General features: G+C 43.8%; 13 protein-coding genes, 2 long non-coding RNA genes and 1 other non-coding gene across 58 annotated transcripts; 5 read left to right on the forward strand and 11 right to left on the reverse strand.

Annotated features, from left to right (window-relative positions):
* Positions 1-14870: 14870 nt before the first annotated feature.
* GTF3C3 (general transcription factor IIIC subunit 3) lies at positions 14871-30867 on the reverse strand. The gene is made up of 19 exons (XM_015867656.3): positions 30715-30867; positions 30243-30345; positions 28460-28644; positions 28119-28242; positions 27493-27684; positions 27075-27240; positions 26031-26178; positions 24655-24727; positions 23719-23820; positions 23283-23386; positions 22532-22703; positions 21898-22100; positions 21580-21681; positions 20529-20664; positions 19661-19898; positions 19167-19357; positions 18007-18131; positions 16275-16427; positions 14871-15517 (listed from the first exon to the last, which is right to left on the reverse strand). The coding sequence occupies exons 1-19, from the start codon at positions 30811-30813 to the stop codon at positions 15395-15397; spliced, it is 2739 nt and encodes a 912-aa protein (XP_015723142.1). The 5' UTR covers positions 30814-30867; the 3' UTR covers positions 14871-15394.
* A 224-nt stretch (positions 30868-31091) lies between these two features.
* On the reverse strand, positions 31092-32735 carry C7H2orf66 (chromosome 7 C2orf66 homolog). Its single transcript, XM_032445927.2, has 3 exons — positions 32603-32735; positions 31522-31722; positions 31092-31342 (listed from the first exon to the last, which is right to left on the reverse strand). Exons 1-2 carry the CDS (start codon positions 32723-32725, stop codon positions 31540-31542), a joined length of 306 nt encoding a protein of 101 aa, XP_032301818.1. The 5' UTR covers positions 32726-32735; the 3' UTR covers positions 31092-31342; positions 31522-31539.
* On the reverse strand, positions 32616-68249 carry PGAP1 (post-GPI attachment to proteins inositol deacylase 1). 11 transcript variants are annotated; one of them, XR_014948134.1, is made up of 28 exons: positions 68033-68249; positions 65812-65965; positions 64505-64680; positions 63851-64022; positions 62648-62808; positions 61867-61919; positions 61394-61460; positions 60490-60595; positions 58742-58797; positions 58579-58662; positions 57171-57220; positions 56330-56381; positions 56032-56109; positions 54888-54963; positions 54548-54621; positions 54422-54473; positions 52371-52437; positions 51337-51445; positions 50933-50971; positions 49824-49917; positions 49037-49127; positions 48623-48820; positions 47074-47206; positions 46160-46210; positions 45378-45598; positions 44918-45022; positions 35531-35649; positions 32616-32747 (listed from the first exon to the last, which is right to left on the reverse strand). XR_014948134.1 is itself a non-coding variant. In XM_015867653.3 (27 exons), exons 1-27 carry the CDS (start codon positions 68174-68176, stop codon positions 43955-43957), a joined length of 2802 nt encoding a protein of 933 aa, XP_015723139.2. In that variant the 5' UTR covers positions 68177-68249; the 3' UTR covers positions 36866-43954. The 11 variants fall into 11 exon arrangements, 7 of the variants coding, with proteins under 7 accessions (XP_015723139.2, XP_085408984.1, XP_085408987.1 ...); XR_014948135.1 differs by lacking the exons at positions 32616-32747; positions 35531-35649 and adding an exon at positions 36866-44093 and having other exon boundaries at positions 48623-48698; XM_015867653.3 differs by lacking the exons at positions 32616-32747; positions 35531-35649 and adding an exon at positions 36866-44093.
* A 160-nt stretch (positions 68250-68409) lies between these two features.
* On the reverse strand, positions 68410-151186 carry ANKRD44 (ankyrin repeat domain 44). 9 transcript variants are annotated; one of them, XM_015867651.3, is made up of 29 exons: positions 151051-151186; positions 123153-123236; positions 117154-117232; positions 111455-111525; positions 108948-109148; positions 108034-108121; positions 107063-107205; positions 105495-105707; positions 103979-104057; positions 101804-101918; positions 98769-98851; positions 97639-97756; positions 94997-95065; positions 93568-93708; positions 90738-90821; positions 89611-89722; positions 84877-84948; positions 83985-84186; positions 81534-81612; positions 80880-80997; positions 79669-79885; positions 79209-79296; positions 77894-77977; positions 77075-77220; positions 76421-76503; positions 75209-75291; positions 74539-74630; positions 74168-74239; positions 68410-73144 (listed from the first exon to the last, which is right to left on the reverse strand). In XM_015867651.3, the coding sequence occupies exons 1-28, from the start codon at positions 151075-151077 to the stop codon at positions 74202-74204; spliced, it is 3009 nt and encodes a 1002-aa protein (XP_015723137.2). In that variant the 5' UTR covers positions 151078-151186; the 3' UTR covers positions 68410-73144; positions 74168-74201. The 9 variants fall into 9 exon arrangements, with proteins under 9 accessions (XP_015723137.2, XP_085408981.1, XP_015723135.2 ...); XM_085552855.1 differs by lacking the exon at positions 74168-74239 and having other exon boundaries at positions 68410-71674; positions 90738-90818; positions 97639-97702; XM_015867649.2 differs by lacking the exon at positions 74168-74239 and having other exon boundaries at positions 68410-71674; positions 90738-90818.
* An 11240-nt stretch (positions 151187-162426) lies between these two features.
* Positions 162427-193763, reverse strand: SF3B1 (splicing factor 3b subunit 1). Of its 6 annotated transcripts, XM_085552854.1 has the most exons (28): positions 192929-193763; positions 191628-191794; positions 188165-188305; positions 187042-187194; positions 178409-178575; positions 177086-177187; positions 176364-176478; positions 174468-174547; positions 173195-173362; positions 172794-173028; positions 172272-172484; positions 171842-171963; positions 170977-171174; positions 170787-170888; positions 169945-170124; positions 169421-169507; positions 169024-169294; positions 168625-168770; positions 168393-168539; positions 168092-168217; positions 167360-167581; positions 166937-167119; positions 166735-166846; positions 166530-166650; positions 165896-166027; positions 164721-164993; positions 164045-164261; positions 162427-163054 (listed from the first exon to the last, which is right to left on the reverse strand). In XM_085552854.1, exons 7-28 carry the CDS (start codon positions 176404-176406, stop codon positions 162896-162898), a joined length of 3537 nt encoding a protein of 1178 aa, XP_085408980.1. In that variant the 5' UTR covers positions 176407-176478; positions 177086-177187; positions 178409-178575; positions 187042-187194; positions 188165-188305; positions 191628-191794; positions 192929-193763; the 3' UTR covers positions 162427-162895. The 6 variants fall into 6 exon arrangements, with proteins under 6 accessions (XP_085408980.1, XP_085408979.1, XP_085408978.1 ...); XM_085552853.1 differs by having other exon boundaries at positions 188165-188296; positions 191628-193763; XM_085552852.1 differs by having other exon boundaries at positions 188165-188300; positions 191628-193763.
* Positions 185172-193562, forward strand: COQ10B (coenzyme Q10B). Its single transcript, XM_015867673.3, has 5 exons — positions 185172-185304; positions 187092-187238; positions 188389-188581; positions 189091-189192; positions 191092-193562. Exons 1-5 carry the CDS (start codon positions 185222-185224, stop codon positions 191257-191259), a joined length of 693 nt encoding a protein of 230 aa, XP_015723159.2. The 5' UTR covers positions 185172-185221; the 3' UTR covers positions 191260-193562.
* HSPD1 (heat shock protein family D (Hsp60) member 1) lies at positions 193044-201710 on the reverse strand. The gene is made up of 12 exons (XM_015867672.3): positions 201596-201710; positions 201069-201244; positions 198557-198809; positions 198305-198387; positions 197569-197664; positions 197209-197302; positions 196609-196777; positions 196177-196276; positions 195177-195422; positions 194531-194705; positions 193974-194152; positions 193044-193889 (listed from the first exon to the last, which is right to left on the reverse strand). The coding sequence occupies exons 2-12, from the start codon at positions 201240-201242 to the stop codon at positions 193737-193739; spliced, it is 1722 nt and encodes a 573-aa protein (XP_015723158.1). The 5' UTR covers positions 201243-201244; positions 201596-201710; the 3' UTR covers positions 193044-193736.
* Positions 201711-202153: 443 nt separating this feature from the next.
* On the forward strand, positions 202154-205419 carry HSPE1 (heat shock protein family E (Hsp10) member 1). The gene is made up of 4 exons (XM_085552879.1): positions 202154-203704; positions 203842-204006; positions 204764-204853; positions 205061-205419. The coding sequence occupies exons 1-4, from the start codon at positions 203693-203695 to the stop codon at positions 205109-205111; spliced, it is 318 nt and encodes a 105-aa protein (XP_085409005.1). The 5' UTR covers positions 202154-203692; the 3' UTR covers positions 205112-205419.
* Positions 205420-211365: 5946 nt separating this feature from the next.
* On the reverse strand, positions 211366-231965 carry COPS8 (COP9 signalosome subunit 8). 4 transcript variants are annotated; one of them, XM_085552874.1, is made up of 11 exons: positions 231841-231965; positions 231454-231709; positions 230801-231014; positions 229786-229953; positions 224729-224799; positions 223969-224017; positions 222808-222940; positions 215071-215178; positions 214595-214657; positions 213540-213581; positions 211366-212834 (listed from the first exon to the last, which is right to left on the reverse strand). In XM_085552874.1, the coding sequence occupies exons 4-11, from the start codon at positions 229930-229932 to the stop codon at positions 212755-212757; spliced, it is 693 nt and encodes a 230-aa protein (XP_085409000.1). In that variant the 5' UTR covers positions 229933-229953; positions 230801-231014; positions 231454-231709; positions 231841-231965; the 3' UTR covers positions 211366-212754. The 4 variants fall into 4 exon arrangements, with proteins under 4 accessions (XP_085409000.1, XP_085409001.1, XP_032301686.1 ...); XM_085552875.1 differs by lacking the exons at positions 230801-231014; positions 231841-231965 and having other exon boundaries at positions 231454-231697; XM_032445795.2 differs by lacking the exons at positions 230801-231014; positions 231454-231709; positions 231841-231965 and having other exon boundaries at positions 229786-229895.
* TRNAP-AGG (transfer RNA proline (anticodon AGG)) lies at positions 224357-224428 on the reverse strand. The gene has a single exon. It is a non-coding gene; the product is annotated as a tRNA-Pro (tRNA).
* A 4677-nt stretch (positions 231966-236642) lies between the features above and the next one.
* LOC107316407 (uncharacterized) lies at positions 236643-242797 on the forward strand. Its single transcript, XR_001556329.3, has 3 exons — positions 236643-236838; positions 237807-237862; positions 242546-242797. It is a non-coding gene; the product is annotated as an uncharacterized LOC107316407 (long non-coding RNA).
* A 3721-nt stretch (positions 242798-246518) lies between these two features.
* On the reverse strand, positions 246519-305382 carry LOC107316406 (uncharacterized). Of its 3 annotated transcripts, XM_085552876.1 has the most exons (17): positions 304897-305382; positions 304434-304641; positions 301789-301968; positions 301067-301257; positions 300139-300242; positions 299079-299193; positions 297650-297764; positions 295215-295379; positions 284987-285136; positions 277315-277407; positions 272513-272585; positions 271019-271105; positions 269909-270085; positions 268769-269075; positions 252974-253161; positions 248924-249014; positions 246519-247516 (listed from the first exon to the last, which is right to left on the reverse strand). In XM_085552876.1, exons 1-3 carry the CDS (start codon positions 304960-304962, stop codon positions 301898-301900), a joined length of 345 nt encoding a protein of 114 aa, XP_085409002.1. In that variant the 5' UTR covers positions 304963-305382; the 3' UTR covers positions 246519-247516; positions 248924-249014; positions 252974-253161; positions 268769-269075; positions 269909-270085; positions 271019-271105; positions 272513-272585; positions 277315-277407; positions 284987-285136; positions 295215-295379; positions 297650-297764; positions 299079-299193; positions 300139-300242; positions 301067-301257; positions 301789-301897. The 3 variants fall into 3 exon arrangements, with proteins under 3 accessions (XP_085409002.1, XP_085409003.1, XP_085409004.1); XM_085552877.1 differs by lacking the exon at positions 301067-301257; XM_085552878.1 differs by lacking the exons at positions 301067-301257; positions 301789-301968.
* A 6558-nt stretch (positions 305383-311940) lies between these two features.
* On the reverse strand, positions 311941-363133 carry ACKR3 (atypical chemokine receptor 3). Of its 10 annotated transcripts, none has more exons than XM_085552872.1 (6): positions 361251-363133; positions 328059-328236; positions 327161-327234; positions 324239-324443; positions 322678-322982; positions 317327-317409 (listed from the first exon to the last, which is right to left on the reverse strand). In XM_085552872.1, exons 2-5 carry the CDS (start codon positions 328185-328187, stop codon positions 322698-322700), a joined length of 693 nt encoding a protein of 230 aa, XP_085408998.1. In that variant the 5' UTR covers positions 328188-328236; positions 361251-363133; the 3' UTR covers positions 317327-317409; positions 322678-322697. The 10 variants fall into 10 exon arrangements, with proteins under 10 accessions (XP_085408991.1, XP_085408993.1, XP_032301761.1 ...); XM_085552871.1 differs by lacking the exon at positions 317327-317409 and adding an exon at positions 321591-321704; XM_085552873.1 differs by lacking the exons at positions 317327-317409; positions 361251-363133 and adding exons at positions 321591-321704; positions 328793-330633.
* DRC11 (dynein regulatory complex subunit 11) lies at positions 352156-434036 on the forward strand. Of its 2 annotated transcripts, XM_015867813.3 has the most exons (19): positions 352156-352297; positions 358959-359283; positions 360863-360976; positions 363130-363318; positions 364025-364096; positions 374535-374725; positions 394436-394520; positions 400790-400915; positions 404622-404697; positions 409638-409744; positions 409958-410053; positions 413539-413597; positions 415140-415222; positions 417348-417455; positions 420203-420402; positions 426127-426213; positions 428747-428924; positions 430931-431169; positions 433832-434036. In XM_015867813.3, the coding sequence occupies exons 1-19, from the start codon at positions 352287-352289 to the stop codon at positions 433916-433918; spliced, it is 2433 nt and encodes an 810-aa protein (XP_015723299.2). In that variant the 5' UTR covers positions 352156-352286; the 3' UTR covers positions 433919-434036. The 2 variants fall into 2 exon arrangements, with proteins under 2 accessions (XP_015723299.2, XP_085408990.1); XM_085552864.1 differs by lacking the exons at positions 417348-417455; positions 420203-420402; positions 426127-426213; ... (1 more) ...; positions 430931-431169; positions 433832-434036 and adding an exon at positions 416137-416383.
* LOC107316401 (uncharacterized) lies at positions 371635-433891 on the reverse strand. Its single transcript, XR_014948137.1, has 3 exons — positions 433811-433891; positions 432550-432709; positions 371635-371995 (listed from the first exon to the last, which is right to left on the reverse strand). It is a non-coding gene; the product is annotated as an uncharacterized LOC107316401 (long non-coding RNA).
* Positions 434037-440818: 6782 nt separating the features above from the next.
* Positions 440819-453794, forward strand: ASB18 (ankyrin repeat and SOCS box containing 18). 5 transcript variants are annotated; one of them, XM_015867817.2, is made up of 6 exons: positions 440819-440975; positions 443547-443794; positions 444549-444816; positions 451407-451902; positions 452583-452696; positions 453392-453794. In XM_015867817.2, the coding sequence occupies exons 1-6, from the start codon at positions 440842-440844 to the stop codon at positions 453575-453577; spliced, it is 1446 nt and encodes a 481-aa protein (XP_015723303.2). In that variant the 5' UTR covers positions 440819-440841; the 3' UTR covers positions 453578-453794. The 5 variants fall into 5 exon arrangements, with proteins under 5 accessions (XP_015723303.2, XP_085409006.1, XP_085409007.1 ...); XM_085552880.1 differs by having other exon boundaries at positions 440866-440991; XM_015867816.2 differs by lacking the exon at positions 440819-440975 and adding an exon at positions 442789-443209 and having other exon boundaries at positions 452583-452828; positions 453392-453521.
* Positions 453795-458987: the final 5193 nt, after the last annotated feature.

The following is a 458987-nucleotide window of genomic DNA, read 5'->3' on the forward strand; positions in this document are numbered from 1 at the left end:
CGTCCAGCCAGGGAATCGAGGGGCTTTATGGCAGCTCTGCACCCTTCTGTGCATGGAGTAAATTGGGCCATCTGGGCTCATGTGGTCACAGCACTAATCTGTAGACCCTAATCTGGCAAAACACGCCTGGGTACGGCTCTGAGTGCTTACCTGAGCTGCCCCTCTAGTACTGGACCCAGAGTAAATATCACAGTACACGTAATACATAAAACAAACACACTGCCAACTTGGAATTCAGAAAAACCTAAACCATTAATGAGAAATAGTATATTAATAACAAATATTAAAGCAATCTCCTACCAATAATGTTGCATTCAATTAGGAAAACAATTTTCAGGTACAAAAATTAACTTCGCTGCGGTTCCTGATACTTCCAGATCCTGAACCGTGCATCAGGATCACAGAGTTGCGGTTAAAGTTATGATGATAAAAGTAATTGTCAGTTTCTGTTGACACTTGCAGAGATTTAATTTTAGAACTGTACCCTTGGGCAAGTAATATAGAATTAGATCTGTACGCTGCATCCAAAGTCATACCAAAATGTCACTCGTAAAACCCGCTTTCAAGATCTTGCTATTTGATGTATAAAAGTGCCTGTCAAATCTGCAGAGAAAGCCTGCAGTACTGGTAGGCTGTTCCGAGGTTGTACGTTACAGTACCAATGGATCCTGCTTTGGTAAAAATGAGGACGCATCCATAAGTGAAATAAATGAACACCTGGTTCTTTGGCAGTATTATCGCTGAAGGAAGAAGAGACTGTGGGGAAACAGCACAATAAAATGCTGAGAAGTTGGATGATAGAAAGATTGGGAACGTAACAAGATATTAGTGAGGCCAAAAAGGGGATCCCAAAAGAAAAAAGCAGGAGAATTTAACAACTTGCATGGGCAATAGCAGAACAGTAGTGGAACAACCTCTGATTTTCCCCAGTGCAGGGAGAGCAGGAAAGGTTCAAGCAGGTGGCACAGAGCACTCACACCACCATGTGCCCCTTTGCACATGAGCCTACACCTCTCAAATAACAGTTATTTGAATTACACATTTAGTCACTAATCGGACTCGAATCCACAAACAGCCTCTTCAGGTGTTTTACCCTTTCCCACAACAGTGATATTTAGCATGTAGATGCACTTAGTAAGGAAATTAATCAGACATTAAGCAGGCAAGCAATGAATTTTCTTTAAATGGCTTATAGAAAGCAGTCTTTTCTTTGGCAACCAAGCAGCAGATTACCCCAGTGACATCAATTCCTTTCATAGCCAATGAAGGTTTGAATGTGAAATTAGCAGAGCTGGAAAATGCCCCTGTAGCTGAGGCAGAAAAAAACACATAGACTTCTTACTGTAAGTGGAAGCTTCTCTTCAGGTGATGCCCATGTTTCATTGCTTCTTACCCTTGCTGTTTTCCAACAACTGTAGAGGAACAAATTTAATCACGTGCTTCTCATTAAGCCAAACAACAACACTGGAGAAAATAAATCTCTACAGTTATTTACAGCTTTAAATACTCTGATACACACATAACAGCTCTGCTAGGAGCACGGGATGAACAGATCAAAGTCACTCGTATCCTGGCATATTTGGCTCACGAATACCCGTCAGGCTCTGGCTGAGCTTGCATCACTGAATCAAACAACCACTTAAACCCCCCACAAGATGTGGGGCTGACATGATTCAGAGCAGGAATCCAAGGTAGATCATAGCAAAACTTTGAGGAGTATCAATAGCTCAGGTAATTGTTTCTCTCAATTGAGCTAATTCTCTGCATTGGACCACAATTATCAAAGGTGGCAGCATAACATCAGCAAAGCATTACTGGAAAACACATTGCCACCACATAATAATCTTATGAACAATGAATGCTACTGAGGCATCGAGCTACTACTTCCATATGATGTTATAGCATGACTTCAAGAAAGGCAGGCAGGTGCTCATAACTGTAAGTTAAGGTATAAATTCTGAAGACAAAGGGGAAAAAAAAAAAACAACCAAAATATTCCAGTAATAAGTCGCTAAGTGATCCCTATGATTACAACTTGACACTGGAGAATATCATAAGCAAATATTAGTGAAACTTCTTAATTTGCCTAAAATTACACACAGTTTGGAGAAGGCTGCAGAAGCCAGTACTCATTTCAAGCATTAGGCCCATTTGTTTCTGAGAAGCACTGGGTGAGACACCAGCAAAAAGTGGCAGGAAAAGAAATATTGTTTCTCCCACAGTAAGCACACTAATGTAAAGCTTAGAAACTAAGCAGAGGCACATTTGCACCCAGACCTTTGAACTGCACCATATGGCTGAGGTTCAATTAAGCAAAGATTTATCAGTCCCTGATGGGAATGCATCCAGGATTCGCTATTTCTCAAGCCTTTGAGCCAGAAGTCTAGACAACCAGAACACATAATTTTCTGTGCTCATAAAATATCACGTGCACTTAGAAATCCTTGAATCAAACGAGGATCATTTACTATATTCTCAGGTATGCATTTCTAAATTAGAGAATAAAAACAGAACAGCGATATGTAATGGTGTGACTGCATAGGAAGAAACCTAACTTCTTCATTCTTTGACTTAATGATAACATATATTTCAGTTATTTGATACCAGACCTAAACCCAGATTCAATATTACAATGAAGTAGGTCATGACCTTTCCCCCTTCAGATAGAAACATCACGAGAATTGTTTACAATTAAAACCCTAAAACAGGATTTAGCAGTAAAGAAGCCAGTCTAACACAAAGCTTTTATGTGAAACTGCAAATGCTTCCTTTAAATTCTATGCAATGCTCTGTGGTCAAATTCTGCTTTTATAGACAGATGGTAGTATTTTTTTCTTTGGTTACTATAAAACATACTCAATGGCATCTATTCATTTCATCAGAAAAAAATGAAAACAATTTGCAATATTTTAATCCTTAATTCCCCTACAGTCATCATCTCAATGGAGCAACAGATTTCACTGCCACTACTGCTACAAAAGGATTAGGCCATCTCTGCTGATATTGTGTGCTGGAAATAATACTGTACTCAGAGGGTTTAATCAGGGGCTGTTACAAGGGCTTTGTTCATTTTTAGTTCCATTTCACAACTTTCACCTCATCACTGCCATTTCACACACACCAGAATACAGCTCCTTCTACAGTAACACTATAAAACATTCCCACAGTGCTGCTTTTCCATGCTCCCAGTTAGCTGAACGCCATGGAATAGCAAATAATTTCTAGCATAGCAAACATAACATGGGAACAAGGAGTACTTTAAACCCATTTGAACCTTAAGTTTAGAGCAAAATGCCTGTTTATAGCATCTAGGTTTTCACATGGTTTACAGAGCAGAGTAATATCGGGGCACTGCAAATGATGGCCATTCCACCTCACAACCTTTCTCAATGTGTTCCATTAAATTCTGGTAAGAGGAGATTCTTTATTTGCCAGATTAATGCAAATTTAACTGAAGGGCCCAGCAAAAACCTACCTGCTGCTCTGGTATAGATATTTTTATCTATAACAATATTTTACACACACAGCATATAGTTCAGTATATTAACTCAATTACTTCAATAAAAACAGCCTTTCTACATCCTGATAAGATTGCAAAGGAAGATGCCAGGCAGATTCTTAGCCAGGTGCCTATCAAGGGGCAGTATTATGTGATCCACTTGGAGTGGAGTGATCCACAACACAATTCACAAAACTTAAAAAGGTATCGATGAGATTGTATTTTGCTTTTTGTAACTGCAGCTCCTTACAGATGATGAGGCCATCATCTCTTGTTTTGGATACCACAAGGACATAGGGCTGTGGATTTACTAGTATACAAACCAATGTACCACAGCCAAATCATTTCTAAGAAAGAAAGTTTCTGGACATCAGGGACAACAACCACAGTGCTACCTCTGCCCACAGATATTGTAAGGAATAGCAATGCCTTTCAAAACACACTGTGAGAATACATCTTTCTGAGAGTTTCTGAAACCCAGGGTTTTTACCCTGATACTCCAGGGAACAAGAAGAAAAAGCCTGCTGACTTTCAGTCAGTTTTACCCTTCCCACCAACTAGAAAATGGAAACAAACAGCAAAGTTCTGGGAGCTGTAGTACATTCCTTGTCCTCTGAGATTCCCAGTGTACTATGTGATGTAATGACGTGGATTCTCCAGTGCTAGACTACTTCTTGGTGTTCACAAATACCAGGAGAAGCACATCGTGGTGTGAAAGGGCTCTCTAAGGTCAATCTGAACAGAAGAATTGTACTGTTCTCTTTAAACAGTATGTGTTCATCAGCACTTCTACTGAGCAGGAGTTAGGAGGCTTGTGTCAGTTTGACATAGAGTACTACAAATAGAAAATCCATCAGCCATTAACAAACAAGGTTTGAAGAGAGAATCAGTATGCTATAAAGCAGTATTTAGGGCAATTGCATTTTAACATAATTAAATACTGCACCTCTGGAAGTACAGAAAACCCATGCAGTGTTTGCAAATGCACTTAAGCCTTTTAAGCAGACCATCACCTTTCCATAAGCGCAGCAACAGGAATGACAGCCAGTATGGAAAAACTAAACAATACTGAAATAAAGCTTAAACAAATTAACTTCAAGAGATTTAAAAAAATTAAGCAGTGATATATTCTGCTATTTTAAGTCTGCAATACAAATTAAATTATGCTACTCTAGATAACTACATGTGTTACCTGCATCATCAAGTGGCACTGTTGAAAATGGTTAAGGAGTCAATGCCCAAACTTCCCAGTGTGCAACCAGTACCTCACACTGCACTACAGCACACTCCATTAATCCCACAAAGGTACCAGTACAAGGCAGATGCTATTCACAGAAGAGCACTGCAGTTCAAAAAGCACAGATTTATATTCATAGATTATGGCAAAACCACTCCCAAAAACACATTCTATCTTTTCATTATATTGAAAATTAAAACGTTGCCTACGAGGTAACATAAGATGTTAGTCAAAATATAACTTCTCTCACAGAAAAGTACTATGCCTTTGTTTCCTAAGCTTCTCTTACCTCATTTGTCAATGGGGGATCTACTGTGCTGTTGTTTCTATGTTCTCAAGCAGAAGTCTTCCTTCCAGTAACAAACTGAAAACAACATGAAGGTGACACCAGCCATGTCCCTCTGTCATGTCAGCATATGGACCCTCGAGACTCCTGTACCTCAGTGTAGGGTACCTGCTGGATGCATCACTGGCATTAAGACAAGAGGCAAGCCTTTATACAGGCTTCAATTCCATTTCATAAAAAGCATCTAAGCAGGATTTAGAGCTTTTAACTTACATATGTAAAAAAATAAAAACAACCCATATAACTAAGAGCAATTACACTGGTTTAATTTGTGATATTACAATTTATGTGATTTATGCACTAACTTGCCAAGGTATAAGGACAGCGTTTTTAAGCAACTCCCATATTCTTTCAGTTTAGTGCCTGAAAAAGGAAGAATTGGCTCAGAAAGGTGAAAATACAAGAAGGACCAGCGCCATGCTGGGCTTGACGTACTAAATCTCTGAAAACATGGGCCTAAACCAAAACACCAACAACAACCAAAGAAAACAGAAAGTGATTCTCCATTCCCACAGCTCAGTGAATGAGACCCAAAGTGCTGTCACTATTTCTTGTGCTTCCAGTTTCTTAGAACTGTACGCAGAAGTTAAAGATATTACATCGCTGCACTTTGGCTAATAGCTACTTACTGAAGTAAATCTGCGTGCCATAAAAACATTATTTATTTAAAGCAATAGGATTTCCACTTACTCCTAAATGAGCAGATGTCATCCCATATATTGTTGACTTCTCAGAAAGGAGCTGAGGGGCAAATTGACATTTTCTAGATATTAAATATCTGTCAGTCAAGCGCACGGTATTCTCTTTCTTAGTTTACAGAAGTGAGAGTTCATAATAGGAATCAATCTTTCTCTTAGTCATCTTATTGGATCTTTGTTCAACTGAATTAATAGAACAAAGATAAAGAAAACAATTATTTTAGAAAAGTTCAACACTTCTCATACGTATATTTACACACTACAAATACTAACGTTCGGTATTGCAATTTAATAACTGTATTATTTGCTCTGTCCATAAAGCAGTGGGGAAAGGGCTGATAGTTTTCCTTCCAACCCCTTTTAGAGAACATTATGAACCTTCATAACCAGAACATTGTACATACTGTACATTGAGTACTGCAATAATAGAACACCAAAAAGAAAACCAAAACAGGAGAAATATGAAAGTTGCATTTTGGCAACACTTCAACTAGATACCTCTTGTCTGCCTACAAAGACAGAAGACTGCTGCAGCATTTGTATTTCTTTTTCAACTACATCACAGTGTTCTGAACCACAGGTACCAGGTTTTATGGTAAAGACAGACCACATGTGAAAAGCAGACTTGGATCCGTACTCACACATTTGTTCACATCCATGTGAAAACAGACTTTTTCAGCTTAAACAGTTCAGCCTGGGCTCAGCAGTACACATAGCCCAGAAGTGTTACAGGAGAAAGCCATCAAATGGAAAACTATCCAGTTACACAGCGTGTCCAATCACTCCAAAGATATTAACAGTTATTGTGGATCACCCAGACAGGAAAATAAGCAGAAGAAACCGAAATGAAATATGCCGATCTGAATTCGGCTTACATACAAATGACCTTAATAACAAGAAAATCATCTGAGAAATGAAACACTCACCTCATATTTATTTTCCCCATGATTCACACAAACTACCTCCTGGACATCAAGAATAGAATTTGGTTGCTTACTGAGAGGTGTCTAGTGGCCCTTTGGGCATACTCAAGTATGACTGCTGGCTTCCCTTTGCCATTTTAGCAGTGCACGGGACCTGCTAGCTCTGGGAAAAGTCCAAGGGAAGAACACCAACTAACCCAAGCAACCATCAAGGAAAGCAGACTTAAAGCAGTGACCAGAACAGACCACAGAGCTTAGGTTCTTCTTGCTATAAGGCATTTTCCTTCACAGAACGCTGACCTGGATGCACAAATGGATCCTGTTCAGCAGATTTGATATATCAAATCTCCCTGTTCATCTTCCAGCCTCGTGAAAGACCAGTGATTACACCAGGCACTAATGTAGACAGCAAACTATGGCAGAGATGATACTGACTGGGAGGGAAAAGGAGGTCTGTCACCATCATGGTGTCTACCTCAAATCCTACTGCCATGTAAGTATCATTAGAAATAAAACTAGATACAATCCAGCTATTTCAAAGATTACCATGCAACCATCACAAAGTTTATCTGGAGCAGAAAAGAGTATAACACTGATGAACTTGAAAGCTGAAATTTTGTTCTTTGATCAGTTTTCTTTCTACAAGTTTACTGCAGGAAGCATGCCACGGACAGTTTGATGTGTGCTTCTTACTCTTACATTTCTATGTGCAGTTACTGTTCTACACAGTAACTTTGGAAAGTAAAACGACAGATGTGAAATAAAAGCTCAGATCAGTCTGTTGTTTTGGTGGCAAAGTAAATTAGGGCAAGGTTTTGATCTGTGTTTGTCACAAAACTCAAACAGCTCCTTTGGAATTAACTATCTTTCTGTCAAACTTTGTCACCTTGCTGCAGCTTATGAAAGCATCTCAGAAATGCAGATTTCATCTGACCTACATATCAGTTGCTCTTTTATGTTCCCACTTGGCATACACAGCACTCTGCTGCATAGAGGGAGCATCCCTACATTGCCGTTGTATCAGTGCACTCTGCTTAACAAGCGGCTTAAGCGCAACGCAGATACTGTACAATAAAGCAATACTAATTATAACATTCAGTGCTATTTATGTATCGCTTGTTTAGGCAACTCAGCAGTGACTTTATTTATCATCATTTATCTCCTTTTCCTTAGCAACCTTTGTATTCCATCACACCCCACGTTTCTTCACCATCCCTCTGGCTGCACTCCACAACAAGGCTTCCCAGCACAGATGCTCCAGAGGAGCAGCGTCAGCTTGACATCATCTGAGAATCTCCTTTGGCACACGCACCATAGACCGAGAGCAGGGCTGCCTGCCTTCAGCAGCATTTTTTGCTGAGGAAAGCTTCAACTCTTCCTCCAAAACAAACTGATGCCAAAAGACCCTTGAAATCAAACCAAAGCAATTATATTCATCAACGGAATGCAAAATTATCCGTGTTAACATAACATCCACCAGCTGCAGGCGCACAGATCCGAAATGCGCAGTCACTGATATCCCAACACGGTTGCGCTCTGCTGCCATCTGCAGAAAGACTTCACCACCCCTGCACAACACACCACAGGAGGTGACTCGTATGCAGACACCTCTCAGAAACCAGGCAAGCCTACAAGCCCAGAGACCTTTCTGATGTTCTGGCTAATAGGAGAAGCTAGTCTGAAGGACTCTCATATCCTTTCAGGCAAGACTGAAGCATACTTAGCCATTCTGAGCAAAACATATCGAATGCTTGTGGCTACAGCTTCAAGAGTTGTGCTTGTAAACATGCAGCTTGTCAGGTATAGTGCATCTCATGCAAAGTAGGTTAAGAAAAACATATCTTCAGTGACAGGCAGAACTGAATATGGCTAAGGTAAAGAACTTAACTTGGAGATTGTTACCACTCTGAGATGCACATGAATTAACATGATCTGGCTTGTTTCCATTCTCAGGAGTGAGAGTGAACAGAAAATGCAGATGTTAGAACTGGAACATGACACAGACAGACCGGTTGCCTTGGAAAGGCAGCACAGCAGCCAGGTACAGACTGTTTTTCCATAGTAACAACCAGTATTTGCATGCATTCCTGGGATAAACCAATTACCATTGAATCCCCCCTTCCCTCCCCCCCAAATACAGCATGATATGATGTATATGTATCATATGTATCATATGTATCATAGGCCAAATATATATATATATATATATATTTATATATTAGCTTTCGGCTGCGGAGCAGGAAAATAGTTATCTAAGTGCAACTATTCTCCCTATAAAAAGAGTCCTTAACACAGGTGAAAGCTTTGCTGTCTGGGGCTACAACCAGAAAATAGAGCTATTTCTTGTTCATATGAAAGAGGATGGGTGGGTGGGAAGCAGGAAGCTGCTTTCTTTTCCCTCTTTGCTTCGTAATACTTAACTTAAAATAATTATCCAAACACGAAGCAAAGAGCAATTCTTACCCAAGACTCGTGGTTACATGACAAGTTCTGATCCTTCTGATTAACCTGGTTAGTGGACTGGCTTCAGAAGTATTTCTCTTCTATGTGCTTGTGGTCAAGACGTTTCTAATCAGAGAACTGTTAAACAGACTCACTGCCTATAAGCTGATAGTGCCTGGGAGTGGAAAAAACACTCCTGAGAAAGTCATCCAGATTCAGTATGACCCAAAAAGTAAAGAAACTCAGCATTAGTGGTCCCTCTGCAGTGGAGCTGAACAAAAAGACTAATGCCACACTGAAATATGACCAGATCAATAGCAGCTACATTAATTGCATGGCCTTTCCTGCCCTACCTTCTCTTACTCCCTCCCATATCAAATACAAAGCCATAGACAGCACATCAAGTCAACAGCACATCCAAAACATTGTGGTAGAGATAATTAGCTTGCAGTGAGTTGCAAATATTATCAGGAAACCAACCTAAGGGGCAAGTGCAGAACAGGCAGCTGGAGCCCCAGCCAGGAGAAGTGAAGAGAAGGGGAGAGCAGCAGATGGAAGGACAGACATCAAGTGAAGTGCCAGCAGTGAGAATATGTGGCGAGACACCTGTGGAAGCACTGTATGAAAAAGCAATGCAGAACAAGTGCTAGAAAGACTTGATGGATCTCACTTTAAGAAGTGTTTCTATAGGTCTTTAAGTATCTGCTCCAAGAAGACCAAGCAACAACACCGAAGCCAGATACAGAGATTTATTTTTAAATGACAAAACTCTCAAACTTACCCAATTCTTTACAGAAGAAATTGGAAATCTGTTATACTGCAGATTTTAGCAAGAAAATAATTCCTATAGGATGTTACTTTTTACTACCTAGATACTAGGAAAAAAAAATGGGCAAAGTAGCAGCAGAAAGGAAACTAAAGGAGTCCATTATAGAATCAGAACAGGCGAGAGTAGTTGGCAATAGAACTACAAGTCATTAAAAGTAGCAAGATGGAATTTCAAAGTAACTATCTGAATCACAAATAGAGGCCTCTCACAAAATGTGAATCTTCAAGAGAGCATTATAGTGAGCACCTATCCATTGGCACAGAAGAAAGATTTGAATAACTGTTTGCTATTTCACCCTTTCTCCCACAGCTCAAGGAGTAGAGCACAGCTTGCATTTAACTGTTCTCCCTGCAATTCTAACTGCCATTACCTTCCTCTGTTCACAAACTGGAAGGAACTCACTGCTGGTTCAAACCAACACTTGGACAGCCTACAGCTGTAACTTGTGACAAACCACCAGCTAGCGAACCTGGAAGAAAGCATCTCCAAGAAGGCATTAAAGAAAGCACATCCAATTTCAAAAGGAGAGAGAACAAAGGGAACAACCTGGACAAAATACTTGAGTATCAGTCAGATTACTTGAGTCAATCAGTCAGGATTTCAGTTATGTAAACTTTATTTCACCCCATAAACAAGTATAGAAAACACACTCCCGTTCCAATTCTGGCAGCAAAAAAATTATATGCCCAAGATAGCTTCCAAATACAGTCTCTGTACTTCAGAAAGTAATGCTGCATGTACTCTGTGTTTTGTTGATGCTCATAGGACAAGTTTATGTCTGAAAACTACCTCCCAGCATATTTTTTTCTCCGTGCTCACCTGTTTCAGCCCCCACATCTTCACATGTTACCTTTCCAAAAGCCACACTTACCTTGTTTGTGTAGATTCCTCAGCTGTCTTCATAACTGGCATTTCTTACATAAGTTTGTTAACAGCTTTCTAAGAGACTTATATACTAAGCCATTAAAACTTTAATCTGTTTTTTCAGGGGAGGAGAACCACAGCAATTCCACAATCCAAAAACAGCTTCATAAAACATCTTACTCCCAGAAGAAAAGGCAAGCCAGATCTTCTCACATAGACCTCTATGGAGAGCAGAATGAAGACCCACCCCCAAGCTCACCAACAGAAATGCCTGCCTGAGCTGGCCAGGAAATGAGCTCACCTGGGTGATCTGCAGCCCAGAGTCACCTGCGTGTGCCACAATGCATATCACTGCTGTAAACTGTATGCTGCAAAGATGTTACATTTTTGCTTTCATCACTTCTGCCAGTTCTTGAATAAGTCCCGGCAAGTGCTATCAAAACAAATCTCTTTGCAGACAGGTCAGGTGAATTGCTGAAAGCAGCCATACATCTGTGGCTAAATGCTGACGTGACCAGGACACAGAGGAACTGGCAGGACCGGCTTCTAATGATAAATGGTGTCAGAGTCACGAGAGAACAAAAGCCTTGGGCTATCTTAGCAGCATATAAGGAATTCATTAGGTGTGTGATGTTATACCTTTATAAAAATCAATGGAATTTGCTTCACTTCTCTTACTGCAGAACAACTAACTGGGAGAAGAGTGCTAGAGGTAGGTAACTTATTAAAACATAAGTTGAAGATGGTTTTAAAATTGACAGTGGTTGTGCTTCTTTGGACCAGCTATTTGCATCATGGCTTCCTCACCCATATGGACCTGCCAGTATAACCTAGCTTCAGTACAGGCGATGTTGAGCTCTGACCTGCTGCAGCAGAGCTGACTGCCATCTCCTTTGTCACCAATGGTATTACTTATTTCTGTGGGATCTATACATGTTACTGTCAATACTTGTTTAGTAAGGGAAGTCTTACGTACCTCTAGAGGCCAGGAGTCGCCTGAGGATGCAGTAGATTTAAGTCACCCTGCTCCTACAAAAATTTGGTCTTAAACTATAACTTTACACGATAGTAGCTCAGGCTAATTCTTAAAGACCTGATCTTAAAGAAACCTCCTTAAAGCAGATGGATATTGTAAGGAGTCAGGGTGGCTGAGCACTGTGAAAGCCAGCAAATATTTTTGATTCACCTGATCTTCATTAAATTGTGGAGCTGAAAAGCAGGCCTGTGCAGCACATCTTTAGATTCATCCCAGTCAAACTAGTTCCTTTGGAGATCATCTGGCACTCACTGCACCTGCTCCTTACAGTGACCTAGATGAGTTAGTATAACCTGTGTGCCTCCACCTCCAGAGCCCCCAGCCAAACAGCAGCCAAAACTAGATTAGTTTTGCTTGGTATTAACTCAAACTGGAGAGTAATCATAGTTGAACAAGTCTTCCAGAATGCTTTTAGCATTTAATACCTTTGCTTTTTAATGAACGAATCCTTACTGAATGTGTAAGTAGGTTGCCTAATGCTGCGAGAGAACAACACTCCGCTATTGTACTGCATGGCCTGTTAGCAGGGTAACAGAACCAACCAATCCCTTGTTTCCAACTGCGGGAGTTTTTACAGAGGCATAGTGGATCTCAAGGGCTGGTTCTTCACACATCCCTTGCTCCAGAATCCTCTGCTCCCTTTGGTACAATTTCATCTACAGTTACTTTATATATTGATAGGCAGAGTCTGATTATATGCCTGTTACCATTAAACTTAAATACCAATTTTGCATACTACCATTCCATTCTACATTCAACACATACTGTTGCTTCTTCTGCACTTTTTTTCCCCCCCAAACCACCAACAACACAGCACATTTGTGAAGTATTACCATACCACAGCCCCTCACAGCTTTAACACTATCTTAAGACATGGCTGGGTCTGCCTTAGCAAATGGTGCAGCTCTGTGGGTTGCACATAGAAAGAAATAGCTCTTCCAAATATCCAGGTCGTGTTCTAGATAGATTTTTACTTGTGATTTGATAGGACCAAATTACCAGAGAAACTGAGAGACAGTTCATTAGTGTTCAACCCAGAACTGGCAGTAGGAAGAAAACAGAGTTTCCTTTGTGCTAAGACAACCATAACGAGGCAAGTGATGCAATCACAGTGATTAAAAACGAAGGGTATACATTAGGAGCCTGTGTCCCTGTTAAAGGCACAGAAAAATGCTATTTCTTTATAAAAGATTTGGGTAAACTCACCAATTCAAATCCATTCAAGCATCAAAAGTCCATAATAAATGTGATCTTGTAATTCTACTCTTTATACACAGTAACTGCCAAGAAGATGCACAGTAAATTAATGCTCTGCTGCCATCTGCAGGATCAACAGTTGAGGTCTACATTGGAAGCTTTTCCATTGTGGCTGGTAGTTGCTAAGCCAGATAGTCACCTGTTACACTATATTCACAGTATTCAAAAAATAACCTGAGCATTGCGGCTTAGGGGTTTTTTTGCTACTTTTTTTCCTCCCCATGAAAAACTGCCAGTGAACATGGATAATGGGTAGCTTTCCACAGTCTTCAATAAGTACAACTGAATCGGTATTTGGATCTCAAAACAAGCAGCAAATGCTTTCACAGGCAGTCACTTACATACGCCTTTAGAGTCTTATATAAAATACCTCTTTAGCAATAAAAAGCTAACAAATGCCACGATTAAGCCAAGTAGTTTGGTAGCATATGTAATAATTGACTGAAACTGTTACTAATTCTTCTATTTTATGAAATACATCAGCAATAGGACTCTGAGTGCTTTAGACTCACTTGTGGAAAAAAGTAATGCAAAGGGAAACTGCATAGTGGACCTCTGGCTTCTGTTTTCAAAGCATTAGTACAGCAATGAGTGCTGAGGACTGTGACCCCTGGTACATGAAAAGCCTTTTCCATGTGAAGACAGAGGAGATATTCACTGCAAGAAGGGAAAAAAAAAAATGAGAAGAGTTGCAAGATGTGAAGAGACTGATAAACAACAGGGAAAAGTTAAACTGAGAGTTTTTACACCAAGCTGATATAATAACGTCCCATTTGTACACACATCATGAGTCAGCAGAAGTTTACATAGCAAACAGTTGGTGTCACACATGGTGATGAAATAGCACAGAGTACAAAATGAAGCAGAGGTGATGGACTCATTCACTGCACAGAATCAGAGAATAAACTGGGTTGGAAGGGACCTCAAGGATCATGAATCCCTGCCAGAGGGATTAGGTGGCCAGTAGGGCCACCAACCTCTACATTTAATACTAGTCTGGGCTGCCCAGCCTGCCCTCTTCCTTCAGCATTTTTCTATATGTTGGGCTGACACATAAACTAAAAAAACATTTTAGTTATTTCTGCAAATTTAATTTACCAGAGTACTTGGATTTGGACAGTGTTTCCTTGCTAATCTGGTAAACCAGTCCTAGCAAATAAGCCGTGCTTTCCAGAATTGGTGAGACTTTCATGGTATTTGATGGTATTTTTCATGGTATATCTCTGTGTTCTCAGTATGGCCCAGCACTTCCCTACCTAAGTGGACATGCAATATATCGTTATGTAATACGTGATCTGAGATAGAATTGCCTTAGCTTTAAAATCAGCACAGACAATTCCACAGGACTCATTTCTGAATCACTGACTGAAGCGTGAAACACAAACACACAAAAGAGAGCTGAAATAAAAAGCAATTAGCTGTTATAGGGTAAATAATAAGAGCCTGGGAAGCAACATCATGGCTTGATTTCTATTCAGCATTCCTTTTCAGCTTTATTTTGCTTTAGCACCAAACCTCGCCTATACATCCATATAGCTATATCACCCTTATTGCTCTCTTGCTAGGCTGGGAGCTGCCTGCTTCTACCACTCTGTGCTGCTGTTCATCTGTCAGAACTACTTAAAAATCCAGACCATTTGCAACATTCAATAACAACCTATATGATATTATTACATTAATTTTTTCTGTTTGGTAGCTTTATTATTATTTTTTTCCTAAGGAAGAGTAAACAAGCATCATTAATGTCAGAATTTTTATTAACAAGTTCAGAAGGACCAAAGTAACATGGATTTCAACCCTGCAGTAGAACAGCTGCTAGGAATATGAACTCCTAGGAATACTGAACACATAAATGATCTCTGAATTACTGAGTTCTCCAACCTGAACAGATCAGTACGAGCCCATTTCTTTCCTCTTTGTTACAGTACAACCTTCCTCGTAAGTATTTGTAGTATTGCATGTGGTACATTTTTCTAACCAAAATATTGGACTTCAGTTTTCACTGTTTAATCCTATGCAAAAGATCAAGCAGTTCATCAATGTTTGTCAGCCTTGTGCTCAGAACAACCTGTTTCCATCCATACGTGATGTAGCTCAAATGTCCGAAGTAGAAAACATCTATGTACAGCACACAAACTATAGACAGCACAAGTCCCATCTTTGAGCACATACAGAAGAAGATGTATACGAAACCAGTTTCTCCAGCAGTGCGTGATGCAAGAGTTAATACAAAGAGTAGCACTTCTACCTGCCACAAACTTGGTCACACAACTACGTACGTATATAACATCTTCTGAGCCATTCTGGTATTTCCACTGCTGCGATAAATAAGTGACAAGTTAAAGGCTGTATCTCTTCTCAAGTCTGTCTGATCAGTTTCTATTCCCTGTAAAAATAACGAACAGTTATCTATATGCAAAGATGGTTTAAAAGTGAAACTTAAGTAGCAGTTAGAGTACAATCTAATCACATACAATAGTTTACACAGACACTCAGGTGTATAGAAACTAAAGCAGAATTTCTTGTGCCCTCCCTTTGTAATGAGTTTCCCCTTGTTACTAATCACCAACGAACTGTATTAATGATATACTGAAAGCATTGGCTGTAAATTAGGTAGCCAAATCATAAAACAGTGAAGTACTACCCAAACTTGTACTTGTAGGTAGTATATTTGTGACAATAACCAGGGTATGAATGCTACTTTATCTTTTTCGTGGTCAAAATAACGCTGCTTTGAACTCCCAATAGCAACTATCACCAACATTTCTCCATTTACCAATCTTTCCCATCTTGTAAGTTTTCTACCTGCTCATGCCAAAGCAAGGCAACAAACTTCCAGTCACAAAATACTGCATGCATTATGAATTAAGTTCAGCTACTTGTTCAGGTAAAGTTTGGCAACCTTTTTTTTTTTTTCTTTTTGCTGCTAATTCAAGCCTATTAGTACATCCCTCAAAATGTATATCTTGAAAATTAACACATGCGTAACTGTGTAGCAGGTGACAATCAGATCTGGGTTTTCAGTGTCAGAAAATTCCAACACAAATTGTTCTCAACTACACAGATCTTACATACTTAACTATGGCTGAGAAACTAGCATTGACCTGACTGCTTATAGCATGCAGCTCGTAGGGATACGGTACCTCCAAGGTGAGAGGAGGAAGCTCAAGTACTTTTTGATAATAGTGGATCGCCAGATGCAGTAGCCCCAGCTGGTGAAGGCCACGGCCAAGGTTGTAGAAAGTTTCTTGACATGGTCCACGTAGGTCCAAATAGCGATGAAGGAAGGAGAATCCCTGTACACATTTTATGCACATGGTGAACATTCCCATTAAGAAGACAGACATAAAATATACCGGAGAAAAGGTGTTTTAATGTGCACGTGGTCTGGTCATTGCCCAAGGTTTGTATGATGCTAAAAAGATGAATGGCCCTATACCAGAACTGCCTCCAATACGAGACAAAAGGAATAAATAAAGATAGGTTATGATATTAAAATGCAGTGTTTTATTTTACACTGAAGGAGTCTTGCGGGAAACTTAGGAAGGATAGGCAGAAGAGAGGAATTCAGAAGGGAACAAAACAGAGCAGAGTTTCCCATCCTCTCCCATGCAGAAATTTACACTGCTTTCTACTACTGCTTTGCAATGTGCCAGTTCCATTGCTAAAAGTGGCCTTTCTTTCATGGATGGTGTTGTGTTGGCATACAGAGAAGATAGATCTGTCAACATGAGGAATTAGTTCAGAAACTAGCAGCTAATGATCTTGCCTTATATCACTAGCATCTTCCTCTGGCTGAAATATTTATCAACTACAATAGGAGCAGGAGAGGATGTAAAAATAAAGTGTCATGAAAGAAAATACTGAGAGAGAAAAACAGGGAAAAGTATTGCCAGAGGGTAACATAAATAGGACACTGTTCAATTAGGTTGTAAAGGAGAACGCAGCAGCCCAGATAGGAAAGGCAGGCTGACTACAGAAAGAAGTGGCTGAAAATACTAAAATTACGTCCAAGTTTGAAAACTTAAAATACCCAAAGTTGGATATTAACGTTATTGATCTTGTTTTAGAGAGGTCTGCAGCTTTTATCAAAATCTATGTAAAAGACAAGCTGTTAAAAGCCTAGAAAAGTCTGAGAGCTTAAGGTCAGAACCACATTCTGCCAACTTTGAGCTCAGAGGCCACAGAAGTTAAAAGGAATTCCAAGTTAATGACAAATGCTTAAGGAGGGTAAAGGGAATGACTTTGAAGACTCCATCTGGGCATAATCAGCTTGTGGTTTGTAACTGCTGCTAGCAGGTCAAAGAAAAACATGGATAAAAAAGCTGAAAAACTGAGGATAGCCTAAACTGGAATTTGCAGTGAAAGCGATGCAGAACCACAGCACCAAAAGGAGGAAGAGAAAAAGATGATAGGAAAATAAACAACTACATTTAACACCTTCCAAGTGTGGAAAGTCTTAAGAAAGCTATCAGTTTGTGACATATCCATTCAGGATATGTGGCATAGATTCCACTCTGAGGCACTTCTTCAAAGCTGAATAACAAGTCAAACAAAACAAAAAGAAAAACAAGGAATCAAATCCAATCTGTAGCCATCAAGACTGGAATTACTGATGTTTCACAAACATCGGTGGCTACTAATGGAACCACTGTGTAAATACCATAGAATAAGCTACCTTTAGGTAAGTGAAGATGAGATTCAGACCAAACAGAGTTCAGAAGCATACTCATCTGTATTTGTGTTTCACTATTTCTTTGTAGCAATACTGTATTAATCAGGAGCAGTTATTTACACACAACATGTTGCAGTCCTACCTGTCTCTAAATACAAAGCCAGGACAATCTATTGGTAACAATAATCATATTAATTTACCTGTACCAGAAGAGCGTGCCTTTTCAACACATACTTCTGAGAAGCCATGTGGATGAAAGTTAAACCAATGCAAAGACTGTAGAGAGGTTCATCTGGGTTTGCACGAAAGGCTTGCACGTACTGTCCTAAAAGCAAACAGCAAATTTAAACTGTGAGCTAAGGAAAAAATATCAGCCTAATATATATATTAACATAATATTAAATATATATTATTATTATTATTATATGGATTATAATCATAATATATATATATATAATTATTTATAATAATGAATATTAAAACCTATATTTGAAAAAAAATAGCACTAAGAAATTGTTACATTTTCAGCACTCCTGGGATTCCGAAGGAAGAATACAAGCTGTGAAGTGAAAATGTCAACAAAAAAGAAAGAGGCACAGAAAGCAAACAAGGTCCTTGCTAGGATTTAAGTCTTGGATGTGTGGGGAATTAGCACTGCATGCAACAGACAGGTTTTGGAAGTTCCATTTCATTAATTTAGTTAAGCTGTCTGTTTATGCAGCTGGAATAAAGAGAAAGAAAAAAAACAATTATTCCCAAATGTATCAAACACTGCAAAACAAACCAGAGTAATTAAAAAAAGCATTGTTTAAAAGCACTGGAAAGATAAACGACATAGTGACAGAAGACTGTCTCTAGCACAGTGAGACCCTTCGGCCATGACTAAGACTTTCATGCACTAGAGTGAAGACAAATAATTGTTACTACTGAACATAAAGGGAACATGCATCTCCATCTCCAACAGATCTGCTATGGCGCTCGGAGTCACCTTGAAGCAGTAGGGTTACTTCCAAGGCCTGTCTGAGATTTTCAATAATCATTCTTTGCTATTTCAGTTATTCTGGTTTTATTACTTTCATTTATGCTGATGTTTATTACCATTAGCCCTCTTATCTTTATGAGTTGGTTATCTTTACAATGTATGCTAAACCTGAACAAAAAATCAGCTTAATTTTTATCAGCAAAACCATACTGATGCTTTGATATGGTACAATACACTCAAAGTATCAGGTTAACACTATGAAGCCATGCAGAACTTTCTGATATATAAAGAAATTACTTTAAGAAAACTGGTTTTTATCTGTTAAAAAAAAAGAGTATTCTCTTATGTTTGTTAAAATTAGAAGATGAATGATATTACCAAGAGCGTGCTTGAAACTGCCAGACACAAATGCATTATGCCCATTTAGGACACACAACACGTGATTATCAGGATTTTTCAGCATTAAGCGGAGACAAAAGCGATGGTGACGGACATCCTGAGACTGCATAGTAACTTGATTGAAGATGTTCCACAGCTGAGGTTTATTGACATTTTCCATTACCATTATTCTACAGAATGAAAACCACAGGAGAAATTAGGAAATGCTGTACAGTAAATACTACACCTGCAATAAAAGCAGCTTAAGTGACTGAGGGAAAACTCACAAAAGAATTAAAGGATTTGGACAAATCAAACAACCTACTGCATTATACATTATTATTATCAGAATCTCCATTAGCTTCAGCAGGCTTATCTGTTTCAGATAAAGCTGAAAAGCGTTAGCCTGACCTCCTTCAGAAATCCAGCGGTACAACTACAGCCTTGGAGGAAGTAATCAGAGAACAGATCGTTCTGCCTGCTCAGTTCCCTACCTGATATAGTTATACGCTTTTCTGAAGTTCTTGTCCAGAATTGCAGCTGAAAGCCCGAAGTATTCCAGCTCCTTGCGCTTCTGTCTGTCATCGTAAAATGAGTAATATTCCAGCGAGGAATCTACTAGCAGCTCAGCCTCCTTGTACCGGGAGAGGTCGCACAGGGAATATATAGCCTTCATGAGAAGGTTCCACCAGTCATCCTTTGTCAAAACACTCGTGAGAACAGCAAAAATGGCTGAAAATATTGAAGGCAGTAAGTCAAGAGAATTGAAACAAGAGAGAAACTCTTTTAAGCAAACAAACATGCATACATCAAACTGATCTCAGCATTAACTGGCAAAATAAATTATTTACTTCTTTTTTTTTCCCCTCAGTTTAAGAGCAGTTTATAAAATACAAGCAAAAAGCAGGCAAAACTTGGGAACTAATGATAAGAAACACATCTTGAGTTGTGAACACAGCACAGGAATGCATTCATGTTACTCCTATTCAAACAGTGCTTAAGAAACTGTAGTCTGGTTTCACTGCCTGTTCAGTTCAATAAGCGCGTGGCTCTTAGAAGAGATACAACATAATATTTCTGTTATTTTCTAGAGCTGTGTGCATTTCATACTTGTGCTGAGAGGAACGTTGGACCAGATGGCCTCTGTATGTCCTTCTCTATCTAAATTATTCAGTTACTGTATTATTTTTCTCTGAATGAGCATTGTTCCCTGAAGATGTATTACCTCACATTTGCTGCCTTCCTTGTCCTAGAAATACAACAAGGTCTGCATGGATTCAGCATGCAAACTACTAACATGTGTTTCATTTTCAGGATAGAGAAGCTAACCTTGTTGTTTTGTTTTTAATAATCATTTGTTACCTTTCGCATCACAGTTTGCTGCCTCCTGGTCGTCGTTGTCAGAAATTTTATTCCTTGGCACCTTAATAAGGTAGAGGTGTCTCTCCCCAGACTTGGAGCTAGATATCAAACACACCTGAGCTCTGCTCATTGCTACCTAGAGACAAATTTAAGGGCAGCATTTCAGATAACATTAATAAGTAGTATCTCAAATGCAGTGTGTTATGGCCATGCTCACACAGCCTGCCAAAACTGTCTGCAGCTTAGAAATGCCACAACAGAGCAAGATCACACAAGATAATATTCCCAACAGGTACTGACTTGCACTTCACTGCAAACTGGGCTATGCAGAAGACAGACAGAAACTCCTGCAATGACTTTACGACTTCTCCTGGGATTGGAACATCCCTGTGCATGTTCAGATCACAACTATTTGCACAGAGGCATAAAAAAAACGACACCATTCTGTCAGTATCAGTTCTAGAAGGATGTGGACAATCAGCTATACAGTCACTGTAATAGAACAGAACTGGCTCTAACCAAAGAGCTAAATGCAAGGTTTAAATATTCCCTGCCCTCACTTCCGAGTGAAAGAAGGGAAAATAACTAAGTAATGCAAGATAGCACTGCTGTATTTGTTAACTAAATAAATTCTTCCTTGTGCATTAAATAACGTGATGGATTATATAATTCAAAATGAAGTTACTAAAATACAATCAAGTATCTAAACAAAAGTAAATTAGAAAAAAGCATTATGTTGACTTCTAAATAGGTAAGATGCAACTTTTGTACTCGGCATGTTCTCTGTATATTCAGAAATAGGGACTTGAAATCAGCGTGCTGAGAATTATACTCACAAATGATGCTCTGTTCTAAAGAACACAGGCAAAAAACAACAGCATTACAGGCCCCGAGCATTAACAGGCTCTCCACAGGATTTTCATCCAACTAAATTATGAAGACTCTTGCATACCAAAACCACTAGTTTTCCTCCTAAGTTTGTTTGTCCCTTGTCTTAACCCAACTTGCAGCTGTCTAGTTTCGTAAAGCGTAACTGTAAAGACTGGCTCACCTTCAACAGCATCGCCAGCATCGTCAGTAAAGTGTCTACGTAGCCATACATTTTGCCTTGGGAATGCAACAGCGTAGAACGATGGAGGAGTAACTTTAATTCCTAGGTAACATCAAGTATCATTATTCAACCACTCACAAAGAAACAATTTATGAAACAAACAATTATTAATGCAATACGGAATTAATAGAATGGTAAAATCTTCTAGAAAACTGCATGTGTCAATCTCTCATCCTACACCATTAACATCTTTGAATGCTACCATAGTCTGTCAAACACAACATACTAAGCTGGAAGCCAAGAAAATACCCTTCTCACCTGCTGGGCAGCATTAGCATCTTGAGCCAGCGTATCTGGATCATACATTTGTTCCAGAGCCTCCAGAGCTTTCTCAGGCCGGCCCAGTTGCTGCTGTAGTGTTGAAAGTGAGATCCTCGCATCCAGATGCAATGGAGCAAGATCAACAACCTTAGCGTAGCTCTCTGCGGCACGCTCCATGTGTCCCAAAGCCTTCAAGCACTCTAGATATACCATACAAAACACCATACACTTAAATGGCAGACAAAGAAGATTAAACACTAGCAAAATAGTTGACGTACTTTACAGATGCTCTTCTAGTTAAAACCACTCAAAACATGTATTATTATAGTGCAAATATTCTGAAATAAGCAGTGATGCATCTATAGTTCCACTTAAGCATCATCAGTCAATACAAAATAGAATGTGGATGCTGTTCAACTAGACGAAAATAAAGCTGAAGGTAATTTCAGTGTGTAACAAGAACAAAACCCTCCTACGCACGGTTGTCATAATAAACTCCAGTTACAGTTTTGCAAGTACCAAGTTCAACGTATGTATCTAAATTCCAGTGATCTTAGATAAAGTTCTCTGGAAATGCTCAGTGCTGTGCTACCATCTCTCAAGTACCACGTTTTCAGCAGCCCTCCTTAACCTGCGTGCCGAAGCCAGACGACAGCCAAGTTGTATCGTTCGGAACAGACGAGGGCGCTCAAGAGAGGCAGTGCTGAGTTGTATTCTCCAACATCCAGAAATGCTTCCGCAACGTCCAAATACAAGTCGCCCATTTCTTCTGGATTTTGTTCCACCAGAGTGGTCAAAAGAGGCTTTAAAAGCAAGCAAACAAACAAAATACTAAAACCCACAGTCACCAATAGCACTGCTTTACAATCTGCTTTCAGAAGCTCCTTTTTATGCTATAATTTTTATGCACTTTGCATTTTGAGCCATACTTCTATTACTTCAATATGACTTTAGAAGTGAAAAATAAAGATCTGAATTTCACAACTGCTGAAAAAGCCACATGTTACTGTTCCAGACATTCTGCATCCTACTCATCTGTACCTTGCATAAAAGCATTAAGATTTATCGGGGCTTTTAAACAAACTAAAGGTATGTTCCTCAGTGTTTCAGACTCAGTAGTGTGGTCCCAGGCCTAACATAGCCCACTGGCTTTTATTTACTTCCATATTTCCATTTACTTTCATATTTCCAGCTGAAGGCATAACATGTAAGGCCAAAAGCAGCATTTCTGCTACTAGAGGTTTGCCAGGTGTCTGTCTTGCAGTGGGAGGAAAGCAAAACGAATCTCCAAAGCCCTCTCAATGACCTCAGTCATATAGTCACAGAAAAAACTATTTGCTTTGTTAATTTGTCCCCTGACTTCTGAGTTTGTTTCTACTTACGTTGAGAGGCTCTAGGATGTTCAAATGCACCAAGCACACCATCAGCTTGACTGTGATGTCTATGGGAACCCCTTCAGGTATACAGCAGGTAACTTTCTCCTCAGCTGTGGAAAGAAAAAAAAAAATATCTCTCTGGGCCCTCAAGCTTTAGCAACCGTTTCACAGAGCCCCACGTCTTCTCCAGACTATGGTGAGCTCCAAAGAGAAGAACACATTCTCAGACTCTAGCAAATGTTGGTGTAGGCCTACCCCTCTTCCTTTCTTTCATAAAAGTAAATTCTGAGTAAGGAAGACAGTATGCAGGTAACCTTTCCTAGATTTAACCCTATTGTCCTACTGCTAGAAACTCTCATGGTTTTGCTATGATTCCAATCTGATTCCTGAGTATATGATCAGTTCATAGACTTGTACTACATTCAGCAACTTAACTACTTACATGCAGAACTCAATTCAGCAACCGGATCACCTTGGGGATCAACTTGGTTGTCAGTCACTGCCTCCCGGCCTTCCTGAGTTTCTACCACTGCTGCTGCGTCATCTTAAAGGGAAAGAGATTACCCTTAGTATCACCGGCTATGCCTAAAATTACTTAATTGTGAATCCACACTTGACTGGTAGTTTACTCTTGTTTAAAACTGAAAAGCAGACATTCTTTTGAAGGACAACAGAGAGAGAAGCATTCAAAAACAAAAAGCTGAAAACAGAATTGTCTTATACCTACGATGGATGGGGACTGGATTACTAAAACAACTGTCCTGTTCAATTACAGAACAGACTGTCTGCTTCAGAGCTGGCACACTGTGCCCAAACAGAAACATCTTTAGACTTGAGCGATGGCTTTCATCAAACAGATTTCTTAAAGAGGACCTGTTTTACTCAAGTCAAAATTGCAGACCAACATCCATAGGTATTCGTGTATCACAACATTCAACTCTTCAGGAAAAAGAAGTATAATTTACAGAGTATTAGTTTCAGGTCAAAGCTTGATATTCTTGAGAGTAGATAACACAAAGTTTATCCAACTTTTTTTCAGAAGTTGTTTAGCTGGCAGGAATAACTGGCCTGCCATAATCACACAGAGGAATGTTTAGAACTTTAAAAGGCCTCCAATTGCAGGGAAAGTAGTCCTCGACTCTAATGAGTCACCAGGGCTAATTGGACAGCAGAGTAACTCCTCGGAGAATGTTGAGGTCACGCAATGTAACTCATTAAAGACACTGAAGAGTTTCAAAAGCGAAAAGCCTGTCAATGTGCATCAAAACATACCCACGAGTTGAAAAGGTAATGGAAAAATGTCACACTAGACTAACAGAAGAAAAACGTCATATCAGATGAACAGGAGGGTCACACTAACCGCTTGTTAACTATTTACCTTTTTTCTCCTCAGAGGGACTTTTTTCTGATGCTTTCCTTTCAAGTACAATTCCTGCATAATCAGTAATAACCTAAAATAGAAGAGTAACTCAGATCATTTTAAAGACTTTAAGGATATATGCAGCTGTCAGCCTACACAGCAGGTTCTTCAGATACTGCAGAAGCTGTGGGAAGAAAGGCAGCCTTCATTTCACTTAGGGTCAGCTCATTAGTATGGGGTTTCATCACCCTAAGTCAAAAATCAGACAGACTAGTCAACACTTTCACTTGCCCACAGGCTGCGAAAGGGGAAACAGAGAAGTGCAAAGGATTGCAGGTCTAAGATCCAGTGCCATTCGGTGTTTTCATTCAATAGTTGTGAAGTAAATACTTAAGTAATAATTACCGTTGCCAAAACAAGAGTGTCAAACACACGGCCCTCCGTTTACTAGCTCAAATACAGATTCAGCTGTCTAAGGAACAAGAAACACCATCACAGCACAAGACCCGAGAAGAACCACCAGAAAGAAACACAGAACAGTTCTACAACTGAGTACTCTATTAACAAATCTAGTACCCAAATACTGAGTACAGAGAATTAGCTGTTTACATTTTTAAAACTAATAAGAGGGACAGGGAAGAGTCAGTAGAACTGTCTGTAGGCTTGTAATGCTTTACGCTGACAGAGAACAAAATAAAACCTTACATAGGAAAAAAAAATGAAGTAAATTGATATCAGCAAATAAGAACGTTTAGAAGGAGAAAGTCCCAATTTTTAGTGGCTCTTCACTATATTTGGAAGTGTGTAATAATGGTCAGATTGTTACAATGTTCTTCTCAAAGCCAGACCAAACCAAATAGGAAATAGATAAAGAAACGAGGGGTAATAACTGCAAGAATGAATTGGGAATAGATATGTGACCTTCCCCCATTCCTTAAGTCTCAGAGTTGAGTTCCAGTGTTCTGGAATGTGTGCCTGATATTTAAAGCAAAAATTATTAGTTATAACTCAGCTATATCAGATAAAGCACAAGTATCTGTGTGCGAAGCATTAAGGCATTTGGTGCCACTCTTGTAACCTTAGAGAACGCCCTTTGCTGGTAGTACAACAGACCCCCACATCAGCTCATAGCTGTCCTCTGGCTACTGAGGTTATGATAGTTGTAGAGAAGGAAAGAACAGATCCCAGAACTTAAAATGTGGCACAGCAAATGAGTCTTACCAGCCCCGGTGTTAACTTCAATGCTGATTACTACAGAACTAATTGGAAGCCCTCTGATCTGCTCTATTAGTACAGAAATATGACTGTATTTAAGAACTACAGGATTATAAACTGTCCATCCTGTGTGGCAGAGTTGCTGAACACAACAGACAAATGCATGTAATTGTACATACCGCCAATGCTTTGTCGTACTGCTTGGAGGAAATATACAGTTCAGCAGCAATATTAACGTCTTCCACGGAGACCAGGCTCTGATGTTTAGTAAAGGCTTCTTCTATGATCTCAATAGCAGAGGCAGCATCATTGGCTTCATAATAACTCCTAGGAAACATAGACATGAGATACTAAGTATCTGAGATAACTGACAAGACATACTTTCATCATAAGCAAAAGGTTTTTTGTATTTCTTTGCTTTTACTTTAGTTAATTAGCAGAGGTTGCTCCAAAAGTAATGCCTCCTATTTGCTTCCATGGAAACTACAAAAGAGACAAAGAACACAGCAACGCTACTTGATAGAGCAAATCCCCACTTACAAAACACTATTTTTCAATGCAGGCACCACTAGCTCTGCATTTTTATTAGCAATAAACAAGAGCCTGTGTGCCACATTTATAAAAATCCACATGGAATGAGGTTTAAAGGAGCTAATTTACTTAGAGCTATAAGAGTCACACATTTAACCATCAACCTCCTCTGCCATAGGCTAACTTCTATGACTTGATCTGCACCCACCTGCAGAAAAGGGGAGGTGGCAGATTTCTGCTACTCCAGTGACGAATCAGAAACCATACATACTATTGTGCTGAAGACTGCATTTCACATTGAGCAGTTCCTTCCATTTAGAGTTGATGGGAGTAACAGGTTCTGAGTCTCTAGCGATATTACACAGATACAACAATGTACTGTATTTGTATACAGCAGTATACTACAGGGGGTTTCTGGTCATCAATATTTGTACTTTGCTCTCCTACTGTAAGAATACAATGCTTCTGTGATGATGCACTCACTGTGTACAAAATTATTCCCACATGTCAGGAGCTGGAAACATCACGGTACATGAGGGGTGCGTGCTTGCATGTTTGTCATACCCAGCAGATACACCTGCATGCCCTGATTTCAGCTGCATACCCAGCCTGAATCAGCACAAGAGCTCAGTAACACCAGACTTTGAGAAGCTTTGGGAAACCAAATCACACCATTTTGAAGTCCAACTTACTTTGCCATGTCTCTAGCCAACTGCATAAAGCGCTCTCCATCGGAGGGAGCCAGAAGGTTCAAAATACGCCTGTAGCCATCCATAGCCAACTTGTGTTCCCCCAGCTGCTCATACAGGCTTGATCTCTCCCATAGATAACGCACATTGGTTGGGTCATACTTCAAAGCTGTAACAAGAAAAATCATGCTAGTAGCCAAGCTGAGAAAAAAAGCAATAACAGATTTCATATTCATCTACTGCACTGCCAAAACCATGGCAAACATCAGCAGTTTCTAAGTAGATAACAGAGAAAGCAGTATTTACATCCTGAGGGAAGCAAACCAGACCAACAAACTAAATCAGAACGCAGAAGAAAATGTAGCGACTGTTATCAGCACCTAACATTCGCTTTAGAATATTAAAATTACTGCTACAATACCTTTTGCATAGCAAAAAATAGCCTGTTTAATATTGTCCTGCTCCAGCGACATCTCTGCCAGTCTGACCCACTCCTCAGTATTACTAGGGTTTAAGTGAGCAGCAATCAGTTCAAACTGTAATGACTTCTCCATATCACCCTGGTCTTCATAGATCATGGCAAGAGTGGAGAAAGGCTCATGGGCAAGAGGAGCTACAAAAAGACAAAGAGAACAGTTAAGAACTATTGTTTTAAGAACTACACGAAAGCAAGTAACTTGGCTTTCTTCCAGCTACCAGAGCTATATGAAACACCAACATCACTGCTTCAATTCAGAAAACACAATTTGCAGACAAGTTGCCAATTTATTTTACATAAACCATTAACAGCTCTCCGTGTTTTCCTTCCAGTTCCACAAAGACAACAGCAGTGATGTGTAAAAAGCTGCAGAATTAGGGTGCTGCTTTCTTCTCAAAAGCAAAACTGTGATGGAAATGCACTGCATACTGTTAATTTCACACTAGTTACACAACGACACCCCTTGTGCCAAGCATTTTTCTCACTGGGGAAGCAACAATGAATTTCCTGAAACACGTGGCAATTTCATCCTATTTCTGAAACCAGAATCTTCTACCACTCTAAAATACCTTGTCGAATGATCTCCATGCACATCAGAATAGCCTCCTCACGTTCTCCTCGAGCAAACCTGATATTGGCTTCTCCCATTAAACCCCTCAAGGCACGAGGAAGTTTGCTGCGAGGCCTTTTCTCCTAAATGGAAAAGAGAAACAATTTCTACCAACGATTCACTTATGTCTACATTCAGGAGACCTCAGTTGTGCTTCACACAGCCAAACAGCCAACTATTGCAGTGCGAGTGGTGTAAAAATGATTTTCATAACTGACTAAGTAACTCTAGACAGAACACAAATAAAATCCAGATACTTCATGAAATACAGAGCAGTTCAGTGAAGGTTTAAATACTTGCTTTCATCATTTTCTTGGTCTCTCGGTTCAGTACCATCTCCAACACAAAAACATCTCCAGCTGTGGGTTGCTCGGTAGTTTCTTCTTCCTCTTCTTCCTCTTCATCCTCCTCCTCATCTTCATTTTCCCCAATCATGGACGCAAAGACCCGATGCACAGATTTACTGACGCCATCTGCAGTTTCTCCTGGTTGAGAAGTAACAGAAAAGGTTTATGACACTCCCAAGTCTGCTACATTATCAGGACAAGTGCACAGAAAAGAGAATTCTTCACAATTAGCAGCCTACTTGAGAGAGCTATTCTGTAAGAAAAAGGCCTTCAGAAACGTAGACTTTTATGCAACTGCCTGTATTTTCAAATACGATATCATTCATCAGCGGTGCTCAGTATCCCACAGCTTCTAACATTTTCTGGATATTTGATAAGGAAGCATGGGAGAACGCACAGAACCGAGCAGCAGTTTATTCAGCTCTCCTCCAGAAGAGAAGCAATTTTCAAGCACTGTGGATGGAACAAAGCTTTTCAGCTGGAGAGGCTAAGTGAGCAGACCATTACACTCAACAATAAGGCAGTGCTCAATTATCAGAAGTCATTCACAATGAGATCCTTTAAGCACTCTGCCCATGACAATGAGTACATTTTAACCCACGGAAATGCAAAATCGAGATAATTGACATAACTCCAGAAAAAATAAACAACAAAGTTATTTAATGCAAACAAATGTATAGAGCTGTATGTCCGAAATGAAGATGCTTAAAGCACATAATATTAAAACCTTTCATTACCAACTTAACCTGGGGTCATAACTGCTCACAGATCGATTTCCAGACAAAAAGGACTGAAAGCAATCATTTTCTGCATGCTTCTCTTCATCTGACTGCCAACAAAACATTGCAAGATGGGGAACTGGGCATTTAAAGGTTTGATAAAGGTACGTTCTTATTACAAAGGTGGTACTGGAAAATAAACCTATTGCCAAAGGGTTAGAGGGACCTGGGATAATACACCTGGATTTATACCTTTTACAGCCCTTTAAATGTCACAGATTCATGGAATCAGAGAATGGCTAAAGTTGGAAGGTGCCTCGAGGATCAAGTTCCAACCCCCATGCCACAGGCAGCATTGTTCAGATACATTGTTGTTTTAATTCTTATTCACTATTTCATTCAATACTCAACACTAAACTTTCAATATTCTTATTGAATACAATGCTGTATTTATTCTGACTTGTATATTGTCTAAAAACCCAGACTATCAAGACTTCTGCTCCTCCCCCATACAAAACAAAGAGTTTTTAACTTTATTCTACTTATATTTCACCTCTGAACATCAAAGTGATTTCAACGCTGAACTTTTCTAACATTTTTCCTTTGAATATCTTAAGTCTGTTTCTTCCAGTAACTCTTCACACAAATAAAAGCAATAAATACTATCACTGCATCCTTGATTCTACAAACTGCTTTTTAGACTCTGCAATAAGAGCAGAAGGAACATTATGTGATCAGGATTTGTTTCCTCTCTGATAAAAGACATGTGACAGAGCAGGGGGAATACAGAGCATAAGACCGAAGCAGCGAGGACATCCCACAGCAGTACAGATGATCCACCCCCTTTTGACCAGCGAACAAAGTTAAAGCCTACATATGCATAGGAACATCCAACACAAGCACGCACCATAACGATGTGCTTCAATACCCACAGGTCGAGCAGAACCAGGCTTTTGGAGAAGGTCAACCATTAGTTTAGAATGTATTTTTGGCAGAAACCATCACAGTGATATTTACCGTCTGTTTCATCCTGACTCTGGGACTTCCCAGCTGCCTTTCTGGATGAAGAGGGAGCATCTATGTCGTCGGTGTTCTCCTCACCAGATGCATTCTCAGTGTCCTATACACACCAATAACATTACTAACCAGCTTCCCCTGATGTTCAAGATTAGCATTCAGACCATAGGTTTCAGCTTTGGCACTGCGTGTGAAACAGGTGTGCTGAGTGCTGTATTTCAAATTAATTAAACAAAAAGCTCAGCAACAGCTGCTTTCGGATGTTCGCATTCTAACCAGCAGCTTCAGAGCAGCACGAGGTTCTCCCTGATGGCAGCTGTCCCTCGGTGCCACGGCCCCACCACGTACCTGCAGGCCCTGGCAGCCAGCAGCGGCACACCCCGATGACGCCCCACCGGCACCCTCTGCCCGGGCCCGCCCAGCTCCCCCCGCCGCCTCCTCCCAGCCCGGGTCCCCTCACAGGCCGCCTGACCTTCTCGCGGCTCTTGCGCTCCTCCCGCCGTCGCTCGAACTCCTCGAAGGAGATCTTCCCCTCCAGATAGTCGATCAGCTCCGGGCTGAACCCCGACATCGCGCCGGGACGGCCGGGGGAAGCTCTGAGGGTTGGACGCGGTGCTTCGACTATGGCGCCCGCCCCGCCCCGCGCCTCGCACTCGGGTTCCGCACTGCCGCGGTCCGGCTCCCTCAGGCCGTGCTGCCTGCGGAGCTCCGCCGGTGCAGAGGAGCCGTTGCCGGCTTGTCACATAACAGCGAGGCCGTTCTTGGAGCACCACCAGAGGCTCCCCGCTCTCCCTGGTTAAAGAATATCTAACGCCCTCCCCGCCAATATCTCACAACGCCTCGCTCCAGTGAGCTGAAAGGTCACATTTATTTACCTATTTAGAACAAGGGCGGGTGGCATTCCCCGTTTATTCGAACCCAAACAATGCCAGAGCTGCCCCCCAGCGCCACACGAGTGGCAACGAACAGCGTATGTATGACAGCTCAGGGTAAGGGCTTGGGCAGAGGGGATGGTTAAACTCAGGTAGCAGGGAAGAAGGCAGAGCAGTAGGGTCTTGCTGTGGAGGTGAGCACTTGGCACCAAGTCCAGAAGATAACACCTGAAAGAGAGGGGAAAAAAGGGCATGAGGCACATAGGGAAGTGCGTAGAGCTGCAGCTCAGCCCTCCTCAACGTTATTTAGTATTTATGGGGAAGTGTGAATGAGCTCACAATTCCTTTATTCAACCTTCAGTTTTAGAGGTTTCCCCCAGTTTGTGTGTAAAAGCATCCTCTTTTACCTTGGTCAGCAGCATCTTTTAGCCTTTGAAGTCATTTGGAAAAGAATTTTTCCTTTCTTCGTAATCTGCAAACGCAGAAGCAATGGGATCTGAGTAGAACATGACCGGCCTTGGTCCTTCATTGTTCACAGTGAAAGTAGCTGGGAAATTTCTGAGATCGAGACCCCGGCCCGAAAAGTACGCCTGGAGAGTTCTGAAAAACTGAATGGATTTCATCAGTAAATATCAAGTATGCCCAACAGATAATTATTTCTACTGAAACAATCCCCTCCTGTACAGGATGAAGCCATCTCTTTTGATTGTAAACTGGTGTGATATGGGCAGTATCATCTGGACACGTCCAATCTGCCCATGGCTTTACATCAGACATGCTGCTCCAAGACCACCATTTCACTGGTAGTCTATGCTCCCCACTGAACCACTGAGGATTCTGCTTTATAAAGCAGGTATGGCAGAACTCTTGCTGAGGGCAAACAGTACCTTTTAACAGCACGGAATGTTCTCCAAGAGTTAGCAACGACGCACAATCGATGTGGATCGACCCTTTAGATTGCGTAAAAGTAGAATAATTTAGTCAATTCTCCTCTAAACTGTGGTGAAAACTGTGGGAAACAGATTTTTTCCCCTCACAAATTCCTTATAGGATCTTGCAAATATTACCTTAATTATATTTCCTTAGCTATTAATTAATTTTCGGATCTTTAGCCACTATTCACAAGGACGTGTCAGATGGAAAAGGACTTAAGATGAAGTGTGTAACCAGCAGTACACTTTTGAGACAAACATAATCATCATTATCATCCTTCAGGTTCATAAAAGGAGCGGCATTATAATCCAACTACAACTGCTGAAGACGTGAGCAACTTATGTGCATTACAGCACGCTGAGAATGCATCTTCAGTTAAGGGGTACATGAGCACTGAAGAACGCTCAGCCACTTGTACCTACTGACTATGTCAAGTGCATAGTTACTTAAGCCCTCGTGCCATTAAATTTAATGGACAAAAATTACTGTGATAGAAAACAAACAAAAAAATCCCCACACAAAACTCAGACTGTGATTCTGGCAGCATTTCCTTACCAAATCTCTGTTTCTGGGATTATCTAGAGGTTTCCATTTTTCTTCTGGTTCCAATGGAGCACCCCTTGCCAATCCTCCAACAGCCAACATGGTATATAGTCCTAGGAGCACCACTTTCCACATGTCAAAGAGATGAACAGACTATCTGCAAGAAGGACAAAGAACCAGGATCCTTAAGCCCTACAGAACTGTCACTACCAACAAATAAAGCAGTCCAGGGGAGTCCTGGAAATAACTCATCCATGGCAAGGAAAACCTCCTTACCACAGATGAAATCTGCGTGCCATAAACTGTCTAGGTTCTGTACTAAGGTACTAGGAAGTAAAGAAGTGTTTTTCCCATTATTTCTAGGTACTGGTTTCTTGCTGAAAGGGACCAGTTTGACACTTAAGATATTTGCATCTGTAGATTTAAATCTGTAATTCCATCACAACCATTTTCACTGGCTGAATAGTTAAAACGTCCAGCCTATGGGCTGCAAGGATAAGGCAAAACTACGGCCTGAGATCAACAGCTCCATTTTGAAAACTGCATGAAAGGAGAACGTACTACATATATTAATAAATGGAATAACAATACAGGCATAAGGCACTACAGAACAGTTTCAGACCTTCAGTCAAAAAAAAAGATAATCAGATTCTACCGTTCACTCTCTTTAAAATAAATCTTACCAGCAAATTTAGCTCTGGCTTGCCCCTTCTTGGTTAGTCTCCTTGTGATCTGTGAATGAACTGATCTCTGCACTTATATTTCTAGTGGACTGTAGGTGGGTGTCAGTGACGTTAGCAGGAGTTCAAAAATACAGTAATGATTCCATTTCCATCCATGACATAAAGACCCTTGAGAATTTCATCCTTAATACTCTTAAGACCTGTTGCTATTGAGCAGTGCAAATTCCTCCTCCTGAAGCTGTATTGCAGAAAATTGGCGGTAAGCATAGAGGAAGTTTAAAACTATTTCCAGCAGAGATAGCAGAGCCGTATCAAAATACTGCCTTTAATTAAAAGTAATTTATGATCTCTTCAGAAAGGTGACAAATAATTACAGCTGGTAGAATGGTTTTCAAGCAGGATGAGATATAGATCGTTTTCTTGATGCTGGAGAGGAAGAAAAGCAAGCGCTGTTTCCAAATTCATAACATTTTAATGAAAGAGTTGCTTTCCTACCCTGATTTTATCGGCTGTCAATATCCTCCAGTGATACTACAAGCTAAGACAAAGCCTGCAAAAACAACTATGCTAATTTGCCTCGGCCTCATTTTGTAGCATCCTCCAGCTCAATGCTGCTCCCTTTTTTTGCCTATACATTCATTCCACATTTCTTTCTCCTATTTAAGTGATATTTTGGTTAGTATAGGTAAAGTGGATCTCTAAACAGACATTTTAAAACTAATATTTTTTGTTGACATCAAACTTTATCCTACCCCTAATTTCACAGGCATAAAAACCTCCCAGCAGTATTAACTTCATAATTGCAGTAACCTATACAATTATCACATGTACTGTTCAGCTTGTATATTATGCTAAACCTTATACTAAAGCTTGAAATTGAAACAGAAAAAAATCACTGGAAAACAATAATACTTATATATATATATATTTCTGGCCTACTCAAGTCTACACATCTAACAACCATCATGCCACAATCCCTTGCATCTCAACTCCCTGTCTACAAAATGAGGACTTCCCAGTGAAACAGCATCTGTAGGCAGGTTTAATCCTTCTCATTAGATACTCACATTGTGCGCAGCTTGGAATTTAGCACTAATATCCCACAGCAGTCTTCTCATTGCCTCAGCTTTGCGTAAAAGCTGCTGCTGCTAGTTATATAAACCCAGCTGCTTTTGTTATTTTTTTGTTTTGTTTTGTTTGATTGATTTTATTCCCAAAGATGATGCATTTAATTTATATTTAGGAGTTCCTAATTAAATACCCTTAGTCTTCTGCAGAGTTAAGGCATGACACCAAACAGAAGTTACATAAAGCTCCAAACACAGAGTACTCTCATTTCCCAATCCACCTGCCTCTAAGGTCAACTCTAAAGAACCTTCAGAACAAGCCACCTACCTCTCAGATTCTGAAGAACTAATTTTTATGCCACTTAAAAAAGAGAAACCTCATAATCAGACACAAGGAGAATTAACCCTTTTTCTTAGTGATAGAAGAGAAGCTGTAAAATACAACTATGAAGGGAAACAGCGGTTCTGGACTTTACCAAGATAATAAAGCAATTTGAGAAGTTCTAAGGAACAGTTTGAAAAAAATAAAATACATGACAGCATCCTAATCTCTCTCCATTGCACATTCAGTCTCACCATACAGTTCAGTTATTCAGCAGCCACTTCTGAGCCATCACCTCAAAAGGCAGGGACACCATAAGGTAGAACACCCAATTGCTTATGATCTTAAAACAGTTGTTTAAGATTCTCTTCTTTCTCCCAGGTAGGAACCTGAACGATTCTCTATCCACAAAACTTAGTTCTGTTGAGGAAGATTTCTTAATCTTCATCATGCTTTCAATTGTTTTACGTCAAGCCCTTGGGTTCTTTTTGCTGAGACCCCAGTCTCTGCAGCCAGAAAATCCATTCAGAATTTTATTGCTGCTGCTTCCTAAATAAGTTAAAAAATGGAGATACACTGAAACATCAGTTGGTAACATTGTACTAAAGTGATACGAACTTCATATGACAATCTTCAGTCTCAATTCCTCTCACACTCAGTGTATAATCAGTTGGTTAATGCCCGTTTGAGCCCTGTGTATATACATATTATCTTTAAAGTGAAGAGGTGATTTATTTTAAGACAAGAAACCTAGAGCTAAATATGAAAAAAAATTTAGTCACAAGCAAGATATTTTCTGCTTGAACTCTCTGATAGTACTCACTGTTAAGGTCAACAGGTCTCTGATCAGCTCTTTTCATTTACTTACCATCAAGTAAGCACACATGAATACACACAGCTTTACTTTCCTCCACTCTTCGCTTGGTAAATGCATGTCCAGTGCCACATCTTCATTAGTCAGAGCCCAATAACACTTCAGGTGGCGGGCTGTCAGCACACAGCAGTGGTAAAGAAAGCACGGATGATTCAGTTCTATTGCCTAAAAAACAGACCTTCCTAACCTGAATCTCATCCCACCAAGTCTATTTCAGACCTTTTTATCTTAGAACTGTTTCTTCACTACAATAGTTCGTAGCCACTTGGCTATCCGCATCATTTTGTCCCTTAATCATTTCAGCAGATTGAACATCTCGTGGAACTGATTTACTGTTTTGTAAATCCGAGTTTTGATACCAGCTATTGACCTACTGTTCCTACAGCATTGTCTTCTTTATAAATAGCAATATTCTCCCCCTGGGACTTCCCATCTTAATTCTGACATCTTCGTTTCACACCATGACCACTGCAACAGCAGCCATCCCTCATCACTGTTAGAGCAAAGTTTGAGCAGGCTGCTACAACTGGGTGTCAGTCAGAACAGCCACAAAGCAGATTGGTCAGTGCTGTTTGCTCAGACTCTTTCAAATCTCCGATAGTGACGTGATCACCTCTCCTCACAATCCTCCTTTCCCTCCCCACAAGTGTTCAAAAACTCGTGAAATCAAAGGCAGTGGTAATTTTCTTCTAGAGGCAATGACAGTAAGGGAAGGGGAAAAGAAAAGCTTGGTTTACAGTTTGGACTTTCATTATACTTCAGTTCTTTCTTTCTTTAACTTAAACAAACAAATATCAGAAAAGCAGAGGAGCGGCAGTTCATTCAACCAGTAAAACATGCCGAGGACATCTATAAATTTGCAACCAATGTTATTGCCTTAGGACTGTTATGTTATCCCCTAACAGGATCCAAACAGTGAGGCTGACTGATCAAACACACCTTCAGTAAATCAAATCCTTGCAAAGTTGCTGTAGTAATGACATAGTCATTCTGGCACTTGAGCATGTTTGAATGCATAGCATGTTCAGTCTCACTCAAGTTCCCTCAAAACAGTAAAAGCCTTGTTCTAGAATGAGATGCCAACTTAAAACTAATTAGTTGAGTTACAGAATAAGCTTCATACATGTGGTGCTGTGTATCAACTACATTATTCAACAAATATTTTTCCATTCTATCTCCCATTCAAGATTGCAAGACAGCTGTAAAAGCATAAGACACACTATTTAAAATATTGTGACAGGCTTCATCAAGCAAGATCTCGACTGCATTCTGCTTCAGATGCAAAACAAAAAGGCCCATTATGGAAAGTAATGCTCTTAACCACAACGATCTTGTTCACTGCTTTTATTTTCTGCTTAGAATCCCGAGTATTATTACAAGTTAGAAGGAAAAGCACCCAACTGCTCCACAACTGTACCTGAGCAAAGACTAAAGGCAAATGTTCATCACAACACTCATTAGCTTGTTTGTACAACTAAAGTACAGGTAACATTCACGACACTCCACAGAGCATGATTGGTAAGTGGCACTTTTTGTGAATTACCACCATTTGTACTAATGCAACCATGTAAAAACACCATACAAAAATATACACGAGAGTTTATTTAGCAAAGCTTTATACTGTACAGTGTACTTTGATAACATGCACACTAATGTAAAAAAAAAAAAAAAACAATTAAAAAAATACATTGAAACAATATGAATTATACAGAACAGACATGGAAACCATCAAAACATCAAAGTCCCAGTGCAGCTCTCATTCCAGTTGCCCTTAACTGAAAAAAGGAACAGCATTTCAAAGATAGTTTTGCATGATTGACATGAACAGCTTTCCCTAATTTAAACATCAGCTGAAGATACCTGTTTTCCAAGGTTATCTCAGCATCTCACAAGGGCTTTGCTCAAGCTTACCGCACACAGATGTATCTGAGAGTTCAGTTATAGCTCTTTTAATAAGCACAATAATTTATTATAGCGTTATTTAAACATTTATTGATAAGACCCTGTCAACAACTCTAGAAACCTGTAACCATTACAGTTTGCTCCACTTTAAATACTAAGCTTACACCAGCTAGAAAAGAACTCAAAACAAGAACGATAAAAAGCATTAGGTTGCTTAGTAACTGATAAGATTTCCCAGCCATCAATCCCTGGTTGGTTGCCCATCATCCAAAGGAAGTATTCTGTCCAACATTATTTTGTCTTAGTGCTTGGAAAAAACAAAGGGCAACAAAGGAAATAAGTTACTAGGCTCACACATTTTTTCTAGGTTCATCATCATACATAAAAGCCTTAGAAGTAGCTTGGCTCTCTCAATTATTTTCACACTAGTATCCCCGTAGCCAGCAAGTCAACAGTTACTAGGATTACTGGAATAACATCAGTACAGAACAAAGAAGAGACATGCAGGTGAGTGGAAAAAGTTCTAACAGTCCTAAACTCGCTCACTACAAGCAATCAGTAGGGATGACAAAAAAATAAAGTCCCATTATCTGTTGTTCCACAGTGAAAACAGCACTGTGGAACAACAGATTCATGTTATATCTCAGTAGAAGAAAGTTACTAACTGATTTGTACTGCTTGTAATTATTGCGTTGAGCCGACACAAACTCATTTTACGTGTACATCACAACACCCACAGCCCACTGATAGTCTCCCAGATGCAACACCTTCATTCAAAAACAAGTTTTACTTAGTACTATCACAGGGCAAAGAAAGTGTTTTGGGGATGTTGTTCAAAATGCACAATCACATAGAAGTGGCTTTTCCTCAATTCTTCATGCTAAACAGTAAAAAAAAAACCAACAAAACAACACCTTTTTTTAGTACTACATCACAGCAGGATTTTAAGATCTTCAATATTTCTTTTTGATGATGTAAGAGCTGAACATGTAACCTTATTTTTTTCAGACTTACTTTACTTCCTAAAACATGAAACTGCTTACTCAAATGTCTGAAAGCTTGCAAACAAATACATCCCTGCCCCTCAGCTCTACCCAAACCACTTGGAGTAAACATTGGTACTTAACGGCTAAAATAACTTATTTTGCTTGAGCTACAGTTTTGAAGGAAACAACCCAAATCTGAAATCTTCCGACACAAAGATTTAGAAGAGGAGACGCATCCAACACTAATTTTTCTTCCTTATTTTCCTTTGTCATTCAAGAAAGAAATGAGAAATTAAGGTCAGCTCCAGTCTGTTGTCTTCAGGCACTGTGAATCCAAACTATAAGTACATTGTACTCCCCATAAATCTTAATGTCAAAAAAAAAAAAAAAAGCAAGTAGAAAATGCTTTTCCCCAAACCAACTATAAGTACGATCCACACAACTATCCTCAAATTCAAAGAGGAAAAATAAGGCTACAGAAGTCCACGGGCTACAGTTATTGTGTACTCATTTACTGGTTTAAGGCACACAGTTGCGGGGTTTGTTGTTTTGTGGTGGTAGTGGGTTGTAGTTGTTTTTTTACTTTAGGAAGATACGAGTTTGAAGTCACAGTGAGGAATTACACATTTCAGTTTTGGTCTGGCACTAATCATGTATCTCATGCCTACTTCTGCAGACTTCTGTACAATATTTCAGTTGTCAGGTAATGTTCTCTAGTACCATTTTCATACTTGGAGTGACACAAATGGAAAAGGGAGAAGCCTGAGATGATAGTGCTTTTAACCTTTAAAAAAGCTACACATCTAAGGATTGAATATAAGCCTTGAACTAATGTAAGAATATGGGGGAAAACCAAGTCTACATTGGTATTTCAATGAGCATGAAAATCTTCAATAAAGCAATAACCTACCAGATAGACATTGTACATCTTCACTCTATCACCCGCAATGCCTATTACTGCAAACCTCCAGTTTTGTGCTACAGCAGAAGAGCAGCAAACCAAGGGTAAATCTTTATGGAAGGAGCAACTGGAATGATGTACTGAGGAGTAACAAGCTTTTGTGTACCACTCCCAAACTTCAGAGACACAAAATTAGCTCTGATAATACACATTTCCAAGAAAATATAGACCACAACCCATTAAGAACTGCAGAGAGAGATCATGCTTAAAAGATCATTTATGAGAGATTGAGTTGCAAAACCTGAATGCATATAAGAATGTAGAATGAGACTCTAAATCTTAAACCAACTTCAAGTCTAAATGTCGAAGCTTTGACACTGGCTTCTAGGCTATAATGCCATAAGCACATATTTGAAGCTGTTCCATGCTTAGACATAACTGAAGAATTGAAGTGGTGGGCAGACTTTAGCAAAAGGTATAGAATTTGCTAAATACTTACATTTAATTTAGAAAAAAAAAAAAGTTATGTTTATTCACGAGATGAAATAAACACTTATTTTATCTTAAAATGTCCCAATTAGAAGTTTTGAATACATTCTTCCATAAATAAAAAATATATATTTGCAATAGGTTTGTCAAATAAACCTTAAGAGACTTAAAGTATTTTACTATGAATACCAGCTTATAGTTCTAGCTCTAAGAAAAGGTAGAAAAACTATTTTACTTCAACATAAAAAGGAGTCTGCTTTTCAATTGTACCAATGAGTGACACTTTCCCAGAGGCACAGAAGAGCAGCATGTAGCTTTGGTGACAGAAACACATCTTCCCCAAAGGTATGGTGATAGAAGATTTAAAACCAGCAATGCTAAGTGCTTATAAAGGCTAGTTTGATTCCCTCCCACAAAAAAGGAGATGTAAAGAGCCAGACCTGAAAATGAAGCAATTAACATTCACCATGATATGTAAAAAACACGGAGTTCAGTCTGTCCTGCAGCTAACAGCTTGGTGACTTAAAACAGCAGCACAATTACTGTACACACAACTGCCTCCAAAACCAATTTCAGTAGTTCATAGCATTACAGGCCTCTAAAGGCTGCACTTTTTCCTCAGTGTAAACAAACAAAACGTTTTTCTCATCACACTCATCAATGCAGTGAACTAAACTTCAGCAGCTTGATCAAAAATGCTTCTCTAATATTTATTTTATGCACAGGCAACAAATTAGCTTTGTCCACCCTGTCAAGATCTGAAGGAGATACATCAGACTTTAGGGAAAAAGAAAAGCTAAGTGACAGGCTTACAACCTTATTACTGGCAAACAGATGGAAAATTAGACTTCACATCAAATACCAGCCTATGGTACATGACATACTGCAACCAGCTTTAAGCCAGCTCCAAAAATATCACCATCAGCAGCTCCAGTTAAGAAATAACACCTTTTCCTTACCTTTCAAAAACAAATCTTTTATGAACCAATAGCTATAGGTATGGCTATTACTGCAGCATAATAAGAAAGATTCTGCTTCAATTAGTGACATTTGGTACTCTGTTTTCTATTTTAATTCCCTTCCTAATGGCTTAAATAAGGGAGATGCACATTCTTATTCTGATTGTCTCCTGACACACGAACCAAAACATGTTTGTTTTACATGGTACGATCTCCATGTGAATGGGGCAAATATCCACAGTGATTTAGCAAAATTAGTACCTCAACATCTAAAAAGCAACAGAAAAACAAACTTGGAGTGAGTTAACATAAATCCTCCTACACAGCACAGATTTGGTATTGCTTGTCTTGATCTTCCCCAGTGACCCAGGATAGTTTGAAGCTGGAAGAGTCAACTGGAATTTGGATTTGAAGGTTTTAAGAGAAAGCATTTCCCAAAAGCTGTTTTATAAATGTCCAGTCATACTAAAGTTTACTCTGGTAATATTTATACTTCATCACGCAGCCAATTCAGAAGCCCTTACAGTGGGTTAGTCCATGTTTCTGCTGAGATTGTAATGATGGAATTATCAGAAGGAGAAATCTACAGAAGAGACACCTTTTCTCCAAATGCACAATCATACTAATTATCTGAAAAACTATACTGGAAATTTATAAAATCTTTTCTTAGAATTGAATGAATTGCCCTCTGGATTCGTCCTAATCCCCTCCACTGATTATACAGGGAATCTAGTTGAGATTAGAACCTTCATCTCTCAAGCAGCAGTTAGGCAGTCCTCACTGCAAAACTCCAGTGCACATCTCTGAGAGCATGTTTGCCATAAGACTACTTTCCTGCCTCCCATGAAAGTAAATAACCTTTGGAAAAGGAAGCATCAGCACAAGAGTGCTTAAAGTCTGCCACTTGGCATCTCAGACTACCTATTACATCTCTCCATTCCTACCCACACTTTCAAATTACATCTTGTAACCCATTTTACGAGGAACAATAGCAACATCAAATAAAATCTCAGCTTGCAAAAATACCATTAAATAAGAAAAATGGTGTTACTCTATGCTGCTGTGATTTGGTATGTTCCACGCATTGTCAGATTTTGGAAGTTAACACAGTTACTGCATCTTGAGACTGTTTGCTTTTTATTCTGATCATTATTATTCTATTCCAGCAACAGCTCCAACAAACGGGTTCATGCAGGAAGAAGCGATAAAGACGGCAATCCAAAACAGGAGGCAAAATACCGTAGTAGGCCAAGAGGACAGCGAAGACCAAGGAAATGATCTTCCACAGAAATCAGATCTATCTCTGCACATTTCACAGATGGCCTTTTATGAGCCCCACTGCAGTTCTGTCACTGTCCTTCACACTCACAGCCACTTGAAAGTGGGAAAGCAACTATACTCTCCCGTGTCTGAGAAGGAACCTCTAGGCTACATCAGGGTACAAGTATACACACACACAAATTGTCTTATATACATATGCTGTAGCACACATTTGGTTAGACAGTATCAGGATATAATACAGTTAACTCCCCTGGTTTACAAACACTACTCATGATCTAATCTTGTTAATAAGACATTAAGACTTAAAGATCAGCAGGTAGGTTACTGGCAACAGCAACTGTGGTTTGGTTAACTACTAAGAAAAGCAGTTCTAATAACTTAGTGATCGCTTGAACAGCTGACTTGTTTGTAAGACAGAACGGGTTCATTGTGAAAGTCACTGTGTGAATTAGTTTAAGTCTTTTCAGGCAGCTCAGATGAATTAACTCTAAGAACAAGCTAGAACTAACTGAGGCACTTTAGGCAAGAATAACAAGATATAATAAGATCAATGGGTCAGGCTCTACCACTAAAACAAGAATACACTAAGTTGACAGTGGGTAGCAGATTTCCTGTAATTATCCATATTAGGTAATCAAGCTGGTATAGTAATTCCATATGAAGATGACAGTTATCACAGATAGTGGAGACAGCTAACACAAGCAAGGAGTAGCACTCATCTCTACACGGAATCAATACCTCACTTTAAATAACATAATGGTTATGTGATTTCTTCTGTTGGCAAAACACATGCCAGGAGACAGAATTCCTTATACACAGCTATTCTAGGCATTGTTGTAAGTGGCAGTCACTGTAGCATCTAGGCACTAAGATAATTCTTTATGTAGAGCTAATAATTCTGGTCAGTACTTTATACTACCTAAGAGCTTGTCCACACGAGGAAGTTAGCACAGTAAGGCAAGGCATTGATTTACACTGACATAGCTATTTCATATTAAATTACCATATGGACGTTTACTAGGAGATGGCAACTCTCCATTAACAACAGGAAAGAACCTTGGCTATCTGGAAACTGCAGTATAGCAACTGTACTGTAAACTCACATCATACCTTAACATTTGCTACCTCCTACATACAGACAAAGTCTAATGAGTCATTTCTAAACTAACACAAATCCAGAGAAAACCGGCAATGTTTTAAAACAACATTACTGCCAGTTGTTTATGAATCTGCTGGTAAAGCTTCCAGAATAGAAAGCTACACAAAGCGTCATTGTTTTCTCACTCTCACAGAAATGAAAATGTTTAAAACTTGCCATAATCTCTCACTCATCTAACAGTAACTGAACACGTGCTTTGTTAGAAATAACAGCTCTATAGAAGCAGCACGCTCTGGTTTGACGAGACACAACTGTGGCAGCTTTTAAATGTAGCATAAAATGATTAAAAGTATACTTGGCTGTGTAGTATTTCTGGTAGTCACAGTGTGCTTGAAGTTTATCGGGTTTAACCAGCATACTTCAGACCTGCAAGAGAAGCAAGTTCAGGACATACGCGCTGTACAGTGTACTGAATTTTAAAAAAGAAGCCTATTTCAACAAAGAAAAACAGTGAAATATCCAAGTGTCTGCAAGGCAAACAGTGTTGAGAGGTAACGGTAATACAACTCATGTGCTCGCTCACGCACAGTTAATTCACTTCATTTTCACAGTCAGGAAATGAACGCCATGAAAAGCCTTCTAAGCAGCATGAACAGAACCAAAAACTTGTCATAAAGGAATCATATTTCAGCTATCTCTCCCAAACAACGCAAGTTATGTTAGTCTAGGCATTTGTTTGCTGAAATCTTTCCCCTTTACATGATTACTTTCCAGGCTGCACTGTTCTCACATAAAAAAATGCTACACAATACAACACAGCACATGTAGAAGAAGAGAAAGAGTTACAAAATGTGGTACTCTGTACAAATGTATTCGTCCGAAAGCCAACACTGCAACAGACAAAGGGAGTGGAACGTTGGCCGCCATCTTCAGGAGTTTACTGTAAGAACATAAAGAAAAAATTGCCAGTTTTGTGGCCCTGTGTGCAGGAGTCCAAATACCACATTTCATTCTCTATAGAAAATGAATATATTTAATATAGGAAAAAAAATAACAAACAACCAAACAGGTTCAGTGAGAAATAATGATATACAAGCAACAGCAATTAGGCGAAAAGGCTAATAAGATGCTATTTAACAATATCATGATGCAAGCTTAGAAATAATTCTCAGTAACAGAGAGATGTGTTGTTTCGCACCATTTGAGTTAACAAGCACTAGTCAAGAAGATAAACTACACCGTTTATTATGAAGTTTTTCTGGGATAATGACTGATTTTATGTCTGAGGAATAATTGCACAACCAAGTGCTCCAAACTAAGCAGTGTGGGCACGTTTGACAAACTCTCCCATAGGAAACATTACAAATACATATCTATAAAGGCTTCATATCCACTTAGTCTTAACTTCCAGATCATAATTTTTAGGATACAGAAGGATTCTGTAATGTTTAGAAGGATTAAGTGAATAGAGAATGAAAAAAAAAAAATCACCGATAAAACAAGTCTTTATGCAACTGGTATTTTAGATATTAAATCCTTCACTTATGTCCACGTGGTAAATGCAGGTCATTTTTCCTCCACTTACCTGAACTACAGTCATTTGCACATATTCCACCTAGTTCTCATGACTTAAAATACGTGAGTTTATTAATCTCTGTGTAGGTTGAATAACTACACGCCTGTGAAGTGCAAATTAAGTTTTAACACAGAAACTGACGTGGTAAGAAATAAACAGTAAAATAGCTGCAGACTGGGCTACAGTACCTTGATTTCACTTCAGAAGTACTCGAATTCATGAGGACTTCTAAAATGCATACAAGTATAATAGCTGTAGTTCTACATGGATCAGGGTCAAGTGTAACACTGTACCTGCAAAAGAGTGAATTTGTTTTAAAGGCGTGTTACTTCTAAACTAGGCCACCAGACAGCATCCTATTTGGAAAAAAGGATGTGCTAACAACAATGAACATGAAATGGATATGGCATCCCTGGGTGAATTTAAATCATTTCTGAATCGTTACTTTCTTCAATGTACCATTGGATACTTAACATCTACTTATATCGTAACTAAAGCCAGATTGCATAGAAAGAATGGTTACAGTTAATGGAAGTCTTTGATGCTATAATAACGTACACAATCTTAAGAATCAAACGTTTGCAATTGTGACAATCTTCAAAGATTTGGATGCTTTTCTTCCACCCTTATTAACAAATTAAGAGTTACCTGAGATTTTTTAACCAATAAACCAAAGATGGCAAGTTGAGCAGAACAATCCATGTGAACAAATGGAGCACTGTAACATGGATGTTAAGACTGCTAGCAGCTTCAGCAGTAGCACTGCTTGAGAGAGACTGTGTTGCTTCCGAAGTACTGTTCGTCAAATTCTGGTTTTTGACTGTGCATCTAATGGAATTCTGTGAAGTTTCTTTTGAGTGGTCCAAATCCTGAAAGAAAAGAAAAAGCAAGAGCATGCACTGGCTTGATAGATCCCATACAGAGGGATAAAGAGAGAAAAGCTATCCCTACAGTAGCACATGAACTCTGATTCAGGGAGAAAAATCTGCAATTTACCCCTCAAAAAGCCATCAAAAGAAAAGTTCTATAGTCCCACTTGAAAGCATCTAGCAATTTCTCTTACACTAATAGTTTGTGTCTTTGGAAGAAAAGAATAGAGAGAAATCCTGACACCATTACAGTGATAAGAAATGGAGTTCCTGGAAGGAAGAAGAACAGAATAAGAGAAATAATAAAGCATGTGGGTGAAAATCACCCATCAAGTTCACGTTGCAGTTATCTAGAGCCCTGACTGTAGTAATCATATATGACAGAAGCGGATACTCGTGTCCTGTATTTTCACCATGCACACACTAAGCAAACTCTGCAGCCGTTCAGTTATCACAGCCTCATAGTGCCAGGGTGAGATGATAACAATACATAATGCATGCACTTGCCAAACAGTTTCTGGTCATCACAGAATTAGGAAGAGAAACGGGAATCACACTCACCCTATTCAGCACGTTTTGCTCTGCTCTTACATTCACGCTTAGTTTTATAACCTGTAAAACAGATTTGCTTTTTCAGTAAAGTTGCTTCACACGAAATCTGTAGCATACAAGAAAAAACAAAGGGGCTAATTATTGACTTTTTCTTTTTAAATAGCTAGGGCCTCAGTGGAGATCTCTCAGGTTCCAAGAGCATAGAGAAATCCCGTTGCTCATGCTGTGCTTTCTGCTGCCACCTACCTACCTCAGAGCACCTGCAGGCTGCTTCCTTTTGTACCCTTAACTCTCGGTCTTGTGCTCCCAAGGCTTCCCTAGAAACTAACCATAGCAGCCATTTTAGCAACTATAAAACCATAGGGTGAATCAGATACCTAAGTTAGATACTCTGATGCACAGAAGACCTTAGAAACTGAACAGCACGGACTAAGTATGAATCCCCACGGTGCCAGTAAAGGGATCAGATTAGACATACATTAAAACTAATCTAATTCAATATAGCCACGTATCCATCTTCCTCCCTTTACTTCAAAAGGACCTGTGAAAAGTATTGAAGGAAGTATTCTACAGAACATTCTTTCACTGAAGCTTTTGTTCAAGGAAGGTTATTAGCATTATTAGCATTCAGTTTTATAACATGACGTACCGTAAGGTTAAAACTGCAAATAAATGAGTTACTGTAGCACGCACATAGAACTTTAAATTCCTTTGAAACAAGTATCATAAGAACAACATCACTCTAAGAAGTACAAGACAAAGTTGAAAAATCCACAAACAGATCTATTTCAAGTACCTAAATTTTAACATTTCTTGCAAGTATACAACATGGTAGCCTTAATTTTTTCTTTTAACATTTTTAATTCAAAACACACAGAATTCTGACTTCATGTACAAGTTCAAAGCGCTTAGCTTTACAGTACCTTGAGCAAGTATTGGAGATAAATAATCAGTAGAGCAAGTGCACCACAGGTGGTCCAGCTAACCAAAGCAAGGGACCCCACCACGCAGAGTCTTCTGGGTGTAATCAGTTTAGCTTTTGAAAGTACGGTAGGTCTGAAAAAGAGACAGAATCCGTCACACTCTGTAGTTTTAATGTCATTGCAAGATATCTAGCAACCACTCTGGTTCACAAATGACTCGGAAGAATGCATTGCTTCCAAACTGATTAAAAACTACAAAAAAAAGGGTTAGACAAGCATACACCAACTGCTACGTAAGCTACTGGACAAAAAAAAACTTCTCCAAATAAACTAACAAAACTGCCTGATGCCTTCCTGTAACCAAGACATTTTCAGTTTCCAGCTGTAACCAAGCCATTACTTATACTTCACTTGGGGAACACAGCATACTTTGGTGAATGTAAAGCACTAGCTCATCCTAACTCTAGACCTACATAATCACACAGTTCTTCCGTTGAGACAAAGAGAACCAGCCCTGTATTATTACTGCTACACAGCTGCACACTCAAAGAGACTCCGACAAACATTTAATACACCACAGTCTTAAAGGCAGCACAGCAGCATGCAACAACAAGCTTGAAAGATCAATTTCACACCATTCTTCTCAGACAGGAATTTCTGCTTGCTTACAGTGTGAGTGACACAGGAAAGCTTATTTTGAGTCTCAGCTTTCCAGAAGATATGATTATGAGACAAGCATGAACCTATAATGAAAAAGATGAGATAATGAGATAGGAAAATGGGGTGGAATGTAATGGGAAGCTGGTGCAATGCCTATAATTTCTTGGAATTACACAGAATATTCTGGTATTAAAATAGACAGTGAAAATAGGGGGAAAAAGAAGTGTTATTAGGAAAGCACCATCTTAAAAGCTTTTGCAACAAATGCCAAAAAAAAAAAAATCACAAAGAGAATCATAGAATCCTTAGAGTTGGAAGAGACCTTTAAATATTGTCTAGTCTCACTGCCCAGCAATGAACAGGGACACCACAGCTGGACCAGGTTGCCCAAGGCCTGATCCAGCCTGGCCGTTAAAGTCTCCAGAGATGGGGGATCAACCACATCTCCGGGCAGCCTGAGAAAAGAACCTGACAGGTAAAAGAAACTCCACAGACATTAACAGCTAAATAACCAGTTATTTGCTGCTGGCCATATCAGAACTTTTCCAGATACTGAGTCAAGGCCAAATGAATACTATTCTACTTAAAAGACATTTATAAAACATCAGATTCCCGCCCCCCTAAGAAATTCAGGACTGGATCAAAACCTGTATGAAATAATACAACCGCGCATGGTTCTATTATCTCATACAGGCCATTTAAGTTCTCCTTTGGTGATGTGTAACAAGGAGTATGAGGCACTTCTCATTCTTCGTTAGTACTTAGCAGTAGCACATAAAGCCTAAAACCAGGCAGAATTTCATCTGTCCAACATTCACACTGAAGCAAACAACAACTTCCACATTGCAGGCATCTAAGAAAGCGTAATTAGAGTATAATGTTGTTTTACCTAGTCAGAGTTAACCACAATGAAGAGAAGATTCTCAGAGTCGTAGAGAAAAATACTGCACTCCAGTAGGCAATGCCTGTCCCAAAAAGAAATAGAATCAGGGACACAAGGGGGAACCATGCATCCTGACTACTCAGTACAGCAGCATCCACCTCTGGTAGCAAGAGTGAATCCCATATCTCTCTAAACCAGTTAAACCTGCCAAAAACATGAAAGCAGTATTACTTATCACTTCCACTTACTGTTACAGTAAGACATTTAATCAACTACTCCTCTTACTTACAGCCTTTCAAACAAACTCACAGTCAGACCATAACAAAATAGTCCTCCCACCAATAGTTATTCTGAAATCTCTTGCTTTAGAAACTGCTTTAAAATAATAATAATAAAAAAAAAAAGATAATGCAAACTTACCCCTGCAGAAACACAACAATGCTTATAATAGGTTCTACTTTGTAGGGCTTAGCTGCTCTAACTAGTTCAAGTGAAAATTCTGAACACTGGCCTAGAATCAAGAACAGAAAGCACCTAAAATTATTATTTTGGCATCAATTTCAACAGCAACTATTCACAACAAAAAGCAAATTCTGGAGAAAATTTGGAAGTTCACTTTCAAGATAATCTGGATGATGCAGTAAGTCAGCCTACTGCATCATGGTTGGACTTATCGTATGACTTTTACAACCTAAAAGATTCTGTGATTCTATGATCAGAGGGCCTTATTCACTGTATCATTCATACTCAGGTTGTATTAGCACAAGAGCTTCCAGAGGAATTCAGTCTGTGACAAAAACCAACCTGAACTTAAATGAAGATGCATTTTGGCTCAAGACACGTCTAACAATCAGTCGCCAAATCTAACCTCCATGCAAGATTGTTTTCTGTATGTTAACATTATGTTTTTGACTTTAACGTGTCTTTTTAAGTAGTTTTCTACTAATAGTAAAATATGGTGCAACACACCAATCACAAGGAAGCAACTGCAAAGAAAAAACAAACTCTGCTAATACAGAGAGTATAATACACAACCATGGAGAACTATCAACAAAACTTGAAGCTAGAGGAGAATGTACAGCCAAAATATTTGCTCTTATTCAATGATACCTGGCTAGAAAATAAAACAATCCCAACTGCTGCATCTTCAACATTTCAGAAGTAATTAATTCAAAAAAACTAGAAAAATATTTTTCCTGAAAGCTACCTGTTGACATCAGTGTGCTCAACTGTCCTCCGTAGGTAAGGAGGATATTAGAAACAACATAGACAGGAAGAGCGCCAGCATGGAACCTTATTATCTGAAAGACAAGGATAAGAAAATCATTCATATAGATACACATGCACACAAAAATTAACATAAAGTCAGCATGACAACTTAACTGGAAGATCTATCCTAAAAGATGTTACCAGTTTCTTGTTAACACGTACAAGCATTTGATAACCACTGTTAACAATTAATGTCACGTATGGAAAATGCTTTCATAAATGGTGACTCAAACGTGTTTTTGTAAGGGATCAAATTATAAAAAGAAGCTTTTTTTCCACCCACGCCAAATATAAAATGAATGAAGTAGCACGTTATTGATAATTCAGTAAAATACATAAATAAGCCCTAAAAGCAAAAGGCACCTTACAAGCAAAAGCTGCATAGAGTTACAAATCCTTACAGACTCATATTTTATTCACTTGGGACCCACTGTACAAAGTCATGAACTAATATCCCTCTGGATAAAAACTGTACAGAAACGCTTCTAAAATGATAACAAAATGAAAAAAATCCTTGATACAGTTGCATTTATTCAGATACAGAAACTTGCCGGTAATAATCCAGACCCACACTTTGGAGCTTGGCGATTTAATTACTTTTCAGAATTAAACAACTGCAGATGGGTCGTCTATTCTTACTGACAGCAATACACAAAAGCATTACAATAGTTATACAACAATAGTTATAAAGAGACAAACTGAACTGCTTACGATTTTTTAACCCTCCTTTTGGTTCACGTCAAACATTCAAGTTTTATCAGTACTGACTCATTTGGTAAGACAGTCAAAACGACCTCCAGTGCCATCTTTTTATAGATACTAGGTTAACTACAGACTACCCTAACTGATGCTCAACAAATGCACTATGCTCTTAAGAGCAAGAGACATTTTCTATTATGAAAATAGGGGCAAGAGATGGGATGCCATGCCAAGCGACAAAGTTTTAACTGCTCCTTCAATAGAGCTCTTCTTGGCTTCAAGAAGGGATTTCATGTGCCACAGTAGGGAAGAAAGGAACAAGAAACTTATATTGAAAACCCCTCTTACTTGTCCAAGAATTTGTAAAAACGACGTCTTCACTATTACCTGCATTAAAAAAATTAACAGATGTTTTGAGTGTTATTTTGCACAATGGCAAACAAATACAAAACACTTTTAAGAAACCAACTTAACTATGAGAACACAGCAATCCTGTAATTGAAATGTACATCTTGCTATCAACTTGTTTTTAAACAAAGACATTGATGTTTTGCATCAAGAAGCATTAGCCCAACTTCCAACAGCTTTGCAAAACAGCTGCAACAAGTACTACATTTACAGAAAGGCCACAGAGCAGAACTTCAGTTTAGTTTAGTATTTGTTTTGCTAAAAGCCAGCTATACGATTTGAAAAATGAATTATACAAAAATTATACATTGACACAAATTAGCTATTAAACGTTTCTCACTTACTTCATACTGACAGTCTGAGGAAGAGTAAATATTTAGCACTGGAACCCTGCTCTCATTTTCAGGCTGAGCAACGTGCAGCTTTGCAGAAATCTCAGTAAACGATGGAACACTGAAAGAGAGCAACTTCGCTGGTGATCATGATTATTAATAATCATTTTTTTAAAAAATAGCACACTTTAGTCTTCATCAAGCACACATGAATCAGAACTAGTTCATCAAGTGCCATCACAACCTATGAACTGAATGGTCTACTGAACTTGCTTATTCTAACATAAGGAACCACAGAATGGTTTGGGTTGGAAGGGATCTTACAGACTGCCTAGCTCCAACCCTTCTGCCATGGACAGGGGGACACCTTCCACTAGGTCATGCAGCTCTAAGTCCCATCCAGCCATCCAAGAACTACTTCACATTCCCAAGCCGCTGTGTTCCACTATATCAAGAGGCACAGTACTAATGAAAACTGACAAGTTTAGCTAACACCTCACAGAACATGTAAACGTGCTAAATGAAGAGAACAGGTAGAATGGATTTTCAAGAAGCAATTTGGTCTGCTATAAGCATTAAGTTGTTGAACAGAAAACACAGGAGAAAAAAAACAAACCCAAAGTTCAACCTACAGTTCATGAGTGACACATATCTCAAGGTGTATCATTCACTTTTGTCAGGGCTATGCTATTGAAAGAGCTTAGGGCTGCTCTGTGATCAAAAATCTGGATTACAGGAAGAAAACAGTATCCAGAGCGAGCTCTAGTTCCCACTCCTTAAGGGGTCAAAGCTTAAATCTACCAAGAAATCAAGCATCCACTATCAGAAAATAAGTAATAATTACCAATCAAGTAACTAGTTTATCTATCTGAAGAAAAATCAAAAGAACTTCTTTGTCAAGGAAAGCAAACAGATAATTGAGAGACACACAGAGGAGAAACATGCTTGAGACTGGAGAATTTGTCTCATGTCAGAAACATGCCCACAATGGAATGTTCAATCTCTTCCAAAACATAATAAGAAATTACAATTGTTCAAGTCCTTACTTAGCCACAGTTACTGAGTCTTCATGTGACCAGGGTATATGTAGTCTGTAAACACTAGGTTTTCTTTCTGAAAAGGAAGATAATTGCAAACAAAATTCATTCAGAACAAGATGTGGCAAGTGTCTGCAAAAATTAAATGAAGAAAATGTAGTAGTTCCACTGAATACAAAGCATTCACTAGGTACCTCAAAACTACACCAAAGCACAAATAAATATATACACACTGCTTACCATTTATTTACATCTGTCTATCACGTTTGACCCCATATAATTTTACTTTAAGACTTTTAAAAACAGAAGTAAAACAACAGTTAACCTGCAGTTCATTATACAGAAGCATTCTGTTTGTGTTTACATCAAAATTGCAGTGCAATACAGTGCACTTAGCATTGAACAAAGATGACTTTTAAACACATGTTGTTACATAACAAAACATGACACCAACATTTAAAAAGCAGGACAGTTATGAGAAAGCCTCTGATTTTCACTTGAAAACTATTTCCTCAAGCTAATTCAACTTTGTTTAAAAAAATGTTGTCTACCTTGATTTCAGCAAGGATTCTGACAATGTATCCCATAACACTCTTGTAGCTAAACATAGGAAGTGTGGGATAGATGAGCAGACAGACACTGAGCTGGACTGAGAACTGGGTGACTGGCAGAGCTCATAGGGTTGTGATCAGCAGAGCAGTCTGGTTGAAGGCCTGTATCTAGCAGTGCACCCAAGGGGCCAGTACAGGGTATGGTACTGTATAACATCTTTGGCGATCTAGATGAAGGGACATAGTCCACCCTCAGTAAGTGTGCTGATGATATGAAGCTGGGAGGAGTGGCTGACACACCAGAAGGCTGTGCAGCCATTGAGTGAGACCTGGACAGCCTGGAGAGCTGCAAGCACAGGAAACTTACTGTAGAGAGTGTTATTTACAGCTGGCTAGCTGAGAAGGGTCATAAACACAGTGCAGCCAAACAAGCAGCCATACCACCTGCAAGGACAGCAAGAACAGGATGCCCTGTGATGGTGAGAAACCAGCCATGGTTTTGTGAACTCAGCAAGGGAGTAACTTTCAGGATGATAAAAACAAGTTGCAAAGATACTTGGGGATGGTATGTAATTGGGAACTAATGATGAGCTCCGCTTTTGCAATATGTATGAGCTAATTATCCGTATTATAAAGGTACACACAGCCAAGGAATAAACGAGATTAGCTGATCATATGTCAATGACAGGTGTGGTCGTTTGCTTTTCTCCTGCCGTTCTACAACAACTTACAAAGTTCAATGAGGGCAACTGTAGAGACCTATATCAGAGAAGGAATAACTGCTCACATCAGTACAGATTAGGGGCTGGCCTGAAAGAAAAGAGTTCTGTCCTGCTGGATGACAGGTTGACCATGAGTCAGCAGTGTGCTCTTGTGATCAAGAAGACCAATGTTATCCTGGGGTGCGCTAAAAAGTGCAAACAGCAGGTCGAGGGAGGTGATTCTCTCTCTCTCTACTCTGCCCTGGTGAGACCACATCTGGATTACTGGGACTTATTACAGGCTCTCCAATTGAACGAAGATGGAGCTTCTGAAGAGAGTCCAGCAGAAGGTCACAAAGATTATTAGGGGCCTGGAACATCTCCTGAAATTAGGAAAAGCTGAGAGACCTGGGACTGTTCAGCCTGGAGAAGACTGAGAGAAGATCTTATCAATATATATAATTATCTAATTTCATAGGAGGAGTCAAGTGAATGGGGCTGGGTTCTTCTTGGTAGTGCCCAGTGACAGGACAACTGGCACAGACGGGGACACAAGAAGTTCCATATAAACATGAGGAAAAACTTCTTTACTCTGACAGTGACGGTGCACTAGAACAGGCTGCCCAGAGAGGTTGTGGAGGTTATAATAATATGAAGTTAATAATAAAGTTAAAATTAATAATTGAGTTGTAATAACACTGCCTATAGTCCATTGCTCAAGTGGACTTATATTTCCACAAGTTTTTGCCTTCAGAATTTTCAGCAAGGTTTGTGATATAAACGTATACTTTTGAACATGTATATTTACCTATCGGTGACCGGCAGTGGCTCTCGACATATATTTTGAAAGCTTGATATACCTAAAACATAAAAAAAACCAACTTAGTCCCCAAACAGTGGTCATATTAGCTTAAAAAGTACGTACTATTCTTACTTGGTTAAAGTGCTGAAGCTGTACATTGTAAAATAAACCAGTTGAATTTAATAGAATTTTGCTTGAAGAAAGACCTGTAAATAATATATTATTTCAAATCATTAGATACCGATAATTTCAGAAGTCACTACATCTTCAGATTCTTTCCCCCCACCCCACTTTTTATTTGTTTATTGCTAGCAGGAGCTTATTAACTTTCATAAAAACAATTCCACACACAAAAAAACCAAATTAACTAATTAACAAATTCTGACCATTGGAATTATTGGGAAAAATTATTATCCAAAGCGTTAGTGATATTAATTTCATATTTCTTCCAAAAGTAACATCATACACTTACCGAAGGAAAAAAGATTTGTTACAGGGAGCTGTATCGTTCTGGAGTCCTCGTTGAAGAATTCACAGTCCAAAGTAAACTGCAATTCAGAATATTGAGTACAGATCTAAATTCAGCACAAGACTAAAGCCTTTGCTCTAGCCAAGTCCTATTCACAGCCTCAGGCAAAGTACAAGACACAAATACTGAGATGTCACTTTTCTACGCTCCACTGATCAAAAACGGCAGTTAGTTTGTTCTTGTACACAGCAGTACAAGTTTGGATATCTTAAGCATAATTTCTACCATTCTCCTGCTTTCAATCATCTGCAGTACTCTTCAGAACACTATCCAAACAGCTGAGAAAGATCAGAATCCACTTCCCCATTCTTTGTTCAAGGCTGGGACGGGAAGTGGGGATGTGATGCTGGCAAAGGAGAGCGATCTGTCCCAGTTCTGCGTACCAATGCCTAAGCAGAAAGAGCCTCTGGTTTGGTTCCCAAAGTTTAACCACATAAACCAAAGAAAAGCACACAGCAGATACATTTTTTTACCATATCTAACGCACATTTAGCTCACTTGAAAATTACTTTCCATCACATTCTAAGTTTATCAGCTGTTTTCTCTTGAAAAGCCAATTCCCATGATTTTTAACAGTGAACTGCAACTCAGCAGGTTGCATTTCCCCAATTATCTCTGAGATTCAGAAGCATCAAACTGCGTAAAATTCAGTCTACCACATTATTGGTGGTTTCAGAGCTTGCAGGGCTGCCTGCACTATTCCACCCAGAATCTATATGTGGAACCTTCAAATATCTACAGCACTCTCTGCCACATCAAATAAAAGAATTGATTACACTAAAATAAAAATACAGGAACAAAACTAGAATATTAAGAAAAACAAGCAAGAACTTCCAAGAACTCCAAGGAATTGCTTGAGAACTGTTACTCCTTATCTTTCAAGCACTATTCATAAAGCCTGGAAGTTTATCAACTGCAAATATTTATTAGCTTAAATAAGTTAATGCAGTTAACCTTCAAACCACACTGTAGTACGTCTTCAGTTTACCAGTGCAACTTAGCACATATTTAACTCTTTATCTTCCATCATAGGATCTGAAAGCTACGAACACTCTGAACAAGCAATTTCCACGTTCCATCTTTTTACCTTATTGCCAGCTGAGGGTGGTGCAAGAACGACAATGTGGGACAAAGAAGGGTAGTCTTGAAGTTTCAGTATTACAACCTTAAAAAGTAAATTAAAGAAGAAAGAATGAAATAAAGAAAAATAAGAATTGTTGCTAAACACAGCCCTTAGCTTATCAATCATCAGATGTCCACTTGTATCCCTGCCTCTGGGATACAACTGCATGTTACAATGCTGTAAACACAACAGTTATTTCTCCCATGACACAGAACAACCCACCAAATACCTTTCACTGCACCAAGGCAGGTACAGTGCTTACCTTGACGTTTGGAAGTAACTCAGCCCTCCAGGATAGATCAGTAGCTTCCAGGCTGCAAAAATCCATGCCAATTAAGGAACGAACATACTAACTAGCTAAGCACTACATTTTGACAGTGGAATGGCTTCCCTCCCTCTTTACAGATTCACATTTACGTATTGGGAACAAATCTGAGCCTACAGCAGTTGAATACCACACTTACTAATCAAACCATAGTCAACCATGTCAGATATTGCAAATCTTGCTCTTGCAAAAACAAAATAAGTAAAGCTGTAACTTTGTCATGTACAGCCATTAGTAACCACGCAACTGCCAACTCAATAAAAAAACTCAATAAGCAAATGCAGCATCAGCTCTGAATTAATACATAAAGTTTAACAAGTGTTAAGTATTAAAAGTATCCGTGGTTTCATGAAGACCAAAACCATACTGTAAGGAATAACCATTTTGTGCACAAAACTGGTAGGCATGTAGATTACATTATAAAATGACTGAATGAATTTCTTAATGTTCATTACATGTATTATTTTTAGATTACATTTATTTCTCTAAACAGTGCTAAAGAAACTCAGGACAATGCTGATTTTGCTGTGGATTTTACTAGGTTAGGTTTTAGACAGCAGTCCCGCACCATGTTAACCTCTATTTGATGCCAGTCAAAGGTTATACAGAATAGTTACAAACACAATTCAGTACACCTCCCAGACAAATAAACACCACACTAGTTCAAATCTATCCAGAAGCTTTCCCTAAATCTAAAGAGCTATTTTATATGCTCAAGAGCTCAAATGTAGTCTTACAAGATTTATTTAAACAAAAAACAGGAAATGTTTATACTCACCATACTGAAGAGCTGCTGTTCACACAGCCATAAATCCAGCTACTTGTGTCCTGCAACAGCAATACCATAAGGAAGTACATTACTGAAGTGTGAATTTAGAAATAGATTAGAAATAGTAATTCTTTATTTCTAGCAGTGCAAGAATTTCAGCATACCAATTGTTCAAAATCTTTGATAGAAGAAACCGGTGCAATTAATTTACAAAGGAGAAACAAACTTCCACCCTTCACCTCACTCATCTTCTGCTGTGGCTATTGCTATGGCAACCTAACTCTCTTAAGGATATTATATGATGAAGTGCAAAAGCAAAAACGGTGACCAAAATAGTCTCTCTCAAACTTCAGTTGCTTTTAATGAAATGTATCCATCAATTTTTTTTTCCTTTTTCTTCCATTTCACAGCCAAGTCAGACTTCTGCGTTAACAGAAGTTAACATGAAGTTTGGTATCATCACACTGGGATTCCAGTTGTGGAAGGACAGAACATGAATGAGAAAGATGTTGTTTCTATTTTTGGGAACCAATTGAAATTTTGTTAGTTGTCTTCTCTCCTTATGAATCAATACTTTTCTCTAAAAGCACATCCAGTGTCTGGCAAATGAAGGTAAAGACTTGGAAGCTGCTCCTGATAATAACAATTAGAAAAGAATTGAGGATAAACACTCTACTCCATAACAATGGTCTGAACCTTTTTTCCTTTTGTGGTAAGAAGGATGGGCAGGATCGAATAGGAAAGCATATAAATTTCCCTGCCACTAATCCAAAACAGTCAAATAATTCTAGCAGGTATATTTATCAACCTCCAGTTTGCCAAGAGTTTACGTTCCTACTTATCAAAAATTATTTCTAAAACATTTTAGCTGAACTGATACACATAGAACTAAAAATACAACGTGTGCTATCATCTCTCAACAAAGGAGACAACTGAGAAGGTGCTGTATTCTTAGCTGGCTAGAATATAGTCAGCTACATTCCTGCTGCCTAGTGAAAGATTTCTGTAGAATTTCTGGCTCACTTCCATGATATCATGGTAAAACAAACCTACAAACAGTCTTCCTGAATTACAGGTATGGCTGAATCCTGGCAACAATGACAGTAACTTCTTCATCTAAAGCAATCAATACAGCTACACCTATTTAAAGGAGAAAGCAACCTGAGGCTAACTAAAATAGAACCAGAAATAAGACACTGAAGTTTGGGTGGCATGGAAGGTTTCAGACCTCAAATGCTAAGCGTGACATGCTAAAACAAGAAGTGCAACTGATGCAAAGCATAGGCTGTAACTGCAAGTGGATGTTATTAATTTCAACCACTATTCACTAAACTGTCTTCAAATACACAGTGAAACCAAATTAAGACCATACAAATCTATAAACAAAATCCAGACAGAACAATAAGTATCATCTCACCAACATAGTGCTTTCACAGTAAAAGTGACTGTAGGATGCTCTGTGGCTTGCGAGAGGAAATGTGAAGTATTTTCCATCAGAATCCTTAGAAGGAAAAAAAAAAAGAACGCTCATTAGTAAAAAGGACAAACATAAAAACACAAAGAAGAAAAATGTTACTTACATTGTAAACCAGATAAGTCCATTTTGAGGATTTGACTTTAATCCACGTGAAAGTTCCTAAAAACAAATAAGTTTTTATATGTCACCCTCTAGGAAATATTCTTCCCTATATTCCAAATCTCATCTTTATTTTATTGCCAAGTCTTGTCTCTTACAGATAAGTGACCTTAAATTTCACAAGCTTTCTTAAAATTATATGCAACAGTTATCTTCAATTACACAGCAAGTAACAAAACTCTAGGAACCCATTACTACATATTAGTTGCAAAAGGAAAAGTCTATGGATTTCAAAATCAGGCTCTCAAGAAGTCAAAATAAATAAGAAACCAAGTAACATAATAATTACAGAGTGACAGACATTAAATCTGAGGCAACATTAGAAACATTCCCATTTTTTGTTCCCATTGTCCTTTTAAGAAAACTAATACAGAAATTTATGTGAAATTAAGTCAGAGATGAGCTGGATACCAGGTACAAGAGTTCAAAGATGCATCTGGAGAAAAAGAATAATACAATAACAAACTGATTGGATATACAAACTATACAAGTTATTGTTAAAGAAGGTTAATATCTTTTTCAGTGTCACCAGAAAAAGCTTATTGTGAACAACCACAGCTCCCCAGGAGCTAACAATTTTGACAGTCCTCTGCAGAATTAATTCCAGCACATCAGTGCCTAAGTGCTTCCTCATAAGAGGGTGGCTGTATAGCTGAAATAACACAAGCGTATGGTTGTAACTACAGAGTAAATAGATAGTCAAAGTGTATCTAAGGAAAGACTCGCCAGTGCTGAGGCTTTCAGTCAAGATGGATGCTCACCAATATTGAAACTCACCACAAAAACTCCATGAAGGAGCAATCTCCAGAAAGAGATGCTACCTTAGTGGTGGTCAGCCCTTCAATGGGATCTAGGAGAGGTGGAATCAAGCTCCACCCCATCTGAGAGCACAGGTGAATTACCTTCACCTGTGCTCCCACAGCTGACTCGTCACTTGCCTCAGATGGTTAATCACAGGTTCAGGCTGTGATCAACAGTTTCCCTTTCAGTGGCCAAAACCAGAAACCAAAGTTCCAGCCACCTCAGCAGCTCTGAAATAGTTAACATTTTAAATATCTCCAAAATAAAATGGCTTTCCTCAGTTCAATCCTCTTCAGCAGAACTAGGAATGTATCTGTGTCCTATTAAAACACCTTTTCAGCTCCCAAGAACCCATATGCTCAAGATTTCTTATCCTTTAACTATGCATTCTTAGCAATTACAAGGAAATCACCAGTAGGTGACCCATTTTACCCTGCTACTTGACATCGTTATGAAAAGGAAGTTGTTGATGAAGAACACCAGGCCATTCAGAATTTTCTTAAGAAGCACAGAATTATCACAGTGGCTCTACAGTACTCACACTATCCCTCTAACAAGAAAAGGATGTAAGCATATATTATACCATACTTTTAATGTCCAGCTATACCCAGTCTCTGAGACTTCCTAATGGACATCTTGGTTTAAGTGTCGAGATTGACCCTCAGAATCAAAGGCATATAAAAACGACATACTCATTTTTCCCCTAGCACTTTCAACCTATTTAGTGCTGGAAATCACACAAACACTAACCAGTTTGTGTCTAAAATCTATACATTATTTTAGCAATGTCTAAAAAAGGACAAACTTCATTTCAGATGTTTGTTGGTGAGAAGATCAACTCTTAACCAAGGACTATCACTGAATCCTGTTCAGGAGAAAACTGGTGCACACCTGTAAGTTCTGTGAGAGCTTCAGGATTTTCCTCAAAAAGCTTTCCAGGGTGTCTAACAAAGTGGTGATTCAACACAGACATTCTCTTCTTGGGATCCTCGGTTATCTTTAAAAAACAAAACAAAACAAAAAAATTAATGGCATGATCAGTACAGCTAAGGGGTGCTCTGTATCCTTGCCTACTCTTAACACAAGGAAACCATGCTATTACTCACAGAATCATTTGCATCAGGAGGGACCTCTAAAAGACATCTAGTCTTTTGCAATGAATGTGGGCATCTACCCTAGATCAAGCTGCTCTATGCCTGCTCCAGCCAGACATTGAATGTTTCCAGAGATGGGGCATCCACCACCTCTCTGAGCAACCTGTTCCAACGCTTCACTGCCTTTATCTTAAAGACCTTTTGCTCATATCTGATCCAAATTTCTCCTGTTTTACACTGAAGCCATTTTCCCTTGTCCTGTCACAACACCCTGTTAAAGAATCTATTCCTTTCCTTTAAGTTCTGAAAAGCTGCTATCAGGTCTCCCATGTTATTACTACTATTATTATTACTGTTATTTAATTAGACACACGTACCTTCTTCCCAATGTACCATGCTTCCAGCAGAGTTGAAAATTCTTACATTTATATTTACTTGTATAACATCTAATTATTTCTGATAATTTTTTAAATTATTAATTATAACATCTAATTATTTCTGACATCTTGGGCAAATAATAGAAAGCCATGTGATTTTTTCAGAGACAAATATCAGAAAGGTAATAATTGTCTTAGAATGACACAGAAAAAAAATCCCATGTGAGCCTCCTGTCTATCAGGGTGTTATTTGTTTTGATTGAGCATTTTTTGATGGAAAAAGAAAGTGTGATGGGAATTACATACAGGATCACACATACAAACCTGCCTTGTGTTTTCATCTATGAGATCAAAAAAAGCTCTGATGGTAGCCAGGATCAATTCCTTACACCTGGAAAACAGGATAAGTAAATTTAAATCTAGAAAGAAAATATCCAGGGCAATACAAGTAGTCAGAAGAGACAATGTTATGCTGATACAACATAGTTGTACAATGTAAGGTTAGGTTGGATGTTAGGGGGAAGTTCTTCACTAGGAGAGTGGTTAGGTCCTGGAACAGGCTGCCCAAGGAGGTTGTGGATGCCCCATCCTTGGAGGTGTTCAAGACCAGGTTGGACGGGGCCCTGGGCAACCTGATCTAGTAAATGTGTATGTTTGGTGGCCCTGCCAGGCAGGGGGGTTGGAACTACATGATCCTTGAGGTACCTTCCAACTCGGTTCATTCTGTGATTCTGTAAGAAGAATAGAGAACAGGGAGATGTTTCATCAGCCAGTTAACCTTGGTCTGATTTGCTTACCACACTATGGAGAGATGGTCTGTTGAGGCCCAAGCCCTAGGCACAGCTGAACTCTGTTTGGAGAAGGAAAAGAGTTATGACATCCTTTTGGTATTCAGTATTTAAAAATACTAAGCATGTTTTTTTGTTTGTTGGTTTGTTTTTCCCTCACTTCAATCTATTTGGGTAATTAAGAAAATTTCCAGGGAAAGGGTATGTATGGGTAGTAAAGGCTAGTATGTGTTGTTATATCCAGATGACCAAATAAGAATTGGCACCACTACACATGGGATCTCATGCAAAATTCTGGTGACCAACACTCAAGAGAAAGTGCAGCAGAAACACAGAGAGGTTACCAGGACAAACGCAGAGTTAATCTTCTTAGCCTAGCAGAACTAGGGCAGAGACTATTTATAGATAGCCTTCTGCACAATGAACAAGGAGGGAAACACCGACCAAATAAAAACTGCCGCAGATAACATTTCAAGTTCACGTCAGAACAAAGTCATTTACAAACTGGCTTACACACTATATGAAAGTTGTAAAGAGCAATTCTTCTTTCAAACCCTACTGGGGAGTGTACATACTCTTACTCAGCACATACTCTTTCAACAGGCACTGCTTTCTCCTACATTAACAATTCGAGTACTACACGTTACATACTTTTTCACACATACTACTCATATTTTGTTTCACTACACTAGATATTCAGACTAAAATCACATACTGTTCTATGCATTACATAAATAGCTATTTAACACAGCTCCATGCAAAACCAAGGTAAGTTTTTAGTTTGTTTTACCACAACAGATAAGGCACTGTCATGCTGACTCAGTCTTGGTAGAAAAGCCAGTCCCGAACGAACTTGGTAATCTCTGAATCCTCCCGCCACAGAAAGGGTAGTTAAATTTCTTAAATCTTGGGCCTTTAGAATCCAGTGACTGTTTACAGCTCTATAAAAATCTGTAAGATACATCACAGTTACTCAATTTCCACACATCTATTTTAAATACAAACATACCCTAAAAGCATAGAAGTTTCTGTAAGCTCCACCAGAGACATCTGAGATCCAAGCACCACTCTCGATTCAGGAAAACTATTGCTTTAACCCACAGGAGGTAGGAGTTAGGATAGACAGACACACTTTCCATATTAGCTGAGCACTTATGTTGTTTAAGTAGCAAATCACAGGTTTAATTTAAGTACAGCCATAGCCCAGAATCAGCAAGGAGGAAGCATTATAATCAGTTGTAGAAGAAAAGATGAATACAAACACAATAAGTCAAATCCAGCAGCTGGAGATGATCCATTTCCTTTGGGTGCCATAAAAAACAAAGAAAATAAATGTCTATTCCTTTCCTTCTCTAATTCCCTTCAGTATTTACAAGGAACAATTTTCGCTAAGTATATATTTCATTGGCACTGTTTAGTAAAATCCATCATTCTAATAAGTTAACAGTACATAAATAATGATTACACTTCTCTTGTAGAGCAGAAAATACATTGCCACTTTTATTCATAGCCAAAAACAAAGTATGTAAAACACATCATTTCATCTGTTCTCAATGTTCGCCCTCCCTGACTTTGAGAGCAACAAACATTAAATTTAACAACTTCCAAAAAATATCTCAATTTAGTCAATTCACTTGACATAGAAAGTAATTTCAGAGGTCAAATTCTACAGAAAAGAAGGAAAGAATGTCATTCTCTGCAGAGCTTACAAATTTAGTTACGTGCTCTACAGCTTATTAGGTTTATATTTAGACTCCCGGTCCCTTTGCAGGAGCTCAAATCCACAAAGTCAATTTTATACCACACTTTCAGTAGCTGAGTGCTCTCAAGCAACCACCATAATGACAAAGGAATAGATTAATGACAGTAAATAGATCAGCACGTTTTGCACACAAAAGCTGCTGCAAGGCCACAGCAATTTGCAAGAATCTCACCTATTAATGCTAGAATCAGTAAATAAACAAAATGCACCTAGGTAAACTGCAATGCTTACCGGTAAGATATCTGTCCAAAGGCATCACAGGTGCAACATGAGGCGTAGCTTGTGTAATGAGGAGGTTTATAAGTTCCGGCTTAAAATTCCTCAGGGTAAGCAGTGCTCTTGCAACAAGACCACCCATGGAATGGCCTACTATGGCAACACTGGTTGGTGCAAATTCCTGACCCTTAAGCAAAGACCAAAGGGCAAACAGCATATCAGGAACACATCTGACATTAAACTAAGTCTCTTTCGGCTGACAGTTGTTCATTTTTCTCCTCAAATACACTCGTATCCCCTCAAGGCTAATACTAATTAGAATTAGAACACAGGCTAGCAGGAAATTTTTCTAGGGAAAACCAGCTGGAAGGTGATGCCATGTTAATACTTCAGTAAGTTAGGGAAAATTGAATGCTCCGATACAAAAAGGCAGGTATTTCACATGGAAGAATTTATTTTGAAACAGCATAAAACCTAACCCTGGTTTTGGGATTATTACAAGCACTACAAACCTATTAAAAAAGAGCATTTCTCCCCTGCATTATTAGCATGTTCGATACATCGTAAACTCTCCCTACCTTATTCATCATTCTTCTGTTTCCAGTCAGAAGAGGCAGCTCAGTATTCAATTTACAAAACAGAAATGAATTGTTTAGAATACGTGCTTACCCTGTACAACTTAAGAATTACTTTTAGGCATTCATGCACAAATTTGGTCTGTCGTTGGAGGGTACCACCATATAATGCAACCAACTCCTCGTTAAAGTTGACACTGAAGAAATTGAAATGATACTTGAAGTCAAGATCTTCTGCTTTTCTAAGAGCGATGGAGCCAAGAGAACGCACTAGGAAAAGAAATCACATCAATTAAGCAGTGACCATTAGAGTATCCTTGCATCATAATTAGTATTTAGACACATAAATATGTGATCTATTAACAAATGCTACCTTAATAATTAAACTCAAGTCTTACATAAAAAAGAGCATGAAAAACACATTCAAAAGCAAACGTTTCTCTAAATGCAAATCTATCTGTTTCACAAAAGCTGATTTGAATACATAAATAATTAGAACAAGGGATCTCTGCTCTCCCAGTTTCAGGTTCATTCCCAACACTTCAACCAGACCACCATCCCCTACTAGAAATCTGAATTTCAGAAATTTTAAAAGCTTAATTTTGGTGCCCGTGAAAGAAAATGAAATCACACCTTTCAGAAGAGCCTGGAACATGCCAAAGGAGAAGCCCAGCAGAGCTTCTGCTTTCACTTCTCAGCAAACACGAGTACAGTTTCAAAAAGCATGAAAATAAGAGTTAACAGCAACTCTGCCCTGCAACTAGACACCAGGCTTAAAAGGCACTGTCCTATCCTAAAATCTAAATCAAATATGAATTTTCATTATAAATCCCCCACTACAGTAATCTATTTTGAACCACTGATGAAGGCAGAGCAGAATTATTTTAACAAAGACTTTGAAAAACTCGCACGGCTCACTGCCAGTCTCCCTAAATCAATTCCTCAAAACAAAGAATAAATACTTTGAGGCCCTGCCGTAAAGCAGCACGTTATCTGTGGCATGGAACTGCACTGCAACTCACCAAACTTGTTTTTCATACCTCACCTACACAGCAGGTGCCATTCCATTTCCTGTTCTGTCTTGTATTTAGAGACAGTGTTACCTCAGAGCTGCTCTGCAATACATTATGCACCATGGCAGATGTCCATATGGTATCTCCCATTGCCATGATATTCACAACCCCCTCTGGATACTATTTCTCTATAACTCTGTAAGTGTTTACAGAAACTAAAACACTTGGCTTGAAATTGACCGTGGACTAATAAGGATTTTCCTTGCCATAAGTCAACTGATCATGACAGCCCCAGTTGATGCCATTCTGAATAGAAAACCTCTTGTCTTCACCTAGTGCCTAACTAAGGGAACCCTGCAGATGGACTGTAAATCACCTGAAGTCTTACCTTGTTTGTAACTGCCAGCATTTCCAGGAAGAAAGAGAATTGGAATGCCTGTCAGTATCAGATTTTTGTTTTCTTCAGCATAATTCCCTTCTCCATAGAGATAGAGCTCATAAGCTGGATATCGTCTGGCTGTCTTCTTTGGTAGTTTTATTTTCTGTTGCAAAAGAAAAATGAAGCATAGAATCAAAATACCATCTTCTAGGACACATGAACTCAATAGAAAGGAGGTGGCCTGCACCAGGTAATGAGGAGAAGGGGCTCCAGCCTCACTCAGAGGTAGCTGATGCAGATGGGATTATTGGCGTGCTCTCTGTTACAATCTATCCTGCACAGAAACACACCCAGCTGCTGGTTCACTTCCTTTCTCCCTCAGTTTTCAAGCTGTCTGCCGCACCAGCTATCAGCAACCTCCCCTTATGGTCTGCAATACAGATTAGATGGAACATCAAGAGATATCTCAAATGTTATACAGTGTGTGTATATGGATACATATATTGCATTATAAACACACACTAACAGTCATAAAACCTTCACTCTGAACAACAAGCACTGGGCTCCATTCAGGGCTTACATTTGCACATCACCCATACAACCTCCTTTTTCAAAGGCATTCAGGTTTCTGTGGGAAACTCAGTGAAAGAAGTCTTTATTACTCAGCTAAGTAAGACAGAAAAAAATGGTTCCACAACATCAAACCTACTGTGCATCAGTGTTCAAGGAACTGTCTGTTGTGTAATGCTAAACCCAAACCAGAAAGACCAGGCACCTCTGTCAGATAATCCTGCCTGGTAAGGTCACACCAGCACCAGCATTACAAATACTGCACTAAAATCAAAACAAACAACGCCTCCAAGAATAAAAAAGTAGTTAAAAGGTACCATGACTTCACTAACCTAAACAAGCTGATGCTCTCCTCCTGAAGCATTGCTCCCCACACAGACAGAGCATTTACCCTGGGTCCAGTTGCTGTGAGAGGCAGTAGCACAGTCAGATGTGATGGGCATGGCACCACATGGAGCTGCTGCCACTTCCCCTTCCCTGTGCTCACCCCGGGCCCTGCACAGAACCTACGTCATGGAGAACACAAGCACTGACATGGCAAGTAAATGCAAAAGGTAGTTGCTGGCACGTGGTAATTTCAGGCTGCCCCTGATAACAGCAACTAGATTTTGTGGCTAGCAGGGCCAGGGAGGTGACTGTCCCCATTCTACCCTTGTGAGGCCCCATCTGTGTTCATGCCTGGGGCCACCAGAGCAGGAAGGATACCAAGCTGTTGGAGAGGCCCCAAGGAAGATCACCTCTACTGTGAGAACAGGCTGAGGGAGCTGGGCTCGTCCAGCCTGCAGAAAAGGAAGCTCTGGGCAGACTTGACACAGAGTCCTTCCTGTACTTAAAGGATGGACCCTGGGCAGCAGGGGGGGTCTTAAAGGTCTCTTCCAACACGAGCCATTCTAGGATTTTACCAGTAACTTTCATTTGATGGCTTCAGACTGAACCTGAAGTCGAGTCTGGCTACTGAGAGACCTGAAAATTTACTGCACGACGTTTAAGTGTTTGTATTTGCTTTGTCAGCACGGTAGAGTAAAACTGAGCAGCACACGTCTGGATACCAACACGGACATGACCTGGCTGCAACAAGGTTACCACACACACCTCTACCGACCCAAAACGAACGAGACACTTCAGTGCAGCGGATTTCCAAAGCAGTCCTTACAAAGGTTCCTTTACAAAGGTTCTCCAGAGGCTCTGTCAGCACAGCCCCGCTCAGGCTCACAGCTCTCCCAGCTGCCGGCAGCGCCCACCTGAGCGCCTCCACTCGCTGACCTGAGGCGGCCGCAAGTAACACGCTTATAACTAACAGGTCGAGGAAGAAGTAGAAATCCCTGCTCTTCTTTTTACACAGGTAATAACGCTAAACTAACACTACATGTTGCTCGCTTCTTTCTCGCGGCTCGGCGCACACGTTAGGGGACACCGCCCCACAAAACTCTCGCAGGCAGCAGCCGCCTTCCCACAGCGACAAGCCGAGCACACGCGAGCTCGGAGCCGCCAGCAGCCGTCCCACAGCCGGCCCCTCCTGCAGCTGCCTTCGACCGCACGACGGGGCCGAGCTGAGCCGCCTCCGCGCCCCAGCGGAGCGGTGATGTCCCGACAGCGATGCCGCCTCACCCGCCACCTGTTACACCGCCACCGCCTCCCTCCCCGCGCAGCCCCCGCTCACCAGGTACTCGGGGTACTCGTACATGTAGGTCATGCTGCACCGGTTCTCCTCGTAAACGAACAGCACGTCCCGCACCCCCAGCAGCAGCAGAGCCGCCAGAGCCCCGTACAGCACGGCGGGCAGCCGGCGGACAGCCCACCCCATGGCGACCCGCCGCGATGAGGTGCGGAGCGGCTCGGAGGCCGCCTCCCCCCGCGGGCCGAGCGCGCTCTAACACGGCGGGGCGGGGCCGGAGCCGCCCGGGAGGCGGAATTGGCGGCCGCCATCTTAGGATGGGCGGGCACTGAGACGGCGCTTTACCACAGATCCTGCCGCCGCCGGTGGGGGGGCTGCTTACTGCTGTTTAGACGAAGCGGTTGTAAAGAAGACGTACTCCGTTTTTCCAACAGTATTTGTACCATTTTTATTTGTAAAAATAACCGTCTGAATGCGTTATCAGGAGTAGTTTACAGGCGGGGTTTCTCGTGACGTTAATACAGCATTCAGTAGTTGAAAAGAAGGTAACAAACTGTGCTTGAGAAGGAGCTGAGGCACGAAATCTGCCTCTGGGGACGTTGAGCCGAGGGCTGCCATTTACAAACACCGACGAAACCCCACCGAAACGATGCAACAACATTTCATATCGTTTATTACAAACGTTATGCAAAATATAACACTGGCACCAGATCCATATCACCGTGGGTTGTAAAGGTACGTTATTGCACATGCTAAAGCAGAAAATAGGAGACAAAAAAACCTACAAAACATGAGATATTGGCTTTAATACGTAATCACTGCATACAAACGCATATAGTCACGTTTACACACACTCGGATTGTCACTGGGTTCAAACGCCCTTTGCTATAACACTGATCTATGGTTTACTTGGTGGAATGAAAAAGCCTTTTGAGCGCTGCAGATGTTGTTCCTATAGAAATATAGCATAGATTGGTTTCCCTTTCAATGCAGGTAGAGCATATGAAAAGAAGAAACACTCCATACGTTCCGAGAAGGGTTTGAAATGAAACCTTACTGGTGATGTATTGCTTCTGTAACACTCACATGAAAAGGAAAAAGGACGACTTCCACAAAACGTTTCCATCATACGCAGGTATAAAAAGGCACTCTAATAATTTCTTACAGGACTAAGAATAAAAATCACATTGTATTATTATTATTTCTTTTAAATCACCCTCAAGATATAACCATTGAGTTTCTCAACAGTACAATGGAGAAATGGTTCGTTTCATGTGTTTGTTCTCCTTGAATCATCTGGCAGTGGTTGACTACATGGAAGTACCAAACACATCGCGGTGCCCTTTTAGTAGCGATGAACAGAAATCCCCTGAGCTATTTCACAGCAAATTCAGGCAGTCCAAAGGTTGTAACTCAGTCTCTGTGAGGGAGACACGGACCCAATCCTGCCATGGAATCCACCTGCAACTGTGCTTAAAACACAGGATGGGACCATCCTGCTAATAAAGCCGGGCAGGCTGCTGCCCCTGCCAAACACTGCAATGTTTGGTGCGGATACAGCAGTCGTCCACATACTGCAAACTGCAGGATCCGGGGTTAAGTGCAACAATTACGTTGTGATTAACACTACTCTTGTACAATGCCCACGGAAAGGCAAGGTAATTATTTACAAGAGTAAAATTATTCCCATGCTCAAATACCTGCTACCTAAATGACTAATTCACTTCTACAAGCGATAAATTATATTACAGCTCAACGTACTGGCATACATGAAAAGGGATTCCGGCAACTCAGGTGAGATCTGGGACAGGCCAATACTGCGTACATCCAAGGGCCTCGCTCCTGTCACTTCTCCTAAGAACACCATGCTCAGAACACAGCTTTCCCAGCACCCTTCAGATGCTGACAGACCACACTTTGCCATGATATCCGGAATGCTGCGTGCTTACATCACCACTGGGTTACAGAACCATGTCTCAATTAAGCTGGGATTTGATTCCTACAAGGTTCCAAGGAATTGGAATCCAAGTGATTCAGTAATCCCCAGTGCTTCTGTAACACTGCGTCCATCGTAAGGAGCAGCAGATATTGCACCACCTGTTACCAGTTAGGAGGTATTGCAAAAGACACAGAAATAGTTTTAGTAACTGTATGGTAGCAAGTAAAAATACTGAATGTTTTATTTATCTTTTTTAATGCCTGCTTGAGATAATACAGCATCCTCCTTGGAAAGAGGACTAGTTTTCTCCTAATGGAACGATTTCTTATATGATAACACATCCCTGCATTTCAGGGTTAGCCTATAATTAATCTCTGCTTGAAGATGAAAATGCTGCCTGGCAGGCAGGTGGCAGCCATTTCCCATTTGTTGGCTCCTTTTAAATAGCATCATCCTTCCACGGAAACCAAAGCAGCAAAACGTGGGATTTCCATTCATTTCTAAGCAGACACCACTGAAAACTAACAACCGATCTCTGATTATCAGTGCTTGGTGCGAGGTGGTTATTGCTTTCCTGCAGCTTTTACGAGCTGAAACTTGGAATGAAGTCAATCATAAAAAATGTTTCTTTGTGCTGTTTCTGAGGATAAAACCACAGTTTCAGGTGCTCTGTCATTCTGCCACAGAGCAGGCAGGGTTAAGGGGAAACATTGTTTGCCGTCATAGAGCTGCCCCTACATGATTTTTTTGCTGCAATTTTTGGGCATGAATTATTGTTCAAGAAAACAACGCTTCATTTTAGCGAGGCAAAATAAGCAATATATCATTTTTCTAACTGAGGAATTGGAGTCTGCTGACAGGTTTTAAACAATGCAGTGGAACATGGCTAAAAACTGCAACTCAACTAGAAATCCCTGCTGTCCATTTACCCTGCCAAAAGCGTGCACCGAAGCAGCAGCTCTTCTCACTCTCCCTGCGAAGACTCAGGCCTGCAGGCATTCTGAGCATGGATCACTGGAACTTTAACCTCTTACTCTATGCTATATGACCCTTCTCCGCTTTCCCGTGGCTGTACAGTGTTCTCTCACTTGTCTAGCAATGTTTTGGAACCCTTTCTTATGCTCTTAAATGATCGTGCATTTTACCAATTAGCCTGTGGACTTCATCTTCGTACTCCGTATGATAAGATAGGTGCACTTCCCAAGAGCATCGGTCCCTCCTTTCCACTCAGGCCATCATTCTTGCCTAGATTCACATTTCATTTTGCATTATGTCAAAAAAATATGCACAAATACTATCATAGAGAAAAAGCTATAGTTTTTTTTTTTTTCCCGGGCATTTGTTTCATTTCAAATAAATACAAACGCATTTACATTAAAAAGCATATGAACATTTTTCCTCATCCTGGAAAAACAAAACAAAACAAAGAACAAACCTGTGGTCAACACATTGTTAGTTACAAACGTCACCTTGAAACCTGTGTCATAAATGTGAAATTCACTCAAGACTCGCTCATTACCTCAAAAGTTTATATTTTCGTGGTTTAGAAAAGCTACTTCATTACGTCACTCACATTTGAAGAAAAAAATACAAGCAATAAAGTCTTCCATTTATTCACTGAAGCATTTTGGTCCTCTTGGTAGAGCTGGTTAGTTTGGATAGGCTTTTGTTTGTTTTGTTTATTAAGTCTCATTCTTCCTTTTGTACATCTGTTGCAGAAGAGGGTCGGGGTCCATTTGACCTAGAAACTTTGGCAGAAGGAGTAAACATATTCACAAAGCTGACATTGCTTTCAAAGCTGGTGACAAAAGGCTCTTAGCGTGCATCTCCAATCCCCTGCCTGGTACATCTGCGTGTTTTCTCCTGTTTGGTGTTTCAGCTTTTGGTGTTACGCTTTCATTGCTTTACCTTTGTTCTGTTAATCCAAACAGTGGCAGTAGTATCAATACTGTCTACAGTAAAATCGAGTTACTTAAGCATAGGAAAGCAAAAAAAAAAAAAATAGTCCCTTAAAGTCGGCAAGACATCGTAAACCCTGACATACACCTTTGTCTACACCTGATTGTTCATCTCTGTTCTGATACTAGGATCCTGGCTGACAGCTCAGGCGACAGAAACTTCTAATGACCTTAATTCTGTAGTGCAAATCGACTGTTCTTGTGCTGAACCGGGGGCGGGGGGAAGGACCAAGTGATTTCCATTATCCACAAGTGGTTCCACCAACACCAGTGGGGAATATGATAAGACAAGTAGAATTTGGCCTTAAGGAGTTGATATTTTACTAACTGTGTGATGTAACTAATAACTGTAACAAAAGTGCCTTCGGTACGTTTAAGTGCTTAATGCGTGCAGAACGTAAAACATTTCTCTTCCTGCAAAAAAGTTATACAGGCAGTTTTAAGATTTACAACTTTACCTTTGGTTTGTGTGAAAAACAATAATCACCTAATTATTAGAGCCCCTGCAACTAAGAGACAGACAAATAGAGAAGAGGGATGATGCTATGAAGGCTACGTTGGAAACGCTCGTAGTACAGCTAAACCATGTAAGGACTTTTTACAAACAGTTCCCTGTTTAATTGTGCTGTCAGAAAGGAAAAAAAAAAAGGCATTTTCTTTCTTTCTCTTATTTTTTTGTCCTTTTTTTTTTTTTTTCTTTTTTTTTTTTTTTCTTAATACTTGAAGTTAGAGGTAGAGATTTTCCACAGGGGCACTTAGGGCCTAAAAGCAGACAGAACGGTAATGGGAATACGTTCCAGTAAATGCCCTCAGCTTGGTTATTTAAAGGCTTAATTCTCATCAACGCTAGAAATCTTTTGACACCTACTTGTCAAGAGTCATAGGTAAGAATATCGCAGTGGGATTTAAGCTGTCTTAAAAGACAAAGGAAAATAAAAAATGCCAAAAGGAAATAATAATAATAACGAAATAAAAGTTTTTGAATACCAAAAAGTCAAAATGTTTCAGAATCAGAATCATTTTCATTGTACCCATCCTCTGTTCCTATGTTATTACTCAAGGGCTTATTGTAAGAGTTAATGCTACCCATAGTGGAGCCATCGCAGAGATGCGTCCTGCCCATACTGTCTTTTTTATAACAAGCGAAGTTGAAAGCCGTCATTGAACTGGAAGGAGAAAAAGGCATCATGGTAGCCAAAATGAGTGCCAGGCAGTCAGCCACGTCTTTGTTAGGAGCGCAAGCCAGGGCTGGCGTATGACCTGGGCACAAACGCAGACAAGGCAACGGTTAGTACTAAGGGTACTGAGAATGGCACTGAGCAATCCTCATATACATCTCTAGATGACTTTGTAAGCAGGAGATGTATGTCCAGTTACATGCCAAGCAGCAGGGGTGTGTTACTGTTCTCAAATTAGACATGCTGGGAAGATACACACTTCACGGAGCATCGAAATCACTGTGACCACAAGCACTATTCTTTTAAATCACGCAGCATACAGACTCCACAACGATATAAATAAAAGCACTGGCTAAACACGATTCTACAGCACAAACAATACGGTGGATACAGGACACGGGGTGTACAGCAACGGAGACAGAAACTGGCTTCAGTTTCTGTCCAGATGAACAAGTCTCATTCTGAGAACAACGGCTTTCATTAAAACATTAAAGATATTAGTTTAATCACATTTTCAAGTACTCAACTCGGCAATTTATTTAGGAATCAAAGTTAAGAGATGCTAATTAGATCAGCACAGGTGGTAGACGTACAGCAAGTAGGACTATATGGTTCACTTTCCTGTCCCATTTCTCTAAATGAGGTTAGGGCCAGATGACTTCAGCGGGACTCCTTCATGCAAGTTCATCTGGTAGCATTTGGTTAACAGTAAATACTCACCACTCTGCCCTTTTCATCCATAGTTCTCAAATGCCTTGCTACAATGACTAAGTATATATGACTAAGTATAATGACTGCTGCTTCACTTACACAGCAAGATGGCAGTATTGAATTATTACATTAATGCCAGCAAGTCCATGTTTTAAGAGAAAGCAGCTTATTTCAGGAAGATATTTTTTAAAAAATTATAGAAGCAAAACCTCTGTAATTTTTAAGGACTTAATTGATATCTGGAATAAAATTAGCAGATTTATTAACGTTTATTTCAGGAGGCAACAGTAATTTACTTGTATCTCGGGTTAGGTCGTACAGATGAAAATCACAAGTTTTGCTCTCAGAATGAAGCAGGATACAATCAAACAATTGTTGATGGTTTTCTTCCTACCCATTAAAACATGCGCTGATTGAATGCATAATCCTTAATTCTTCTGCAAGGAGTCAGAATTATCCGGCGCCACTTGCATGTTTAGGAAATTCAAGTTACCACTGCACTCAAGCATTAAAAAAAGACTAGCTGTTGACAGTACATGCAAAATGAACAGTAAAAGGGACCACTGTGATGTTGAGAATATTCTTCTATATTCAAAACAAAAAAGTGTTCTTTTAAATATAGATACTCACACAGGTGACTGTCTTTTCTTGGAAAAATATAAGTATCAATGATGTCTACCAGCATTTAAGTCTACTGGTTCAGTCTGTGGTAAAATTACATGTTAGGTACCTACTGAGGACTGTCTGAGTGTATCATTTACTTACCATTTTCATCTACCGCTAGGACACACGCCCCTTTTGCTAGTAACTCCTCAACCACCATCTTTAAGCCATTGCGTGCAGCAATATGGAGAGGTCTACAAAATAAAACAAGAAAATCAGTGTTTAGTTTAAAACTCTAAGAAAAACTCAGTTGCTCCTGTTTGAGAGCAGCTAATGGGAGAGGAAGAATAATTGCAAATTGAAGGGTGGGAGGGAGGGGAAAAGAGCTAAGGAGGAATGGATTCATCTGCTAGCACTGAATCAACCGCCTGAGCTTGTGGTTACATCTTATGCAGTTGTATATAAAGTGTTACCTCAAATAATTTGAAAAATTTAATGTACCACCGTAGACTGATTGAATCTGGAAAAAGGTAGAAAATCCTTTGTATGCTTACACAGTCACATTATGAAAGGACACTTTGATACAGCGTTCAAATAAGGGACCTCATATTTTCCACCAGATCACGTATACAGTGAGCGTTAAAGAAGTCAAAAGTGAGAATGTAATATAAACCCAGAGCTTTCAAGGGCAAGCACTTAAAATAAAATAGTATGAAATCTAACTTTGTTGTTACCTGGAATAAAAAAAAAAAAAGCAAGACATGAAATTGAAAAGCTAAATCAGAATCCCCTGGGAAGCCAACTGAACCCAAGAGGATCAGGCAATACTCACGTCTGCAATGAATTATTTTTTGCATTAATAAGGCTCTGTTCTTGTATCTTGTCAAGTATTAACAAGGCACATTTTTCATGACCCTGAAGTTGAAAACAAATGACTGTATCAATTTAATGAGAAGTTTAAAATGGAAGCAAAATAAATGTTATATACAAATGTAAAAAGTTAATTTAAAACTCAGAACGTGTTGCTCAGTTTCTAAGCATCTGTTACAGATGAACTATAAAAGCCCTAAAACCCCATTTACAAATGGCCATTGCTTGAATGCTTTAGCATGTTTACAAATGTAGGCATTCACCTGTCTTCCAACCCTCCACTCATGTATGAGCTCACCTTCTCAGCTTTCAGGAAGACTTGAATTTCCCTCAAGAGAAATTATTCAAGTAATTACTACAACTACACAATAACAGAGAAAGTGAGGCTTTAATCTCAAAAACTAACACTGTACTTCCTAGGTCTTTTAATTAAATGCCTTTCTGTGTTATTAATAAATTACTACAAAAGCCCTTCAGCGTCAGAGCTCTGTGATGATGAAACAGGCAATAACACATGCAGAGCCTTATTTCTGATGCTGTTTCAGCATAGTAATTCTACCGCCCTAGCAGGTGAACAGCTGCCTGAAAGGACCTTGAAAATTCAACGAAGCTTGTTTGCCTACAGAAACTGGCGTGACACTACCTGGAATCCCATCTCTGAACAGGAGCAGAAGAAAAAGTCCTGGAAGAGGGGATGCCACAGATGCTTTGTTTTTATTTTTTGCCAAGACAGGCAACAGCAGTAGCAACTGGAATCAATGGGGGAAAAAAGAGAACCGAAAGGCACCACCACCAATCTTATCAGCGCCTCTACTTTGATGTTGCAGAGTTCGAGATAACATTTTGGGTCCCTTCCACAGAATTTGGAGAATAATAATATATATTCTGTTTTTTCCACTGACCCTATGTTAAGCTATTTTACAGTAATACTATTCGGTAAAAATATCAAAGGATTTTCACTGCTTTCTCTTAGCATCACTTACTTATGCTTCAGCTGCCTTACAAGGCACTCATCTTTCTCCATTTACTAAGCCTTGAAGCAGACTTGGAAAGAAGCTCAACACAGTGTCCTCACCATCTGACCATCATGTTTCTATTGCAGAACTCTTATATAGGAGGCACACCCACACAAGAGACTGAAGTTTACAGAAGCACACAGTGGCCTTCAACTTACTTTACTGCTAGCCAAGTGCAAAGACGTATTCAAGTCCTTATCTCTTAATGTCAGGTCAGCCTTGGCAATGTTCACCAAAAAGTCTGAAATTTAGAGCAGAAATAAATGAACAAATGAAATAGGCAAAGAAAGTGAAAATAACTATGGCTTTGGCTCAGAGAGGACTAAATGGATATAAAGAATTGAGGGTGCAGCCTGTGCTGTCAAAGCTAGAGAAAAGAAAGTTCTGTTAAGTCAATACAACTGCAATCCCTATGTCTGCATCAGGTATTCTAGCTTGGAAGAAACAAGACTCCCTATAAAATAACAGAAATCGAGAGAACACATCATTTTCACACAGGTAGTTTTCCTGACCCTTAAAATCAAGGAAGCAGTCAGGAGAAAAGAATTACTATTCCCTTCATACTCTGAGTGCCTTACTACGCACTCTTTGGAGGAAATAAAACTCATGTTTATTACTGCAAAGCTTTGCAAACACGGCTGAGAAACATAATTGAGAAGAAATATTCTACTACACTGTGTAAAAGTTTATGTGCAGGGCTGTAATAAGCTTTCTCTTCCTTAGTTTTCCCAGGAGACAGTGATCATCTGCTTGGAGTCAGCAACCGCAGTTGAGCTCACCCTGAAGATGAGCTGGGGCAGGGAGGTACGTACCCACAGCACCAACGTGACCGTTCTGAGCTGCCATCATGAGAGCTGTTTTCCCTGCACAATCCACAGCATTCACTTGAGCGCTGTGACTCAGGAGGAGCTGGAGGCACTCCACGTGATCCGCGAAGGCCGCTGCGTGAAGGGGCGTCCTGTGGAGCAAAGTTACACAGCCACAGCTGTTACTGGAGAACTACAGTAACTGCTGAAGAATTACAATATTCCCGTTTGTTTGTCTGAAAGCGCACGACGTTCTGAATCTTACTGAACATTTCCACCAGAGGAAAGCTATAGCAGCAACATCCAAAACAAGCTGAACTCTATTTACAGCATCTGCCCCAGCAATTTTATGCAAGTACATCCATGTAGTGAGATTATCAATTTGCCTAAAGATTTGAGTGAATGTGTATTTCTTGCTGTACCAGCATGAATTATATTATTCTCAGTTACGTGTCCTGGGAATGTTATTATAACTTCTAATGAAGTATTTCTCTATTTGTACACAGCATCACCTCATTTAGAAAATAATATAAATGTGTTTAAAGATTTAACAGAAAGAGAAAGAGGTTCAGGGAAACATCCTAGACCTGCACCCATTTTAAAGAAACAAAATACTATTTTCTTATTAGCAAAATTGAATGCTTCAAAGTTCACTTGCTTTAAGCCAGCCACCACTTAACTCTGTGGCACCATAAGCTGCTGTCTGAAAGAGTCGGCATAAGTTTTAGCTCAATCACAAGGGTTATTTCCAGAAATTCAGAAAGGAATAACAAAAAAGAGATGCATTCATGATGATGAAAAGCAGTTTTTTTAAGAAGCTATTACCTTCCTTTGTCATCTTTGCAATTGACAATGCTGGCATCGATGGCTCCGATGAGCATTGATGCACAGTTTTCATGATCGTTGATTCTGCCAAAGACACATTAGAAAGATAAAAGCTCTACATATTTACTGCTATCCAGTATTCATTTACTTCATTTCCCATTAATAGTTCTTAGTGATTATTTATAATTCATCCCAATATACCTTTTGCCTTAATACTTTTAGTCACAATTCTGACCATTCACCCTGACTTCACTTAACCCAACTGCATCTATTGCTGTGGATTTCCACATGTAAAGCAAAGCTGATCCTTCAATTCCCTATGCACCAGATGAACTGAAACTACAGTACCAAACTAGGATTAGAACCTTAAAACCTTTAAATCCTTTGGTCTAAACAACAATCAGAGCTGAACTGAGAAAGCACTCGGTCATAAATACCTACATATAGAGAGATTCACTCTAACGTTTAAGGTCTCAAAACACACGGCTCTTCCAAAACCCACTTTCAATATTTCCCTTGGATGTAACTCAGTACTCTCCTGGTTACTGGCAATTTGTCTTATTTCATAATGAAAATGAACAATATATGGTAACATAATGACATACAATATACGTCTAATATGGCTAAAAGACACACTTGTGTCATCTTAGCAGCAGTTCTGTCCTTTTAAATATAAGTGCATCTTTCAGTTGCATGTGTTTTGAGGTAGGCTGGAGAATTAGTTATTATGAATTACATACTAGTTTGAAGTAAAATAAAAGCAGTGATTTGTAACGGTTTTTATTTCTCTCATACATGGTTTCTGTTTCATTATGTATGACACCTGGAAACTACCAACATCTCTTTTCTATCTTGCAACAAATGCGGACTGTAGAAAAGAAGTTAACACAATAACTCCCATCGTTACTTCTGGAATATATTAATTCTTCTAATAGTAGGAGGAGTTCATAACTCTGTCATTCTAATAGCCCAGGTCATGGCCTAAGAATGGAAGAGATATGAAATTCCACTCAATGCCAAATAAAAGCCTGAAGTGATAAGAAAGGGAAAAGAAATTGGAAATGGAGTCGAAATAAAGCTATTTAATGATACATCAGCACTTCATCAGATAGCTCAGATGTATTCAACTTATGCCCAATGTTCCTTATTATGCAACTGCTTTTTCTCAGCAGAAGAACAAGCACCATTTTATGAACCATTTTTAAATGGTTTGCTCATGCAAATTACATAAAGACAGCTTTTTTTCTTGTATCACTACTTTGTCCAGGCGTAACCCATTGCAAAGCATCTGCATTGGTTACAGATTTCTACTTACACAGCACAGTGCAACGGAGAGAAGCTATTACCATAGAATTTGCGGAAAAATTTCTGCTCCAATAGTACCTCTATGCAGTTTTCATGACCTACAAGAGACAGAAATGTCGAGTGTTGCACAAAGCAGGGAACTGACTTATCTCATACCAGGCACAGAAGGATTATGCTTTAACACTTTAAGCACATTAAGGTTGAACATATTGTGAACTTTTATGTGACAGAATTATAAGTGACTGAGAACTGCTCTGTAAGTCACAAAGTCATTGGGAAGCATTGCTGGAAGTTCATTGGCTCCTGAACTGAAGGGTAAACATAGTGAAAACAAACCACAGAGGACAAGTAGGGAGAAATGATCCAACCCTTCATTTCAATCTTCCCAAAGTCTGTCTGCTTTGCTTTCATGCTTCCTCAAAACAGAGGCCGCATTTGAACCTGGCAACAATCCACGGGGATAAACTTACCATTGTAACAAGCCCAGTGCAGTGGTGTATAACCTTGATTATCCTTCAAACTGCAGTCTTCTTCTGAAAGTGCAATCTGCAGTAATTCACTCAGCCAAGTGGCGTGACCCCGAGCTGCTGCGAAGTGCAGAGGTGTTCTACCTCTAGCATCTCTACATAAAATAGATACTTCTTTCTCTAAAAGCATCTGAACGCACTCTTCATGCCCAGTCATAATCTGACAACAAAAAAATAAGTAAAGAGACTGAAATAAATGCACACTTCTACCTGGGAAACATGGAATACAATTGATGACTGTAAGCATGAAAAAACCTGGATGGGATTCAGATGGCGGAGATGAAATCTCCATTTCTCCCATGGGTACCTGTGATAACTGCTAAACTGAAACATATTTGGCACTGTCTTCCAAAGGCACTGATTAGTAGTTTGTGGAAGAGACTTCTCTAAGCCAGACTCAAAAGCAAGGAGGAGTTTAAGATTAAGGAAATATATGAGCAAAGGGTGAGGCTACAAAACACGAATCCGGCTACTCTAGAAAGAATACAAATGTGCAACAAGAACTGAGGGGAAGATAAAAAGTATTATCAGAAGTATGAAAAGATGCTTTAACAGCTGGGCCTCCGTAACACATATAGTTTAGCTTTGGCACCTTTGTAATGTTCACGTATTGATGTCAAAACAGAACAGCAATTTTACAACATAGCGCTTATTACAAACCAGCATTGGACTCTAAGCTGAATTGCTCACTGCAATAATTACAGAGTTCTGAATAAATAAGATTGATTGCATCAGTTTCAAACTGGATAGGAAGATGGCGTCTAGAAAAGGTCAGATGTGCCTTGAATTCTGCTTCTGGATAAAAGTTTAGGGCTAACATTGTTATATTCTGCTACCCAATAAAAAGGATAATAACTGCTGGGCATCCTTTTAAATACACTGTTTTCAAAATTCATGAAGTTCTCAGTTATAGCAATGACTGCTATAGTAAATTGTCTCCACTAATTTTATCTAAGATCCAGTCTTTAATTAATTAATGTGAACAGTCAAAAGCAGAGCAGATTTATCCCAGTTTTTCCCTCACTGGCTGTTTTTGGTCATTTTTTCAATCATCAGCTATATCTCCTACATTAAACATCCCTATGTTTATGTGTTTATGAATGAACTGTGGTGACAAGAAAACAAATGCTTTGAATTTAGAAAAATGAAGTCACCCCTCGATGTAAAGCTGTGCATCCCAGGAGATCTGCTGCATCTACAGATGCTTCTTTTTCAAGTAATAAGGAAACAGCATCAATGTGTCCATATGCCACTGCAAGCATGAGCGGGGTTCTGGAAGGAAAAAAAGAAGTGAAAACAGTTGCATGAAGTTGCTTTTAAGATACCCAACAGCCAGATATCATGACTGCAAAAGACAAACTCATCTGCGAGCAGTTTAGAGAGCAACATCGCTCCAGACTATTCTTTTCCTTTTAAAAACCTACTATGATTATCATCTCCACAAGTTTTACAATAACATCTCAGATTCAGGGTTCACCTTGAACAAACATTCTGTCTCACTTTATCAGCATCATATACCTGTATACACAGGATATATGCTGAAGCATCAGGCCCTACAGACATCACAGGATCTTGTTAGTTTTTATTGAGTCTGGTTCTAAGAATATATGAAGTTGTTTAGAGTATGAAGTAGAGGCTATGATTAATGAATAATCCCTTACATCAACTGCACGCATACTATGTAGTCTCTGCCAAATTCTGTTCACAAGAAGTGCAGGAAATAAACGCTATATATATTTTTTAAAACAAAGAAGTTTCAGATGCCATTTGAATTACAGAACTGAAACAAAACCACAAAGGAAACTTACTGTCCTTTGGCGTCCGTCACATCGGGGTTGTCCGCAACTTCTAGCAACAGCCGTAAACAAGGTGTATGGCCATTAATGACTATAAAGAAATAAGTGTGTATAATTAGGATAGGCTTAATTTCAGATACATTCCCAATGGAATGCTTGAAGATAAGACATTTCTTACATATATGCCTATACAGAAAAAATCCCCCAATGTCAGGAAAGACATTAATGTCTCTGACTGTCAGGCACGCTCAAGGTGACTGAAGTTCAGTACACAAAGTCACCACTACTGTTTGATATTCCATAACTGAAAGACTGTTTTATTCCGTTCCACTTCTTTTTCCCCCTCAAAGTCCTGTTTGGGATCTTCATTAGTTAAAAAAGCTCCGATGAGACTCTTCTATTCAGTCAGCAAGGAGGTGGCACACGATCTCGTTAGCTGCTTGCTTGCCCAGAGGACCAAAAATCCTTGGGTATTTTTTACTCATATTTTAGACTCTAACATTTGAAGCCATGGGTGCTTCTCAAGAACAGGCTTTGCTCTGCTGTTGGCAAACAGCTCCGAGGTACATTTTTCAGGGATAAACACTGGAAACCCATCTGTCTGTCAGCCGGCTTAAAGGCTTCAGCTTTATACGACCCACAGGATGAACAGAACAAGAATTTCTTCTTTAAAAACCAGCAATTCCTGTATTCAGTACACAGAAATTATGTCCTCCTTACGAGAGTCATGCATTCACACTGCCCACACCCTGTGGGCTGAGGCAAAAACCTTGGGTTCCACCTATGTCACATCACTCTGGCAAAAAACAAAGAGTGCACATCACACCACTCCTCCAAACACAATCTTAGTCACTCTACTAAAAATAAAGAAGACATTTTTAGTTATTTGCCACTAAGTCATAACATACACATAACATGTAAACGCTTCTGTAGGGCTGATGAATAAGTGACTCACAGAGGAAACAAAAAAAGAAGAAAAATATATAAGTTCTATCACACTGCACTAGGCAAACATTCGCAATGGATCGCCCAAGCCAGGGAGAGGAAAGTCTGGTGGTAATAAAATTATATAGGGAACACATAATCTAGGCTAAGGAAATTCTCTATGTTATGAGGTCAAAGGAAGTCTGTTCCCCCAAAGGGAACAGGCAGTAAAAAAGAAATACTTCATTAGCTGAATTATTTGTCTACTGAAGTCAAAAACCCCTTTGCTGAAGGGAGGCTCTGCAGAGTCCTTTAATCTAATCCATAGGGTCAAGTGTCCTTAACTGTTGTGTTCATCAGTTCTGCTTCTGTAATAAGAAGGAATGAAGACAGACACTGTTAAGGGGATGGGCACACATGCCTTCTTGTTACCTTCCAGTGAATGGTAAATACATGCAAGTGTTCACTTTCTGTGTGCTAACACGTACTGCCACTCAAAGGATTAACTCAGCAAGAATTCTGTTAGATTTCTCAAAATATGCCAATTTACCTCTTACTGCATTGCAAATAAAAGAGGCTGAATATCACTGTTTCCAATAGGAGACATAGTTCTTTGTGTAAACACCCCTAAGCAAAACATTAAAGAACAGCGTAGCAAAAAGGTCTTACAAGTGGCTCTTTGTAATAGGTGGAGACAGAAGCTTTGTACCACTGCATAGAACTCTGCACAGCTCCCATGGAAGGACCTGAACAGCAGAGGGTGTGTATACATTCTATTCCAAGCAAGGTGGAAAGTAATATAGAAAAACAATTAAGTCTGAGAATTAAAAACCTAATAAAGTGTTCGTTTTTCTTCCCACTAGAGGTCACTGCTGGGCTGTACCGAGTCCTCGAACTAAGCCCCAGGAGCAATATTCCCTCTGGCACTGCTGTGTGTTTAACCAACTAGTACATATTAAATAATAACCTTTAAATAAATGGCAAAACCTACACATTGTAGTTAATTAAGCAACATGTTGTACTCAACATATGACGAATGGAGCAACTCCTAACAACAGCAGATTCAGAAGCTGGCTCAGGAGGAGAATAATATTTGAAAGAGGATGACATTTCCATAACGTTACCACTGAAACAGGGTGAAGGTTTTAAACACAGAACAATTTCATTGCCTCCAAGGCCTGCCTGTATTTTCACTTATCGTTTCCTTAGGATAAGCCATGACCTCTCTTCTTTTTGGCTAAAGAACCATTAAATGAAAGTGCCATGGGAAAAACGCCCCACATCTTAGAGTAGGTGTAATGGGAGTATGGTAAAGCAAAGTGAACAGGTAAAGGCTGAGCAGTAGTACAGTGTAGGGGAAAGCAGGGGTTTCTGTGAGGGATAACTGAACCATGGGACAGAGGAAAAAAGACGACAAGAATGACAGAGTTAACTGCAGGACATCCTCAATGCACATCGACATCTCCCTCCGTTTATAATAGGGATAGTAGGTAGTTGAAGTTAGCTGCATACATGCTACAGGCTTTATATTGTACTCACCTGAAGCATGCAGGGGGGTCCTTTTGGTGACATTGTCTTTTACAGTGACAGAAGCACCCTGGCTGATGAGAGCTTCCACGCACTCTGCATGCCCTTTAAATGCAGCCAGGTCCAAAGCGGTGCGACCTTTCTCATCCTTAATATCCAGATCTACCAGAGATTGGAGTAGCACCTCCAAGGCTTGATGATGACCATTATAGGCCTGGAAATATATGAGTAATGTAAGAATACACAGAGTGATGCTGGTCAGAGACCACACAGATTATCACCAAACTGACTGACAAAATCAGTGCATCTGCTGTTATAGATATGCACTGAATGCAGTGTATTACTGATCTCAACTGAACAAAACAATTCCAAAACAGACTTTTGTGCTAGTATTAGTAAAAACAACCTTGACCAGCTCTTTACAGCTGATGCTTCATAGAGTATTCACTGCAGTGGGATCACTTGGTAGAACAACTGCAGTGGACAAGTAGATGTACTTCCAGACCAACGGTCCCATTAGGATTAACTACAGAAATACAGCTGACATTGCACAAACCCAGTGGATAGTTCCAGAAAGTGGAAAACAGAGCCAGGCTCTTCCCAGTGGTGCCCGGTGACATGACAAGAGGCATCTACTGAGCACTAATTTTCATAGCTTGCCATTTAATTTCACTTCAGTTTCTGTTTCTTCTACTACCTGAGTGCTATAAGCAATAAGAGCGAAGAGCTTCAGCTGCCACCAACTCAATGATTCCAGTTCAGAACCTGTTTTTCTTACATCTAGGCCTACGCCCTTTCCCAGCCGCTTCAAAATCAAGTCTATGATTAAACCTGCTTCAAAGACAGAGATTAAAGAATTATTCTTTGAGATGATGATCAAACAACGGACACATCTCATACTTACAGCTAAATGCAAAGGACTTTTCGTTGCTGAAGAATCTGATTCCTCAAACATGTTGCTATTTTTTTCCAGAAGCTGAAAATGGAAGAAAAAAAATTACACATTTAACAATGTTTAATGTAACCATTAAGCAATTAAAATTAAAGCATTCTTGCATAACCTAGGATAAGTTCTCAGGATTCAGAGGACAAAAAATGAGCAGAACTTCCTTACACAGTCTTCCACAGTGCAGCACATCCTTGAACATAAAGACATCCTCAGAAAAGTTAAAAAGAACCAAACAACATCTAATAAAATGCATCACATGTTTACGGTTTTCTACTTTTCAAGGGATCCCAAAGCATCTTAAGGCTTACAAATGGGGTATTGCTGCCCAGCTACAACGAGAAACCATGGAATTACTGTGACTAGCACCCTGCCACAAAAGCAAATGAACCCTGACAACTTACTCCATTGGGGCTGCAAAGAAAACTTCACACAGTACTGACAAAATACCGTGAATTCATCACTTTAGAGTAGCACTACTGCTGCCATGCAAGGCATTTTTATTTGAATACCACTCACAGAGTCTCCAAAATGCCCTGTGTCTGGAAATTAACATTACCCAATAAATTAGTAACCAGACACTGCAAAAAGTAAGAAAAGCGTGACAGGTAACCACAAGTGACTTGTAACATTTCTATGATTCCAAATAGGTTTTCCAGACTTTTTTGAGGGAGTATTCTGTGTGTATTAATACATAATAGGAGTTCTAACACAACTTTGCAGGTAAGGGGAAAAACAGACAAGTCTATATCACGTTTTCTAGTAGATTTGGGGCAGTTACAGAAGCACATCTGTTACAACCACATGGAGACACCTCCAATTTAAGATACCATCCTTCTCTTGTATTTCAGATGGATGGAAACAGGATTAAGTGGTAACTCCAAACACATGGCCACGTGTTTTCAGCTACTCTAAACATGCTCTAAATAGGTAACTACTTTAACTCTGATTTTCTCTGTTGAGCAAATGAACTAAAAAATTTCCAAATGTGAGTACAAAGCCTGTTTGCCACTCTGTTCAATACTGACATTTACTAAGGTGAGCACAAAAGACTAATTTAATCGCTTGTAACTACACTGACCATCAAAATGTTGAGATGCTGGGATCATAATCTTAATACTTCCCTTTAAGCTGTCAGAGGGCTCCACAAGTCTTCTGGACCAAGGCAGATAACTGCCTTCCAAATAGATGGGGACAAAAACACAGAAATAGACACAATGAAGGCTCTAAAGGAACAAACTGCAGGATTGGAGGGCTCCTCACAAAAGGCATTCCAATGGCTTAGTTAAAGCAGCTTAGATTAATGCAGACTTAGCTTAATGAGCTTATTACTCACAGGGATGAATGTCTCTATCATAAAGTCGAGCATAAATGAGAACTTGAGAGTAAATCTGGCTGCTCCCCGACAAGCAGCCCAATAGTGCAAGAAGAGAAATTATGAAAGATGATCAAAGATGATTAAAACTCATTCATGTGAAGGACACACACCACACTCAGAGACAAAAGGTACCAGGTGTAAGTTATAAGGCAAATCCTGCAGCTCCATTAGCATTGCTATGGTTCTAAGAAGGCATTTACAAAACCTCCCATATGATTGTTACAAGAGTACACAAAACTCTCCTCAGGGTTCTAATTCCATCAGCATCCGTTTCCCTCTTAGAGCACTCTTTTAGGAAGCGATGCACATTGCTCTTCTCATTACAGCACTATTTAGCACTGTACATAGTTATTTATTCTGTGAAGTCTCCTTCACACTCAGGAACTTGGTGCTTTGGGAGCGAGATGCAGACAAAACAAGATAGAACATCCATTATTCAGCTCCACTGTTACCAGCTAACAGCGCTAGAAGGCTGCTGCTATCTCTCACCCCACTCAAAGATGAATAACATTCAGTTCTCACAATTTTATTGGTGCAGTAGTGGTATTTACAGACATAAGAAGACTCGATGGTTTTATTTTGTACTTATAATATAAGATTACATGGGTGAATTTGGTATGGGGTATTTAACTCCATTTGATTTTACTTTCCTGCTAGCAGGAGATCCCCCCAGTGCAGACAGCCCTGCAGCTCGCTGCTTTGGACAGAGACACAGAGCAAGAATTGCTTCTTCTCTTAGATATGGTTTTCCACTGCACCATACCCTCCCTTCCCATCTTTAGGAGAACTGGCCACCATGACAGTTCAGTTCCTGTTGGCCAAAAGTGAATTCCATTTGCTGACTAGATAAGGAGAAGAGCAGTTTAAAAGAAAATTAACCATCAGTACTTACAGTCAGAGAAGAGATGTGACTGCTAAAGACTGACACTTCATTCCTTTTGCCCTGACATAATGGGTCTGACAGGTGCTCCATGCTGCACTTTAACATGCAACTGCAATTTCACTCTTTCCATGGCAGTAAGGATTTTGTGATAGATTTCAATGAAAATAAAGCTTTTTGTCCTTCAAACTACTATAGTTCAGTAACACGATCAACTCTAACATACCAGCAAGTGATACAGAACAACATCCCTGACTATCAAACAGCAAAGAAGTCAGTCCCAATCTAAACAAACATAAGGTTATATTGTTAAAGTATGAAAGCACATAAGAAAGACAGAGCTTCACTTGCTGGTAAGCACACACGCTCACCATTCAGTCTTTATGAATTCTTGCTACAGATGGAGAAAGAATTCAAGAATCTGCTTCCACTGTTCTCTTTTTAGCTACATCACGTCATTCATTGCAGAGCGATATTCCAGGCAGCCTGAAGGTCCTCCAAGAGAAGAGCTCCTGGCATTGAGCTCTGTGGCTGAGCGCACAAACACACACCTTATTCTTTGTGCCAAAGGAGATGGCCTTTACACTCTTAATTCTTTTTTTTCCTCATCCCTCTGTAATGATCAGATCCCTGAGAACAAGCTCAGCATTGCACTATTTTGCCTTAGTTTTGATCAGACTCAAAGCTTCATATCTTAAATAAACTTCTTCCCTTAACAGTCTCATGCCAATAAAGAACTGTCTTGTAGGACAAGGGAAAAGAACTCCCAGGTATTTTTGTCTAATTCACCAATAATAAACTGAAAATATTTACCCAGGGGATAAAACAGTAAAATAACAGTTAATTTGGCACTGAAAACAACAAAAAAAAAAACAAAAAAACCCAACTTTTTGATTTCAATAATCCTGCCTGAAAAATCAGGATGAGACTGTAAATATTTCATAAGGAGCATCCTGCATGGCAGCTTCTGTGATACAGTTTAATGGCTTGAGGTTAGCAATTGGATACCCAATCCTGGTCCACATAACGAGGTAGACAGCACAGTATGTAAATGGGCATTCACAGGTGTGCAGAAAACACGCTGTATGGCTGTAACTTTGCAAGTGACCCTTGGCCTTTGGTTTCTATACTTCAGCTCTAGTCACAAAAATGTGAGGATTAACATGGAACAACACTGAATTCTCTATGTGGATACAGAACATTTGCTGCATTGCTGTCTCTCACCCATGGTTTGTATGTCAGCCTTCCTAACTCAAGAGGAATATGACACCTCCAATATGTGCTGCGCTCCCAGCTCTTGTTTGTCTGGCACGCTTAAATAACACTGGGAAGTGAGGGCAGGTTTGTAACTGGTATGTTGTGAGAAAACATGCCCAGCAGCAAGGAAAGAGACCTTGCCCTGTGCTTGCTCTGCACCAAGGAGCATATACGGGCTACAGTACCAGTGTTGAAAGTGAAGACGTTGCAGAGAGCTCTGCTCACACAAGCCCTGCAATAATCTGGTGATAAGACAAACGAAGCTGCAGCACACCCTGCTATAGCCATACAAGCATAGGCTTGTACACTGCACAAAACAAACTCCATGCACGCCCTCCAAATACCAAGAACATTTGTTTTTGCTTCAAACCCACAGTGGGTGCAGGAGAAAACTGCTCTGTCCCTAGGGGCAGAGCCACATTAAGAGTAGCTCCAGGAGCCAGCTCTCAGCAAGGAAAGGCCCAACAGCTGCCACAAGCAAAAAGAAGTGACATAACAGCACTGGATCCCCCTGTATAACAAGCTGTTAACACCTATTTTCACCATGTTTTTATGGATTTATTTACTTGCAACCCCCCTCCCACCCCATCTACTATAAATGCTCACTGTGAATCTCCCAAATCCAGTACATGGCTGAACACGTTGGGCTTCCTGGGAAACACAATTTCTAATCACTCAGGTGCAGCAACAACAAAAACACACCAACAAAGAAAACAGCCACATGGCCCACAAGGTTGATTATGGTTTATCAGCTTTATTGGCACTGCTATTGTTTCTTCAGAGGCAAAAACACACTGTAGGTGTGCAGCTAACAAAAGCTCTCTGCACACAAGCCTGATAATGTGCACACACATCCCCACACACAGGGAACTACTCCTTACTGCTGTCACAAGCACTAGGAATATTTTGATCATGGTGAAGAAGAACCAGAGTTCCACCCATGTTCAACATTTAAGCACCAGCTTGTTGAACACGGACTGGTTTAACACAACTTTTTAATACGTACCTGGATGCGTGTTAGTTGCACTTAATAAGTTAATTGCAAGTTTTCACAGAACCATGAATTTCCAAAGGATTCAAACCATAACCTTGAGGTGAACTCACAATACTGGGACACTCATCCACACACATCTACTTATCAGTAGATATGAGGCCTCTCAGCCATCTGAGCACTCACCAGTTCCAAACACTGCCGGTGTCCGTATGCAGCAGCGTAATGCACAGTGTTGTACCCCTCTTTGTCTTGGATGGATGGATTGGCATCATTCTGCAGAAGGAACTCCAGACACCTGCAAACGATGCATTAGTTTAAATGAGAACTCTCAATGTTTGATAGATGCTGGTAGGAGCAGCACTGCAGACCGGCAGCCATTTTGGTGTTTCTAACAGCACCTCAAAGCATTCACAGGTTTCCCTCTTTTCCACCAACTGCTCCCCACATTCAGCTTTATTGTGTGTGTTGTTACTGCTCAACATAAAACCCCCCTCATCTTTGAAGATCTTCCTAATAAACCACATTAAACCCAACCTTTGCTGCTAATCTAAATTCCAAAATGGCCTTCTATTGAAAGACTGAAAGGAAGCTCCATAACATGATGGAAACAGCCCATTTCAGAAAGCCAGAACTGCTGTTATATGCAAACTCTCCGACCACACCGCTGGCCTCCAACCACGTACTGCAGCAAAATAAAGACTGAACTTTACTGAGGTCATTTCCCAACATGTATGTATATAAATCTATTTTCTTCTTTCCTGCCATCTTTAAAGCTATCTTTTCCAAAAGATCCCGTATTTTCTTCACAGCTCCTATCATGTTTTTCTTACACCACCAGGAAACCATCCTCTTGTCATCATTACTTTCTTCACTAACTTGTAATTGTCAGTGACTATAAGCTGCTGTACAAAACAGAGGATTTTTTAAATGAGAAATAATCAATATGCAGCTATTTGAAAATGCCAGTCCAAGAAAATACACTGAAGCAGCCATTAGCTCACTTATCTTTGCAACATACAAACCCAATGCAAAGTATTAAGATAAAGCAGTGAATGTTACCGATGAATTCTTAAATTACTGAAGCTGTTTATTTTCCATTAAGGAAGAGCAACAAGCACAGAAGCAGAAATGTTAGGGAATATGCAGACAAAAGAGAGCACAAGGCTTTTCTCCTTAGGTTAGCTCCCATTATAGCCAAGCACTGTGTGTAGCAAAGCAATGAATGAGCAAAAGCAGGGTGTAAGCTGCAGTGCAAAGCAACAGCTTTCTCCAGGAATGAAGTTTAACTTCTTTACCGATACCAAACTTACAATGCAGCTTCTTTTTCCTTCATTTCACTGGTTCTTTCAAGTTCTTCAGCATTTTCATGGGAGTTACCTAAAATATTCTTTCTTCTTGGCATAAATGACAGAAAAATGCAACTTATTTTCAAAATACGAGTGATTTTGATGCAGTGTGCTACCCATCCCCAATCTCCGCATGGGGTTGATCTCTTCTAGCCCAAAGTAAAAGGTTATATAAGTTTAGTGAGTGCACTGCCTGGATTTGCAGATAACGTGTTTTGCAAACAATGAAGACAACAACAGCATGGAAGTTTATCATCTTCCGAGTCAGTGGATTCTAGTTTCTATAGGCAACTGTTTAGTCACTAATACTGAATTAGTTTATCTTTAATCAGCTTTAGCTGTGTTGCTGACTCTTCTCTCTTTCTGTGAGATGTCTTGGCAGCACTGTGAGACATCTCAGATTCTCAGATGTCTGGTCAGATTCTTTGGATTCTTTAAAATAGCTTAGCATGTCTTCATCCTCCTGCACAACCGGATCATTTTTGGCATCTCTGCTTCCCAGCTGGGTGGATGGCAGCCAGATGACTGTGATCTGTGAGCTTGTGATTATGAATTTCCTTGGACAACCAAGGCCAACACAGAACGCATGCTTCCCAATTGCTACGTACCATTATAGATCGGTACCTTGGAAGGTTTGAAGGACAGTTTGCTAAATTCAATCCCTATATAACACACGTATTCCAGACTGAATTCTGCACTATGCAGAACAGTACATTTTTCCCTTACCGGGTTATTTCTCATATTTATTTCCAGTATTTAACTACCTTTCTGTGGATGCTTACATTAAGAGACTGCTCCACAAATCTGCAGTCTGTTTGATGTTCACTAAGTCAAAAACAAGTCTTACTTATCAATTAAAAACTCCTAACGTTGTAAACATATAGACAGTACTCATATACCATATTGAAACAAGGCACTCAGGAAGGCCATTGGAGGTGACTGTACTGAGCAGGTTGTCAAACGTCTTGCATAGCAAGTGAAAGCCCCATCCACATTAACTTTCAGCTATCAATAAATAAGTGAGATCCCAATAAAGCATTCCCTGAACAGAGTCAGTTATCATCAGGAGAAACAAAACATACATACTCATCAACTTGAATAATCTGCTTAATATAAACGTTCCTGTTGTTTCCCCTGCAGGAAAGGGGTATTTTCTGAAGTCCATATGCAACAACACTTAGAAATCAGCTGAAACAGTAGGACAACCTGGTTGTACAAAGACTTCTCTCTGATCATTAACTGCCCACATTCAAAGTTAAATGATTTTGAATGTTCTTTGGACTGTGACTGTCCAACTTTGAGAGTTCACCATGGTTCAGCAGCACAAAAATAAATATGCTGACCTACAAAATCATGGGCTGTAAATAACATTTCATCTAACAAGGCTTCTTCCAAAGCATCTCCAACTGGAAAACTTAATGAGAAGACAGCTTCAGAATCAATTTAGGTTTAGACTCTGAGGGGAAAGAAGGCCAAACATTCCTGCCAATTCTCAGAGTACGACTAAACTAAGATTTTTTGTTTTATTTTTAATTAAAAGTTACCATTGGAGGCAACTATATCCTGAAGTTATCCAGGAGGTTCTTTACATGCAGGAGCATAACCTAGAAAGAGTCAAAAGCTGAAAATACACACTGAATCACAATTCTCAGCACCCCAAGTAACATCACACCCTGGCAAGCTTTAATTAGAAACAGCCAGTGGTGAAAGCCTTCATACCAGCCTACTCAGCTTGCAGCGCCAAGAACAGTCCTCTGAAGATCCTGATGCCTTCTTACCAGCACCATTCTGGTTTTACATTAACAGGGACATTTTTTGTACCAGTATTACCACAGCAAATGAAGCAAAGGGTGAAGAAGCTACTGACGTACACCCATGGTATCTAAACCTCTGCTTAAGAAGTCTTCCCAAAGTGCTTTTAGGGTGATACTCCGCTGGGAATAAGCCATTTTTTTTATGTTTTCATTTGGCTTTTGCTCCCTCCTTTTAACCAGACCTCACTATATAGGAAACCAAGAAAATGGTTCCTGAGATTCTGAAGGAAAGAGGCAGTCAAGCATGGGATGATTTAAAATAAATACATGTCCCTATCAGTTTTAAGAGACAACTAACAGGATAATTGAGGCCGTTTCATGCAGTAGAAAAGAGATTGCCAAAATATGCAGAAACTGTTCAGTAACCTCTGGATATTTAAGTTTTGCAGCTGTTTTCCCCCCTCCAAACTTTTCTTAGAAGAACAGTCCTGCATTCTGCCAAAGGATATTCCTCAGGCCTCTCTCTCTCTTTGGTCTCTAGAAAGCAACCTATTTGGAGAGGGTGAGAGGTTTTATCAGCTCTGACAGTGGAGAGAGTGATGGATAGATCTGCCTCGTTTTTGCCAGAAAGTCTATCAGAACAGCCAGCTACCACTGCAGTCCACCTGGGAAAACTGCTGTCTCTTTTTCCATTCCTTCTGATGAACTCACAAAGCAGAAAAACTCTCTGAGCTTTCCCTTGTGAGGAAACCACACAGAAGAAGAAAGAAGATAGTATGTAGTAAAAATAGTGCACTAGGACAGAGGGGCTGTAAAATCACATGCTGCTTCAAAGGTAAAACACAGGGCTGAGCTGCCACATCACCTGGGGATCTGGCTTACAGACACAGCAATTCAGTGTGGAGCTCATGCACACATCTGAGAGAAATCCCTGTGCCAGCTGGGTTATCTTTCTGGTTCAAATGGCACAGTGTCATGAAGAAAACAGTACATTTCATTTGGAGAAACACTGAGCAAGGAACACAAACAGGCTCTCTTACTTTCGGTCCATGTCAGAAGCAGCAGCATAGTGCAAAGGGGTGCGTCCCCAGTCATCTGTTTCATTAATGTTGGCTCCTGTGCTCACCAGTGTCTCAATGCAGTGGAAGTGACAGTTTGCAGCTGCGTAGTGCAAAGGTGTCCTAGGAGGTAAGAGACAGCTTGTTATCTTGTATTCCAACACGCAATGCTATAACAACAAACCTTAACTACTGCTGCACTGCATACTGCTCCTTGATTTGGATCTGCTCACTCCAGCTCCTCAGCATCATCCCACAGAGGCAAAGCCACTGCAGACAATGAAACTACAGTTGGGACTCGGCTCTAAATGAGCTCAGCGTGGGCAGGCTCAGCAGCACCAGAGGTGGATGGAGATGTGGGGGATCCCACCGCTGACAAATTCCAAAGCCCAAGAGGAGATGCATTGTACAGGGAAGCTCAGCACACCCACTTCGGAGGCCAAATGTTATTCAGAGAGAGCTCGAATTGTCAGCCACAGCTGCTGGTGGGGCTGAAACTTGCAAAGGCTCTACATACACAAAAGCTTTTACTACACTTCCTCCAAAGAACCAGACATCCCAGCAGAAGTTAAGGAGAATTTCTGCAGTGTTTTCAGTTCAAATGGAGCTACTATCATCAGCCATTTAATACGAATTCACCTTACTCACTGATCTAAAGCAACTGCGCATACACCCATCATGGTTTACAGATCCATAAGAAGCAGGAAACCCAAGCATGTGCCTCACTGCTACAGCTGAGGGTGGATGATACCATACCCATTATGGGGCTGTATATCCACAGCAGTGATTATCACAGTGCAATGGCAGTCTGCTGCCACACAAGACACAATGTGCCAGACTAAGTAGCACTACTATTAAGTCAGCTACAGCTCTTCTCCCATTCTAATTCCACCCGTAGGCTTTGAGGAACCCGGTATGGAAAACATCTGCCTTGTTGAAAAACACAGAACAAAACACCAGGCAGATATTGTGCAGCAATCAAAGGGTGAAATCCATTTCTGGCATAGCAACACTCTTAGCAACACTTCATATGAAGGAGAAAACAATAAATAAGTAAAAAGGTAGGAAGCACATCAAATAGCAGCAGTCCTGTCCATCGTAACCCAGGTGCTGAGCTGGGCACGTAGGCACAAGACTATTGGCAATAAGAAAAGCAATAAGGAAACAAAAAATCAGAGATATTTTTAAAACAGAAAACTCAAGAGGATGGGATGGCTTTTATGTATTTAATCAAGTCTGCACCTGTTTGTTTGGCATGTAACTGTACAGCAGCTTTGCAGGGAATGTCAAACTCCTACTTGATTTCACTGCCATTGTTCATGGAACACACGATATCCAGACTGAGGCAGTCTTTCATCCTTGCCTGCTAGATTCCTATTTCTTTTTTTAATGACTTTCAGTATTTACTTACCTCCCACGTTTGTCCTTCTTATTAAAATCTGCTCCACTGCTTTGCAAGAGTTTGATACATTCGACATTACTGAAAAGAGAAGAAAACCAACGCATGAAGAAAGCAGAAGTTCACATCCTGGTTGTCTCCCTGTCCTCCAGAAGGGAAAAGTTCTACTTTGTTTGCTTGTTTTACTATTTGCAGTGCAAAATCAGGATACAGCCAACTATAACCTGAAATCCAACAACAGCAAACAGAAAGTGAAGCTTCAGGAATTGTTTTTTTCTAGAAAACCTCAGACATCTGTAGAAGAAACACTAATTTTCTGAAGTGAAAGCAGTAAATATGATCTGAATTCATTGCACTTGGAGACTTTCAAAGGGGGCCATACTGTAACGCTTCCCACGCGGGAATGGTATTTTATGAGAGGACTGTTAAAGTTGGTGCTAGCTGATAAAATGCCACTCTAATAATGAAGAGGTGACATTTAACAAAATCCACCTCCTCTTTCAAAGCTGTAGTAGTGTGCTAAAATCCTGTTCACTTCAGTGCGATTCCATGCAAGAGTTACTTTTGGGTTTGTTCTCATATCACTTGTTGGCAATTGACGGATTTAAGCATGTCTTTAAGTGCTTTGATGTATAAGGACCACTAACTACCTAAAATATTCGTCATATTAATATTGCTTCTACATGAGTAGATGAATTAGGCTTCATTGCTTTTCTCTTTTTTAACCTGTTGAAAGAAATCACCGCATCCTAACTTCATCTCATTTAAAGCCAGGTGATTTTTAATAAGAAAAAATATCTAACAGCTGAATTCTCATCTATTAGGAGTTCAAGAGAATAAATGCATGAGTCCAAGCCAGAAAACAAGACAGACTTTCCAAGACTTCTTTGTCATCAACAGGGGCAATAAATCATTCTGTTCACAATCAAAACAAGCAAGCGATTAAAGTATGTCCTTTTCCTCAAGCCCGTAGAACTCTCCTTAATGTAATGGGAGTAACAGGTGAGTGCAAGGAGGAAAAAAACCCAATGTTTTTTGCATAGTTCCAACTCCAGGGGAAAAAACCCAACCAAACTGGATGCAGAACGTTGGCATGAGTTCATCCCTACCCAAAATTGCTATTCCATAAAATAGCTGTAAAACACTCATCATAACAGACTAAAAATAGAAACACTTGTTAGTGATGACAATGGTAGTAAGCCACTGGGGAAAAAAGGCTTATTTCCATAAGCCACTTTTGCTTCTTATGAAATTTCTCCTTCCTTCTCCTTTGGACTTTTGGGTTGTTTTGATTATTCTTTTGGGGTGAAATCTTATCAAAGGAGTAGTATCTGAAGTGTACTATAATAACCAAAGCAAGGGTCACACTTCATTAATAACAGAAGTATCAACAAGAATAATATCATAAAAACAATACAAGCAGTATTTGGATCAATTTCGCTCAGCATTCATAATAATGACTATTTTGTGATGTGTGCCTTTTAATACACCAGGAAGAAAAGCAACTTCCAGAAAGACTGCCAAGTACGCACCACGGATGACCAATTCTGCTTGCTGCCATCACAGAGAATCCATGGTGGTTCTAGACAAGGCTCCATTTCAGCTGTTTTCTGAGCCACGAAGTTCTCAACAGAAGAGTCAAAACTCAATGATTGCCAAACATGTTGTCCATTTGCTGGGCTAACTTCACAGTGCTCCACTGACAACAATTTGGAAATACTTAACTGCCTGGATGCTACGTTAAATTGATACATTTCAGCTTTCATTTTTTTTCCATTTCCAGGCTCTGGGTAGAAATACATCGTCCTGAAAGGTTAACAGTCTTGGCTTCCTAATTTGGTGGTGGGGGGTTAATTTTGTTTTCTGTCTTGCACCTGAGAATTGGGAGGGAGATGAGCCACATTTGGACTCTGAGGTTCACAGAATCACGGAATTATCAAGGTTGGAAAAGACCTAGAAGATCATCTAGTCCAACCATCACCAATACTTCCCAGCTAAATCATATTCCTCAACACAACATCCAAACATTTCTTGAACACTCCCATGGTCGGTGACTCCACCACCTCCCTGGGCAGTGCATTCCAATGTCTGACTACCCTTTCCAAGAAGTGATACTTCCTGATGTCCAGCCTGAGGCTCCCCTGGCGCAGGTTGCATGCTTGAGCGCAAGGCAGCAAACAAGAGTGCATGCTCGTGTTTACAGGCAAGAACGCAGTCCAGATGAGGAAGCTGGCAATAACTGCCCTAACAGCAGCATCTCGGGAGCCACAGCTCCTTCCACATAGTCCGCATTTTGCTTTGGGAGCTGGCAGTTTCCTACTGACCGATAGCCCTCACCAACAATAATGGCCAATACATGGATCTGGGTGAGCACACAGCACTCCTGCCCACAACAAGGCAGTTTTTCACAGGGATATGAGAAGGAAGTTTCACTCTGTGTCTGAAACTCGTGCTTCAATCACAAGTCAGCCATTTGTTGTTGAGATCAGACCATCTTCATGTTGCAAGCAAGCAACACGAGCATGAGGGCAGTGGCAGAATATCATCTCGGGTGACCCAAATCTGGCATCTGTGGCTGGCATAGCTGAATTGTGTACACCAAATCTGCAATGAAACTACAAAATAACATAACAGCTATAGTCACAACTACTTACCCTCCTGCAGCGGCAGCGTGGAGGCACGTTCTTCCAAAACTATCAGGGGTGTCTATTTCAAAGCCTGCAGACAGCACGTGCTCATTACTAAACAAGGACACTATGCTATACTTTTGTCCTAGTTAAACCACAAGAAACATTGCAGAGACAGAAAAATCAGTTAGTTAGAAAAAAAAACAGAACACGAGCAACTACAGTCAGAAAAAGGTTGTCGCGGAAATGGTGAGCGGCTGCTCCACTTTGGCAGCTCTATAAAAAGAGCTGTGAAGTCAATGAGAATTCAGTTCCGCATCCAGCTCTGCACCACATCCCTACTGAAAAGCGTGTGGCAGGCATTTAGGAGGCAAACACTCTGAGAACTGTGACAGAAGGACACGAAGACAGAAAACACGAAGAAATAAGAACAAACCAGAGTCAGCCTGAACACGAAACAGGGCCAATTCTATTGTGTGTGGTTATTAGAATGGCTTTAGTTTTTGGAAAGAGGCTTCCAGGAGCATGCAGGGATAGTCACAAAGATGCACAAGGCCCAAGATAAAGCCTCGCAGTGGTAACTCTGGTAACCCAGAGGTTTTGTTCTCCTTCTTGACCTGGTGGTCAAAGTCAAAACATGCCAGTAAAGGTATTTTATCATTATTTTTCACACTCTTTTTTATGCTCTACAGGACTCAAGCTTATGGAGAAAAAAAAAAAAAAGTAGCTGTGAAGCATTTTGTATGTTAAGCAATGAAACAATATTTAATTTTATTTTTAGGAAACAGACTGATCTGCCTTGTTTTTTGGATGGGTATTTGTTTTACGTATTTGTTTGTTTATTTAGACAGATGAACCCTTGCCTGGAAAAAAAAGAGATTTGGGATATGGCCTCTGATAACTGCCTCTTTTTACAACAGTTGGGTCAGCAAAACTAGGCTTTGGAAAGGGCTTTTTGGAAAGGGCTTTGTGCACGAACGTTCCAGGATGGAAGGAATTACCAGCATGTCCTTAGGAAAACCCCGCACATGCCATACACCACAGCAGGCAGCAGCACAGGAAGTCTTTCATTTCAACAGTTCACAACAATGAGCATAAAGAGGTTGTAAGCAGCACAGATACATTACAGAGCTCCACAGGCTGCTATGTTTACTTACCTGAGGATAACAATTTCCTACAGCAATCTGAGTGAGCGTTCAGTGCTGCTAGGTGTAGAGGAAACATGTTGTGGATCCCACACCTGAAAGGCACAACAGCCTCGTGAGATAGGGCCTTGTAGAAGTACAGGTGGCATGCAAACACACAAAAGGTCCTTCCATAAAGGCTGCATTTTTCATCCTTTTCAAAGCAGATTCTTCCTGCCTTGCTAATTTTATCTATATTTACCAACTATCCTGCTCAGGAGTTGAAATTAATTCTGATACAGAAAAATCTTGGCACTACACTTGGAACAGAATGCAGGGGGAAGACTTCTAAAAATGTGAAATGAAAGGGGGACAGTGAGGAAGCAGAGTCAATCTCCCAGTGTGGGATAAACAGATTTATGTATCGGCTGCATATACTGCAATGGCATCCTGAGGGGTAAAAGTAAATACCAGAAGCTTCCCTGCATCATTTCTGAAACCCATTTGTGCAGTTGTTATCATGCTTTAGATAAATCTCACTTGGGTTTTCAAAAGCCTCCTTTTCTCCCCTCACCTGCAGGGTTGGATCACCAGATGACTTCTCATGCTTTCCTATAGAGTGATGGGACACTTTGGGCTTTCTTCCCACACCCAAACAACTAATCATCTCATCTTGTTTGCTCCAGCTACTATCCTCACATGCTCTTTCACTCCCCCTTCCCTTTGCATACACAACCCTCCTTTCAATTATACCATAAACTCCTCAGAGCAGACATACTCGCTCAAACAAAAGAAAACCAAGGCAAAACAAACAAGCAGACACCTATCATTAAGCTACACCTGTATCAGGCAGTCACATTCATTTTTCAACAAGCTGAGCACTCAGCAGATGTTACTGGCACCCACAAATCACTCCAACTCATCCTCTAAACTGTCTTAGATTTCTAAGCTTAGACATCTTGGCTTCTGTCACTTAGCCCTGTGTTTTGTGCAAAGTACACAGTTATTCCAGAAATGCTATTACAGGCAGCCCTCCAGGTGCATACGAACACGAAACCCTTAACCAACTCTCTCACCAAGATCATAATCTTGTGCCTACTTCAGCAGATACACGTTTGGAAAATGACAAACACTTGAACAGCAGCAGATGGATTCCTATCTGAAAGGCAATAGATGGAAAGCACCATCACCTCATGGTAGATTTCATACATGGATGAAAGACAAAGGAACGTCTTTTTCTTGCAAGGTTCACCAATCATAATCACTAATGATGCTTTAAAAAAGAAGTGTGCATGTGAATAAAGATGTCTTGTCCTCACCAACATTTTGCACATATATATTTAACCAATACTGGTTTATTTTTAAAGACATCATTCCTTCCAGATGCCACAGTTCCAACCCTTCCTCTGTCTCCACATCACATTTATCCTCCTTGCTGCTTCTCTACCCTTAGGAGCAACCTGGGGAGCTACACAGATTTTCATGTTTTCAGTGTTCAGCATCTACATTTTAGAGTAAATTTCTTTAAAGATGGTCTGGCAGTCTGTTCTTCTAAAGGAAACAGCACAAGCTTCACTGAGCTGATGCATCTGTATAAACAGGTTGCATTTCTTTTGGAGCTGTGGAGTCATTTAAACCAATACTGGACACTCTGCCTTGCCATATTTCTTCCTACACCCATTTCCCTCCATATCCTCCTCCCCCTAGTTATCTCAAGCAATATTTTTCATCTTTTAGGTCAAGATTTCCACCCAGCCTGTGTTTTGGCTGGCTTCCATCAAAACACACCATCTGCACATCTGCTAACCCGGTCACGCTTCAACTGCGCTGCTCACAGTGGTTCCTCCCCCCTTTTACACACACTTCCTCCTTAAAACATAGCTATCTCAAAGGCCAACTGAGCTGTCTGCAGTTGTTGCTAGCAATTGCAGGTCAAAGTTTACTGCACTGGAGAAAGAGATACTAAAAACTTACATTGATTTACACACCAAGATCTTTATGTTGGTTATGTTAATGTGACATTAACTGGAACCTATGGAATTTCATTACCCATGCCCATTGAAGACCTGTCCCACCTTCTGAGTTTGAATAAAGATAACCATACTGGATGCAGATATACGGGCAAATGTATCCGTTTCTTAAACATCCTCAAACATCAATCAGAGGGAGCTGGAAACATCTCCAAAACAAAACCATTTCAATCTGCAAACAGGTTTTCCTATCTAGACAAGTCAACGGAGGTCACTGACTTCCACAGTGCATCCTACTTCAAAAACTTGAACAGGAAACATGCAGTTGGTAGCTGAAAATTTACATTTATGTAATCAGATGCCAATGTAAGCATCCAGTACAGGTATCTCATGGCACAGCATTACTCTTTTCTTACACTCCTTTGTTTACTTCAGGTTTGCTGTTCTCTTTTGAGAGGCCATAAGGTAACAACATTGAGTAATCTGTGCCTCATTTCAACTTGCCGTCCCATTACTCATTAAAAAATGCCCTAAAATAACAAATCTGAAAAAACCTGCCCTATTATTTCAGTCATCCAGCTATCAGAAACAATGCAAATCAACACAGGATCTACATTTATACTGAGATCAGGCTTGGTAACATCTGCTTTGTAGTACTGCAATTCTATTGATTATCCTTCATCACATCAAAAGATACAAGATAATAGAATTGTCGCCGCATGTAACAAGTCATTATAACACAAATCTAAACACTATGGAATATGGACCTTGGAAAGTATTTGAAATTTTTCCAGTTACGTTTCCAAGACAAACTGTTTGGTAGGGACTTTATGAGATAACTGTGACCAAGATGCATTTTTTGTATATCCTGTAACAGTGGGTTGCATCAACCTGTCAGAGAAAAAAGCAGCACTGGTGCTACTTGCAACCGTATAACTGCAAAGTAAGAGCTTAGCATGGTTTCCTCCCTTCCACACATCCAACCATTTCATATTTTAGAGTAGAACAAATGCATTTAACCATTTTAACCTCAGAAACCGAGGAATACCTATAACGCCATAGCATTTGATCATTAGAAGCTCCACTTCAGCCACCTACTTGGCAGTATCAGCTCCGCTGGTTATGAGGGTGTTAATCAATAGCTCGTGTCCGTATCTTGCAGCCACGTGCAGTGGGGTGTTACCATCCTTATCAACACAGTCGATTTCCCCTCCTACAAAAAAATATTTTCAGACAGTTTAATACCAAAAGATTAAGTGTGAATTTGTGACTACAAATGCTGTTTCTCTCCAGTGAACGCAGAAAATCAGGCCACTGAATTTCAAAGAATGAGGCCGGCACACAGTGAGTAATCAGCTGTCAGCCATGGTACTGACCATGGTTCACCAGCAGTGCTCTCACCTCCTTCTCCAACTTCAGAGGGGACACGTGGTGGGAATAGGCAGTGAGCACGATGACATCCAACTAACACTGAATCATCAGCAATTGCTACACAGTGCTTAAGCAGAACTTTTCCTGCTGCAGTTTATGCCTGTCATCTCGTGTTTGATCCTCAAACAGGAAAAACCAATATTTTCTTTCTTCTCTGCTATAGCTTTTGATGCACACTAAGATTGCAATCGAGTCCCTGTTTTCCATTTTGGAACGAGCAACTTGTGTTCTTTCAGTCTCCCTTTGTAAATTAGGATTGCTGTAATTCAACCATCCTTGTCCTTCTCCCAGTTCTCTCCAGCTGGCCCACATCCTTCTGAAAGGAAAATGTCAAAAGCCAGAAGCAGTACTACAGCTGATGTCTACAAATGCTGAGCTGAGCAGGATTACTTCATGCCTGCTGGCTCTGCTCCTACCTGTACACTCCTGTACATTGTATGCTTTTTGCCTCTATTGTTTTTTCTCTTGGCAACACCATGGCACTGTTGACGTGCGTTCAATGCCCCATCGTCTGCAAATACCAAATCCTTTCTTGAGGAAATGTCACATACTGAGCTTTTGCTATTCTGTATTTGTGTAACTGATATTCCTGCCTGTGTTATATCTCTCCTTTGCATTACTTGCATTATAACTTTACTCAATTTTAAGGGCTCATTTTCAACTTTGACTCCAGCTTCTGCCAAACAGTCTCTCCTAACTTCATGTTTTCTTTGAACATTAAAAGCACGCTCCATATTCTACCATCCAAGCTGTTAATGAAAATACGGGTATAGTATACCAGACCTAGGAGGGGAGCGGAGAAGCCTCATTATACCTTCCATTTCAACAGTCATTACTAATGTCTGAACATAGTTTTTCTAGCTGCTATGCACCCGCACAGTAATATTTTCATTTAGACCATATTTCATTAGTTTTCTGGGATAATACTTTATGAAAGCATGTAAAAGTTTTGCTAATGTGAGGATATGGTAATATTTAATGCATTTCCTCTATGCAGGTGAGATAACAGGCCATAACTACGACATGAAAAGTTCTAGTAAAATGCTATGAGGAATTTCCTAATGGTAAATAAAGGCTAGCAAAATGCTGGAACAGGGATATTGCAAGTTAGATGAGGTGACAAGTTTGGGATTGTAGTTAAACAAAGAAACAAACAGAACCAACCAAACAGAAGGAAATAGACTGTCCTGTCCAGTACAACGGTCAAAAAACAAATACAAGTAAACAATCAGTATTGGGAACTTCTGAAAGTCAGAGAACAGGCCTCTGTCAGATCTCCAACAATAATATTTCTTATATGCTGTAGAATTCTTGGACAAAAAAGATACTTAATGAGCATGACAGGTGATTACAAGCTCTGGAATCTTCTCTGGCTATGCCAAAATAAATAAAGCGGTGCTGGTCCACCCTGCAAAGTATTTATTCAGCACTTAAAGAAGACAGTGATAAGATGTGCAGCGAACGGAGTTAAGACAACTACAGCTGTTAAGTGGTGGCATAGAGACAACAGTGTGGGCCCTAAGAGCACCACAGCTCTCAAAGGAGGATAACTAGAACTTTTTGTACTCTTCTAATCATTTGAGAAAGTTAGCTGTGCCTTCCTCTCATCGTATGAAATACCCTACACAGAGCTCTCAACTCCTATTTTCAGGTTAAGAATCACAAAAGATCAGCTGCTTCATCATCTGCTAGAGGAAGATCGGATTTTGTTAAGAACCAAGAGGTGCCAATATGAGAGGAAACCTGCAAATGCAAATCACACTCAGAACTTGATGCAGAGTTGAACACCTTTCAGAGAAGTTCCCTGGCATTCTGGGTCATTGAACAAGCAATGAAACTCACCATTCTGAATGAGGGTCTGTGACCGTGTGAACCTCCCGTGGACAGCTGTCATGTGCAGTGGGCTCTTTCCATCCTTACTCTAACAAACAAAAAGTAAAAACAATCATTTAGCATGAAAGGAAGAGGTAACAACTTGAAGTCTCTCAGTTCAACATCCTACAGCTATTCTTCACATAAAATCTCCAACAGCTTCTAAAGACAATATGTCATAATAAATATGTTATAATATGATCAATACATCATAATAAATGCAAAAGGTACAAACATAGGTAAAGCAGTTCCTCAGCAGTGATCAGGAAATGATCTGAGCTACAGCCCACCCCCATAGCCTGGCCATATGCAGTATTTGGTAGAAACTTCCACGTGTATGTATGACGTATCACTCTTGAATGTGACCATACTATTTCCCATTTAATCAGTTTATTTTTTTCCTTACTCTTTGCAGCAAGAAGAAGTTTTTTAAATGAACTACAAAGCTAAGGAGGAGCACTCACAGAGATATGAAGAATATAACTGATGCTTCAATCTGTAATTGTATAGATACATCCTAAAACAGAAGCCACTATAAAAACAAATAAATACATTTCTCAACTTAATCAAAACCAGGAAGTCTACGAAAGACAAACAGAAAACAAGGAATGAGGACACGAGGAAAGCTACAATGAGCTGAGATCAGCGTTCTGGGATCTAGAGAAAGAAACTGAGTTTGGGAAAGCTGAGGAGCCGAGAAAATAGCAACAGCTGCCTCTCTACTCACATAATTTCATTTTTATTGGCACTGGGCTTTGCCATGCACTGATGAGCACAATATCTAATTTAACCTCAATAATTCTGAGTTTAAATAGTACAGACTGTCCATTGATCTCAAGGAACCTGCCAGAACTACTAGATGAGACCACTACTAGGAGACCACTTTTACAGATGAGAAACTGAAACACGCACAATTCAAAGTAAAGCAGCCAAAGTCTTATTTGAACTTAGAGATCTCAAGTCTTCTTGCAAGTCCCGTTCAGGTTCATCAAGATTTACTTATCACTTATATCTCAAGAGTGTTCAGATAACCAAATTAGAATCAGACTTTGTAAACTCAAGATCTAAAATATGTAAACAAACAACCCTGGGGTCTTACTTACCCAGGCGAGTCTAAAGAAACTCAGTTAGAATCAGATTTAATTAAATGCATTTTGCAGGAAGAAGGAAATCACCAGAAAGAAACATTTCCTTGACTTATTACCATTGCCCAAGTCAACATTTTGATGGAGCTCCTGGGACTATATTTTAGCTGTGGTTTCAGTAGAGCGGCTGGCCGAGAGTTTAAGGCTGCTATTATGTTTATGAAGGCACTGAATGCTCCTCTGCTAGAAGTTCACCTCATCCAAACACTTCAATGATTAGCATTCTCAGCATCACTCTAATTCTATTAAGAACTTAAGGACTTGCTGTAATCATTACTGCAGTTTCCACACTCCTTAGGTATGCAAAATAGGATAAATTAAAACTAATATGCCAGTTTTACCTGAACGTTAACATCTGCCCCATTATTCACTAGTAGTTCAAGACACAGTGCTCCATGAGTGGAGGCAGCAGCAAAATGCAAGGGAGTGAATCCGTTATTATTGGGCTGATTTACATTAGCACCATAGTCAATCAGCTCGTTAACAACAGAATCCTGACCATTGTAACAGGCAATATGAAGCGCAGTATTTCCATAGATGTTCATTTCATCAATCTAGAATGAGACAAGGAGACACAGGTAACATTACAGCAGACATCAGCTTATCATTTCACATACTGTATCACGTACTGCAAATAGAAATAGCTCAAGGCTTCAACTGTCATAGGGCATATTTCTCACCAGCAAATTTCACTGACATAAAAAGCACTCCCAGAGAGCTTAATTTAGAATGCTTTACCTTCATTATCATTAAATTCTTATCCTACTGGCAATTTCTAAAAGCCAGACCGAAGCTTAAAGCTGATAGCAGGACTATGTAATGATGATGATGATAAAAATCCTAATAAGCTGGAAAGCTTTTTAATATAAAAAATGGGAGGGAAAGATAAATAAAAAGCTCGGTCTTTAAAAAATAAATAAAGAATGCGTTCTATGGAGTTTTTGTGAATAGAATCAGGCTTAAGATCTCTTTCCACAGATTCCTTTTGGGAAAGGAAAGCGTCTTAGTGAATGGATGGATAAATTGCACGGCCATTTACACTTCAATAAAGAAACCACTTTCAGCAGCTCGGTATTATGAAGATGTAATTAAGATTACATTACTTCTTCATCATGGGCTTAGAATTCAACTGCTGTCCTGTAAAGCAGGGCGAGACAGGTTGCACAAGAGACTCGAGCATGTTCTGAAGAAGCTTCTACAGAAAAGATACTGAAGATCCTATCTACGTGGAGAATGTGAAACTTCAATGTCATTATTAGCACAGTACTGCTAATAATGGGAAACACCTATTCACATTCAACACAGACTTTTGACATTTTTTTGGCAGGTCAAGTCAGCTGGCTATACAACTAGCAAATACAATGGATGTATTCAGTAACTTTGACTGACAACCAGCACAGACTCTTTTGGTCATTTCACTGCTGCTTTGGACCACTGAGTTCACGCTATTAGTCTAAGAGAAGTCTGTACTCTGAAATAAAGATATTTTCCTGGGCAAAAATAATCCTTCCCCTTCCCTCCACTACCTACAGCAGGAAATACACCACCTGAAATTTAAACAAGCTGAAATGCAGCTTAGTGAAGTACTCCACATATGTACTGTGTATCTCCTCTCATCATACCGAAGGGAATGCCAGGCCAAGAGAGACTTCGTTATTCCACCTTCCTCCACAGAAACAGCAGATATTTCTATACATTTCCATATTGCTAATCCTTCAGCAAGGTGACCTGGAATTTATCAGACACTTTCATTCTAGAACGTTTCCTGGCTCTTAAACTAATAAACTACACAAAGCATAAGGTGCTTCTGATAGTCCAGAAAACAGGAACTGTTTTCTTCAGAAGCTTCAATGATGTAGCAGCATCCATAAGAGAAAAGTATCATCTTTGAATACAGAAAAATACATACCTCAACTCCCAGGTTAAGGAGGTGTTTCACAATGTTAATCTGCCCATTGGATGCAGCTGCATGGAGCGGGGTGTAACCCTTCTTGTCTTTACAAGTCACCTCTGCACCATGATTAATCAGTAAGGCAACGACTTCCAGGTGACCTTCAAAAGATGAGAGAAAGCAGTCAGCAGCTCCCCATCAAAAATAACAGCCCATGTTTTACTCCCCTTTTTAAAGAAAGATCAGTGAACATAGGAGTGAGACAGTAACATTTCCAAAACAACATCCTGTTGATGTTATCTGTAGATCCAATTGCTAATGCTCTTTTTTTATTATTTATTTTTTAACAATACTTAATTTAACAAATTCCAAAATAAAGGTTCCCTCTTTTTCGGCAGCACTGAGGACACAAATACATTTTATTTTAAGTAAGTGCATAATTTGAAGCCAAGTCTACCAGTACCAATGTAAGAATTAATATTGATTGCTGATCTGGAGATCAGGTTTGTGACTTGCCAATACCAAAAAATCCTCAATGTAAATCTACAAAGGTTTGAATCTGAACTTGACTATAAATGCATACTTAGACTTCAAAATAACTGCAAGTTATAACCCACCTGTGTCTTTAGTTTCCTCTTCTTCCTCAAGGTTTCAAAGTATGTGTCTTACCATCCCAAACAGTGCCCTAACCACCAAAACTGAATCAAGGAACTGAGGAATGGTCATTATTGCTTCATGCTGAAGCAGAGCTAATTACAATCTGAATACATTGCTTGTCTGATGCAAAAGCCATTGAACAAGAGTGACCAATTCTTGTCCTGGCATTTCTACATAAAAAATAATCCCAATAATCCCCTGTAATAACAAAAGTTACTATAACTTAAAAAGTATAATACAGTCTGATTTATTTAAGCAGCATTTACTAACATTTTGTTACATGAACCAGTGTCTCCTCTCTCAGGAAATTCAAACAAGAAGTTGAGCCTCACCCATGTATGCGGCCCAGTGAAGAGCTCTTCTGTCCTTTTTGTCAAAAGCATTGATGTTCGCACCCTTGGCTAAGAGCAAGTTCACCATCTAGAAGCAACAACAGCAAGTGAACAAACCCTGTATCTCAGACACTCGATACTTCATAAAAAGTCATTCTAGTAATAAAGTTGTGATCATAAAATCAGGCTGTTCTGCATGTGATTGCAGTATGGCTAAGAGCTGAAAAGCTGCTCTCTCTATTACCAGTCACATAATAATAGAATTAAGCAAATTCAGGCAAAAGAAAAACAAAACAAAAAACACATTCAACAACTTTCTTCCCCAACAAAATGCTCTAACACCACCAACTACATACATGCATAAGTGCCTTCCACTTGTATGCTGCCTTGCCATTTTTTCATGTAGAACCAGTAATTAGAATAGAAGAGCTTACTCGTATTAGGTAAGCAGCATAAATCATCTCAAAACCAGAAGCACATTTTCTAGAAGACTAATTGGAAAAGCAGACTGGATCTCACATATCTGAATGTTACTTCGGTATGAAATGAATCCACCAGTTTTCCCATTGCTCCATTCTACTGCTCTTAATTTCTCAGGCAGTTAAGCACAAAATAGCTCAGGACACATTTGAATTGCCAGAGCCATGTGCACAGTCAGATCCCCAAGTCTGCGTGTACATTACACTCGTGTGCCAGATCTGCACAGGCAATTTCTTGACGCTCTCACTTCTGCAGGCAGGAAACCTGGCATACAGGTTGGAAAGCAGATGATTGATAGCAAACATGGGGGTCAGTAAGATGGGGCTTAGTCTAGACCCAGACACAGCAAGCCAACTGTTTGAAAGGAGGAGAAAAAAAAATAAAAAGAGAAAGAATAAATAGTCAAAGATCAATTATGCTATTAAACAATTCACCTCAATGTGGCCATTCAGAGCTGCATGATGCAACGCTGTCCTCCCACCTCGGTCAGAGACATTGACGCTGCTCAGCATGGGAATGATAACTTCTGCACACTTTACTGCCTTGTTTGCGGCTGCCACGTGCAATGGGGTCTGCCAGTTTTTGTCCCGAGCATTGACATCAGCTGAGTGCTTGATCAGTACTTGCACCGCTTCCTACAACAGCAACACAGCTATAAACAAGCAGTTCCAATAAACACTCAGTTGACAACCCAGTGGTGTTACCTATCCATTTTAGCTATGCATCCCAGGCATGGCCAGGAGGACAGAAAGGGAACAACATCCATCCAAGCAACACCTGTGGTGCTGGTGATTCAAATGCCAGAGCATGCATCACCTCTTCTTCTGTTGTACAAAGCAATGTCCACATCCACAGTGTTCCAATTTGATCTTAGGACATACAAAGTTGGCCATGCACACAGCCCAATCTGTTTGGCCAGTTAACCTTTCAGATCCCCTAGAGTAGATCAGCTCCGTTCTGCTTCTCCTCATGCATCTGCCATTAAGTTGGATTAAAAAGTAAGTCTCTGTCTATATTACATTGTTTCTTCTCCTATTCCTCCCCAGAAACCAAATACAAAAGAGTCACTGGGGGACAGTAGCATTCAAGTAGCCTCCCCTGCTAGTTACAACTCACAGCTGGGAAGTGGGACAGTCCTAGCACTACATGTTCTTTCAATTCTTCTTCCATAAACTGAAAAGTTTCCTGCCAAGTCCAGCCAAAGTTTTATTAATGGACACTAAATTCATCGTGTGTGAGTTTAAATAGCCCCTTTGTAACTAGAAAGGCCCAGGAGAATGCCTGCAGTATGCATCAAGAATACATCTTGATGATGTGGAGGAGCTTCTGTTCTCTCATCTCCAATCATTTCAGCCATTTCGTTTTCTATAGCCATCCCACAACTGACATCTAACAGAGTGGTTCAGTTAGTAGACAGCCCCTCTCCAGGCACCAAGAATGATCGTTGATGTCTCAACAGAATTTCCTTTTCTTTCTTAATTACAAGCCTGTTGTTCTAAAAGCCATTTAAAGGCAATACACTGGGGACCTACCCAGCTGGGATATGAAGTCAGCAGGAAAATTCATGTCATTTGACTCTCAATGAAGGAAGAAAAAAGTTAAGGGAGAATTTCAAAATGGTAAAGACTGAAAAATTTAAGCTAATAATATTGACTTCTTTATTTGCAATGCTTGTATAAAGCCTCCATGTCCAGCATTTCCAGCTAGCCCATGTTATTGAGATATCTCCGCTCTCCCACACCACACGCCTTCCCCTGCTGCACCCACTGGTACTTCCTTCGGGTACCAGAACTGCAAGCAAAAGGGAAGAGTTTCTCAATATAAAACGAGCTTTTCAGCAGCTGAGGAGTTAAAGAGCAGGCACAAACCCACAAGAAGACATGCATTTTCAGTTAGGACTGTGACTGAAAATAAAAACCCTATACTCAGAAGCGTCCAAAAAAGAAACCAAACACGCTGCAGTTCCTGCACCAGAAAGAGTGCGGCTAGTTTTTAAGGTTAAAATCTGACCTTTGTTCCTCAACACAGCTTTTTGTATTTTGCCCCATTACAGCATTCATATCCTATCAGATATTCCTTTCAGCGGGTTCTGGCGGCTGCCAGCAGCTGGAAGCTCAGCCAGTAGCCAAACAATGCCCGAGTTCAGCAGCAGCCCAGGATTCCTGCCTGCGGGCCTGGCAGGCGCTGGGACTGTTATGAAGGTGACTCAAGTTCCGCCAGTCCCTGGAAGGCAGCCACACTCTGTTTGTCCAATAACCCCTCCCCTCACAACTCAGCCTGAACTGGGCTCACTTTTAGCTGAGTATGAGGGAGACAGAAGAGCACAAGGAGTCCAAAACAGAAAGCCAAAATAACGGCACGCTCATCTCCCTGGTACTTACTGCTGCTCCTTTTTCAGACTGTAGTGGAAAAAGCACAACACAATGCCAGACGATTTCTAGCTGTCTAGCAGAAGAAATATGGGCTAACCTTCCTTTGTGCACAAATCAAAGCGGATTAACAGAAAAGCTGAAGGATGCCTTGAAATGCAATTAACCAAAACAAACAGTGCAGTTTGGATCTCACACACATCCACTCCCTCCTGGCATACACACGTCTATATGGGTTGATTCCTCCTCATTTCACTGCATGATGATGATGGCCCTGCACACCATTGACACCATCTCACTTCAGCCAGGGCTGCTCCCTTCAGCTGTCAGCAGCTCAGCGCGACCTGCTCCAGCTATGCAAAGCATCCCACAGGGGAAAGTCAGCCACACCAAGACTCAACAGCAGCTGTAATTAGCTGGTAAAAGCTGGTCTCTGGATGCAATGCTGCAGGCCCTGCACACAGCACATGCTCACCCGTTAGTCACAGCGCTGCCTGCTGCAGCTTTCAATGGTTTGCTTTTTCCCCCAGCGCAGTTTATGCCCAAAAGCAGAGTAATCAAATCTTACTCACTTCACTCCTTGAAGCAACTGCTCGATGGAGAGGAGTCAGCCACATATTGTCTTTGGCATTAACACGAGCGCCTGCAAGTAAACAAGCAGAGGTTACATCCATGCCTTGGGTGCGACACGAAGAGCATTGCCCAACTGGTTTCCTAGTAACAGGAGCAGATTTAGTCTCTCATCTCAGCTCTTCTGGCACTCCTCTACCCTTAAAAAATGCATTTCCATCACCCAGACAGATAGAAGCAAATGCAGAAAGAACAGAACTGGATATAGCCTTGTTTCCTGGACAAGTTTGCACAGTTTGTAGCAGGGGACCGTGTACATATGTATGTACACGTGCACTAATGTGTATGCATTTATAAGATTAACAGATACAGGATATTTGATAAAATTCTGCTTTCCTGCTTAGCAGATCTTGCTGTGAAGACAAGTCAGGGAAGCACAATGGATGAGAAGGAAACAGAAAGCCTCCCCACCTCTGCATCTGCAAGCACCCCTCAGCAGACATGGGAAGGGAGATGGAGGGCACGATCCATTTGCCTCGTGCACAGTTCAGTGCTAATGTGCACTCTGACAAAAGGCAGCTGTGCAAGAGGGTGGTTTCAGGGTCACTTGCCAGAATAATGGATAAAAGAAGAATATTAAACAACTTACTATAGCGTTCGTTGACCGCAGACAAAAAGGGATTCTGTATTTGTACGAAGAGATTTGTTTGAAAGAAATATTAAACTACCCATTGAAGTGATACCTCAGGATGAAACATTCAGTGGAAAGAGATGGAGAAACTCATTTTTTTAAATGCCTGCAGACAGCAGCACCGGTTTGAGAAGACCAGCATATGTAGGCAGAAATTATGAGAAGCAAGAGCATCATGTTCTTTGCCTGGATCAGCCTCTGGACTTCATGAACAAAATGATTCCTAAGCCCCATTGTGAACCACAGCTTAAGTGCATGTAAAATCCTGTCATAAATAAATCACACTCTCTGAATCAGAAATTATTTCTGAAGGCTGCTTCTCAGAACTATTAAGGTGCTTGCCACTGAATCATAGCAGATACTGGGAATTGTGCTGGCTAATCAGAGAAAAAAAAAATGAGTTATTTCAGATTACCACAAGTTAGGACGCAATTTTTTTGGCTGGAAGAAGATGAAACCTATTTTCATAACCAGTGTAGCATAATCAGAAGCAATAATTCACCTTAGAACTTTTTGTATCTGGTAGCAGAACCTACACTCCAGAGGAATACCCCAGTAAAGGTGTGTGACAGTTTTGAAGTATCTTCAAATTCATCTATCTAAAGTAAGGAAGCTGCTGCCTTCCCTTCCCTTCCTGAGAAGGCCATTATGATTGATACCTATCAGTACCAACACTAAGCCTGCACTGAGGTGCTCTAGAGATACATAAAGCAGGCACATCTTCCACCACTGGAACTCTAAGGTACCTCATGATACACTGCTGTGATCCTATAGGGATTTTGGGGGTACAAATTGCCTAGATTAACTCCTAATGACTGCCATCAAATGCTTCTCTTCAGGTTTAGAAATGTATTTTATATATACCTAGCTCTTTTCTTTTTTTAAATCCTTATTTTCTTGACTAAGCTTTCTTTTGCCTTATTGCTGCCTATTCGCCAACTCCCACAAGCAGATGGCAGGAAATCAGAAAGGCCTATGTAGAGAGTGACAAAATGGGAGAGAAATCATATAGTTTGTCAGTATTCAACAACCCCACAGCATTAGAGAATACAAAGATGACTAAAAAAACCTAGGCAAGTGTCTCCTCCTGTAGTTACTCATGCCTTTCACTGACCCACTCACCCTTCAGAAGGCTACAGTAGATGGCTGCCAAGAAAAGAATGAAAGAAAATAATAAAAGCAAAACATGGCTACTATAAATAAAATAATCTGCAGCACATTATGGACATTTTCTTCTTCAGCAATTTTCCATATTCCCTTTCCCCTTCTTTCTGGTTTTGTGCTGTTTATGTGACAAAGTGAAATTGCTATAACGCGTCTAATTCAATGTGCCAGTTGAATAAATTTGTGATTTATGATTTTACAAAGCTGCATAATTCAGCTGTTGCCTGTTAGCAAAGCCAGCGTTTTCTGTGAACTGAGGCACGTATTTCTTTGAAGAGAAGTTCCAAAATGTTTCCCTTTGTACTGCCTATTTGCTTTACCAACATTCAACCTTCAGTTTTCCATCAGGTTCCTTGCAGGCAACAGCTAATGACGATCAAAGAGCTCCGCCAGCACTGAGGGATGCCTCTGGGGACAGACAGTACCTCCATTTTGAAGTGACAATGTGGAGGCACCTGGGAAGCAATGCTCACATTTTCAAAGGCGTCTCCTATACTTATGAAACTGGAATGCCTACCCTAAATGTATTTCTGTTTATACATGCAAGAGGCCTACAGCCACTAACACACCAGCTGCTCTACCTGGCGGCCTTCACAGGACCACTCTACCTTGAAAAGTTAAGTTCCTTTAAAGTTGTCTCTTAATATCATTCCACACAGCCACAGCAACCACCCACCCCACAAAATAAATGAAAAATAAATATTCCTTAAGAGAAGAAGCCTTCCCCTTCCTCAGCCCCATCCCCAGGCCTATGCTTGCAGGGCCTCACACCACAAGCCTGAAGGAAGGGCCTGGCTGATGGGGTTTTGGGTCTGTGAAACTTAAGCAGACAGCCTAATGCATAAAGGTAAAACTAACAGAGAGGAATCTTTGCGTGAAAACATTCTTCTTTCATTTGGCTTTGCTGTAATCTCTGAGATCTTTCACTCTCCATTTGTTTTCTGCCAAAAGAGGAAATAAATCTGAAATGGCCTCTGTTCATTTGAGATCAGAAATAAACAACCTGATGTTTGCTTTCAGGAAAAAAAGTTAACATCTCTTTATCCTAACCAAATGATTTTCCATCCAGAACATCTGCCAAAATTCACATATTTCAATGATCCTGCAACCTAAATCTCTGAAATCAGGCACGATCAACAGTGAAGGAGCCTTCTTTAACATACTAATTGCATTAATAACTTGCACCTTTCTAAGTGCTGCTGGAACACAGTAGCAGTAACACAAAAATGTAAGTAGTGACCCACCACCACACAGAGATGCACAACAGAAAGCAAAGATCAGCACAAAAAAATGTAACAGAATGGCTCCAGCCAGTAGGTGGAACCAGGACTTTCAACAGGAGAGCAACACATGCTGTATGTCAATAGATGTACCAAAGAGTCTGAGAACAGCTACATGACAGAAACAGGAGGTGCACTCGAAGTTCATCAGAGCTAAGTCTGGGTCACTTGCTAATGAGGGAACTGGCCCAGAGATGCCACTGCAGTTAGAGGACAGGGAGGAGTAAGCAGCAAGGTAAAAGCACGCAGGTCTTGGGTCCAACATGAAAGGGTGAGGAGATAGTCCTGGGACATCCTCCAAACTCTTTTAATCCCCAAGGAGTGGAGTCTGAAAGCCATGGGAAAAACAGAGAGAAGCTGCCACTCCAACCCTCCCTACTGTTTAGCCTGCCATAAAACATAAAAATCTGTATGTGAATACAAGCTAGGCAGTGCCATTCCCTGCTGCTTACATGACAGGGATGGTCTAGAACCTGCCAAGCGTGTGACAGTCTTTTTGTCAAATCTGCATGCCAGGGCTTACCAGGAACCTTTCCAAACCACGCTGAGGTTTGTCCTTTTCCTCATCTACGCACAACTCAGAAAGAATGGATGTCAATACTGCACATACACCCCCCAGTGCATAATCTTCTTGCCAAGTAGATCAAGGCCTTCTGAAATAGTAAGATACAGTAATACTGCCCAGATCACAGGCTGGGAGGACAAAGGATAAGGAACTGAGCTCACTCACTCTGCCCTCAGTACCAGATTAAGCCCAGGAAGGGGAGAGGTATAGGCACACATAACTGAGAATACTTCTGTTTGATTCCAACACCAAGAATTTTTGCGTTTTCACTCAGTAAAAACACCCTCTCATTTTAAGTCAGATAACTAAGCTTTTCTGCTGATATAAGACTTCATTTCATGATTCCATTAAAAGAGAAAAACCTCTGTTATTCAAAAGTGAAATTGTTGTTAGAATTCTGTAATGACAAATGGCCCTGCTAGGCAGGGGGGTTGGAACTACATGATCCTTGAGGTCCCTTCCAACCCGGGTAATTCTGTGATTCTGTGTGATTCTGTGATTAATCTTTTAGGAATCACTCCTACGTATTATGATTTTGCAATGAAGAAGTGAAACAAAAGGAAGATGCCGCTGTTCTCTTCAGAGCCTAGTTCACAGATCCCAGTAACAAAAACGTGTTTATAGCTCATAAACCTGCTCTTGGATATACGTACTGATACATAATGTGAGTAAGGAGATTACAGCACAATGAATAGACAGAAAACACAATGTAATACTTAATTTTGACTCCTGTCGAGCTAATAGATAAGACTTATCACCTACATTTTATGCTGTTAACCAGACAAACCCCACAGCTTGCAGATGACCTTTTGGCAGTGAGGCACTGGAACAAACTGTCCCAGAAGAACACAAGGAAGTTTCTTTCCTTCTATCACTAGGAACGCAATGGAAAACAAGAAGCAGAACGTACTCTGCCTTCATCAGGACATGTTGTGATGCTATAGAGATTCACAGGAGGAATCGGCAGAACTGCTTCACCTTTCTATTTATGCAGATATTCCCCGTGGTGTTATTTGCAAAACTTGAATAAAAGACACACAACAGCAAAACAACAACACGTTACAAATGACACACTTTGCAAGAACACATACACAGATTAGGTTTAACTTCTGTCTCCTAGTGAAGAAAAGACTGCTTGCATCTGACACAATGAAAAAACATCCAAGCACAACCTGCCAGCAGATGAATGTTCATTTACATCGCTTTGTGGATATAAGGGTTAGAGCAAAAAAAATCTCATCTATGATGGATGTCAAACTAGTTACCTTCACTAAACAATTAGATTACTCAAAATATCCTCAAAATAAAAAAAACTTACAAAGAAAACACAGCTACAGCAAACAAAGGGCAGGGCACAGGACACTCTGACACTGACAGCTGCATTGCCTATGGTGCTACTGCCAAGCAAAAAAGGCTTGGTCCTTTTGGTCTTAGGGCCCTGAATACACAAATGGCTAGTGTGAATCTACTACATGTACCAAAACTACCTTAGAGAAAAGACTGAAGTATTTCTGCAACCCACGCTAGATATCAGAGCATCTAGAAAGATGAGTCTTTTGGCAACCAATAAAGCATTTAAAGCATCACACAAAGATATGTATGTGAAGGTATTTACAGAAAACATTTGATATAGTTTAGTTTTGACTAGAGTATCTTAAGACAATGTGCAGATATAAAAAATACTGTGCACACAGTATTTTGTGTTGTATACACACTCATATGCTTCTTCTACCCTAACTTTAGCTTAACTGAAACTCTTGCCTTAGGCTCCAAGACTAGGAGTCCACGTTTCAAACATGTATTTCCTTTTACACGTGTTTTTGACTCCACAATCATTCTCAGTTTGAAAGTTGTAGAAGTTTTTACCAGCAAACAAGTGCAACCAGCTCCATGAAATCCAGAAATTTGTACCCTTTAAATTCACCCTTATGTGTTTTATTATTTATTTCTTGTAGGTTTAAAATGAATTTAAGTTAGTGGCAGTGAGAGGTGCTAACTTACCTGACAAAATAAGAAGCTCAATGATGTCTGCATCCCCAAGAAATGATGCAACGTGGAGAGGAGTTCGCTTCTCAGCATCCTAAAAGCCACAGACCATAGTTACAAAACACGGCTGATGACTGCAAGCATTAGTATTAGCAAACAATGTGTTTTTACACAGTGTGTATTTTTCTACTACTATTTCTATTTGCAATTAAAATTGTAAGTTTAACCACTGAAAGAATAAAACTCAATGAGATGCAATTCTCATAGTCTTGGAAGGTAACTGTACACCATTTACTCTCATTGACTAACGCAGACAGAAATGGACTTGCACACAGTGATGAAACTTTAAACACTAGTTAGAAAAATATTACCAATTAGGTCTGCAGCTTTAAACTTCTAGAACAAATTATCTTGCATACAGCTTCAAAGGCACAGATATTTTCTCTTGATTCCTGTCGCTTTCAGGATTAAGAAGTTACATTTTCAAGGTTTCTTATAATCTCATATGTAATAAACACGTTGTTTACAAAAAACCTTTCTTGTTGCTTCATTCTGAACGTAGGCCTTTAAAGGAAACTGCTAAGTGTGATGATATGGGCAACAAATCACAACAACACTTAATACCACTTATCATACCATTCTACCTCTGTTCTCAGTCCTAAAACAGATTTCATTTTGGCTTCTTAACCCCTAATACATCAAGTTCTAATAGACTTATCAATTAGACTAACTAAGTTACAGCCTACCATCATTCAATGCTGGTAACAAGTTTACCACCTCCTGCAAACGATACCAGCAGAGAAATCCTGCTGATATTTGCACTCTCCTGAAATATCCCTGAGTCTGTCAAGTAAAATAACTCTTTTAACACACCCAGGAGATCATCAACTGCAAGTTATTTTGGACTATCTTCAGAGTCTACAAATGTGAACAAATTCATTAGTCTTCATTAAGACTAATCTGACTGCGCACTGCTTGCTCACTGACCTCTGCTGTGCTGTCACCCACCGCGGTCTAGATTTCATGGGCTGCATGAGTTCATACATCAAGATAACTTTTATCATCTATCATAAGTACTGCTCCTCATTGCCTACCCAAATGCTATCCACTACATCAAATTTACCAGGATGTGTGCAAGAATTGTACAAGAAAAGAGTTTTATTTATTTTTACCTTGTTCATGTTAATGCAGATTTCTCCTAGTACAGTGTAGTATTTCTAATAGTTGTCATACCTGCCAGTGATAAATTTTCCAACAGCTTCCTGCTGCACTGCCAAGTCTGGCAATAGAACTGAATCAGCTTGAAGCTGAACGCTACCAATGCAAGAACAAGAAATCTTTTACATCAAGGAACCAAAGCTGCTTTAATAAAGCTTTATTATCAACTGCTTAGTTGATAATAAACAATACTTCATACTGAACTGTAGGCCTGACAGAAATTTGATAATGCGGGGAGGAAAGGACAGAGATAAGTAGAAGTGTTACGCTCTACTTTGCAGTAGCATTTTTAAACCAAAGGGATACTAATAGGCCTGAAACTTGGAAAAGAACAACAGAAGGAATACTTCCACTACTAGAATAGTATCTAACTGTATGTAATCTCAGCTGTTATTTTTATAAATCAATGCAAAATCCTTCCATAGCACACGAGAATCAAACCTTCAGAGAAAGAAAAGTTTTTCATCATGAGGATGTGCTTCAACCTGATTTCTCCAAGTTTTAGGCACAAAATCCAAAGCCTTTTCCATTTACCTCAGCCAGGCAAAAGAAAGTTCATCCTCATACAAACTACAAAGAGGATAAAAAGGAAAAGACATACGGTGTGGGCAAATGAACACAAGAGCCCTCCAGGCAGCATCTTCTGGGCTTCGGTGGGAAGCGCCATCAAGATGTCTGCTGCTGAACCTTGAGAAACTCAGCAGAGGAAAACGCTCAAGTTCCTGTTTATGTTGCACTCAAAGCTGAGAGAAATGCAGAGGAACTGGAGCACCCGCCTGTCTGTCCCACCGTACTTCTCCTCTCCTCCTGAGAGCCGCCATCAACTCCAGCAAGGTCTGCAAAGCTCTGGCACTGCACCTGGTCCAGCTGTTGGACTACAGGTGTCCTTCTGTCTCAGAGGCATTAAAAGGAGCACAAAAAAAATAAAGAAGCCATAGATGTAGAGACTGAAAGCTACAAACGGAGATGGGAATTAAAGAAGGAAATCTGTCGTTTCTGCAAGAGAATTTGGCAGTGCCCCAAACCGGAACATAAATTATGAAGCAAGGAAAGCGGAGGGGGAGGAGGGGTAGGAGTGATAACAGAGTTACAAATGGCACCAAGACAAATAATCAGGCCTGCTTCAAGTGCAGCTCTTGAAGGAATGAAAGGTCAGTAAGAGACAGCGGAGAAGCCAAACAATGGCTAAAAGAGAAGCTGAAACAAGCAGCCTCACCAAAACCCTACTAGGGGCCTACACCATTTCTCAGAGATGATGCAGAGTTAACATTACCTGTACTTTATTTTTCAACTACAAATAAAGGAAATCATGAACTTTACAAATAGGTGATCAAGAGCAGAAGGCCTCAACAAGAAAAGCACTCAACACATGCTTCAACCATTGAAGGGATCCCAGAGGCACTGATAAGGTGCAACACAGATTAAGTCCTAAGTGCTTTACTGGATCGGAGCCACGGTGAACACGGTTAGCAGAACAGTGGCTCACATGAATCATACCATCCTATGGACAATACTCAGGCACATTAAGAAACAGGCCAGCGGTTTGTCCTCAGCATAGCATATATCTCAAAGTAGGCACAAGATTTGAACCTTTGTTCAGATCATCAGCTGTTCAGATGAGATGATTTGGGGGACGTAATTATTTACTATTACAATATAAGAGGGATTTGAACAGAAGGTGTCAGCACTCACCTTTTGTCATCAAACTGCCTGAGAAACCAGCAGAAATGGTTCAGCACAGTGCCAGAGAAACAGCTTTTGTGAGGTGACCTAGCTGAGAGCTGAGAGAAGCATTGGGACTGCTACCACTTCCAAGCGACCAGCCACAGCCAGAAGGTCACATAAACTATTCAAAGCAAGTACGAAGACTGAGAAAATACACTGGAAAAGTGAAGGTTTCCTCTACTGTAACATCAGCCACAATTGTTACTGCAAGTAATTATTTTACAGCAGTTATCGGAAATACTTCTTTGAAACTGAATTTGATAAACAAAGGTTTGACAAAGATATGCAATATGTGACCTTGCTAGAAGAACATGCTTCTAAAGGGTTTAGCCATGCCCCGTCTCACTGTCTGCTAATGTAGTCCTTCAAGGGCCAGATTAAAAAGATTTTTGTGCTCACTCAGATCATATTCACATGTTGATTTCACCACATTACTTCAAAGTTTTCAGCTTAAATCCTGAAACTTATTCTGCAATGATTTTTGCAATGATAAATTGTTTTTTATCAGTTTAGTGCCTTTTGTTACTTAAATTATTCTTAGAGGTAAAGCCGTGAGAGCCAGACCTCTTCAAACTCTCTCCTTTCAATTACAGGTGTATTTGCAGCCTAAAGAAACAGGACAAGTGTTACTGTTCCATAAAAACTTAACCTGCTGACAATAGCTCACAAGCAACTGTCCTACTGTGACAAAACAGAAGCCTTCCAAAGATCCTGAATCCACTCCTTCAGAAGCTTTCTAACATGGCAGAAGCACATCCAGAAGGCAGTCACTTAATTCCAGGATAGCTCTATCTCCTGTGAGACTCCACTGTGCCAAAAGAATAAATTCTTGGATGAGAGCAAAGACAGGGGCCCGATTCCCAAGATGACTGAAATACCACAAGGCTTTGTCTCCTTGCCCCAAGTCCAGTATGTCCCTCTGCACTAAAGGACAAGCTGTTTTCCACATTAGCTATCCTAAGCATGCAAAGCCTTTCACATGCAGAATCTGAAACATGTGCACGTTCGCACTGTCAAACATTTGCACCATCCCAAGAAGCACATTTAGCAATATTGCAGAGGTATATATAACTTCCATGCATGTGTGCAGGGCCTTGCAGTCTCAGCCGGTGCCGTATCTACAGACCAGTTGTACAGGCAGAAGAGGGCAGGCAATGCCCAGGGTCTTCTACCTCACCGTGGCCCCAAGAGTCACTTCAGCCCCATTAGATCTGCTGGTTCTGCACCTCTGCTTGGATGAAAACGAGCCCCATGCCCCACACAGCCTGGGAGAGCAGGCTGCTGAATGCTACCCATAGGCAGCCCAGGCTTACCAGGGAAGCAGTATGTTCAGTCCTCTACAACACAGCACTGATCACCGCCAGCCACATGTAACGCTGCCCGTGCCTCCCTGATGTACAGCAGCATCATGTACCCTCAGGCACAGCATGGAAATGAGGAGGTCAAAGTGACTGCTGAATGACCTGAAAACACGCTTCTGAGCCAAGCAGCTGCAACTCACTTGCAAAACAGAAGTCAGAACTACAGCAGCACCCAGAAAGCAGCTGTTTTCATAAACACGTGCTTCCTGGCTTGGGAAGATTTTACTTATTTGGCCAGAGAAAAAAATAGAAAAAAAAGTAACCTTTTGAACTGATTTGCTCTTAGTTCTTTCCTCTAAGGTAAATTTTCTCTTAAGAAACGTGCATGTATTTCACTCGTTTTGTATAGTTTCTCCATAGGCTATTTCTCCTGCCTTCCTTGAAAACTCCGAAAAATAATCTATAAAACATTAGAAATCCCCAAAACTTGCTTCAAAATGAGAGTTTTATTTCCCTCTTCTACTTGCGTTTCAATTATTTCAGTACTAACACAGCAAAGGAAAACGACCAACAAAGGACAAAGCGCTGCCAAACAGCGTCAGCTTCCTCTCATGTGAGCGCCCAAGCACTAGAGAAACTACCATGGAAGTAATTAAAAACACCCTTAAAATAGAAATGTAAGCACAAATAGCCAGTTGGCGGCACAGGGGCAAAACATGCTGTCTTCTGATCTTTCTTCAGTGACAGCTTAGGCATTTAACACTTCTTTGCAAAGACTATTCAAAACACAGCCTTCAGGCTTGGTGTTGACTGGTCTTTTTCTAATTACTACAAAGGACAAAAGAGCTGCTCAGTCAGAAGTTCTTGTGTCCATTACCAATAACTTAAACAGGATCCTATGCAAAGCCATTTGACTGACTCTTTCCATTAAGTACTATGGCGCTCATCTATAAAACACATATTCAGCATTTAACACTGCACCTAATAGATGAGAGCATCTCCCTAGCAACCATCACTAGCACAGCCAAAGGATATAAAAACATCTGAAAAGCCTGCTGTAACCTGGTACAAGAAACACTATTTGAAAAGCTAAAACAAAATACAGAGGAAATATTAGGACTATCATGTTCACCTAGACTTGCTATTATTAGTATTTGTGTTTTATATAGTTTTTAAGATGAACAGAGAAAACAAATATGGAGGAAGCTCAAGGTAGAAGATGCTTTAAGCAAGTTTTTCCCTCTGTTAAAACACTTAACTGCTACTTGTTTGCAGCTGCTTACCATTGCTCTATCTAGAATAAGCCAATTTGAAGAGCAGCAGTTCCTTTGTGGGCAAACAGCGGCCAAGATGCTGCTTCCTTACCCTCACCGCTGAGACCTTTAGTGAAGCTTTGCTTCAAGTGCAGCCAGATGCTGAATAAAAGCTCCTGATTTGCAAGGACTGCTTCAAAAAGGAAACTCTACAGAGAATGAAAACACGCAGCCTTCAGCTGTTTTCATTCATTTTCTCAATGTGCAGCAAAACAATGTCCTTCTGTGACCTGCACGTTTGGAATCATACATTTAGAAGACTTAAAATCACCTGCTGGAGATAATGATATGTCAGATGAATAATGAGGATTCTACTGAAGCCCCTAGCCTCTAAGTTTAAGATATTTTCCACTCTGTTACATGCTAATTGCTAAGGACACGATTAGCATTGCCACTGAGAAAGTTCACAGGCATGGTGCTTACAAATCCCAGCACAAACATATCCCAACTCACATACCAAGGCGTTGACATCCTCGGTTTTGTAGATCAACATCCGTATCTCCTCCGGATCACCGCTGAAAATAGCTTGGACCAGTGGAGGCTGGTAAAACAAAGGAGAAGGTACAGTGTTATGGGTTTGTTTGTTTCCTTCCAGCTTTAAAAGATAACATATTATTTATCCCAACGCTCATGAATGCCACACTTCTTCCATTGACATTGCTGCCCTTAGGGCCAAGGAGTGCTGTGGTTGAGGAGATGCTGCACCACACAGCCACAGGTGGTTGCAAACTACAAAGCTACCTGCCCCTCGATGTCCCTTCTAGCACGTGCTAGAAACAGGAGGTGCCCCCGTTCCAGCTGCCCATCCCCAAAGGCAGTGGCCCCCCACTCCCCTCAAGGCAGGTGACAGCCAGCCTGGGGGCTCACTGCCCACCTCAGCAACCAACAGGAGTGGTCTGTGTTGCCCTGCAATCACCAGAATTAAAAATAACCCTGCAAAATGGAAGTGTGCCTGGCTACTTGAGCACATAAAACCACAGCAGCTCTCCGGGCTTTGAGGAATGTAACAGTCTTGTAAACAAGTTATCCCAAATACCATTATTCCCATTCTTTTCCCCACAGTATTCATCATAATCACATCTGAAAAACCCACTTCTAAGTTGTTGCTGTCTATTTTAAGATACATTAATCCCTTATGTCCTTAAGATTCATGCTGGAATTCCACTCTTGCCACACCTCTGATAGAAAAAGAACTAAAACAGCATCTTTTACCACAGCTGCCTGATGTGCCCCATTGCACCGTGGGCTTGTGTACTGCAGCAGTTTTTAGGAGCAGGAAAAACCCATGCCTGTACACAACCATAAAACAGATAAAACCAGCATAGGTCAATACGCATCGAGTCACTGCTGTGCAACTGGCTCAAAGTAGCCATTTTCCTACTTGACCATTTGGCTTTGTTTTTAAAGGCAGTAGTTTTAAATTAAGAAGCATATTGCTGTTAAGGAATTGTTCACAGCAATTGCCTTAAGACCTGTCAGCGTCTGTATGATGCTTGTATGATACCTCTTTTTAAAATCATGTCTAAAACCCGTGACAGCATCATCAGTGGGTTCTTCCATTAGCGTGAATGCATTCCTTAAGCAATTTTCAAGTTCAGAAGCTGGTAAGCACTTGAGTTGGAGAGCAAACAGAAAGCAAGCATAGCATAGCTTATGTGTCTCTATTACAAGAATTAAATAAGGGTACACGGAGTGACAAACAGCTGTCTCATCAGCTCAGCTCTCCAGAGCCTTCACATTCTTCAAGAGAGTTTTAGCTGGAGGGTTCACATTTGTTTTTCTGAAAATACACACCAGCAGCTAACAAAAATAACCCTCCCCATTACTCCTCATTATCCTCCAGACATCCCACGGACAGCACACACAACAGCAGACTATCAGTGTGCTGCACTCCCAGGTTCCACAGCCCCAGATGAGATGAGCACAGCACTGCACAGGCTGTCTCACGCAGCATTTTAGTTACTGTCAGAGCAGCCGATGAAGCTCCCAGCTTCCTAAACCAGATACTATTTTGTCAAGTAACTGTGACATCCATCAACTATTTTGTCTCGACTCTGGGTACCCTGACTCACTAACAAGGACTTTTCAAGACTCATTTAGGCCAATTCTCATTTTGCCAGGAGCAGGAGGCAGACGGGTCGAGGATAGTCTCTTTCTATGCATGTTTGACACAACTATTCTTCATTCCTCTGAGTGAAAAGAAGTCATATATTGACCCCTAGCTTGCTCTAACGGCATTAAAGCATCTTACTGAACTGAGCACTTGGGTGTATCTGTATTTCCTCAGCTGGCAAAGCAACACAGTGAGACCAACCACAGCACACTGCACCTCCACCCAGACATAGAGCTGAGTCGATAATTAAAAGTGACGTCGATCGATCATTTAGTGAGAGATGTGCAAACCAGAGTAAACTTCATTCCCTTTCCCATAAGCATGCAACCAAAATCCTTTGCACCCCTGCCTCCCCACAACCTCTCATTGCCTCCCCACAACCTCTCATTGCCTCCCTCTACCCCCTTCTCTGATCACTCTCTCCAAACCATCTCAAACTTGGCCTCTCTTTACCTCATTTTTGTGTCCCTAGATCTGCAGATTTTAGGACGATCCAGACACTGCCCAGGAGTGAAAAGGAAACCATAAAGCAATGGGGCACAGTGCTACCATATATTGAGACAGCTGAAACTGTAACATATATTTAGCCAATGAAAAAGGGAAAGATTGAGACTGCTTCTCCACATGCACTGCAAGACCGAGCCCAGTGTTTCTGCTCATAGCACCTCTGACACATCAGCGCGGGCAGTGCAAAGCAAGTCTCCTGGCAGGCCTATTGAAAGCTGCTGCCTTGGCTCCAGCTCCTGGCTCCCTCCCATTTTTCATTACGATGTCTATCAGCTGCCCCATGAATTGCTTATGTTTCCAGGTGAAGGAAAGGTTACATCCTGCCGTTCCTGGAATCCTGAAATTCTTCTGCACACGGAATATGCTGCCAGTGGACAATGTGCTGTTAGACTTATCAGTTAAGGCACCAAAATAACTCCGGGCATGTTAAATTTAGATCACTTCTAAAAAGGAAGAAAGCTAAGTAAGTTTAAATGTGCTCGCTCAATGGCCTTTCCCTCATTCTTATTACTGAAGATTGTTCACTGGCATCAATGTGAGGATCCTTCACGTTGTTGTCTTTTGCTGTTGTTGTTTCAGGGTTGTGTTTTTTTTAAGTTCTTGTAGATCATACTGGAAAATTAGTTAATAAATGCCATTTTGAAGTCACATTAATCAAATGGAGACAAAGACCCAGCATGCCACAGACTAGTTAAAACAAGAAAGCGTTTTTTAAAGGAGACAAATATAAATATAGGAGAATAACATTTGTTCGATTCGCCAACATTCATTTCCCATTTTAGCCTGCTGCAAACAGCCCAATGAGACTGGCTTGAAGATAATTGATCTAATGGTATCCTCACTTTTTCTTGCCCTTTTGATTCTATTTCTAAGTTTCTTAGGATTCTGTCTTGATACAAAGTGCCTATTGCGTAACAGCTTACAAAGCACACGATACCAACTAAAAACAACCCTGTGTGCGGGGGAGAATCCTCTGGGGAACAACCAGACACTTGCTGGCTTTGGCCTTCCCCCCATACCCACAGTGGGGGCCCCACGTCCTCTGGGGACCGCTGACATCCTGCCTTCCTTCACCCTACTGTATCAGTAACAACAGCAAGAAAAAAAATGAAAAGGGGTGAAACGGAAACACTGCAAGCTTATCTCCTTCCAGCTCTGCAGCTATGAAACCACTAGCTACCATCCTCCTTGGTGAGGTAAGCACAGCTCTGCACAACCACAGGAGCAGCAACGCCTGCATCTACACATGGGTGCTGCATCTGATACGCTTCAGCCTGCCTTGATACTCATCATGAACTCTAATATAAGCCTTTTCATTTCTTTGATTTAGAGCACTGTAAAGTGACATCTGATCCTGTAAGATCTTACTCAAAATGCTTAGGGCAGCTGCAGGTTAGCCACGTCTGTTTTATATTAACAAATGCACACACACCAAGAAGACAGCTACGAAGCAGAGCGTGCCTTAAGAACTGCGCAGATACTTCTGAACTACAAGTGGCTACAAGCACTCCAGAGGCAGTCACATCTTGTGTTCAGGTGACTCCCTCCTGCACTGCAGATCACCCCTAATGCCCCCTGCAAGGCAGCTTGCCCCGCTGCACCCACACACCATCCCAGCTGCCCAGCTTGTATGCACTCCCAGCAAACCCCCCAACTAACTTTATCCTACTTAGCGTGCATCAAACACTATTCAAAGTAATCAAACACGAGTGTTTATGTCCCCTGATTTCTCTTGGAGGGCCGTGGAGCTCACTGTGCACTTGCACTGTCACCAACTATCACCATTTTTGTAAAGTGATAGAATCCTCCACAGGTTTTCATGTCCCACATTCACCTTCTGCCCAGCTAGTATAAAATACAAATTAACCATGTTTGTCTCCTGAGGCCAATTACGGTGTTGTTTCCACTAACAACACGTGAGCACACAGATCAGTCAGTAACAACATCTTGTCTCTTCCTCTGCTCAGCAGCACAAGCACATCTTGTACCTCTGTTTCGAATCTGGAACAGATTAGCTTGATTCAACATATCCTAATATACTCACATTGATCATCAGCTGAATTGCTAAAGCTGACAGGAAGAAAGAATCAAGAATGTAAAAATCAGCCTTTGCTGATGAATGCAGCACGAGGTAGCCAGGCCAAACAAATGAAATGGAAATTGAAATGCTTTCCAAATTGGCTGCGGTTCAGGAACCAGCTCAAGATCTGCCAAGCATGTAAGATCTGATGGTGACAGATCCAGCAGTTCCAAAATGACCCAAATTAAACTGAAAGTTGAGCTGGAAAGCTGCCCTCTGCCACCCCAGACCTGAGGCTACAGCACAGAGCTTGCACCCAAACAGGCCTAAGCCAGCACGATGCTGGTCCTGCAGCCCCCTGCCTCTGCATGGATGTCCCCACAAGGGCAGTCGGGATCTTCACTGGCCTCACGTATAAACTAAATCAGACTTCAAAGTTGGATATTCTGTCAAACGCAGTAGGTCAAATGCATAAAGCAGTAAGAGCAGAGTGAAACAGGAAATCTTTCATCTCCTTCCATGCCATAGCAGCACACAGATCACGGAGGGGATACATTTCTGATGCATCTAATGCCAGTTTCCTGGTCCCCAAAGCTGTTTGAGTCCTAGAAGGCACTTTAGCATTTCTCACTGTAAAACACTCCTTAACCACAACACACTGAGCGACATCAAATATTTGAATGGCGCTAAGCACACCAAAAGCAAGACATTTCTAACCGAGGGCATCTTAGAAAGATGCTGCAGTGTCACCGTGCTACGTTTCAACCCTGCAGACAGAGATGTCACCACCCAACCTGCTGCTCTGACACAGTTTGCAAGAGAAGCCTCAGGAAATACTTCAGGCAGGTTTGTGTGAAGCAAGAAGAAATCAAAGGCCATTTCTAAATGGCTGAGTCTGACTCCAGCAGCCCAGCCCAGCTGAGATGACAGAAGCACCGCATGGCACAGCTTGTCCTGGTAGGAGGCAATGACTGAGCGCACGCCGGGGGCTGACTCCAGCTTCGTTCTGCTTGCTGCAGGAAGAGAACAGAAGCTGGTCACCCCGTGCTCCAAGCCCGCTGAGCAGTGCTTGACAGAGATAAGGGGGAAGCAATCACAGCCGGATGTCCCATCAGCCTCCAGCCAGGCTCCATGCAGACTGGATGGGCGCAGTTATGCACAGCCCTAAGCCAAGTTCCAAGGAAGACAACCTGCCCACTGCAACGAGTTAGTTGCCCAGTTAATTACCAGCATTCATGCTCAGGCTTCATGGGAATTAGCACAGAGCAAACAGAAAGACAAGACAGAAAAAATCATCGTGCTTCCCTCTGTACCTCCAGTTCCACCCAAAAAAAGGAATTTACATCAGCAGAGCATCATAGAATCACAAGGATGATCCCTACAGAGACTCTCAGGGACCCATTCATTCTTCAATAAGACGCAATAGAAGCGAAATATCGATTCCAGGGCACCTCCTCCTTGCTTTGGTTTCACAGTATGCGTATTTTCTCACCCAGTTTTGTCTAATTTGCACTCTCATTTCCTGCACCTCATTTTCTTTGCTGTCGCTCCCAGTGAGGCCGTTTTTTTTCTCCTGCAGAAATGACTCATTTTTAATGGGCACCATCAGTCTTTGTAGAGCTCTCGCTTACTGTGAGCAGAATCAACTTCTAACTGCTCCTTTTCCCGAATCATGTAAAGACGTGTTGTTCATCAAACCCTGTCTATGGATGAAGTCTCCTTCTAAACCAGGCAGGAGGGAGCTGCTTCACTTCAGAAAGCACCGATTATTTCTGCTTTTTCAGCATTTTAATTATGTTTTATTTACTATCAAGTAATCTTTCAACATTAAAATGTGACGCCACATAAATCTGCTGGAAACATACAACGTTTACTGTTATTTTTTGGTTTATCGTTGTTGTTGTTTTTAGATAAGTTTCCTTTTTAAGAAACCCTGAAATGTTTTTCTTATCCATCAACGTCCTCTGCCTTGCCTGAAGAATGCATGACTGCAATTCAGACTGCCTGTCTGCCCCTCAGGACTTGCTGCATGGAGTGCATTGCCTGCCACCTTAACCTGGAAGCCTGGAGCACACTGAGACAGTCACCCACCACTGAGGCTGTTCTGGGTATCACCTCACTTCAGCTCCCTGGGACTTGAAAAAATTCAGGTTCTGCCTCTGCTCCAGAGGTCTGAACACATATATGTGTTTTGCTCTTTTGCTCCCACTGGTCATGGGACAAAACCCACCAGTAAAATGGTCAAGGAAAGCATGACAGCCCTGAAAACATGCAGCAGAGAGGGAAGAATTCCTCATACTGCAGTCTGTCAGAGTACGCCCATTGGAACTCATATATTTTGCCCCATATCAGTATACATCCTCTCCTGCAAGGGTTGAAGCCACTTAAATTTAGCGCATGAGAAAAACTACAGTGCAAAGTGCTTGCTGTGCCCTGCACTGGAGCGCTGCTAAAGCTCTGGACATCAACACAAAGATGAAGCAATTCCACTTTGCTCTCAGAGCTCAGCTTTGCAAAAGTGGAAACATATTTCTGCCAGGAACATGAAATATGTTTGAAGACTGGGGTCCGAGAGAAAGCGGGTTTAAAACCTCCTCTTTTATAACAAGCGCTTTAATAACAACATTTTGTTCAATTCGATTGCCTTGAAAAATAAATAACTGCCATAAAAGGATGCCAACGATAGACGGATTTCTTGTAAACATTTCCTCAAGTACTCTGAGGAGAGAAAGCTTGAAGACGTCTGCTAATATAGTGCAGAGCTGTCTGGGCTTTGGGACAACAACCCTCTTCCTGTCATTATCCTGGGTTCTTCAGTCTCAGCAACTCTCTGCTTTTCTTGAGATCTCCTAAATAGGCCGGGGGACAGGAGGTGCGAATAAAAGGAAAAGAAAGCAGCCTGAGAGACCAGATAGCAGCAGTAGAGTTAAGTGACACAGTGCTGTGCTTCAGCTTGGTAAAGTAAAAACCCCAACCTGCTCAACTTCAGCTTGAACAGGCTTTACAATTTAATCCCAAAGGGAAAATGTCTAGCATACGTACTGCATGGAAGTCATCAAAAGGAAGAGACAAGTCAGAGTCGACCCTGAGTGTCAGCTGATGTTTCCTCCTCCACAGAGACAAAGACTCTGGACAAAATGTATCACATAAAATGAATTTTCCTAAACATTGTAAATTCATTCTCACAAAGTAGTTGGGGAGGCACAAAGGACACATAACAGGACACCAAGCTTCTCCCCATCAGAACACCAGCTTCCACCCAGTCTGTACTGATGACAGACAAGCCTGCCACATTGGGCTTACCTGTTGACCTGGATCAGCATTTGTATTGCTGAAAAGAACATGACCTCGTAGAAAACTCCACTCTAGACAAAGCTTAATTCCTTAGAAAAGCACAATGTGAACAAGGAAATACAGCTAAAATGCTGTTTCTGCTTACTGTGACCAACGCAAATCATGTCTCTCAGCTGGAAACAAGCACCTCACACTTAGGTGATGTTATAGCCCAAGGCCGGGCATGGTTCCGACAAAATTCATCTCATTTTCAAGAAGTCACGTTCCTGCTATACACTGGTGCAATTCTCTTACATGGCAGATTCAATTAATCAGATTGCTCTGAAAGGAAACAAGTAAGCACGCAAAGCAGCTGAGAAGAGAGCCATAGAACAAGACCTTTTTTTCCCCAAGAGAACTGACAGTTCTTATTTACTCTGAGTAATACTTGGATGAATATTAAAAGTTAGCAAGAAGCTCAGGACAACCTCTTCCGTTTGAACCAGCGAGCTAAGGGAGAGGGAAGATGATGTCCCACTTTCAGTTCTGCTGATGTGGCCGCTTAACTAAAGCTTCCTGGTGGAGCCAAGCTTGGAAGGGGTTTCAAAATTGGTGTTATCTGTGGGGTTTTATATTTACTTTTAGTCTGCATGGTTCACCAAACAAACTAAAATACAACAGAACTGAATCTGGTGTAATTTGGGACTACTGATACAATTTCGTCTGTACTAGGAAGTAAAACAAAAAAGAGGAACCAAACCCAAATGGCTCACCCAGCCTTGCAATGTCACGTTAAAAAAGGAACATTAAATGGAACACTACATAAATATCATTCACATGTGGATGCACGTCATGTAGGTGTTTACCCCAACCCTTAGAAATGGTCTTGGCGCAGCTACACTTTATCTATTGGAAAAACTTCCACTTCTGCCTTTCCAAGAGCATGGTGTTTCTCCTCAAAATCTGACTGCTTCATAGCCTAGACCAATGATTTACTGCTGGGTCAAGGGCAGCTCTTGTTCTTGTTTCACGTTTTGGTTTGGTGCTTTCACAGGTCTGCAGGTGAATCCTGTAGGATAGCTGAGGCAGAGGAGCCCTGGCCAGCAACATCAGAGATACTGAAAGATGTGCAACAGAGGAATTACAGCAGCACAGACATCTCTGACAGACACACTCACTTACTGAACACCTTCTTGATACCAACAGATGCTGGTATGTAAGGCCGACAACCCCTCAGGTCTCACCTGGTAACCTGTGGGCAGCACAGATGGAACTTCTCCCAGACTCATCCAGGACTGTGACAGATAGCGATGTTTCCCTGCCAACTAGGTCTGTGAACACCCAAGCCAAGGCAGCGCTGGGACCTGAACCAAGAGCCAGCCCCATTCCTACAGGCTAGGTGGCAATCAGGCCACGGCCGTCCTTGCTGTGAGGAGCAGCAATAATAACTCGCGCCACTGTCCTCAGCCAGGGCAGCCCTTATGACAACACCTCCGGGCTGAGAAGCAGCAGCAATTCCCACTTATCTTGTGAAAGTAAAGGTAACACACACAGCCATCTTCTCTGTTTGAAAGATCGGAGACTGCCATGAGATAGCACAACGCTAACTGCCTCATCTCAAGAGCCCTTCAGACAGGAAGGAGGAGAGAGAGACAGGGAGAATCATTAAGGCTTTCTAATTATTATATTTAAACAAGAGCATCGCTCCAGGGCTGCTGAGGCCCCCCAGCAGCACAGCAGCCCCTGGCCCACCAGTGAGGCAGCCCAGGGAAGCTGGCCCACAGCCCGGCGCTTGGAGCTGCCAGCTGTCACACAGCGCTGCTGGCACAGCTCCTGGAGCCAAGGAGCAAGGAGGAAAAATTAACTCAGGTTTAATAAACACTGTAGGGTAAACACGATTTCACACAGACACCAGGCAGAAATGCTTAGTTTTTTTTTTTCCTTAAAGGCACAATGTCTAAGAAACAGAACGCAGATCTTAAAACAGCAGTCTCTCCCACGCCCTTTCCTCATGTCTGTCTAAAAGAAAGATCCCCAAGGGGTGGTTCTCCCCCCTTTTCAAGCACAGGATCTCAGTGTCTCAGATGACACCAGAGGGAGATGAGAACAGGTAACAGCATCGTACTGAAGGCAAGTATCTGTTACAGCCCAGCAGACAGGAGCACCACTTGCATCAGATAACATTTCAGCCAAGACAAAAGCATCACTAGGGCAAGCGTGTCTCCAGACTCTGGAGCAAAACAGAACTACACAGTGTATATCAAAAGACAGGCCTTGACCTCACAGAGCAGAAGGAAGACGCATCTCCAAGGTGCACCAACACAGAACCTTTGCTGCTGCTTTTCCATGATTGGGGCCTGGATGTTTTAGCATAGCAAAATATCTGCAAGTACACTTGGACAATAATTAAAAAGAAAAATTACCACATGTAACCAGTAGGGAAAAGCATAAAGGCACACAGGACACTTAACTGTCATGTAGTTTTCAGAGAGTATATTAAACTATCTCTCCCAAATACAGAGAAAGACCAATTAAAAGGCAGCATCTGAAGAAACAGCAGGGTGAACCTTGGCCTACAAGCACAGCATTCTTCTAGGCTTCGTCAGTCTGTTGTATGAAAAGTTAATCCAGCTCTTGAACTACACCTGAAAGTCATAAGCAATGTCCTTTCCAGTGCAAGACAGTCAGCACTGAGCTGAGAAGCAAAGGTATCCTGGAGGAAGTTTTTGCTATCAGGTATCACTGAAAGCAGTTGAAAACACAAGATGTATGAACACAACCATATCAGAAGGCAGGAAATAGTGCTAAGTAAGTGACAACTCAAACCACTTAGTTCCAAAGTTGTATTTTAGGTTAGTACGAGAGCTGGCAATCTTTGCTTTGGAGGGGCAGCGCGAGAGGCTGCCATCCAAATGAGTCCCATTTAAAGCAAGACTAAACTCTGCAGGCAAGGAGGGGATAAATCTTGTAAGTAACTGTGGGTTAACGGATAAATGCCAGCACATTTCATGGGATAAGACAGCCAACATTTATACAAATATAAAAGAGGATGGATATTTCATGAGGCAGAACAACAAGAGATAAAAGAGGCTCCAGGAAACATTGGTCTTGCTTCCAAAACATCACGGACACAGACGGGCTGAGGCAGAAAGAAGCCAATACATCTTCATAGCTTCGGAAGTCTGCAGCAAAGCAAAGCCATGAGATAATGAAAAGGCACGGCAGATAGGAATCCTGTAAACAGCGGAGTCACATTGTGTAGTCTGTGCTGACAAAAATAAGACCTATAGGCCTGAAGTGAATGAATGAATATGAGAAGGAAACGAGAGAAAAAAGGACCAAGCCGTGTGTCTCACTGCAGCAGTGGAATTAATGCAGAAATACCAAAACTCCTCTGGGGAGTTTCTCCTCTGCACATGCTTCCCTATTACTTCGCAGCAGCCACATTTCAGCATCGAGTGGGGGAAAAAAAGCAAGAGGGCTCTGTCCCATCTTACAGTCCAATTAACACATGGCAATTCAGTAGACTGCAAACTCATAACTGGTATTGACTTGTGAATCTGCCCATCTGCATGCCTACAAATTCCCAGGAATATCCACAGTGACAGGTCAGCATTCCCACAAGCTCTGCATCAAAACAAAAGCAGTTGCCTCATCAGCTCTGGACAACAAGAAAAATCAATAGGTCTTCTTAATTTAGACTCCAACCCAAATGCAGGGTGCTTCCTTTATCAAAGCAGGCAGATCGATTTTCCATATTGACAGAGACACAACAACGTGAACCAGCAAAAAACAAGCGACAACACTTACATGGAAAAGAGAGGTGACGGAAGGCCAAAGATGGATCAGATCAATGACAGGAACTTATCAACCCATATGAGTTGTCACCTCAGCCACCTCCCCTGCCTGCCCTCCCCAACAGCACATCATCTTCAGACCAAAGGGAGGAGCACGTCCTGCTCAAATGGCCAAATATTCCCAAATTAACCCAATTAAACTCACTGAGACAGACCCTTGCTAAATGCTTCAAGTTTCTTCCATTTAAAGGCACAAAAAGTAAGAAAAGTTCCTGTAGCAGTACAAGGTAACTTCTTGATGTTTTTGAGGGAGAACTTGGAGGCCTGCTGTGAAAAAGCAGGAAAGCATTGGGAGGAACGATATGTTAGTGTCAGGTAAGAATTCAAGCATTGGGTCTCCAGGGGAATATGGGTCTCCAGAAGTTCATGCAGCTGAACCTTACAGAGCAACTGAAGTGTTCAAGATAAACAAAACATGCCAATGTTCAGCGTCAGGTTTGGGAGCAGCTCCATCACTTCACCGCTCTTGAAAAACAGCAGTAGGAAAGACGCACTCATAAATGTTTCACCACCACTTACTACATGACAGCATATAACCACCTCTCAAAGGAATCCACTTCAGACCTGGGACAAAATTAGATGTCTTACAGCAAGGGTTTTCTTCTGAGCATCTTCATGTTGCTTCCTGCCAGCACAGCTTGGCTGGCAACAAGGAAGGATATGCTGCAATACAGTGGCATTTACTGCAGTTATCCCTTTGCCTCAACCTACTGGCTTCTTCAACATGTCTTGGCTGGAGGAGGGAGGTGACAAAGCATCATCATCAAGGGGGTGGAAGGAGGAGGATGGGAATTTCCATTACCAACTACACGTTAGGTAATTCCATCCCTCCAAAAAAAATCCAGTACTGGAAAATGATGCTATATTAGCATGTAAGAAAAGAAAGATCATGATTTTGATGTGTCCAATTATAAGAGCAAGAATTGCATTGCTCCTGGGTAAATCCAATCCTCAACCTGCATGGACACTATCAACCCCAAGCAGTTCAGCTCCTTACATCCTTACAAATGACCCATGTATTTCAGCCCTGCTTGACCATCAGTTCTGATCAGAGATTTCTTCACTAAATCAAACAGCTATTTGCAAACATTTTCACATATTGAAAGCACTTACCTTCCATCTGAGCTACAGAAACAGACCAGGAAAAGATAAAGAGTGTCCCGAATAAATTCCTGCACAGGTAGATGTCCTACTAAAAACTTCACAGCTCTAAGGAGACTTAGATGAAATAAACTATTTGACTCCAGGCTTTGCCTACCACAGAACACTAAAGGGTGATGGACACTGTCCTGTTCACCAAGAAACTACAACTAGAAAAGAGAGTTAAGCAATTTACTTCACCGTGGCCAACAGCTGCAGTGTGAATCTTTATCCTGCTTCACTTAGGTGAAAAACTACTGCTTGTTCTGTCAGCTAATTAAGTTAATAAACACTATCTTGAGGATTACCTAACAGATAACATAGCCTACTTGTGAACACTTATTAAAGCGTTTTCCAAGTGCACAGAGCTCTGCTACTACATCACTCTTCCACACATCTTTGCTCTGTTTTCCTTTAGAAGCTCAAATAATATGAGAATTTCAATGTCTGCCTCTCTTTTGGTTTATGCACGTGAGGAACAAAAAGCTGCTGTAAAGATTTGAGTTTTTAATTGAGTAATGGCAGGGTGAACCCCTGCTCAGCAGACAATAAGCAGGGAATACAAAAGAAATGCTTGCAAAATCCCTTAGCAGAGCTGGCATAGCAAAGAAACGTCTCCAACAACCAAAATAAGTGAATTAAGATCAATGTAACTTTATTACACAGAGCAAAAAAAAAAAAGCAAGGGTGTTTCCTCCACCTAAAACATCAGGCGTGCGGATAAACAGCACACAACAGCAATAAGCCAAAAAATGCATCATAAATAGCAAGAGTTGACTTTTGCTATTGGAAAACAGCAGTGAAATGAGCTGGTCTACAGGAACCCAGCTGGGAAGAGACATTCACAGCATCACATTCACGGGTTTTTAAAGTTGCTAATTTCCAACACATGAAAAGGTTAACGTTCTGGTTTTCCTCCTCAGAGGTCATGAGGGAGGCAAAAATAAAGAGCTCTTTGATTCCATCACAGCCTACGTGGAGATGCTATTTAGCAGTATGAAGCTGTCAGGAGAAAGACCAACTTCTTTAAGGAAATCCCAAAGCGATCAACTTGTCTTCTATGAACTCTTCACGTAACAGATCTCTATTTCACATTTTTCAAGATGAAATCTTAACAATAAAAAGACCTCATTACTCTTCTAAGCCAGCAAGCGCATGAGTTCCCATGTTAAACAATATGCATTAATCACTTTCCTAAGTCAAAGCTAGAGGAGCATATTTTAAGAAACTGCATCTTTGTAGCCTTTGCTGGAGATAAGTTTAAGCTTTCTGAATTCTTACGCCATGGAAAATGAATTCTCACACCATGGAAAAGGTTTTTGCTGCAGTTTCTGCTCTGAACACTGCCCACATGCTGCCTAGCAGACTTACTGCTCTCTATGCTGGGCTGAGGAAACCGAGCACCTGAAGGACGACTGCATATCACCAAGAGGAGCTGAACTGCAAGGCTACTATCTGCTATGTGGCCAGGCCAAAACCAATTCCCTTTTTCCACTGAAAAGCCAGGCAGCATGCAGAGACGGGTCAACTGCTCTGCTGAGTTCCCATGTCATGATCCCAAGGTGGTGGTCTGGGTTTCAGCTACCTCACAGCTCACCGTAGAGCAAAGCCAAGACCAGAAGGGCTTTCCCCACCAGGACATGAGCAGGGCACAAAGAAAGACAGCACTGGGGAGCGCTCAGGGTTCCTTTCTTGCTTACTGAAGTAGATACCTCCCTGCAGCCATATCCTCTTTCACCTCACTGGTCCTTAGGCTGCTCCATTAAACTGATCACTGTGATGAGGCTTCATTCAGCACCTTAAAATCTGCTCTCTCGGATTGCTCCCTGAGGCATTGGCAACGTTTTCAGCTAATAAGTGCTCACTGCTAAGCTAAGAACGGAATTATTTCAAGAACGAATTACACACCACCAAGAGGGCAGGGACAAAGAGGTCCTACCATAACAGCCAGTTACACACCTGCTCTTACCCACCAACACCTTAAAAAGAAATAAGAACCATGGCTGATGCAGAGAGAAGAAAGAAAGGGATCACGAGAGCTCAGGTTCTGCTGGCAGCAAAGATTTTGCTCCTGGTGGAAAACAGAGAAGTGACTTGAGCTGCTGTGTGTGCTCATCTCAACAGAGCAGACAGAAGCCCTAATAACGTGCCAGGAGACACAAGTCTGTAAATTACATGAGTGCCTTGAAGCGAGCACTGAGGTTACGCACAAACAGAAAACATCGAGCCTCAAGTCAAAAGCCCAAGTTTTCCAGTTAAAGGAAGTAAATATGCACGTAAAAGCCAACTTTTGTTCTGAAATCAAGCCTTTTTCAACTAAAAATACACAGTATTATTAAAAATATGAATAACAGCTCACATAAGACCCAGACTAATAGGCTCACAGTAACAGCCATGACATGAATTGAGTTGTTTGGCATTTAAACAGGAATGAGCAGGACTTGTCATTTTCTTGTATTTCCGCCAAATACCTGTGAGCAAATGCGTGGGAGAGCAGCATCCAAACTTAAAACCATGTCAAGGCAGCCTTGAGAGTTAAAATATCGGGCAACCATCACTAAGAAGATTTAACTGCAACATTTAGAGTTGTTTTATTATGTTGGGGGACTTACTTCAGCTTCGCTTAACTATATCAAAGGCTTTTAACATCTATGCACCTGCTAAACTTCAATAAGAAGTCAATTCTTGCTTGTGCATGTACCAAGAGCTAGGAGGCTGGGATGAGTATGCATGAACACAGGCCTGTGCTACCTTCCATAACCACGAGAGCATTGCTCACTCTAAAGAGCAGCAGCAGACACATTCAACAGCTGGCTGGGCCAGTCACTGGCTCTGCAGGGCATCCGACCCCAGCACTTCCCAAGTGCCTGGCTCAGATGGATCCCCAGCAGCAGCCTGGATGAACAGAGAACAAACAGGGCTGACACACAGCAGTGGGGTTACCAGTGATTTCCTCTACTGAGACACCACCTGCTGCAATTAGGGCTGAGGCAGGGAAGACCTGGCCGTGTCCTGCAGCAGGGGCTCAGGCACACCAGCAGCATGCTCCAATAAAGACACCAGGTCAACCCCACTCCTCTGCCTTACCTGCAGCTCAGGGTGGTGCTCTGCTAATGAGCAGAGATCATCAGTCATATATGAGCTGCACCAGGCAAGGCAGGGCACTGCACGCCAGCCGCCATGCAAAGTTAAATGCCCTTACAGCTACACTTAGCAGAAAGGATCTTTTAAAGAGCTACTGGAAAGGATTTCTATTTTTATTTTATCTCTCTTCCTCCTGGAAACAAACAAGCATGCTTCAGCATAAATACTATTTGGGCAATGTTATTGTTATCTAATGAGCCCTAATGAATGCGGATAAGAGACTCACAGAGATGTTATCTCCCTCACTGATGCAGAGCTCACCAGGTAATTCATAGTCACAGCTGATAACTCTCATTATTTCCTGCGCTGAAGAGAGAGCAGCATTTTGCCACATTTATTTGGGGGGAAGGAGACGGAAGCCGCTTTAATTATATAAATTAAGTTAAACCATAGCGTGGCACAGACTGACCTCCCAGGCCTTCAATTATGTAAGAAAACCTGCCAAGTTTAGAACTGGATCTCTTCCAGTTTTTCCTGCGGAACTTGTGATTTTCTCTCATGTTATTACAACCCCTTTTTAATACAGGGATATAATCAGAGCCCTGTGCTTGTCCACAAGCACAGTCTATTTTGTTCAACCAAGTTCTTGGGATATAATTGAAGCTCAAAGGGCGGGTGGGTGCAGTTAATTTGTTTTGATAATATTTCCTGTTTATAACAACGCTCCATTTCTCTGCACAGGGGAATGAGATCATCACTAAGGCATGGAAGGAGGGAGTATCACATTTAGAGCACCCACTTTGCTCTACCTGAACTTACACATGCCATCACTTTGCACACCTTCAAAGGTAAAGCCACAGAGGGCTCAATGGTCGACTCGCCTGGTGCTCCCTGCATCAAGTGGCCACCTTCCCACCAGGAGTTTCCTTACATAGCACTTCCCAACCCAAACTTCAGCTCCCAGATACACACTTGTACCGTAGCTTCATGTCTGCTGCAGTCACAAAAGGGGAAGCGGGCACTTGCTGATGTGACTTGAAACATTCACTGATGCCAGCTCATTTTGCAAGAATTAGACTTTTCTAGCATTTCTGCTCCACATCTTCACCTAGCACTGCCTTTGTCACAGGCTGCATATACAGGAACCCAGGAGTCCCAAGTCAGCCATCCAAACCAGGAACACAAACACGTTAATCTCTATTACAATATTGTCAAGCCTGTACAAAAAGGAAGCCATCAGGCTGCGAGGTGTGTGATTCAGCTTGCTTCCTTTGCAGGGCAATGCTGCTCTGCCTTCTCTAGAAGCCAATTAATCTGCACCTGCTCATCCAGAAACACAGGTGACAGTCACCTCAATGAGCAGCTAGGCCAGAATGCCAAGCAGCGTGGCAAGTCTGCACGACTCCAATTGCTTCAAGCTGAACAAAGGCAACAAAAAACCTCCAGCATATTGCATTACTGAAGTTTGTCACAGAAAATTAGGTAATGCTGGTAACCCAGGAATAGCCACACAGATCTGATTTCATGGATCAGGGGTTCTTGGACATTAAAAAGGATGGTAGAAAAAAAACTACGCATATTAAATTGGTTGAAGTTCTGAGCCCAATAGGGAGGAAAAGAGATCTCTCTTTTTAGTCACATTGCCAGTGGATTAAATTAAAGCTTATAATCATATACCAAAAGGAACAACTCCAAGCTTTTAACCAGGGGCACAGAAAGGAAAGGACAGTAGGTGTGTCTGTTCTCCTCCTGTTTTCCTCAACACGAGGCATTTATTTGTTACCACTGTCAAACACACCGGTACTGGAATTAAATCATTCACAGGGATTGCCAAGTAACAGGTCCAAGAGATTATACACACGGTGAGGTGTAAAAAGGACAGTCACCTAACAATTGAAAACACCATGTAAAAGATTAGGACAGAAAGCAAGTAATACCATATCAAATAACTACTAAAACAATTACTCAAGCTAACAATGCTGCCATCCCAGCAAACAACCAGAACAGAAATAACACCATCCTTAATCCTGTATCACACAGAACACTGACCAAAGCAACACCTTTCCCCCTTTCCCTCCCAAATGCACCTTACCTAATGGTGCAGATCCCCAGGAGGATGATAAACAGACGCAAACGGCTCACATTAATGCAATATGTCAGAGTGAATGCCTAAGCCATCTGATACTCCTCCATTTTCCATTCCAGTAACAGTATTTATCACTATTGTCACTGACCACCAAGGTAAACCCAGAAAGGTTTCATATTGGCCATTTAATGAAAGGTTAATGGTAAGAAGTAAACCATGTTCAAACAAACTGGTTAACAACTGCAGGAGAGAGACTTCTATTTACCCTACAAGCAAACAAATGTATTTCATGTCGGTGCTACAGGGCTGCTGTTTCTGCCAGCAGAAGATAAATGCATTTCTTATGCTAGCCTGAACCTGCACATACTGCACAAACATACTGCGGAATAACAGCACATACACAGGGAGTTCATGGCAGACCTGGGAAACAGATGGCCCCATACAGCACGCCCAGCCCTCCCACAGCCTTCACCCTCACACACCAGAGAACAGCAATGAGTAAGACCATAGAATCATAGAGTCATTTAAGTTGAAAGGGACCTTAAAAGGTCACCTAGTCCAACTCCCTGATCAGTACTCCCTTAAACCCCATTCTTTGGGATAAGGAGCTCATGAGCGCCCCTAAAGCAAACCAGTCCTGCTGGTCTGGTGTGTTAATGTTTTCCATACAAGGGCCCAAAGACTATGAGAGATGTGACACATGGAAACCACAGCACTATCACTACTGCAGCTCTCCAAAAGGATCCTGATGTAAAAGCCCACACAGGAGAAACGTGCAGAATAAAGAGTTTGTAAATCATTTCTTAGTTCTGTAAATACTACACATTTGTCTAAAATATATTATAAACTTACAAATATATATTGCTCAGCTACCTACATTGGGCTCTTCCTTTATGCAAACCCATAAAGGCAGCAGCACTGCTGAGAGTGCAAGTCAAGCAAAATCTCAGCTGGCAGAACAAGTACCATGCAGTAATTTGAAAAGACGAGACAAAAGCAGGAAAAATATATCAAAAAGAAAGAACAGATGAAAGTAATTACAAGACACGTTCAGAGACAGACTGTGGGTGGCTTAAAAAGAAGCGAGACACAGTTCAGGAAGGGGAAAATCAGTCAGCCAAAGGGTCTCAAGTACTCTGCTAAGTGGGAGAGCGTGTCACAGGATTGACAAGCAGAATTCAATACATTAGCCAGGCTGAAGTGGGAGCAGAGGCACAGAGGTTTTATGGAAGATGCAAACTCCGGTAACAGTAAGTGGTGCATCCTCCCTTTGTATGCTCTGGAAAAGTAGAGTGAAAGGGAAAACCATCACACTCCTAAACAGTGGGTTAACCAAAGGTTTGCAGCAGGGGCCTCTGAGCAGTAGAGAACTGTGGCTATGCACAGACCTACGTCTTTGTAACACCAGCTGGGACTCTTCTATTACACTCACGAGGAGGAAGCAACGCTGACACTTTGATACCAGAGCACCACAGCCCTCCTTAAAAGAAAATACTCAACATTTGAGAAGGGAAATGCTCTAAGCACGATGTTCGAGTTGCTCCTCCCAAGGGAAGCACTGCAGCGCTTCTGCTCTCATTGTTTCTACTCTCCTCTTTGGTCCCCCAGACGTTCCCATGTGGAACAAACAACTGCAGAGGCTCCATTCAGAATTGATTGGAATGAAAAAGAGATCAGTCGCCCAGATGTCAGCGCGAACACATCAATACAGCTGTGAGACCCAGCCAACCTGCCACAGTAAAAGTAATGCTTCCAAGTGTGGATTTAGAGCACGGAGTTCAAAGGCTGAACCAGAATCAGCCACAGAGAACACCTGCCTTATCACGAAGGCTTTGCCTGCCATAAAACAGACAGTCCTAGGAACTGAAGGTATGTACAAATCCCATTCCCTGCTGTTACTTTCACAAGCTCATCTAACTTGTCCATTTCTTCTCAAGATTCAGCTTCATTCTGTTCACCCATAAGCACTTAGGTAATAGGCTCAGATATGCTGTGAGTAGATTTTATCTCCTCTTCACTTTTAGATCACTATTCCTCTCAGCTGGAATTTATTACAAAGGTAAAAAGATAACAAATATATCAAACTCTTAAGACCCATGTAAGCAGCAGAAACTCTGACGTGTCCTGTTGCAACCAGAAGACTCAAGCATTCCAATTTCTGATTAAATAATAAGCATTACAATGCACAAAGCTACACCACTAGAAAGTCACTAGGAAAACAAAAAGATGTCTGCTTTATACGAGTGTTCTGATGCTAACAGACCCGTGTCACCTGACATTAAACCTTCCACTCACTCATCCTTCTGTTACACCAGCAGCAACCCAAATGTTCTGAACAAGCAGCTTTCCTAGCTGATAAAAAGAACACTTGTGATCAGAAAACATCCCTCAGTTTATCTCTCTCCCTTCCGCTCATTCATCTGTCTCGTAACATGCTGGAAATATTTGTACTGGCATGCAAGAAAACATCCATAGTGCACCATTTAAGGATTAAAAAATGTTTCTGAATAGAAGAACCGGTATCTTAAAGCCACTGTTACCTTATAATGCAGGGTAGATTTAGGCACTGCTGCATTCTTGACATATTTACAAGGATATGTCTAGAGTGCATTTATTCCCCCTTCGTTTTACAGCTTCCATTAAACCAGACAATGGCATATTTTTCTCTCGCTGCATGTTGAAACTGGAACCGTCTGCCTTGGCAACAGAATCCTCCAATTCCTACTTGTGCCAAAAGCATCTTCATGTATCACTACGCTTACCACAGCTACGTCACAGCTTGATCAGAAAGCTGTATCACAGGCTGAAAGCAGAGCATGCTTCTCAATGACTGCAAGGAAAGGCTAAGGAATGCAAGTGAGGAAGAGAAAAAGGGTTGACATCAGCTTCATACCTTAAAAACAGCAGAAAACCAGCCAGGGGCCAGCCCATCCCACCACGCATCTAGGAGGAACAAGACAAGCACTTACAGTCCCACATTATCCTCTTTTTGGCTACAGTAGTAAGCAAAAGTCTGGGCCTTTACAGGGCTGCTGTTGGTGTCATGAACACAACATGAGGTTTCATTAAGGGTGCACAAAGTCTCGTTCCACGTGCAGATAAGAAAACCAAGAGCAGAGACATCTCTTCACACAATTCCTCACATTCCCCATCGCAGAAACTCACAGAAATAAGAAACATTATGACTTCCCAATGTCACGCTCTCACCTCCTCCTCCTCTCACACTATCAAAAAGGCTGGAAGCCATTTAATACAAGGAAGTTCCAATGTCACCAACGTATGGGGAACCAGGATCTGAAATAATGCCTGTCCTCCAGTTACTCTGAGGCTTTGCAAACAAAACCACAACCAAAAGTAAAGATCTAGGTCCTTCACTGAGACATTTGTTTCCCTGTTGTTTGTGGTTCTGTTTTTTAATTACCTTAACATCCTCTGGATGCTTATGAATCTGCTGCTTAACAATTTGCTTTGTGCACTTCACAATGTTGGCATTACAGTCTCTAATCCCCTGGTTCCTCACTTCCTCCTTTTTATAGGGCATAATGTTTGTCTGTCTTGAGTCCTGGGCTCTCCTTATCCTCCACAGACTCTTCACAAAGATTCACATTACTGTGGCCATTTTCATCCTTCTTGAACCTTTTCTGCCCGCGCCCATCCATTCACACAACCTTCCACATCATTTGTCACTGTCCTCAGCTTACATCTGGTATGCCTATGAAATCACTTCCATTTTGCTTAGTAAAATAAACAAGAGACATTGAGAGTTTAAGGCCAAAAAGAATGAGGAAAAGCCCTATTTATAAAATAGGTGTGAAATTAAGAGTCACAAATGACACACTGTACCCAAAACTATCTGGGCAACTATTGACTCTGCTGCCACCACCTCCAGTCTACAGATGCTGTTAGGATGAGACCAGCCTGGCTTTCCTACAGCCCAGAATGAAGGGGGTAGCAACACCCCACAGACTATATAGGATTATTCACCGCTGAGCTCCAGAGCACTGCAGACCCTGTGGCAATGACAAGAAAGGAGAAGGCTCTGCTGAACACAAACTGGGTAGGAGGAAATGGAGGAGAAAGTCTGACCTTTAAATGTCCTCTGTGACACAACATTGGGTGCGAGAAGTCTGAATATGGGGAAGTGCTGGGTGCCCACGCAAAGCAGTTGCTGAGCAGGCAGGAAGGGCTGGTGGGAGCACCAGTCTACAGCCATGAGATGCATGATGGGGCTAATATTGGGAGGGATCAGTTCACTGCTGCTTCTCTGATTGGGAAGGAAAAAAACACACTATTTTCCAACTTAACTACTGCCTCTCTCTATACCAAATGCAGAAGCTGTATGGCTGAGGGAAGAAAGTCTGCTTGCAGGGGAGCAAAGCTTGGCTGAATCACCACTTCCTCCCTCTGCCCCAAGACCTGACAGGGAAACACCTTCCCCTCTCCTCCCCCACCCCATCCTTCCTTCTCCGCTCCCAGAGCCCACAATTACTTCACCATCAGGAGCTGTCAGGGGCATCCCATTACGCTTCATAAATGACGATGGATATGGGGAAACCATTTGACTCTGTAGACAGAGGAGGCAAGTGAAACACTTTGCTACTCAAAGCCAGCAAACATTATACACAAATGTAAAGAGCAGGAAAAAAAACCTTTGAAGTTTCCCAGCCATGAAAATGTTCTACCAGTAAAAGCAGCCTTTAATAGGCAGTGTATTTTAAGCCACGGCGAGGCAGAAAGCAGCATAAGGTAGCATTCAGATTGAGCCAACAATAAAGCAAGCCACCAAAACGACGGCCAGCGTCACTCTGAAATGCAGAGCCAATTTCACACCTCTAAGCATCCTATGCTCAGGAAATGACACGATTTATTTGGAGCGCAGAGGGGCAGGACATAGAGATGGAATGATTTTCTCTTTGAAGATGTGCTGAACATCTTTCATTTCCTACTTCGGGGGCTACCTCTCAAATTAAAGAAAAAGACAAGATAAAAAATCCTATATGAAGTGCAAATGAGAGCAGATGGGTATAACTTCTAATTACTGCCTTGATTCCTAGATTCCCAGACAGCCATGTAGGATTAATCTGTTGAAAAACCCCCTTTACATCTCCAATACTCAGTACTCCTCCAAGGGCTGGCTTCCAGGCTCTTGATGGAAGGGATGGAAAGCCACAGCACCAAGGTGCCACACGAGGACCTGCCCAAGTGCTCAATACAGAGCCTGCTCCCACAGCATCACTGCTCCCTTCTGCAGCAGCTTTGAGCTTTGAGGGGAAACACACTGGGTCTCAGACCAATCAAACATATCAGCCTGTGGCACTCCAGAGAGCCAGACAGCTCTGTGCAGCGCTTCCTGTGCGAGCAACACAGTTAATTAACTCTGTGTTGATTAATGGTGAGCTCTCACATCAAGAATTTATTCAGCCTGTTATTATATACAAGGTCATAATTGCCAAACAGCCGCAGCTAAATACCATTCCTTGCAGTCTACTCTTTAAGCATCATAATGTAAAATTAATTGGTACTTGTTTGCTAATGAACGTGAAATATTTTAAGTCCCGCACCATAAAACTTACCACTGGAATGCTCTTCTCTAAACACCCAGGAATGTACTGTTTTATTCCTTGGGAAGAGCCTCCTCTCTGAAAATGATGCGGGATGGGGGCTTCCTGAGCTCAGATAGCTGCCAAAAGGGCACTTTTGCTATCATTAGCCAGCAGTTATCCCACTTGCACGGTGCATTAAGACGGACTAGCAAGTGATCTTCTATGCAACAGGCACCCACACCAAAATATCCACCCAGAACAACTGTCTGGGGGAAGCTGTTTGTGTTCACTTCCAAGTGCAACTAAGATTAGATCGCAGCAAATGATGTAACTTTGCCTTGGGGAAGCAGGGATGATTAAAAAGACGCTTAAAGTGCTTTGTTCCTTCTGGGATCCTTAACTCCAGGGCTAGCCTCAGAGCACAGAGCTTGCAGCAAAGACCTGCTCACAGCGTTAACAAAGTGAAACCCCATAGTGAAACACAACAGTCACAATGCTGAGATAAGCTACTCCTAAGGGCTGGAGAAGCCAGAAGGGCTCTGCCATAAGAGTGACAGCAAAGCAGCGAGTGGCAGCGAGCAGCTCCTCTGTGCAGCCTCACCCGCATCCCACCTGCAAGGGGCACCCGTTACTGCCATTCCCAGCTCCACTTCCAGGCAGTTCTGGTATGTCTCTGGTCTACATGGCCATGAGTCGTACCTTATCTACGGAGGACAAATCTACTCAGCTCTATTTGCTCCCACTGCCCAGCAGAATTAATACTTCTTCTACCTAGAAGCTAATTACACATATACAAATACTGACATAGAACATAGCAAGAAGGCTACCCAGTTTCAGCCTGACGTGAAACAGACCTTGTGTGAACATGCCCAGGAGCACCACCCCATCCACTGCCAGCAGCTTTGCTGTTTGAGAAGCTACCTCCATTCCTCAGACCGCAGCCAGCCTTAATGTGCACAGCAGGCAAGCGTCACACAGCCCCACACTGCCAGGCTGCTTGATCTAAACAAGTGGCACTGCCACACAAAAGGCTGATCTCATTTTTACCACTCGCAGTGCCAACACACGACGCTAAGCCCATGACAAGCTTAGCCGCCCACTGCCAACAGCCAGAATAAACCTTTACTTCCCAGGTGACCTAGAAACCATTTCCTTAGAGAGCATTTTCTCTTACACAGCACCAATGCCTATTTCACAGGCTACAGAGCCGATGTCTAAACACGCTGTTTGCTAACACCATGCTATGAAACTGCATGCCACCGTTTGTTTCCCCTCTTGCAACACCATAAGATCAGCTCCAGCCCACGCAGCACAAGCAGCACTGGCACAGTACACAGAGAGGCAGAGCAGCCAGCGATTCCCTATGGAAAGTAGCACTTAGGGCTGTATTCTCATTGCCACTGCTGTGTCCTCAGCCTGAACTCAGCCATGGGAAGCACATGGCACTCACCACCAGGCAGCTCACCTATGTACACCACTGGTAGAAAGGATGCTTATGGGCTCCGGCACTGTAGCCACGTGGCTGCTGGGGTTTTTTGGCCACCTTCCTGGAGTCAATGACTAAATAAGTCCCTCTCTTGATTTTAAATTGGAAATAAATGCCGAGAGTTGCACTGGCAAGTGAATTAAGGCAGCTGGAAGCACAAAGACAATGCAGGGTATTTCAGGCCTTTGTTCTCTCCTCTTCACCCACAACATGTCAAGCAACCAAAGAACACACTGAGCAAAACAGTGTTTTGCTGGTACCATCATAGGCTTCAACCCCTAAATCCCTGTTTCCCTGCTGGCACACAGCTAGGAAATGGAGAATGAAAACACAAGTGAAGAGCAAACTTTGCCCACCCGTCTTTTACAAGGGAAAAATTAACTTTATCCATAGACAGACAGAGCCACAGGTGCTGCCTCCAGCATCATGCTGCCATCAGCTCCCCAGCGTCAGCACAGAGCTCAGCCTGAGGATGGGGAGCCAGAACACGGCCCACAGCTCAGGAAGGCAGCCAGGCCTCAGGTCTACCTTTGTGCTATTAAAAGCCTTTGAGTTACACTGTCTCCGCTCTTGTTACTCTCTGTCTTCTGCAAATACTTTGTTTACAGAGAGACACCAGCTACAGGTGTGCAACCCACACGATCTTCCTGCTCAAAGCCTTCACATAGACAAAAAACAGTGGATAAAGCAACACTTTAGCTTCCCTCAGCGCTGTGAGGCAAGGCCTTGCAAACAGCCTCTATTCCTGGCCATACAGCTGCAGCCAGGGGCGACTTCTTCCCCTCAAAGCAAAACGCAAGCAGACGTCCGCCATCAAAAAGCACACACTTCCTCAGAGCATCGCAATTACCCCGCCACAACTAAATGCTGTAATTTGTTGACCAGCTCCTTGCAGACTTTGGTAGCGACCTCAAACCTCTGCATTAAACTGCAAAATAATTTCCCCCCCTTTTTAAAGTAATTTTGCCATGCTTTGATTCCCGCCCATCAGCGGCTGCAGGGCTCGGCAGCAGGCTGCTACACGTCCCAGTGCAGCAGCTAGAACCAGGCTGAGGCCACAAGCAGCACCTGAGGGGGGGAACTGCTTAACCTGAGCTTTCCAGCCAGCAAAACCATCTTGCTGTTCCCAACAGCCCTGAAGGAAGGGATGGGGACTGGCAAGGGAAGCTCTGCAGAGAGAATACAGCCAAAAGATGTGTGATATCCTGGCCTACACGCAGCTCAGCATCATATAGAAGGAACCAAAGGACCCCACGGACCCATCTGTGGGCTGTGCATGGGGCACAGGTTCACCACCCTGGCATTGCACAGCACATCAGGGGCATTGAGTGAGATGCCTTCCTTGTGTGAGAGAAACGAGGCAGCTGTGCCACTGGAGTGACTATGAAATAAGTTAAAAGCACCACTGTAATGAAATGCAATCAGCAATGTTGGGAGATTATTTGTTACTGTTTCCTCATCTCGCTTTTAAGTGCATTCAGATCAAGCCCAGCCTTTTCCCAGATGATTTTAATGATTTCTGACATCTGTTTAAAATCATTTTAAACATCTGCTCAGTGCTGTTTCTCTGTGACCATAATAAAACACATCCTGATGGTCAGCAAGAACTATCAGATCCAGGGAAGCACGTGGGTAAGGCAGAGAAACAGCCCCTTTGGATTCAATGCCCTCAACCACTGAGGACAACAGGCAAACACAAGGCTCTACAGCTAAGAGAGGTAGCACAGCTCAGCAGCAGGGAGGCTGGGGAGAGGTGCACGCAGCCATTGGCAGGCTCCAGCCAGTGGCACTGTGTGATGTTTTACCCTCTCAACAGAGTGCTGACAGGAACACTTGTCAGTGCACTTGCTGTCCACAGCCATCAGTAGAAACCCTGTGGATTAAGTACAGCAGTACCTCAGCACCTTCCAGCATCAACATAGAAGCAATAAGGGAAGTCTGCTTTTCAAGCCTAGGATTGGTTTCTCAGCTGCCTGAAGGCTCTGCATTCTAACAGATGATGTGGATCAGGGACGGCAAGGAAGACAGGGAGGAAACGAGGTACCTGTTGAAGCGTGCTTAAGCTCCCCATGTGTGGATCTGCAGTGTCCTCCTGTACACACCTCCCCTCCCTGTCCAATGCCCTGGTCACAGAGCAGCATGCACTGCAGGACCACAGCCAGAGGGGAACAGCTGGTTTCAGTTAGCCCTCCCTGGGCATCACAGACTCACCTACATCATCTGCACACAGCACAGCCCAGCTCACAGCCATGGCAGCACCCTACATATGGCAATCCCCGCTGCAGGGGGCTGCCAACACCGGCAGCTGCGGTTGCTTACATCCAGGGCAGAAGAAGCCACTTCCTGAATTGCTGCAAGCTATCGCTGCACAGCTCACTCTGCCTTCCAGAGCAGGAAGGAGAGCAGAAACAACCCCAGAGTCCAAGAGCATGCAGAGATTGTTATATAGACACAGAGCCCCCAGCTCCACCTGGAAGCACATGGGCTGGCTGCTGACACTTCACCTGCAACAGCTGCAGCTGCTCAGGCAGCTTCAATACAGCACCTGAGCTCTGAGCGTGCAGTAAGGCAGGCTGAGCACCTAGCCCTGCTGTAAGGGAGCACACAGCAGCATGCAGCATCTCCTGCTGCTCTGCTCCCAGTGAAGTGAAAGAGGATCTGATGAAGAAACTGAGGATAAACCACACGAGTTCCAGCAGGAAACATTTCAATAGGGAAGTTCATCCAGGTACCCACGAAGAAAACGCATCTGCCTGTTGCACTGTCACAGGCCATGGCAGGAGCCCACAGGTAGACAACAGAGCCGAAGCGGGCAGCGAGATGGGGGTGCCAGGGCCATGCTGGGAGCCACAGGCACTGCTTGTCAGCACGCAGCGATGCGCTACGGACAGAGCTGGTCACACGGCGCTGCTCTGCCCTTATCCCCTCTCACATCAGCCCGGGGCCGGACAGTGCACGGGGAGAGCAACAGCCAGCCGAGAAGGCGGATAAAAGCGCTGAGCACGAACCGTAACAACCAACGACAACACGCGTTACAGACTGTTCCTTTCGAAAGAGGAGAACTAGCTCAATCCCGCTCACAGCCGCCCGCCTACCGCCATTTACCCGACCGAGCAGCGCTGACAGCCGGCACGCACGGCACATCGGCGGGCACAGCCGAGGGCCGCCCCGGAGAAGGCCGCCGCTCTCCCGCCCCGCCGAGCTGCAGGGCCGGGCCCCGCCGCTTCCCTCCCGCCCGACTCCCACCTGGTCGGCGAGCTTCAGCACGGCCATCCTCCTCCTCCTCCTCCTCCCGCACACATGCAGCTCCGGCGGCGCGCAGCGCCCCGCGACCGGCGCCGCTTCAGCTGCTGCTGCTGCGGCCGCAGCTCCGCTCCGCTCCGGCGGGGCGGGGCCGCCAAGGCCGCCTCTCCCTCCTCGCCTCGGGGCCCAGCCCAGGAAGCGGAGCGGGACGAGCCGCCTCGCACGGGCCGCACCGCCGCCTGCCGCCGCCTTTGTTCGCGCCGCCACCCGCTGCCTCGGCGCTGCGGAGCCGGGGCTGCCCCGCGCGGCGCTGAGCGGGGGCGGCGCCCGCAGAGCTCGCCCTGAACCTGGGGGCGGCCACGGAGCACAGCACGGGACCGGCGGGCACCTGCGGGGCGGCAAAAAGGAGAGAGAAACTGCGCCGAGCGAGGCCTAGTGCTGAGCGATTCACATGGGGGTGACAGAAGTGCTCACGCTGTGTGTTAGGGGAGCAGCGCTCGCCCTTATCTTTATATCGCCATCCATTTATAGCGACATTTGCATGAAGTGCTGAGATCAGTTGTCAGCTCACTGCCGTAGTCGTTACCAGCTATTATAAAGGAGTCCAAAACGTCTCTCAAAGTACAACATCCTCCCCTCCTGTTCACAGCACATCACAGGCCTCTAAGCTACCGTGCTGTTCTGAGCAGCCTCAGTAGTCGAGCGGATCTACCCAACTGCTTCTCAGCCCTGGCTCATGTACAGCCTCTACCCCCCTTTAAACATAAGTATATACACTTCTATATGTATAGAAAGCAGTAGAAAGGAAGTTCCTTCAGTTCTGGCTGAACACCATGTGCCACCCATGCACAGCACACCACTTCCTTGCCAGGCATCGTGTCGGAAAGCACCCAGCTCTCCCATACCCTCTGTGCTCAGTACAGTTCCTTCGAACACTTAGATTTCAACATGCAACTTGAACAGAACTTAACCACCATCATAACCAACCCGCCCTTTATTATCTCTGTTATATCTTTGTTATCCAACACTTTCATATAGCGTAACGGTGCAAGTCTTGGTCTGAACAATGAGTTAAGCAGGAGACTGGATAGCAGTCCTCTGTTGTGCCACACGCAGTGTTCCTGCACAGCACAAGAAAGGAAAACACCCTTGTAGGAATAAATCTGTCTGCACTCTGCTTAAGTGCTACAGAGAATGGGGATGTGGGTGGGAAGCGGGTGAACAGAACGAGCAAAAGTGAGGGCAGGAGCCTTCCCTGCACCAGGAATTGCTCCTGCAGGAATATAAATACATCTGCAAATTAACTGCCGGATTCCCACATGCACGTCTGCATCTCAGACAGACCTCTGCATTGGTTTGATGTTTCCACAGCCTGACAGGATGTGGTCTCTCAAAGGCAGCCAAAGTCTGCACCACCCACCCCCCTGCTCCTGCCCTGCCACACAGCTGAGCAGCAGCAGCTCTGCTCCATTTTGCTCTCCCAAGTCAGACCTGCTGCTGCATTCGAGTGGCATCTGCCTTGTGAAGAAAGACAAGGGAATACACTCAACATCTCCCTTAGCAGTGCCCCCGTAGAGCACGGATGAAAGATAGGACTGATGCCAGAAGAGTCATTTGTTATTGCCAACCATTTCTGAGGCTTTCTAGCATATCTAGCATGTCTCTGCTCATTCCCTGTTGCCCATCCACTAGCAGCAGCACACACACATCCTACACATCCACACATCCATCTATGGTTGTATGCGAGATCTTGAATCTTCCATGTTCATCTTGTAGGGGAAACAGGAACTGAAGAATCATAATGATGAAAAGCCCTGTAAATATTTTTAGTTCTTTGTGCACAAGATAATGATGTATGAGTTCTAAATGCTCTATTAATTTTATCCCTGCTGGTCTCTCTTTATGTACTCTTCTCACCTAAATAACCTGTAGCAATCAGTCATTTGTAACCTCTAGCTTTCAAGTCTTTTTTTACTTCCACCAAGATCAAATTCATTGAAGCCACTGCGTTAACACAGCACAGTCTTGCATAGTTACTAAGATCTAATCTCAGTTGCATCAGAACACTACTGTTTTAATGAAGATGTCGTGCCTTTGATCCTTTTGCCTCTCAGTACTGGATAATTGTCACTGCTGTCCAGTACCAAGTACAGACAGCAGAACATCACCAATGGACATGCTCCAACAGTGAGGAAATCTACCAGTTGAAGCAATTAATTTTGGAAAGAAACAACTAAATCAGTGCCCAAGGCCACGGTAATGGAACCAGGGAGTATTGCAAGAGCTAGAATAGCTAGGAATCCACATCAAACCATCTTTCGTGTGCAGAGGGGAAGAAGAGATTATGCCTCAATCTCTACCAGAGCCAACACCAGTTTTAGGAGCCAAGCTAAACTTGGGACGGTGCTGCTAGCAAAATCCTTCTGTAAAACTAAGCAAGGTTCTTCACAGCACCCACAAGCCAGCACCAGATTACAGTTTCAGGTCATATGAAGCAAGAAATCCTATCCCTGGAGTTGCATTTAATTAGGAGGGATGTGTGGGAGCACACAGTGACAAACATGGAGTTGCCATCAAGGAGGGAAGATCACTGTGGTGGTTTACCCTTCAGTGTCAGAGTTTAGCTCACAATTCAAAGGGAGGCTTTTCCCTTCCATCAGAGGAGTCACCTGGTCAAGAACTCTGGAGAGAGAATTATGTGACAGTGGGTGTCTCCAAAGTTATTTCTGGAGGAAGGAAGTCTGGATTAAATTCAGATCTGCGGGATGAAAGCTAATGGAAACATAAATCAGCCTACCAGACTGTAGTCCGCATTGCTTTATGGTTACATATAAAACATGCCATGCAGCACTGTCTATCCTCTTACAGAAAGGCAACGCCACACTAAGACCTGCCAGATGAAGATCTGTGAAGTAAACCAATTGAAATATCCAAACACACTGAAATATGGATGAGAATTTACAATCCATTTTCAGAACAAGGCTGGGGTGAACAAGGGGCACATGTGTGATGGTACAAGCTTACCTAGTTAGTCACAGGCCTTGCTAGAAATGATTGATCCTCAAGATCTTGCAGGATAAATTAGAAACATCTATTAGGTGTCATCTTGCTGTAGTAACATTGGAAACAGCAAAAAGCCAGTGCAACAGCCTAGAAACTTGTCTGCAGAGTGGAAAGGGCTGATTGGGCACAGCTCTATGCATCTGCATGCAAAAGGCAAAAATCCACAAGCAGAGCCAGCAGAGCACTGAAAGCATGCAGGAAAACAAGCTCTTTGGGGCTCAGAATCAACAGGAGGGGCGGATATAGAGAGAGTTTGTTGTGCATTCAGAAACAAAACTATCTACGCTCTCCTGCAAGTTTAGAATGAGATGGCGTCAAGGCTGACTCAGGATTTTCTTGTTCTTCTACCAAAAAATAACCCTGCCAAACCCACATTCCATCCTGCCACTCATACAATAAGAGAAAACAGCACTTTGCTGCGCTCTGCATCTGAATACTTGGCCAGCTGCACCAGCCGCAACACATGCTGAAGAAGACAAAGTTCCTCCTTGGAGAGCACAGACCTTTGGATCAGGAGAAATGCAGCAGCACAGTCATCTCTTCACTAAATGTTACTTTGCTTGTCTCATTATTACTATAGAAATCTGTGCTTACCGACAGCACTCATTCTAGAAGCACGTGTGTAGATGGTTCTGCAGACTACACTGCGGTGCTTTAAGCTCACCACGTGAAGACGCTTCATTCTTTCCCCTTCCTTGCTAAAAACCAGGATTTGATTTTTCACTTACACTGTAAGCCTGGGGGAGGAAAAATCCATTTTTCTCTCTCTGTGCTTCAGTTAAAGAAGGAAATAAGTAACATGAGCCATGAAAGGCCTTTGATCCAGAACTAGGGAATGTAAATGCTTTGCAGATGCCAAATAAGGATGTTTCCAAAGAAAAAGAAAACAAAGCATTTTCTACCCCAACCTCTTTTCATTCCCAAAGAAGGAAGGAGACTTTTACAAGATTCTGATACACGTTCAGTTTCTCCAAGAGGTTGGTTCTGTTTTCAATAATTCATCTGAACAAACAACTGATGGCTTTGACAGAGGATTATTGTGTTCATGCGAGGGAAAAAATAAAGAATCTTGAGTTCAGGAGTATCTCTTAAAGCCACAGAGAGAATGGGAGGGATGGCAGAAAAGCACCAACCTCTTTAGCAGCAACGGTGCCACACCGCCTGCACGACACATCCCGGGATGTCCACGCACATATTGAGACTGACAAAGCAGAGGCAGAGTAATGCCACGGATTGGAAGGTGCTGTGGGTGACTGGCTTTATTTGTACGACATTTTTGGACAGCACACGACCCTGCTCTTACAAACACAGCATCAACATTGCTTCATCCGACACGCTCTTTACCAAACCCCTGCCTCTGTGGCTAAGAATTGCTGGGAGGCTCCAATAAACAAATGACAGAGATCCAAGAGACTAAAATATTAAGTGTTTCTAACTCAACCCAACTTGCCTTTCTTAGGGCTGAGGAGCCTGCCTTCTATTTACGTGAGCTGGAACAAGGTATCTGGAAGGAAAGTCAGGACCCCGGGATTAAGTAAGTCTGGTGCAGCCCAGTCAATTCCCTTTTAAATGGATTTGTCTTTCACTGTTAGAATCCTTTCACAGCTCACATAAAGGGAATCTCTCCTACATGCTGGTATTACTTCTTTTTGAAAGATAAGTATCCTTTACCTATGCAGAGCAAAACACACAGTTCTTTCAGAATCGTATGCTATTACACATCCACGTTGCACAATATTTTGGTGCAAAAAAAGATGGAATAAAGCACAGCACGCTGTTTCCTTGTTTCAAGATTAAAATCTACCATTTCAGTCTAACGCAGACAGGCCCTGCGCTTGTGTGGTGCCCCAAGGATATATGTAAGATTCCGTATGAGCGCAGATGTCTCCCCAATCCTCTTGCAAGATCGGAAGATTGGGTCAATGGCTGCGCTCCAGAAAATGTCACTATTAACATCTCCAGACATAATCACAGCTACAGCACAAGAATAAAGCAGGTCAGAGATACTTGGGCTCCTAAGCTGATGGTGCAGCTGCCTTGCTCCCCTCTAATTCCCTAAATCCTATGGCACAGTGAGAATGAAAAAGCACTGCTGTACCAAAGCAGTGCCATGAAGTAGCAGCGTGCAACTCAGCCATGATAAATCTTGATCTCTGGTAAAGGTGAGATCTCACTCAGCAGCCTCACAGAACAAAACTGTGAGTGTATGGCAACAGAAATATTTATTGGTTCATTTACTTTGCATCACTAGCACAGATGATATAATAATGCACTTAAATATGCCAGTATTAGTGGAATATTCCCTGCAATGAAGCACCTTGTTGAGCCGCAGTGCCAAGTAGGGCTGCATGGCTTTAATCACAACAGCCTGCAGTTCAGTGTGAGACTCCTTACCAAGTCCTCCATGTCACACTGCTGATTTGCTAATGGCTTAGGATAGTTGACAACAGGCTGTGCTCTCCTGTATCTGGACAGATGGCTCACATTCACTCCAGCAACACAGCTTAACCAATGTGAACTAAGGAACACCAAGAAGCCTTCTTATCCCACCAGTGAGACACAGCCGAGCTGTGAAGGGAAGGGGACCTGCCACCAAAGGATGGCTGAGGCACCATACAGCATCAGCTGGGCTCCCAGCTGCCTTCTCATGGGCAGCCTGCAGGGCGGAACCCCTGCTGCCAACTTGCCTTGCAGTCTCTGGATGCAAGTAAATATTTACCTTTTCAGCAGTTACTAAACTAAAACACTTTTTAGGCCACATGAATAACATGCAAAATGAAACGCTGCTCAGCTTCACTACCATGGAAGAAGGAAGATGATGGGACTGCAAGCACTACAGGCACAGCACTGCTTGCTGTACACAGTCTGAGTGCTGGAGCTGGCACTCACACAGCATTTCCCCACTCATCTCTGCTCACAGAGCTGCACTTGCCCATTTGCTCACAAGTCGGATCCTTGTGCTCCTCCCTGCAGGCCCTAAAACCAGCACTCAGCCCATGGCTAACACAGGCTAAGTGTTATCCTCCCACAGATGGGGCCTGGGAGAAACTTGGGTGAGAAGCGTCAACTTCCAGAAGCACAAGATAGTTAAAAATGAATAGGAAACTTCACAAAGTAACTGCATGCAGTGCAAATATACATCATTTCAAATACACATCATTCTAGATCTTATTTTACATAACACTGCGCCAAGAGCCCAGTTCTTAACTCCCCATCTTGAAGAAACACATTGTCAGGTAAGCTCCACAGCACTGCATGGGAGCACCTGGTACTGGCTACTATTAGCAAAGCCCAGGACCTCTTAGTTAGGGTACCTGCAGTTTTGTTTGGATCTAAGCATAAGAAAAAGAAAGGAAAAAACTCACCGACTCTGAGGCCTCCAAGGTAGGTACTCACTGCAAGAACTCCACTAAGGAACAACCTCCAGAAAGAGATGCTGCCTTAGTGGTGGTCAGCCCTTAATTGGGATCTGGGAGAGGTGGAGTCAAGCTCCACCTCTTCCATGAGCATAGCTGAATTACCTTCACCTGTGCTCCCAGAGCTGACCCATGACTTGCCTCAGTGGTTTAATCAGAGGTTCAGGGTGGGCACCTGCGTTACATATCCCTATACCATTGTGAAGGATGCAGAGCATTCTTCTGTCACAAGCAGTTTTCTATCTCAAACACCTAAAAACAACACGTGAAAGCATAGTATGTCTGAAGTTTATACTACAGATCTGTCTCTGATGGCCAAAGCACAAAGCTGCCTGGAAAGAAACTATAACCAGCAGTAATGAAATAAGCTGCCCCCAGAGCATAAATGCTGCTGCTTTATTTTTTTCCTTGCCCATGGGCAGCCAAAGGTGGGTGTATGAACATTGGAAAGTTAATTTTCCAGCTTTCAGACAGTGCTTCAGAGAGATCTTTATATATAAACCATGTGATGGCTTATGCAATTACTAATTGCAGCAAGTGCATTATACACATAAATGCACGTGACATTTGGTAATTACACAACTTCAGTCGTGTAATTGTTGCAGGATTCCACCACAATTCCATGCACAGAACAGAGTCAGAACAGACGCAGGGTGGTGACAAGTCTCAAGACTTGGTGGGCCAATACATAAAACACCATCACGGACAGTAGATACCAGATTAGAGTCGAAGAGCTCAGCACAAATCAGGTTGGGCTTCTTGTATGAACTGGTTGCTGCCCTGGGCCCATCACACTACATGTTTTGAAAGCAGAACATTCCCTACAAGTTCCCAAAGCACAAAGCATGTGCAGACAAAAAAAAACATTCTTGGAAATGCGCTCCCTAATTAAGATAAACCGGGCTCTGAATCAAGAACTTATAGGAAAAAAAGTTATGCTTTGCCTTAATGCCAACAAGTTCTGAACATGCTTAACAATGCAGTAGTTTGCACAGGCAAAAAGCAAAGCAGAATAGCAAACTGTTAAACTGGGACAACACACCTGGCAAACCTGCCTAAGTGAAAAGAGAGCTTGAAGAAGCGGTGGTTGTGCTCAATGATCAATTGTCATCTTATGTTCCAGTTGCCTTAAGCTAAGTTTAAGCTACCATGGCTATATCTTCTGAAACAGATACAATAGTCAACAGAAAATGACAAGAAACAATTACATATGTCATTTTGCTTACGTGTATGCGTTCTTCTCCATGTACTGCCACAAGGTTTGTGCTATGTAGTGGAAGTATTACTACAGCAGTGTTTAACAGTAATGCAAACACACAGCTGAATGCCTAATATATCCTTCAGCAAGCCAAAAGGTTCTGCCTTTTCTCACAGGATATCACTTACCTTCCGCTCCTGTCAGAATTAACTAAGAATCTGGTGCTATAGAAATGGCTGGCTACGTTTCAGCAGGCTTTAAGACCTATCTCTTCATCACCATCCTTTTTCTGTGGGGAAAAAAAAACAAGATAAATATATAGAAACAAATGTGCAGAATAACTTTGTGAGTTTGTGTATAATTAACTTCTCTTTATTGAATGAGGAAATAGCCTTTTTTTTCTCCTGAAGGTCATTTCTTTGGTCTTAAAAAAAAAAAATTCAAACCCAAGCCACCTGGTTCTCATTTCCTGGCCTGTTCCTCATGCCCCAGCTGCATACCATGCTAAAAACAAAGACTCCATTCTTTAATTGTGAATATCGGGCGCCCTTAACCTTCATTTTCCTTTAGGGCCTTGGAACGTCAAAAACCTAATATACAATATCCTCTTTTATTGGCTGAAATAATAAATGGCCGGTTCTATTCCTTTTATCAGCTGGGCTCAAGATCCACAGATCCTTCAAGACTTTGACAAAAGAAATGACTGAATTTCAAAGCAGAATCACTGTATTTGCACACAGTTCTGGTCTGCTGCTTTGGATGACAGGCACAGACTGAAGGGTGCTGTGTTTAAGATGACCTAAGAAGAGGATGGAAATAAGTCACCTCGGACCCTCGTCACCCTATGGTGGCAACTGGCTACTAAAGCACAGGAATATTTATCCATTGGTGGAAATGCTTAAACATGATGGTTTATGAACCGTCTCCTACTTGTGAAAGGAACAGGAGATTCAGAGTGAATGAACCAAGCTTATGTAGATTCTGTAAGAGCTTAAAAAAATCCCCTTATCGGTGAAGCAAACCTAGAGAAAACCTGAAACTCTGATAATCACTAAGGAGAGAAGACACACAACTGACCAGGGAAATCCATCAGCTACAGCCTTGGGATAAGCAAACATAACAAGCAAAGCATGAGATTCTACAGTTGGTTCACAGATGCATATTAAATACCCAGCAATTGCTTTGCTCACACGTCAACACTTCCCACACTTAGTGAAGAACCACAAACTCAAAAGCTGTTCCCCATCCCACTCCAATCTATTAGTAGAGGGTATTCACAGCAACTTCCATACAGAGAAAACATTTCTTGCCTTGAGAGAAGTGGGTAAGAAAATAGTGTGTTGCAACATGGTCTGAAATGTGATTTCACAACAGTTATTGCACCAAAAGGTTGAAGAAAGTGGCCTGTGAGAGACAAGCTTGTGAGAAGTAGCCAAGGGAAAGAAAATAAAGTGAGCCTTGCACTACATGGGTTTAAAGCTAATGAAGTTTGCTTTTGCTTGTCAGCAAAGCTAATAGGCCACAAGGATAACAGCACACAAATTTAATTATTCCTAGCTTTTATGAAGACCACCCTATTCACATTAATGTATCCAGCTCTAACCTTCAGCATGTAGATGTTCTGCCCACCCCCCCAAGCAAAAAGCCACACCAGGCATCAAACTTATGTGTGTGTGAAAATAATGCCTCTATTGGAGCTACTCTCAGGACAAAAAAGTACAACAGAATTCATGTTTGCAACAATTATCAGTGCATTTCATGGTTACTTGCAAACCTTGGCTTACAGACCTGAAATCCTCAGCACATCCAGCATTTCTGCAGCCTTCTGGCACATCCTCCTTCCTTGTTCTTACAGGAACAGCAGGACACCTTGCTCTACCTGGAAAAGGTAGAGGTCTCTACCATGGGATGAAAAAATGGAGCGTAACAAGACATGGAATGGGCTCCATCTCCACATCTCCACTCCATTTGGCTGAAGACCAGCTCGTACAGCTCAGGCTGGGCAATGAACATCAGCACCAACCTTACCAGTGTAGAAATACAGGCACACTACTTCCAAGTATTGTCCAAGACAGCTGAGAGTTTGGCAGCTTACACCCTTTGAGACCTTCCTGTACTTGGCATGCTCTGGCCTGAACACAGGAGCAAAATGAGAATGGTCCAGCAGTGACACAGCAGACAGTGATTTGTACTGGGGAATGACCTCTGTCCCCGGATGGATGGATGCCACGTAAATACACGTAACTAACTTTAAGTAAATCCAGCTAGAGGTTTCCCAGTCTCAGTACCTTCAACTCACTGCTATACAAAAAGACCAACAGGTCAATATCCCCATGACAGCATTGCAGTAAAAACTCCTCACTTCACTAAATCCTCTTGGCCTCTCAAGATAATTAATTATGTCAAGATAACTCAGATAATTAAGCGATGTAAGAAACGCACTGAAGATAGCTAACAGTTTTCTCAGCACCTGAAAAGGCAGCTTCAAAAAAGGAATGCTAACAGAACTTCACAAGGATGCTCCTGGTTTAACTGCGCTTATCTCAACTGACTCGCTTCTTCCAGAACGTCCAAGGCTCTTGTTCATTGCTGGTGAAAAAGCAGAGCTAGTGGCAGTGACTCTGTTCAATAACAGCTGTTTGTAGCTGAGAATGTACAGTATTTATTGTGCTCTATTTCGGCTTATCTTGTCAAAAAAGGTGCTTTGTTTCCACCCTTCGCCCTCTCCATTGGCACTTACCCTGTCCTATACTGAAGAACTACTGAAGAAGCAAAGGTGGTGGGACATCTATAAAATAAATGGAATTATTTAGTGAGAAAACACTACTAAAACTGGAGCAAACAATTCAGAGAACAATTAATTCAATCTTTATGTAGGATGTATACCACTACTACAGAAAAAAATCAGTTCCTAACAAATCAGTACCTTCATAAACAACCAAGCTGCCGCCACATCACACCCCCATCTCCAAACAGAAACGTAGGTCTCGAGAGGTAGGGTGGAATTCCCTTATATGCTCAACAATCTCACATTCATGTAAGAGAGGTCAGCTGGCAACACTGGTGAGATGGAAATTAATTGCCCAACTTAAAAACAGACAAGAAGAATACACCTGGTATCCAATCACTAGTATTCGTTGTGTTCTCTTAGGGACATGAGATACTATCCAACACCACCAGAATGATGGAGCCTTGTGTTTTATGTGGCATACCGTCAAGTAGCACCATGTCCTTTTTCTTTCTCTTGAGTACATGCACAGGAAAGAAGAACAAAGAAGGACATGAAACTTTTTTATCTCAAGCTGATGAGATTCACATTCTCCATGTCACATACGCACGCTCTGAATTTATCTCACCTCAGGTGCCCAGTAACTTTCTTAACTCTTCAAAGGAATCACAGCACAGCCTATAAGCATCACTTGGCATTTTATGCAGCCTATCTGTAGCTAGAAGAACTTACTGTGATTGCTGAAGTCATACAAGTGATTTCACACACTACTACTACTACAAATGAACCCTACATCCAGGGTAATTGAGGTCCCTTCCAACCCAGGTCATTCCGTGATTCTGTAATGCAGAAGCAGCAGAACCAACAAGCAATTCACTACTATTTTTTCCAAGAAAACAAACTGCCACCACTACAACTGCCAGCCCGAGTACAGCTCAATTATGGCACGACAAAGATACACACGTTAACTACAGTTTGGATATTTTTCTTATTTATTCAAAAGTTAGGGGATGACAAAAGGGCTAAAATGCTTGACGCCACCTGTTTATTACATGAACAAATACTGAACTCCATCAGAGACTCGTTTGACAAGCCTCTCAGTCCAAAAACCACACACAAATTAGATTTTATACACAAATGTTTATTTCCCAAATAAACAACCCCTTTAAACACAAGGAATGAAACCTAAATCTTCATAAAGATGAACCAAAAATGAAATCCCTCCTGTATACTGTAATCACTGTTTTCTTGGTCACTACTGGCTTTAACTGTTTAACATCAAAAAACAAGGACATATTTAAAAAATCATGCTACTGGATTCCTACCTCTGTCTCTGACCAGTTCTATACTCAGCTCCAATACTTTAAAACTTTACATCATCAAATCTGAAGCATTTATGTGAAGAACAGCTGTGCATTAAACACAAACAACAGAACGAGAAGATTATAAGATGTAGTCAAGTTCATAACGAATATAGGTGTTCTTTTCATCGTTATAGATCCTTGGATAATGTGCTATCAGAGCATCCTGTGAGCCAATGTAGATGGAATTATAAATCTTCCAATAAACGTCTCTGACTTTCCGGGCAGGGTGAAACAAACCCTAGAAAACAAAACAACACTTAATCAAAGCCTCCATTCTAAATGCCTGTTAGTGCTTTTAACCACGTTTTAAACAAGAACCATTTGAAAAGCACTGTGATAATACTTAACCATCAATTATTAGGAACAAACCACAATAAACATGTAACTATCAGTTTTGTGAGTACATAAACTAGCAAGTATTAAGGAAACATTATTTCGGAGACATTCCTTTCTTTGGTTTTTGTAGGGAGAAATTGCACTGGATCTATTTCTAACTGTTACACTCAAATACACAGAAAAGGAGCCTGCACATTCTACCTCCACACATGCATTCACAGAAGCTGGAGAGACGAACATGGATGCAGTGGTATAAATTGTGATCCAGGCACCATTTTCTAACACTTTGCCCTTAAACAGATTTAAACATCTTACTGTTTTCTTTGGCTAGAAAAACATAACATTGATCAAATATCAGTACTATCCTCTCTTTAATAATGCTGCTCGTTATTTGTTCTCATCACACCTTCTGCACTAATAATTTATTCCCCCAATCATTATTAGCTGTCCTCAAATTTGCATGCTTCTACTTCACAAGTCAGAAGTATATATTTATCACTTTATTATTCTAACTCATTTGCTACTTCTACGCTGCTAGTTCTATGCAAGTTTCCCAGGACAATCTGTTATCTCACTAAAAGAAAAGAAAGCAGTTCTCATTGCACGTTTCCATTATCAAAATCCTCAGCACAGAACAGCATGTTAAAAGAGATGAAAAGCCAGACTGTTTTCCTTTACTGGAAATCTCCTTCAGCTGACTTCTCATCTCCTAAAGAGAATCACAGAATGTTTGGATTGGAAGGGACCTTTAAGATCATCTAATTCCTCCCCTCTGCTATAGGCCTCCCTCTAGAGCAGGTTGCTCTAAGCTCCCTCCCATCCCATATGCTCCCAACAGGTGACAGAAGCCTGTTTGGTAACTGCTGCCCGAGCAGCACACATCAGCACATACCTGCAGACAATACTGCAACATTCGGCAAGGGCCAATAGCAACTCTGAGGCCCTCCAGAGCCCCCATGACAGCCTGAATGACGTGCGGAGAGGTTTCAAACACATTAGGCCATACGTAATTTAACAAATGATTAAGAGAATCTTCGCAGCCAAACCCATAAACACCAAGAGACATGTGCTGCACCACAGCACTGGCTGTTTGTCTGTGTACAAGATCTCTGAAAAGAAAACAACGGTGTGTTAGTAAATCAAACTTAGAAGCAACAGACCTGGCCAAGCATCATGATTATTTTCAATTACATTATTTTCAAAGCATCGATATATGCTTTTAACCCACATCTACTGGCAATAAGAGGCAAAGTAACCAAACACAGATTAATTCAAAGGACAGTTTTCTGGCCATTACTGCGCTATAAACTCTGTAGCAAGGGGACTAACAGAAATGATTAGAAGTGGTTTTAACACAGCAAATATCAACTAAAATGGCTTTACCGTTTTCATCTTCAAAAGAGTTAGCAAAATAGGAGTATATAACCTGAATTATTTGTAATAACAATGTTTGTTACTGAGCAATTTTTAGCAAACAAGGACAAAGAGATTATTTGCTGTTAAGACCCAGTTACGTATTTAATGTGACTGTGGCTAACTGGACCATACGTAGAAAGAATTGCACTCACCTGTCCATTAAAGCATCTTCAAGCAATGGCGTAACGGCATAAATATAATCTTTTCCCATCTCTCCAATGTACTCAAACAGGAAAGAAAGAGATTTCAACACACCATTCTGGACATTCAGTTCTGGAACTCTGTATTCATTCATGAGCGCAGGCAGCACTGTGAAAGGTGAGCATGTTTCAGCTACAATAGCAATGGCTACAGTAGTACATACTCTGTTCTGCCTTTCCTGTACTTTCAAGTTATTCAGCAGTGTAGCCAAGACATCATGAGGTCTGGAAGAGAAAATACGTACACATACATCAATATATTTGATGAGAATGCAGGTAAATTAGTTGACACTGAAACAGAAAACAGCGCAAGAATGCGGCTTAGCCCTTCAGGAAGTCCCTGAGGAACACCATAAACCATAATATAGCAACAGAGAAAAGCAAGCTCAAGACATTTCTTTTTAAATCACCTATTTTTTATTAAGAAACCAAAACACACCAACCCTCTCTCTAAACTTAGCTTTTGTTCAGCCTATAGGTAGTTTGTAAACCAACTCCAGGAGACAGTAGTAGCCTTCCCGTTATTACTCTGATCCCACAGGTAATTAAAACTTGAAAACAATTTAACACATGAATTCCAGGTAACTTTTGACAGAGATATGCAACTAGGCACAGAGAAGCCCAGTTAGTGCATTGCTTGCTAGCTGGTTATTTCTGCTTGAAATCAATAGCTGGTCACTCATTTAAGAGTGTGCAGAGAAACAGGATTTGTGCTTCAAGCAATGATTTGCTGACTTGCAATACTTCACTGTGGAAGTAAAATAAACAAACCCCGTGCTAATCAAAAAAAGCACTGATTTAAGGAAAAATAAGAGAAACAGTAGTTAAAGGAGAGCTATGAAAGAATACAGAGAGTCTGACTGTGTATCACACTATAAAAACTCGAGCAGACAAGCATATCTTAATATCAGTTTAAACTTGCTAGCCTACCAATTCAGTTCTAAAGCATAGCACCCTACGCTATAAGAATGTGTCTATATTCTCCTACTAGATAAATAAAAACCAAGTGTACACCTTTAACATGTGAACTGTAGAGGAGTTTGAATATTTGTCTCCAGTAACATTCACAATCATCACTACGTGAGATAACTGTGTGTAGAAGTAGATAAAGCATTAGACCAACTTACCCAATAGCTTTTGCAATATATCCAAAAGTATTTACTGTGGCTCTTCGAATAGCTTTCTTGTGAGCTTTTAGTAACTCAAGCAGCTCAAAGCAGATCCTCATCCATTCTCTTGCAGAAACATATTCTGCACCTCTGAAGGAGAATAAAGTGAGTTTAAAGTGAGTTCTCTTCAATTCTGCACGAAGCTTTGGAGTATAATCTCATAAACTGCAATATCTATTTATTCACTATCAACAGAGGAATGTTATTTAAGCAATAAATACTATATATAGTATAGTATGTCTATATATATATATACACACACACTGTATATAGTTTAATAGCTAATACCCTTTATAGACCTTCACTGATTAACAGTTTACAAAGAACACAGATGTAATAACTTTACAATTTGAAAACGCAGAAAATATACTTGTTACAAAACACCTGCAGATAGCATCATTACAATAACAGATCATTTCTTATATACTTCACCTTAAAACACTAAGCTAAACTTTCAAAATAAAGCTTAAGAAATAACAGGAGATGCAAAAGACCCAGATGTCAAACTCGATACTCTAGTGTAGCTTCTGCTACAGTAATAGCTTCCAGAGAGAATCAGTTACATTACATGAGTAATCGTTACTCAGCTTACCTGTCTGCAATACGCCCAACCAAATCGATACAATTCTCCTGTACTTTCTCATGTCTGTTCTTCAAAATAGGCGTAAGCCGGGGCAGCAGATCTTTGATAGGAGGGGTCATCTTGTGCATACCTATTGAATTCAAAGAGGCATGGTAAGTTCCACATTCTTTTCATTTCGCTCTTGAACAGGCACACAATCATTACATAAACGTACCTATGACGTTAACAATAGCCTTAAGTGCTCCCAGTATGCTGCCCAGTACTTCCGGATATTCTTCACCCAGGTACTCATACAACACAACTCCCAGATGTCCCATCAGTTTTTCCTACAAGAAAGTGAGAAGATTTCACAGTTAAACTTTGCTCCTCGTTACTATCACATACTGTAGCTCATTTGATCCAAGTCAATTCAATACCTCTTGACAAGTCTTCATGACCACTGCGGTACGAGAGATGAGGTCAGCAGCCTGCTGCCGCACCTTAGCTGACTTGTTGTTCAGACGCCACAGAACAGTACCGCAGATCTGTGGCAAGTAGGGCTTCACTCTTTTGCCAAGGGCGTTAACCACTGTGCCAAAGCCATTCAGCATCACAGAATCCTGCGTGTTAAAACACAAGACAATTAGATCAAAAACACCACACGATCATTAAATCTGGCATCATCTTAAACTGTTATTAAAACGCGAACGTTCTACAGCCAGTACGAGGATGCCATTGATCTGAGCACTGAAATCTGTGCAAGGGTTGAAAACATCTGACTCACAGCTATACGTTTCTCCCTAACCAAGTGTGAGCTACCTTTCAGTTAAGTTGAATGTAACTAAGTAAGCTGGCCATACCTCTGTGGTCTGTTCTTGAAAGGCATACAAGATCCCATCAATAAGTTGTTCTTCTAGCTTGTGATCAATGTCTGCTGCACCCAGATTTCCCATTATCTTCTCAATTGTTTCCATGACCATTTTTCTGTACTGCTCAGCCTCGTCTTTCAGATCATCCACAATCCTAGAAATTATTTCTGCTGCTCCAACTTTATTTGCCAGCTCCACTGTTGTATCCACCAGCTGAAATACACAAATAGTTACATGAGCAAACACCGTTAAAATCTTTCTGTAACTCTTGAAAATCTCTCCAGCCTGAAACGCATTACCAGCATCATGCTGGTTTCCAATTTCATTGCAGTGCAAATCTCTTGTCACTAAGTTACAAATAGTAATTTTAAAATGGGTTCTATCTAGGAAAAGAGTAAAAACGCAACGGCACAGAGAAAGGAGGAGCTCTAAACTTGCCTTCAGACCAATCAAGTATTCTTTAAGCTCACAGTGAACAACAGTTTTCACCTTTTGAAATCATCCAGTTTTAAGACACAAACAGGGTGAACGACCTCACTTTAGAACTGATGTAGATTCATATTCGCAGATAAAATGCCAGGTGTCAAAGTCCTGACTGAACAGTTTGTAAACCACAGTTCAGACATGGGACGTACAAGACACAAAACCAAGGACTCATACTAAACAAACACCCCAATACAAATGTTGTTCTATTACAAAAATATAATTCAACTGGAAAAATACCTGTCTGTAATTCCTCCTGTCCAATGCCATTCTGTGCTGCCAGAAGTGTTTGAAAAATGGTGGCAAGATCTCTGTTTTAATGTAGTTTGCTTCAACACCATCTGTACCACAGCACTGCTTTACCACCTAGTGGGAAAAAAAAGCCAACAGTGTTAATTCTGTGTACAGTTTGTTTGGTTGTGGTGTTTTGGTTTTGTCTTAAAGAAAAGGAAACATATATTCAATGTTAACGCTAAACGTTCAGTTTTTATCAGTTTAATTTATTCCACTGCCAGTGTCTGAACAAATAATTCTGACGTACCTTCAAAACAATCTTTTTCATCTCTTCATCAGGAGACTGGAACTCTCTGATAAGAATAAGCATGACTTCTCTGGTATAATAGTTTGCATACTCAGCATCCATGAGCGGTATCAGGTAACCAATAGCCTTCAAAAAGGCAGCCAACCCCTATTTAAATGAAAAAATATATTCCCAGTGAGTTACGGAAGATACATATTCATTTCAGTTTAAACTGGAAGTATTTTAGACATACCTTTCCTCTGTGTTGACGTATACCCTTCCACAAGGGCTTCAGAACGGAATCAAATGACTCAATACCATAGGGAGTAGCTGCCTCAGCTAAAGCAGCAATAGCCAAAGCACTGATGGTACGAACCTTCTGCTGCTCATCCACAAGACCTGCAAAAGAACACACTCTTTAGTACAACTTTGCATATCTTACACTCAAAATAGCAAAAACATGCAGATAGGATAAAAAAGCAATCACTTAGTTTTTAGGAAAACAATCAGTGTTTCTCTTTTGAAGTCAAGCAAGTTATTTCTCACTGTAAAAAAGGCTACACAGAACTTTGCCTTTTTAACACTCCATCCCAACAAGGCACAGGAGAAACATTCTAAATACAAATCTTAAGCTAAAGAAAGCAGAACGTACCATGTTCGATAATTTCAACCAAGCTCCTGAGATGAGGCAAGATAGCACAACCCATAAGAATAGCAATTTGCTGCACAATCTTGATGCCTGTATGCCTCGCTTGCCAGGACTTTTTGCTTTTACAGACAGCTTTCAAGAACGGCAACAGAGAAGGAATGCCCAAAGCAGAGGCAACAACAGCAAAGGCTCGAGCTGTGGTATTTCGGACATATTCATCCATGTTATCAATATCAGGTCGCATCGTAGAAATCATTGTTGCCAAACCAGCAGCCTGAAAGAAGAACATACAAAACACACAGATTTATCAACAGCATGCTACGTTTTGCTGCCATGACTATAAGCAGCTCCATGTGGCTATATACAAGCTAATTCCTACCATAGGATTACAATTTATTACCTTAGCCAAGTTGGAAATAATTTCTCTGCCTTCCACTCTGGCGTAATAGTCTTCATCAATCAGCAGTGGTTCAATGACAACAAGAATCTGAAAAAGATGAAAAAATACACATTTCCATTTGTGAATAGGTAGTATTTCTGGTCCTAGTAAGAAAATTATGATTCCATGAAGCTGAGATAATTCCATCGATTAAAGCTTTCAACTCTGTGATGACCTACGAAGTCTTAGATCTGTTATGCCTTTTTTTCCCCCCTCCGATTCTCTCTGAAGAACCTCCCCCACAGATTCTAGCTACATCAGGTAAAATCTCTCTCCCTCTCCCAAGTGTGCATTAACATTTTAACATTATGCCTTAGTACTGTAATATCTGCAATTGGATCACACTACAATAGGTTCAAGTTTGACTGAGAAAGAAACACAAAAGCAACACGATATTGCCTTCTCTTCTGCTATGCAAATGAACTGTACAATTCCCCCACCATGATCACAAAAAGCAAATCAAAGATGAGCAAACTGCAACAGACCTTATGTACGTATGGTCGGACCAGGTCATCCAGTTTGTACAGAATTCTGTCTATGACTTTGACAAGTAAGTGGCGCTCCTGATCCTCCAGTGTTGGTGACATCAGCAATGGCAGAATCTGATTAAACAACGGCCCAGCTCCAAATTCCCGAGCTTTATCAGTAATTTGTCTCAATGCAGCCTGAAAAACAACAACAACAAAGGCAACTGTCACTTAAACTAAGGAAACAATACTGAACAGTTATTGGACAAGTAGGTATTAAGCAAGTTAAAACACAATCTATTGTAACCATGAGCTTCACAATACTTGTTCCTACCACCATTTTCTACACAAATACATATGATGAGAAGACTCAGTTATTCTATTTTCAAGGAAAGCATGGCTCAGTACTAAGAATGGCACCATCTAAAAAGGCATTTTACACAGCACTCACTTCAGGTGCTCAGATCAGCTTAGAGTGAAACGGCCAAAAATGGATAATCTATTGCATCAGCGAGCTAGGAACTTAAGTTGGCAGTATAGCTCATAAGAAGCCAAATATAGAGAATTACAAAGCCCTGTAACCAAAAAGCACAACAGAATCTTCTCTCCCATAATTAAGAATTATTGTATTATATTCTGTAAATCATATGACACTTAGCAATCAGTATTACTGCACAAAGAGCAGCAACAACAAGCAACACGGACACAGATGGAAGAGAAAGCATTAAACACACAGCAAAGCTTAGGAGGTAATTTTGAAGAGAATCCTATGGACAAGCAGGTGAAAAGAAAGACATAGTCTGAAGATGCAATGGCAGTGTGTTAACAGATGAAGTGCTAAGAATGTCTGCTAATCTCACCTTTCTCATGGGAGGTGTGCCGTTCTTTATTTTCAGAAGTAATTTCATTATCTTCCTCTCCTTCTGCTCTTCAGGACTAAGAGTTGATTCATCAACATCAACCTAGAAATAATTCCAGACAAATTAACAGGCATTGGTATACCTCAAAAGATCAGAAAACTTTAATCAGCACAAGTGAAATATCATTTACCAGCAGCTTATCAAAATACTGGATATCATCTGGCTTCAGGAATGGAAGGTTGCCAGAAGGCTGGTCATTGACACTCTTCATAGTCCGGTCCTCTGTCTGCATGTGGAATCCAGTCATACCACCCAAAGGTGTGGGAGTTGCCGTAAGTTTACGTGCTGGAGTACGAATAGGTACATAACCAGCTGGTGGGGGAAGAACCTGAAGAAGAAAGAAGGAAATATGCTAAAAACTGCACCACAGAACTAATGTAAAGAACCTTCACAGCCTTCAAGGCTCATCTTACCACAACAGATGCAAATTGAGCAAGGTCCCAAATGCAGAACAGAAATAAAACAGAACATATGTTTTTAGCCCTCCATAGATTTGTGTGTTACTGCATACATCAGATCCCACATACAGTGATTTAATTCACAAATTCAGCAGGATAGTTCATATTCATGCTTATTCTCTATTGACAGTATTTTAGATGAGGGCTTGGGTAACGGACTTAACAAGTCTTTAGAAACTATTTAACCCCCCCCCCCCTTCACTATTTGTATCAACACTGTGTACTTGTTAAGTCAGAATCCATCACCCTCTCCCTGTCTTTCCACATTTGCGCTTTCTTTCTGAACTCAGCAGACATTCTTAAGGCTGAGAAGCAAAATAAGAACTGGACACTGAAATAAACATTAATTTCTCACTTTCTAATGGATTTATAATAAATGAGCAACCAAACCAAACCAATTTCTACGTGAATTAATCAACAGCTTCTATGAAACACTCTGAAATACATGTTGGATTTATTTTTTTTCTTTTTTAATCAATATCCCCTGACAAAAGAAAACTATCAGTCTGCTGCAGCAGCCTCACCCTAATTAATTACCTTATATCCTTCAGGGAACATAGCATCCAATTCTTCATCAGAAAGTGGTCTGTTTCTCTCATCAATTTCCCTCTCCCAACGCCAAGCCTGCAGCTGTTCAGGAGTCATGCTCATGATATGACCTATATTCAAATAAAAATGTTTTTTTTTAATAACTTCCATAAACAGAAGATAGATTTACTTCAAGTGTCTTCTTGAGCAAAACTTTCCACACTAGCAAATATGACACGTCTTTACTATCTAGACTGAACACAGACATCAGCCTTAGCTCCTATGGGCATTAAAATAGGTAAATTGAACACATACTAACTGTATAGTTAGTATATGAGAACTGTACACAAGGTAAAAGTCTATTTCGGTATACAATATAAATGTTGGAGCTTCATTTTCATGTAAAAAAGTGAAGCCTTAGAGAACAGATTGGGCTTACCTGGCGTAGGAGTTGCCATGTTCATAGCTGGTGTTCCAATGGGTGTTTTGCCAGGTGTCAGAACAGGAGTGCTGCCACCCATCTGGCTAGCAGGTGTTTCATCCCATCGGGACTTTCTTTTACTTGCTCCTGGGGTTGGTGTCTCGCCAATGGAATCACCACCTCTATCAGTACGTGGAGTCTCAGCCCATCCACTGCCATGTCCCGGAGTATCTAAAATAAAACAACACAGTTCTTGTAGAAAACTGAACAGTACTATGCTCCAACTACAGCAAAAACATCCAAGTCCATTTTTATTATCTCATCCTCATTCTTCCATGAATCAGCAAGCATACAAGTGGGTTAAGCTGACAGAATTCAGTGCTATGCAAACTCGGATAAAAACATCACATCAGCCACTAGATGTCAGAATGTAATCACTTCCTGCTGTTTGTTTGCTTCTATTGCTCATGTAAGGTGAAAAACTCCTACAGTATTTGCCATTCAAAACTTCTTAGACGCTCTCCAATTCGCCATACATACCTCGTTCTGTTTTAGGAGTTTCATCCCATCGATTTTTACGTGCGCTGGAAGTGGCACCTCCATGGCCTGGTGTTGCATGACCAGGTGTGTCCCGTCCAGGCGTCGCGGCTCCTGCTGGCGTGTGACTGGGAGTGGGATCCCATATCTTTGAGCCAGGGGTGGCACCGGGAGTTTCGCTACCCTTTGCACGGCCTGGAGTTTCATCCCACCGCAGGGATGGTGTATGTCCAGGAGTCTACACAAGACAAAAGCCTAAGTATTAACCTCTCTCCTCTATGCAGTAGAAGACTGCTGTTTTTATTCCTTTACAGCATGTACATGTCAGAGTAAGAAGCCTGAATTTCAAGTGGATTGGCATTAATATCTGCTACATACAAACTGATGGACACAGGGATTATTACCTCTGCTTGATCCCAACTGGATAACTTCTTAGGTGTTGCACCAGGAGTCTGATCAGCTGTTTGATCCCAACGCCGCTTGCGCTTTGAAGGTGGCTGAGACGCGGCTCCATTGACGACTTTAAGCTCTCCAGCTTTAGCTTTTTCAGCTAGCTGCTGTCTAATCTCCCTCTATTCAACAACACAAAAAGATAAACTTATTTCATAAGAAGGCCTCTACAAATTAGATTATTAAGAGTTTTTTCAGTTGTATCAGTTATCTTTTTACGTCCAAATAACATGTCATTAGCCACTCTAATTTCAAATTCTTCCATAGCAACAGGGCTACGTGTTTGGAGGGACTACGTTTAAATTCATTTGCTACCCAAGTTCATAGTATAGCAGAAATACAACTGTACAGAATGTTTTAGCGCTGTCGGTTTCTATTTCCCATATGAACACCTAAGAACTACTACTAGCCTGTTTCAAATGAATTCCACCTCAGTAAATTATTAAAGAGGGATGAATTAGAAAATAAACTCACACGAGTTATACACTGAGACATTAAAAAAGCCATGAGTTCTCATTTAGAATTCCAAAATGACACTGTTGAAACACCACACTCACAGACTATTTCTGATTTATCAATTAGTTCATACAGTAAGGCTACCAAAATGGGAAACTATTTCCTCAACCGCTGTTGATTCGAGTAAATCAGTATAAACCAACAAAGGTCAATGGAGCTCTAAAATCTTTCTCCAATTAACCAGACAGCTCTGTAGGTATGACAGAAGAAATCTTATTATATTACCAATATCTTTCAAACTACTATATTGAATTTTTAGTAACTACTAATAGGTGGTTTTACTCAATTTTCTCCTTTCAAGTTTTAAGCCAAATGTTAACCAGCTGTTGCTACTGCAACAAAAGCCTATTAAAAACCCCCTGGATTCTCTTTATATAAAGCTCACAAAAACAAATCCCTCCAACACAAAACACCCCTCTGTATCTCTCAGGTTCCACTTCTTCACCTCTGAAAGAAAACAGACAACCCGAGAACTACAGAACAATCCAAACTAACATACACTGACAGCATTTCTCCCTTCGTTCTTTTGGTATTATGTGGAACAGACGTCGTTCAAAGCTACCATCCATAAGGTCCACCATCACAGTTCAACATTTACAAAGGAAAAAACCTGAACGATTCAACAGAATTTCCATTCCCACTGCTCCTATGGCCATTTCTCAGGCAGCAGAATGAAACCAAGTTCACAAACAAACCCCACCCCCAACTCACCTCTTCTTTTGTTAAATGCTGTTCACGCATAACATCCATGTACGTTCTGGCATTCATTTTAGGGTCTGGTGTCTTCCCTCCTGTAGAAGAGAACAGCAACAGGAATGGAGCACAATGAGTACAGGGTAAGCAGAATCTACCAACTTTTTCTATAGTCCTGCTCTAATATTATTTTATTCCATGATCATTTAATTTTACTTTTTGATTGAAAATTTTTAAAATTACGTGTATCTTACGTTTATTCAGTTTGCTGATCAATTTAACCTGTTTGAACACAAACGTAACTACTGCAGTTTCAAACAAATATTTTAAAGCAGATATAAATGATAGAATGACAACACAGTTAAGAGTCTTCAGAAGTGATGGGTTCCTGGGTTGCTAATCCGGAATACGTACACTTTCGTGCCTTTGTCTCCATCAGCAGTTCTGACTTCAAGCAGCAGAATAGAAGCCTAGAAAATTATCTCTTTACCATTAGTAACACTTTGGAAAGATATTTATATTCAAAACATTACCTTGTGCAAGCTGCTACATCCTAGTAGTTATCTGACTATAAACAACTACTGCATACCTAAGTAATGTTTAAAATGCTTTATCGTAAGGACCCATTTATAAGTTTGATAAATCTGGACACACCTCCCAGATCTTCCAGTGTCACATTGTAAAAGGGCTTCATTTAAAAAAGCAAGAAATCCCAGAAAACTGATAGCACCTTCCCCCTCCTTTCAAAGAACAACTGCGACTGGGATCTGAACGTAATACATTTACCACCACAACGATACTCACACGAATGGGGTTTGTGTACCATTTGTTCTTTTATGCTCTGTATCTTGAGTTAAAGTTTAACTTTTACATACTTTACAAGAAGCCCGACTTTATATAAATTAAGACTTGTCAAGAAAAACACTATTAATTAAAAGGAATGTGCAGATTGCTATACGAGTGGTATAGCAATATAGTTTAGGAAGAAAATAAAACTCTTAAACATTTCTATGCTGAAGATCATTGCCCAATTGGCTGTGTCACTCTGACACTAGCTTTGATAGGACTTTCCTTTGGAATACTTTTTCACCATAATCTACACAGGATGTGTTGAACTGCACCCTTAAGAATGCAGACAGGACTGGCATATAGCAGTACTGCTGTAGGAAAGAAATTAAGGACAGTTAGTATGGGCCTGTGAATTCTGACAATACATGTTTATATCAATTACAATTAAGCAAGTAAAATAAGTAATATCCCTAATAATTCATGCAGGCTGCAATTCTAATTTGTAAAACCTGCAAAACAGCTGCTGATTTCAAGCCAACAGGCACCTCACTGCCACAAGTGAAACTCACTCGCCTCAAGAAATCTTCCATCAGACCCACTACACCCCTTTTCCTGACTTGCATTCTAAAATTATCTGAACAGACTTGAACCATTAATAGTATCAAAGTCTTACATACGCTTTTGTTCCTTTTAGCTATACCACCTAAGTTTACATAAGATGGTAAGAATTAGGTGCTCTATTTTGAGAACTAGCATTTCAAAAGCAATAGCCCTGTAAAACTATGACTTGGAACGAAAGCTTTCAAGGTATTGAAAGACTGAGCACTCAATACACAAGTTGTTCAAGTATAATGCACAACCCAAAACAAAAAGAAAAGAGAAACCTTTAACCCTTTGTGTTTCTATGGCAATGGCTCATTATTTTCTTGTCCTTCTACCTGGAAAGAAAACTTGTATTATAAAGATGAAGAATATGGCATCTAGGTTTTCAACCCAACCTCTACAAAAAGGGGATGTTTAAAACAAAACTAAGTTTATAAGCATGCCAACAGAAATCAAAGGGCTAAAGACAGTTTAAGACAACAGATCTCAAAAAGGGTATAAAAAAAGTCAAAAATAAATTACCATCTGCAAAAGGATCGAGACGCTCAGGGGAAATTATCATCATCCGCCTGTGCTTTTTGTACTCATCTTCCCGATCTGCAATCTTTTGAGGACGGTGTTCTGCAAAAGGATCATACTAAAAACAGAAAAAAAAGCTGGTTATCACATAGGAACTACATGAAAAACGCTGCTGACCGTTACACTACCTTAATATAAGTCTTACTTCTGAAACTAGAATGGTTATTGAAACGCAGAATTTTTTGATCAAATAACTTCCTGTTACTGTTCTAAGAAGCTTTTTCATTTGCTTCTAAGGCATTTCATCCCAGCAGTCTTTCTTCTTTGGAAGAATAAAACTTCTTTCAGGAAGACTTATTACAACCTCATACACCTTTAAGCTTCAAAGAAAACCATTTTAGGAGAATAAAACATTCACAATTACATTTTTGTTACAAAAAGCTTAAGAGACATTCAGCTGTTCCAGATATTTGTATTTTTTTAAGTATCCAATTGATGTTTTTAAGTAGTCCAGCATATATGCACATGTTGCCTCTACATGCACAAGTGCCAATTTCTACCACGTGCTGGAATTGTAACATAAAGCACAGACAAGCTCGGTGCCTCAAATACTGTAATGCCTTACGGACATGCTGTGCTTTCAGAAATGAAGATGTGGTCTTGAAATACTAATACTTCTCCTAAGACCCAAATAGCCTTTTGTTGTACCTAGATTTCAGACGTACCTGTTCAGTTGACTGCGGAATGTCATTAAGCAGTGCCACTGGAGCATGGTACCCCGGCTTCTTCTGGCCAAGCAAACTTGTAGATGGGTAATCATCATCATCCTGCCAGAAGAAAGACGTGGCAAAGTCACACCGATACTGGCTTTAGGTAACAATGTCACATCAACACACTGCAGTCACAGGTAAGATGAAAAGGGACGGGAATATTCAACTCGATTTTCAGCAACTGATTTCACATCTATTGTTGTATTACTCCCAGCAATCACCTGCTGAACCAGATACAGCTCAACAAACAGCTACACTGATACCTTATTCCTTAACAGACTCGGTGAATGTACTGCATTTACTCCAAAATGCCATCTTCAATAACTAGTATTTCATATTAGTGCTACCAATGCAATGAGCTAATAGTTATGGAAAAAGCTGTGCACACTGCTCTTTTTTTCTTAAAATCCAGACAAATACAAAGAAAATGTCAGTAAGTAACCCTGAAAAACACTTCTGCAATAACAAAAGACTGAGAAATCAATTAGAGCTCTGTTAATTTGGTTGTACCTTCTCAACCACAGCACCAAAAGCAAGTCTGCAGAATGTGTGAGATACTCCGTGTATTCTGTGCAGTTATCAATGAGACTCCGTGCACCAGTTTACAGCAACACGGAAGGAAAATTGCTCTTAAAATTATTAACTGAGTTCAGGGAAATGCTGTAAGGGAAGTTTTTAATTAATGCATTCCTGAAGTCTTCAAATACCGCACCACTACAAAAAGATACCAGCTAATACTGAAGCACACATAACATTCTTGCTTCTCCTTAAAAATATCCTCTGCTCACTTTAATACACAGTTACTCATTGTGTGTTTAAGATCAGAACTGCTTTCTGATTGCTTTTGAAACCAAAAATGTGTTTAACATTAGAATGTAACAGAACTTATCAACATAACCTTAACCACCCTTATATATGAGACAGTGCAAAAGTCAATCCACAGAAATAGCACCGAAAGTTCAAATGAAGTAGAAATGAAAATATTAAAATAGCCACTTAAAATGTCAGGCCTGTGTTTTATTAGTTTTTTCCATCTCATTTTTCACCTTGGCAGCAGCAACAAAACCAATTCAGACGCACTAAAGCACCAGCCCCCCCGATCTCAGTGTCCTCCTGGAGCTCTGTGCCTCTCAGAGCACACGTCATCAAGTCCAAGCAGACACAGACCTGATGAATGCCCAGAGTGAGGCATGTTTGTTCAGTTAACTGCAACTATAAATCGCTTCAAACAAAACACCACAATGCTTAGACACTCCTTAAAGAAATGAAATCACTTACGTCTTCCAATTCAGTTGCTGCGATGGAAGTTACGTATCCAGCAAACCTGCTGTCACTGCCACCATAGATTTCTTGGTCATAATATCCGGTGGAGTCGAGGCCCACTCCTTGTGCTTCATCGAGGGCAGGCTTTTTGCCTTGAATTTCTCGGATCTGCGCTTCGATATCTAGGGTAAACATAGCCAAAAACTCAGGTCTTTGTCAACATACACAAAATGCAACACTTCTATCATCACATTCAGAAAACCACCCAGTTTCTAAGTCCATCTCTAATTAACTGAATATAATTATCACACTAAACTATAAAACCACGATGTAGACGAAGTAGCTTATCTTTATGCTGTAATATTATACAGGACAGACTAATGCAGCTGTATTATGGTCTGAAGCAAACCATGCAAAACTATTACCATTAACCCATCCGATCTTCCAAAGAGATGGTGGGGAAGGTAATTACAGCACAACAGTAATTTTCAACACTAGATGGTACAGGGCTTTGTCAATTAATGTAATCTTTTCATTAAAAGCAGCTACTGAGATGTTACCATCGATAAATCAGCACAATCACTTTATTAAAAGAAACCTGTATAAAGGAGGAAGTGTGCGAGTAGACACATGGGAACGTGCAACAGAAGAACACCTTATTCAAGAATAAAATATCCACTATGCTGCAACACTGTATTACGTTTGAACCAACAAAACAGCCTGACAACACAGGTAGAAGTTCAGCCACAGCTCCCATCTCAGGCAGCTCAATGTAACCAGCTTGAGACAACTCCTGCCTCTGCCACCACCTGCAAAGAGACCACTGCTCTGCTGAGCTTTTTGCCCACCCGTCAACGAGGGCCAACGGGAGCTTTGGCACTCCCAACATACCAGGATCTGACACCCATCACCCCTGGGGTCAGTCACCGACCTCAGCAATTTGGCACCGTTTGAGAGAACACTAAGTCAGTAATCCCCAACACCAAGGAACCGATTTAACCAATCTCCCTCCCATGCACTGGTAAAAGCAACAGGCAAATCAGCTGTGGTCATTCAGTTGCCTTCAATAAACAAGATCAAGATGCAGGCACGACAAGGAAACACCTAATTCCACTAAAATAATTGTTTCCATCTGTATTTGCTCTTGTTGGGTGAAGGAATACAAGGCCCATGCTTGCAGGGGCTGGACTAGATCTCAAATGCCCTTTCTGACCTCAACAATTCTGTGCTTCCCCCTCCCCATCTGAAGTCCTACTGCCTATGATGTTAATTGGAGGGAAATTCATCCATTTCCAAAAGCTGCATAGAAGTTACACTAGCAAATCACCTCGAAACTCTACCACATGCTCCTGAGCTATTTACTACTGTTGCTCATCTTCTATCTTCTTCACGGCTAATATATCTCACAATACTTTTTCTCAGAGGCAGCTTGCAGAAGGTACTAAGATGCCTATGAATACAAATTAAGAAAGTTAAGAATAAAGATAAAATCATCATTAATCCAGCTGCAGGCTGGCCAGAGCTTAATAGCTACATGGGGCACAGTCACCTCCACACTGCAGGAACCCAGCTACCTGCCCAGAGATTCATGAGAGCTGAAGCCCAACGAAAGCCTTATATTGCTGGCCATCAGCCCCAGCTGAACTCTGCCTGTGCATCCAGCTTCCCAGCACAGGTTCTTCAGGACTGCAGACATTGTGCTCCTAAGTACATTAATAAATAATTAATAAATACCAGAAAGAAACTTCGGAGACATCCCACACGTACTCCATCAACCAACAACTCCTTCAGGCATTTCATTTTTGCACAGTTGTCCCATCACTCGACTGTGAAACCAAAACAACTCCAAGAAGCACTTTGACCCCGCCAGGTTTGTTACGTGTTTCTAGTTGCTTGTCTCCTTCAAAGGGCAGATCAAGTTCTTGATTTTGTTTGCAGCTTGCTGCAATGCAGCACTGGGGTGAAACGAAATACCTGAGGCTTCCAGTGCTACTGAAGACACTGGAAGGACACCACACCAAGTGTGTGAATCCAACCAAGTCCTCACAGCGAAAGAAACGCTCACATGGTTACAGCATTTAAAAATAACGTGGTGCAAGAAACGTGGGACCCAAACTTCCCTTCTTACGTTACAGCCTGGTAAAACATACACTGCATATACTTAGATTGCAGCGAGGGCGTTAAGGGAACGTAGGACTTTAAACCTTGGACCGTAGGATGTTGCTTCCTCAGATCTCCGCATACTTTGAAACTGATCTTACTTATAAGCTGGAGAGCTCTGAGCTGTCCGTCTGCACACAGCCCTTCCTGCCTCAGGAACAAACCCAAGGGATTTAATACAGAAAACAATCTGAAACCGCCTGAAGATCAGGTCTTCCAAGCATTTAAACACATAGTTTACATTAAATCGATCAGCAGTTTCTCATCAGTACAACAGGGCTACATCTGGACAGAGTTCACTCAAAAACTCCAACCCTTTGTGCCCATATTCCTCCTCCTCTTGTCTCACTGCACCGTTAATAGCAACTAACAGTAACTAACACGGCCTCTCGCAGCTCACCCGCCACACACACACACACAGGAGGAAGAGCAGGCCAGCAATCGCACAGAGCTAATGCTAACAACTGGCTTTGTTTGCTTCGAGACGCCCACGAGCGATGCCGCCCGGGAAGCCGTGCGGGGAGCAGGAGAGTCCCCGCCACAGCAGCTCCGCTATGGACCCGCCCAGCGGCGGCACCGAGCACTCTCTCCATGGCGCCTCCCGACCAAGGGGGGGCATCTCGGCGGGCGACATCTTGGAGCTGCCGTCGGGATGGCGCCGTTCTATCAATGGCAGCACGGCGCTCCGCACCGCCCGCACAACCCCGCAGCGCCGGGCGGCCCGGCCATGGCGCTCATATGGGCGGCGACGCCATTACGAGCGGGCCCGGCCCGGCCCGGCAGCCATAACCCCGGCACCACTGAGGGCTGCGGACGGAGTATAACGGGATTAGAAGACGCGAAAGGTGCACGCAGCTTAAAAAAGAACCGCCAGGAGCGGATTTCAGCCCTTTACCTTCGTGGGTCTTGGCGATCTTCGCCATTTTGTCCAGCGCCAACAACACCGACACGGAACTGCCGCGGCCCCAGCGCTTCCGCTCGGGGGGGGGGGGAGGAGGGAGGCGAGGCAGCACTGCGCACGCGCAGTTGCGGGCCGCGCCGCGGCTGGCCGAGGGCTGGGGCGTTGCGCAAGCGCAGTGACGGCGGCCAAAAGCGCCACTCGGGCGGCCGGGCGGCCCCGCAGGCCGAGATCGGAGCCACGTCCTCCGTCTGACTGACGTCTCTGCCAGCCAATAGGAATGCGGCATGGAGACCAAGTGGCCAATAGCGGTGCGGCGAGGCGGAGGGGTGGGGATGTGGCTTGAGCACTGCGTGCTACGGGGCCTCTGCCGCAAGATGGCGGCGGTTCGTACGTTAATGCTGAGCTGCTGTTTGCCTAATGCTCCACATGCACTAATGCTCCATAATGCCTGTGCTCCACATAGAGCGCTGAGAATATAGCCAGGGGTTGATCGTAAACATGTATCCATCGCAGCGTGGAGCCACAGCAGGAGTAAATCCAATCCTAGGGCTGCTAATAGCCATGTTACATGCAAAGTCTAGCCCACATGAAGCACCAACACTGACCTGAGATCCAAGTCTGATATAAAGCCAATGTTTTGTGTTTGAGAACATGAGTTTGATCAGTCAGTCCATCCCTGTGTCTGCCTTTGCTTTTTTATCGCTTAGTTTGCAGAAGTTTACTGAGCACTTCAGTGCTTGTAATACTTTGCATAACTGCATGTGTTGAAATATACTTGAGATTCGTGTGAAAGCACAGAGGATCTGCTCTTTAGTATTATTAAACTCACATCCTGCACTCATAGGCTATGGAACAGAGATATATACCGAGCTGTTGAGAGACGTGTGAGGATAAGGTCAAGGCAGACACTAATTCCCTACTACAGGAATTTAATGCCTGCAACTATTTTAAGTAACCGTCACATGCTTGGGTTCACCACGAAGATCAATTTGCAGTAACTTTCTCTTGTTTCTTCAGCCTGACTTCCAGCTTGCTTTATATCACATTCCCACTGTTATTAAACAGAACTGAGCTCAAGGGTTGCGATCCTAAGGTACACTTTTAACATGTGGTTTTGGAAGATGCCATTTCCCCTCACAAAAGGAGTCCCATGTTGTGTGGAAAATGGAAGTTTCTATATGGATTGGAAAGATATTGGTTTTAAGAGCCCAGAAGCTTTCCACACAGTGTCATACCTAAATCACAAGCTGGCACGGTCTTGCTTTAATTAACAGATTCAGGTTCAATGTCATGGCCAGCCCATGCTATCAGTAGCTGGTACCAAAAAGCAGTGCCCAGTCACGCCTGTCATTGATTTACCCATTCAATTGTGCCATTGCCACTGGTTCACTCAAGTAGCCCAATGCTCACAGCTACTGCCTCCTGCTAATCTTCTAAGAACAACTAATTCCATTTGTACAGCCACAAAACTATTAAGAATTGTACGGTGAACTAAGATGAAAAAAGCCACAGATCTGGTCACATCTCCCTGCCTTGGTTTACCCCGGATCTGTGCTATGCTTTGTTTGCTGTCACCTGTTTCCTGACATTTCTGTGTCTGTGAAAGGCAAAAAAATATTGACCCAAAGTAGAAACGTAACAAAAGTGGGTATGTTTCAGCTCCACATACACTGAATTCAAGTTTATCACATCTTGAGAAAGGAAAAAATACAAATCTCTTCCAGTTCCAGCTTTGCTTCTGACGTCAAGAAGTAACATGGAGAGGATCTATTTCCTTACTGAGAAGCCAATGAGGGGGTAAAAAACAAACAATTTAGACGACAAACGTGATAAAGTTAAGGGCATGGCCCAAATGTTGGCAGCACTGGCTGTGCCCTTACCTCAGGGCAGTGACGGCAATGCAGGGCCCTGCTGCTGCTGGGCAGGCACAGGCCTGGAGGACATGTTGCCTTTTACCCACTTTCCCTATTTGCTCATTTCCCAAACAGATCAGCTGTGAATGTCATCTCCATGGACAGGCAACCTGGTTTTGCCCCTTTGCACATATAGGAAAAACAAGGCAGAAAATAGGTAATAGCCATCACCTATCCACAGCTTTGCTTTGTGGTAGATGTGCCTCAAGAGAAGCCAGGCTTCAGGCCTGCTGTCAATGCTGTTGTGCTGCTGGGTGAGCTCTGCCTGGTGCTGTACAGACAGGCAGATTTCAGCCTTTTTTGGGATGTATGGGCCCACCAAAACCTCACTAAGATATTTCTAAGCCTTCAGGTTTAGGCTTACAGCCAAAGACTTTAATTCTTGCTGTAACGCCCAGCTCACTGGTCCCGTGTGAACACACTCCTGACATTATACTGTAGTATGAGATAGTAAATCTGCCCTTAGTTCCTGCCAGCATCCTTGGGAGATCATTAACTAATAATAATCTCCCAAGCTTATCAACCACCTTTTCCTGCCTGATTATGTGGTGAAAAGACTTCAGTTTTGAGATGTTTGTGTAGAAAATAACCTACTTTTAAACCAGAATACAACACATCATCCATGGTTTACACTCTCTGTTCACTTTAAAAGACCCTGATTATCCGTAAACGGCTTAAAATTGTATAAACGTCATAACCAGAGTTTAAACTGAATCTTTTCTTATGACGTGGCATTACAAAAAGAGTGTTTAGAAGAAAACCGGAAAGCAAATGGGATCCTGGGCTCCATCAGGAGAGGGGTGGTCAGCAGGGATAGGGAGGTGATTGTCCCTCTCTACTCTGCTCTTGTGAGGCCCCATCTGGAGTACTGTGTCCAGGTGTGGAGCCCTCAGTACAAAAAAGACATGGAGATTTTGGAAAGGGTCCAGAGGAGGGACAGGAAGATGATCAGGGGGCTGGAGCACCTCCCCTATGAGGACAGGCTGAGGGAGTTGGGTTTGTTCAGCCTGGAGAAGAGAAGGTTGCGGGGTGACCTCATTGCAGCCTTTCAATACCTGAAGGGAACTTACTCCCAGGAGGGGAGTAAACTCTTCGAAAGGGCTGATAATAGCAGGACTAGGGGAAATGGTTTTAAGTTGAAGGAGAGAAGATTTAGGTTGGATGTTAGGGGGAGGTTCTTCACTAGGAGAGTGGTTCGGCCCTGGAACAGGCTGCCCAGGGAGGTTGTGGATGCCCCGTCCTTGGAGGTGTTCAAGACCAGGTTGGACGGGGCCCTGGGCAACCTGATCTAGTAAAGGTGTATGTTTGGTGGCCCTGCCAGGCAGGGGGGTTGGAACTACATGATCCTTGAGGTCCCTTCCAACCCGGGTCATTCTGTGATTCTGTGAAAACATATTACTATGGTCCCACATGATGACTCAGGCGTACCCACAGTGTTCAATACTAATTAGACCCACTCTTCCTATCCAGGTTTGTTAACGCAAACCTATTGGCAAACAGTAGATATCAGCCAATCTGTAAGAGCTCTGTAACAACGCTCTGGGTTACAACCAAAACCAAGCAGGGACACGCGAGTATCAGTGACGCTCTATCAATTCCGCACCTCGCGAGCAGCACCGCCCGTCACGCGGCCGTACACACGGCGGGGCGTCCCGTGTGTCAGCAGCCCAAATACAGCCGCTCTACCCGCCGAGCCAATGCGGGGAAGGTGCCGCTCCTCCCGTCCCCGCCCTCCGCTCCGTAGCCGTCCCGTGACCGCTCCGCCGGCCCCTCGCTCCGATAGGCGGCCGGGCGGGGCCGGGCCGGGGCGACCGTGGGGCAGCGCCGTCCGGGCGGCAAGGAGCGGAGACCGGGATGGCGCGCAGCGGGCGGGCGCTCGGCAGGACGCTGACAGCGGGGCTTGCCGCCGTGCCGCCACAACGAGCGGCCGCTGTCAGGTAGGAGGGCCGGGCCGGGGGAGCGGAGCGGAGATCCGTGAGTTGAGAGCGCTGAGGCGGTGCCGCCGCCCGGGGCTGTCCGCCGGTAGGAGCCATTAAAAACGACCCCCGAGCTCACGGTGCTGCCGCTGTGAAGGCGCCGAGGGGCTGTCACACAGCGCAGCGGTGGGAGCGGTGCCTGCGGCCGGGAGGGACTTGGCTTTGCTTCGAGGGGCCCCCGCCAGGCTCATAGAAATACTCGATGCTCGTTGCAGCTCGCACTTGTGTGCTTTCCTTTCCAAGTAAGCTGCTCCGGACTGAGGCCAAGCCAGCACAGCACGCTTTGGGAGCATCCATTCCTCATAGATGATCTCAAGAAACACGTAGCCTCAACAGTTAACGTTATAATTCTCATAACCCCTCCTTCCTTGAAAGGCAGCGTAGCTGAAGGATGTTATGTATTTGCAGAGTGTTTTTCAGCCTTGTGCTGAAACACGTGCAGATAACATTGAACGAGACGACAGTGCACTGGCACAGCTCAGCAGTCACAAACCAAGCACTGGAAGGCACTGAAGCTGGCTGGGACTGTGTGCTGTGAGCAAGACAAGACCTTCAATTAGTGCTTCAGAATAAGGTCTGGGCCAAAGCTGCCCAAACCTTCCTTCATCTCACAGCTGCTCCTTTATTTCCTACACAAATCTGTGCAGATCATTTCTAATAAGCTGGTGGGGGCATTTATTTCCCTCTAAACTCAAAACCAGTTTATTGTCTTCATTCCTTCAAGTACATTGACCATACAGGCTAATGTGGTCACTCCAGGGCTATTCCTGCATCTGTTTGCAATTGAAAGTTAGGTTGATTTTTAAAGAACACCATCATCATCAACTACTTCAAATAGCAATTTCAACTATTTAAAATCAGTAACTGTAATTTGCTGAACTGCTTTGGTGGTTAGGAAATGAACTGCATCCATCACTGCCCGCTGTGTTAAAGAAACAAAATGAGTCTTCTACTAAGCATGGAAGGTTGGTTCAGTTTTCGACTGTGTGTACAGCCCTGATTGTTTAATGAGACAGAAAAAGACCTTGGTTGGGCTTCAGTTTACGTACATAGAACTGCTGGCAGCAAACAGTGACGTTTGAAACTCCCTGGTGCCCCAAGCCCCCTAACTTCTGAGTTAACGTTTTACATTTCAACTGGCCCATCCAGGCAACAGCGGCACTTTAGCATAAGAGACCTGTTAACCACGGTGAGTGTTTGTTAGGCTGAGATGGGAGCTGAAAACAGTGCATCCACAGTTCTGTGGTTATTTTCAAGCCCAGGAAATGTTTGGTGCTGGGAATGCAATGCAGTTTCTGAAAGCACATCCAAAATACAAGCTTCCTTTTAAGAGAAGGAAAGCAGCAGAGGGAGCGTTGCTGTAACTGCAGTTGCAACCTCTGCCTGATCCAAAAGGGGAAAATGCTGCAGGGCATGCCTTGATTTTGCTGGTATGAAGTTATACTCTGCAAATGCGAGTGCACAGAGTCTCGTACAAGAACTCAGGCTGCCATAACGCCGGTGTTTAATGGGGGCCTTTGTTATTTTACTCTGCCAGCTTCTTGTCCCGTGACTGGGAGCTATTTTTAGTTTCTACTAAAGGGAAAAAAAAAACACCAACCCCAGCTCATGTTTTAAACAGACTGCAAACTGCTATGAGCCTTTTGTTTCTCCATGTAAACCCTTTGTGGAACCTTGTGGAGCAATCTGCCAGCTCACCTGTTGGGATCTGAAAGGACGTGCATCTAAAAACATTTTCACTGTTGCAGGCACTTGGCTTCTTGTGGTATTCTGATGACTGGAATTTCTCCTTTCCAAGTGCCTGTGCTGAGCCACACCTTCTCAAGGAGTTTCTTCAACATTGCTGCACCTCTAGTAAATAGAAGAAAAGAATACTCTGAAAGGAGAATCATAGGGTACGTATAGAGACTTGGAAACCTGTGTTTGCTGTGATTGATGGGAAACACTGGAATCCCCAAGGCTGAGCATCCCTGAGGATTCATGGCCATGAGACCGTGCCCAGCTGGAGGCTAGAAATAAGTTCTGACCTCCAGAACTTGTAGATATGGGGCTGTTCAAGTCTGAAGTACAGTACCAAAACCCGAGGAGCCCAGAATACCACCCTTGGTATACTGCAAAACCTTCTTATTCTGCAATGAAATAAAAACAGCCCTCAGAGGGAAGCATACATGGCCACTGGCAAAATGGGGGTATACCAAAAGGTATGAAAGCTGCTTTTTTTCCCCTTCTCCTGCAAATACGTGCCACGTTACACTTAGATTTTGTGGCACTTGTCAGTCAAGATTTTGTTCGCTTTTAGAAAGAAGGAAGATAACTGATTGCGGGACTAAGAAACACAGGCACACAGAAAAAGACTTTGGAATCCCATTTGCTCGTGGAAAATTTCTCATCAGCTTAATGAGATTGGGATCCGTTCCCAGTCTCCAATAGTAGAATTGGTTCATTAGGTTTAATGTGTCTGATGATACTTAACATCCATTTATTTAGTAATTCTTGAGCTGCCACAGACTGTGGGTAGTTGTTTAAAAGGAGCCTTTGTCCAGTGCTACTGTTTTTCCAGTGGGTGTATTAGTTAATCGGCTTGTTTTAGGAGCTAAGTAAGGAACGCAGCTCCATGTAAACCGTCTAGAACACAAGCCCTCAGTTCTGCCACACCGTTTTTGGTGGATGTGAAGAGTGCTGTTCTTTCACTGTGTGAAACATCACATCTACCTGAATGACGACACACCGCGCTGCAAAGAACTGCTTTTCTGTATGAAATCCAAGCACGCTTCCCCAGCACTGCAGAAAGTAATAGGAAGTAGGCCTAGTGGTCACTAACCTCACAGCTGGATGCCCTGTGGTGCTTTGCTTCCTTGTGCAAAGGCTTTCACCACTTGACACCTTCTGCTGGCAGAGCTTCATGTTTAGTTTTCAGAAGTAACGGTAGCATTTTCTGGTATCACCTTCACAACTGCCTGTGCTGTAAATAAAAGGTTAAAAGATATTAATACTGAACTCACAGTAAAAACACCACGTAATGTAACATTCTTATTTTCATTCCAGTTATTCTATGCAGGAAATGTATGAAGTTGTTGCTGTTGTGGAGAACTACAAGCTATTTGTGCCTTGGTGTAAAAAGTCAGATGTGTTATCCAAGCGCTCCGGGTACTGCAAAGCACAGCTAGAAATAGGCTTCCCTCCTGTGCTAGAACGATACACATCGGTTGTCACCCTGGTGAGACCACACTTAGTTAAGGTAACTTATTCTTTTTCTCAGTTATGGCTTTCCGTAACTCATGTGTTAATACATCCCAGTATTGCCTGTGGCACAAAACTGGTGCTTGTCCTTAACAACAGTTCCGCCTTTCTCTGTATGTGGCAATTTTGATCATCCTTAGGAGCAACAACAACAGTTGGTTACTATTCAAGATACATCTTTGGACATCTTATTTCTACTATTCCTTCCTAGGCTTCCTCTTACAGGACACTGCTCAAGACAGACATGGGTTTCATAAGTGCAGGGGGGACATGAATTGGACACTGGACAATACCAACACAAAAATCCTTCCTTTACCCTACAAAGGTTTTGGTTATGTTGCTCTGTGTGACACTGTGCAAAGGGGCTCTCTCACTGGCTGCACTATTACGAACAGTTCTCAACTGTGATGTGACCCTCACAGCCCAGCACAATGAATGCACGCTTCAGTAACGCTCATTTGTCCCTCCCTGCCTGACTGCAGCTTGGCTTCTCCAACTTTCTTGTAGGCATCCTGCACTGATGGAAAGCTATTTAATCACTTGGAAACAGTATGGCGCTTCAGCCCAGGTATCCCTGCCTATCCAAGGACGTGCACGTTGGATTTTGCAGTAAGTATGGTACTTAAAGCTTCCACGTGCTAGGAATAGGGCACCAAAATACTCTTTGGTTCCATTTAAAAAAGAAAGACTACGTGGTCCTATTTTCCGTCTGCCGTCTCACCCACCCACACTGAAACTGAGTGTGGAAACTGCTGTGTAGTTTTCCAAGTCTGTGAGATGTCCACATGCAATGAAACAGCCCAGGGACCGATATCTCTCACCTTAACATTCTCTGCATGCTACAGTTTTAGATAAGCAAATACAGAGGGAGAAATAAGGACCATACTCATGGACTTGGCTGTTTCCTTTGATTAGTTTACAACCCAAGTACTCTTGTTATCAGAAAGCAGATATTCTCCCGTCTATCCTGTTCGGCCAACAAGTCTGGCCAGCTTCATTTTCCAACTTTTAGCTTTACTGTTTCATGTATTTTAAGTCCTGCTGCACAGTTCTTTAGGGAAAAGCTGCCCTTCTATTTTAGGCTGTCATATGAATGGCCTGATGCTGCTGGCCTATACTGGGACACTGCTTTAAAAGATCTCTTCAGTTAATAAGAAAAAGAGCTTTTAGAGTATTTGTAAAGCAGGATATAACTTTCTTGGGTTAGTAACTTCCATCTTATTGCTGTATTGCACTTCAACAGATCAAAAATTAACCTATAGGCACTTGAAAAGATATTTCTCACAGCATTTCCTAACCATGTTTGTGTGTTATTTCCTCATGGCATTGGAATTTCTTCAGGCTAATAAGTGCCAGCTCCTGCTACTGACTTGTAATTAGAAAACCTGAGTTAAGCAATTGTATAAACCCTGTTTTTTAAGTACTGGGTTTGTGTAGGAAGCTTTTTTCCTCCACCAAAGCCACATTTTGATACTTGGTTGAGAATTTCTGTTAGAGTCAGATCTGGGCCTAAAATGGCCATTTCCATCTTCTTGAAGAAATGCTGTTAATACTTGATGTTGCTTATGTCACTGGAGATAACAGAAGCAAATACAGCCATGTGAGCAGTGGGCTGCCTCACTAAAGTACTTGGGCATTCCAACCCTTGCCCAATTCTAACGTGCTGTGCCTCCAGGCCTAAGCAAATGGTGACGATAAACATCTCACAACAAACTTCTCAAGACATGCTGCATAACTGAGGGAGAGACTCATTTCAGGAGTGCCAGCTGCCTGTAGAAAGCTTTGAGTTTTGCTTACGCTGGCACCCCCAGCCTGTGGCCTTACTGTTGTGCCAGTTTGATGGTTCATTGTATGTACGCCAGATGGTAATGAGTCATTATTTTGGGATGTTTTAGCTCCTAAGTGACTTGATAGATGGATTTAAGCACAACAGGTTGCCATCTGCAAGCTTCATCAATATATCCCACATCTCAAAGTTCTTACGTTGGTCCTGAACATGCTGCAACAATCCTGATCCCTGCTTTGCAGAGCTCTGCGTGCTCCGAGGCCTCTCAGATCCTCAGAAGGCACATTAATTTTACTGATGCTTGAGGTCAAACAAATGCAAATGAAGCTATGCCTGGCTCACAGTCCCTATAGTTAAACTGCTTCCACATTGCTATTCCTGCAGTTCACATGCATTACTCATAAGCCATTTAAGAGAATACATATTTGCTTTACTTCAAATTACATTTGCTAATTTCTCAAGTAGGACAAAAGACTTAAATCACAACCCAGAAAACATGCAGCTTTGTGGGGTTTTTTAAATGCACAAGAGCAATCTGGTTCTTTCCCTGACAGCTTTGTAGTAACTTCTGGAAGCTGTAGAACCAATAGCAGAACGTTCTTGAACTGAACTGGGGGTAGCACAGCAAAAAGCAGTTCTGAAGGCTGGCTGATGATTTGTAAGTTACCTCTAATGGCATTTTACCACAAGGGGACAGAAAGTATCTTCTTTATTTTTAACAGATTTCTTTTGAATTTCGTTCACTTCTACACTCGCAACTTGCTACACTGTTCTTTGATGAAGTGGTAAAGCAGATGGTCGCTGCCTTTGAAAGAAGAGCATCCAAGCTGCACGGCCCTGAAACAAGCATACCTCGGGAACTCATGTTTCATGAAGTTCATCAGACGTAATGGGGCAAACTCCAGCATCCTCCACCATAAACACTTTTTGTACACACCATTTGTACCGCAGTATCATGCTCCTTTTGGGGCACCTCTTTCAGACGTGAGCATTGTGTGTTATTTTCTACTGTACAAAACACACACGTTCAACTGAATGTACATATTCAAGCTGCTATCAGGTGCAATTCAGACTGTTACTAGGCGGTTGGTGTGTATGTGACACAAGGTAACTCAGGCTACCATTTAGTGGTCTGTCAAACTGCTTCTGTCATCATTTTTTCTGCCTCATCCAAGCCTACATCTTTCCAACACTGTAATATATTAACTCAAGTTTTAGCTGTTAGTAGTGTGAACGTTACTTAGTGAATGTCACTTACCAGCATGAACTCGCTCAACTCTGGCTGAGTTAAAGGGAAATTCTGACATGATGGCTTTAGGGAGTACAGATCACTTGTCCAGCATCAAGTGCTTGGTGCTTCTGATCCCAAGGGCTGACAGGGTTGTCAGGTGCCTCCAGGTGCTGTTGAATCCTGACGAGAAACTGCTATAGAAAAAAAATAAAGCAGCCTTACCACTGAGTTTTTAGAGGCAGATGTAACACAAAGAACAGCAGTTCCAGCTATACCCACTGTCTTTTCTCACTGGGCTTCAGGCACTATATTGTTTGATAATCTCAACATGCCACTGTTTGGTGTTATAATTAGGTCATACTGCGTATACCTGGCCTAATGCAAACAGCTCTCGGTTCTGTAATGTTATTTCACAGCAGGAGCTCTACACTCCCTTCTGTGCCTCAGTTTTGTCCTCTAGAACGAAGGAACAGGCTGTCCTACCCTTAGTAAAGGCACCCAAAGCCAACTGTCATTTAATGACTCAACATAGAGCAAGATTTTACTCATCTCAGTACTGTAGCGCCTTTTACTTATCAGTGCAGTGAAGTGGCACCAACTGTCTTGATTAAACCCGTCTTCACTAATTCTCTTCCTTACATCAGTACTCCTTTGAGTCTCTAAAGAAATGTGTATAGGTTAGAACCATTTCATATCCTATTGATGCACTTTGTCAACAGAACTTCATGACCTAAACTAGATGAAGTTTCAGGTCAAGTGCATATCCCTGCTGAGGTCAGTCAGGGCATCCAAAGCCTCTGCAATCCATATGGTAACAAAATAAGTGGCAAGATATCCCATAATGTGGAGAACACATATTTCAGGACAAAGGACAGACCTTGGGCATCTCTTCACACTTCAGAAAGTCTGAAATGTCACACCTCTGTGAAAGGCAGTTCTTGGTAGCACTAGGCAGCTGGGGAAAGTGACAGCTGGATTAAGAGGTCAGTTTTAAAGCACCTGGGGAGTTATAAAGGAATTTTGGTTTTGAAACCGTGGAAGGAAAAATGAAGGGTTTATGAACACCATCACGCTTCCAGGGATCTGGAAAATGGGAAGTGGGAAGCAGAAAGGAAAGACACCATCCAGCAGTGTTACCAGCTGTGCTGGGTTAAAGAAAAGAGTAGATGGTATGCAAAGCCAGCCTTAAGGGCAAACCTCACCTCGTGCGCACAACAGAACACGCAAAGAGCTGAAGACCACAACTCACAAGCCAAGGAGGAAACTACACACTGCACTTGAGCAGGAATACTATTTAAGTTACTCAGTTCTTAGCAAAGGAAACTTACCTGTTTCACACCCTCAGGGCATTCTCCCTCCTCCCACAGCACTGTGAGAAGTTGTCTGTTCCAGCATGTAAAACAAGCAGTGAGGAAAAGGCAAAATAAAGTCAATGCACGTGCCTTATTTTCATAGCATTGTTTAATATGTCAAAAGAACTGTCTGTCAGTTCAGCTGCGATATTTCTTACCAGAGTTAACGTCACTTCTATTTCTGCGGCACATTCTAGACAAGGAATGCTTCCTGGAGAGAAACGCCCTGTGGGCTTAAGTGTCACATTTCTAGTAAATCTTAGAAGTGGGCTATCAGGTTGATCCCAGAGCTACGGCTTCGTGTACAGAGGAATAAGGTGATACATATCAGTACTCTTGCGCAGTTTGTTTTATTACATGAAGGTCACATAAGAGTGTATTTGTCTACTTTGTACACAGTTGTCTAGTCTTATGCACAGTGGCTTCCAAGCTCTTCCTAGTTCTGGCAAGCACCAATAGATTCTGAAACGGAATATCAAGTGCTTGACTTAAGTTGAAATCAGAACCTCGGTAGATGGATCTTGTACTCAGTTATCAGGAATGTACAAATGTCTTTATTCAAAAAATACAAAATAAATTATCTGTAGGCATGGACAATGACTGTAAACAATTACACGTGTGTTAAATGAAATCCAGTAACTGATGGTTACAGTGATTCTTTTCAACACCAGCCTCACTTCAGTCACTATCCATCCTCTTACACTGACATCTGAGGGTTTGTTTCTTTAAGTCAGAACTGTCAGTCTTAAACAGCACAGTTCATGATGCATTGATAGCCCAGGAATTAGAACATGCCACCTCCCATTCCCCCGCCCATCCCACCCATTCCTCCCATTGCTGGCTCTTTTTCCTCTTTGGGAACTTCAGTCACTACTGCTTCCGCCGTTGATAAGAGAGAAGCGACACCTGCAGCGTCCATCAGAGCCGTTCTCACAACCTGGCGACAGGAAAGAAAGAACTCAGTACCCATTCAATATCACGTGCAGAGGGAGGAAGGAAAGCCCAGGCTGGTTTTGGTTACCTTTGTTGGGTCTATGATTCCTTTTTCTACCATATTTACAAAGTCCCCAAGCATTGCATCATAGCCGACTTCTGATGGACTCTGCAGTATTTTCTCAACTATTAACGAGCCTTCAACACCTGCATTCTTTGCAATAGTCATTGCTGGAATTCTCAGTGTTCTCTTTATGATCTCAATGCCTGGAAGAAAAAGGATTCACTCCTATTACCAAGACATACATTCAAGTGCTGGAGATTGATACAAAAAAAGATGCTGCTAAACCAGCAGAGCAAGAAGTTCATCTATTTTATTTAATTTAGAGGATGTGTGGAGGGAACTTGTTGAAATCTGTCCAAAAAGTACCCAAGAATATCATTATAGCAGCAGGTGTTTGTGGAACACTGTACAAAACCATCCTCCATTTGATGTGCTACAATGGCATTGCCACACCAAAGGGATATAATGTTCCAGTAACTAAATATTCACTGAAATCAATCTATTTAATCCTGTGAAGCCTCGGGACAAAAACGAAGTGTATCCTCAGGACATCCACACAAACATTTAAGTGAGGCACTTACCAATTTTCTGATCTTCATTAGCTGGTTTTAAAGCATCTAATGCTGGAATGCAGCGAAGCAAGGCACATCCACCGCCTGGAACAATGCCTTCCTCTACAGCAGCACGAGTTGCATTCAGGGCATCCGTAACTCTGTCCTTCTTCTCATTTACTTCAACATCACTCGTGCCACCAACCTACAAGTAAGCCACATGTCAAGGTCTGTAATGAGAAGCCCAGGTAGGTAAGCCTGCCATGGGACTGCTGCCACAAAATTAAACAGCTCTTCATGCCAAGGTCTAGCACTGTATTAACCCAAACACTCCTTATCTGGTTATGAGACAAGCAAATAATAACTCACATCAGCAATGAATGGCTGGTACCACCAATCTCCCTGAGTTACTCTGCCATTCTAAGTACAAGCTGCCCTCCTGGATCCTGGCAACATCTGCACCCCTAAGAACCCTACAGAGCTGCTCCAAAGGGGAACCCGATGACCTCAAAAGTCATAGAACAGCTGCAATGCTATGCTGCTGGTTCTAGAAGGAACTTCATGATCATCTATGTGCCATTTCCTGCCTTGGGAAATGACTAAAGATATTAGTCAAAGATGGATGTGAAAAATTAGTTTACTCTATGTTTCAGTTCTAAAAAGTTTCATTTCTCACCTTCAATACTGCTACTCCATCAGATAGTTTGGCCAGTCGTTCATTCAGTTTCTCTTTTTCATATTCACTTGTGGTAACTTCTAACTGTTCAATGATTTCTTGAATGCGTTTTTCAATCTGAGCCTTCTCACCCTTCCCCTTTAGAAGCATGGTGTCATCTTTGGTCACAATGACTTCTCCGACTTTCCCGAAGTCGTGAGGCTGAATATCTTCTACATTTAGGCTCAAACCCTCCTCTCCAAACACCTGAACACATGACAAGTAGAGATGGAATTCACAGCTTTTCCATGTATGAAATTCTCATTTACAGATTGACGACCACACGTACAGCAGCCTAACAGCACACAACCACCACACTACTAGAATCTAAGTGCAAAGAAGCTCCTCCCTTCTCCTTCCAGACAGTGGCAATAAACTAACTGTAGAGGAATTTGTTGGTTCTGGTACTTCATCTTTCATTAGGTTTCAACATATATTTCAATAACCAGCTTTGAATCCCAGTATCATGCTATGATTCTGAAGCACGTATTAAAAGCATGTATTAACAGAGAGTAACAAGCACATCAACGACTCTAGAACTGAGGTAGTAAAACTAAACACAGCTGTAAGGTAGAAGTAACTAAATTATCCAGTCTATTCTTAACCTTCAGAACAATTACATTCATCCTAATTCAAGTCATAAGAAAGCAAGTATATTTGGCTTTTTCCTCCAGAACTATTTTGGACATTTCTCCTCTAAGAACCCAAATCCTGCAAGGAAACCCTGCCACTTATAGCCACCTGTTACTCCAAGCTGGCCAGAGCTGGATGACACAGCAAGTACCACCATATTTGCTCTTGTACTTGTTCAAGCATTGGTTACTGTTACCCTTTTGGAAGAACAAGAAACAGCTTGCAACACAGCAAATTGAAACCAGGGACCTAAAACTAAATTATTCACCTCCCTAAATAACACTGGTGTTTCTTAAAGGAAGAAGCCAATTAAAAAGTCATTACTTACAGCACCACCTGTAGCAATTGCCATATCCTTGAGCTGGTTTTTCCTGTTGTCACCAAAACCTGGTGCTTTTACAGCAACAACCTGGAGACCAACCTTGAGCCTGAAGAACATAATTGAGAGCAGTATTGCCAATGTGTTCACAGAACAAACCTCATTGCTATGAACTATTTTGGAACAAATCTAACAGTCAAGCAAACAAGATCTTTATACACTGAGCTGCTGTTGCTCAAACAAGTAGCTGAGGAAACCATTGAAATTCAGCCCAAGCAATATCAGCCATGGCTGTGTGTAAGAGTTGTTGCTTCTTAGTACTGGGAAAATTCTAATACATGCTTTCCTATGTATTCCTTCAGAAGTATGAAAATGCAGGAGGGAAAAAAAGAGCAGTATTTGCTGTTCCAAAGCTGTCAAAGTATGAATTTTAAACCTTACCTGTTCAAGACCAGAGTGCTGAGGGCTTCTCCATCAACATCTTCAGCAATAATGACCAAAGGTTTGCGGTGACTGTTGGCAATTTCAAGAGCCGGAACTATGGACTGTACACTGGAAATCTTCTTTTCACTGATTAAAACGTAAGCGTCCTGGAATTCACATTTCTGCCCTGCAGAAGCAATATGCATTGTCTGAGCAATCTCGTTATGAAAGCATATCCAGCCTTCTCTAAAGCTTACTGTGCAGCCTGAGAACTACTGTTGTATCTTTTAACTTCACAACAAACAAAAGACCCCTACAAATAATGACAACCACACATCCAAAAACCCCACAAAACCCCCAGTGCTGTCCTCTAAGACTTCCAGTTTTGTTACCTGCAATGCTGCAGGGCCGGCTGAATGGTGGCACAGACACTGTTCACACTTAGCAGAGAAGTATAAAAAGTATAAACAGCTTTCAAGCTTTTGCCATGTTTCTGACAGGGGAAGGACCCCAACATCTTATTGCCATGCTAAGCAGCATAACAGCCTGTTTTAAGACACACCATTTTAACATCAGTGGAGCCATTAAGGTACCTGACACACAGTTCTGTTAACTCACCTTTGGCTGTGTTAATAAAATACGGAGATATGTAGCCTCGATCAAACTTCATACCTTCAATGATTTCTAATTCATCATTTAGAGTTTTTCCATCCTGTTTAGATACAGAAAGTCTTATCAGAGATCTGGTCACAACATTACCACAGCATAAAAACTGCAGCACATCTGCTTCATGTGCTCTATCTCAAAGGAAAACAATTTTAAGACTGATGCAACCCTGATCTAAAAGGGATGGGAACAGAAGAGTAGTGGAGGGTACTACTGTATGTGAGCAGCTCCATCACATGCCACACACAAATGCCAACCTTAACTTGGAAATGTGGATTAATTGCTCTTGGTCCATATGCTGACAGCTCTCACCTTAACAGTGATTACACCTTTCCTTCCAACCTTTTTCATGGCATCAGAAATTATATTGCCGATTTCCTGATCTCCATTCGCTGATATCGTGGCAACCTGAAAAAGCAAAATGCTTCAACTCATTTCACAGTACTCATCGTTTGTTTCCTTACTAGAAACGAATGAAACCACAGCTCAGAACAACGAACAGTAGCACATCCACACCAGAACAATACAATGGATACAACGGCTTGTGGCTTCGCGGCAGCCTGAGCTCTGGGCTATACCCCACACGCTGGGTTCATGCAGCACACACATCTGAATCTGCAGCCACAAGAGGAAATGAGCCTCAAAGCCCAACACGCCCCCAGCAGGACAAACAGCAGAGCATCAGCCTCAACCTGAACCTCCCACAGCTGATGTGTTACAAACACTCCCACAAGTCTGCCATCACCAAACCCACCAATAGCCATTTTTGCTTCCAAATAATCACATTAATGTTTTACAGTTACTTTGTGAAAACAATCCTGATTAAAACAAACTGCCTAGTTCTGAACCAACATTTACCTGAAGACAGAACACTGGGCATCTCAAACAACTCATTCTATGGGTTACCATGGACATCATTCCATGCGATACATTCCAAACCCCAACACGTAAAGACAAATACTCAGCTGTTCTGTATCCAAACCTGAGTTCAGAAAACTTTCTGAAGTCAAATTATGTGTTTGTTGTTTTTTTGTTCGTTTGTTTTTACCTGTGCAATTTCTTCTGGAGTTGTAACTGGTTTAGACAGCTTCTTCAGTTCAGCTGTGATGGCATCAACTGCGAGCATCACCCCTAGAGACGAGTGGAATACTTGTCAGTGAACAACACAAGGCATATAGCACAGAAAAAACCCACTTGATTCTACAACAAAAGGCAACTCATTGAGGAAACCAGACAGATTTAGCATGTGCAAAAGGAAAAGCTAGCAATTAAATATTGAAAACATAGGTGAAAGAATTACCCCTCCTGATTTCCACTGGATTAGCTCCTTTGCTGATCTTCTCAAAGCCTTCTTTGGCAATAGCCCGTGCAAGTACCGTTGCAGTAGTAGTACCATCTCCCGCCTCTTCATTTGTATTATTGGCAACATCTTGAACTAATTTGGCTCCGATATTTTTGTATTTGTCCTTTAAGTCGATTGCCTTTGCCACTGTCACTCCATCCTTTGTCACTTTGGGACTCCCCCAGCTTTGCTCAATAATGACTGTTCTTCCCTAGGGTGACAAACAAGAAACATTAAATGAAAGGCAGATAACATAACACAGATAACCCTCAAATCACAGTAAGAAGCCTATGATTGAAACACAGCCATAGGAAGCTCGATTCTTTGTGCATTTTGAACAGAGAAACGTTACAGATCTCATTGACGATGACTATGAGGAACAGAAAACCCTCAGTGCAATTGCATTCACGTGCTGCACTGACTTCTCTAGAACTGGTGGCACTTGCTTTAACTAAAGCTGAGCTATCCTAATTAAAGTACAACATTGATAAGGAAAATTAAGGACTATACAAGGAACACAGGGCAGATATATCCTCTCACACAGGTCCCCAGCCTGAATAGCTGCCCCAATCAATCACACTCCAGACTTTCAGCTGGAGACAGCAGAAGCAACCACCTCCCTAGCACTGCTGCCCTGAATCCCTTCAGCTACGGTGACAGCTGGAATACTTGGAGGTGGGGAAGGGAGACCAAACACCCACCTCACTGCTCTCACTGCCAGCACAAGTCCCCTCAGGTGGCCCATCAGGCCCAGCTGGGTGCTCACGCTGCTGTGGCTGTGTGCCAGCGTGGCTTCAGCTCTGAGCAGAGCCTGGCTTACAAGCCCAGCTATCCAAGGACTCGGATACAGCGTGCTACTACTGTGGTGCACCGTGTTCCCTGCCCACTCATGTCTGCCTTAGTGTTACAACTATGCAACACTGCTGTGCAAGAGGCTACGTGGCTCCTGAAGTACAATTAGCCCTAGGAACTGCATAAAAGAAATGTAAAGCTTCAGTTACCAGCTCTGTGCACATGAGAGAGCTGGTACACGGCTCATTCTGTGCTGCAGAACAATTACATCAAGTTAATATTTAACACAAGTTTTTAGTGCTATTTCATTCAACCTACAATGTTACTAAATCCAAAGAAGTCCTTCCTCCCCTCCTTGGTTTGCTCCATTTCACTTCTGGTTTTGAACAGGCCTTATTCCAAATGGGTTTGGTAGTTAGGAGTAACTAAGGAAAACCTACTTACATCCCATCGCATTGAACAGCTTACACTCAACATGAGGATGTGATGATTGTGAATAGAGGAAACACACTTGCATTATGAGTGGCCCTGCATATCAAGGACTACAGTGACAAAGCAATGGGCCTGTTGGCAGCAATGTCCAAAGATTGTGCAAAACTGGAAATCATGCTCCTTTAGACATGAATGAGTGCAGAAGGGAAGTTTCCTCATAAGTCTGATATTTCTTCAACATGCTGGAGGCTGTATCAGGAGGTGTTACAGAACCATCAATCTCTACAAATACCTGGAGACCAGCAGACGCACTGAGTGCAAATGAACAAGGATTCCATGAGGTTGCACTACGCTGCATCAGGATGTGCCCTTTAACCAGCACATTAAAGCCAAGCTCAGGCATTCACAATGCAGCCTAAGCCCAAACCAAGCGTTAAATCAGCTGATGACACTGCAGCCTCTTATTGAGAGCTGTTCTTATGGAAAGCAGCCAGAGATTGCTGACATCGCTGCTCCTCAACCTTAACTGTGTCCAGTTAATGACACTTGGAGCATGTGAAGTTCCAAAGGTGTGCATAGGAGAAATAATTTAATAGGTACCAAGCAGCCTTGAGAAGATTAACAGATAACAGGTCTGAAATCATAGAGAAATCACTATCTGTACCTGATTTGGAACAAACATTGCTACAGATGTGAAGAAAAAAGGCATCTGTTCCTTTAGCAGGAGCCTCATTTTGTGTTGTATGACTATGCGGAACACAGCAGCTCATTTTCTTGCAGAGGTTCCCAAACTGCATTGCACCCTACAAGCAATAGATGCCCCTGCCATGGATTTTCCAGCAAGGTTAAAGCATTTCAGAGCTGGCTGCAAGCTCAGCATTACGCCTTGAGTGTTTCCACTTTGCTGCTGGTAGGAGATGAAAGGATATAAAGCTGTAATTTGGCCCGATAATAAATAGGCGCTAATGTAACTGTTCCCTTTGGAAGGAGTTAATTATCTACCACGCCGTTAGGGGCAGTAACTCGAGCCAACACGCGGTCGCCCCCTTGCCCTCCTTAGTGCCTAAAGGAAGGCAGGCGCCCCTCACAGGGAGCAGCGGCCCGTCCTCCTTTGTGCCCACGGGGTCGATGGCAACATGGCCACGCAGCTCTATCCACGTGCGAGTAACGGGACTCCACGCACACTATCGTCGCCTATCGCCACGTTTTAAGGCTCGCCCGCAATAGCAGCCCGTCCCGCCGTTACCTTGGGCCCCATGGTGACGGCTACGGCATCTGCCAGCAGATCCACCCCCTGCAGCATCAGGGCCCGCGCGTCCGCCCCGAACTTCACATCCTTGGCGTAGGCCCGAGTCAGGTGCGGGGCGAGCGCTCGGGATACCGGCCTGATCTGGCGGAGTACGGCGGGCAAACGGAGCATGTCTGGAGGGTAAAACCCGATGTTAAAGCCATATAGATTTAAAACAGCACACGGTCCGCCCGCAGGCCGCGCTCGGGGCCACATGCCCACCCGTCCCCACAGCAGGACGCGCCGCAAGGTCAGAGCCCGCCGCCCCCTGCCGGCCACAATGCAGCCGGCCGCAACACAACGGGGCTGTGAGGAGCCACAGCAGGGCTGTACACACACACACACACACACACACACACCGAACCAGGCGTGCAATGAGAGCAAGGCCGCCCAAGTCAGCACGCGGCGCTCCCTCAGCACCGCTACATCGCTGTGAGGAGCGGCCCGCCCCAGCTCGGCTCAGCTCAGCTCGGCTCCCCACTGACCTGCGTTGTGCCGGCGGCGCGTCCCGTAGCGCTGTGTCGGTGTGCTCAGCTCTCCGCTCCGCACGGCGCTCAGGGCGGCGCGCACTCACACACTCACACACTCACTCCCTCACATGGCCCCGCCCCCGCCGGGCACACACTCATGCGGCCGAACCCCGGAACCTGCATAGCGTCTGGGTCCGCCCATAGAGAGAAAAAGGATCTAGGCGTACGGCGCGCTCTGCGCATGTGCAGGAGGCGCCAAGCATGAATCATCCATGTTCCGGGGCTCGCCAATTCCAGAACCTTCTGGAATGCCCATGCTCGCCCCGGGTCAGAGGGCGGCTGACTTCACTTCCGGGTGGCAGCACCACCCCGGTCCCGGCCCGGCCCCGAACCGAACCGCCACAGCACCGGGACACACACCGGGACACACACCGGGACACACACCGGGACACACACCGGGACACACACCCGGACACCGGGACGGCAGATAACGGAGCCGCGGCACCGGGCGGCACGGCTGGGGGCGGGGCGGGGCCAGGAGCGAGGGTCGGCGGCTGCGCATGCGCACGGGGTGACCTTCCTCACGTGTGCTTGGAGCGGCGCGGTCACTCGGTGCGGAGCGGGACGGAACAGAGCCGCCATGGTGAGTGAGTGTGTGCGAGTATGTGTATATGTGTATGTGCATGTGCATGTGCCCCCACAGCCGGCACCGCGCCCGATCACGGCCCCGTGTTCCCGGCCCTGCGCTCCTGCGTGGGGCTGTGCCCGCTGCTGCGCCCCGCCCGTCCGCAGGGCAGTAGGCCGCACTATGGGGGTGTCGGCAGCTTGGTGCTGCTGGAGGGTGATTGATGGTGATTGATGCGGCTGGTGGGGCTGTGGGGGGATGGAGGCAGGCAGCGATAGAGCGGGTGAGCCCTTCGTTGGAGTCCTGCCTTAGCGCCCTATGGACGCTCGGTTAGACCGGCCCGGAGCTGGGAGTGGGTCTGCAAGGTCACCGAGTCCTTGGGGGCTGCGTTGGGGGCCGCAGGAGCGGGAGGGAAAACGGAGCTCCCGGTGCTGTGCTCTGTAAGCTGCTCCCATCCAGGGCTTCTCTGCAGCAGCCCTAAGGGCACAGCTGTCCTTGTACCTGCGTCAGTGTATCGTTATTAAGATCCTTATAAAATTAGGAAACGTAAAGTGGCCGGCGCTGGAAAGGACCACGATGATCATCTCGTTGGTGAGAGCAGGCAGAAGGACACAGTGTTCCCTGAAGCTTAGGCACAAAGTGGCAGCATTCTGCGTTCTGATTGCAGTTGAACAGAACGTTTGGTTTCAGGGAACGGAAAGAGAAATTGATCAGCACTGGTATTTTCTTAGAATGAAGGTCATCCCGGTTCACAGTCATTTCCATGTCTTACATCATTCCAGTAATAGCAGTTTAGCTGGGGATGCATCTCTCACACGCTGCCTACAGCTTCGTTTCCCCCTAGTTTTAAAGCTCCAGTGCTGATCAGTGTCAGTGGAGGGTGCCCAGCTGCCAGGCTGCTTCTAGCCATTTCAGTGAGCCCAGGGTACCTGCCTTGCATCACACTGTCTCCATGTGGCTTGGCAAGGCTCCATAGCTTTCCTCCTAAACCACAGCAAATTCCTTTTCCTGCCCCTGCTTGGCGGGGTGCTGTGCTTGCCTTCATCTCCTGTGTGGGAGCTGGAGCGCTGCTTCCATTCCAGCTAACAGCAGTCTTCATTTGGACTTCAGACTTGATTAATTCTCTTACATCACCTGAAATGCCATGCCTTTAAACTGCCCAAAAAAGACAGGCACCAGCTACAGGCCTGGACTGACAGTTAGTTACTATAAAATACTCTGCTACAATGAATGAAAACGCAGCTGCCCTCAGTCTTGACTGAGTTCTGTCTTTGTGATCACCGAGCTGTTCTCAGTGAGCCGCTGTTCTCAGTGAGCCGCACTAAGTAACGGTTTAGGATTAGCCACGTGTGGCTCCTGCTCCACCTGCTGGAGGCTCATTCCCTCAGCTGGAGCGAGGAGCCTTAAGGACACAGAGTGCCCAGTGTGAGCAGCTTGGGAGCGAGCTGCTTCTGAGGAGCTTGAAGCAGTCATAGCACAGCTCTGCAATGCAATCACAGGTGGTATAATTCGCTTCTATGGAAAAGAAGTGCTCAACTTTCTTCTTGTTCTCTGACACCCACTTAGTTGTGGGGTTTCTTGCTTTAGATGCGCTTTTGTTCATCTGTTTTTCCTTTAACGTTGTGACCCTTCACAGGCAGGAAAAGCATTTAGGAAGTTCCTTCCCCTGTTTGATCGCGTTCTGGTTGAACGATGCGCAGCAGAGACTGTAACCAAAGGAGGCATCATGATTCCAGAAAAAGCTCAAGGGAAAGTGCTGCAAGCAACAGTGGTAGCAGTTGGATCTGGAGCCAGAGGGAAGGTAAGCATCCAACTGAAGCATCAGCTGGGGCAGCTGGAAGGTGGTAGCAGGAAAGGGATGGCTGCAGAGTACGTTGAATCATATAGCACAAAAACTGAGAGGGGTGATTGAAGGTGGAAGTGCAGGTTCAAAGAAGAGGTAGAAGGTTTTCAGTTCCCCTGCCCGGCTCTGGCCTTGAATTCCAGTCTTCCTTTGAACATCTGCAAAATGGAAAATGCTTGCTTTTTGAAACCAGCTATTGATAAGCATCCTTAAACAGTGAATGGTTACATGCTTTTCTTTGTTGTTCTGCACGTGGCGTTCGCTGTCTTGTCCAAAAAAATCATTGCCCATAAGAGTTGGGCTTAATGTACAACAAAAAATCAGGACTTGGTAGAAATAAATGCCAGTTGAGCTTGCTTAAGCTTTGACTGTTGAAGATCCTGAAGGAGACCTTTTAATGTCTTTTCACCTTCTTAAAATGCCCGTGGTTAGTAGCTTTGCTACTGGAGGATCTTTCCCCCATCTAAATAGCGGTCAGTTAGTCCCAATGACAGAAAGCAGGTTAACGTTTAACTTGAGTGTGTTGACTCAGACTTTGCCTGTGAGTCTCTCCAAAGATATCGTGGGGTTTCTTTTTGTCTCTGTGTCTGCTTTTCAAAGCAGGATATTGCAAAGTGGTTCTGTTATTTGACTTGTTTGCAGTATGGAGCAATTGTGCCATTACCTTTCCATTGAACTGGAGTAAAATGAAGGGTGTTTATTTTCTTCCTTTCAGGATGGTGAGATTCATCCAGTGAGTGTCAAAGTTGGTGAAAAGGTTTTGCTACCAGAATACGGTGGTACCAAGATCGTGCTAGAAGATAAGGTATGTTCTCCTGTTTTGTGGATGTAAAATGACCTGGATTCTATAATGTCACACAGTTAGCAGTAAATATGGTATGTAGTATGTGAGCTGTGGTCAGCTCACTCCCAGTTTGGTACTTTATGATGTGTGGCAGCCTTCAGTACCAGATGTTATCTGCACAACAGCTGATCAAAGGAGTTTTGACGCTATTATTTCTTATACTTGCAGGACTACTACTTGTTTAGAGATGGTGACATCCTTGGAAAATACCTGGACTGAAGCTGGTGCAGTATCCGTCATCCATTCCACTAAGATTCTGAAATGCTTTCTTTCATCGTGTAAATAACGCCCTTTATTTTATAATAAGCAGGCATCGAGTCTCTGAAGTAACTTGTGATCTCACTGTAATGATGGAACAGAAATAAAAAGTATGTACAGTCAGAAATGGGTTGCTCTTGCTTGAGTTCCACTCAGAGTGACATGCAGATGACCACCATCCAGCCTTAATTATTCCAAAGAACATCATTTTATACCCTTATCTGTGTACTGGAATTGTAAAGGCCTTTACAATAAATTTCTAAAACCTTGCTGCTTCTGTCTCAGTTTCTGCTACTGCTCTGTGAAACTGAGGAGCACTTGTGTCATGTCCTTAAGTCAGATTGAAAGCGGTTATTACACAGAGACAGTAGCTTTGTCCCACCTCAAACTTGATCTGAAGTAACAGATTCTTTTGGACTTAATTTCCAGTAATAGCTACTGGTAGATGACAAGATGTTTGGTACAGGGCTGATGCTGATCTTAATGCCGTGATGGATAAATAAATGTACTTTATCTTGCCAGCTCTTCCTCACTGACAGCTTAGCAGAGAGCTAACACTGTTTCACAAATTATACTTCACTTCTCTTTAATGTAGCACTCTTAAACAGTAAGATATTTACTCAACTCACACTGAAGCAATCGCGTCGGCATCTTTGTAACCGCCCTCTTTTGCCTTGGGAATGGATTCAAGGTTATTTGCACTCACTGCACAGATCTGCACTTTATACTGTTCCTAGATATGCCTTCACAGTTGGTATGTGTTGACCTAGTAATGCAGTCTGAGAGCATAGGCTGCCTTAAAAGACTTTGATGCAGGCTCACATGAAATCAACCCATGCAACACTCAGTGCTACCAAAATCAAAGTAGTAGTTCTTATTGCATTAAAGCTGTTATAAAATCTACACTGCTAGATAAACTAAGCCTGCAGATAACCACAATGGACTGTAATAAAAAGCTTTTTATCAGCTTCCGTAGCTACATTGAGGAAGTTCAGCTTCCACATACTCTAAAACAATGTATTTTCTTGCTGGGGGTGATCTGTTGCCACTTCTTACACAATGTTAAACATCACCCTGCAGTTTCATTACAAGATGATGCATTGTCACCCCTAGCTGGTGACCACCTGCTTTGGAGCTGTAGGCAAACCTTGCACAAGCTGCTCTGTTGAGGTGGTGGTAATGAATTCCCACTAGGCAGGAGTGGGCACTAACAAGGTAACAGAGAAGTCCTTTGGCATAACAGGCAGACCTGAAATCTGCCCTGGGGCAGTGGGACTACAGTAATTACAGCAGCGCACGTTAGGGCAGAGATGAGGTTATCTCACTGTGGATATCATAAAGGACAGTATTGCACAACAAAACACAAGCTCGGTGAGAAGCATTATCTTCCCCTGCAGCAAGCGTGCTTTTATCTCGTATGATAAGGCAGGTATTCTGGTGTAACCACATACTGACAGGGGAAATATATTTAACGTATCCACAGCTTAATTAACTTACAGAAACTGGCTGACATCTTAAGGTGCAGTAGGAAAAAATGCCCAACAGGTAAATGTTTAAGCCTAGAATTTTAGCATTTAAATACTGTCTTTTAGAGATCATCTGTATAGGATCCACACTCAGGAGGTTCTCACTTTTGTTCTTGAGGAGCTGCTCTAATCCATAGTGCTGCAACCTGAGACCAGGCAACCCTGAGGAACAGAGGTAGCACATACACCTCGAATACCTGCACCACTTGGCTTAGTCCTTGGCCAAGGCTGCCCTGCCAGCCCAGCCTTCACCCAGCAGGTCTGCACTGACCCTGCACTGCCATGTTGCCAAGTGCACAATGTAGATCTCTGCTCCAGGCCCAAACTGCAAATCCTGCTTCCAACCCCAGGAGATTTTCAGCACCTTGCTGTCATGCTAATGAAACGAAATACTTCTTGGGCCTATCTAGTCTTTATACAACACATCCAAAACAAATGCCACATGTTCTTCAGAAGTTTCATGGGAATAATAAATAGGTGGATAAGAAAAAAACCCAAACAGTAAAAGCATCCCTTAGCCTAATGAAATGGAGGATGTGCTTGTGTGTTGGATGGTCCATAGACAGAATGTTTTATTGCTGCATCAGTAAGCTGTCCTTGTCAGCAAGGACAGTGTAACCTACTACAGCTGCCATTACTGTTTTTTAAGTTCATGGCTGCATAGCAAGTTTTATATCCTCTGGGTGACAGAGTGGAGGTCAGTATCAGTGACGAGCATTCGTGTGCTATAAGAATTTAGACCTGTTTGCTACACTGATTTCTAGACCTAATGCATGCAAAAAAAGAAGTCACACACAGCCCTACCTGTTCTTTGGGGAGGATCCAGTTCTTTGCAGCTGTCTGAAGCATAAAGAATGAAGTCAGACTCCACCTGTGTTTAGTACTTCCTTTTCTTTGCATTCTGGAAAGGGTTCCGATGGCAGCAGCAGTGCTGCTTGCAGAAGGCTTTTCTCATCACGCCTGTTACCTGCCACAGTAAGAACAGCATGAAGTTTTGCACCCCACTAAGCAAAAGGCCCAGAGAGGAACGTCCAGGCCGTAACAGTGCAGGGGTAGGATGATCTTGGCTCAGTATTCCCCTTTTTGCTCATGAAACAACACAGACCAGCTAAAAAGCCTGGATGTGGAATTACTGTTGGTCAGATTGTAAGAACCACTGGTTCTAAAAACTTCCAGTAATAAAGGGGTAATTACCAAGGACCAACAAAAAAAGTCTTACAGATGCAAATATTCTGGTTAAGAAACACTTCAGAAACTTTGATTTTTTCCCCACAAAACGGAGCCAGTTTCCAACTGAGGGGATGTGCACATTCCTCATAGAAGTGCCTGTGCTCAGCCAGATCTATCAGCGTTTCAGAAGCAACATGTCCATGAAACAGAAGTCAGGGACAACTGAAAACGTCACATCTCCCCCGTTCTGTGCTTTAGATACCAGCAGAACCTTGAAATTGATTAATACCAAAACAAAACAAACCAACAACAAGGCTGAGTTATGAGGGACTGAAAAGATTAGCACTGCTGTTACTTTGGGGCTGCTTCATTATAAGTCGTTCTACACAAAAAGTTAATGTGGGATCCCAGCAGATAACGTGGCAGCACAACACACGCACCCTTCACTATCGCAGCAGTTATTCCTACATCTATTAACTTCCTCACCCCGAGAAAACGCTGAGAGGAGCAGTTTAACACTGCGGGGCACAGGCTCCTTCTCGGGGCAATAAGGTTGACCTGTGGCTTACCAGTAAAACAATAACCAGAGCAAACAGCACCGGGCCCCTCGAGATGCGCCCATGTTACAGTATGCTGTGAGTGGAACTCCCAGGGCTGCCTTCATTTTGCCGTTGCCTGGAGAGCTGAGCAGCAGAGCAGAGAATGGCACAGTGCTGCAGGAGGACACATCTCTTGCCCTTGTTAGCCTTCAGCAGGACATCCAGAGGTACAGAGCGGTGCTGCCTTCCGTGCATGCTTAACCTGTGGAAGACATGGAGCATCTGCCTCCTGCTTCTTGTTTTCTGGCTATCCTGAAAAATACAGAGCTGCATTTAGTGAAATTGTTAAACATACAGTAAAACTCACATGGTCTGAAGAATTTCAGAGGTACTTGTTTAGTGTGTGACTGTATTTAATTGTAGATGACGCTGTGTACAAATACAACAACCCAATATCCAAGCACTGGCTGCTCACTCCTTTCTCTCCAGCTGTTGCAGAGCAGCTTGTTGAGCAGCACAGGGAGGATGCCTTCCCTGAGTCACTGCAGCACAAGGTCAGCAGCAGGAGGCCAACATGTCATGCTTCTAGCTCTCAGGAGAAGTAGCACTGGATGTGAGTCAGTTACTAAAGTCCCATACTGGGCATCCACAGCAGACCAAAAACTCTCTGTTTTCCCCATGCTTCAGCTCTCATCTCTTAGACAAAGGAAGTTGGTGGTAGCAAATAAGCTCCACAAGCCCTGGTTTGCCTTACTATGCCAAACCATGGTCATCAGAACTGAAAATAATCCATCCTTACCCAGATTTCTATGTAAATACCCTGCAAATTCAAGGAAATATTGCTTATAGATGATGTTAATCCATACAAAGCCTACAGCTCCCTTGAAAGAGCAGCAGACTCACCGACATGATTTACAGCTCTTAGCTGACATTTGTCTGCAACCACCCACAAACCAAAAGAGAAAATGAAGCCTCAAGAGTGTCCTCAGAAAGCTGTCAGTAAAATCACCTGTTAGTTGCCTGCAGTTTACTATATTATAAACCATACATTATAAACCATGCAGCCTCACCAGAAGCACGCTCATCTTCTCCCCCCTTTTCTCATGCTTTGCCTCTAACTCTTAAACAGGCCAATTTAAAATGATGTCATTAAGTGCAACCTTAACAGTTTTTATTTCTTTCAGCTTCAGCTTTAATCATTTCGCAATACTGAAGATCATCCATCTTCCAGATTCATGAACTCACAATGTGAAGTTGGCTGAGTTTTCAGTCTCAGTCGAATTATGGTACTTGGACAAGCCTTGAAGATGGAAAAAGCTACTGGTTTTCACATTATTTCAGGTAAAACCTGGTAGCGTTTGGCTTACAGGCAGTGTTTTCCAAACAAACTCTACTATGAAAAATAATCTCAAGGGATGAAAGTTCACTTACGTGTTACAAAAGCATCCCAAACTGAAGTAGGCAGTTCACAATAATGGCCAATTAAGGCCAGCTCTCCCCCTCTTCTCTCCCAGCTGAAAACTGACACTGCTGAAGGTGAAAGCCCTAGATTTTGTATTGCACCACACAATTAAAGTGGTGTAAAGCCACGACTGCTGCCTTCAACAGAACCAACTGTTTCAGCCCAGGCCTCTCACTTCCAAGCATCAAGAAAACAAACAAGACCAGAGACTTCCTCCAAACCACTTGGGCGCTCACAGTAGCAAGCTCTTTGGTGTCAGCCTCTTCTCCTCTGCTACTTTGCTGACTTCATAGCATCTTTTGAACTACAAGTGTGGGCCAAGGTAATAGTTGGAAATACTACAGTGAAGACATATGTGTCTTCAGGTAGTTAAAAATCACCGTGATTAACTTCAGATATAATTAAACTTCAGTGCTTACCTTACAATTAATGTATCTCTCCTTCTTTAGGTAGCAAGGTTGCATCTGAACAACTGAAAAACACATAACTGTTGTGGGACCTTTTAAAGTCATCTAGTCCAACTCCCCTGCAATGAATAAGGACATGCACAGCTACATCAGGTTGCCCAGAGCTTGATACAGCCTCACCTTAGAAGTCTCCAAGGACTGGGTATCCACCACCTCTCAATGCAACCTTTTCAAAGTGCCTCACCAATTCAGTAATATGTAGCATTTGCCTTGCTCAGACTAAGTACAGGGTTTCATTTGGATCTAATATCCCCACTGCACCAACACTTAAGATTCCATAAGAGAACTAGAGATATTAGAATTCAACCTACTCCTCACCTGCTCATTTAAACCTGAATACCAACACGGAGATGATCAGTATCCATACAAGAGAATCAAGCGGCATTTACACTGAAGGGGAAAAAGCAAATTAAAAAAGAAGTATTGAGGAAGTACAGAACTGTGTTATGCAAGCAGCTTTGTATCTATTCCCCCGTGCTCAAGAGAAGGCAGTTTTCAAAAGGATTGGAAACAAGCAGAACAGCTTGCTGCTGAAGCAGTGGGCACAAATAAGGGCAAGCAAGATGAAAGCTCTGGACTAGCTTAGATGGCAAAGGTGATGACACAGAACAGCGTGGCTAGAAGCATAGAACTCCAGGCATGAAATGGGTTAAGTGCACACCCAAAACTAAAAATCACCTTTAGGTCTGCAGCAGACCAGACACCACCTCAAAACAATGAACTTGATAAAATTGACAGATCACAAGAATCCAACTACTACATTTAAGTCACGGATTACCAGCATCCACAAAAAACACCAACAAAATTGCCTGATATATACACAAAGGGAAAAGCTGCACTTAGTTCAACTGCTTACCCCTTTGTACATGACACCTCAAGGCCAGTATTTTCATTCCCACATAAACATCAAGTTGCTCTAGACACCTGTGTAGACAAAGCACTACATTTATCTTTAACTAGCCCTGTTCAAATTAGGCCAATCAGAATCCATTGAAAAACAAGCCAAACCAGAACCGCACTCAGAAGACAATTGAAAACAAGGTACACGAGGTCAGTGTAAACATGTTCTTTAATATCACTGAAGATAAGTTTGCATCATATTTAGCATTCCAAGTCTTAGGTTACTTCCAAATAAATAATCATTTTGACTAAATGTTTACATATAAAGGGAGCTCTCAAAGCAGCAGTGCACAGTTTAGAATTCCTCCCTGCTAACACATCCCCCAACAAGAGAATGTACAGTAGGTAGTGCACACTGGAAAAACAATCATAACAGAGCACACCTGACATCAACAAACCACTGAATATGATGGTGATAAAGGGGGATTAGAAGTGAGCGATGGCATGCACTGCCCTTTCAAGCACCACTATTCTCCAAGTCTTTACCATCCTAAGAATGGTAAAAAGCCTGGGAATGCAACTCATCTTTTTGTTTCTAAAATCCACTCTCAGCTTAAGTAGTGCTCTGGTATAGGAAATTTAATCCTCAGACTGACATTGCAGCACAAAATTCGCCTTCTCCTGACTGGCCAATTCACTCGAGGAATCTGATCTGATTTCGGTAGCCCATTTCTAAGGTCCTTTCCAATAACTGCAGAAGTAATTCAGAAAAGAAGCTTAAAGGTGGGTGGAGAGCTGTTTGTAGCAGATCCAGGTTCAATGTACTGGAAAGAACCACACTATGACAGACTTTGAGAAGGTATATGGTTTCCAAGCAAAATACCTAGCGTCCTATGTGTACTGAGGAATAAAACCTCCAAAAGTAAAACATTTATTCCTCAAAGCGAATCTTTGCCTTTCCTTAGAGGCCTCCAATCATTCTGCCATAAAAATATGCCCAACATGACATTACAATCAAACCAAAAAAGAAGATTTCAATTAAACTACAGAGACCACCAAGGAAAAAAAAATATCAACTAGAAGAAAAAACATCCAAGACTTCCAAAAGTGTTCCTGTAAGTTGCTTTGTTACTGTTCCATCAAAACATTCTCTACAGATGCAGGTAGAGCAGCCTGTCACTTTGTACTTTAGATAAATATGCAACTGACCTGCACCAAGCACTGCAGTGCTCACCACAGAAGCATGTAACCAAGTAACATTAACCCCCTAATACCATTAATTTGCCTCATTACTCAACCTTTTCTTCTCCACTTTTGATATACCTGAACAAAGTTCTGCATCTCTTGGCTACAAGTCAGTAAAAAGAACCTTACTGTGTAATACTGCTGTGTGCCTACTGAAGAAGTATTACAGAAGTTAAAGGATTGTTTCAATTGCTAGCTTGGCTTTGGCAAAACAAACTAGGATAACATACACTGTATACTTTACACATTTGAAAGGGGATGCTGCAACATTTAACAAATACAAAATAAGTCTTAGATTCCTAGAACTGTCAGTACACAGGATTCCCAAGTTGCTCTAGACAGAGAGGCAGGTTCATCAATTCTCAAGGAAAGCCACATAGTCGGTCAATCTGGCCAACTGCTGTTCATTTGGAATCGGTGGAACTGGAGCGGGTTCTAGAAAAACAAAACAAACACAACATCAATGAAATGAAGAATGCAAATCAACCATCCATCACAGCAGCAAGGAAAGCTTAAACTTGAGACACTAACAGGGCACATACCTAAGTTCGCTCTCTTAACTACACAGCTTTAGCTGACAGACTACTTTTCTGTCATCTGCAACACCAAGTTGTCCAAGAGCTACTAATAGCAAAGGTACTCGTAACAAGTTCCAGTTTTCAGCATGCTTCCATGTTGTATATATTGGAATCTGTCAATAATGAGGATTGACAGCATCTCCACTTGAGAAAAAAAAGATTCCCAGAGCTCTTCAGCTGCTCCTTTCCTTACAAGTTTTCATACTGAACATAATGGATCTAATGGGTTATCATGCTAACAAAAAGCACTGCACAGGTTGTGGAAAAGGGCAGTGCATGTACAGCTACTTGTATAAATGCTAGCTTAGTACAGTAAGGATAGACTGGAAGACAAGTGATTAAAACCCACATTTTGGACACTTCTGGCAAATGTTTTGGGCACTGCTTATGATGTAGATTCATATGTAAGAGGAAGAGAAGACAAACATCTAAGTAGCCCAATTATGTTTGTGAGGAACAGACATAATTCTCTAGGATTCAAGTTATACTTTGTAGTGCTGATGAAACTCTTTATATTAATCATGCATGTCACCAACACGTGCAAGTAGGAAACATGAAATACCTGATGAAGGAATAAATCTGTTAAAGGAAGCTTCCAGTGCACCTATGGAAAAATACAACAGAAGTTAGCCCGCTGCACTGATTTTAAACAGTCGCACACATCAAGCCAAAACTGCATTAAAAAAGGTAATTAAAACTAGGCCTATTCAGGATAACGTTTTACTTTAGAATTAAAATGCACAATACTCAACGTCCAGTGAATAACATGCAGCTTCAAAACAGACTGCCTCTTTTTGTCCCATTTGTAGGAAAAAAAAGCCCTTTTTGATCATAGGCAAAAGCTCAGGACTTTGGCTGGTTCTGTCTGCCCAGAGAAAACAATTCTAGCACCTCGTCTGACACGAGTTTAATAAGATGTTCTGCGCTCTGAACACCTAAGAACCCTGCCCATATAAAAGATTCTTTCCTCCTCCTGCTCTTAGATGTTAGCTACGTGACAATTGGGCTCCTATTTCCAGAGCTGTACCATACAGCTTAAGAGAATATATATCTGCCTTCACAGCTTAACGCTTGTTGTTGTTTCAGACAGAAAACAGTCCTAGATACCACCTTAGAAAAGATGTGTTTTTGCAGAAACGTTGATCCTGTTACTAACAGCACAATAGTTGAAAACCAAAGGAAATAATACCAACAACTTCAGGTCCTCAGACCAAATATCTACTAAATTCCTGCCTGAAGTTCAACTTCTCCCAACAAAACTTCTTAGGTTTGAAAATGGTTTATTTTTGCTCATTGATATTGAGACGTGTTGTTTGAGGTCATCCAACATCCACTGAACCAGAGCCAACAGCAGAGGAGGAGAAGGAGAAACCGTAGCATATCCTGTTTGCTTTACATGTTAATTTGAGGATTTGGTTTAACTCAGACTGCTGGTAACCTTAAACTAAACTCACTAATTTGTACATCCTACACTTTACAAACATTCCATGTTTCCCAGCTGCTTAAGTCCATATAAAATACATAGAAGAATATTATGCAAAATTTATATTAAAAACTAGCATCTGATTATTAAAAAACGTTAAATTCAATGTCTCATGAAATAACAGCCCCACCTACCTGGCTTCTTAGGCATTACCATACGGGTGGTGAAGTCAGCTTGCCAGCCCTGTTCTAATACACCTGAAAAGACATGTTTTTATATCCGTAAGAACAAACCGTATATAACTACCAGAACCAAAACAGATGCACACTGAGACCAACATAAAAGCATCTCAGTGCCCTGCTACAAACCCAGGACACTTCTTATGGGCATTCAGATGTTTAGTTCATCAAACAAGCTCTTGAAATTACAGCACGTGAGCCTTCTCATCTTTCACTTTATGTTCACTGGTGAATTGCTTTGACACACCACACACAGAAGAGGAAAACACCAATGGTAAAGCGTTTATCCCAAACTACTATTTGCTAAGCAATTTACCACTATTTACTGCCTCTCCAATTTTATTTATCATAATTTCTGCATTTGTACACGTTTCTATTTACCACCACCTATAGTTCTGACCACTTGCAGAAATCTCAGAGATACAAAGTACCTTTCACAGCTTCTTCTACAGGAAGCCCAACAAAGGCTGCAAAATCATCTGCAACTATTGAGGTATACGCCTGAGAAACCAGTCCGAAAGCTCGCCTCCTAGTTGCATCTAGAAAGAGAGAAATGCTGTAAATAGACAGTACGCTCAACTCCATAGCTGGGAAATCTGAGATAACACTTTCAATTCAAACAGCACAAAATCCATTTGGAAAACCACTAAAACCTCAACATTCTCCCAACAATTTATTCAAGTCTCAAGGGTCACCGAGACAACAGCTGGTTTGTGCCATGAGAAAACACCTCAGGGACAGCATTTCATCTCCAGATGCAGTTTGGGTGCCACCATTCACAGGCAAACTGCAGTGTGGGATGCTCAGCTTTAGGCAGCATTCACCATTAGAAGTAAAACTTGCCTCAAATTGTTCAGAATTAGACAACCACGAACAAATCATTAAAAAATAGCAATTAGTAACAAGTATTCATGCTTTTTCTTCCCCCCACACCAGGTCTGCTTTGATAGCAAAGCATCTGCAAAGCAGTTGTTCCCAAAACCACAGAAAATTTGTTATTGCAAAACACTCCAGAAGCTTCTTAACAGCCTGTAGTGCCCTCTAGTAGCAAGTCTGGTCATCTGCAGGTGTCACGGGTTACTTAGATTTACCTATGCCCGTGACAGGGGAAGCCACCCCACGCCCCCCCCCCGGGGCCTGGAAAGGAGGGGGAAAAGGGGAGTGGGATAAAACAGCGACAATCTAAGGAGGAAAAACTTATTTTACTAAATATGATATCGAAATACAAGATAACACAATATAATATAATTAAGGCTAACAAATCGAACGAAACAGAGAGAGAGAGAGTCTCCGAAAACCGAGAGGCCTACTGTGAACTCTAGGCGACACGGCTGGAACGCTTCCCACCCTCCGAGAAGTTCGAGAGAAGAAGGAGGGCACTCCAGCCTGGGAACGAGATTATATAGAGTCCTGGTCCCGTGACTTATTGTTACTCCTGTTGTTCTCTGGGATATGTAGTCTTCTTCTGTGGACTGCACATTCAACAGAAGTATCCATACTTGACATGATGTTATGATGTGGAATACTGATAGCAAAATTACAAAATTACAAAACCATGACATTCCACCCCTTATTCTACATTATTACATCATGGTTAATATATACATATATATACATATATATACACGTATGTAAAATTGTGATAGCTAAATAGTAGAATTGCATGTAACATAACTAAATGTACAACTATAATAACTAAAATACACTACACATGCAAACATATATATATATATATAGATACATAAAATTATTGACTGCACTCCCCCAGCATCAAATTCCCTTGTGGCACACATTGAACATCCCCATCCTTCTGCATTACCCACCAAGTGCACCCAGGTCCCTGGGCAAAGACAGTTCCACGGATAGGTTTGCCCTTTCCAGAAGCTGGAAGGACCCAAACAGCTTTTCCCAACATGTTCTTTACATGTATAACAGGGACCTTATCTCCTTCTACAGTGTGTAGGGGGCTAGATTGACTAGGACCATCACGATTGACAGATCCTCTAGTATTGACCAGCCAAGTGGCTTCTGCCAGATTCTTCTCCCAGTGCTTAAATGTTCCACCACCCATTGCTTTCAACATAGTTTTCAACAACCCATTATATCGTTCAATTTTACCAGAAGCTGGTGCATGGTAGGGAATATGATAAATCCACTCAATGCCATGATCTTTGGCCCAAGTATTTATAAGAGAATTTTTGAAATGTGTCCCATTATCAGATTCAATTCTTTCTGGGGTGCCATGTCGCCACAGGACTTGTTTCTCAAGACCTAATATGGTGTTTCGAGCAGTTGCATGGGGTACTGCGTATGTTTCAAGCCACCCAGTGGTTGCCTCTACCATAGTGAGTACATAACACTTACCACTGCGAGATCGTGGCAAGGTGATATAATCAACCTGCCACGCCTCCCCATATTTATACTTTTGCCATCGCCCTTCCTCCCAGAGAGGTTTCATCCTTCTGGCTTGTTTAATTATGGCACATGTTTCACAATCATGAATAACCTGCGCAATAGCGTCCATGGTTAAGTCCACCCCTCGGTCTCTGGCCCACTTATATGTTGCGTCTCTTCCTTGATGGCCTGAGGTCTCATGAGCCCATCGAGCTAGAAATAATTCGCCCTTATTCTGCCAATCCAAGTCGATTTGAGCCACCTCAATTCTAGCAGCTTTATCTACCTGATGGTTGTTTTGTTGTTCTTCAGTAGCCCGACTTTTGGGCACATGTGCATCCACATGACGCACCTTTACAACCATATTCTTTGTTCGGGAAGCAATGTCCTTCCATAGTTCAGCGGCCCAAACAGATTTTCCCCTCCGTTGCCAGTTATTTTGTTCCCACCGCTGTAACCACCCCCATAAGGCATTTGCCACCATCCATGAGTCAGTATAAAGATACAGCATTGGCCACCTCTCCCGTTCAGCAACATCTAAGGCCAGCTGGACAGCTTTTACCTCTGCAAACTGACTTGATTCTCCCTTACCTTCAGTGGCCTCTGCAACCTGTCGTGTGGGGCTCCACACAGCAGCTTTCCATTTGCGATGCTTCCCTACAATGCGACATGATCCGTCTGTGAATAGGGCATATTTCTTTTCATTTTCTGGTAATTCGTTGTATGGTGGGGCCTCTTTAGCACGTGATACCTCTTCTGCTGGTGATGTTCCAAACTTTTTATCTTCAGGCCAGTCCATGATTACCTCTAGGATTCCTGGACGATTGAGGTTTCCCATTCGCGCTCGCTGTGTAATCAGCGTAATCCACTTGCTCCAGGTGACATCAGTAGCATGATGGGTGGAGGGAACCTGTCCTTTGAACATCCAGTTCAGCACTGGCAGTCGAGGTGCCAAAAGGAGCTGTGTTTCAGTCCCGACTACTTCGGAAGCAGCCCGAACCCCCTCATACGCAGCTAAGATCTCCTTCTCAGTTGGAGTGTAGCACTCTTCAGACCCCTTATATGATCGACTCCAGAATCCCAGGGGTCGGCCTCGGGTCTCTCCTGAGGCTCTTTGCCACAAACTCCAAGTAGGGCCTTTCTCTCCAGCAGCAGTGTAGAGGATGTTCTTTACATCCTGTCCAGTCCGTACTGGCCCCAGGGCTACAGCACGGGCTATCTCTTGTTTAATCTGTTCAAAAGCCTGCTGCTGCTCAGGGCCCCATGCAAAATCATTCTTCTTCCGCGTTACCTGATAAAGGGGGCTTACAATGAGGCTGTAGTTTGGAATGTGCATCCTCCAAAAGCCTACTGCACCCAGGAAAGATTGTGTCTCTTTCTTGCTAGTTGGTGGAGACATGGCAGTGATTTTGTCGATCACATCTGCTGGGATGTGACGACGTCCATCCTGCCACTTTATACCTAAGAACTGAATTTCCTGGGCAGGTCCTTTTACTTTGCTTCGCTTAATAGCAAAGCCAGCTTGTAGAAGAATCCGGATTATCTGCTCTCCTTTTGTGAAAACTTCTTCTGCTGTATCGCCCCACACAACAATGTCATCAATGTACTGCAGGTGTTCAGGAGCACCACCCTGTTCCAGTATAGTTTGGACCAACCCATGGCAAATGGTTGGGCTGTGTTTCCACCCCTGGGGCAAACGGTTCCAAGTATACTGAATGCCCCTCCAGGTGAAGGCAAACTGTGGCTTGCATTCTGCGGCCAAAGGAATAGAAAAGAAGGCATTGGCAATGTCAATGGTGGCATACCATTTGGCTGCTTTTGACTCCAGCTCGTACTGGAGTTCCAACATGTCCGGCACAGCAGCGCTCAATGGGGGTGTGACCTCATTCAGGCCACGGTAGTCTACTGTCAGCCTCCATTCTCCACTGGCTTTACGCACTGGCCATATGGGACTGTTAAAAGGTGAGTGAGTTTTACTGATCACTCCCTGATTCTCCAACTGGCGAATCAAATCATGAATGGGGAGCAAGGAATCCCTGTTGGTGCGATACTGCCGTCTGTGCACTGTCTTTGTAGCAACCGGTACCTGCTGCTCTTTTACTCGTAGCAGCCCCACAACAGACGGGTCCTCTGACAGGCCAGGCAAAACAGACAGCTGCTTAATGTTGTCCATGTCTACAGCAGCTATCCCAAAGGCCCATCGATACCCCTTAGGATCCTTGAAATGCCCCCTTCTGAGGTAATCAATACCCAGTATACATGGAGCCCCTGGGCCAGTCACAATAGGATGTTTTTGCCAGTCTTTGCCAGTGAGGCTTATTTCAGCCTCCAGCACAGTCAATTCTTGAGAGCCCCCAGTCACTCCAGAAATATGGATTGATTCTGTCCCTTCATGACTGGAGGGCATTAGGGTGCACTGTGCACCGGTATCCACCAGCGCCTTATATTCCTGTGGTTCTGATGTGCCAGGCCATCGAATCCACACAGTCCAATAAACTCTATTATCCCTTTCCCTCCCCTGACTGAGGGCAGGGCCCCTCTATTGGTTACCTGTGATGACTGGAGCAACTCCACTGGTGGTTGGTATGTCTAGCAGTTCTTTCACCCGTGCTCGTAGTGCAGAAGTAGGCTGATCATGCCACTTCCTCATGTCTTCTCCACGGTCACGTAGGTAGCGCCACATGGAAACACGCGGTGCAATCGTACTGTTGTTCTTTGCTCGAGCTGGGAAGCGTGTGCGTTTAACAGCTGAGACTTTTGATGATGCAGGTGGGGAGTAGGACTGGACTAGTTTGATCAGATCCTTCATTAGACCTGGTGGCCCGTACGAGGATTGACCTTCATCAGTTGTTTCTGATACTATTACAGGATCATTACAATTAGTTGATGGAAACAATTTCTTGCACATTTCATCTACTCGGTTTTCTAGCCGTGAGATGGCAGAAACTGCGGCATGCAGTTGGGGGAGCTGCTGATCGATGGTTTGAAGCATTATAATCAGCTCAACAACTCGGGGCCATCTGTCCACGAATCCTTTAGATCCTGATACCAATGACTGTGCAATTCTCTCTGGTGCTGTACTTGTGATTTTCTGCCACATGTCAGGATCGGCCCTCACTCTCTCAGGGTCAAGTTCGCTTGGATCAGGGCTGTACAACATTTTCGCCATGGCCAATTCCCTCAGGCGCTGAATACCTTTTTGGACGGTATTCCAACTATCAAATTTAGGCTTCAAAGCATCCTTATAGGGGTACCTTTCTCTCACGGCTTCTAACAGCCGCAACCAGAGAGTGGCAGCTCCATCCGAACATCTGCTAATCCCTCTGTCAATACCTGCATCTTGGGCAATGCTTCCTAGTTGGCGAGCTTCATTACCATCTAGAGACAAGCTGTTGGCCCCGTTGTCCCAGCAGCGAAGCAACCAAGCAAGGATACCTTCATCTTGACGCCGTGTGAACTCCTTTCTTGAGCCTTGGATTTCAGTCAGCTTCAGAGGTCGACAATAGGTGATTTCCTCCTCATCATCAGTCTCTTCTTCATGCCTCTTGGTTTTTGCCTTTGCTTTTTTCGGTACTGCTCCATGCCCGGCACCTGGGTCTTCTGCAGCCCCCCCCTGTGCTTCTCCTTCTTTTCGTTCTAGACGCGTGGACACCCGTTTCCATTTCTTGCCTTCCACAGGGGCAACTGATATTGCTACTGATGCCTCCTGTGACTGATCAGAATTAACTTGGGCTTGAATCTCAGATCGGAAACTCTCTCTCTCCAGAATAGTATGATACAAAGCACGGTATGCATAAGCCAAACCCCACATAAGGTTTACCTCCTTAGATCTCTGACCCAAATACTCACTTAATTTCTTAGGGTCCCTTAGGTGTTCAAGAGTGAAATCCCATGACACTGCGGGTCCCCATGCTTCTAAGACTTTTCCTAAACCTTTCCATATTCCCTGCCAGTCATCATTCTCTGGTTCTGGAGGGGACTTCCGCATAGAACGAATGCATAGGAACATATATGCATGCATTGATAGTGATAACATGAGTGCAAGTATGAACCCTATCTCAGTTATTGAAAAGCGTGTGGAAATCTGAGAGTACAACCCAAATAAAAAGGGTTTTTTTAGCCTGTACAATGAATTAAACATGGTGGTTTTTGTAAAATTGCCTGTTCCATCTGGGATGCAAGTATTTGTAAAATTGCCTGTTCCATCTGGGATGCAAGTGTTTGTAAGATTCACAATTCCATCTGAGGTGTAGATGCCAAAATTCTGACCATACCACATCTCGTAAAAGTACCAGGCAGGTGTCTCCATCAGTATCCACCTTATTAGGCTATATATCTGCACAATTCCACAACACCAAATTATGGTGTTAATAGTTGACCAATACTTTAAGAAGATCATAATTGCTTTCAATCCCTTAAACAGAGCAACTGGGATGAAGAGTGGATTCATAGCTGGCAGGCTCTGTAAAAGTCAGAGCTAGCTAGCTTTGCTCTAAGGGAGAAAGAAATCCCTTTGTTTTCTACACAAAAGTTAGATAGCAATGCTGAGAATGTGCAGCAGCCCTTAATGTTGACAATTTGTCTGGTATTTCAAGGTCACGTTCTCTGTGAGCAGCTACGGAAAGATAACACTCCCAACACTCCCGTAACGAAGCTCTTTAAGAGCAAAGAGAGAGTTGTTCTAAAAGCTAAAAAGCTCTATGCCCGCATTCTCCACCAAAAAATCTGTCACGGGTTACTTAGATTTACCTATGCCCGTGACAGGGGAAGCCACCCCACGCCCCCCCCCCGGGGCCTGGAAAGGAGGGGGAAAAGGGGAGTGGGATAAAACAGCGACAATCTAAGGAGGAAAAACTTATTTTACTAAATATGATATCGAAATACAAGATAACACAATATAATATAATTAAGGCTAACAAATCGAACGAAACAGAGAGAGAGAGAGTCTCCGAAAACCGAGAGGCCTACTGTGAACTCTAGGCGACACGGCTGGAACGCTTCCCACCCTCCGAGAAGTTCGAGAGAAGAAGGAGGGCACTCCAGCCTGGGAACGAGATTATATAGAGTCCTGGTCCCGTGACTTATTGTTACTCCTGTTGTTCTCTGGGATATGTAGTCTTCTTCTGTGGACTGCACATTCAACAGAAGTATCCATACTTGACATGATGTTATGATGTGGAATACTGATAGCAAAATTACAAAATTACAAAACCATGACAGCAGGTTAACAGTACACAGGCTGTATGTGCTAAACCATTTGTTTAAAGTCATATTTAAAAGCAACTTTTTACAAGCTTATGAAATGCCAAACCAAACCGCCAGCATTCTTGGTTAAATGAGTTTGAGCAAGTTGTGTATCTACTAGTCCATTGTGCTACCACAGAATAAAACAAACGGTATTTGAAATTCCAAGAAGAATGTAAACTCTTGGAAAGGGCTGACAATAGCAGGACTAGGGGAAATGGTTTTAAGTTAAAAGAGGGAAGATTTAGGTTGGATGTTAGGGGGAAGTTCTTCACTAGGAGAGTGGTTAGGTCCTGGAATAGGCTGCCCAGGGAGCTTGTGGATGCCCCGTCCTTGGAGGTGTTCAAGACCAGGTTGGACGGGGCCCTGGGCAACCTGATCTAGTAAATGGGTATGTTTGGTGGCCCTGCCAGGCAGGGGGGTTGGAACTACATGATCCTTGAGGTCCCTTCCAACCTGGGTCATTCTGTGATTCTGTGATCCACAGATAACTTCAGGTTACATGCTACCTGCAGGAATTCAGTTTGTACCTCTCAGTGCTTCCATGATTGGTTGAACAGTCTCAGACCACTGATGTGCACTGATCGTCGTATAGATTCCTGGGAAGTCTCTTTGCCAGATTCTTTGTCCTACTGACCAAACTGCACCAAGCTCAGCATTTGCCTGTCATAACAAAAACAGTTAATTCAGAGTTGCCTGTCCTCTACAAAGACCATTCCATACAAACTCATTCCTACTGCCTTCCTTTCCCCGCTGGAAGCAGATATACATAATGATGAAGAGAGGAGCACTGGGAATTCTTGTTTTAATAACTATCATTGCTGTTATCACTCCTGACCCATCCTTCTGCCAAAGATTATCACCCACAAGAGCAAAGTCTGCTCACAGCAGTTGTATCAATTCAGGCTGGCAAAGCAGCTAAAGCCAAGGAGGATAGTTTGTACTCAGTCTGCTGACTGGAGCTGCCAAAGGACAAGCACAGCTTATTCCCTCCTCAAAGAGATGCTTCCTTCTTCAACATAGCCTTTACAGAGTGCAGGTGCTGTTTGCATTGTGAAAGCAATTTAGCTTGAAAGTCTTGAACATGGATCACGCTTAAAATGGTATCATGCTCACTGTTTTCCCACTACTGGTTTTAAGGGCTATTTCTACTGTGTTGCATATTGTTCAACAGGTTGAGAATGAACACTATTCCACCAGAGTAACCAAACACCAGCCTGGGATATAGACTAATATCTTTGATTTAAGTAGCTAAAGCCTCAAAATGTGTCTTGGATCCAAAGGCAGTGCAAAACAAAGCACCTTCAGAAAGTGAAATCTGAGGGTACAACTAACATCAAGTTATAACTCACTGCATAAAGTATTCTGCATCCTCACATGGAGGGCAACTGCAGCCCAGAATCAGATACTTAGAGCAACCACTTTCCTCCAGCTGATTACTCTTTAACATGAGGCTTCATAATAAAACCTCTAGATTTAGAGAACTACGTCATGAGATTAACTGAGAAGGAAAAGAAGGAATAGATAGATCTGCAACTTGAAGATCTTCGGAAGGCCAGCATGCTGGTAATGTGTTCATGGCACAGAACCAAGCCCAAAGCTACTTAAATAGAAACCTCAAGAGAGGAAATAAGTCATTGTTTTCAAGCTTACATGGTTTAGTATCAAGTGGAATATCATGGAGTACTTACAGATTTGATAGCAGGAGGGATTCTTTTCCAAAGATACCGTGCGTTGTTCCTAAAGAAAGTTTAAAAGACTTGTCAGTGCCTTTCCTGAGCACACTCCCCACCAACGTTCATGTATTAATAAATACACACACATACTAATGCACTGATGTATTATAAAACAAAAATAGAAACTTAAAGAGCAAGAGCTAAAAATGAAGCACTGATAGTTAATTTGTTAATGGTACAAGTTCTGTTAATGGCACAATTCTACAGTATCATATCAAAATTAACTTGAATCAACCTACTACACAACCTCAACACGGGATGGAATTTGCCCTTGGAGAATCATAGGATGGCTTAGATTGCAAAGGGACCTTTCAGGTTCATCTAGTTCCAACCTGGAAAAGAAGGGCTCGTCCGGGATTTGAACCCGGGACCTCTCGCACCCTAAGCGAGAATCATACCCCTAGACCAACGAGCCGAGTGTCTTCATATCCCACAGCGCCACTGACTCTGCCTGGATAAATAAACACTATTTCAATACAATTTTAAGTGGAAAGAATCCAAATCTTACTTTTAAACGTAGTCTGATGGGTTGTTAAAGGACTACAGTTCTTTAACATGGAAGTGCCAACACAGGGGAACTCTTGGCAGCATTTACTTACATGCACCTTGTTAGTCACACGACTAGTTAGTAACCTAATAACTGCAGATCAATCTGCATCAGATTAATACTAACAGCTCCAGGACCTGAGGTTAAAGATTAACAAGAGCCACTTACATGTCGTTATGCAGCAGGTACAGAGCTAGGAGCTGGCCATAAACAAGGGGTGTAGCGATTCCTCCAGGGGCCTAAAGGACGAGCACAAATCCCTTTGTTAAGCATTATAAAGCAGCTCGGTGTGACGGCCATTACCACAGCGCTGTGAGGAACCCACACCGCAGCGCTCTCACTCTCCCGCAGCCCCGAGGCCCTTTGGGCCGGCACAAGCGGCCAGCTCCAACCCCAGCCCCTCCACAACCCCACAGCGGCCCCCAGCACCTCCAGCTCCTGAGTCTCGCACTGCTCCAGCAGCTTCCTGAAGCCGAACCCGCCCTCCGCCATCACCGCCACCGGCATCGTCCCGCCGACACAACTGCCCCCCTCAGGCGGCGGCCGCGCCTGCCGTCATTTCCGTCTCAGCCATGACGCACCTCCGCTCTCTGTAGCTCTCTAATGCTCTGGAGGACTTCGGGGAGGGAAGGGGTGGGCTGGGGGGTTGGCTTCTATCTCTTATTAACGTGGGTCTGGTTGCAAATGGGCGGCTGGGTTCCGCTCTTATGCGTTGCTTATGGGATGATGTATAAAAGGGATTACACGTGGATTGGATACTATGGTACAGCCCGTATATCTCTGTGTAGGATGTTATAGTCATACATATATCTCCATCCATACCTCCATATGTCTCTCTTATACATACCTTCTCCATATCTACGCACATATATTTCTAGGAGATACATACACACATATATGTATATGTATATACATATATATGTATATGTATATGTAGAATATACAATATATACGTATATACATGTGATATATATATAACATATATGTGTATAATATATAATATATATACATATATATGTATATACATATAAGCAAGAGATAGGGTGCATACATCCATTTAAAAACGGCAAAAATGGGATAGCAAAAATGGGATATCTCTGTGTATGCACATCCTCTAAGCGTATCCTAGGTGTATATCTATCGATATATAGATATATTCGGGCAAAAATGGAGTGGTGAGAGCTATCCACAAGAGGGCACCAGCTGCAAGGGAAAGGCATAAAACACGGGGAGGTAGAAGGGTGGGTTTGTTGTTCTGCTCCAGTTTGCTCTAGTTCATCTCCTGGTCGCCTCCACGTGTCCCGCTGTCCCCAGCATGACAGAATCTCGTTCTCGTTCGAGACAGCCAGGCACCCTTTTATATATATATGTATTATTTTTTACAGTCCTTCATTAAGCTTTTGGGACAAGGGAGAAGCTGCTGCTTTCCAGTGCTGTTAGCTGAGCTTCCCAAACCACCAGAACCACAGATTCCATGCAAGCAATATAGCTAGAAGTACCCCTTTCCTCTCCCTTTCTTGCCCCCAACCTCCCCCCACCCCTCTTTCTCTCTGTTTGCTTTTCACCCTCCTCTTTACCACCTCTCCCATATCTCACAGCCATGCTGGGAGAGCTGAGAGCTTCCACCCAGTGAAGAACAGCCTCTGGAAGTGAAATATTCCATGGAATTCCAGCCACTCCTCACACTCCTTGCCCTCTGGAGAGTACATCATATATCCCTATATCTCATCTTCATCTCAGCTCCAGCAGGATTCATCTATAAATCCCAGCTCCTACAGGCTGTCCCCTCCCATGTCAACTGATGGCCTTGTGGGCGCCATCTTGTATCTCCAGTGACTGAATGGGTCAGTTCAGTGGCCATTCACAAAGTTCACAGGGTCATCTGCTGTTTTGGGGAGCTTCTCTTTGATTTAAGCACTAAAAATGTGGCCCCTGGCAAATCTGGACAGATTAAATTAATGGGAGATCTCTTTGGCTTGAAAGGATTGTGGTTCTGCCTTTGGCACGTGGGATTGGAAAGCACTTTAAGACTTGGCTGCCAGCTGTTGTAGAAGTATAAAGTATATTTAATGTGATTTTTATTCAGCTCCTTATGGCGATGATGGCACGGAAATCTCAGAAACTCATTTACGCCCACTATGAATCTTAATGCAGTGGTGGAAATGGGTTCAAGTTCTGCAGTATTGAGCGTCCAAAGGAACTATAGGTTGCTTTCAAAGGAGACTCAGGCCATTTCCAAGAGCAATTGCTGGGGGTGTCGTGGCAGCTCTATTTTTCCCCTGCCGCTTTCGTGCACTGTCTGGGATCTGAAGGCACGCTCTGCAATGCTGATGACTAAAGGTTTCCCTTTCTCATCTTGTTCAAAAGCTTTTCAGGGGAACAAAAGAATGCTGATGGGAAAAATAAGATGTAACACAGCGATATGGAACAATAGGGAAGTTAATTTAACGTGAAAGTTAAAGAAAACGGTGGTAAAGGGTCAAGTTGAACTTCTCCACACCCTTCCCCATCTCCTCAGTACCCTGATTTATATTAGCTATGTCTGACCCGAGCGAGGGCCGTGCCTAAATACATTATTTCCTTCCATGACATCAAAGCCTGCTTGACGCTACCCACTGCCATCAAAGGGACAAACACCTTGTTTTTATGGGCTGTGTGAGGCGGAGAGGAAGCAGCAAGTGGCTGATGTGCCCAGAGGAGGCAATTTCCTACACCCAGCCCTTTTCCGAGCGCTTACAGCCTGCAACCACTTTCCCCTCTTGTAACATTGCAGCCAACCCAAACAGCTCAGGTCTACCTTGGGAATGCCCTGACACAAAGATGCAGCGTCCTCTGGCATTGGGGCAGCGCATCCAAGGATATCCCCAAGACTGGGAACACTGCTAAGACATTCTTTTTCACAGTCATTAATTTCCTTTCTCCCCCAAAAACCCAATGTTGTTTCATTTTCATAGAGCACTGTGAATTTAAGGTGCTGCTCTGCATCACATGGCGCTTTAACAACAGGTGTTTGCAGCAATGTGCAGGCATGGCATTATAATCAAAGGAACGTGTCTAAACCAGAGATGCTGGAGAGCTGGGAGGGGGGACAAAAAAGGGACCCCACCCTCTGCTTCCCACTATTCTCAAGTATGGGCAAGGAAAAAGTGGAGCAATTGCTTCTGCCAGCAGCTCTGCAGGCACAGGGTGCCCTTTCTTAACCTGCAAAGGGAAAAGGAGACCCTGTGTGTATTTAACCTAAACTTTGTTTTTATGACTCTCGAGGCATGTCTATGCATTTTCCTGTTTTTGCTTTGTTCCAAGGGATCCTCAGCCAAGTTTCTGTCCCCTTCCAAATAACCCTGGCTCCTGGGCCAGCAATTCTTGCTCTCCATGTACTTCAGTCCTCTACAGTGAAGGCATTTGGTATCTTTGAACAACATAACATCTCTTCACCATGCACCACTCAACTCGCTTGCTCAGAAATCCCCCAGATTTCGAGGAAAGGAGAAGAGGAAATCCCTGGTCCAGCAGAGGGGGTTTGAGAGGATGGACAGGAGGATCAGCAGTGCAAAAGGGGAAGACTGGGGGGATACAGGGGGTTCCCTTGCCCAGCATGAACATTTGAGTGTTGGAGTGGGGCACGTGAGGGGCAAACCATCCCTGTGTAGGAGCCCCCCGGTGGTACTTATCATACCCCTGTCAGCAGAATGGGATGCATGGGGCACCCCAAGTGTTGCTGCCGGCACTTGGAGCTTGGGGGGCTCCTCAGTGCCTCCCTTGACAATCTGGCTTGTGCTTGGGCAGCCTCTAGACAGCTCAGACTCTGCCTAAAGCAACCTCAGACCATCATCCATGTGAGGTGAGATGAGCATCCTGTACCAGCAAGGGAGATGCTCTGGTATGAACCTCCCTGCCACGTTCAGCATCCCACATCTCAACAGGAGCGTGATGCATTGCCGTGTCTCCCAGGTCATGCTTTTAAAACTATTAATCTCCTGTTAAAAACACCTGTTCCTCCTATGAACCCAGTGGGATGGCAGGAGAGCATTTTGGAGAGGGTAATAAAAGAGGCGATTAGAAAAGCAGGCTTTGATCTGAGGGAGGTAAGGAGTTCAGGCAGCTGTGCCGAAACCTCTCACACAGTCACTTCTCCTTCAGCAGCATCCTAACAAAGAGGATCTTGTGTCCACAATGCCTTGTTACAGCCCCTTCCCAAGCCCCAGCCACCTGTCCATGATGTTCAAGGTTCCTCGCCCATAACATCCAACAGAATCAGATTTCACGGCCCTGACGCTTGCGTCAAGCTCCCGGGCTTTCCTCTCTGTGACCTAAAGCCTGTGCTGCAATGGCCTCTTTGTGTGAGTGGCTCAGGCTGCCAACAGCTGGTTCACATCCAGATGTGGCCCCACGTACGGGGCCGAGGATTTGCTCATGGTGTGGGGACCCTCCAGAGCATCCCTTCAGACGTGCCTATCTGGGCCTACAAGTCAAAATGTGATGCTCATTTGCTCTTTGGATTCTGAGGATCAGCTCAGAGCTGTATCTTGTTGGCAGGATCCACCAGCCAGAAGTGGCACCATGACTCCCAGAAGCTGTGGACATCATTGTATCTAGCCCTGGGGACCTGCAGGCATTGAAGTAACACAAGTGCAATGCTGACACAATCCTGCAGCTTGCTGTCTGCTTTCAGTGTCAGCATTTCTCCCTTCTGAGTATTTGCACCACATTCACTTGAAAAGCTCAGCAGATGAGGGGCCAACGAAGCAGGATTCCAACCACAGTCAGCAAATGCCTTGTGCTGCATTTGGTGGGTGCTTCTCCACCTTGCTAATGCAACTGCAGCGTGCTCAGTCTAGAAGCAGACCCTCTGGTCAGCTAGCACAGAGGCCTTAATCTTGTGTTTAAAAGTGGTTAACCTCTGTGGTTTTAAACAGGCCAGCCCTTCTCACTGGGTTTGGTGCATGCCCATAGCAAGGGGACACACTCAGGTCATTACAACCAGGGGTGCAAACACAGGAGCTCAGACCTGAACTGCACCACACCAGAAGTCCAAACAGGACTGGAGCTGACCTTGCCTTCCAACTGGGCCACCTTGAGGCCCATGTGTCACACAGACACCTCTCATCCTTGCATTAAACCTTCCTGTCACAGCACAGGAAGGTTTAATCTCAGCAAGACACCTGCAACATTTGAAGCTGGAATAGCAGAAGCACTGAGGACTACATTGTATGGGGAGCTCTCACCTTGGCAGGAGCACAAAAAGCAAACCAACAGGTCCTTTCCATCCTGAATTTCCCTGAGTCTTTGCAGGCAGGACTGCGGGGGAAGCACCTCTTGAAACAAGGACAGGAAAAATAAGCTTTCCTGGTCATTTGCCACATACTTTCCATAAATGCTGGAACGAGGCGGGTCTGAAAAGGAAGTGAGATGGATACAAAGCAAGCGGAAAAAAGCTTGGTGACAGAAATCTAACTCCACCAGACATGCCACACAATAAATATTTCACAGCACAGCCTTTTGGTCCAAGTCTCTGTGACAGAGAGGTTCTGTCCTACCTCTCCATCCACCACTTCCTTTGCCAGGATGAGAGGATGTCCCCAGCGCTCCCCTCCCATCCCACACAGGACATCTTCCTTGCTCCCCAGGAAACAACAGGTAAAAGCAAGAGTCCTGCAGAGCCTCTTCCTGCATTATTTTTTGCCAAAAAGTGCGCCTGGGACCTCTTGACATGAAACAGAGTTTGCTTCTCCTGGCTGAAGTTTTTCATTAGAGAGGTTTGGGTTTTATGGCAAGCTTCATACATTCCTATATTTTGTATCTTGGTGGTTTCATGTGAAATGAAGCTTTCTAAGAAAAGAAAATACAGAGTTCAAATGGAGAAGGCAATACTGAAGAGCAGATAGGTGTGCACAGGTTGGATGGTAATGCTATGCAGCAGGGGTTGGGCATCAGATGCTGGAGACGTGGCAAAGATGCTCCCACAGCATTCAGGTAGGGGCTAAACATCATGGTCAGAAAAGGAGCATGAGGCAAAAAGGGATTAGAAAGAGATAATGTATAGGTCTACGTAAGGGTGGGTTTCCATTTCTAGGCACCAGTGCTGTGGGACACCAAAAAGGAGCAGCTTGTAGTGAGTAGGCGTGAGGCAGAGAGATGCAGCCACTGTAATCATGTTGCAAGTTTGCCTCTGTGTTGGGAAGAGTAAAGCTGGGCATAGCCAGCTGGAAAGGAGCCTTGAAGTGCTGAGTACAGACTTACCAGGCAATTAGCATCGCCATTGTCCACACTGGTTTATTCCTCTCACTGTGGGTTTTGTGACTTCTTAATCATGTCTTGATTGGCCTGATGGGTATGCAGGATTTGGGGAGTGCTGACATGGGGTCTGTGCTCTGCTGGAAAGGACTGGTTTGACATCACTAATGGGACAGTGGTGTGGGGAGATGGGCTTCTAGCATGGGCTGGGACTTTAAATCTAAAAGGAGCGTAGTAATCAATAAAGGAAAGTTGGTTAAAAGACTGGAGCGACATCATACAGCATTAAAACAATTCCCAGGCTAAACAAAGAGACATACATACTCCATAAACAAGGAATTGTGTGAGTTTATGATCACAACAGCAGCAAGAGTGAAACTCATAACATCAGTGTCTGATCAGTTTTACCCTAATGGGTTCCAGACTGACAATAAATGAGATCCCTAAATTCTGCTTTTAGTTCTGCCTGTGAGCCAAAACAAAGCATTGCACAACCCCAGCACAAAGGGCCATCTTCAAGGACAACCCAATACCAATGTCCATGAAAAACCAGCCAGTTCCAGCCCAGCACCCACGTTAGAAAAGGTGACCCACCCCAGCAGGGAGAGCTGAGCAATGAAAGCCTTGCTTCATCTACCAGGCATTTCAAGCAGAATTACCTTCTGATGAAAGCATCTGATGTGGTTTTTTTTTTGTCTTCAGGAAAGCAAAGCAAGCGGAAAAATATCCATTCAAAATGAAACAGAAAGTTGCTCCTTTTCACCCCCTTTGTCTTCTGTGGAAGAGTTCAGTGAAGTTTCCTTTGCAAAATATTTTTCTTGCCCTTGCAGTTGTTTCAGCTCTCCCGGCTGCTCTGATTTCCTACCACCTCCAGAGTTCCTGTGACATTCATTTAATGATCCCATGCAGTGAAAGCTGAATGAAAAGAAAGCGTAATATTAGCAAATTATTACCAAATAATTTCCACCTTCTTTGAATGCCACTATCACTGTGAGTGGCTTTCTCCATAGTAGCCTGTGTTTTGCCACACTGGTACATTAAATTACCTGTCAAACCTTGGTGCATTAGCAATGCCACACCATCATTCTTTCAATTGGGATTTCTTTCTGCACCATCCTTCTTAAAAAAGGGTGGCCAAAGTAAGGCAAGAACCAGGGGGAATGGCTGTTTACAGGGATGGATAGTGATAGGACAAGGGGGAATGGTTTTAAAGTGAGACAATGGAGGTTTAGGTTGAATCTTGGAAGTTTTTCACCCAGAGGGTGGTGACACACTGGAACAAGTTGCTCAAAGAGGCTGTGGATGCCCCATCCCTGCAGGCATTCAAGGCCAGGCTGGATGTGGCTCTGGGCAGCCTGGTCTGCTGGTTGGTGACCCTGCGCATAGGAGGGTGTTGAAACCAGATGAGCATTGCAGGCCTTTTCAACCCAGGCCATTCTATGGTTCTACAGTTCTATGATCTGTCCTACCCAGAGGGCAGGAGTGGGAGCTGTGGGTCACACAGCAGCAGTGCTGTTCAGGATGGGACTCTGCTGGAGCCCTGCTTAAGAAGGCATTTTGCTATGGACCCAGCAGCCCCATAGCTCGCTGGCTGTTGGTGTAGCTATTTAATTTAAGCCACAAAGCTATTTATTCTGTCAGAACACTGAGCTTTTATTAGCTGTTTATTTACAGTACGTGGCATTCCCCACGTGCACGACCTGCTCTGGAGCACAGAAGGAGGCTATTTATTTTGGAGTCTTGTCTAATTTACGCTAACTATGGATCAGGGACCCATAAAAAGGCTGGCAAGAGGAGCAGAGCCAGGCTGTGGGCTCTGGCTACCTGGCCACGACAAGGCACCATTCATCCCTCACCCATAAACACGCTGAGATGGCAGTGGTCTGGGAGCAGATCTGGACAAGGTGGGTCTGTTTTTAAAGGCTTGCTGCACAAGTAAGTGTGTGTTGGCTGGCTTATGCTGCTCCATACGCCTGTAAGTGACACTGCTACAGCAGGGAGCTTTTACAAGCTGCATGTCACTGCAGCCAGCCTCCTTGCTTTGTCCATGAAGACACATCTCCAAGCGCCCAAAGGCAGTTTGGAGTTCAGTTTCTACCTACTGAAAGTTTAGAAGGGGGAGAGGCGCAGCTAAATTTCAACCTTTAAGTGCAAAAAATATAAAGAACACCATAATTAGGGGCTGTTTTTCAGCATGCATTTCCTTCTGCAGAACCCCTAAGCGTTCTCAAGGAACCCTGCAATGCTGAACTTCTGGGCACAGCAACAAATAATCATTGTTTAGCAGCCTTTTGTAATCCACCCAATGGTTTTTAAATAAACTGGATGGAAAATAATGGAGATTTCAGGCCCTGGAACCCATTATTCTTGCGTGCCAAGAGCAATGCCACTAAGTGCAACAAGGACCCTGAAGTTAATGAAATTCCTGCCTGAGCAAACTTCTGTCATGCTGTTCAGTAAAATGACTTGTGCATCATAAAAGCAACATCACTCAAACTGTTAAAATGCCCTCTGTGTAATGTAAGGCGAAGGCACAGGAGGAATATATTTGTTAAATTACATATAACTGGTCATATATATATATATAAATATATCTTTATTAGGTTACTGGAGGTTGTTGAGTTTAAAGCACGATGGTGAATTGATCAACTGCTGTGCCAGTGATAGAAGTCTCCCTTTTGAATAGAAGGCTGAGAAATTTTAACTGATTTCCATACAGAACAGCAATCCATCACCCCACCACGCCTGGAAAGGCTCCATTTCTAGAGCAGCTTTCTGTGAAAGTGCTTCATTGACAGTCAAATGAATAAATAGCTCAACCACTTCAAAGTCCCCCAAAGGAGCATTTGTTTGAAGAAGGCATTTTCGACAACAGCATCCACCCTGTTTCTAAAATTCCTAATAAGCCTCCACACTGACTGAAGCTCTGCTTTGCGTGAGAAGAGAATTGCAGGGGGGGGGGGGAAAGAAAGCCTTCCAGACGGCTCTAATTAAGCTTTGTCCTGATTAAACACATTTCCAGAGCTGGAGTTTTGAAGTCCTACCCTCTGTCCAAGCAGAGCCGGCTGGAAGACTCCCTGCAAGTCAAACGTGGACTGAACTTGTGTGCTTTGATGGCCTTTGGGTGTCCATGCAGGGGATGGAGTTTGGCTGCTGACATCTCACCTGCTGCATCCTGCACTGTGTCAGAGGACACACAGGACCGACTTCACTTCTCCTGGATGAAGGCTGGCAGGTCTGGGAGTGCACATTTGAAGGGCTGACTGACTCGTTTCACCTCCGCTCTCCCCCTCCTTAAGGTTTTTAAAGAATTTAGCTGGAATTTATTTTTGAGATCAGCTATGTGCAGTGCCTGTGAGTAACCTATCCTGGATAACTCCATGTGTTATTTATCATTTTCCCCGCTCCTTCGTTAATAGAGCTGTCTATAAAAGAACCACTGTGCCACTTCACACCCATGGAGCAAATAAGACCAGACCTTCAGGTATGGCATAATTGGTGCTTTCATTGCTTTTGGACCAAAACCCTCAGGATCAACAACAGCAGCAAAGCTGTTGATACACACAGATCACAGAAACAAAACCATTCCCCCTGGAGAATGCTGGTATGCTGTTGAGCAACAAAGGCACGGAAAGTATTTCTAATTGCAGGTTTCTTGGAAGCAATCACTTTGTTGTCCTGATTCACTGACATAAACCTGGAGGGCTCGCTGTGTTTCTTCTCCCAAATGCAGCTGTCACCTACTAGCCCATGTTTGGCTCCTAGCTGAGCATTGTGCAGGCCCATGGGTGCAGCAGGGCCTTGCAGTGGTCCTAATGCACCCCAAAATCTCAGCACTGTGTGGCTCACAGAACAGAATCATAGAATCAAAGAATGGCCTGGGTTGAAAAGGACCACAGTGCTCATCCAGTTCCAACCCCCTGCTATGTGCAGGGTCACCAACCACCAGACCAGGCTGCCCGGAGCCACATCCAGCCTGGCCTTGAGTGCCTGCAGGGATGGGGCATCCACAGCCTCCTTGGACAACTTGTTCCAGTGCATCACTACCTTAAGAGTGAAAAACTTCTTCCTCATATCAAACCAAAACCTCTCCTGCCTTAGTTTAAAACCATCCCTCCTTGTCCTATCACTATCCATCCTTGTAAACAGTTGCTTATGTGCTCCCTGAGCTGTAGGTTACTCAGCTCTCACTGCGCTCCAGCCCCCATCCTCAGGCACTGCCCTATTGCTCTGCACACCCACCCTACGGCTTGAAAAATACGAGCTGTCATGAGCAGGCAGATGGAAAAACACCAGCAGGAGGGTGGCCAGCTGATATCTTTAACACCTGTGGAGGTGTCAGCCGGAGGATGGGTGAAGGAATGGACACCGTGTGCCTGAGATCACAGCACAGTCATCTCACCACGAGCCCTGCTCCCCTTGCAGGCATCTCTCCAACACACCGTATTTTTTGCCAAAGGCTTAAGCCACTGGCAGCTCTTCTCACAGTCTTCTCCATCACCTCTGAAAATACCTGAGGCTGATCTTGAGCAGATATCAGAGCTCAGAGAGGCAGAGGAAGGGAGTCTGTCAAAACAGAAAGAAACAAGAGTGGGGCAGAAGCCTCCTGGAGAAGGTGGCAACTGTGGCCAGCACCTGAGACCTGATGATGCCCCAAATCCACAGCCAAGGGGCAGCTCACCCAGCCCACCCTCATCATGTCTCACAACCCATCTGCCTCCCCCTCTTTCTGCAGGGGACTGGGGGTGCCTCATTTATTTCCAACACAGTTGCCTGTTCCTCCAGGTTTGCCAGCAAATTATGAAGTCCATATGAACTCAGTCTGCAGCTGAGCGTTGGGCTGCGTTAGTTTCAGTCCAAGCCCAGGGCTGATTCAGACATAGGTTGGAAACATCCCTGAGGGAAAGTGAGAAAATGGGTGTGGGCTTGTATAGAAATGAAAAAGCATCATCGCTCCTGCCCCTCCCAATCACTGTCCCATTGCACTGCCTTGTGTCAGGCTGCTGACGTCTCAGGAATGTCTGGCTTGCACTGGCCATGGGATGGTCATGGTCCAAAGCCTGCCAGGAGCCCAGCTGAAGAAGGCACGTGCTTCCTCTCAGTGTGCAAAAACACACAGATGAAGACAACTTGGAGATGATCCAGAGACAATCATTGAGGGTGACAAGGGGCTGAGAAGCTGTGATCTAAAAGAGATGGCTGTGTTTAGTCTGGGACAGGACAGCAGGCAGAAGGGCACAATAGCAGCCTTCAGAATGGAAGAGCTGTCATGGAAGGGCAGCTACAGGGAGCTGGTCGTGGCTGAGACATGCTCAGGGTGTCAGCAAGCAGTGGGTTATGCCACCTAATAAAGGCATTGAGAGTGAAGGTGTTAGGGAAGACTGGGTCTGGATGAAGAGCAGCTGGGGACACTATGACAACTTGGTGTCCCCAGGCCCAGTCCCTTTCCCTAAAGCATCTACTGCTTCCCCTTAGCATAAATAAAGTCTTTCCTTCCCATCCTGGGCTATGTCTGCCCTGAATCACTGGAAAGCTGCAAACAGACCCATTTTGTGTGTCCAGCTTTCTGCCTCATTTACCTTCCTGCCCCAGCAACCAGAGAGCTGCAGCTCTTCAGGGCTGACTTTGGAGGACTTTGCAAACCATTATCTCACAAGGGGTTGTTTTGCTCCATTCCCTTTTAAAAACAGTCAGCGCATGTGGCATTCTGTGAAGCAGATGGCCGGCTTGGCGCTCAGACTGCCTGGACCCATCATCTCCCATGCACACACACATACACGTGCTTTCAGCAGTGCTGGGGATCACGACCTTGCAGATGGTCTGGGTGAGCTCAGTCCAGGACAGATAGATGGATGGACAAGGGGAATGCTCCAGGTCATTCCAAGTGTTTGGTATTCCAGGAATCTGGGGGGATAAAGGGCTTCATCTTGGGAGGATTTGTGATGAAATAATTGCAGGAGTTCCAGAGGGGATGTTTCACACCTGCACTGAGAGTCAGCAGTGTGTGGACACTGGACAAGGCTCCAGAGAGGGCAGAGAAGGGGGTAACAGTGGTTCTGGGAAGCATCAGGGTCACGGATGGGGGCTCGTTTGCTTTTGTCCTCCCTTCTCCTTTTGTGCTTGAGCTTGGCAGCCAAGCAGAGACACCCAGACCAGATGTCCAAGGCTGCATGCTATGACCCTTGGCTGTGTCGAGCATCATCATCCTCTCTGCCCCACTCCCCAGGTCTCCACATCAGGGTCATGGCTGGGTTGTCCTGATCTGGCCCAGATCTGTGAGGCTGGGTCCAGGAGAGGCCAGCATGGGATGCAGCTGGGTGGGCTGCTGTCCAGGTGGGTGCAGCTGGGGAAAGTTTGTTTTGTAAAGCTGCTACTGTCCTGAGGTCATTAAAGGCACGCTTGGTGCATTATTTCCTATTTGCAGCTATGCTGGTGGGCCAAGCATCACAGCACAGCCAAGAGGAGGTGCTTTTTGGGTCTTTAACAACATAATTCCAAACAGCTCTTTGGTATATGCCTGGCCTGAAGTGGGTAACTTGTACGTATGCATACAGAGATTATACACAATAGTTTCACAAAACACTTCGCTTTCTTGTTTGTATTATCACAGTATCACACTGTGCTTCATTCTTTGCCTAAGGTAGTGGTGGAATAACACAACTGTATAGTTGTTAATTACAGAGTGAATGGATAGCCAGAGGGTATATAAGAAAAGACTCACCAGTGCTGAGGATGCAGTCGAGATGGATGCTCATTGAGGTTGAGGCTCACCACAAAAACTCCACAAAGATGCAGTCTCCACAAAGAGATATTGCCTTAGTGGTGGTCAGCCCTTCAATGGGATCTAGGAGTGGTGGAGTCAAGCTCTATCCCTTCTAGGAGCACAGCTGAATCACCTTCACCTGTGCTCTCACAGCTGACTCGTCACTTGCCTCAGGTGGTTAATCGGAGGTTCAGGCTGTGATCAATAGTTTCCCTTACACCTTGCTTTCCTCTTGCTTTCTGTCTGCAGCGCCTAATGCTGTGGGGCCAAGACATCTTGCCAACAGAACAATTAGCCATTATTTGGTAAGAATTTAGAAACACTGTGTATTTTGCTGTTGCTTTTCCAGTAGCTAATATCCCCCGTTTAACTACATTCCTTCCAAAATAAAAGAGCCACAATATAGCACAGCGGGTGGCTGGGAGGTAGCATCCATCCCCAGCCTTTGGTAAAGCCGCAGTGCTTGGTACAAAACCAAGGGCCCTCTTGCCATCCTCAGTGCCAGGGAAATGAGACTGCAAGAGCTGGCCAGGACCCAGGGCTAAATGCAGCTTTGGAAAAGAGTTGAGAAGCTCTTGTAAATGAAACTCGGGGAAGAAGGCTGCCTCAGAGCCAGTCCTGGCAGAGAGGAACTTACCTCTGAATGGGGCTTTTCCCTCGTGCTTTCCTTCTGGCCTCCTTCTAATATGACAGCAATTAAAAGCCCTGAAAAATGAATGGAAACAATTTGGAAGAGGTCTCTATTAGATTTGCTCTCATTAGCACTGCAGGCTATTTTTTCAGCTGCTAATTGACAGCTGCCTTCCATATGCAGTATCAAGAAAAAAAAAAGGGTACCTGTAAAATTACACCAGAGGTAGTTTTGACCTGGGCTGTCTCTTTGGGAACACTGAGGACCATGAGAAGAGCAACATGGAGCACACCACAGCCAAGGGAATGTCGAATGCCTCGGGTCCCTCAAAACCCCTTAAGGAAGGGGTTTCCTAGAATGGGTTTTTTGCACACCTGGTGAGCTCATAGAGAAGCATAATTCTAGCAGGAAAGTGAAAATCCACAGAAGTGGGTTGGTCAGCAGAGCCAAATCCTGGATCTGAAAGAGAGACAGAGATGCCTGAATGGATGTCCAGACCCCAGGACGCCACAGAGCGAGCAACAGAGTTTGGAAACATGATGCAGTGCTGTGTGCTTGGGATATTTATGCTGCAGCAGCCTTGGAAAGGACTGGAGAGCTAACAGTTCTGTATGCCAGGGCGGGCATTTCACTTATTTGTTGTTTAAACAGATCATTCATGAGCTGTTGGGCTTCCTTTAGCAGAGCCTTCTTGGCACCCGACCCAGACTTGCTAAGAGAGCTGGCTCCGAGACTTCTATGGAAAGCACAGATGATGTTCTCAGGTTCTCAGGTTTTGGCACAGGGTTACTTTTTAGCCATAAGAAGCTCCTGGACCGTTGAACTGGGATCTCCTTCCTTGGGTCAAGGGTAAACCCAACACTGTGCCCCAGCAGGGTGCCCAGTATCTGGCTGGCATCGTCTTGGATGGAAGATTTTATCTGGCTTTTCTTCTAGCTGGAGACTGCCTTGCACCAAAGCCATTGCTCCATCCCCAGCCAACGCACCAGCCTTTCCCATTTGGTGGGAATGGCCCATCTCAATGGTGTGTGGGGCTGCCTGGGATTTATGGATGGTGTGCCCTGTGCAGACCTCCCGTCATTTCTTGTAGGAGTATTTTCTTACTGCTGCTTCCCGTTGTAAATTTGCCTTAGTGTGGCAAAGTTAATGGCATTGCCTCACACAGATAAGGTGATTTACAAGCATAGAAATAGCTACAGTAAGGTTGCTGGGGGACTCAGGAGAATGGACAGCAATCTGGACTACACAGAGGTGTGCTCAGACAGCCACCTGTCCCACAGTACACCTACGACATGTCTCATAAGGATTTGTACACCCTCTGCTATTTAAACAGGCTTTATCCAGCCTCTGATGCATACTTTACTATAAAGATAAATATGTGAGAGATCAAGTTCTACAGCTAACTTAGCTAATAGTTGGCTACATAGCTGACATCTCTACATAAGCTCAGCCCTAAATAACTGAGCTTCAGAGCAGGCCAGGAGTTCCCCACTGAAATAGCTCTTTCTGGTAGACAAATGCAGTTTCTGCAGACTTGGAATTTTTCTGTAGGAAACTGTTTTGGAGAGTTCCATTTTCCCTTGGGAGCAAACAGCAAAAGAGCCCACAGCCCTAACAACATGAAATTCCAGTTGGGTTTCCTTCAGATGAAAGCCATGCAGCTTGAAAAGCTTAACCAAGATGCTGAGTTTTTGCCAGCATACAATGTGTACAGCATTAACCAGAATCTGTTAAAAAATAGCTTTGTTGTTACCCAGGAGCTGTTATCTTGGCTACATTCAGACTAAGCTTGTCATGATACTTCCTATATTCCCTGCTTACCTGGGTGCCACATACCATGGACTGATGGGCTTCTGGGACAGACAGCCTTGAGAAGCCTATCCATAGCCTTGAGAAGGTTACACCACAGGAATCAAATACTGGTCCGACAGAGCTGCCAAGTAGGAAATTACTGTTATTTCAAAAGATATAAGCAACCAGCAACAGGGAGAGGAATCAGAAGACAATGTTTTTTGAATGCAGATGGTTTCATTTGGTGTACGGGAGCACAGGATATCATCCGTACACTGTGTATATGTCCATACGGATCAGTTAAATGGATTTAGGATATGAGTTCTCCATCTTCTGGATAAATTCCCATATGGATGCTTTTATCCTGACACATAAGCACCTTCTGCTATGCAGATAATCTCATCTGGAGAAACTTAAAATGAGATTCTACTCCTGCCCCAGAATAATCATTGTTCTGGGGGAATCTACCCATACAGTCCAACTGGGTTATCTACCAGCATTAGAAAGAAAAGCTTTTGGTGAGGGGACTATGCTATGCTGGGTTGACTCATAGCTCACTGAGCATCCCTGGGTGTCCAGCATGAGTCTAACATGATAAGTGAGCTAAAGCACAAGCTCTTGCAGGCAGGGGACTTTAAGTATGACTTCATTGGACGCTATAATTCTCCAGACATGAGGCTTTATTGGACACACCATGGCATTTGCAATAACACGATAATGAGGGGTAACCTGAAAATCTTACTTGCTGGCACTTGGTTAACTTTGCTCACTGGCCACCAGGAGCAAGGCCGTCAAGTCCAATTGTCTGCTGGGTCTGATCACCACACCACAACACTCAGTGCCACAGCCATACATCTCCAAAGCACCTCCAGGGATGGGGACTCTACCACCTCCCTGGGCAGCTTGTTACAGTACCTGACCACCTGATATGTGAACAAATTCCTCCCGATATCCAATTTAGCTTCACTTGAGGCTGGGTGGGCAATGGGACTCTGGCCACATCTCCATTGCTTGTAACACTGGGGGATCACCACCAGGCTGTTTTCCCATCTGTGCGACAGAGACAAGAAAGTGTCATGATAGAGCTAGCTGGGTTATTAATAGAGGCCTCTAGCTGAGAAGTTGAAACAACCCAGGGGATTGAGAAGCCCATTTATTCTGTACGATTCAAAGCAGGCAAATGACTCAGATTTCCTTGACACTTTTGAACATTAAAGTTAGAAAAAAAAGCTTTCTCTAAAGCATTTGTCTTGAGGGAAGCAGCCATTGGAACATGAGTCTTTCTTTTTCCAAGTACAAATGAGAGCAAATTACCAGTGAAGCCAAAATGGTTTTGTGTGTGTGTGTGTTTGGTTTGGTTTGGTTTGACTTTTATATTGAAACACATCAGATACAGATCTGACCATTGACTGCTCTGCATGCAGTATTTGTGGTAGGAAAGCAGCCGATGCAATGGTCAGAAGGAAACATTTTGACTATAGGGGATGGAATTGTTTCCATAATTTCCTGTTGAAACTGTAGGTGAAATCGATACATTTTCCCAAAATGTTTGGATTTCATTAAATTGCCATTGTTGGCCAGCTCCAATAGCAGTAATGGCGTGGGTTTGGTTTAAACAGCTAATCAGACAGAAAAGATTTTCTCCAGCATTGCCACATATTACTTCCTGGGTTTGGTTAGGAAGGGAGTGAAGGACAAGACACAAGAAGGTCATGGCAGGATGTGGGCTGTTCTAGGCTGGGGAGCAGGGGAAAGCTGCAGGAAGGCACCTTGCAGCAGGGCCAGGGGATGGGATGCTCCGGTGCAGGTTTGTAATTAATTGTGCCATCCCAGTTCAGGGCAGCTGAAATACGGAGGCAGCAGAGGGCACTGAATGGGCAGTAGCAAAGCGCTGTGAAAAGGGAGATTGCAGTGTGAGGAAGAGGATAAAAACAAAGCAGAAGGAATGCTAACTTTCTTGGCTTCTTATCCGTATCCCGAAAATATTTGATCCCACACAGGGGCACAGAACTGAACTGTATAAACTCTCCCTTTGCTTCCAGCCCTGTTTTTAAAGGCAAAATGGATACATCTTGTTTTCATTCTGACTTTTACAAAATCTGATACGGTTCTACGACTTCATTAAAAAGACATTTGGAAACAAACAAACGCAAGGCTTGACCAAAATCTTTACAAGATAATTTCTCCCCTGGAAAGATTTCATTTTGACAAAGGAGAGTTTACTAAAGGGGAAAAAATAAATCACTCCCTTGGAAAGTGCTCAAGCAGCTCTTGTTTTCCTCTGCTTGGTGTTTACTGCACTCTCAGACATAGCAGCAACACCGAGGCTGTGCTTTTAAATCGGTGCCAAGTTGACCCCCAACCCCACCTATAGACCTGTGGCTGTGAAGGCAGAGCTTAACACAGGGTTGGTGTTGGCTGAGTGCAGTAGCACTTCACACAAGTCTTCAAGTGTTATCGCTTCCTAATTAAAAATCCAGGGCCAAGCAGAATCCACAGTAAACCTTTCCCTCCAATGTGTAATAATGATAATTATTTCTCACCTAAGATAATTTTTCTTTTGCAGGCCGTCACTCCAATGTATTGGAAACCTTAAAAAGTAGAGAGGGAAAAGGAGACCAAGAGCTCCACTTGCTGATGTGAGAGAAGCCAAACTGGGATGGACCACTTTCACTTGGATGCAACATTTTTAAAAGGAATCTGTGGGAGAGCTACACAGAGGGAAATTCCTAACAATATAAAAGGGGAGAAGGGATGGCTCATAAAAGAATGATTCCCTCTGTTTTTTTTGTTTTTTTTTTTTTGGCAGCCTGGCCAAGCTCCCCAAATGCAAGGTTGTAAAAGAACTCCGCGCTGTGCAGAAGACAATAACAAGCAGGTGTTATGGAAAATGACCCTTCCCTGGGCAGATTTATTCCTGCCATCTCATCTGCTTCTTAAATCTGTTTCCAATAAGCAGACGCAGCCTTAACCTCGAGTCCAACAGACGTGTTCAGGTGCTGTGTTTTGTGATGGAGCTTGTGTCCCTCTGCCAGCTCAGTGCCAACAGGTGTCACACCATGGACATCTTCCTACCACCCCTTGGCCAAAGTACCCACCGCCCAAGGCATCCAGTAACCAGGCATAGGAGTCTGCACAGAAATCAATCACTTACCTCCAAAAATAACGATGGGTTGAGCATGAATCCACTTGATGTCATAAAGTACCTTGAAGCTTACAAGGGTCTCAGTCATTCCATTCAGCGGGGGCTCCATCAGCTCCAAAAATCAGAAAGCATATTTCTCTGCTCTGTCATTGTAAGTGTAAACACGCTGAGATTTCTCCTATAGAAAAGCAGCCAGCCTTGCATAGAGGCTGGTTTTGAAACTAGCACTTAATTTGCCTATGTGCAAATGTTGAGGTGCCTGCTACTCTGGCACATCTTCAACCCAATATGAGTATGAAACATACAAAACAGACCAAACCCCCCCCCCCCCAGAATGTGGTGGTGGGTGATATCCTGTCCTCGTGCTGTGCAAAGCTCGGTATTTATTAGGCCATACTGATGAATGCAAATCTTCATAATCTAATTCATTTTTTCCTTATGACTGAGTTCCATGTTTTCAAACAAAATGTAGCTGCAATTGGAACCCAGAAAGGCAAAGAGCAGCCAGAATTAGCAGGTTTGGCTTGGATTTATGCTTCTATTTTCCAATGGCCTCTCCTCAAAACCACAAATTAGCACTGTGTGACTTGAAAACAGGCTTTGCAGAGAGGATCCTGTTGGTGAGGATTTTAGTGCAGGCTGAGGTTGAGTCCTGCAGCAGAACACCAGGTTGGGTGCTGGTTTCACACCTCTCCTTTGCTCTTGCCCAGTTCCAAGCCTCATCATGTTTTGCTTCCAGCTTCTCTTGTCCTTCATCCTGGTTTTGCCAATGATAACCTACACCAGAGGGACAAATCCTCCTCAAAGCTGAATGCTTCACTTCTCAGCTTTCTGGGATGGGTCTCCAACCACTTCCTACTCAGCCTGGACTGCTGATTGTTTTCCTGCAGCCTTTGGAGCGTTCCTTGTGTGTGTGCAATGTGTCTCCTGAACAGTGGAAATGAAATAACAGCCCAAAACCACAACCCAAACCCAACCACAAAACACTCCTTGGAGACTTTTGCTGACCAAAGCATTTCCTCGAGGTGGGATGAGGAAATGCAGAGAGGCTCCAGGGGGGACCTCCCTGGTTTCTCTGCAACCAAGAAATTAAACATTTGTTATCTCCCGTGCTTGGTGCTTCTGGTTCAGGTTCAGCTATGAGCCAAGTTGAGCTTCTGCTGATGGGGAAAACCCTGCTGTGCAGTCTGTGCTTGCTTTGACTCGTTGCACTGACATTGCTTTCTGCATAGGCAGGAAATCACGCGTGACGGTGCTCAATCCCTCTGAATCAGCCTCTTTTCCAGCAAACAGCCCTAATCCTCTCTACATCTGTTTGACACAGTTGCTAAGATTGCACTCAAGTCACATTTAAGCGTGTGCTTAAGCACTGCAGTGCACTTAATGTTTGCACAAAGGTGTTGTGCAAGAGCTACTCACTCCAGGTCCCATCATTGCTGAGAATTTATGTGCTGACAGAGGTTAAATAGATGGAAAAGAAACCACCGGGCCATTGAATCTAGAATAAAGCAATGATAGCACCTATAAATTAGAGGAGTAAAGGATTTGGACAGAAACAGTGATGTTAATTGCTGCAAGCTTGGCAAAAGCACCCAGATGTAATGAGGGTTTTTTTCCCCCTTTCTTAAAAACAGCCAATTTCTGACATTCTGAACTTGCTTTTTGCTGAAAGGGGTAGGAACCATTTAGGGCTTTAAAGCAATGAGATGGTTTCATAATGACTAATCTTTGAAAAACATGGAAAGTTTTGTTCAAATAAACCAAAAGGCTGCAGTGAGCCTTCACACAAAGTTGAAATTAATCTGTCAGAAATGTTCTCTTTGGCTCCAAGAACTCACGGAAATGAGGAAATTTGGAACAAAAAGCTGAATTATTAGCCCAAGGTAAGTGGTTAATGAGTGCTAAATATACATGTCAAGGAAAGATATACAAACTGAAAGTGGCACTTCTCAGAGATTATGTAGGGCGGGAATAGCAGTAAATTAAACCCATCAAGCTGCCCTTTGGCATAGCCCGACATCATTAGAGCCAGCAAGCTGCAGTCCTGCTCCCATGGCTTCAAACATTCCTCCCATTCTCATCTCCCTGTGCCCACAGCTGCCCATTGAGTCCTACCTTCTTACCCATGGCTGAGACTCACAGGTGGTTGCCTTTCTGCTCCTGTTGGTGTGTTTTTATAGGGGTGAGGGATGGGTTGGAAGCACATACTGCCTTCTGCTGCTGGCTCACATATCCCAGCAGCCGCTGTGCGGGCTCCTTTGAACTGTGATTTATCTGCAGAGGAGTATGGGGGAATGCTCCAATCACACTGTTTAAACCAGACCTGCCAACCAGGCTCTCCTTTCAGCTCCCCATGCCACTGAGACTAAACAGGTTTGGGCTCAGCTGAAAGGCATTGCCCACACCAGGGGATTTGTCATCTCTTGAGCCTGGAGGATGGAGGACCCCAGCGCAGGCACAGCTCCTGCTTGAAGGGGTTGAAGAATCTCAGGCATTGCTTATTTTGGATGTTGGGAAATTGTAATAAAAAAGGCCAAAAAGCAGCACGTGTGAGCACTGAGTCAGCTTTGGACATTAGCAAAAGAGATGATCTCAGAGCAGAGGGGACCTTGCTAGTGTGGCGGGACATCTGGTGGGGGGGAAAAATCACGAAACACCCAACCATCAGCCCTGCTAGCTTTGTAGCATGGCAACACTGTTGTTTCTTGCTCAGAAAATTCTACTTAAAAACTTAGTGTGGGATGTTGTATGTAACTATGTTTATGTGGAGGTTATAGAGAAAAGCTGCCCGCAAACACATTGCCATGTGTTGGGTAGCACTCTGTCCCTACACTACCACTGCCTATGGGGACAGGGATGAGGTTGGGGTGCTCCAGTCTGTGCACATGAGACAACCTCACAGCAGCAGCATGATGCCATCCTACGTCTGTGATGTGCTTTGGATGTCACACAATGCCAGGTACTGGGCAAGAGATATGATCCAAGCCAACCTTGTGCTTCTGCCATGTATCCTTTTTTCCCCCATTAAACAGGATTTTGTGATTATTATAGTTTTCTGCTAGGATGAGAGTCTTTAGCAGAGCAATCGGATGTGCTGAGTGTTTAAAAACAAGAGCTGTGGGCCTGCACTTCTAATTTATGGACAGGATTTTACCAGTTGGATGAGCTCGTGTTGTTCTCCTATCCCCTCCAGGCTGAGGACCCCAGAGAGAGGCTCTGCGTGAGTTGCAGCTGAGCAGCTGTGAGCAACTCTCATTCTAGGAGAGGGGGAAGAAGCATCCTGATAGCAATAGAAAACAAGGGGTGGAAGATGCCGCTGCAAACAACATGTTGTTTTTTTGGAAGGGACTTACCAGGATTCGCATGAAGGCCAAAATCCCTTTCATAAGTAGGCTGCATTTTCTCCTCCTGCTTTATTTCTTGTTGCATGACAATGTGCTCAAGAGAAAAAAGCTAAGGGCAGACCATGATAAACTGAGTCTCCTCCGCCTTTCTTCCAAATCCTCCAGAGGTATTATTTCATCTTCCTCATGATATAGAAATAATATTTACCTCAGCTGCAGCCAAAATACAGCATCCACAGTGCATTGCATGTGTGCACGTCTGTCGCACATCTGGATGCCTGGGATGATAGAGAAGAGCACAAACACAGCCCTGTAATGTGAATCTAGCAGGACTGGCTGGCCTCCACCCAAGGAAAATGGCCAACCCGTCAATGTGGAGTGAAGGAGGTGGTCAGCCCTCACCCCATGTGCTCACACCGTGCCTGCCAAAGCAAACTGCCTGCCCTGACCCTGCCTGAGATTCCCAGCACAACCACGGGTCTGCAAGCACGCCACGGCGGTTCTTGAGTTATCTCAAAACACAAATAAAACCAGTGTGATGGGAAAGCCTTAAGACAGAGTGGTCTGCGCTGAGCTTTTCCCATCTCCTCTTTGCACGGAGGGATGTGAAACTCCCAGGCTTCTTTCCCAAGGCCTAAGAGCAAACGCAATGGACTCAGCTCCTCCTAATGCCTTCCACATAGAGATACGTGTCTGCATAAGACCACGGTCCCATCACCACTCAGTTCTCTCAAGTAAACACAATCCTGGATCATATAGAGACAGTAAAGGTATCTCCAGAGAGACAAGAGGTAAACACAGGTATTGCTGGAGCTTTTCCATTTTTTAGCATCTAAATTCCTCATTTTTTCCTTGAGAACGTGGGACTTATCCTTCATTGCTTGTAGATTTCACTTGCGTAGCTTGCAAGGGTCTTTTAATCTGGTACAGAGGCAGACAACAAAAGCCAAGCCTATGAAGCCAGCCTGACAGAAGGGAATTATGCAGCAAGTTGATGTGATGGAGCTCTCTTATTACCCAGAATGGTTATTTTGACCTTGTTTGTAGCCTGAAAAAGAAAAAAAAAGTAAGGGGGGTGAGGGGGAGAAAATGTAACTATGTGATAAATTTGGTCTGAGTGTTTGGATAGTTTGTCAGATTAGTAACTCACTCTGGACACATCATTGGAAATGCTCCTACCATTTTGATTAAGCGATTTCTGTAGCCAGTAATTTTCTTCCATCTGTGTAATAATTATTATGCTTAAGAGATGTTTGGGAAAGGGAGGAAAGTCAACAAAATGAAATATCAGGTGGAGGACAGTTATGCTCAGGTGACAGTTCTCTGAGATGTCCATAGCCTGTCCTGGTGGATATTAATCACCTTGTCCATACCTGGTCGTGTGAAGGGAAACAAGGCCAATGATTGCTTTGATTTTAGCAAGAAGTAATGCTTAACTCCATTAACATCAGCTTTTGGTTTGCTCAGTCACTCAAATTCTCCCACAACATTAGCATGACTGGTCAGAAATAGATCCAGCAAATATTTAGAGCATTCATTAATGTTTGCCTTCTTGCCACCGAAGACCCATGGACAGGAGGCAAGAAACATGTTGGCTCATGCAGAATTAGCTAAAAAGAAAAATAATGGATCACAAATATGTTTCTGTCATTGAATAACTGTAGCCTGGTTTACAACCATTCTTTCCTGAATATAATTTCATTTTCCATAGCAGAGATGGCAAGAACAAGACCCTTAAGATGAGAAAGCCTACACAATTCTGCAATTAACATTATTTTTCCCAATGAAATGAGAAGTATTTGTGGGTTTTAGTAAAGAAACTACATATCATAGGCTTATTGCTGCTAGTTAATACAGACCCCATTGGGCAGTTTTCCACTGTAAAATGATGTACTGTGAAGCTGTTTTGCTTTCTGAGAGCACTGTGTTAGTACCTACGATTTCATCAATCTACAGCTTTGATTTCATTAGAGTATTTTATCTTCTACGTTTAAGTTTATGTAAACTTACATTGTTCATACTAATGTAATACAATGTAAATCCATCCAATCTGATTGGTGACTGATTTATTTATTTGTCTATTCATTTATTTGCTTAAAAAGATTACTTTGTAGGCCAATTTAACTTTTTCTGTTGTTGTTGTTTTCTTTTTTTTTTTTTCCATGTCTTTATTAATGACATGAAAATGCAACAGGATACAGTAGTAAAACATGAAGAGGTTAAAAAAGAAATTGCTATTGTAGCCAATAGCAGAAAAAAAAAGTATTTCTATGAGGTTATTACATAGACTACACCTGAAATAGCATGTTCCTTTTTGGGCACCCAACTCTGTAATTTGGAGGGAGCTCATAGAAGAACAACAGCGTTGGTGGAGATGGAGGTGTTGAACTTGGCTCAAGGAAAGATTTGCTGGAGTAACAGGCTGTGAGAGCTTAAAGAAAACAAACACACTGACCTTGTTGAAGCTGACGTTGACTTCCATTGACTTCAGCATAGCCAGGATTTCACACCAAGGAGGAAGAGGAATTATTTGGTGGCAGAGAAGGCTACATGCAAACAGAGAAGGAGAAATATGAGTTCAGTATCAAGGGAAAACAAGGCAATGGATTTCAATTTTGTTTAAAGGCAGCAAATACAGGGTGCCAGCAAAATGTTGCAGAAAGAGCCAACCGCAGTTTTGTAATCCTCTAATTAGAACAAGGTTAAATAAAACTAGTGTTACATATTCAGCTCCATAGAGTGGAGGAGAATTGAATGGTAACAAAAGCAATGCTACACCCCCTGCAGCCAAACTCCCAGCTGTAGCAAGAGGCAGCATCTCCCCAGTTTAGGCACAGATGGTTTTATATGAGAAATGTAAATAAGACATTACCATCTGGTTAATAAAACACACATCTAGGCTGGATTTGACGGCATGTCCCCAGATGTAAACATTTAAATATACATTTTTTTTTAATACTTTAAGATTTTCATTCAAAATGGCCCATGTCTCATTGACTTCAAAGTGTTGAACAGAACCGCAAAATATCTTCTCTGTCTGCCTATCCCATAAGTAATGAATTTATATTAAATCTCACTGCTGTTTGTGCAGCAACGTAACCAGGCTTTACTGCCGGAACATAGAGTAATTTGCTCAAGAACTGATGAAATCTAGAGGCTATTGGAAAAGTTGCCTTCTGAAAATGTAAGGCATAAGGCAAGCTATTTTCAGTAAGTGGTAACTTTGTTGAGATGTTCCACTTTGGAAATGAAATCCATTCATGCATTTGAGTTGAAATTGCCAATTAGCTGTTTGGTATAAAGAGAAACACATTTTGGGGGAAGTAGAGACACGGAGATCTTCAAGAGACATTTTTCCTCTTAACTAGATGCTGAAAAGAAAGACACCAGACTGGAAATGCTGTGGATTTGCAGGACTGTTGGGGTCGTCTTGTTTATTCCTCCACACAGAAGATGCTACATACCTATCTGAATGTCCAGGAGCTTGAGGATGAATGCCTTCACAGAGGCATCTAGCTTTGCCTGCACACTAAGCAATGACAGAAAAGCACAGCCTTGGACACCAGCCACACCAGCATACTAACTGTCAGAGTCTGCTGCCAATTTTTATCTTTAGAAAGGGGTTGAGTTAGCAGGAAGATTGCCAGCATGAAAAAGAAGGTAAGATAGCATCACTCATAGCCTGCATGTATACACACAAGGAGGAAACACCATTCAGCAACAATATAAAGAGCTTGCCAATTCCAAGTGAGATAAGCAGCCAGAGCTGTCCTCTTGCATGTGTGTTTTGGAAGCAGGTTTAGCACGACACACATCAACACTGCATACTGTAAGACTCCTGTCATCTAACTCAAGCTCTTAATGACTGTTATTATTTTAATGTTTCCAGCCATTGTGAATAGCTAACAATGGAACAGCAGTTTAACTAATATACCTGATACAAGAATGCTCATGAAAATAAAGAGAAATTTGTCCATCCAGGTGGAAAAAGCAAGAGGAGGTTTCTCCAAGGAACCACTTGGGAAGTTGCTAGCAAAATGTGATTTGAATTCAGATTTTCTGGCCCATCAGCCTGGCCACCATGATGTTTTTGCTTCCAGTGAGGTGTGAAATTTATTTCTGCAAGGTTCCTTTACCAGGATAGGAGCAAAAACCCTCAAACAGCTGCTAGCAAAGACTATCAGGAAGGCATCAGGAATCAGTGCTTCATCATATTTGAAAAATATCCTTGAGTTTTACTTTCTTCTTAGCTTGTTAAAGTTAAGAATAGCCCACCAGCACTTGCTTTGAACTTTAATCTCTTTGTATGCACAAGAAACACTATGGTCTCAAGGCCATTTTGGCCAAGCCTTGCTCAAGGTTGGAATGGATTGCTCCAGGCAGACTTTAGAGAGCTCCCACAAATCCCTGACACACTGTATCTGCAAATGACATTTCAACCCACTCTTCTAAAAAAACAAAGATCTCCATTTCAACATCAGAACTTCAAGAGATCTGTAATTAAGTGGTCTCCCAGCTGGTCCCACAGTTTGTTGAGAAAAGCTGGAGAAACATCCAATAATACTACAGTTGTCTTAATGCATGAACAACGTCCAGCAAATCCGTCAAGCATCAGGACCTGCATTTTTGGCTGGAAGCTTGAAGAACCACTGCAACATCACTATGGATCAGGTAAAGCTGTTGACAGCTGGTTGCTTTGATCACTTAGATCAAAGGGGGGGAGAGGGGAGGAAACCCAAACCTATTTTGCAAAGCATGTTGCAGGCCATTTTGGGCTGCCTTACTGGTAGAAACTTTCCTCGAGACCAATCTAGTCTTTGAGTCATCATACACTGAGAGAGCATTTTCACCTTTGATTTAATGTTTACAGACCTTATATTTTTTAAGAGGAAGCTGAAAATGCTTACTGACATGAACCGCACTTAACTTGTGTGTTTCTTTATCAAGCACTAGAAATGTTCCATTTCAAGGCACTCCTTGAAATGTTGTCCCTTATTTTTCCTGAGGCTGTGTCAATTTTCCTCATTAACAGTGAGAGGTGATTCCTTATCAGCTACCTGGTATGGTGAGATGTTTGCATTATGCAGCCAGATGTTATTACCTTTGGTTTAAGTCCTCAAAACTGATAGCAGAGGGACAGGGTTGAGGTCAGGGGGGCTGGCATCACCACGGGGCAATCTTCCTTCCTCATTAATGGCCAAGGACACATGCATTTGGGACCTCCTCTCCCCATGTCTTAAATGCTATACCATCAAGAACACAGCAACCACGGCCAGACCGGGCTCCCATTTAGGCTGCCCTTTCCTGAATGATCCAATGAAATCAGCCCACCTTCAGCAGTCCCCCAGACCTGAAGAATTTGCTAGCTACCTTCCCATTCCTCCAGAAAAATATCTCCATCCCCCTCCTGTCACCTTGCACTTAATGACTGTGGGGTGTTATGACAAAAGCCAAAGCTAATAAGGAGAATGGGTGAACCCTGCCCCTGGAAATACATTGCAACATAGGGATGGATCCTTGGTAGCAGCATGAGTTTCACATGATGACTTCCAGGAGGAGTTCAAATCAGCCCCCACATACTACTTCAACAGTTTCTTGTGTTTAAACATTTATAAAAGGCTTCCTTCAAATATGCCTTTAAAATAAAATAAAATAACCCTCAAACCCCCACTACCACTTATTGCATCTTTGGCACAATATTTTCTTAACCTTTCCTATCTTCAACCCTGGGCTTTTTGCTAGCTGAGTTAAGCTCTCTCCTCCCCGTAACCCAGCCTGCCTGTTCTCCTCCTGCAGGGCAGCAGCCTGCCTTCTTGATGGCTAACAGAGTTATGCAGGACTGTAAGAATGTCAGGGTTTGGGGGCAGTAGGGAATGGAGGGAAGAAAAGGAACTTTTCAGATTCATAGACCTATCACAAGCACTTGATTCTCACCAGCAAAAATCAGCAGGAGCAGGAAAAAGTCCACAAAGCAAAACAGCTTACTGACATACATGAAGCATATTTGACTTTCAATCCTAGGGTCCTTGGTAGGACTGCAAGGCTCTTCTCTTTCCTCCTGGCTGGTTACTGACCCTGATTTGGGATCCATTTGGGAAACGCTTCTTCCCAAGCTGACCGTCCTCCTGCCATCCCACCCAGGGCAGCAGAGCTATGGCCCATGGCCAATGAGGTGCAACACCTCCAACTCTATCTGCCTGTGTTTTAAGTCCTCTTATCACTCAGCACAATGTAAGCCATTTTATGTCCACTGCATTTGCCCCCTTTCATTCCTGAAATTGTCTGGTGAGTAAATCTCAAGGCAGAGCTATCAGCCTGCCCCCAGCCATCTCCACTCCTGCACATGAATAGGAACAGATTCATTTTGATGTCTTCCTGGGGTTAGTGTGACCTACTTCCATGGCCCTGGTACAGTTCATTATGAATTCCTAATGATCTCATTGTTCCATTAAATGAAGGTTGCCACCTGTCCCGAAGACTTTAGATCAAGCTGGGATTAACGTACCTGCTGACCTATTTCTCCCTTTTGTAGGACACAGCCTCTTGATCAATAGGTTTTCTGACCATCCATGTTAAGCATCAGCAGCAAACGATGCTGTGATTTCCACAGGATGCTGTATGGCCTTCCAGGGCTCCTGCTGATGAAGGGCATGCTGGAGGTCCTGCCCATCCCATTTGGGCATCAGATTCCACCTGCATAGACACCATCAGCAAAAAAAGATAGAATCCATAGCCTATGAATAATTTATCATGGCTTAAAATAATGGGGAGGGAATTGCTGAGGTTGCATTCAGGGCAGATTGAATGCTTCCAATTTAATGGAGTCTAGAAGAGACTCTATTAAGGGTCTGAAGGCTGCTTGCAGCTTTGCTCGGGGAAGTGATTCTGACTGTGATATTGCAGTGAAAAAGCACAGCCCTTCTGCACGCAGCCCCCTGGTTCAACACCCAGCTGCTGGGGATGGCAGGTTGGGAGCACGAGCTGTGCAGCACCAGCAGCAAAACAAAGAAAGAAAAGAGAAAAAGAGAGGCATACATTCCCATGGATGGGCTCAGGGAGCGCATTACAGCCAAGTGACCTCAAGTGCCCCTCTTTCTTTTCTTGCTCGTGGAAGGCAGAAGTACAGCTGCATTTTTCATAAATAGGAACACCCCAGCTTGATGTTTTTTAAAGCTGTCTAGACAGTAGAGCAAGACCTTGTTTCAAGTCACATAATCACTTTCCCATTTTTCTTTGCGGCAGAGAATGTTTTCCAAGATTAGATAGAAGCTGGTGGAGCAACGTGTTATTAACCTTGGGTGTGCCTCACAGCTTTAGGCTCTCCTTGTCCGAGCTGGAGGTGCCTTTCTGTCTAATCACGTCTTCCCTTGATCCATGCCTTCCCCCTGGACAGAAGGACTTCTATGTTTATGAGCTGGTGAAACTTGGAAAACATTACACGTGGGTTGCATGCAACTTGTAGGGTGCTGCGGAACCTCACTTTGGGAACAATATCAGCTCAAGAGTAGCTAATATTTCACTGCTCGTTAAAGTGAGCTGTTAAAATCATCCAGGAGAGCTGCTGTCCCTTAGACAAATTCCCTACCGCCGTGCAGAAAGCGAGCACACAACTACCCAATATTAATGCCTTGCTTCATAATTTACATAGCAAGTGCTTTAATGAATTGTTTTCAGTATCATTGTCACTGCCATGAATAAACTTAAAAAGTAACGGGTTTGTAATTAATTAAAATTTAATTACAATAATTTGTCATTTTATTATTTGCAATTATTACCGTAAAGGCAATAAAAATCACAGGATCTCACAACTGAATACAAATCCCTAATCAGAAGCAGTCAGCTCACACTGTAACCTTGAACAAAGGTGAGTTTATTAATGCACTTCTGTTGGGGCCTGCCGTGCATGTGATGGCTGCAGAATCCCCACTCAGGCTTTGGGCAGCGGTAGTGGCATCCTCTAGCAAGCTACTAAAGCACTCATCCACCCTCACTCTTGTTTAATTGCCAGCTATAGTTTCTCCAAGGTCCTCTGGATAAGTTTTGCATTTCCATCTGAAAATTCAATAATAGGAGATGCTGCAGGAATTTAATGCAAACGACTGCCTTTAGTAACACACAAGATGGTTCCTAAGCCACTTAAGCTCTGATTTGATGACCCACAAAGCAGTTTCTTTGTTCTGAGGTATGAAAAACAAAAGGCAAGAGTTAAACTCTATCTATCTGTGCTTGCTGCTGCTGCCCCTATGACTATTTCCAGGACAGCAATGTCCCTGTTCACATGCAGTTAATTCTCCCTGCTTGAGGAAACAAGATATGCCTGCCTTTCCTCATCTCTGCATCTTGATAGGCTCCAATCATATCCATGACTCCCTGGCATATTTCCTTTGGCTTGGACTGATATCTTACAAAAACAAGTTTTAGAGCAGTTTTCCACCAGCCAGTCTCAAGACATCTTCAAAAGGCATGAGAACTGCACCCACAGCAGCAATTAGGCTGCAATTAAGCAGAGACTTTCCAAGTGAATACCCTCAAGGGGTTATTTTGTGATGAGCTCTTCAGGTTGGCTTGTCCCATCACGCTAAATTTACCCCCTCTCACCATCCTGTGCCAAACCATTCCACAGCCTGAGCCATCCCTCGGTTTTGCTCTTTGAAGTCCATTAATTGGTTAAGAAGGACTAAAACCATTTTTAGCTTCATTTCCTGGGGAAAACTTCTGTACTTTTGCCTGCCCTCCCCCAGTCATTCCAGAATGCATTGGCCAAAGCCAACAGAAGTAGAGATGCCATAAGGCTCCCTGCCTACAACCTAACTGGAAGACAACCATTTGGGGAGAGGTGAGAGGAACCTATTCAGTGCCCCAAAATCACCGGCCCATCCCTGATCCCACATCCACATAGGAAGGTCAGCTCTCAAAACACTACCAGGTTTTGCAGATGTATGGAGCCTGGGCTGTCATATCCCAAATGGAAAACGTTTCTGCTGCTTCTGGTTGGGAACTCAGCCACCACTTCATAAATCAACACCCTGCTATCGCGTTTGCTCTGTGAGCAGACAGTTTGATGTGAAACAATGCAGTCCTGGAGGCGTCAGCTTCCTTGGGTTATCTTCGTGGGAGACCAACATCACAGATCCACTTTATCCATGCAAAGCCTGCACTTTCAAGCTACCCCTCTCAGTCTGAAATTCCCTTCCACAACACCTTAAGAGGTCCAAACCACCTCTATTTTTAAGCTGTGATACAACAGCATTCTCAAAACGTTGAAGATGCCCCATGCCTTAACACCTCTGCCTTGGAGTGGCTTACAGATATGTTTGGCTCCATGGTATGCTGTAAGCTAAGCACACACTCAAAACCCCAGCATCAAGGCCTGCTTTAGGTGAACCTTAGAATACAAAACCACCATAGTCCTGCGGTATTTGCATTTCTTGTAAACAGGCTTGCAGAACCACTTAGCAAATGAATGTTAATTGTTAGGCACAAATTCCACCCTGCTCAAAGGAGAAGGGGAAAAAAAGCTGAGGGAGAGGCTGCCAATTTTTCTTTGGACCCCCAAATAAAAAGCAGGTGATCTCATCCACCATTGAGCAGCAGAGAGAGGAGAAGAAAAAGGAAATTACTTCATCTTAAGCATCCATTAACTGATGTTAGGTGATTAAAAAAGCCCCATAGAGCAGGAAAGCTCCTATGAGGACTATGTGGATGTCAGGACTGCTCGGTGTGACCAGAGCTGTCACAGTGACTGTCAGGAGCACATAACTACAAACCCTTAAAGGAATTTGAATGCCTTCAGAGGGGTTTGTGAGACAATCGTGCTGCTAGCAAACATTTGCATGAAAAAAGCTGCAGCCCCCCCACTTTTGTTGCCTTTCAACTGGTGGACCTGGAGAATTTTGCACACCGCAGCTGCTGGGGTAGCAGAAAGAGATAAAACATGACAAATTAACACAGCACACACCAAATAGCGACCTTTCAACTTGTGGTTGCAGGGAGCCCAGCCTGAGCTATAGATCTGCCTTCAGCTTTAACTTGTGCTTGCAGCACGACTCAGTGAGGTGGTGATGGAATGGCATCCTACCGAACCAAAAGCAGAGCAAGCCTCCACAACCACGTGCATCCAAAGGGATTTTCTAGGTGGATCAGAAAGACATGCTCCTGGAACGCCTTCACTGGAGCACTTGTGCAGTGTTTCTGCCGAGCAAACTAATTAGACTGTATAAATGCTGACTGAAACGATTATCATAAGCCAAAGCACACGCAAGAACAAGGATTTTCTTTTGGGAGAGTTCAGGCGTTAGCTGCTGAACTTTCTCTGACCCGCTGATTGCACAGACTGATGGATGCTCACGTGTGAGCATGCCTACACCTCTTTGTGTTCTTCCCTTGAGCCTTCCTACAAGCTCACTTTGAGTTTTTGAGACCTTCCTTCTGCCTTGCCCAGCAGCACTACATCTGATGTCCTTAAGGTGGGAGACAAACTTCCTGCTCATCATTCAGGGCTTTCAGAGCGTGTATTACATTAGTTAGCCCATCGCTCAAGCCACAACTGTGGCTATTACAGGGGAAGAAGCAGGAATTGGAGTGGCTTGACAGTTCTTCCCCCATTTTGCCTCTATATTTTCATAAACAATCCTGTTGAATCTACATCTTGCAATGCAGCAACACTAATTGTCTGTGGTATGGACTGATGATGCTGCAGTAAAGACACCTGGAAAGCAGGAGGCAAGACCTTAGGTGTTCAACAAGTACTTCAATAGAAAGAGTATCAGCTGTTCATGCCATCAGTATTTCCACACTGGCCATCTCTGTGGTTAAGTTCATAGCATCATCCCAGTGCATTTCAGAAATGGGAAACCTTTCTCCTCCTTGGAAGCAGCAAGATAAGCACAATCCTTCAGACCCCCCTTCTTTATATGGAAATGCTCATCAAATCCCTTCAAACGGGAACAAACAGGAAATTCTTTCTATGCCACTAAAATAGATTCAGAATCTTCACTAGAGTGACAGAAAGGTAAACAAAGCATGAAATACAAAAAGCAAAGACTGCAGATCTCACCACATAGCTCAAATTTAAGGTAAAAATAAAACAAAAACCTCTCCTTAATTCGCTCTACATTGCTCCAGTCAAAGTACTGCTAAACTGACAGTTCCCACCTGAGGCTCAATTTCATGCTTGGCTCTCACTTTGAATCTGAAGATGTTAATATTTCAAGACTCTGCAGTGGGGGCATCAGGAGTTGGATATATCCCAGTTACAAGAAAGGGACCCATATATCAATGTTTGGTTTTGTTTTTTCGCAAGTAAGTTTTGCTTCTCTTTCTGTGATATTTTGCTTTATTACCTTTGTCACCCAGTTTCCAGACAGCAAAAGCCAACAAGAGAAGCTGTAACCACGTAACTCTCTCCTGGCATTTCCTGCACTGGGAACATGTGAATGGGAGGGACTGTGCAGATGGAGAAGGACCGGACGCAGGGCTGGGAAGGCCTGGGAGCATCCACTCCCCATGTCTCAACATGTCTCTCAGCACTTAACACTTTCAACCCACAGTGATCATGCTGTGAGGTTTGGATGGCTTCAGGCAATGAGGACACTGCTGAGGGTTGCTAAATGCAGAACAACTACACTCACCCTGGGAAGAAATCTAGGAGGGAACACCATATACACTTAAGGCTTTATGGCCATTCACACCTGCAGACAACCACTTTTCATTGCTCTTATAAGCAGGATCCTCAGATAGGTGGATCCAGAACAGTTGTTTTTGTGGGATAATGCTCTAAAAGCAACAGCACCCCTTCATGGTTATCCCCACAAGCCCTACCAACATCAGCAGGAGCAGCATTGACTGGGGCTGGGTGTTTCTGAGAGGTCTCCCATTCCAATAATTCCACAGGGCCTTCCATCCTTCCTTTAAATCACCATCATCCTATAGGGCCTTCCATCCTTCCTTTAAATCACCATCATCCCATAGGGCCTTCCATCCTTCCCTTAAATCACCATCATCCCATAGAGTCTTCCATCATTCTCTTATATCTGCTGAACCAAGACCACACAATGTTCTCACTTGCTTTCCACAAGGACATGGGAAGCCCTCCGCAGATTTTCTCCACCATTGTGGGAGAGTGGAGATGATGACTGACAGATTGAGACATTTCGTGTTGAGAGCACCAAAGGAGGCACTGAGAGTGTCTGTCTGTTGGAAGAAGGTTAATTGCAGAAGCTCAGCTTGCACACGGGGCTCCCACCAGTCAGCACCAGATAAGCAGCCTTGGGGATATAAATTACTGCAGATGATAAGGCAGATGTTTCCCTTAAAAGGCTTTGTACATATGTTCCTCAGATTGACTCCAGAGATGCTTGTCATCGGATGTCAAACAAGAAGCTACAAAAATTACAAAGAATTAATTTCCTGTATATTTTTTTTTCCTGTCTTGTAACTGAATGACATTTTCTCCCTTGTTTGGGTTAACTGAATGACTTCAGATCCTAACAAGACCAGAACCAACCACCAGCACCTGATGATGGGTGGCTGCCCAGCAGGCAGCAGGAGCTCAGCCCCTGCAATCTGTCTGCAGTTGTGGGGCTGGCGTCAGCTCCAGAAATAAGATAAATTACAGACGCCCATTGCTATAGGTTTTGTTGTGACTATCTCTACTTCAGGCCCTATATAAACAGGAAACCACAGCCACATGGCAGAGAATGGACTAAATACTGGCAAATGCTGACAGAAATCAGGTCATATTGACATCCTTTGTTTATTCATTGCTTTGTTAACTCTGTTTATCCTTCATAGTTTAGATAGCGTCTTGGCCAAATAGTGGGAAAACGCCCACTTTGCCATCCATCTACTGCTCATTTGCCCTCTGATAACTGTACCACTGCAAACCTCTCACTGCTCACCATCAGCAAGACTTCTGGCCTTGGACATTTGGAAAGCTGGATGCAGTTCCCAATCACTTTACCTTCTGCCTTGACAATTTGGCACATTTTAGCTGCGTTCTCCAGCCCCAGTGTCTGCTGGAAGCTCTCCATCCCTTCCATGACTTCAGGAGGGCTTTACTCCATCCCTGGCCACACACCGCTGTCCCCTTTAGTCGAGCTGCGTTTTCCATTCACACAGGAAAAAACCTTATAATAACTCCAGGCTGACGCTGGACTGGGCAGGGTCTTCCCAGTTCTCATGGACAACCACACGCAGTTAAAAATATTGCAGCTGCTCAGAGTGGCCAGATGTTATCGATGCAAATTTCTTTAGCTCCACGCTTCTTCAGTAAGGCAAAATCTCCAGCTTGAGATGCAGCCTTAAAAGGCTCTGCTAAAGACATAGGGTGGGTTTTGCCACACGCTCCTTCAAGCCCATACTGGTCAGAGCCAATGTGCAGATGCTTGGATGCTCCCAGCAGCATCCCAGCCAGAGCAGTGCAGACTGGGATTGGAGCCATGGCCCTGAGCAGCCTGAGGGGTTAGGAAGGGCCATGCCACCGCGTGGGGCAGGGCTTCATCCTGTCCTTAATTTGCCTGTGGGATCCAAATGGAATTTTTTCCTATTTCTCTGCCAGGCAGGAAAAAAAATTACTTTGTTGTTGTTTATACTGGATGGAATTGAGGCTTTCAATATTTGTTATATTTAGAAGTCTTTGGGTCCAGATGATTCAGGGAAACATGACACGCAATTCTCATTCTGCTTACCCTGTGCTCCATTCCCTTGCTTTTATTGCTCTTTCAACTCGTTTTTTTCCCAGTTTAGGTCACTTTTACCAACTTCCCAGCCCCGACATCACAGTCCATCATTCCCCAGTGAAATCTGTATCTGGGCAGGTTGGCCATGTGAAACGAGTCATTGAATCATGGAGCCAAAGAATGGTTTGGGTTGGAAGGGACCTTAAAGATCAGCCAGTTCCAACTCCCTGCCATGGGCTGGTTGCCCCCATCAGCTCAGGCTGCCCAGGGCCTCATCCAACTTGTCCTTAAACACCTCCAGGGATGAGGCACCCACAGCTCTGGGCAGCAGTGCCAGTGCCTCACCGCACTGAGTAAAGAATTTCTGCTTCATGTCTCACCTAAGTCTCCTCTCTTTTAGCTTAAAACCATTCCCCCTTGTCCTATTACTAGTAGATCACATAAAAAGTTAGGCCTTCTCCTGCAAAGTCCTCATGGCAGAAACACCACTGAGATCAAGGCACCAAGTAGCAAAGCAGATCACCAAACAGAACGATTCACTCAAATTGATTGATACACTCAAAAATAAAAGCTTCCTTCCACTTAACCAAGCAATCAGAGCACATTGACTAGCATCCTCAAACCTGCTTTCTTTCTCTCAGATATAACAGGAGTGAGGCATATTCCTTCCCCTTTCCCCCTAGATCTCCTGGAGCAGGATGGACACGGTGAGACCTGCAGGGAGCTGCACGCAAGCAGAGCCTGAGCTGCAATACGCTCTCATAAAACATCCCCAAAGATGAGCGTGTGAATGATTGCTTTATAGACCATTTGCAGCGGGGCAGAGGGGAGAGAAGTTTACATTCAGTGCTCGTTTCCCAGTAAATCATTCGCTTCAGTGTGGCTGAAAACCTGATTTCTTGGAACTCCGTCTCTCCACCGCAGCTTTCCAGAGAGAACACATGTTTTGCCGCGCTCTCCCCTTGCCCTTGCACGCGAGGCAGGATGGAGCTGGTGATATCTGATCTCCCTGCCATGCCCCAGGTTCTCCTGCAGTAATGGAAAAAAGCTGCTTGCTCAGAGTCGCTCTGATTTATTCGGTAATAATCTCCCCTATGGGGAGTCCTGACCTCCCCATAGAGGCTCCATTAAGCGCAGCCTGGTAGCGGGGCAGGGACAGGTCGTTATTGTCTCCCGATGCCTCATTCTGTGTGCAGAGCAACAGGTACCAACTGCACTCTGTCAAGTGCCATTTCTGTGCATTGTCTTCAAGTTAAACCCAAAGCAGCCATTGGGATGGAAACTTATTAGCTTTTTCAAGGGAGATCTGATCCAGAGCCCGTCATTTGCTTTAGCTCAAGCCCCACGCATCAATACTGGCAGAACTGTGCATGTGTTTAATGTGAGGAGCACAGGGTGTCCCTTGGCTCCAGTTGAGCTTGCACAGAGCTGCCGGAGGAGCAGGATGTCAAAAGCACTTTGACTGCAGCTAAGCCTTCCCTGTGCTTCTTGGCCATGGGAGACTGAGGAACAGATGTGCAGTGCTGGGATATTTCTCCTGAAATATCTCTGTTGTCTAATGCACATTTTATGGACTCATGGCTGTGATGCACAAAGCATGCTGTCATACTGGGGGAGGTATGGGGGGCATCACCAGCTTTCCTCCCCCTTTGCATATAACTCAGTCTTTGTTTTTCTAAGCGGTGGTCAATTTCTCAAACGTGCTTGATATGATTATCTTGAGTCCTTGTTATCTTTTGCATTTAACGTAATGTTATTGCAGCCGGAATAGCTGAGCGCTGAGTGTTTACAAAGCGAGGTACATCTTTCATTAGCACATATGATGTCACCACGTAAAATAACCAGACGAGCTCTCAAGTGCCAGAGTCCTTCTGCCCATCCTCTACCCAAAGATCAACGGAGCATCCGCTGCCTTCCTTTCTCCTTCAAGCTTTATGTTGCTCACAGCCATTCAGCAACTTTAGAAGGGATAAGGCAAGACTTGTGCCAACACTTGGTTGGCACTTTTGGCACATACACATATTCAAAGGAGACTCTACAGCAAATGTGGCAAACTTGAAGACTTCCCCATTCACTGATTAATTTCATTTGGGTTGAGCCCATCTTCAGTCAGGCACGAAGTGTGAGGGTTTGTAGCTGCTTCACTACTGTTCGATCTCAGAAGGGAACCGGGCTGTGCACACCAACAGCTACAGCGCAGAGCCAGAACATTCGATCAGAAGACAAATGAAGTGCAGGAAATCTCATTGGTGACCAAATATTTACAAGGCCAGTGAAACTCCAAGAGAGGCTCCCCACACAGAAACACATATAGTTGCCAGATTTCTCCCAGTTTTGGTTCTTTTTCCTGTCTCTCCAAAGTGTTTCCTCTGAGAAGCTCTCACAGCTGCATTCCACTCCTGCCAAACCAGTGCACGCAGAGCATCCCCAGCACGGGCTCAATGCACATTGTGTTCTCATTTTGGGTTGGAGCTGGGGGTATGTTGCATCCCATGGATTCCACCTGGGCTGGGCAGGCTGTTTGCAACCGCAAAAGTGGGGGCATGAAAACCATTTCCCAGCCAGCTCCACACTGGGGGACCCCAACATCCATGTCCAAAGGCAAGAAAAATGGGGGCTTCTCTTCTTTCCTGGCTGCTCCCATTGGGCAGCTTCATCCCTGGCTCCCTCCTGCAGGGTCCCACCTGGGTTCCAGATCCAGAGCTGGTTCATCACCGAGAAGCAGGTCCCAAATCACGGCACCTGGTGAAAGCTGCTGTGACCTGGATTTACCCCTCCCCAGTCTGCAGAGGCATCTCTGGAACCACCGGACCCAAAAACAACTCAATGCCCCCGAGGCTGGAGCAGCTATGCCAGGAATGCTCCAGAGGGCTGCTGGCCAAAAACGTGAACTCCTCCTGCAGTGTGCTGGAGAGTTTGAATTGAGCATTTTCTTCCTCCCATTATAATTTATTTATTCTAGCTGTTTTTGCCTTGGTTCTGCGTCCAAGCACGCTTATGCTTTTTTTTGCCATTCCTGTGGTGGGCTCATATTTCCAGCCATCAAAGCGAGAATACAACAGAGTGGGAGCTCTTACAGTGCGGTAAGTGCAAAGCCCAGAGCCAAGGAGAGCCTGTCTGTCTGCTCTCCTTGTGGTGACTGCAGGTATGGGAGCTCACAGCCAAAGCCTTAGAGCAGATCCTTGAGAAAACACAGGATTTAGGGGCCTAACTAGAGCAGAAAACAACAGGGAGGAACTACAGCAGAAAGCCAAACCCTGGCTCCAAAGAGCCAAGCTTGAACCTGGGACTTTTTGACAACGCCAGCCCCCCCAAACGCAGCATTTCAAAGCACTTACTCCTGCCAGCACTGCTCTAAGAAATCAAGCACTAATATCATTTAACAACCCCCTCCCATTTTTTGACATCACCTTAAACCATACTGTCGAATTAAGCCTCATGCACGTGATATCTCATCCTTTTCTCCTCTCCCAGCCACCACCGCTGCCATCTCTCAAAGGGCTTGAGTACAAATAACTCAGCCTCTGCCACTCAAGCTGGTTTTAATCAAAGGATTTGCTGGGCTTGTGCCGCATGGGACACCTCATTAACAACTTTGCACCTTTCAGAGGGGAAAAAAAATAGGCTGTTACCCTTTTCAGCATCTCTTCACTTCACGCCAGGACGTGGCATTTACTGGGGGTGTCTGACCTGGTGCTTCGTGCAGCCCTGGGATAGGATGCATTTGGGTGGGAACAAAACAACAGCAGAGCATAGTGGGCTGAAAGGGAGTGTCTGTCAGAGAGGAGCTGCCCGTCAGAGATCAGAGCCTAATGAAATTTGTCTTTGTGTGCATGCCTGCTTCTCTTCCTAGATATATTTTCCCCCCTGTAAAAGCTGTGCTTGTTAAAATTCAGGGAGAGCCCAACACAAAGGACACTTCTTCGAGTCCAAAGGCGTCCTTATTAATGCAGAGGTTTTGATTCAAATCGTACAGAGCACGCCACTTTCGGGAGATTTTCAGTATTGTTTGGGGTAGAAGAAAGCAAGCCTGGCTGAGCATTGTCTTCCCCAGTGTTAATCACAGCAGCTGAAGCAAGCAGGTGCTGCAACTCAGAGCTCTCAGCACAGGGGGAAGGGAAATGTCACTGGGAAAGACTCATCTGCATGATGGATTTTTGCCATTCTGGCTCATTAAGCCCAGAGTTGTCGTGCTCCTTGTTTCCTTTGTCACAGCGGCAAGGGGAAGCATTGCATGGGCGTGCAACAGGTCAGCAGCCATCAGCGTTAACCAAGCATAAACTCATGGAATCATAGAATAGCTTGATTTGGAAGGGACCTTGAAGATAATCTGTTTCCAACCCCTTGCTGTGGGCAGGGCTGCCACTCACCAGCTCAGGCTGCCCATGACCCCCATCCAACCTGACCTTGGGCACCTCCAGCTCTCTGGGCAGCTGTGCCAGCATCACTATCTATAGCTAAGACCAAGCTGGTGGTTTGGGGAGAAACCACCCCAGGCTCCCACTGACAAGTGCTCCTGGTCATGTCTGCAGCTAAGCTTGCTGCTGGCAGCCGAGCCCTTGGGAGTGTTTACTCCAGAAGAGCAACAGCCAGAGTTTTTATTAACTCGCTTTTGATGCTTTGACAACAGAGCTGGGCCTGCCCCGATGGCTTCTTTTTCCTACATTGCTTGCATGTTCCCACCTGCTATGCTATGAAAACCATGAGAAAAACGTAGTGTGTTTTCTTATGAGATTTTTCTTTTGAGAAAACGTGGGAATGGGTCCCACATGCCTCAGCCAGAGGAGAACAGGCAGAGAACACAGCAGAGGATGGAGCTAGCACCCTGGGAACCCACAGGAAAGCACCCAGAGATGCATGGCTGCAAGCTCTCTTATTGCTATTTTTTCCCTTAGTGCTCATTCTAGTGCTTTACAAGGCAAACAGTGATGCTGAGGATAAGGTACCACTGGCTATTGCAATTACTGAATAATACACCTACATGGAAGCGTAGAATTGAGTTGGAAGGGATCTTTGAAGGTCATCTAGTTCAGCTCCCCTACACTGACCCAATCATGAGCAGACAAGCAGTGCCCAGGCAAATCCAGGTTATTAAACTATAGGAGGTGATGATTGCTATTGCATCCCTCGCATGGCAGCACCCACAAGCTGAGGCCCTTGGATTGCATCAGGTTGCACAAGCACCTCAGAAGTCATTTCCTAACAGCTCACATGGAGGGATGGCTGCTGAAGCAACATCTGCTGTTATTTACAGTGCGACAGCCCAAAAAAGGCCTGGAGGAGTTCATCCCAAGTTGTTCTGAGTGTGGTAATTGAGGGATATCTCTGCCAGCCCCACACAGGGCATTCAATGGAGCTGTAATGCTCAGGAACATATCTAATGTGTCTGAATGGGTTTTCATACAAGTCAAAGGAGAATCATCATCCCTGGAAAAGACCAGGCTGCCAAGCAAAGCCATATGACACCTTAGAGGACGTTTCCTACTCTAAAGCACTGGAGCATTCCAAGGTTACGCCAAAGGGTCCATGAAAAGATTGATGTTTACAGCCCATGGCATGCACTGGGTTTGTCTACATTGGAGCACATCAAGCTCCGTCTGCCTGAAGACAGAAACTATCTTTGCTAAGCCCTTCCACGGGCTTCTTTTTACTCCCTGAAGCTGCCACTTGGCTCCTGGGGGGAGTTCAGCTGCTTGATGCCCCCCCACCAGGTGCTCATCTGGGCTGCTCTGCGTCCCAAAACCTGTCCCCAGCTCTGTGTTATCTGGCCCTGCAGCCCAGCAGATGGTGCTCTCGGTATTGACTACATGCAACTTCTGCTGAGAAACTCCAGCACAGGTAGGTGTGGAGACGTGCCCTGAAGGGAAACAGATTTTGGGGTTTTCCTGCAGCACCAGCCAAATCACATCACTTTGTCCCAGACATAACACTGTCCTCCTTGGGACAAGCTTCTTGAGCTTCTCTGGAGTGACACCGCATGGCGGAGACTGCTGGCTGGGACTCACGGGCTTTGGTAGTTCTGCTTGGTAGAGATATCAAACATCTTCTATTTAAGTGACTCCATCAGTTGTTTTCTCCCTCATTTTCTACTGAATGGAGGCCTACTGCTCCCATGCCCTACACAAACTGTGATGGACAGTGTTATACCAAGCCCAGAGAAGTGGGCTGCTGTAACAGGGCTGATCCTGGGGCTGTTTGTTTTCCTTCTGTATTTCCAGCTTTGCAAGGCTTTCTTTAACTTCTCCCTAATAAAACTTGGGGCAAAGGGGAGCATTTAATATGCAGTTAAACAAAAAACACAAAGTGTGCCACACCGGCCGACTTCCTAAAAACTAAGTGCAGCAAAATAAAACCTCAGGAACAGGAGCCACAAGGAGAACTGGCAGCCAGCTCTGTGGTCTCTGTTTTTTATACCAGTAAGGTATTTTTATCAGGGAGAAGCAGGAAAAGGGAGATCATTAAAGGCAGCCTGTGCTGGTATGCAGGAGCACTCCGGCCATTTACGCCTGTAATGAGTTCTGCTGCCTCTGAGCAGAGCATGGGTAATAACAGGTCATAAAGAGGGTTTACCACCCGAATTGCCAGTCTCTGAAGGTTACTAAAAAGCCCGTTCAAATGAGCGTGGTCAAATCAGCCTGTTGTGAAACCTCCGCTTTCTTAATGGCTTAGTGGAAAATTCAGTTTTTCCATTCATTGAAAGGGGAGAAAATTAGGAGTGGAGCAAATACAGCAAACCCAGTAACCAGGGGGTGTAAGTTGAAGAAAAGTCTGGCTGAAGTCTCTTGAATATGCCTGAAATCTAATGCTACCATTTGTTTGCTTTGTCTGGAGCCTTCCCATCAGCTCATTGACTGGCTATAAAACCTCTCTGCTTTATAAAAAAATAATGCACATAATGCATCTCCACATTAAGAAAGGTTAATTACACCCATTTTACACCCAAAGAGAGACAGAGAAGGCAAGGAATGCCCTACGAACAAAATAAAGTCTCCACTGTCTACAGTGAGGATCATGGGGCCACTGTGCACAGCCCATACGGCACGCAGATCATCCCCCCCTGCCTTTCACAATGCTGTCACCACCCTGCTCCCTCCGACTACAAGGCAGAAGCTCATCTGGGACCCAAAAGGTTTGGTCAAGCATTGGCACAGCTGCCCAGAAGGGTGGTGGAATCACCATCCTTGGAGGTGTTTCAGACCTGAGGGAATATAGAACTGAGGGACACAACTGGGCACAGTGGGGTGGGGTTGGAGGATCTGAGAGGCCTTTTCCAATCAGAATGATTCTGTGATTCCACTATTCTTGCTGTGGTTCTGGTGCCGTGTTTCCCAGCAGGACACAGAGCACGTCCCCAACAAAGCCAAGGCAGCCCATCTCTGCTTTGCTTCAGAGTGGGGCCCCAGGAACAGAATGGCTAAGCGCCAGCAATGCAATCACTCAGGTGTGACACATACAAAGCTCTTTGAAGATGACTTAATAGTTTTAAGCAAGAAAAATTCTGCTGGGAAGGATCTCCAGTCCTGCATGTTACTAAAGGCATCCAATGGTGCCCAGGGATTTGAACCACCTCTGCAGCATCCCCTGGTGCTGCTGGTGCAGGACAGCCTGTGCTCCTCTACTTATTTTATCCTAGAACTATTTCACCTTCTGGAGAGCAAAAAACCAACCCCAAACAACAACAACAACAACAACAACAACAAAAAGCACATTATCTTCTGCACATACTTCTTCATTTACAGCCCCACAGAAAAAAAGAGTTACAAAAAGAAAAGCTGTGTCTCTATTGTTCCTCTTGCCCTTTGATTTCTCTCCATTTTCCTTGCCTTTGTGTCTGTGGGAATGTGCATTTGTGGGAATGCGCAATAAGTTTTAATGTTTTCTGCAGTTGTTTAGTAGGTCCCCTCCTGAAGCCTTATGGACCACCAAGGGCTGAGAAACAGGGATGGAAGATCCAGAGAGATAGTTTGTGCGAATCCAATGTCGTCCCTTTGAAGTCCTTGGGGCTTCCACAGCAGCCAGAAGTAATTAGTGAGAGAAAAGGGCTGTAAGAGCCTTGCTGGCTCGCAGTCAGCAGTTCCCGCTGACTTTGAATAAAGCAGAGCCGAGCCAATGCTGAGCACTGCTGGAATTACGACACCAAATGTCCGACCTATTTATGGAGTGGCTGCAGGGCTTGGGGATGGCTCTCTGCAGCAGGACTTGCACTGCTGAGCTCACACTGCTTTGGTACCTCTCTACAAATGCCATAAAATACCAAGCATCGAAGTGTTGAGGCTGAACTAATCACCCTGTCACACCTGTGCCACCTTCCCCTTCAACCAGGGGTGGCTGTAGGGTCTGCTTCCCTTAATGGAACAAGTTGAGGGGACAGCAGCACAGTTAAAAGCATAAGGAATAATGAGAACTTCAACTGAGAACTCTCCATCCCCACCTCCTGCTCCAAGAAGGAGATGTTCCTAATACCAGATCCTAAACCCTGCACATGGCATACAAAGAGGCAAACACACCCCATATTACTTTACATGGCACTGCATGGCAAAAGAAGGCAAGGACAGTATATTCAAATGAAATACAGGCACCATGGAGCAACAGCAGGTAATAAAGAAAGAAAATTGACTCACCCTTTCCGACGACCAGTAGCAGCTCAAGAGAAGTGTGATTTCTATCTGAAGAAATGCTGCTCCTTCCACTGCTCATCTTGAATGAGGGTGATTCTGGTCACTCAGGTACACTGCTTGCACCTGAGCTCGCTATGTTAGCCATGCCTCCTCACCTGGTGCTCAATCATTGGTTCAGGCCACAACCTGGCAATTTCACTGCAGGAGTTTAGTCTGAAACATCAGAAGGTCCATTTCCAAAAGGTCACTTCCACATCTCTGATTCTTCACCAGAACTCAGTGAAAATAAAGTTTGACTTTTCTTCCTGATCTGGAAGTAAAGCAGACACACAGACACAAAAAAAAAAAAGTCAGAAAGTCTAATTCCATGTGATGGGAATTTGACTTTCTGGATGGCTTTCACTGCAGTCAAGAAGAAGGGTGGCTGTCTGGGAAAGATCATGAAAGCTTTGAAAATCATTACAAAAGCCCTAAGCTGGCAACACACTCGCTTGTCCTTGCACTGACTGCCAATATCTTGTGGATGGGATTTTTGGGGGTCCCCTCAAAGAATTGAATAGACAGCTCCCACGACGCCTGAGGTCTCCAGTTCTGCTTTTGAAGAGTCCTATGTCTCTTTAATTCCCCTTTTGATAACCAGAGTGGGCCTCCTGCTCATGGGAAGCATTGCTAATGTGCCACCTCCCACCAAGAGAAGCTAAGAGCAGGGGAAAAAAGGCACACGAAGATGTTAAAACAAGAAACTGGAACGTCTGCAAACCGCTTAGAGAGTTCACTCTTAACTCAGCTATCCCTGTTTGCTATTGAAAGTGGTGATTTAGCTATTTATGGCATTATAAGCAATCACTCCTGGTTTCCACTTGGCCTCAGATGGATCGTTGGCCCATAGGTCTCACGCTGTACTTAAGCAACAGAATCAAAAGAGGGAGCATAGAAGAAGCATAGAAGAGAACAGATCTTCTGGGATGGCCACATCTGGTCCCCATGTGTAAGCCCAGCTTGGTGGAAAGCCTGCTGACAGAGAAAAGTTGCATGCTGTGGTTCTACACAAGCTTCCTCATGCAAATGTGTAATATTTATATGCACACATAATATTTTACATCCATGTATATGTATCCACAGAAAGATATTGAGCAAGTCTACCTGTGTTTGGTTTTCATCCATCTCTCCCCTAATAGATGGGGCCACCAGCTCTGAGTCCATTGTTTAAGGCTGCTTGAATATCGATACCCTCTCCCTAAGACTGGGAGGCTCTCCTTTCTCCACCTCAATGGCAGGTTGGTGTCTTCTTTCCTTAGCACCCCAGGATCCCATTCTAAACTGTGACAGAGCAAATTAGGCTGCTGGGATGTTATGGTTAATCAGCAGGACATCTTTAACCTATTACTGGTTTGGACAGAAAGCAAAATAAACAGGAACAGAACCAACTTGCCTCCTTGCTCCAAACATTCATCTCCCAAGGACCCATGCTCAAGGAGAGAGTGAGCTATGGATGCTGCTGGGGCTGAAGTATGCTTGGACAGGATAAACCAGAGCACAAAATGAAGGAGTATTTTCACATGGTGAGATTTAGTTTTGCACAATGCAAGGCCAAAAGGGAGCCACATGTTTCTAAAAATTGGGATTTTTGTGGCAGCACTGGGGGAGCAGGATAAAGCCCTCATTTCCCTCCTGGCTTTCACATTGGAGGTGGGGGTCTAATGCCACTGCACTTCTCTGAGCCCTCTGTCCTCACAAGACCTTATTTGCGGACTCACCCAGTGACCCCTGCCACAGGGAGAATTCATCTACCCCACCATGCAAAGGCGCACATAGAAACCCATAAACAGCCCCCAAGCTAGCAATTACATTTGGAATTGCATATCAAGCATAGAGCCAAGTGATCCCAAGTGATGGAGCAGTCTCCAGCCCCCAGGGCAGCTGATTCAGGAGCTATTTACACTCATGCTATCAAAGGCATTTCATCTCTTCCCTCTGCTCTCAATGTGCTGTGGCTTGGGGATGCTTCCACCCTCCCCAAGAAGGGAACTCCCGATTCAGCACAAGAGGATGTCAAAGACATAATTGTGGGCTCACGTTTCCCTACTGCTTATGTGAACAGAATACAATGAGCGTTTGCCACTGAAGATCATCTCCCAATACAATGATCATAACTATGAACAAGTTTTGAGTATTGGCATCTGAAATTCCCAAGTATTGTAGAAAAAGGAGAAAAATCCCCAAACTATCCAAAACCAGAACCAAGTTGCTCACCAAAAGGCATGTTGTTCAATGAAAACATTGCATTTTCTTCTCTTTAGATCACGCCAGGACTCTTGAAGCAGAGGGAAATTTCTGTGGCTAGAAATGATAATGAGAACCAGGGTCTAAGCAAATGGCCCCAACACTGTTCTTGGAGAACAGTGTTTGCAGCATGCTCTGGGAGCACAGGGCTTCCTTGCCAGTCAGTGAGAAACAAGCTTTGTTCACATGCAGGTTGCTTTGCGTTCCCAAGGAATACATGAATGTTTACCACCCAAATTTGACTCAGAGGAAGGCAGAAGCCACAGGATTATGTACAGGAGCTGGATGTAAAGATTTCCTGTGCTCCATTCTATGAAAGCTGCAAACCCTTTCCCCTCTGCAAACTGAGCAAGCCTTAATTACTCCCATAATTCTGCCTTTAAGGGACGAGCCAGCCACATTAATCAGATCATGAGAGCAATTGCTCGGAGCATCATACTCCCAAACACAAAGACCAGGTTATGATCTGAAAAAATAAACCTAAAACACTATTTGGATTATATCAACGTGCAGGAAAACAAAGGAAAAATTACCCCAGAGCTTTCTCTCCCTTTCTAGTCTCCAGCTTTGGGTTTTATGTGGCTGTCTGCATACAATCCCATTATTTTCCCTCTATTCTCAGCCCCTATCTCTGTAACAAGGACCTTTGCCAAATAGTACTTCTATCTAGGATGTCAGGAAGGCATTCAAAGATACAGTGCATTCAAATAAAGATTGGAAATCATTTCCTTGCAGGAAGGAGCTATCCCGCTTTGCCTTCTCCTCCTTTTGATTATTCTGCTCAGATTAGAGATAGTCAGGAAATTACATGGTGTTCAGAAAAATAAAAGGGAAAAATAAAAGAAAGAGAAAACATTAAAGAAAAAGGAATTTTTTCTCATTTCCTGCCAAAAATAATCCCACAACTTTTGGGGGGTTCCAGAGGATTGGTTATATTCCTTTCTTCTTATCTTTTTTTTTTTTTTTTTAATGTTGGGTTGTTGTTTTTTCTTTCTGTAAAGCTTTGCCATAATACAGGCCACTTTCTGAATTCTCTTTATTTCTAGACCAAACAAGAGTCATCATAAGAGCATGCATCCACTTCCTTCCAGTGTAATTCTTTTAATACTGAAGAAGGATGGGTGGATATGGTGGAGACACCTAAAGCCAACGTTTGCCTTAGGAAGGTCCCGGCCACAGGTGAGAAGACACAGCTTGACCCCATGTATTTATGACTGGGGGAAAGAGAGCTTTCCAAAGGATGGAGATGGAACATGGCTGAGTCATTTACTTCCAGTATTAGATCAACCTAAGGACTGGAATGATGGGCCCAGGTAGTTAAAGTACATTCATCAGTATGATTTATGCTTAGCTTTTGTAAGAAGATATTACATAACAGGCAGTACTGTGCTTAGTTTACCTCCACCTGACTGGTCTTTGCACATGGAAGAGGGGTGACCTATCCCAGAGCATTGGTGTGCTTACCTAAAGCTCATGAATAAGTAGTCCCATCCGTTGTTACTTTAGTAATGGTCTTCCATTACCAAATGGCATTTTCCTGAAGAAGAAACAACAGCAGTTGAGTGGTCATTGTGATATTAAGGGCCACTGCCTCCAAGAAAGGGCTGTAAGATTGTCATGGGCTTGGTAAGGGATCCTGATGCTGACCAGGCTTGATGGACACAAGCTCTCAGTAGTCTATAACATGTTCCATTGGCATGACGTGGTGTAGCTCAGCACGGCATAATATTGCATCTCTATCACACCTCCCTTCCTCATCCCACTGTTTCCAAACCTGTTGCCCCATCTGACTGTTCCAACAACCTCTCTTAAGGAGCTCCTGTGGATTCACATTAAATATCTCTCTGTGGGGAGTGCTTATTAGTCAGCTGCTGTGATACAGATCTTAGAGCAACAACCAGTAAAGCTTCAGCATTTGGGACAAGCCGAAGAAAACCCATCTCTCATCCCCAGCCTGAGTAGCTTCAGACTAAGGATGCTGCTGACACAAGGCATCAGTTTGTTTTCTTTTTTTATTACAGAAGATCAAAACAAAGCTGAGAGCATGGCAGACGGTCCTCAAGCTCAGCTGGGGAATAGGCAGAGATCAAAGAAGCATCATTAGCTGGGCAAGGCAGCACACAACATCCCAAATGGGGCAACCCAGCCTGGAAAGCCCCTGTCTACTCCCTCTCCTTCTGGGTATCGTGCCTGATAATCACCATTGCTAGGGCTGATGCTGCAGATTGGGCTGTAGCTTCAGCATGGAGGACATTGCATTAACTTGCCTGCTTATTTGCATAAAGCACATTTCTACTTAGAAGGCTGGACATACAATGGGACGAAGCAGTGAAAAGGATGACAGGGCCTCTGGCATTGTCACAGAATCATAGAATCACCAAGGTTGGAAAACACCTCTAAGATCATCCAGTCCAACCACTCACCTATCACCAAAAACTCTTGCTAAACCATGTTGCTCAGTACAACATCTAAAGGTCATGTTAGGGTGCAGAGAAAAGGTTGACTGAAGATGCCTGTTTTCTCACTGCTGGGACACTTAGGACACTCTAACAGTGCCCAGCACAGCCCCATGGCTGGATCTGAAAGGGAACAGTGCTGGAGACATTCAGGGAGGGGTCATGGAAGGGACTTTAGTTTCACAAACAAGATGGGCTTGGCAACACTTCAGAAGGAATAAGTGCTATTTAGATTGATGTTTTTTTCCCCATTGAAAACTGAAAAAACTCAAGTTAATAAAAAAGAGCTGAATTACCGTGCATCTCTTGAGGTTGCCTCATCCCTCTAAGCCTCTTGCCCTGCAGTGAAGTAGAAATCTGCACTCCTACTCACACTCCCGGAGCCTTCAGGCTTTCCTGCAGCACAGGAGTATAAACCAAAGAGACTAAGGTTGTGGATAGAGGAGAGAATAAATTGGATCCCTCCTGAGCCAGATACAGCCTAGTGGAAACTTACAGGGCTATAAGCCTCTCTCAGTTCATCACCCCAGAGCAAATGAGCTGGTGGTTTCCATCTCACCATGGGCAAACGTCCAACATTCAGATGCTCTGTCCCTGAATGATGGTGGTCACAGGACACCCCAGCAGTGTCTGGTGGACGAGGAGAGCATCCAGACACAAGGCACGTGCACAAGCTCTTGCTCATCCCCAAGGAAGAATGGAGGAGACCAGTCCTATGTCAGCAGTGCACAGCAGCCCACAGCATGATGAAGATGATGTCCTGGACCAAGTTGATGCTGTGTCCAATTGGACTTCACCCCTGGATGAGGTGTGCTACGCAGTGAGTCAAGCTGCAGCACATCAGGCAAGGCACCAACCCAGGCTGGTGCTGCCAAAAGTACTTGGCCCAAGTTGTAGATGGATGTTACATCCACCATATCCAACCATGAGCAGCCACGGAATGGCTGGAGTGACTTTTCCAGACTGGCACAAATGCATTTCTCAGCGCATGGGGATTTCCAACTTTTCACCCATATGGAGATTTTATTTTTCCCTTCTTTTTCAATTACATGTTTCATTAACCGCCTGCACCTCCTGATTTGCTGCTGACTAGCTGAGGCTTTCAGACTCGAGAAATGAAGAAGGAAATAAAGCAATGATCTATTACCATTTACAGCTGCCACGGGATGCCACAAAAATTAATCAGCTGTTTGTAAAATGCATTCAGTAGCAGGGGGGGAAAAAAAGCTAGAAAAAGCAGCAATCCCTGGCTGAAGATAATTTCCACCCCATCTCCCCCTCAATTCTCTTTCAAAGAAATGCCCAAGGAAGTGGAATTCCTTCAAGTGTGCTTTGCTGATGACAGATCACTGAGGAAGCATGGCCTGTGATGGGCTTTCAGCACCACATGCTGCTGCCTGCAGAAGTCCTCTCTGGTCAGCTCTGCTAATGCCAAGTGGGTTTAGTCAGTACTCCTGCTTTCTAAAGTCCTCCAAATTTCAGTTGGGAGAGTTTGCCTCTGTAAAACAGGCTGGAGAAAGTGAAACCTGTAGAGGTGTTCCCCAGTGAAGAGCAAACACCTTCACATCCAGCCCTAACCCCTCAGGTCAGCATGGTCATCACCATGGTTCCTCCAAGAGGGTTGTGGGGACAAAACCAACATACCCAATTCTGATAAGACCAATCCAATTAAACTGCTGACCTGAAGCAAATCCTGGCCGGGACTGACAGCTCCACACAACTCTTTCTTAAAAGGAAAGACAGCAGGCAGATAGATGTGGGCCCCTGATGGATAGGTGCGGGCCCCTTCCAGCTCTTCCCCATTGAACTGTGCAAGGAGCAAGCACTGCTGCCACAGCAGCTTTAGAGGAATTTGGCTGGTCCCAAACTCACACGTTCCTCCTCATAATACCTCTCCACTCCCCAAGTCAGCCCACGTTAATTGTATACAACATCTTAAAGACCACCCAGTTTGCGCTGTAAAGCATTCAGCGATGGATAAAAATAACAATTGCATTGAGAGAGGCCAAGTTCCATGCCAAAAAGATTAGCAGTGGGAAAATTCCTCCTTTTGGGAGCTTTGCAGCCAAGGCCCAGCCTTTAGGGTTCATGACCGACAGCGTGCCTCACGTACGTTTAACAGCTATTGGTAAAATCAGGGAAGAAGCCTAAGTCTGGCGACTTCCACTAAATCTTGCCTTTGTCCTCATTCATAAAAGAGAGCCATCAGATCACTCACCCCAGCAGGACGATAGGCAGCCAGCACTGAGTTTCATTTACCAGAGATGTTATGGGAGGTAGTACGGAAAGGATGTACAAACTGCAGCACCAACTTTCTCATTAAAAACCAAATGAAACAAAACAAAGCAGAAAACGCTGAGGATATTGAGAAGAATCACCCAGGAATCACCTAAATTGACTGCCAAATAGATTTCCATTGGACATTTCCAAGGAAAAGAGACACCTCAATACGTCAATGAATACCAACACTGCATAATGAAGAGTCATGGAAAGGACAGGAGCCTAACTATGAACTGCAGAGCAAAATGTTCCTCTGAGGCAAGTGAAGCTCTGTGGCACATTGCCCATTGGAAGGATTTGGGATGGGCACTGAGGAGCCTGTCCTCTGTGCATCCTGTTGCTGACTCTTTGACTCCTGCTCTTTGACTCTTTGGAGTTCTGATGACACATTAATTCTTTAGAAAGATGGGAGGGTCGTGCAGAACTGTTGGGTGAGGAAGTCGCTATTTAGTCTCCATGCACGCATGAACTATTTATGGCTTTTTGTTTGTTTTCTCCCTTTCCCCATCTCCAGCCAGCTTGTAACCACTGCTAAGATGAACCCTGTCTATAACCTAACAACCAGGACACAAACTCACCAGTCACTGTGTTTAACAGCTTGGACACAAAGTGAAGGAATGGGAATAGGAAGAGCATGTAACAGTAATATTTAAGGATCAAAATCATTTATCTGAATCTCACTCTGCCAGGAACCTGGTGAATACTCTTCCAAGTGAGTTAAGAATTGCATGGGATAGACAGCCATGATGAAAAGAGGGTGCTAAAAACCTTCCAAATTAATTAACAAGTTCCAGCCCCTTAAGGCCTTTTTCTAAGAGCCCTCGTGCCTGGTTTTGATTGAATTATTTAGCCATGGAGCCTGTCAGTCCCTAGCAAACACACCAAATAAGCAGGGCTGCTGCTTTGAGCTTGACATCATCTGAATCCTGCATACAGGATTTGGTGATGGTGCCACCCAGCCAAATGTTTCCATTGCTTTCTGAAAGAAATTCACCTCTCCTTTTATTGGACACCACGGCAAGAGAGCCCACAAGGAATGTAAACTCTGTGTGCAGAGATATATGTTTTCTCTCACTGTTTATAAACACACAGAGCCCAGTTCTTCCTCCACTGGGGTTATATGAACCCAGAATTAGTCAATGTTGGAGAACACGCTCCTGATTTATACTGAAGTAAGCGAGCAAATTGTTTGCAGGAGAAAAAATAGACTAGCAAGCAATCGCTGCTTTTACATACAGATCTGAATACACACGCTACACAATATTTAGATCAGTTGCAATAAACAAACCCGCCTCTAAACATATAACAGCAAACCTGAGACTCCAATGGGAAGACAGGGAAAAGTTGCCTCATCTTTCCCAGTGGGAAGGGAGATTCTCAGATGTGAAAAATGCCCTTGGCAGCGCCTCATTTTGGCATCTGCCTTGACATCCCTGGGCCAGGCCCCACATTTTCATTCCCAAAAGAGCAGAGCAAGGTTATTACAGACCATATACCCATAGATCCACCAAGGTGGTGCCAGCTTCTCACCAGCTTCTTGCTCCTCTATGGGTCAGAGCTCCTTCTCTTCCACATCTTCTGCCTTGATGCTTGGCCTTGTGCTGCTCCATCCTTTTTGCTGCCCTGCAGAAACACAGGCCAGCCATAAGAGACAATAAAGTCAGACTGGTGCATAGAGTCTATTTTCTCTCACCCAAATGCTGTCCCAGCCTCTCATCCCTGCAAAATCAGAAAATGGCTTAGGTTGGAAGAGACCTCAAAGATTATCTGGTTCCAGCATCCCTGCCCTAGACAGGGTTGTCAACCAATAGGATCAAGCACTAGACCAGGCTGCCCAGGGCCCCATCGGCCCCATCCAACCTGGCCTTGAACACCTCCAGGGATGTAGCACCCACAGCTCTCTGAGCAGCAATGCCAGGGCCTCACCACCCTCTCATATTTTAACATTAAAAAAATAGTGATACTTGCAAGGCTAAGCCCTGATAGAGATGCATTTTCTCACCCCAGCACTGCTGTTATAGTTGAATTAACATGAACACGCTCTTACAAGAGCAAAGCGCTGTATATATACATCTGCTCACCCACACATATATTTATAGATGCACACATACACATACAGGAGGGGACACATAAATATCTATAGTATACAAATGAGCAGATTCAGGAAACTACAGGACACGAGGAAGGATTTTGTTTAGAAAGCAGTTTCTCACTGCCTCCCTGCAAGGCGAGATCTTTAACATCTGCTCCTCCAGCCAAGCCAAAGGGGGTGGTAAGTGACAAACAGAAGCCACACAGAGAGGGCATGCTTTGATAAGATGATCCCTTGATTTCGGATGGATGAAGAATGTCACCAGTCTATCTGGAAACACCAGGCTAGGGACAGTCCCAGCTCACCACCAAGAGAGGAAAATGGATGTGACCAAGTAACCAAGATGGGATGATTCAACCAGGGGCATATCTCAGCCACTGGAGTATCCCAATGTGCAGCATCTGGTGCTGCATGGTAGGGAAAGGGGATGGCCACCAGCCAGAGGAAGAGAGATTAGATTAATGGAGGTGGGTACGCGTTACACCCTGCAAAGCATAGAAATATTGGAGCTTGACTTCCAGCCCAACCACTCCCTTGGGAGATTAGATCCTCATGACTGCAGGAAAAGATTGATATCAAACATCTTTCCCTGCTCTGGCATATTCCTTTGGGAAGGCAGTGCCAAGCCACATGGAAGCACACCCTTCCTCCTCATCAAGCCATGCGTGACAGCCCTCAGCACTGCAACGGCTGTTCAGAAATCCCTGCTGGAGCTGAGCAGCAATCTGAACTGTGAATCATATACACTTAACAAATTCCTATTGTAAAAGTCTAGCAGTTGTACTTACATTGGGCTTCTGCAAGAATGAAAAACATGTGCCATTTTCACAGGAATCAAATCCCACAAGGCCTCCTTCTTTCCATTACCCCAAAGAAGGGAGTTTGACAAAGTACGATACTTGGAGATTTCTGTTTCTGTTCCAGACTGCCTGGAGGCATATGATGGGGCAAAGGTTTAGGGATGAACACAATACCTGTATTTATGGCACCCCTCTATAGCTGATTCTACTGATCCTGGCCTGAGACCCACCTTTCTTTCAACACAAGAGCACCATCGCAATAAACTCATGTTGGCTGGTCTGTTAAGAAGCACAGACCAGAAGATGATTTAAACAACATGGTAGCTTCTGTCACAATCATTTTGCCTGTAAAACTGTTTTTTTTTTTCCTCCACCACTTTCACAGATTTCCACACAAGAGCCCAGAGGAGAGAGAAATTACATTGGGATATGTCATATGACTTTGGCATTAAGCATATGCACCAGAAACAGGGTGGATGCTGCAATATGAAGGGCTTTTCTGTTTGTTTGCTTTATATTTGCTCTCATAAACTAGCCAGCCTAAAGTGAAGTATCTGGGGTGTAGCTGGCTGCAGTGGGCCAAGCTCAGGGGCACTGCAAAACACCCAAGAGAGGGGGTAAGAGCATACTTGATGTGAAAGCTGAAAGGAGAATTTCTCCAACTTAAAAAGCATAAAATCAAAATCTTTCCCCAGATGATTTCCACTTTGTTTAAGGGAGGAAGGTCATTTTGAACAAGTTAGGTATTTATGTTAGAAAACTTGAATAGCCAAGCCATGGGAGTCTGTTAAACTCGCTTCCTGCAGCCATCAGGAAAAGTTGAAACTGAAATACTTCATCCAGGAAAGTCCCTTGGGAAAAGAAAACCTACGTGTTCACTGCCGATCTTCCTCCCCTTTCCTCTCTGGGAAATAGGAGGATTATGGGGCCCCTCTATATACACTCTCACCTAAAAGGGAAGCAGAGTCCTTTCTCTAACCAGCTCCACTCCACACCAGTTTGCACTCCCACATGCAAAGCCCTTTCACTGCCAACACATTAAATCCATTCAACCCTCATTCTGTGTCATGTGAAGAGCTCTTCCTCTGAATCCAGCCATCCAACAGAGATTGCACACCCAGCGAGACAATCTTTCCCAGTTTAATTGGAGCTGTGTTCCCATTCAAACCCTCTGATAACCAGCAGAGAGGAAAAGCAATCCAGAACAACATGATGATTAGTCCCTTCCATGCTTAGGAAAAGCCCTTGTGGGGGGGTTCAGCAGAGAGCTGCTACATTCAGCCACCAGAGACATTCCCCATGCTTTGAGCATCACACGCAAGATTTTGGGGTGTTTTTCCATGAGATGAAAGAAACGACACCATCTATTTACCTGGTAGTTAAAAAATGAATCTGTTTCTAGGTGGGCAGAAGGTGGAGCAGACTGCATTCCTGTTCTGATCAAAGCTCAGCTTGTAACCTCAAAAGGCTTTTCCTTAAAACCAACCACACAAGGTGGAGGGCTGTGGGTTTAACTGGAAGGGATTTGGGATGGCCAGGAGAGGTTGTGGCTGAGCAGCTCAGCCTTCCTTGTCTCTCAGCGCTGGGGGAAGAACCTGCATTTTTGTGAAACCGAGCACTACTTGGCTGCAATTGACATAAATCTGCCTTTAAGCCACACGTTATGAAGAATACCCCAAAGCTCAATATACTGGTCCAGGTGCTTATGGCTGTGAGCCCAAGGCAAACAGGCCTCACATCGCTTAATCCCAAAAAATCAGGAAGAGAAGAGCAGAAATCACAACGGGGATGAGGCTGAGCGAGAGAAATGACCAGAGACCAGTGTGGATGTAGAAGGGCTTGCCCCAAGCAGGCTCCTGTGTGTTTGTGGCATCACAGGAGGCCATTTGGGGTGGACCTCTCTCTGGGCTGATGGACACAGTCTGTGGGTCCTACTCAGGGTCTGCTCCCATTGGAAGCAGGCAGGAATTCTGCCAGCGATGCGAGTAGCAACAGGCTCCAGAGATGGGAGCTGTTTTAACTCAAGCACCCAGCAGAAAAGCATTCAGTGTTTTTGTTGGATGCCTCTTTGCCAGGTTAGTGAGTTAAATCAGAGTTCGAGAAGCACTGAAGCCAGCACTAGATAAACAGAAGGAGTGCAGGACTAGAGCAAGGAAGATAAAAAAGGGGAAATCTCCACTTTGTTAAGGCAGAGTGGTTAGATGACTGCCTCCAGCTGCCTCCCAGCCCTGAACACTGGAAACCTAGAAGGAGCAATGGAGAGGGAAGCCACGCACAAGTTGTGATGAAAACTGGATGTTATCTTCAATATTTCTGTGCATTGTAAGGTACATTTCCATGCAAACCATCCAGCAAGGATGAGGTGAATTGTCCAAACCACTGGCAAAAGTGAGAACAGACAAAATTCTCAGTTTTTTGCCTTGGAAGTATCAGGAGACTGAAGAACACATGTGCAGTTGGCCATCCCAGCGTAGGATGGCAAGAAACAGCTAGCTGCTACTAAAATCACCAGCCAGTAAATCATAGATTCAAGGAATGGCTTGGTTTGGAAGGAACCTCAAGGACCATCCAGTTCCAAGCCCTACTGTAGGCAGGGCAGCCAACCTCTAGATGAAGCATCAAATCAGGCTGCCCAGGGCCCCATCCAACCTGGCTTTGAACACCTCCAGGGATGGGGTACTACACTACTCTGTGCTTATTAAGGTAATCAGGATAAAATAATGAGGTATTTCTGGGTGAGACCATGGCCTGAAGAGACTTGAAGCGCCACATAAGAAAGAGCATCATTGCTGTAATTTCAACAACTGGGGAAACTGAAGCATGGGAGGCAGCTATGACTTGCTGCTGCTCATCCTGCTGGCCTGTGGCAAAGAATCCATCTCTCCAGAGCAACCCAGCCTAATCTGAGACCCACAGGCCCAGCTGTGGGTCCAGCTCCTGTGGTTTTCTGCAATGGGCAGCCCATTGGGGAGCTCCAAAAGGGCTGCTTTAGTCTGAGCCATGAAGATTTCTCTTTGCCATAGGTTTCTGCAGGGAGAATTTACAAGATTTTGCAATCTCTGCAAAGCTCAGAGAGGCTCAAAGCTTACTTTACACTTGTAAGCTACAAGAGATATGATAAAGTAGTACTTAGAGAACTTTTTCTTACCTTTTGACATAGGGGATGTGACATAGCTATTTCAGCTCCCAGAAGCAAAGTGTCTCATGACAGATGGGGAACCTCAACTTCAGTCACAGCTTCAAAGGGTGAGTCCCTCCTCCTGATCTCCTGCTCCCTACAGCTTTGTGTTTGAGAGGACGGTGAGGTTTGCAAGGACGGGCTGTCATCTGGAGCAAGCTTCAAGATATCGTGCCCCCTTGTCCTGGATAGAGTCTGCCATATCCTCAGGGATTAAACTTTCAATTCCCCAGGAGAACCTCCCTCCAGGCTCCTGGTTTGCACTGACAAATCAACACCATCCAGGAGAAAGGTGAAAAGCTAAACATCTCCTCCCTTGGTAGGGAGATACACAGCCTGGGAATTCCTGTTTATAAAAGTGCAATCAGCACAAGTGCAAATTAGGCAGAATCAGTCAAGTGAAGGAAATTGCTATCAGAGTATCTGATATCAGGAATATCAATTTAAAACTACTCTGGTTGCTGAGCTTTCATAAAGTCTTCCCAAGACTGCATTTCTACTCTGCATGTCACCATGGAAGACACCCGAGATGCAGCGAATTCCCCCTCCCCACCCCTGGTTAATTTGAATTATGCCACAAAACAGATGTGCTCTTTGGTGCGCAGAGAACCTTCTTCTTCTATTTTGTGTTGCATCAGCTCTTATTATTCCCTCTCTTTGTCTGATGTGACATAACGAGTCGTGACACCCTCGTTTATCATCAAGAGACACGGTAGCAACTACACAGAAGTTGGGAAGAGTAGTTTTAACTACCATCTATCTACCTATTTATCTATATGTTTACTGTCTCGATGGGAGAAGGTATATGTGGAAGGAGAGACCCCTCCTTCTGCATAGCAAGGCTGGTGCAAGGCATCAGCTCCAATTAAGACCTCACAACTGAGCAGCATGCAGGAATGAAGGTGGAATTAACTGGCAAATCGTATGGAATTTCACCCTCTGGGCTCAGTTCCCAACTTGTGGGAAAGGACACAGATTTGATCTGAAGCCTGGAAAGGAGGGAGAAATCATTAGAGATGCCCATCCTAGTCTCTTGTGTTAGAGCAGGCTGTGTTTTCACCCAGAAATTCCTACATGGAGTCCAACAAAAAAGGACTCAGGAGGAAACCAGCACTGCACAACAGACAGGAACTTAGCAAAAGCTGAGAAAAAAAGGCACAAGATCCTTTGGACATCTATGCTAGTGCTCTAAACTCTGTGATCTTTAAAAAACATTAACCTAATACCCATTTTCTGCCTTCAGACCCCATCACTGCAGTTCATCCACACACCCACACCTGTAGAGCAGCGATGCATGTGGATACAGCCGTGGCTGCCATCTCCATTAGGTAAGCTGCTGTAAGAAGAGCTCAGTGCTGAGCTGTAAGGTAAATTTTCCAGATGCGAGCCATTCTCTGCATCACATACAGGGGGAAAAGTCTGATTTTACAGAGCTTCTGGCAAGGGAATGCAGAGAATGTGCCGTAAACACTCCTGCCATCAAATAGGTGGTAAATTGAGCCATGCATGTTTGAAACACTGTACTTTGAAGAACCAGTGGGAACAATTTGGAGTTTTGAGCTCTTTCATTCAAATTGTCCTTCCCATTCCATTCCTTTTTTCTTTTTCATTTAAGATGATGTAGAAATTTTTCTCTCCTTTGCAGTGCCATGAGAGAGGTCCTGGACGTGCTCAGAAACCTTTAGATGTTGCACTGAGAGATATGGGTTAGGGTGAAATATTGGTGATAGGTGGATGATTGGACTGGATGATCTTGGAGAGCTTTTCCAACCTGGGTTATTCTATGATTCCATGCTGCTCACTCCTAGGAAGGCAAGCAGAACTAGATGGCAAGAAGCAATCTGCAGCAACATTTTGCCATTGCCACTCTCCATTGCTGTGCTGGCAGCCTGCTTACAAGTATAAGAGAACCGAAATATAGCACCAGAGGCCATTTCTAACTCATTGGCACTGCTGGAAGAAGCCCCTTAGGACATAACATTTGTAAGGCATACACTCCGAGTTGGGTTTTGAAATCAAGGACCCCCGCTGGCTCTAGGAAATCACAGCCCTGCAGTGCTGAGGGGCTTTTACCCTTCTGTCAAATGGACAGGGGTGTTTTGCCACCTTCGAAAGATCTTTATCCATAACCAAGCAAACAAACAAACCCACCAGCAACCTTTCTTCCTCTAGAGAACATACTTTAAGTCTCTCAGATAAAAGAGCCAAGCCTGACAAGGCATTTCATGTGCTTTTCATGAATTTTTGCAGGAGGTGGTTTCTGGACTGACTTAAGGAATGCACTTAGCATGCTGTTTCCCATATATAAAACCCTGAATTAGCATTTCTCTTTGTGATTCTCAGTGTGATTCTGCTATGCACAGAGTATCACAGGATAAGTAAAACCCCATAAAAAGTCTCTCATAAAACTGTCCAGCGCTCAGTTTTGTTTTGTTGATCCCTTCACTTCATTGATTGTTCTGTCTGCTAGGAACAAAGTCTCCTCCACAATGCTTTTATGCAGGCAGTGCTTATCAAGGATGTCTGACCGTGCACACGTATCAGAGCTTTGTCTCTGTGCATCTGATGCCTCAGAGACCTTGTGCAACCAAAACCAGCCACATCCCCATGGCTTTCCAACACAGAAGCAGGACAGGTGACCGTAAGGGCATATGGGTCATTCAGCTCTCTCCAGAACAGCATCTGGAGATGCTCTCTCTGCTGGGTGTCAGCTGTTAACACCACGCAGCGTATAGTGGGAAGACAGGATCCCTTCCAACCCTATAGCAAGCAGCCAGAGCATGGAGGAGGCAGCATTAACAAGAGAAACACAAGCATTTTGTGCTTTTATGGGAGGCCCAAGAATGCCTGGGAGCCGATCATCAGGGCTGATCCAATTATTCCTTAAAAGCATTCTAATGTGCAGCTGGCTCGGTTCCCTTTGGTACCTGGCGTCTAATTTATGGGGTAATGTTTCTTTAAGATTGGCATTAAAGTGCAGAAGTAACAGTCTTGGGTTAAGGAGGTTAGGAATTATGTCCAGATTAGTATTATCAGATGACCCGAAGCAGGGGTTATATTAAAAAAAAAATACCTTAATTAAAAAATACAGGTCAGAACCAGTTTAAGCTCCAAACCTCCGGTTATACTCACTAATTAGAAGGCTCAGACACATGCCTCAGAGTGATGGATGAGCTCTATCTGCCTCATGGCATCACATGAAGAGATGGGACGTGGCTCCCCAGGCACAGGTCTTGGGCTACACCGCATCGCTTTTCTTCATTTCAATCCAACTTTCTTTTTCTGTAAGCAGAAACATTTGAAGTGCATGAGCTGAGCAATTCCAAGCAGGAACCAGGCGTGAAATCCCAGGTCCAGCACAACCTCTCCCATGATTGTCACCAGACTGAAGGAGATCATAGAATCACATAATGCTTTGGCTTGGAAAAGACCTTAAAGCCCATCCAGTTACAACCCTCTGCTATGGGCTGGGTGCCTCCAACCAGATCAGTCTGCCCAGGGCCCATCCAACCTGGTCTTGAGTGCCTCCAGATGGGGCACCCACACTTCTCTAGGCCAGTTCTGATGCCAAAAAACAGATTGGTTGGAAAAAAAAATAAAAAATACACACACACCCCTACTCTATTTTTTCCCCCCACAACATCCAATTTTAACCAAGTTCAAATAATCTGCATGTTTCATTTTTGTGTCTGCTCCCTTACACAGAGATAATGTCACGGAGTCACCAAGGTTGGAGAAGATCTCTAAGATCACCCAGTCCAACTGCCGACCTACCACCAATATTTCCCACTAAGCCATGTCCCTCACCTACAGCATCTAAATGTTTCTTGAACACCTCCAGGGATGGTGACTGCACCATCTCCCTGTGCAGCCCATAGAAGTTCTGCTTGCAGACCCTTTGGAAAAGCAATCTGGTAATCTGACAGAGAAAACAGCATAGGGGAGAAGGCCTTCTAATTCAGGGAAAAAAACCACTCCTTAGTTAGGTTTTTCAGTACAGTGGGAAAGGGAACGGTCACACAAATAGGTAATTGGTATTAGCTCCGTGTGTTTTTCCCTTAAAGGACATTATTGCTGATGTTTCCCTTCATTTAAACACTGAAAAACAGCTGCCAAAGCCCACACGGTGAGGCCTCTCATTCCTTTCTGAGCCAATGTGATGAATAGGCTAGGTGTTCTCCATCCCACCACCTTGCCATTCCAAGCAGAAGAGGAACCGCAGCCCACCCCTATTAGGAACAGCCCTGGCAACCAAACCCATTGTACCCATTTCCCTCACTGATACAGATTGCCCAGAGGGTGTGTGCCCCAACCCTGGAGGTGTCCAAAGCCAGGTTGGATGGGGCACTGGACAACCTGACCTGATGGGGGCAACCAGCCCATGGCGGGGACTGGAACTAGGTGATCTTTAAGGCCCCTTCCAACCCAAGCCATTCTGTGATTCTATGAACACAAGGAACAATTTGACTAACTTGCTCCTGCACCCCAGAACAGTGGCATAAAAAACCCCCAACCAAGATGAACAGAGCAGCACCATGAGAACCAGAGGGCAAAGGACATCTCCAAGGGCAGCAATTTGTACAGCCGGGTGCACGGCACTGAGCACTGATCAGAGCCATGCGGTCTCAGACCTGACAGATATTACATTTCCCTGTAATCCTCGCTCCTTTGTAATGGCAACGCGTTCCAGCCCATGCCTGGGGAGCTCTCTGATGCGTGACGGAGGGGGAATGTTGTTTGGTGGGAGCTGCTGACAGCTGAGTACACTGCGACGGGGTGAGCCAGCACAGTTGTTGGCTCCTGGAAAGTGCAGAGAGAGAAACAAAGAGGAACGACGCGTTTTGGGGAGCAACATCGGGCGCTCAAGCCTTCCTTGCTGCAGCAGCCGTGCGGGCAGAGCAGGCAGAGGCTCTCCTCCAACTGAGATTTATGACGAGAGAGCACGCCTCTCCTAGGAAGCCTGCGGGGTTTCTGGTTCTCATCTCTTCCTCCCTGCAGCTGCCACATCGCTCAGCTCCGCAAACGGCATAAATCAGGGGGAGCAGTGAGGAGATGAAAGCGTAAATAGGCCGTCAGAGCAGTTACTGACACCACAGGGCAAATTCTGCCCTGACAGACACTCTGCAATCCCCCATTCATTGTGAGGGATGTGGGATGGGCATCTGTCAAGAGGAAAGCCATCCGGATGTGGGTTTCATTCACAGTGGGTCAAACCGATGGGTGTCTGTGGGTTGGGTCCTTGGGCTGGAGGATGCCTCAGTGCCATCTGTCTGCTTTGCTCCAGCCGAGGTTTGGTTTTAACAGTTTCCCAGTACTTTATCACCATAAATCCAATGCTCTCCCATCAATCTCAGGAATTTATGTGCCAGCAGAACCCAAGCAGGGCAGAGGAGGCTGCAGGAGAATGGAGCACAGAGAGCCTCATCTATGGAGGATGGGGAAAGCCACGCAAGGAGCACAGAGCCCTTTCATTCAGAACTCAGCTTTGATACTTGTGCTTAGATATATGGAGTATCTTACAGTCTTCTGTTCTTGACTTGTGGGTGAGAAGCCCGCCTTTTTATGTGCAAGGAGGAAAAAAGTCTTTCTAAGGCACCTCTTCAAAAGCTGTGAACTCAAAGGAAAGGACCCACACGTACTTAAAGACAGCTCCTGACCGAAGGGTGGGGAGACTGGGAGAGTCCCCAAGGGGAAGCAGCTCGCAGGGCTTTGCAGCTTGGCTTCAGCTCACTGCAAACTCCAATGAAAATAGAAGTCAGTTGTAATAGGAACTGATTAGAAATAACCATAAATACCCATATTTTCTTCTACAGGGAAGAATAAACTCAGGGGTGTCTGTAAAGCCTGAAGTTATTACCGGACTCAGAGAACATTCAACCAAAGGAAGAAATTTCTTGGGGCTTCTTAAGCAGTGGTTCACATTAAGTAATTTTGAAGGGTTTCCATCGAGACCAAATGTGACACTGGCAACTCTCAGACCTCTCTGCCCACTAACCCCAAAGCCCACAGTGATTTTATGAGCCTCACCAGAGCATTTGCTGACACCACCAGCACTGGGATACTTGCACCATGCCACCTTTTCCCAACACTGAGCACCTCCAGCTTTCCCCTCTCTCCTATCTTGCTTCCTTTCACATCACACTTAAGCTTTCCTGGGTCTGTTTCTGCACTGTAAGGCAGACAGGAGGAATGTGGCACACCAGGTTTGTTTGGATAATGTGAGAAGGGGGGATTAGGGTTAGCTTTCTAATGGAAAGCTGGCACCACCATTAGCTCTTAGATTGGCACAAGGTTCTGTAAATAAAACTGTACAAAAGAGAGGGAAACCTCTGAATTCCCCAAGCAGAGTGAATTACCCATTCTCTACAAGTCATTAGGCAGGGTGCCAAGCTATAGCTAATGTTTTCCAGAAATAACTAAGTGAAAAGTCCACAAACATCAGGAATTTTTAGCACAGAATCTGTGCTCTCCAACAACCAGTGAGGAGCAAACCCAGCAGCGCCCTAGATGACAGTGGGACTCATGCCACCAACTTGGTGACTTGGTCCCAAGGAGCTCTTTCCATAGCATGCGTCAGACCTGAAGCAAGCCACCTTCTGCCCAGTGCCTCTTGCAATGAGTCTGCTGCTGGTGAAAGGCAAAATGTTCTGTGCCATAGGGAAGGGCTGAAAGAAGTTATGGGAGGAGTATTGCTTGGTAATGCAGAATACAGCCTATGCGACTGGCAAATAGAGGCAGGGCTTCAGAATGCAAGCCTGCATTCTCTTTAATGCATGGGTAGCATTTTTGCAGCTCTCTGTTTCAACAAGACATAAGTACATGCCACGTGTGCTCTGCAACCGGTTTAGTCTAATCCTCTCCTTTGTTTGCCTTCCTGTGCTGCAGCTTTAAAGTAGCATGGCACAAGTAAGTTGTAAGACCCTCGAGCTGTCATTACATGCAGCAGCAGCTCCAGAAGCAATCCTGGGTGACATCACCTCATGGCGAGGGCTTCAAGAAGGCAGCTTTGATGTGCTTCCATCTCCAGCAACAACATGGAATGATAGCATAGAGAACCAATAGAAAGCAGGGAGAAATAAGCCCCTTCTCAGAATCACAATGAACTTCTAAGTATCTGAAGGACATTGTCAGCATTTCCCATGCTTTTCATATGTTTCAAGCACCAACATTTCAAGTGAAGCTGTCCAAGAGCCTCCTTATCAAAAGAAAACACTGATTTGCCTTTTTGGAACTGGCTTGTAGTTGCATAAGAGATTGACTGAGATCTGTGTATTCCCCAGCAGAAGAAGAACCAGCCTGGTGGTGGAAGGTGGAATCAAAGCCAGATACCCCAAGCAAGCAAAGCTGCTACTCACCATTTCTCATGAGCCACAAGCTTTACTCAGGGGCCACAGAACCAGCTGGCACAAAGCAGCACTCTTCTGCTGATGGATCCAGTCTGCCCAGGTCAAAAGGGCCTTGTAAAGATGGAGCCATTGCTGTTGTTTAAGCAGGGAAAGGTCACAAAGCAGCTGTTCCTTTCCCCCCTGCCCTCTCCAGCAGCACGTGTATCTGAAAGCATGCAGGCTAAGCTTCCGTACTGCACCCCTAGCTCTGCATGGCTGCATCTTCCAAGCACTGCATCTTGGAGTGTGAATTACAGCCAGCAATAATAATGAACTCACAAGATAATACCGCTGGGGAGAGAACAAGGAAATTCGGTGCCAGAATACAGAAGCCCTCATCAAGCAGACGGAAGGATCTCTAATGAAGGATTTTGCTGCAGAGGTCAGCTGAGATTCAAGCAGACCAATGCGATGCATCGGGCCCTTTACATCTCTTGGTGCACACAATTCTAGCCAGAATTTTTTTGGACTCCATTTAGCACAGAATTGTTTAATCAGCATTCAGCCTCTCTGTAGGGCTGTCTCCTAGGGAAAGGATGCAGGGAAGCCTTTGCAAGTGGTAATTTTGGCCACTTAATCTAGGTTGATTCATTGTAACAGGCTGCTCAACAATAGATACCGTGTGGCCATGACCAAAGAACTTCCATGGTCTCTACTGAGATTTAAAGTAGGTGTGAAATACTCTAAAAACGCACCATTACTCCATGAGCGATAAAAGCTTCATTACCCGAATGAATACAAGAACTGGCCTAAGATCCAGAACAATTATTGCTGCTTTTTACTCAGTGCTCAGAATTCCTGTATTTCTGTTACAAAGTTGGAGAGGAGAAAGAAGTATCAAACATCTCCTTCTGGTGGGGTGGGAACGCCCTGCAGGGTTTGTTACAGGAAAACCTATGGGAAATAGTGGATCCAAGAGTGTGTTCCTTGACCCCATATGTATTCATACTGAGTGGTCAAATGGGAGCCTCAGCAACATAGAAGGCAATCAAAAAATCTTTTGACTGGTGTTGCTTTAAGCGCTTGCTTTGCAGAATCCTGACTGCAGATGCCTTTGGGGGAGTGGATTTCATTCAAGGACATTTTAAGTCTATGTCTATGAGTGCCAATGAATGTCCACGTATCTCTACTTGGCCAAAAGGAAGACCTGCAAAATCAAGTGCTAAGGAGATATGAAACATTTAACTTGCCTCTTCTTCCAGTCTGGGAGTGTGACCCCTGCTCAATGTCCAGCTGAAGAATCACTGGTGAGAGACCCCTTTTTGTCCATCCAATCCAAAGCACGTCCTTCTTCCAACTCAGCGCTCAGATGGGCGAAACGTGATGCACCTGATTTGAGGTCTGACACTGTGTATATTATTCCTGCATTACTCTGGAGCAGGGGGAGAAGGAGAGAGAGCAAGCAAGCAACCATAGCATGTCTTATCTCACGTTATAAAGTATGACAGATGTGGTTCTGTAATACATTTTGCAATTCAGAATAACAGACGGTCAAGGGAAAGGTTTTGAGATGAGACAGTAATAAAATCATTTTGCATTCCTAAATCAATGCGTGTGCTGGTTCTAAGTAACCTTTTTTAAATGTGATCTTCACCCCAACAGCACAGCGTGCCATTACTTGAATAACTCAATGTACGAGATCAGAGTTGGCTCAAGGTACTGAGCCCTAAGCCACAGTAATGCCAACATCTCTGGAAAACAATGCCATCTTTAGTCCAGCTAAAACACAGAGAGCTTGGATACTTCTAGAACTGAAATCTCACTGTTGGCCAATGAAACACTGTCAGAGGTGCACACACAGTCTTGCCCAGCTGCTGCCAGTCCATGCATTACACTTTGGGAATTACAGTTTTAGGCTCAAAATAGCAGGGCAGCCCTACCTTACAGCCTGCCCTACTAGAAGGATGCAAAGCTTTTAGGCTAACTGGTTTCAGGGGCTGTTCATCCACATCTAGGTCATCAGCATGGAAGTTCAGTAGTGGAACTCCCAGCCATGCTCAGTCCCAGGGCAGTGGGAGACACAGCTGTGCAAGAGAAGAGGACTCAGAAGAGCAGCAGTTGGGCAGAAATTCACTTTCCCTTTGCAGAAGTCATAGCTTTGATCACCACCACCATGACCACTTATGGGGACTAAACCTAGAGCATGTGCTGAAGCATTACCAGCTGTTGATGACAGCACCATCTCAGTTTGGACCCGCATTCAGTAACAAACCCCAAGCCCTAATGACAACACTGAGTTTGAAGTCCTTAGTGCACATCCACCTACAGGCATTCAAGTGAAGCACAAAATCAGCATAAAAAGGCACAAATTGGAAACAGGTCTGCCTCTATCCACTGCGGTGTTTTGTTTTAGCACAGCCTTGCTATTGTGCTTATGTGCACATATTTTCCATCAGTTCTGAGAACACGCGGGGCACAGACAGAGTGCATGCAAGGCGTGTCAAGAGAAGGAAAAAGGACAAAGGAAAGGAAGAAGCCCATCTCCGAGAAATCACTGATTAAAATTGCTCCCAAGTTCCCATTCCCTCCACAGCTTGCAAAAGTCCAAGTTGGGTGGATAAAGTATCAGCCACGTGCCTGACTTACAGCACTGGGACTGAGGTTTGGGCAGCACTTCAAGACTTTCCCCTAGGAGCCTATCCAAACCCTCTTTGCTTCTGATGTGGAATAATTTGGAAGTGTTTTTAGGCTGCTGTCTGGGATAACACAAGGGCTATTGTAAACACACATGCAGCCAGTCAGCGTCAAACCCACACAAATCTGGTACACACATAAATAACTAGTGAGTATTGCAAAAAAATAATTGAATTTTAAAAGAAGAAATTATTAATTTGAAGAGCAGACTTATTTTTTCTAATGGAAAAGAGTTACATACCACATAACTTTAGTAAATGGAACATACTGAAATGCAGGGCACTGCTTTTATAGGTGGCCACAAGGGAAGCTATAGCCTTTTCCCCATCCAGACACAGCCATGCTAGGAAACAGAGAGACCCTTTCTAGGATTCCTAAGTAGATCTTCTGTCTCTGGTCTGTCTCATGGCATTACTTCCATTCCTTCATTATTCAGAACTCTTCAGTTACTTCTGGTACTGTCCTCTATCAGTTGACCTCATGTGAACTGGACTGAGAGTTAAAGCAAATAGCAGCCAAGCAGTCTGCCACATTATCAGTGCTGAGGTTTTACACCCTGCCACCTGATGGATTTTGAGCAGAAACCCATTGTATGTTGGCAGAGAGAGCCAGACTTGGTAGGGAGAAGATGGAAAATGATACAGATACCATTGTTACTGCAGATACTCTGCAGTAATAAATGCAACTTGATAATAATGGAACTGCACACAGCCACACTGTGACAGCCCCAAAAAAGAAAACCAGAAAGACACAGGTGGAGAGAAGGCCACATGGAGAAGGATGGGAAAAGCACATAGGAAAAGAAGCATTAAGGCAATGATCTGCTCGGGATCTGAATTCACTTTGGGCTTCTAAGCAGAACCACTAAAAAGACCATTTCTAGACTTCAGTGACTTACTTTCACGTGAGAAACTTTAGAACCACACAGCCTGCAAAGTCATTATCACCATCTGCAGGAAGATAAGGAATACTGATTGGACTCGAGGCACAAGATGGTTGGGTATTGAATAAGAATCCTTTGCCAAGCCAAGGTACAGAACTGGTTGGGAGTGCCAAAGATTCATATCCATTGAAGGGCTGATTATCAAAATAATCTAAGAATATTCTCAAGGCTGGAATACATTAAGATAAGCACTTTTCTGAGATGCCTGCAATGCTCTGTAATTTTACAGCTTCCAAAAGCTAAGAAAAGCAAGGAGCTGCCAAGATTTCATCATTATTTGTGTGTTAAGGCCAAAGAGCTGCTAAAAGGTCAGGCATGCAGGTTCTGAACATCTGTAGCATTTATAATCAAAATACATGCAATTCCTAAAGCTCTTCTTATGGGTAAGCAGCAAACAAGAGCTACAGTGATCGTGTAATACACAATTCATGGCACCTACTGGTACCAACATGATACCATGTTAGCACATGAACACGCCTGGTGCTACAGAGGTGTTGCAGCATACAAATAAGGCCTTGCTGCACACATAGGTCTATTGAACATCCATTTCTATCTTCTGTCAGAGCTGTCTCACTTAGACAGGGAACAGCAGAAATGCCTGCCATTCCCTGCAGCCATCTGACTACTTACAGACAGCTGAGAAGTCACAGACGGGACAGAAATGGATGTGGTTTCAGTCCATTTCTTTGTAATGACCTTGCTATTTGATTTCAGTTCCACCTTCCTCCACTTCTGATGGTGGGTGCAGTGATTTGACCTCAGGCACGCTGCATAGCAGAGCGCTCACCAGCTTTGCTCTAACCATAAGTTAAAGCCAGGTGTCCACAGACAGCAGTCAGCTCTAGCTGTCATCCACCAGCAGTCCTCTTTTCTTACCCTTGCAGTAAAGGAGCCCTGGGTGTTTCCATAACAGAAGATGCCAAGGTTCCACGTGGCAAAAGAAGGTTAGATTTGTAGCAGAAGTTTTGTATTTATTTGTCCTTTTTCAACATCATTTTGCAACAGCCTTCTGGTCTCCTAGTGTATTTTCAGCTGGAAATTTCAGCCTGTACCAATCACTGCATATCCAAGTTGGGAAATTCCCTGTCAGCTCCAATTAATATCATTATCCATTAGGAAGGGGTGTGGCGTACGGACTTCAGCTTAGACAAAAGCAGATGTGCCTCAACAACATACACTGCTAGGGCAGATCCTGTTCTCTGGAATACACAGAAATCCCCTCTGTGCAATTCCAGCTTCACTCACAGTGCTTCGGATGCCAGGACATCAGGCCAGCTGTGGATTGTAAGTCCTCACCCTATGGTCAGTTCTTTGGACAGCACAAAATGGAGGAAATTCTACAAGTAGGAAGTCATTTAAAAGTCTGACCTCAAAGAGCTTGAAGGAAAAAAAGGCTGCCCAGGGGAAAAGCATCTGGGTTGTTAGAGGGATGGAAAGCACGGTACAAGTTCTTCCAACTGCCATCACATATTTTTCTGTGCAAGTCAGTGCAAAGTGAAGTAAGTTTCCCACTAAGCAAGAAGCCAGAGCCCCCATCAAAAGCATTTTAGCAAGGTATCATCAGAAATCCATGTTCTCAAAACACCAGAGGCACATTCCTTCTCCCTGGCATGTAGAAAAGAGTAAATTGGATAAAGCCAGCTTGACTTGTATATGGGCCAGGATTTCAACTGCTGGATCAACAGTATTTAGGAGTTACATGATAAACATCACCATTTTGAGCAGATCAGAACAGGGTATTCAGAAACATCTACATGAAGGCACTTGACTGTTCAGCCAGCCACTTTTCCCATGATGTGATGGCAGTGCAGGCTGTTCCCAATGCTGGCGTATCTCTGTGATTATTAGCAGCTAAAAACAAGCAATTCTGGGCTCATCATCAGAATATCTGAGGGTTTTATGAAAAAATAATTCAAAAGTATTGAATGGTTTGGTTCCCTTTGGTTGTGCAGAGCCCAAGTTGGAAATCTGTGCCTCGAATTTGGACAGTCCCTGTAGGTAGAATGGGATGGGTTGGACTCTTCCAAGGGAATGTCCAATCTAAGGGGTAGCACCTTTCTAGAACCCAGGGAGAGGAAAGTTCCCCAGGTATTAGGATGATGAGCAGGGAGTACTGCAACCAATAGTCTTACCATGGTTTTCAACACAAGTTCTAACAGAGGTAAAGTAAGGGTATGGGGTATGGTATCCTGCAGCTCCATTGCCAAAGGAGAGAACCACAGCTGGCCTTTACTCAGCCCATGAGTTTATACTGGGAAAGCTGATGAGCTGAATGGACACATGAACACACTTGATTTCTCCATCCTGATCAGCCTCAGTATTTAAACAGACTCCAGAGACAGCACTGTAAGCTACCCTAAAGACTCTGGGATCAAACAGGTTGAGAAGAGGTACTCACAGCATCAGGAGGGAGTTGAGCAAGGAGGCCTCGGTGGCTTCCAGTTTGGGACTTTAGACCTTCATTTCTATCTCAGCCACATCTCCAGCACTCAGCTCCTTTGATGAAGTACTTCTCAGCCTCTGGCCTGCAGACCCTGGTGAGCTACGAATTACAGACAGGTCTCTGAAATGTGAAAGAAAAAAAAAAGAAAGAAGAAACAAAAAACTCTTTTCAGATGGTTTAAATTCACTGTATGGGAGTCAGCAAGAAAATGCCTACTGCTCTGAGTAACAAAGCCACACATAACACTTGCCACCATTCCCGTTTTCTTTCTAGAGCTCACACACATCTGGCAAAAGCAAAAAAGCAAGGAACGTACTGCACTAAATAAGATGCCTTTGACCTGAGTCACTGAGTGGGACGCAGAGGAAAAACATTCATTTGGAGACAAGGTGAAAGGCGTTATGCCAAAGAATTTTGCAACAAGCAAAACAAAGCAAAAACAAAACTCACGCCCATCGTGAAGCTGCCTGCCTCAAAGCAGCCCCACAAATCACAACTGCACATGACAGCTCCCTTATCTCTCAGCATCCCTATAACCTGCAGAGCCAAGACACACAAGCACACTGGGATCCCCTGGAAGAAAATTCAGGGCTCAGTGGTGAGAATAGATCATGTTTTAATGCACTTCTACTCAATCGTCTCCAGCAAAGTGGTTGATGGCATTACAACACATCTCACACCCATTAACTGCGGGATACACAAGTATCAGAGGCTTGGAAATGTAACCAGGGTGCATCCCTAATTGCTGCAACCAGATTCAAAAGGTAATAACCCAGAATGGAAGGTGAGAAGTAGACTTGTGTTCATTGCAGGAATGACATTTCTACCTACTGCTTTGTAGGCTGTCACTCCATACTGAGCTCAGTGATAGATTACAATCACAACTAGGCACTACAGGCTAGTTTCTGAGGACAAAATCTGGGAGAGAGGAAAAATACAGCCATTGCACCTCAATCACAGCACAGGGACACTCCACAGAGAGGAGAGTTCATCAAGCCACAACAGCAGAAAAGCAAAGATCATACAAGGGGCGAAGTGGAGCACGCTAGCAACTGAGTGGAAGCAACAGGCATCGCCTTTTTCCTTTCATAAGCACGATGCTTGCTCAGAGGCAAGCAGAGGGAAGACAAAAGGAATAAAGGAGAGAAAGGTCTCATAAAGGTAAACTCATTCCGACGTTTTGAAAGGCATTTTTTACTTCAGATTGAAACAGCTTCTGAGTTTGCTTCAGTTTTTATCAGGGAAAAAATAAAAAGTGTGAGAGCGGCAGAAAAAGTTCAGGGCAAATGAAAGTTAATGGATCAAAAGCATTTTCATCTTTCCTCCCAAGAGTTCCCCAAAAGCCTTCAGTAGGGTCAGCTGAAATTGCCTTTGGATTATTTTTTTCTTAGTGAGTCCAGCCAATCAACAAACGCTTCAACCATCTTCTTCATCCTTCCGTTATTAACCCACACTTCTCCTGCCACAAAGCTATTTTCAGGAAGCTATCTTTACTAACTGCTATATTACCATGCGCAGCAGCTCAGCAGACTTTAAATCTTCAGTATTAAGGTTTGTCAGACCTGCATCTGTCGGATGTTAATCTCGTCCCTTTGAATCCGGCAGAACAAGTCCTGCTGCCCACAGCTTTATACAAGGATGCACCACATTGTCCTTCAACAGGGAACTCCAGCTCACTGGACAGCATAACCAATTCCATGTAAAGATCTGGGGAAGGCCTGTTCTCTGACAAGAGCCCTCCATTGCAGGAGTTTTGCCTTTAAATTAATGCAAATAATGAAGCGCTAACCCTTCTGATATTTGGTGCTTTTCCCAAAGCTGCAGCTCAGAGGGGCTAAGACGAGCATCCAAGCAATTGCTTGTGCATCTGAGCCTCGTGTTTGGGAAAGAAAAAAGGGAAATAGAGAGAAAAAAAAACATTAAAAAAAAAACAGAAAGGACATCTCAATGATCCCCAAAGCAGAAACAGGTTAAACAGATTGCTATGAAGAATCACACAGGTATCTCTGAGCTTATGTTGGAATGAGAGGAATCTGCTGGGTGGGGGCTGCGGTGCCTGTTGAAGGGCTATTTACTCCAGTTCTTTTAAAGGCTAAAACCATGCTGTTTCCACAGCCAAAGTTTTGTTTCATGTGGCTTTTCATGTCCCCAGACACGAAGCGAACAACATCTATCATTCACACAAAGGAGTTAATTGCCTTTCTTCCCCACTCATTTCTGTCTTCTGCCTCCAGACAAAGGTATTCTTCCCCTATGCTAATTATTAATAGAAGGAGGAAAGTTCACCTTGAGGTTGAGAGTTTTATAGAAAAATTAATTACAGAGCCCAACTTTACAATTACCGGTTAAGACACGCATTTATCTGCCACAAGACCCCTCAGGGGCTTTACCTGGCTTGAAAAAAGGTTTGCAATGGTGATGTGAGATTACTTCGAAGCTGAACTCCAGAGGAAGTATCATAGCAAAGGCAGGGCCACCAACAGCCTCTGTAATGATGAACCATGGCTGGGATGCATCGAGAGGTCAGAAGAAGAAAGAAACAATAATAGGTCAGATACACTATCATGTACTTACCAAAATTTAACAGATTGGAAGCTGAAGATCTTAAGAAAGTAATGAGGCCTCTGCACCAACAACTGATGTTCTGCATCTGCCAAGGGTGCTCAGTAGCAGTAAATCTATTAAACAGGCTGAGAATAGTAGTGAGTGGGAGATAATACTCAGTCAACACAGCGACAAAGCTCTCATTACACAAAAACTTCTAAAAATCTTCACGTGTAAACTGTGTGCAGGTTCTCACATCGGCCTTTGGAGTCAGCAGTATGGAGCAGCTTAAGAAGATCAAGACCACTTGCATATTTAGACCTGCAAACACTTACATACACACTCTGGTATTTGCTGAATTGGTGCCTCATGCTCTCCATTCCATAAATCCTCTTCCATTTCAGGCTCGTGTGATGGAAAATGCTCTTTGAGAACACAAATTACTCGCTAAAGTCAGAGGGAAAAAACATGACAGAAAGACACAGTCTGGAGAATATGAAAGACTCCTCATTTATAAAGCAAAACATTTAACAACCAGGTTGGCATTACACAGCCAGGGCTGCACACACTGCTGCGTGTGGACTTCATCCCTCCCCTGGGAGCTCCACTGAGACAACTTCAAGAGTGGTACACTCAAATAATGAATTGGATTCCTCTGAAGGAGACCCTGTTCAGACACTCCTTACCTGTGTATTTCTCAACACATCCAAGGTGTTGTTAGCCAGTCTGCTAATCAACGAGGAAAAATGACCAAAAAATAATTAAGAGTCATATCAGCAACCCATGCAAATGGCAACTCCCCATCACATCTAGTCCTGAACCATTTTTACAGTTCTTATTAAAGGCATTCTTTTTGAATATATCCTTTAAAACCATCTTTAAAGCAAACCTATGAGATACGTGAGAAGAAGGGGAAAAAAAAGAAATGGCGACTGTCACAAGGAAACAAAGCAAGAAAAGAAGAGGAAGCAGTGAGTTGTGCACCACCATTGGTGGGCACTTGAATAGGATCCCTGCGCTTGACACCACTGGCTTGGAACAAAACTGAAGTCAAACAGCTATTTGTCAAGGGATACAAATGCACACAAGCGGTGAGAACCTGGCCCTTCTGTAAAAACGTGTCAGGGACTTTTCTGTAGGGCTGTGCCGAGCCCCGTGATGGATTGTTGTACACTGAGGACAGCATTGTGAGCAATAATAATAAGGCATCTGGTCAGTTCTCTTTCTGAAAGAATATTATGGCTCGACAGGAATCACGTGAGCAGTTCCACATACAATGCACAGCCTCACTGCCACGGATCAGCAGCACTTGGTCCATCCATCCATCCACTCTGAGCTCCACCAGGCCAGCTCCAGGACGTGCAGCATCACCTTCATCTCTTCTGGACATCTATGAAAGAAGTAATACAACATCAGCCACTGCAGCCTCCAAACCCCACTGAAACCTCCCTTGTAGGTCTTAACCATTCTTGCACTGCCACACAGCTGTGAGCAGGAAGAGGAGGCAGGCACCACAGCTACTCACAGGCCAAATGACCCCTTCAGTTAACTCAGAGCTGCTTTGCTGGGCAAGGCAAGGAGCTGCTTTAACATGGGACCATAGTGCACAACACCTCCCAACCTTCCCCAGCCAGGAAGGAGGGAAGGACGAACTTTACGAAGATTTAAGCAAGCTGCCAGGGCAAATCTGCCCCGTGGCTGCAGGTAAACTACCAATAGCTCCTGGGAAGACATCCCACACCTACACAATGACAGTGAAAGCAGAAACAAAGAGAGGAAGGCATGGGACAAGCTCACAGTGCTGGGTTGAGCAACATGAGATTTCCTTAACCCATGCCCCTGTAAACAGATGGCGAGACCAAGTTTTCTCTGACAAGCAGCAGAATCAGAACTGACATGACTGGAAAAAACAAGCTCAATTCCTGTTGGCAGGATATTAATTTAGAAATCTCTGGTGTCGCTGCCCCGATTCACAATGAATTTGAAACCAAACTTTCCTAGTGCCAGATGACACAGAGATTTGACAGAGAAGGTAATTGGAGGAAATGGCTGTGTAATCTAGCTATTGTGCTGGCAAGATCCAGCTCTCCTAAAGAACAAGGTTCACTTCGTGGCATGGCTGATTCATTGTCCTTTATCCGTCCCTGGTGCCCCTTGACTTTCCTCTGCTTGTCAGGGATGGTGGCACCTTCCCTTCTAAACAGCATGAAAGGGTATGCAAACCTGACCTTGAGTGGAGTTTAGACCAAAGCTATCAGCCCTCGTAATCACATGCACTTAGTGACCTACTGCACACACCCCTGTAAGTAGAGTTCCTACTGAAGTTGCTCCTTACCTGCCAGATGCCTATGTCCTAATCACTGGGTCACCCATTAGGTCCTCATCGTTGGGTCACCCACTCCTCTTCTTCTGGAGAAGAGAAAGAAGACACAGGTTGCACTGTGGGAAAAAGAAGAACAAAAATCACCCTGCACTGGGAGACAAAAGAGATTGATGTGGCTTTGCAAGGAAAAAGGAAAAGGGGGAGGGGGGAATCAGAGTGGAGAAATTCCTAAATGCATTATGTGCAAAACCCAGCAGCACTTGCCTAGAAGTGTCCACAAACACATGCACTGAATCCTAAGACTCAGCATTTTTCCACTGTTCTAATAACAACAATTTTATCGACCTGTACATCCATGGTACTCCACTCATCACTTTGTTTTTTTTAACTGTCACTATCTAGACTGGATGGTGAGCTGCTCTGGGTGAATGTCAAATCTACTCCAAGCTGCACCTTTGAGATCTGATAACTCAGCTGCTGGAGCACCATGAAACTCTATACCTGCTAGCTGTGCGTATCGAATCGATAGCAAGTCCCCTTTGGGAGTCCTGCTAAAATGTGCTCTTGCCCTTCAGAAGGCTTCTCTCTATTCCACAATAAACAATCTGGAGGATGGAGTGTAACAGCAGTCTAACCTACCCTCATACCTGAACACATCTTTTTCCTCCGTTCACCAATTAAATGAGCCAGTGAACACATATGAAGCCAGTGATTTTGTGGAGGAGGAGTGAAAGAGCTCAATTATTTTCTTCCTCATCTGCTAGCAAAAAAATATTAGGATAGTAAACAGAGCTAGCAATCACATAGGAATGCCCGGGAGAGCCCTAACCTCCTGGTATGCAGATCTCTCGTCTGGAATTCATTTATTCATGTTCTCTATTCATACTATTAAGCTACAGAGGTGGATGGGCAACATATTCAAAACATACTCAAAAGAGACCTGAAGTTATTGAAGAGACTGCCAATTCCAATGTCACCTCTGAAAAATAAAGAGCTTGAAGGAGCAAACTGGTATTTCAGCAGAAGAAATGCCATTTTCAACAGCATCACATAATAATTCAGCACTGCCTCACAGAGATGGCTCCCATCATTCCTGAAGAGCAAGATACGTCCACCTCCTGGCTGCAACTTCTGTTGGCAGAAATGGAAAGTACCTCTATTAGACTGCAAGTTTAAAAGACCCAAATTTATCCTTAGGTTAAACCAAGGCAAGCTATCAACATGCTGTCTGGTTGTACAGCTCTTAGCGGAAGCAGGAGTTGGATTTGAAGACCCTTATGGGTCCTTTCCAACTTGGGGCATTCTGTGATCCTAGTGGTCCATCAGACCTTGCAGCTTCAGTGTGGTGCATCCTGGGGGTCTCTAAATTGGATGAAAGAATGCATAGAGAAATGGTTTATTTGCCTGCTGGGTCTTATTCTGCATCCCATTTCACTTCTAATTCCCCCAGAAAGCAGAAGATCATCTGCATCTTTTTTAATTACATTCAGTAATTTAAACTGCAGAAAACCTGCTTTGGCTATAATCATCTGGAGGTCTATAGAAATCCCTTAGCCTGGTGGAAAACATAGATGTGTAATTAGTATATTCCCCTTAATTGCAGCCTTATTTCTCTTTGCAGTGACGCATGTGCAGGTATGCGCAGCAGTCCACTTGTCTTACCCTGCACGTGGTTCCTGGGGGGTCTGAAAGGCAGAAGTTCTTGGGGGGTGTGAGCAGAAGGTGCAGCAGGAAAGCAAGTTGCCCCTGGGATCCCTGCACCTCTGTTCCACTACAGCTTCCTAAAGACAGCTTCAGGGCTCTGCTTACACCCAGCAGTGCTCCAGGAGGGGACCACACGTACTAGAGATAGAGGGGAAAAAAAAAAAGCACATGTAAAGATCCTGGAAGTCTCAGGGCAAGTAAATTACTGTTAATTGTGAGATATTTGATTGCAAGAAGCACCAGATGGCCAGCCATATGTTTTTGATTGTAAAATTAAACAAGATTAACCCAAACAGGATTTCCTCAGCATTCTTCTCTGACTGGCTCACAAATACGTCTTTAACACCTATGCTACAGATATGGCACAGTCAGAAGCTCTTCCTGCCTTTCGTAATCTACTTGGGCTAAATACTGAGCCAAGCAATACCCGGCACTTAAAGATTTCCAAGAAGCAAGATATGATTTTTGCAGGCTTTGGCTATTCTCTACTCCAAGATAGAAGGACACTGAGGCAGAGCCCTGCAGAAATCAGCTCAGTGAGTTGCTGGTCCAGCAAGTTTTTATGTCTCAGCTACCAAACCCATAGAGTCAGCTGCCTCTCGCGCTCTCCCTGGAAGATGGACTTCAGCCAAAAAGGCCTTTCCAAGCCCACCCAGCTACCATACGCACACACGTATTATCATATGGGATCTCACAGCTGAGCCTCTGTCTCTTTGCGAGCTTTTCTCATGCAGATTATGCACTTGGTCGTTTTTTTGGAGCAAATCAGTTGTGAACTGAACATAAAGGGTGTTCCAGGGGAGATCTCCCATTGCGCCATTCCCCAGCACAAACCCCCAGGACACCGCGCGTCCAGAAGCTATCAATAACACTCTACTCACACCCTCCTATCTTGTCACGCGCAGGCAGACAACATGTTTGGAGAGCTTAATTGCCCATCGGGCAACAGACAACAGGCCAGGGCTCTAGATCATGTAAACATGATCTTTTTTTTCCTTTTAACTTTGGCTATCTTCACTTTCAGGGTTTCTCTGGAGGGCAAAATGCCTTTCTTTGTCTTTCTTTTGGCAGAAGAGTCAGCCCATTGCACTCCAGGCAGTCTTTCCCCTTACTACTGCTGCTACTGAAGATGGAAGAGCTGAGGCAGCGCTGGAGAGGAGGACAGCACCTCTGCAGGAGAGAAGAACAGAACCATTGAGAATGGAGATCTGTGCTATCTAAGCAAGCACCCAGCTGTGAAATGTGGGGGATGATTCCAGCTTTCCACTTGCAAGGTGATGTGGCTGAGTCCTCAAAGGACTTGGAGGATTCATCCCATGGCTGTCGTTCCCTTGGCATCTCCTCTGGACAGAGAAGGGAGTGCAGCTGGGTTGTGCCTGGCCACCCACCAGCATTCTGGAGACAAGTGCAAAACAGGGCCGCACACATCGAGTCTCGTGGGTGCAAGTAAAACTTAAATTCAGCCTTGCTTACTGCTGGGCAAGCTCATGGTTTACATCTGGACTCAATCCTGGTCACATACAGCAGATCACGTGCCCAGAAATGCAGTTTGACTCCACCATTTATGCCCTTGCACTTGACTGATTCATGGTCATTTTACACATACACATGCAGGATCCCTGCCGTTTGGGATGGAGTCACCAATAAACAACAGTGCAAACCCTCCTCCACAAAGCCAAGCAAAATGAACCAAAAAACAGCTGCTGGCAGAGCAAACTTCCCTACTTGCAAACACAGAAAAGTCTGGCTTAGCAGCAAGGTGTTAACAAAGGGGCACCGAGGCAGAGACATGATATCCACCCCCTTCCCAGGCTTTAAATTATAGAATCACAGAATGGGTTGGGTTGGAGGGGACTTTCGAGTTCATCCTCTTCCAAAACCCAGACCCAGGCTGGAGGTGTCCTAGCAGTCCAAGCTGCCCGTCCTCTGCTGCACTTTGATGCTTTCCATCCCACTGGAAGCCACCATAAGGAGATCCAGTGGGTCACTCCAAGCTGCTATTTCCCCTCAAAACCTGACTCCAAGTCAGACACCTCAGGTGGAAAACTCCAGTCCCAAAAGGCAAAGCCTGACAAAGACATACACAATTGGAAAGAGTATTCTGCCATAAGAAAGGAGCAGGGAATTACTATATAAGTACTGGTATATGGCGCAGTTATAAAGCAGAGCTTTAAAAAGCCAGTTTTTAAATGAAGAGAACATATGCTCTGAGAAAAGCCCCATGAAAAACATTTCTTTTGCCAGAAGAGTAAAAGGAAACCCACTTTAGCTGAAAATCCAGCTTTTAAAAGGCAATCCCAAGTCAATGAGGTATAAAAGTGAATTCAGAGCTCTTCTACTGCTCTCTTGTCTTTCCAAAAGAGCATCTGCTGGGCTCTGCTTCCCCTGACAACCACTCCTCCACAGCCAGCTGGGGAGATGCCCCAGGAGGTGGAAGAACAAATAAAAATAAGATAAAATATATATTTAAAAGAAAAAAAAAATTACAAGCTTTTAAAACATGATTTATCCATGTTGGGTACTCCTCTGTCTAACCAGATGCTTCCAAATGTCTGGCACTAGAGAACAAGCCATAATTTTTACCCCTGTGATATACGACTTACCTATATTAGACTCGCAGAGAAACAAACCCAGCTGTTGCAGCCAGGGATGAGGATGGGAAGGGGGCTGTATGTGACCCCAGTTCCCATGAGCTGCCTGGGAAAGGCACCTCCAGGGATGCTTCTGTACCAGGAGAAGAGGTAGTCGTGCCTTTGTGGGCAGCTGGCTGATGGAGGACGGATAGGCAGAGCCTGTCTGAGCGTGAGTCACCTGCACACCAGGACAGAAACAGGTTACAGTTGAGCTCAACCAGATCACAGGTTGCTGCCCATCTCAGTGTCGGACAGCACAGTGCATGTCTTCTATCAGCTAGTTGTATGCAATGCACAGATAAAGATGGGAAAAACAGCGCTGATACAAATGGGGAAAAAGAAAACCAGATAGGCTTTTAGCCTGAAGAATGGCTTGTCTGCTTTGTCTGAGATCTACGGGCTACTCTAACATGAGAGATTGCTTCCTACAAACCTGGCCTTCGTTTCTGGGAGCGCTGCAGGCAGCGAGAGCATCAGTGCACGGGGAGGGAACACACATAGCTCTTGTTCCATCGGCACTACAGCCTGAAAATGGCTCTTACAGAGCGTAATCACTTGTGCATGTTGGTGAAAGGAACCAGAGAAATGACCCCTGGCAGGAAGCTTAGTCTGAACAAACAGTGGGGACCAGGAATTCAGTCCTTTGGGAAAGCAACCACTGCTGCAGGTTGTAAGGTCTGTCCTCATCCAGCCTCCTTTTCCTGAGAACAGGGGTAGGCTCTTCCATGCTGCTTTCCCCTTTGGTTAAGGGTCAGATGCAGCAGTGCTGGACTGAGACCTCTGTCTGATCCAGCTCAAGGGCAGCGACCCATCAGCACAAACCAGACCACAGAGCATGCTTGGGAAAAGCTAACTGTGCAACAAGTGGAAAAAGTCAGAGAGCAGCCATGCTCTGAAGAGGGAAGGCAGGACACTGTTGGGATTTCAGGCTGCTGGTCCAGGCGGGGCTGTGCCTGCAGCACCACTGATAGGACCTGGGTCCTCCCCAGCCAGCGCAAAGAAGAGATAAGGCTCTGGGACACTGCAGAGAAGGGCAAGAATCAGCCCTGGGTTTTAAAGGGGCAGGAGGAGGTGAAGGAGACAAGAGAAGGCACAATCAAACTAAACCAGATGGGTTTCATCTAGCCTGAGAAACAGTGCTGCTATTCAAACAGGTGCCTCTGCTGCAGCAGCAGTAAAGGGCAGACAAATCCCTTCCCTTGTAAATCACGTGGCCTAAGTAAAGTCAGCAGCTTTATCTAGTAGCGGGGGCCACACGGACTCTAGGAGAGCCTTTGCCTGAGCACCCTTTCCTTATGCACATTGCAGACAGCTCCAAATTGCTTCTTGCCTTGAGCAGGAAACAGCCTTGCCTGCCCCGAACCCCTCCAAGATCCAATACAAAACATGGTCAAAAAGCCACTGGTCCCAAAGAGCAGTACGTGTACAGAAGCACCTGCCTGTGCAAGTAAAATTCCACTCATTTCCACTGAATTATCTGAGCCAGGCTCCGCAGCCACATGAAGGCATATACATATAACCCACTCATGTCAATGGGCACTGTGCAATTTATACCTGTAGGTGCTCTTAACCCTTATAAAAACAGCATCCAGGGTTGGGCCTTGTTTGAAGGGCAGGTTTTCAGAAATACCCCAGTAAAGCACAAGACTTCTGCACGTCAGCAGAGAGTGCACTTACATTTTCAGAGGAGTCGTGGAGCTGAACCTGTCTCAGGGTCTGGTTTTTGTTCTTTATTAATCACTTTCATGGGCCTTTGCACTTTTGGATTCCAGCCTGACTGGAAGCAGCAGATGCTGGAAACCTCACAAAGCTTTTCCAAGTGTGAAACCCCTCCCTGGAGGGGTGTAATGCACTTCAGGTTTGCATCTCAATTTTCAGAGGCCGAGCCAAGCAGTCACCTCTCAGGCGTCCAGGACGTTTGCCTGTAAGAAAGCCTCCAGCCTTCAATACAGGCTTTCATCCCAAAGCAACTTTTTCCAAAGCACGACTGAGAGATGACCTGGTGCAAAGGGGAGATGGTAGATCCATGGTGCTGGGAGGCAGAGGGAGAGCAGCTTACCATAAGAAGCCATTGGAGCTGCTGATGCTTTTCTTACTAAATGCTCCTCTCTCTTCCTCACCCAGGGATCTCCTAGGCTCTACCACCCTATAATCTGACCGCACAAACAATGCTTGGCTCTTACCTTCCCCCAAAGACACAACAGCCAGGCAAGGGTTAGAAAGCCTCAAGTACTGCCAAAATGAAATGTGGCTGAGACACACAAGGCAAGCCTGCCTCTTGGCCAAGAGGGCTGGGGCATGTGCGGGGAAGAGCCTCCCTCTCTCTTTTTGCTGTTTTATTCTTCAGACTTACAATGAGGGCCATTCTCTCCCAGAAGAAGGAATCCTCGGCACTCCAGCTTTTTAGTGATTCACTGCAAAACAAGGTAAAGATGCTCCTCCGCCAGCCAGCTTCCCATTACAGTACCACTTTGGGCCCATGGTGAACCAGCCAAGCCGAACCAAGAGGAAGCAGTGGCTGGCGATCCTCGAGTGCCTGCAGAATCAATGTTTCCAACTGACTGCCTCCCTCACTCCTTCGAATCCGTCAACCAAGAACACCGCATTCACCAGTCCAGACAGGACGGGAAATGAGAAGAGAGATTTTCTTTCCATCACCACTCTCTTTATAAAAGCATCACCTCCGCCCCTAGCCAAAGCAACAGGGCAACCTTGAAATCGAAGCCAGCCATTGAAACAAGCTGGCTGGGCTAGAGAAAAGAACTCAGGACCACATCCTACAGGGATCAGCACCCACTGCACAACACAGGATTCCCATACCTTTCATCTTGAGTGGAAACTCAAAGCCTATGGCCATGCCACAGAGGAATTATGGGCTGCACAGACAAGTCACAGCCAAAATTCCAGTAGCTGATGTTTTTCATAGGGAGGCAAAAATGAATAGGATAACCTCCAGAAGAGGTTTGGTTTTTTGTTGTGGATAATCCAGAGTAAATCCACTTTGTCCCCATTGTTACCTAGGACAGTGAGAGGCAACGGCATACAACCCAAGTGCTAAACAGTAAGAACATCTGAGCGTTGTGAGCCCATTGGACAAAGTCCCAGATCAATATGGAAACAGGGGGAACAGATCCCCCACAAGCTGCTGCAATGGGAGCTGCAACCCTGAGATGTGGAGAGATCCAGGCTGATGCACTACGCCTGCACTTGGGCTCATTGTGTAAGCCAGATTCGCCCACTGCAGAACACATAAACGTGCCTGTAGGTGGCCCAGAAACACTGACTTATTAAAAAGAAAGAGGAGGGGAGGGGGGAAAATGAATGCGACGTCTGTCAGCCTTGTACCAAACTGGATTTGTGTGTGTGTGTTTGTGTGTGTGTTGTCATGCATTTTGAGACCTCAAGAGTTGAGAAATTCAAAACACCTGTCAGTCACATCAATCCCTTTGGACAAAACATAGCTGCCACTTGGATGGGTAAAAAATAAAAACCAACAAAAAGCACTTCTCTGTCAAGCTGTGACTCGGTCAGCCCTACTCAGAGTGACCGAGACAATGTTTAGAGAAAGCAAAAAGAAAGATGTGAGTTTTCATACTCATCAGTGGAACTAAATTGATTAAGGGCATTTCCTAGGTAGGTTTGAAATCTCCTGCAACAATTTGTGAAAAGAAAAAAGTGCCCCCTAAAAAAAAAAAAAAAAAAAAAGGGAAAAAGCCACTACTGCAAAAACATTAAATCTGCCTGGGTAACTCAGAATATATGTTGGCAAGGCAACATATCACAGCTTGAACAGTAAACCTGCTATGTCAGAGGCTCTGCAACATATGAAAGAGACTCAGGCTTCAATATATCATGCTGAATTTACTTCTTTTCAGCCTTTCATGGCAAAGCATTTGATGTCTATCCTTTCACTGTCGCAGTCGATAGGGTAACCTTGCTTAAAAGTTTCCTGACCTCTGCTGTTGTCAGTATTATTCTGTTACAGTGTAATTTAACTCTTTTTCTTTAGTCTGGAAATGGCACTGTATGGACAGTAAACATGATGGGGTTTGGGGATTTTTCCCCTCTAACCCAGGGGGGAGAGGTAAAAGCATCCATCATTAGAGCTGGCTTAAAACCAGCTGATGTCAAGAGCCGGTCGACACACAGCAGCTTGGATCCTCTGCTGATGAGGACCCACTGAGCAGCATGGATTTCACACTTCTCATTTGTGCTGTGCCCCTTGGCATCAGCACAGGGTCTGGGTGGTTTCCCAGCACTCTGTTTTGTAAAAGCATTTGGATGCTTGCCCTCAAGGGTTGAAGCCTAGTGTCATGATTCGGCTGCATTCTGACTGAGCTGTAAGAGGAGGAGCATCAGGACGTGCCTCCCGTGAGCTGTTTCTCTATGCTGCTGCCATAAGGACAGACGTACTTATGCATGGAACCCTGCAGCAGACCAGCTTCTGCTGGGCTCATGATCTCAACTGGAAAGAGAACAGCTTACCATGGAGAAGGCAGGTTCAAAATGAGCATTTATCCCCTAACTTCTGGTTCTTTTTGGGCTTCCTGGCTGCTCTCACTCGGCCCCTCGGGGAAAGGGCCCTGGGAAGCAGTAGAACTTAAAGGCATCAAGGCAGGGACAGAAGCTCAGATGTTTAGCCACAGTACCGTGTGGCTTCTCTAGGTTCATAGCATTATAAGGATGTTGGCAACTCTTTGGTGCTATGAAGTCATAACATTTCCAGGACAGAGGCCTTTAGATAAGGCCTTACACTCTCATAATGCTTGGAAAACAAAGAGATTTAAACCAAGTAAAGAACAAAACAAAGGGATATGTTTTCAAAAGAACAACTACCAAAACAGAAGGGGATCGATTTTTCCTCATGACTACGGCGTTTGAAAGGCCAGGTTGCTCTGGGGATACAGCTGGATTATCCATTGCAGGATCTTTACGAGCCTGGTTTCAATCATATTATAGTCCTGTAATGGATGTACTTTTCCAAAAGCAATTTCACGTTGCTATTATCTGTTTTGTTGCCATTATTATGTCTTTGCATTATTGCTGTATGTGGGTATTACATTGCATTAGTGTTGCAGAGGCACACATACTCACATGCACCTGCACAGGATTATTGCTAAACATTCTGATCCTTCTTATAAAAAACCCTATAAATCCCAGAGAGCTCCCTTCAAATCAGCAGCATTATCCAACAGTAAAGCCAGGGTGTAAATCAGAGCAGACTCCGGCCCAGATGCTCTTCAGCCACACACCATATGGGAAAAGCGAGCCTAGAAGCACACTGGGATTTCCACATTGGGACTGAACACAAGTCAGTTCCCTCCAAACCCATCCCATTTTTGCATTTCACACAGTGTTGAGCCCCACTGCTTGAGCACCTTGCACCAGTCACACTCGCCTCATCAAGCAGCTCTCTGAAACAGATTAAGATCTGGCTTTGGCAGCGCTGCTGCAGACACGTGCTTAAATATTGTTCACAGATGAGTTATTTCTTGCTTCTTAGTAACTTTAAATAGCTTTTATGCTCACTGAACTCATCAAAGACTAGTATGTAAAATCAGGAGCACTGAAACCATGAATTAGTCTAAGGACAAACGGGCCAGTTAGCCTATGAGGCGTTTCTTGCAATACAATATCTTGATGGCTGCCAGAGGATCTGATTTAAAGTCACTGCGCTACACCTGAATGTCATTTATGGCTCATAAAAGGAAATCTGTGTTTGAGTAACAATAAAGCACTTTCTATTAAAATAAAAAATAAAATACAAACCCTTTCTCAGGGAGCAGATATATTTTCATTTGCTTGGTGCCCGCCTGCAAGGCAGATGGGAGAACCTGACAGTTATCCTATATGGGATCCTATCAGACCAACAGTTTAACAGGAGGATTTGCTCCTGCACGGATCGTGACACCTCAGGTTTGACACTTAATAACTTTATCAAAAGCCTCCTGGAAAAGCAAGGGCCCAAGTGTGCTGCACACCTGTAGCTGTCAGAGAGAGGATCTATAGGCACTGCTGGGACCCAGACCACAGTCCTGCACCAAACAGCAGGGGCCCCTCATAACACTCCAGCTCCAGGATGGGGACATCTGGCCACACTGCATTCCAGCAGGCATTGCATCAGTCACTGCAAGACACACTCTCTTCTCCCCAAGGACCTGTGTTTTCACCCACCTGTTACTGCCAAAAAAATCCTCCTTCACATCAGACTCCATGGTGCCCAGAAGCACCTTTTTAGTCCTAATATGAACGTCAGCTGGGGAACCGTGCCACACACCTTCACAAACACCCTAGAACAGATATAGATACACAGATACGTATAAAGAGATTCTCTTTCCCCAGCGTACTTATTTTCTATTACAACCAACTCTGTAACTTCCCTATTCCTCAGGAGCAGGCAGCGGGACCCTGTCCCTGCAAAGACTCTCAGAAAGCAGTTGTGCTAACCTGTAGCAGACCAAACCCTGAGGAGGACAGCAGTCAGGGCTGAGTTACGCTGGCTCTGGCATCCCACATGCAGCAGGCAATGTCTGAGCTCTACCTCTGGGCAGACAGTAGTCAAGGGGCAAGGAGAAAAGCTAGCTGCTTAACCCCAGTGCCTTCCCATCCAAGGAGCTGTAACGGACCTGGTAGTGTAACGCCTGGAGACTTTACCAGTCCAGCTCATGCTGCAGGATCTCCTCAACACTCAGTGCTACCCAGGATGTACCGCATCATCTTCACAAAGACAGCAATGTACCGTAAAGAAAGAAACCAAACAGTCGTTATAAAGCTGTTGACTATCAGGATTTCAGAAGGACAAGGGCATGCTTTGTTCATAAGAGGATTGTGCCTATAACCTTCACCAGCAAAGCACTGAAGTTGCAAAACACACAGAGCAGCAGCAGAGAGTCAGCATCATTGATTTAGCATTAATTACCTTGTCCTGGAATGAGGATGACATGATCTTCACTGGCTTTAAAAAGGTCTTCTCCACACATCCTGCACCAGCTGAATCTTGTCCTGCACTTTGACAGAATAACAACACATATTTAAAGCTGCTTGTAACAAAGGGAAGAAGAAAGAAAAAGGGATTTAATGCTTTCAGGACTGCTAACCTCTGAGAATTCTACTGCAAGCAAAAACTGCAGAGGACTGAAAATGGATTAGTCCAAACATTCATTCATGTGCTTCCATATCTTTGTTCTACATGTTTATTTCTAAGCTACAGACACTGCTTTCATTATTCCCAATAGATTAAACCAACCTTATAAACCCATTGGCCTCACCTTCCCAAAGAGTACATCCTTACACATTCCTCCCCATTCCTTCCCCTCTTCCTACTCACTGCTGTCATCCAATGTAACCAACAACTGACCTGTTTGTTACCGCATCCAAGAGAAGCTAAAAGGCAGCTTTGTGATGTCTTCTTTTCAGCTCATTTCTAAGGAGAAGGACAGCAGCATCAGGGAAAGCAAAGTCAAACCACTCCTACATGTAGTTTTTCCAGATCTTTATTTTACAAAAATAACTTACAAATAGAGACAACTCTCAGAAGCAAGACCATTCATTCTGTGCATAAGGATACAGGTTTGTGAAGTTCAGGCATAGGAGTTAACAACTCTTACAACGCTGTTAATTTTAACATGATGGTAGCTATATTACAACACATACATTTCACTCTCCAGACACGTGGCTATGACCACCACATCAAGCTATGCTCAATGAATCGTGCCAGCCAGCAAGGATGCACATCAGAGATCATTGTCATCCTCTTACCAAGGATAGTTAAAACCAAATGGCAGTCTAACACTCAGACTACAGCGCACTGGATACGCTCAAGAGCAATATACATCAAATACATGATAAAAATATATTTCAATTTCAAATACAATTGCATAAGGTACACCAACAGCCAGAAAATAAAGTCTCGAGCTTTTAAATACAACACACACTATATATAACATATACAATGAGACAAGGGGGAACCCACACATGGAAGGAAAAAGCTTATCCTGAAAACGCATGTTATCTATGGTACACAATGGCTTTGTCTGCTAGGAAGTCAATTCCATTTGCATAGCATTGTCAAGAAGTCCAGGCCGGGCTAGGAGGAGATCAAACAAAACACACAAACAAAACGCTTAAGTTTTGGTACCACTTCCATGTTGTGCCTGATTCTACTCTTAAATTACAGTTCGCTATTTCTCTTGTGTAGGCTGTAATTCATGCCCCGTTCATAACAAGCATAAGGAAAGGGGAAGGGGAAAGTCAAAGAGTCAAGGAGGGTTCCTTCTGGAGTTCCAGTCATTTGGTATTTTGCTCCAGAGCAGAATACTCTGCTTCTGACACTCTGGAAGCATCAATAAGCTTCGTGAGACCAGTTTTGGCAGAGTACTTGAAAATAAAGGCTTTCATGAGCTCATATCTGTAATTGCGATTAATGAAGCTATAGAGGATGGGGTTGACACAGCAATGGACTAGAGAGAAACACTGAGTGATGTGAAGCGTGGCATACAAGAAGTTCTCCATTTGACAACTGAAGGGTATGAAATGCAGACTGTAGAAGATGTCGAGGAGGACAGTCGTATGGTAGGGTAGCCAGCAGACAAGAAACACCACGACATAGGAGAAAATGATCTTCCCACTGCTCTTCCTCTCTTGGTCGCTGGAGGCAGAGATGGTCTTCGCGAGGAGGAAGTAAAAGAGAGCAATGACTGGAAAAGGGATAAGGAAGCCCAAAACGACAGAGATGAGCTCCATGCCAATCAACCACTCTTTGAAGCTCTCCTCGGGATATGCGGGACGGCAGTAGGTCTCATTGCTGGTAGAGACTGTCTTAAGGAAATAGGTGTCTGGCAGGGATGCAGTAAAGGCAAGAAGCCACACCAGGATGCAGATGCAGCGGCGGACTATCTTCTTCTTGCGGTTACTGGAATTGGTGAAATAGGCGACTGAGAGGTAGCGGTCCACGCTCATGCATGCCAGGAAGAAGATGCTGCCGTACAAGTTGATGGAAAATATAAGGTGAGTTATTTTGCACGTGATTTCTCCCATGTGCCACTGGTTATGCTGGATGAGGGAGACGACCCAAACAGGAAGCGTGATGACAACGCACAGATCTGCAACAGCCAAATTGAAGATGTAGAGGTGGGTTTCATAGCCAGTCATTTTGGCTTGGAGATTGACCCACACCACAACAGAGTTGGCCACCAGCCCTATGACAAAGATAAAAATGCAGAAGAAGGACAGGGTGTAGAGCAGGGCGCTTTTGTTGAGTGTGCCAGGGCATGTCGTCGCATCCACTGTGATGCAGTCGCTGTTGTTGCACATCCAGTTCATCTCCGTTAAATTGGCCTTTTCCAGGAAATCAAGGATTGAAGTCAAATCAAGCGCACTCATGTTTGCTTAATTCAGGCTTCAAGCGACCTGTAGAAGAAGTGGGATCAACAGAAAAGACCTGAGTTAATGGGTATTTTTCTGCTGCTTTCTTCGTACCACAAAGCGCATGCGAGACACACAGCTTTAGTGACGTCCCGCTCTGCTAACACACTTGCATTAAAGAGGTCTGCGGAGTAAAGGAAGCAGAACAGACACACAACAAAACTCATCTGGTCCATGAAAGAGGAACAGCGCTAGCTTTGTGTGGGATTTCTTCCTGCGGCTCGTGTCTGACATCATCAGGTTGGCTATCATCCCCGGGTGTGAAATCCGCAAAGTACACCGTGGCCAAATAAACGTCAGGCAACTAAATCTGTCTTCTCCAGCATAAATGATGATACTATCGCTTTCAGCAGGGGAATCTTTAAGCCATTTTATCTGCACTCCCTCAAGCATAGTAGAATTGATCTGGCTGATACACGGTACCGTAAAACATTTACCACAAGCTCTGCTAAGCATCTTGTCAAGTCCGGCTCCAGCTGCATTAGGCAGAAATGGGGAACTAAGGGGCTTTGTACCCTCATCCAATTTTAAATTTAAATCCCGCTCCATTCTCCCTCCTTCCCTTCAATTCTATTTCACAAAGCATCCCCTGTGTTTAACGATTATCACGTAGCTTTGAGGAAAAAGAATCAGAGCTTGACCGCTGAGTAGATCTGCTGGGCTTAAGTTTTCTTTTTAGAAGAGAGCTTTGATTTACAAAATACTCCCCCCCACCACAGCTGGCTCCACAACAACTGCTTCCTCCCCACCCTCTCTCTTTTCTAAACCTGCTTTCTTGTCTCTTCAGCCCCTTCCCCCATTGGCAGACAAAGCACTGGGCTACTTGTTCAGTTCCTTGCCAGCAGAAGGAAAGGACCCAGCAGACCCACACGGCTCGCACAGGATCTGAGCTGGACTGCTAATTACTGTTGTGCTTTTGGGGCGGTGTAAAAGGCCTCCTGCCCCGCTGAGCCAACAATACCACCCAAGGCTGCTCCTGGGTTAGTCGGACACCTGCCAGACAGAGTTTCTTCCTGCTTCCACACCAGGGACGCACTCCTTTCATTCCCCTGAAGCACCAGGCCAGGTGGCAAAGGAAAGCTGTCCCGCTTATGCTGCCCAACCTGGCAGGACAGCCGGGGTCCAGTGATGGCACAGGTGGATCACACTCTGCAGAGCTCCAAAGCCTCTGGAGCCACATCTGCAGCACAGGCTGTGCAGCAGCTGTATCTCTTCCAACACACAGCAGCAACACCAACAGGCTTCACAGCCCATCCTTTCTCCCAGTTTAACTGCAACAAGTAGCTTTCTCTTACTCTGTTTGTCTGGCCATTACGAGGCGGACAGCCTGAGCAAGCTGTTAAGGGATACAGTAAGAAAAGGATCTGTCAAGAAAAGCATTTCTAGTTCATTGCCCTTGTTAGCTGATAGTTTCAGCTTGCATTTCTCTCATCAATCCCCCTCCTTCAGATATAAAATCCTTTATAGACACTTTAACTTCCTGAAACATAGCCAGAAGCCTCATTATTCCCCACAATTAAGATGTAAATCCTGTAACTGAGAGCATCCTTTGGCTTCCTGCTCCAAGTCCCAGGGCAAGCTCGCACTGAGCATCCAAGTAACTGAAACAAGCCAAGGGAAGCACACAGAGAAACAACTTACTCAACCACTTGTATCTTTCAACATCCTTACCACCCCAGAGGATCTCTTAGGCGGGATGCAGGTTTTGGTGGGGCTTATGAGACAGCCTGCACTATGGAAACTCATAAGGAACACTCAGCTGTTCTAGGATGTTGTAACATATGAAGGAGACAACAGAGCAAGGAAGAGTTGGGACATGCTTCTGCACTAAGCGGTCTCTTCTCATCCCCACAGAGGACTGGCACCTGGGTTGGGGAAACTTCATGCCTCTGAAAAGGGTTCACAAAGCACCTCTTACTCCTCCGTCTGCATAATCAGCTCTTCCCAAAGCTCCCACCCGTCCTGCCTTGCCACAGCCAGGCTCTGCCAGAGACAAACTGAAGAAGAAAAGGGAGATAAGAGGGGAGATTACAGGAGAAGATTCAAGGCACTATTGTCCCGGTGGAAGGGGAAGCTGGTGGCACTAACAATGAGGAGGGCCATGCACACAAGCCAGGAGAGATCAAATCTCTCCACAAACAGGGCCCAAATTGGCCCCGTGAGGGGATCTAGCTCACTGCTGCAAACCTATCCAGCCTTCCAGTCTTTCATCTGGCCGGCATGCTGAAAGACAAGGCTGAGATTGAAACCAAATTAACTGCTTGTTTGGCTAAGTCCTCTCACCTCATACCTTGCCTCAACACACTCAAAGCAACCTGAGCTCTCCCTGCCAGCACAGAGCCCTGTACAAGGACAAGGATGACATCTGCGATGCTCCCAAAGAGCTGTCACAGGGAACACTGGCACTGCTGAACCTGTGCAGAGGGGCTTATAACCCCAACTAAGTTCAGGGGCCTGCAGCCGAGCGATCACCGCTTCCCCCTACAGCCAGCGAAGGGAAATGTGATGCTCCGCGTTTATAAGGCTCAAGCTCGGACAAACCTCACCGGTTAGCGAGAGAGAGAGGCGGACGGACCATCTCTACCTGCCACCTGTAAGCACCGAGCCCAGGAGAGCAGAGCCAGGTAACCCAAGAGAGCTGATCCTGCTCTGCACACTCGGTTCCCCGTAGGGACAGCAGGGTGCAGCCACACACCGCAGCTCAGCCTGCCCGCCCTCCCGCTCCGCTTCAAGCCCCATCTCCGAGACTCTGCGCTCCGAGCCGCACCAAGCACAGCCGTGTCACCCCGTCTCACACAGCCAGCCCTGCCACCGCGGGACACACAGCCACCTCAGCCCCAACAGCGCGATGCTCGGGCCCGGCCCGGCTCCCCCCGCGGCCGCCCGCCATGATTACCTCACCGCCGGCGTGCCGCCCGCTCCGAGACACTGAGCGCCGCCCGCCGCCGTCGGACCTTATAGCGGCAACGGGAGACCGCCTCCGGAGGGCGGCCCTGCCCGGCCCCGCCGCCCGCCCCCGGCCCGGGACAGCTCGGGGGGCTGAGGCGAGAACGGGGAGGGTGGGTTCTCCCAGCCGGAGCGGGGCAGGGCAGTGCGAGAGTGGCTCTTATACCTTCACCATACACCGGGCTGCCACAAACGCTGCTAGTAAAGAGCCTCATCGAGTCACTGTCAGCAGCACGGAGAGAAGAAATGGTTCCCAACATCAAACCTGAACCTTCCTTGGTGCAACTTGAGGCCACCACCCCCTCACCAAAGCCTCCCAGCAGGGAGCTGCAGTGTGCAGTGAGGTCTTCCCTGGGCTTCCTCCTCACTGAACCCAGTTCCTTCAGCTGCTCCCCATTAGACTTGTGCTCCAAACCACCCTGGACACCCTCCATATCTTTCTTGCAGTTAGGAAACCAAAACACCACCAAAAAGTGTGCATTTTGTTTACCTGTTGATACTTAAACATATTTCCACGGGCAATCAAAAGCTTCCATTCAAACATCATCAAGCAGCAGCAGAGTCCATGGATGACACCCTGCAAGCAAAGGGCATTAATCAGCCTCAGTTTCTCTGCCAGCAAAGCAGAGATGATTAAGCTGTGGACACGACACCTCCCACAGCTGAAAGGATGCACTGATGTTAGCCTAACCCACTGTGGTTTGGGTGCCAGGAAGGACAGAAGCCCCAGGTGGAGCAGGTGAGATGAAACATACCTCGCTCTCCTCCCCCTGCATGAGGACAGTTAGACCCTCCCAACTTCACAGCTGTCAATGAGCAAAGCATTCTGGCATTTGTTTAAATTCTGCCTGCTCGCCGAAGCCTGTGAAGGCTGAAGCATGATGAGTTCAGACAACGACAGGCTTCAGTTTAAAAATAAGACTGTACTGAAGCCCTTGGCTAAATCAGGCTCTGAAAACCCTAAGCAGAAAAAAAAATAAAATAGAAAAAAAATACAAGTACTCTTGCAGAAGTCCAGAGTCACTTGGACAACAAAAAAAGCAAGCGGTTTTTCCTTACTTGGTGCGCCAGAAAATAACATCAAGGATTACAGCCTCTCCAAAAATACCATCCAGCATCTGCAACCACAAGGCTGCTCTCTGTCCAGGAGTTGCAGGCAGCCTCCTCTCTTGCATTTGCTGAGAGCAGGAGCAGAGCAGGAGCAAAGCCCTCGCTGCCCTTCCAGGTCCCTCCCTCCAGCTATCTTTTACAGAGAACACGTTCCACACGCAGGAGGGACGAGCCCATTCCCTTTCCATTATGAAAGCCAGATTTTGCTCGGTGCTCAGGAATGAAATGCTTGAGCAGTAAGCGAAGCAACACGGTCTCAAAGAACCGCACAACACAAAACCATCCCCCTACAGCACAGCGAGCAGAGCTGTGGAAAAGCTGGGCACCCCAGATAAGATCAGCACAGGGCCCACGCTACTTGCTTGGTGAGATTAGTTCTGCTCTATAACCACAGTTAAAAAGGCAGCCCAACCACAGCCTCCAGGAGATGTGAGCTCTGAGGCAGCTCATCAAGCAGGAACTCCCTGCACAGATGCAGCAAGATGAGTTCTCACCCACCCAAATTTCCTTCTCTCCTAGGACCTGGATTTACACCATGAGAACTGAGCAAGAGCTTGTCCAGCAATTGTAATGTGGCCTGCAGCTGAATGTTTTGTTTTGAAGGGTGACAGCTAGCAGGCTTTCTTCAGCAGCAGGATTCTCCCACCACCAGCCTCTGCTATCCATGCTGTCCACGGGCAGCACAGGGCCTTGAATGAAGTTAGCACTCTGCTGTGCTCAGTGCTGAAGATAAACACACACAAGGGTAAGCTCTGACCAGTGGAGATAGGTGTGACAGTTGTTGCTCTGTGAGAGAAAAGGCAAGGAAAATGAAGCTGAATGACTTGACTTGGGGTATCTGGCACATCATGGTGCTGAATTATTACCCTAACTGCCTGTCCAATGAGCCTGAATTAAAGCAGTGTCTTTCTTTTCCCGCAGAAGCACAACAAGCAGGAATAGAAAACCCAGGATTCCAAAGTATCCCTCGCAGCCTCTCCCTGCTGGCACATGGAATGAGAGCTAAAAGCCTCCTTGCTTTCTCTCAAGGCTACCTTTTCCAACTGTGAGGCAGGTGGAAGAGAACCCCAAGCCCTGCCCACTTAAGTCAACCAAAACAATGCAATTTGGCTGCTTCAAGTATTAGAAAGATTTGGGGGGGGGGTAGAGAGAAAGCCAATATGGCAAAGTACATGCGAATGTTGGGAAGGGGAGCATTAGAATAGCATGTCAAACAGGGATGTTGGGAAAGGTTTCTCCATTGCCTAAGAGAGGATCTGCATGCAGCCAAAGTCAGACAGAAGCAGCATCACCGAGCGTGTCTGAAGGCAGCAGCATCATGCACAGGCAGAGAACAATGTGCTGGCCAGGAGTGCAAACACCCACGTCGAGATGACAAAGCCAGGGATAGCTGAACAGACAGGCGCCTGCAGGAAATCAGGCTGTGATACATCAATTGCACAAAGGTAAAAAGCTTCCTGAGGTCCCAGGAGCCAGTGCCAACGGGCTGCTGGATGGAAACGCAGCACTCATTTCCTCCCTCCTTCATGAGGGTTCTCTGTCCTTTGCCAGTCACGTTCCTCACTCTGCAAGACATCTGGAGCCACCTCTGTGACATGGCAGGAAACAAGAAGGGAACATCCAGCAGGCCGTGACCGTGGCACTGTCCGGTTTTGCTTCCCCTTCAACAGAAAATGATTAAGTTATTTAATGCCCAGCCAGGCATGTGCTGGTGGTGCTGGGTGGGACAGGCAGTGTGCTCTGGGTTGTTGTGCTCACACTGAGCTTCTTAGGATGTTACAGCATCAGAAGTACGAAGAACCGTACACCAATAGGCCTGTGAAAACCTGCAGCTGGAGATGGGTGTTTTCCATGCAGAAAGGATACTGCCTTTAGCATTTACCTCCTGACAAGTGATGATGAACAGTGCTGATTCAGGGAGACAATATAAAGCACGCACCGCTTCACATGTGTCTCAATCAATGGGGCCACCCAGGATTGTAGCTGCTCTTTGTCTTTCTCCTCTGAAGACACAGCATGAGAGAGGTTAATGCCAGTGCCCCTTGCCCAGCCACCCTGCCAGCACTTTCTGTCGATCCCAGCAGGATTTGCAGCCGCTGATCCCAGCAAGTTTCCCAAAAGCCAAGCACAGGTACAGCAGGCATCCTAGCAGCCAAGGGAAGGGCCAGCAGAGCAATCAATTCACCAATTTCAAGGCAAAAGGAGCTTTCAGGAGAAATCAATTGGCGGCATAATTAGGAGTATTACCCACACAGCTAATAATTGCCTATAACAGCTCTCTTCTTCACAGCTCACTTCTGCTTCGCTTCTCTTCCACTAAATAAAGGTGTTACCTATGGATGTTATCTGTGGCTTCATAACCTACTGTCAGAGGCATTATAGCAGTTCATTTGAAAACGTGCTGGACCGTGACCACGAGGAAGATAGAGTAGGGCTTCGAGCAAGAAATCCTGCCTAGAGCAGTCAAGCAGATAGCAACAGAGACTTCAGAGGCATTGATTCTTATGTAAGCACTGCACCAAACTTCTCTCCACATCGCACTGTCCCAGACCAGCACCACAACCTGCATGTGTTAAGGGTAGATTCTGATAGAAGCCATGGTAAAGAAAGTTGGGTTTGACTTTGCAGCAGCAACAAGCATTACAAGTGGCACAGCAGAGCAGAAAGGGGGAAAAAGGATCTGAATGAGGATGGTGGAACCCCCCCCCTCTGCCTTCCCCTGCTTCCTTGGGAAAAACTCCTGCTAGGTGTAAAATGCCTGAATGCTACACACCGGTAAGGAATAAAAAATTCATTAAATCATAAATCTTTTGGAAAGGGGATCTACTGGGGAGATTATATTCACTTTTCATAGACATATTAATTCAACAGTGGCATATCATATTGTTCTCTGTGGGGACAAAAAAGACATGTCGTTTTAAAGCATGATATTTAGAGCAGTCCTTTAGGAAGGAAAGCAAATATAATCTTGGCAAGGAAAACTGACTACACAAGCACTGAAGAAGGGACATAAAAAGCAAGGTCCAAGTCCCAGCTGCCGAAAATCAGCATAGCCTGACTGGAGTTACTGGAGCTAAGCCCATGCATGGGAGCTGAGAATGAAGGTCATCCCAATTGAGCCGCAGTTCCTTGAAATGTTAAGTAAACCAACACAAAGGGTAATTTTTTACTGGGCCATTGTGAACGCTGTCTAGCCTGCTAGCAAACACCAATGGCAAGTGAGACAACAAACACACTACAACAGTGTTCTCCACAGGTTTGATGTCTGTTGGATGATTTGTTGGTTCCTTTTAACTACCTAAATATAATTGCCTGCATTAGCCAAAAAGCAAATCTGTGCTCCCAAATACCTCCAATTTACATGCCTCTATTTTCAAGACTGGCTCAGATCAACTTCACGCAGCACCATAAGCACAGGTCCAATCATCCCAAACACATTCAGTGTTGTTCTGCTGTACAGCTGCTCTCACAGTAGCTACGGAAGGGCCTTTAACAAGCATACAAGTTAATTGTTCACGACCATGACCTTTCTCTACGATGACTTGCTATCCAAAATATTTTATCCTAGCTTATTCTGGAAAAACAAGAATAAAACATATCCAAACTTACCAGCACAAGTAACAATGACTGTTGAACAGCCCTTGCACCATAATTCAATACAGGTGAGTTTAACCACATCAGAGTCTTACCCAGCTCAAGCACAGGGAACTCAACTTGATCCAGAAGAAAGGTTTATGGGAGGGGCTTGCTTACCACCTAGGACTTAAGGCAAAAATAAAAGCGCACACACATGCAAACCGGGCTCAGGCACTCAATTTCCTCTTTGCTTTTGCCTACACAGCTCAGTCCAAACTTGCCCATCCATTCCAGTGAGGTGTGAAATTGGAAGCATCGTTGCTCCCACTGACAAAAGCTCATGCAGGACTGCTCCAAGGTAATTAAATGAGTAGATAAAATTAAAAGGGCTAATGCAACATCAGCCATGAATGGTCAAAACAGCAAAGTCAGAACACACAAACCACAAAGATGCTTAATGCAACATTAAGTCAGCCTCACATTATCGGTATTTGCTAAAAATGTATTTAACTGCTGCTTGAGACGAAGGACACTAATAAGGCCGTATTTCTGCCCACACCTGGGCCAGGTTCCCAGCTGAGACAAGCTGTTTATACCAGCCAAGTATTTAGATGATTTTTTTCCCCTGCAGAAACCCTTGTTGCTGGGGTTCTTAATGTTGGCTTTAGGTGCGATTCATGCTGGCAGCTGATTGTAGCCAAATGCTGTAGGAAGCCAGAGTGGTCTTAGACTACTCCAGAGCTCAAATTATCCAATGCGAGCACAAGGAGGCAGCCCGTACTTCAGCTTCTGTCCAGGGCCCCTTGGAAAGTTAATCCTATCCGATTACACCACTCCTTCTCTTTTTTTTTTACCCATAGAAGAAATAAACAGTCTTTTGTACTAAACATAAGGCTGCCTTCTTTTGAAGGAAGATTTATCATCCAGGATAAATTCATGATTTCATTCCATTTTTGTCCCAGCTCTTCAAAGCGGTGTTTTTTAACTTAATGATGCAATATCATTTGGTTTTGCCTGCGTGCCAGACAGTCCCCAAAGGAGATGCCACTTCTCCTTCTCTTTAAAGAAAATCAAGAATGCAAAACAACCCATTAGTTGTTTAAAGCATGCACACTTAATTCCACACACGTTAACGCACGTTAGAGCCATGAATACTCACATGCATGGAACTGGGACTGGTCAGGAGAGTACAAATAGCAGCACTGCAATCAATGACATTGTTCTATGAAGAGCAGCGACCAGTGGATGACAAAACCTGCTCTGAAAAGCCCCGTGAGAGGTCCCAGCTCTAAGACAAGAAGGATGGCTCGGCTGCGTTCCCCGCACCAACAGGGACTCTGTTGTACTGAAATGAAACCTTGAACTCATTACAATGTCACTCTGTCTTTGGATCCGATATCCTGTGGGGGAATCTTCTGGGAATGTATTTTGGTTCAGACGTGGGTCAAGGAGAGTTGACTTGACCTGAAAATAAATCCAGGCAATCTCGAGCTGAAGAGCTATTGACTACTGTTTGCAATACAATAAAGCAAGGAGATCAAACTCAGTTGAAACTCAGGGTTGACATAAATCCAAGGAGAAAGGGGAACAAGAATATTCTTTCACTAACATGACAAAGGGGACATTTTTGCTTGCATTGGCAGAATACAGAATAGGGCCTGGAAGTGCTTCCCAGGCAGCACTTTAAGCCTCACATATGGCGAGTGCTGTTTAGCTGGACTGATATCTTCAGCAGACTGGCAGTGAGATAAGAGGTAATACACATACACGTGTGAAAAGGTTTTGTTGGCTTTTCTTTTTACGTCACTAGATGGAGTTTCCTCTGTTTGCGCACAGGGCAGCTTTTGTGAGAGCTATTTTATATGGATCCCCAAGGAAAGATCCCAGCAGACAGGCTCTAAGCACTATTGTGTGCACGTGTACGTAATAACACTCAGTTGCTTGGTTTACAAGCCAGGAGAAACTCTCGCTGTACTCCCTGCAGGTCTAAGGTCAAGTCTTGCCCCAGCTCATGCTGAGTGGAGTCACACCACTCACTTCAGTGCACCTAGCGTTTCTCTACCAGCAGCGCAGGCACCACACAATACATTCTTTGGCTTCTAAACATGGCTGGAACTGCTGCTTGTCCTAAACCTGAGATGAGCCAGTTGAAGTACTATCACACAGTTTAGTCTTTTTGCCAGCATTAATTATCCACTCCATTTTGCACTAAGGATCTGGTCAAGGCCCTCTGGTCTTCCCAGTCTGTTTCTACCCCACTCTTCTCCCAGGCACACAGAGACAGATACCTTCCCCTGTGCTTTGCCAGGGAAAAAGCAGAGCAGCCCATTACAGCACAGAAGACATGATAAGAAGAATGCATGAACTCAACTAAACAAAGCTGCAATAGGAAATCAAGACTCCAAGCTCTCTAAGAGGAGAAAAAAAGTTGAGTCTGACAAAGCAACACCAAATCTGAGAACTTTCCAGATGAAATGAAGTATTTAAAGAGGGCCTTAGTATTCAAACTCAGCATTTCACATCTGCACAGTTGAAAGCTGTCAGGAACTTCATCCCTGACTCAAGTGAAACCTCCAAAATTTGGGATGCTTTTACAGCAGTGCAAAAATTAACACTTGCAATTGCAATTAGCAGTTCAACAGCTCTGCTCACACTTGCTCCAAAAACAAGTTGCACATGAATATTTACAGACATCCAATGCTGTGAATGCCAGTAGGTACCTGGTAAAGACCTGTCCTCCGGCGCAGGTATGACAGAAGAAAGGCATGAATTTGTCCCCCTGGAGTGTCTTTACAGGTGAGTGCCCAGGGGACCTGCACTGCCTTGTAGCTGTTACTTCCCCCTTCTCTGCTCAGGCATGAAGTGCAACGTGAAGCACTCTGAGCCCTTCTGGCATGGTTTGACAGACAGCATCTGTAAAAATGGCTGGAAGAAAGGGAGAAGAAACTGATAATGAATTTGATGTGGAAGAAGTTCAACTGTTCTTTCAATGCACCAGACAGTCTGCAGAGTAAAGCTGCAGCCACGTTAACTCCAGCTCTCCTCACCAAGTTAAGTCAGTCTGAACCAGATGAATGACAAAATGCAAGGAGGGGTAATCACTAAGGATCAGGGAGAGAACAAAAAAAAACAAACCCAAAACCATCACAACAAGCAATCTACAACACTACTTCACAAATAATCACATTTCAAAGCAGAAACAAATGAAGAAATGCCGTGCAGAGCATTGAAAGCCAAGCAAAGGAAAGGAAGTCAAAGGAAAAAGCAATGAGCTCTGTTATAAGCTCCCCCATGCCACCAGATGGATTCTCATACTGAGGCCTAGAGCTTTACAACAACACGTAAAGGATCTCTTGGTGGTGTTTTATCCCCACACCAGTATGAAGTCATGCACACAGTGCGTGCTGAGGGCAGAGGCAGATGGATGTTATGCTACAGGAGAGAAAGATGCAGGATTTAACACAGAACTGCTCTGCCTTTGCCTTTTATCAGGCAGGATGACTCCATCCTTCCCTCCTGGAGCACCTTTCCTTTTGAGTGTCCACTCCAGTACCTTCCTGAGGCAGAAAAGAAACATAAAAGCAACTGTTTTCCAAATTTAATATTACTGGCACTTGTCAGAGACAAAAAGCAGATTCCTCCAGGCCTCTTTCCAGTCTTTCAATAGCCAAAAAGTTGCTCTCCAACTGAGCAGCTTTCAAGTGTAAAGAAATAAAGTTGAAGCTGATCTCAAGTCTACTGGTGCAGATAAGCAGAGCCCTTGCTGCCCTTAGCACAGCCAGGAGAGCAGAAAGCCAGGCTCCCACTTTAAAGCTGGAAGCCAGGAACGCGAACACGATGTAATATTTGAAAGGCGATGGTGACTATTTAAGGGATGAAAAGGCAGATTATATTTACAGGGTCACGGGATAAATTTAACAAGGCTCAGCTGAAACAAATCGAGACCCAATTAGGCATCCAAAATGAACCAGACTCCTGAGCCATTTTATTAACTCCTACTGGTAGCATTAGAGAAAACGCAGTCTCAAAAGTAAGTTGCAGATAGCTCTGGAAAAGCCCTCTCACACTGTAGCAAAGTTTTATAGAGACAAATCAGGTACTAAAGTTCTCACCAGCTGTTGTTTTGCTTGGCTGTCTTTAAAAACAGGACAAAAGAAAGTGGAGAAAGAAAATTGCCTCACATCGCCCAATGGAAATGTCAAACCAGCCCTGGAAAATTTCCTGGCCCATGGATAGAGCTGGTAGGGAGCTTTCCAACAGGCAACCTTTGGGTACAGAAAAGCACTGCAGGAAAGAAAAACGTTGGGTTTCATGGAAGAAAAACCAGTTTTCCAACAGGAATAGGAAAAAAAAAGGAAAAGCTCCTTCATTTTAAGGCAAGGTTAAGTCATCATTTGGTATAGATCAACTGCTGCCCCCCACCCTCTGTGGGTGAAGCTTTCTGCTGGAGCTTCAGCAGCACGCTCCAGCCAGATCTCTCCCAGGAGAGACGTTGCATCATTGCCATTGCTGTTGTATCTTGAGAAACACGGCCTGGCAAAAAGAAAACGAAGGCAGCTGCTCCAAGCTGATTGCTTCTTTCTTGCACGGCAACAGGAGGAGTTAATCTTGCTCTTGACACAACAAAGATACATTTGCTTTCTTAAGCAGGGCTGCAATAAAGAGAGTTAAGATACTGTTGTCATCCACCAAGGCATAATCAGCACACACCCAGAGCTGGCTCCAGTAGCACTGGGAAGAAAGGGGATTTATTTATGAATTACTGCACGAAGCCAGGAATCTGAGCTGTGAGCAACAGGACAGCAACCGGGCCAGCTGCGATGTCTGCCGGTTGGGTTAAACCCTCCAGATCCCTGAACAAGCTATTAGTGGCCAGATGAATGAAAGCAAGGTCAAAAGGTACCTCCAGCAGGTCTGCAAGATCCTCACCAAGCAGTTAATTGCTCAGGAAAGAGGGCCACACATCAAGGTTGGTTTACAAAGCAGATATTAAGCTCACTTTTGGGGCTGCCTTGGTTTTCTAGGCAGGTGGTTCCAGCCCTCAAGACTCAGGAACAAGGTATGTATTTGCATAGGCAGGTGTTTGGTTAGCAGGGACAGACACAGCCGCAGTCAGGCAAACATCTGTTGCCAATGACCAGCTGCTGTAGAACAACTTACTTGACTGAGGAGCATAGGGAAGGTCACGAGCAAAAGGAGAATGAGTTTAGGGCATCACCGGAACGGGCAATCTCACAACTGATCTCACAAGCAAACCCAGTGTGTTTACACACAGCAAAACATACTACTTATTACATCCGTGCTGCACTGATCAATAACACTTTGCGGCTTGCCAGGAGTTCAGGGCAGGTCAATGTGCCATGAACAATTCCACTGCTACAAAGATCAATGCACTTCAGCGACTGCTATTTACTTCATGCCGCGAGCAATACAACCACCAGTGGTTCTGCATGAGCTAACAGGAGCAGACGGGCTGTGCTGATGATATCTCAGGCCTTCTGGATCTGCCTTGTCAAAGGACCAGCAGGCCCTGCCTTACTACAAGAGGTTGTTGGCATTCTGTAAGCACGCCTGGAGGTGCAGTTAGCCAGAAATCCCAGCATCAAGCGAGAAATAAAGGCCATTTCTCTGCGCTTACTTACTGATCAGCAATCTTCTTGGCCTGCTCACCAAAGGAAAACATGATCTTGTAGTATTTCAACCAGCATTTACATCCCTGTAACAAATCCACACAGATTAGCACAGCACTCTGCTCAGGGAATACAGCCAGGTTAAGTGGCTACAAGTGTTTGAGGCTATTACAGGTAAAAGCTGTGTGAAAGAGGCAGAAAGCACAAGGAAAGCAATAAGGCCATTTAGAGGAAATACAAATCTGATGATGTCACATTCAGAGCATTGGATGGTCAGTATCTTGGGGAGCTGCTACGCATTGCTGCTGAGCTTTGAGGCTCTTGCACAGCAAACTCCCTTTAGATACTTCTTGTGTTAATAATGGCTGTATAAGCCTTCCTCAGCAGCAAGAAGCAGCCTAGGAAAGCGAGGCTTTTCACCTCTTTCATATATTCATCAAGTTCTTTGAGTTACACCTGAAGCTTAAGAGTTGGGAGATTGCTTTTGATGTCATTTTGGATATGATTTTCCAGTTCTGATGAAACAACCCATCAGGCACTCATCAGAAGGAGGGTAAAACAGCACTACTGAAAGCCATGGCTTGGGTCAAGAGGATACAAGCAATGCACATCCCAGCCATCTAAGTCCAGATCTGGACAAAAGCACTTATGGCCAACTGTAAGGCTGTATAGTTCTGAAATCAAACAGTAAAAACTTGCTTTTCTAACTGGGTCCCACCAGCAGCTGGAGTTGGTAGGGACCATCCTACTCCCAACACCCTTCTGCAGCAATGAGATAATAACACATTTCACCTCGGCACATATTAAGGCACGTAAGCACTGATGCTGATTGCTCTTCACATCAGAGATGCCAGCGAAGACCCCACAAAAAGGATTTAGAAAGCAAAATGACCATGTTTATAACTTTTACCACGAGTTTCAGCTGCTCATACTCGTCACATAGGCTCAGGAAAACTTCAGGCTTATCATTCCTATCTTCTTTTTCCTTCATGCGGTGATACAGTGACTTCCACGTGAGCCTGGTGCATGCCAGTGCCATCTGTAATGATCCTCATTCTGGGGTATTTACAAATGTTTTATTGCACTTGCTGAAAAATGTAAGAAGAAATAAATTATGAAGCATCTCAAGCGATCAGTCGTTCCCAGGAGGCACTTAAGATACTTAGAAAAACAATTCACAACTGTATTATAAAAACCTTTGTCCTTTAAAGCAATGCTGATACTGCAGAAAAATATATAAATCAGCGCCGCAAAGGGCTTTAAAATTGCCGTTACTTTGGGTTTATGAGGGGGCTGTAATGGTCAGGTTCAATGTGGGGGCTGAAATCCTACAAACCAGCATTCTGTGGGCTTTGGGTCATCAAATCAAACTGAAATAGCTTTAAAAAGAGGTTTACAAGATAGAGAACCTGAGAAATTGTACCTGCTCTGACAGATGTAAAGCCATCTAAAGTACTGAGGAGCAGGAAAGCTTGAATGCACACAAGGCTCCAGCTTCTAATGGCAAGGAAACAGCAGCAGCTGCCCAGCCATCCTTTGATGGCTATAGACTTGGGAAACAAGAACCCAAACCTCATGTGGTGACAAGTGGAACCAGGGGGCTGTGACATAATATGGGGGACATAGCTGAGAAGGAAAGCTTACATTGGCAGCTCCAACATGAAGGTAGGAAGTCCAGCCTTGGTTGATCCCAGAATTCAGAGTGTTGGACAACATCAGCCCAGTGTCAGACCAACGCCTTCTTATGAGCGCTGCCTCTGCTCTCAAGCAGTGATAACTTGATACTGCAGAGCATTCCTTTATCATGAGAACGTTATAAAAATAGAGGTGAGTTGCAAAGCAAACGTGCCTTGAAGTGAGCTGTTTTAATATTGATCAACCTGAGGAATTTGTGTTAGTAATGGATGGGGAAAAAAAGCTCTTAGAGCATAGGACAGGATCGCTGTTGCTCAGTTCTTTGAATCTCTTTGTTGCCCTATCAAGCCACCACACCGACCTGCTGGGCTCGAGCCTCTCGATGCTGGAGGCCGGCTCCAACCGCTTTCCCTTGCTGTCTAAGAAATTATCACAGGAGACTTGATGCAATTAGGCCTTAAAAATGGGGATTTCAGTCCTCCAGAGGAACTAAGCCTGTTTCATGAAAGATCCCTCAGCCTTTGCTTTCGCTGCAAAAGGAAGGTGTTTTTTACCCTGAGGATTTATATCAAAGCCAGACACTATAGCAAAAACACGGCAAGCCACTGTAGTTTTTACCTCTTTGTAGCTTCTCGAGGTGAATATCAGTAGAAAAACCTCAGAGGTGATGAGGCACAGAGACGGCCATCTAAAGTTACATACATACCATGGAACAGAAAAAAACCCACCCCTAAGTTTTTAGTAAAGACAAACCTGGTCTCTCTCAGCAACAGGACTCCATTTAGAAACCAGCAATGGAAGGGTAATAACCTGCACAAAGCCAGCAGCCTCACACCTCGCAATCTCTCCCCACGGACTGAAGCCTCTCTCAGAACCCAGTGCCTTTTTTACAGCCTGACTGAACACAACCCATCCCAGGGCTGCTATACCTTTCCCAGTCACCGCTTGCACTTCTTTGGACTGGCCGGGTGAAGGAGTTTGTAAGGCAATATTTCTCATAGGCTGTGGGCAGCTCTGGCCCCTGACGGGATTCGAGATACAGTCTGCAAACTGCTGATCCCGCACACAAGAAATAACAGAGGGAGGATGTACAGGGATAATATTTGTATTGAATGTATGTTTTTTCAAGAGGGCTTGAAAACCAGCTGTGTAAGCAAAGCGAAAAGGGACAAGGATATTGCTGGTGAAGCCCAGCTCTGCAGGACACAATCTGCAGGTCAGCTTGGGAGTAAGGTGGATGGTGCACAGAGAAATTTAGGGCTCTGGATGGTGTACTCAGTTTCCCTGCTCCTTCCTCTCTGATCTGTGCAATCTTTTCCAGAACAAATGCAGGCAGCCCTGAAATAAAAAGACTGTAGTGACATGAACCCAGACTGCATTCTCCGACACTTTCAACCTACTGGACATAAACTAGCACTCAAGCAATCTGTATGATGCAGCCACATCTCACACAACTTCATAGAGATCTTGGTTGACAAGATCAGTGATAGGAGACACCAGTTCTCACTCAACCACTCCCTTAACACATCCTTATGAAGAGCCTAAGGGCTATTGCTTGACCAAAACTGCATCCAGTCCAGCCACGAAAAATCAGCAACAACTGCACAAAAGAGAATCAAAGATCCAGCCTCATAAAGCCTTCAAAAGCTGCAGCAGACATATCCATTGGATAGACCCAAGCCATTCTTAAAACAGCACCCCAAAGGAAAAACAGTTCCATCTATAGAACAAAAACTGAACAGTATATTTTGGATGGGCTGTACTCCCACAGCACGTATTACACAAGCTATTTCTGCAGCGGCCATTCACAGAGAGTAGCCATCATTCCTCCAGTTACATGAACATTCCAGAAGATGTGGTCTCATTTCTCCTTTTTGCTCCTGGATATGGTGTTTATCATGAATAGGAAACAGAGCAGCAGACAGGGGGAAAAAAAGGTGGGGGTGGAGGGGGGGAAAGACTGCAGTGTCACTTCGAAGTTACCTATGTTTACTGCTTCCATTTCTCTGCTAGTTTCTCATGGATTACTGTTGTTTCCATTCTCTGAAGGCACCCCTTCCCCCCCCCCCCCCTTTTCCTTTCCTCCCCTTGATACAGCATGCATTACCTTGCATTACAGCCCCACTCTCGCTCTGAGGCCTTCTCCTTTTACAAACCCATCCTTAAAGCTTGCTTCTGCCAAGCTGCATGCTAGCAGCTCCCACTGATGCACTGGGGCAGTCCCTTTTGCCAATTCCTGCTGCCTCCCAGCACATCCCTTAGGAGCTCAGAGCAAGGACCTCCTGGTATGGATATGAAGACACCCTGGGTGACCACCACGTTCCCCTGGGATCACAGTGCAGACAGAAGTTGGATCAGCTCTCTTCCAGTTACGTTTGCAGCTTTTCTCTAGGGCTGCAGGCAGCAGTAAAAAGAAAAGGTAAATACACGGTCAAGTGCCAATATCACAACCTCATAAATTGCTCTGCATGGGGAGAAATATAAAACCACAGTGTACAGTGGGGTGGTTGGCTCAGTAGGGAGTCGTGGGCTTTGAGCACCCAGGAAAGACAGGGCAGCTGGAACATGCTGGGGTCCCCAGCTCAATGATGGGCTGAACCTACTGTCCTCAGTCATGGAGAAACTTGCTGAAATGGGAGAAAGCTGGGACAGGATCATAGCAGCTCATAGAACCATGGAATCACTTGAGTTGGAAGGCACATTTAAAGGTCAGATCTCCATTTCCAACTGCTGGAAAGCAGCCCACTATTGCTATTTACACCAGCATGGCCCAACAGTGGAGCTACCCTTGACTTGCAATGACTTTGCTAAAGAAAATAAAAGTCCCCAAAAGCTGAACGCCTGTCAGTTTGAATTAACACACATTCATTTCTCCCCATGTTCTGCATCCCGCACAGTAACAACAAAACTCACAGATAAAAAAAAAAAGAAAGCAGATTTAGGTTTATGCAGGGCTAAAGCTCTTCATAGCCAGACAACTGTCTTGACCCAGACATCTCCCTCCTGTGACTAATCCAAAGAAATACCTGCAACGTTTTCATTTCATTTTCAGCCAGGGTATGAAATGTCAGTGATCAAGAGCATATCAGCCCCCATGAAACCTCCAATCTTTCTGGCCTCCCCAACAAGCTGAAATTGTCAAAGAAAAAAAGAAATTTATTTGTGGCTGAACTACAGTTGAGTTGCAGATTTCCCTTTGCTTCCAGAGCTTTATTGCATAGATTTCATTTGATGAAATCAATTATACGGTGCACTGGAGGAAAGTAAGTGAATTAGCTTTGCTTATGCTAATGCCTATCGTTAGTAGTGGCTTCAGGTGGCAGATCGCTGCAGATTGGTTTCCATGTGTGAGAGCCAAGGGCAGAGCTCCTGGCAGCCATCACCCATGGCACTGATAGAGGAATTCAGAGCACTGGAGATTTGCTTCTACAAAATGATGCAGCACTAAACTCCAGGGAAGGGCGTGATGGTGATGGGTTGGCGATTGGATTAGGTGATCTTAGAGGTCTTTGCCAACCTTACTGATTTTTGTGGTGCCTGTTAACCTACCAAACCTGAGATCACAACCACCTCTGGGAAGGAAGACAGAGTTACAGTGCTCTATCTACACTGGGCAAATCAAGGGAAAGGCCAAAGGCTTGACCCAATTTCAGAAGGGGACAATTGTCTGCTAATGACCCTTACTGCAAGGCACATCAACACCGGCACCAAAGACAGATGCAAGCTCCTTTGTAAACTTCATCACTCAGAGACCTCTGAGTTTCTGATCTAACTGGAGCCCCAAAAAGCTGTCTGATGCCACTGGAACAAAACACACTGCTTTGTAAAGCAACTGCCACCACTACAGCATATTGCAGAATCATGTTGATGGCCAAGACCCTGGCACCAAACCTGCAAGAGGAGCCTGTGTGTTCCACGCTCAGCTGACTGGAACCCACACCTGAAAATCTTCCAAAAAAAGAAATGAAATTGCTTGAGAGCATCTTGCTGCCAGTGGAGTTCCGCGAAGCTTCCTGCACCTCTTGATAAAGGAATGCATTTCCAGAAAAAGAGAAACAAACGAGCAAAGTCAAAACCAAGGTTTTGTTTGCTTTAGCAAATGAACCAACCCCCAGAAGTGAAACCTTATCCCCTGCCTCAGACAGGCTGGATTCCTGTCCTCACCTTACTCCCAGTCTTTCCTCCAACAAGGCTGGCCTCTGCCTGTCTCCAGAGGATCCCCCCACAGCCACATGAAAGGATTTTCATGCTATCCGATGGCCCCAGCCTTTAACACAGCCTAAAATCTGACCCTTCCTGCATGGTTGGAGCTCCGGCTGCTCAACTTTAAGTCTCCAATGCAGACACAAGACCCAAATGTACTGTGAAGAGACTTGGAAGTGTAGGAACTTAACATGTCCATAAATGGGGATTTATTTAATCTTAAACTCAACATCAGATTTGTGTTGTACCTAAAGTAAATACTTTCTGTTAATGAAGAAAGCATGGGATTTTTTCATAAAAATAAACACACCAATCATTTAAAAGCCACAGCCTTTGGCTCTCTCAGCCTAATAAATCGTACACCTACCCATTTTCACACATGGAAGTGCACTAGACTGCAAAAGAAGATTGTTCCAGAGCTATGCAGTCATTTACTCCAGCCTCACAGAAACCATGCTGAGTTCATACTTCCCAGAGTGCTCAAGTGAGACCACGGAAGTCCCTACAGTAAGGTCCTATTGCATGGTACTGTCTGGTCATTGCACCAAGAAACTCTCACCTACCCATGGCGTATTGCTGGGGTTCACGTAAGGGATGAAGGAGACAGGTCAAAAAGGTACAGAGCAACACTGAGAAAGCAGAGCAGATTACAAGATGAATTTACAGAACAATAAGTAAATAAAAGCTTCCGGACCAGGCTCCCAGCTGATACCAAATACCAGCTGGTTGCTAGTGGATAGAGACTGTATAAAAATGAGAAGTCTGGTTTCTGTAATTCACAGCAAGAACAAATGGACTAACCTCCCTAAATGCAATCACCAAATCTGTCTTCAGAGAGAGCACTCGCAAGGCAAGGTGGCCTTTCTTTCAGCACACCAGCAAAGGATGCTTGCTTATCACCAGCACTTCTAAGATCACCAAAGGAGGAACGTGATGGCGCTTAGAGCAAAAGCCCTGCGAAGGGCTGCTGGACACAGAGATGGAGTGGGTGCATGCATTTCTCCAATCAAATAACACGACATTAGAAAGCAATACAAGCCCAATGGGATCGCAGTTCCTCCATCTGGATCCATTTGCAAGTATTTTTCATCCCTTCTTGACCAAGTTACACATTTTACCTCCCCACCATCTCTTTTTACCAACAGCATTTCTCCTTGACCTTTCTGTTATCCTTTTCCCCCACCCCAACTATATTTATGGATGCCAACTGTTAGACACAATCTTAGCCAGATCTCCCTCATATATCTGTACCATAAAAAAAAAAAAAACCTCCCCAAGCTAACCAGGCACATTAGACACGCTTGGATTAGCGAGGAAATGAAAACAGGCCACAGGAAAGGAGTGGGCTGAAGGAAAAGCTGGAGATGTAATGCTAATCAGTCACATCGAGTCACATTTAATAGGAACTCAGGAATTTTATTTGGTATGAAAAGATTTGGAAAGTTTTGATGAAGTTATGAAAATTCCTGTAAAAAAATCAAAACTGGTTTCCAAAACAAGTTTACTTTTCCCCCACTGCCAGTTCTAACACAATTACCAGGAAGGATTCCAGCACTAATACAAGCAAGCCTCTTTTTCACTTTGTTCAGATGGTAGAAAATAATGCAGAATCATAGGATCATTTAGGATGGAAAAGACCTCCACAATCCTCAAGCCCAACCATCAACCTGACCTAGCTCATCACATCACTCTCGTGTATCTCATCAGCACCCTATTGAGCTTGAGGATATCAGGGAACAGAACAGGGGTGAAGAAAATGCTAATGGCCCCATGTTAAGGTTGAGTAAATTGAGGCATTGAAGAGTTTCTGTGATTGACCCAAGCAGAACCACAATCTTAAGTCATCTGCATGTGAAATACTGTCTCCCATATTAAACTCACCAGTTGAACATGACTCATTAAAATAGAAGCTCAGGGCAGAGGGTGGAGACTGTCATTTAGAACATGTACTTACATTTCCCAGCTCAAGAGGTTATAAAGCTATTTCTAGTGCTCATTATGCCCATTTCATTATTATTTTCCTTAAAGCTGATGTAGTTTGTTATTTTTTCATTGCTGATGTTCTTAACAGCCCTGCTTATTGATGTGCCCCTTCAGCAGAACATGAGCTACAAGAGTAAAAACATCAGCCAACAGAGCTGTGATCCTGAAGGCACATAGAGCTGGAAAAGGCCTTTGGGATCATCAAGTCCAACTGCAGTGAACAGGTTGGGCTCTTACAGAGACTCAAACCAAGACCAAAAGAAATCAGCCTTGGCTCTTCATAGGTTAACTAACTAGAAAATTAGGAAGATTTGCCTCCCAGGACAGAACATTCACTTCTCAACAGATAAACATGGAGGTTCCTTTATGTTAGGGTGACTTTCTAACAGCTGTTCCTGCACTCCAGATCTGATAGCATTCCCATACTGTGGTCTTCGAAGCAATATGGAGAGAAACAACGTAAAGCAACCACCTCTATAATAGCTCCACAGATTATAACCTTGGGAGAAGACACTCAAGAAACATTGAGAGTCAGATCTAAACCCATATGCATAATGAAATGCAGTTACAGATGAAACTCCCTCCTTAATGTACTGGATTGAATTCAACCCTGCTCATACCACCCAGCAGACAAAGCTGGCTCAGCCGCTGCTCAACACTCCAGCCTTAATGAAAGCTTGTCCATGCTTTGAACCCAGCAACAATTAACCTTGACAGGGGCAGATAAGATTCAAGTTTCAAAGAAGAGAGAGCTTACAGGATTTCTGTATGCTTTCATGAGGCTCTGATTATTATTTTAATGAAGTCGTTTGTGATTTAATTTCCGTTTGGGGGGGGTTGCTTTTTTTTTGTCTACTTAGTGGTCACACTGAACTTGGACTCACAGCAAACCAAAGGATGGCCAAAGTCCAACCTACCTCCACCCAACAGCACTCATCTGATACACGCCCAGAAAAGGAGGAAATCAGACAAATAGAGGCGGTGGATAGCTTATAAATGACTTATTTCAGACTTTTTGGATAAGGGAGAAGAACTCATTAGGATTTAAGGAAAGCCAAAAGTTGTTGCAAGAGCACTCTTTTAGCAGACTGAAAATAAGAAGGCGACAGATCTTTACACACTCCTCAGCAGGAAGTCTACAGTCATCCATAACATTGCAGATAGTCCTTCATGCTTGGCAAGGTTTGCATTCAACCACATGAAGCTCATCCATCAGGTATAACTTGGAGGAAGAAGCCTCTAGCAGAGCTGATCCAGACAAAGCAGCCACTGGTGGCCTCCAAATAAGAGGAAAGGACCAAAGATGGGGACTGACTTGGACAAATCAGATGAGGAAGGAGATGTAGGGGGGAAGTGGGAGAGAGCAAGCACTCTGGAAGTGTTCCCATTTTCTTCCCCATGTCCATTGGATGGGGAACCAGCAGCGGAATAAGAGTTCACAAGTGCTCTCAGTACTAAGAAACATCACATAGTAGGACCTGGCACCCACACTGCCAGAAAATATTACATCAGCAAAAGAGGAAAGCAAGCCTCACCATAATGCATATCTATACAGACACACACATTTATATCCCCTTGGTATTTTCTTGGCTGTACTTCCAAGCACTGCTTTGCATTCACACAGCACGTACCGAAATCAATCATGAAGTTAAACATGTAGACTTTCCTTCCAGAGTCCTAAAGATAACTTGGAGGACGCTCAGCTGGAGTCATGAAGAGCAGAGGGATGAAAACAGAGGAATCAGAGACACATTCTTTGCCCTGAAGTCACCACAAGAGCCTATAACAGCCATGGCAGTGATGAAAAGGCCTAGGCTGAGCTGTTCCTCCCTAACACACTCCTCCACATTAAGATGATGCTGCCAAGCTGCTTTGATGTCGCATGATCCCCTTCCCCACCCATCACACCTCTCTACAGAAGCCCTCTCAAAGATGCAAATCACCACCTTTAGGTAAAGCTCAGTTCCCCAGCCCCTCCAGAATAGCTCTTTCAGGCTTCCCCCGGTACTTTCATGTATTTTATGACATATTGGCATACTGTTTGCACACTCCATTCTTCACTTAAAAATCCCACCGCTTTCTGGCCTTGTATCAGGAGCCACCGCTTGCTCTGATAGCAACATCAGGCCAGGAAGCTCATCCTGAGGGCCATACAGAGCCCAGGACTTTTTGACAGCTTTTAAGCCAAAATTACAGCACAGCCCATCCTCTAAATATCATTACTCTCAGGATCTGCTTCTGTGGCTTAAAATCATGTGCCACAGCTAACTGGGGAGGGGGAAGATGAAGGATGCGCCTACAGACAGGGCTCAATGTCCTTCACAGAGTCCAAAATGGCACCAAAAACACAGCTGGATCACACCTTATTTCACATTTTCAGTCACTAGAACACAGGAAAAAGGCACAGTAATAATTGGCAGTCCAGCTTGCCCCAGATTTTTTGAACTCAAGTGCCTTAGAAAAAAAATCTTCCCAGCATAGCTGAAGAGCCAGGTTTTAATACTGTGTGCATCATATTCTGGCTCATAGCAGGTCACTGACCTTGACAGAACCTGGTTAGAGGGGGGGAAAGCCTTTCTAGTGCCCTCAGAAGCTTCTAAAGATGAAAAAGGAGAATCACAGTTCCCTAGAAATGAGACACACAAAGTGCAAACAGTGCCCAATCCATAAACAAGCCAAGCAGATTTGATATTCATGTATTGGTAATGGCTTAGTGCAGCCCTACAAAACAGCTTCAGGGGCCAATGCAGGACCACTCAAACACAGCACGGCTTGTAAAAAGCTGAGCAGCAGCACTCAGACCTGCTGCTGAGCACAGGATGATTCAGCCCATCACATCCTCCTCTTTACAGCTTTAAAGCACCATCTGAATAATGCTTTTTCCATTGCCTGATCCTCACAAATCCTTGACCTGGTAACATCACATCTGCTAGGTATCAGAGCACTGGGAAGGCTCCCTTCCTTGCCATCTCTTGGATGCAGGCTGCTTGTGAGCCCAGCACATTCCCTCATGCCGTGCAACATGGTGTTTTGTCTGCGAGAGATGGAAGCTGCCAGGATGTAACTCAAACAAATCAGATCCAATCAACTTATCAGAAAGGGCGATGAAATCAGCTGAACTGAGAGGCTATGAAAGCACACAGGCAGAAGTGTTGTTTGGTGATGGGCACAGAAAGCTGAAACCTCTGATGAGCTGCTCTCTTTGTAGGAATCCTGCACTATAGAGGACATCTGAAGATCAGCGTCTGGGCAGGCTTTCTGCCAATTTCTGCAGACCTAAAGAGATGCTACATCCCAAGAAAGATAAGATGCAAGAAACAGGAATTTCCAGAATCCCCTGAAGCTCCTAAATTTTGGACAAAGAGGTCACAAAACTATTGTAAATAGCCTAACTTTGCATAGGCCAGATGTAAAATAGGTGCAATGATGTCCAAACAAAACACAGATCCAAATCTAGATAGCGTGGACTCCACAGCAACAGCAGGCTGGTTTTATTAGCACCCCTCCCCAGCTTAGAACTGAACTCTTGTGGAAGTACAAAGACTGGAGATGAGTGTTTTCTGCCAGCTGGACCCCACTTTAGAGGACAATACAGTCCTGGCTGTTTACAGAGATAGAGCAGGGCCGTAAAGCTGCGCTCCTGTATGCAGTTAAAGGGGCTCATGCTTGTGCTATCTGGAAGAGAATCCCAATTTTCCCTCTGGTACTTGCAAAGATGCACGTATCCCCATTGATCAAGTCAACCCCAGATCCCAAATCAGCCAGCTCGGTAGCATAGTACCACAAAGGGAACAGTCCTTGGCTTGCTCATCACTGGACTCACAATGAGTAGGGGATTTTTCTGGCTAAAGCCAGCCCCAGAGGAACCACCTGGAGTCCTTGGCCGGGCCAAGGAGAACCACTGCCCTGGCATGACTCACCTTCCCTCTACAGAGAAGCCTGGGAAGCGTTTCGGGGAAGAGCACTCTGCAGGATGAGGAGCGCCCAGATGGACACTCAACTTCCTGAAGTACATCCCATAACTGCCTGTTAGTCAGGACAGCTGCCAAACCCTGACCTCTCTCCAGTGAGCGTGACGCAAAACCAAGCCCCACTTACTGATCTCAACACACGTCACACAACGATGGAAAATAAGGGTTGGAAAAGACTTCAGGAGGCCACCTTGCCCAGCTCTGAGCTGCAAGGAAGTGTCAGTGCTGTATTATCCCTGTCAGACACCTACCTAACCTATCCTGAAAGGCCTCTGCTGATAAAAGCCACATACGCCAAGTCTTTGCTATTTATATCGTAATTTCAGGCACTACGTGAAGAATGGAAGGCACAGAGGGGTGCAGCTCCATAACAACTGAACTTTGCATTAGAGAAATGCTGCTAAAGCAGGGGGAAGCTACTGAATAGATAAGCATCCTTCTGCCACGTGTCAGTGCAAAACGTAAGGGCAGGACTACATGCAAAGCAAGAAGGGCAGGAGAGAGGTGGCCTGGCCACCTGGCAGGGCTGTGACATCTAGCAGAGCTGGCAGGGCCACTCCTGCACCCTGTAGTGCACAAGTACAGCCCCCCAGAGCTCACTCCTGCAGCCTCTGCCCCTCGCAGAAGCTGCTCTGACATTGTTCTCAGGGATTAACAAACAGATAAATAAAGAAATGAAGCTGTGTTCTCAGCTGCCTGGGAGGGCACGTTTCAGCAGGGTGGGGGTCTGATGTATTGACCCAAACACACACACTTGGTGTTGTTTTTTTTTAATAGAAAATGAACAGTGGAAGCTCCCTGCACAAAATCCCGTTAGCAAATAACAGGATTTCTGGGAGCACCATCTGTGCACCACATCGAATGCTCAACCCAGAGCACAGAAACTAAAGCATGATGTATATAGAAACCAGGACAGAAGAGCACGTAACAATGCTCCAAAGCAAGGAGAGCACACGTAAAGGCAGGGCAGAAACCAGAAGAGACCCTTTCCTCCCCATCCTCATCATACTCTACATCATACTCTTTTCACAGCCTCTCTGCTAGGAGAGCACCACAAATGCAACTTGGCAAATAGAAGCTTGAAGTAGCAACCTTCAGTGACTCTGAAGCACCCTTTTTCCTTTGCACTTCCAAATGCCTCTCCTGTTGGCCATCCCAAGGGCTCTTCAACAGCCTCCTCCAAACCAGCTTACAGCAATTACTGCAATTAATTGATTTGCATATCCCCAAAGCCCTGTCATTAGTGCAACACAGCCAAGCGTGTTAGTGCTTAATAATATCAAATCAACAATTATTTGTAACATCCCGTCCCCGCAGACCTAAATATAGAGACGAGCATTCATGTGAAAACAAAAAGGAGAGGAAAAAAAAAACACCCCACACAAAACCCAGCAGCTAAACAAAAGAATTAATTTAGAGCAGAATTAGGATCATAGAAACAAGAGAGAGGACACGGTCAGATATGCACGCTCTCCTAACCTGCCTACTCTCAGTCACTTAGCCAGCTGTAACTCAATAAAGGGATGCTTTTTTCTTGCAGCAGATACCCAGCCAGCCACAGCAAGTATAAGCACAGCAGAAAAGGCAAGAGAACTTCCACAGCCTTTGGCCCTGCTTCAGGAAAGCACTTCAGCAAAAGCTTGTGATGGTCTCCATTCAGGACAGGACTCAAACACATGCTGAAACTTAAGAACGTGGAAACACAAGGTTGTAAAAAGAAATACAGCCCCACGACAGCCATGGATCAGTCCACAACATCATAGTGATCCTGGAAGAGGGCTGTTAAGGGTAGAAAACATAGGCACCACTCCCTGTACAGCTGTGGCCAAAAAGGGACTCCCTTTTCCCTCCCACTTTTTGTGGAACTGCTCTGAATTCTTTTATTACATCTCACACTGACAGGAATTTTTGCAGGAGGGAAGGGGGAAAAAAAAAAAGCAAAATCCCTTTGGTTTCCAGTTTTCCAGGCGCTTTTAGCAATACAAGCCACACCTCTTAGGGACCATATGCTGCTGGCTAATCTCTGGGTTCGCAGCCAAAGCCCATGTGCTTGACGTGTGAGCCCTTAAGGACACGAGCTGCCTTTCTGTGCTCAGGCTGCATAGTGCCTCAGATTGCCCAGAGGCAAAGTCTGAATGGAAACTGTGGGCAAAAACCCAAGTCAGAGGGAAAATGGTATTCAAGGAGGTTTGGATCAGGGCTGCTTTTTGTGGCACTGAGAGATATGGTTCACAGGGGTGATGGGTTGATGGTTAGACTAGATGGAACTAGTGATTTTATCCAGCCTGAATGGCTCTACGACTATGATTCTTACCCAGCTAAACCCCTATCAGAGCCACAGGGAGCTGAAGGGCTGGGCAAGGGAGCCTCAGCCCCACAAGTCCATCTATGGGGCCCGTCACACCATCCAAGTCATTCAGGTCCTGATAGAGTCCAAAACCTGTACTGAAAGATGAACAGAGCTTTTACCAGCGCATTTTAAAGAGCCCAAACCAGAACTAATTGCTGCTCTAATAGCTGGTGGAAGTGCTATGTGGCCAGACAGACACCCTAAAGCTCCCATTAAGCTGCCTTCAGTGTGGCTCTGCCTCCTCTTGCCCTACTTGCAGGGAAGCATCCCAGGTACTGAGATCTCTATGCTTAATATTGGAATAAATCAGCCCATAGCATCACATCATCTAGAAAGCAGTTGACCAGCCCAACCAAAACATCTTCCACATGGTTCATGCCTCCTCCTGCTCAACCTGTACAGAAACACACTGTTATGAGGAGCTGTCAGCTCCACTCCATAGCAGCCTGTGGAAAGACAGAAATCCATTGTAGCAATGTTGCCTCTCAAAAAAGAAAAAAAAAGGTTAACTGTGTGCAAAATTAGATTTGGAGGGTTAAAAAAAAGCAGGAATGCATGAGGTTAAGCAAACACCAGAACGTTTTTCAAATTAGTCCCAACATTTGTTGCTTGCTTTTCCCACTTAATCCCCACAATTATACTCATGGATTTGCGTTTTTGCCGTGCCAGTAGACTCAAACTCTGGGCTCTAATTGAAAGCAGAACCTCGCTCACGGGGCAAGCAAGGCAGCGAGACAACCACATTTAACCCAGCCATAGCTTCCAAGAGCCAAAATCCAAGGAGCTGATAGCAACCTGCCACACTGCACACAGCAACAGGGAGACAGGATGGCCTCAGCTTGCCCTCCCATCCCCATGAAGCACGCAGGTTCACCCGTTCTACAGCCTCCATCTTGTGACAAATGGAGATGCCCTCTCTGGGCCAAAGCCACCTTTAAGCTTCCTTAATCCTCATCCAGTTCATCCCAAGGTCCCACAAACAGCTCCACCAGCACAGCCGTGGGGCCAAGAATGTTCCAGAAACAGCAGCAGGTACTAAAACCCAGCTACCAAAATAAGCATCCCTGCAGCCATCAGCACGGCTCTGTTCCGCTGATGCTGAGAGGAGCTTCCAGCACACACTTCCCCTCATTTGAGGCTCTGGCTTCACACCACCAGTGCACCGCAGCTGTATTCCAATGCTGTAAATGGCACCAGCTGAAATCCCCTGTGAAGGAGACCCAGCTTTCCAGTTTGGTGCCTGGAGCACAAATGAGGAGCAGCCATCAGCTACTGACTGCAGACTAAACAAAGTTTTTCATGCTGCCCACAGTCTGGATCCTTAATTGGAGAGTATTACAGCGTGGAATCTGTTATTCCCATTTCTTTCATATCCCTCCTTGCCTCGACCAATGCTACATCACACCTTGATGGTAGGAAGGAATAAAAGCAACATCTCGTTAGCAGCATCCTAAGCAATAAGGTTTTAAAACCCCCCTTGCCTCTTGTTGGCCTTCTGGCTTCCTACGCTGCCTGTAACCACAAACAAAATGCTGGTAGGTGTGCCCAAGAAACGAACTGCAAACAGTATTAACAGGAAGAAAGGGGAAAAAAAAAATACATGCAATTACAGCAAACCACTTCAAAAAGGCTTCTGTTTTGCTCAGAATCTCTTGAAAGGCAACTTGCCAGTCACGGATGTTCATCCCCCACCTTTCACCCAATTTAGAAATCACTAGTCTGATTTTCATGGGCAAAAAGGGTTTCTGGAAGGCAGACTGTAAAAGCAAAACACTTATAGGAAATAAAAATGCTTCCTTAGAACCATACTGGGATTCTTTGTAAGAATATCTAGCAGCTTTCACTGCCTCCAGAGGGTTATTAAGCAACCCCTCTCTCTACAAGCAAAAAAAAAAAACAACTGATGCATTTTCCATGGTTCATACAGACATAGGAAAGCACTGAAATTCTACCATATGAAATGAGGAAGGAATCAGTGTTAGCATCTCATTCTCTCAGCATGATAAGTATACGGTCACTCAGGTTGGAGGGGACCTTTGGAGACCATCTGGTCTAATCCCCTGCCCATAGGGGCAGTAAATAAATAGCAGCATGCCTCCTCTGCTTGTGCAGCACAGGTGGATGGTGCATGAGGAGCAAAGAAGCACGCGAGTGACCTCAACGTAAGGACAATCACTCCTGCTCTGAAAAGCACTGCAGAAAACGATCTCGTCTTTCACAAGATGCTGCTGAACCACCCTCTTGTTTGTCCTAATTGAACACAAAGCCCTCAATGTCTTGCTCCAAAGCCTTGTCAGGTCGCCTTCTCCCCATAGCACATGACACAGTGCAAAAAAGCAATACCTCACTAACCAAGGTGAGCAAGGGGCACAAGCTAATGGAAGATGTTGAGACTGAACCTTGTGCTTGGGCCCATGAAATCCAATATTGAAAGTGTGCAGCCCCACCCAGCAACTAACACTGCTATAGGAAGCAGCTTGGCATTCCACATCATCACAACCCTGCCACTCTGCCACAGGAGCTGCCAGGTCAAGCCCTAGTGACATTTAGAGTTATACCCATGTAATGCGATAAAGCACAGCAATAATAGCAAGGTAGCAACATTCTAAGCTACACCAAGTAAGGACAAGCCCAAATACAACAGCCATGGACACAGAAACAAAGGAAAGAACCTGCTCACCTATAAAAGGCCTCCAGTAGACAGGGATCTCCAGCAAAAGATGGTCTCACCTCCACTGCCAGCCCTTAAATGAGGCCTGGGAAGGGTTGGATCCCGGCTCCATCCCTTCCAATAACTCAGGTACATTGCGTGCACCTGAGCTCCCCTGGGTTGGCCCCACCATCCCACCAGGTGCTCAATCACTGCTTTAAGCTGTGTCTTACCATTTCCACTACAACCCATATAGCTATAGGACAGCTTTTATAGCAATTACATCTCATGCTGGAAGCATCTGCAGGGATGCAGATCCAAGTTCCACGCATGAAGCACACAGGTTTCTTCATCAACAGTGCAAACTGCAGTTCAAGTACAAATGCAAGCTCAGGCAAATGGGATGGAGCTCCTGTATGAGAGGAGGCTCAAGGAAATATAGCTCTAGGACATGTTTTAAAGTGGTTCTCCCTGCACAGCAGGCTTGAGTCCTACCTAGAGAAACATTCCAGTGTGTAAACATAAGGTACATAAACCCTCTCCACCATCACACAGTTGTCTGTCAAAAGGAGGGTGTGTATGGTACTGAAAGTCTAACATTCACCCCTCCCCTATAAGGACTGGTAGCATTCAAACCTATGCTCTGCTTTTCTCCTGACTGCAATAGTTAGGAGCTGTTTTCTCTCTGGCTTTTTTATTTCATCTCATCATACCGAAAGCAGAGACAGGCCTGGAAATAAAATCACCGTCACCAGTTTCATTCATAAATCCGGCTCCCTCCCTTGCGCTGCACTATTGTGGTTATTTCTCACCATTTACCACCCTGGAGCCAGAAAGCATTGTTTTTTATTGCTATTGTGGGAACAGGAGAGCAGGGAAAAAATAATCTTGAGCTTCCCTTCCCCTCCCCGCTCCAAATCAAATAGAATGGGGGGAAAAAGAAATCGGGCGGATGTCAGATTCTCAAAGGTTTGGTTTTTTTTGAGCTATCTACCGGAGCTCAGTCTGCTGCTGCAGGTTTCTGAGCCTGAATTTTATCAATGGGTCGTGCTGGGTGCGTTTTAAAGGACAGCAGGTGTTAGAACAATGAAGCCAGGGCTGCCTTTTACATCTGGGCTACAAAAGCCATCCCAGTGTTTACAAGAAACAGGATAATCAAGAAAACATCCTGTCGAGGCACCTAAAAACTACAGCCTCTTGTTATTCATTTTTCTCTCACACTGCACAGCTTTATTAATAGCACGAGGAGGGGAAAAAAATAAAAGGTTTCACACTCATTTCCATGCAGAAGTGACGCACGTGCAATGCAAAAGGGACTGGGCACCGTGCACTCAGTTTGCATTGTTCCTAGGTAGGATATTAACCCTTGAGCTCTTACCGTGACTCATGGATTAGCTGGTTATAAGCTGTTTTTGCTTCCTCCACACAGCCTATCAAGTTGAAGCTCTCTGGGACACTCCAGCTGGAAATTCAGTCGACATGTACCGACTGTAATGTCCCTAGAGCCTAAACACAAAGAGATGGGCAATTATGGGGGAGGGATCGTGGAAGCTGCTCATCCATCTTAGCCTTCAGCACCTGTGCTTGGATCCTCACGGCCAGCAGAGTGAAAAAGACTCTTCCTCTGCTTAGAGGGGACACAGTGCAACCTACCTGGAGGTATCTCCTTCCCTCCATAGGTGGCACTGGCTGTCCAGCCTTCAGTATCCAAAACAGGAATGCAAAAGGAGTTGTTGAGGATGGGGAGCAATGGCTTTGGAAGCTCCAAGGCATTTCCCCATTTCTAGACTAACATTTCTCAGCTCAGGTCATGATTACACCTGGCAAAATTAGAAAGCATTCACCCTTATAGCCTCCTCTCTCCTCATATGCTCCCTGCTTTAACAGGGTTTCATTTCTGGAAGCCTTCAAACCATGCTAGCCAGAGCTCCCCCACAGAAACCTGAAGAGATGAGAGTTGGGCTGCCCGGCCTCCCAGGGAGTCTGACTTCCTTACTACTGAGATGAATCAAAGAGGATTAACACAGCAGGTGCTTTACTGGAGAGTGGGAGGGAAAACAAAACAAAACACACTGAAACAACAGCCTACGTGCACAAATAAGAGATCAGCTCCTCTTCTGGGTGAGGAACTGCTAAAACAGATGGCTCATAGCCCCTTCTCTTTTAGATCCACTTCATCTTCAGTTGCTGGCTTTAAAGACAACAAGTCCCAGAGCCCAAACGCTTCCCTTCACTCTGATGGTGTGTCTGGAAGGGGATCTTACTGATCCAGATGTGACCCTTATAAGGTTGAGATGTCTTCTCTACCCTGGTCATCCCACAAAACACCAGCTCCACCATAAAGGTCCATTAGTCATATTCATGTCTTGCCCTATATGAGCCATTTTCCAGCGGTCTTTACATCTCCATCTCCATAGGACAGCTGAAGCCAAGGCTGCTGCCCCATAAATTCACTTTAATAGCTCATTGCAAATATATATAATTACTTAATTCCCTCAACTGGGTAAAACAGATACTTTTTCACATGAGTCATCAAAGCAGCACACTGATGAACTGACCACGGAAATGACCTACATCTTTGACCTTTTTCTCCCTCTTTTGATGGAAAGCGAGCAGCTTTTCACTGTTCCAAGCTCTCTCCAAGCCAGGGCTCTCCAGGACGCCAGCAACACAGCATCCCCTGCCTGTTTTAGACAGCATGAGACACACTGACTCAGGTCAACTACAACCCCACAGACAATAAATGCAGATAAAGGGAACGGATAATAGCTTGTGCAAGTGAAAGGAACACAATGTGTAGATGTATCTAGTGCTAAAAGTCAAACTTTTTGTCATTTTTCCATCAGAATCATAAAATCCTTTTTGGCTCTGGAAAATACTTCAGAATTTGGGCTTGGCCTTTTCTTCCCTTGGCAGCAAAAGCAATGAGGAAATGCATGCTAAAACTTGAGGGAGAGAAATAAAGCTGAAGATGGGGGGTTGGAGCTTGATGACCCTTGAGGTCCCTTCCAACCCCAACCCATTCTATGATCCTATGAAAAACAGAAACTGAAACAACCACAAGCAGCTTAAAGATGGGAGCAGCTTGGTGCCTCACCCAGCATGAAATACAGGGATCTCTTTCCTGAGGCCTCCAAACCATCCCTACAACTGCAGCCACCAGAAAATACCAACTGTCTGCTGCTTTCTCTGCATGAGCTGTTAGGCCAAGGATGGGATGAGGCATGTTGAGTCCAACATCACTGGAACAGCTTCAGAAACTGCCAAACATCCTACCCATGAGGTCTCTAAAGAGCTCACTGCGTTTTCCCTGCAAACCACCCACATTTGGGCTTTCAGCTGCAAAAAATGTCACTGAGACAGCTGCTAAAAATTACACTTATGTCATTCACAGGGACTGAGAGACGCGTACAAACTGTCGTTACCTCCTAAATCCCATTTCAGCTCTTCTGAAGCCCTCCACGAGAAGCAGAGCTTTCCTTCCTATAGCAGCAGTTCTGCCTCTCCATAATCAGAGGCCACCCCAAGAAACAAGTCATGGATATTTGCCGTGATTATTTCTGAAATCCAAGAACAACAAGCAAAATTAAGAGAAGGTGATGCAGAGGGTCAACGTCCAACAGATACTTTGGCTCATAAGAAAATAAACACTATATGCTAAATAAAAAGCCTAGAAATAATAAAGCATGTAAGATTTTCTGAGCTCTCTCTCAATAAAGGTTGCGAAGAAATTCCATCTGTAAGTGTTTGGGACAGAGTGGAACAAAACTAGATTGATAACTACATCAGAAAGCATTGTCCCCCCCCAAGGTGAGTTCAGCCCCATTTACTGCCTCTCACTTGGAGAAGGGTGACCAACAAATGAAAGTATCAGATATGGAGTTCATAGGTTCTTATTTAACTTTCACATCACAGACATACATACATAACATTTAAAACTGCTGGCTAGTGAGCTTCTGGAGTGAGTAAATGGCGAGAGGAGCCACACGTCCGTCCAGAAGTGCCATTTCACATTTGATATTGAATACATCTTCAAATTACACAACCAAAAGAAATGCTACTTATTTCCAATATTTGTTTTCCAGAAAAGAAGTGACCTTTCCCCTCCTAAGCGATTATAGCTTGACAGAGTTTGCATTAATTCATTTAAAATCTGCTGGCTGAAGCCAAACATTAAAGCCAACTAGTTTCCTAAAACCTCTGCTAACAAATTACTTGGATAATCACCAGAGGCCCGAGCCCAACCCCTTTTTCTGTTCTTTTCTCACCAAAAAACATCTGGTGTACGTTAATGGTTGGTCTGTTATCGACGGCAAGATTTGTTCTAGTAGACAACCTGAAGAACAACATCATCAATAATTAAAAGGCCGAATGCCGATGAACAGTTGTCAATACAGAATTAAATCAATACACTACCAGATGTTTCCTAGTGATAAGAGAGCTGGCACTATTTGAAGTGGCTCTTTCGAAAGCTTTAATTTTATTGAACAACATCATTCCATGAGACATGGTTTGGGGTTTTACTTTTTAACAAAGAGAGAAGTGGAGTGTGGCATGGCATTTAATATCTGGCTGAGATTTAAAACGCACACTCCTTATGAAGTATGACATTTTATACCTGAAACCACAGGAACATTTCCCACATTTAAGTGGTAGAGGAAAATTCTTCAAATTAGAATTGAACTTTATACCTTCTAATTCTGCTCCAGTCCTCCTCCTCCACGTGCTGTGCTCAGGCCTGATGAACACGCTGGTGCTATATCAAAGTCTAATAGACTTGACTACTGACAAAACCCTATCACTTAGCCTTGAAGTAAGCAGCAAACCTCCTGTAGATGGTGGTTAACGCTAGCTGGCAAACAGCTCAGAGGCTCATCACACAACTAAATGAACTGGCCCCACTGCCTTACTGGCAGTGTCATTTCTCCTAGATATCAGAAAACACATTGCTGTGAGCTAGAACTCAGTCCTGGAGCTGGGTATAGCCTCCATGGTGCAGGGGAATGCTGTCCAGAGCCCCTTCACACCATCAGAGCCAAAAGAGAAACCAAACCTCTACCTGCATGAAAACCTGGACCAACAGTTCCCCAGGCTTGACCGTAAGAGATCCTACTTCTCATTTTGCAGGCTCACAGCTGCGCCACGCAGCTGAATGACAGCCAGGTCCACATCTGGGGACAATCCCCACTGGACACACAGCCACCACCTCTTCCAAGAGGGTTCTGTTGAGCCCTCTGCAGCTGGGAATTCATCAGTGCTTAGGGCAGGACTGCAGGGGAAGGTGGCTGTGGCATTCAGCAACACGCATCCTCCCAGCACTCCTTCCCAGCCCCAGCCTCACCCAAGGCCCCTTCCACCACCCTTCACATTGTTGAAAAATGCCTTTTTGACCATATCCCATCGTGATGCACGCTCCCCGGGGCAACAACATGCATGAAAGCACTCCTCCCTCAGCACTGCACCCCGAGGCACAATCCAGAGCTCTGGAAACGCTTTGAAATAGGAGTTGCAAAGGCATAACATTTTTTTCTATTATGTTCCTCGCTTCACGTTAAGCCTCTACTCAATAAGAGACAGGTGTACTAAGCTCTTTGCCAGAGACCTGAATTTAGAGGAACAAGGCCCTCCGTTTTTAAGTTACCCTCCCGTAAGCTCACTAGTCGCCTATTAAGCTTCTAATAAAAGGTTTTTTTCTTTGAAAAAAATGATGGCACCTAGTTTCCAAGGCAGCAGAATTTTTAAGCTTGCATTTGCAAGAGCCTAAGGAATTACTGATGCCAAAAAGAATGCGCCGTAGAAAAACCATCACCTATCCCTGCCGGGTAGATTAAATAACACAGCTTTATGTTTTAATGCGGCGTGATGGGGACAAGCAAGTCTCTATCAACACTGCGTGAAAATACACAACGAGTGGAATAACAGCTACAAATCCCTTTAATCTCTGGTAGGATCCAGAGGTATCAGCCAGCTGCCTGGAGGAATTGCTGGAGAAGCATGATTCCAAACTGGAAAAGACTGAGACACTTCACAGCGCTGACTGATTGTCGATGCTCGGATGGACTTCAATGGCAGCTCGGTACGCACCCAGATCTCTCCTGCAGAAATGGATCAGAGAGGAGGACCTGCCCTACCCCAGAAGGCTCCCAGCTCACACGACATGAAGGAAGCTGGGAAAGAGGCATAAAACATGAAAGCAGGCTGCGGCAGCTCCAGGGGAAGAGACAAGATGGGAGATGAAGGAAGGAAAGGGAGAAGAAAGCCTGGAGAAGGGGATGGGGAGCAGCTGAGACAGCCCCAGGTGGAGATACAGCCACAGCAGAAGATACACCTCGGGGCAATCATTTGAGGAAAGCACTGTCAGAACAGCCCAGGCAAACCTGTGCCATTTCACTTCAAATGTTCACATGAAAGCTCAAGGATTCAATAGGAAATCTACAGCAAAACAGAATATCTCACATACAGAATATCTCAATCCCTCTCATCACAAACGTGTATTTTCTTACCCTAAATCAATAATTTACTCTCAGCTGAATGCTACTCTCATCAGCTACAAAGCTAAAAGCTTCACACCTTTAAGTCTTAAGCACATGCAATGGGTTGCACAGCTATTAATTTAAGAAGCTATCTTTGAGCAGCACATTGTGGAGCACAAGAACTAAAGCCATTTCCTATTAGGACTCTGGTTCTTGAACTTACTTATTGAATCATAAGTGCTTTTTTACTTTCTCTTGGAGACCTGGGAACCAAGCAAAATAATGGAAGGTATTTTGAGGCCGATGGGAAAAGGTATATTGCTTAGGGGTTATGGCCAAATCACTCCTTAAAACCACATGCACTTATGGAAACGGTACTGCAGGGACTCTGTGGGTAAAACCCTTGGCTGAAAAAAATAGCTCAGCAAAAAAGCTCCGTCCAAATGCCCACGTTAATGGCAATGAAAACATAAGGTTCCCATCCAGACCAGTGACCTTGATGAAGGCGCTCAATGAGAGCAAAGCACTCTCAAAGCCATCGCTGTGGAGAATTCCCAACCTGTAAATGGGTGAGAATCCAAGACAGTCAGAAGGCAGATTTCTGATGGAAATCACACCAGCATGAAGAACTGCATTCAAATGGACACTGCTAATAACAAACTGATTTTACACAACCCCTAACAGAATGAATAAATAAATAAGGAAAAGAAGGAACAGGAACCAAACCACCAAAACCAAGAGACAGGCACAGCCATCGCTCTGCCTGAACACCAATATGTCTTAGAGGCCTTTTATTACCATCTTGGTTCTTTAAGGCTTACATTTCCAAGCTTTTCTCCAAAACCAGAGGAGCAAGGAACTTGATTTAAAAAAAAAACCCTATAGCCAAGATTGTCACCTAATTATATGAGCGAGGGCTTCAAGAAGAAAGAAAAAGAAAAGAAGTAAAGGAACACAGACATGCAGAGATTTATGGCCAAAAATGTGCTTTCTGGCAAATGCTCATTGTCCTAAGCTTCTTTCTCTTTTCGTTCCCCACCCGCTCCATGGAGGAGTGCATTTTTTGCCCCCAAAATGATGTTCTGTAATCATCTCTTCCCAGCTTTTCTCCCCCACCCCCCTTAAAGGAGGCAGCCTTTAATGTCCTGTAATGGATGCTCCTCATTCTGTATACATGCAATAAATTAAAACCCAACTACTTTCCCCCCCCCCCCCAAAGACTCCAGCTTCACCACCATGCAATGCAAGCAGCTTGAGCCATTGTCTGCAAGGAAATGAAACAGCTGTACAGCTCTCACCGCCAGCTTCTTACAGCACCAAGGCTCCCAAATGATGGCTGTGATGTTACAGCATTGCAGTGTGCCACTGAACCATGGAATAGCTGGGGCTAGAAGGGATCCTTAAAGGTCATCTGTGATGAGCAGCGTTACCTACAGCTCTAACAGGTGTTCAGAGCCACATCCAGCCACTGAGAGCACCAGTAGGTGTGTGGTGTGGGGGTGGTTTGGGATGTTTTGGGGTATGGGTTTTTCTGTTTGTTATGGTCGTTTTCTAGCAGTAAGTCAACAGAAAGCCACTAGAGATGCTTGAATGCAACTGGGAAAAAAGTATATTATCGGGGAAGAGCAAGGCGAGGAAAAGAGATGGAGATAAAGGGGGAAAAGAGAAAAAACGAAGAGAGAAGGAAAACGACAGAAAGCATAAAGAGAAGAGCGAAGAAAGGAAACGGAGGATTAAGAACACAACAACGGCCCCGTCCCCAGGGCCGCCCCACGCCCCGGCCAGGCCGCGTCCCGCCTCCACGGCAACGGCGTGGCCGCAGCGGAGCAGCGCAGCACCGCATCCACAGCACTGAGCCCTGGGAGCGGCCGGCATGTCGCAGGAGTGAGTAACACGGGGACGTGGAAGGCGTGGGGAGCTTCGGTAACTGGGGCAAAGGGAATTAAAGGGAAGCCAACAGTTACTTGCCGAGCGGTGGAAGCAGGAATAGCCGCCATGTCACCCCATCCAACACAGGGGTAGGCACGCTGGTAAGCCACAGCCGAGCCTGCAGTATATCAATGCTGTACAGCCACACCCTGCACAAGGCTTTTCCATGAGTCTGAGGCCGACATCTGGAGAAACAGCTGCTGCAACACAGAGAGGAGCTGCACATGTCTCGTGCAGGCAGTTGGACGTGCTGGATCATAGCACGGGGCAGTTGTGCTGCATGCACTGCATCTCCGAGGACACACCAGCACAGCATTGCATTGCACACAGCTCTCACAGCATTGCCACCCTCCAGGCACTGTGAGTTTAGTATTTTAATGGAGGTGTGGTCTGCAGCTCATGGAAGCACATTGTTCCCTTGTATTATAATAAGCTTTACATCAAGTTATAGGCAGGACACTCACAGCACTCAGCTGTGTTCTCTTAGGGCCTGTGTGCTCCATCAGCCAGCTAAAAGGAAAGTTGGCACGTGCAGACATGCTTGACATTTTATAAGCACAGTTGTAGCACTCAGGAGAAAGCGTGCCCATTCCATCTGCTGTAAGGTTGATTAAGAAGCAATGCATCCCACTTCCTAAAGTACTTCAAGCCCCAGCATTTGCATACAGATGTACATTTTGTTCCAGATCCTGAACAGGGAGATCTGCATAGATTTTATTGTGTTTGTGTTTTCCTGCTGTGTTTCCTCCTCCTTTATGAATTTGCTTACCATTTAGTTGACCGGTAGGATCTTGACCTCAACTTGCCCTAACAGCCCCAGTCTAGACATGTTCAAAGCTGAGCCCTGGCACCGCTCCCATTCGTACCAGGCTTTAACCGGCTGTAAGACATTTGCCACTGCCACCGAGGAGCTTTAAACAATCAAAAAGCTTTAAACATTTAATCCCACCTCACAAATAGAACTTCTACATAAAGCCAGTGGTTAAATATTAATCTAAGACATTTGAGAGTCGCCACTTGCGCTTCTGACGAGTGACATGTTTTATATTACACCCCCAAAGCTCAGCTAAAGACGATTAAGGTTGCAAAACCAAGAAGTGAAAGGGTAAAAGAAAGTCAGAGCAACTTTTCACCCCCTTTTTCCCTCCACTTTAGGTGGTTACACTATGATGCTGCTTCTCATTCTGTGATCACATCCTATTCTCTCCCCGCTGGGCCCAAGGCTCATTCAGCGATCGGGCTGTTGTTGAACATCTCTTTTTTTCCCCTCCGTTCACCCTGTGGCCCCCCCAGGCCGTATTCTTCACATTCCATTCAAGCACCACAATTATTAACTTCCCCCGGGCATTCCTATCGTGTTCTCTCGCAAACATCCACAGATTCATCTTCACCCCTTTTTCCACCCCTGGTGAGCATCAATGTGTCATTCCCCTTATATTAAAGCAGGAGAAAAAGGAAGACAGAATCAAAACGATCATAACTAAGACTCAAAGCTACAACTCCTTCCCATGCCTCCCTTCATCTGTAATGAGCAGGCAGGGTAAGATCTCATGTGTTGCTCAGACATTTTCTCCTTTGGGAAAAAGTATTGTCAGTGGAAATATCCCAGCAGCGCTTGTGCCAGAAAACAGTTGAAAGAAGAGGCCACAATTACCAAGAAACCGAGGAGACAGCATTAACTTCAAATGAGCACAGAGCTTAGCAGAGGTAGAGCAGCACCCAGATAGAGCACCTGTGCTTTCTGCACGAAACCATAGGCAGCTGGATAGACCTTTCCTTTGATCCTGTTTTCTTAGTATTAATAGAGAAATAAACTTCATTGCCACACCAGTAAGCTGTGGTGTGGGCATAAGCTGCCTTGAGCTTTAGGTCTGTGCTTTAGTTCCCCAAATATGTGATGCTGTACAACATCCTGGCTAGGGGAAGTAAGCTGAAGGTGTCTCTAGCAGCATCATCCTTACCACCAGCTAAGGATTTTGGCACAATTATTGGGCTGTCATTGTATTAGGAGCAAGGCCTGACCAGGTTCCATTCCGTGAACCAGCACTGCTCCAGACCACAAGCTAAATGCTTGTAAAGCAGGAATTGACTCCAACAACATTCAAACCTATTTCTTTTCATTCTTACAGGCCATGCTGATCTCTGTCTCTGTCCTATAACCTGAGCAGGTTGTCTTGGGGGAGCAGGCACTCTGCTGATGAGAACAGACCAACAGTCAGCTCAAGTCTGGTGCTTTTTAGATGGAGAAAAGCAAAGCAGCTGCATTTGTGTTAGCCTTTCTTCCTCTGGGGGCCTCACTTTCCCCTCCAACCTTTGTCTCCTGTTTCTTTATTTTTACAAATGCTGCAGGGCAGGGTTTCCCTGCCTCCTGTTTGCCCAGGGTTTAGCACAATGGCTGGCCTGTCAAGCCTCAAGCATCTACAGGAGACCTGAGGGCTGGCCCCTGCACACACTTCCTTGTTGCTTGGCCCACATCTCAGTCGCCTGCAGCCCTGCACGGACACCGTGACACTGCACACCTACATTCATTTGAGTTGGAAGGGACCTTTAAAGGCCATGTGGTCCAACTCCCCTGCAATGAACAGGGACACCTACAGCTCCATCAGGTGCTCAGAGCCCCATCCAGCCTGACCTTGAGTATCTCCAATGCCCATCACCTCTCCGGGCAACATTGCTCCTGTGCCTCACTACCCTTATTGCAAAAAACCTCATTCAACCTAAATCCCCCCTCTTTTAGTCTAAACTAAAACCATTTCCCTTCCCTTTTTCAGCAGGGCTGTGCTCCATCCTCACACCCCTCAGCTTGCACTATAGCAGGGGTTGCCACAACCCAGGTGCAAGGCTTTTCATTTGGGTTTGCTGAACCTCGTGATGTTCACCTGTGCCCACTGCTCAGCCTATCCAGGTCTCTCTGGATGGCATCCCATCCCTCTGACACATTATGCACATTATGGGGGTAGCTGCGTCAAACACCTTACTAAAGTCCACATCAGCAGCTCTTCCCTTGTCCATGGATGCAGTTAAACATCCTGCTGGTTTGATCCATTCTGTGGTGGCCACAAGTTGGTGCTCAGAGGAACCCTGCTCCTGAAGTTCTGCTGGTCCTTCCTGCATTCCCTTTTATAAAGGACAGTCTCACCTTTAGGAGAGCTGACATTCAAGTTATTTGAAGCATCTATGCTGCTGTTGAAAACACATCATCTAAAATAGCCAGAACAACACTCGGTATAATTAAACAAGGGAGCTTCTACGTTAGGCAGAGAGAGACACTGGTTCAGAGTTGTTTCCCTTCCATCTCTTTACATTTGGCCATCTATCAGAAAAATACAGCAGTACTATACTGTGCATTTCCATGGTTGGATCTAAAGCTATTTCTACCCTCAAAGGACAGCCTAGAAAAGCCAGGTATCAAGGAAGCCTGGTTGCAGCTCATACACGAGTCCATAAGCCAACAGGTTGGAGCACAAACTGTACCGTGTCCTGGAGTAACAGAAAGCACTCCCTTTGACTGCTAAATAAGAACAGGACAACTTAAGGGGGGAGAAATAAAACCTCACAAAGGCAACCCCACTGATGCCAGATTCCAGTCCTGGCTCCAGAGTGGACTGAGGACAGTCTGCATGCTCAGCACAAATCCTTCCAGGAGGCTGTGCTTAAAGTCTCAAAACCAGTTTAAGGCAAGCAGGCAGGCTAATCTTTGCTGTACTAAGCACCAGCAGATTTTTCTTATTTATAAGAGATGGGTCAAACAGACACATGAAGTTATAAGGCCCTGGAATATTAAAATGGGGCAATGCAAAGTCTTATTTCTAAGCTTCATTTGAGATGCAGATCAGGCTTCATTTGGAGCAGAAGTGGGGTTTGTGCTAGAAGTCATGCTACAGCAAAGGAGTGTTCTTACCTACTTGCGTTACACCCCGTTTCTACTTTGTGGGAGTAAAAAGAAGGGATTCTGGCTAGGAGGAAAGGCCTGACCTTCCCTCTGAGCTGCCAGAAAGTGCTCTGGGGGCTCTGGAGTTAAGTCACTTAATGTGCTTTTTCCTCATCCCATTACAGCGTTCCTTATTTCCCCCACAGCACTCCTATTTTGTAGTTGCTATGACAATTTGCAGCATTACTTTCCTCTACACAGACTATACACAGAGATCAAGAGAGAGACTTCTTTTCTTGGTTTTAAAACTTATGCCTCAAGTAGGAAAACTACAATCAGTGCTGCTGATGACCTGTATGAGCAGGCTAGTTAGATGCTCTAATTCATTCTTGAAGCAGTGTTGTCCTCATACACATATATAGCTCGCAACCTAGCAGACCCTCAAGGTGAACCAGTAACGGTAAACAAAAAGCCAGCGCACCCAAGGCTGTGTTGTATTCCCCCTTCAGCATGTGGAAGCAATTTGAGGGAGTTTACAGCTTAATGCAGAAAGAAACTGAGCAAACAGGGAAAGATTCAAACAGGAGTTTCAGGATCACATACGGTCTGATTAAGAGACAAGAAGAGTGAGTCCTGTCCTTTGCTTTTAATGCATCATCCTGAGGACGTGCATTACTTCTTTATGCTACTCTTGAGCACATTTGTCACTTAGCAAAACGTGACTGTTAAGGGATAGTACAAATGCACACTCTCTTCAGCCACTCCTCCAAAATTGAGCTGCTCCTCGAGAGCCAAGTCCTCCAAAAAAGGGCTATAAACACCATACACATCTGATCCTTCAAACAAGCCCAGAAGGGCTTCCATTCCATCTCTAGTAAAACCTGAGGTAACTATTTTAACCCTGCTTTGGGGAGGAGAAACAACTGGCTGTATGTGTGCCCTCTGGATTCTAATAAGGGCCATGCAAAGAGACACTCAAGCTACATTTCTGCTGGCAGCACCCAGCCATGGAGCATCTGCTGTAACCAGGCAGCTGGCTAACCACACAGAGGCTCCAGGGCCAGACCCTCCAGGGGTATAAGTCACCCTGACAGCAACAGCTTGATAGAAACTATCCACTTACCACAGCTGAAGATTTAGCAGTTCCACATCTGCCCTTCAATGCTTCATTTCAGAGCCTGGCTCCTCCTTTTGCCCACATTTTCTCATCAACACTGATAAAAGCTGCAAACACAACTTTCATAGTTCTACTATTAGGCTCGTAGCAATGTGCTCACAGTCATCTTAATGCTTATCTGATAAGCAAACACTTTATGGAAACAATTATGTCCTATTTGTATTGCCTTACATTAACATTCTCCAAAGGGCTACAGCTCTCTTCCCCCAACCTCCATCAAGAAGGCATTCAAAACAGAAAAAGAAACTGGATATTAGCTGGCTCAGCAGGGGGAATCACTCCACATTCTTTGTGTAATTTGGAGTGGACAATTACAGAATCAGTTGTTGTTTCAGCACAAACCTGTTGCCTCTATGCAATAAGCTGCATTAGAAAGGCTCTATCCTGAAGATACCCACTGTCCATAAAGAAGCATAGACAGCCTACAGAGCCAAGCTTTCTCAAAGATTTATAACCTCCCCACTATCAAGTTGCCTGTGGATAGGCAAAAGCTAAGCAAGTACAATACCACGTTGTTTCCTTCTGTGCTAATGACTCTCATCAATATACACCCTTCCATCTACTGGCTTCAGAGACAGCACACAAAACTCCCATTGACCGACCAACCAAGCCACGAGGTCAAACCTAATAGTGCTCTTGTTTGTGGCCAGCTTGGCCAATCTGCTGGTTTTATTTTGTTTATCTCCCACACCTGGGTTAATTGCTGCAATTCAGCGATTCACTTGCTGCTATGGGATGTAAATGAAGCAGGGAAAAAAGGAAGGGGAAAGACCTGGGTGGGCTACAGAGGCAGTAGGAAAAGCAGGACCAGCTGCATCCTGCACGAACGCAGGTCAGCTGAAAAGTATAGTTTGCACTTGAAAAAGTTAATGGAGCAAATTCAATAGCAGAGGTGGGATTGTTGATGTTTTTGCTGACTGCTCTGGTGTGTCCTGGCAGCTCTGTCAGCATCCTGGCTATGCTGCATGCTCATGTTCTAAGCAAATGAGCCTGTGGGCTGAAGCACCGTCCTGTCACCCCTCCATCTCTCCTGCAGTGGAAGTGGGTCATTCTGTACTCTGAGGTTGGGAATGATAAGATCAGCTGATAGAGCTCCAACTTAGGCATTTATTATCAAGCACAAGCAAAGTTAACAGCTGCCCAGCTTGTCAGAATGAATACACAAGTGCTGTTCAGAACAGCAAGAGCCCTGCTCTGAAAGCTCACTTAATGAAGGCAGAGTGTTTTGTTTTCAGGCTACTCTGTGAGGCTCTTAGAGCTGCAAGAATGGCCAGGTTGAGCATGTGGATGGGTCTAGATTTAACCATTGAGCTCAAGCAGCCTTATTTCTAGGCCTAAGAAACAAGTCAGCTTTCTCTCTTAGAAGAGAATTTGTGAAGCAGAACAGGACCATACATATATTAATAATAAGTGAATCATTCTTCACTTCTGAAATAGCACGTGCAGATACACTCTTGTGTTGGCACCAATGCAGCCCTTTCCCTTTAGAAATATAATGGTTTGCAATACCAGGCGTGTAGAGTCCTGGCTAACTGTTATGTCTCATTAAGTGTCCTCTTTTCTATCAGCACATACAATAAGATATGGACAAATGTCCAGAAAGACCTTGACACCCAACTCCAGACAGAGAGAGAACAGTTCCTCCAGGCGGAGAGTGACCATGTGAAAGCATTCAGGATACTGGCAGCTTTCTACATCAACTACCTGCAGATCTTCCATCACCTGGAGGAGGCCCACAGCCACATCATCCACCAGCAAAAAAAGGCAGCCATTCGGCAAGTGCTGGATGGTGTGATTGGCCGGATCCTGGAGCTGAAGAAAGAGATGGTGGGGCTGGAGATCTCGGAGTTTCATTACATTGATAACGTCATTGAAGATCTAAAGCTTCTCCCGGTACGTCTACCTTGGTTATAAAGCAAAATCTTGAGGTTGTGCTCTAACAGCAGCGTGAGAAATGAGCTGTTAACAGATAGTTACTTCTCTCGCAGACAGCTCCATCTATTGTCACATTTAGGTACCACTGGTAACAGCTCTCCAAAGGAAAAAGAGCTGAAGCTTCAAGCACAGCTGCTTTTTGGATCTATAACTTGAGATAAATTGCCTCCTATATAGCATTATACTGAGATACGCAGCCATAATACTGTTTGAAACTGAATCTAGTACATGCCAAGCACAAATTCAAATCCCTGTGCCACACCTTCATTTTAGGAAGGTATGAAGTGACTAGCTATTACAAAAATAAAAGTACAAATAAAATGAAAAGAGCTGAAGACATTTTGTACTACGTATCCTCTCCTTTTTGCTGTATTGCTAAGGAGAGGCAGGGCCAAGTTTCACCTTCCTCTGATTTCTGTACGGTTGCCTTCCAGCACTCAGTGACTCCGTTTACTAGAGTAATTGTAAAGGTATTTGGATGCACACAACCCATGTGGAGCTGGGTGTTGGCTAAAAGGCTGCAAATTTGACGTGAGGATAAACATCTTAAGTCCGATCTGTCAGTGTTGGGCCTCAAAAAGAGATTACGAAGAGAAGCTGTCTCTGTACTCCCTGCCCCTGTCAGTCTCAGTATTATGGCTTGGAATTCATCATTCAGTAAAAGTCACAGCCCAGAATTAGTGACTATTAAAGCCCAGGTCAGCTACCAGAGCATCTCCCCATCCCTGCACTGAGTCGTAGTATTGAAGGGCATTCAGACAAACCACTCACTGTGGGCAGCCTGGTCTGGTGACTGGTGACCCTGCCCACAGCAGGGGGTTGAAACTCGATGATCTTTGAGGTCCTTTTCAACACAGGCCATTCTGTCATTCAATACAATACGAAGAACAGGTTATGCCACAGCAGCATCTTCGCTTCTGGGGGCATTTCTGTCTGCCTGTCCACCTCTTGTAAGAGAAGAGTTGGTAGAAATGCGAATTGGTTACATCTTCTTAATGATGGAAATGAATTAAGACAACCTCTTCTAATCAGGCCTGATTGTGAGCAGTAACTGAGATATCCCAGTGGCTGGCAGCATAAAAATACCTGAAGGCAAACTGAATTATATGCTTTGGTTCCTTGTAATGGTTCCAAAAAATGCAGGAGAACTGATCTATTTTTCATGCTGATTAAAAAAAGAAGTGGGATGATCACACAGCCAGAGGTATTCAATTCCACGGAAATCATGTTTAAATTACTGGCAGCCCTGCCAAATGTTTTAACAGTTTCATAATATAATTGAGCCATTATAGAAAGAAAGATTTCTGGTCTGCTATGGTTCAGAAACCGGGCTGATTTATTTGTTGTTGTTGAATTAGGCCTTAAGTAATTGCAAAGTAACAGCTCGGCAGCTGTAACAGAGGTCAAGTTTCCTAACACTCCAAAAGAATTCAATAATCTCACTCCAATTTAATTGCTTTGTAAAGGTGTGCAGCTAATAAGTAAGATGATTTTCACTCGGTTTTAAAAAGCACCTCACAACTATTTCTCCCTATAGCAAGACACAGAAATACCTATCCCAAAATACTTCATTAAAGAGAACCTGGAAGGCTTGCAGCTGAGAGAGAAAACCCTGGATGAGATTTTGTTGAGTGCTGGATTGGAAACAGAGGTAAGCGTGCCATATACCTCCATAATAAAGTGCTTAACTTCTGTAGCTTATAGCCATGCATGTCTGAGCATGAGCCATTGAAGTAAGAAGTACTTTTACAGTAGTTAAGTCTATTTGCAGACGAGGCTCAAACAGAAGGTAGCACTGAGTTTTCCAGCCTAATAATACCCAGTCACATCTCGAGCTTAAGACTTAAGAACTGAATTGACCCTGCATATGCAAGCGTCAGAGAAAGGCTAGTGCTTGGGCCAAGTTTAGTAGGTGCTTTATTTACCTAGTTAATTCTCATCACATAATCAGTCCTGCTGAAATCAAGGTGGGCTTCAGTTTTACTGAGCCAGGGTTTCTGGCTGGAATGGGCAAAACTCAGTCAGCTCAACTGCTAGCATTCAGTTGTTTATAACCTCCGAACAATGACTGCAGTCTCTTCTGTCCAGCCATTGAGCTGCAGCTGCTTGGAGGAGTAGAAAATTGGGTTTTGGCAGAGCAGAAGTCATTATGGAGAAGTACATGAGGGCTCCGGTAAAGACTGCTGTGGATTTGGTATACTTTTGACCTCTTGGAAATGGCACGCTGCCTGCAAGCAGCCCTCTCACCTCCTGAAATCAACAACTGGGCTGCTGTGTCTGCAGACTGAGGTTTGTAGATGCTGCAGCCATAAGAGGCGGTCCTGATCAGACCCACAGCCAACGAAACCTCCGCTGTAATTGTGCTGCTGGGGGAAGTCTGCTTCCCTGCTGGGTATGTGGTAGCATTGATCCCACAGAGAGGGACCAAGGGAAGGTTCCCAGGGACAGAAAGAAGCAGTCTGCAGAGGCAGAACACAGGCTCTCTGCTAGATTACTTTAATGGGCAGTTGCAGCCCTGCTGGCCTCCACAGTATGAGTAAATTCTGTGATGGTCTGATGTTGGTATGTGGAGATCCTCTGTTCCAGCACATTACTTCTTGGAGCCTTTTTGTTTCGCACAGTTCTGTTCTCATCCCTTTTCAGCATGGCAGCCATTAACAGGTGAGCCTTTCCAGCACACAGCCAGCTCACCTGGAAGCACCAGGCTCTGGCAGGGTCCAGGTCCCCTTTGCCAGGATGTCACAACCACATTCAATAAACACGAAGAAAACAATCTCTTACGAACCCAGTACAAATCCCATGCCTTGTGCTGTATGTACTCAGGTTCCATCTCTGCTGCAACTGTTGGAAGGCTGTCAGCACTTCTGTATGCATCATAGCAAGCCATGTACACTCAGGAAATCCTGACTGCTGTGCAGCAGAGCACCGTGCTGCTGAGTGTCTGTGGCAGCCCCATTACAAACAGCTGAGAGTACATGCAGAACTGTGGAGTTTTATCAGAGGAGATGGGTTTATCAGAGGAATCTGCTCCGCAGACCATTTGCTCTGCTGTCTATTTCCACTGAAAAAGTCATATTGTGAGCTCCACGCAATAGCAGCGAGTGTGAACTGTCTGCAATAGGGGGATTAATGTCAGGGAAGGATAGTAATTCAGCCTTTCCTTGGGGAACATGAGGCACTGACGAGTTCTCAGGAGTGAGAAGGAGTTCTCTCCAGCTGCCCTGTTCTGACACGCAGTTTTCCTAAGCCAGACCTTCTCACCAGGTCTTGTTGGCTCATATCAGCCTGTCCTTTCATTCAGCAAAAGAGGTAAAGATCCAGCATCCAGACATTGCACAGCCCAAGGAGTTTTCTTTTACTGGGAGAAAGCAATATGGTTCTTCATGCCTTTTTTTCCCCCAAATGCATAATGCTTAACAGGTTGCATAAACCATTTGTGTTTCCCACTATGGCATCAGGGGTTCCTCGCTGGTCAGGGGTGTGCTCCAGAGCATCTGTTTTGTTTTCCATCCATTCCCTCTGCTATGCCCAGCTTTGCCATCTTCCTACCTGGGATGCTATAGAAGCAGCATGTCAGGTTCACTTTCTCCTTAAGATCCTCTGAAAAACTGTCTCTTGAGATAGCAAATTCCAAAAATACCACATAATAGCCCTGAAAGAAGAGTCTTGGCTGTTTGGAGCAGAGATGTTTTGTCTTAGAAGATTTCCACTGAAGGTTAATTCACTGTCTCATTTGCTAACTGAGTTAGGCAGTTAACAAAACCTCTCTGCTTTGTCCTTTCCTGTTTGGCTATGCTGCTGAAGAAACCTGTTGAGGCCATGGCATTTGAAGATGCCATTAAAACGATCCAGGTCGCAGAGCGGGCTCGCCAAGGCCGGCGTCGAGCATTATACATGAAGCAAATCTACCTTAAAGAGCAGAGAAAAAGACAAACAAAAGTTCAGGAACAGGCTGGTCCAAATCCAGATGACGCTGCGACTCTCATTCAAAAGGTGAGACCTTTGATGTAACGAGAATTCTGCTGAGAGCGGGGGACAATATGTTTTATTAAGAAGAACAGCAGTAGAAAGAGCAGCACAGCTCATAGGGTGGGAAACACTCTGAATAGATTGCTCTCAGGGTGTTTAGCAAGGTGAAATACATCATTTAAGCCACTTAAAAAAAGGAGACATAACCCTAGAGGTGAGATCAATGGACACAGTCTTGCTCTGATGGTGCAGGATGACTCTATAACCTACATGTTGTTTTTCTGCTCTGATTTGTATGACCTCGATTGCTCTTTCTGGCATCACCTTGAAATCCAGTGCCTTTTCCTGTGGTCTCTGGGGAAAGAGTTCATTTCATATCTTGAGAAAAACGAGAATGGGATATCGCTGCTAAATTCCAGATAAATTCCTTCTGCATGAGTAATTTGGAATCATTCAGCCTGATGAGAACAGGAATTCACACTAAGTCCTTAAACACTTTCTGAGCCCTGATGCTGTTATGCCAAAAGATAGATATGCCAATGCGAACGGATAACAAACTTAGGAGTTTCTTTTTTAAAGAATATAGCAGCTGCTAACCTGTTAAGGAGCAATAGTTTCAATTGTATACTGTGCTTTTCCTTCCTCTATTTGTTTTTTTCCTCTGTCTGCTGTGGCAAAGGAAGCTGTAACAAGGCCCATTTATCTCATTAGAGTTTTGTTTACAATTCAGGTTTGGAGAGGATATATCCAGCGCAAGAAAACAGAGAAAATGAGAGAAGAGGAAATGATATTTCTGGGGATGGTAAGTGGTGCTGTCTGGAGAATATAAAGTACCATAGCCTGTTTGTTCCTCAGACTTTTGTAATTTAACAGAAGAAATTAATTTCTATGAGTCTTCCCTTTTTAAAAGGAGTCTCCAAGGAATACAGAACTAAGCAGAAATGATAGATGGCTCAGAAGTACCTCAATTTGTCTTAAGCTGCATGCTCTTGTGCTACATGTACTTAGTACAACGTATAGGGCAGAAGGGGACAGTTTAGAGTTTGACCCAGGAATGCGATGCAGGCATGACAGAGGAAGGGAATTCTATTATTTATATCTATCTATTATTTAATTCAGACTGCCAAGACAGTTGAAGAATTAAAAGAGCAGTGTCTTCTCACAACCCTTTGCAACCCAATGTGTGTTTATGGCAGGAGAAGGGAAAGGGACATTAGAATTACCATATTGCAATGTCAGTGTAGAAACAGAGAACCTAAATATTGCAAAAGTATAGGGAAGTCTGCGGTCAGGAAGGTTGCACAGGGTGAAAGTGAAATGAAAGTGCCCCTACTGACAAGGCAGACAGAGGGAGAAATCTCCCCAAACCCAGAACTCACATCTCTTCCCACCAACACCTTCCTTCCAACAAGTAACTGAGGAGGATAAACTGTTTACCTTGACCACCCAACTCTTTGGGTGCTTTCATGAGGTGCTAGCACGTGGCAAGCCTTGCAGCTCTCTTCAGTTCCAGCTACGGTGGTACATCCCTTGTTTCAAGTCCAAGTGAAGCTGCTTCTGGGCACCTGCATTGCAGAGGATCCATCTTTGCTTTACCTTTGGTTTGTTTACCAAATTCAATACAGATAAAATGTTATGGATTATTGCCTTTCATATCTGCTAGTCATTAACAGTAAGCATGGCCAGCATAGGTAAACAGAGCTTGCCTGCCGATTCTGCCTCTCTTTAAGATAAAAGATTAAGTGGCATAGACTAAATGTTCAGAATGTACTGAAAATATATTAGACAATATGCCTTCTTCAGAACAAGGGGTCATTTCCTATCAAATCCTATAACAGCCAAGCACTCCTCTCATGGTGGCCAATGGAAGGAGTAACGGATCACAAGAGTATAAATAGCCACCTACTGTATTTTATGGGAAGATCTATTTGATCATAGGGATGAAGGGAATTCAAACCGAACACATGGACTGAATTCATTTCCTGACCTCCAGTTAGGAGCAAGAGAATTGATGTTTTCAGTTCTGCCCTCAGACTCATTACTCTTTATCAAGTAAAAAAAAATCAAAGTAAGCAGGGAAGGAGGGGAGGAATATCTCTAAATAAAAATAATCTGTTCGTATTTCTGGTATTTTTATATTTCCTCGTTGTGTTTCCCTTTTACTTTTCATGCCACATTCCCATCCATGCTCTCCAAAGGAAGTGAACGGCAAGAAAGCATGGGTTCACACTGATAGATAGGCAGTGAGCTCCAAAGGTCAAGTCTCTTTGATGCATGATCATGTCAGCCCTCTAAAAAATGACCACAGATCTTCATGTGTAAATATGTTGAATTTGCTTTTCTAATGCTGCATGACAGAGATAAATTAGAAGATCTAACCATCCATTACTCCAAGTCCATCCCAAAGGAGACCTGACTTTCACTACAATAAATATCATTTCTCTTGTAATTGCAGTTATTTCAAAAATATGGGTGGTGCTTTACAAAAACAGCGAGACCAATTGAAGTTCTGAATAATGATTTGTGGAAAAATTCAGTCACGTTCATCTCTAAAGCCTGGAAATATGTATGACAAAGATAGTTCAATCTTTCGCCTTTAACTCGGTGCTATTTTCTTTACTGTCACCTTACCTCAGAAAAAAATTTATGTTTGTTTTCTGGAATTTGATTCTATTTCTTTTGCTCGATGACAGAGTAGAAGTCTGTGTTCCAGAGATTTTTCTTGGCTCACAAGTAAGGCCTCATTATTATTATTATTTATTAAAGCCTAATTGCAGAAACAGCATGATTCCCTCAGCACATGTTTTTCTAAATCTCCGATAAATCACAATTTGCAATACCAGCTTAATTTGGAAAGAGAAGCAAGCCTCACTAAAAGCACATATATCTTGATAACTGTATCCTGCCCTATTTCCTGATCTTCCTGACATTGCTGCCATATTGCTGTTAACTATCAGCCCCAGTACCGCCAGCCATAACCAATGCTGCAAACCAAGTCGTCACACTGCCTACATGGATGCTGCAAGACACATTGTCTTATAGAATCATAGAATCACCAAGGTTGGAAAAGACCTAAAAGATCATCCAGTCCAACCATTCACCTATTACCAATAGCTCCCACTAAACCACATCCCTCAACACAACATCCAGTCATTCCTTATGTCTTGAAGACATTCATATGTTCTCCAAACCAACCTGTATTTTCTTGCTCTAATTTACCATTGATGGCCAAAGTAGTGCGCCATAGTGGTGGCTTTGGAACTGGTATATACTTCCACTTATTTGGTTTTGGCTCGTAAATTTCCTGTTGCTAAGCACCGCAGTTAAGGAATCATCATAGAATCATAGAGTAAAGAATATGTGATTGTTCCATTTTGTAGCAGCACTCATGTGAGCACAAGTAATCAACCCCACTGGAGCCAAGTGCTCCACATGCTTAGGCCGTTTATAGGACTGAGCCTTGGATGCCTTATCTAGTGGTTGGCGACTCTGCACATGGCAGGGGGGTTGAAACTAGATGATCATTGTGATCCTTTTCAACCTAGGCCATTCTATGATTCTATGCTTTGGGCATGCACACACATAAGCTCCTTGTCATCTCAGACACACACCTACTGATGTACACAGCTTTCACACTATTCTGTTCCATCATTTCAGCCTTTACCATGGCACAGTAGCTCAACGTTTGCTTATCTGTGATTTTCCCATAAAACATATCCACTGCTCTTCCTCCTTCTATATCCTTCATATATGAATGGACCAATGTAGTCTTAAATAACTGTTTTCTCCTGCTTACCTCTTTTAAGCATACCCTAATTTAGGCATGTTGTCTTGGCTAATGCTTTTATTTATATCTGAGAAAAGAGTCTGCCAAACACATTGCTTGTACTTTGAATTCCTGATAAATATAATTCATTTCATCCAGTTAGAAACAACTCAGTGTTTCCCGGAATAGCTTTCAGTGTAAATATTCAAGCCTGTGGCTAAATAAATATTATATGGCACTGGACAAAGTGCAAGTTCCATAAATACATAAAATTTGAAATATTTCTTCAGTTCCTGGAAGAAGGCAAACACCAGGCCTGTTTTTGTCAGGCTTTAGATTACAATGATTTTTGTTGCGCTTGCATCCTAGAGGATGCTTAAGTGTCAGCAAAAGCTTTTGTTATTTAGCCAGGCATGCAGATACATCTAAAAGAGTGACAACTAATCTGTCTAACAGAGCAAGCAAGCAAGAATCCCACTGAATAATTTGGCTTTCATTGATTGGAGTCACACTGCCTTTCAGAGTCCACAACATACTTGCCAGTTTTAATAGAAGTTTGACAGCATGCCCAAGTAAATCTAAATTATCTAAATAAACATAACCATAATTACATAAACTTATATGGCCATGAATATAAATGGCTTTTTACCACTTCCGATTCTTTCTGAGCTTATGGAAATGTGTCACATGTCAATATTTATTTATAGATTGCATAAATCTACGAAGCAGCCTTTTTCAATATTTTTCTAACAAGACCTCTTACTACAAATGCTTTGTTTGAATGCATATGACAATTACTTTAATTGGGAAAGCCATTGGAGTGAATCGTATAGTAGGGAAGCTTTAATGAATGCAATATATTTTGTTCAGTCGTTCCTCTTTTGCGCCTAATTTAGGAATTCAGCCATATAATTGATGTGGCTATCACTATTTGTGTAGCATGGAACCTATATGAACACGGTCTGCTACAGACAAGAGGCCTCTTCAAAACACATCCTTCCTGCAGCCAGACAAAGCAAGAAAACAAGAAAGGAAGGACACAGCTAACTTATCTATTAAGCTTCCACAGAGCATTTGGATCACAGCATAAAATTCAGCAGGATAAATTAGTGAAGAACAAGACCCCAGCTGCTTAGGTAGACTATTCTTTTCTTCTGCTAGTAATGAATTTGAACTACTACTCCATGTAGTTCAGATGCAAAAATCTTGCTTTCAATGCAACAAAATGCTACTCAATCACCGCATCTATTGAAAGATTAGAGTCTTGGACAATGCTGTCTGTAGCAAAACAATTAGTGAAAAAGTCCCTTAAAACCACGCAAAGCATCTTTCAGCTGTGCTGTTTCAGATCTAAGAAAAGAAACCATCCTAAATTAAGTACCCAGTAATAAAAGCTGCAGTAAATCCACCTTTCAGGCATGTTATGAGCGTTAGCCTTGAAACATGAAATGGAATGTATTTATTTCACTGGAAAGAAGACTATCTTTCCTTGTAAGTGCAGTTGTAATGGAACAATTGAAGAGCAGTTAGTTCCACAGTATGGGGCCTCCTAGATGTAGAACTCTAGCCTTAAGCGTGTTCAGCCAGCCTGCACACCTCTAAGTGTTTTATAATGAACAATAAAGCAGTCTGTGTTGGGAAAAGTTGTTGAGCTGACTAAGCAGAAAGGCAGACATTTCAAGCTAGGAAAGAATGATCTATGCAATTGGGCTCCTAAGTGTGAAGGAGAGTATGCACAGAGGCTTTCATCACATCGGCTTACCTGGAATGCGCAGGGAACTGCTCCTTCCTTCTGCTGGCGGGTCTTTCAGTTTGGTAAAACCTACACACTCTCTGTAGAGGAGAAGGGGAGAAGGAATAAAGAGCAGAAGATCAAACAGCTCTCTCATCAGTGTGCTTGTGACTGATGAGTTGGAAATAAAATTCTCTTTTAGACTAACGTCCATTTTGCCTTATTAATTTGAACAAGGATTTTAAAGACAAAGCCCATCAAACATTAGATAAGCATTTTAAGTTAATGGACCATGTAGTCCTATTTTCCCAGAAACTCAGGAATCTTCCTATTATGCCCTATTTTCACAGCAACATCAATTATTAATATGTATACTTTTGCTGACAGAGGACCGCACTAAAAATGTGAGTTTCGTTATCCAGTTCTGGGTCATTAACTGTGAAAAGCTTGTAAATATAATGGTTTATTCACATGGGAAGCCTTCATTAAGATGCATTATTCTACAACCAATGTGGCAGCATTGCATTATCAAGTTCACTGTCTCCATCTAATATTTGTAATTTGTTTCTAAATGAGTCGCTGTTTGCAGGGCAAGTTAACAAATTTGAATTTCACATGGCCAAAGAAATTTCTTAAAGATGGGAAAATGCTTCTTCCCCCAAGGAAAAGCTATTTATTAGTGTCTCACTATAGAATGCCTCCCTTTGATTCAGAAGCAGAAACATTAGAGGCGCTGAGAGAAGTGATGTTAGAAATAAATTGCCTTTTGTCTTCCTTAACGTGCACATTAAGTATAGAGAGCTGCAAAGCTGCCCTCATCAAACGGTCTCATTACAACACTTTAGAATTCCAGACCAAGTATATGGGCACATGGAAAGCAGATCTGCAATGCTGCAAGGCACAGGTCAGAGACTGGTCAGCAGGAAGACAACGCTGATGGAGCTGTTTGAAGCCACCCTCTCGCACTGACCATCTATCTTGGCACAGTTTCTGCCCTTTCAGTACCTATTTCTTCCATCATCGATGGACAAGTATTTTTCAGACATATTTCCTTCTGAAATCTGAGTTCTGTCATCAAGGAGCAGACTCCACTGTCTCTGCCTCCCTCTGAAGACCCAAAAGTGTCTGAAAGATGGTTTAAGCTCCCACCTTTTGCAGTTGCCTCCTCACAGCTGGGAATAGGGATGGCTCAAACTCTGGAGAGGTTTAGGGCGACGTATACTTCTGTGATTGGCAAACGAACTGTGGTCAAAAGAAAGTAAGCTTGGCACATTTTCTTTCTTTCATTTCAAAGCAAGAATATGGAAACCATGTTCTCTCACACACGGGCTCCCGGCTGGACCTGGTTTTCTTTCCTTGGTTCGAGTCTATCTGACATAAGAAAAAAAAAGCTTTTCTATGAAAACACACTGCAAATGCACAACAGATGGCAGAGAACTGACAGCTAAAACAATGGTACAATTACATCATTTTTAAACTGATATCATCTGGACATCTTGTTATATCTCTTCAGCAGCTCCTGCAGCTGGAGTCTCTGTTGAATTCACTCCAATTTTATCTATTTCACCTTCTGGTTAGGATGTAGATAAGACTCTAACAGTGATTCGGTTTCTAGGTCTTCCACACCCTGATGTACTCTTGGATCAGTTCTTACAGGTCAAGGAAGCAGTTTTTAAGATATTATCAATTTTACTTCTTCGCCCACATGTACGTAAGTTCTTTTGATGTTTCCTCGTGTGTCAGCGCCTTTCCCCTCCTGTTACTAAGTGACATGGATACTTTTCCTATTCTCATCTTTCTGTCAGTCCTTCAGTCCATTTGCATACCCCACCAGCTGGAGTTTGCTTGGGAAGATCTGGAGAGACACCAAGTTCAGTTCAGCTTTTGTTGACATAACTGCATTGATTTCAGAGTAACTGAAGGAAGAGTCAGGCCAGTTGTATGTTCACCTGTAAAATTACCCCTAAAATCAGATAGCTGTGGCATGATTTCCTCTCAACTGCTCAGCACTTTCCTCCTCTTCCCCTAGAACAGAAGCCAGCTCGTGGTTCTTGACATGCGTAAGCCTCCCAGTCCTCACTCATAAACACAGTGCACTGCATATGTTCTCCATTAGACTGCCATGAGTCCTTCAGGACTCATTTGTCATGAACAGATCTGCTCTTCTTTCCATGCTCTCCCTCACCCATCTGATTCGATGTGTGCTGTTTCCAGAGCTCTGCACTACAGGAGGACCCCCAGTGGGCAACTGGATGCCCATCATGAGGTCTGCTTCAAAGGGTGACATTTGTTATGACCGTCCCTCTCTATCACTCCTCACAACAACTTGCCTGCCAGAACTGACTCCCACTCAGATCAATGCATCTCTTTGTACCTGCCATGTCACACTATCTCGTTGTCTCCTTTCCAGTCCATAGCCTCCTCCCCATGAACCCAACTTATCTGCCTGCCAAGGTCTGAGCTGGCTCCACTCTCCCAGCAATGGAAGCAATCAAGCAGCAGCACATTTCACATCAGCAGCCTTTTCGTCCATGTACAGAAACTCCTTTCCACGTGAGTGGCGAACATACCCCAATTTAGAAAATACTAACAACAACAAAAGAATAGGACTGGAAGAAAAGACGGTTGAATGAGAATGAGACCTTCCTGTTCTTTAATGAGCTATTGAAGATGGAGACAAGGCAGATAGAGGCCTTGCATAGATTTTGGAGACTAGAGCATGTTCTGTAGCTCTGCTGCCACCAGCATCTGAGTTTGCTAGTTTAGAGCTAGCTGGACTGTGTCCACACCAGCTGCATGGCTTTGGACCCAAGCACAGGTGTGGTCTGTATTAGTTCACTATGAGATAAGAATCCCCTGCTTCTGGTCTTGCTCACTTGGGCATGTTCTTGCCAGTTCAAAAAGCTCTTACCTCATCTGACTTTCGCACCGATGGAAGACGTGGGCAGTAAACTTGCAGTGACGAGCAGCTAGATATCAAAGGCTCCTTTCAGGCTGACTGGAGAGCAGCTGAGAAGAACAGCTGAGTTAAGGAGAGACTTAGAGGTGGATGAGAACGGATGCTCTCCTGTCTGTGCTGCTGCTTGACTGTCCTGCTCAACACACTGTTCCATGCTTGCCCACCTCTTCCCTTGCGATGGCTCTGGCTCTCAGCTGCCTTTTTGGTTGACTGATTCACCTCATTATAATGAAAGAGAATTAACCTGGGGGAGAGAAAAGATAAAGGAGATTATTTCCCATTTCTTAGAGAGCTGGTCTGGTTCACTGCAAGGTCAGCTGAGCGCCAGAGCCCAAAAAGGAGAAGGCAGGGGCCGCACAGCCTGCAGATAGGGGGAACGGGGAACTGGCCCTTTCCAGTGCCAACCAGCTGTTCATTCAATGAGTCACCTCACGAAAATTCACTCTTAAGAGTTCAGATAACTCATACAGAGAAGCCTGTCTTTCTCCAGCACCTGCAAATCAGATTAAAACTGGGGATACCTTTGTGCCTCTTGCACTGAATTGCCTCAGCCTGATCATTGGTTCTGCTTCTTCCAGTCTCACTCCCAAAGGAGACAGGACAGGACAGGATCACCCAGCAGGACACCTTCAGCATTCACCACAGCTTCCTTTGCTCATGGAAATACTGTTCGAGTCCCTTTCTTTCATTTCCAGATTCCTTTCCCTTATCCACATTCTTCTCACATATCTTCAGCAGGAAATGCTGGAAAACCTACTTCTAAATAAACAGCCCTCCCCTCTACTTTCCCCAGTGAGCAGCTAGTTAGAAAAACTAGTCGGTTGTCTGAGCATAACACAGTGTCTGTTCAGACTGTGCCATAGCACTGTATGAGGACATGGAAGAGTGGTGTTGGCTCCAGCTGCCTCATCTCTTCATTAACAGCATTGGGACCAACACCTCTGGGCCATAACACTCTACTGGGAAGTTCTAAGATGCACGGTCCCTTAAACATTACACCAACAAAGCTAAAAGTTGAGTGGGGAACTGCGGAAGGGAAGTGAATCTCGCTTCTAGACCGCAATCTGGAAAGCAAGCCCCATGGGTCCCCTTTGCTAGAGCAGGCTGTTCAGAAGTCCATTTAAAGCTGTGAGTAAAAGACAAATAAGTAGTGCAAACAGTAGCTGTGCCGTCCTTTAAAAGAGTTGCTGTTGAAAGTGAAGAATTTGAAACTCTTGATGACTATAGAAAGTGACAAATGAGTGAAGATAACATCTCAGGGTGAGAGGCAAACATCTTCGGGTCATATACTCAGACAGGGAGCAAGTGCAGCTGCCGTTGTGAAGCATGCTGCTCTTCTTGTTTCTGTCTGAATATTTTCTCCGTGGTGGCCTTGACCAATTCCTTTTCCACACATTGCAGATGCAGTGAAGGCAGTAAATTGCTTTCCTGAAAGGGGCCTCAAACGCTTTCTTTGGACAGTGTGCAAACCCGCTGTGTACTTTCTAAAACCAAATTTGCTTGGCACTCATTAGTGATTTTTGGAAGCTGGTTGAAGCATGGAAAAACACCGAATAACGGATCTTAAAAGTCAGCTGGCCAAACCTTTGATAGAAGCTTTCTTGTCTTTGTGGGAGTCCTCTGGAATTAGGGCTTGCAGCACAGTAGGAAACACATTTCCAGAGTCAGAGTGAGGAGAACGTGTTACCGAGTTAGTCTGAGATCTGCTGAGTTAAAGACACGTTCTGAAGGTGGGAAGCCAGGGCAGAAATGCAGCCCTGGGCTTTTGTTCCCATCTGCTGCCACTTATACGTGCCTTTGAGGAGGAGAAAACACAGCATCACATAAACAGCTTACCACATTTTCTTCTCTTTTCCACCCTTCAGTTTGGCACACACTGTCATATAACATATATATCCATCCCAGGTATGTGGAAATTACTTCATCCTGGAATTACTGAAAAACTCAAATTTGTGTTGTTAAAAAGAACTACCCACTTTTCTTTACCTTCCAAGGTGAGAATGGCTCATAAAACACACTGGGAACACATTAACTTTATCAGCCATCTCAAACTGAAAAATGCAAAGTTTCGGGCCACCCACACAGATGGTATTTTTCATGCTTCTGTATTTGCATGCCAGAGAGACTTTCATTTTTATCTCTCTTAAAGCACACATGTAAAATCAATCACGGGGCAGAAATTATTATTGTAAGGCTGGTTTAGAAGTCCTTCTTGCCAAGGTTATCAAATCATGGGAAACTCGGGGAGCCATGATTTTGATTGCAGCGCTTGGGAGGCTGTTTATTCTTTTTGTGTTGTTTGTTTGTTCCTCAAAGGAAGTTGATTTCCTAAAGGAATATTACCAGCTGCAGCAAAATACCAGGAAACCGATGACCAAGCATATAAAACCTTAAGTGAACATATTAAAAACAATACTGGCTAATTAAAAAAGTACCACTGGGAAGTCCAAACATTTGAAAACTCAATTAAAAACCTCTGGCACCCTTCTGACACGGATAAAGCTGGCATTTGCAGAACAGCAGCTTTCTCACCTGTCTCATTTTGATGCCGGGATCCCACAGCTGAAAGGGTTGTTTTTGTACATTGCAACTTTGTTAATTAATGCTGAAACGCTAACAATAGGCCATTGTATGCATCCAGGCACTTCTTATGAGAGCGGGGCTTTTTCCTGCCTTCCCGCAAATAAATTAAGCCGTAAGCTCAGAATCACTGTCAACCCAGCACTCTGGTGTGTATTAAGTTTCTTTTCACCATACCTTTTCATTTCTCCTCTTGTTCTCAGAGCTTCCCTCCTCACTTGAAGGCCCTTCGCAGTACCTCACAGATGCACATCAAGCAAGAAGATGCCCCGCAAGGTGAGGTCGAGGAGAGCCACGAGGAAGAATTCATCAAGAACAAGCTTAAAGAAACAGAGGGGCTGGACATCAGGGAAACTCTCCAGGATCAGATCGGCCAGTGCTTCATCGAGTGTCGGTGAGCAGAGATAAACACTCACCTCTGAAGGAGACTGCTTGCTCCAGGGAGCATGGTTGTATCATTCTTACAGACTGCACAAGTGCATTTGACAGCAGTGATCTTTGTTCTGCTGCAAGCATCACCTGCAGAACTGAGATCCTGAGCAGCAGGGCTCATAAGTAGGGAAACCAGACCAGTGTGTAACTCCTCATACAGTCTAGCTTTGTAAATATATGAAGCATGTTTAGGCACACTAGCTTTTTACATGTTTGAATGCATAAGGTTTAACAGATAATTTAGTCTTCGACAAAAAAGAAATACAACTCTTTCTAAAGCACATCACATATCCAATGCTGGAGCCCAGGTGCCTGCTGTCAGCTTTATTGAGCAGCCTATGCCAACCTGAAGGACCTTTATAATGGAGGCCTGACCTCCAAGATGCTTCCCCAAATGAAGCTTTATTTAGCAGTGCTGCTGATCTCAGTAAAACTTCACGTCTCAGTAGAGTTAAGCACATACTCACACCTTTCTAAACTGAGTGCTGACACCTACGGTTTCTTAGGAAGTTTACTTTAGCTAAAGTTGGAGATGGGCAGCTTTAATAGGGCAGTGCTTTAAGGCTTTGTGCTAAGGAATATAGGCTGGTTTTACAATGCAAGTCCTTTTCTCTAGGATTTATACCATCCAGCAGGTCACTATGTACATGCAAAGTGAGAAGCAGGGCTCCAAAGTTCCAAGATTGAGCTCTTTAAAGACAGATAAAAGATCTTAAAAGTAAAATCTTCCCTACCAGGGCAGTAACAGCAAATGATGCCAGAGAGCCTAACCAGTCCAGACAGTAATTTGGAGGAAGCTGGAGCAATTGCTGGATGGATAGAGGCATGACTAGAAGAGCTCTTTGTCAAAACCCTCACTGCCTAATTTATAGGCGTATCTATGAAATACTCCCGAGATGGAAGGTAGAGTTTGCATGATGATCACTCTCATTCAATAAGTCTTAAAGGCAGAAATGGAACCCTGTTGTTAAATTTATATCCCAGATGCACCCTGGGGCTCAACTTCAGATGAGGCTTCAAGGCTGTAGGCAGACATGGTCAGTATTCCAGCATATAAATACATAACTAAGGGAGTTCTTTAACTACCCTGTAGGTTGTCTGGTCTGATCTAGTCAGGTTCAGTAGTCCTGAATCTCGTTTTGACTTTAAAATTCACAAAGATTAAAGCTGGTGTTTAAATATAAGCACCGCATTAACTGTTCTCGGATAGCTTTATGGGTATGCTTTTCCTGAGCAAGTGATCCTATTAAATGGGATTAAGATACACCAGTATGCAGAGTTAATCAGTGACAATGCTGCTTGTACTCAAGCCTTTAGACAGGCAGGTTGTTCTACTGCAGCTGGGAGAGGCTGAGAAAACAACTCCCCTTCAGTCCTGCCTTATGACCACGGTCAGAACTGCTCCTCTGCCCGGCCACCCACAGCAACATGACTGTAAAAATTAACCCAACTCAGATCATTTTGATAGAGCAGAGTTAAAGAGAAGCTGTGCATCCAATTATGGCAATTATGTGGCAAGCCCTCATGTGGGGTCATCTCTGATGGTACAGGAACAGTGTTAGACCTGTGGCAGTCAGCATGACGTGTTTGATCTTAATCCCTGTTACTCTCTTCTTTTAAATGAGCCGTCCCTCATCTTCTCTAAAAATCAGTAAGGCATCTTTCAGCCAAGACCAGGCAGATCTCACTGATAAAATCTACTCCGATGACTTAACAATGTGGCAGATAGAATCCTGACTCTACTGAAGCCAGTGGGAGAGCTGCCATCAGCTTCAGCAAAGCCTGGACGTCACCCAGTGTTTCAGTTCATTGGAATCTGTCTGAGTGATGAGGGCTTTATGGCACAGAGAGGAGTCAGAGAGCTGCCTGCTATGAAGCTCTTCATGGGAGGCCTCCATTTAGGTGATCAAAATAGTTCTCCCAGCAGACACATTTGCTCGCATCCAAAATAGGTAAAAGATCAGCACATGGGAAGCACATGTGTCACACACAGCCAAGCTTTCAGCATGGTACATGCCCAAGACACTGCAGAACAAGCAGGACTGGCTGTGACTTGCTCCTGCTTGGTCCAATGAATGGCAGGGCAGATCTGAAGTGTCAAGGTTTACATTAATTATTACCTGCCAGGATGTATTTTGGCTCTCCACTAAGTTAGCCTATGAGAGGAACATCTAAATGTAGCTTATAAATTATTCTTTAATGAGGCTTTTTGACAGAGCTTAACATTTTCCATAGTCTATTAAATAAACAGATAGCTAAAAGGGAACAAAGATTCTTTTGAGTGAATTTTGCTGTACGTGCTAGAAAAATAAACCCAAACTCCCATATTTTATCCTTCAAGAGGAAAAGGATGTGATGGGAAATACAATTAGCAGGTGTTGTCTTTCAGCACAACTGCTATCAAGTTACAAAAGCAACGAGCACGTATAAAGTTTCTCCACTTGCAAGGATAACTGCTATAAATATGTACCACTTGCTTTGCACCAGGGAAAAGTAGAGTCTGTCATTTCACAACCCAAGACGGAGTCGCTGTGATTATGTACCTCTGAGCCTGGATTTTAATCAAAGGACTCCCACAGTTATATTAATAACAGGGTTTTCTATTGAAATATAGCAATTGCATAGCTGGGGCTTTAGTTACAATCTCCTGCAGTATTGTAGATGAGAAAGGTTTCTCCCTAATTTCACATTCAGGGTGTTGCACTACATATGCAAAAGCTGTCCTCACCATCTTGCCCACTGCAGATACCCACAGTCCCCAGGCAACAAATCTTTCTTGGAGTCATCTCTATATTAACAATGGGAGGCAAAGAGAAGAGCACAGAAGGATCCCCTGATGACACAAAAAAAGATGCCACAGTGTCTTTCTCCAAGAAAAGCCTTTGACAGAAATCAGTATGAAGGATCAGAAATCAAGTTGAGGTTTTTATTACCAGAGATAGCCTCCAGAATCACAGGGGAGAGCCTCACACGCAGGCTTTGCTGTAATGTATCTTATGCCCTCTAGCTGTAACAAATTACGCCCTGAATTTCTTGCAGGATTTATGTAGCTCTGCTCAGAGCTCTGGGGAGCATTTCATCAGTGGCATCGCTGACCTAATAACAGGGGATCTAAGTAATAGCAACTTTTATGTACGTGGTGTGTTATTCCCACAGATTTGGGGGATTGGTTTTCTAGAGGAAGGAGGAGGAGAGGGGTAAATGCGCTTTCATTATAGCTTTACACTTAACTGATTAGCTTTGAGTGATCTTCTCGCTCTGCCTGCTGACTTGAGCACTGTCAGCGAAGGAATTGGCCGGGCTTCACGGCGAGTGAATGAGACTCCATCTGAAGCAAGGGGGTTCTTGTGCTGTATTTATTCATTTTGAACATTCCTGACAGCCAGCCCAGCCTTTGATGCGGAGGAAAGGAGAAAGAAATAGGAAGTGATCGTGTTATATTTCCCTTTTTCACAAGGCTGTTTTGTTGAGCTGAGTGTACTGCCAATGGGTCTGTTCACGGGACTCCCCGGGCAGCAGGGCTGAGCAATGGGGAGGCAGGAGGAAGATGAATGGAGAGAGAGGTTTTGCTCTGAAATCCCGCATAATGGGGAAAGTATTTGTGTCAGGCCCTGTTCGTATCCCATTTCACACTCTGCTCCTCATGAAGTCAATACTGACGTGTGTGAAAGTTGCCAGGCAATTCATCAGCACTGAGGTCCTGCCAACAGGACAGAGACAGATCGCACCTCGGCTGTGCCAAGTGCTGGCCTCACTGCCACGCTCCCTCAGCTCTGAGTTGCAGGAGCTGATGTTGTCTGATGGAGCTGATCCATCAGTCCTATCTGCCTTATGGTACGTGCACACCCTTGGCCTGCCAGCAGTGCTTTCCAAGTAACCAAGGAGTACAGAGCACAGTCTCAACACAATATGGCAGCGGTTCACAAGCAGCTGATAGGAAAATTGCTTCATAACTAGGTTTTGTGCAGTGAGCCACAAAGGCAGACAGTTCTTTCAAAGAGCAAGCTCCAGCCTGGAAATCCTTGGAACAGAACCAACCAGAGATACCAACAGACTCTTAATCACAGTCTTCTGCCATTACTACGCCCTCTTACACTTGAAGATGCATTTCTTCCTTCTCTGCCATCTACATAAAGACTTTTCTTGTGGAGAATCCTACCATAGAATCAAGAAGGTTGGACAAGACATCCAAGATCACCCAGTCTAACTGTCCACCTACCCCACTAAACTGTGTTTGAGCACCAAAAGCCTTCCCAAAGCGTCAGGAAACAAGTTGAAGCTTCTTCTGAACCACTCAGCAGCCAGCATGGATTGCCTTCTCTCAGCCCTCTCAGGAAGAGCTGAAAAATGGGCCAAAAAACAAAGAAAGAAAGAAAAGACCAAACTCTCTGCTCTAGGAAGGTGATATTTTGTTGTCTCTAAATCAACTAATAGAGAATTGCTGGCATATTTCATGTTGGGACAAGACCTATCATTAACAAAACCTTCAAGCAAGAGATAAAAGAGACACCTGCTTTTTCCATCTATAACTTCTGTGTTCTGACAGAGAACACCACATTTTGCAAAGGCAATAACCTCTGTGCTGTAACAGTTAATGCTGGCACAAAGCACTCTCTGCATACCCTTCTCCAGCACCAAAAGGCCATTCTTCAGCAACAGCTTGAATATAACATCAATCTTTTTGGCCGTGGCGCAGCCTGCATTCAGGTGCTTGGCTGTACCTTGTGTGGACAGCCAAAGCAAACTTCAAGATCCAACAGGAGCAAGGCAGCCATGACAGCACATTGCTCTGGCAGCTAAACCTGTCCACCCCATATAAATAATCAGGCAGCTCATCCTTGCTGAGCTCCTTGCTGCAAGCAGCCACTCTGCTATCCAAATCTGAGCCTGCATCTATGAGAACTAAACTCCTGCCATTGGGCTCCAGGGTGATGCAAACTCTAGGAGTGATTAATTAACATAATTAGGAGCTGTAAACATTAATGGGTAATGTTTAAGCCTTCTCTGACATGTCCTTAAAGCTTCCACTGCGCTGTTGTCTATTGACTAATTTTGGCAGACATCGACAGGGCTGGAGGGAGTGAGGGAGTGGAATGCAAACGCATCACTGGCTTACAGGAGGAGTACCAGAACAAATAACCCACCAGGTTTCTTTGCACAGAGGGAAAATAAGTTATCATAAACAAGAGGATTGTTTGTGCATGAGGGGGAGAGCAGAGAGTGCGTGCTGAGGATTAAATAGCAAGATTAGCAGAGGAACAGGATGTCAACGAGGCCAGAGCAGCCCACAGTTGTACAACCTGTGCTCCCTTTGAGCAGGATCAGCTATCCAGATCTGATAGCCATTAATAAAAACAACCCCAGTTCCTTCTCACTTGTGAGAACTCTGCTTTTAAAAGTGCGAACCCCTCTAATTCCAAAGGAGAGGGGAGCAACTGATTAAGTCCATCTGCAGTGAATCTACTTTATTAGATGCCTGTGGATTTACAGGAGGCATGGGACACCTCTGGGAGCTTCTGTGCAGTGGCAGGAGTTGCCTACTTTGGTGTATGCAAACAATTTACGAGTGTGCTGACATTAATGGAGGTGGCTTGATGGCTTTCGGGGGGAACAGGCGGAAGCCTCTGTGTCCGTATATTTCTCATACTTGGTGAAACACAGATAAATCTCAGCAGCGGGTATCTCAAATAGTAAGACCAGTTGAACCCTGGTGTCAGGCCTCCAGAGAGGCCTTGATAGTATCGTTAGCTCTGCTTTCTAAATCAAACTCTGACAATACATTGCCTTCCCTTTCTCGTAAGGCTCCTTGAATTTACACTCAAATTTATAATGATTACTAGCTCTACACAGTGATTAAAAACATATGCAAAGGAGTCCACTGCTGTTCCTTAATTCCTCAGTTTGGTCAGTGAACTATCAAAAGTTTGCAATGATCAAGGATCAAAAATAGGATTCTTAAAGCAACTCAGATAGTCAAGTTTCCCAGTCCCAGCGTAACAAATCATCCTCACGGCCTATGATTTACTCACCAATGCTGCACATAAACAAATCTGCACCAGCTCTCCAAGCTCTGCTGTTCCCTTCCGGATAGACATCCAGATATCTTAAATCACTACACTGTTAACAACCTTCCCTGGACGACCTCTCTTTGGACTGACAGTTTGCTGACTGACTTCTTGTTACCGAATACGGGGTCAGATCCTGATACTGTTTAATACAGCTTAGTCATTATCCTAAGCTTCCCAACAGCTTCCAGAGAGGGGTCCATGTACGTAATGGGCAAGACTGTCAGAAGCAGAACTGCTTGCAGCCAGTTACAGGCAGAGATGTGTACTCTTGCCCATACGCTTGCTCTCCAACCAGATCACCATCAGAGCAGATCAGGGGCTTCTTGCAGGAGCACTCCAGGCTTCCAGCATCTTCAGACACATATTCATCTTTTCCCTGAGGCATGATTTGCATTACACACCTCTTGCCGTGCTTGCATATAAATTATTCACTAGAGGCATTAAAGGCTCATTCAGATTCAACAGTCACACATTACAAAACTGTAACAAGCATGGTTGTTCTGCAGACCAGTATATCCCACTTTTCTCCTCAACTTGCTCACTTCTCAAACACTTTGTTCAGACAGACCTAATCTTTTCCCCTCTCCATTTCACAACACCAGTTTCTGCCTTTTCCATTGCTCTAAACACTCAAGCAACTGTAGACTACAGGCAGAATCATCTAGAGCCTGTGCAGGTAGAACAGCAGGATATGAAGAACAGGAGTAGCACAGATACAATAGAACCACAGATTCCATAAAGGTTACAGAAGACCAATGAGATCCTCTAGTTCAGCCACTGACCCATCATCACCACATTCCAAAGGACCCAAGGTAGAAACCCAGTACTGCCACATTGCAGCTCCTTCTGCTGCATCTTGGGATCAAAAGGATAGGTCCAGTTGGACCTTCGTTTTGCACAGGAAAAACGGTGTCTTCAACTTGTCTCCTTAATGGAAAAACATGAATCAGTTGGCTCGGCATTTTCAGAGCTGCATATTGTAAGTTGAATGCTCAGTGTCTAAGCTGCCTGGTTTTGTTTGCTTTCTGCTTTTGGATTTGTGGCATTACAAAGTAAAAACTGACCATTACAACAAGCTAAGGTTAGATTCACTTTCCTACCTTCCTTAAATGGCTGAAAGGAACTCACAAAGTCCACTGACCTTGAGTTTAAACCTCCTGCTTAGCATTAAAGCTCCTAAAAATATTCATTCCTTCCTATGCCTAAAAAGTCTGGAATCAGCTAAAGTAAATAGCATTACTCTGAGCCGGGCCCATTTGCAAGCAAGAAGAAAAACCATGTAACTAATTAGTTCATTTTCCTAACGTAGTCATACCCATCTACAGTAATACTTAGGAATTAACAGCTTGGAAATGCTAAGTGATACCAACATAATGCACAGCCCCCCCACCGATGTTCTCAAGGACGCTTCCAAACAGTAGATTTATTTGTTGTCATAGATACTCGTGCAGACACAAACATCAGTAAGATTCAGGGCTCACGCTTGCCAGCAGTTTATTATAATACTGCTCTCCATGTTTTAAAGGTTGGATTAGGCTTTTTTTCTGGGAAATCTGGCTTTTTCTGTGCATATTAGGTCGCAGTTCTCCCACACTGCTGTTTCTTTCTTCCTTTCTCAAGCCGAGTCCCCATACAGCAGATGGGATTTCTGAAGGCAGGAACACGCAAATGGGGTGTTTGGCATTGATAGCTGGGGCCAGATTTCCACCTCAGAGCTGGTTTCTGATTCAGCATCCCAACTCATGACCCACTATGACTGCCCCACAAGGGTCCGCTCTGCCTCCTGACCTGTTCCTGGTTTGACCAGCACAGTCCTGATCCATGAGAAAGGAGGAAGGGAGTGAATCCCAGCAGGAAGAGGAAGGGACCTGGCCTAGCAAATTTCTCACTTCACTCCCTAATGGAGAGAGGTATCTTCTCCAGCAAGTTAATGCAGTGCAGGTGAAGGAACCAATTTTCCCACTTCCTCCCTTTCCAGCAGCAGAGTGAAGATGTGCTGGGATACAGGAACAAGGAACAGGCAGAGAAAAAAGAATCAGGAGTCCCACTGGTGCACGATGGAAGGGCAGACAGGTACTGGGGAGTCAGTGCCTGGCAGAGGAGAGGTGATAGAAGATATTCTGGGAAAAGAAAGACTAAGGAAGAGCTTAGAAGTCAGGAGAATAAAAATGAACAGGAAGCACAGAGCAGTGGTTCCCAAACTTGCTCCACAGAAAGATCTCTTTGGAAAAGCAAGCAAAGGAGGTAGAAAAGACGTTTTTCAGCCTTAGCTCTGTAGAATGCAAAGAAGAAAGGAGGCAAGTGGGGAAAAAAGAAATGTGGCATGGACTGTAACAAGAAGCAGAGCAAAAAGGGAGCAGAAACAGTCACAAGGAGCTAGAAAAGCAGAATCAGAAAAGGAGGGATGAAAGAGGCATATAACTGAGGGGAAAAAACCTATAAGGTACCAAGCTGAAAAACAGGTACAGCCAGGAGCAAAGACTGATGGAAAATATGAAGCAAGTCCAATGCAGAGACAAAAAGAAGCAGTCTCCAAATGTGTATGTCAGCAAGAGAGCTCAGGTGGGTTCATAAAAAGACTGGATTGTCTCCAGCCAGGAAGTCTGATTTTGAGTATGGAGAGGATGAAGGCATGCGAGTTATGGTTGGGAATGGGGCTGTGAATGACAGCCTGTTATTCTTTCTCACAGGATAAGAGGGATATATTTAGTTCTGAAAGGCAGTTGTTTCGCCCTTTTCACTGACAGTGGGTTTTTGGGAGTTTACATACTGGGGACTATAGCGGCAGAATGTCTGATGGAACATAAGGCTGAATGTGGCCAATGCGGTTTCAATATGCCAGCATGTTTATTTAACGAGCTGCTGACAAGTTACTTAAGTGCTGAATTTTAAATGAATCCCTCACACAGGGGATTTGCATCATCCAGCATAGAAAATCCAGGCTTCCACTGGAAATGAGCATAACATCTACCACAGTGCTGAGACCTCCTCCATTCCGCTCTCATCTCTCCTTCACCTGTACCTTGGCTCATCTCTTTCTCAAACCAAATATCTAAGTACACAGCTAGACTCAAACTCAGCTTCCATAGGGGCAGAGAGCACAGCTTCAGTGAAAGCAGATTCTTAGGTAGTTAATAAAGTATCTAGATGCGTTTTGTTGAAATGAGATTATACCCCTACATTTGGGGCATAAGTCAAATTCCAGTAGGGCTAAACAGAGAGAGGTGTAAGCAGTAGGTGATTGCATTCATCTACCTTCAGGTCCTTATAGTGAATGACCTAACAGAGGCTGTGGGTAACAGCTGCATTGTGATCCCAGGGTTGGTAGGTACACCCACGGCAGGTGAGCCTCATTCATAGAATGGGTTGAAAAGGATCACAATGCTCATCTGGTTTCAACCCCCTGCTATGTGCAGGGTCACCAACCACCAGACCAGGCTGCCCAGAGCCACATCCAGCCTGGCCTTGAATGCCTGCAGGGATGGGGCATCCACAGCCTCCTTGGGCAGCCTGTTCCAGTGTGTCACCACCCTCTGGGAGAAAATCTTCCTCCTAACATCTAACCTAAACCTCCCCATCTCAGTTCCTTCCCCTTCCCTCTGTTCTCAGCTCTTAGTTTTTTTCCAACCTTAATGATTCTAAGATTCTATGTCTCTATCCTATTCTGTGGTTCTACTCTAGCACCTCTGGCTATTTCCCTTCTGAGCAGCAAGCAGCACAATTGCTACACGAATATGTAGGTACCAACACATGCTTGTGCAAGTGGGCCAAGCACACAGGTGGACTCTTCCCTACGCAAAGTCAGCATGAAAGCTGGTCCATCCAAACCTATATTCCTTTTGAACCTCAACACTGGAAATGTTTTGAAGTAGTATTTCTGTGGGCAGGATGAGAGCTTGCCTGAAACCTGAGTCTCACCCATTCCTTCCAGAATCAATACGTTCCAGTTCCACTGAGCATTTCAGCGCAGGGGTGATCGGTCAGACCTCACCAAGCAGGTTGTTTTTATTAACCAGGTCAGGGTCCATGGCTTTAAAGTCAGGCTGTGTTTCAGCCCACTACATTTACAACAGAAAACCTAATTATTTGTAGTCATTTTCTCTAAACACACCCAGCTATTAGCATCACTAATTATGTTTTGTCTGCTGTGTCAGGCTTCTTTAGGACTTAAGGAACAGCAATATTAAGAATTACCATCCCGGGCTGAGTGAGGGAGATTTTATGGTGTCTACAAGGGGTTTGCTTGCTCCTATTAGGCTTGCACAAGTTATTAATTTCAACACAGCCCAACTTAGTATGATACCTTAGAAATACAGCATTGGTTCACTTGGGAAAAAAAGTGCAGAACCATAAAAGAGCTTCACACTTGCATAAAAATACAGTCAGTATTACACAAAAGAGTTCAGTGCTTACTGAGGTAATTACATAATATGAGGAAACTGCATCACTCCTAACTAAGATCTACTCACATACTCCTCTCTGTCCTCTTAGAGCACCTTACTAATCCTTAGGTGGCTTGGAAAGGAAATTTACTCTTGTTTTGTATTGCACATCACACAGGGAGACCGGGTCTTTCCTGCAGACTTTTTTTCTGGAAAGTATGTAATCCAGCAAGTAATTTTGAAGATATTGGTTTAAAGAGTAGCTGTAAGTTAAAGCCTGCAGTCTGTGTAGCTGCAGGAGTCCTCCAAGTATTCCAAGTCAAAATACAATTGCTCCAAGGGAGCAAATTCCAGAGCCGGAGCTCTGCCATCTTTCACATTGAGTCCATGTGCTTCCCATCATTGGCTCAGCCCTGAGAGCTGCCGCAGACAGGGTAACACTGTGCCCAACATATCGTTTCACCTTCATCCTCTGCTGGGAAATCCTATATAACACAGGCTTTATTCTTTATGGATTGCAAAGTCTGCAGTTGTGGGAGGCCTGGGAACTCATGGGAGCCAAGGTGGGAGAAGCTGACTGTAGCCTCTCCCACATAGTGCCTATATTTCTTTCCTGTCCTAAACTAATCCTTACACTCCCCCCCCGGGGAGCTCTGCTTTCCTATAACAAGGCCATTCCAAAGAACTGATCCAGTCTACAGGCCTATAAAACAATGCAGTTTGATTTCGAGTATTAAAAAACAGAGAGAGAGGAAAAAAAAGAAAACCCTCTAGGGTTAATAAGCAAGCAAGCAGTTTGGCCTTTCAGTCTCCACCTTTCCTCTCAAATTGCACTCCCAACACCGACATACCTGACCTGGTGGTTAGCAACCATGCCCAAGGCAGGAGGACTGAAACTAGATGGTATTTGAGGCCCCTTCCAACCCAAGGCATCCTATGATCCTCTGCTTCTCCTCGTCATATTTCCACCAGTTTTTAAATGGCCAAAGCAAAGGTTCTAAATCGTTTTTGGTGCTATTGAGCTATTTGGTTACTACATCGACTAGGACCAGGAAGACAACAGTGTTAATGGAAATAAAACATGCATCGTTATACTTGGTTGCTTCCTTAACTTGGGAATATACCATGCCACATTTTCAGCTTCTCACTCCCTACTGAAGCTCATGTCCACATCAGAAGCTCTTCTAAAGAAAGCACCATCTTAGTTACCAGCAGCCCCATTCACACAACACTAATGCTCTTGGTCTGAAACAAAGCAGCAAGTCACTTTCCCAAGCAGTAATGAGACACCTGACAGATGCTGATTGCACAATGCCCTTTGCAAATGCTTAAAGACAAGTCCTGGCTACACAGCAGATCAGCAGCACAGCTGCAATGGGATGGCTGCAACATAGAGGTGAACGGGACGGTATGCACACGCTGATCATTTTAGTACAAGGAGGCAAAACCCATGCCAGCGATATCAGACTGAGTTGTATTTCTGCACTAGTGCTATGCACATAAGGTAGGCTCAAGAAGGAAATGAACCACTGAAACAGGCCAGGTACTACTTTCAGATTTACCCATCTTCCACACACTGCAAAATGATGCAAGCAGCTATAAATCAGACAGAAATGACATGGTTTTAGACATTGCCTCAGGCAGCCCTGACACACAAGGATAACTATTACTCTTACATGCTGTATTTCTTCAAGTGTTTCAAACAGGGCAGATCAAAGCACAAAGATTCTCTCTGTTTTCAAGCTGCCCATCCTCAGTTTCCCAGGATGCACAGGCAGCACAGTGCCTGATGTGCCCCAGGTGTGCTGCATTTATTATGCACACATACAACTATACAACGAGCATATGAACAATAGTTTCATGGAGAGCACGGTCATTTCAGAGAGCTTTTAGACAGCTAATACCCTTTAAATACTTCAAGTACCTTTCACAGGCAAGTGGTGGCAAAAAACAAACAGCACATGCAACAGCAGTGCTAAGTCCAGAGAGAGCCAATGCAACGCTCATGTATGAGCAACATCTTTCCAGCAGCTCAGCGTTACCTTCAGCTTAAAGCACAGGTTAGGGATGGGCCACAGCATAACAACTCAAAGTTGCCCAGTCTACCCCTTCAATCATCTCCCAAAGAGGTACATCTTGCTTCCCTGGCACCATGGCTTCTAAAAGCAAAAAAGCGATGGCTCAAATATTTCGCCAACAAACCTGATAAGACAAAACATACATTGCTCCCCGTTTCACTCCACTTCCCAAGCGATTTGGTGATGTTGGAGGGCAGGTTATTTCTTTTGGCTGGCCTCACTACAAAATTGCATGCTTTACTTCCCTCTTTGCAGATTTCATATTGTGTTAATAAAGTACTGTTGACTCCCTCTGGCTGACTCTGCAGGAAAGCTGTTCTTGCAAAGCTTCTAGTCTGAGTTAAAGTAATCTTGCTTAAAACCAGCCATAATTGTTTCAGTCTCTTAAGTTTAATACTAAGCACAGGAAATATTGCCAATTTGAGTCAGGATTTGACATTCTCTGAAGGCAGGATAAGCTGACCAAAGGTAAGGAATTCAGTAAATGCACAGGGAATTTGACCTGGCCTTTCTTTGAGTCAGCTTCTGTATTTTGACCTCACTCTGGAAGGAGTGGGAAGATGTTCAAAAACCAAAACAGATGAGAGTTTAATGAGACTTTTGAGCTCTCCAGTGTACCCGTTACTCCAGCGGCCAAGTTCCCCAACACCCTGAGGGGCCTTTTACTTCTCCACGTAAGGACTGCACAGTGCAGTCCCAATACAGCATAGCTGACAACTGCCTTCTTCAAAAGGCTGTCATCAGGAAGATAGCACTGCAAATAAGCCTAGGGACACCTGTCTGTGATAAGCAGCCCTTCATCTAAGGAGACAAAACACTGAGGAAGATAGCCTGCTTCCTTGCTCCAGTAAATACTGAGTCATGGAAACATCCAGAATAGAATGACAGGAACCAAGGAAAAGTGTAAACTTAGGAAACAAAGCACGGGTACGATGTTGGATGTCTGTCCTTGCAGGTCATTCCAACAGCTGTGATACACCATACTCTGTTTCTAGAGTTATCAGTCAGGTTGAGGCAGATTGATCAAGTCTGTATGTTGCTTTCAAACTAGTCTTGTATGTTCTTGGTATCTCAACAGTAATAGATTCCTAATACTTCCATAGTTTTCAAAGAAGTAAAACTAGAGGAGATCTGGAGATCAGTGCATTTCTGATAATCAAGATTTTACCCCATCTGCATATGGTCAATTTGATGAATTCCTCACTAATAAGGCAACTACTGACAGGCCTGGTAGGGCCAACAGCAGTAGAAATACTGCTGAGTACTCTACCATGCAACAACCATGATGTGCCCGCTGCTCATTGAGAAACCATTCCCTCCAAGGGCAGTGATGGGATCCAGATGTCCCTATGCTTTCACTTCACATAGGCTCACAGCAACCCTGCCTAAGAGTGTTTTGCCTTGCAGTCAAGTCAAGGAAACTATATCATACCATAAGAAACTTCTTTCCAGACACTTTAATTTTATTTCCATTTCTGTGCCATGGTGGGTAAATTCAATATTCAGCTTCTCCAGGCTTGTCTAAGCTTTTGGTATGGCTTGAATGTTATTAACTCTTGCAAGCCTTTTATTCTCATTCAAAAACCCCAGTGGTACTTGAGGTACATGGTACCTTTCCATGATTCTGATAAATTTCAAAGACAAAACCCAAACCAAATTTGGTCAAAATTCTGAAGTAACCGATAGGTCAAAAAATTCCTGTCTATCCTGCCGTAAAAGAAGTCATTGTACAGAAAACTTACAATGAGGTCCATCTGAATGGGACCAGAAATTCCCTTTTTCCCCAGGACACAACTTACCCACTGCTATCCTTAAAAGACCAGGAGGATTCTGGAAAACGTAAAATAACTTTGTGACAAAGCAGAAGAGCCTATTTATTTCAATGTAAGATCTGTTCTTTGGGAACTCAAGAAGCTTGAGAACAGCTGTACTGGGTCAGCCAAAGGTCCACCTTTCCTGGCCAATAAAAACTACGTGTAATAAAACTATCACAAAGAATTACCACATTCCATGTTTAGAGCTGTATCCCCCAACAACTGTTCTCAACTCTTTCTTGTCTTTGAAGCTGAGTTCTGCCATTTCAGATCTAAGAAAATTACCGGGTACCCCCAAAGACCATCTATTGTTTCTCATTATGATAGTTACGGTAATAAAGGATATCACCTTTCCCACACTTAGTCCTCCATGGGAATGTTTCTTCTCTCACATCACTGGCCTCACAACACTTGATCTTATAACTTAAAGCCAAACATTCAGCCAGAACAATAAGGGTTGCAGTCCTCCAAACACTTCTCCCTGCAGGTCACCCAACTGAATTACTTCTCTGCATAATCCTCAAGCAAATGCTATGAGGATCGGGACCATAGATAAAACACCAGTTGCAATATGTCTGTCCAAACCCATTAAGCATGACAAGGAGCCTGTGGAAATCAATCTTGCTATATAAGTAATTCTATATTTGCGTAGGTTATTTTTTCTTGAAGAACTAACAAAAGCACACATCCAAAGGGAAAGAAAATACCGCAGCAAAGATACCTAAAATAAATCAACATTTCCATTTAAGAGAACCCCTATTGAGTTGGATTACAGGAACAGGCAAGAACTACAAACTAAAGAGGGGTTTATTTCTTTACAGGGCCCTCAAACTTTATTTCTGTTCCTTTTCTGTGCAGAACACTATGGTGTTCATGTCTAGAAAGGACAACTATCATTCATGCCTTCTCTTCTGTACATAGTCTACATCCTGTCTTAACCTGAAAAGAGTTAAATGCTCTTCTTTTCTCCAAAGAACCATTTTTTATTTCCGTGACAAGGCCTTTCATGCAATTAGCTAGAGAAGTGGTGGCCAAGAAGAAAGAATAACACATGAAAAATCACGCCAGAGAATAGAGTAGGTAGTAACTTGTTGAGTCTATTACCAGACAAAATGTTTAAATCAACAGTATGTTCTCATAAATCAACAGCCATATTTAGGCTAAACTATAACCATTCCTGAGCAACGCGGAATAGAGAGAAAAGATGCAAGGAGAAAAAACAGCAAAGTTCCTGAAACGAGCAGGGGTAGAAGTACCAGATGTGATGAGCACAATGCATGGCCGTTGTCCAGACAAGGGATTCATTTTCCAGGTTGGAATTGGGGTACCACAACATTCAGCGCCTAGCAGAGATTTTAGCAGGAGACTGCCTAACACACGGACTCATACCAAAAACAGGGGTGATTTGGAGATGTTAAAGAACCATTCAAACATCACTAAAACAAAACTGAATCCACAAGTGCCAAAACTCTAAGCTATTATCAGAGTCAAAAGAGTCTGCATTGCAGACCATAAAAGATCGTCCTTTTTCAATTACAGTTGACAGATCTGAGTAACCATAAGAGGAATAACTTTGGAAACAGGGAGGGCAGTAACTGAACCAGATAGAAGAGCAGAATGTAGCTAGAGTAGCAAGGATCTCATTAGACCATTTCTTACTTAGCTGGGCATAGAAGAGCATGTCTTTTCACTCCTCCATCTTCGTTCATCCCTTTATTCTTCTAGTTGAGCTGTTTTGATTAAGGTTTAGGCCAACCATTCGCTCCAATTAGATGGCTTTTCTGTAAAGCTGCTTACCAAACCCATACTATGCTCTCTTTGAAAGGATTTCACTGCTTTCCTGAGAGGCAATGGATTTCTAACACACCACAGTTTCAAAACATCCCTTCTCCACAGTTTTCCAGCCATGTTCTCTGCAGCAGACACACATTAAGTAGTTCTGGTAAGCTGGCAGCTCTGACTCAAAGAAAGATATTTTGCCTACCTCACACTCAGTTTGGCTCTTATTGGTCTGATCTGCAGCAGTACAGGCAAGGTTCCCAAACAAGTTTCTGTTCGGTGGCCTGTGAATGCACAGCAGGGAGCAGGTAACCCACAGCAGCCATCCTCAACTCCTTGCCTGGAGGCTTCCCTATGCTACTGCTGAAATTTGCCTCTCAGATTGGAAGTTCCTTCCAATCCCTACCCTTTAGTCTCGCCTTGTTTGCTTCTGTGCAACCAGGCTCTTCACATATTTCATCTGTTCTTTTAGAACTGCGCCCTTCATATGAAGCCTGATGGTTACAGGAGAATTTGTTCCTGCTTTTGCTTCTTGTCCTAAACATGTTGTCAGCAACCCCACCAAATCAAACGTGTTGAAAACATGAGTTGCGTCTTCCAGTTCTGGAATTTGCACGTTTTAATGCAACACTGGAAAAGCACAATTAGATAATTTTTGTGCACGTCATGAGACAATAATAAGTAACAGATTCACTGAGTTTTGACTTGCCTTGGAATCAGGTGTTTCTGACATGTGCTGTATCTCTCATACATTACACGCTCCAACAGTCTTTTTGCCCAGAGCTTAATTTTTCTGTATTCTCCACGGCTTGTTAATGTGCAACCAGACTTTGATTGACAGGTTAATTCTTGTATACTATTCTCTTTATGGTGACATGCAAAGAAAGCATCAGGGGCAACAACCTTTGAGGGTTACCTGTCATCTAGGTATAGAAACCAACACACAAAGGAAGCATCAAAGTACTCTGAATACCAAAAAAAATCAGCGCTGAGCAGACTGGATGAAACGCAGCCCAAATGGTCTTTTTCCACTCAACTGAGAGAGCATCCTAAATATCCAGTCTGAAATTCTCACCTACTGATCTCTGATAGCCTAAGGCATTACAGTGAGCATCCTTACACCTCAACTGTCAGAGTCAATGAACAAAGCATGAGCACATAGACACTCCCCCAGCCCACACTTGGATTTTCAGTCTCATTACTGACTATGGGATCATATGCACCTACTGCATATTTGGGCTTTTTGTATGGTTGTTCCATTGCTGCCTCAGAATCAGAACCAAGAAGTGTTTCAACTGCAGAGCCTTCCTCCTACACAACACCCTCCTGGCTCCATAAAACAAAGCAGCATTCTCTACTTTGGAGAAGTTCCTATGTCATCTGGTTTTGTTTTCTTTCAATGTTACTGTCTGAGAGCTACAAACTTCCCTGGTTGTAGGATGTTACTAAAAGGGAGTGCAGTTAAAGTATTTGAACAATTGTCACTCTAAACCAACCTTAAAAATAAGTCCATATGTTTGGAAGATCCTCTCTGTTCAAGGAGTGTTCCCTCTCTGATGTGGAACGTGCCTGGTGGAATCTTCCTGGGCAACAGGTAGCACATTTAATGGAGTGAGGATATAGAACAGCCTTGCTATTTGCAAAGTGCCCACTGGTCACTACTTTTGTCCTGATGTTTCATCATTATCACCAACCATAAAACAAACTTACACAAAACACAGCTTTGGGTCCAATGGAACCCAAAACATCATCTTACAAGAAATGCATAAGGCAAACCATTAAAGCAGCATTTTTAGCAGCTGCTGCCAAAAAGAAAATGAGGGGGAAAAAAGTGATTTATTAAATTTAAAGAGGAATTTAGACCAGGAAAACCAGTCACTGAATTTTTCTGTACAGATTTACAGGTCAACTGAATCCCTGGTTTAATCTCTGAACTTAGAGGGTTTCATAAGGAAAGGAATTTGGTTGTAAGGGTCGTGCATGTGCACACTTTCCAGGCATTACAAGATTGAAACTGTAGGTGTTTTAACCTAGAAAAGAAAGAGTAAAACCCACAGGAGGTCGGACAGGGAAGTGAGATGAGAATAACTCCAGGTCTGTTGGTCAGCAGTTGATATGCTAACCAGCAAGCAGTACATATGGAAAGATGCAGTTCAGAAAGAACTTGATAGAACTTCCTCAGCACTCAGATATATGCTCTTCATACATGTCCTAAAGGTAAATATTTCTGTCTGCAAGGATTGTGAATATTTCCTTAAAATGAAGAGCTATTGCAAATACTAAATGTAGCGCTAATCAGTACTGAAAGCTGGCACTGATACTACATCCAGTGGGCGGTGGGCTCCAAAATGATTCTTCACCCACAGCACATATTGCCTTTCCTTCCTCCCAGCTGGCAATACTAAAGTAGCAACAGCCTTAATGTCAGATTTTGAGATTTCTTGCTGCTGTAAGCCAGATTTGTAGCAACTTTTAAAGTAATGTCATATTTAATACAAAGTTGAGCTATTTTCTGGCTACTTAGGATAAAACCAGAACACAATCTACCATACAGTGAACCTGATGATGCAGTTTTTTGAGGCCAAAAGCCCATCATTAAGGAAAACAAAGGACCCACACAAACAAGGGCACCCTTTGATTGATGCAGAATGGTTTCTGGGAACACAAAGACTGGTTGCCTATCGAACTGTAATTGTAGAACACGCAAGTCAGAGCTCACAATCACAGATGAATGTATGTTTATTCTTCTCTAATTGCTATTACATTAATACTAGCTAGAGATCCAAACCATACACACTGGTCTAGGTTCAAAATTGAGTCTACTGCTTAACAGTAGGCTAGGAAAGTCCCTTAAGATACCAGTTGTTTTAGAAGAATGAAAGCAGTTTTTATGAATCATGTCAACCTTTCTGAGTTACTTTCTTCTCAAGGGAAATTTCATTTCACTTAGAGGAAACGTTACTATTTGATTTGAAAGCAGCACAGGTACTTTTCTGAAGTGTCAGAATATGGAACAGAAAATTGCCTTGATATTACCAAACAGAAAACCATACTGATGTAACCCAAAATCTATTGATGTGAAAAAAACCTAACAGATCTTTATCAGTAGAAATGGCCCTTAGACTATAATTATGTATTTCAATCCTTCCTAAAGTTCTAGGTACGCCAATGCTTTCCTTACCACTCTCCAAACCCATACACAAAGCCTCTCAATTTCCCCCCTTCAATACCCAACTGTGCCTGTCCATTGGAAACTTTTGGGGGTGGAGGTCATCGTGTAGACATACCATATGGAATTTGCAGATCGAAAACTAGTTTAAACAAAACGTTCCTTATTATAAAGCTGGATGCTGAGAGCACAGCGCAAAGCTACAAATGTAAGCACTTTAAGCTGCATCTCTTAGCTATGAATTAAGTCCTAAGAAGTTCCTGAAGGAGTTTTGATGCTTGATGGGCCACGTAATGGGACAAAAAGCCACCATCACAGGAGGCAATACCAGATAAAGAAACAGGGATTTTAACTCTTTCTCCATCTTTTGTTTCTCTTGCAGGCATATCATAGGCAAGTTTCCTGATTATCCAGCAAAAGAAGAAGGAGGTTCAATGTCTATTTTCTCTCAAAAAACTCCAGAGGAGGTACTGTCACTCCTCTAATGCAAAAGACTAATGAGGTGGGGGAAGGAAAGTCCGTAACATGTCGTAAGTTGCAGCTTTTCTAAACACAGTCCTCTAGTTCTACAGGAATCTTGTGGCTAAAGCGCTTCATAATGAAAACAAAACAATTGTTTTCTTCCAAGGTAAACCACAAAGCTTGACTACCAAAATTAGATCCCTTTTAGACCATGTACCCGCTTTGTCATGATAGAAGGCACCCAGCCATGCATATTACACAGATAGAGGTCTGAGGGAGCCAGAAGCAATGGGCTCAGCTACAAAGAGTCACTCTGCTGTTATAATATCCACATGGTTCGACTAGTGCTAGCTGGGATATGTATGGTACTCATACTGGTGCTAGTGCAAGTCTATATCAAAAGAGTTTAATCCTCATCTAAAGAGCTTCATTTTAAATTGGCATCAAGTGCTGCCACATTGGGAAAATACATTTTGAAATTGGTTCTATTGTGTCTGCATTCTGTGTCAGCATGATTTACCTTTTAAATTTTAATCTAATTTATAATTAGATTAAACATAAAAGTTTCCTTATGCAGGTGGGCCTTGGTCTTGATTTGCTGCTGAGTTTGGATTTGAACAAGGGACTTGTTCAAGTGAAGAACTTATCTGGGCTTATCTTTTGCATCCTTGTAACTATCTCAGTTGTTTTTCCCAGTTAAAAACAAACAGAAAACTAACTCTTCTGGTTTCTCTGCTAATGGAAGTGGCTGATAATCTTTCTCTGTCACACAAAGAAGGTGATTAAGAGCAGCTGAAGAAATGAAGGCAGCAGTTGGCACTCCAAACCTCTTCCACTCTCCAGAACAATCTTTGCAGGACTATGAGTCTGCTCAGGGAATTTATAAACAGGAAACCCAGCACACGGGAGCAGGATTTGGCCCCTGAGTGAACCAGTCGTGGTGACTACCAATGGACTAGGAAAACCAAACAGCCACAGACTGACCTCTGCAGTCCTTAGAAGTTACCCTGTTGAGACATTAGACTGTGTTGTATTCATTAGCCGCCTGCCACCAACAATCTCACACAACTATGGTAAAACAACATTTTGGATTCAGTCCTTGGAATCATTGGGAAATGCCTGGGGCAAGCTAGCAGCATCCACGTGGAGCAGGGAGATGTAAATACACGTTAACCCAGCATAAAGCACAGTACTCTAACCATTAGTTACTCTGCTTACAAAAATACACAAGGACACTGCAACAAACAGATCTCTGTGCCTCTCTAAAGCCAAGCTCAGAGTACGCTCCTGTTTTCATCAAGCTGAGAGTACACACAGGTCAACCCCACGGGCCTCCGCGTCTCAGTCGCTCTGTTGTTCAGTCCCAGAGTGAAGGAGACCAGCCCATTAAGTTTTCAGCTTCTAAAGTAGAAACACATGCCAGAGTCAAGAAGGCATTGTTGGCTGCTCTGAGCAGCAGGGAAGCCACCCAGCAAGCATGGCATGTCGCTGGAGAAGGCTTTGGAGACGTGATGCTAATTAGAGGTGCTAGCAACAAGGACAGACGCTATTCAGAACAGAAAACCATTGCAAGGAATTACACTGAGCAAAACTCAGTATGGTAATATGCACTGGAGAAACATATTTTCCCCATCCTACTCCCAGCTTTGAACTCCCACCTTCAGCAATTTTGCTGCGGTTCCTGCACATCTGCTTTTCCTTTGCATAAAGAATAAAGGAAGCCAAAAGCCTGCAGAGATTGTTCTGCTGCCTGTTTTCTCTGCATAAAAGGAAAAATGCTTGCAAGAAAAAGAAAGAAACAGCACAGTTTTCTTGCAAATTTTCGCTAGCAATTATCTGATTTTTGAAGAAATCTCCAGAGCCATTTTTCCCCCCTCCCTTTTATATCCAGCACAGCTGAGAGCAGGAGGTGTTTCACATGCCCTTAACAAGCATCCAGAGTGCAGTTGGCAAAAGGAAGTTTAGTAGGTTCATGCATTTACTTGATTGTCAGAGAAGTAAAGTATTTTGTATTCCTCTGAGCCAGCCTGCATCTTAAAAATGCCAAGGCTAACTGGTTTTGTTTCACTCTGGTCTACTGTGTAGCATTATAAATGAAATCCTGGCCCCATTGAAGTTAATAGGATTTTTGCCCTTGAATTCAGAGGAGACAGAAGATTTCACCTCTTATATGTATTACCTCCTCAGGATGGGTTGGTTGCTCCCAAGTTAAACTCCATGGAAAAAATCAGGGCAGAACTGTATTTAACAAGTGAGCATTTTATAAGGCTTCGGTAAAGACACTTTGGGGAAAATAAAATACAAATTAATCACTTCACGAACCATTGCTGCATTATTAGACATTCTATATTTCTTGATCTCTTGACAACTCTGACCTTACTTGACTTTGTAATGCCTCCTGAACAATCTGCTTTCAAGGCATTGTACAAATGCTTATCAAAAAGGTAAGCAAGAGAGATCCCAGTGCAAGATACTTAGCAACTTAATCAGAAAAATGCACTGCTTTTTCTCTACTTCCTATGCACTTTTCAAGAGCAGAATCTCCTGAAGGACTGTAATCCCCCCACATCTGTTCCAGACCTCAATCCCTAATGGTTCTTTATGTTTTGCTCCAGAGATAAACATCAGATGTGACAATTCCTGGCTCTGCCCTCATGCTGCTGCCAACAAAACGATAATCTCTTCCTGTAGTTCATTAAGCCTCATCACCATGAAAGTAAGCCAAGAGAGCTGCCATTTAGCAGTCATTCCCTCACTCCCAAACCCCCTTCATTACCTACATTAAGTGGCTTATCAAAATAAGACAGTGATTTTGGTTACACGTTCAAATTGCTGCTTGGAGCTCAAAGTCATATCCATATTACCATAATCTCAGTATTTAATCTGGTAGCATCTAGAGAAGGGGTGAGAAAAAGCAGGCTTTAGCTGCTGATCGTGATCCTCATTTGGCAGTCTGTGAGCTATTAGTGGCACTAATTACTGTTATTACTGCTGACAGCCAAAGGTCCTCATGAATCCCAGTAATCAGTGGGATTGTGAATGACTATGCCAGATCCAAGCAGGTCCTTCACTGCCTCCTGGGTGTGATGAACTTGGCTCTACTGGCTAGAAAACAGACCTTGCTGTGTGTCTAAAGCCAGGCAGCATCAACAACCCCTTGAGTGTCCTCACATCGGGGGAAAGAGAAATGTACATGCAATGTAAGTGTGCAGACTGCTGTTTGGAATGCTACTCTAGGACATGGGGACAGCATTTCTTCCCATCTCAGATGCTCTTGTTTCCTGAAGAAGAATATACTTAAATATATATTTAATCTTATACATCAAAATAGCTTCTTCCTCTACACAGTTCTCAAAGAGAGCAAATCTCTCCAGGGACCACAAGCTACGTGCCAATTAAGTGTTTCAGTTCAAATGGTTTTAGAGCCAGAACTGCAAGGCTCCGAGGCTGTCTCACACCCACTGTAGCTGCGGATCTGAAATTCCCAAGCTCTATTTATTTATGTCTACAGCACTAATAAAGGCAAGAAGCTCAACAAAGGAACTCTTTCAAGGGATGAAGGAAGGGCTTATTCTTGAGGAAGAACGTTTACCCCAAGTATCTGCTCGCCTGAGCCAATGCCAAGCTTTCTGTGACTGAGGAACAGAGAACACAAGCGAGTCCTGCTGGCAGCTGGGGAGTTTCAGATACTTGGCTCGTAACTCCAACATAATGCATTTCCTTCCATAGGTGGCAGTTAGTTTCATTGCCTTTTTCTTTCCCGATAAAGAGAATTTGCATTGAAGAAAGTTTGGGAACACTTAAGCTGATGTATGAGTAGAAAAGCTGATTTTTTTTTTTTTTTTTTTTTTTTTTTTGTGCAATATCAGTTTAAAGAAAAATGCCTTTTCATCCTCAAAAGGAAAAGTTACTGAGTAGAAGCAATCACCCGGTCTGCAGGGCTCCTACAGCAACACTAGGATAAACAGAGGCTAAAACTCATCCACACTTACTGATGTGCATTCTCTTCCCCAACGTTAAGAGTTCTCAAAGCACTTTCAGCCTCATTTCAAAAAGAGGCAACCTGGCAAAGAAAGGGAAGTCTCAAATAATTTAGGAAGACACCTGCTTTTATTTCCACCATGAAGTTTTCTTCAGCAGGGGAAAAAAAAAAAAAAAAAAAAAGGTATTATAATGCAGGTGAATTGCTTAGTATCTCAAACTAACCTTTGCTTGTCCTTTCCTTTCATTCCTCTTCTATTGTCAGATTCTTCAGGCTGCTTCTTGTAGCTAAAGGGGAAATTGTTCTGTATAGAAGAGTATGAACCATTCAAGGTTAGATACACAGCTGGTTTCACCCCAGCTCCCAGTCCTCTGCAATTACGAAGCTGCTTAGAGCAGAGGCGCAAGCAGAGCCAGAAAATCTAGGCTAAAGGAACATAGGGGAGAAGGTGTATCTGATGCAGAAAAGGAAGAAATCTATTTGCCCTGTCGTACTCTTTTGGGAAGCAGAGACTTCAGAGAACTGAGGCTTCACATGCTGGCCATGCTGCCAGCTATGTGCCTCAGCATCTCAGACCTGCATATGCATTGCAAGACAAAAGGATAAGGGCAGTTCAATAGTTCCATCCCATTATAGTCGGTTAATAAGCACAGAAGCTTGGCCTAACCCTTTCAGTGTCATTTTATTCATCTGTATAAAACACACAAAAACAAAATAGTTGCAATCTGAGTCTGCATGCACTTAAAGCACTGGCAGTAAAACTTGGTAGCAGTGCCTAAAATGAAAACCATTTGCTCATCACATGCGTGCTTACAGGAATCCTGCTGGATCAGCCCACCACCGAGATGCTGGAAGTGGTTATGGCTGCCCTTTCGTGGGCAGGCAGAGCAGAGGTTGGGTGCAGAAGGGACCAGGTTGGATTTCTGGCAGGGTATTGGTGCTACAGTGAAGTATACACTCTGGGTAGCTCTGCTGGTTTTAGATACAGCAGGTCTGCTGAGACACTAAAAGCCTATTTTGAAATCTGGTCAATCTATTAATAAATCCAAGAGGATGAAATGCTTCACTGCTTATCACTGCAAGATATGTCGGAACGGTGCTCGTGGTTTAAATTACCATATTTAATTAAATGTACAACACTGAAATGCTTGGGGAGATCCAGTAATGAAATCTCACTGACTTGCAAAGTATAGCTCATGTTGTCCCCCAACTTCCACTGTCCAACATTAAATGCATCAAAACACATTTCATAGAAAACAAATATTTCTACTATTAGGGGAAATATTTGTCTTAAACTTGGAAATCTATTTTCTGAGCTTTCACGATACTGCCAATATTAACGATCCATTGACCACTCATCAGTACTTGATATTACATTTCACCTCCAGTGTGAAAGAATGCAATCAGAGGCATCTGGGAAGAAGGAAATAGTAGAAAAAGCAAATAGTAGCCACATGTAAATGGCCAGAAAGTAAGCTAATACAGCCCTGCCCAGTTATCAGCTACCAATAGCTTGCTGGGATAAACATGCTGGGCTACCTGTGTATCTGTCAGAGCTCATTGCAATATATCTATCCAATCTCTCTCATCCACTAGAGCAATTTCAGTCTTTAGCCAGATATTGAAATTAGACATGCCTCGAGGCAAGCTCTCAAAATCTCCCTCTATGAAATCAATCTGCCCTAAAAACGCTAAGACAAAATCCATAATCCAGCTCCAAACCCAGAGGGAACTCCCACTTGTATATCATTAGGATATTGTGCTTCTGGGTGGTTTGGGGAACCATTCATACTGCATAAAAGCCCTGGTGGTTTGGGACGTGAAAATCACCGCTTTCTGAAAGATGTATTAGGATAGTCATGCTGAGGTTTGCCTGTTGGCACAAATGAAAGGAGTCTCTCTGTAATGGATCAGCTCTAAAACTCTTCATGTCAGGCCCAGGATCTGCTGAAATACAGATTTGTAGACTCACAAACACAATTCAGGGCCTTCCTTTCTCCCTTTTTCACCTCTAAAATGGTGCAGAGCTATGTGGGCCTACTTCTCCACCCTTCGTAATACAGAGAGACTACTTGGAGTTTCCGTCACCATCTGAATCACAAGGCAGGGGAAAAAGCAGTAAATACATCACAATAGAGGACTACCAAGCAATATATTGGATACTGGATTTCCTCACTGTTGTAGAGGCAAAACCAAGGAGAAAGAAAATATGCATGCTGGTTCATAACTCTCACAGCACATCTATCACACCTTGCATGTGAACATTCTGACACTACTTTCTTTCCCTTTCAGATTCTTGCAGAGATGGCTGCCCAAAGGGAGTTGGAGTTACAGCAAAAAGCCCAAAAGGGAAAAAATGAAAAAGGAAAAGGAAAGGAAAAAGATAAAGAAAAGAAGAAAGAGAAAAATGGAAAGAAAGTAAGGCTTCACATAGGAAAACACATTCGTGAAAATGAGATATAATAGAGTCTACTCAGTCATATGTAGACAGAGGATATGAATTTGCATCAGACTGATACAGATACTGATACTAATGATCATTGAGGTGTCAGGTTCAGAAGACACAGGGAATGTTTGAGGCCAGTCCCCCTTAGACTTTCAACCATGACCATGGTCCAAGGGAACTATAGTTTACCTCTCCTATTTTAGGAAATGAGTTTTCATGGCCACAGCTCAGCAGGGAGAGCTGATGGAGGTGGCCGGACTGTCCGGGACACAGACAAGAGAAAAAATACACTTCATGGCTTTGGCACTGTTTACTTTTGTGCAGACAAAATGGTGGCCAGTTTCATAACCAAGATTTACCCTTTCACTGTGGAGTATGGAAAACTTGGTTACCGCTACCCCTTCACATAGGACCTAAGGAAACAAGAGCCTTAATCTCATTCAGATACTCATTTCCAAGCTTGCTTGGACATCCAGCTTAAGTTTAAGTACAGTTTGCTAATGGCCAGCTGTGCCTTTTGTACTGCAAGCCAATATTTTGTATGCCTGTAAATTGCAGTCATGCATTTTCAGTTTACATTCTTATGGTATGAATTCTTTTCTGCTTCAAGTCCCAGTGGACACCACTTCATGTATGAGAAGTTCCCTGAAGTCTTTGTTACACTCAGGCTCCAGTTACCCTGAAGGTGTGCTTCCAAGTTATTTCAGGAGCAGCTTAGCTGAGGAAGGAACCTATGAAACAACAGTGCAGTGACTAGGGGGCATCTTCATAAGCAAGATGCAGAACAAAAACTGTAGGCTTTCACTCAAGCAACAACTTTTGCTTATTATAGTATAAACAAAGTTGAAGTGATATATATATATGAATATAGATTGCTTTAATATGGGTCATTAATCTCTCATTGAGTATAAGGAGATGTCAGATGGTTCTGGCACAAAGCTTACTCCTCTCTGCAAATTTTACACTATTTGATTTTAAATCCTAACCCTGGAAAAGCCACGACAAAAAAAAAAAAGATCATCAACCATCAGCCTAGACAGACCTCATAACAGTTAGCCAGGAAACTCAACAACGTGAACTTAGGAAGAACCAAACACATTTGGATGAGGATATCAAAAGTCTTAACTTGCAGCTTAGTTAGCTGTTTTCAACTTGCAAAGATGCTGATTGGGTCATTCCAAACAGAATATGGGATTTGTTTTCCTTCACAAATGAAGAAGTACAGCAGGCTGAAGGAGAAGCATGCACAAATGTGTTTTCTGAGCTCTGAGCCTGATGTTGCTTTGCCAGCTAGAAGAGGCAATGACCAGTTCTGCACAGTGTGTGGAGAACTTGAAACATTCCAAGTACTGGTCACACGTCTACAGATGTTTGTCTTCCATCTAGATGACAGCAATAGTGAAGTCACCAAACTCCAAGGAGCGGGGAGTGGAATAGTGATATCTAAGCTGGCAGACCTGAGCCAGCCCAAGTAGAAGAAGGGAAGGAAGAGGAGCATTAACACTTTCAGACCTAAGCTAAATAATACTGATACCAAGTTATCCATAAGACTTCAAGACACTTACACTAGTGCCAAGTTTGGTTCTGCTGGGTCACTTCCTACCGTGACCCCTTAAATCAGCACAGGCATTGCAGATCTCTGGGGAAGACCAAATAAAAGTGCATGCAGTTAAAGCTGTCGCATCAAAAAGCTTTTGAAATTACTGACTTGCAAGAGCATCGCTATTCACAGCTACTCAGAAAGGAGATGCTTCCACCAGGATGTCCTCCAATAGCTTTGTCCTTGGTCTACACCCTCCCAGCTTAGCAGGCCCAGAACAAAGCATCTCGTCTTGCAACGGCAATGGAGAAGGCTGTTCAGACTCTTACGGACCAAGTCAGTGAGGTGTATATAATAATAATGCCAAAAACCAACCTGAATTTCTGAAGCTGGATGCCAGTTAACTCATCTGCTTAAAAACTGTGACTCTCACAGGATATGTTTGATTCTGTTGTGTTTCTTCCACCTATTACAAGATAAGAACCTACACAGTACCACAAACCAACCACTTTCCTTCTTTTAGCCTCTGCAAGGTTGTTTTGAAACTGGGTGAAATAACAGCAAAGAGCTCTGAGGCTTTACAACAAAATGCCTTTCTCATCTCTTCAGCCATCACAAGTCCTGTCAAGTAAAATTCCTAGCCATTATATCAGGTTCTCTATGGTTCATTGAGAAAGAACAAAGGGAACATTCTCTCCAAGGTTATAGTACTGACAGGGAAAAGTAGATATTAAGAGCAGTTGGGAAATACAAAGAAAAGTTCTAACAGCGGGACTCTTAATAAAATAAGTACAGGCTATAAGTCATAGTGGGGCAGTGAGAAAAATAGCCTTGCTCGTAACTTCAGTTCTTTAAGAAAACAACAGTTTGATCCCAGAAGGAAATTTAAATATTTCTGAAGCCTGATAGCAATCTCTTAAGAAGCGTATTTGATATCAAAGCAACTTCATTTTCTTCTCTGTAAGGTGTTGATCTGATTTCTCATGGGGCACCTAAGAACAAAAGCAACTTCTGCACCGTATGATCCCCCTTTCCAATAGCAGAACACATGCTAGACCAGCCTGAGCTGCTTCGCCCAGTAATGGGAATACACCAGAGCAACTGGGAATCTGAGCTCCTAGTGTCAAATCCTCAAATACTTGCTTATGTTTAACTCAAATTGTTCTCAATTAAAAAACTCCTGAATCTCTTTCAATTCTACATTTGGACCACGGGATAGACATGGTAAATGTTTTGCATGTCCCAGACTTTAATTACTATAATAGTTGAATTGAAAACATGTTTAGCAGTTAACATGACCTGTCACCAACTGTACCTGCTGATGGAATGCCACCTTGTTACAGAGGCACACAGAGCTTTTGCTTTTGGCTTCTTTTGGTTATTCCAGGAACTAACTTACTGATAACCAGAAGCTAATACACTACAGATCAATTAGCAAAGCCACATACAACCCATGTTATCTTGGGTAAATCCACATTTGTCTCTCCCTCCATATCCCATGCCACTTCCACATATCTATTTCCTTACTAATGTTTTGAGGACTCGTGATTGATTCAGTATGAAGAAACTTGGAGAAATCCTGTCAGAATGTTATCAACTTGCAATACTGATTCAATGAAAATAAGCTATTTGAGAAACACATCAACCTCATTTACTTTAGACTGGGAAACGTCAGTATGTTTTGATGGAGTTGAAACAAAATATTTTGTTTTTCAAGCTACACCAAGTTCAATATTTCTCTCATTATGGATTAAAATGAGGTTTCAACCATTCAGAGTTAACCCCACATTGGGAATTCCTTGGGGAAAGAAGGGAGGCAACCCAAGAGTAACTAATAGAAAGGTAATTTAATTTACATGTTGCAAGCAAGAGACAAACCTAAAAGTAATTCATGCAACCACAATAGATCAACTGATAAACAGAAGCTTTGCCCTCTTCTTCATTTGAAGAGGATTCCTTTAGAGCCTGCATGGAGAACTGTAGTTGAAGTACTTCATGATGGTGTGATAAAACAGTGTGTCTTATTCCTTCAAACTGCATCAATTCCTTAAAAGTCCAATAAGATTATGAATTTTTTCATATATTATGTATCTACATGTTAATAATCCTGTTTTCTATTTCACCCTCCACAAATCTAGGAAGAAGATGAGGGCTGGAAAATGGCTCCCAGTAACTTCTTTCCAATACTGGAGGAAGGAAACAGTCAATACAAAGGTCAGTACAAAAAGATAACAATTACAGCTGGAAGGCTCTTCTAATTCAGCTTGATCTGAATGTCATTCCTATAAGGTCAAACTGTGCTGCTGCCCAAACTGTGAAACATGATAGAAATGGAGACATTAGATTAAATGGTGTTTGGGAAGGGAATCCCTCAATACTTCAAGCCTTCCTGGAGGTCTTTAAAAATCATTGTGCTAATCATGCAAGATGGTACATTTCTGACTGAAAGCGGCCAAACTAGAACCAAAGAGCTTCACTGCACACACAGAGGCTCCCTTAGAATTTCTGAGGGCAACGGAAAAGACATCTCAATAGCAAGTCATTTAAAAGCACTGTCAGAGAGGACTAAGTGATCCTAGAGGACTTTTCCAACCTTAATGATGCCATGATTCTATAGCAGCCCAGCTATCCTCTGCTCCACAGTGCTTCTTCTGCTTAGACCCTGCAGCATCTGGTGCTCCTTCAATGCAGTGCTGAGCTGTGAACTCACAAAACCCTTGTGTTTGTCCAGATAATGCTCCTGAAGGTTGTGAAAAACCTCACAGGGGCTTTACACAGTGACAAAGCGTGAGTGTTAGCAACAGAAGAACCACAGAGGCTGATAAGTTCCTGTGATAGGACTGATACTTCACAGCTATCTCAAGTAACAAGTCAGGGGGCTTACGAGGGGAGGGAAACACATTTGTCACCCAAACTGTAACTGAATCCTAGTTCATGTGCTGTCATCTATGTCAAGATATATCCCCACAGAGCTCAAAGGATCTAACACGTTGGGGTTGTTCACACTAACTTTTTGCACAAGCAGGAGAGCTGCTCTGAGGGTGCTGCATCTCACAGAGCCTCCTAAGGACTACACAGCAGCACATTAACTGTCTGGGGAGTTTACATTCCTATTCAGGCACCTGGATTGAGTCCCTAGAGCCAGCGTGAATACCTCTGTCTCGCCATTACATACTGACAGCACTCACAGGCACACCACAGTCTCATGCTCAAGCACAGGCAGACCCTTTGGGAGCTGACAGTATGAGCTCCTCGTACAAGATTCAAAGAATAGCTGCAGTTTTGTCTTACAGTAAAAGCCTATAGTCATCCAGTTAAGCTATTGAATACCATATTCATTCTCAGTTAACAGCTACTAATACCTCCTTACTGCCCCATCTCGTGCCTCATTCACCAACACTTTGATGCTCACATTGTGCCTGATCATGCAGCTATCACACCCTTCATTGCAATGCTACCTGCTGGCTGTTCAGCATCATGTCATGGATGAGGCTCAGGTTTTCAAGGCCCTCAGAAGGAAATCTACTACAACATCTGACAAGGGCAGCACAAGCCATTTCTTGCATACTTAATTCCAGCCTGCTTTCATTACCACAACAGAACTCTTTTGAAAAAGCAGCTTGAGCTTGGTCTTCCCACACCAGGGCTTTTCTCTATTGTTATACCAAAATAGCTCAGTTACTGTCGCAGTCATCACAGAAGTTTATTACTGCATAAATCTCAAAAGCATCACTGAAGTAAGGAAGCTGAGTTCAGTAAGATTTATACCAGGTGCCTGCAATCAATTTACTTCAAGACCCTGCTGGATGTGGCTGCAGCCTGCTGAAATGATAGCTGTCCCAACTGTGAATGGTTTTGTTCCATCAGCTCTCCCCCCAGCTCTTAGAAGTAAGAAAGTCTTCCCAACCTTTGAGACTGGCTGATGCATTCTTAGGTTGCTTAAGCATTTAAAAAAGAGGCAGGAGAGTTTGCTCCAAGTTCTAAGCATTTTATTTATAGACATCCCCATTCTATTTCTCCCCCTCTCTCTACCAAGCTAAAACTATTAAACAAACCTCAGTGGAACTCAGGAACACTTTTGTTCTCCCAAAACTCTATTAGCCAGTTTTACTAGTTGCTAAGCTACATTTGCCAAGCCCTATCTCAAACACTTGCTTTCCATAGTGTTGCTGGAAACAGCCAATTCCTGTGCAAGCAACGTCTGCTTTTACAGTGGAAAAGCAAAAGTGTACGTGGAGCAAATGTAAGCAGCCTGAATCACCATCTCAGCCTTCTTAGGTTTCAGTTTTGCAACCCCTGGCTGCTGGAAGAAGCAAAAAACTGTTTCCCCCATTCAACAGCAGCCAGTCAGTCTTTCACTTGCTTGGAGTTCCACCCAAACACCCACTTTAAGGTGGGGTAATACTGTATAGTTTTACTGCCTCTCAAAAGCTTTGAACCCTTTTGCTAGAGGGCAGCCATGTTAAGAATAATAGCATCGTGCTTCAAATAGGAGTATTACAATTAATAGTAACAAGCTGCTCTGAAATTCTTAGAATCATAGAATGGCCTGGGTTGAAAAGGACCATAATGATCACTGAGTTTCAACCCCCCTGCTATGTGCAGGGTCTCCAACCAACAGATCAGGCTGCCCAGAAACACATCCAGCCTGGCCTTGAATGCCTGCAGGGATGGGGCATCCACAGCCTCCTTGGGCAACCTGTGCCAGTGCGTCACCACCCTCTGGGTGAAAAACTCATTCATTTGAATTACCTGCTAGTCTGCAAAGGAAAACAGCAGAAGAGATGTCAGCAGCCCCACTAGAGCACTGGCTGTCTTTTGGCTAGCCTGGAGTGCGTATGCGTATAAAGCAATCCAAGTATAAGCTTGCAGTGCTTTAGAAGGGGTGATATAAACTGCACACGCTCACAAAAATAGCTCCATAGCTGCATGACTGTCAGTAACAAAACACCAGGATCTTCTGACTGACCATTGCAAACATCCTCAGCCTTCTGACCTCGCCTTAGAAATAACTACGAGGTGTTTTGTTGATCTGTGAAAGAACAACACAGCATCTAACACCTACGAGCTAACCATCTCCTTTACAAGACCAGAGACCTCTAACCCAGTGGTTAATATAACACAGAGAACTCATCACCAGGTAACGGCAAAGACAACTCCAAGGGGCATCATCGCTAATACCCACATACCATGGGTATTAACTGCTAATCATTTACAAAATGACAACAAACAATTACAGAAAGAACAGAATAAAAATCCCTCCATGAGAAATAAACACCTAAACCATAGAACTCCTGTTAAAACACCACACTTGCAACCTGTTGACCCAAGCGAGAAAGTGTTTAAACATCCACATCACTCCCATGTAATGTTCCCTTTCCCCAAGGCTGAAATTCCAAACTGGTAACCCTGGAGTAGGTACCTTGTAACGAGGGCAAGTCAGCTCTCCTTCTTGAAATATTATGTGACATCTGTCATGCTGCCTGATGACCCATGAGTAATATAAAGAAATTTACGTCTATACCTTTGAGGTTTTTTCCCGTTCCCTAAAATCAGCTGCCCTTCTCCATCCTGAACACTTTTTGTGATGGAACTAAGACTGCTCACCTGCAAAAACCACTCCCCATGTGTAAAGTTGCAAATACTCCGCAGTCTGTAATTGGGCGCTGAAAATTCATCGGGGATGGAAATAGCAGCCAGTATTATATTAACAGGGTTAAAACCAGAATGATCTCCTATGGGTACTGTGAAAACCTTCCTGAATTTATAGTGCCTTAGAAATGGCAGTAGGCACAGGAAAGAGGTTCCTTCATGAATCCATTTTATAAAGAGAACTATGTCTTAAAGTCGAAAGCTGTCATTTTAAATCATCTGGAAATTGAATTAGTGCATACTGCTGGAGATTGGCTGTCATTTATAGAGACACTGCCAGGGCTTGAGATGCGAGGAAATGAAAGTTATGGATTGTCCTCCTTTAAATTAGCTTCAAAAAGAAAGAGGGGGAAAAAAAACGTAGAAAGAGGAGAGGCGTTTCCATTAAAAAGGTACTTTCTGCTAATAGCAGAGAATTCAGGCATGCTCAGAGCTTGCCAGACTTCAGCCTACAAAGCCTATAACTCCGCAGATGCACTCTACATCTTACATGGGTGGACGCATGAAACTGCTTTGTCAGACATGCTGTCCCATCTCACTCCTATGTCTATCATATAACCCAGTTGTACAGTAGGAATAACACAAGTGTATAGTTGTAATTACAGAGTAAACGGATAGCCAGAGCGTATATAAGAAAAGACTCACCAGTGCTGAGGCTTTTAGACGAGATGGATGCTCACCACAAAAACCTCCACAAAGATGCAGTCTCCACAAAGAGATGCTACCTTAGTGGTGGCAGCCCTTAAATGGGATCTAGGAGAGGTCAGTCAAGCTCCACCCTTTCTGGGAGCACAGCTGAATCACCTTCACCTGCGCTCCCACAGCTGACTCATTACTTGCCTCAGATGGTTAATCAGAGGTTCAGGCTGTGATCAACAGTTTCCCTTACCCCAGTGCTTCTGGCCCATATTCCATGTGAATTCCTACAAAGGTTTGCAACAGCTAAAGTCCTCTTTAAGCATTAAAGAACTGGCCAGGATAAGACAAGGAAAACTGCCCGGATAAATGATACCACTTTCCTTTGGTCCCCTAGTTTGTGCCAGCCAAGAGCCACATAATAAGCACATCCCTCAGGTCAGGACTGTCTTAGCAACTGGTTTTTTTGGTAAAGAATTGAGCACAATGCTAGTAAGCAGAGAGAAAAAGATGCCAAGATCAGGCATGGTATGGTTAAACAACTCTGCACTGTCCAGCATTCAGCTTTACAACCAGCAAATGACAACCTCAATATCCCATTATTATCCTCCTGATACCCAATACCAACTTACAGCCCAAGGCAAAAAATAAACCAGTTAACCTCAAGATTTCCAGATCCTACCACAACGGGGCTCTGAACTTGGTAAGGGTCCCTTGAGTCTGCTTCTTTTACACCACTAATAATTTAATAAAAGCTGCCTACAACTACCTTTATTATTATTATTATTTAAAGCCTCCAGAAGCAGTTGGAGGAATCAATGAGTTCTGTAAGTTTTCTCCCTTTATTTCTCTCTTTTGGATAACAGTCGTTTGGCAGAACAGAGACGAAGGAAGGGATTTCTTCCAGGATCACGACCCAGAGCTGATCAAAGCAGAGAAACGGGAAGAAGTGGAGGAAGAGATCAGAGTGCAGGTGAGCTGACAGCAGTAAGAAGACTCTAATAACGTGCCTTGCTTATGTGTATCTCTCTGAAAATGGAAGAACCAGTCCTGGCATACACCTCACCTCCTTCCAGAGTGCCCACTATCTGTTCTCTGCTTTAATGCTTGTTTGGCCAAGCACTTCATTGCAAGGTGGTATGAGAAAAGAAGACTTAGAAAGATTCAATTGTGTGTGTCTGGACAGGTGGATGAACTGATGCAACAAAAGGTGAAGAATCTCAAGCTGGCCGTGGATGGAGAGATGAGTGGCAAAAAGAAAAGGGGGAAAAAGGGTGAAAAGGTAAGAGCAGCAAATTGTGAGAGTCTGAAGTAAGCATCAGTTTTCTGCCCACAGTGTGATCGGTGCAAGAGTTAGACCCGTGGACACCAAATGCAGAATGGTAACTGTACATTAAACAACCACTTCTAATGCCTTGGTGAAACCTTTCACTTCCCTATAGCAACACAGAGCTAACATCCAGCCAGGTGCACCTTAATGAACTACATGGCTACTTAGTGGAGCTGAGAACTTGAAGGAGCTGGGAACGTGTGACTAAACCAAGTTTATTTAAACATATCAAGTAGGTTACAGACATGCATTATTTTAATGTGTTAACCACACATCACGTTCACACCTATTTGCACAGCACTGCCATATGCAAAATCCCATAGCCTGTGGTTCCCAGAGTTCCTTCCCCAACCATTTAAACTGGAGATCGTGTCAGTACAAAATAACTGGGAGCTCACAGACCCTACCATTCAATCAGCAGTTGCACTTAAAAGGCACAGGGCAAACAGCCAACCCTAATCTCGTGTTGTGTTCCAGCTCTGTAATACTTTTAGCGTGCAAATATTGGATTTTGCAGTACTTCTACTCCAATTATCTTGAGAAATGCTCTTTCACCTGACGAAGGCGCAAGGGCAATTCAATAATGAAAGACTGGAGCGACTCTGAAAAGTGATACTGATTGGGTTTCTAAACCAGTTTCAAAAATAGCCAGGCTTAAGATGCCCAGACTGAATATTGCAGCAATATGTGAGCTGTTCTAGGCAGATGTGTTGAGCTGCTTGAGATCAGCTGGACAAAACCCTGCTTCAAAATGTCACATCATGATTTTAAAGCTTTAAGTCAGTTTGTTTCTTCGGTGGCGTTGGGGTGGTTTTGGGTGGTGAGAGTTTATTTAACTTCTGTTTTCCCGTGTTGTTCCAGTAGCCAGAGAGAAGGGGGGAGGGGAAGAAGGAAAAGCAGTGCTACTTAAATAAGTTCCCTAAAGGTTTTCCTCTGAAAAACATTGGTTCAGATAGTTTTATAAAGGAATGGTGGGGACTGCAAGGAGCTACCCGATTTAGAACATGTTTTCCCTATGCAAAGCTGTTTGAAGACTTCTGATTTACAACCTCCCAAACCATCAAACAGCACTTAACTTAAAGAGCAGATACTTCACCCTATCAAGAGTTGCTCTCACTGCATCTGAAGATAAAAAGCCCATTTGTCACCTCTGGAATGATAAGCTTATGTGGAAAGGCAGATTGCTCTGCTCATCACAAAGGGGTCTCCAAAATCATTAAGGTGGTCTGGTAACACCTAAACTGATTAGACTGCACCTGACTCACAACAGACCAACTGCTGTCATTTGAGGCAGAGCCCACATGCCCCTGCCTATGCTGGAAGCACCCCATGCTACTGATAGTTCCACTGTTAATTGTTATTATGGTCCAGAACACAAAATGTCCTCCTTCAGGGGACACTGTGACTGAGCAGGATGCCCCATCCCTGGAGGTGCTCAAGACCAGGCTGGATGTGGCTCTGGGCAGCTTGGTCTGGTGGCTGATGATCCTGCACACAGCAGGGATGTTGAAACCAGACCATTTTCAGACGGACCTTCTCGATCTGGGCCATTCTGTGATTCTATGAAGAGACTGACTGTAGCAGCTGCTACAGAAGGAGTCTAACATGACTTGATAAGAGCAAAACTGCAATAAGGCCAGAACTAAAGACAGGATGGGTCTGAGAACACCGATTCACAATCCCCATTGGATTTTTGTAGCCAGTGAAGTTCAGCCTCCCATCCCAGCATCACAAGTGATCCAAGGAATCCACTCCCAGCACTTCACAGTCTGGGACACTTGTTTCCCATAAACAACAAGAGCACTCTCCTCTCTTTGCTTTTCCCCCCCAGTTGGTGGCAGTCTCAAATCAGGGCCATGTTTGCTCATGGCAACCTCTGAGCTACTGAAAACATTCTCCTGAGGCCACACAGCAAGACAAGACACCACACTGAGCACGGAAGAGTCTTCTGTCATCTGCCAAGTAATAACAAATGCAGTTCACTACACAGTGATGTGTCAAAGCAGAAAATAACCCAGTGAACGGATGGCTAAACAGAAACTAGACTGACATTTCAGAGATAGGAGCAAGGAGATTTCCATTATAAATGATGAGCATGTTCACATTCATTAAACATTATCATTTCCTAAATAAAAGCAGCTCCCAGCAAGGCATTTTGGAGGGAAGCCATTGTCTACAATTCATATTTCCCCTTATCGCATCTCAGTGTCTGCCAAATTCCCCATAAATGCCGATGCGATTAGGAAAACACATTTTTCCCCCTGCACAGTACATTTTTGTCTTGCATTTATTGGTGAAGCTGCCTCGAGGACACCACCAGTTGGCCAATAAATTCAGCATATGCTTAGTGTCTTTGCATAGGTAGAAACTAGCTTTTCTTCCCAGCTAGACCCCACAATAATCAGTGTCTGACTTGCTGGAAGAAGGGTTAAAGACACAAAGCTGGATGAACAGAGAAATAAACTGCTGGCATCTCAGTATTTCCTCAGTTGTTGAAGCAGCATGGCACATATTTCGTTCTTCCTGCTCCTTTTCTTTAGGAGAAAAGCCCATATGCACATTCTAAGGGAAAAAAATCTGTCTTGATCTACTACCCATTTAAGTACATACCTAAATTTAAGCTGTAGAGGTCCTGTGTGTGTAGTGCCACAGAAGCCCTTTGTATGGACACCAGGGTTGGGTGCTGACGTGGCAAAAGGATTAATGATGCTTTCCTCTGCTAATCAACCCTAACTATATCTTACATGCCATAAGCTCTAATTAATGGAGGATCCAGATGCTACTTATTCACATCTTACTGTGTTTTCCTCCCCCATCAGTGTATAAAGAAAGCAGCCAACTAAGATGTAACATAGCAAAAGTGTGTTAAAAACATCAAGAGAAGAGCAGGTCACATTCTTCTGACCTCCTCAAGCTTTTTTTCCCCCAAGGCATTAGGAAAGCGAGAGCAGAAAGGATGTCTATTGGTTGGGAAGTCAGCTGGACAGACAGGAGAGTTGGCTCCAGGTCCTGCTCAAGCAGAGGACCTTAGGGATGCTACTGCATGTGCATTTTAATACAACATGAAAAACATGAGCAGGGTCTGGAGAAGCAAATTGGATCCCACACCCTTTTTCTTCTGTAGGCAAAGGCTATGCCCAACCGCAGGAATGAGGGAGATAAGCTCTTAAAGAAGCCAGAGCTTCTTTACCTCTCCCATGAGTGAGGCACTTCCAAACATGAACATGCACTGCACTTTTATACACAGGGGTATGACTTCCTTACCTAAGAGCATTCAAAAGTCTGATTTGTTCCTTTTGGATTCTTTGATAATGAGGATCGTGTCCAAATACTGGATGCAGTCCTCATGTTACTTCAGTAGGTTCAAGTATATATAACTATATACATATATATCTGTACTAATGCCACTAATTCCTGCCTCTCTCTGTGGTCTTCAGAAACAGAAGGGGGGGAAGAAGAAATTATCTGAGCTGGAGAAAGATCTGACTCCTGACAGGTAAATAAAGATAGTACCTTTCTGCTACCTCTCTGCTGCCCTCCAGAAAGGGCAGTACCCCCAGATAACAGGGCAAAGAACACTGCTGTAAGGGTACACAGCCCACCTCCAGCACCACACACAAATAAGGTGCATTCTTCAACTTGAGCTAGTCTCTGTTAATTTCAGTGTGGTTATTTCCACTCTGTAGAGCCACAGATATATAACACAGAGTATGACACCTCCCTCCCCAGGGCTATTTGCAATTGGGTCTGCAGGTGCAGAAGCACCTGGCAATTGGGCTGGCTGACAGATTTCCCATCTCAGCTGCAGTCTGATAAGAGAGGCTGCAGACAGCCCTGTACTCTATAAATCAACACCTCAGAGGTAAAACACACACTGCATAAATCAGTCTTATCTGTATGAGTTCTAGTGGATTTCACAGCCTTTTGTGTACCCTTGCTCTCATAAACAACCTTGTTTTACAGGGATGATTTGAGGTTTGGTGTTTTCTTATTACTACTGCTGTATTAATTGTGCTGTAAGCACTGCATAAGCATAAGGTTTCCCAGCTGAAATGGAAAAAGGCTATAAACTTCAAACATACGTAGGGTTTATTGCCCAGCTGAAAGCTTCTATTACATTTTCCTATTGTAGCAATATCAGGATATCCCAATGAGACAGGCAGCAGAAAGAAAAAGCTTAGATAATGAAATGAAATAATGTGTATAGTGCTGGTATGGTAAGAGACCTAGAAAGGCTCAGATCTGTATTGTTTACACTAAGAGTATAACAAGAACTTCAGACAGCTACATTCATTTCATGAAGTCCTTGCATCCATGTCAAACCTTATGCCAAAAAAATGTCACTGATGTTAATATTTAGATAGGTCTCCAAAAGAGAGACTAAGGAGGAAACTGACTACAAATATAAAGCACATTAAACCTCTACCAACCACTGGTAGAGACAGGAAGAAACCTTTCCCCTGCACAAGTTATATCATAGTTTCTACTATGCTATTCCCCCATGGGAATATGTATGCTTTTCCCCCAACCCTCTGGCCATCATCACCCAGACACTGCAGTAGATGGACCACTGATTGCTTCAGTTGAGCCACTGCCAGTACGTTCCTGATGAGGTGACTCTATTGTAAACAGAATAAATTCCAGGAAGAATTAATGAATTACTACTAATTGGAGAGCTAAGTGAATAGGTATAGTAGTGTTAGGATAGCTATTATTGTATAATTTAAAAATAATTTCCCAGTAATTGATATTAATGAACAAGTCTATTACACGAGTCATAACTGATCTTGCATCACCCACCTGGCAATGGGAGCAGCGCAGGAGTGTGCAAGAGGTAGGAAAGGACTCTTTGCCATAACACACAAAGCAATGCTTATGGATTTCATATTGATGGAGCTAATCACCTCAAACTCTGGGCTACAAGGTGCATTTATAAAGGAGGGGAAGCATAAATAACTGTGAAGCTAGCTTAGTTGCTGAAGGACTGAGTCTTATTTACAGTGCCCCATAACTTCTGAGTGATGCTTCTTGCCCACAGGACCATCGATTCTCTGTACAGGGAACTGGCTGAAGAAGGAATACTAATAAAAGTCAAGCCAGTGAATCTTTCCGACTACGTTGGTAAAGTACACAATTTACAGCTAAAATTTGACGTTCAATCAGACCAAATCTCAGCCATTCAAGGTTCACCAACCCCTGTTTCCTGCCAAGAATTAGTTCAAGAGTAATGCAAATCACTTCTGTTCCTTAGGGGTGCCTCGTGCCTTTCACTTCTGCCCCTGAAGCCTGGGTCTGCTTGTTGAGCTGGTGTTCTGCTCCAAGCACTTGGAGGCCTTGGGTGGTCTGGGATGACACAAGCCATCTGAGGTGTAACCAGGGCATCCTCTGAGGAGCACAGCAGGCAGAGCAAACTCACCCCCTTTCCTCCACCTCCCTGAACCTTGAGATGTATCTGGGTATTTAAATAGAAGGCCTCTGCCTAGTTCTGCATTTCAGAACCCTCTTGCCCAAGCAGTACTGTCTGTCCTTCCCAAGGTCATTTCTGTCCAGCAGACATCCCAAGTGCAGTTGTTTAGAGAACACATCTTGGCCAACAGATAATAACTAACAGCAGACAACATCAAACTGGGGAGCAAGCTGGCATGAACTTGGGCCATCTTCAAGATCAAGGGAGGTTTGAACCTTGGCTTCTCTGCAATACAAAGGCTGCCCTAAGTCACATCAACAACACCCCCTGCCAGCAGAAGATCCTGGACATAAAAATAGAGCATAGCATTGCCCATCTAGCTGCCCACACCCATGACAGGACCCCAACATGTCCTAGTACCAAGGTGGCCCAGACTACCAATGTTGCTATTCCATACAGCAATCAGTCACACTCCCAAGGCTGCCAGAACAAGGCACAGAAGCTATTTGAAGTTGGCCTAGGTTTCAGACTTCAAAGTAATTGTTTTTAATGCTACATTTCTCTCTTTAAGTATCCAAGGGCACAAAGACTGCAGAAAAATCAGTCCTCATCTGCTCTGCTCCTGCAGGGCTGCATCCCAAGGAAGGTCACTCACTCCCAGCTCCTGGGTAAAGGACAAAGGGTGGAATTGTGCTGTACAGCGAGTAAAGGCACCAAAATATCCCTCTCTATGACAAACTGACATCGCTGAACTAATTTTCTTGGTGACCTTATCTAAATTAGTCAGAGAATATCCACCGTGATTTATGTTCAGTTGCAATTAAACCCTTTGATGCCTTCTAATTAAATCTGTGAAGATTAATTCCTATCCGGTTCTTTTGATTTCTCCTTAAATAAAAGATAAAACCTGAAATGAATTTCATCCTTCAGAGGGGAGGGGTGGTTGCACCACAACTCATCTGCCTTTCTACCCCAAAGCACAACTCCAATTTTCTCACTTGGCCAACACTGACTCACTGGTTCTGAAAGCCCTCACGCTTTCCCTTTTTATCTCCAATAGAACATAAATGCTGTTGTTTTTCCATCCACATTCATTGTGACTACGCATAACTTACACTAAGAAACAATCACCAACTCAGTTATCACAAGAATTCCTGCTTGTGGCCTGTCCTTTTGGGTCTTTGGTTTCCCACTCATCTTCTAGATGGACTTTGACAGGTCAAGCAATGTGATTACAGCTCTGTAACAAGAGCTGAGGCAAGATTAGATCACTTCAGTAAATGTCAGTGATTTTTCACATCTTTGGGGTTGTTTTTGAACAAAGAAGGTGAACTGCAAAGCAAAATCCCCACCAAATGAGGTGAAGCTCTTAAATGCCTTACATAGAACAAAGCTGAAATGCACAGCAGTCAGGAGATAAGGCTGTTAGTCTCTCTCTCCCTTATCAAAATCCTTCCGATAGAGTGTAGATCACCAGCACACCAGCCCTGCAAAACCCCAAGTCTGGAAGCCCCTTGCCAGCAGCATGCTTTGCTGCAATACTAATGGTTCTTCTCCACAAAGTTTATTGAATAACTTTCTCAAGACTGACTGAATACCTACAGCCTTGTTAGCAGGAAGAGCCCATAGTGCATTCAATGCTATTTTCCTCATTGCATTCCCCTTTCCAGCATCTCAGGGTCACATTCCCAATATTGCCCCATCTGAGTGTCCATCCCATGATAGCTCAGCATTTACTGAGAGCATTATGTTATCCTATGGCAGTCCCAAATTCCTTGAGTTATGCATTTTATAACAACTCACTGTCACATTGATTAAGCCCATGCTTCCTTCCTGCAGGCGAGTACAGCTATCTGGGGACCACACTGTGTCAGGTGGATGTAGAGCCCATGCCCTCTCTCGCCGATATCAGACAGCTGGTAGCACTGTATGGAATACTACCCTTAGGTAAGAGCACTGTAGCAATCACTGCAGGGCAGGCTACGATGGCTTTGCCTCCTGTCGCTAACGTGCATTTTTACTAGCTTTGACAGGGCTTGATTAATGGTAATCTAAAGCATTTTGCAGTATAATTGTTTTTCAATTAGGCATTCCAAGTGAAGACCGTATCATTTTAATAGTGCATCGAGGAGCTTGCACATGCTATTGTCAGGTATTGTGTTTCCATACCATCTCTGTTCTCATGTTAACAGTTTGTGAATGGCAGCACATAAAAGGAAATCACTTGGGAAAGATAATAACTAAAACAAGCTCCAGTGATCAAAATTAATCAAGTTAAGGGAAGGGCCAAGGTTGCAATTTACCTTTTACAAGCTGGCTAATGTTACTCAGTATCAAACAATGCAATCATTTAAGGAATTAATCTGAGTATGTTTTGGACATCAGAGAGAGCACTTAAATATGCCCTTGCAGTTTTAAAGCCAGACTTAAGCAGCATCCAGCAAAGCTTTGCCGGGTTAGGTTGTTTTCTTTTAATGTAAAAATCTGCTTCATATTTTGCTTGGGAATGGCATGAAGCCAAGCTCCGCTGATTGCAAGAAGTGCTTGTCTCAAGGGCCTCTTATCCTTCACTCTCATCATTTTCAATTTGAGATTTGATTTTGGGGAAGATTTTAACTGGGCATATCCACCCCCAGGCCGTGTCACTATCTGCTCACCCCCTCAATATGGGCAGAATAACATCTCAGCTCTTCTCATTCTGGTGAATGTAGCAAAGATGACACAGCCCTCTGCTTTTCCTTGCTCTGTGCATGCCTTCCAAGCGCTTGGGCCACTTGGGGTGCACGCACAACAGGGACCCACCATCCACCAGAAGGGCTCAGTGCAATGACCCTTCTTTGGCTGCTAATTGGGAAGAATCATCCCTTACCCCCAAGTGAAGAGTGCTCAATCTGAAGAGTCAAGTTAATGAACACAATGCTACCAGCACCAATGCTGTTCTCCTTAGCCAAAGTCTTCCCATCTGGTTTGGGGTAATGCTCAGGGGTTGGCCACAGTAATGACCGCAGTCAGCTGGAAGACTTGAGCTGTTATCCCTCTCCGCACTGACTCCATATGGTTTTTCACATATCAGATAACTCCTCCAAGGTTATGTTTTAACACCATCTAATCGAGTGAAATCAAGCCCCAAGACACTCCCAAAGCAGGGGGGAAGGAAGCCTGTAAATTTTCTACCATTTATGAAATTGGCAAAAACATCTAAGGAGAAGAGACCCTGCACTAGTTCAACAAACAGCATACTTGCAATAGCAGCTTGAAAAATGCCTTTGAGTAAAAAAATATTTCCCAAGCCAAGAAAATCTCAGGAACGGTTTCACCTTTTGGGCAATACGTTATGGATGACATTTCACTTAATTGGTCTCAGAACTAGTTAATCATTATATCCTTGTGTGTAGTTTATTCTTGAGGTTTTCACCTGATAGCAAGGAAAGTTCCAGCTGAAACAGCACTGAAAACACAAGCAGCTGAAATAAGCAGGAGACAATGGTAGAAGACACACATCATCTTTAACCTATAGAGGAATTTGCTGCTCCCCTCCATAATACATCTATGTATAATAGTAATAGATTATTAATATTTAGTCATTTTATACAAAAGCTGGGTGGCTGACAGCTTCACTACATCTTTCATGGCACTGAAATAATGGCATTTATCTTAGCACCAGGTTCATTGACATCCATGCACAGAGTCCAACCCACAGAACACAGATAAGTTGGATTTGTTGTTTGGTATCACTCTTGCCTACCTGCCTGCCTTATCAGAAACCCCTTCTCTGAAAGGAAGTTCTTAAAACTTGAGTTTCTATCACCATCAAGCACTTGAACCGTGCTGCAAGTATTTCTGCCAGGCTTTCTCAAGTGATGGAGCAGTTACCTTACAGCCCAGACTGAACTTAAACCTAGAGCAGGCAATGAGTCACACTTGGAAGTGCTGAGCACTCGATGCAAGCAAAGCAAAGCAACCAGAAATGCTCAGCCAAAGGGAACAGAAAATGGATCCACTTTCTCCAAGCAGAGATTTCACTTGCTCTGCAACATGCAGCTGCCACGTCCCAGGCTAGGGGATAACACACACTGCTCTGCAGATGAGCTGATGACACCCAGCAGCAATGCATGGGAGGGATATAGGGAATAAAAGACTCTAGATCAGGGCTAGGCTAAGTAATGTGGTCAGTTCAAAAAATTACTTGTTTTCAGTGGAGAGGAAAAGCGCCCTAAAAATGGAGGTGCAGGCAGAAAGTAAACAAGAGAAAGTGAAATGCATGGTAACATCTGGTTTCAAAATCACTGACAAACGCAGCAGTAATAGATAGTCCCATTAGCTTATTTTCTCTAAAGCTGGAAAGCATCATGTCAGACAGCAGCAGGAAGGAGCTCTGCTAGTCCCACGTGCAGCACAAATCTACACCTTTGTCCAAGTTCAGGAAGATTTGCTCTGACAAATGCTAAGCTTAAAGTCACAGGAACATCTCTTAACTAGGCCTTTGCTTGTCATTAGTTAGCAACTGTACACTCAAGTGTGCTATTGCCACAGCACTGGTTACACAGAAGTTAACTCCACAGCTCTTGTGTTATATTAAAACAGTGAATTCACATTATAAAACACTTAACGTGATGAGAAGAGGTAGAATAGTTTCAGTACCTTTATGGAAGACTTAAATGAAAACAATAACAGCACCATATGACTTTCTACAGGCTCCCAAACAGCCCACGAGAAGGCTCCGTTGGTGAAAGCCTTATTACTAGCTGGCCCCTCTGGTGTTGGGAAGAAGATGCTGGTCCATGCTATCTGCACAGAAACAGGAGCCAACCTCTTCAACTTATCCCCTTCCAACATCGCTGCAAAGTACCCAGGCAAGAGTGGCCTGCAGATGATGCTCCACATGGTTCTCAAGGTACTGTGCTTTTTGTACTGCTCTAGAGCTTTCCCACAGAAGATGTAAAAGAGGAACACCTTATGATTCCTGGTCCTGAGCCTTGTTTAGCAGGTACATCAGTTACACCGGATCCATAAAGGAGTGCCAGTCTAGATTTGAAACTCCCTTCCTGCCTCTCAAACCACTTGCTGACAGCCAAGGATGGAACACCCCTTGAGAAATCCCTTGTAGTAGCCATACTTTTCACATCAACATGTCTACAAGCTTTATGTTACCTCCAATATGAAAAGCATCAGATACAAAGCTTTCTGTTTATGTGCACATCAGTCAGGAATGCGTTTCATGCAGCCTTTAATCACATACCAGACTGGAGGTGGTCACAAATCTCCTCCCTGGGACCATTGCTGCAAAGCAGCTCTCCCCTGTACTGCTCTCCGTTTACCTATCAGCAAGCTTTTCAAAAGAGAGAATCTCAATTCAAGATTACTTTAACAGAAACACATAAGAAGTCTGGAAATGAAAGAAGGCATATGAGCTGTGAAGAACATATCCCAAATCCTCATCATGAGATGCTATCCTGGCAGGATTTCTGCTAAGGAAGGAAGCTGGTAAACATTTCCAGAAGAAATGCATTTAGGCAAAAAAGCACAGCATATACACCAGGAATAGCCCAATGCTGTATTTCCCCTCTCCCCCCATCAGAGGCCTGCTAAAAGGCTGAATTCAGATTGGCTTTCCCCGGGATTCAATCAGATGTACTTGATTAAAGCCAGCATTATAATAGCCTTCGTGGCAGGTGCCTCCATCCCCAGGAGAAACAGGTTTCACAATTAAAAGCATTGCAAACCCCAAGGAGCCCATTCCTTGCTGGTCAAAGCTGCACCCATAGCCCTTTTAGGCTGTAACACTAGCACTGTCTAGCATTCCCTATGCCACCAGACTGAGCTAGTACTCTCTCCTCCCCACATCTCAGCCTTCTCTACTGACTTTCTGTGCTTTGCTATTGATGAAAGCACATGTCTGACTGCAGGCACAGCACACACACACCATCCCTTCCATTATCCAGTCCCTGCTGGAGCACAGGGCTGTTAAACACAGGAGAATAGAGGGCGGCATTCTTACACCTATAGAAGGTTCCAGCAGAATGAATTAAGGTGGTGGTGGTGGGGGCGGGTTAATACTTCTCTACTGCAGCCCCTACAGAAGCATAGGTGATACTTTGGCTCTCCTCCACAGAGCACTATGATGCAAGTTGCTCACAGTCAGTCACACTAAATAAGCTCCAGGTGACCAACAGGTGACTTGTTCCAACTGCAGCAGCACTGCTCTGAATTCCATTTCTCTCATAACAAAATAGCACAGCGCACTCCCTCTTCCCAAGGAATACTTTGCATGTTAATTCCTCTACCCATTCATAATGGCATAACACCTGTCTTAGCATCATTCAAGTCAGCTGTGCTTAATTACCACTCCTTTGGGTGCTTGACCTCTCCTTGCCACCTCTATCCCCATGGCTGTGTTGCTAATTTGTCTAATCCCCTCACTATTTTGATTTGGATTGCATAGATTCTCAGAGCCAGGCTGGAAGCCAGCTTGGTCTACACAACTAGGTCAGCTCCCACCTTCGATCTGGTCTACATTACCAGCTGCCATCACTAGGAGCTGAGTAGGTTGTCCTTGGCAGCTTGGAACCCTACCCCTTCCTTCAAGTTTTGTAACTGAGTGCTGGCTGTTGGCAATTGTTTCATGGAGATGCCCTAAACCAATGAATAGCACCGGGGAAAGAAAAAAGTAATGAAGAGCTCATTTGTTTCAGACAAGAGCCAAACCCATTTCTTTTTTCCCCTCTGTTATTTCTGGGAGGAGACTACAAGACATATACCAGCCTTGATCCAAAAGAGAGACGTGTGTTGCTCAAAGTGTGCATTTTTAATGTCACAAGAGGGCAATGACTCCTCAAACCAGAGCAGGAAAGCCCCGACATTTCAATCTGCCTATTGAAAAAAGTTGGGAGCACCAAGCTCTGACAGTTGCATTCTCCATAAAGACACAAAGCCTACCAGGTCAACTCTGCTTCTGGGAAGAGGATCTGTCTCAAACAAAGACACAAAGCTCAAACCAGAGCATCCCAGAACATTTCAGCAAAGCCACATTTCCCATGCATTAAGCCAGCTTGAACTCAAATGGAGTTCTCTGCTAGCTTGTACCAATCAAGGGTCAGCTCTCTCATCACAAACCAACACAGCTGTGCTACAGCTCATAGACAAGACGTGAAGAAAAATAGGGAAGGAAGCATAGGAACAAAATCAGATCCACAGAGGCTCGTGGAGGAAAGAAAAAGGCAGATGGCATGACGAGACATGGTGTAAAACACAAATAGTACACAAGGCTCAACTCCGAGGCAATACAAGCATCCATCAGGTCAATCGCTACTAGAATGACACAGCACTGACCAGATAAAAAGGTTGGGAAAGGTGATCAGGAGGAAATAAGGACACAGTAACGAGGGGATTAACATCTCTATGCAAAAGTTCCACTGCCCAGTTCTGCAGCGCAAGCAAGCTACAGGTATTTCATCACCGTCAGGAGACTGCATTATCGGGCTCTTTGGTCACGCTGTATAGCACATTGGAGGCAAATATCTTACACAAAAAAAGGTGATTTAGTTGATTTAGGATTAAATGGTAAAATCCTTGCACTGAGTGGCAACATAATTTCATCAGCGTTGGTTCTTTTCACACTGAATCGGGTTTATTCATTTGTAACCACTGCTGCATTGTCCCTCTGGACAGGTCATTTTTAAGACAATCTGAAGAACTAAGAACGGTTTACCTGAGGGCACCGAACATTTCACTGTCAAAAGGGACTCCCATTACAGCTGAGCTGTGGGAACAGCACTATCAGCCTTCCCTCTAGTTGTCCAGGAAGGATTCTTACATTGCCGCAGCACAGCCTGCTAGAAACCCAAACCTTAAGGTGATGCTGGGCAGGATTAGAAGGGTGAAGGAGCCATCTGCTGGCAGCTCCTCCAAACCAGGGAGAATGCAGCAAAGCTAACAACATTTCAATTACAAATTAATTACGTACAGCGCATTTAATTATCCATGGATTCAAACTGTCCGTGGATAATTTAGATGAAGCGCTTTCATAGGGACATGCAGCATATCTGCCAACAGCGTAAATGAGATGCTTCTGGCAGCCTGATCTGTCATCTGGAGAAGACAACAGAACTCGATGCACTGTGTTTGAGCTGCTAGATCACAGCCTACCAGCACTAGAAAGATAAAGGTACAAAGCAGCCTACATCCATAGAATCATAGGATGGCCTGGGTTGAAAAGGACCACAAGGATCATCCAGTTTCACCCCCTACGTGCAGGGTTGCCAACCACACACCGGGCTGCCCAGAGCCACAATCAGCCTGCATCCAAGTTGTTGCTCCAACACAGAACACACAAGGAAGGACTTATTTAAGAGGCAGCTGGCATTGAGTGTGTTCATGGTATTACTACTTAACTAGGGTACAAAACAAAAGAAGAGAACAGGTGTGAAAATGGTGAGAGCCCTTCCTTAGCAGTTAAAATGCAACTCTGGGCTGGTTAAAGCCTTCAGGCTGTTTGAAGGTTACTAACCACAGAACCACCTCTGAGCCAAATGGGGAAGCTCCCTCCAGACTGCAACAGCCCTAAAAAGACATCACAACTCCCTTTGAAACACATAAGCAGAGCTCAGCCACTGCCAACAGCTTAATAGTCTCCATGACCTTCCCCAGCCTTATTCCCTACGTCACATTGTGCTGCAGCATCAGACAAGCAAGTAGAGAAAAAATACTGCAGAAAAGCTGCATTACTTCTCACCTTCACACAACTACGGCAACATACAGAGCAAAACCACCAGGATGAGACTGTTCTCTAGAGGAAGGAAACACGCAGCACTGCTTTGCATCAGCTTTAGCAGAGAAACAACCCACATCAGCATGGAGGTCAACCACTGTTAGAAAGCTCCCCTCAGCAGTGCTGAGTTTGGGGAGGATCTCTGACTCAGAGCACCCACAGACTCCATAGCACTTAAAGCACAAATACTGCCCTTCAAGAAAACATACATTGCTATTAATAAATGAATCACAACTTACCTTTCTGATCTTCTTGAGTTTGAGCTATCCAAAGAATCTTCCCCTTCCAGCTCCAGCACAGGATCTGCTGTAACTGCCATAACCTTCTTCCACCTGCCTTCAAGACTGCCTATAAGCAGCTAAAAGCTAATTGAATTCACCTGCAATTGCAAATCAGAAGGGCTGATTGCACTTCCAGCAGGTGTGTGAGCTCTGGACTAACAGGATGCCCAGCAGAAAGCCCTGAGCTTAGGAATGCTGCTGCATAGCTCTGCTCAGTGCAACCACAAACCTGTCCCCTCTGATGTGCCTTGCAGAGCGTGTGAGGTTGTAGGAATATGTAAAGCACACCTCTGAAAATAGATAAATAGAAGGTAGATAAGAAGTGCCTGACCTCAGGTGGGAAGCTGTGCTATTTCAGTCTGTCATTTCCCTCCTGCTTGCTTGCTAGGCTGAGAAGTTACCCCTTAAGTTGTATCCATAAACATTCACGTTACTGCTGAGGCCCACATATCCATTCCTGCAGGGTTTTCATATTGCTTGTCATAAAACCATCTACGGGTTTCATTATTAATGCTGAATAGCTCTGCCTTCCAACAAAAGAGATAGCTCTGCTGTCCTCAATGAACTTGGAGGTACCACTTGACATGTTCTAGGGCTGACACATTCCTGCAAATAACGTGCCACGTGCTGAAGGTGGCATTGCTTCCACTTCACCCAGCAGCAGCACGGTGGAGCAAACAAGCCTCACCGCTTTCATCTACCATTCTTTTCCTCTCTCTTCAATGCATTTTTACTGCACGGACACAGCCGTGCTCTTGGCCATAAAAATGAACTGTGGTGCTTTGAAGGAAGATGTTCACATCTTAATTCTTCCCACTCCAGCTGTCATTCAGGCACTGAGCTTATGATGTACACAACTTAGTGGTTTTGTAGGCTTCCTTCCTGAAAGCAGCAGCTTCAACTGGAGGGAGGAAAAAAAGAAATAAGCAGGAGAGAAGAATGCCTTCTCATTACCCATTGACTCCTCAAGCCGTCACTTTTGTTGCTGAGCAAACCAGCACAGCTCTGAGAGCCACTGGAAAGTGATTAAAATTTGGCAAGCTGAATGTCTAAACCACTGGCGTTTCTATAGCAATAGGGAGAGTGCAAGATGTGAAGAAGCCTGTAGCATTGCTGCCATCCTGCTGTGAACCAGAGGTATAGTGCTCTGACTTTGGAGCCGGAAAGCCCGTTTCTATTGCCCCTCTCCCCCTCCCTCCCCCCCCCTTCCAATTTAACAGGCTCCATTTTAATTCTCAGGCTTTTCTATTTTGCTTAAGGGTTCCTTTTGCAGCTGAATTTGGGTTGGGAAGTGCAGCATAAGCACAACAAGTCAGAATGATCCAAATTGGGATGAGTTCCCACCTTTAGCTTCCTAAACAGAATCTGTTTGATGTGCCAACACTACAGTGCAGAGCCAACACTGCTCACAAGTGCTGCTCATTTTAGGGGGAAGGGGGGGTGAAATAAATAAACCCAGCAAATTGTAACTGCTGAAATATGGATTCGGAAGCATAATTATAGGCACCCAGGTATGAAATTGTAGCCATTTTAATCAACTTCTTGCATTCTCTCTCCCATTGTCTCTTAGGTGGCCAAGCAGATGCAGCCTTCAGTCATGTGGATCGGAGACACGGAGAAACCATTCTACAAAACAGTACCGAAGGCTGAAGAACAGGTGAGGTGCTCCTTTCTCATTTTGGTGCTGATAATTTCCCCTGTTGCTTTACAGCCAACACAAAGGAGCAGGCGTATTTCTCAGCTCAGCACATACCCGTATGACTGGACCTGCCGAAGCTTGCTTGATCATCACTTGTCTCACTGAAGTGTTTTATTTTACTTTTAAGAGAGTCTTGTGACCTCTCGGTGGCTCTTAAGAAGTCACATTTCTCTCCTACCCAGCCGTACTTGCTGTATTTAAAAATAGTCCAGTCACTGCTCATCAGTGCACTGAAAAGCAGGAGAGAATAATGGAGAATTTCAAAACACGAGGCAAGAAACTAGAAGTTAAGCTGAGCTTAAATTGTTCGGGTCTATTAATTTGAGAAATTGGATGGAGCCGAAGTGAACAATAAGGTAACGGGGATAAATTTCCACTGTGAAAGCAAAGAGCATATATTAATCTGTTATGTTTACAGATCATTTTCTTTGGGCTCCCCATAGTCCTGTTTGCTTCCATTCTTTCCTGTCTTGTGCAGCTTCCCCACCAGAAAGAAAATTAAAACACTGCCCTATAGGCACAGCAACTCAGCCACCACAGCAGAGTTGTTCACCTGAAGTCCTGATTAGATTCCTGCAGCTTGCAAAATAGTTCACGACGTTAAACTTGTTTTTCCCCTAAGGCAAGTGCTTTGTGTTTAGGCTGCGTGATGGACACAAGCCTGGTCACTTGGAAGACCCCATCACATTGGATGAGGCCTCTGAGTGCTGAGAGGGCTGTGTGAGCTCATGGGTGTGCGGGGCTTGATGCCCTCTAGTGGTTCTTACACTAGGAGCAAACGTTCAAGTGCAAACAGGGATGAAAATGAAGATTAGAGGCCAAAGGTTGCCTGGAATATTCGTGAGCTTTATCTGTTTTGAAAGGAAAAATAAAAAAGTAGTCTCTGTCTAATCCTCTGTAAAGGGTGCAGAGCAGTCAGGTATCAAATACATTATGGTAACCCAGTTGCCGTGGATGACATGCAAGCAGTTAAGCCACTCAGACTTAAACAAATAGGGGTCACCTTCACCATTCACCCCACTTTTCTCCAGCTCAGGTGCACACAATGGCTGAGATCCTAGCTTGCCTCTGTGACAGGTCCTCTTGCTACTGATATATTTCTTTCAAGGTGGAGGAGATAATATCAGCGTTCAGTACATATCCATTAAATGGGTGCACTCTGGACACACATTACCTTCAAAAGTGTAGCAGGAGCTGCTGGCACACAGATGCCAGTCAATAGGCTTAACACAAGAGTAGAATCTTTCCCTTGTCTCTAACACTTATAATTTGAAAACTAAGATTCCCACAGGCTAAGCAATTGAGCACCCATAACAAATGAGGAACTAATGGGAAACCATGAATATCACATCACCCACAAAACTGTGTTCTAAATGTAGGGGATAAATTGTGACCTATTTTTGTGAGACAAGAGTCAAACGATTTAATAATTCTCTGCACCTTCTGACAGAGCATGTTTTGCCAGCAGAAGACTTTATTAATTTAAGGAAAGCTGATCTGAAATTGAGGCAAGGTAGCCTTCAACTGCATGGCAAAAAACCACACACCTGGAGTAAGGTTCTCCACTGAGTGTGATTCACTGAGGTGTTAAGCCTCAGTTATTTCTGGAGAGGCTTTGAAGTCAGACTTTTTTGAATACACAGAACCATAGAAAAGCTTGGGTTGGAAGGGACCTCAAGGATCATCAAGCTCCAAACCCCCTGCTGCATGCAGGGCCACCAACCTTCATATCTAATAGTAGACCACTAACCCAAATATTCATCTGTGGAGTAACACCACAGCAATTTGATGAAGCTTCTTCCAACCGATTGCCACTCGACCCTCATCAAACTTCAGTAGCCAGTGAAAAGTTTTGCTCAGCAGTCATCTGTTCTGCAGATAAGAGTTGAATAGTTATAATAAGGTCAAACAGCAATTGTCACGAAGATCTGAGTCCTGAGTTCAAAGGGCTGAGATTCTCAGCAAGGTAAAATCAAAGAAGAAATCAGGGGGCGTGTTTTTCATATTGAAAACACCAGTAGGGGTTGGTAGATGACAACCTCTGTGAACTATGAGAATTCCAGGCCATGTTATGTGTTCTTTCTATCCATTAGGGATCACCAAGTGCACAGGTCCAAGCAATATTTCTTGAACTAAAAAAATGAGGATTTCCTACTTTAAACGAGTTGTTTTCTCCTTACTGCTTTACAGAAGTGAGCCAGCAAAAGCACTTATAAAAGACACTAGCACTGAAACCCACAAATCCCTGGGCAGAAATCAGTTTGCAAGAAGACAAAGGTTTCCTACTTAAGTTGAGCATCTAGTCTGTTTGTACTAAATGCAAAGAAACTAGTGGAAAAAAAACCCAAATCCCATTGCATATAGCATGTCTATGTATAACACACATCCCTACATTATTCATATCTACAGTTGTTACTTCACCTCATTAACTCTAAATTGTCAGTACTGATAACAGCTCTTTCCTCCTTGTATTCACATGCGCGCTCTGAAGATTAATCCGAAACGTCTGGAAAAGATGCTCCCCAAACTCCTGAAGGCTTTGAGAGCAGAGGACAGAGTGCTGCTAGTGGGGACCAGCAGCCGGCCCTTTGATGCTAAGATCAAACCTTTCTGCAAAGTTTACCAAAAAATCATCCTGATCCCTCGGCCTGACTATGCTTCTAGATTTGGCAAGTATCTCAAGTTTGCTGCTCAGCATCCATGCTTATTGCCTGCTCATCCTCAGAACTGGTTCTCCACAAGCTTGTTTGGAGCACACTGAGTACAACCCACGCTGTTATTGAGTGATAGATAGGGTTCCATTTCAAGGCACATTTGTAAAGCTTTCATTTTACACGGGGAACATGAATTTCCATCACTCGTATCTCATCTCCGCATTCTAAACAATGGGCCTCTCCATGAACAGGACTGTGTCTGGTTCCATATTGCACTTAATAATGTGAATTACTGCAAGAAAAATGGTAGTTTGTTCACATCCCTCAGAAGTGGCTGGTAGATGGGCTTTTGTTCCCACAGGTATCATTTTCTCCTGATGGTATCATGTGGTTTTATATGCTTTTCTGGTTACTACGTAGTCTGGATGTGGTGACTCATAAGTAGAAGGGCTGTTGAGGTTCAATCTAAAGATGATGTGGAAGAAAGATTTAGGACTATTCACAGTGATACCAAACAGTTCTAAGCCAGGACTCTCAATGGTACATTTTTCTCCCACCAGAAGTTCCTAGCATGAATATCCCTATTGATCACCACATCAAGGAGAACAGACTCCTTTCATGCCACTGATCTCTGGTGGGATCATATCCCAAAAGAATACAGAATGAAAAGAAACCACATTCAGTCCAGAGACCTCACTTCACAATTGTGCTCTGAGTAAACCAGACAATATTGCTCCACATCTTCATCTCGTTACAAAATGATGCAACTGTGTTTGAAGTCCATTTCTGCACTGCCTTTCAAGGAGGCAGCCAAGGTACTGAGATGATGCATGTATGGGAAAGCTCAAGACAGATTTTGACTGCCTAGCACGTTGTAAATCTCTCCCACATTCAATAATTTTCGGCGTGGATGGGAAACGGTCCTTAAGCAGGCTAACATGTGTTTCATGTTAGGTTACAGCTCTGATTAATTGCTAACAGATAAGGGACTTGAATAAGACCTAGAAAAAGGAGGTGATAGCAGCTGAATTTAGCTACGTTCACTCCTGGGGACTGAACCTGTCACATTCTGGGATTCTCACCACTAATTTGGAGTCAGAAGGGCCGGACGAAGGGATTTCAGCTTGCAAACATCAGAATGCCCAAAAAAGTTAACTCTAAGCATGTTAAAGGAGACTGAACTTCTAGTTTAAATGGGACAAAGTCAAAGAATTAAAAGGCAGTGCCTGGCTTGTACTTCAGCTCACAGCTTCCCTGGCATTCAGTGTAAAGAAGGGCATTTCCACAATGCCAATTTCCATTGCCTGACAGCCAATCTGGGAACTGAAGAAATCTTTCTTGGCCATGGCCTAATAACCACACACTGCCACAGCGCACAGACTTTACATGTTCACTACAACCTTCCTTTTTCTACAAACTAGAGAACTCCAATCTGTGCATGGTGGCAAACATGCAGTGGAAACTGTTAGGTTGATAATACCAACTTCCCACCCAGCCTTTCCAAGATAGCCCATTTGATTACAAATCACAAGTCAACAACAACAAAATATTGCTCTGATTACTTCACTTTTGTAAGCAAAATCTCAGGCAATTCAGATATCATTGGACTGAGCAGTTGGCAGCTACAAGAAACAAACAGTTCTGCCATCATTCAAGAAGCAAAATGCCAATCACAGAGACATTTACACCCACATACAACATGTGCCTGCATAGCCAGAGGCACTGGGCTTCAAAACCAGACTTCAAGTCCCCATGGCAGCACTCTGCTCATGGAGGAACCCCAGCCCTAACCTTAAGGTGACCCATCATGTCACCCAAGTAAAGCCAGGCTTTTAACAGAGGTGCACGTCCAAATGGGAAAATACCAGACAAGTTTCCTTTCCACACATTCTCACAGGCTTATATAAGTATCCCTTTCCATTTTTACATTGTATGCCCATAATGCAGAATTATTTCTCCTGCTTTCCTTAACATGTGTCTTTGTTATTCTCTCTCTTTCTATTCTGGACTCTGCTGAACAGTGTTATGGAAGCACATCATCACACAGCACGGTGGAGAGATCACCAAGCTGCTGAACATCAGCTGCCTGGCCAAGCTGTCCGATGGCTTCACCCAGGGCCGCATTGTGCAGGCGGTGCAGGCAGTGCTGAGCGAGCTGCGCCTCCTGCAGATGGCCAGGAAGCCCCTGCGCACTGATGAGTTCCTCACCCCGCTGGCCAGCCTGGAACCCGTGTACATTGAGGAGGAGGAAACATTTAAGGTGATGTTAGGAGCTGTGCTAACTGGTTGTCTCTCCTCATCCCCCCTTGTCTGGGCACATTCTACCTGGAGTGTTTCAGGATCAAATTATAAGTCCCATGGATCATGCTGCAAAGAGGCGGCCAGCAGGCATGGAGGGGGTGGGCTGGGGCTGGGCTACAGGTGATCTAAAAGGTCTTTTCCAACCTCAATGACTCTATGATTCAATGATTCCACAGACATGCTTGCAGACCATGGAGGTCTCCCACCAAGAGGTTTCCTTTCCATTCTGCTCTTTGCACATCCCTTGGCTCTGCATCCCCATAACGCCTTGCAGGCAAATAGGATGCAGTCTCTAGCAGCTTGGTCCAAACCAACTTCCACTGCTAACCTAATGATAGAGGATATTTCTCCCAGCCCTACTGAATGCTCTCCAATTTCCACCTTGAGCCATTTGGCTCACTCAGCATAGGCAGCATTTGTGATATTTGGCAAATTACTCTTGTTTTCCTCGTGCTTCCTATCTAAACCAATATCTTTCCTCAGGGAGAGGCTAATGGTTCAGTGTTACAGCACAGAAATAAGCTCATATCATTCCCAGCTCTGAGCTGTAATCCATTTGTGCCCTGAAACACGAGAGCTGGCATTTAGCACAAGTTTAACTCACAAATGCTGTTCCACTTACTACAAATGTGCCCGTTTTATACAGCAAGGAGCATGCAGGCAGCACTTCATTTTGAACACCGCTACTGTCGCTCTCAGCATCCCACAGCCATCATTTCCTTGTGTTAATTACAGCCCTTAAGAAAGTGTTTCCTTTTATCTGTGTTAAATTTGTTTCCTTTTAAATGTCACAGAACCCGGCCCCAGCACCTGTAATATGGCACTGGGGAAGAGGACTGTCAAAATGGCCTCGTGCATCAATTAACTCAGTATCTTCATCTCCCCGCACACAGAAGGACCTTTTTCCTGAGCCTCTAATCATCACCATTGCTGGACCTCTTCTGTTGCTTTGCTTTATCCCTTTTGAAGTGGGGTGGCTAAAACTTAAAGCAAGCATTCAAAGTGAAGATTAGCGCTGTGATGAATCTTTGATTCCTATTCACTGGAAACATGAATCTCCCTGTTTGACATTTATATTCCGCCAGCGTTCCAAAATGAATATAAATAATGCAAAAATTTTGTGATAACGTGATTTCTTTGTCCAATTTACTAAATTTCTGGCCCAATTATCCATCCGCCACATTTCTGAAACAAAAAATTATCGCACCAGTGGAATTGATACAAATTCTTGCACAGAAATAACGGGAATCCTACAGAGCAACGGGTGCTCAGCCAGCACTCCAGCTCTGCCTGGCAGTGGCTGATATGAAACACATGTAAGAGGTAGGAAAACCCTTACCAAAGAGCTGCAGATGTCATTCCTGAAGGTTTTTAACTCTGATCTGTCACATGCTGCCCATTACTTACATCCTCAGCTCACGTGCTGGTGGGTTATAGTGATAAATCTTTTCCTTTAAGCATGTCTGAGGAGCTGGCATCATTAAGCCCAGGTAACTGTCCTGCTAACCAAAGAGTCAAAGCAGACAGCATTGCACGCCCATTAGCAGGTAGCTTGCTGCATTTGAAAACACAGATTCATAGAATCACAGATCCATTCTGGTTGGAAAAGTCCTCTCCAATCCTCAAGTCCAATCCCAGGCCACCCCACCATGCCCACAACCCTCAGTGCCACACCTCCACAGTTACCTCCAGGGATGGTGAACCCAGCACCTCCAAGGGCAGCCCTGCCACTGCAGCACAGCTTTTTACAAGAATAAATTGTTCCCAATATCCATCGTGCACCATAAGAAACAGAGTGGTGGCATTAAACAGTGGTTTGTGGCCAAAGAAGACTTCCATTTCAAGCAACAGCGTATAGACGAGTACAGCCAAAGGGGAACGAATGTGTTTTATCAATCATGTCAGCACCTAGTGGCATGTTAATCTCTGCTGTGGGCAGGCCTTGCTGATAAAGTTCTGTGTGTACATATGGGGATTGACTAATTCCCACACAGTACTAATTTTAAAGCACTGCCCTCTCTTTCATTTTACATTATATTTAACGTGGCCTTGTTGACATTACAGCCCAGGAGCTTGGCAAGCGTGCGGAGCGACTGCACCAAAACCATTTACAAGTCACAGGACTGTGAACAGGCATCTGAAAGCAATAAACAGGTTTTTAATGTTCGGGGTTTGTTTGGTTTCTTAAGCTCTCTCATTGAAATAAAAACTGTCTGTGTCGATTTGTAGAACCATGAGAAGCATATGCTTTGTCCGCTGCCAAGTTTCAGGCCAGAAAGGGTTTTGACAAGAGCTATACGCCTTGGAAATAGGGTTGATCGGAGAAGTTCTAACATTTCCATAACTATAGCAACACAAAAATGGCCCAGCTAAGTACTCCTGTTAATGAGACAAGCTTCAAGAAGGCAATTGCCGTACTTCTTGTTATAATAGTGTCCTCAAGAGATCTAAGGGTTTTATTTCTGCTGCTCCACAAACCAGCCAGGGTTTTTAAGACTTGTGTAAGAAGTGCTCCATTGTAGCAGTAAAAGGTCTCTTAACTGTCCTTTTTTTTTTTTTTTTTTTCTTTTTTCCTCCACTTACATGTTATTACAACATACCTGTGTTTTCTGGTTCTCCAGGCTTGGTATACCAAGACACCACTGGGCCGAGCACGAATCAAAGCAGCAGCACAGAGAGAGAAAGCTGCGAGAGGGAAAAAGAAATAAGAAGATGAAGGAAAAGAGGAACACCAACTTCCTCCTGAATTCTGTGTATCCGGCATCACTGGACAAGGGGGAGATGTTAGTAAAGCAGGCATTCTGGAATAAAGCATCGCAAGTTACAGCTGTCTCGGGAAAGAGAACTCATTTCTGAAGGTATTTTTCAATGTTAAAGAATGGGATGAGACATCAGTGTGATGAGTAGCTCTCAGAGGATAAAGAGTTAATGACCATAGACTTGCTCAAGCATTATTTATTCCAAGAGGTTTTAGGGGGCAGAGGGGTTCATTACTCAGAACTGTAACATGCCATCAACTTTTAGGCTACCCTCATTTATTTCAGCAAGTAACTCTCCTTAAAAATTGATGTCACGTTAATGTCTTTCATTACTTTAATATCCTATATGCTTTATAAAACTAACTGCTTTATCTATCTGTAAGCCTAACATGTTACAGTTCTCAATAAAACTATTACGGCCGTAAAGACTGCTTTTTAATTGGGGTGTATTATAAGACACTTAATACCATATATTTACGTAGCCACGTGAGGACCAGCACTCCTTTACCTTTTGATGCATCAGCGTGGATAGATTAATGTATGCATTCACAGAAAGCAATGCTAAAAGCAGAGCCAAACCAAAGGGCGATGTTCAGCTTCTTGGAGGATGTGGGGGTAGAGCTGAACTTCCTGCTTGTGGTGAGAAATCAACTGGAATAAGATGCTCCTGGAAGAGGGAAGCAGAACATAAGCCTGGAAGGATTCCTGTGGGTACAGAAAACAAGTCAGGTAATCATATCATTGAGCACACCAGAGGGGTCTGGCTGGCTCTGGTTAATAAAGTGCGATTTCTCACCAAGGGAGGAGCAGGCTGCTGTGTTAACACAGCAAACTCTCTTTTCTTGTGGTTCTCATCGCCCAGCCCCTTTGGCCACCTGGCACAGGGCTCCCCTGGATGTCAGCCCTCCAGCCTTGAGGCTGCGTCCCCTGAGGGACCCACATTACAGGAGAGGAAACGTTTGCCAGACCCTCGTGCAAAGCCCCAGGGATTTGTGAGGCTGTGCGAGTCTTCCAGCAGCCTCCAGCCATCCAGCAGCAATCCAGCTGCCGGAGCCTCACCATGACCCACACAAGGGACTGCTGAATACAAGTTTCCAGGCCCTGGATTTAATCATTTCCAACAGAGCAGCCTCAGCATTTGGCTTTCCTTTATTTACTCCTTCCTTGCAGACTGTCTTTGTAACCTTCTTCTTGTTAGCCTGCAACAGGCTGATGTGCGCATGGTGTGATGAGGAAGGGATGAAGCAGGCAGTAGGTTGGTTCCCATAGCAAAGCCAGCAGAAAGCAAGAAACTCTGCCATGTTTAGCTGCCTATAGTCGAGCCTGAGCCCTCCTTTGGTTCTCTTGTGGGGGCTGAGAAGCAACCGTAATGCTGTTTATAATCATTATTACAGAAAGTGCAGCTACTTGAAAACAAAGCTGTCGCATCAAGCAGAGCCAGGCAACAGTAATTTCAGTGTCAGTGGCTGAACTATTGAATTAAGTGGCCCCGTCTGGACCTGCTGCAGAGGCTAACCATGGTCCCACACACCATGCTGCCATGCCAAGGTGCTGTAGAGAAAAGCATGGCAAAGCCCACTGCAGACATTGTGCAGCACTTTGCAGGTTCAGCCTCCTTGTATGGCAGCCCTAACACCTGGTGAGGAAGAAAAATCCCCTTTCACAGAACCAAAAAAATCATTCCAATTGGAAAAGACCTCTCAGCTCCCCAAGTCCAACCTCAGCCCACCCCACTGTGCCCACTGACCACATCCCTCAGGGCCACATCTACACAGCTCTTGAACACCTCCAGGGACAGTGAACCCAACACCACCCTGGGCAGTGAAGCACACCCCATCTTTTGCACAGCCCCCAGCAAGAGACAGAGTTGTTATGGATCCAGCACCTCAAGCAGGCAGGGCATTGGAATGCTTTGTGGGAGGCAGTCCACAGCAAAGTTGAGCAACGAATCTGTCATGCCCATTTATATATGTAAGTGATCTAGAGAATTATCAACTGAATTATTTAAATGTCCCATTACTATTAAATTACTGGGCATTCATTGTATGAACAGTCATAATACAGTAACTAATTTGGTATTAATGTGAATGTCAGCGTTTCATTGCAGTTATTTTGTACTTCATCATCAGATAATTTACCAATAAATTAATTGACTTAATTGCTTCCTCCAAACCTGAGAGAACTACATACGACATGACTTTTTAAAAGCATTCCTGCTCACTCCCTGCCTTCCTGCTGTAACTACAGCAAGTAGGACCCACCCCCCACACACACACCCTGAAAACTCTGGTTCTAAGGGAGGGATGTTCCTAAGAAATCCTTGTTCTCATCAAAAACCTCATGAAAGCCAAAGTGCAATTAAGGAAATAAACAGTGAATGGGCACAGAAACACAGCACCATCTAGGTTAGAACAGACCTCCAACCTGGCCAACTGGGCACCAGCACCAAACCACTTCCACCAACACCTCCAGGAATGGGAACCCCACCCCGACCCCAGGCAAACCCCTAAGCAGCTGGGAGCACCCGGTGCAGGGTGCAGACCCCAGGCACTATCCCTGCCCCATAAACCTCCCAGACAGCCCTTGCTGGGAGCAGAGACAGCCAATGCCATGAGGTAATGCTTTCACAATGTGCTCGGCTATTATTAGCCCCCTGGTTTATGCAGAGGGGTCAGGTTATGTTGCTGTGGCCAAAGCCCTTTAATCAGGTGCTGCAGGGCCCATTAAAAGCAGTGCCAGCTCTTGTTGCTTATCCCCTCCAATTTCACGGGAGCTGTTTTTCCTTGCTAGCCTGCATGGAGTGATCCAGAAGCAGGGTTATGGGGAACACCATTCCCCCAACACAGGGATTGCTGCACTCAGCATCAAACCTTGCAGTCAATGGCAATGAGTCTCTGTGAACATGCACTCCCAGCAGCTTAGGAAATACTTACTGTTGCTTTCCCTTCAAGGAGATGGAAGTGCAACCTTGCACAGAGCTCAGTGCTTTGTCACGGGCTCCTCCACCATGGGGAAGAAATCAGCCCAAGCACAAAGCAGGGCCATACTGGTGATGATTGACCCAACCCACCCCAAGGGGAGCAGCATCACATTTTGGGGCCCATCACAAGGGAACGTATCCCCCAACAACCCACCAACACAGCAGGAATTTATTGTTTAAGATAGTCTTAGATTATTATTTTTAAGACATTTCTCAGCAAAACCCCCCAAATCCTGTAATACAAAGTGAAACTGACTGTTCTATTAGAAAACTGCTGATGCAGGATGGGAGTTAAAGTGTGGAAATGTTATAATTGACTTTTCTGCTAGTAGCAAAATGTCATTTTTCCTTAATACTTCCTAAGTCAGTAATGCATTTCAAAAGCTTCTGATGCCACTACCACAACAGGACTTACAAATTAGCACATTTTTTAGCTTTTCATTAAACACAATACAAAAAGTCTCATCATATTAGGGTTTCTCTCCTCATTATTGAAAGTACTGCGACTTTGGAACTTCTCGCAGCAAATTATAATGCACTCAGCCTGGGCCCATTGTAAATCAGGACTTCAAAAAGGGTGTCACGTAGTTGGTCCTCTTTAAGCACTGAAAATATCAGAGTCTATTTGAAAACGCCTTATGTAGTCTCACACTAGCCTTGCAAATCATCGCAGCGCCAGGTAGAGCTTCCTTTTATTTTTCCTCATGGCATCAAGCCATTCCTATTCTGAACAAAAAGAGTAATACTTCTTGCTGGGATTTGAAAAAAAATAAAACACTGAAGATAACAAGCTGCACAAGATCCCCAAATCATTTAGGGCTCTTGTTGAGCTTTGCACGCTCTCAGCACCCGTGCTCCTCCAAGCAGAGGGCTTACTCTGGCTGGATGACCCATTGCATCTACTGACTTGTTACACAGGCAGCAATATTGATGGGGTAAGGGGGAAAGCATAGAACACAGAATGGCTTGGGTAGAATGGGGCCTTGAAGATCATATAGACCCAACCAAACATGGTCTCATCCAACCTGGCCTTGAGTGCCTGCAGGTATGGGACACCCACATTCTCCTCCTGCAGATGCCCTCTCACCTTGGAAGAAAAGCAATATCTGCCTTTTTCCATCATCCGCTTCCTTGTCTCAGAAGAGGTTCAAAGTGTTACTGATCTCTGCATGGCTTCCTGCAACACCAGTGTCGCGTGGCTTCCCTGTCAGCGTTGACAGGTAGGCTCAATGAGAAGGAGAAATGGCCCATAAATTGCATAAAAGCATCATTTACAAGAGAACCCATGTCCCAGGAGTAACTGGGACTGCTTTTTCAGTAGTCCCAGCTAAATCACCATTTGCCCCAGCTCCCTGTGTTCAGATTCACACTGGGAAAAGAAAAGCCACCTAGGGGCCATTTCCCACCTAGGAAGTGGGACAATTGCTTCTTAAATAAACAATTAATCATGATTAAATTCTAAGAAGAAGGATGGAAGGAAGAAGAATGAAGAAAGAGAATGCTTCCATCCCTAGAGGCATTCAAGGCCAGGTTGAATGATCTCTGAGGTCCCTTCCAACTTAAAACATCCTGTGAGTCTAAGATTCTATGAAAAATACCAAGAAAGATTGGAAAACATAAGACAACCTGAGTATTTGTTATCCAGGCTGGTGGGATCAGCCCAGCCCCACGAAAGTTGAAGAGGGCTTAAGGGCTGGGTACAGGCCTGTCCTCTCCATCAAAAATACCACTGTTCATTCAGCTCTCAGAAAGCCAAAATACATCCACGTGGGCTGAAAGTTGACATCTAGTTGGCAGAAAGACCAGTCCATGCCCACAAGAACATAGCTGGCCCCATACCTCAGGTCAGAGTGTCCCAAAAGCAGGAGGCCGTCCTCTTCTGCTTCACAGCCTGGCTGAAGCCACACCATGCTGCTGCTGGGGGCCAACGCACTGGGGAAGGCAACAAGGGCTTAATTGGATATAATTAACTCTGGAGAGGAAGCAACAGCAACATGTCTCCTGCTCTGACAGCACTTTGCCTGGGGTAAATTCCTCCTGCCCCTCAATCAGGCGGGCAGGATACTGAGCACACTCCTATCAGTCATTGACAGGACAGGTCCCTCCCTGACACCCCAAAGCAGCCATTCTCTGGGTTCCCACAGCCCCAGGCTCAGCCCTGCTGCAACCATTACCCTCTCCTTTCTCCACTCCCCACACAGGTGTGCCAGCACATCAGTGCATTTCTGCATGGCACTTTGATCCCCCAAGCAAACCCTGCTGATGCTTGAGCAGAGGCATAGCCATCTCCTTATCTCTTTTACCCAGGCTAATTCATTCCTGACAGCAAAACTGCTACTTTTAACCCAAATCAGCCCCCAGCTGAGGCCAGAGGCACTCCAATGGTCTCACATACCTCTGCACTGGTACCTGCTGACAGATCACCCAACACAATGGATGGACCAGGTGCTGGCCAGCCCCAAGGATCAGCCATTCCATCCTGATACTTCCCAACCTGCAATTTCCCAAGTGGGTGTGGGATGGAAGGGAGCTCCTCACCCATTGTAGGAGCACAGCCTGAAAGAAGCAAAGTAGCATGCAAACCAGATGGCCACCTTGGTAAGCCACAGCTGTGCTAATGAGAGGTCATACCGGTAATGAACTGGGCCTGGTCCTCACTAATTAGTGCTGTCAGGTGAAGTTCAGAGGTGCCCACCAATAAGGAATAAATCAATCCCTCAGAAATGCATACATCTGGAAAGGGATAGTCGAGTCTGTTCTTCTGCATCCCAGAGGGCAAGTAATTATCCCTTTAACTTTCTTATTAAGGTGAGCTTGGGAAATTCTCTTTCCAACCTGTAAATACCTGCCTTTCCTAAATTCATGATGCTTCTAAGTGCTGAAAGCTGACCTAGCCACAGAGCAAAACCAGCACTTCTCCTGCTCCCTGGTGATGCCATGACCCAGGAACTCATCTAGTGCTGAGCCTCCATGCCTTCCTTCTGACCTCATGTTTTGATACAACAGAAGGCTGAGGGAGGACAGCAGAGGGAACCGGACAGGCTTGAAAAGTGGGCCCATGTGAACCTAATGGGGTTCAACAAGTTCAGATACAAGGTGTTGAACTTGGGTCGAGGCAAACCCAGATACCTGTACAGGGTGGGAAAAGGGCTCACTGGGAACAGGTCTGTCCCCAGTGAGAGCAGAGACCTGGTGAAGGTGAACAAGCCAGTGTGTGCTGGTAAGCACACGAGGCAAACGTCACTAGCAAGAGACCACACTGCTGGGGAGAGAGACAAGGCCGCAGTGTGACTGCTAATTAGCAAATGCCATTAGCAGCACCGCACTGATCTGTGGCCACGTGATGCAAGGTCAGTTGGAGACAGCTTTCCCTCTTATCACTCCACATGACATCTCACGACAGCATTGCTGGGGGGTTAAATAATTGGCAGTGCTGTGCCAGCCAGCCCCCAGCCGGTGGAAATGTGATTCCCCCTAAAACAGGATGCACACCCAGGCTGAAATCACACACAGTAATTAACGCCGTGCTCTGCTACGGCAGGGAGGGGACAGGGGAAGCCTGCATGTTGTATTTTTAGTGCAGCTAATAGCTGTAGGGTTTTATTCCTGTCTACACATTAATTGACAACCCTGAAAAGAAAATAATAATAATAAGAGGATAATTCCAATAAAACCCAGCAAAAATCAATGCAGCCTCCTGACAGGTGCATGTTTCAGCAGGAGGCCAGTCCTGCAGGGCTCCCACCCACAGGACTTTTATGGGGGCTGCTGGCGTGACGCCCACCTCCCTGCTGCATCCCCGCTGTGCTTTGTCCTCCTGCCCAGCAGCTTGGCTGGGGGCACAGTGCTGTCACATGGGGCTGAGCAGCACAGGCAATATAAATGTGGTGACATGTGCCTGGCAGGCTGTCCCCACGCTGGGCGTACCCAGCCCTGCAGCAGGAGCTGGGGATGCCCATGCCAGCCTCACAGGGACCCACACAACGCAGCCTGGCAGAGTCAGCCTCACACCACCAGCCCCCTGAGGTAGGTGGGACAGCAGGTGGGTTGTCACATTATGCGGTGGGACAGCCCTACCTTGGTTAATGATCTCTTTGGTGCTGGGAGGGTGCAAACCTTAAATCCATCACAGGTTCAGTGTGCAGCTGGGAGCAGCTGGCCATCCACCCTCGCTTCCCGGGCTCCTGCATGTGCACACAGCTGAAATTTCACTGGAAAAAAAAAAAGACATAAGGCATTTTTCTGCTCCCAGGGGGCAGCTTTAAATCTCACATGTGCATCTGGACCCTGACGATTTTTACACCAACCAGAGACTGTATTGTTGAAGCTTTGGGGTTGGCAGAAGAAGGGATCATAGTCTGAATTGTCCACAGTGCTATGGCTGGGTTGCAATGCAGCAGCTCATGGCAGTGGCTTCGGAAACAAGCTCTTTCTTTAGTTGTTTTGATTTTGCATGTTGTGCTCTTTCGTGTGACAGCGATGAGTTTTCCTTGTAATGCGAAGCCGGTGCAGACAATTTAAGTCATTAGTAATAGATATGCTTGATCTGGGGAAGTAAAATGCTTAATGTTTTGTTAAATGAGGTGTGCTCTGCAAACAGTCGTATTTGAGGAGATGGAGAAGATACTGCCCCATGTTAGAGATTAATGGTTGTGAGGCTATCAATAATGGAGCAATCACCCTTTTCTCACCAGCATCTGGAATAGCTATGGGCACATAAGGTTAAATTTGGGGCAGGACCAGGCCCTCGGAGCTGTATTGCATGGAGGCTTCGATGGCAGGGCAAATGGATGGCACAACCCAAAGCTTCACAGCACACCACGCAGACTCTGGGGTCTCAGCCCTCCACCATCCAAAATGGAGGCTTGTCCAATGGGACAAAGGAGACTTACCCATGACTTCTAACACATCACTGCAAAATGTGGCTCACCAGGAGGTAGATTCTAATTAGACATTAGGAAGAAATTCCTCACCATGGGGGGTGGTGATGCCCTGGCAATGCCTGTCCAGAGAAGCTGTGGATGCTCCATCCCTATCAGTGCACAAGGCCATGCTGGATGGGGCCCTGGGCAGCCTGGTCTGGGAGGTATCCCTGCTCATGGCAGGGGCTGGAGCTGGGTGGGCTCTGGAGTCCCTCATAACCCAACCACATCATGGTTTTATGACTTACCTCATACACCCAACCAGGGATGACTTTCTCACTTCCAGTCAGCCTCAAAATGCTCTGCAGGTGTTCTGCCTGCTAAATCCTCTCTCCAGTAAATTATTCTTGTTTGTATGATAACAATACCCTTAAAAACACAAAAACACTATTTCATCCTGACAGCACTCTCAACCCACATCAGTGGAAAAAGCACCAGGCTTAGCTGGCTTTTGCATGAGGGAACTGAGAGAGGCTCGTGTGCTCGTGCCACTCACATACAAAAGGATTTTTTTCCTTCTGCTCTCACCACTCCTGACTATTTTTAACTCCCTGCAAGGGCTGCTGTTGAACCTGTCATTAGCATGACCCCAGAAGTGAGTGCTACATGCAAATAGATGCTGATTACAAGGCTCACAAGAAGGGGTCACAGAGCATTTCAGCGTGTTTGCAGTGTTTAACACCTGAGATGCAAATACACACACACCCCTTGCAAAACCAGCCCAGGTCTGGCTGAGAATATCCAAGCTCCCCATCACACACACAGGGTGTGGATACCAAAGGTGGTCTAGGGAAGGGGGTGCCCTGGGAAGCTGCTGCTGCTGGGCAGGTGGTGACAGCAGGGCACTCACAGCCAGGCCTCCTCAGCACCCTGCTCATCCAGGGCCAAACAGACTCAGAGCAAAGCTAACAGCATGGGTGTACACAGGGTCTCTAAGCAGCAGCCCCAAAGTCCCCTCCTTACAGAGGGCTGCAGCAAGACCCCAGCCACAGGAGGGAGGGCCGGCAGGTGAAGACATGGAGCTTTGTTTAACCGAGAGCCACGAGACACAAGTCACGAGACACCAGCTCTATTCCTGGCCACGATGGACTTCTCCCATGACCTTGAGGGAGCAGAGGGCTGCAAGCCACCTCCTTGGAGCAGGCTGGGTCCTTTCTCTCCTATACAAGGCATTGCAGGAGAAGCAGCTGCCCCTGCCAAAGGCTCTGGAAGGTTTTACCTCACCGGGCTTTGCCAAGTGCTTTGCATCCTTGAGGAAGGTGACACACCAGCTACACAGTGCTGTCCCCAGTGCAATGCGTGGAACTCTCCTTGCAGCTGTGGTGAGACTGCCAGCAGGTATGGAAAAGAGTCATAGGGAAAAATGCTTCCTCATTTGGGTACTCTCTTATACAGAGCTCATATGGGTTGGACAGACGGGAGCTGGTTACATTTCCCAGTCTAAAACGAGGGATCTGTCACCTGCGATTAGAACAGCCATTGAATCAAAGAGGTGCTAACATGCATAACCCAGTGACCACCTGACCCTCTTTGTATCGGGTATCCATTATCATCTGACCCCTCTGGAGTTATAAATACAACAACAATAGAGCCTTAACTGGATTATAATTAGACAATGAGGACAGGGCAATGGAAACAATGACCTATAAAAGCCCCTCTGCCCTCCCTGCTGCAGGGGAAGCACTGGCATGGATGAGTTACCAGGACCTGTAACAGAGAGACTGAAGATTTCTCCCAAACTGGATTCAGAGCATCCACTGACATCTCCTGCAGAGAAATACTACCAAGCCTTGGTCACGGGGAACCTGAGGAGCCTGCAGGTGCTGACAGACAGATACTATGAAGATGTCAACCTGGTTTTTGAGATCAGCAAAAATGAGCTGGAGTGGCAGGTGAAAAGCCCAGCATCTTATGGACTCTCAGGTACTTTTTCTTTAAAAACCAGCCCAGATCAACCCCAGGTATTTACTAACCTAACCAAATGGGAGGTGCACAGCACACTGAAATGCCTGGTGTTGCCTTCCTTGTAACCTGTTCCTGAGATGCCTCCTTTCTGACTAAAGGATTGAACCCTTTTGCCTTAGCCAGAAACACTTGGCACTTAGATTGCTTTCTTCTGTTCTGCACATACTAACACAGAGGAGCTGTAAAGTATAAGAAGTGCATGCTCACATCATTTTCCAGGCTGGGATGGGGCACCCCGTGGGTTAGGCATTCTTACAAGAGGGCTTGCAGCCCAGATTTCTTGGTGGCAGCTGGGAGAGGTCACCTCACTCCTGTCTGGCAGGAATGAGATGCTGGCTTTGTACCAGAGCAAGAAAAACTCCTCCTGCCCTACTACAGGCAGGAGCACATGGGCTGGCTTGCAGAAGCTGCCCAAGGAGGGGGAAAGGAGCAGAAACTGCAGCAAGGTACCAAGGTAGACAAATACCTGCTTAGGGTATTTATCTTCCTGGCATGAATGTCTTTTCATACCATGTCACAGAGTCATAGCATTACCTCCGCTGGAACAAAAGCTTCAGGATAACCAAGCCCAACCATTAAACTTCACTTCCTGACTCCCATCACCAAGCCATGCCCCTTAGCTCCACCACCAACATGTCTCCTAAATACCTGCAGGGCTGAGGGCTTCTCCACTTCCCCAGGCCATCTTCATGCGTCTCCTTCACCCCTGCAGGGCTGTGGTCGCTGGAATACAAGCAGGAGCTGAGCACACCACTGTGCATTGCCGCCAGCCATGGCCACACCGCCTGCCTGCGGCATCTCCTGCACCGCCAGGCTGATCCCAACCTGGCACCGGGGGGCTGGACCCCTCTGCATGAAGCCTGCCATGGGGGGCACGCTGCCTGTGTCGAGCTACTGCTAGAGCATCAAGCTGATCCCAACCTCAGGAGCGATGAGGGGCTGGCCCCGCTGCACCTCTGCACCACCCGCAACTCACTGCGGTAAGGAGAGGGTCTTCCACCAAACCTGCCCTTACAAAGATCCCCTTCCTGCTCCTGTCACTGCCCCTGGATTGGTATAGCCAAAACGGTAGCTGTCACATTAGGGCATCCTCTCCAATTGCATCCTCCTGCCTTGACAGCGGGGCTAACGCCCTAGGGCTGGGCAGAGGGTTGGAGGATGGAGAAAGCTTTGCAGAGCCCTTTACATGCAGCACACAAGCCATCTGTGCTCCTGGAAAAGGACATCTCTGTGCCAAGCACATTGCATTGCTCGGGTCCCCTTCCTGTGGGTGGGAGCATCCACATGCTTTTTCTTCCTCCTCTATTGAATTGTCTCAAAGAAATCAGTGTACCCAGGGTCACACAGCTGTCATGCTTCCCCCTGGGAGATGCCTGAGGTTGTCCTTCCTGGCCCTCAGCCCCATCCACATGAGATGTTAGAGCCATTCAGGGCACTCCCTCTTCCTAATCTGGTGGTTTCCCTGCACCCTTGCGCCGTATGGGTGGGTTCATCTCTATTAGGATTATCTCAGTTTATCCTGGTTTACGAGGCTCAGCCATATTCATCCACTCCCCTTCTCAGCTACATCAGTCTCAGTGCTTCAGACACAGGCACGGATGTTGCATTTAAAAATACATGTGTTTGCCCTCTCCATGGGCTCCGTGTGTGTGCGTGTGTGTGTCTAGTTTCAGCCCAGTAGGACTTTAAGTGCCTGAATCATTAGGCCCAGGGAATCAGGCTTTTAAAAAGAGCTCGGCCCCTTGATATCCTGATGAAACCGCTTAGGGCTGCGGCGAATTTCATTGCCTGCCAGCTTCAGTCAAAAGCCACCCTGGCTTCAAACCTCTCCCCTTAAGGCAGGCAGCGAGCTTAAATAGAAGTAGGTGTTGAAGGCAAGGTACCCACTACAGATCCAATGTATTGTGGGCCAGATGTCAGAGATCTGTTCAAGCAAGAGCTCGGCAAAAGAAAGGCAGCCGGAAAGGAAAAGGTTTTCAGACATAAATATCTCAAACCCGTCATATAAATAAGAGCCTCCGCAATACAGCAGAAGACACAAACCATTCAGCCAAAATCCCTGTATTAATCAAACGCAGCCTTGATGCAATGAGGGCCATGTCAGCACCCACAACACAAATTACTTCCCATGCTGGAAGGGTGAGGGAGGATGGCACCAACAGCCCTTGTCATTAATAACAAGCTGCTTCTCTGTCCTTCCCTGCCTTGGGCTCTCCTGGACAGCCCTTCTGGAGATACACTGTGGATCTATCAGCCCCCAAACCATTGCACCAGCATTCCCAAAGCTCTGCCTGGTGTGTTTTAAGCCCCCTCAATCTAGAGACAGTGAGGAGGGGTCTCAAGATGTGGCTGCCAACCAGTTCATCCCTCATCCCACAGAGAGATGAGCAAAATATAAGAGAGATACCAACAGTAGAGCTGTCACCAATCTGCAAGCTATTCCCCCCCAAAGAGGTGGAGGGGGATGGCAGGTGAGCCAGCAAAAAGGCAACACAGGGACCAGGCAGGTGCAATGTGGAAACAGCTGAGTGATAAGCCCTTGAATATTGGGACTTTATAATGGAAATGCTGAGAGACCCTTAACTACGCTACCCGGCGCTACGGGGGCTTCTACAATAACTAAGCCAACTCCCTTGAAAGATCAAAAATTAATAGACATTTCAGACAGGTTTTGAGGTTTCGACCACTGCTTTTCAATTGCAAAGACTTTGCTAAAGTTAGAGACCAAGGAGGTCAAGCTTGAGGTAACACAAACATTTCCTCTTTGATTAGGGGGAGACTACTTTACCCTGCCTTTTTTTTTTTTTTTAAGTAGTAGATTTTAGGTCATCCTTAATTTTTTACTGACAATAAAGAGCAGGTCATTGACCTACATAGAGAGCTATTTTATTTTTCTCCCTCTTGATAACAATGGCCAGAACACCAATGTGCTGGGTTCTTCTATATTCCCATATACTCGGCAATTCACCATGGGGGCAGGACTTAAAACCTTTGAGCCTCTCAGTGACTGGGATAAAAAAAATTATCTGGGCTTCCTTCCAGCCATTTGAGCTTCAGAATCCATGAGATTTCAACAAAAAGGATATCAGAGCTTTAATCTAGGAGCTTTTTGAAGAGATTTAAAAAAAAAGTTCCAGTAAAGTTCAGTCTTACCTTCTTCACTTTAGGAGCTGTTCATGCCAACGTCGTCCTATTTAGTAGAGTTCCTCTCCTTGACCTCTTTTTTACAGCAGAGATAATTAACATGGCGGGGTAAGATGAGTCTCTAAATTCACTGCACTCTCTCCCTGGCTCTCTCTCGTTTCCCTCTCAAGCCGGGATGATTAAAGAGAGCGCCTTTATTGGCACCCCAAAATATAAAATGAAAATAATTGAGGGGGAGAGGAAGAGGCTCTGCTCCCTGCATTGGGGAGTGCAGGATGGCAAGCAGGCATGGGGTGGCTTCAATGGAGAGCAGGACACATTCTTCCCCCCCCCATCCCACAGCAGTACCCCCAGCAGAAGAGATGGCACACTCAACCACAAGCACCAACCTCTGGTCTGTGGTTCTCCTTCAGATCTGCCAGGTTAGCAATGCTGTCCAAAAAGCACAGGCTTCCCATAGAACTTCCCAATGGATAGCAGAGACTCTCTGATGGGTAGACCCCCACAGCCTCTCATCCCCAGCCTCTCCTTTGGCTTGCCATGCCAAGGGTGCCATCTTTTTCCCACTGCTACTGCCCATGGCTTAACAATGCCCTATTGCCCTGTGCCACGTTGAACAAAGCAACTAGGAAAACTGTGCTGATACTGAGGGCTTTGGGCAATCAGACACATCTGTTAGGCTGCCCCTCCATCCAGAGCTACCTGCTGGCATGACAAAAGCCCTTGGTCATCAGCTCTTTATCTCCTTCATTGTGCTAATACCACCCAAACCCTTCCAAAACTGTATTTCTGGAGTACCTGGCACCCTTGTACAGAAATTTATCATGCCTGGCTTGGATCTTTGTGTTCACTTTTCTCCACCCTGAGAGACAGAAGAGGAGCTGTCTTCCAGCTCTGACCCTCCAGCTTTAGGAACAGGAGATAAACCATAAGAAGAAACAGTGAAGAGAGGATTTTGTGTCCTAGGGGCTCCCAGCAAAATAAGATGGATAAGATGGGACAAGGGGCAAGCACTGGAGCAGCCAGCTCAGAGAGGTGCTTTGAGGTGAGGGTAGCACAAACAAAAGGCAAGTCTGGGAGAAGCCAGCAGAAAATGGGAGCAAGAATGGTCTCCCCCCTCCCAGAACTGTAGAATCATTAAGGTTGGAAGAGACCTCCAAGATGATCCAGTCTAACTATTAGCCCTCCCTTACCAGGTGCAGCCAGAGTGAGGTTGCTGCAAATAAAAAGTAAAGCAAGAACATGGATTTTAAAAGCCAGCATTTAGCATCATCTAGTGCTAAATCTCAAGTCCTCTGCTCCATTTGGCATTGCTGGAATACAAAACTCATAGACCATTCAGAGCCACTGCTTTGGATCTCATCTCCCACCCAGGGAAAGCCACCTCTGTGACAGACCTTGGGCAGGAAGGAATGCACTCAGAGCAGACATGAAGCACAACCCAACAGGAGTCTTCTTTGGAGAAGGAAAGGACTTGGAAGAAGTCAGAGGATGAGAGAACGTACCAAGCTGAGGTGTAAGACAGCCTGCAGCTCATGAAGCTTTGGCAAAGATGTACTCAGATACTGGGCAGCGTCAATTCATGTCCAGCCACCTGCCCATGGCTCAAGCACCACCATCACTCCCCAATGGCCTTTCCCTACCCAATGGGTGAAATTTGTTCTTAAAGAACAGCATCTTCCTCTTCTCTTTTCTAGTGATATTAACAAACATTACCCTTGCATTCAGAACCAGGCTTGTGAAAGAGTATTTCCCAAGCTGCAGGAAATCACAGACAGACCAAGAGCAGTTCACCCTGAGCAACCCTTGCCATGAAAAACAAGCAAATGAAGGAAGGAAAGCCTCACTTCAACCCTGGGGGGGGGAAGGAAACAAAAAAAGAAAGAAAAGCAGCAGCAGCAAAACAAACAGATTTTCATTACAAATACTGAGGGCTCACTCTGCTTTCGGGACAGGAATTTCCCCGAGTCTACCCCAGCCTTCTGCTCCTCCTACTGGCTGCTTATGGCATCCCATTCCAAAGCAAAGCTTGCAGTTCCTGATCACCATTTATCTCCAAGACACCTCCATGATGCACAGGGAGCTGTAGCCAGAGCTATAGGCCAAATGGGACAGAAGTGAGGGTATTTTGCCCTTTAGAAAGATCCCACTGCACCAACACAGGCACCAGATAACAGCACCAGGCTGGTGGTTTCTTTTGCCACCCCACATCTTAAGGTTGACTGAACAAAGCCCTTTGACTTCTTGCAATACACCTGGAGAGACAAAGCAAAAGAGACCCAGAAAGCAGCAAGTTTAACCCAGCCTCGTTCAATGGGACTTAAGCCTACCTTGATGGTAAACAAGATACAATTAGAAAAAAAACAAGACAGACATGCTGGCAAAGTGTCAGAATGTATGAGTTCATCAACAGAGATTAGATGCTAAAATAAGAGCATATAGCCAGCAAACATGAACGGCATCTACCCTATCTACAGCCACAGGCTGGCTGCTAACTGGCACCTGCTTTTGCTCCATACATTGGAACAGGAGGCACGTGCTTCTCCCAGGGGCCCACAATTTCCACAGGAGATCACCCCTTATTTATAGCCCTTCACTGACATTCCAGGGGGAAAATACACCACCAAACAACTTGGGTTTCCTCCAGCAAGTTGGATGAGATGAAGTCATAGAACTCAGTAAGAAAAACAGCATCTGGGAAAGGTGGGGTGTCTAGAGGAATGTTTGGGACACCAGGAGGAGTTTGACTCCCTGTAACATCAGCTGCCCTGTAATACATTCCCACTCCATGCAATGTGACCACTGCAGCCCCCTCCCATAGACCTCCCCATCCACATCTCCTAGCAAGGACTAGGCATGCCATGACCTATGGCAAAAATATTAGTTCCATTGATACAATGGCACAAGTCATTGCTTGAAACAGGTGTCACAGGTGCTTTAGTGTAAAATGGGAACTGTATACTACATGCAACACTTCTGGGGCAAATTCATTCCTTTCCAAAAGGAAACACAGGGACAAACACACACAACAACCAGCTCTGAGTTTATCAACTGCACTGTCAGATCACACCTTTTGCAAAGTCTAAACTCAGAGAACTATTTTAGGTCAACAGTCACAAATGTCAATTAAAGAACAATGGACTAGCACAGAGAAAGTATTCAGTATAAGATTCCTGTGCATTTCGCAGCCTCAGAACTAAAAAGACCAATTAAAAGGCAAGACCTGGGGGTTCTTTTAATGTCTCGTTGAAATGCTGGCAGCAGATCCACTGCAGTCTGCTAGTGTCTGGAAGCACTACACCTGCAAGGGCTGAAGTAATTGTCTGGCCACGCTGTTCTGCAGCAGCTTCCCCAGCAATCTGGGGCTTGACATGCATAGGAGAGCAGCCCAGGGAGGTGCTGTCAGGTCCTGCATTGTCAAGGACAGTGAGTTCTTAGCAAGCCTTGAGAAGGAGTGCTGCTGCAGAACCAGAGAGCTTCGAGTAACCTTTAATTTATTTACTATTATTAATACTTATGCTATTATTCTCCCCATCTATGTTCCCATTCATCTGGCCCAGACAAAACAAGCACTGCTCTGGCACCATGCTCCTTCCCCAGTGCTCCTCTTCTCCCCCGTCCCTTCCTGCTCCCACTCAGCTCACCCTCATTTTGCTTCTGCATCACTGCCTGACCCCTCAGAAAGCACCAGTAATAACTAAGAAACAAGCACTTGGTGCCACAAAGCTCACCCCCTGCAGAGGGATGGTGATATTGCCGTGCCTCTCTGTCCCCACAGAGCCCAGCAGGAGACACGACAGCCACCCTGATTCATTTGGACTGGCTGATCACGTCTGTTTACTCAGACACACATACACACAAAACCTGTGGCAGCACACCCAGCTCCTTCAGCCTCTAACTGATGTTGGAACAAATCCTGGCCACAGTTGGAAGAGGGTGTCCAAACCAGTGCCACAGACACCACTTGGCTCCAAGGCATTAACATCAGCTGAGCCTCTGGGTTATATAGATGTACATATATTCTCCAGAGCCCCCCAGGAGATGAAACTGCAGCCAACACATGGGCAGCATGAAAGCTTCCTACATCCTCATCATGACCCAGAACCCAGCTCATGGCCAACTGAGTGCATCTGCATGAGCACAGCCAGGCTGAGAACCCCCATTCCCTAGTAGCATAGGGACAGCATGACCTTGGTGGTCATGGCAGTCAAAAACCAAATGACATTGCTCAAAGACAAGAGGGAGGTGTTGTCCAAATCATCACCAGAGTGGAAACGCAACACCAAAAAGCAGAGTAGCCCTCTCCAGCTTCAATCGCACCCTGAAATCAATGGTTGCCCCTCAGCACCATGGCCCCATAGGATCCCAGCCCTCCCCCATCCTCTCTGCTGACCCCCCTCCACACACCCATATCATGGCTTTACAGATGCGCCGAGCTGCTGCTGAAACATGGAGCCACCATTGACCTGCCCAGTGACGACGGGGAGACAGCACTACACGTGGCAGCCAAGCATTGCCTCTATGACCATGCCCACCTCTACCTGAAGCATGGGGCAGACGTGAATGCCCGCAGCACCCGGGGTGAGACAGCTTTGGGCTTAGTCTGCAGGCAGGCCCCAGATGCTGCTGAGGAAGCCCTGCAGCTGTGCCGGCTGCTTGTTGTGCGTGGAGCCAAGCTGGATGCATGCGATGAGCTGCGGAGGAGCCCTCTGCACGAGGCCTGTGGGGCAGCCAACAACGTGCTGGTGAAGTTCCTGCTGAGACGTGGGGCAGATGTCAATGCCATTGACTACAACGGCATCTCCCCGCTGGGCTGTGTGCTGCAGGCAGCTGCCTTCAAGCAGGAGCTGAGGCCTCACCTGGTGGTGCAGCTGCTGCTCAACTATGGATCCCAAAAGATATGGCCCCATGCATTTACCAAGGTATTGGTGTTGGGGGTGCAGGTGGCATGGAAGCAGATTGGGCTGTGGGTGGGCTCACATGTGTGGGGTTTGAAATCAGCATTCCTTCTGCTTTCTTTTGTTGTGACCATCAAGTCCAACCATCACCTGGCACTACTAACTGCTGTTCCTCAGTGCAACATCCACACATCTCCTAAAATCATCCAGCAATAGGGTCTCCATCACTGCCCTGGGAAGCCCCTTTCAATGCTCAATCACTCTATCCAAGCATTAATTCTTCCCCATAACCAATCTAAACCTCCTCTGCTGCAACTTGAGGCCATTCCCACTCATCCTAATGTCCCTGGCTTGGCACAGCAGCCATCAGTGCAGTCTTGTTATGGCTGTGCGTCTCATTGATTTTACATCAAACAATCAAGAAAATATTACCCAGGCTTAGCGCTCACAAGCCAAAAATGTAAACAAGAGGCAAGAGCCACATCCAGATGAAGCATTGCCACAACAAGGCAGGTCTTCAAATGCATGTCCAAAGTATGCAGAGGCAGTTACTAACTCAGATCCATAGGAGGGGCCCATCCCAGTCACACTCTAAGGCCACAGTAGGGGGGGCTGAGCCTCACCCACAGCTCACAGAGGATCTTCTGCTCTGGGAAATGCCATCTAACCCCCCACTCACCTGTTACCTCTTTGCCCACATTTAGGTGCTGAGGTCCTGTGCAGCTGTGCCAGAGATCATTGAAATCCTCATCAACTCCTACTCACAAATCCCCATCTCTGAGAAGTGGGTGGAGGCTGTGCCGGAGGAGGTCCTGCAGGTGAGGCTGGGGCAAAAGGGCCAGCTGTGCAACACAGCACATCCCCATACTGGGCCAAAACGTGGGCTGACATTGGCAAATCATTCCCCAAGGAAATCCATCAAAATGCTGCCGTGAACAGGTAGCTTCCAGGTGACCAGGCAAACCAAACAGGACCCTAGAAAAACATTAAAACACTGAAAGCTTCCCTTGAGAGGTGTAATACTATGTAAGGATGACAAAAACAGCAAATAAGAATGGGAGAGAGGAAGGGGAGAAGGGATATTACCTGTGGAATGCCTCAGACTCACAGAGACCACCAGCAAAACATGTCCTCGCCTCCACTGCCAACCCTTAAATGAGGTCTAGGAAGGGGTGGATCCTGACTTTAGCCCTTCCTATCACTCAGGTACATTGCATACACCTGAGCTCCCCCGGGTTGACCCTGCCTTCCCACCAGGTGCTCAATCACTGCTTCAGGCCATGACTCAGCATTTCCACTGCAGGAAGCAAAAGGAACAAAAACAGAAACCAAAAACAAGTGTTGTCACCCATTTTAACAGAGCACACCATCAACTTTACATCACCAAACGCTGACGGGGGATTTCTCACCTCCTCCCCTTACGTCTCCAACTCTGGCTTGCTTGGCTTAACTACCTAATGGTAATAATGATAATAATAAGGCACTCATTTATTCTCCCTGCCTCCCCGTGCAGCAGCACCAGCCATTCTATGAGTCCTTGTTCCGGCTGTCAGGCACAGTCCGGTCCTTGCAGCACTTGTGCCGCTCCGCCATCAGGAAGAAGTTTGGCAGCCGCTGTCACTGCCTCATCCCCTCCCTGCCCGTGCCCAAACCACTGCTGGGTTACCTGCTGCTGGAGCCCGAGGGTGTCCTGCTCTGAATGCACAGCCCTCCTCTGCATCTTCCTTGTGGCAGCATCCATTTGCTGCTGGCCAAGCAGAGGAGCCACCGTTGTTGTAACAGATGGGTGCTTTCCTGGGACTTATAACTAAAACGTGCTTTCAGCTGTAACTTGGTATCGATCTGTTTGTTTCCTTCTGTTTTAATGGTGCTTTCCATTGGATTATCAAGAGTAATAAAATGAGGAGTGGCTGCTGCAGGTGTGGGTGACGTTGGGGACCAAGGAGATCACAAGGATGCTCACCCATTCCCCTGGCTGCAGTGCTGCCCATTGTGCCTGTCGTTGTCACCAGGCAAAGAGGATGGTGGCCGTGCAGCCCTTTGGGCTGTCTTTGCCTGTGGTGCCTTGGCACAAAGCAGCAGGGAGCATTTGGATCCTCATATGATTGACTGCTGAAGTTCACACGCGTGCACACACAGCCCTTGGAAGCACTCACCCAACTGTTTCACTGCTCAGTGACACTCCCTATCAAATAAAATACAGGAGAGCAGCAGAATCAGCCTGTTTTCACGTTGGGCTGGATGCTGAGCAGGGCACAGAGCCCCCCACCGCCATTCAATACAGTGTTAGGTGCAAGGTGGGGGTCGGAGCCCTGTTTCCCGCAGCCAGTGCTGAGCATGGAGATGGGGAAGGGAAAGAAGTTCCTCTCTGGAGTTCTGGATATGATTCCTGCCAGATGTGCACAAATGGGCCACTGGAATGCCTCAATGGCAAAGCACATGGGGACCCTCTGCTCGGTCCCGGTGGTGGCACGGTCGCTTTGCACGTTTGTTTCGGGTTTTAAGTGGGGAATTGGAAGCTGTTGGGAGGAGAGCAGCCGTGATTTAGCGGGGCTGTGCTCGGTGACAGCGGGAAGTGTGCGGCTGGGGGGGGATCCGCGGACACGCGTGGGAAGAGGCGGCTGCGCGGCTGCGTGCGTCCCGCAGGGGGCGCCGTGGGAACGGCGGAGCTCGGCCGGTGGGGAGGGAGGGAGGGAGAGGAAGGGGGGTGGGCGGTGGGATAGAAAGCGAAATAAGAGAGAGAGAGGAAAGGTAAAATAAAAAACAAAGATAACAAAAGGAATGTAAAGACACTGTCAAAGGCAAATAAGAGAGAAGGAAAAAACGAGAGAAAGAAAGAAGGCAAAATTAAAATAATAATAATAATAATAATCCAAATCCCAACCGAAAAAAAGGAACCATTCATAAATGGATAAAAAAGAGGCAAAATCAATAATAACAACAAAATAGTTTTGCGCTGCTTTTGGTTGGTTTTACCCCCTTTCCTTCCCAGCTCGGCCCCGTAAAGTCACGAAGTCGCGCAGTTCTCCGCAGCCGCGGTGGGCAGTGCGCGGGCGGGGGCCGAAAAGCAGCCGGAGGCGGGAGGTCGCATTAACTTGTAATACGGAGCCACATAAAAATGCGATTATGACTGCTAAACAGAACGCAGTAGGCTGCTAGTTAAGACAATGAGATTTCCGGGAAGCGATGCATAAATTCTTCAAAAAAATGACACATTTTTCACGTTTCATTCCAATTAAATTACTGAGGCAGCGAACGCACGATACATTTGGGTGAAATGAAGGCTTTCCGGGAGGCTTTTGTCGGTCTCTCTGGATGCGCGTGGTTTATGGAACGCGGTTCCTATTAAGCCGCTATTAAAGCGGAATGTCGGAGCCCTCGCTACTCGCCCAGCCCCGGGGGGTCGCGTCCGGCTCTGCCCCCCGCTCCCCGCAGCCGTAGGGGACGCCGAGAGTCCCGCCCGGCCGCTCCCGTCCCCCCAAACCCCGAAGGGTGGGAATTAACGCGGCCGTGAGCTGCGCTTGTAGGGGGGGCTGGGAACGGAGTTGGGCAAGGAGACACCGGGGTGGTGGTGGGGGGACCGCAAAGGGGAGGGGACACCTAAAGGGATTCCAAGGGAGAGTCCAGAGGAGACCCTAAAAGGGGACTCGAAGAATGATCCAAATGGGGCCACGAGGGAAAATCCAACGGAGAGCCCAAAGGAGATCCCAAAGTCTCCCATCGTGGGGTCCCTGCGGGGTCCTGTTCCCCCCATCCCGAGCAGGAGCCGGCCCAAAAGCCCCGAGGAGGGGTGGGGTGGGTCCCGTGCTCTTCTCGGAGCCCTCCCAGCCCCGACCCGGCTTCGGCGTCGGGTTTGCAGCGCGCCGGGGCGGGAGATGCGCAAAGCGATACGAATCAGAAATGAGATTTTGAAGTCCTAATGAACCTGATTGCATGAGCATTTATAATCCCCCATGGCTTTAAATGAAATCAGATATAATCAGGAGCTATGGGGAAAGGGAGTGTTTACAGGCAGAGATTGGGAAGTGCTGCTGTATTAGTAAAGATGCTGTTCCTTCTATTGATGTCTGAAATGATGGATAATGTGAGAATGGCAAATATACTATTTGTCTAATGGCTCTGCAATTAAATTCCCCTGTAAATGACCCATGCCTCATTTCATCCTAATCTATGGAATTTTGATTGAATTCGTCAGCTCTAATTGAAAAATACTGCGCTTTAATGTCTGCGGTGCAGTTCCAGGACCGCGATGGTTTTAATGAGCCGCTGCCCCCTGACCCGGGAATATTGGAGACTCTTCACCGGGATTGGAGGCGGCGGAATTCCCCTGTATGAACCCGTTTGGTTCCCCCTGCTCCGGTTCGGTCCCTCGGAGAGCCGCTCTCTTCTCTGATCCTTCGCCTCTCACCCAAATGTTTTTTTTGCCTGCAGTTTTCTACATCCGAAAAAGAAGCGATCAGACCTCAGTCCTTCCCCCCACCCCCCCACCCCGGCTCATGTCCGAACGAATTCGTGGCGTTCAGCGGTGCTGCCGGAGCCGCTCTCTTCCCTGATATAGACCGTCCCCGTGCACGCAGAGGATTGGGGAGGTGTGTGAATGTGGAGGGGGGGGGGTCGTCCTTTTTGCCTCTTTCCAACCCGAAAACGCCGTGGAGAAAAGATTGCGGGGTGGTGGAGAAGGGGAGGAGTTTGTTAAGGCAACAAAAAATAGCGAGGAGAAAATTAAAAGAAGAAAAGGCGAACAAAAATACAAAGGGGTTGGTTGGGGGGTAAGGGAAAAAAAAAAAAAAAAAGGAAAAGAAAGAAGAGAAAAGCGCACCAAAAAGCACAACCCGAAGTGCCGGCTGCAGTGCGGTGCGAGCGGGGCGGAGGAGCTCTCCCCCCCCCCAACCCCAGAGGGCTCTGCAGGGGCTGTCCCGACTCATCCCCCCGATGGGGGCAGTGCCGCTCCCGGTCGTGACAGCCGTGGGTCGCGGTGATGCTGCCAGCCCCGAGCCCGCAGCCCCACAGCCGCATCTCCGAGCGGTGCCCGTGGGGCGGCTCAGCCCCGAGCAACGCAGCGGAGAGGTGTGAATGTGCTGGGGGGGCGGGGGGCTGAGAGGGGCTGTTTTGGTGCCGTTTCCCACGTACTGGACATATCCCCGGTGTGTTGGATCTGGAGGGAATCATCTCGCCGAGTTCTCCCCGAAGCCGAGTTTTGCGTTTGATAAAGTCATCGGTTTGGCTGTCAAGGGCAGAACGAAGCCGAGCCCATACGCACATCACCAAGCACCCTCCATACCATGTGTACCACACACAATACACCCCCATGCCACGCACCCGTGTACCTCACACCGTATATCCATTCCCGTACATCGTGTATATTTGCCCTTTTTCCCCCCCCATGTTTTTTTCTTGCTCCAAAAACCGGGTTATTTCAGTTTGGTTGGTTGTTTTTGAAGGGGTTGGCCACAAATACCCACTACAGCTTTAGCGCACACGGTATCTCCCCTCCATCATCCAGCCCCAATTCCCCCTCTCTAAAGACACCATCCCAAAGCTCCATCCCTATAGAGGATTACGGGACGAGCCCAGAGTCCCCCTGACAGCTCAGCTATGCGGGGACAACCGAACCGAGCGGGGATTTTATGGCACCCACCCCCAGAGCCGCCCCGCCGGGGGTCCCCGCCCGCCGCACCCGGCCGCAGTGCCGCTCTACCCCCCACCCCCCCTGGGCACCCGGCGGTGTTTCCCAGCGGAGAGCGATCGGCCGCCGCAGAGCAGAACAAAGCCCATCTCCGGCTGTAGGAGAAGTCACTTATGTTCTGGCTTGGGGGGTGCCGGGGGGGGGACGTGGGGAGGGTGGGTAATTTTTGTAGGGGGCCGACGACAAACGAGAGCTGCGGGAGCGAAGCGGCGCAGTGACACGGGGACGGAGGGAAAAAAAAGGATGAGGATATTCATTTCTAAGCGCTGAGCGGACGGCCGAAAGCCGCTCCTCCGATGGCATTCGGGTAGAAGAAGTGGGGCACCCTGGGAGGAAGGGGATTTTTCCCTCCCCTCCCTCACAGGAGCCCCGCAGCCCTACTGGGGGGAAGGGGGGGGGGCGTGGGGGACGGCCATGGAGAGCCCGAGGAAGGGGTGAGGAGAGCGGATGAGTTTTCCCGGTCCACGGAAGAGAAAGCTGGGCCCCAAAACCCCATAGAAGACCTCAAAGCCCCCAGAGGAGCACGCATGGATGGGGGGGGGGGGAGGGAAGGCCAGCGCCCCAACAGCCATAAACTCCATAGTGGGGTCAGTGGGGCCGAAGTCCCACCGACCCCATCATGAGGTTTGTGCTCAAAACCCTCTGAGGTGCTGACCGGCACTGCCCCACACACCCCATCCCATGGGGGGAGGCTGCCAGGACCCCCAGATCCGGGAGGGCAGCTGTGGGGTGCGACTCATCCCCTGCTTACACCACACGTGGGTCCCCAAAGCCAGAGCGGGGGCGGCTAAAGGCTGCGGTCCCCCCCAGGCGGGGGGGGGGGTCCCGCCTCCCCCCCCCCATCCTTATATTTTTCTCTCCTGTTTTTTGTCCTTTTTAATTGCATTGCCCCGAACCGCTCCATCCTTGCCGACAAACCCCCGTAATAGCCGGGCTTTGCCTCTTCGCTTCTCCCGTTAGCGTTATTTACGGCCTTTTGGAGTTGAGCGAAGTTCCCTTCACGTTCAATTTCCAAGTTTGGGGCGTTTTTTTCCACTCCCCCCTCCCCTTTTTCCTTCTTTTTGTGTTCCCGTCCCTCCTTTTGTCCCCTCGCTCCGAGAGGCTGCGATGAAGGCGACGGCCGCGGGGCCGTAATTCCGCCGCGGCGATGAATGAAGCTCCGCATAATGGCAAGGGGGGGTGGGGGGGACACACAACTTCGGAGCCCGAAGGGGGGGGGGTGTGAAAAAACTGATCAAAGTGGAAAATAATAATAATAATAAAGGGGAGAAAAGAGGGAAGAGCGTAAGGAAGGAAAGAGAAATATCACAAATCGAAAGGAACTGAAACGAACAAGTGAGATGCAGGCGATTTAAAGGCAAACCATAACGTGAAATAACAGCGATAAGAAAATAAGAATGAATGGGAAAGGAAAAAAGGGGGG

This window comes from Coturnix japonica, chromosome 7, assembly GCF_054131305.1.
Source record: "Coturnix japonica strain WE chromosome 7, WE-NBRP24, whole genome shotgun sequence".
Lineage (NCBI taxonomy): Eukaryota > Metazoa > Chordata > Aves > Galliformes > Phasianidae > Coturnix > Coturnix japonica.

Excerpts from the sequence above, each read along its gene's own strand:
- GTF3C3 (XM_015867656.3), bottom strand. The coding sequence starts at position 30,813 with ATGTCGGGGTTCAGCCCGGAGCTGATCGACTATCTGGAGGGGAAGATC. Across the intron at positions 22,704-23,282 it reads ACATCCTAGAGCCTCTCAAC|CCTCTTTTGACCACTCTGGT; the intron begins GTAAGTAGAAAC and ends TTGCTTTTAAAG. Across the intron at positions 19,358-19,660 it reads AAAGCGTATAACTATATCAG|AATAATGGTAATGGAAAATG; the intron begins GTAGGGAACTGA and ends TTCATTCTGTAG.
- C7H2orf66 (XM_032445927.2), bottom strand. The coding sequence starts at position 32,725 with ATGTGGAAAGTGGTGCTCCTAGGACTATATACCATGTTGGCTGTTGGA. Across the intron at positions 31,723-32,602 it reads ATCCCAGAAACAGAGATTTG|TTTTTCAGAACTCTCCAGGC; the intron begins GTAAGGAAATGC and ends AAATCCATTCAG.
- PGAP1 (XM_015867653.3), bottom strand. The coding sequence starts at position 68,176 with ATGGGGTGGGCTGTCCGCCGGCTGCCCGCCGTGCTGTACGGGGCTCTG. Across the intron at positions 64,023-64,504 it reads TAATTCTTAAGTTGTACAGG|GGTCAGGAATTTGCACCAAC; the intron begins GTAAGCACGTAT and ends TCTTTGCTTAAG. Across the intron at positions 44,094-44,917 it reads ACTTCTGAAGTGAAATCAAG|TAAACTCCTGAAGATGGCGG; the intron begins GTACTGTAGCCC and ends ATGTTCTTACAG.
- ANKRD44 (XM_015867644.3), bottom strand. The coding sequence starts at position 151,077 with ATGGCCGTGCTGAAGCTCGCCGACCAG. Across the intron at positions 123,237-151,050 it reads TGCTGAAGCTCGCCGACCAG|CCTCCACTGGTCCAAGCTAT; the intron begins GTGGGAGTCGGG and ends TTGTTTTACCAG. Across the intron at positions 109,149-111,454 it reads CAGTTGCTTCAAGGAGTGAA|GAAGCGGTGCAAGTACTGAT; the intron begins GTGAGTAAGATT and ends TTGCTGTTGTAG.
- SF3B1 (XM_015867675.3), bottom strand. The coding sequence starts at position 181,476 with ATGGCGAAGATCGCCAAGACCCACGAAG. Across the intron at positions 176,479-177,085 it reads TTCCGCAGTCAACTGAACAG|TATGATCCTTTTGCAGAACA; the intron begins GTACGTCTGAAA and ends TTCTGTTTTTAG. Across the intron at positions 169,508-169,944 it reads TCCGACCATACGTACATAAG|ATTCTTGTTGTCATTGAACC; the intron begins GTCTGTTGCAGT and ends CATCTTTTTCAG.
- COQ10B (XM_015867673.3), top strand. The coding sequence starts at position 185,222 with ATGGCGCGCAGCGGGCGGGCGCTCGGCAGGACGCTGACAGCGGGGCTT. Across the intron at positions 185,305-187,091 it reads CAACGAGCGGCCGCTGTCAG|GCACTTGGCTTCTTGTGGTA; the intron begins GTAGGAGGGCCG and ends TCACTGTTGCAG. Across the intron at positions 188,582-189,090 it reads TGAGACCACACTTAGTTAAG|GCATCCTGCACTGATGGAAA; the intron begins GTAACTTATTCT and ends ACTTTCTTGTAG.
- HSPD1 (XM_015867672.3), bottom strand. The coding sequence starts at position 201,242 with ATGCTCCGTTTGCCCGCCGTACTCCGCCAGATCAGGCCGGTATCCCGA. Across the intron at positions 198,388-198,556 it reads TCCAGTGGAAATCAGGAGGG|GGGTGATGCTCGCAGTTGAT; the intron begins GTAATTCTTTCA and ends ACTCGTCTCTAG. Across the intron at positions 197,665-198,304 it reads CTCCAGAAGAAATTGCACAG|GTTGCCACGATATCAGCGAA; the intron begins GTAAAAACAAAC and ends TTGCTTTTTCAG.
- HSPE1 (XM_085552879.1), top strand. Across the intron at positions 204,007-204,763 it reads GATCTGGAGCCAGAGGGAAG|GATGGTGAGATTCATCCAGT; the intron begins GTAAGCATCCAA and ends TCTTCCTTTCAG. Across the intron at positions 204,854-205,060 it reads AGATCGTGCTAGAAGATAAG|GACTACTACTTGTTTAGAGA; the intron begins GTATGTTCTCCT and ends TTATACTTGCAG.
- COPS8 (XM_085552874.1), bottom strand. The coding sequence starts at position 229,932 with ATGGAAAGTATGTGGCAAATGACCAGGAAAGCTTATTTTTCCTGTCCT. Across the intron at positions 214,658-215,070 it reads TGTAGAAGAAGCTGTGAAAG|GTGTATTAGAACAGGGCTGG; the intron begins GTACTTTGTATC and ends ATGTCTTTTCAG. Across the intron at positions 212,835-213,539 it reads CAGATTTATTCCTTCATCAG|AACCCGCTCCAGTTCCACCG; the intron begins GTATTTCATGTT and ends TTGTTTTTCTAG.
- LOC107316406 (XM_085552877.1), bottom strand. The coding sequence starts at position 304,962 with ATGTGTGTTCCCTCCCCGTGCACTGATGCTCTCGCTGCCTGCAGCGCT. Across the intron at positions 304,642-304,896 it reads CTCCCAGAAACGAAGGCCAG|GTGACTCACGCTCAGACAGG; the intron begins GTTTGTAGGAAG and ends CCTGGTGTGCAG. Across the intron at positions 301,969-304,433 it reads TCTCTGCGAGTCTAATATAG|TACGTGTGGTCCCCTCCTGG; the intron begins GTAAGTCGTATA and ends CTCTATCTCTAG.
- ACKR3 (XM_085552867.1), bottom strand. The coding sequence starts at position 313,844 with ATGAGTGCGCTTGATTTGACTTCAATCCTTGATTTCCTGGAAAAGGCC.
- DRC11 (XM_015867813.3), top strand. Across the intron at positions 363,319-364,024 it reads CTGCGACTCTCATTCAAAAG|GTTTGGAGAGGATATATCCA; the intron begins GTGAGACCTTTG and ends TTTACAATTCAG. Across the intron at positions 400,916-404,621 it reads AAGAGAAAAATGGAAAGAAA|GAAGAAGATGAGGGCTGGAA; the intron begins GTAAGGCTTCAC and ends CCACAAATCTAG.
- ASB18 (XM_015867815.2), top strand. The coding sequence starts at position 442,956 with ATGGACTTCTCCCATGACCTTGAGGGAGCAGAGGGCTGCAAGCCACCT. Across the intron at positions 443,210-443,546 it reads TGTGGTGAGACTGCCAGCAG|GGGAAGCACTGGCATGGATG; the intron begins GTATGGAAAAGA and ends TCCCTGCTGCAG. Across the intron at positions 452,697-453,391 it reads TGCCGGAGGAGGTCCTGCAG|CAGCACCAGCCATTCTATGA; the intron begins GTGAGGCTGGGG and ends CTCCCCGTGCAG.